Source organism: Rousettus aegyptiacus, unplaced genomic scaffold (genome assembly GCF_014176215.1).
Source record: "Rousettus aegyptiacus isolate mRouAeg1 unplaced genomic scaffold, mRouAeg1.p scaffold_m13_p_11, whole genome shotgun sequence".
Classification (NCBI taxonomy): domain Eukaryota; kingdom Metazoa; phylum Chordata; class Mammalia; order Chiroptera; family Pteropodidae; genus Rousettus; species Rousettus aegyptiacus.
Window position 1 is genome coordinate 43887422 of NW_023416286.1, and position 576716 is coordinate 44464137.

At 39.1% G+C, this 576716-nt stretch overlaps 1 protein-coding gene and 4 pseudogenes across 5 annotated transcripts; 4 read left to right on the top strand and 1 right to left on the bottom strand.

Annotated features, from left to right (window-relative positions):
- Positions 1-6305: 6305 nt before the first annotated feature.
- ZMAT4 (zinc finger matrin-type 4) lies at positions 6306-419705 on the bottom strand. Of its 5 annotated transcripts, XM_016127420.2 has the most exons (10): positions 419563-419705; positions 417733-417776; positions 414626-414725; positions 357798-357903; positions 306312-306401; positions 246131-246287; positions 221431-221658; positions 162307-162403; positions 10461-10613; positions 6307-6417 (listed from the first exon to the last, which is right to left on the bottom strand). In XM_016127420.2, the coding sequence occupies exons 4-9, from the start codon at positions 357897-357899 to the stop codon at positions 10526-10528; spliced, it is 762 nt and encodes a 253-aa protein (XP_015982906.1). In that variant the 5' UTR covers positions 357900-357903; positions 414626-414725; positions 417733-417776; positions 419563-419705; the 3' UTR covers positions 6307-6417; positions 10461-10525. The 5 variants fall into 5 exon arrangements, with proteins under 5 accessions (XP_015982908.1, XP_015982906.1, XP_015982904.1 ...); XM_016127418.2 differs by lacking the exon at positions 417733-417776; XM_016127417.2 differs by lacking the exons at positions 414626-414725; positions 417733-417776.
- LOC118609705 lies at positions 261358-261476 on the top strand (annotated as a pseudogene).
- An 18125-nt stretch (positions 419706-437830) lies between the features above and the next one.
- On the top strand, positions 437831-438309 carry LOC107501352 (annotated as a pseudogene).
- Positions 438310-563900: 125591 nt separating this feature from the next.
- Positions 563901-564019, top strand: LOC118609430 (annotated as a pseudogene).
- Positions 564020-565947: 1928 nt separating this feature from the next.
- On the top strand, positions 565948-566066 carry LOC118609665 (annotated as a pseudogene).
- The last annotated feature ends 10650 nt before the right edge of the window (positions 566067-576716 follow it).

Below are 576716 nucleotides of genomic sequence, written 5' to 3' on the forward strand. Positions count from 1 at the left end.
CTTATGTGTAATTTTGGCCCAGTAGGAAAGGAAAGTGATTGGAACAAAAAGGAAAATATGTGCAGCATTGATAGCCGAAAGCTTCCCAACTTTTACCATAGATCCAAGAAATTCAAGAAACATAAACAAAAAGTCCATAAGGGCACATCATATTTAAATTGCTAAAAATAGATAACAAAGAGTAAACCTTAAAAGCTTCTGAGAAAAAGGATTCAAGGGAAGCAAAGATAAGCATGTCTACTTACTTTTCATTAGAAACAACACAAACAGATGGACAATGAGATACTATCATTAAAGTAATGAAAGAATAAATTTTAAAAATCCTTCAGCTTGAGATTTTATACCTAGGAAAAATAGCCTTCAAAAATGAAAGTGAAATTAAAGCAATTTCAGACAAAAGTTGAGAAAATTTATCACTACGGATCTGTACTATAAGAACTATTAAAAGAGTTTTCAATTGACAGTTAAGTTGACAATTATGGAAAATTATACATATTATTTTCAAGTGCATGTAAAGACAATATGCCAAAATCAAAAGCTGAAGAAAGTTATTACCCTGAATGTGTACTACAAGAAATATTAAGAAAAATTCTTCAATTGACAGATAGGTCAGTTAAAGATTATAGAATACTATATACCTGAGAACTACAGAGCACACATTCTTTTCATATTTACATAGTATATTTACAATTTAGACCATACGCTGACGAAAGCAGGGTCAGAGTCCTGAATGCAGTTTTTCAGCATGAATCACATAGAAGTAAAGAGAACTATTACAATAGATAGAAGAGAACAACAACAAAAAAGAAAAACAAGAGATCTCTACCAGAAGATTCAAGAAATAAAAGAGAAAAACAAACCTAGACTAGAAATGCTGAATGACCAACAAGAAAGCACATTATCTAATCAGAAGAAAATAAAAGAAATGCAGAAGCAGTCCACTGAAAATCCCTACAGAAGAGACAAAAGGATGGCAGATACTAATGAGGAAGAACCTATAATTTTAGAAAGTGAAGTGAAAGCTTCCCTGAAAGTATTGGGGAAAAAATAAATCACCAGGAGTACATAGGACACTATTAGAATTATTTCAAGCCACAGAGACTGAACCTGCCAAAATCCAAAAAAGAATATGTCAGCAAGTATGGGAATTAAAACAATGGCCTACAGACTGAAAACATTCAATATACATCCCAGTTTTCAAGAGTAGAGATGCCAAGTTGTTCAGTAACTATAAGAGCATTACTCTATTATCCTGTGCAAGCAAAGTGATGTTCGAGGTGATGCAACCAGAGCTTCTTTCTTACATGGAGCAAGAAATGTCAGACGTTCAAACTGCATTCGGGAAGGGAAGAGATCTGACTGAGAACATTCGTTTTTTGAATACTAGAGTGTTACAAAGAATTTCAGAAGGTTAGTCTGTGTTTTTTTGACTACAAGTAAAGCCTTGGATTGTGTGGGTCATGAAAGGCTATGATTTGCTCTGAAAGAAATGGGCAATGGCTCAGCATCCGATCATCCCGATGCATAACCTGTATTATGGACGGAAAGCCACCATCAGGACAGAAGGTGGAGAGACAGAACGGTTTCCTAGAGGCAAACGTGTCAGACAAGAGTATATTTTGTTTCTCTATTTGCTTAATCTGTACACTGAACATATCACATGAAAAACAGGGCTAGACTTAGAGGAAGGAGAAGTGAAAATTGGTAGAATAAATATCAATAATGTAACTTAAATAACCTAAACCGCTGGTTTCCTTTTGTTTTTCCATAGCTTCTAAGCAGGATGCCAATTCTCTAACAAACCAATCCTCAGGCTAAATAACAACGTATATAATTTATGTTAGAGGCATGCCTCCCTTTGCCTCACAGATTGTGTTTCAAACAACTTCTCTTTGCATCAGTATTTCCCTAATTGAAGTATACTTTAAATGTAGTAGAGGTGAAAAACTCCATAAGCAATTAAGAGTATCTGAATACTGAGAAAATAATTCTGGAACAGGAGCTATGAAGCTTGTATTCTATTAGCCACTCTGACACTACCTAGCTGTGTAATTATAGCTAGGGATAAGTCAAAACCTATAAAGACTTTAATTAACTGCAAAATGAGAAGTTTTAATAACTAGACTCCATTCAGTTCTATAAATTATTTGACAAAGAATTCAATGTATACTTATTTAGTGATTTAGGGATTGGGAATCTTAGAGTGTGTTAAAACCAAGACTCAACTGTATTTTCTTTGCGCTATATTCTGGAATTGGGACTTTGCCTATTTTTTTTCCAATCAGTAGGAATATTAGCAAAGCTATCGTTTCTAACACTGGATTGCTGCTTTATGTAAACAGAGAAAATAATATCCTTCCCTCCAAATCTTGATGGAAACAAATCCTATGGCTGTAAGGAAACCAAAGGGCTGCAGCAACCCTTGATCGGTTGGGTCAGATCCCAGGGAGAAGAACCCCAGTAGCAGGCAGCTGGGGAGAAGCACCCTGACATCCACTATATTAAGGTCAACATGCACTTACAAAAAATAAAAAGCAGGATGTGGACAGTTTGGTTTGAAATTGATTTTTAATTCCAAATCAGATTTCTCATGGAGGAGTAGAGTTCCACCAGGCAGCATTTTTGTGCTAAGTGATCTGGGTGATGTGGCTGTCCAATCCTACTCAATAGGAAAGAACAAATCTCAGAGGGCACATGATTTCTTAGGATTGCACAATAGCTTAACATTAAATTTATGACAACAAAATTCTTCTTATGGTAAGTTAAAAATCAGATCAAGTCACTTCTCCTTTAAAGTGCCATTCTCTACCCGCTTCGGCCTGTCCTGGTTCTTGCATCACTCTCCTTTCATTTTTTTAGGCCTAGGAATGGTCTGTTACCAGTCCCAGGCTACTATACTACTCCTTGAGGATGCCCTACACCTAGCCACACCATTGCGTATAAGCTGTATGCAGGCTTAACGTTTTCATTTAAAGATGCCATCTATTGTTGGATGCTGGCTGATATACTTACAGAGATGGATTCTGTTTGGGATGACAATGTGATGATTTCAAAACTAAAACCAAAACTCAGCTAACCCAACTCCTTTGCAGCCAGGAGAGGTCATGTGACATAATTGAGGCCAATGAAAGCAACCAAAGTTGGGAGGGGGAGGGGGACTTCTAGAACTGTTCTATAAAAGGGGATGGCAGGTTCATCTGGTTTGCTTCTCTGTTTCTTTAGCCCTTTACCTTCTTCCTTCATGGACAGTAGATGCCATGCCTACATTTTGAGCATGAACATGAACATGAGAACCATGTGCTAGAAATGGAGGAGCAGAAAGCTAAGGAGTCTGAAGTGGTCGGTCATGGTATCAGCCCGAACTTCCAATTTCCGGATTACTTGTTACATAAGAAAATAAATCCATATTTTTAAGAGTCACTGTGCTTGGGCTTCTGTCACATGGAGCCCACGTAACCCTGATACTTAGTGGTGTTCTATTCGGCTTGCTCCATGTTGTTTATATACTCTCCCTGACTTTTTCTATTCGGATGTCTCAGGTTTGAAACAGTTTTTTGGCTTCTCTAGCCTTTGACAGCATTTTCTTCCTGCTTCTTATTTTTAGGTACCCTGATCTTGTGTCTTATCAGACTATCTATATTGAAACTAGCCCCTTTTCCTGAGGCAGGGATACTTTCTGATAAACATTCTTTGGGTTCATTCCTCTGAAACAGCTCCAAAAGTCTATACTCTAAGAAGAAAGTGGTACATGGCAAGTTAATCTAATAGAATATTCACTGAAGGTGGATCCAGACGATGTCGAGTTATTCCTCTGTTACTTTATATTTTGTGACCAGGGGCAAGTAATCTCTTAGTGTCACATTTTGTCATTAGAAAAATTGGATAAATTTGTTTTACCTATGCAATACAGTTGCTATGAGATTCAAAATTAAATAAAAATGCTTTCCAGTTTTGAACAAACAATTCCACATTCAGCATACTGATTTAGGGATTATTATTATTGGAATCCTGAAGAGAGTGCCAGAGCATTGGGTAAGGGGCTATTGTGAGCCTAGAGGAGTCAGTTAACCTTCTGGTACTTCAGGACTTCCTGTAACTACATATATATTGTTTGTATCATCTGACTCACAGGTTTTAGGACACTCACTAGCCCAAGTAAGGCTGTCACATGGGCGTAATTAGAAATGAGAGAAGGGTATAAATAAACTAGTTCAGAAGTTACCTCCTATTTATCGCAGGATAAAATAATCTAGATATTTGTTGCATTGTAGTTTATTTCTCCTATAGAGCTAGATGAAGGAAGCATCTGGCAGATATTTCCTTTTGTTTGAATCTGGCTTTCTCTCCATTTCGCTTGGCACTCTCTCTACCTGCCTGAACTCATGGGTAATTAACTCCCATCTCCTAAGTCACTAAAGTCTTCTGCAGTATTTTCTCAGGAATTAATTTAAAAAATGAATCTCCATCTAGCTTTTCCTGCAAGCTGCCCACCAAAAGGAGTTAGCAGAAGTATTACATATGCACCTATTGTTTATAGCACCGAAAGCAGTCCAGTTAATATAAGGGGCGAGGTGGTAAAGCAGTCTTATAGATATGGGCGGCCCGGACTGCCTGGGTTTGAATCCCATCTCTGCCTCTTCTAATTGCCATGACCTCGGGCAAGTTGCTTAATCTTCTCATGCCTCAGTTTTCTTTTCTAAATAATATGACTGATAAGAGTACCTCTCTCATAAATCTGTTGTAAGGATTAAATTACATTATAGGCAAAATGTTTAGTACAGTACCTGGCACATGGTAAAAAGCGCATGGGGTTTTGTATCTTTCTCACCCCATTGTGATTGAGGCGAGTATATGCGCTCAATGTTCCGGATGATTTAATTATTTTTTAAAATGCTAGAAATTAGATTTTCGTTGTGATTTTTAAATATTGGCATTTAAATTAAAAGCCTGTAACACTGTATACACGCAAAATATGGCTGAAGGCTGAATTCAGCCCATAGGCCTCTAATTTATAATCTCTGCATTAGATTAAAAATACTATAGATGTATAATTTCATGTAATGATTTCCAAATTCTGAGTCCCTAATCTTTGGCAAGTCGGCTCGAACCAAGGCTGCATCTATTTCTTGAATGGAATGAATTGATAAGGAAAAGAGGAGTGTAAGCATCTATCATGTGCCAGACCTATGCAGACACCTGACACTTATGATTTTATTACCTTCTCACAGTAATGTGAGAATAATATCACAAGGTGGTGTGATATGGTGATTTATAATAAGAAATATATATTTGGTCTTCTGTTTCCCTGCTGAGCTCATAAAATCCTTAGAATTTACTAAGTGCCAAGAGCAATAAAGGTGCCTTTTGTTATGTTAATGAGATGACTTTTGGAAAGCAGCTAAGGATGGGGCCTGGTTGCTAGGAAACCAACCATGTGATTAGAAGGTTGGAATTTTTAGTCCCACCACCACCTCCTTCACCCTGACTTCCAAGGAGAGAAGAGGGGCTAGAAGTAGTCACCAATGGTCAATGATTTAATCATCGTGCCTGTGTAATGAAGCCTCCTTAAAAAACCAAAAAGCATGAGTTCGGAGAGCTTCAAGAGTGGTGAACACATGGAGGTGCTGGCAGAGGGCATGCTTGGCGAAGTCAGGGAAACTCCCTGACCTTTCCCCAGCCCTTGCCCCATGCATCTCTTCTCCAGGCTCTAAATTTGTATCCTTTAATATCCTTTGTAATAAATTGGTAATCTAGTAAGTAAACGAGTTCCCTGAGTTTTGTAAGCCACTCTAGCAAATTAATGGAACTCAAGGGGGCATGTGAACATCAATTTATGGACAATTGGTCAGGAGCACAGGTAACAACCTGGACTTGAGATTGGAGCCTGAAATGTGGAGGGAAGCAGATTTGTAGGACTATGCCCTTAACCTGTGGGAGCTGATAACATCTCCAGGTAGTGTCAGAATTGAGTTGAATTGTAGGACACCAAAATTAGTGGTATGGGGGCAGGATGAGGAGGGCGGAACACTACACACATTGGAATTAGTACCAGAACCCTCAGGGGCATTGTTATCTTTCTTCACAGATGAGAGAACTGAGGCTCAGAAAGATTAAGCAACTTGCCCAAGTTTACACGGCCAAGATTGGCAGAGCAGGCATTCAAACTCAGGTCTATCTGACACCAAAGCCCATGTTCTTACCCACTTTTCAAAACTATTTGCCAATCAAGCCAAAGTAATAAAATTAATGTTCACCACTTATATAATAGATAAATTTCAAAATCTCAGTGGCTTACCCTAATAGGAGATTGTTTCTCACTCATGTAAAATCCAGAAGTATGTATCTGATCAGTAGACAGCTTCTATTTAATTGTTCAGAGACCCGGTTCCTTCCGTCTTCTACCTAGGTCATATTTACCTGTGATTTTCAAGGAGAGTATGAGGAAACAGCACGGACTCTATTGAATTAAAGATATAATGGACAGGACTTGGAAATAGTAGACATTACTTCCAATCACATGCCATGTCCTGACATCTAGTCACGTAACCATATAGGCAAGGCAGAGCCTGGGAAATGTAATCTGGCTGTGGTCCAGAAGGGAGAGGAAACTCGTTTGGTAAACACTAGTAGTCTCTGCCACAGATGTATGATTGTCAACATCCTCAGTTGAGATATGATCATTTTTTTTACCCACCCAGATCCAATGCATTTTTCCTTGGTGGTGGTGGTGGTAGTAGTGAGGGGAGGCTTTGATATTAAATGACAGGATTTCAGCCTTTCTTGTCCATGAGATGATGATTAAGTCTCATAAGCAGCTACTTTTTCAAAAACATGTTAGGCTTCTTCTGCATTAGGATGTTACAAAGGACATTTCTTTCTGATAGTTTATAACCTTAAAAAAGTTATGATGTAGACATTCCTTTAAATCCTATAATCCATCATCAACAATGGTATTATGTAGTAACTCCCACTTTTAAATTGAATTTTAGTTCTCTTCATTACTAGTTCACTGGGGAGAAACGATAATTTCATGGCAGACAGATGAGTTCAGCAAAAATGAGACCTGAGATCAGCAGGAGGTGAACAAAATGTGTAGCCTTCAAATTAAGGGTATTTGCTCTCCATCTTTCTGATTGCATAATTTTGCATCACTAAAGGTCATTAGCTCATTCTTTTTTAGATGAGCAATGAGATGTGTCTTCTCTTTGTTTCTGGTTGCTCCATGTTTGTTTTAGAGTAGTAGATACAAGGACCCTAGAAGTTTAATTTTTTTGCTTTAAAGTATGAACCAATTTCTTACTCTCATTTAAAAGAAAGATATTTTAGAGTTCCTAATTTTTCTCTGCCTTGAAAATTTTCTTTCTTTTTAAACTCTTCAAGGAAGAATAGCACTCTAGCCTCAGTTTATTGGGAAGATTTATAAATGCATCTGGGATTTGGCGTCCTCACATAACATCTCTTTTTTAATGCATTGATCATCCCTCCATAACATTGTATGCATTCAGCACGGCTGCCTCCCATAGTCACAGTAGGAAAGGAAAGTTTGGATTGCTGTTTTATGTAATCTCTGTACTCGAGTTTCTGTAAGAAAAAGAAAGTGGCAACATTATAGCAAATTGTCCTTTCTTTCTAGGAGCAAACCCTTATCTAAAAACAGGACATCTGCTCCATCTAGTCTAAGCTTGCTATTCCTTGAGTTCTAAATACTCTGGCCACTATGTAGGAAAAAGGAATTTAATTATGAATCAAGAAAAACAAACGGCATAATTTGTTTAGCAATAGGAAGTAAAGAAATTGCAAGTCCTTTGTCCCTGCAAATCTCATAAGAAGCTGTTCTCTGTATCACTTTCGGTCACTGGAGGGAAATTACAATTCCATTTGAGTCCACAGAAGTCTGTGGCACCATCATTTCATTATGCCATCTATCAGAAAATCAAGTCTCTCACCTGCTACCCCAGATATTAACCATCTTTCTCTACTGCTGTCCTCACCCAGAGAAGGTCCTGCACTCTGGCTCCTGGCAATGTGGTAACAGAGATCACAGAACTTAAGTAAAAAAGTTTTCATATCCTCATTCAGAGCAGTTATGTGTACTTCAAAATCACCTGCTCTTCCCAGACACTCTGGCCTCACTCACTCTGAACAACTGCTAGGCTGAGGAATCCAAGATCGAGGTGCTAGCACGGTCAGGTTCTGGTGAAAGACCTTTTCCTTGTTTACAGACAGCCACCTTCTTGCTGTGTCCTCTCATGGAAGAAAGGCTCTTGCCTCATAACCCAATTACCTCCCAAAGATCCCATCTCCAAATATCATCCATCACGTTAGGGATTACGATTTCAACATATTAATTTCAGAGGAATACAAACTTACAGTCCATAACAACAAAATAAAATCATAATGAGCTATCACTTCACACCCTCTAGGGTGGCTATAATTTTAAAAGTTTTTTACAAGCAGAAAATAAGTTTTGCAAGAAAGTGGAGAAATGAGAACGCTTATACCTCTTATACGTTCCTGGTGAGAATGTTAAATGGTGCAGCTGCTGTGGCAAACAATTTGGTAGCTCCTCAAAAAGTGAAGCACAGAACTACCATGTGACTCAGCAACTCCTCTCCCAGGTATATACCAAAAATAATTGTAAACAGGTACTCCAGGAAATATTCTTACATGGATATTCAAAGCAGCGTAATTCACAATAGCCAAAAGGTAAAAACAACTCAAATGCTCATCAGTGAATAAATGGATAAACAAAATATCGTATATACATACAATGGAATACTATTCAGCCATAAAAATAAATGAAGTTCTGATGTATGTTACAGTGTGGATAAACTTTGAGAATGTTATGTTCAGCAGAAGAAGTTAGACACATATTGTATAATTCCATTGATATAAAATATCTAGAATAGGTAAATCTGTGGGGAGGGGATAGTGGGTCCTGATGGTGGGTATCAGGTTTTGCTTTGTGTAGATGAAAATATTCTGTAACAAATAGAGGTAGTGGTTATACAACATTATAAATGTTAGAAATAACACTAAATTATACACTTTAGTTTAAAATGGTTAATTTTGTTATGCAAATTTTACTTAAATTTAAAAAAGGCGGGGTTGTGGTTCCATAGTGTAGCGATTAGCACATCTGCTTTACACACAAAAGGTCCTGGATTTGTGCCCCAGTGGAGCCAGGGTCCATCCATGGTCTACAGCCATGCCACCCTGAACAAGTCCGATGTCTGATCTTGGAAGCTAAGCAGGGTTAGCTAAGCAGCATCGGGCCTGGTTAGTACTTGGATGAGAGACCACCTAGGAAGACCAGGTGCTGTAGCCATAAATAATAAATAAACAATAAATAAATAAATAAATAAATAAATAAATAAATAAATAAAGGCATCGTGTATACTCATTAACCTGTGTGAATCTTCACTTTGCTGACATATGAGCAGAGCTCATAGCACTTAACTTTGTATTTCTTTCCTTTGCCCTGTGTTATGAACTGAAGGTTTATATCACCTCAAAATTCACAGGTTGAAACCCTAGCTTTCAATATGGTGGTTTTAGGAGGTGGGACACTTAGGAGACAATTAGGTCATGAAGATGGAGCTCTTATAAAAAATTACTCTTATGAGCTCTCCTCTGGGCCTCTTTATCACCTGAGGATCAAAGAGAAACAGTAACCCAGAAAGCTCTCAGCAGAACTCAACCACAGCTTCTAAAACTGTCAGAAATACATTTTTGTTGTTGATAAGCCACCCAGTATTCTGTTATAGGTGCTGAAGTGGACTGAGGCATCCTGTCCCCTTACCTCCATCCTACCAGCCCCATCCCCATGGTTGAATGCATCAGCTGCCAGAAGCTTTACTTACTCTCTCAATTTTACAATCTCGACCCATTGTTGGCCCAGTTTATAGACTGTGGGCAGGACAGTTCGGCAATGCCGTTGAATGCCAAAGAGGTATACACTGATAAGTAGCTAAAAATAACCAGGGTAGACAGAATGTTTCTAAATAGAAATGTGATATACTTGCAAGTGGGCATGAAGCAGAATGTGGCAGTGCCCCAGAAAGACAGCAGATGGGTGGTTTAGACACAGCTGCTATCACTGGAGGGAGAGACTTGCTGATTACCATAGAGAGAGGGGGCAATGAGGATTTATTTGGGAGAGAATGTATCAAGGGCATAAAGAATGTAAATAGTTATTTCCCACCCAAAACTCAATAAAGGGATTATAACATCATATTTGGGGTAATGGGATGGAAATTAAAATCTGATAAAGTGCATAGCCTTTAGGTTAAGGGATATTGGCGTATAGAATGCAGAGTATCCCACAGTGCTGAGCATATCCCTAGGGGAATGACCAATGCCACTGTAAAATCTGAAAGAACTTATGAAAGAAGTTTACAAGCTGGAGCAATTATCGCTTTTTTCCCAAACCTGTGGAACAGAGAATTTAATTTACTCACTTGGAGCAATTTTCATCTTGTCAGGCTCATCCTTTCTTCAGGCTTTCAGGGGGGCTTCTGTGGCATCAGCAGGGGAAGCAGCCAGGTCTGCACCCATCCTCTGTCCTCCGCGAGCACCTGAGATGCAGCTCTCCACATCTGATCTTTGGCCACCTATAAATTTTGTTTGAAAAATATAATTTTAACTAACACAAATCATATCACACTGTTTAGCACCTCCATGGATTCTGTAAGTTACTTAAAATTACATCGGCCTAAACAGTGTGATATAATTTGTGTATTGGTTAAAAGTCTATTTTAGGATAGTCGGTTGCTTTATTCTGGAACTCATACTCCTGGCATTGTAAGCTGGCACATTCTATTTTTTTCTTTTATTCAAACTGAACAAATACATAGTGTTTACTTTATACTAGGCACTGAGTTGAATGCTTTGAAAATATTGTCATATTAATATATGAATAATGTGACAGTTACTTCAGGTATCTTTATCTGCCACCATCAGAGATTTCAGGAATTAGCATGATGGGTTCTCAAAAATGAGATTAGTGGTATTCAAAGTGTGTGGTATGGTTAGAATATTGCAGAGACATCTGTCAATTTTGCTTAAATATCTTACTCCTTTGCAACTTTTTCTCTAAAGCATAACACTGGGGGCTTGATCGCTACATGATCCTGTGACCAGCTGTAGGATTAGAAGAGTCTGGTTATATAAACCTACTCGACTGACAACAAAATCCTGTCTTTAGGATATTGTTCTATCTGCTGTAAGTGAGGTTTTTATTCAGGATTGGTTCAATCAACTTTGAGGACTGAAGGCTGGAATTTATCACATTGCTTTATGCCTACTTGCTAATGAATGTTTAATTAGTAAATGTCCAAATGTAGGGAACAATTTAGTCTAAGACTTGTTTTCTTTTTCTTGCTTAATTTTTATTTTTTTTCTTTAAGACTTGTTTTCATGATAATTTCATAGCAAGATTGCAGAACTATAGCTAATCCTCACTCATCTCCAACGTTTTGATGACCACTGTCATCTCTCAGAAAGAACCCAAACTGGCTTCAAGAGCATCACAATACCAGGCCTGTATCTGGCCTCCAGCAAGAGTGGTCTTCACATCACCTGTAACTATATTCTCTCACAACAACAGAGAGATTGTCCTGGGCCCTCTGCTTCTCAGGGTCACAGACACCAGGGGAAATGATTCCACAGTTCCCCATGGGCATGTGGAACCTTATTTGTAGAACCTGTCTCATTCTTCCTTACTATGGTGGCAGGAGGAATGCTGCAATCGTGGCTGCTTCCTGGGATCCAGAGAGAAAGGTCATTTTTTCTTTAATAGTACTTGCCCCTTGATGTCCTGAACAACATCTGTGAAGCCACTAATACTCCATCCCCACTTTAAGTGGGATAGCCAGACTCTAAGAAAGCCCCATAGTTCCTGTCTCCTGGGTCAGATGACAGACCAATGTTAGTCTGCGCAACCAATAGAACAAAACAGAAATAATAGTATAATCCCTATCAAGATTTGGTGGTAAAGGTCACGGTGGCTTCCATTTTGGTTGCTCTTTCTCATATCTGTGGCTGGGCCATAGGACGAAGAGAAAAATAAATTGCCCGTAATGCAAGTGTAGGATAATGATGACCCCAGGGAAAAAATTGTAGAACCACATTTTAAAAAGTATCCCAGGGAACCTGTTGTTGAGGCACCTTAGAGATCAAATATTTATCCAGATGGAACTAGAAATTCAGGTGCGTGACTGCTAGCCTCACCATCTTTCCCCTTCAGCAAAAAGAGAGATGGCTGTTACCATTATTTGCGTGGCAGTGTTGCAGCAATTTATGAATTTACAAACCCACCACTTCTCATGCTGGCAACAAGTAGCCTAAATCTTTCAGGTGTGAGAAGATCAAGTGGTGGTATTAGGGTCTTGAATTAAGGACGAGTGCTCTTATGCAATGGGGAGCGTTGTCTCCCTTATGGATTCCTGGCCTGCATCTGGTCACTTTCTGTGTGACTTCGGGAAAGTCATTTAAACTCTGTAAGTCTTTGCTTTATCATCTGCAAAATAGATATAATAATCCATGCTCTATAAACTTCATAGAGTTTTCGAGAGAATAAAATGAGTTAAAATCATGGGAAACTGTTTGGTAAACTATGAAATGTTATATAACTGTGAACTATGAACTCACCCATACCAAATCAAAAACCTAAAAGTAAATTTATAAATTAGAAAGTCATTGTGTGCTGAAAATATTGTTCCAAATCTAATTAAATTAGAACAATGGTTCATTTATCAATTTATATGCTAAGTAACCCAATAGCAATGCTATGGAATGTAACTAATGAACAGGAAAAGACCAAACTAATAAGTTTGTTATATAGCTAAAACAACTACTTATATGTTAGCTAAGCCTCAATAACAATTTTATTCAGAATTCATTTTTTGTAAGGCTGGAAATCAGGACCTACACCTGGATTGCTTAAGCCCCTTATGAACTGTTAAAACCTTTGTTTTCATCTCACTTTACAGTTTTCACAATGTTTTTAATGCATTTTCCCATTTATCATAAAATACTTTGAAACTAACTAGAACACTTGTTATCCCTAATGTACATATCAGTAAAAAAAAACTGAGCTTCAGAAAGTGTAAATGTCATTTCAAAGTCATACAATTATTATGTACTAGTGGTACAGCTAGAATTTGCTTGCGCGTTTTCTCACTTAAAGTTCCATATAGTTTCTCCATCATATTGCAGATATTATGAACTATATGGATGGACAATCTTGATTGTTCAGCTTCTCTTCTGACCCCTGACTTCTCTGGCCTCTCAAGCAAACATACAATCATCCTCTTTCTCAATGAATCAGCATAAATCACTTCATTTTTGCCCCAGGGGAAATATCCACTAAGTTCTCTTTGTGAAGCGCTGAGCTGGATAACTTGGCAAATCACACCACCTTTTTGTTTTTGTTTTGTTTGTTTTTCTTTTAATATAAGAAACAAAATCTTCTAGCCCCAATTTTTGTATATTCTAGTATTCTATGGGGAATTGTGAGAAAATAAATTTAGGCCCAGGAGCTCTGAGGAGCAGGGGGTCTTGATTTATATGAAAGATATAGTTAGAGATGGCAAAAGTGATTCTGTGCACCCACAGTAAGACTAAAGGGGGTAGCAAGGAAGACGAACCCTGGCATCTATTTCCTTGTGGGATTCATAAGTAAAAGAGAAAAGTTGAGTTTCTTTTTCTTCCTTTCTTTTTTCTATCTTATTTTTAATGATTTGGTATACATTTAACACATGTTTTTCTAATAGCCTCCCCTTCTTCCCTTTGCCCCCAAGAAGTAGAGGTTCAAATTTGGAGAAGGGGTAGAAGTAAAACCTGCTAGTCGGACCTATATTTCAACTGGGATATTCTCCCCACTGAAGTGACCAGTCGACTGAGTTGGAAGGTTGCGATGTGTAGATGTTCACCGAAGTCCTTCATTGCCTTCCCTGGGGTGGTTTCCATCTCCCTAATTGTGAGTATAATCAGAAAATAGTCACATGAGTCCTCTTCTCCCTCATTTCCTTTTTTGTTGCTATTTAAAATAGAAAGGAAATATAGCTTCAATGATTCTATTTACTCCACACAATAGAAATAAAGCCCATGGGCAGCACTACAGATTTCTTCAGGGAATATAATAGGCTGAGAGTAGAAGGTGGTGCTGGAAGCATTTAGTCCTGGCAAACAATTTTTCATCTGGTGGGAGATGGGAAGCAATGGAAATAAGTGAGTATATTCACAGGAGGACTTTAAAAAAATAATTATCTGAGGATTAGGCTTCTGAAAGAGTGGGTTTTCATTCTGCAGGACAGCAAGGGGAGTCCAGAGGCATTTAATAAACACACACACACACACACACACACACACACACACACACACATACACACAGATCAGTGGTCCTAAACTTAAAAATGAACCTCTGAGATGGCAGCCATTTATAAATGAGTTGCTTAGAACAACTTTTCAGAGAAACAATGCTCCACAGCATTGTTGGCTGGCTTTTACAAGTCGTAAAGGACTATTTTAGACCACATATTCTGGAATACTATTGTTCTTTAAGAATCTTAATATATTATAATATCCCTAAGAGAAAATGTCTTCAGCTTCCTAATTAGAAGTCCTTGCTTTTTTCCTTACAAAAGCAAGCATTACGTATATGTGAACCATAGGGTTACATAAAGCAACAAATATTGAAAGAAATATAATCATCAGAGATTTTAAGTACAAGTAGTGCTTGACAAATTTTGCATTCAAATTCAATTTATTACAATAAATACTTACAGACCACATGTTATTACAGATTGTGCTTAGCCTGTTCTCCCTTCTCTATGATTTCAAACTTAGATTTCAACTAATGCTGGTTTCAGATGGATGCTAGAAAAAAGTATAAGACTACAGCTTAATATAGATATGCATGTCATGTTAGTAATGCAGAGCACTTTTTGGCTCTTTTCAGCCTTTCTAACCCCCAGGGTGGTCATCAACATCAGGCTCCATCTGAGAAGAAGGCACTTTTTTATGTGACCCTACGATTTCCCCTGGGGTCGAAACTAGCCTACACGTCATTATAAGCAATTTCTTTTCCTCTAGGTGATCTGTGTGGCCCAGTCATAGAAGCATGATCTCCATGTTGGTGTCCTTTTTAGCTATCTGAGGCATATTCATTAGCTACCTGATTTAGTTGTTCCAACCCACCATGAAGCTTCTTCACTCCTTCTAAGATGAAGTCAGTATTTGGCTGCATTCCTCAGCCTTCTTCTGAAGCCAGCTGCAGATGCTTACCTCTTCTGTTCCAAGAGCGGGGACTCCCATCATAAATTCAGTGGAAATCAAAGACATATCTAACTTTATGCTTTTAGCTTGAGGGGCATTTCTAATTTCAGGCCACTCACACATGATCAGCTTACCCAGGGGCCAAGAAATAATCAAACCTCCATTCTTTCCGATGATTGATTTACGTGTTCTCATTCCTGTCCCAGAGCAACTGAACGGCGGGCCCCAGTTTTTTGACACCAGAGACCAGTGCTCCTATCGGAATCTAATGCCTGATGATCTGATGTGGAGCTGAAGCGGTGATGCTAATGCTGGGGAGCATGCTGGGGAGCAGCTGCCAATACAAATGAAGCTTCGGCTTGGTTGCCCACTGCTCACCTCCTGCAGTGTGGCCAGTTCCGAACAGGCCACGGACTCATACTGTCATAGTCCGGGGGTTGGGAACCCGTGATAAAATATTCTTCATTTAAATTTAACAGTCATAATTTTAATCAAGGAATAAGAAGGTAATATCATCAAAGATTGATTTAATGACATTCTGGTAGGGAGTTGATAAGAAGGATGGCCATGACTAAAGTCCCACTCCATGGCCAAGTGCAGATCTCAGTCTGAGGGGAAAGTGCTTGATTGGGTTCACAAGACAGAGCCTCTAAGTGTGAATGACTCCAAGATCTGCAACCAGTCGGATTATGACTCTAGCTAAGTACCTGTTTCCTCTTAAATCTGTCAAAACTCCCTCATAATCTCATGGTGATAGCGAAAGTAAATGTGAATGTGCTTTAAAAAGGGATATAAATATAAAGTGTTGTTATTTATGCTTATATCTAGTCCTCCATTATAGCTTCAAAGAAATCCACTGATACATTTTTCTATCCACAGCTACAGCTCTTTTTCTATATCACTTTATATATGCAGCTGTGTGTCCAAAAACAGACATAAACATATTCATAAAGAAAGATGGCTGTGACTGTGGTTATAAATGGTTATAAATGTGCTTTTAGCTTTTTTTTTTCCTCTCTGGAGCAGATGACTATGTGTCTTAAAACCTTCTAGTGAGCTATGTTTTACCTTAAAAAGCTTGTGATCTAAAATAAGTCTTGGGCTGAGTCATCGAGCCCTGGGCTAGGAAAGGGACGTGGAGGAGGAGGCAAGGAGGTTTTTTCAGTGAAGGTGCATTGAACAAAGTGGGAGAACTTTCTCCTAGCGATTAGCAACCTATGGTCCACAGGCTAAATTCGACCCTCTGCATGTTTTGTATATAAAGTTATATTGGAACATAGCCACATTCATTCATTTGGGTATTATCCCTGGCTGCTTTTGTGCTAAAATAGCAGAGTTGAGTAGTTGCGATAGAGACTGTATTTGGTTTCAAAGCCTAAAATATTTACTGTCTGGCCCTTCAGAAAAAGTTTCCTGACTCTGGTTTTTTCCTAACATCTATAAACATCTATTTTTCACATTTTTCTATGCTTTGATTTATTTTAGCAGCATACCACCATACAAAACAGTTATGGTTCATGTATTTATGCCCAATTTGTTAATGAGGCAAATGAAGTTCAGAGAGATCATATGCCCCAATTTCATCATCTAGAAGTAAGTAGTCAAAAAGGACTGGCACTAAAATTTTTCAGTTTTTGTCTAATACTCTGTGTACTCCTCTAACACAACAAATTCTAAATGGGAGCCTTCTTGTGATATCTTTTGAGGATAAATATTCTATTCTATCTATCTATCTATCTATCATCTATCTATCTATCTATCTATCTATCTATCTATCTATCTATCTATCATCTATCTATCAGCTATTCCACCTTTATTGATGTATGTGGGGATGAAAAATTGAAATTCAAGTTATTAAACCTACCTTCCTTAGACTCACCACTATACTAAATTAGAGTGTAAAGAACATGAGTTTGGGACCCCAAGTTTTTGTTCCACCCCTAACTAGCTGAGGGACCCTAGATAAGTCACTCATGTCTTCTGAGTCTGCGTTCTCCATTTGTAATATGAATGAATGAGTGAAAAAAAAAAACAACCTCAAAATCATTGACAACTTGAACTTTCTACAAAGTATTCCTTCCCTTTCCAATACCACACATTGCAGCATTTCTTTAGACAGTCCCATGTAGTGCCATCAGTCCCGGGTACCCATGCACTGGCAGGTAAGTTGTGCAGGCGGGTGTGGAGATAAAAGCAACAGGAGGCGGACAGTGGTCCTAAGCTCTTCTGTCCCTGGCTTTTCTGTCCCCAACCCCAGGTCATCTTATAATTACTGCTTGTCCCTTACATTTCCTGGAAAACTGCAACTCTGCAAAGAGTCTCGTGAGGGGGCTGGTGTCTGTACAAAAAGAAACAAAGAGAACAGTCACTTATTTTGTTACCAAAGAGCCTTTCTTTTTTCTTTTAATGGAATGTGCTATTTTTAAGTCCCAGTCAGCCTGCAAGTGCATGTGCAGCAATTGCCCTGAACACATTTGAATAATGTTTCCGCATCCTTCTGTGATGTGGTGCAGAACGGCAACTTTGCGCTTTGCATTTTTATTGTGATGAAGATATTTTATGACAGTATTTGAAGCTCAACAAAACATTTCTTGAGAACAAGGCATTTCTAGACTTATACAGAGGGAAGGTGGCCCAGATCGACCTCCTCTTGGGAAATCTTGGTTAGGGTTGATCTGGTCTACATGGCAGAAAGAAACCTTGGGCATTTTCTAGAAGTTAGCGACCACTACGTTTGAAGCCTCAGAGTGTCCCATTCAGCCTCCTGCTCACGCAGCTGCATTAGGGTCAACCCCAGGGCAATCCTTTTTTCTTTTCACTCCCAATTTTTCCTTTCCTTATATTAACGTTCCCAATCCTGAGCTGCAGACCAGTACTGGTCTGTGGCCTGTTAGGAACGTAGCCACACAGCAAGAGGTGAGCAGCAAGCACGAATGAAGCTTCATCTGTATTTGCAGCCGCTCCCCAGCACTAACATTACCGCCTCAGTTCTACATCAGATTTTCAGGCATTAGATTCTCATAGGAGCACTGGTCCCTGGTGCCAAAAAAGGTTGGAGACCAACTGCCCTATGCCAGTTGAATTAGTCTTTCATTGTATATCAGTCAGGGTTCAGTCAATAGTGATATTTTCATATGAATAAATAGTTACAAAATATTGGAGCAGCTGAAAATTCAAAGAGGAGCTGTGAGGCAAACCAAAGATTTAGCAGGAAACTGCTATCATCTCTAGAGCTGACAAACACAAAAAGAAGATAGAATTATTAGAACCTAGGAGCTTGAGCTATCCTGTGAAAACTGGGCCGGTATCAGGGGCTGCCTACAAGAGCTGGGATTGTTTGAAGGGAGGGAGCTGGTACCATGGAAGAGACATAGCCATTTTCAGAGAAGCAGCTCAAAGCAGGCGGGGAAGGGAAATTCCAGAGCCTTCCCTTCCTTCTACACTCCAGTCTCCTGCCAATAACGCTCATTATCTGTACTCAACAAATTAGCAAGGGAGCCTGGGAAATGTAGTTTTCAGAGGTCAGCTTCTTGTAATACAAATCAAAGTAGAAAAGGGAGGGGTAATTAATTTGAGAGAAACAGGCAAAAACATGGTACCTTGCGCAGCAGTTCATCCTGTCAACCTTTATTACTCTTAAAGAACTCTCCATTGTCCTGGGACGATTTCCTTCTGCACAGAGGACATGCCTGTGACTGGGAGTGACAGAAATGGAGCCAGGGGAAATGGATGTGACTGCAGACCTGGACATAGGCAATGGGTGGGTATAGTGGGTAAGTCAGAGGTCGCACAAACAAGTGTTGGTGTCTGGGAGTAAAAACTGATGGTATTGGTTGAAAAAAGGCTGCAGCAGAAGTGAAAGTTATAGGAGATTCTTATGATGTGACATTATGACTGCATTGTGGTTCCTGACGGCCAGCTCATTTTAGGGCTGGATTCCAGCTAGCAGCTAGTGGTTTAAAGGGCAGGCTTCCTGAGAGAGAGATTGGCAAGCTGTGAGCCCAGGGTTTAGGCCCCCATCAATCAGAGCAGAGCCTAAGCCTTGATGGTCCCAACAGTCCCAGCTGAAGCCTGGTGCTTTACACAAAACCAACACATTTATACATATCAACTCCAAGGCTTACAAAAGCCAGTATCAAGCACTAAGCTGCATTCAAAACAACCACCCAGGTTGCCTACCCAGTTTACCCCTAACTTATTATTTTGGTCTTGATTTTCTGATTCCAAAGATTAGACTTTTATATCCATCTATAGTTGTTTTTTTATCCACCTACAGACTGTTTTTATCTGCCACTTCTGGCTTAGTCTTCTCCTGCTGCCCTGGTACTTCTTACTGTCTTGGGAAGAACTCCCTGTTCTGGCTCCTGGGCTTACAAATGCTTTCTCCCCTGATTAAGGCCCTTCCCTCTGCCTGCCATGGCCACCCCTCACTCTGCATAAGGGTGTATTCTGAAAAGCAAAGAGGCAATGCGTTAAACAGGGAGAAGATAAAGTTTCTGTTGGATAGACCAGATAAATGTGGTAGGAGCCACAGAAGACCGAGGTTCCTAATGTACTCATCCTGGGCAAGGCAGGGAGATGTGGCTGTCTAGTGCTTACCATGTTATCCCTTTTCACAAACATCGTGAGATTCCTCATTGGCCATCAACATGTGTGCCTTTCCATCTATCAGAGAAACTCCAAGAGAATCTGTCACCTGTCTTTTTCATTTTTAAATGGTGACGTTTCCTCTGTTTTCAAGTGTTTTGTTGTTGTTGTTGATTTATTTGTTTGTTAAGAGGCAATCATTTAAACTTTCTGTATTTGAATATCAGTCCCATAATTGACTACCTCTGTTACTTCAGAGAATAATTTAACCTTTCTAAGTCTCAAGTCTTGTATTTGTAAATGAGATATAATAGTAGTATCTCCCTGAAAGGGTTTCTTTGAAAAAAAAAATAATTAATATGATGTTCAAGAAATGATGATTGCTATCATGATCATGATGGTGATAATGACCATCATCATTGGTTAAGCAGTAGAAATAGTCTTCCTAACTCTCTACTCCTTTGATATCTCCCACAGTAACATTATTAGCTTGCTTTTTTAATGATTTTTTTCCTACCAATCAAAATATAGAAGGTGCCATATATGTCACATTAAAAGAAATTCTTACAAAATTCTCTTTCTCATCAGGACTGATCAATAATTTCTAAATCTTTTATTACTTCGGTTCTCAGTAGACTTCTTGGCCTCCTGTTTTTTATTTAGAAACATCAGAACTTCCTGGGCTTGCCTTCTAGTCTCTGTCAATTCTTTGCCTCAGAAAAATCCTACTCTCCTGTACTTATGTTTAGTTTCACATCTGTAGATGACCTCTTACCTCCTAGATCTTTATCTTCTTCCTGTGAGCTCAGCTTCCAAAAGTTTCCAAAAAGAATTAAACTTTCCTTTTCAGGAGTTCAAGGCTAAGAAAGAAGATATTGTTTATAAAAATCTCAAATATGGCTAGTCTTCTAAAACTGGGTGTTCCCTGGTTCTCTGCTGAGTAACACTATGGTCGATTTTGAGGTACATGTCTTTGGTTTTCTTAGTGTATTGTTTACCAGAACAGGCCTTGAAAATGTGGGTGATAGATTGGCAAAGAAAATATTTGTTTATATGTGGGTAATCTCACATCCCTTATTGGTAGTGGGATCAGAATCCACGATCCCGGACTCTTAGTCTAGTAGGTTTCTCATCTAATATGCTCACAAAAAATTTTAAATCCCAATATTTTAAAACAAGTTCAAAATGGGCCATAAAGAGTAGAGGAGAGAAAGGAAACGTGCCTGTGGCTATGGCCTAAATATGATCCTGTAGTTAAGAACTAAATGGACATACTACCTATTCTCAAATTGTAACTCCAATACTTATTAGTTGAATGACTTAGAGTAAGTTCTTAATGGCTCAATACCTCAGTTTCCTCATCTGAAAAAATATCTATTTCATAAGATTCATGTGAAATTTAGATGAATTAGTACATGTAAAACCCTTGGAAGGATTCCTGACTGGCTTGGAAAATAAGCAATCTAACATGAACAATCATAGAAATCTCAGAGGCATGCAATGATAAGAATTTGTTTCTCATATGTCTGTGGATCAGCTGGGGCAACTCTAAGCTGCTGATTGCTTTGGGGTGCTCTGTGTTTTTCTCGTCCTCCTTGGGCTGGAGAGCTAAGCAAGGATATTTTTCTATTCCTATGGCAAAAACATGAGAGGACAAACCCAAACAAGTAAGCACACTTAATCCTTGCTTCCTTCTCATCAGGTGACATCATCTTGGCCAAACAAATCATGTAGATGAGCCCAACATCAAGTAACTTTGAGGAACTGCAAAGTTACATGGTCAAAGACATGGATTTCAATGGGAAGGAATATAAAGAAATTGGGCCAATAATTTAGTCTTCTACATTGGCACATAATAAAAGTTTGATCGGTATTAGCTATTTGCAGTATTACTATCCCTAGACACTTTTGAAAGAAGAAGGTTCTGCTTTCCTACTGCCCTTTGTCTTCCCAAACACTTTATATGCTCTCACTACTCATAGTTATGAAGTGACTCCCAATGGCTCACCCTCACTCAAGGCCTATACAGCAGTGCCCCATGCATGCTCACATCGGTAATACAACTTCTGTATCGACTTCTCCCATAATGAAACTTAATTGACCTACAGCCAATTTCTCCTCATCTCCAAGATAGTTGGAGTTTGACAGAGAATCTAAAGAAAAGCTGATGGTGCTATACAGTAACACTACAATTAGGATATTTATTTTAATTGATGTCTCTTGATAAACTTTTAATGGCAAAAAATGTAGACAACGTGTTAGACTTGCAGAGGGAGATATCTAGGATTTAGGAAATATAAGCTAATAACAGTATTCAAGAGGATATTAAGTTGTCTTTGGTGTTTTTAGGCTAAATGATGACCTCCCAGAGATGTCCCTATCCTAATCTCTGCAACACGTGAATGACATGACTTTATATGGTAAAAGGGATTTTGCAGTTATGATTAAGGTAAGGATCTTGAGATGGAGAGAGTTTTATATTTTCCACGTGGGTGCAATGTAATCACAGGGATCTTCATAAAATGAAAGTTCTAAAGTTAGAGGTAAGCACAAGGGAATAGAGGGACACAGAGAGAGATTGAAAGATGCCACACTGTTTTTAAAGATCTAGAATGGGGCCACAAGCCAAGACATGTGGGAAGGAAGCCTCAATAAGCTGGAAAACAAAAACAAAAATAAAACAAAACAAACAAACAAAAAAAAACCAAACAAACAAAAAAGGAAATAGATTCTTCCTTAAAGCGAATAGATTCTTCCCTTAAGTGAGAAGAAACACAGCCGTGATGGCCTATTTTAGGACTTACAACCTTCAGAACTACAGGAGAATAAATTTGTGTTGTTTATAACCACTAAGTTTGTGGTAATTTGTTAAAGCATCAATAAGATCTCTAACACCCTTAGAAAAATAAAATCGGGGAAGAGACCATAGGTTCCGTTCTCATATGGTCATAACTAAAACTAGAAGAGCCCATAAATTTTCTCTCTGATAGGTCATGAGACCTATACCTCTTAGTTAATAAAACTGATACTGTGCTTTTCGTAAGATAAACAGTTAAGGGACCAACCATCTAGGCTCTGTAGACTGCTATTAAACTGGCTCAAATACAAATTTCCTAATGTCTATCTGTCTCATGAGTACTTGAACTTAGCTTATCAACAATTCTGTTGCTCAGCAAACCTAGAAGGCCCATACATAGCCTGCTTCATTTCTGTGATTTGTTCCCTAGTTTCTTCTAAACCTAGGCTTTTAGAGTTTCCACTTTCAAAGTCTAGGGACTGCCTAAGATTGCAAGTTCTGTGACTACTAAGTTTGCCTTATAGATAGGCCACATAAACAAGGAACAATTTCTTAAGTATGAAGCATGCATGGGCTTATCCCTGCTACAGGACAGGATTCAATTAATCTTTAGATACCAGAAAACACAGTGGCTAATAAATGCATTTATTGATCTCTCTCTTAAATAAACCAAACAGACAAAAAACTGATACCAGATAAGAAAGACTGATACATAGGTATGGTGAGAAGGGAGCCAGCCCTGTTTTACCTTTCTGCTCCACCATCTTAGAGCATGACTTCATATTCAAGGTTGATTTGTTGTCCAAGCTGATTGGCAGAAGTCCAACCATTATCTCCATATTTTTGGCAGGAAGAAGAAAAAATAGGGAATGCAAAAGAACCCACTTCCCAGAAGAATCATCCTCTTTTAATGAGCTTTCTTGGAAGATCCTCATGACTACTACTTATACTTCATTAGTCACCACTACCTGGCTTAAGGGAATTTGGTAAAAGCAATCTTTTTTTTTTTTTTTTAAACAGGGACATTTTCTCAAAAAAATAACATTCTAATTTATTTTAGTTCTGTGAGAAAAAAGTGGAGAATGGATATTGGTTAGGTAACTGTTTTTGGCACAATCTGCCCCTTCACTATCCATTATCCATGAGGACTATATATAGACTACAAATTCTTATCAAATTATTATATCCAGCTCAATGTTCAGGGTATCTGGATGACATGCGGTTCTATCATATATCTTGTCATAGCTCATTATTCTTATGACCACATCAGAAGTAGATACTGGAGAGTAATCCCTTGGGGTGCTGGGGTGTTGCATAGCCCTCATAGACCACCTGCCACTGTATAGTTTTAGGGTTCTGGGATTGCTTTAAAGGAAAAAAAAATCTCAGGCTGTCGATAGCCATGTTTCAGTTTATTACAATTATTATCTTGTTTTCTCTGAAGCTGACCAAGCTTCCGGTCTTCTCGCTTCTATTCTGTTTTATGCAAAGTAAAAGTAGACTAAAAAGAGCTTTAAAGCAGGACAAGCTTAGTCTTTTATTTCCTGGCCTCTGTGCTCTGCTAGGCCTTGTTTTCTCAAATTGATGGTCCTGGACTCATCTGTACTATGAGCTTGGTTTGGGATATAATACTTTTAAGCTTATTTTTGTCAGCAGGTTCCTAACTTCCTGTGAGAGAATATCAGTTTTATAAAGACAGTAATTTTACACCACTATTTATAATTGTTTCAGTTTGGGACACAAAGCATTTGGCTTTTTCAACCCTGCAAGACCTAAATTATGAGACTCCTGTTCAACCAAGATTACAGAGTGTAAGCAGAAATATCCCCCACAGGAAATTGATGTTTCTCTCCATCTGTGCATATAGTATGGCTAACTCTCATATAAGTTTTTCTTTCCTGTAAGACTCTGCAGGGAGCAACAGGAAGAAGCTCACCCATACCAAAAATCTCAAATTTTCTACCATTTTCCCAACACTTCCACTTTGGTCAGCATGTAGTCTAATTTCCAAGGTGTAAGAGGCAACAGATTGACAAAACGTTACACCACTGCAGTAACAAAGGCAGCAGGGTTTTCAGACTACAATATGTGAAGAATTTTTAATATCTGTCTCCCCACCTCCTCTGTCAGGCGGACTGGTATTTTGGTTCTGTCATTTCTAGCACCCTACTTCTAGGAACCAAATTCTGTATCAGTTAGGATTCATTTCTGTTGTATATGACAGAAAACCCAAATATGTGATCTAACCAAGGTCAAAGTTCATTTTTCTCTCTCATGAAGAAAGTAGGTGGTCTAGTAGTTCTAGAGTTTTCTAGGGACTCAGTTGCTAGGGACTTTGTCGCTAGGGACTCAGTTGCTAGGGACTTTGTCGCTAGGGACTCAGTTGCTAGGGACTTGATTGCTTCTACCTTTTTGCTCTATCATCCTCAAGGTTACCTCATTGTTCAAAATGCTTGCTGACTCTCCAGTCATCATGTTCATATACCAAACAAAAGAAAAGAGAAGGGAGGCGGAGTGCTGAATAAAATGTAAAGCTTACCAGCTGAGTCAGCTCAGTTTGAAATTTTGTCCTCTACTTCTCCCAGAGACTGTTATTTATGTGCCTCCCAGTTATTACCACATCTAACTCCATGGGAGCCTGGGAAATGTAGGGTTTTTGTTTGTTTGTTTGTTTTTGTTTTTGTTTGTTTGTTTGTTTGTTTTTTAGCTTAGCATATAACCACTCAAAATAAAAATGGGTTTCTGTTAGCAAAGGAAGAGAAAAAATAATATTGGACAGGAATATTGGTCTCTTCCACATTCTTCAAAAATTCTGTTCTCCCCTGCCTTGCACTGCCTGGAGTATGACCAATCCCATTTGCATTATAGCTGATTACCAAAAGACTTAAGCTAAACATTTTGTGGAGTGTCAGGGGGAGAAACAGTGATTATGAGTCATCTACACCTAATGCCAATAAATTTCATGTCATTTCCCGACAGCGGTTTGATGTAAGAGAGAGAAAGAGGTGAAGGAGAGGCTAGAATAAGGGCACCTGGCACCAGAGTAGAGAAGAGCATAGGAAATGGAAACCGAAGACAATTTCATTAGTTTTTCTGGAAAGAGCCATTCTAGCTCAGGACTCTTGAAATTTTGAATTCAAAATTGTATCCCAGCCCTACTTCTCCTCCCACCTCCACCTACTTCTCTTATTTATTTTATTCATTATTTTTTAAAGTATTTCTACAGTAAAATTTCTGCACACAAATTTAAGTCTCGGTCTGTTGTTTTTTTTTTTTTGGGGGGGGGGCGGCGGGGGGAACTGACCTGCAACAGCCTGTGAGGTGAGGAAGTAAAGTAAAGGTTGCCTTTCCAGGTCATAAGCCACCTGTTCCAGTGTCATCTCTGCAATGGCAGTACCTGGGGTTTATGTTGTGGGAACACCTCATTATTTTCACTGAAAACAGCTGCAGAGGCTGTGGCTGTCCCTTTAATAATCTATAAATGTCTGTCAAGAATTTATTGAGAACTTTGTGTGTCTACTACATTTTTAACTTGTTTTACCTATTTGGGAAATTCATTTTATAATTTTACCTCATTAGAAAGATAAAAAATTTCCTTAAATGAAACTCTTTTCACACTTTAAGGGGTATTCTCTGCTTCTAGTGAATAACAAATAATGCCCTGTACTCTACCTACATTATAGGTAACACATCGATCTTGTTTTATCTTTATTCACAATGAAGTTTATCTGCCCTCTAGCAGAACATTATGTTGTGGGTGTGGGTAGGAGGTGTTAAAAGTTCTCTAAAAACTTGGAGATAAGAGAAATAAGATTGGCTTCCAAAGGTTCAACTAGTAAAATCCACACATAATGTTTAGAAGTCTGGATGGGTAAATAAGAGACTCTGTCAATATGTGACCAAAAGATTTGCATCGTTCCCCAATTCTGCACAAGGTGACCTGGGTCTCAGAGAGGCACAACAGGAACGTGGTTAATATTTAGTAAGCAAAAGGCCAATCATATTGCAATACATGAATATGAAAGGACAGTCTGGATTACTGGATAACTCAACAGGACAAAAATTGGCAGTGTTTTTCCAGCATTGTCCAAGCTAAGAAGATACTGAATCTGCAAGACAACTTTAATTTAATTACCAGAGAGGTGTTCTGTAGCAAAGGGTGAAAATGATTCATCATACCACGCCATCGCCAGGATAAAAATTTCCCAAACTCTCCACCTCCTTTGCTCCGATGCTATGCTTACTATGCAACCTTAGAGTTATTATTTTGACCTCTCCAGAAAAGGACTGACCCCTTGCCGGAGGAATGAGAATTTCTTTTATTAGATCAAAATAACTTCTATTGAAAGCACTAACAAGTTTTTAATCTCCTGATGCACTTCCATTTTAATTTAGTTAGTGTGAGTGTATTTCTGCTTCCATCCGACTCTAGAACGAGAAAATTTGGATCTCATGAGCATACTGAACCCACGATTATAATACCTCCCCATGAGATGACTTGGAAAGAGCCATTTAGCCTTCATCTCAAGACCTCTTATCTCTCAACGTAGGCAAAGATCTTTGGAAAGTTTATCTGTGTCTGTCTACTTAGTATTTTACATTTATGAAATGATGAATTTCATAGGCAAATATGGGAATTTCTCTGTAAACCTGTCCATCCAGATTACTCATAAAAACAAGTTTTAGTTAAGTTCCACTTCAGTAGTTGAGTGGAGCTATCTGGTGCTACTGACTGGGCTTTTTGTAAACAAAAAAACCTTCAGAAGGGTGAGTGATTGACTACTTCAGCCTTTTTGAGAGGTTAATTTGCCTGGACATCATGACGAAGTTCTCTCCTGTGACAGGATGGAGCAAAGTGCTTGGTGACTCCCTGATGCATTTATGTCTCTATCAGACCATGGAACAGAAGTAGCAGCCTTGTTCAATAAACAACCCCAGCTTTGTACCCTTGCTGCTAACATTACTCTAGGGGGGTGAAGTAATCTGTAGTTGGAACCCTAGCAGACCAAATGGCAGTTGACAAGAACAAGCAAAGTATACAGGAGACACAGAGGCAAACTCACCTCTGCCCTCAAAAGGCTCAAAGTCCAGTGGAGAGATAGGCGGAGAGCCAGTTATAGCACAATGAGGCAAAGCCAAAATGAAATATCTGCTAAGGGCTTTTGGGGATGAAAGGAAGAAATACCTGCCTGCTTTATACTGAGTCTTGGAGAACACGTAGGTTTTATCTAGTAAGAAAATGGTAGGGAGGATGCTCCAGGCAGATGAGGAACATGACCATGACAAAGCACCTTAGAGTGAGGGAGTATGGAACATCCCCAAACGAGAAGTAACCTGACTGCATATACAAGGAAGATTGTGGTAGTCAAAATACTCCTGGAAACTCTTTAGGAGGCTGACATTATTTCTTATGAAATCCAGTAGTGATCATTTCCCAATAATGAAACAAGATTCTGTTTTTCCATTTAAGCAGCAGATGAAGGAGTTGGCTTGAGTTTTGAGGCCATGTTCACCAAAACATATGTGTCTTCAAACCCTCGGCTGAGTGGTGGAGCTCACACTAAAAGAGGCAAAAGAGTGAAGAGCAGCAAGGAGGGGGCCAAGCAGGTTTACAGTTCTTGTCTTTCAGCACATCTCGGGACAAACGTTTGTCTGGCACAACAGGAGGCAGAAACAACATCTATTTAAATTATTGCTTCCTCTAGTTATTCCTGTTTCTCTCATGCCAAGGCTGTATTACTAAATCTCCCTGTGCTGTGACCACAAATGGCTGGATTGCAGAATTCATATATGGCCTGAGGGGTGGCAGTTGGGAGCACAGAGAGGAGGCATTGAAGAGGAAGTGAGGAAGTTGTTCAAGTGCCATATTGTGATTGTCTCGTGTGCCATGCTAAGAATTTTGGACATTGTATTTTAGGCAATGGGGATCTGGGAAAGGCTCTGCAAACCATCCTGTTGGAAACATAAAAGATGAATTGAATAGGAATAAAAATGGAGGCAGAGAAATCATTTAGCAGGCAGCTGGGAAACCCAAACAAGCAATTATTAATGTCTCAACTGATAAGACAGTCACTGGGAATAGAAAGGAAATGCCCACTTCCGGTAATACTGTGTGACATACTTGACAGGGTGCAAGAAGGATAGATTAAAATGACTCTGGATTCTCAGTTTGAGTATCAGGACAGATATTGGCTCTGAATCACTTAGAATTAATAGAGGAAACAGATGACCTATCAAATTACAATAATTTGAGATGTTTTGTTTTGTTTCTTTTGTTTTACAAAGGGTCTAATTCCAAAGGTATTGGCAGGGTCCGAAGCCATCATGAAGGACTGTACAGTAAGACCTTCCACCAAGGGATGCCTGAGAGGTTTTTCTGCCTAGCAACTTGGTGGCTAGGTTCAAAAGGATAGAAAAGAAAACAGTTATCAGAATCTAGAGGGCAAGTCCTATAGAGCAGGAACATGGATCTTCTGAAAAAGGATACTGTCAGTCAAAGTTGACCTCCCAGGGACAGAGTCAGGGAATAAACACCCTGACCTCACCTTCCTACCTCCTTATGATCTTCTGTTCAGGCTCCCTATTTACATATCCAATGGGAGCCTGTAGTTGTCTCTAGGGTCAGAGAGCAGTGGGAAAGGTGGGTAAAGGGGTAAGCTCTCTAGCCCATGTGACTTCATGTGGATAAGGGGTTAGGGAGGAAGGGCAGGGTTGGGGAGAAAATGAGGTACGGTTTATACAGGGTGAAGATTCAGAGATTTAAAGTTCTAGTTCTAACAGAGTTCAAGGAGTCCAGGAAGTCAATATTAAGTGAGCACCTACATGTCAGACTCTACTCTTTGTTTTACATAACTTACCTCATTTAAATCTTATTACAACACCTCAAAGAAGCAATTATCTCTATTTTACATATAAGGAAATTGTGACTTTATGAAAATGTGACTACTCCAAAAATTAAAGTAGTAAGTATTAAAAAGCAGGATTTGAATCCAGTTCTGCCTGGCTCTGAAAAGTATGCCATTTCCTGTCTGAAAGTTAATAAAGTTGTGCAAAAACCAAGATGATGGAATCTCTAATGTCTCACTTCAGTGCCTGCAATTATCCAAACAATTTATAAACAATTTCATACACTTTACCTCCACGTTCGGATCGATGTCTATTTTCTATGGCTTCTCTTTCAGTGGTTCATTTACCCATCAGTTCCCTACAGACTTGGAAGTCACATGTGATTATGATATTTGGGGTTTTCTGCAGCTTTGGGCTCCACTTAGAACAGGGGAAGGGCACAGACAGAAGTGGGGTGAGAGTGAAGGAAACGGGCCTCGTGACAAGCACCCTGCAGGGAGAACAGAGCATAGCGTTAGGCTGGCAGGGACGGTTAGGATTGCTGCAGATGGCTTTGCAGTCTTGGCACCTGTGCAGTGTCTCCCCTCGATGCCAACGGCCATGGTGAATGGCAAGGTGACCTGCGTGTTTCTTGGAGCTGATCCTTCCTTCATAAGGCAGAAACCTAGCCTTGTTGGTAAATGAATGCCTTGCATATACATTGCTTGCTCTTCCTTGTCTGCGGAGGGACTGAAGGACCAGTTCCAATTATATCTGATCGCTAGTTATAATCCTTCTTACATTTTTCCTCTTCAGATTGAGAAGTTAATGCTTTAAAAAACAAACAAAACAAAAACAAAAAATAAACAAAAAAAAAATCCTCCCATCTTCCTCTTTCTCTTTCTTTTTTACATACTTCTTTCTCCTCCCCTCCCCCTTGGTCTTCTCCTTCCTCCTCTCCCTCCTCTTCCTGCTTCCTTTCTTTCTCTTCCTCCTTTTTCTGTTCCCTCTTTTTCATCCCACTTCATTCTACTAACTGGATCAGTGTGATATATTCTGAATCTGTAAAATCTAATCACTTTGCCAAAATCTACTGAATTTCTCAAACCTTGGACACATGAAAAAGGAGGATGTAGATTTCTGTCATCAACTGGCAGTCCCAGGTTGCAGAGACTAATTAATGATGAGAGCAGCTGAACTAAATAATCAGTAAGGCAAAAGGACAGAGACCCAGAAAAGCATGATAGGGAGGTTGTCAAAGATTAAAAGTAACTCTTAAGTAACCAAAGGACGAATGGTGGGGATAGAACAGAAACAGAAAGACAGTAAGGTGGCGGAGTACTAGAACATGAGCTTTCTCATCTCCTGGTGGTGGGGTGGGTAGAAGAAAGTTTAGTGACATGAGAAAGTGTTAGCTAGGCATCAGGAGATCACTTTGTTGTCCATAAATTCTTAAGAATGACAGCTATAGGATCTCCCCGAAGCATTCCAAGAGGATATTTCCGCATGGTAGTAACAGTTAAGGCATGTTAGGTACCCAGTAAGCCTGGAGATGGAAGGTGCTATTATTCCAGTGACAGGGTGGAGGTGAGAGAGTGCTAAATCCCACAGGGCTCCTAAGAGTTGAGAAGCTAAAAACCAAAGCATCTCTGGGCTTCAAATGCCCATCTGGAAAGAATTGCATTTTCCATGGAGATGGGTAAGGTTAATGGGTTTCATAGCCAAATTTAACTAGAAATTATCAGTTTCTATTTGCAGTCTATGCTCTTGGCATTTTGTATAGTATTTTCTGTTTATTACATTTCTTAGTATTCCATCATAATAAGAGCTATTGCCCACAGTTCACATATACTCAAGGGTGCATAGATAGGGGTGAGGGATGGTCCCTTGCAATAGCCAACGAAACCAGTCACCAAGAGAAATTTATGCCACATGGTTACTGATTCAGATGTTTTATGCTCCTGAAATATTTAAGGAAAGAGAGAAGAGAAAGTTGCCTTTTGTTTAAATTATAAACCTCTTGTCACTATATAAAATGCACCATTCCTTTTGTATAATTTTCATACCCATTCAACAGGTTTGAGTGTATGAGAAGAGAATTTCTAGAAAGATTAACATTGCTAGATTGGTTCATCATCACCTACCACCTCACATCAGATGTTCACTCTGTAGATAGTACTTAAGATCTAAGAACAAATGGAAGTAAAATTTCTCCCTGGAAGTTCCAAGTTGTAAGTTCTTTGTCACTGGAAATTATATGCCAGCACATTCTGTCCCTAGCAACCTCCAAAAGATATATATTTACATATATATTTTTACATATATATATTTACATATACATTTTTTTTTTTTTATTTATCAGTTTACAAAACATAAGATGCTCTATCTGGCTACCCTAGTTTGAAGAGATATTTGATAAGCCTCCCTTCACGTGTCACGGAATCTCATCACCTGAATGTCTGAGTCTTTTGCTCGGATTAAGAGAAAGTCCCTTCTGGCCTACATCTGACATCGTTATCAGATGATGAGTTCAGATTGGACACTGAGGCTGCTGAAACAGAAACATGAATGCCTTTAATGATCTAGAAAACAAGCTGTGGGCAGCCAGGGCACAATGTGCCAGGTTGCTCCCTCTCTCTGGGCTCGGCCAGGTGGCTACAAGCCTTCCCTTTTCACTTGTTTGTCCCTGAGCCCTGCCTCCTTTGGCACCCTCCAGGATCATGCCTCCCACAAATGCATCTCCTATATGAGTCTCCTACCAGGACCCTCAAACTAGAGCCGTCCTTTCTTGGCTCATACTTGCCTCATCTCTTATTTCTCCCTATAAATTCCTCAGTCCTAACTTCTGTCTTCCCAGGTCTCAATTCATCAATCTAGCCTCCCCTCCCAGATTCTTGCCCACACTGGACTCTTTCTTCACTTTCAGAACTTTCCTTTTGTATTACTTTCCTGTACCTACCATAACAAATCACCATCATTTAGCTTAAAACAACACAAATGTATTATTTTATGGTTCTGTAAGTTAGGAGTCCAACACAGTTTCTCAAAGCGCTAAAATCACAATGTCAGCTGGGCTGAGTGCTTTTCTGGAGGCTCCAAAGAAGAACCTGTTTCCTTGCCTTTTCCAGACACTACTCACATACCTTAGCTCACAGCTGCCTCTGTCCATCTGCAGATTTGGCAACGGCAAGTTGAGTCCTTGAATCACGTCATTCTTACCTTGCTTCAGTCCTCACATTACCTTCTCTGCCTCCCTCCTGTGCTTTTAAGACTTCTGTGATTTCACTGGGTTCACCTGAATTAATCCAAGATAATTTCGATAATTTCCTCATCTCAGGGTCCTTATCCTAATGAAATCTACAAAGTGCCTTTTCCCACATAAGGTAATATATGCACAGGTGCCAGGGATTCAGATACAAACATTTTTGGGGTGCCTTTATTGTGTATATCACACACTCCCTTGCTCGATTCCCTCAGAATTTTCTAGGCACCTAATACTAATTTGATATACTAATTCGCTATCAGGAGTGAACGAATTTATATCTCCTTCCAACACACACACACACACACACACACACACACACACACACACACACACACATTAACACTGATGTTTCCCTTTTAGCAGTCTACCTTCAATCCCTAGGTATTGTGGTGGGCCCTAGGGAGGTGTCATTTCTGTTTGGGGTAAATGAAATATTCTAGTCCTTCAAAAAGAAACATATTGACATTTGCTAGTTCTGCCTGAGGTCGGATACATCTCTCATAACACTCTTATCACAGCATGTAGCTTTGGGATCCAAAGTGAGCAATATAAACTAGGCTGAGCAGCATCACTGAACACTAGGTCATGTTATTTGCCTCCTCCAAGTGCCTGCTGCAGGAAGTCATTAGAGCAAAGGAGTTTTTCCTTATGATACTAATTTATAGGGAAGAATAAATGCTTCTGCACTTTGTGTCTCCTCTGATACTTTAAGTTCCCTGAGGGCAAATGAAAGTAGATGTTATTGATCTTTTTACATTTAAGAAATACATGCTCATGCATACACACGCACATATGCTCATTCATATACACCTATACGTCTGTGAACCTGCATTGCCATGGGGGCAACACAGCAGATGAACACGGGCCACTCAAACTTGACAAATTTAGGACTAGCTTCTCCTAGTCTGTCCCCAGTGTCTTGGAGAGAAGAGGTTCAGCCCAGGAAACAATACCAGAAAATGAAAAGTGTGGAACCTTTGAGAAAAGTTTACAGGCAAGGCAAAGCTATTGATCGCTGCATGATGAGAAAATGAAGAAGGATGTGCCACATTTGGTGATATTGATCTGACCTATTAGCAACAGTGGCAGGTCACTCCATCCTCCCCAAATCCTCTCACGTTCTAAGCAAGAGCGGTGTGTGTGTGTGTGTGTGTGTGTGCGTGCGTGCGCGCGCGCGCGCGCGCACGCGCGCGCACAAGAGAGACAGAGCAACAGGAAGAGAGAAAAAGAGTTGGAGAGAAAGGTGTACTTTAGAATGGAGTGGACAATGGCATTATCAGCTTTAAACCGAGAAAATAGGCAGCTCAGTGTGGACCTGACAAGATGTTGAGTCATAGAGTTTTGAGAACTCGAACTGAAGAATAAGTGGTAGTCTAAACAAAAAGCATGAAGAGGCAGAACAATCTCTCAGGAACATAGGTACTGGCCTTCACAGTTGGATTTCAGGAGCTTCTGGAAATCTCTGTTCTTTCCTCCAACAATTGTCATACATGAAAACCTGCACTAGAGAGTCATCGTGGGAAGTGGTGAGAACTTTGTCTTTGCAGGACTCTCCCATTTAGAAGAGAAATAGTACTTCTGGGTTGAGGAACTTAGTTGCTCTAAGGTATTAATGTTATCAGAACTGATTTTTAATGAGGGGAAAGTGGCTGGGAATAAGGAGTTAGAGATTTTGGAGAACAAGGAATAGATAGTGAAGCTCCCTGAGAGAATGAGGAAAGAAAAATAGAATATGTGTCTGGCCAGGGAAATAGAATAAAACTTTTGTAATAAAGATCAAGATTTGTGTCTTGGTTCTGCCTCCTGGAAGATATGGCTGAAAAGTTCTTTAAGCTCCCTGAGATGTTGCCATGCCACTTCTTTTGTCCTGGAAATTAGAGATAGGGCTCTGGGTTGTTGTGAAGATTAGAGTTAATGTTTATACAGTACAGTGCCTGGCCCCTAGCATGTGCCAGATAAAGGCTATTCCTGCCCCAGAGGAGAATTATGGATGATCTGAATGCCAGGAGGGGAGGTAGGAAGTGCTGACCTTAGAGTAGGCAGCATTGGTGGAGGGTGTTACCTAGTCGATTCTATCTCATTTACCCTCCAAAAATCCCTTCAAAGATGACAGGAAGATTCTGATCTCATTTTCACAGAAGAAACATGAGCAATGTGTTCTTCTCTCTTACTCCTGAATCATCCATTTCTTCCTCTCCACTAGATCCTTCCCATCATCAAAGAAATATGTTGTTATATTCATCCGTCTTAAAAATATTTCTCTTCACCCTTGTTTCTTCCCTGCTTTCCGTCCCATTGTTATGCTCCATTTTGCAGCAAAACTCCTAGAAAGAATTGTTTATCTTGCTGTGAGTAATCCCTTGTCTTATTAGCCCTGGGAGTCATTCCCATTAGATGTTTGTCCCCACAACTTCATTGAAATAGTTCTTGTCAATAACACCAATAACTACCATGTAGCTAAAGCTAAGGGGAAGTTCTCAGCTCCCATCTCACTTGACACATGGGTTACATTTGACACACTTGGTCACAGTCTGTCCCCTTGATAAAAGTTTTTCTCTTGGCTTCCGGGATTCCATACTTTCTGCAGTCTTTTCTATCTCGAGGCTATTTCTTTGTAATGTCCTTTGCTAGTTCTTTCTCTTCTCCCAAACCTCTTAATGACGGACAGCCCCATAATTAGTTCTTTGTCCTTTTCTACTCACTATTTAGTCTCACTCCCTTAAAGATCTTATCTAGCCTCAGGCTTTATACATAATCTGTGCTGGTGATTCTCCATTTCCTCTCACACCCAGATCCTTTCCTCACTTTCCTTTGCCCTGTCCTGTGTCTCAGGAGGCTGACCAGTGCACATGACATTCCCCAGACTCCCTTGCTGACTGGCTTCAGACTCTGGCTGATAGGAGGTAACTGCAAGAGATGGAGTTTTCCATGGCTCTACCTCTCACCAGGTTTCAGGAACACTCTTCCTTCCCTGTTTCTTCTTCAGGCCTAAAAATAGTAATGGCTTTCCATCTTTGCTACCTTGATGCCCACTGTCCCTCGTAAATCCCTTTAGTCTTGCCACTATCTCTGTAAATATCTCCTTTATTAAATTATTTTTAGTGAAAGCCTTTGAATGTGTCACCGTTTCCTGCAGGAGCTTGCCTAATACCACTGTCATCTAGAAGCTGATGACTCCTGAAACTTTATCTCAAGCTCAACTCCACGCCCATATTATCAAATGGTATGCTTCCAAACTTCATCTGGAAATCTCGTAGTTATTTCAAACTTAACATGCTCCAATGTGAGCACCTAATATTGAGCCCAGAGCTGCTAATTTCATTGTATTCCCCATCTCAATTGAGATGACACCATCCTTACAGATGCTCATTTCCAAATCCCTGAAGTCATCTTTGATTCCTCTTCTTCTCTTGCATCCTGCATCGAATACATCAAAAAAATGTCTTGGTTTCCCTTACAATAAATCCAGAATCCAATTTTTTCTCTACCCTCATTACTCCTACCTCAGGTCAAGCCACCATCCTCTTTCGCCTGGATGCTGTGATAGCCTCATCAGAATGGCTCTCCTTGCTTCCACTCTTACCTCTTTACAGTCTATTCTCAGCATAGCAGCAGAATAATCTTTTTTAAAACTAAGTTCAAGTTGCGTCACTCCTCTGCTCAAGACCCTGCAGTGGCTACCCATTTCCCACCAAATAAGAGCTGAATCCCTTACAATAGTCTAAGAGGCACTTCACGACTTACATTTCCTGTGTTCTCTGACGTCACTCCCTTACACAATCTCGCCACTCTGACCACCTGTTATTCTGCAAATACTCCAGGTGAACTCTAGTTTTAAAGCTTTTACACTGTCCAGGTCCTCTGCCTGGTATTTTCTCCTCTGATACCTGCTTGACTAACTTCTCCACTTCCTTCAAGTTTTTTAAAAATCAAATATCACTTTTTCAACAAATCAGACACTTTCTTGATCCTCATATTTAAAATAGCCATGTAGCTTGCCTCCCCCATTTACTATGTCCCTTCATTGCACCTTGTTTCTTCATAGGACTTACCAGTCGTTAATAGCATAATGTTTGTTTTTATTAGGTTTACTTTTGTATTTATTTTGTAATTTGTAATAATAGTTTGTATTATATTTTGTAATGTATTTATTAGCTTTATTGTTTATCGTCTGTACCCTGCGATGTCGCTTAAGCTTTATAAGGATAGGGCTCTCCCTGTTTTATTCACTAAACAGTGTTTGGGACATAGAAGATACTCTACAAATATTCTTTTAAATGAATGGAAGATAAGCGAATTAGGAAAGTTTACTAAAGGCAGACCTGCCACTTAGAGCCCCGTCTTTACTTGCATTTCTGTAGCTCCACAGCATGTTCTACACATGATATAGCTCCCACTATATACTCTATACACAGTACAGCCTTTATTATACTCTGTACATGAAATAACGTTCACCACATACACTATGCCTGCTTGGTTGGTTGTCAACAGCAGAGCAACGTGGTTAAGGGGCAGGATGCAGAGGCGGACTGAGAGTTCAGATCCCAGTGCCACCACTCACTTGCTTATGATTGGGTCAGTTACTTAACCTTTCTAAGATTTATTTTGTTCATTCATAAAACAAAGTCACGATGCTGTCTTAGGGCTATCATGAAGAATAAGAAATAGGTGTGTTCTCACACACGTCACACTTAGCACGATGCCTAAGTCAGAGTAAATGACATGGCGTGCACAGAGGAGAAATGTTGCAAGTGTGGAAGTTGGAATTCAATCCTGTAAACATTTTCAGGCTTTTAAAGAGGAAATAATGTATTTAAACTTGAAGATCACACCATTCCCTAACACTTGACCCTTGGAAGTTATTGTTTCTGGGACTAGCACATATCTTCCAAACAAGGTAAAGACTTCATAAAGCCCTATTGTGGGAGGTTACCTATTTATTCTCTTCCCAGTCATGGGAAATAGAAGCAGTTCTAAGACAATTCTTCCCATATTCTGAGTCATTCTCAACTAACTGATGGAAAAGAGTTTTCTATTTGTTCCTAGAAGGGTTGAGAGTGGACTTTGGACACCTTCTCTAAAACATGGGCTATGGCCTTAGCTCAGGTCCTGAATACCTAGGTATACATTGTTTCTGCGGTCCTGATACACACCGTCCATATGGGAGTTCATGCCAGCTGCTCCAGGACTGGGCTCTGCCTGAACGATGGAGCCCTAACACCTGCCTAACTCTCGCAAGTGTCTCTACCGGGAAGCTTGCTCCCTTAGAGTGCTAAATGCAAGCTAGGATCTTATCCAAATGAGTAGTTCACATTGAACCACTGCCACCATCTATTCCTGAGAGTTCTGTGGAGTGTCCTGACATCCAGTGAATTGGACACACTGAACAACAGTACCATTCTGGATCATCGGTTGTGACCTTTAACACTGCGACTAATAACTAGAGCCTGGCCCAAGCCCCAGGCTTTCTTCTTTTATTCTCTTAGTAAAAGATACCAGTCATATCCAGTAGTCCTACATAGACTGGATTATGGGAAGATGATATGAGCAACCACTCAATATGCCAATCTTAAAAGGACATTAAAATATCAGTATAATAAATAGGAATTGTGATGCCAATTAACTCGGGTTTCCACAGGGACTTATTACATAACTGGTAAAATGTTAATTGGGCCTGCTTTGCAGGGCATGTTCAAAGGTAAATTAAAATTAAAAATTATAAATTAAATGCTTGCGTGTTGCAAGTGCGAATCTAAGATAAATCAGATGATAGTCCTCTGAAATTGTCATTCAAAATCTAGGTTCCAAATCAGAATAATGTGTGTTATAATCCTATTTGCTAAGCTTTCTTTACAGCATGAAGTTGGCTTCTGACGGTAGAAGTCAATTACTAGGTAAATCTTTCCTGAATATTTCTTAATAGAAATATTACTTGAATAACTTTCTAAATAAATATTTCATAGAATAAATGTCATAGTATAAAATGCTGAATATTAAGTGTTTAAAGAAAATCAGTTTGGAGAGGCATGAAATTATTTTTCTGTTTACACTGCCCACAAGTCTGTCCAGTGTTCGTTTCACCGTGTCTCATGGTTATGTAGTATTTTCCAAGTTGAAGCCCAAACCTTCTGTTGTACTCGTTAATAGTGCACACTGTTGGCCCCAATCTAGTTCTACTAGATCAGAAAAGATTAGGAACCTACATTTTAACAAGCAACCACAAATTATTCTTATGCAGTCTCCTAATCTCAATGGCTATTAAATTAATAATTAAAAGATTATTGCAGGAGGGGGAAAGAAGTATGAATGAATGAGAATGAATGAATGAATGAATGATACAACCTAAAATGCCATTTTTCTTTCAGGTAGAAAGTTTAATTAGCATTCCTTCTCTCTGAGGGGAATCATTTCTCTCCTTTCTCATTCCCTCAGCAATTAGAGTGGACCTCACTCTGGGGTGTGGAAGTTACTTAGCCAGGGGCAGTGACAGTTCTCATCAAGCAACCAATGGACTCTCATTTATCTCTTCTGGTAATTAATTCTAATATAGCTCCATTTAATACAAAGGAGAGAAACCCTTTAGGGCACAGTTTTACAAGATATTGCAAAGCCTAATTGAAATTCTTTATCTTACTTTGAAAACAACTTTCCCCAAAAGGATTTAAAAATATTCAAAAGTGATAAAAAAGGCAGTTTAGTAACACTGGCTTCTGCCTGTGGAATATTCCAAGATGTGTCCATGTCTATAGAAGGATTTTTAATTTCCTAAGAACCTTGACATGGGCTAAAAGAATCATGCTCAGTCCTGGGCCTACAATTACAAGTTTACTTAAAATTAGAAGTGGACTAAAAGTAGCCAACATTTACATGATGCTCACTATAGACCAGGTGCTATTCTGGGAGCTGTGAAGGCCAAAATTCTTTATATAAGGATGGAACCTAAAGCACAGGGAGGTTAACTAATTCCCCCCAAAGACTCAGAGACAGTAAAGCCAGGATGTGAGTGTGGGTAATTTGCCCTTAACCACTACACTGACTCTCCCTCAAAGAGTCACCCCCTCTACTTAGTTTCCAAATGGAGAAAGTGAATCCAAGGAAATATGATGGAGCACAAGGTAACATGGCCAGGGAGCAGCTGAACTGCAGTAACATCGAGCTTCCCAGTCCATCTCTCCCACTCTACAGCTTAGTGCCTGTCAACAGCAGAAGCACAGAATTCCTGAGGTGGAAAGTAAAGTCTGGAGTTCATGGCATCTTGCTCCCCTCTCCTCATGTCCATTACTCTCCTTTCTTAAGAAGTTCAGTTATTCTATTTTTGAGGTGAGCAAAGAGGGAGAAAGTCCTCACCTTTAAACTTTTCCTGAATTTCCCAAGACGTATGTCAGGACCAGTCCTTTAGTTCCTTCTATCTAGCATTGAAGCAACGTTTACACCCCTTGGCTTAGGAAAACTATCCATGAGATCCTATTCATGTATTTGGGAAATGTCTTCCTGAATAAGGAGCTAAAAGTTCTGAAGTTGGGACTGACTGAGTTTTTACTCAATCCGGTTTTGCTGGCTCTGCCCTCATCCCAGGCTGGTCAGCTCTTGCCAGTAGGAAGGGCTTTGCTTCCTGCGGCTGAGCACGCACACTTAGGAGGGAGGTTTCCTGCAAGCCTACCATGTAGGGACCTGCAAACCAGGAGAGCGGCTTGCAGTCCTTATAGCTCCCAGAAATCTGGAAATCTCAGATGATTTCTATTCCTGTAACATGTCTTTTCTTTCACTTTTACTTTAGTGGAATGAGATCCTCCTCATACTTTCGTTCGCTTTGACCTTAATATTCTTTGCGCTTTTGCTGAGGCCCTCCTATAAGATTGTCAAGCTTAATTCCTTACAGCTAACAGCAAAGTCACCAGCTACAAATTTATCAAATATTTCTTCTTTCTAAGAGAAGCCATCTAGTCTATTAATCATAGCTGATTTTTGTGTGTGTGTCATAAAAGGATTCCAAACACTTTTGAAATCCACAAAGTATTTATTTATTGCTTCAGGTCAAATCCCATTGCTAGGAACTCAAAAGTCCTTCCCATACTCTTAAGTGTGACTTTTCTTGGGGAAGAATGTTGCTTTAAAAATAATGAGCTGTCAAGTGGAGTTTAGAAATCATTCAGTTATGTAGAAATTTTCACTGCAATAGCTATCCAAATTCAAGAAACACCTCTTTGATATGCAAATACATTAATTCCAGCTTTATACTTTGCCCTTTTCTAGAGACAGATTCTTCTTTGTTTTTTTTTTTTTCCCAAATTAATTAATTATTATTATTTTTTTTATGGTGACATTGGTTAATGAAATCTGGTGAGTTTCAGCTGTACATTTTAACAGTAAGGCATATGTATATTTACATTGTTTGTCCACCTCCTATAGTTAGATTTCTTTCTGTCACGTATTTGACCCCTTTTACCCCATCTACCTCTCCGATCTCTTTCACCACCCCCCCCCCCAAAAAATTCTTTACTTTGTCTCTCTTGACTCTGAACACTTCCTCAGATAATCTTGTCCAACAATGGCCTCAGTGTGTACCTGTGTGCTATGTAACTTCCATATGCTGATAACATCCTAATATGTATCTTTAATCCAAACCTTTTTCTTAGCTTCAAACTCATACGTTTAGCTGCCTATTCGACATCTTTACATGGATGTGCCTCATTTTCTTCTGTCCAAATTTGTTTATCCTCCTTTATTTCTTATCCTCATGAATCTACCTAATCACCGAGAACAGCAAACCTGAAAATTGTGATATTCTTTCCCTCCACTTCCCCACACCAAAACAACTACTTACTGTGTTGAATAATATCAACTGCCTACTACACAACCACTTTGGTCTTTCCAATTTATAGAAAACTCACAATTTTGTTCAGTTTTTCTCCTGCACACACATCGCCCACTTGTTTCTGGGGAAGTGAATCCCACCATATTATGGAAACTTATTTGTGATGTTTGTTTTCTATTATTTGTTTTGAAAATTTTTCCTAAATGATCCACCAAGTCTTATCAATACCTAACGTCTATGTTGCCATCACTATCTCCACCACCACTGTCTTAATTCCGGCTTTCATAATTTTTCATTTGGATTAATAGAACAATCTTTCTAACTGGTATTTCTGCCTCCAACCTCAATGTACAATAATGCATCATCCTTAGCTGCCAGAGCCATCATTCTAACATGAGGAAGACAAGAAAGAGGAGAAGAAGAAAGAGAAGAAGGAGGAGAAATCTGCTCGTCTTAGATTCCTGCTCAAAATCTCTTCAGAATTGTCTTTATTTATTTATTTATTTATTTATTTATTTATTTATTTATTTACTTACTTACTTACTTACTTACTTACTTACTAATTTATTTTGACCAACACTTAATGCAAAATAACCTTATGGTTTACATTTATTTGGACAGCTTTAAAAAGGGGTGGGATTAGAGAAAGATGAAAGGACCAGCATTACTTCAGGTCAAGATAGAGGCTGAGACAGAAGCCCAAGAGACTAGAAGTTACAACAACCCCTTTAAATAACTCTGGTCCAGCTTGAGTAAGTCTCTCAATCAAACTGTGTGGACAGGGACTAAGGGTGTTTTTTAAAGTTAAGAGCAAGGCATGTTTCAATTACATCCTGCCCTGCAGATACTGAAGACCTAGGAGGTAGCTCTCTACTTTTACTCCACCAACTCCCCAAAAGTGGACCATGCAAACCAAATCATCCAAAACAAACAGAAGACTAGATAAATATAAGAGTAGGAGATATACATGTTGGCCAAATGATAAAATTCTATTGCCTATAGAAAATTAACAATCCTTGGCATGTTATTCAATGTCATTTATGATAATATCCTAGACTTTCTCTTTAATAATAATGGACACCTATTGTTTTATTTTCCTAGCACCTCAACACCCACCTACCCCTTTTTCGAAATAGTCACTTCCATCTGGAACTATCACATTTTCAAGAGGAGTTTCCTTGTTTGTATAAAACCCTGATGCTTTGCCTTCACATAGACAATCTCAGTAAATTGTTTCAGAGGCGAGTCTCTATCTCAAGTCAGGGCAATCAGAGGACTTTCTCTGCAAACTTTTTAACTAGAAGCAAGAGAGTCAGCTAGTCTCTGTTTAGACATCTAAACTGTAGTTGTAAAGCTGAGAGAGGGAGAGAGAAGAGAGAGAGAGAGAGAGAGAGATCCAGAGAGAAACAGAGATGAAAGAGAAGAATCCCTGCCAGGGTTTAAGATGTCTTATCTTTTTTTTTTTTTTTTTTTTAATATGCTCCTATGGTTAAAGAGTTACTGAAAATTTTGGATAAAGAATCAAACCTAATCCTCCCATGGCTCTCTATGTATTTTTCTTTTCTTTCTTTTTATTTTTTTATTTTCTTTTTTTCTCACCCCCCCCCTTTTTTTTTTTTTCTGATTATGGTTGCTTCTAAGACCTGGACATATTACTCTCTTTAGGTTCACTGTGATACTACAGTTCATTATAACAAGTAATTCTTCTCCTCCTTCTTCTCTATTGCTTCCCTCCTTCTTAGGTTATTTCTAGTTGACATTTATGACGTTGGAAACCAAAATAGTGGCGACTAATATGCCAGTCTCTTCTCTCACAATTTAACTCCATGCAGTCCATGCCCCAGGCATATGACACTGTGTCTGTAGATCTTTCCATCTAGATCTTTGAGTCTTCCAAGCTGATTTTCCCCTCTCATGCTTCCATCCTTGCCTTGGCCCAGGCTTTCTCTCTAATTCTTTCCCTGGAATATCCATGCTCCCATTTGTCACTTCATTTATAGAATCTCTTTTTATATCTCTGACTCAATTTATATGCCCCATTCCCTATGCTCTCACAGTGCCCTGTGTATAACTCTACCATAATTCCTACAACATTCCACAATAAATGCAGTGCTATGCCACTAATTTAGATTCTCAGGTCTTTTTCGGGCACAGGACTTCATCAATCTCTCTCCAGCTCTTAACAAAGCATCCCCTTGATAGTTAGTTCTTTTTTGTTCTTTTCTTTTCTTTTCTTTTTTTACGTCTACAGCACCTGGTCTTCCTAGGTGGTCTCAGATAGATAGTTCTTGACTGACTAGTTAATGAATGAATCAGTCAATCAAATAAATGCTATATAGCAACCTGCATGCCTTTTACAACCTAGGGAATTAGTAAAACTTTTTAAAATAAATGAATAAAACCAAGATGGTGAGATCCCTGGCAAGCTGGCACACATGTATACTGTTGGTAGCATTGCAAATTAGTATATCCCTTTTGAAAATCAATATAATAATATACAGAAACTGCCATAAAAATTTTTCAAACATAAAAATTTTTTCTAAGGAAACAATTCTATAAAAATAAAGCAATAATATATTTCTAGCAGAAATTTATAATAATAACAACAGAGAAATCATCACAAAAATTATAGTTTATCAAAGTGATAAAATATTAGTTATTTAAAATAAAAAAATGAAAACTAGAAGTAAGGAAGGGTTTATTATTTACTAAATTTTAAAAAGCAAAATTGAAAGGGAGCAAATTCATGATGGTTTTAAATTTTTCAAGTATAATTTTCAAGCCTAGAAAGAAAATAGAGAAAAATAAAAATAATTGCATTGAGTGGCAAGATTACCAGTATTATAGTCTCTTTATCGAAATTTTGATTTAAAAATATATTACAATAATATTCATTAAGCAGGGGAAAATTTGGCCCTATCCTTGTGAGTTCTTCCTAGTAACTTCTGCAAAACATTATTCTGGATAAAGTATGGGCACACCTGCCTAAAAAGTTCCTGGCACATGGAATTCAGTACATTCAATTGAGAACCATTGTATCAACATAGTCACAGTCGGCAAATTTGCATAATGATTTATGGACATTTGCCCTAACAATTGTGAGGGGATCTGAAGCAGCTGTTCACTAGCTCAGCTTGGGCTTTGCTAACAAGAGGCAGACAGCTGTGGTTAATGAAAAACAATTGCTAATAGATAATTCCAATTTAGCCTTGAAGTGCGTTTTAGTATTGCTAGTACACAGTGACTTAAATATGCATCTAGAACCTTATGCCAGCTTCACCTCCTTCCTTTCCTCAGATTTCTCCAGAACATTGTAGGGAGATAGTTCCAGAAGGCAATTTGGGAGCATGTTGTATGGGAGAGGGCTGGGTCCTGTTCTAGCTGGTGGCAATAAAATGTAAGCCCAATGACATAGTTTGTAAGGACTCAGGCAGGAGAGAACCAGAATCAGAATAGAGCTGTGATAGCTCCATCCCTACTTACCTCTCCTTCATTGCTCCACCAGCCTAAAAAGTGAATGTCACCCAAGAACACAAGTAGGAAGCTAATCACCACTGGGACAGTGTTAAGACAGCCAATGCTCTTAGCCCCTTTGTTGAATAGATCACTCTCTTTGCATGTCGGTTTGCTCATCTATAAGAGTGAGAACTTGAGGGAGATCTCTGAAGCCCCTTCCAGCTTTGCGATTCTCTAAGTACTAGCTGGGATTGGTATTATTCTAGACAGACTGTCTTGAAGTTAGTCCAGGTACATTTAAGATATTTGTGATTGCTGAAACCCTCAGTCATTTTTCCTGAGTTTGAGCGCAAATTTGGAATGACAATGGGTAATTGTCATTAGAAATTGGGTAATTGATTAACTGTGCAATAAAATATTTTTAATGTATTGCAAGTTTCAGTTCATATACCACAACTTAATTGAGTTTGCCCTAAAGCTTTTCAATTAAAAATAGTGCAGAAACTAGCATTTTCAAGATAAATGTGGGACCTTGACCAAACTAAAAAAAAAAAAAAAGTAAAGTTTTTGAAAGGTTAATAACATTTTTCTAATCAAAGCAATAATAAGAATGGAGAGGCTTTTTTCTTTTTTATGGTGTACAAGAGAGTTTTGATAATTTAATCCCAAGGGCAACATGAAACTCAGAAATTCAGCAGTGGAATGAGCAGGCTTTGAAACCACTGGTATAGAACCACCTTTAACAGAGCTACTACCCTGTGAAGTGCATTAGCATAGGTCACAAGGCTCTACACAACCTGGCCTCCTCCTCCTTGCTGGTTTTGACTCTTATTTCTCAGGGTTTCTAGTCTCCCCACCTTCCCCCACCCCACCCCCTTCCTGCCTATAAAACTTCTTCTTCCTAATAACTTTGAGAGCCAGGTTACCTGACTTGGGAGTCAGTTAAATCCAGGTAAACCTCCAGGCTCTACTGCTTATTATTTATATAACTTGGACCCAGTTTTCTATGCAAGAAATTCACATTCTAGTGAAAGAAAAAGAAATGGTTCAGCTCTGAGTTGGTTCTTCAAAGATGCATAGGATTTTGGCACCTGCGAAACAAGGTAAATGGCATTCTAAGAAAAGGCAACAGTATGTATAAGACATAGAAGTATGGAAAGAATGGAAAAATTGACATAACTCACTGAGCAGAACACAGCATCAAGGAAAGAATAGGAACTTAGAGATGAAATTGAAAAGCGGCAGAAATCAAATAGTAGGGGATCTTTCATGACACATTAAAAAATTCGAAATTTTATCTTTAAAGAAATGAAAAGACTTAAAAAGATTTCATTTTAAAGAGCCCTCAATTTCTTCTCCTAGCTCTATTATTCTGAGAAAGGCTTTCTGCTTTAACCTTCTTAATCCAACATGGCACTGATTCTGCTGTTTTTCTTTGGAGGTAAATAAGTTCAGGTAACTATTCATCTTGGTTTACCTGGAACAGTACTGACTTTGCCTGCTGTTCTAGTTATTAATAGTGCTTCTTTTTCATTCTCTAAAGTGCCCTAAATTGGGCACTACGTAGTATTCCCACCTGCTCAATAGGCCGTATATGGAGAAATTTAAAGTTATTTCTAAAAGGTTAATAGCATAATATTGAAAAGAAAGTCAGAAATAATTTTTACAAGAAGCTAGAAGATATCCATCCACTGAAGGTTATGCCCAGGAGGTTGAGCAGGTCTCAAAGAAGAAGGTTGGTAGCATGGGGAGCACGTGGGGACTATGCCGTCAAACTCGCCGCGCTCAGATGCTGACCATATGCACGCTTCCTGTGTGCCCTTGGACTAAGTATTTAATATTTCTGTGCTCCAGTTTCTCACCTACAAAATGAGGAACACATTAATACATTAATAGTGCTACCTTATACAACCTTTATGAGACTCAAAACAGTTACAATAGGTAAAATTCTTTGAAAAGCCTGACATGGAGCAAGGACATGATAGATATCCTCATTTATCAAATGGGCTGTTGAATGTGACCTTACCTGTGGATGAGATAGAATATATTGTTATTCTGCTGATCTTCTCTGAGTAGCGCATGCTTTTCCTGCCCTATACAGATATGGGATGTCATTCCTTTTAAAAATGTTAGGACTATTATTACTTATTTGCCTGAAGTTTTTCAATGAGCACAAAAACAAAAACAAAGATCTCTTTAAAAATAAAACCCTGTTAGAGAAAATACAAGTACAGCACTTGATCACACCGCTGAACTTGTTTCTTGACGTGTTTGTCTTCCCCACTAGACAGAGGTTTCTATGAGCATAAGGGCTGTTTTACCCACCTTCATATATTCGTACCTGACCTCAAAATAAGAACACAGTAAGTATGTTTTTTTTTTTTTTTAGAGGAAGATTGGAATTATTCACTAACTGAAACTAAGCTGCACTCTGAAACACATCTGTGTAGCCATCATTTAATGGCTTTTACGTTTCACATTTCTTGAGATTTCTCACACTGACGTTAAGTATATCTTACCCTGTAATAGCTGATTTTCTTTAGTTGGGAGATGTAGAATAAACCCAGTTAGTAGTTTATACAGGAACCTTTCAGCACGCAGCCTGGAGCAAGTTAAGGTTAGGTTTAAGCTGGGAGAAAGGTAGGAAACTGCAGCAATGTACTTGGCAGACAGCGACAGGTTATTTTTAAAGATGGCATTAACTTTGTAACTTTATTTTTTTCTGTAAAGGTAATAGATCGAGTAGTTAAAAAAAAAAAAAAAAAACACAAACTCTGGGAACAGACTCCTGGGCTCCAATCTGGGCACAGGTGCTTACGCTGTAACCTTGGATGAGTGACTTTTCTTAGCCCAGGCCCCTAAACTCAGCATGAAGCCCAAACTTAGGTGTTCACACTTTATTGGGGAATGCAACTCCATTAAAACTCAAATAAAAGAAAAGATAAGAGACAAGGAAAGAAGGAGAATGAACACAGGGAAGTCTCTGTAACTGGGCTGATCATAGCCTCCTGACAGGCTGATTTCGCAGTCCTGCTAGATATCTTTGAAGAAATGGTATGAAACTACTCCCTGAGGGTGCACAAGAATTTGCCTGCAGATTCTTAACTTTCATCAATCAAAGTTCATCACTATGAGAAGTTAATTCCCCTGAGCTTCTAGCTTACCCATGCGTGGATGACTAGTAGGTCTCACTTTATATCTTAGAGGCTGCAGGGAACCCCAGACAGGAGTTAAGAAACATGTAGCCCAGATTAAGGCAAGAACTGTGGGGTTGTACTCATAGCAGCAGGGAGGGCTAAAGAAGCTGCCCCCTGGCCTCTAGGTGCAGAAACAACAGGATCCATGACCTGGTTCCACGATGCTGAGAGCAATACTGGCCATCACTAGAGCAATTCTGCTCAAATGGGACCATAATCTCCAGTGATGCACTGGCTGAAACCAGTGCATTGCCTGATCTCTCTGCACCTCAGTGTCCTCATCTTTAATATGGGAATAACAACTATTCACCTACCTCAGAGGCTATTATGAAGACTGAATAAGTTAATGCATGTACAGTCCTTAGGAGAATGCCTGGCACCCAGAAAACACCATTCATTGTTACCTATCGGTATTATGAAAAAAGTTGTGATGGTTCTTGTGTATATTCAATTCTATCTTTTCCTGCAGCCCATTCTCATCTTTTTGCTTTGTCCTAGGACTATATTTGAAGGTGAAGCTATAAATACTGACTTTAGTACTGAACGATGCCTCAAGCACTCATGCTCTGTGCCTTGTCTTCTGCCTCACCGGGGATATGATGTTCAGGAAGAGGCAGAGACAAAACAAGTCCCACTAAATAGTGACCAAACTCATCTCTGCCTTGGTCCCAAGGGGTGATCTGGGAAAAGTTACCAAACCCCACACGTTCTTTCATGGCAGCTACACCCACTGGTCTGCCTGGGTCTCCTCTAGTGAAGCCAATGTTGTCCAGAAAAGCATTTACTGGAACTTCAAAGACAGAAGTGCAGGTGTAGCCAGGGCTTAAGGCAGAGCTTTCATATTTGGTGGTTCTCTGGGCAGGTCTAGATTGCAGAGCTGTTCTGCTTAAACTTCATAATGTTAGTAAAAATATTGCCATTTGAGCTTCCAGAAATGACTCTCCGAACAACAGGCTATCAAGGAGCTGCTGTGTCTGTCACAACAGTAGAAGCCAAGATTCAAATGCATTGAAACCAACATTTTAAATCACAGTATCATCTATAAAAGTCCTTATTTCCTACTTTTCTTTAAAAAGAAACCAGAAGTTAGATAACACTGGGTCTGAATTTCCACATGACATTAATTGGCTGGAGCAGGATAGTCACTTTCAACTTCAGGCCGGACGTATTTGCCATAGTCATCACCGCTTTATATTGCCTCACTTGGCCAGTGTTAACCTAAAAATAAGAAGTCCTTTCAAAATGAGACACGAACAAGCATTTATTTAAGATCAATAAGAATAGCTACTGGGAAATCATTAATTCAGGCAGAAGCCCAAGCATTGTTTCAATTATAAGACAAAGGCAATGGACATTTATGAGAAAAGGAAGGGGAACAAGTATATTGATAGAAAGAACGCATTTCTATTGGTGCAGGTAAAATAACATGTTCATTTTAAACTGTTTTAAATTTTCAGTCCAGTGGTTATTAGTCCAGTAGTCATAACAACTGCTTTCTTGTTATCTTTGTAAAGAGTTTTTTGGGGACACATGTTGCCTTAAGCCCCATCCAAAGGTTCCTTTGCGCTGTTTTACCATTCCGGGTTTTGAGGTATAAGACACGCAAAGGCAGTTAAAATGGCAGCTCCAGCACCATTTTAAAACGGCTCTATTTAGTATTATTACTTTTTGGTATCGTTCACTTACATAATTCTTTTTATTGCAGACATTTCAGTTTTCAACCCTGGACCTAAAGCTTTCTGGACTGGGCTGGCCATTTATCATGGAAACATGGGCTCTTGGACTTAAAAGGTACTGTAAAGGGGATCTGGTCCAGTCCCTGTGGCTCCACCTCCACCCCTGAAACTTGCTTATTGAATACTTGTTCCATTTGGCTTTCCAAAAGTGGAATGGCTTTTCAATTTTATTAATATCATTTTCTTTGTGTTTTTCTAAACCATACATAGAAAACTGAATAGGAAAATAAAGGAAAAAAAAAGGCATATGCTCATGTAATATAGAGATGCACTGGAAATTTCAGTATATATGGGTAGCAGGCAGTACGGAAATGGCTCACTAAATTACGTTCCAATTCCCATAGCAAGTTTTACTTCAGTTTAGAAGCTGGAAATGCAGATTACATGTTTCTCGGACTTTCTTAAACCTCAGGTTTCCATGTGTCCCACCTACCCCCAAGCCAAAACACAGTGTGCAGTCCGGAAGGTGGGAACGAGATGGCATTGGTGCTTCTGCGGCATCTGCAGTTTCTCCTGACAGCAGCACAGTCACTGAATCAGTAAAGGCGGCAGCACAGGGTCCATGTTGTGCTTGGTCCATGCCGGGCACAAAGCGCAGTGTTGCTGGTGTGACAGCAGCTGAAGCAGTGGGTCTGGAGCCAGCAGTGGTTGCAGCAGCTTCCCTGACTAACGGCGGATTCTTCCAACTGTCAGTATGAACGTGTCATAAAGGCAGGCTGCCTTTTCAGAGAACAAATACTAAAGGCATCATTTTTTAATTTGAGATCATTTTTGTTTCACATACAGTTGTAATAAGCAACATGGAGAGATTCCACATACCTTTTGCTTAGTTTTTCCCAAGGAAACATTTGGACTATATTCAGATGTTCTCTGTTTTACATGTGTGTGCATGTGTGTGTGTGCGCACACACAGGTCTATGCAATTTGATCACAAGTGCAGCTTTGTATATCCATCACTATGGTAGAGGTGCAAAATAGTTCCAGGCACACAAGGATTTCTTGTTGCCTTTTTATAACCACAATTATCTTCCTCTCAATCCCTTCTGCAGTCTCTGACCCCTTCAGTCACTAATGTGTTCTCTCGTTCTATGACACTGTTATTTCAAGAATGCCTGCTATAAATAGAATTATATAATTTGTAACCTTTTGAAATTGGCATTTTTTTCACATAACAGAATACCCTGCCAACTCATCTAAGTAGTTGTGTGTATCAGTAGTGCATTTCTTTTTATTGCTGCATATTATCCCATGGTACAAATGTCCACAGTTTGTTTAACCATTTACTCACTGAAGATGTGTAGGTTGTTTCCAGTGTGTGGTTATTATAAATAAAGCTGCTGGGAACATTCATGTGCAGATTTTTGTGCCAATGTAAGCTTTAATTTCTCTGGGACAAATGCCTCAGAGTATAATGACTGATTTACATGGCAATTGCATATTTAGTTTTATAAGAAATGGCCAATCTGTTTCCAGAGTGGCTGTACCATTCTGCCTTCCTGCCAACAATGTATGAGTGATCTAGTTTCCTTGCACATTTGTTAGCATTTGGAATTATTACTTTTTAAAAAAAATTTTAGCCATCCTGATATCTTATTGTGGAGTAGGCTTAATTTTATGTGAATTTATGTGGCACTACACTATAATTTCAGTGGTTGTATAGAATGTTTTATATCATTATATTCAAGTTTATATCCCATAGTATTGCCTTTAATTTCCATAGCATTTTTACATATTTTATTATATTTAATTTTTACTACTTTATGGTGTGATATCATCATTCCCTTTTCTTTATGAAGAAATGGAGACAATGAAAATACATAAATTATGGCAGGCCACTCAGAGGAATGAAAATATGTTTATTCAGCTACTACTATACAATAAATACATTGTATCATTTCCTTTGAATATACCAATATGTCTTCAAATATATACTATTATTCCTATTTGAAAGGGGCAAGAGAACTGATGTTTATATTTTCTTGTCAAAAAATATATAGACATAGAGGCAGATATAGAGAAAAAAAGAAAAACTCCATATAATATCTATGAAATACATCTCTTTATCACGTCTTTAGCAATATAAACACTATGTAGAGACACCCACTAGAATTTTTTTGTGTGTGCATATATAGATGTAGATATATAGATATAGATATAGATTTTTGGCAGGTACTGCAGAAAGGCTCATTAAGCTCCATTTGAATGCCATACTGGAGGCTTTTCCTATTATGTCGTATTGCTGAGCTGGCAAATGGAAAAGCTGAGCTGTGCCTGCTTGCTTTCTACCCAACATTGTTACCTCTCCTTCTAAGTTCAGAAAATAAAACAGACAAAGACTATTCTAATTTTATATTTCTACTGGTTACACCATATTGTTTCATTTCTTATATTCCACCCCCCACCCCCAACCTCTACTCCTGAGATACTTTCTTGGGCAAACTGTCTCTTGATTTAGTGCTTTGTAATAGGATAAGTGTACAACCTGGGTAGCTTTTGTTTGATTGCAGAGTTCTGTATCTCATCACTTTGCACAGTGATGGACTCTGGGAGGTGAAATGGTGGAACAAGAAGATTGAACTAAAAACAAGGGAGCGTAGGTTCGAGAATTAACTGACACTGGGAAAATCACATCAGCACATTCTTAAAATGCAGCCGTTGGACCAGAGCATCTTCTAGGGCCCTTCCAACTTGTCATTGGTTTTGGTGTGTGTTTTGATTATATCACTTGCTCTGCTCCCCAGCCTCCAATAAACAACGATGGGTGGAAGTTATCAGCACCCAGATCTTTTCAAGGCCTCTTCTCAGAGATTAGATGTCCAGAGAAAGAAAATATGGCCTTGCATAAGTGAAACAATCTGATTGTTTCCTGTGGAATATGATTTCAAACAAAGGCATGTCCATACAAGTATATTCTCATGTCAAGATTTAACATAAAGAGAAAGCAATACAGTTTTAATCTGTATTTAAATTCTAATTATCAGAAGTAATGTCTCCTGAGATCCCTATGATAGTACTGGCTTGGCAGGTGGATTTGCTGCCATGAGAGATGAGGTGGGTAGAAAAGCAGGAAGGAAGACTGGACATGGATCTCTGTAATAGAGTTCTATTTGTCCACCATAACCTTTACTGGTTTTCCCATGCTCTCTGTTCTTCATTAGGAGACAGGGGGTCAGGAAAGCATTTAGTCACCAGCCTCCTCTGCCTCATGCCACTGCAATAATTAATAAATAATTGTGAAAGCCATTGTTCTGCTGACATGGGACCTTCCAGAGTATGTTCGTCTTAGAGACAAGCAAATGGAGGTTCAAAAACTAACAGGCAGTAAGCAAGAAAGCCAGACTAGAGCTCAGGTTCTCAGCTGCACGATTTCTCAGAACTTCTCTGCATTTCATCCTGTGGCAGCCGCTAATGCCAAGACTGCTATAAAGAAACAGTCTGTTTCAGTTTTGTCCTGTTTTTGGCAGTGTGGTGGTGCTGCTTTGGGACAGTACAGGTGGGGGAGGAGAGGCTCCTAAAGCATGAGATCCTAAACAGTGACAAATTACAGTGCAGTAAAACTGCAGAGATGTGTCTCCATGTCACAGACCCAGCTGTGATTTCCTAAGTTCTAGAGAAAATATTTTTAAAATACGGATCAAGATAATAATTCTACCACCTCGGACCCCTTCTGTTTGGTGTGGAAAGTCAAGATAAGTATCAGAAAAAGTACACTGGAAAGGTATCACAGGTTGCCTACTAGGAAGGAAATTCGGCCAGACACAGCACCTGAAGTGGTTTTTAATCTTGTTAAGACTATTGCTTCTAACACATGGGACAAAATAAAAGCTATTTACAACAGGCTAGGGTTGCCGGCATAATGATACAAAGTAAACCACTGGACACACCACAGGAGTGGGGAATATAACTGTGTTGCTCACAGTTTTATTTCTAGTGCCCAGCACAGTTCCTGACATGTGGTGAGCCCTTAATAAATACAATATTGCATCTAATCTAAGGTAGCATTATTGTAAGAAACACCATTATATTTCATACCCTTAAGAAAAAACAGTGCCAATTAAACACATCATACCAACTTTAGAGATGTTAAAATTTAAACAAATAAATCCATCTTAAAATAAATGAAATGCAGTATTTGTGAATGAATAAATGAATGAGTCACTCAAGTTAACTTCCTGGGGCAGTAGTTCAATGCATGTGTGACCATGAGCAAATCACTTCAAGTTTCATTATCTTGAAATTAGAAAATAATAATAATAAAGAATCTGCCTCAAAGTTTTTTTCATAATGATTAAAATGCTATATAATTTATCATATGCACTTTGTAAACTCAGTTTTAATAAAAAATGCTAAATAGCTATGTTCCAAAATTAACTCGTGGTATAGTTGCAATAGCTTGATAGGAAAAGATTGGTGTGAACAAAGCATCATGAAAATCTTATTGGAAATGGCAGAACGGGCATTTTGTCTTGAATTATAGAAACAATTTGAACAAGGAAGGCATTTTCACAGACTTTTGATTGTCAATAGGTACAATTCTTAGGTGAAAGCCAAAGGTCAACAAACTGTTTCTAACTCAGCGGAAGTAGACAAGACTGGAGCATACATTTAAAAACGTTTTTTTGTTAACCTTGTTGGTTGAGGTGTGTGTGTGTGTGTGTGTGCGCGCGCGCACGCATGTATGTGTGGTTGTGTGACGATTATAGTTAACTGAAGTTTGAACAGAACAACGCAGGATGTTGAGTGGGCTTACCTAAATTAAATGAGTCTTTTAATGACCTATGTTCTAAATCATTAATGTGTGTCTCAATAAATTGTCTGTTCCTGAAAATAATGAAAGTAAACTGTAAAATAAAGAATTATGGAAAAATAATAAAACATTTTACAAAATTCGTTTCTTTGTTTTTCCATGCATAGTGACAAGCAGAAAAGAGTGTCCTTAATAAGTAAGTATCAAATTCTGTCAAGATATTTATTAATAGAAATACCTTTGTTCATTTCTCTTCCAAATAAACAGTGAAAATATGTAAGAAATATTAGTTTGAAGGCAATGTCCTATATAGAGTACCACTTGTGTTTATCTGGCCCTGATGGGAACTGAGCCTTAATCTTTCCAATGTGGCTGGAGAAACATTCCCTCTTTTCAAGCTGCAGAGGAGGAAGGTTGAATAAATATCCAAAATGTAAATTTCTACCAAGCCACTTTTCCCTTTCTCAAAATTATTCCTTCAGAAAGCATTTCAATTTTGTTTGACACACTGACATAGTCCAAGGATAATTCAGGAAAAAACTGGCACCTAATATTTAGCAAATAAGCATTGAGTTCATAATTAATGTTGTCCCTCTTCTAGCCACTTGATACTTGAGACAAGGGGTGCAAAGTAGTAATCTCTACCTTGGAGCTCCCACCAGAAGAATCATGGAGAGGTTTAAATACATGAATCCTCCATTCTCCAGGAATAGTCCAGAACAGATTTGGTCATTCAGTTGGCCACGGAGATTCTCTAAAGCTGCCAATTCCTGTTTCCTCTGCCATGGCTTTTGTCCTGTTTTCCCTGTTTTCTTGGCTGTAAAACTAGCATGTCCACATCACTGACAGTAGTCCATCTCCTAGTGTGGTCCTTGGAATGCATCCCTCTACCATCATTCTGACCATCTGCCATTCCCAATAAGTTGAGACTTTTGCTTACCTCCTTACAGGCCTCATCAATTCTTTCCTTTTCTATCTCACGCATGTTGCATAAAACAGTGGTGAATGAAAACCGTATCTCCACCTTGTTATGATAAAGCATGTATAGTTCATTAGCGCTGCTCTAAATAATTAACACAGAATGGCTTAAAACAATGGAAATTTATTCTCTCATAGTTTTAGAAGCAGAAGTCCAAAATCAAAGTGTTGGTAAGAGCTGTGCTCCTTTTGCAGACTCTAGAGGAGAATACTTTCTAGCCTCTTCTAGTGTCTGGTGTGGTTCCAGGTGTTCCTTGGCTTGTGGAGCATAACTAATTTCTGTCTTTGTCTTCACGTGGACTTCTCTTTGGTGCCTCTCTCTGTTTCTCTTATAAAGACACCTACCTTTGGAATAGGTCCTATCCAGAATAACCCAGGATAATCTCATCTCAAAATCCTTAGTTTAATTAAATCTGCAAAGACCTTTTTCCCAAATAAGGTCACATTCACAGTTTCTAGAGATTGAACATGGCTATATCTTTGAGGGAGTGGGGCACAACTATGAGGCATTATAAGAAGGTCTTGTTTTCTTAGTTAATGTCTCATTTCCACTTCGTTAACTCTTATTAGACTCGCTTTTGAGTTTCTCACATTTTTTTTATTGAGAAAATTCAATTAAGATACATCAAGTGTTGAATTACAAGTTGATAAGAGCTTATAAAAATAAAAACAAATTCTGTCTTATCTAAATTTTTTTTCCCCTAAACTTGATCTTTTTTCAGAAAAGTACTGTATGTAGATAGGACAGAATGATTTATTAGATATCATTTAACATGTGACCATGCTCTGATGGTCTGGGAGTGTGCACTGCGTTGAGCATACATGCAGTATACTTGTTGGCTTTCACTCTGGCATCTGTGTCTTGTCCTAAGAGGCCTGAGGGAGCTATGTGAACTTTTGATCTTGGCTATCTTGAGGCTAACTAAAAGATCTCTCTGCTATCTTCATTATTGCCTAAAATATAAGCTCCTCGGATAATTTAAATTTTTTTCTTTACACTTATCCCAAAAATTTAGCGCACATCCTCTTTCTTGATCCAAATTCCTGCTGCTCCCCTGCCTCTAAAACACCTCTGAAATACACATTCCAAAGTAAGCAAACTAACCTATACCCTTAATTCTGTTCCTAGCATTCCTAGTTAATAGCCCCTAAGTCTGTTGCTCACCAGAAATTCTAAGTAATATTTAAAAATACATGCTGATTTCCTATTCTAGACCTCTTGAAATAAAATATCCTTAGACCACAGGATCCTTTTAAAAATTCTTCACAATTCATTAATGAATTTGTCCATTAATTACGGCCCATAATCCACATCCTTTGGGGAGTATAGATACAACTAATGGGAAATAAAACAAAGTAGCTAGAAAGCTTGAACTTGGACTTAGCAGGAGAACTACAATGATATGAAATCTAAACTTAAACTTTAAATCTTTTAATGAAAAGAACTGTCAAGTCGTATTTGTTTCAAACTCTTCGAAAAAGACTACTCTGGGGAGAGATTTTTACCCTGCTTGCTGTTATCTTTTATTTAAACAGCATTCTACAGAGAAGCTTTACAGCAGGTGGTTCCATAGGGGACTTATCTGCAAACAATATTTCCTTTCTTCCGTAAGGTTGAGAGCAACAAAAGAAAGGCTCAGGAATCAACAACTCATTTAGAAAGAAGCACCCATTCTCACTCATTCACCTTAAACAACTCATGTTTACCTTGATCTGATCCATTAGGAATTGATGTTAACAACTTCTCCCAAGTTTCCCATGTGCCTTAAGTCGGAAGTCATTCTAGCGACATCTTGGACTTCAGGATCTAAGTTTTTTTATTTTTAAATTTTATTATTTTATTGTTTGTGTGTGTTTTTTTTCTTTTTAATTTTGAATCTCACTTTGCTCAGCATTAAGCTATTTATTTAGAAGATGTTTTTTTTCCTTTTTTTTTCATTCTGCAGAAAGAAGTTTCAACTCCCCACCCCCCTCCCCACCTCTCTGTCTGTCTGTCTCTCTCCCTCTCTTCATCGATCCCTCTTCTCTCTATCTCCCTTCTTTTTTTTTTCTCGTTAAGTCTCAAATAATGTTTTTTTTCTAGTATTGCCCTAAAGCTGATGTACCAACTTACTTCACTTTTGAGAGAAAGGGAATATGAAATAATTTACCACTTGATCATGTCTGGAGCTTTCCTAATAAAAATGAGAAGTAGTAGATAATCTGAATCTGCAAGAATTATTTTATAATTCAACTGTTCTGAGAAAGTCAAAGCCTGCTACCAGTGAAAACACAAAAGGCCAACTTTTGGCTTGTCAGTTGAGAATTCACTTTCTCCTTGTTTTAAATCTCTCTCAAACTACTGCAAATGAAATCCAGTAGTGTCTATTTCCATTGAATGTCTATTATTGAAGACTTTTAACTTTTAGAACCCATTTGATTCCTGCTTGCTCCATGAATTGTTATGGCTACTGAGTTTTTATCTTGAGTTCTTTATTTCTTCAGTTTGTTCATGTTCCCAAAGTTTTACAGGCTCCTAGAAGACAATGATTGTGTCTCAACAAAGATAGTTACAGTGCAGTAGAAGGAACTCTGGATTTTGAGTCAAAAAGAGTTGATAAGGAAGTAAGAAATTTATTGCAAAAGTTGTTTTCCGTGAGAGCCAGTATTTTCTTCATCTTTTTCCATGCCATTTACATGTGCAGAAAAAGAAAAAGGTTTACTAAAGGTTTTGAGCAAGGAAATGAGCCAATAAATATTTAAATGGAGATTAGAAAACCAGCCTTATCACCTAGCTGCTTCTATCATTAATGAGTCACATAAATCTTTTAACACATACTTACTTTATTTTTGCATTAGAGACATGGTTTTTAACTTGTTGAAAATTGTATTTGGCATTTGTGTAGGTCCTACTGAGATGTCCAATTGGCTTAGCTTCTATAGCTAATTAAACTCAGTTGCCCAAGAGGTGCCCCTCATGGGTTGTTTAGGCCTAAACATGCCTTGACTTCTAGGATGAATTCTCAGCGGCAATAAAAGTTTGCTTTTGTTGACTCTGAGTCTCTCTCTCTCCTTTTTCTTTCTTTCTCGTTTTCCTCTTTAATGCTGTGTGTTATTGTTTTTGCTTTTTGTTCTTGGGTGAGTTTAGCTCGAATTCTGATTTGCATATTGTCGCACTGGTGGCAACAAATGACCGATGGGCTGATTTTATAGTCTGACCATTACGTAATCTCTTTCAGATAGATATAGGGTTCTAGTCACACTGGGTAAGAGATATTAGAGATCTTGGCTTCTTCAATTGTTTTTTTTGGTTGTATAATGTTTAAATCTTAGCTTTTAATTTTATGTATTATGGAGTGACTATATCCTTGGGTAATATTTTTAAAAGTATGCATTTTTAGTGTTTTAAAAAGGTAAAAAGGTGTAAAAAAGGTATTTGTGCTGCACAAGTCATAAATGAGCTTTGCTGGTCTGTTACAATGTTTATATATGACAGTTGTCATCTACTTCTTAGTTCTTCCTATAATAGATGTTTCATACTTTGGCGAAAAGTTATAATAAGCATACATGAATGATAGTCTACTAGGAGCAATAATTGCAGAGAAGTACAACTTAGTATTCAAGGTCATTAGATGTGTTTTTGTTTGCTAAGTTTGGATTATAGTGTGCAAATAATAACCCTGAAAAAGAAGCAATAAAATGTGCTAACATTTTGCCAAAGGTGACTCACTTTTAATAAGTTTCTTTAAAAGATTTTTTAAAAGAGCTATGATTCCTTTAGTATCAAATATTATACTGGTGCAAAACCAGAATTAAGACTTGTCTGTTAAAATGAAAAATCTGTCTTAGAATATTAGTCTGTTCTTCTTTACCTTCTATGATATCCAATAAAAAAATTGGGCTAGTACCTGTTCTGTGGCTTACAGCAGAGGTTGGCAAACTATGTCCTGTAAGTCAAATTAAGCCCATCAACAATTTTTGTAAATAAAGTTTAATTAGAACACAAACACACATTTGTTTACATATCATCTATGGTGTTTTTGAGCTACAAGAGTAGAGTTGAATAGTTACAACAGAGACCTTACGGCTCCCAAACTCTAAAACATTTATAATCTGGGCCTTTACAGAGAGTTTGCTGACCTCTGGTCTAAAGCTTCCAATCCCCATAAGTATAAAGAAAGGTTACTTCCTGACCAGATATCTTAAAGGGGAAGTGATTTCACCCATCTTTATGGACATCGCAGGCAAAACTGGTAGAGATGAATTTCTTGGATTTGATTCTCTAGCTTTAAGTTAAAAGAGAAAATAAGAGCAATGAAAAACAGCTCTAAAACAGTAGAAATGACTCATGTTAATTTTCTGGCCTTATAATTGCTTAATGCCATACGGTTCTTGCTTCATTGACAGTATTAAACAGTGGCTTATAAATGTAAATTAACACTTTTTACTGCAACAATGTAAATGATTTAGGCCCAAACACCATGAAATCAGTTTCTTTGTGATCAAGAATAATTTTTAGAGATTATGATCAAAGGGGAAACTGTTAAGAAAAACAGCCAGTGTAAAAATAGACAAAAAGGAATACAGGATGTTCTTTTAATGTATTTCTGAGTGTTTCCCGGCTGACTCACCTGTGAATTATTCAGTTCTTCAGGTCAGAGTTTATAAACTTTGCGTACAAATCAAAATTGTAGCCACCTTTTTTCTGTAAACAATTAAAATTTAATGGGTACAGAAATGCTCATTTATTTACATATCATTTATGCTTCCTTTCATAGATACTGATGGGTAGTTGCACTAGTGACTTGTGGTCCACAAAGCCCGAAATATTTACTATCTGGTTCACTACAGAAAAATTGTGCCAACTTTTCCTCTTGGAATCTTTTTCTTTGTTTAATTTGTTATTTACTATTAATGAAGGTAGTTTTTAATTCCCATAAGTATTATAGATGAATAACAAAAAAATTATAGCAAGAAAACAATTCTTGTCTCATAGGAATGCAAAAAAAAAAAAAGTTTGGTAAAGCTGTAAAAGATTTCTGTAAAACAGAAGAACTAATTCCCTAAACTGGAGTTTTATTGCACTATACGATATTACCTAGTTTTATATGGAAATCAGCCAACTTGTCCAAGCATCAGCCACTATAAAGTTTTCTTTCTCTTCAGTTTTCTAGTGAACATAATCACCATTTTTTTTTTTTGGTTTTCTCATTTACTGATTAAATAAATATGTCAGGTGCTCCCTTAAAATAAAAGATTAATATGTAGCATATATATTTTTATTTTCAAAGGAAACATTGATCAGATCTTTATGACATTGTTATGATCTCAACATTATTATTGATCAGAATAAAACTGTGAGTCAAAACTATGCAAGAGATACAATTTCATAGCCAGCATTATTGGCAAATGGTGAAGTCTGATAATATCAAGTTTTGGAGAAATTATGGAAAAACTATACTTATTCATAGTTTATGGAAGCGTACATTAGTAAAACCACTCTAAAGAACAATTTGTACATACATAGTAAGTTGCAGGTGAGTTACAAAACGTGTGCAAAAGGACACATGTGCAAGGATGTTCATATTAGAATTGTTTGTAATAATCTAGAAATAGAAATGTCTACAACAGAAGAAAAGGTTTTATTATATGCATATAACATCAAAAATAAATGCATTATAGCTACATGCAACACTATTGGAGAATCTAAGAATATCATGTTGGGTTTAAATTGCAAAGCAAGTAAGAATATGTACATTATGATTGCATTTATATAAAGTTAAAAACTATGCAAAACTGCAATAAATTATTTAGCCAAGAGTCACAATTCCCATCACTTCAGTGATACAAATGGGCTCCCTCACAACAGGATTTCTTCTCTCCTGTCTCATAAGCTTCAGACTTCCTTCGGTCCAGTTATTGCCTCTCAAAAGCTGTCTGGTGCACCACCAAAGATTGGGTGGGAGTCTGCTCTCTCATCTGCATCACTCGCTTGCCAGATGACTTGCTAAAGTGACTGCCCAACTCCTGGAGTAAGTTTCAGCAAATACTCAACATCAAGCCAGGGTTCCTGTGAGGCCCCTCTCACTTTGCCAAAACCCCAACGACTGTGAGCAAAAGTGAAGAACTGGAGGAGGAAGGGAGAATTGGGACAGTGTAGTGAGAATGATAACAGAGATAAAAAGGATCGAAGGCTTTGGGGAGTAATTTAACTGAAGGAAGCAGAGAGGGCTTCTGGAGTATGTGGCTTGCAGATGTCAGGAGAATGGTACTCACGGTAAAGGGACTGTTTTCTTGTTGTGTAAACTGTTATAGCTCCTTGAAGGTTAACTTTTCATGTAGCACTTCGCACCGCTCTGATGTGTAAGTGGTTTCTGGGAGGTCAGCAGTGCTTCATGAAAAAGCCCATTTGAAAAAATCAATCAGAAACATTAAAGTGGAAATAATTCCATGCTTAGCCATAGAAACTACAGAAACACATTTCGTTGATGAAAAGCTTTTAAAAAATAATATAGATCTTCATTTCTTAATCCATAAAATGAGGGGGCTGGATTAGGTGAACTTGAAGCTCATTTCTTTTTCTTGCTTGTTAGGAAGCTTAAAGCTCTGATTGCTATAAATTTTAAAGAGGAATTTGAGGTTTGGGTTTGTTTATGTCTCTGTCTCTTTCTTTTGTTCTATCTCTTTCACCTTTTCAGCCTGTGTTAACAGCTTGAGTATATATGGGTCTCTCTGTTTATGGTGAGCCTTTGCAAATCCCTTTGGTAAGCATAAATAACCTCTAATATCTCTTTTATTTCCAATACTCTATGATTCTAATAATGCCTATTCTTGCTTTTCCCTTCTGAAAAATAAAAGAAAAATTACTGCAGCTCTCTTTGCCCAGATGCTGACTCTTGGATACACAAGCGTCAGATGTAAATAACAGCCATGAAAGTCTCCAAGAAGCCTGTGTCTTCCAAGCTCTGACCTTGACTCTAGAGTCAGAGTTTTGACCTTGGCTGAGACCATCCTGGAATGCCTAAGACGATTCCCGTGTCTGCTTTTCATCATTACCCACATTCCAGTTCTGCCACCCTGCTTTGAGGTTTAGTCACAGAATTTATCATGTGTCTCTCTTACACTCAACCTCCTACATCAGTGGCATAAGGACATCTGGGGCATCTGAGGCTTTCTTTGACCAAGTCTATTCAGGCCCCTCAGGGAAGCCAGCAGACTTATCAGCAGCACACTGAATGAAGAACTCAAAGACCAGGGCCTCTGCTTGGGTGGTCCCTCTCCATTTCTTAGCCTAGCAACTCACCTCAGTAAAAGGCTAGAAGAGTACAAAGAGATGTCGTTTGGCTCAATTCCTTTTCTTTGTCTTTCATGTCATTCTCCGTTTGCCACTGTGCTAGTTCATCTGCCTCTATGGAGCTGAACTCTTTTTGGAACATTCTGTTTTAGTTGCCCTTGTTGAGTTTCCCTTTGTTTTCTTTTCCTTTTATTCTGTCTTTTTCTTCTCTTGTCAAATGTCTCTTCCCTTCAGGAATAGCTTATTTGCTATTCTATACTTTATAGCCTAGGTTCCATATCTGTAAACAGAGGGAAGCGATTTTCATACATTTTCTCTTGAGCTCATTGTGATGGTCTGCGACTTATCACACATATAATTCTGGGCTGTGCCTTTTAGGGATAGTTATCGGTCTTTGTGACTATATAGTTCGAAGGCTCCACATTACTGCACCTTTTCTTTTTGCCACCTCAGGCAGAAAATCCATTCTTGGCTGCAATTGTGAACCAGAGGCATGAAATCCTCAGCAGGGTCCTGAACAGGCAAGTCCTTGTTGGCCTTGATAGATTGGTGATGGCAGTGGGGGCATCACTTCCTACACAGGCACCAGATGAGTGAGAGCAAGCTGTGCAGACAAAGAATCGGGAAACTAGCACATTTATGACTCTAAAGTGTGCTCAATGCTTTTCTATGGTCATAAATTGTCATTTAATTTGAATAACAACTATTGTACAGATGAATAAACTGAGGCTCTAAGAGGTTAGATCTTTAGCAAGGTTATACTGCCCGTAGGTGGCAGAACCAGGATTATTACTCAGGTTTGTCTGGCCTCAAAGTCCATGCTCTTTTTAGCAGGCATCCTGCAAAGTGTTTTACATGTATTTTCTCAAGTAATATAACAATGCTCTAAGTGCTGATAACAACACTCTGGATGGGTATTAGCATCCACAATTTATAAACAAGAAAACTGAGGCTCAGAAAAGTTCATTAACTTTCCCTAGTTCATGCTGTTAGGAAGTGACAGGGAGCATTCCAACCCCGTCTTGTTTCAGAGTTCACATCTGTACCTACCCCACTAAACAGACAAAGCACTTAATCCCCAAGGAGGGTGGCATGGAATATTTGACACTTTAGGTTCTGAGCAGGCATGTTTGGGCTTGCAGCAGGTAGGATTTCTCAGACATCCTGCTTGGCTTCTATCAATATGTATTTAAGCCCCAGGAAACTTACCATACAAACCATGTGCTGCTCTTCCCAAGACAGGGACCATTTGTTCAGCACACTCATTTTCCTCAGCCCTGGGTGTGCTGCTCTGCTGGGGTAGCTGCACCATTAGCAGCCCATATGGCAGAGTTGCAGCCCACTTACGTGTAAGGGATGCCCCGAGAGAGCCTGACAAAAGGCAGCAGCTTTGCTGCCTGCGGGATGATCTCATTTGGAAAATGAAGCAGGGGGCCAGGAGTCCTATAGTCACTACACCACAGGCCCAGCCAACGCCGGCAACAGGCACCAATTGCCATGGGACAAAACTGTTAACTTTGGGGCATAAGAGTTGCTAACCAGATTTGCAGTCATCTCTTCCTTCCTTCAAGCAAAATAGCTCAACCAGTACCCCTGCTCTGAAGTAGAACAATATCTATGAAGACAGAAGCCAATAGGGGAAAAAAAAAAAACAAAATAGAATCAAAACGAACCCAAACTTCCCATGACAAAATGGCTTATACATCCTGGGGCCTATGATGCCCATCTTCCTGGTGCATTAGAACTTCTATTTTGGGACCGAACCATTTCTTCTTCCCTTGTTCTTTCGTGTCCCTATAATTGTTGACCGCTTCCTTGCATTTATTTAATTGTTTTTTTTTTTTTTTTCAATGAAGCAAGTGGGAAAACCATTAAGCGCATCAGTGAGAAAAGAAGAATATTGGGAACTAAGGAATCAGTCTAGGAGTGGGCTTTTTCATGGTGGCCTTTTCAGAGGCCCAGCCCTGAGGCTGAATGGCAAGTAATAGGTGTGACTTTGAGAGCAAAGGAGCCATCAAGAAGAGGAGCTCAGAAACCTCTGTGCAGCTCAGAGAGATGTCTATGTATCCAAGAGGCCAATCCTATGAAGTCTCACATGTTGAAATTATTAGATAAGGATTTTTAAACCACTATTACATACATGTCCAATGAGGTAAAGGAAAGTACACTTGTAATGAACGTAAAACTGGGACTCTCGGTAAAGAGATAGAAGACATACAAGAGAATCAAAAGGAAATTTTAAAATTGAAAAATAAAACACCATTCCACTACATATACATTGGATTCCTATAACAAACAAACAAAACAAACTTGACAGCACCAATTATTGGCAAAGATATAGTGTAATTGCATCTTTAATACACTGCTAATGGTATTGTAAAATGTGCAACCACTTTGGCAGTTTCTTAAGAAAAACGTAAACCAGTCATATGACTCAGCCATTCCACTCTGAGGTATTTACCCAAGATAAATAAAAACATCTGTCCACACAAAGGGTTACGCACGAATGGTTCAGCAGCTTTATTTACAGTAGTCTCAAACTAGAAAGAACCCAAATGTTCATTGGCAGGTGAATGGGAGGCAAAGTGTACGGCATCCATACAATGGGATACTATTGGTAAAAAATTCATTAATTAAAAGGAATGCATGTGGATGAATCTCAAAATCATTTTACTGAGTGAAAGAAGTCAGGCACAAAAGAGGAACACAAAATAGTAAATACAATTCTATTTCTATAAAATTTAATAAAATTCTAGAAAATGCAAACCTATTTATAATGATCAGAAGTCACTTGCATGTAGAAATTGCATGTAACTGGGGACAGAGATAGATTAGAATGTAAAAAAGCATGAGGAAACTTTTGTGGGTAATGTAAATATTCTTCACCTTGATTATGGCAAGGGTTTTACTGTGTATTCAATTGTCAAAACTCATCAAATTGTACATTTTAAATGAATAGAGTTCGGTGTATGTGAAATAAACTAATAAAGTTAATTCAAAAAAACTAGTGGTAAATTAAGAGTCAGGAAGACAGAGAATAGAGGAAGGTCGAGTAACACGGAAATCACTCTAGTGGAGTCCGGAAAGGCACTGAAGGCTCTCACTTCTCAAGATCAGGGATGTTTAATATCAGAACCTATTTGGTTTCCTGCAGCATAACCCCATTCCACCTTCTACAAAACTGAGAAATAAGTGACAATCTGTGAATGGCTCTCCATGAAAATTAAGGATAGAAAATTAACTGTACACAGAGCTTGATGTAGGATTAAACAAGGTAAGTATGCAAACAGCAAAGAAATGAGCCATAAAAGGTGTGATTTCAGCAGAAACTGGAGTGTAGGACCAAAAGTTACCAAGCAAATATAATATCCCCAAATAAGAAGGAATCGCAGTAGACGCTGGTCTTTCTGTAGGATTTGGAATGGGGACTTGAAACCTCTGTATCCAGGTCTTCAGGGGCAGCATATTCTGAATGATATCTATAAAACCTCTGCATGCTAAACTTCCCCTGTGGCCACCTGCATTTATAGAACTGAATGTGGAAACTCTGTATTTTCAAAGTAATAATCTTCAGTCCAGGGGACATATCAGAATCCCATGGTGCTCTTTAAAATTGTAACCCATTTCAACTTAGTCACTATCTCCAGGGTATGGCCGAGGCATGTGTATTTTTTAAATTGCTCTAAGAAACTCTGCACTGGCCTGTGCGACACAGAGAAAAGACTGAATTGTTTATATTTTTACCCAGATGTGACTTAACTTTAACCATGGAGGTTCTTGACCCCACTTGATCCGTAAGTCTCAGTGGTGGGTGGGCCTGAATCTTCTGGTCACACAGCCTCAATCACTCCCTAATCAGAAACTAGTCTTTGACACAGAAATCCAAGGGCAGAGAAAAGGCTCTTCCGGGATATACTGAAAAGCTATTCCCAAAGTTACTCTGTTTCTATAAAGTGCTTGGTACTTCTTTGAAACTTTTTGTCTTCTGAATTCAGAGGAAGGAACGAAAAGGTCACGCTTCTAAATGTGCCAGCTAAATTGCTACTGTCCTAATAGAAATTCCTTTCCACACTTTTAACCATCTAACTTCTTTTTGTTCACAAAATGAACCATATAAATACTCAGAACTAATGAATTTACAGAAAGAAAACTAAAAGAACAAATCTTAAAATAATGTACAATAGCTGTCTACATATTTGTTATTAAGAATTTAACTATTTTTTTAATGTGCAAAAATTAAAGGGAACTATTATTCATCTTGCAAGTAAGGTAACATTTTTTTAAACTTGTTTCTAATTTTTTGCATTCTGGATATAATTCCAAAGTAAACATAATGGAATATATCATTCTTTAGTTAACACCACTTTGATTTTTCCTATATACCTCATATTGTTCTAACATTTGCATATATTAACTAGTTTAATCATCACAACCCCATGAGTTAGCTATTATTTTTATTTGATTAAAAAAGGAAACTGAGGCATAAAGAGGTTAAGCAACTTTCCAGAAATCACATGTGTATTAGGTGGAGAAGCTAAGATTTCAGCCCCATCCATCTGGATTCAGAGATATTGCTCTATCTCTAAATCACTATGCTTTGTTGACTCTTGGAGTTTAAAACACTTTTTCTTTATATACCATTTCTCCAGAAACACATTTGCTATATAGCGGCATTTGAAAATGGTCATGGAAATTGCTGGAATTGTTTATTCAATTTAACCTGCTGCAGTATATACCATAGAAATAATAGTGCTGCAACTATGTAATTTAGCTACATTGTCCAGTGTCTCCAACATTCAAAAATAAGTAATCTAAAAATCTATGTAAGATAGTTAATCAAAACTCAAGAGTAAAGAAAATCTTCAACATTAAAAAAAAATACTTATATATTGTGTGGTTTCCTATGCTCTTATCCTTTTGCTTGGGCACCGAGAAACTCAGAGCTTAATTTGTAAAACAACATTTTTAAATCATGGGTCCTTTTGCCATATTTTCATATTGAGCTTGCTTTCTCATTTTTTCTCTATTTTCACTAATGCCTCTTTTTATCCTAACTATCTTACTGAATTTTACATAGCTTTTATGCTACTTTGAATCCTTATAATACAAGGTGAGTATGGAGTATAAAAATAAAAATTTTTTCTAAAAGCAGAAATTCTAAAAGACCCAAAGCCTTTCAGGTAGCACATTTCAGTTTAAAGAGAAAGAAATGTTATATTTTTCTAGAAAAATTTTAATTATCCAGGGCTTATTCCTAAATGATAGGTCTTCCCTTAAAGACTTTTTTTCTGTTTCTCTCTGTCTCTCTTTGTCTCTCTCCTTCTCTCCTCATTCCCATTCTCCCTACTATTCCTTCCTTCCCTCCTTCCCTCCTTCCTTGTTCCCTTCTTTTGTTAAAAACAACACTGTAACTATTTTACTGTTAAACACAGCTTTGCATACTTGTGTGACTATATCTTCAGAATAAATTATTAGCAATATAATTATTAGATTCCCATTTCATAATAGGTTATCTGTTCTTTGTCTTCCCAATCTAAAATAATCATTCATAAATATAAATAATCCTTTATTCATATATGTTAACTATTTTTACAGATTGTCACTGTTTTATATTTTGGTTTATATACTTTAAAATTTTATCTTTAAGAAATTAAAGGTATTTTATTTTATGTTTCCAGGGGTTTTTTTTATTTAAAAATGTCCCTCGTATTGCAATTATATAAAAATATACACCTATATTTCTTTCTGCCTTTTTTGCTTCTTTAATGAATCTGCTACTAATTTTTTTAATAAAGGACAAGTTGTCTTAACATAATTTGAATAATATATTCTTCCCCTACTGCTATGTTTATCATCCACAAAATCCTCATTTATATTAGTGTGTATTCCTTACTATTGTATGAGATTGATTAGTCTATTTATCCATTATATCTATTACTGTACCAAAATAAACATTTAAAACGTTCAGTATGCTTAAATTCTGGTTAAGATTATTTTACCTTGTTATTTATCCTTTAAAAAAAGATACAGCTATTCTTAAAAAAATTTTTTTTTTCAATTATAGTTGACATTCGTTATTTTATTAGTTTCAGGTATATAGCATAGTGGTTAGAGATTTATATAACTTATGAAGTGAGCTCCTCAATAAGTATAGTACCCACCTGACACCATACATAGTTATTACAATATTATTGACTATACTCCCTATGCTGTACTTCACATCCCTGTGACTATTTTGTAACCCTTCCCCCCAACCTCTCTCTTATCTGGAAATTATCAGTTTGTTCTCTGTATCTATGAGTTTGTTTCTGTTTCGTTTGTTCATTTATTTTGTATTTTAGAGCCCACATTTAAACAACATCACATGGTATGTGTCTTTCTCTGCCTGACTTATTTCACTTAGCATAATACCCTCTAGGTATATTCGTGTTGCTATCTTGGCTATTGTAAATAATGATGCAATGGACATAGGGGATGCATATATATTTTTGAATTAGTGTTTAGGATTTATACCTAGAAGTGGAATTGCTGGATCATATGGTTGTTCTGTTGTAAATATTTTGAGGAATTTCCATACTGTTTTGCATAGGAGCAGCACCAATTTACAATCCCACTAAGAGTGCAGAAGAATTCCCTTTTCTCCACATCCTCACCAGTATGTATTATTTATTTATTGATGATTGCCATCCTGACAGATGTGAGGTAATATGCCATTGTGGTTTTAATTTGCATTTCTGTGATGGTTAGTGACATCGAGCATCATTTTGTATGTTTACTCACCATCTTTGGAGAAATGCCTATTCAGGTCCTGTGCCCATTTTTTAATCAGATTGTTTGTCTTTTTGGTGTTAAATTATATTCATTCCTTATATATTTTGGATATTAACCTCTTATTAGATATATCATTTCCAAATATCCTCTCTCATTTGATAAGCTGTCTTTTCATTTTGTTGATGGTTTTCTTTGCACTGTAAAATCTTTTTAGTCTGATGTAGTCCCATTTGTTTATTTTTTTTCTTTTGTTTTCCTTGCCTAAGGAGACATATCAAAAAAAATATTACTAAAAACAATATCAGAGAGCTTATGTCTATGTTTTCTTCTAGGAGTTTTATGGTTTCGGGTCTTACATTTAAGTCTATAATCTATTTTGAGTTTATTCTTGTATAAAGTGTAAGAAGGTCATCTAGTTTCTTTTTTTTTTTTTTTTTTTTTTTTTGCATATATCTGACCAGTTTTCCCAACACTTTTTATTGCAGAGACTTTCTTTATCCCATTGTATATTCTTAAAGATTGGGATATTACTTTTAAAACATCATTTTATTAACCCCTAAAAACCTCATCTTGTTTTTAGACTGAAATCAAATGTATAGATTAATTTAGAGAACATGTATCATTAATTTTTACTTTAGCGAACTTTCTTATTTTGACATACTAGTAGAATTTATAATTTCTGCATATCAGCTCTATATATTTGTGTTAATTTAATTCTTAGCTATTTCACTTACTTTTGATATTGCTATTTTAAATGGCATCTTGTTTTTTCTATTATACCTTATAAATTACTGGCAATGGATACATGCTTTTTTATATTAATTTTATAACCAGCCCCCTTAGTAAACTTGGTTATACTTTCTAATATTTTTAATTAAATTTATTGGAGTGATATTTGTTAATAAAATTATATAGGTTTTAAGTATACAATTCTGTAATACGTCATCTGTATATTTCATTATGTGTTCACCACCCAAAGTCAGATCTCCTTCCATCACTATATGACACTCTTTACCCTTTTCTACCTGATTTCCCCCTTTCCTCTGGTAACCACTAAACTGTTGTCTGTATCTATGAGTTTTTGTTGTTTGCTTATCTTCTTTGTTTGTTGATTTCAGTTTTATATTCCAAGTATGAGTGAAATGATATGGTTCTCAACTTTTTCTGTCTGACTTATTTTGCTCAGCATGATACTCTCACGATCCATCCATGTTGTTGCAACATTTTAACAGCTATTCTGGATTTTCCAGGTGTACTGTCACATTATCTGCAAATAGTAACTTCCTCTGTAAAATTTGCACTTATTTCTTTTTCTTTTCACTATGTATTGGATAATACTTCAAAATATTATTAAAATGTATTGGTAATAGACATCTTTATCTTGTTTCTAACTATAATGAAGAACTCTGTTAGTATTTTCATCAAGACCAGTGCTGGCTTTTGTACATAAAATCATGTCAAGAAAATATTTAAATTTTATTAATAGTTTGTTTTCTTAACCCTTTTATCCCTTTTTTTATTAAGTTTGTTACTTTAATTTGTAAAGCTATTCTCTCTATTGATTATCTTCTTAATGTCTGTTGAAATAATACATTATTATTTCCTTTACTTTTGTAATATCATTGTTTAAATGCTGTCTCGACCCAGTTTTAAGGCCCTGGCTAAGGCCTGTCAGTTCTCCTTCTTGTGCAGATAAGCCACACCCCTACCACCTCTCTTAAGGGGCTTTTACTCTCTGGGCCACCATATACCCACCCTCATCACCTCAGGGCCAGGTATCAGACACTCTGGCACAGTCCCTATGCCCAGAGCCAGTTGACATGATTTGAAAAAGCCAGTCCTAAACCTGCTTCCTCTGCTTTGCTTCTTCCTTGCCCAGACACCACAATAAAGGCACTAGCCATGACCCCTTCATCTTTTGCTTCCGGAGCTATTCTGTGCTCCCCCTGAGTAGTACAGTGAGTATGCTGTGTTCTTCCCAGGGGAACTGTGAATAACAAAACCATAAAACTTCTGGTTTTTCTCTCTTCATCTTCATCTGGCCTCACCATACCTCATCCAGAGTAATGTGGTGAAAATAATGTATTGACACGGCAAATAACATTGATAGATACTATAATATTCAAACCTCAACATTCCTTGATGTAATCTATTCATCTTCTAATATACTTCGCAATTATGTATACTAGTGTTTCATTTTAGATTTTTAGATTTTTGTAAAAAAAAAATGCACAGCAATAAGTTAGATTAATTTGCCTGTATTTTTTAAACCACGCTTTGTCAGATTTTATTAGCAATATTATAGTGGTTCTATTAAATCGGTCTGGAGAATTTTCTTTTTCTCCAAAGACTAGGACAGTTCAAATAGTATAGGAATTATCTATTCTTTAAAGGTATGAAAAAATTGGCCTGTAAAACAGTCTGAGCCTGAGAGGGGCTGAGAGTGCGGGGAGTATGTAGATCTGCACACTTTCCTTCTCCCAAGTAATTGTTTTGTATAGGTACTCTATTTTCTGAAATAGATTTTTGTTTTTTGTAATTTCAGGTGCCAAATGGTTATAGGGAAGAGAAAGCAGCTTGGAGCACAAGCACCATGATTTTACCCAGCTCCTGGTCCATGTTCCCTGCCAGCCACAAACTGCCCACTGTACATGAGGCCTTTCATGGGACTGACAGGTTTATGTTATCCTAGCCAATGCTTGTTGAGATGCTGGAGTAACGTTCTCTGATGTGACTCAAAGCATTGGGAAGATCTGTTTACTGAGAATTTGATAGCACTCAGCTGAACAGCAAATGAAATTTATTTTCTATTTTTCTCGAGTCTGTATTGGCAAGGCATGAGCAGAATTTTTCTGAATGTACTCTCACAGCTCAGTACCACAGGCAGCGCAAGAAATATTTCTAAAGTGAGCTACTATTCTTTCTAGAGTCCAAGACTCTGTGTCTATGGTTGTTATCATCCTGTAGAAGGAAAGTCCTGGAAGGCAGGCACCCTGGAGGCACTCATTCTAAGAAACATTCATCCAGAGAGCACAGTAAGTAAACATTTGATGCTCAATATACTTAGCAAGGTCTGGAGCTTGGCTGCACCAAAACAAGAAGAAAGATAGAGAACAGGAAGAAGGGGCAGATTGCACATCAAATGCTTTGGGAAAAGTAGAGAATAACACTATTTTCAGAGTGCATAAAAACTCAGTTCTGAAAAAAACTCAGAACAGAATATACTTGTCTTGAGTAATACAAACTTTCAGAAAAATCTTTGTGGGCTCACTTGCAATTTCATTATAATTAGCCAAGCCCTTATGTGAAATGAGGGTAGAATGTATCATACAGTTCATTATTCAGATATAAAGTTAGACCTAAGACTTGGGTCATCAGTCTTTTCTATAAATTGACCTGTACCCCTCCAGGAGCCTCAATTTTATTCCACATCCTGATTCCAATAACAACATCATGTTCCCCAACACTGGCTTTCCCAAACACCATGATTTTCCAAAAGAATTTTGGTGAATGACTGAGTAAAAATGACAGGTAAGGAGTCTGGCAAGACCACTCCTCTGGTCAACCTAGTCTGGCATCCCACAAAAGACAATCTGTTCCAGATGGTAGAATGTGGACAGACACAGGGGAAAGGGTTTCTTAATAAAGGTTTCTACCCAGAGATAAATGGGGGTTATTGGTGTCTCCACAAGACAGTGGGAAAAAAAGTTGTTATATATACTCTCTTTGTAATAAGGAAAACAAATCACAAATTATAATCAGCCCCAATAAACTTCCTTCTGTTACAGGCTGCAATTGTCACAATGGCATGTTAAAAGTGCATTAGCATCATAAAATAAATGTCATTCTGCTCTCAGAAAACCATTTGGAAAAGACACAGGACTGTGTGAAGAGTCCTTCTCATCCCTCATCCACTACCCTTTCACTTAGGAGAACCCATTGACAGTTCACAGGTTCTGGGGAAGTTAATAAAAACTATCAAACAAGCAGATTGACTCAGAGAGTGAGGAGGCTGGCCAGGAAGTGCTACTTGGGTCTTCCAGGAGAGTGCAGTCACGCTCAGCTAGAACCATGGGGCAGAGCTCTTCATAAGAGAAGAAAAGCATTTTTCTCAACTCCCCAGATAAATCCCATCTGCAGCTTTGGCTTCCTAGGAGATTTATATGTTCCAAGGTCATGTTTTCAGTCTTCCCTGAGCTCCACATGCTTCCTAGGAGATTTATATGTTCCAAGGTCATGTTTTCAGTCTTCCCTGAGCTCCACATGCCATCTTAGGTGAGACAGTTGGCCTCCGATGTCTCTGCTTTCATAGCTTTTCCTGAGCAACTGATTTTTAGAGTGTACCCAAAAGATCCTTATATGCCTCCCTTAGACAAGCTGCATGTGAAAATGGGAAAATTAAAGTCAAGCCACAAGTTAGAAGAACCAAGTTGCTGTTCTGGCTCTGGGAAGAGCTAGCTGACCTTGGGCTTGTTCTCTTCTGGGGGGGCTAAGTTTGCTCACCTATTCAATAGAAGTTCATTCCATTAATGATAAAGGAAAGACTTTCTGAGTGTCTTTTATTTGCTAAACACAATAAAAAACACTCAGGAAATGAAGGTGAAGATCCAGTCCTGATCTCCATGCAGCTCATTGTATCATGCTTTAGCATGATACGTACTATGTACAATTACAGTATGTATACATACTATAATTGAATGATTTTTTTTTAGTAAGGACATGCAAGAATTTAGAATAGATAATCCCCAAAGTCCTTTCATTTAAGTGTGATTTTCAAAGTCTTTTACAAAGGGTAAAGGATTTCACTGCTGAGTTCCAAAAGATACACCAGCATCATGTGCCAGCTGATGATCAGCTCTGCCATTATGGTCACAGCAAACACTGTTATTTGCCTCCATTTCCTCTTTGCCAACAGTGCTCAGTTTTGTTCAGGTTCAATGTGCCAGGTCTCAAGAGGTGAACTGTGGTTGTCCTTAGACAAGTATCAGCATCCCATCTCTTCTGTTAGTGATTGGTCATGGTGGTGGCAGGGGGTGGAGTCGGGGTAAGTACTGGCTCAGTTCAGACCAGTGAGATGTAAGGTGACATCTACTGGGGAGTTTCTGGTAAAGATTTTCCTCTCTGATGGATGAGAGGGTCACAAGAAGAATTCTGTTCCACTTGCCCTTTTACTCCTTTCTCTCTCACTGCCCTGGCCACCATCCTAAACCTCTGAGGCTGAACTAGCCACTTGGCAACATTAAAGAAATGCCAAGAAAATCTCACACACATCCACCAACTCTAGGTTGAAGCTGCTGTACTAATGCATAAGTCACCTGTCTACAGATTTATTAAACACAAAATATATATGGCATACAGTTTGAGCCACCCTTAATCAGATTTTGTTTTATGTTGCTTAATGCATTCCTAATTCATACAATAATTTAATATTTTCTGCCTCTAAATTTTTTGTTTATGAACAAGAGGACCTTATATAAAGTGACAATTGTAACTTTGTCTTTCAACTATACCTACCTCAGAAATTCCCCTAAGCTGGAATACTTGGACATTTTAACTTCTTTAAATAAATCAATACAAGAGAACCCCCTTTTTCATCCTAGCAAGAAGTCACTCTAGCCTATTCTCCAATCCAGGACTAGTCTACAGGTGTGGTTCTTTTGCATCCTATGAAAATGCAATATTGAAGCATTTCCCTTATTGATCAAAAGTGAGATTTTCAGACTCAGCCAGAGACAAAGGTGGGATAGGAGGACATAGTTCTTTCTTGCCTTCATACTCTACATTTCTTTTCCATTCAGATTTTGTGGCAAAGAGATCTTTTAAAATAATAGCATTTTTAAAGTTATGCTGAGAGATGGTAAGTATCCTACAAGATTTTTCTTAAAGTTTATATTACTTATACTGTTGAGAATCCATAACTGACATGATAAGTCTTGCAGAAGGACCCCAATCCACTTCAGATCTAGACTGGTCTTCTTCAGGATATTGAGTTGACAGAAATAGGATAAGCCATGTGAACTGTGCTTGAATTACCTTAAATACAAAGCTTGATTTATAATGGGCAAGGGGTGAATTGGGGAGGAGATACAGTACCAGGGGATAAGGAATTTGAACTGTAATTTAAACATAACTGGGAATTGTTATAGGAATAGATGTCTCTGAGGTTAGGAAATGCAGGGGATCATGACAAGTTTAGAGGTGGTACATGGTGTAAAAGTCACGAAACTTAAGTAACTGCTTACTCTAGAGCAATTTTTTGGCAGATTAAAAACTGCTGAGGAAGCATGTACTGAATTATTGACCACCTGGCAGAAAAAGAATGAAAGGACTCCCAGTTTTTGATGAGGTTAGAAATATTTTTAGATATGACATTGAAGAGAGAAGGGGTGTCATGAGGTGAGATAAATTCTGTAAGCATTAAGCAAGAGCTGGTGGAAATTCCATAAATCCCAGCTCTACTAACCAACCTCGTATATGTTGAGAGGTCTGAAGGATTCACCGTGTTATTTCAATTGATTCAGATGGAAGACATGAAGCTGCCCACAGTCAGGGCAATGAACAGCTTGGGGGGGCTGGACTGAGGAGAGAGGCAGCAAATGTAAAGCAGAAAACTTACAAAGTTCTCCTTTCATGAATAAAGATTGACCTCTAAGCATATATACAGGATCTCCTTTGTCAAGGCAGGCCCCATTTTCCACTTCTAGTGAGTGAGAAAGCACTGCTGGCAGATGACATTGTGGAAATATTCAGAAGCTCAAGTGCAGTCAGACAAAGAGCCTGGGGTCACATGTGGGAACCAGCCAAACTCAAGAAGCTCTCCATTCTGTTCCATGTGTATGACCCAAGCCCATTTTCCCAGTGAGGATTTTAGTCCCTTCTCCATGAGGTTAACAGTACCACATGTGAACGGGGGAGAAGTATGCCAAGCAGTGCTGGACAGCATTATCAAGTATTTATACCTGCCAATCACCTATGAATGACATTTGGTACACATTCAGCTACCATATCCAGTGGGGCCTCTTTGTCTGAGCCTGGGAAACTATTTTATCTGGCTCCCTCTCTGCATTCACTTTCATACAAATAGTTTTCCTAATAAAATTCTTGCACGTTTAACTTGATTTGGCATCTACTGCTCGGAGGATCTGGACTAATATAGTCCCTAACTAATGCAGGAATTTCCTAGACCATGCATTCTCAATGCAGATTGTATCGATCCCAAGGAAATAAAAATAGATTCTTGAGTACACAAGAAATTTTTGATATAATTGCTTGTGGGCCACTATCTAAGTAACTACTGACATAAAAAGAAGAATTTCATGGTTGTCAAGTTCAAGAAATGATGGAAGGCAGACAGAGTGGAAAGTGGAAAGCTTACTCTTCATACCCTTCTTACATAATGGAAACAGTTGCTTTTAATTTAATAACATATTAAAGTTATTCTAAGAGACAATCAATAAACAAAAGAGTTCTGTCCACCTTATAGGAGTTCTGTGCTAAAGAATATATGTATATACTAGGACTCTAGATCTGAGGGTTATGGCAGAATAAAACTGAGATGATGGAAGGAAGAGTATGAAGAAAAATAAAGGGATGGAAGAGATTGATGAAAAAAGGAACCAATGGGACACTTTGGGTAACTAATCTATGTTTATCCCAGAGGACTTACTAGAAATCCATTAAGAAATGATAAAGAAACTTATGTGGGACTTTGAGAGTGTTCATGATAAACTATTATATTATTGTTTCATTACATACATATATATGTTTCATTACATACATATATATAGTATATATATATATATAGTATTATTACTATAATTATAACTAACATTTATTGGGGACCTATTATATTCCAGGCAACATTCTAAGGGCCTTAAATATATATTAACTCAGTTAATCTTCTCAATAAGACTTTAAAGTAAGAGCATTGTTCTTCTCATTTTATAAATGAGACAGTGGAGTCATAAAGCCAGTAAGTAACAAGCCAAAGGTTGCAGAGTTAATAAACTCAAACTCAGACAGCCTCATTCTAGAGGCTGCACACTTGATCACTATTCTATAAAACTTTGCTAATATTCCATTTCTCCCTCCCAGATACTCTAGATCTCCTGTTTCCCTCGAACCCCAAATAGTACTACTAGAAAAAGAAAATTCTGGTGACTTTTACTCTTTCTTTTTTTTGCCTAGGTGCATTATAACTTATTTAAGCACATAATGATGGTGCAGCTAGAGTTTCCTTAAAATTATTTTCACATGTACCAAGGATTAAAATTTCGCTGTATACATTTTAGTGTAAAGAAATATTGTGAAATATTTAGAAATGGAATTGCTAAGTCAATGTATTTGAATATTTTAAATTTACTAGATACTTCTTAATTGTTCACTAAAAGAACCGTTCTAATTTATAATATCATTAACAATACATTAGCATAAATGTATCCTAAAATTGATATTTTAATATCTGAGTGGAAAAAAATGACATTTTGATGTTACTTTATTTAAATTTCATTGAATAATTGTCTTATGTCATACTTTTATAAATGTATTGTCCTATTTTATTCTGGGAGTAGGCTATTTCTCATTTTTAAATTATTTAATGATTTTTAGAAGACTTTCCAACACTGAATATAAGAGCCCTTATGATAGAGAATCATTTGTGTAGCCACATCTATTATCTTTTCTATAATTTCTGAGCTTAATGTTTACTTAGAAAGCATTCTCCACCCCAATATTATTTTTTCTAAGTTATATTCCTTCATGCAAATATGTTTGCTTATACACTCTTAATATTTATATGCATTTATGTATATTAAACCATACAATAATTCTAAATGAATTGAAATATAGTTTTCAATCTATCCACAATTCTCTCTATGGGTTGACTAACTAGAATATTTATTAAATAACATGGTTTTCTTTCTAGTTTGCAATCTTACCTTTACCATTAAGTAAAATATTCAGTTATAGACTAGTCAATCTAAAGAATTTTATTTAGTTTTCCCTTGTTTGTTTATTGCAACTTATTGCTCTTTTAATTCCTATTTTTTTACAGTAATCTTTGATACTTGGGAAAAAATATCTCCTTTACCGCTTACTTTTTATTATCATGGTGACATTGGTTAACAAAATCCAGTAAGTTTCAAGTATACAATTCAGCAGTAAGGCATATATATATTGCACTGTGTGTTCACTGCCCATAGTTCAATTTCTTTCTGTCACAACATTTTTGACCCCTTTTACCCAACCAACCCTCCCCCTGCTACTTTCTGGTAAATACTAGTCTATTGTCCATGTCCATGAATTTCTGTTTGTTTTTGCTTTTAGGTTTATATTCCACATATAAGTGATATCATGTGATTTTCAACTTTTTCTATCTGGCTCATTTCGCTTAGCATGGCTATCTCAGGGACTATCCATGTTGTCACAAATGGCAGTATTTCATCACTTCTTATAGGTGAGTAATATTCCATTGCATATATGTACCACAGCTTCTTTATCCCATCATCTATTATAGGACACTTCAGTTGCTTCCATGTCCTGGCCACTATGAATAATGTTGCTATGAACAGTGGTGTGCAAATATATTTTCAAATACATGTTTTCAAGTCTTTGGGGTAAATACCCAGTAGAGGGATTGCTCAATCATATGGTAGATCAATTCTTAGTTTTTTGAGGAACTTCTATACTGTTTTCCATAGTGGCTGTACCAATTTGCAGTCCCACTGGCAGTATATGAGGGTTCCTTTTTCTCTGTATTCTCTCCAACACATGTTACTACTGGTCATGTTGATAACAACTAGTCTAACAGGCATGAGATGGTGTTTCATTGTGGTTTTTATTTGCATTTTCCTAATAACTAGCGATGTTAAGCATCCTTTCGAATGTTGTTGGCCATTTGTATGTCTTCTTGGGAGAGGTGTCTGTTCAGGTCCTTTGCCAATTTTTTAATTGGATTGTTTGGGTTTTTTTGTTGTTGTTGTCACTGAGTTGTTTGAGTTCTTTGTATATTTTGGATAGTAGGTCCTTATTGGAGGCGTTACTTGCAAATATATTTTGCATTCGGATTGTTGTCTCTTTACCTTGTTGATGGTTTCTTTTGCTGTGCAGAAGCTTCTTAGTGAGAAAACTGAATCTCACTAAGCTTTTCTTGATATGCCATAATCATCGTGGTGAATCCCAAATAACCTGATGTCATTCAATGAAACTTCACAGATAATTCAATTGAATGGGATATTTTCCAGCAAACCAAGACAACTGTTCTTGCTATTCACGTTCTTGCTATTCACTATCATTATTACTCTTCTGTAATTCCATAAAAGTAAAAAATTAAAGGAAAAAGGGCAGAGGAAACTGTGACTATGACTGTGAATCTTGAGTCACACCTGTGTCCTACCACTAATTGATCTATGACCTTGCTATTTCTTATAGAGACTCATTTTACTCACTTCAGCAGGCTTATAGGATGACAATAGTTATATATGGTTATCTTGTTAGGATTCAATGAAATAATGGATATTCTATCTTTAGCAGGCTGCCTGGCAAGTGTTTAAAATTTGTAGCTCCAACCACTCTTATTATTACCATAAAGAGAGATCCCTAATCTGAGTTCATCGAAGACTTCAGAGAATCTGTAAAACCCCTAAAGCTATACTTAAAATTGCCCACATAGGCTCATGTTCATTATTCTTGGGAAAATGTCAATAGAACCCTTATTAAATGATGTTAACACTTGGTCTAAAATAAGAGCTTTGAAGATTCTGAATGAGAGAATGAAATAGCTTCAAAGTACCTTTTACATTTTTGTATGTGTATGTTTATATTTCTCAGAGACTGAGCTGCTCAAAGTTTTTCCACATATAGATTTTTTCCCCCTAGAACAGGTTTTGCCTGAAGAAGTAAAAAAGAGCACTGGATTCTGGAAAGTCAAGGGGCAGGCATTCAAAGATCACCTTGCAACCTCCATCGCTCACCACTCTCAATTCTTCTGCTTTACTCTTCTTCATAGTATTTATCACTGTTTGATATCATATCTACTTACATGCTTATTTATAGTCTGTCTCCCCAACAGACTGCAAGTTTCAGGAGGGCAGGGATACCTTTATTTACCACTGCATTCTCAGATCCTAGAACACTGCCTGAGATGTGATAGACACACAATAAACATTAATTGAGTGAATAAAGCTTATAATTTGTATGTAGCCTGGCAGGAATAAAGGCTTTTAGAAAAGTTAGGCTGGGAGCACCAGAACTGTACTTGATCACTGGAATCTTCTGCATAAAGCTGAGCCTGCTAATCTCACTGCTCGGGTACCACCCTGGGTCACATCTGCTGCTGTCTTATTCATCCTTCTTAACTTTCCACAAGGCTCTCCAGAATTTGCAGAGACCACTAGAGGGCTTTATGAATGAGAACTTTTCTCAGCAGTATTGGTAAGAAAGGCTTAGTTTTAGTGGAGCAAAGACCACAGGGACATGCTGTTCTAGGCTGCATGATGCGCCTTCTATTGCCCAAATTCATATTTTGAAGTTCTAACCCCTAAAAACCCAGAATGTGACTGCATTTGGAGGTAGGGTCTTTAAAGAGGTAGTTAAATTAAAATGAGATTATTCGAGTGGGCCCTAATCCAATGAGTGGTGTCCTTATAAAAGGAGAATAGGACACAGATGTTCACAGAGGAAAGACCAAGCAAAGACATGGGGAGAAGGTGGCCATTTACAAGGCACCGAGGGAGGCCAGAAAATGCTAACAGTGCTGACACCTTGATTGCAGACCTCTAGTCTCCAGACAGTGAAAAAAGTAAATTTCTGTTGTTTAAGCCACCCAATTTGTAGTACTTTGTTATGGTAGCCTAAGTAAATGAATACAAGTGCATACCAGTATTTAGGGTTTAACCTCAGGGTTCTGTTGAGAGTTGAGCACATCGGACAAAAAGGTGAAAGTGCTGTTCTTCCCTTTGTGGTACAGGCAGTGATTCTCAAAGTGTGGTCTCCAGACCAGCAGAATTGACATTAACTGTTAGCTTGTTAGAATACAAATTCGCAAGTCCTACTCCAAATTCACTATGTCAGACTCTCTGGGAATGGAGCCCAGGAAATTGTTTTAAAAAGCCCTTCATGTGACTCTCGGTGGTCTTGAGGATCATTGAAGAAGAAGCTGTAGGGTAGTGGGGTTCATCTCTATAAACTGGGTTCAGCTGTTTCCTCTCAAGTTACCACAGTTTCCTTCAATCACTACAAAGGGAACAGTGAGAAGAGTGTTGTGATTGGTGATTTCATTTGAAAATTAAAAAGTCAAGGCTCTCTTGTGTTGAGGCAGACTATGATCTCACCAGGAAGAGCAATGATTTTTTATGTATATGGAAGCAATAATCCTGAGAAACCACACTGCTGGCAATTCAGTCAAGAGAATCAAAAATAATTAGCCTTTTCCTAAAGGAGATCAATAAAAAATTGAGTTCCGTTGCAATAGAATATTCTAAAAATCTCTGGTGCTTCAAGCCTCATCTAATTGCAGGACTCTGATTGGGTCTTGTCGCCCAAGGAGAGCTTTACTTTCCTTTGCCAGGGAATACAAACTCAACTTTGTGACTTCTTAGCCATTTTCTTCTTTCTAGATGGACAATTTTAAAGAGTGATTATGCTGATAAAATTTGTAATTCCTGGAAAGGTGAAAAGCCAGTACAACTTTCTGGCAAAACTTTGCAAATTTTGAAGCCCAAGATGGGCTCTTGTCTCAATCTGTGACCTCACTGTGCACATATTCAAATAGGCTGAATCTCCAAATGAGCTTTACAGTTTTGCTTTTATTTTTTCCTGACCTTAGAAAAACTTGCTTCCCTTTCTAGACCGCCAGGCAGGAGAAGTCAGTAAGATTCTTCTCCCTCTCAGTGGATAGTTCTGATGACTCCACTCCCATGGTTTCAACCAACACTCGCACCAAATACTACCACCATATCTTCAACCCTGATTTCCTGATCTATTCTGCAAATCATTTCTGGTGATCTCAATCTGAATATCTTGTAAGCAACTCAAATTCAATATGTCTCAGACTTTGGCATTATCGGTAGCTACAACAGCTCCATAATTTCAGTGTCAAGCAGCACACACTCTCTGTTTATCACTTCCTATCCACCTATTTCCTATAGCCATCAGTGCTATATGGTATTTTTCGTTTCTCTTCACACTCTTGTTCTTATTCCTCTCCTAACCCAGCTTAAAATAATCACTCCCTTCATTGTCCCACAGTTACCTCAATCCTTTGTCTCATTATCGAAATCACTTAGCAAAAAACTTACTTTTATTTAAATTCAACTTTCCTCCATTCAGCACTGACACCAAGTGAATGAACCTGGCTAGAAAAGACCTCCAAATCATGCTACCTGTTCTCATTTTAAATCTCTGAGCACAAATCTCAGCGTGACTTTTAGGGCTGTTCAGTAACCACACTTTTTATTCTCTTGCTCTCTGAGGTGACTATTTAATTCATTCTCTCTCTTCAAATCTCCAAAACCTTCTCCACTTTCTTCCTGCTCAATTGATGACTGCTTCCCATTTCACTGAAGAAACAGAAGCAATCAGAAAGATTGTCCATAATCTCTCACTACATTACTACTCACCTATCTCTCTCTGTGCCCATATACAATGTCCTCTTTCATATTAATGAGAATAAACTGCTTGTTCCTAACCAAGCCTAACTTTCCATGAGTGTACATAATGTCCTTCCCTCTTATCTAGTCAAAGACATGTGTCTAGAAGTCATCCCCTCTCTACTGCAAAATCCAATGTTCCAATCCTCTTGGGGGTCAAATTTTCTTCTTCCCCAAATTTGCTCCATCTTCAGAAAAGAAAAGAAAAAATTGATCTTTACTTAATGCCCTCCTCCAGTTATTACCCCTATTTTCCCAATTCTTTTTGAGAAATCTCTCAAAGAGTTATGCATACTCACCATTGTTCAATCATTTCCTCTTCTTTTTTTTTTTTAATCTCATGCCGATAAAGTGTTCATTTCACCCCCATCACTAAAACTAAACTCTTCTTATCGGGATCATCAATGACCAACTTAGACAGCCAAGTCTAATAGTAAATCTTTAATCCTTACTTTACTTGACCCAGTAGCATCCTTCGGCACAGTTTTATAACCCTTTTTATTCTTGCTATATTTTCCTCACTTGTCTTCTGAAACATTAGATTCTTCTGTTTGTTTGTTTGTTTGTTTGTTTGTTTTACTTCACAAGCTACTCTATTTCACATTCTTCTTCCAGCACTTCCTCATCTTCCTGACCTTTTCATGTTGCAGGGATCTGGGATCCATTCTTAAAGCTCTTTTTTTTTTTTTTTTTAATTGTCTCTTGCTTCTTTAATAACCCTGTCTACTCTCATGGTTTTCAATGTTTTCGATTGGTGAGGACTCAAAACTTATATCTCTGACTTAGGACTTTCCCCTGAAAGTAGTAAAATCCTGCTTTTAATCAGCCACTCATCTTCTATATCCAAGAAGCATCTCAACTTGTCCAAAATCAAAATACTCCTTTAAGATTCCTCCACCTCCTGACTTCGATAAATGGTAATTTTATATTTATGGACACTTTAATAAAAAATATTGAGGTCATTCTCTACTCCTTTCCTCCCCTGTCTCATATCTTATAATCATTCCATCAGCTAATGGGTTCTGCTTCACCTGAAAAGTATTTCAAGTCTTGACCACTATTTACCTTCTTAACTGTTCCTTTGCAATCCTATCCAACCCACCATCATTCGTCCCATGGATATTTACAATAACTTCCTAACAGGTCTCTTGCTCTACTCTGCCTCTCTACAATCTGTTATCGATATAACATCTATAGCGATCCTTCTAAAATATAACAATTTCATCAATTCTAAGGTACATGTTTGTTTTTTTCTTTACAATTTAACATCTCTGAAATCAGTAGAATCTTACAATCATTGGCAACTTACAACCTTTATCAGTTTATTACAGTACTCTTCACAAAATCCTTCAAAGGTATGTCACCTCCTTCATAGTTAAAACCCAAATCCATAGAGAAGCACACAAGACTCTTTCAGGTTTGGCCCATCATTACCTGGCCTCATCTACTGCACTGCCATTCATTCCACTCCATCTACCATGTCCTCTTTCCTCTTCTTCAACAGGCCAAGTCACCTACTGGTGAGTGCCTTTGAACTCCCTCTTCTTCCTCTTAGGACTTTCTTCCTGCCCAGGCCATTTCTCATCTTTTGTGGGTTTGGATTCAAATGTCACTTCTCCCTGAGGCTCCTCTTCCACTCACCTCTGCCCCACACAATATTTCCTACCCATACATGCCCTCCGACAGATTTTTATTCATAGCCTTTACCATAAAGTGTAAGACAAATATTTTACTTATTTGTCTTGTTTATTGTATGCCTCCTTTAATTAAGATATAAACTACATGGTGGCAAAAGTTTTGTCAGTTTTGGATCTTCAGTATGTAGATTAGTGCCTGGCATGTAGTGGAAACTTTATAAATGTTAATAAATGTAAAGCAATAGATAAGTTAAATACTAAATATTATTTAACATGTTGATAATACAAAAATTGATGATATTTGTTAAAAGAATATATGGATGCTAAGATAAATTTTCTTCTTCCCCAAATTTGCTCCTTCTTCTGTCATCCATGCTGAGTTCCTAGTCAACCTAGAAAATTAGCTTCCTTACCCATAGTGCCCACATAATCTTAATTGGTCACCAAGCCCCCGATCAATTCTACCTCTTAAATATTATTGGATTACATACCTTCTGCCCTTTTCTATTGTTCTAGTCTTAGTTCAGCTTTACAGAATGGCAAGTCTTGCAGCTGGAAGCCGGGAGGCAGTGATGAGAGTAGGGGAGGTAGGAGGGATGATAGAGAACCTGGCCTGGCCAGCTCCCTCTTGGCTGGCTGGGCAGTAGTGAGACAATGTCCAGGCCACTTATTGACTGGGCACCACCATCCTTGGCAGCAAACCCTCTCCTTGGTGATAAGTCAGTGTAGTACTTTGAAACCTGGGAATCATCCAGGAAAGGTGCTGTTAGACTCTTGAAAAAGCAGAGCTTGCCCTAGGAACCTGGTAGACCATTTTTTTCTTGCTAATTCAGAAGCACAACCTTGAGGCTTTTCTCTTGTCAGTCTCACATTTGGGGCTGGCCAGGCCATTATCTGGTGAGAGTAGAGGCAGTACTCATAGAGTTTGGACTTAGCCCCTCTTTCCAGATCTCCCTAATAGGAATAAAGATTTTAAAAGAGAAAGAGCAATAGTTGTCCTGAGGTCAGATGCAGTGATTTTACTTGTTAAGTGAAGGGTGTCCTTCAGTGGAGTGGTGAAAACTCTGCATGTGTTATTTCCCCAAATGATGTTTTATGGGATGGGAGTGGGATAACATTGGGCTTAAGGTAAAATATCCCCAGAACCCTGCTGGTAGGATCATAGAGATGCAGTGAATAGTTTTCTATCCAATACCACCAAGCAATGCTTAACCAATGGAGAGAATAAAAAGAAGCCAAAATTTGGTTCCTCAAAAAAAATTCCAATAGTTGTTTAATGGAAACAGCCAGAATCAGAGAGCAAAGCAAGGGAATGTGACTAATAGTCACCATGTCGTGAAGCTAAAGAACAAGTATATCAAGTTGCAAACAGGAATCTCTGACAAAACTGAAGCAAGACCCCTGACACACAGTATGCACAAAAAGTACTACTTCCTGCCTTCCCCACATCATCTCTCCTTTTTCATTCCTCTTGGCATTGAACATGAGACCTCTAATGTCACCAAAACAAAAAGTTTGGGGCAAGTAAAGCTAAAAACTATATGGAAGCCTCATTGGGCCATACTGAGAAGGTACCTGCCTTCACTGTTGGTGCCGGGACCTGGCTCTCCCCAGCAGCTGTTCACCGTTCCTCAAAACCACTGGGACTGAGTGAACCACAGGACTTTTCATCACATTAACTGAGACAGCAATAACTCATCTTGATTCCAATAGATCTCATTCAGTGATGTTGTGTCTAACAGGGAAATAACTTGACCTGAACGAATGAAGATTTGACTCCAGATGTCACCAGGAACTGTGGAGGGAACGTAGTCTCTCAAATCTTTCAGTTACTTAATGAAAGGAGTCTCATTTAACAATTGATCGATCCTTCAATTGCCTGCTATTATAGCTGCAGTAAAAATGAAGACAAAATAGCTGTCAGTATGAAACGAGTCTATGACATTTGACATTAATGACCAATGACCACTTGTAATGGTGACCAGGCTGTCATCGTCTTCAACAGCTACTGCTTTCTACCCAAGAGCCTGAAATTGAAAGACAGCAACTCATGCTCTTCCACAAAAGGCCCATTCATGTGCCAGTCCATTTACTTAATACCACATCTGAAGATAAACTAATTGCCTCATGCTGAGAGCTGGTGCATGTCTCATTGGGCCTAGTTTATCATTGCCCTGTGTTAGGTTACCTTAAGAAAGGTAGGTAAAATTTGTGACAGCTGCGATGCCCTTTCTTTTCCCTCTAATTCATGGTCTCTGTTTAGTAATAAGGCTTCCCACAAAATACAAAATTATCAAATTAGCATTAGGCATTATCTGAAATGGAATAAATCCCTTCTTCTGATTCTACTGTGCCCCTCATATATAACAGTGATTATCTCTGGAAATAGGAAATACGGGTGACTTTTTAAAAATTTCTTTATATTTTTCTATATATCCCAAGTTTCCCACTAATAAGTGTATAGTATTTTTATAATTTTTTTTTTAAAAAAAAACCTGTTGATATTTAGAAGAAGGTTAGAGAGGTAAAAAAGGAAATGAGGAATTTCTTCTCAATAAAGAGAGTAAAGTTGACAAGACATGACCACAGTTGTTGGAAGAAAGCCTAATAATTCAAAAGTGACAGACCAAGTTTCATATCAACTCCTCACCCACATCTATATATTGTTATTCATTCTTACATTTTTTTGTAACTTTTTGAGCCCCAATAGCTTTGGCTTTCTTTTATTCATTCTATCAAGAAAAGACAGAAAGCAGAGGGTGATTGACAGCAAGCAGATAGTGAATTCTGGAGGCCAACATTTATCCTGTGGCTGCAGACATGCATCCTCATGAATTCCTGCCATGAGCAGGGACAGGTGCTCACTGATGGGTGTGCCAGCTCCTAAAAAGAACACTGAACTGATGTCTCCATTATCAGTCCTTGACTGTCTGCCAGTTGCATAGAGAACAATATCATCTAGACATGTAGATTCAACATCTATTTAAAAAAGATGATTTTTAGTTATGTTTTAACCCCTCACCCATTTAACTTCTCCCCAGTCTCCAAAGTTTTCTCTAGGTGCAAACCTTCCACCACCATCCATAGCACCTTAGGAGAGAGAGCTCTCCTTCTTAGATAGTGGCTGTAGACAAAAGCCAAAGGCCTAGGCACGACTTACATGGGCCTTCACTATTCATCCTCAATTTACAATTTCAGCTTTGCCCCACCTAACTCATCTGACAGTTCAGTTTTGCTGGACTAACAACAGCTGCCTGACTTTCCACTGGGTTTTTAGGTCTTGATCTTTGCACCTATTTTTATCCCCTGCCAAGAATATAGTTCTTTTATTGTTATTCATTTAGAAAATTTCTACTCATCCATCTATACCCAATATTCTCAGATCTTTCTCAGATCCTAATAGCAGACTTCTCCTTTTTTTAGGCTCTCACAGCACTTTGCACCTGTATATGAATTATTCCACTCCCTTCCAACTTGTGGTTTACTTGCCTTCTTAGATGTCTAGACTGTGATTCACAAAGGAAAATTACACAATTATGCCTATGTTCCCAATAGTCAATTACATGGTAGCTGTTCTTTAAATGGTTAATGAATGAATAAGTGATTTCTTCTGCCAGATTTTCAAATACTGTGACATCATGCATCTCAATCAGATTGTGAGTGGAATTTTTCTCTTGGGAGAGGTATTAAAATGTCTCCCATTGTGAATTGATTGTTTGGTTTTGTGTTTTCTTTAAGGAAGAAAATTATTGAAAATGTAGAAAAATAAATAAATTCAGGTAAGCATATGTCATTTCATCAACAAACAAGTATGCACTGAAACCTTATTTGAAACCTAACTCTGTATTGGATGCCAGAGAGACACATGTCTTGTTAGGCAAGAAAGAGAAGAAGCATATGATCTAAGTGAGGACATAAAGCTGAGAAGACTTAGACCTGTACTTATTTTGGTTAATTAAGATTAATAACGTGGGTATGATTTACATTATATTACAGTAGTACCTGTCTATAAGTACTTTAGTTCAGGGGCTGAAGATATCCGTATGCACAGGAACACCAGGAGAAAGCCAATTAAGAAAGCAGAGCTGGAGCTGCTCCTTGAAGAATCTGCACAGGTGCATGTGTGCAGACCCTTCAGTGTGTTCACACTTCAGAAGGAGAGGAAGCCCTTGTTTTCTCTCTGAGATGCTGCCTTTAATATGTCTGGGACAACTTATGCTCAGCAAATTTATTCCCTACAGCAAGTTTCTCAACTTTAGCACTATTGACATTTGGGACAGGGTAATTCTTTGTTGTAGGAATGGTCCTGTGCATTTAGGATGCTTATCAGCATCTCTGGTTTCTACCCACTAAATAAATGCCATAGTAACCCACTCTGTTCCCCCTTCACGACAACCAAAAGTATCTCCAAACATCGCTAATTATACTCCGGGGCACAAAGTCTCTAAAAGCCCAGCCACAGCAGTGTGCTTTTTACACTTGTTGGAGCATCCTTCTGTTTTCTCTTTGTTTGGGTTCCACTCCCCCTAGGATTCTTTAAGTGGAGGGGGAGAAATCATGTGGGTTCCCATTAAGACAATTTCTAAAGATTCAGTGGCTTGGTTTTGTTTTCTAAATAGCTAGTATTAGGAAAATGAGAAAAATACACACTATTCACTGTCTATTTCCTAGTGTTTATTACTTATCCAAGATGAACTGATAATGCTCCAGTGATATGAAAATGGTGCCCAAGGCCATTGAATATGACATTGAATTAAGCCAAAAATATTCCTAGCAACACATTTAATTAACTAGGATACTTAGTTTATATTAAATCCACATAAACTAATATTAAAAACATATATATTGAGGCTTAACAGCTTCAGGAGGGCTAAGAATCTGATTGTGGTGTTATTCATTTTATGTACAGGTTCATTGAATCTTTCCAAATTGAGCATTGGGGACTGGAACATTACCACTAATTTGGAAAGCAAAGTGGGGAAAATTCAATTCTTATGTAATAATGTTTATATTTCTAGCAAGGTATATAATGAGCTATAAAAAACAAGTAGGGGGACCTGGCTTTATTGATTGCAGTATCTTTTCTTCTGCTTCAAATATTTGGGCCTCACTTTCTTAAGCAAATGCCAGACAACTACACTGATAAAATGATTGTGTGGTGTGCCCTTCCTTAATTATAGGAGGAAATCTTGCCCCTCTGGCAAAGTTTAGCTGAATATTCACAATATTCACCAAAGCTACCTTTTGTCTAACCTGAGCTTGGAGCAATCAAAATAGACCAGGATCTAGAAGCAGTTTATTCCTGCCTAACTGAGATGAGGTAAGCATTTGAGAGTGGGATTTGGGAGATGACCAGGACAGAGATGATGGTATACACAGAGAAATGACAAAAGAAGATTTATTTAAAGTTTTGTCTAACAAATATGATAGATCTTAGTATATGTAATCTAATTTATAAGATTCAAGTTTTATGGTATAAAACACCTTACAATAGAATTCTTTAATATTTTGCTTAACTATATAACTTTAGCTGTCATACTTATCACGTCCAAATGTTGTCATCAACTGCTCATTAATAGTTTCTTGTGTTTTAGTTTTGTTTTCTCAAAATATTATAAAATCTAAAAGACCAATCACAGAAGCAAACCAGTGAAAAAGGAAACTTTAGCCCCCAAATTCCTTCCTGGGCCTCATACTACCTGGTCAGGAATCTGTTAACTCTGTGCCGTGAGAATAGCCATGAGCTTCCCACTCTCACCAATACGGAGCCCCATAGTCAGGAATGCGATCTCATTCTTAAGCCCATGCTGGTTGCTAAGGCCGCATTTCTTGGCCTGTACCCACGTTCTTGGACCTGGAAATGTCAAAAATACTGTGATTTAGCAAAGATCTGACACCTTTCTCCACACTCACTCTCACCAGCACCCCCTTCCTTCTCTCCTGCTAGGCCTGCCAGGACATTTTCCCAGCCTGGACCATTCTTAAGACTGACAAGATACAATTGTTTTTAAAAAGGACAACAGTGCTTGTGAGATTTTCCTCCTGATTATAAGAAACGAAGCATTTTTGCATCAATAAATTCCTATGAGCCACAAAATGTACTCGCATTTTTTTTTTTTTCTGCGTGATATTGCTACTTCACTACTCATAAATCAGTTTTGAGTCAGCAGACTCTGGATGGGATCGATACAGCTATGTGCAGGCTTGGCTGCTTCGCCAAAATATGTAAGCATCTTTTTGCTTGCCTGCCAATCAGAATGTAAGACCTGGATGGACCTATGTTTCATCATTTCTACTTTTTAAAAAATAGAATTATCTGATACTTTGGATTCAGTATGACTTGTTTGAGTGTGATGGCAGAAAGATAGAGAACTATAAAGCAATAAAAAAAAAAATGGAGGGAACACAAAGAAGACAAATGTCCCCAAAGTGGGATTGTGAGAGAGTCCTTTCTACTTTAAGATCTGATTTGGTTGAGACTCATATCTCCTGATTATTTCTTTAACTTGATGCCTTTTTAAAAACCTGTGGATAAAAATTAAAATAGCTGCCTTATCAAGTGTCATATTTTTACCTTTTGGCATTTACTTCATTATGCAAATTTCAGTAAATAGTGATCCCCTCACTCTTTGTATCTGAAACTTGTGCTTTCCATGGTTGTAGGGCTGAGCAGTGGACTCTAGGCATACCTGACAGAAAACCCAAAAGATGAGGGTTTATGGAGGGTGGGACAGGGTCATAGACGGAGACGGCCTGCAGCATAGATCTAGGAGCACCTGGATAGTGGCTCTTTCTTTCTCTGCCCACCTTTCTTCATGCTCCAAAAAATATTACACTGGCACATGACCATCAGAAGCCCCAAATTCTGACACAATGGTAAGCTCTGGGCAGCATGTCCTGTTTGATTCCTGACGGATTTCGCACTGGATGGGTAGTCATTTTAATATCGACTGCCAGCGATAACCCTGTCTCATGGGTTTCTGTAGAAGCAGAGCTCCCAGCTCAGTTCTCTCGCACTGGAAAGAAACTTAAGACTTCACAAAGAAAGTGGATGTGTATGTGACAGGCACAAATATCTCTTTTTCTTCTCCTCTTCTGCTTCTTAATTAATGTTATCTCTCAGGTATACACATTGTGATTTATATACACAAACACATATGCATACAAAGACAGAGATAAAAAACTACCACTGAAAGGCATATATATAGTTATGTGTGTACTCATTTTAACACCCATTCGCCAAAACTGGGAAAAGTCAATTAAAAGGTAAATTCTTCCTATAAAATAAAAGAATTTAAGTTTGAATTTGGCTGAAATGGCATACCACAGTACCCTATATATGCCATGGCATTTTGGGCTTCTGGGTGTTTGTCCATGTTATTTTCAGGAATGCTCTTCCACCTTCAGCCGTTCAGGGAAAGGATAAATCTGGAAAATGTCTCCCAGTCCATGGAGCCCGAGGACACAAAGGGACACACATGCTGGTAACTGGCAGAAGTTCATGTCTGGCCAGGAGCAGATTTGTGTGAAAGTCAGTACCAAATACCTCCCTCGTGTTCTATAGGACTCACAAGGTTTCTCCTAGGTGTTTGCATCCTTCCTGTCCCATGCACTATAGCTGTCCCCTTCCTCCCCATTCTCTGTTGCTCCAGGTAAATTCTGGCTGAATCCTCAGTTTCTCCAGTAACATTCTCATCCACTCCTGATGGGAAAACTTTTCTCCCTCCGTGCTGACAAGTCTGCAGAGCAGAACTGCCCTGAGCTCGGCCTGTAAAAGAGATCTTACTGGTACCATCTGTGTCGTTGCGACTCCCTTTCTCTGATGTTGCTCCACTTCTCACTCTGTTTTCTGGTAACTTCTTTACCACGGACCTTCTCCATGACTGCTGAAGAATTCCTTCTGGGTAACTACCAAAACCCTTTAAGACCAGCTCCCAAACTCTCTTCCCAGCCCCTCCCTATAGCTCTTATCAAGGTAGATAATTATCATCCGTCTATATGTGTGTCTCCCCAAACCATGACCATTAGCTCTGGAAAACCGGGTATTATTCATTTTTGTATATTGATTTGTGCATCCAACTGACTACCTCATATTTCCATTTGGGCATCCAACAGACTTCTCAAACATAACATGTACCAAACTGAATTCCTGATTTTCACCTCAGACCTGTTCCTTTCCAAATGCTGTACAGCTCAAGTGAAAACCCTCCTTTGCAGCTGCTCAAGCCAAAACTCTAGAGCCTTCCCTGACTCCTCTTATTTTTTCATAACCCATGTCTGGTACAACAGCAATTACCATCAGCTCAACCTTTAAAGTACAGACAGATCTAACCACATCTCATGGCCCCCACCACAGCCACCTAGTCCAAGCTACCACCATCTCTTGCCTGCAGTATTTTACTAGCCTCTTAAGTGGGACCCTAGCTCACTTGTCCTCTGAAGCCTATAATTCATGCAGCAGGCTCCAGAGGGGTGAATGACAGCCATCAAAAAGATATGTCCATGTTGTAACCTCCAAAACTTGTGAATGTGATCTTATTTGGAGAAAGGATGTTTACAGATAAAATTAAGCTAAGGATCTAGAGATGAGCCATCCTGGGTTATCAGAAGGTCCCTAAACCCAACGAAAAGTATTTTCATAAGAGATTCCCAGAAGAGAGATCTGAGGAGAAGAGGTAGTGATGTGAAGACTGGGACAGAGATTGGAGTGATGCAGCCACAATAACAAAAAAGTCAGTAGTCACCAGCATCCAGAAGAAGGAATGTCCTTAGAGTTTTCAGAGGAAGTTCAGCACTTTCAACACTTTGATTTCAGACTTCTGGCCTCAAGAACTTTGAGAGAATGCCCTTCTGTTGTTTTTAGCCACCAAATCTGTGGAATTTATTCTGGAAGCCCTAGAAAACTAAACACAACCCAAGGAACACTTTGAAGTGTCAGGCCCTGTAGGTTCTGCCAATATTCTCCATCCCAACCTTGAAAGTATTATTCATCAAGCCCCTTTTTTAGGAAGTTGAGACAAAGTCACTCTTTAAGAGAGCTCAACAAGCATTATAATACCAGTGCCAGGCGCTTTCCATCCCCAGATAAAAGCAGTGTCAGCAGTGGCATGGGTACCAGCTCCATGTAAGCCACTCAAAGAAGTTACCAGGCCAACAATGGCAGGTCAAAGAGTGGCAAGACTAGCATCAGATGTTTCAGAGGCAATGCTGGTGGGCAAGGATGGTAAGTGACAGGGTAAAAAGCACTAGCTGTGGCAGCAGGACAGCCCTGCCAGTGGAAGGAGGCGATGATGGCTTCGCCCCGGTGAGTATGCTGGGTGGACATTCATGTTGTCGCATATACTCCTTGAAGATTTTCCCTCAGGCTTGTGCAGGCCATGAAATTAAGAGATTTGAGGGTTTTGCTCTACATTCACAATGCTCTTTATTTTATGTTATTTTATTTGAACTTAACAACTACTCAGAAATGATGATAGAAAGATATCTGTTTTCATTTTTTACTTTGTTTCAAACATGGCTCAAATTTATTTCTTCAAGCCTATTCAAGGCATTATTTTTCAATAGGGAAAAAAATGACCAAATACCTTGACATACTCAGAGGCAACCTACTATGTGGTTGGCTGCTATTGTTCTGGGTCAATTAAAAATTTAATACTAAAATTGAAATATCCTAATTAAGTACATCTTTTACATTCTGTAAGAAATCCTAAATACTCTGCTTGGAAAAGGCAATATTCACTTTCATTGTCGATGAGCTAGGGTATATATGTTGTGGCCCAATCAGGAGACTTCTCATTGTGAATCTGACTGAACAATTTTGCTCATCAATCTAGAGGTAAAAACGCATTTGAAAGGAAAGGTTAAAAAAGAAATATTAACTGCAAATCATATGCAATGTTTAGAAGAGTGTTCACAATCATACTTGCCCTGAAATCTTTTGCTTATTTTTAAACCTCTGAGCAGAGAATAAAGGGAGGAAAGGGAGGAAGCTATCATGCTGAAATTGTTCCATATTCTCGTTTTAGTGATAGTAGCCTTGGTCTCCCTTAATCATTCCATTTAATCCTCACCACAACCTACATGGTTGGGCTATTTATTACTTGTTTTACAGATGAAAAACAGAAAGAGGTTAAATATCTTACCCTAAGTCACCCAATTTATGAATGACCAGAAACATTTTGAAATAAGCTGTAATCACATAGAGCTTTCCTTTACCTCAGGTCCAGCATGAATCTTTATGAAATACCAGGGGAAAATGTGAGTTCATTTTAGGATCTCTATAAAGAAAACATTTTTCACAGATAAGGTGGTATGTCATTACTAGTGAGCAAACACCAGCAATATCTCCATCTGGAGTAATGTCTGTGAGAAGTGAGAACATGTCAGCTTCCTTAATGTCATTTCTAACAGGGTTCTTCATTAACCTGCCAATAAAATCAGTCATGGAGATCCTTGTTGTTTTTGAAATGAAACCTATTTGATTACTTCTTTGTCTAGGACATTTTGGTCGTTTGCATTCCTGGAAGAATGATTCTGAATCCTGAATCATTTGTGCTGTAAAAATGACTTTTCCTGATGCTTGCATAGTTTACCAATCTTTTCTCAGATATTGACTCATTCGATCTTTGTGACAATCCTAAGGCACATATGAATATTTTCACTTTTCAGGTTAGTAAACTGAGATTCAGAGAATTTTAGTAATTTTCACAGAATTACACAAATAGTAGAGTAGAGATATGACTTGACCTACATATGGTCTCTTTAGGGAAATCTTATGCATCAAATTCATGAGCCCCCAAATATTATAGAGATATTAGAATGCAGGCACAGTATCTGTAGAGTACCCTACGTGCTTTTAAAGGTGAAAATGAGAAGAAGCACATATCTTTTGATGCCAAGTTTAATGCTATACCTTGCAACCTGTTCATTCCCTCACCTTAACTAAGACTTTCTTTCCTTACAACCAAATTAAATAACTCCAAAATTACCCGATCCAAATTATTTCTATAATTTTCAACAGAAACACATACTGGCTGTGAAATAGGAGTTTAGATGTTTTCTTTTGACTTTTCTATTTTTTTTTTCATGTTGGATTTTTTTTTTAAGTTCATTGGGATAACATTGGTTAATACAATTATATAATTTTCAGGTGTACATCATAATTTGACATTATTTTTTTGTGTGTTTACCACCCAAAGTCCAGTTTCCTTCAGCTGCCATATATTTGATTCCCTTTACCCACTTCACCCTCCCCCAATTCCCCTATATTTGACCTTTTTTACCTTACCTCCCTCCCCACTCCTCTCTCATTCCCTACCCTCTGGTAACCACTAGTCCATTGTCCAAGTCCACGAGTCTCTGTTTGTTTGTCCTATTCATTTGTTACTTTTAGATTTATATCCCAAATACACGTGATATCATGTGATTTTTCAACTTTTTCCGTCTGGCTTTTTTCACTTAGCATGATTATCTCGAGGTCCATCCATGTTGTCGCAAATGGCAACATTTCATCTCTTTTTACGGCTGAATAATATTCCATTGTATATATGTATCACAGCTTCTTTGGACAATTATCTATCATCAGACACTTGGGTTGCTGCCATGTCCTGGCCAATGCAAATAATGCTGCTATGAACATAAGCGTACAAATGTCTTTTCAGATATGGGTTTTCAAGTCTTTGGGATATATACCTAGTAGAAGGATTGCTAGATCATATGGTAGATCAATTCTTAGTCTTTTGGGGAACTTCCATACTGTTTTCCATAGTGGCTGTACCAATTTGCATTCCCACCAGCAGTGTATGAGGATTACTATTTCTCCACATTCTGTCCAACATTTGTTATTAGTTGTTCTGTTGATTATAGCTATTCTAACAGGTGTGAGATGGTATCTCATTGTGGTTTTGATTTGCATTTCCCTAATAGCTAGTGACGTTGAGCATCTTTTTATGTATTTGTTGGCTATTTGTATGTCCTCTAGGGAGAAGTGTCTGTTCAGGTCCTCTGCCCACTTTTTGATTGGATTGTTTGTTTTTTGTTGTTATTGAGTCATATGAGTTTTTTGTGTATTTTGGATATTAGGCCCTTATTGCAGGCATTGCTTGCAAATATATTTTCCCATTCAGATGGTTGTCTCTTTACCTTGTTGATGGTTTCTTTTGCTGAGCAGAAGCTTTTTAGTCTGATGTAGTCCTATTCATTTATTTTTGCTTTTACTTTTCTCTCCTTTGAGGTCAAATTCATAAAATCCTCTTTAAGCTCAAAATATAGTTCCTATGTTTTCTTCTACGCATTTTATTGTTTCAGGTTTTATATTCAGTCCTTAATCCATTTCGAGTTCATTTTGGTGTGTAGTAATAGACAACAGTCTAGTTACATTCTTTTGCAGGTGGCTTTCTAGTTTTCCCAGTACCATTTATTGAAGAAGCTTTCTTTTCTCCACTGTATGTTTTTGGCATTTTGTCAAAAATTATTTGCTCATATAAATATGAGTTTACTTCTGGATTCTTGATTCTGTTCCACTGGTCCGTGTGTCTGTTTTACTGCCAATACCATGCCGTTTTGATTACTGTCACTTTGTAGTATAACTTGAAGTCGGGCAGAGTGATGCCTCCAGCCTTGTTCTTTTTTCTCAGGATGGCTTTGGCAATTTTGGGTCTTTTGTGCTTCCATACAAATCTGATGACTTTTTGTTCTATTTCTTTTTAAAAAGCTAATGGGATTTTGATGGGGATTGCATTAAATCTGTATAATGCTTTAGGTAATACGGTCATTTTAACTATGTTGATTCTTCCAATTCGAGAACGCGGAATACCTTTCCATTTCTTTGTATCTTCTTCAATTTCTTTAATAGGGTCTTGTAGTTTTCATTATATAGGTCTTTCTCATGTTTCATTAAATTTATTCCTAGGTATTTTATTCTTTTTGCATCAGAAGATGCCCAGTACCATGGGATACAGAATACCATCTCATACTTCTCAAATCTTCATATCTATATATCTTCGTATTTCCTACTTATAACATATTTACTCTTTACATGTCTTTACATGTAATCCTATTTTATCAAGATGGATTGAGAAACTCTAGAGAATAAGCTAAAGACTCATCGTTCCATCTCTACAGTGAAAAGTAGCTTCCCCATTAAATGGCAAATCCTTCATCTCAGAGGCTGAATAGTACAGCACTTAAAAAAAGACTTCCAGCTGGTTACATTTAAGGGACTGGAAAAAAGGCCATTCCCAGAATATCTACTGGCTCGAGGCTGTGATATATTTTTGTTTGATATTGAATTGGAAACATTTTACTTGTTCTCTATTCCTGCCCCATGAGATTTGGTCTTACAGATGCAGGCACATAAGCATGAAAGTCTCCATGGCCACAGTGCCTGCCATAACAACTCCACCACACTATTATTTGCTCATGATCACTGCCAAGCAGAAAAGGACTCCTGCTCGGACCCTCTGTCTGAGGATCAACATAAAAGACTAAAGGCTATTTTCCTATTTTGTCATCACAAATGTTTTCCTGAGAAAGAGTTGCAAGAATGAGGGGGAAAAAAAAAAACTCTCTAGGGCAGAGAGAAACAGAATTCACTGTCTCTTCACTACCTCTTTCAGAATTGTTGCCTTAGAGCTACACCCTCTCTCACCTCCCTCACCGGCCCGTGTCGTCTTCCATCAGTGTCTCCTTCTCTTCTTCTCTTTCCTTCTTTCTGTGCCCTTAATGTGAAACTTCTTGATGTTCAAGATTTTAATCTCTGCTTATTTTTAAATCTCCTTTTCTCAAAATATTATTGAGATAGAAATAGTGCTCTGTCCTCTCCCAAATATAGCTACTTTCACTAGTGTCTTATTTTTTTAAAAAAATGATAATAAGAATTGAAATGTTTCATGATGCAAAGTTTTGCTGTTAGCTCTTCTTGCTTTCTCATTTGTCCATGTGTATCTGACCCTTACTTTAGCAGTAACCATAATGATGTGTTTCTTCATGGAGATGACTCCAAAATCTGGATGTCTAACTCTGACCTCCTGTGTCACCCTTAAAATCTTATGCTGAACTACTTCCCTAACATTTTGAATTATATACCATGATTTTATTATTAAACATCATGAAAGGAACAGCAATAGTCCCTCATCTCACAAGAGTTCCAAGAAACCAAACAATGGATTGGTTCTGATACCCAAGTAAGACAGATAACAACCAGTCAAGAAAGAAAGACTAATCATCCTTGCAGAAATAAAAGACCAAGACTGTAAATCACCTACCCTGAAGGTTCATGTAAACTCAAATTCATCCCAAACTAGCATTCATAGTAAAGGGGTCCCATTTAGTTGGGAATAGAGGATTTAGCAGCAGAAATTCTTAATATCAATAAGATATTAAACTGACAAGTTAATGTGATAAGTCCAGGTGAAGCAAAGTAAGCCAGAGCAATATGTAGCACTGGGATAAAGACCAGCAGGAACTTGGCAAAGGATTTTTGAAGTGACCTTGGTCTTAAAAATGAGCTCTGGACCCAATGCAGATCTGGAATAGGAACATCTGATTCTAATTCTAGGTGACTCGGCCTCTCAGAGTGGCCATGAATGGTGGAAGTTGTAGCTAGAAGACATGAGAATAGCAGACAATGATAAAGCCTGCCTACTGGAGGAAAAGGGCTCCTGCAGAGCTTAACATCTGGTTTCCCAGTGGTGCAGGAACTGGGAAGGGCTAGGTGCGCAAGAGGCATGTCTTTGTGCTTTTGGCCAAGCAGAGCAAGGCAGTGACTGATAGAAGTTCTACCTGCTTGAACTAAAACTCTTTCCCAAAGGAACTTCCCATGGTGATAAATCTCTACACCATTTTCTCATACATCTCAACTAAAAGCTGTGTTAGGTTTGGCTTTCCACCCTTTCCTTCCTAATAGCTAAGCCATCATTAAGTCTGAATAATTATGCCTTCATTTTATTGATCAATACCTTTTCTATCTTCCTTAAGTCTTTTTACTACCATGCTAGTTAAACACTTCTTTTTTTAACTCTATCATCTCTCGACAGTTTCTCTCCCTCCAGTTTCTTCTACATAAATCTATCCTGTATGATACGAGAATAATTTTCTTAAAACTTAAAAATCTATATTTTTAATCACTCTCCTCTTTTTGACAATCCTCAAGGAGATGGCATTATCTACAGAATAAAGTCCAAACTTTTTAACTCAGTTTTCAAGCCATTCCATGATCTGGTCCCCACACATTTTTCTCACCTAATCTCTCACTTGATCTTAGTAAAACTATTTTCACTTGAGGTTAGTCTTTCCACTGTAAATCGTTCCTGCTAATTTTCATCCTACAACTCCTGCCCACGCTGTGCCGATTGCCCCGCCAGTGTTTCCTACCCGGACTCTCCCTCATCACTGCTCCCATCAGCCTGACCTCACTTATTAAAATCCTTCTCCCTTCTTCTTTCCTAGCATTCACCCATTATTTCTTTATTTCGATACATTTTTATATCTACTTCTCAAGTTAGTTAATTCGCCGTGTTTCTTATACTACATCTTGGTAGCTGAGTATCACTGGTGATCCTACCTTGTGTTCAATTTCTGCCAGACACCTACCTCCACCAAAGATGAGTAATACATTTTTTAAAATAAATACATGTTCTTTTTAATACTGTTGTCTACAAATGGTTATGACTGCTATTACATTGAATACATGCAATAAGCGATCAGTTTTACTTTTTTTATACATAGGACATACTTTAAGCTGTATTCTTTCTGGTGGGAATGGATTCGTGTGGACTATTTACACAATTTCATGAGGTTTTCCACTGTGACTGATAAAGCAGCTTTATGAGATAGGGTCCTAAGGCCAAAACTTTATCAAAAGAGGTTTTTATTTCTACAGAGTAAACTGAACATAATCAACTTTGAACTCACAACTTTGGCCTATTTAACAAAACATATTAACCATCAGCGGCATCTGGGTCTTATCTTGGTTTGGTACAGTTACTTTCAATAGAAATGAGTCCATGGTTAGGGCAGTCATACCCAGAGATACATTCAACATAGACCGGTGCCCATCTCCCCTTGTACTCTAGTCCTGTATTATTCTATTCCATTTCCCAGTTTGGCCCCAATACTTCCATAGACACTTGAAGTAAACTCTTTAGGATACAGGGCTAAGGCTAAGATCTGAACAACCACAAGTACTAACAGCCTTGAGGGAGGGCAACAAATAACATTTCTTTTTCTCTGCCTTACTTCTGAACAAACTAAGCAGTTAGATAAAGGGAGATAGCTGCTAAATATCATCTTTTTTTTTTTTTACTGAAGGCGAGGTGGAAAGATATGACTTATATATGTGGGCATTTAGTCTTCTTAATATTTTAACTTGAATCAGGCAGACTTACACACCTGGTGATGGGTGTGCTGGTCCAGGGTAGCCACACCTACTGCGCCATGAGACAGGGCAGATACTATCCCTGGAAGTCAATGGCGGACTACAGGAAGTGATGAAGCAAGCAAAATAACTGATCCTTCCCAATGTTTCTAATCAAGTTAGTTACTCTAACTCCCCAGAAGCAGAGTATGTGAAGGAGCAGGAGGAGCCAGGAACATTATACTCCCTAAGCTTTCCCACATGGAAGAACATAACAGGTGTGGGACTAAAATAACCACGCTCCACAACAAAGGATATCTTTGTGCCAAACCTGAACTGAAAGTTTCCATTCATCTTCTCTCCACTGAGGTTCAGAACATTTTTACGTCACTTTTTCCTCATCTTCGCACCAAGTTGTCGCTCACCTACTCAAGGTCAATACAATATCCAAGCTAAGATTGGAGGTTTCGAGAGAAAATATATGCTAGATTCCAAAATAGGGACTAGACAAAAACATGAAAGATCCAACCTTTTCATTCCAGTTTCTGAAAAGCAGCTTAGACAAACATTGGAAAAAGCTCAGTAAGATCACTTAGAACTGGAACCCTCGGGCAGAACTGCATGCACGTACGCAAAGCAGCCTGGTGCCTGCAGAGCACTAGTGTTGAAGGACTGGAGCTGTAGTAACTTGTTATGTCAGTTCCAGGCTGTGACTTGGTGCTACTCAAGTTTTTAAACGGATCATCAAAAGGCTAAAGCTTTCTCAATTGGTTTGAAGAAGTAAGAAATAGAGCATGGTTAGCTAACTGTACATTCATTTCTTATCAAGTTTGTTTGTTTCTATATTTTTAATTGTCTATATAACCTGCCACAAAATAGGCTATGTATCCTGTCACAAGTGTGGTCCTTGTTGTTCTTAGCGATTGAGACCCTTTTAAGTGCCAAGCGTTGTATTGGGAATTTATCTATATTAATTCATTTAATCTTTATAAGAAAACTCTTGAAAAACGGGGACAATTCCCAATAGAACATCGTTAAAAATTTTCCTCAAAATCACAGAGCTAATATATGCTGGAGTTAGGATTTAAGTAAAAGTCTTACTGGTTCCAAAACCTGTTCTTCCTGCCATGTTAGGCTCCAATCCCTAGTGTATATAAGATAGAGGCTTGCCATTTTAGTCCTACTTTGCTTTCAATCTCTGAATAACTCAGGGCAGGTCACTTCCTGCTAAAGTCCTGCCTCCCTGGGCTGTTGTGAGGGAAAAAAAGAGATTATTTATGTGAAGGCGTGATGTAAATTATAAAGAAGGAGAGGAATACAAGGAATTCTAATTATTTTCTTCACTTCCTGATCCGCAACTCAGGGGAGTGGGTCTGGAAGGCAAATTCATCAGAGCCTGACCCTTGTTCCCCTTTCGACCCTATCACTCCATTCTTAGCTGTCCCTTCCTTCCAGCGCTGTGTATCCTGCTCTTCTCTTTTTCTCTATTCCTTCTCTCGATGTTGGCAAAGTAGGTGGGGAAAGACCCGACATTTAACAAATGCTTGACATATGGAGGGAGGGAGCGAAGGCAAAGATTTGGTACAAACAAATAATTTTTAACTTTTCTGTGGAAGGTAGGTGACGGTGACGTGGGCAGAGGAAGGTCAGAATGAGAAATAACTCTGGGAGCTATGACACCTAGAGTAATGAATCCATTATCCTCATACGGATAAATCAAATATAAAATCTCTCTCAACCTGGATGTTGGTTAAGCTACTCCCACGTTTGCTCTTTATTGGTTTGTGGATGCATTTCCTTGGATTAATTCCTTTTCCACTTGGGTCTTAAATAACATGTTTCTGATCCTAAATGCCTAAGAGAGAAATAATTTACTTCAAAAAAGAAAAAAAAAATCACATGTGATAATAAATATATAATGTCAGGATTCCAACCACAAACACTTACTGAATAGCACTAGGAGAGGAATATTATGCAAGAAAACTGGAAATTCCTCTGAGAGGAGGCCAAGGAATTGATTGTGAAGCAAGAGAGCCTGTGAGGCAGAAGGCCTGGGACTTCCCAGCAGGATGCTTTCAACTACAAAGAAATGTCTATGGGCTGAAAAACTTGAAATTGGAGAACCTCTAAATAGCCGAGCTTGAATTCCCTGTCTGCTTGGTGGGATGAAAGCTGTGAGTCTAAATTAAACTGATTTTTTTAAATTAAAAAAAAATAATATTTTTTGCACACCTGAGGTTGAGAATCAAGATTCCTGCCCACAACACAAATAGAAAATCAGAAGAGTCTCATCATGATTTTAAACTAGAAATGATCCTATACAAAAATACTTATATTTTCCAATATGGAAAGAAAAACAATTTTCATGTAAATGAGGGATACGATTAAAAAAAAAAAAGCTTGAAGACTGAAAATTCTCAAATATGGTTGTAAACAAGGCAGGTGCTGAGGGCAGCTGCTGAGCTTTTCTGCAGGAGTTTTAGATTTCTTCATCTGTTTAGCTTGATCCAATTTTGCCCAGATACTGGGTTCACCCGGCACTTTCTCGCTCTGGGATCAAGCACGGTAATGGAAAGGTCTCTGGAGGGCAGCAAAGAGAGCCAAGTTCTGCGAGCTGTTCCAGCCCAAGGGCCTTTGGCAAGACACCTGGGCTTCCTTTCCCTTATCAGTAAATGAGAGGCTTAGGTTAATTCACTCTCAAGCAAGTGCACCTCAAGGGGACCGTGGGACTAGGATGCTCCAGTGGGAGGAATATTTCATCGCTGGCATTGTTTAGAATTACTGGTGCGTGGATAACAAAAAAGCTGACTGGCTGTTATTCTTTTTTTATTGTTTGGAAGTTATTTAGTTATTTCCAGATAATGCACCTCCTTATTGTCCACCTCCAGAGTGGGTGGATCAGACCACCTCCTGTGTCCCCGCTCGATCTACCACCTGCTCAGAAGTCTTTTCCAGTTGCTCAAATCTGCAATTTTTTTCTTTTCCTCGTCATCGTTTAAAGGTTTCTCTGTTTCTCCCCCATTATTTTCCTGCTGGACTGGGAGAGATAACAAACCAGGACTGTGTTGGGTTACCAGCAAAGGCCAGATCTTGCAAATTGGCAGGGAAAGAGGCATGCTTTAGCCTGCCAAATGGTGAGTGTTATTGAAAGATGTAAAATACTCCATGACTTCTGTAATGTGGAGAAATGGCTTGACAAGAACTCTAACTGCCAGCCAAACAGAGAAAATGACAGCTGATCCATTAGGCCTTCTTAGTTTCCAGGCATGAAAGTTCTTGTTGGTCCCCCGTGGCTTATTCAGAATCTGTCCCAAAGTATTAATTTGCAACCTGCTAAGAGCACTGTGAACTTGGATAAATACAGATAAATACAAGTCAACTTGTTTTAAAATGTTCTTTTCCTTGTTTTGTTTATTTCCTTTCAATGGGTATTGTATTTCCCCAGTGGCATCTTTCGTTCCTCATGCATGATTTTTACTAGCCCCTCTAGTCATGACAACCCTAGTGCTTAGGGGCAGCACACTTGAGCCTAAGCTGCTGAGGCTACAGAGAATGGGAGTAAAGTGGTCCATGGACAGAAAATTTCAGACGTGAGCAATCTCATGTCAGATTCTACCCTAGACCTTGGAAATTATTTGTTCAAGGTTCATTGTTTAGAGAGGGAAAGGAAGAAAGATAGAAGAATGTATAGAAAAATTAAAAGCCCACTGTCAATACTCTAACTTCCAATCTAGCTGTTCATTTCTTCTTTTTCATCTCTTGGATAGTTCAATATTTTTGGTTTGGGGGCCTCATTTGCTTTCCAGGTAAGTCTTAATTCATCCATCCATTGTCTATTTCAAAGCCATTCCATTTTTGCTCAGCACTGAAAGTATTTCCCTTTCAGTCACTTACTGTCTCAGAATTATAACAGGTTTTCAAATCCCTGAGACATCTATGGGCAAATACTTACACATTTGGAGAAGTTAGACATCATTGCTAAATCTGTGATGCCAGGAGTCACAGGGGACCTGGGGGAGGGAGGCTGAGAGGATAATGAAGGATACAGGAGGAGGAAAGATGAAATTAGAAGTCAACATTCCTTCTTACCCTAGGAGAGAAGCCTGACTTAGCATGGGAGCTTGAAATGTCTGTGGGCATAGGCTGAATAAGAACTTATGGAGCAAGGAGATTATTAAGATTTCCAGGCCGGTGTGCTTTAGAGAATAAACAGTTCTTTGGGGGACAGTCTTTTCAGGCAAAGAATCTGTAAGCAAGGTAGCATCTGTATTCAACGAGTCTTTATTGAGCTTCCATGATGTGCCAGGCACCATGCTAGGCAGAGTGTCAAACATGACAGACAAGGTCCCTACTCATATGGAGTTTACATTCTAGTGCAGAAGACAATTCAACAAGCCATTAATGACAAGTGTGACGCATATGACAAATCAAAAGATACAAGAGTCTATTGGATCATATAATGTTGAAAGAGCATCTTGACCTTATTAGAAAATCAGAAGGAAAAAAAAAAACCTAGAATGTCCCGCAAGTGAGAGTACAGGGTAGAGTAGCAAAAGGATTTGAACACCACCAAGGAGCACAATCTACTGCTGTTAGAAGCCAGGTCTGCCCTGACGAACAGTTGGCCCACCTATGTTGGCCTTGTCCAGATTCAAGGTGCTACTTTCATGGTGTGTAACTTCAGCCTGGATGCCTCTGCTGACACTCACATGTTCCCATTTACAAGAGACACCTGCATCTAATTTAACCCAGAGCAGTCCAACTCTCACAATATCTCAAGGGTGTAGGCTGCAGGGAACCAACTGCCTACAAACTAATTTTTAAAAAAAATCAATATAAACCATGTTTGCAGTGTTACATTGTTTCAAACTGAGTGCTCCATTAATTCACAGCAGATGATTAAGGAAGGACAGAATGAAAGTACCAAAAACTCTATTCCTTTCACAGAATCATAGTATGTCAGAGCCCAGGGGTCTTTAGGGAGGATTTAGCTCAGTGTTTCTCACCTGGGGTGGGGTCTTATTCGGATGTCTGGTAAAGCTCTTTCAAGTTCACATGCTGCCTATACCCCACACCAGTTCTGATACATTTGGGTTGGTGTGGGAAGGACATGATCCTCAGTAGATTCTAGCATGTTTCTGACAGTTCCCTCAACCCCAGTTCCCTGCCCCACACGGAAAACTACTGACCCGGTTCCTCATTTTATAGACCATCTAGGACCAGAGAGGTTAAGTGACTATGTTGCACTTCATTTATTAGTAAACTTGGAACTAGAACACAAGCTCATAATATTTTATTGTTTTTCCATGCTTTTGGGCTCTAAGGCATGACTGGCTTTGCTGGCTGCCACCTTCTACCCCTGCCAGGTTTAATTGTCAGCTATTCTTTCTAGTCACAGCAGTCAACACGGACTGTGTCTCATTTCTCTGGAGTAGCCCGGACCCAGGTACAGGAAGGAAATGTCCCTCAAATCCTGGCCTGCCTTAATGACACCATTGTAAGTAGAGTAAGAAAGGAGTCCCTGCCTCTTTCTTAGGAGTCCCTCAGGGCTGGAAACCTACACAAGACAAGCCCTCCCCGCCCCCCCCCCCCCCCCCCACCGAGTCCTGCCAGTCTGGCTGTGCAAACAGGGCAGAGAGACACATATCTAGACCTTCAGAATAGGTATGGGAGCAGGAACTGGAGATGCCAGCGATTAGGTTGGTCACTTTTCTGAAACAGGATGTCAGCGATGGACCCCTTTTCTTTTGAGCTGCTTCGTGAGGAAATGTCAGAGACTGCAGAAGCAATGGGAATTTGGCACTACTCTTATTCTTTCCAACTCAGTATACCCATTCAAAAACAATTTGCATTTGAAAGAAGATATTTCCCCAGGGAAGAAGAGGTCTTAAATCTGAATTATTCAAAACAGATGGATTCCTGCTAATTTCTAGTTACTATCACCCCATCTGCCCACCCTCGGCACTGGGGAATGGGGACCTACTGAGAGCAGGGAAGGCAGACACATGGGTTGCATCTCTGTGGAGGTTCCCAGGACCTTCGCAGATACCAAAAGCTGTGGATGCTCAAGTTTTTACAAAAAATGGCATAGAATTTGCATATAACCTACACATATGCTCTCATATACTTTAAATCATCTCTAAATTACTTATAATAAATAACACAATGTAAATGCTGTATAAATAGTTGTTATACTGTATTATTTATGGCATAATGACAAGAAAAAAGTCTGTACATGTTCGGTACAGATGCAACCATCCATCATAGGCCTAACTACACAGTACACATCAGCAACAATTCAACTTTTTTCCAAATATTTTCAATCCATGAAGTATTTCAAAATATTTCAATTGATCTAATTGTTGAATATTGATCCTTTGCATAGTTTACCTGAGGCTCCTATAGACTTTGAATTACCTTAGAAGTCCTACTCTGGCCTGCAATTTAAGGTAGGAGATCAGCAAATTATGGCCCACAACCTAAATCTAGCCCAACAATTATTTTTGTACAGCCTGTAAGCTAGAAAAGATTTTTACATTTTTAAAAGGTTAAAAAATAACAGAAGAAAAATGTTTCATGATATGTGAAAATTATATGAAATTTAAATTTCAGTCTTCATAAATAAAGATTTATTGAGCATGGCCACAGTCAATTATTTATTAAATATGGTTGTTTTTGTGCTACAAAGGCAGAACTAAGTAGTTGCCAGAGAAACTGTATGACCCACAAAGCCTAATATATCTACTATCTGGCCCTTTACAAATGAATTTTTCTATCTTCTGATATAGGGGTTGAAATAAAGAGAAAAGTCATAATGGGAGGAGGATTTGTCTTCAATCCCTCCGAGACAGGTTTAGGAAGGACTGTCCTTGGTAGAACCCTCATGTCCAAGTTTGTGTGTATTCTGTCACATCACCAATATGAACCTTTGTTCTGCACACTTCTTCCACCTAATAAGAGGTGGTGACATCACTTTTCACTACTGAAACAAAAGAGGAGGGAACGTTTGTCAGAATGCTTATATCTATAGGAAGATTAGGCATGTGACATCAGGAAATAGCCCAACTTTTGCATGAGAAATTCTTAGTAGGACAATGAATTTGGGAATTTTGAATATATTCTGATGTTCTGTACAAAACAGAAGGATAAACGTGAGGAAGACAAACTGGCTAACTTCACTTCATCTCCAGCTCTGATCCCCTCACCAAACTTCAAGTCAACAACAAACTCCTAGATAAAGACTCCTATAACAAGTGATTTAGATTACATCAAGTACGACAGAGTGAGCACAGGACCGAGAAAAAGAAGATCCACATTGACAATAACTCTCTATGTGTCCTCAAAAAATAATAACTGCAATTATATTATTATTTTTTGTTGAATGACCACTAGGCTCATTATCTTGAAAGAATCCTATAAAACAAGTATTATTAGTCTCATTTTACAGATAAGAAAACTGAGGCTGAGTCACTAAGTCCACTGCCCAAGGCCACCTTCCTAATGAGTGATGAAATACAGATTAATTCAGTTCCAAAGACTGTACTCTTGTTATGATCAAAAACTTGTTTCCTCTCTGCTCCTTAGTTTCCATATATATAAAATGAGAAGATTATATTAAATTCACTTCAAGACTCTGTCAGAAAAATAAATTCTGTTGATCCTGAAATCCTTAAAAAATTCTATTTGGTGACCTAGTAAAGCATTAGATATGTATTTTCTACAGGCTAACAAAAAAAAAATCCACATATGTCCTTGGCAAACAGCAATAACCCAGATAGACATCGTTGCTGCCTCTATAGAACTTTCGGTCTGGTCCAACCTGTGTTTCTCCCTATGTACTGGATGAGAATTTCAGGTAATTCTTCTGGAGTAAATGGAATAGAAAGAAGATGTTTATCTGAAGACAAATAAAAACACTCCTGTAAAGAGAGATCATGCCAAAATTCTCATTCTCACTAAAAGGGTGCACTCAGTGCTGTGTGTTTCTTGATTTCCAATTGGGTATTATGCCAGATAGAACCTGTATCCTGCTGGAAACACATAGAACTGGAGACAAGGAAGGGAAGAGCCAGAGAAGAAATGAAAAGAAAAGCAAAGGTACTGAGGCCCAGGGAGGGAGCTGGCCATGGGAAGCCAAGCCTACAGGGGCATACTCAAGTGAAGAAAAATCTCTTATTGTTTTAAAAGATGTATTATTCGTTTATTTATCTATTCAATAAACATTTAGTTCAACATTAGTGAGTGTCAGATATATGCCTAGGAACAGAATATGCTGTTTTATAAAGCATGCTTCAGGCATTATTACATTTTATTTGGAGGAGAGGGTTGTATGATTATTTTAACTTCCAATACATATTTGTTGGATTGCTGCTGTGTCTAATAAACTATGAACTCTGAATCTGGAAAGACAATCTTGTTTTACCTTTCCCTACCTTTTCACTGAACAAGCTTTAAAATAAAAAAGGCAAGTTATAATCTCTCTGGAGATAGTAAAATTGGTGCATGCTCTTGCACTGATGATTTGAGGTATAGCAACTTAGGCATGCAGACACAGAGGAAACTTTAATTACTCCCAATGTGTATTCTTTCCTGAGACATGGAGCCTTTATCAACCAGAGGCCAGAAGACATGACTCTAATGTGAAGCTACTGCTTCTGCAGTGGCTAGGGCCTTTTCAGTCTTTCATACTCTCCTAGCCATACCTGCATTCCTCAACTAGTCACTCTTCCTGGAAATTAGTCACTCTTTCTGAGCACATTCTTTCTGGAAATCAAATTCCCAGTAATGGTCAACATGGGAAGTAAACAAATGGGATGTCTTGCATCTTGGAATACTAAGACATAATAAAAATTGATAGAGATAGGAACAATAATGGAAGAGATACATATTGAAGATTGTAGTTTTTCATTTTCTGTATCTTACAAGAAAAAAATTAGATGATGTTTTAATTTTGCAGAGATAAATTCAACTTTCTCTAGGCAGGTAACTGTAGAGTATGCACACATGAATCTCACTGTAAACAACATTGTTGAATAGACCTTTCTGCAATGATGGAAATGTTCTATGTCTCTACTCAGTGGCTATTAAATACTAGAAATGTGGCTAGCACAGGTGAGGAACCACGTTTTTAAGTTTACTTTATTTTAATTAATGTATAGCTGCTTGTGGCTAGTGGCTACTATATTAACCAGTGCAAGTACAGAGGGTACACATTAGACAAACACATCCCAGGCACCAAAACTTTGGCTAAGGCTTCTACACATCAATATATCCTTCCACTTGAGATATAACACACAACTCAAATAGATGAAAGCAAGGGACCTAAGAAATTTCTTTCTTTTTGAGGGCAGACAATAGTTTCTGAAAGCTCTTGTCCCATTTACGAATGAGTAGCAAAAAAAGAAAATAAACATTTGACCCAAGAATATATTTTGAGGCATAAAAGCATAAACATACATTTTTCATTACTTAGTGCAGGGAATAAAAATATATTTTGATATCTATTGCTTCAAGTTGTTTAAATTCTTGATCATATTCAAGAATAAGAACACTGTCTTAAAAAAAGTCGAAAGATTAGCTGTTGAGACAACAAATTGATATGGAAAAATAGGTAGCTGAAAATCAGGAAGAGACAAAAAAAGTTGTTATATGAAATAAATAAATATAGACAATTGAAATGCAATCATAGAACTGTAATCTGCATTAGAAGTTGCAAAAGATAGCATAATATTGTAAAAACAAAAATCAAAAGAGCAAAATCTGGAGGATGAGTTTTCAAAGTCCCTTTTGACTGCAGATAAAAAAAATGCAGTGAGACAAATGAATCAATGGAACAGAAGCCATAATCAAACATAATCAGAGAAAAACATTCATGAATATAAAAACACCCGAAATGAGAAGATAGTCACCAATGATACATCTGATAAGAGATTAGTATCCAAAATTTATAAAGAACTCACACGACTCAACAACATCAAAACAGCTAACAATTCTACTAAAAAATGGCCAGCAGACCTGAATAGATATTTCTCAAAAGAGGACAGACACACAGAAGACCAATAGACATATGAAAAGGTGTTAAACATAATTATTCATCAGAGAAATGCAAATTAAAACCACAATGAGATATCACCTCATACGTATTAGAATGGTCATCATCAATAAATCAACAAAAAACAAGTGTTGGCGAGAATGTGGAGGGAACCCTTGCACACTGTTGGTGGGATTGGAAATTGGTGCAACCGTTATGTAAAACAGTATGAAAATTCCTCAAAAAATTAAATAGAATGACTTTATGATCTAGCAATTCCACTTCTGAGTATTTATCTGAAGAAATTCAAAATTCTAATTTGAAAGGATATATGCACCACTATATTCATTGCAATGTTATTTATAGATAACATTGCCATGATATGAAAGCAACCTAAGTGCCCATCAGTAGATGATTGGATAAAGAAGTGATACATATACACAATAGAATATTATTCAGCCATAAAAAAGGATGAAATCTTACCATTTGTGATTACATGAATGTACCTGGAAGGTATTATGCTAAGTTCAATAAGTCAAACAAAAAAAAGACAAACACTATATGATCTCACTTATATGTGGAATCTAAAGAACAAAACAAACAAACAAAACAGAAACTGACTTATAGATACAGAGAACAAATTGATGGTTGTTGGATGGAAGGAGGGTTGGAGAGATAGATGAAGAGATTAAACGTAAAAATTGGTAGTTATGTAACAGTCATGGGGATGTAAAGTACACCATAGGGAATATAGTCAATAATATTGTCATAACTATGTATAGTGCCAGGTGGCCACTAGACTAATTGGGGGGATCACTTCACAAATTATATAAATATCTAAGCACTGTGCTAGGTTCTTATATTTCAATAAAAGTTTTGCATTTTGAGAGTTATTTAAAACCTTGAAGAGTTTTCAGACAAACCTATCTCTCTTCACCCAACCTCCCCCCAAAAAGTGGATAAAATATGAAGAAATAACAAAGGTTAATATTTCTGGAAAGCACCCTGGTATCACACTTGATAGTCAGCTATGTGCATGCACGTTCCAGCTACAGAGCTTTCAGTCACCTTCAGTCTTTTACTGGGTATATGCAACAGAACCATTCTTAAAATAATAAAAATGTTTTATATTAATAATTTAATATGGTAATCGAAATATTAATATGTTTAAAAAGAAGTCAATGTTTTTTTCTCAGTATTCAGAATTCCATCCACAATATCAGTTTTTTCCATGTTAAAATGTGAATGATACTGCCTCTGTAGCATTTTCCCCCAGATTATGCAAGGTAATTACATTTTGAAACTTTCATAAAACTACATTAAAAAAAATATTCATAAATGGGCTTAAAGTAAGTAGGCTATAATTTTTCATCGTTAGATCTCTGATGCTGTTAAAACAGTTACACTTTTTTGTATCATGATGAAACTAGATCAAAAGATTCTTAAGGTTGAACCCTTAGCTTTAAGCTGGCTTTGAGTTCACACTGTGCTTTGTACTTAGTAGGAACTTAATAATAATTTTTATATTCCTTAATAAGCTGCATTTCCAAGGTCACAATGCATTGCAATACAATGAATTTTATTTTCCAATAAATATCTCTTCTCTGGAAATTCCAAAAGTTCTGGTACAGCATCTCCTTGACCATAGCAACAATCTCTAAGCACTGTTTTAAACTGTCTTTATGATTTGCCCAGTCTCCTCCATCTCACAGACTTTACCTCCTAACCACAGACATGAGTGAGCAGAGCCAGGCCGGGCCCATCCTCCCTGAGACTGTTTATTAAAGTATAAAATGGGCGAGAAGTTTTGGTGGGGCTCCCAAGGGCCAGCTTCTCTTCCAGTTTCCATGAAGAGACCCCGTCTGAGGTGTGAAACAAGCAGAGAGGGATACTGATGAAGAAAGCGCAGAGTGCGAGTGCAGGCCCTCTGGGCCCAGACCCTGCAGCTTCTCCTGGGCCTCGTTGTGCCCTCAGATCTCCTTCTCAGTCCTGAAGCCCAAGTTCTCTTTTTGGTTAAGCTGATTTGAATTAGCTTTCTGCTACCTGCCACTGAAAAAACACCTGACTAATAATTACATAAGTGGAATTGGAAAAAAGTGTACATAAATTTAGATTTTTAAGCTTTTTGTTAGTTGATTAGAAAGAGGTGCCAATTATTACAGTTATTTAATTTATTATCTACCCGGTACCACATTTTTATGTTATTTTATAATTGTTTATTTATCTAGATATCTATCTTATTAATTCATTTCTGTATAGTAAATTATTTTAATACAAAGGGGCTTAATATAATCATTTTATTTTATCTCACATCGTAATGGTTCAGAAATTCAGACAGGGCTTGCCAAGCAAATCCTTTGCTCCATGTGGTATCCACAGGGTCACCTGATAGTATTCTGCTGACAACTGGATTGTCCTGGCAAGTCTAGACAGCTTCATTCACATGTCTGAGCTTGGTGGGGCCAACTGGAAGGCTGAGCTTAGCTGTGTGCCTCTGTATGAAAGCTAGAGAAGAATGTTTCTTGAACACATCTGTGAATAGCTATACTAGCCTTGGATTGCTCACCTTTCAATTTCTTGTTATATGAAAAAAACAAATGACCAAGCAAACAAACAAACAGAAAACTATGTGTTTAAATTACTGTCAGCAAAAGTCAGACCAGACGTATCTTCCTCCACCTTAGATCTCAGAATACAAATGAACAATGCTCACAGTAGGGTTTTCTTGTATGGGGGCTAAGAGGATGGAACAGTTTTGATCTAAAGAATGCTGATTTCTTAAACTCACATTAGGAGGGATTTATCAGTGCTTAACTTTTTAACATTGAAAATTAAGAAAATCTAGTTTTATATATATTTTTAGAAAAACTTAAAGGTAACCATTATACAAGTTGAGTTGTATTTAAATTACAAATTACTAGAGGAAAAGAAAGCAAACATAGTACGTATGAGTCAGAGAATACAAAAGAAACAGGAAAGAAACATTTCATATTAGCCTCTATTTGGTCAGCTCATGAGATGGGTAAGAGTCCTTGGAGAACTCAGTATAAATGCAGGAAAGTGCTACAGAAACCATGCTGTGCTAGCCGCCGGTAGCCCACTGCTCTTGGACCGGTATGAGCTGAGTAGTTCACGTTCCACACTTTAGGATCGTCAACACATTCAGCGTGTACAAAGCTGCTGTATCCTCAGATAAGCTGACAGATATAATGTGCACGTAAGCAAGGGGGAGATTTCTCTGTTGATGTTTAACCTCTGAAGGGTGGTTTCTCTCTCGTTTTTGTGGAAAATACACCAAGGGCTGCAAGTTAAACCCTTTCATCATTAGTTAGGAATTACAAACATTTTGGAGCCTCTATATTCTTCTGGGTTTCTCTTTGGGGCTTGGTACGCAAGTTCTCAAACCTCAGCGGCACATAAAACATTCTGAGGGCCTGACTTGGCGAAGTCTTGTTTCTTTGCCTCATTTTACTCAGCTGTAAGAACTCTAAGAACTCTACAGCTGTATGGGAGTAGGGTTGTCACAAGGACCTGGTCTTGGAGAAGGATGCTGCAGCCTGAAGGCGAGGACGTGTCTGCCAGCAAGCCTCCCTATCTCTCTAATTCATTTTTAATAGACTCTGACCAAATTCCGTGGGCACGTGTCACTTATGGTTTTGTTAATTACTTCTCACCATCTACCATCTGTATTCCATGTCTGATGGCCTTCCTGTTTCCAAGACGACAATGACTCCAACAACAAATAGATGGAAATAACCAGTTTTCTGCCATCAGCCCCCTCATAGAAGTCATGTTAGTTACTTTTAGAGGAGGATTAATGAGGTCTATCTAATTTTCTTTGCTAAACTTACTATATTTAACAGACTTTCCTCATTCAAAGAGCACATGGATTATCTGTAGCTTTCTGCAAATGTGTGAAGAACTAACTCATTGTTCCATGGATTCCAAAAAATTATTAAAGCCTTAAGATACTTAGGGTATTGCTGATTTATATTAATGGCTTGGCATGTTTCAAAAACTACCAGAAAAAATTATTCTTTGTGAACAGCAGAACACACTGGTCTTCCATCAAATAGAAAGCATTTCATTTATGTATTCAAGAGCTTCATATTACTCTAGCATAGTTCTGTTGGCCTTTCAGTACAACAAGCAGTTACATTTTTCTATGAATATGAATTCAAATACCAATTGTGTGATTAGCAAATGCATTTTTAATTAGAACTTGTAGTTTATAATAGTCAAACCCATCTTTCTTCTTAACCTGTGATGATGTTGGTATACTGTATTCTATTTAGCCCCTGAAATACATTGAAATAAGACATATAACACAGAATGTTATCCACAAAAAGGGCCTATGTTTTGTGTGTTAATTTGAGGTTGAACAAAAGAGCCTTCGCTGTATTTAGCACCTGCAGGCAGCCATTACCCACCTGTCCCTCTCAGCTACACTAATTCCTCAGGGCAGCCCCTTGCTGTTTATCGCCAGCTTTGTAGCCACTGAGGCAGACCCTGCAGTACCTGTGTCATCTGAACGTCCTGGCTTCTGAGCACCTTGGCTAAGCTGACCACCCTGCCAGTGTGGCCTGGAGCAGACATCTGCCATTTACCCTGTCACAAGCAGTTGCCAGCAGAGGTCCTCTTAATCCCAGAAGCAAAACTGCTGAGAAACACGCAGAGAAATCTGAAGTAAAGTTAGAGTGGCATTCGACTCTCTGGTAGAATTTTGAGAGTGTTTTCAGAAGCTGGCCCCACTCCTGGAACCCCTGCCCCGGGGCGGCTCGCTTCTCCTCCTTGACGCTGCCTCTTGGTGCCTCCCACGAGGTGGTCCTGTGCTCCATTTGGTTTTCTGACTTCCTGCTCTGCATTGTCTCCTCCTCTGTGTCCAGTCGTGGTGCAGCCTTGCTCAGCTCCTGCTCTTTCTGGGGCTGGCGGGTCATAATCACCTAGTCCCTGTTGCCTGCTCCAGGTTCACCCAAACAGGGTTCCCTTTTGGGTGCTCTCTCTCAAGCACCAGCTGAGGAGCCAGGCCAACCCCAGACAGCTCACCCGTTAACTGGACCAGCTCTTGATGCACTTTTTACCTGTGTGACTGGATCCACACCCCTCTCTTTCCAGCCTGGCAACTTTCCTGCTACATTGGGTTTTTCACATATCCATGATGAGACTGTGACCCACTAATGAATAGAAATACCTTTCTCTGCCACCTGACTTTGCAAGATTGTCTGAAAATTGTGCAATAGCTCTTCAAGCAATTCTTGTTGTGGCAAGCCCTTGTCATTGAGTCAGTCTTAGGTGATCTCTGCCCAGACTCACCTACTTCCTTGTTGCTGCTAAAATGTGATGCTGAGATCTCTGGGTGCCTCTCTTGAGAGGGTACCTGAGATGCGATGATTCTCATCATGCCAAGGCAAGGCCAACTGCAGTAGGTATCCATCACAGACCAGCAATGGTTAGTGACCAAAATGTTCCTTCGGCATCTTCTTTTCTAAAAAGGCTTATGTGGATAAAGTGTGTATACTTGGGATGGAAAGTTAGACTTAGGCAGAGTGAGCCAACACTCTTCATTTTGCAGAGAAGGTGGGGCTACATTTGATACTGTTTTGACACATCCAGTGAATAGTAAGTAGCAGGGGCTGGAATGAACTGACCAGAATGGGAATCTTATGAATCATTTCATACCAATCCTACCTTGAATAGGCAAAGACAGAGAGGCTCAGAGAAGGCCTTTCCCAGAATGTCAGAGCCGGTGGCAGAACTGGGATGAGAATATTGGTGCTTAACTCTTTCAAAGACCTTGGGGACAGAGAATACCTGGGAGGATGACCCACAGACACTGTGCAATCTGTTAGCCGGTCCCTGCTGTAGGTGATACTGAGAAAATTCAGTGTTCAATTTGTCATCTTTAGTATAAAATGCTAAAGAAATTTCTGAAAATTTATACTTTGATCTTTCCCGAAGCTCTGATTTTGCCTGAATTCTACTTTCTCATCCCCCTTCTTTTCCTACCCTGATCCCCAGTAGTAGAACCTTTGCATAGCAATAGCGGTTTTGCAAAAGTTAGTCCTCCCCTCCTCCCTCCTGCTCAGGAAGTAGAAGCTAATATAGTGTCTTAATATTCCTAAGCAACATTATTATCATTTGATATGCCAATGTGATAACAGGCAGTTTGCCAATCTTGTCATTTTAGAAGCAAATTGGCTTAAGTAATCACCTAAGATATCCTCTTCCAAGGGACTTTTTTCCTCCACAAAAGAAATGGCACCTATTATTTCCAACTGTGAGGAACAGAGAAAATATTTCCCCTACTAAGCGATACAGGGATTTGTTTGAAGCCTTTGCAGGCCTTCCATTTAAATAGAGCTCTTTTTTAAAAATATAAATATTCAGTGCACGCTCACAGGATTTCAGTGTTGTCAAATATTCAATTTAAACTCTCCCTGTTATTTACATTCTCTGTCCTAACAACCATTATTACACAAGAGATTTTTTTTTTCCCCCTTGCAGAGAGTATTCACGTGATGCGGTGCTGGTGTTATTACCAGAGCAATTCTTGTCTCCTGTATGCTATGTTCCAAAGCCTCGTCTCCATTGTTCCCTTTGTCCCATCCAGAGCCGAGTGGGCGTTCTCCACGACAGCAGACAGCGATTTTGTGTCTTGCAATAGTCAGTCTGATTCCAGCAGGATTTAATGGAAGGAGCCAGAGTCTGAAAGCCTACTGCGGCTTCTGCTGTGACAAGTGACCATTCTTGCCTCTTCTGTTTCTCATATGGACATTTCCTAGCACACCTAAAACCAGGCTAAAGAATGCTGCTTCATTTCTTCTCAAAGGGCTCTCTGGCGGGTGCTGTTTCTCTCTGACTCCAGCCAGGGAGTAGTAACAGAACATTCTGTTGGGGCCGCGGCAGGCAGTAATGGGATGACTCCTGAAAATGATGGATGGCAGCTACACATCTGCATTTTTGACAGCACCGAGGCAGCAGAATTGTCTGTCACTGTGCCTGGAATGAGACTTTGCCTTCTGCTGCCCTTGAGCTGCACATTGATTGGATCCTGGATTCAATGCTCTTTCTTCAGTTGTTTTGATTGTTTAAATCATTCGACATATTTAGTAATAAAATCGAAGTGGCTTTTTTAGTGTAAGCTGAGACCAGGCATTTATTGAACGATTGCACAATCACAAAAATGAAGAAACATGAGTCAGAGCCATATCATATGAGAGGTAAATGGAGAGGGCACCAGGGTATCATCCTGTTACTGCTAAGGACACCGAGCAAAATGCTAGAAACCCTCCGAACATCTTTGTGAGTTTATGATAGTATAATATTCTGGACAAAGAAGTTGCAAATTCCATTTAGTGATGCAGGTGACATCAGTGTCACCCTTATATGATCTGGTTACATTAATTTTTCTGAGTTGCTTTAATTCACATTCCTGAAAACTAAATTAATCTTAAAGAAGGAGGTATCACTTCATGATAATGTGCAAGAGTAAAAATGCAATATTTCATTGACTTCCTATTTTATACAGTAACTGGAACCATCTAGTCCATACACACCCCTCTGTTTTACTGAAGAGAGCTGGGCCCAGAGAATGGAAAGTAGCTTGCTTTATAAAAGACCAAATTTCTCTCCTGGTAGAGCACGGCTAAACCTCAATCCTCCTAAATTTCTACTCCCTTCTTGCTACTGCAACTTGATAACTCCTAATTTACAAATTACATCCATGATTATTTCTGTAAGTGATTTCTTTAACCTCTTCAGATAATTCAACCAGCAAAACTATACACACACACACACACACACACACACACACACACTATACATACATATATATGTGTGTGTGTATACACACACACACACACTTTAAATGTGTGCAGACAATATAAACACGTCTCCTTTTATTCCCATTTGTCAGGACTATCGAGGTCTCATCCACTGATGAAGAATAGCAGGAAGAGGGTTTTTAGCTAAGCAGGAGTATACAGGACCCATCTCTTCAAGGGAAGAGTCAGTGGTCTACATCATCAAGACTGAAGGTACTGGTCAAATAAACACAACTTCTATGTAGAGGCTGGGCTCCAGGGATGGGGACCAAGGGTTGTACAGAGAGATTGTAGCCTCATATTGTTCGACTAACTGGTGTGAATAACTCAGGTCCGCCAGGCTCACTCGTTACCAGACAGGGTTCTTGTTAGCTTGGGGACTGGATCAGATGGGACTCCGAAACTTGTCATGTCCCTACCAGGACCAGGCAGAAATAAGCCAGTTTCAACTCCACAGGAGTTTGCTCATCCACCCCCAGTGATGAGGCTTCTGGTTATGCACCAACACATCGCCTGCTTCTCTACCATCTATGACTTGGAGAACATGAATCATAGGGCAGACTTCTGAGCAAACACATAGGGAATTCTAATCAGCTAACAATGAAGAAAACTTTGGGTGCCAAGGGGCAGACATATTTAGAGAGTTGAGTTCTTTGGTCTTCATGTCCATTTGTAGTCAGCCAACTTTCTGGAGTCGGGGGCTCATTTGTGGTAAGCTGATTTATGTAGTGAGTTTGGCTCAAAGTCACAATATTTATGACTCAGCAATGTCTCTCTGACATTTATTACCACTCAAACAGACTGGCAGTCATAAATCTAGCTTCATTTTTACAGTTAAATGGCTCCTATCATGAAACAAAGGAACAAAAGAGAATAATCCACAGCTGTGCTATTCATCCTGCATCTTACCAAAAAATAGAAAAAGTGTAGGAATAAATAGGTCATATTGTAATAGATTCATAGTTATATGCATGCATACATGGATGCTATGTACATATACCATATAAAAACATATGCTAAACTCTCTCTGCCTCTGGAAATATTTTGAGGAGTCCCACGTCATATCCTTCCATGTTAGAGCAAAACTGATCCTGTGCTCTCCTTGCTATCTACAAGTTTGGGTCCTTGTACTGAGTAAAAGCCCAATAGGTTGATTGAGCTACTGGAGCAGAGAAGCCTGGGGCAGGGGAAGTTGGCAGAGATGCTTGAGAATGGGGTAGAAATAGGTGCAGCTGAAGTGACATGGAGACAGATAAAGGTCTTGCTGGGGAATTCACACTGATAGCTGCTGGATCTGGACTCTGATATTCTGGGAAGCTATTGGAGTTATACTAGCAACGACCTTCTCCCAGGTAAGTTCCTGCCTCATCATGAAGTTTTAAAAATGAGAAAGATAGAAATAAGAAAGATGGGCAAGATAGTCTTAAAGGTCTCTTCTAGTTCTCACATCAAATGGTTCTATTTTACCTTGAACAATTGTTAGCTAGTTGGTGGTTGAAAAGAGGGGAGAAGAAATGCATAAGTTAATTTATTTAATTTTTACAACACTTTAAGAAATGTATCATTAACTCCACTTTAAATATTGAGAAACTGAAGTTCGAAAAACTTATATAACTTGCCCAAAATCATAGAGCAAATAAATGACAGAACCATACTCTAAAACTAGGTTTTATTTTAACTCCTGAATCACTGCTCCTACAGTATACCCTTTGTCTGCAACTTCGTGTTCAATAAATAATCATCAAATTAATACATGGATATATTATAAACATAACACATACAACCTCTTTAGAACTTGATATAACCAGTATTTACAAAAAAGATAGATAGGTATTGGTTTTGGTTTTTCCTTCTCAGGGGTACCCACCTGTATTTTCAGATGAACTTTGGCTAAAAAAGTAATTGCAAAGGGAAATGATTTGTTCTCTTCAAATCTCACCAATAAGTCAGATAAAATCAGACATTTCCTAAGAGTAGGAGCTGTATTCTGTCTTGCACTCAACACCTATAGAGTTAAGGTCCTATAGTAACCACGACATGTGTTACTATATAAAAATGGGTAAGGATTGAGTTCAAGTTCACTTAGAGAGGGGGTCACCATTCATCTGAGAAGATGGGCAACTTCTGAACCAGTAACTGGAAAAAAAATCTCAAGTATTTAGTTCATTTATACCTCAAAACTATCAAGAAAGTAAGTGGCTGATGCAGTCACCCAGGTGGAACACTCGCTTTTACTACACTCACGGATGGGTACCTTGCAAAGGGTACTTGATTAATTTTCATCACAATTAAACTCTCTCTACCTAAAGAACACAGAGAGATAGTAGCTAATGTAAAGAGGTAGGAGATGGGCTTGTAATTGGTCTTGAATTAAGTGGTGAAGAAGAGGATAATAAAGACAGAGGCTTTAAAAAATATATCTGGTCAAAAGTAGAAACCTGTTGGATTTTTAAAAATTGTCTCCAAAATAGCTAATATCTCCATAAATTAACTGTATTTTCCTGCTACTAATTACTTCTTTAATAGCAGCATGCTCTAGTTAAGCAAATGAGTAGTGGGGAAAAGGACAAGCCACTCCAAAGTTCTAAATATGTGGTCCTAATATGTGGCAATCGGCATGAAAGCCACAAAGTAGATCTAATAAGTGACAAGAAGAATTAATTCAGAAGAAGACAGAAGGGAAAACTTAAGCCATTTATTAATGCTGTTAACACCCACTGTGGACATTTGAGATGGCAGGAGTTGTCTGTTCTCTACTGGGCGCGCTCCCTCGATGCTCCGACAGTTCTGTCGAGAATAAGAATTGCTGTAGATTGCCCTCCTTGCATGATGACCACCTTTATTCCGTTATTCTCAAGTTCAATCACAGAAATTATATTTTTGGAAAAACTAGAAAAACATTTCTATTACCTTGCTTACTTATATGCAGCATTAATACTTTCCTTGGAACCAATGCTGGGAAGGCTAATCACATCCTCTCACTCGGAGCTTCTTGGAGACCATTTACAGCCCAAGTAGTGAACCAATGGGAACACGGGATTGACTGTACCTGGCAACTCTTTGGACTCTCAGTAATAAAGTCATTAGTAGTAATGTTGTTATGCAAACCCCATCAGCTACAAAGACAATTTCAAGAAATATGAGAATATACAATAAGAAATCGATTTTAAAATGGAACGTTTAGTCACTGAGTTGGCCAACACATGGAAACCTATCTTGCTCATCATTGCTGGTCTTAGAATCAGAATTTTTAATCATTTGAAGAGCAACAATTCAAGCAGAAAATGTGCCTAGAGTTCTCAAAATAGGATGAAAAAGGGGAATTCATCATCGCATATAGCAATTTTACTTTTTTCCATTAAAAATGTATAAATTTAGCAGCCAAATGTACTACATTGTACATTACTTCAGCTTTCTGAAGCTGAATCAGTCCTTGATGATCCTAACGACCGTCTGTGGAATGAGGGACCTTGAACCTGGACTTCAAACAACCACAGCTGATGTGAAAGTTTGGCACATGACGGAGCTTGACTATTCTTCAGAAACAATGTAACCTGTTAATGATAGTTGGAGCTAAGGGGATAGGTAAAATTAGATTTTTTTTCCCTTTACTCATATGATTTGAAGATTATAAAATGTGGTTTTTAAAGGTCGGAATAAATTGCTAATTAAATCTAGGCGTTTGAAATTAGCAAATAAAACTGCGACTCAGAATCATGACTAAGGAGTAATTAATTAATCACATGGAAAAAATGGCAGCGAAGTAGAGCAGCAGTAAAATTATTTCTTAACTAGTTGCTGTAGAGCCTTCACATGCAGTTGCTAGTAAACTATTAGATGTTAATTTCGTTCCCTTCTCTAAGCTGTATCTTTAAAAAACAATAATAATAACAACATTCAGCATTTTTTTGGAAGACATACATCAAAGAAGACACAACCTCTCTTGCAAGTATTTGGAAAGATATGGAGTAGCTATGACTCTTCCCTCTACCTTTTACTCAACATGTGAAGGTATGGAGGTTTACAGTATCACAGGCATAACCTTAAACACATTCTAATTAATTTTCAAATATAAATCACTACCAAATTTTGGCATTTTAACTATTATATTGCAAAATTACTTAATACACTCTTTTAAATCAGTGATGACACCATCCGCCCCCCCCCCCACTCCCACCACCACCTTTGAGAGGCTTTACAATCTTCTTAAGAAAACATTCTGTTTTTGCTTCTAGGTGTTTTCTGTTTCCTTAGGTGCTACGTTTGATGCTCTCAATCCATGCTGGGACACTCAAAATTTCATTTCACATAAAAATATTTGTATATTAAATTTAAAGCCAAATGTACCAACACAGATATTACAATGAAATATCCAGATAGTTAATTTGACATGCATATCTTAAACTAGAAAAAAAAAGCAGCATTTATATAGAGATTTATATTTTTAAGCACTTGTCATTTATTAGTTAGCCAATCCACACCACAAATCTATGAGGTAGTTTAGCATGACTTTAGCATAAATAAATTAAGAGAAGCAAAAAAAGAAAAGACCTGTCCACACAATAACATGTTGATCAGACTTTCTCATTCTGGTCACCAAAGAACAACAATCAATTCTTTGTATAAGCTGTTCAAACGAGAAATGAATATTTAACTTGGATAGAATGAGGAGAGAGTATTTTATTACCTGACAGTTTAGAAAGGTTATTTTCTCACTGGAGTTCTAATATGTTGTGCTCACAGTGCCCTGTCAGAAATACCTCACTCAAAGATCAGCTCTGGAAGAGGTACACCCCTTTCCCCACCTCTGCCAGGGCTCAAATTTTCTTATGGAAGTATTAACACTTTTCATCTATCTCATATTTTTCTTCTCTTGGTCTGACTGGTCTAATAAACTCACTTCAATAGAAAGGTATAAAGACTCTTGCAGCTCCAATTTATATTTATATGTCATCTAAGAGGCAGAGGAAAAACAAATCCTATTGGTCTTTGTAGTCAAATAATTGCAGATGAGAGTTTTATTACCACTTTTATCAGCAAGAGGGATCACTGTAGTCCTCTCCACTTAGCAGATTGTTTTATGATCATATTTATTAGTGCACTTGGCTGTGAAGACTATATATAATGAAAGCTCATTAATTTGGGTTTCACTACACAGCATTTGTGGCCACTGGCACAGTGCTAGCCGAAAGCTTACCTCTGTACTTAAGGGAAAAAACTTTGCAAAGTAAGTGAATGGCATGACTAGGACTGTAGGAGTATTTTATCTCTATAAGAAGACAAGGACTATTTCAACCACTTAGCAAGTATCTTTTTAAATATAAAAATTTTACTCTAATATAAGGATGCCATTAGGCTTGTGTGTGATGCTAATTTTAAATAATTTTTCCCTCTTTAGAACAAAACTTTGAATGGGCAGTAGTTGGTTAGTTAAGTTGACATTACTACAAGTACTCTGGAACTGTGAAAGCACTTTAAATGTTAATAACTTGGATAGTCTTACTCTTTCAAATATATAGGGTTCTCCCCTAGCTCCTCTGAATTGAGATTTTATAGGAAATCCCTAGATTTATTCTCATTTCTCCCAGAATCTCTGCTATAATCAGGTGGCCTTATCAGAGAAGCTCAACAATGGGCAAGTCTACATGGGTCTCTTCCTCTCTGCCAGAATTAATTTTGTTATTTGAAAATATTTACTTTACTTCTCATTCCCATTTGTTCAAAATGAAACTGAGATGTAAGACATGACCTAATTAAACAAATATAACCATACTAAAAAAAAAAAAGAAGAAGAAGAAAAATGAAAACCACAACAACAAACAGCAAGCTTCCCAATCAGGGATGTTTCCATTTAAGACTTCTCCAAATATTAATAACTTCATAGGCGCTTCTAGTTTAAAGCTGAATATGACACCCCGTGGTACACCAGGATGATAATTTCCCTTATCCATATGAGCAAAAACAAGTAAAGAAATTTGAAAAGAAACAAAACCTATGGCAGGATATTCACTTTCACTTGACCGGTTGCCAAGGAACAATGGTACTTAGATGAGGAATTCTGAAATAATCAGATTATTATATCTGGAAGCTTATTTATAGAGATTGGCACAGCCTCTCTGTAAAGCAAAAGATCTATGTTCATAGGCTCGTCTATACTATATTAGGTTATTTAAATAAGACAAAAACCTGAGGGAGGGTATGAGATTACTTACTAAACACAAACAGAAACAAAGACATTTTTTTCTTGTTTTTTTTTTTTTTAACTTGGACAGTGCTTATTTTACAGCAGAATTGACAAATAAAGCCTTATTTTACACATTTGAACTAAAGTCATCACTGAGGTTTGTAGCCTTGTTGTGTGCTTTCCAAAACAGCAAAATAGATTGCTTTCCATCAAATCCTCCTTCCTTCCCACAGGACAGCATGTGGTTGGTGTGGTTGCTTCTCTCTACAGGCTCAGAAACTGGCAACCCAGTCCCTCCTAGGTGGCCCCTCTTCAAGGGAATATGACAAAAAGCTTCAAACACCTTAATAACAACACTGTGCATTCCTAAGTCATTTTATTTATTGCTCACTGAATTGTAACCACCTCACCTCACCTTCATCTGTGGAAAAACAACAGATGACCAGAAAATCCTGACACCAGAAGATCAATTGCCTGTGGTCACGATGTACAAAGGGCAACCCCAGCCAGAGCACTGAGAAGCATCATGAATACAGACTGAATGCCTGGCTTTGCAGCCAGCCTGCAGGACACCAAATCCAGTCATGATGGAGAAGAATTAGACCTAGAGAAACTGCTTTACGATTTACACTCAGAGACATCCACCATCGGAGAGTAACAGTGCTCTAGGCTGGCATACTGGCTACTGGTATTCTTTCCAAAGTGACTGAATCTTGGTTCAGCAAAGGACTGCAGTGAGAAACAAAGGAGTAGGGGACCTCCCCACACCCAAGGCTGTCATTCTTCAGAATTTACTCACTGGTTTCCAAATCATCAGCAGCCCACATTAAAGCCTACAGGTCAGGTCAACTGCCTAAGAAATATTCATTTATTTCTCTCTCATTCTGGGGTTTATAATTCTTCTTTCAATACCTTTGGGAAAACATTTCATCAAGGTCAACTGCTGTGAAGACATTTTTGCCTAAGAGGATCATCATGCAGGCAAACTAATTCTTTTCCTAAGCTATTATTTTGGCAGCTTGCAAAGAGGACTTGGCTTAACCTTGAGAAACTGTTCTTTGAATAATCAGAAAAAAAAGATGAGGATTCTTCTTTTATTTATCCTCTTCATTCTTGTTGTTCAGATGGCAAACCTGGCTCACATTTTTGAAGGTGAAATGAGAAGGTGAAAGGAGTGTGTTTGTCCATTATATGTCTTCTATTAATAGTGATTCTTTCTAGTTCTGTGCATGTTGCCACATTCAAGTTCAACATGATGAAAAAATAATGTTTATTTCTTGACAGAGGTGGTTTAAATCTCAATCATCAAGGATTTAATAGAATAATTTTATATGCTAAAAAAATCTAGAATAAACTGGAGATTTAGATTTTTTTCGGTATTTAAGTTGTGAATGATACTCCCACTGTTTGCTATAGGATTATAATTTAGAATATGTGCTAAATATACTATCAGGAAAGAATTTAAAAATCCATCCAAACATCACAACTTACCACACAATAAAAAAAAAAGAAAAGAAAAAGAAAGCTCATTTACTCTCCAAAACTGAGATTAGTCATATGTTAATCTGTGAATCCTCGTAAGAAATGTTTATTGTTCAAGAAAGAATCCTCCTCTGGTGGTTGATAAGCAATTCTCCATGGCAGAGAAATCCTGACATTTTTTTCTCATCTCTTGATTGATGTTTTCACTACTTATTCTTCAGGCTATAAAACAGAAGGGAACACAGTCTTACCTTCTTTCATAATGACATAGCCCAATCTCTCTTCCCCTTTCTCTCTCCTTTCTCTCTCCCAATCTCTTCCTCCCCAACATCACTTTATCTAGCAAATTAAAATAAAGCTAAATTTATACAATAAATACTTTAAATTCTAAATAATCTGTGTATATAATAACTCAATTACCAATATCATCACCACATATGTAAAAGAAAAGATGTATCTTTACACTGTCAATCCAGACACTAAATTCATTTGGAAAGTTCTTAAAGTAAAAATAATGAATTGATTTTTATTTATAGCATACTACATATACTCATCTTTAAGTTTCAGTTATAACTGCTTGTAGAAACCTCTCATTGGGAGGGGAGAGAAGATTATAGCATTTTAAATTCAAATTTTATAAACTTCATTCTCTATTCATTCAGAATTTTCTCTGTTAGAAAAATAGGAAAAATTGTTCTCTGATTTTACTCTCAAAAAGTATTGATTTAAATCATATAGATTACTAATTTTTAAAGGGTTTCTAGTTTTGTTTTTCTTTATGGTAAGCAGATACTAACATTTATTGCATGCCTACTATGTGTCAAGAATTTCACATTTGTTTTACATGATAATTTAATTCCAACAATCACCTTCATGTGGATGTCATTTTTTTTCCTTTTTAAAGGTGAGAACACTGAGGCTTAAACTGGCATGTTAACGGCATAAGGTTATATTGCTATTGAGAGGAATTCTCAGAATCAGAAGGCAAAAAGGGCTGGTGGACATTATGTGCAGGGGATTTCTTTCATGCTATCGAAGACACCTTCTGGCTGCATTGAGGCTGCCAAAACAGGATTTTTTTAATACTTGACTATTAACCTAAAGCTATATTTTAGAAAGGAGGGCAGCAAAAGAGCTGGAGTAGGTTAGAATCCTTGCATAGATTTTTCCTACTCCTCATTAATAATATCTAAATATCTTAATGGAAAACTGACAAATGAAAATTCATAAGCTACAAAGGAAAATTCTATCACCCACCTAGAAACACCCAGCACACCTTGACATTTTATTCCCCACCCCACCCCCCCCAAAATGCTGTATAGTCTAAATTTTAAGAATAAAATATCCAAATATTTAAGAATATTTTATTCTTAATATCCAAATAAAAATTTATTGGTAAATGAAGACCTAAAGAAAATGGAGACTACATGCTTTTTTTTTTTTTTTTTTTTTAGTAAAAATAGCTTTGAAATCTGCCTTGGAATGACCCTGGAAGGGTCACAGCCTAAGGAAATTCTACAGTTGTTGTCATCTGCATGAATTCATGTGATATAAAGGTAGGAAGTTCTTAGTAAGCAAATAAGTATGATCTCATTTTTATAAACTACAAAGATGAATATTTTTTAATTAAAATGAGTTCAAAGTGCAGCATCCCCACGTAACGGTGAGAAGACCAAACATATCTGCAGCTGAGCAGCCTTCAGTCATGATTACATCATTAGAGGAAACCAGAGGGAGTTGTGTTTTTTTAACGTATAGTAAAAATGGTATATTAAGAACTTAATCCCATAATGAAAAAGAATATCACACTCTTCCTTTTTATAGTCAAAATAATTATTCAGATCCTTTCTGAACACACAGAAGTAATGACAAATTAAAATGCCTTTCAATTCCATATAGCTTCTATAATTATTCATCTTTTACTGTTATTATTGCCGGAAAAGCTCCTTCATATTATAGTCTGCATCCAATTTGAAACAAAAGAATATGGAAAATTTTATTGCTATTAATAAATATGCAGCTATCCAATCCAAGAAGAAAATTCTTTTTCATCTGAGAGATAAGCTGCATAATTCATGTATTTTCAGAAATTTCTTTAAATAGAAAATTGAAGAAAGACATAGGGAAAAAAGAATTCATTATATAGTTTCCATTTGTGGTGAAGAACAATCTTTGTTCTGAGAGAGTCTTAAATATGATTTGAGTTGAAGAGAAAATTTCCATTGCATTGTACACATACCAAGTGTACTCATAGAGCTCACTTTATTTTCAACATGCATCATAATAAAAATGAGAACAACATGGCCTCCATTTCGCTTTCTAAAAAAATGAAAAGTAACTGAAGGTTACTAGTGACTTCAGTTGGGGTCTTGGAATGCAGTTAGTGGAACTTAGGCCACCTGGGAATGCGTGCCTCCACCTTCCAACGGGAGACATTTCCACACCAGCGAACTGCAGGGCTCTGTCTAATTTCTGTGAGCTCTGGGCTATGGGAGGACCTGCCACGCAGAAGAGAATGATGGCTTTGCTGCGCAAGCCTTGCCTTCCAAGACCCCAAGCCAGATAAGCATCACATTTGCAGGACCCGTTAAATAAAAATGCTTCTCTTTCTTCTAGTCAGTCTTTTCCCATCTGACCTGGAAGGTTCAGAGAGGAAGGATGCTCTAAAACCCAAAAAAGAGTCTTAAATACTGAAATGAAACTGTTCTCGCCATTAAAAATGACCAGAAATGTATGCAGTTTTTCTGAAATATTATCAAGGTTGGGGAGAGAGGTGGGGAAAGGATTCTGACCAGGTGTGTTTGAAGGTGGTGAGTAGAGAAAAATTTACTGCTTCATTGGTCCCATGTTAAATTTAAACCATTTGATTCACCAATTAAAAAACAAAACAGAACATCTTCAGCCATTATCAAGCATAGTTTCTCATAGCCATGAACTAAGTTTACAGTGACATGAAAGATGAAATGGTTTATATAAAATGATACTGCCAGAATTTGTTAGATGAGGAGTAATGCCCCAGACATTTTCCACAAATATGGTACTGAAGACTCATGACTTTGAATTTGTTTAACCTACTGCCTGAGACGTGCCATGACTGCCATTCAAGGACTTGCCATCTTTGCTCAATTTATTAAGATAGTACAATATAAAACCGAATTAAATTTCTAAAATTGAACATCTCCCAATTTTTGTTCTTTTTTTTTTTTCCTTGCATTTCCTAACTTGGGAAATAAGGATTTAAGGCAGAAACAGTTTCCCTAGGCTTCCTTTTTTTCTCCTTCACATTGTAACCAATCAACCACGAATCTTATTGGCTTCCTATTTCACTCTTGAATATGTTGTTTCCTCTGCTTCCTTTGTCCTTGCCCTATTCCAGGCCCTTGACACTGCATTAGTCTTCTGTCTGGCATCTTTGCAACCAGCTCTGCTGCCCCATCACATTGATGTTGTAGTGCTTCTCTAAGTCCTCATCACCTACTACAGAAAAGTAAAGCACACCAAGATTATCTGTGGTGTGACTGCTGTCTTCTCCTCCAGTGCCATCTGTCAGTCATCACCCCACCCCCAGTCATTCTAAACTCCAATCGCAGAGGTTTTGTCACACTCTCACATGCTTCTGTGGTTTGCACGGGCTCTTCCTTCTGCCTCAGAATCCATCCCCCAACCCTTTACTTGCCTAGATTTTACATCCCCCTCAATGGAAGCATGCTTCCTTATGATATCCTTTCCCAAACTTACCCCCAAAAGTATATTTGGAATATTTGAGTAGCCACATAAAAGTAGAGAACAAAACCAAAAGAATATGCTTAAGCTATAGGAAGTGATCAGTAAAGTGCCATGCTTCAGACAAGGGGAGAACGTGTTTTGTTTTTGAGAGGGTGAATGGCAGGGGAAGGATTGGGGTTGGAGGAAGAAAAGGTAGAAGAGAAAGAGAATGTGAGAGCAGAGCATGAGGCATGGAGATAGCATAACCAGAAAGATAGCTTTGCTCTGTGCATGGTGCTATTTCTATATGATGCCTAAATCTTTGTTAGTTGTTTAAACAAATAAAATACTTGCAAAATGCTATTAGTGGTGGTCTATGTAGTCTGATTAATAAGAAAAGAAGCGGGGAAGCACATAAAGTTACAGGGGGAGAAAGATAAAGAAAGATCACAGGACACTGGGAATTAAAAGCATAGGCAGGGCTTTGGATCCCAACAGACTGTTACAAGTAGGATGGGGTTTAGCCAGTACCTCTGACATATTCTTAACACAAGATGAATTTATCTAAATCCTTCTTGAGAAAACAAATCCTATTTGTCTATTCATAATGGGATTTGAATAAAGAAATAATTTAAGAAAATTCAGGATAATTCAAAGAAACGTCAGATATTATAAACATTTAAGAAACTGTGAATATTCAAAAGTATAGAATATTTAAAATGAATGCAGCTCTATCACGTCTTAATATACAAAGAGTAGCAAAATTTACAAGAATGATTTGTAATTAACTTATCAAAACACCTAAGAAAACAAGTCTCCTCTGCTTATATAGAATTTGCATTGTTTATATGCAAATTGATGCTCCTGATGTGCTTGAGAACAATTCAGTCCGTTAAGAAGACAAACATTCTCTTTATAATCTTGTTTACACTATTCATTTGCTTTGCAAAACATTTTTCATAAAATTACAAGATAATGAAATGTTAGAGGCATAAAGGACCCCAGGGATCACAGAGAGTCCAAAGTCCTCATTTTACAAAAGAGAAATTTGATGGAGCCCCTGACTCATTCATATACTTTTGGCATTCTTGAGGTCTGCACACTTACTGCCCTCTTATCTGGGGGGCTCCATTCCTCCTACCTTGGGGGTTCTAGGCACAGCGGAGGCAAATGCAAACACAGCAAGGAAACTGCAAAGTGCTGGGCTTTGGAAGATCACCAGGATTTACTAGCCTCCTAAACTTATGCGACAGTCTAGTACCCCTGTTCTATTCACTTATAAAACTGGAGGCCTGTCTAATCTCTATTTATGTCTAAGCTTCAGTTCCTACTTTATCTCTTGCAGGAAATCTTTCTTGACTCTCTCTCCCCCCTACCCTGTCTTAGGTGCCAATCTTAAGTATGTTCCTCTATTGTTTATTTAACCACATTATATTGCCATCTTTTGTTTACTGTCTGTCTCCCCTTCAAAGAAGTCTGAGACTGTGTCTTTGTCTGTGTTTTCAATACTTAGATAAGGCCTGACACAGAATCAATGTATAATCTTCCCTAAATAGATACACGAGGAAAACTAGAGAGGGAATCTATTGCCACATTAGAAAAAAACCTAAATCCCAGATATTCACTGTCCTCACTTCCTATCTTATCCTGGGCAAGTCCATTCCCATTCTGCACTTTCAGAGAAGAAAAACATTTAAGTTTTCAAAACATCTTTATCTCTATTATTATCTTCTACTATTCTTTGAATAGATTCAAAGGGTTTATGATATCAACTTAGAGAACTTGGTTTTAAACTCTGACACCAATTGCTACTAGTTGGTTATTCATACAAAATATTTTTACCTTTATTTAGTCTCAGCTTAACCATGTAAAAAACAGACATTAATAATACCTTCTACAAAGGAGTGTCATGAAGATTAGATGAGATACTGCACATGAATGTGTCCAGTAACCACTAAAACCTTAGAGATTCCTATGTCCTTGTTCCTAATCACCTGAAAGAAAAAAAAAATGATGTAGCTGCTATATAATAAAGAATTTATCTGGTTTTTGTCCCTGGTTCTTGGGGTGGAGGTCCTGAATCCTTGGAATTTTTCGATTGATGAGAGTATTTTTGTTATTCATGGTGGGCTCTGATAATTTATGTTAAGGAGGTGACTCATAGTGAGTCCCTAGATAATTTCAGTATGGGACTGGCCACGCTGGAAAGACCAACCATGTAATTAGAGGGTTGAGGCTTTAGCCACATGATATTACCCAATCTCAGGGGAGGGGAAGAAGGCTGGAGATTGAGCTCAGTCACATGGCCAATGATTTGACTGATCAAGACTAAGTAACAAAACCCCAATAAAAACTCGACACTGAAGCTCAGTTGAGCTTCCTGCTTGCTGAACACATCAATGTGCTGGGAGGGTGAATGGTGCTTCCTGATTCTCCACGGAGAGAGCACCAGAAACTGCATTTGGGACTCTCCCAGGCCTCACCCTGGGTGTCTCTTCTGGTCCTGATTTTTATCCTTTATAATAAAACTAATCCTAAGTCTAGCATTATTCTAAGTGTTACAATTCCTTCTAGTGAATTGTTAAATATGAGTTAGTGGAATACCTGGATTTGTAGCTACTTGGCCAGAAGTGTAGACAGCCTGGGATCCCCAAAGCTTGCAGCTGGTATCTGAAGTGACAGTGATCTTGTTGAGGACTATGCCCTTATCTTTTAAAGTCTTTGATAACTGCAGGCAGTTAGTGCCAAAATTGCACTGTATTATTGCAGTAGTGAACCTATCTGATTACCCTTCTTGTATTTTGGTAGACAGAGCCCAACCCCACTTTCATACGGGGCCGTCACTGAGCAGGTTCAAGGTGCTAGACCAGTGGAGCATATGGCAGGAGCAGTTCAGTAGTTATCAGAGAGCAAGCTTTACCATCAAATCCTAGACCTCATATCCCAGATCCAGCACTTACTAGTTCTGTGTCCTTTACCTCAGTTTCCTGAGTCATAAGATGAGGATGATATAATAAAAGCACAGCCCTCAAAAGGCTGCTATGAAATTAAATGAGTTAATAGATGAAAGTATTATATGCCTCATACATATGGAACAACAAATAAATGTTGTCTTTGATCATTATTAGTATTAGGATTATTTATTCTGCTACATGGCCCCTTACCTTAGGCAAAGTCGATTATTATATTTGGTATTCCAACTGGCCTGCTGGTGGTAAAAATAGTACTAACATAATAGTGCAATTTTTTTTATAACAAATTATTTGATAATTATTATGTTTTTATCAAACTCCCAAACATTATGTGATGTGATGGAACAAGTGAACTCAGAAAGACCGTTAAATTAAGACCTAGTCCTGGCTTTACCACTAAATGGCTACAAGTATCATTTAATTTCTCCAAGCCTTAATTTTATCCATTCTATGAAGAAATAGACCAAGTCATTTTCTATATCCCTTCACCTTGAACATGCAAAAACTAAAACTATGTGGCCGGGCCAAAGTCACTACAGCAGAGATAGACTCAACCTTTTAAATTATTAGATTTCAAATCAGAAATTCTCTGTCACCCTTATCTAAATGATCGCAAACTCCAAAATGACAAATCCAAAGGTAGAGAGGATTCTATTTCTTTTTTTCTTTTTTCTTTCAAGCTCAGAGTTTATTTGCTAACTAACTACAAACACAGCCAAACCTTTCAGCAGATGTTCAAATCCACTACTGAAAACACCAGTATATTTTTCAAACAGAGCCAAATTCTATCTTATTAATGTGTTGAAAGGCCAATGAAAGGACCGAGAAAACCAGCATATGCTCATGGGGTCTTTCTGGAAGGTGGTGGTCTGGTGCAGTGTCCTTCAGGGAATCTGGGTATAGACCAAAGTAAAACAAAAAACAAGTGTTGATAAGGATGTAAAGAAAAGGGAACTCTCAAACATTGTTAGTGAGATTGCAAATTGGTACAACTGCTATGGAAAACATTATGGGTGTTTCTCAAAACATTAAAAATGGATATATTTTTTGATCTAGCAATTGCACTTTTGGGTATTTAATGAAAGAAAACCAAAACAATAATTTGTAAAGATCTATGCATTCCAAAATTCTTGGCAGCACAATTTAGAATAGCCAAGCTATGGAAGCAACCTAAATGCCCATCGGTAGATGATTGGATAAAAAAATTATGGTTCGTATATACAATGGAACATTACTCAGTCATTAAAAAGTGAAATCCTACTATTTGCAATGACATCGATGGACCTAGAGGTTATTATACTGAGTGAAATAAGTCACACAGAGAAAGATGAATACCATATGCTTTCACTTATATGTAGAATCTAAGGAACAAAAAGAATAAACTAATTGAAAACTAACTCACAAATATAGAGGACAATCTGGTGATGGCCAGAGGAGAGGGGGTTTAGGGGGTAGGGAGAAAGGGGTGAAGGGTTAAAGAAGTGCATATTAGTAGTTGATAGATGATCACGGGGATGGGGAGCACGGCAGAGAGAATGCAGTTAGCATTAATATGATGGCTAGGTAGAGGGTCGGGGAGGGAGGGAGTAATTGGGGGCGTCATTTTATGAACTATATAGATGTCTAACCAATGTACTGCATACCTGAAACTAATTTAATTAAATTTTTTTTTAAAAAAGATATACTACAAAGGGCAGCTGTGTCCATAGTGTCTGTGATAGGCAGATTCAATAATATGTAGACAAATCAGTCACATTTAGCAATCATTCTAGTAAAAATCCACTGTGATCTCCCACTCTAAAAAACTATACACTCCATGTTGCCCCAATAGGACATCTATGAAACTGGTATGGAGCCTGGAATCCTGATGCCAGGTGACACAATCTAAGTCATATAAGTAACAGCAAATGATTTTACCTCTCTGAGCTCCAGTTCCCTAATCTCTAATTTGGGGGCAAGACATCTGCTGCATAGGACTTTTGTAAGGAATAAATGGGTTGATGAAACACTTTGTAAATGGTAAAACTAGTGATAAAGCTATTCAAACATAAAGTATTAGGATGATAACTTTATATAAAAATGTGACTTTATTAATCCTTAAAGACTATTTTATATATTTTAATTGAGATAATGCAGTAGAAGTAACATATTAGCTAATGATAGCATTATCAGTGGTTTGCTTATATGATGAATCTCTATCACCATGGACTTCCAAGTGCCCAAGGACTTGACTCTAATATACTTAAGCTATTAGATATAAGACATTTGTCAGGTTGAGGGTGCTGAAACTTTGGCCTAAGCAGTCAGGAACTGTAAAGGGCAATGAAATCAATGATGAAGAAGGATTTGCATTTATGTATAGGAAGGGCTGTTAAAATATATTTCCATCTCATAACTTGGTCTTGACCAGCACCAATGAACTTGGCAATTCAGTTTAGGAGATTTTCAAGCTGAGTTGAAGATACTGTCTTGGTTTTTCTTGCTGTTTATAGTAAACTGCGAGAGTGTTAAATTGAAGGAAGACTATTAACAAAGAATGAAGACTTGATGCTTTTGAAAATTCTCAGCCTAAAATTAAAAAATGATTTCCAAGCAGTCAGGAAAATGTGCTATCGAGATAAAGCTGAATGAGACTGCATCACCCTTGGTTAAGACTTCAAAGAGGTGAAAGGATCAGATGTTACTTGGTCTCACACAGTTACCTTTAAAGAGATTAAGAGTGTGCCTTACAGGTTGCCTCAATGGAACAATAGGGCCACTAAGAAATATAAGGGCTTTGTTTCTGAGCCTTCTTAACAAGACCCAGAATAAGAACAAGGCTTTTCTCAAAGAAATTTGTGGGTATGACTTTTTTCCTAGTACAGTGAACCCCAATAAGATTCACAGAAATCCCACAGAACTTTTAAGAAAATGATATCAGCAGAAACACTATCATTTCAGACTGAAAGGAATAGAGACAGTACAAAACAAAAAGACACCAGCAGGCCCAGAAATTCTGTCAGGAAGCAAGACGAGAAACATATATATACTGGGAAAATGCCATGTGAAGATTGGAATTATGCCATGACACGACAAGGAACTATCAGAAGTTAATAGCGAGGCCAGGAACAGAGGCTTCCCTAACATCTTCAGAGGGAGCATGGTCCTGCTGACACTTTGATCTCGGTCTCCAGAACTATTAGGCAACAAATTTCTGTTGTTTAAGCCACTCGGTTTGTGATACTTTATTATAGCAGCCTAAGAAAACCAACAGTTACTAAATGGAAGGAAAAGTGCAATTATGATGTCTCAAGCAGGACTAAAACAATCAAAGAATGATTTGCTCTGATCAGTAGTCCTCTGAAATGCTGACACCTCCCTCACCAAATCCAAGGGAAAAAAAATAAATAAATCTGCGTGTTCCTATTCAAATGCCATCAACACGGGGTCTTCTGATCACAGAAGTTACAGGGCCAATGCAATGAGTCACCCATGCCCTTTGTATCACGACCTCCTTCACACATCTCAAGGAAGTAAGTTGGGTAGAGTAGCTGGAGGAAAACAAAGCAGAGCAAACCTTGAAGTAAAAAGAAAGGCCAATGGAAGGAGAATCTGTGTGTGTATCTCACTTCCTCTATAGTTCCTAAAAAAAAAGTTGACTCCTTTTGTGTGAATTAATTTATAGCACTAGCTGACCCATTTAAAGAACCACAGAGTGAATCATTTTAACAAAAAAAAAATCATCTTCAAATATACCTCTTGCATAAGGTTAGGCTCAATGGAGAAACACACCCCAACTCAGCTCTGAATGTGACCTAGTGGTCTCCCAGGCATCAAGATCCATCAATTTTCAAACTCTATATACATATTCACTTTTAATTAATAGACAAAACGTAATTGATTATGGGAAATTCAGGGCTGAAAAACAGACACTCTGATTAAAATTCATGCTGACTGCTCTCATCCAGTGCTGGTGAGTCCTGGTGGAGAAGAAAATCCTTTTTTGTTGACTTTTTTAATACTTGAGAAGAAAGACTGAAGAAATGAATTACATTCCAATGGTCCTCAGAGGGAAGCACCGATTCCTGAAGCAGCATAATTATCTGCTTCCAGCCCATGACCTTTACTTCTTGATAACTGACAGAGAGGGAAGGAAGAAGAGAGCCAGGCTCTCCGAGATTCCCGGTGAGCTGCAAGTGCTAGGAAGTGCTCTGCTCCTGATTGCTACAGAAATGTAGGTTGTGTGCGGCGCATAAAGCTGCACTGAAATATGGCTCAATACAGCTTCTGCCAGATATTCAGAACAGACTCAGACACATCCCACCACCTAGGGCTGGTTTGAGTACAGTATGATTTTTGAAAGCATTTCTCACACACACACACACACACACACACACACACACACACACACACACCAAATGAACATGGAAAAATATGGAAATGCAATCATGATAAAAAGTGACATTTCTCAAGGTGCATCATTTGCAATATTTTGATTAACTCCCATTTCTGAATGGCAAAGTAGCTTATGTTAATAAACAGCACACTCTAGTTAGACATCTGTGCATGCCATCTAAATGGAAGTCTTGGCTGGCTCATATGTGTCACCAGTTTTCCCACAGTTTGTGGGTGTGATCTAGCCTGGGTGTCCGGAAGACAGTTTCCAATGAAGCACCTGACATTTAACTCCTGTGAGTATATAAATCCCCACAGTTTTGTTGTTGATTTCATTTCTTTCCTTTCTTTGCCTCTCACACAGATCCCTCACAGTTGGACTCTCTGACCAAAATTTAGAGTTTAGAAAGCAGAAACTCCCTGTATGAAAGACGCCCCCTGATTACATGAAAGTATATAGCTGGTTATTTGAAAAGAGAAGAAAGCACAGTGCAATGAAAAGGATGTGGATCTTGAGGCCAGATTTAGATTTGAACTTATGCCTTGCCATTTACTAATTATGTGACTTGAAGAAATTGTTTCAGCTTCCTCAAGGCAGTCACCCCGTCTATGACTGGGAATGTTAATATTCACCCCCTTAGAGCCAGGCACTGCTGTAATGTGCTGAGGATACAGCAGAAAATCAAAGTGGCAAAATCCATGGCTTCTATTTCAGTACAGAGAAACCAGATGAATGAAAAAAGTAAATTATTTGAAGGTGAAATTGGAAGGTGATAAGGGCTATGAAGTGAAAAAAGCAGGGCAGAGGATATGGAGAATGTGGGAACAGGAGCTGCAGTTTTTAAGAGCGGTCAGAGGAATTGCCATTTGTATGTGCTGGGAAATTGCCAGTCGACACATGGTTGTTGGGAGGAAAGCTGGCGGAGGGATCAATAAGTGCAAAAGCTCTGAGGCAAGAACCTTTTGAGGTCTCCAAGGAGCAGTAAAGAGTCAGTGCGGCTGGAGCCAAGGGAAAGAGGCTGAGGAATGGGAGGAGGACAAAAAGATAACTGGAATGGGAAGGTTTAGGTGTGGGTAGGGCCAGGCAGGGGAATGTACAGGATTAGGCCTTTATGGTGAACGAGAGGGAAAACCATTAGTGTGTTTTGAACCAAGGAGTGGCCTGAACATTAAGGATTTGGTGAATTAAAAGAAAATGAAAACAAAGATGAAGAAGAAGGGAAGAGCAAGGAGGATGAGGAGAGAAAGGAGGAAGGGAAAAGACAGGAGAAATGATATAAAGTACTTAACACATCTCCTGAGAATAGGTAGGTGCTTTAAAAATGCTATTTTGAAGCCCTCTTTGCACTCCTCAGAGAATCAAAACAATCTTTCTTTCTCTTCTCGTTTGTCCCAAGACTGTGTGATTTATACATACAATTTTGGTTGGAAATTTTCTGTTGTCTGAATTAACATCATGAACCCTAAATAATAGAGTTGAAGTATAGAACCAAAGCATGTTATTTTCTTAGAGATTCCAAGTATTTCTGCAGGCGATTTCTTTATTGCTGGGTTAGAGAAAGTCAGATAATATTTCTCCATCCATACATCTTCACTTGTCCAGAGATAAGGGTGCTCTCGACCAGTGTCTTCAGAGTCACCCACAACATCTGTCTAGAGAATGCAAGGATGTATTCTCCCAAAACAAATGGAGAAAGACAAAGACAGGAATGGGCTGATAGAGTACCTTGCCCATTTGGTGAGAAATTCATTTTGCAATTTCATGATCTGATAGTTATTATATTAATCTATGGTTGTTTTTTTTCTTTGCTGATTTCTGCTATGTAGACAAAAGGTCAAAAGAGATACAGAGATGCAAGAGAAGCGAGTTCACTGGCATTCTCCCTTTAGGTGGTTGGCTGACTGCAAGGATGGTTAAAATGTCCCCTGAGAAAGAAAGGCTTACCAATCCCACCAAAGTTACAGTGAGGCCAGCACCCTAGGCTGAAAGGGGAGATTAAAAACAGGATTTGCTTAAGGTAGTTTGGTGCATTTTAGAACTACAAGTTCAATATGGATGGAGTATAAGGTTCTTTGTGGTTGGGGTAATGGAGAAAGAAAAAGGGCTGGCATTGAGAAATGATACTAGAGATGTTCAGTAACCAAATCAAAGTCTAATGTATAAATCTAAGGATATGGGCAATGAGGAGACGCTGCAGAATTTAATTAAAGGAGGGACCTAATCAGGTGATTTTCCTTCAAATAAATCAATGGATAGATTTAAAGATGTGATAAGAAACAGAGAGAGGAGTTGGAACAGCTTATCTTCTGAACTATTCCAATAACACTGGAAATGCAGAAGCTCAGAAAGGTGTTTGAAAAGTAGCATTAATATCAATTAATGATCAGTCATGAGGAGTCTTTGATTCTCAGGTTTCTGGCTTGCACACTAGACAGCAGAAAAATCGCTTAAGCTAAGGAGTGCACAAAGAGACATTGATTTGGGGAAAAACTAAGTTTTTGCACTTTTACACAGTTTCCTTCTTGCTCTCCTTCACTCGGAGTTAGATGTGTGCTCTGACGGCTTTCTCAGTTTCTCTTGAATCACTACATTCGCTCTCACAATTTGGCCTAATAATGTTCTTACACACTTACTCCTCTCTTTGTACCTTCTTCCCAGTGGACCCGATCCCAGACTAATGCAACGACCATCTGGTGAAAGCTTACATTTTATCTAACATATCACTCCATCACAAGGTATCTTATGACCCCCTCGGTAAAATGATATGTCATGTATAATAACAGTATATTATGCATTACAATTAACAATAGCACTGTTAATATTCGTATGTCTCCATTGCATCCTATATGAAATGCCATCATACTTTCTATTATATTGCATTTGCTCACTATCATGATAGTGTTGTCCATAACGTCTCTGCACCCATAGATCTGAGCACACTGGTTGGCGCACAATCGAAAATACTTCATCAGTGACTAGAAAAGTGCTTAACACATAGTGGATGCTCAATAAATATGTGTTGAAAGAGTGAATGAATGATGTTTATTGACTAAATGAATGAACACATGAATGAATGGCACGCATACCTGGAGAGCAGGGGTAGAAATCAAAGGTCATAGAGAAACACAAGGGAGAAAGAGAAAATATGTTCTTTCCTTGAATAAATAATGGAGAATAAGCAAATTCTAACAGAAAAGGATTGTAAGATACTGAATCGTCTTATAGACATTATAATTGTATGTTGTAATGTTTTAGTGGGTATGCAGTAGAAGACATATTGGGTATAGCCTGAATGTTCAAAAGAGGTGGGAAATTTGTGGTGGAGAATATACTACCTCATCTCTATGGGAAAAGTGTGAATTTGCAGAACAGACTCTAAAAGAAAACCATCGCTCTCATTTTAAATGTTATTGCAGTAAAACTGTGTTGTCAAGAGCAAAGTACTTTTCATGGAATCAGCTAGGCCTATAGTTTACCCTATACCAGTCTTTTATTTAAGGAGATGCTATATTTTAAGAAATGTTAGTTAAACCGTGATATAACTGCATGTGAAATTTCTGATTTTAAGAAATGAAAGCTGTGATATAATAAAATTTAAAAACCTGAATTCCAATCCTAGTTTTTCCCTTTGCAAACTAACTGTGCCACCATGAACAAGGAACATACCCTCCCAGAGCAGAGAAGTCCTAAAGAAAGGAGACTAATAATACAACTGCCCATACAGTGTTTGTGAGGACCGAATGAGATAATAAATGTGCATGCCATGAGAACAGCGGCTGACACACAATTGCTGTTCGATAAATGCTGGCTGAATCGACAGCCGGGGCTGTAGTAGCATCTAATGCATTTTAAATGCCTGAGATGAATTTACAACTTGGTATTTTTCCAAAATTAAAATCTACTCGGAAAGGTTTCTCATGGTAACCCCTCTTATTCTTGCTAAACATACTCGTTCTTTCGGGCTATACTCTCTGCTCCACTTTGGAGGAGTGCTCTTTAGCAGTGCCCGGAAATTTCTCCACTGTAGTGCCCACTCTTCAACTTATCTTGCCACCAATCAAGCTGCTGCCCTCATGCCACTTTGCAGAGACTTAGTTCACTTTCAGATCTCACCGTCCAGCGTTCTGTAACCACGTGCAGTTGTAAAGCTGTACAGAGAGCTTAATCCTCTGTCATTACCCACTTTGCCTTCTTCCCCATCTGCGCTCCTACTCTCCTGATCCTCACATCTTCTCCCTCTTCAGCTTACCAAAATCTGTCCCATACAAAGGATCTGATAAACTATTTGCATTCAGAATCTTTCAATAAACAAAAGTAATATTTATGGACCCTCTACTTGTTTCTAGGCACTGTGTTTGGTCTTGCCAGAGATGTTATATATATATTTAAAAGACAGTGGATTAGGCCATATAAATAAAAATAAATGAAACTCTATTGGAAGAACTCAAGCAAACAGATTAGCTTGGTCCTGCGGAGGGACAATGAGTCACCTCAGGCCAAGTGTATCACCAGCACAGGCAGCCACATACTCTGCAGATGTTCAAGAAGACTCCGAGAGACCACACCTTGACTTTGATTATAGAGAAATGTGGAGACTTTAAAATATGTCTACATGTTCTTTCACACACCTCCCTTTAAAAGGAGGAGCCTAGTCTCTACCCCAACCCATCTTTCGTGTGGCTGGACTTGACTCGCTTCTAACGAATAGAAAAACAGTAGAATTAACAGTATGTGACTATGGAGGCTTAGTCACACAAGACACTATATCTTCATCCTTGCTCTTGCTTTTGGATTTATCACTCTAGAAGAAGTTAGCTGCCATCTTATGAGGAAAGAACCATGTAGTGAGAAACAAAGGCCTCCTGCCAATAGCCATTTACATGCACCATTATGAAAGTATATCTTTCAGCCCCAGTCAAGCCTTTGAAAAACTGCACCCCCAAATCATGTCTTGGATCATTCCTGATTCGCAGACTGTGAAATAGCAATTATTTGTGTTTCAAGCTACTTAATTTTGAGATAATCTGTTATCTAGCAAGAGATAGTTCATATAGGGGGAATCTGGACATTATGATATTTTAGAGTTACTTAGAAGTAGGAGAGGACAGATTGTATTTAAAGGTAGCTGCTGGGTTTGTTGTGTCATTGGCTTTGGAGTAGGAAAATGCTAAAAATATTGCAAAGCCATGGTTGACTCTCATCCCAGGGTAGGAAGATGGAATATTTGTCTTGGCCACAGGTAGCTTTGAGGACAAAAATAATGGCACTCTACATTCATATAACATTTCATGCCTAACATGCCTTGATCCTCACAACAATCCCATTGGGGAAGTAAGAAAATTATTATTCTATATTTTATAGATGATATGAAATGAATTGTCTAAGACTTCATAGAAAATTATATGGTTGGTAAAAGAAGTCAGGACCCCTGAATTTCAATTTAACCTAATTTATTTTATATTGTACGTTCTACATGAATCTATTCCCAAACCAATGACTGTTAGTTAACACAGGAGATAAAAGAAAGAAACATTTACTGATTATTCATTTTGTGCCAAGAAGTATACCAGTTATCTTATATACTTTATTTCACTTAATCATTATATCCAACAGTGTAGCTCTTGTTGATATGTTTCAGATGAGGACTCTTGAGAGTGAGGGAAAATAAGAAGAAAATTGCCAATGACCACTAGTCCCGCTTAAGAGTAGAGGTATTATACATGTATATAGAAGTCACTATCATTCAATGTCAGTATTTCTGTTCCTAAATTCCTGCCGCTATAACTCGGCATGCTGTAGGGTGGGATCATTCCTAATTCCTGCCTCTACTATCTTAATAATTTCTCGTTTGTTATCCCTGTTTCTAGACTTGTCCAATCTAATGCCAGAGTGATAGTTCTAAAATCACTTCAGTATGAATCTACTACCTGAAAAATAAGTACTCTCTGTCTTTAATAACATTTAGAACTTCTAACTATAGCTTTTAACTCCTGCTAATGTCTCAGGCTTAGACTCTTTTCTAATGATAGAGATCAGCCTTTATTAATGGTGGTGTCACCTCCTAGACCAACCTCCTTAGTTTTTCTGTACATCTTCTCATCAACTCCTCAAGTCAAGTACCATCTATTCCAGGAAGTCTTCTCACAGGCCAAGTTGGCTGCCCCTCTTTCATTTTCCCATAACACTCTGCTTTCCCCTGTCATGGCATTTCCTGTCTTATATTAAAATTATCTGTCTCTGACCGTGTTTGATATTAGAAAGCAGTGTATGTCTTCTGTGGGCTGGCTCCTTCTAGGCACTGCAGATACAGCAGTGAACAAGACCCAGAAAATCCTTGCCTCACTGGAACTTTTATTCTATTCGTGAATGCACAGATGCATAGATAGATAGATGGATGGATGGATAGATAGATAGATAGATAGATAATAGATAGATAGATAGATAGATAGATAGATAGAAAGATAGATGATAGACAGACATTTAAAAATGTGAAAGAGAAATAAGTGCTAGGTAGAGAATGAAAACAGGACAATAACAATACCTAGGAGACATTCGAATGTTGGTTGACAAAAAGAGGTTAGTCATGTGATGACTGGTGGAAAAATAGAATTAGGAAGAGATCCAGGAAGCACAGGGAACAAGGGTTAAGGCAGAAAAATGGTGGGCTGTTTGAAAACCAGAGCAAATGTCAGTCAGTTTTCTTGGAACACAGGGCAGGGAGAGATTGGTATGAGCTGACACAGAAAGGTTGGTAGACATCAGATCTCACGGGGCTTTGTGAACCAGCACAAGGAGTTTGAATTCTCTTCTGAGCACAATGGGAAGCTTTCAGAGGATTTTCAGTGGAGGAGAATAAAATCTGGGGTACAGTTTCAGAAGCTCATTCTGGCCTCTGTGTGAGGGATTGTGTAGACAGGGAAATGTGCTCGCAGGGAGTCCATAAAAGATAAGAGACTGGGAACATGGACTAGGGTGTTAATAGTGGAGATGGAAAGATGAGGACAGATTTGAGATATGTAGAGACAGACTCATGGGACCTGCTCATAGATTAGATGTGGAAATGAACGGAATGTAAGGAATCAAAATTAACTTCTGGACTTTGCTTTGAGCATTTGGATAAATGATAGTGCTATTTAAAGATATGGGAGATTCAGGGAGGACAGGGCAGAAGGTCTTGGAGAGAAATCAAATGTTCTCTTTTAATCATGTTAAATTGGAGATGTCCGTTGGACATCTGAATAGGGAGTCTGAAGTCCCAGGGGAATGATCAGGGTTGAATTTAATGTTATACATATGTAAGTAAGCATAAATGTATAGATAGATATATGGTTGATAGATCATGTGTGTGTATCTATATGTGTACACACACACACACATATTTGCACTAGATATCTTCTGGAAAGTGTGCTGATAGAAAAGAATAGAGCGCCCAGGAATGATCCTTATAAGCCCCTTGCGACCAATCTTTTGTGATAGTCTTCCCCAGGCAGATATTGTACAGGTGGTATTGGGACTGGGCAAGGACTTCATGTTTATTTTAAGTTTTATATAGTTTTGTTCTCTGAGGTCTGTCTCACTCTCCAACTAACTTGTCCTAGTGCCAGCTTCAGTAGATGGCTTTCAGCCACTGCCAACATTTGTGCCACGTAATAAGTTTCCAGTTCCACCCATTCAAAAAGTGGCTAAGCTATTTTCTTTGGAATGCTCTCATAATCCTGTCACACTTTAAAAATATATATATATATATATATATATATATATATATATATATTAAATTGACAATTTCACCATGGGAAATTGGACATTTTATTATAGCTTGTTATCCTGAACAAATTATATAAATAATAATACTTCTGATCACAGATGGTCCATTTCCCATGACAGCTCTGCAATAAATCCCTAAGCCATAGCACCAGCAGAATATCTTTTCTTTTTTAGCTCAATGAGAAAATAAATTTTATCTTTCTCCTCAAATTAATCTCAGTATCTAGATAAAATCATGTATTTTCCAGATCATATTTTAATTCTTTATTATTCTGGACATAATTCATTCCTAGGTGGATATTAATTATTTTACACATGTGAGCCTTGAACATTTTCATTAAAGGCATATGGCTCAGTTTAAAAAAGAAATGGTCTTAATAATTTTATACATGTACCTAAAGCAAAGAGATTCAGAATGCCATTCATTAATAAAACAAGTTCAGATTCCATCTGAGAAAATTAGAAATCTCTGAAGTCACTCTGTCTTTGATTTGTTAAATTTTTTTCAAAGAGAGACAAAAAATGACTCAGCACTTAATGCTCTAATTTTTCATTAGGCAGTGAACTATTCAGCCTTATACTGCTATTTAGCAGCTTCATTGTGTCCTGTCGCGGTTCTGCAGTATACTAATGTGGCTAGCCTGAACATTTCCTAGAATTCTCCGCCCTCTCTGGTTTTGTCTTTTTACACTAGGAAGGTCAGCACTTTTGTCCCTTACACAGAAGCACCATATTCCCCCACAGAAAACTCACTTCCACTGAGGCTGAAGGTAGTGAGCACTAACAGGGGTTTTCGTCATCCTCACAGGTTCCAGCTTGCACACACGAATTTGAGTTTGTCCTTGCTCTTCCAGGCTTTATATCTATTTACCTCTTTAACAGCCTGTCCTGTGTATTTTAAACTCCAGCATCAGATGCAAAGCCAATAGCCTTTAGAGAGCACTTAATCAGAACCTACAAATGCCTAAGGTCAAATCTGCTACAAAATCATGGGGGGGTGGTAGGGAGTGTGGAGAGAGGAGAGAGAGAGCGCGAGAGAGGAGAGAGAGAGCGCGAGAGAGGTGCAGAGTGAGATCTTGATAGACTTGGTAATAGTTTTCTGGCAGAGTCAAAGCCCAAGGTGATTCTCTTTCTCTCTGCCCCTGTCCCTACTTTAGAGGATACATCTAGTCTTAAGGCTTCAACTTCTACCTATCTAGCTGGCTTAAAAAAAAAATCTTCATTTTAAGCCATGGCTTGTATCTGCATTCCAGGCTTGTTTCCAACTACCTAAAGTACATCCAATGGCACTTGGCTAAAGTGCCATTACTTCAAAAGCAATGGTCTAAAACTCGATTTACTAAAGATCCTGTTAGTCTCACCTCCACCAAGGTTCCTTTCATCTCCTAGGCTAGAAAAAGGAGGAACATTTGACTCTTTCCTCTTTTGTCCTATCACCAATGATTATCAAATGGTTCCTCAGAGTTCTAGAAAAGAGCAGGGGCAGGGAGGAAGTTCACTGGGCTGCATTCAACTGTGTTTTTATGAAATTTCACCTACTATTTATTTTAAAAGAAGGTACTGTGGTTTAATTTTGATTTTTCTTGCAAAACTCTTTCCTCTTTGCACATCATACATCACCCTCTGGCCTTCTCGTTGCTATCGTCTGTGGGCTCTACGGTACTCTCCCTCATCCCGGGAGAACACCAGTAAGAAACGTCCTCACTTCATTCTTACCCCAGACATTGTAGTTGTACCATTCTTGAAACTACAGCAAAAATGCTCCTGGCCAAAATCAACCAGGACTCCTAATTGACAAGCCCTCTGTTTTTTTCAAGCCCTCCTCCTATTGACTCTGGTATTTTGTTACTCTGTTCTGCGCCTTCCTTCTTGAAAAGGTTTTCTTCCTTAGCTTCTAATCTGTCTTGTTCTCCTTCTACTTAGAAAAAAATATATAAAATGTGCCATTATGGGGAAAAGGTCTGACTTCTCTTTCTTTGTCACTGTGTGTATATGCATGAATGTGTGTTTATCCCTTTCTTCTCTCTATGCCTTCCTTGAATTATGTCTGCTACCTATGGCTTTAGACAGCAGATGGAGTTATAATTTCCTGGCATGTTTCTACCTCATCAACTTTAATCATTTCCTGTGAGCTTATGACTCCTGAAACTCATCTCCATCCATCATCTTTTTTCTGAAACTCCAGATCCGTAGACTTAAATGCCCACTGGCACCTCCACCTGAATGTTCCTAGACCCCAGAAACTCAGCTCGCTTCAAACTGAATCCATCCTCGTTCCCCAGCCCAGGCTCATTTCATCTAAGCACATTTCTTTCATTATGCATGTCTGTACTAATCTTTCCCTTTTTTAATTTTCTGCATGATGTTATATAAAATCACTTGCGTATATTAGCATTTAAATGTTCTATTATGTTAGTCTCTTAATTTAGTCTCCTCAGTTAAACTTTAGGCTTCTTGAAGGTAGGGATCACACTCTTGGCTGGTCCTATATCCTTGCAATATATGAACTTTAGCTAGACGCAGAATGGAATTGAATAATTCTCAAGTATTGGGGCTCTACAAAAAGAGGAACATGCCAGAAAATCAGAACTCCATCTGCTGTCTAAATCCAAAGGTAACAGACATAATTCATCTTTTTCTTTAAGCTCTACTAGGAGAAATAATTTTAAAGTGAAAAATCTATAATAAAAAGCAATGTTCTAAACTAGATTCTAAAGTTTACTTAGAACTATGTCTTAGAAACATTTTCACTTGCATGGCTCTGCATGACTTGGTAATGTATCTCTTTCCACTTCCAACTTTCTGAGTGGATCAGTGTATATGAAGCCAGATGATAAAGACATGACATATTATACTACAGTGGCTCTGTCTTTAAAGATAGGCCCTTGACTCTGAAAATCAGTCAGAAACTAGGGTAATGGGGGAGGCTGGGAAGCAGAAGTGGGGTTTTCAGTTCCTACTTTTGCTCACCATGGTCAGCCTCCTCACAGAGGCAGCTGTTGGCCTTCTACTCAGCAGCCAAGAGAGGAGAAGTCCTCTCAACTTTCTCATCCCAGGCTCTCCAACTTTCAGAGGTCACACAATGCTATCTACCAAATTTTCTCTGACTAAAAATCATAATGAAACTAATTATTCCCTGTCTGTCCTCCAAAAGGGTAAAAATGGATGAGTCATGAGGTCAGTACATGTACAGTTCTTAGAGAATATTTAAAATCATTGTTTTATGAGCACTAAGCTAAAGAAGCCAAAGGAAACTATAGTGGACAAAACTACAACGGTAAGGGAGACTAGAAATATTTTGGAGTAGGAAAAATATTTAACTTATTGAGTTTCATATTTCTCGATTGTTTTCTGTAAGTCCCAAGTATATGGAAATGGGTGTTATTTCTTCAAACTTGTCTTGCCCTGGGCCCAAAGAGGCCAAGCCCGACCTTGCCAGTTCCAGCCTCTCCTTTCTGCCTTCTCTAGCCCGTTTAATGATGTCCTTTATAATTCTATCTCAGGGCTCATCGAAACCTCTCACAGGTAAGAGTCTGATATTTCTCATTTACATATACCATTGTGTAATTATCCCTGGAACTTCCATGGGAAAGTAGACAAAAGTGACTTTTTTCTCTGTGAAAGAAAATAATTTATTTATTTATTTTTAAAGTTTATTAAATTTATTGGGGTGACATTGGTTAATAAGATTATGTAGGTTTCAAGAGTACAATTCTGTAATATATCATCTATATATTGCATTGTGTGTTCACTACCCAAAGTTAAGTCTTCTTTCATTACCATATATTTGACTCCCTTTCCCCTTTCTCTCTCCCCAAAATCCCCTTTCTCTCCGGGAACTACTAAACTGTTGTCTGTGTCTATGAGGTGTTTGTTTGTTTGTTTGTCTCATTTGAGACAGAGCTACCATATGACCCAGTGATTCCTCTTCTGAGTACCCCAAAAATTTGAAAACATTTATTTGTAAAGAAATATGTACCCCCTATATTCACTGCAATATTATTCACAGTTCCCAAGACATGGAAACAATCTAAGTGTCCTTCAATGGATGATTAGATAAAGAAGATGTGGTACATATATAATGCAATACTGCTCAGCCATAAGAAAAAATGAAATATTGTCACTGCTACAACATGCATGGATCTTGAGATTATCATGCTAAGTGAAATAAGTCAGACTGAACAAAGTCAAAAACCTTATGATTTCACTCATATGTGAGATATAAAACAGAAAGCAAAAACTAAAAGAACATTTTGACAATTAGCCAGCAGGTGTGTATGGGGGGAAGGATATCACTTTGAGAGAAGAAAGCAATTCCCTGAAATCACATCATAAGGCCAGTGTTACAGCTTGCCACATCTTCTCAAAGGAATGGAGAAATTACTCACAATTAGCAGAGAACATTTTGGAATGATATTCACGATTTTCATTAACTTTAGTCATTCAAATCCTGTATTGGCCTCAACCCTAATTAAATATTGGATAAAAGAAAGAATGTTAATTGTTGAGCATCCCATGGGCACAGGATGAGATATTTTAATCAAAAGATCCAGGAATAATTCTGCTTTAAGGTTAAAAAAAAAATTACCTGTGTGGATAGTAAAAGAAAATCTGCTTTAGAACAATAAAACCATTCTTACTATGAATACCTGACTCAGTTTTACTCTTTTATCTCTGTACTGTCTTAGGGAACAAATATTTTGCTATTAATTCCTAGAACCATACACTAAAGAAAGTATTATAAGCATGACGAGAGAGAAAGTGATTTTCAACCAAAGTTGGACAGAAAAAACAGCTCTAATCATCATCCTTTGAGCACAAATGTCACTTATTTTCATTCCTAGTTTCTTCTCTCACTTAATAGCAATGAAATATCTTATCCGATGTTACAAGATTTAAATTATCATCAATAAGTAATCGGGGCTCTTCAAATAAAACCCAGAACATATAAAGTTTTGTTTGAATAAAGTAGTTTCCTTTGGTTAAGGCCTTAGAAGGCAGAGCTTCTATGACTGCCCGTACAACAAAACAGCCAGCACTTCCTAGGTGCCTCATCCTGTTTATGCCTGACTTCCTCCTGAATCCTGAGTTATCTTCCTTCCTCAATTCCCAAATCAGGTTTCAGGTTACTGTGGGCACTAAAAGCTGTACGTACAGCCCATATTCCTAGTGACCACATCATGACTGAAGGCGCAGAAGGTCCATTTGTGCCTTCACTGAGTCCCACATCACTGAGAGATGTTCAGAATGCTTTCGACCTTCATGATCTAGTGAAACCACTAGCACTCTCTCCTGCAATTTGAATGTACCCAAGAATTTAAGGATCTTTCTCTGGAATCATAAAGATTTAGTGTTTAGGCATTTAAAAAATTACATGAGCACTTGAAGGACAGGAAATATTACATTAATTTGTCATTCTCTACTAAGTGATTTAGAATCTAGAACATACTGAGTCGCTTAGTAATTATTTGCTAAACGACTGACCCAGTCAGTGAGTATTCTGGTGTTCCTTCACCGTGACATGTTTGTTGCCTCACTGAAAACCTCCAGGCAAATTCCATCCACAGAAATGAACTGTCTAGATTCACTGCAGAAATGTCACTCACATGTTTTAGAAGGTTGGCTAATTAGTTACTTGCTACTGGGTTTCTTAAGAGTTAAATTTGAAATGAAAGATGCCTCTTCAGTGTATACGTGTATTGAAAAGCATTGATAAAAAGCATTGATAAATCTTTCATTTGTACTGATGTTTTCCTGATATACCGGTATGAGAGAGCTTGACTCCTTCCCCATCACCCTTAGAAGGGGAACAACAGATGTTGGCCACTAGATTTCCCGGCTGCAGTGAATCTCTTGGGTTACATTTTGACCTGGTCTCTCTTTTCCATGAGAGACACACTTTTACCTTCAATACTCTTATATAATATGGAATAACAATATTATGATATCTGGTTCTAAGACTAAGAAATAGAAATTATATAGTTAGCTTATAGTTGGCTTTCAAACTTTCTAAGTATGAAGACTGCTGAAAAATCTAAAGATCCCCCTACTCAATTGCCCTGAGTAGCAACTCTGCTAACCTAAAGCTGGATTTAAAATGAGAAAGTTTAGAACACTCAGTGAAACTCATCTACAACAGAGACTTATCACGTCCTTTCTCATATAAATACTCAAGGACAATAGGTTCTAATTTAGTAAGTTGCCCATGAAAATCTTGACTATTAGTAAGTTTATCTTATTTAACACTGGAAAGATGTTATAAAACCGAATCTATTATTTGAACTTTATACATTATCAAGGAAATAAAATCAGGGGTCTGAAACTCATCTATTTAAGGCTTTTATAAGATCTTTTTGTTATAACAGAAATAAGTTTGGTAGTGACTGTTTTAGAAATCAAAAAAAGTAAAGTGCACATGTTATCCTGTTAGGTGTCTTTAGAAGAAAGGGCACTTAAATAAGGAAGAGAAAGGACAGATATATCTCTGGAGAGTATAATAGCACTAGAGGCTGTGCGTAGAACTTTGAACTAATTGTGTCTTGAGCTTGATATATCACTCACATTTCTGAAAGCTAGCTTTATAGATTTCGATTTGTATTTGACTACTCAGGATGAAATAGACTGAGATTTTTCTGTGACCCTAAACGTTATAGAAAAAATACACAATTCTTATTTGCTATAAAAGACTCTTAAGAGTGACAAATATATATAATTATAATAATGTTTTTACGAATTTATATTCTGACTGAGGTCCAGATCCTGGTTGCATCTGGCTAGTCTTAACACAATATAGAATGATTTACATAATCCTAACTCAAAGAAGAAAAAAACCCCAAAATCTTCAAAATGTTTGTCATTAAGTTATATCTGAAATAACAGTGGTTAAAGAGATGTCACCCTTATAAGTGGAGAACATTTGTTTTTTGAGAAAATCCTTCCAATTAAAGACAGAGCATTTATCAAACGTTGTGGCTCAAAGTTGGAGTTAATCAGTTTATACTAAGATTGGTAAGAATCTAGTATAAGCAGAAGTATACAGATACCTGAGTAGAGGGGATATGTATATTTTTTAAAACAGTATAGTGAAAAATGCAAATGGGTAAGAAAAATGAGCTCCATATAATAAGAATGGTAAATAAGCTCTATTCAGAGAGTTTCAAAGACTAGCAGGAGAATAATTCTAGAAAATTCAGCCAGGAGCATAGTTCAATTCATTTTTTAATGTCCAGGTTTATACACCATGGTCTTTGGAGAATAATGTGCTAAATACAGATGACTGACAAAATGCAACAAAAAATCAGATAGATAAAGTGACAAGCCTGGGTGGGAATCAGGATGTAAAGACCACATATATTTGGGAGCATTTGGAAAGTGTTTATTCTGGTATCATGAGATTAAATATCAAGCTTAAAACTATTATATAATAAAATGAAGGCTTGGAGCAGATAGAAAGCATAAGACCACAAGAAACTCAGAGTGAGGATAGTCTTGGAGGTCTGTCATAGAGTACTCTTAATATCTCACTGTCTGGTTAAGGTCACTTTGGGTTCTAAATACTGAGCAGAACTGAAATTATGAGAGTCCAGAAGGCCCAATTTTGGGCAAAAAAAAACTAGAGTTTGCCATGAAGAGTTCTGGAACAATTTTATAGAAGAAGTACATGGGACAGAAGAAGTACTGAGTGTTACCTCAACATTCCTCTACCCACTCCTCAAGGCCCATTTCAAATGTAATTTCATTAATATCGGGTGATAATTAACACTGCATGTCAAGTACTATCTAAGCAGTTTAGTATTTTGTTGTTCTTAAAACTCAATCCTCACCACAATCATTTAGGTAAGCATTTGTATAATCTGTTATACTTTATTAATGTGAAAGCTAAGCCACAGAGAGGTTTTTAAGTAACATGCTCAAGAATATAGAGTTAGTAAAAGACAGAGCCAGGATTGAACCCTGATGGTCTCATTCTCAAACCACTTTAGTGAAACTACTTCCCAATAACCTTTCCTGATGGCCCCCAACCAGACGCAATTTCTTCTTCCTTTGAATTCCAGCAGAATTTTGTACTTCTTGTACTTACCATATCCTATGTTGATTTTAACTGCAATTACTTGACTACCTGTTGGTATTCCCTCAACTAGATTATAAACTTGTTGAGAGTTATAAATATCTCTGTATCTCCTACTATTATCTCTAAGGCCTATTTTAATGCCCCATACACAGCAGGTGCCCAATAGATTTTAGTTGTGAGATTGAATTAAATGGAGTGAGGGGATGATCTGTCCAAGCACTCACACCACTACTCCATCCACACTATGAGAACCCCAGCCAAAACGGACCCACTCAATCTCCTGTACCCCAAAAAGAGGTGATAGAGAGCTAGACTCAGTAACACAACCAAGGGCATGTTTTCATTCCCTTCTTATCTCCTCTCCCTACTTCCCCAACAAAATTGACCTATATGAAATGAAGCACTTAATTTATTTAATTCGATTCCCTGGCATTCCATGTTCCATGATAATTTTTGAGAGATTAGGCAAATGCTGGCCAAATTCAATATTATACTAAAGTCTGGTTCTACTAAAAGTCAATGGCAGCTAAATATAGTTTACAAATAAACATACTCTCATTTCTAATGAACTTTGGTGACATGTGTGGGAAAGGATTAGCTTAGACTGTTCAGGGAAAGGACCAACGTCTTGTTTAGAACTTTCCTGACTTCATCTTACCTTATCCTTGATTGCCTGTGAAGTCACCATAATTTGGAATAAGGTTAAAATAAGCTTTTTTTTTTTTTGTACTTTCTCCTCATATAACCAATTTCATCCTATTTTCCCTGAAAGGTAAGCAATTGGAAAGCCCCTGGCCTTTAGTTTAAGGACAATATAATCAGGCCTCCAGGATCCCTTTCCTCTCACAAAACCTAACTCCTAAGGGGTTTGGTCAACTCTGGGTCACCCGCAGTAGAGAAGTAAAGACTAACGAATTATTTTACAGCCCATCTTTTGCCAGCTGAAAAATTATATAAGTTAAAGAAGCTAAATCTCAAAGTCATAAAATAAGAGAATATTAGAATTGATAGAGACCTTGACTACTCCATATTCCATTCCTCTCCGATTTCAAATGAAAACACTGAAGCACAGTGAGGAAATATGATTTGTTCTACGCCACACATGGAAAGAACGAACTACTGATATGTGCAACAATGTGAATGAATCAAAAACATGTTGGGCAAAAGAAGTCAGAAAGAGAGGAAAACATATTATTGCATTAAGTTCTAGTATAGGCAAAACTAAGCTATGGTGACAGAAATGAAAAAGTTTTTGGCTGGAGTGGACTATTGGCTGAAAAGGGGTTATGAAAATGTTCTATATCTTGACTGGGCTGGTAGTTACACAGTATATAAAGTGTCAAAACCCACTATCACTCTCTATAACTAAAATCTATGCATTTTATTGTATGTAAATTGCATCTCAATAGCTCTATCTAAAAATAAGTTATTAAAAGACACACAGGTTGAGAGAAGCATTACTGACAATGGAACTCTGGCTGTCTGCCTCCCACCCTCCATCCAGTTTTTTTCTTTCTTTCTCGATGCACCTTGCAGAACCCAGTCAATCTGGTGATTGGTACTGGATGACTATCTGAAACAGCATGACAAAAAACATGAGAAGTTTCAATGAAGTCCACAACTAAATGTGAGACATTAAATCATCAGCTCAGAACCACTCTGGAGATAGCCATGACGTATGCAAATTTCAAGCAAGACAAAATAAAGAAGTAATGATTATAAGTCCCTCAAGAAGGAGGTGGGTAGGAAATGAGTGAGCTAAGGAATATTAAGTGTCATAGGTAATTCTGGAAGTACTACAAAAGAATGAAAGTGCTCCCCACTTAGTTCTTTCCAAGCCTGCAAAAAGCCTAATCTATTCACATACTATAATTATAATGTATCCCTAGGTATGGCATATATAGCAAAAGCATGCAAGTGAGACTGGAAAAACAGAGCTGATAGAATTTCCTGTGCATTAATGCTACAGAGAGAGAGAAAGATAGTTTTTCGGCTTAAAAAATTTTTTTTTCTAGCTAATCTGGAATTTTTCTCTCTACAGATTACTGTCTTCCACTTGAGAAGCTGAATTGTGTTTCATCAGAGGCCTTCCTCAGAGAAGGGAGTGCTCTTGGCAATAGCGGACTAGAATGTTTTGTCTATTAAAAACGGGGCCAAAAGAATGACCTCTGACACTCGGGCCCTGCTGCATCCTCCTCCCTGTGCTGCAGCAGGCGTCCTATTTACAGTGTCCAGTGGGCTAGAAAGATTTCTGTTTCCTAGAAGAGCTGTTTTGCACAGCCAGAACCATAAAATAAAACAACGATAGAAGTTGCCTTGGGTTATAGATCTTGCTTTTTATTCCAAGCCTTTCCAAGCAGCTTACAAATGACTATCAGCTGAAGAGAAATACCTGGACACTCTTTGGGAAAGGACAACTCTACTGTCAATAGAGTGTCTACATCCTGTTCATCTCAGAACTTTATTGATAACATGTATTTTATACTTTTTAGAAAAGAAAACTACATTTTTTTGGAAAATGTAGCACAATATCAAATCCCAGGCCCCTTAGTTAATGGAATTCTTCATTAATGCCAGTAAACCACATTGAAAATCCCATAAAGAATATCTATATCTTTAGCCTTTGAAGAAGTCCATGCATTGATTTGATGTTGATTTATTTGCTTGTTTTCAAAGAGAACATCTTCTTGGAGTTTTATGCAACTTTTATTTATCATTTGTATAGAAGGTCCTTCATGATTGGCATATCTTGCAAAACTAGCTTATTTATTTTTGTGCACCCTCAGCTAATGAAGTACTATCCTGAATGCCAGAACTGAATTCCAAGATATTTAAAGGAAACATATTACAACTCTGAAAATTAGTCTAAATATCCACTCAATCACTTCACAGATAAATGAATACAATGGGAAACTAATACAAAGGCTTTGTCTGGAGTATTCACCTCATTGGGAAAAACTGCAGAAAATGAAATGGACATCACTATTTAAGGCTCCTTCTCAAATAAAAAAAAAATTTGAAATTGCTACTAAGTTTTTGTGTCTCATTTTCAACAGACTGAAGTATGAAAGCAGGTAATGACAACTTTTATACCCTTTACTTCTAGGTAATATACTGTCCTAAGGCTTGTAGTGTTCCCTAAAGTCAAATTTAAGTACACTACAGGGAAATTGTTCATTAGTTTATACTATGTACTCATCTGCCTTTAAATATCATTTTAATTATTTGTACTAATGGACAGACTAGATCCCCTGGAAACCATGAAAAATCTACTAGTGTGATCATTAGGATTTCTAAACCTTTAATCTCATTAGATACTTAACATTTCTCTTGTTATTTAACAAGGGAGCAAAATTTGATTGCCATTTTGCTGTTTATAACATTTGTCCTCCCAAAAATCCTCATTACTTTTAGTAAAGAGCAATGTGATAATAATATTATTACTTAAGTATTATTATAACAGTAATAGTAATGATGGCTAATAACCTGACTTCTACTCTTGGCTCTGTCAATCAATTATTTTGGGGGCCTTAGACAAGTCACTTAACTTCTCTGAGACTCAATTTTCTAACTTATAAACTGGAGATGTGAACATCTGGTCAATTACAGGGAGGCTGTGCATATTAGATAAGATAACACTTTCAAAGCATTTTAATGTGTTGCTGTATTCTCATTGCACAGAAGTTTTACTCCACTTATCAGTGGTGGTCACATTACCACCATCACCATCTTCATCATCATCACCATCAGCAGCAGCAGCAGCAGTAGCAGCAGCAGCAGCAGCAGCATTTTTATTGGGACAGGCATAGTAAAAAGCTGCCCAGGAAAATGTGACAGAAGGCATACGTGTGGAATAAGGCAAATAGGCTTCACATTGTATTAATTTCCTACGGCTGCCTTAAAAATAATATCACGAACTGTGTAGCTTATAAAAACAAGCAAATAAAAAACAAAAAACAGAAATTCCTTCTCTCACGATTCTAGAGACCAGAAGTCCGAAATCAAGGTGTCAACAAGGACATACTGCCCCCAAAAGCTCTAGAGGAAAATCTTCCCTTGCCTCTCCCAGACCCTCTCAGCTCCTGGTATTTCTTATCTGGTGGAAACATAACCCCAACCTCTGTCTTCACATGGCCTTCTTCGCCGGGCGTCCAAATTCCACTTTCCTTTCTCTTTTAAAGATAGCAGGCATTGGATTTAGGGCCCAACCTAAATCCAGAGTGATTTTATCTTGAGATTCTTAACTATTTACATCTTCAAATATCCTATTTACAAATAAAGTCACATTCTGAGGTTCTGTGTGTTCACCATTTGGGGAGCACATTGCTAACTCCAATAAAATGGTAAAAACTAACTGGGGACCTGTTTTAAGAATTTTAAGGCTGCAATCAGGATCATTAGCAAAGAGTACCAGGATCATGAGAGTAGCATGGAAAGTGGATGCATGTTTGTTGTGTTCTCGTCATCATTAATCACTTATCTATGAGGGAACTGAGACTTAAAGATTTTTTCAGTGCCCAAGATCATTCAGTGAGTGGTAAAGTTGTAGGAGAAATAAAATCTCTTGACTCAAAATTCAGTGTTCTTTCACTATACAATTTAATAAATCTTTACTCACCTCAGCACTCTCCTAGAAATTATTAGTAAAAATATAAATATAAGACTTTGAAAATTGCTGATACCTTAATACTTATGTTGTTTTAATTGGTTGGACTAGAATAGTTAAGACCCACTTGGCTGACTTCCATTAGCAGCTCTGACAGAGAAATTGGCATAACATTAACCTTTCACCTGAGAACAACAACAACAAAAAGCTAGCTACAATTTAAAGGAAAAACTTTTGAAATCTTTGAAGAGTTGTCGTAGCTGATGTTGGTATATTTTAAGGAAGGTATTACTAGGAACAAAGAAGGACATTTCATGATGACAAAAGGTGATAAAAAGTACAAATCAATAAGAATATATAAAAGCTCCCTAAATTTATAAGTATCTAAAAATATACTTTTAAAATAAATTTTTAAAAAAGAGAATTAACAGGTTACATAGGCAAATCAATATTTATAGTTGGAGGTTGTTAACTACCTCTGTTTCTCATGAAAATCATAAGCAAACAAAAAAAATTCACTAAAGGCATACAAAATCTGAATGATTAAGAAATCTAACATAACTAATGTACCCAATTACTGAAAAAGACATGTTCTTTTCAAGTGAACATGGCATATTACCAAAATTGACCATTTGCCTATGGCACAGAGCTGGTCTACTCAAATTCCAAGGGATTGAAATCATTTAGAGTATGTCCTCTGATCAAAGTAGAATCACACACAAATTAATCACAAAATGAATATAAATATTGAATTTCAAGCAAAACACTTCTAAATTAACCACGAGTAAATGAGTAAAGAAGAAATTACAGTAAAAATTAGAAAATATTTTAAAAGAGATACTAATGAGGATACCACATACTAAAACTTCTGGAATGCAAAAAATAATAATAATAACTCACAGAATATAGCTAAAACAATCTGTTGTGGCACATTCTGAGCCTTAAATGCATATATTAGAAAGAAAGGAACGCTGAAAAATTAATAATCTATACTTTGATATTAAGAAGCTAGGTGGAAAATGCAAATTAATTCCAAAGGGGGTAGAAAGAAGGAAATGCTTTTTTAAATAGTAAAAAAACAACTGAACATAGAGAAAATCAATAAACTCCAAACATTTGTCCATCAGAAAAGCTAATGAAGATTGATAACCTTCTAACAAAATTGATTTAAAAAACAACAACAACAAAAAGAAGAGACAGAAATAAACAATATCAGGAATGAAAAACATCCTACAACATTAACAATAAACTTAGAAGATATCATGCAGAGCTTTATACCAATGCATTTAAAACTAGAAATAAAATGGGCAAATTCACTAAAAAAGCAACTTATTAAAACTAATATGAGAAGAAATAAAAAATATGAACAGTGCTCTATTAAAGACATTAAATTTCTAATAAAAGTATTCTCACAGTATAATCTTCAGGCCTGATGGCAACATCAATAAGTTCTTCCTAATATTTAAGTAATAAGTAATAGCAGTTTACTACAAACTCATTCAGTGATTAGAAAAAGAGGGAAGACTTTTCAGCTTGTTTGATGAGGCTGGCATAAATCTGATGCCAAAACTGACAAGGATATTACAAAAAAATAAATTTATGGAACAATCTCAAACAGACACACACACACACACACACACACACACACACACACACACACACACACACACTTTTCAAACCAGGCATAAAGGTAGATGATGCAGGCATGTGGGACCAGGCTATTATCATTATTTTCTCCACATGTCCTTCCTTTCACTCTTCAGAAGAACAACCTTGTGCTTCTGAGATAGAAAAGGAATTTGTCTTTTTTTATTGGAAAGAAGGCAACACGATAGGAGACACACCCTTCTGAAGTCATGTATATTTATTAAATCCCACCAGAGAAGTGATGCTCTCATTTTCAAAATTAATTATAGTACTCCCTACTAGCAGTCTTCCCTTCCATGCCTGTGTGTGGTAATTGAGTAAAATGGGAAAAGTAGAAGAAACATGAGTCAAACACTGTAGGTTCGGTCCCACCTCTGCCACTTATTGGCAAGGTGATGTTGGGTAAGTTACTTCTCTCTGACCCTTAGTTTTCTCATGTAAATAAAATAATTGGTCAATAGTATTTATCTTGAAGTAGGGAAGGGGATTAAATAAGATAATAGATATGAAAATGCCTAGGACAAATTCTGGCACATAAAGATTTATACGTGCACATAGAAAGACAGAGATTTTCCTGAAGTTGGAAATACTGTCTGCATTAGTTATTTACATGGTTATGCCACTTAAAGTCTCTACTGACTACCTTTTTCTATGTACTAAGAGCAATAAATGCACACCCCTAAAAGATTATTATTTATTGTTGCAGCTTCATGTAATGTGTCTGTGTGCACATCAGATGCATTTTAATTAGAATGTATACGCTGCCTCTTACAACATACTAGTTAGAGAGATGATGAACAGGCTACTTTTGGGGGCAGGGGGCAGCAATGTCCACTAATCAATACAAGCACTCTAGGTGCTTCATAACAAATCAGAAAAAAATCTTTTTGAAGAATTGCCTTGATAAAAAAAGTGCTCTGGGGTATATCAGAGTAAAAGCAAGTCATGAAAGTTTCTTTGACTCATGAGATGGCACAATATGGATGAAAAGGAAGAGTCAGTAACTAACTCTGCATTTGCATTTTCTCCCCTAAGCCAGACTCCCTGTGACCTTTGTCTTTAAAATATCCTTGCAAAGACGTTTCCTTACCTGGAATGTACCTTCCCCATATCTCTGCCTCGAAAATTGTTACTCATGTTTCAAAATCACACATTCATTCAATTGAAAATGTCTATAAAGCCCTTAATATACACCAAGGATTGTGTCAGTCACCGGAGTTTTAACAGTGAGCAGAATGAGACTGTGACCACCTCCTTGGGTGCTCAGCCTCTGCACCAACGTCCCTGTAAAACTTCCCCTGGTTGCTCCTTCCCTGGTTGCAGAGCTCTGGCTGTCCACATGGTATCAGAGAACACTCTGTGTGTTTACATGGATGCCTCCCCAGCCTGGCAGGCAGCTCTACAGGAGGCAGGCCTAAGTCAGTTCATCTCTTCTCCCCCAGTGCACACCTCAGAGTCTGACACATAGTGGGCACTCAATAAATGTTTGTTGAATAAATCGTTTGTAATTCATGAAGCCTTGGTACAGTCAAATCTGTTAAATGACTTTGCTAATAAATATGAGAGAAAGGAAAGCAATTATACTCAGGAAAATTATACCTTTTTGAGATATCTCGTATTTTTTCCTGTTTTATTAGGTTTTATTAGCAGTGCTAGCAGCTACTTAAAAATGTCTATGAAGTTAATGTCATCGATTTTTAAAGAGATGCACAGTATAAATATAGGTAAAATTATGCCTGATTAGCCTTTTCAAGTTTAAAATTATGAGAATTTTTGAAAAAATAATAAAATGAGCTTCCATTTAATTGGAAATAATTATATATGTAAATGATTTAATATATGAGAAAATTTGTTAGGTTTTTATACTAATCAACAACATTCACCTAGAAATGGAAAGTGGTATAAGACACATAAAATCTGACTTAATGACACTGAGGTCTAGAATATCCTCTAAATTGAGATAACATTGTTTATTTAAAAATACTTCGTATAGATCTAAAAATTTCCTGACATTTATAAAAATGTGCTAAACTGTCCTTGAAAAATGAAGGAAAAAAAAAACCCTGTCATTATTTGTGTCAAAAAAAAAGTAGAAGAAGCCATTCTTCTAGTAGTGCTAAGTGGACTCCAGAGGCTTTAGCAGCATAAATATCAAGGGAACTTTGGAGATAAAGAGATATAGTTTCCATCTATGTATTTAAATAATTAAAATGTTTAGCCTTTAATCATCATGCTAAAAATCACATGCAAAAGGACTGAAGATTGAAAGTATGAAAGTACCTACTTGGTCTGATGTTTAGATCCTTTCAGGTGGGCATGATACTGTTCTATTGAGTTTAGAGAGACACTGCAAATGGTACATCTGTAATTGCGCCTCAGACCTGTAGATGACAGACAGACCTGATTAGCTGCATCCTTGTCATCAACTACCTGAATGAATCCTCAAATCTCCAAAATTTCAGGGATAAATTATCTTGGAGGTTATTTGGTACGCCCCGCCACCACCAACACTTCAATCCTTCCTGCCAAAGCCTAGCCGACAGATCCCTTAGTGGAAGTATGACTGTGACGATGTTAGAAGCAGCCTTCTCCATTTATGTATGGATGATGGACATCATTTGAACATACTTTTTTGAGGTAAAATGTTTCTGGACATTTTATGACCCAAATGAAGAAGCATTCTATTTTTTCCTCAAGGCATATACACATGCTAAGCTGTCATATCTGCAATGAAATTTGAGACTCCAGGGAAAAACTGTCTCAATTCCTCTTTCACCTTTATTCTGACTGCAGAATCAGAAATTCAGCTTTAGAAATCATTCATTTGGGTAATTGTTCCAGGATCATCTTATAAAATGTAAATACCCGGGAGGACAATATATTAATCTAATTCACATAAAAGCCTACTTTCTACTGGAGAGCTTAAAAGAAAGTTATTCATTCATTTGTTTATTCATTTAATTAATTCATTAATCATTAATAGAGTATCAACTTTGAATCAGGCATTACAGATTCCAAGATGAGTAAGATGCCCTTTGCTTTCAAGGAGTTTAGTAAAAATCTGATTCCTTTGACATACTGACTCATCTAGAGACAAATATGTTAGAAAGCAGCTTTAACCAAACTTTAAACATTTGTCATGGCTCAGAGACCCACATGGAACATATTCCTTTTGCCAGTGTGTTCCTTCAGAGTAAGGAGAAAAGTAAACTCAGAGTCATGATCTGAAACTTTGGCTTAAAATTCTGGCTTGTGTGATTTAGGCTAAATCATGTAATCTCTTCCTGACCTCAGTTTCCTCATCTACAAGATTAAGACAAGGCTATTCACATTACGAAAATTAATATAAAAATTAAGTGAACAAGATTTAGTAAAATGCTTAGCAAGTGAGAGTTGTTAATAATTTTGCTCCAAAATTCTATGTCTTACCATTGCAAAAGTCAGGGTATATCATGTTTTTCCCTGATGAACACCTGGTATTTCATTTCTAAGAGACAAAATCATTCTTATTTTCCTAAAAAGATAATGCACCGTGTTGGAAGAATGTTGCAGCCTGCTGCCTGTTTCTTCATACAAATTATCTGACTTATCTGTAGTTCTGTTTTCTTATAGGGCTGTGGGAATGATAGAGTGTGATAAAGCCTGTATGAAAAAGTGTCTGGCACATAAGAAGTGATCAGAATAATTACTATTATGATTTTAAAGAGATGTTAAAATGGAACACTTTCAGTCCCAAAGTCCCAGATGAAGCCCTGAAATGTAGCCTTAAGACATAGATGCTAACTACACCCACATTACTAAAGTGAGGTAGGAAAGCCCCAGTTCAGGACATCTAAAGGAAGTGGTCAAGCACCAGTTTCCAATGAGTGGGAGTTTTACTTACCCTCCTCCACGCAAGATGGGGAAGCCCTCTCTTACCTCAAACCCGTGGAAAAAGGATTAAATGAATTACCTAGAGAGCTTGAGGAGTGCCTGCTTATACTTGGGAAAGCAATGTACTGGACTTTTTATACCACCTGCAAGATCCAAAGGGCTAGAGACTAAGGGTAAAGGAAGAGAGGTGTCAGGATTAGGCAAGTCTGTATTCCCAGAGCTTGTCAGAGCAAAAGATATATTTCCCACAGACGACGTGAATAACATGTATGAGAAGAGCTGCTTTGGCAATGTCTTAAATAGTGGAGTCGGGGGCAATGAGACCGCATCAGAATGATGCTAGAAGTGTGCATATGAATATCTAGGTCTTAAAATGATCCCAGAGGGAATATTTAGCTCATATCAAGTAATGGCTACTAAACAGTCTTGAGATCCTTTCTGAGAAGAGTCAGTTTGCAACCCCTGCCAAGTCAGAGAGCACCTGTGCTAGTTTTGTGTATGTATCTATTATGTAAACTTTTAGCCTCCTTGCCCTTCTAACCTGATACCATGCATCTTTCAGCCCTGGAGGAACCTGGAACAACCTGCTAAGGTAAAGGAAAAAAGCAAAACCCCAGAAGAAAGGCAAAGCCCCAGGTAGAGGAAAAGAGAGGAGCCTACCACCCTTTCTTTCCCTATAGTAAACAGTCAGCCCAAGCAGAACTGAGCTGAGGGAGGGAAAAACTAACTTTTAATAAAGTTTAAAGATATTTTTAAAATATTTTTCTATCCTAGAAATATCAATAAATGATACAGAACTTTTATGTATCTGGGAATGAGAGTAAAGAACTAACTCTTTACTGCTTAAAAGTGAGTGAAAATTCATGAGACACCAGTTTTAATCCAAGAAACCCCACTAATGGTTTGAAAGGGCAGTGGAGGGTAGGAATAAGGTTACTTTCTGATTAACCAATAAGTCTCTCACTGAATGTTGCAATGTCAACAGAATATTCTTGTGTCCACAACCCACAATGTAATCATGGGCAGAACTTTGTGTAGACTGTCAAAGTCTTATGATTCAATGTATGTTTCAGAGAAACCTATTCAACATGTCATATGATAAACTGGGTTGGCCAGTGTAAGACTAACATTTTAGTTTTAATCACATAATTGGAGGCTGACTTTCCTAATTGTTTGATTAAGAGTCAATTCAGTTATAGAAAACAATGAACCACAGATCTTTGGGATCTTGGGAAACAATCTAAAGGACTCAAAATTTTCCAGGCACAGACCAGCAGTTCAGAGACAAGGCAGACGATTTTTGACTTTCTATTATCTCAAGCAAAGATTCCAAAAGTTCCAAATATGAAGGTATCCCCCAGAGAAGTTGCTAAAATACAGATTCTCCGGCACGGCTTCTGGAGATTCTGATTCTATAAGCTTTGGATAAGGTCTGGAAATCTACAACACTTGTAACACCAACCTCTAACATACACACACACTTTAAAAAGTAGTGCCCCATAGACTCATATGCCTCTTGATAACTTGAATTTGGCAGAACAATATTAGGTCTTTAAAAAAATGTTATTCCATAAAGAAGAGCTGTGCTTACATCGCGTTTCCATTTCGCAGGTGTGCATGATTCAGAAAGATTACTGTAGTCCCCAAACCCAGAGGCTATAAGTTATCACAGCCAGAATATGAGTTGTTTGAATCTATATTCGAGGCTGAGCCATTCTCCTCTTTTATGCATGGAATCAGAATATAAAAACCAGCTTTGGGCCTTCCTACCTCCAGAGTGCTCTATCAATCTTGTCATAATAAATGGTAACTACTTTTTATATGGGTCCTCTTTAGACTACAGACTAATCAAAGGTCTCTTCATAACAAATGGGGGGTTCGGCTTGGCAACTGGCATAAATATTTATATTTAAAAATGGGCATTTTTAAGACTATCAACAAATCTACAAAATATTCTGATCTGTTGCTTTCCATTATAGTTTTCATGCTCTGCAGCCAAACAGAGGTGTGGGCAGGAAATATTTGGCAATTTATTGCAATGCAAACTACAGGGAGTATAAACTAGAAAGGCAGTACATATAAACAAGAACAAAGGCAGAGAAGGGGCAGAAGAGTCCTCCTCCACACATGACACAGTGTCCTCGGTGGGAATGTAAGAATGCACAGCTGAAATCCTAATTACTTTGGAATTATACAGTAACTTTTTTCCTTAGAGAACTAGAGAATCTTCTTAAACAAAAATGCTAAGTTTCTTATTCAATTCATTTTCTGTGCAATACCATATTAACTGTAGCAGACCTTACCGTTATTTCTGCAGTATTTCCAATCTGTGTTAGGAAATACAGTCCCTGCCTGCAAGGAGCTGACAGTCCAGCTGGAGAGAGAAGATATGTATACCAATGGCAACAGTATAAGGCACATTAGATAATAAAAAGTAGCACAGTCAGGATGAAGTAAGACTGTTACTGGAACTAGAAGAGGAGATTGTTTCTAACTCAGTCTGGAAAAGCTTCTGGAAGATGCATCACTTTTGTATTTATGTTTCCTAGCACGATGTGTAAAACAGATGGTCCTGGAGAATTTAGTAGTATGTGACTACTCAGTGTGCCTTTTTAAGTCTAGCAAAGATTGACTTCAAATGTCCCTGCAACTTCAGTTGTATCCATTCTACATTGGGGGAACATCATTGTACCTTTGTTATGATGCCAGGTAATTTGCTGAATGCTATGAATGTAGGAAAGAATAAAACAGACAGAATAACTTTTTTTAAAAAATGGAACTCATCAGGTATAAAGAAAAGAAACACATAAAAATATAATTAAAGATCATAAAAGTGTCACAAAGGACATAAAGGACAGGATAATGAGAGAGAAACAGAAAAAAACGGTGATTTTAGTCAAATAGTAAGGTCAACAGAGTTCTCTAAGAAGTGTGATATTAAAACAGAGAGATGAGATTTGAGCCATGATTTGAAGAACTAGTTAAAGAGTTGTCCAGGGAAAGTAAACAGCAAGCATAGAGAGCTGGAAGTGGAAACAGGCTTATGGTGTTCAAGGAACAGAAAGTGTCAAAGAAAGAAACAAATTAAACAAAACTGTCAACTCAGAATCCTATATGCAGCAAAAACTACCCTTCAAAATTGAAAGCGGAACTAGAACAAAAATTTTCAATAAAAACTAAGAAAATAGTTTTCCAGGGAACCTACATTACAGAAATGTTTATAAAGTCCTTCAGGTGGAAGGCAAATGACACCAGATGTAAACTCAGATCTACAAGAAAAAATGAAGATCATAAATAATTAAAATGCCTTAATAAATATATTAATAATTAATATATTTTTATTCCTCTAAATTTATTTGAAGACAGTAAACAATCTAAAGCAAAACTATAACATTTCATTGTGTATTATGGTATTTATAATGTATATACATATAAAATATATGACAACAATAGTACATGAATGGATGGGAGTGGAATACTGTTGAAATATTATATTTTACATGAAATGGTAAATATTAACTCTAAATAGACAGTGGTCAATCAAGAATGCATACTATAATACTGTAGAAAAATACAAAGATATACAAGCTAAAGAACCTATAGAGAAAAATGGGATAATAAAAAGTATTTGATTAACTCAGAAGGCAGGAAAAGAGAAAGAGAAAAATAGAAAATGGACAGAACAAATAGAAAATGAATAGTAATATGACAGAGCTAAATTCAACCATACCAATAATTAAGTTACATGCGAATGGACTAAACATTTAAATGGCAGAAATTGTCAGTTTGGATAAAAAGCAAGATCTAAATATATAGTATTTTCAAGATGTGTACTTTGTGCACTTATAGGTTGAAAGTAAAAGAATGAAAAAAGACATGCCACACAAACAATAAGCATAAGAAAGGGTACATGCCCATATTAATATCAGACAAAATAAATTTCAAGACAAGAAATATTAGCAGAGATAAAGAGGATATTTTACAATGGTACAAGGGGAAATTTTTCAGGAGAATCTGACAATATTAAATCAGGATAGCCATTCATCTATTGATGAAATGGATTACACTGTCAAAAATTTTCCCACAAAGAAAGCTCTAGAACCACAAGGGTTTATTGGAGAATTCAATCAAGTATTAAAAGATTGTATAATATCTACCTATACAAATTCTTTCAGCACATGGAGGAGGAAGAAACACTTCCACACTTAGTTTTGAAAGAGCATAATGCTAACAACAATAAAAAAACCTGACAGACTCTAAAAGAAAATAAAATTGCAAACCAATATTTGTCTGCGGAAAATAATGACAGAAAAGTCCTCTAAAAATTAGCTAATCAGAAACACAATGTAGATATAGACATGCATGTATATATGTACACAGACATACATATATCCATTGTATCATAACCAAATTTGCTTATTCCAAGAAACTAGATTGGTTTAACATTTAAAAATCAAAAAATATTCATTATATTAACAGACAAAATGAGAAAATAATATAATCTAATAGATGCAGAAAATAGCATTTGAGAAATTTCAACATCCATCCATAATCAAAATTCTCAGCATACCAGAAAAGAATTTCCTTAATTTAATAAAGAGCTTTATCAAAAAACTACAGGTAATATTATATTAAGTGGTGAAATATTAAACAGTTTCCTAAGATAAGGAAAAAGCCAAGAATGTCACTTTTATTATGTCTGTTCAGCATTACACTGGAGATTCTAGGCAGTGCAATAAGAAAAGAAAAAAAAATCCTTGCAGATTATAAATAAAGAAAATTATCTTTATTTGTAGAAGATATGATTGTTTATATAGACAATTTAAGAGACCTACAAAATAACTGCTATAATAAATCAATTTAGTAAGGTTACATATACAAAGCCAGTAGAAGAAAAATCAAATGTATTCTTAAAATAGTTACAAACAACTGAAAGATAAAAAATTTAAAAATACCATTATAATAGTATCAAAAATATTTTTAAATGCTTAGGAATAAACTTAATAAAAGATGTACAAGACTGAAAACTACAAAACATTGTTGACAGAAATGAAGATAACCAAATAGATACAGAGATATACACATCATATTTATGAGCTAAAAGAACCAATATTATTGAGATAACAGTTCTCTTATAGATTCAATGCAAACTCAATCAAATTTGAACAGGCTCTTTGTAGAAATAGAGAAATGAATCATTTAATCTATGTGAAAATCAAAGTAACTAGAATTGCCAAAACAATTATGAAAAAAAAAATTTGAAAACTCACACTTGAGCATTTTAAGATATACTACAAAAGTTATGTAATCATAAAAGTTTTGTAATCATTAAGCACAAGGATAGGCAAATTGCATCAATGGAACAGAATTGAGAGTCTAGAACTAGAGCTACACACAAAAGACCAATTAATTTTTTAAATTTTATAGAGATGTAATTGACAATACAGCTCTGTATAAGTTTAAGTGTACTCCATAATGATGACATATATAGTTAAATAATTACCATAATAAGTTTAGTTAACATCCATCATCTCATGTAGACACAAAAAGAAAACGGGGGAAAAAAAATTTTCCTTGTTATGAGAACTTTTAGGATCTACTCTCTCAGCAACTTTCAAATATACCATAGAGTAGTATTAACTACACTCTTCATGTTCTATATTACATTCCCAGTTCTTATTATCTTGTAACTCAAAATTTGTACATTTTGACCACCTTCATCGATTTTCAACAAAGCTGTTAAGGCAATTCAATGTAGGAAGAAGGCTTTTCAACAAATGGTGCTGTAACAATTGGATAAATGTATGAAACAGAAAGATGATCCACCCCTACCTCATGACACATTAAAATTCAGATTTATAATAGATTTAAATGTGATAGATAAAACTATAACCTTTTCGAAAAATACAGGTGAGTATCTTATGAACTTGGGGTAGACACAGATCTCTTAGGAAACAACATAGACTGAACATAAAAAATAATAACATATTGAATTTTATAAAAATCAAAAGCTTATACTTATTAAAAGAATCAGGAAAACAAAAATTTGAGCTATATCCTAAAAAGAAAAATATTTGCAATGCATATATGTGATACAGAACTGTGTCCGGAATATATAATTAAATGTTATAAATCAATAAGAAAAAGAGAAACAGCCCAAACATTTCGAAGGACAAAATATTTGATCAGATATATCATAAAAGAAGATTTAAAAATGATCAATAAGCACATGAAAAGGTGCTCAACATCATCTGTCCCAGGGAAATAAAAATTAAATAAAAATTAAAAGAGCAATTAAATATTGTCTTATACCCTCAAATAAAACGATATCAAATATAAATGACTATGTTGAAAAACTGGAATACTCGCACATTCCTGAGAAGATTGCAAAATGATACACTTACTTGGGAAAACAGTTAATTTCTTATAAAGTTAAACACATATTTACCCAATGACTCAGAAATTCTACTGCCCAATATTTACCCAAGGAACAAAAACTCAAAACAATCTAAATGTTCATCAACACAAGAACTGATAAGCAAGTTATGATTTATTCATACAATGGGATAATATATAGAAACTAAAAAAGAAAACTACTGACTTGTGCAACAACATAAATGAGTCTCAAACAATGTAATATGTAGGCAAAAATGTCAGACACAAAAGAGCACATATTGCATATGATTTCATAAAGTTCAAGAACAGCAAAGTTATTCTGTAATAATGGAATTCAAAAGTTACCTTTTGGGGGTAGGGACTGACTGGATGGGAATGGAAGACAATTTTCCAGAGTAAGGTAACTGCTTTATACCTTGATTGGGAAGATAGTTACAGGGTATACTTATTAGTTAGACAATGCAATTATACACAGAAACCTCAGCAAACTGGAAACTTGAGTTTAGCCAGTTTCTGATGAATCCTCATTTACTCCCTACACATTCTATTGTTTTCCATTATAGAAAGTAAACTTTATATTCATATTTATGCTTTGATAACCTTGCAACACAAAAAAAATTACATATGGTCCATATTATAACGCTTACTAAAGCTGGAACCATTTTGAAAGATGATTAATAATATAAAAGAAAAAACAATAAAGTATTTGGTTTTGAATGATTTCTTTCTCTTCTACTTTAACATTCATTAAACAACATGTCCTGTGAATAGACTGGTTATCTTCCAGTACAAGAAGTAATAGTTAATACTTATATATGCCACATATAAGCACTTTTGTGCCTACTTTACCCATTTACTCTTTTACTCTTCACAATGCCCTATGAGCAGACACTATCATTGTTATCCTTACTAAACAGATGAGGAAACTGAGGTACACAGACTTACTCAAAATCACAGAGCTTTTTGGAGACACAGATGGGTTTTAAACCCATACATTCTGCTCTGGAGTCCATGCTCCTAACCACTATGCATACTGCTTCCTGTGACAGGTGACTGGGAATAGAGTCACAGATCGAAGACTCTTTATAGCTCATCTAGTCCAGTAGTTCTCACACTGGCTACTAGAAAATCAAGCAAGCATTGTAAACAATATAAATTTCAAGCCTTGCCCCCAGATAATTGTGATTCAGTAAATCTAGAGTGGAATCAAGAAATCTGCTTTTTTTTTTTAAAGCTCTCCAAGGTGTAAGTTGTAGAGAACCATTGGTCTAGTCCAAAAACCCACACGAAGTTATTTTTAAGCAGAATTGTTTATATCTGCTTGCATTTGGAGGCTGTTCTTTTATAAACACAATTGAACTCTACCCACGGGCCTGAGCTCTGCTTTGTGCACAAGTTTATTCTTATCTCTTTAAATACATCAAAGAAATACTTGAAGAAAGTTATCCATCCCCTAAGGTTCCAGTTACCAGGCTTAAAGTCCATTGGTATTTCAACAGTATTCTGAATTATAATTACCAGGCTTAAAGTCCATTGGTATTTCAACAGTATTCAAGTTATCTGCATCATGTCTATCATTATCTTCTGGATGGTATTTCCTGTTTGTTGATCACATTCTTAAAATAGAACCCCGAAAATGAAGGTCAAGTCCCTAGTGTAGTTTCATGAGCACAAAGCAGAACAGATCTGTCATAGACCTTGTGCACCATTAATTCTATCGGTACCTTTAAAGCTTTGAGTATGTGTATGTGTGTGTGTACCTGGCAACCCTGACTCACCATAATCCATATTTATATTGAACCTGCTGTCAATCAATTCTAAGTCTTTTCCACACAGGTTTCTGCTAAGTTGAATCTTTGTTTATTAATTTTGATTGGATGGCAGTGACTGCCAGAGTGCTATGGAAATGTTATGAGCCCTCACTCCAAATGATGGAGAAAGATTGCCATCAGCTATTAGCCAAGTCTGTCATTGGTGAGGGGTACAGTGCCAGTGGCATGCTTTTCATGTCTGTCATTCCAGCTCTAGCACGTCAACATAAATTATAGAAAAGTCAGGGCAAAGAATATTCCAGTAAACCAGGGAGTCATCTACATATACGTGGTAGTTAAAGCCATAGGTGTGTTTAGATCATCTATGGAGATGGTTGTAAGTAAAGAGAAGAGAGTGGCAGAGAGTGCTCGAACAGTTAGTACTCCTTGATATCAAAGCATTACTGACCTGATTTGATATATAGGGTAGGAGCCAGGCCCACAGGCATCTCTAGTCCCCACTGGATCTCCATTTTCAATGTGGTGAATCCTGGGGCCGATGTGACTATGGGAACCTGGTGCAAGGCCCCAGCCTATCCTGCAGGTCACTCATATCATTGAGGCTGGAGCACTAAGACTGCGATACAGTCTCTCGTTTGTCCTCATGAAATTCAGTTTTCCCTCAAAAGCACAATTAATCTTTATTCTTTCCCTCCTTATGGCCATTTTTCCTTCCTGACTACTGAAACTGCTGACTTCAGGCCCAATGCTAGTTGCAGAAAAAACAGCACTACATCTACCGCCTCACCAGTTCCCATAATTGCATAAAGTCTAGTCCTTATTCTATATCGATTATGTTGGTTAGACTTCTCATATCAAACACTTACTAATGGAGGTGCTACTGAGGGATTCGAGAGAAGAAAGCTTTTTTTAGAAGGATGACGAAGTCATTATCATATTTAATCCTTAAAACCACCTCATGAACATTATTATCCCGTGTTACGGATAAGAAAAACATGGTTCAAAGACATCAAAGTCAGAACTAGTGAGTGGAAAAGGCACATATGAATTTGTTTATTTCTGATTTTGAAGCTAGGGTCTTTAATAACTACACTAGGGCATTTAAAAGAAAAATGGAAGTAAAGGAATGAAAGTAGAAGAATCATGTTTTAAAAAAACTTAATTTGAAACTAATATATAAAATAGAGAAAGCATAACTGCTCTAGTTGAAACTGGAGTTAGAAGTCCCAAACACCCATCAGTTTCCCATCAAACTCCAAGCATACTACTTAGGGACCCCCAAGTAAAGGACATTGGGCTTTGTGGAGCAGAATTTCAAAGCCAGTGAATTTGCCATGTTACTGCTGGTGTCCAATCTTAGACATCCACTATGTTTAGGCTAAAGAAACCTTGCTAAGGTCAGGGTTTGCTGTAGTCTCGGTTAAAGAGCCTATATTACTCCATACTACAGCCATTAGGATGTGCAGGATGTTTAAATGTTTAACCTTCTGAATTCATCCCACTGCCTGCAGACATAGACTGCATGGTACCAAACAGTCAATTAAACAAAGAACACACATTTTCTAAGACAATCCTTTCTCTATTTAAATAGTATATATGCAAAGCCTTGCAAATGGAATCAAGAAGCAAATGACTTTGCATCTTCAAAAGCTATTTCCAAACAAACAAAACCTAGAGCTATGAAATAAATTTATTCTCAGTAATTAAAAGACAATTTTAACCATGTTGGATGCCTGACCTAAGAAAGGACTAGAAAATTGTCACCCTACTGTGAAGATTCAGAAGGGATGGAGTAGTTCATTCTAAATATTTAAAGAGCTGGTTTATTGGAAGAAGGTTTAGATGTGTTCTATATTATGGCAGAGAAAAGATATACATTTTTATATTTTAAGCTTCCATACAGCCTTGATTTTAGCTTCGGAGGTTATCACTATTATGATTGCTATTAGAAAACCACGAGGAACACAAATAATTGAACTAGTTTTTGTTTCTTGCTTCTGTGATTTGAATTAAATGTTCAGAAAACAGAAATAAATAAACCTACTTTGAAGCAATTTACTATTTGAATTGTACTCAAGGGATTTTTAACCATATATTAAATAATAACATATGGGAAAATAGCTTCTTCCTGGTCTAGATATTGATGTGATACAAACGAAAATTCAAAGAACATGAAATTTGTGTTTTTCTTTGGGTCCCATGGCAGTGCCAAGATCTCAGTGGATTTCGGCAACTAACAACTTGGCAGAGCATTTTTTAAAGGTAAAGCGTTTTCATAAAATTTGTTTTTTCAACACAATTTTTGATTACAGAGTGTTTTCTGCATCAAGTAGACTGTACTCCTAATATGAAGTTATGGATTATGGCATCAAGTTAAACAACACGTTAAATCAAAGCTCAAACAGTTACTTGCTACTGCCTCAGTGCAATAGAAAGTGAAGTGCAGGATCAAAGCATGTTTCTACCCTTCTCTCTCTGTCCTGCAGTGGTGTCTCTTCCAGGCCATCTCTCGTTTATTCTTAAAGGTTAGGGAATCACAGACTGCTGTGATTATCAATAATTATGATAGATCCACAGCCACCAAAAAAAAAAAAATGATGGTATTGGCTTTTTAGCTGCATTAGCTGAGGGATGCAGTGATTGTCAACTCTTTTAGTCATCTGCTAGAAGCCCAAATGCATCTTCTGCAACCCTTGCTTTGGAGCTGCACCAGCTGCCTGGTCAATCAAAAGGCCCCAGGAAGAAGAAGCATTGGTGGTAATTTTCAAGAGATCTCATCCAAGAGTCAAAGGTGAAATATGAACAGCAATGAAGTCCTAATTGTTAACATCTCCCTTGAATCACTTTATAAATGGCAGAGTACCCTTTCCCTCTTTCTCTGTCATTCACACACAAGCAGTCCATTAGGTATGTTACTATAACCTCTGGTGTCCTAGTTATTTCGTGAATCCCTCTTGCTGGCTTGTAGACATTTATCTCATATAGCCAGGTCTTTATCTTGCTTTTAGCAAACGGCCTGCCAAATTCTACACTAAGTCATGGCTGTCTGCTGCTTTCCTGCTGCACTGGCCTTTTAACAGGGATGTTTGGAATCAAAAAGCCTTCAACATTAGAAAAAAGAAACTTTCAAGGTGGAATTTCAGGCTTGACCAGATGGGTGAGAGAGAGATTTATGAAGACAGTGGCCTTCAAATCACTAGGGCCACACAGCTGCCTGCTCTGCTCTCCCCTGGGTCAGCCTGACACAGGCACCCTGACACATGGGTCCCCATTTGTGACTTGCATAAGTGATTTCTCTCTGGGACACATGGCAGGAGACCTCCCTATTTATCATTATCATAGTGGTTTTACCGATTTATAGAAATATACCCAATCTTGTCTGATTTACAATGTGACAGAGAATATCAGAATTCATAATTTACAGGTAATAAAAACTATTGATTTTAGAAAAAGAATTATATAAAATCTGGAATATGACTGTGACTCCATAATTCTCAAATATACTGGAGCATGACGATATGAGAAACAAAGGACATGAAAGAATGAAATACAGATAATTATCAGGAGGAGATATTTACATTTATTCCTCAATCTGCCCTTGTTATTAACATTTAAGTGTCTCTGTTTCCTAATCTATAGATTGAAGATAATAATTGAACCTACCTCAAAGTCTATATAAAATTTAAAAAGTTAATATAGGTGAACAACTTAGAAAAGAACCAAATAGTTCAACAAATGTAAACCTTGACTGTTATTTTTAATCATGATGATTCTTCGCTTTGGAAAAAAATAAAGACCTAACTCATGAGTGGGAGATTTTATAATAATTTAATACTCCAGAAAAAGCTCTCTTTTTTAGCATCATGAGGCATATTCTAATATTTCTGGCAAGCTGCCTTCTCCACAGATGCTATTTATACACCTCTTTTTTTGACAGGTCAAATGCTTCCTTATATACTAATCATCCTATATATTTGCTTGGCATAGAGTTGAATTGAAAATTATCTCTATTCTTCATTTAAAACTTTTTTTGAAGAGATATGACATTTTATGAACTGCTTCTTAGAAAGCTGTTGACATAGTGGATCTCAATATATTTTCTTTGTTTTTAAATTGGGTGATTGAGGCTATTGAATAGGTAATTAGCTAAGTTCATAGATTAGATAAAAAGGAAAATGCAGAAGAGTATATTGGAAGTCCTGTAATTGCATCTTTTTTATTCTTAAGAAGCACACTTAAGGATCCATCTGAAGACTTGTTTTTTTCTTCCATTAACAGCCTCTGCTAATAGTACCATTTGTTCTCTAGGGTCCTTATAAACACTGAGCGGGCAGTGGCTCTGATAAGAGCAGCAATTTCTTTCCAACTGCTCAAAATGACTCGCCAGGTGACTGTGTGTGTGTGTGTGTGTGTGTGTGTGTGTGTGTATGTGAGAGAGAGAGAGAGAGAGAGAGAGAGAGAGAGAGAGAGAGAGAGAGATTTGTATTTGCTAAATCATCTACTTGGTAATACTTGCTAATTTTTCTTTGTAATTTCCAGATCAATACTGGTGATGCTTCACAGTAATTCTCAGACAAGTACAGAACAGTCATGTGCACATTCCCAGCTGAAATTGGACAGGTGGACACTCTGCCTACCTGTTTCAGCTTTCAAACAGAAATGACCAAAGGATGGAGATGGCATGGAGCAGCCAGTGTAGTGCAAGAAGTTCTAACTTTGGGGCCAGTTGTTGGAATGTGAATCCCAACTTGACACTTGTTAGTGGGTCAACCTCAAGCAAGTTATTTAACCCTTCAGGACCTCATTTTTCTCTTTTGTAATATAAAGAAAATAGACTCTACTGGTATGAATCATCTGTTAGGACTATAACTTATGTGAAATATGTGGACAGACAGGTAGATGGATACATATATTTCCCCTTGGAGCAATGGTTCAGTATTGGCCAATTCAGTTTTGGGGTGGGAAAGATTTACAAAGTAACTACCTTGAATAAAGTGAATTGACTGTATACACACACACTGGGAGAGGTCCAGACAATGGAAAGACTCACAGGCCACTGTAATAACTTCAGCTTTTGATCAGAGTGAGATTGGAAGCCATTGGGCTGAAATGTTAACAGGATCACCCTGACTGCTGTGTTGAGAATAGTCTGAAGCATGGGATTAAGAGCAGAAGCAGGGAGATGGATGGGTATAGAGACCGACTGCAATCATTCAAATGGGAAAGTCTTGTGACCTGGACTAGGGCGATAATCCAAAAATCATAAAAATGCTAAAAATGAGGTTAGACTATCTCCTTCTTCTTCAAAAGAAGAAAAGCAAGAGAAATTGAATTATGAAATGTCTTTCTGTCTAAAACCAAGCTTTTCATCTTCCATTTAAAACTGTTCCCCACATAGCACTCTGCGTTCCAGTTTGCACAGGCTAAAACTCGTCACCTTCCAGTCCCCGTTCAACACCATCCAGTTCAGTGGACATTCATTTGGCTCTGTCCTCAAAATAGATCCAGAATCTATTCTTACATTTTAAAAATTGTTTTAGTTGTGGTTAAATAGACATAACATAAAATCTGCCGTTCTAACGTGGCACTAAGCACGTCCACGTAAGTGCCGCCATCACCACTATCCACCCACAGAACTCTTCATCTCTCAGTACTGAGACTCTGTATCTGGTCAACAACAACCTTCTCCATGCTCTCTCTTCCTGGCCCTTGACAACCACTATTCTACTCTTTAACTCTGAATCTGGCTACTCTAGGTATCTCGTATGAGTGGAATCATACAGTTTTTTGTCTTTTTATCTGCCTTATTTCACTAAGCACTATGTCTTCAAGGTTCACCCATGTTACAGCAAGTGCCATAATGTCCTTTTCTAAGGCAGAATAGTATTCCATTTGTACGTGTACACCACATTTTGTTTTTTCATTCATCTGTTGACAGACATGTGTTGCTTCTACCTATTGCCTATTGTGAATAAAGCTGTTATGATGTAGGTATGCACATATCTGCTTGAGTCCTTGCTTTCAGTTCTTTTGGGTATATACCAAGAAGTGGTATTTCTGGATAAAATAGATTCGGAATCTATTCTTGACATCTCTGCTGCTATGACCCTAGTCTAAGCCCCCAAAATTTCCTATCTGAATGATTTCAGTTGGTCTCTACACCCATCCCTCTGCTTCTGTTCTTACTCTCCTACTTTAGACAGTTTTCAACATAGCAATCAGCGATCCTGTTAGCACTACGGTCCAGTGGCTTCCCATCACACTCCGATCAAAAGCCAAAGTCATCATAGTGGCCTCACAATGCCATATTGGCTGGTCATCCCACATTGCCTCTTCGCCTCGCCTCCCTTCATTCTCCCCCTTGCACATTCCTCCTAAGGGCCTTGCCCTGCTGTTCCCCCTGTCTGCTCATCCTCAGGTCTGTGCATGGCTTGCCCTCAGCTCCTTCAGATCTACATTCAAATGTCACTTTCTCTGTGAGGCCTTTCCTGACTGCACTAGTTAAACTGTAAACCTACTCACCTCACTCCTTATTTGTTTTTATCTCATCTTTCTCCATACCACTTAGCAGCATTTAACGTAGTACAGATTTTACTTTTTAAAACAATTTTGTAAAATGCTGTATTAAAATCTAACATTCAAAAAGGCATATATTTTTGTCATTCTGTTAACCAACCTCAGAGGCATGCCTGACACATAGAGGTACTCGGTAAATATTTGAATGGATGAATGAATGAACAAATAAAATGAATAATTATTAAAATGTAATACAGGTAAGCTGAACTCTGAAGAAATGTTTAATCTTTAGAGAAATATCTAAATTGCCCTTTCTTTTTGGTTACCTGAATGGGAAATTCATTGAAATTTTATTTGAATTTCATGGTTATAGTTATTTAAAAACAATATTTGTAGATGAGGAAGGTGAGTTTTCACAAGTAACTAAGATTCTAATGTGTCTCTCCAAAAGGACATATTTGAAGAGGCAAAGAGTATGTTTATTATTAAAATTTCTGTTCTCTGATATAGGATTATACTACAGATAAAAAAAAATGCACACACACAAGTCAGTTTGTGTTAATATGTAGTATATTATTTTGAACAAAAAAGTAATGCACAATGTATACTTTTAAAAGGTATAATGAATTTATTTTGAAATTCTATGCGAACATGTATAGAAAAATAAATAAAATATTAGGCCTACAATCCAGTAAGATAAAATCTCAACAGCTACAAAATACTTCTCCAATATTCCATTTGACAGTTTCCAGGTGTAACTATCATTAGGTATATGCATTGTTACAGGATTTTTTGGGATCAGCTAATATAAATGACTGATCTTTCAACAATTATAGTTTGGTGGGAAAATTTGACTGGAAAATAGTTAAGTCAATAAGATAAGAAGACAGTCAAATAATTCAAAAGTTTTAAATTTGAGATTTTCTGAACTCTTACAAATGTCTGACATTGACCTCTATTCCAAAATACTTTTAAAATGAATTCTTAGGGTCCTAGATTTACTCATTGTAATTTCTTTCCTCTTTCTCCTCTTTTTCCCCATTGCATTTTAATTTTCTAATATTCTGGCTTCCTGTACTACTTGATTATAGCCCTAGAGAACAAGGAATGTCTGATTCATGTATGTATTTCCAATACAGAAACTGGAACATAGAAGGTATTCAATTACATCTATAATTAAGGTTAATCAGTAGGACTCTGTCAAATATACAAATATACACACACACACATACAAATATGTGCACACATATAAATACACATATGCCACATACACATATACATACATACACATAGACACATATACATATAGATTTAACTGTTTTTTACACTGACTTTTAGGATGTTGTAGAACTAAAGGTAACATTGAAAAACTTCACTAAACAAGGACTTTCTTAGTATAAGGAAGTTTCTCCATTAAAAGACCTAAGATTCTCTTCCCTTCGGTAAAAATAAAGGAATACCTCATATGATGACATACCTAATCTTAGGAAAATGTCAGCTTGCTTTGAACCTGAGTTGTAGAATGCAGAGAGCTGTATAAGTATGTGACTATGTAGTGCTCTAGGTGTGCCTTTCTCCCCCAAGGCTATGCCTAGAGGCTGGGAAGCTGGGAGTAGGTTGAAGACATCTGAAAGGAGGATATAAAAGGACGGTAATTTCTTGAGCATGTGCTCTATATTAAGAAAAAGGGTATAGAAAGAGATGGGGTCCCTATCACTCAGTTCAAGTGAGCCTTCAGTTCCCGGTACCAGTCCCTTGTGTCTGTCTTTCCTCACGATGTACAGCACCAGAGCCATCCTCTGGATTCCTTGAACGGTGATCATCTCTGCTACTCATACAGAATTCTTCTCTTGGTCCTGAATTTCTCTTAATCCTAAACGATTCAAACCAGTACAACCCAATTTTTCCTATGTTTATATCTCCCCATCTAAACTAAAAGCTACTTTGAAGCATGTTAAGACAGTCATCCTTTTATCTACCCCAGCACCTGCAAAGATTCTGCTCACAGAGCTTCTCACTTAATATCTGTGTAATTAAACGTGTGTGTGGCGGGGGTGTGGGGGCATGTAGGTATGAATAAAGCTCCTTTTTTTTTTTTTGGCCTTATTTCCATAAATTGGAACATCTGTCATTCTTCCTAGGACAGAAGTCAGAAGGAAGGTCAAGTTTCCCTGGCATTCAGATATTCTGTTATTCTGACCTCCTTTCAGGCCTGAGCCTTGCTAACTTCTTTTTCTAAATTCTGTCAAGATAAAAATGGACCAACTAAAGCATTCTGCCACAACTCGGTATAGGATATTATCAGGGCCCTGCTTGGTCCCCTCCTTCACAGGCAGCCCCAACCACTCTTAACAAGCAAAAGCACATGCGTGTGCACACACACACACACACACACACACACACACACACAAAACTCAGCCTTGCCTTTGGCAGTCCCTAGAACTGCCCTCAACATCATGTAGGAGGAAGTGAGGAGGTTCTAATCCTGATCATTGGGCTTTTGAAAGGATCCCAAAGTAGAGACTCTTTAATCTCAATCTATCTCAAGTCTAGAGACTATTCTTGGCTTGGTCATGATGCTTGAGTCATTGTCCTGGAGAAGCACTTATTTTCTAATGTCAACCCCTACTTCTGTCCCAGTCCCATTCCAGCTGTCCACAAAAGGAGAACAGTAAGCTGCTCTATCTTTCTCTTCAGTTACAGAACTCCAACAGGGTAGAATGTAAGTATTTTTTGTCCCTCCGGCCAGGTATGTTTGGAAAAAAATCTGCTATTCAGCCTATATCTGGGCACATACATGTCAAGAATATAACACAGCCTGGCAGCAGTAAAGACACCCTTTCATCCCCTCAACTTGAAAATGGCTCTCACTTTCAGCACCCCTATGGCTTCAATATTTTCAGTTTGCAAGGGAAACAATTTATGGGCCTCAAGTAGAACTGAAAGGACTGAAAGGCTTTATTTAGCTGATGTGTCATTGGGGAGCACTGAAGACCTGGTGACTCCCCATTGAAACAGGGTCAGGATTTTATAGGGAAGGGAAAGTTGAGTATGTGTCCTTGTGGCCTTAACTTAAGCAGCCATTTTTTCACTTTAACTAAAACCTGCAACCTGGGTAGTGGCAAACAACAGCATAGTATTTTCCACAAAGGGTTTTAATAAGCCTTGTGACTTATCAGGTCTTTAAAGTTCCTAAGAAGGAGAGGAAAATAGTAGAAAAGCAAAAACAAAGGCAAAGAAAGAAATTGGGAATTCTTTGGGGTCTATTTTTTTCTTTCTAAATAGTCAGTGCTTCTAAAAATATTTGTGGTAAAAGACCGGACTTTTGCTTTTTTGGTCTTAATTTTCAATATGTATATGTTGCAGACCATACTTTTATAAAATCCAATGAAAATTAAATTAGTAAGAAAATAAAATAAAAACAAAGTCATGACAAACATGAACCCAAGGTTTTCTTGTCAGATCCAATACACTTAAAATGACCTTACAAAGTTATGGTAAAAAGTTTCTAAATGTTTACTCTTAATTTCTATGCTTGCTTCATTGCAGACCAGTAAAAATCAGATCTCAGATGGGTACTAGTCCATGAACTACATTTTGACCAGTATTTTTTAATTAACTGGAGTTTTTTCCATTTCCTCTAGATCTCAGAGCTATTTTCCACCTGAGGGAATATGTCCTCTTTTCCCTTTGGGCATCCCGGTGGCTGACCGTATACTTCATTGGCAGTAACATGCTGACCACTGCCCAATGGTTGGTTACAATGTTCTCACTTTCAGTAAGAATTTAATCCCCAAACCCACAGGTAGGCTCCTAATATTGGCCATTCTGACCTGATATCAGCACTTTGAACTCAACCAAACCACACATATTGACAAAATCAGATTTTTTTTCTGGATTCTTCACAATTTTCTTCTTACCTACCCTTCCTTTCCAAACTCTTGATGGATAATTGATTCAAGACCCTTTGGTCTGTCACCTCTCCAAAATTTTCTTATAGTTTTGGACCTTAGATTCCCTCAAGTTTCAATACTTTCAGTTCACTCATTTATCATTGAAGAGACACTCCATGTTCCAGCTGAAGCCAGAGGCCTGATTAGAGGGGATGCAGGTCACAAAATCTGCTGTCCTAGCGGCCAAATCTAAGTCCTGGTCCCTTTATTCTATCCGGACACAGTTAGTCAGTTACAAAGTAAGGCAGCATCTCTAACCTATATAGTTGTTAGAACATTAACTAGTGTACAGCAATTTTAACAAATTCCAATTGGTGAACTCTATGGAGTTTATTTAAAGAATGAAAACAAAAAAGTGTCTTCCAAAAAATGCCAATCCTTGAAAACAAACAAACAAAATAAATCTCCACTGATTATTGAATCCAGAGCTTGGAAAGCATCTAATAAATCTCAAAAACTGAGATATTATCTACAAAAGCACACATGAATAAATTTAAAGAAAACCAAAAATGTTTTTCACATGCTCAAAGAATATCTGGGTATATACTTGTATTTTATCTTAGATCAAACAGACACACCTTTGTAAGCATATCACGCTTTAGGTAGATACACTATTACAAAGCAAAAATGGGTCAGATGAGGCAGCTATGTAGGGCCAGAATTCATCCTATAAGGGGATATCCAAAGAAAATCACACAAAAACATACTAATCAAGTGGATGATGTACCAAATCATATACATTTTTTTCATTGCATCTGTCTGGAAAGCTTGATTGCCAGTTGAAACACTTAAGGCAAAATGAATCGTCTGCCTCATTTGGATGAAAGCAGGAACAATTTCTTTCATAAATGGCATGAATATAATTTAATTCTGTTATCTTCTCTGCTTAGCAAAAGTGCCTGGATTTCACCCAGAAATAAGAATTTGATGTTTGTATATTTGCCATGTTTTCCTTGAGACTGTAAATAAGAAAGAGATGGTGCCTCATGCACTTCTAAATCTTTGGGGATGTTTTTGTTTGAAATTTGCAGGCTCTGTAAACAGCAAAGAAGAGAGACAAGAAGTGTGTAACAGAGAAAGCAAGCTATGTGTAAAACCAGGGTGTTTCTAGACTAAACTTTCTCCTCTTCTCAAACTGAATAACCAGGGTTACCTTTTTGTATTATTCAGCTGGTCTTAGCTCATGGGTGTAATGATAGATAGAGATTTCTTTTTATCACTATTTAGCAAATATAAAATTACAATTTTTAAATAGACCCAAGGTGCCATTTGCAATCTCCTTTGAGTTCTGAGAATAGTGGTCTGTACTTAATTGAAAAGTTCCTTTTGCAAATGCAAAAGTTGTGCAAGCTTTTGCTATAGAGAGACACTTAAAAGTAGTTTTAATGGACCATGTAATAGCTTATTTGACTGTGCTCTTTTATTTTAGCATAAAAGCATAAACATTCCATTCAAATATTGAAAACTATTCAAGGTAAACATACAGGCCCAGCATATCAGTGACAGAATTACTTGGGTTGTGGTCCATTTAAAATACATCAATGTGTCATTATTAATTGTGTCTGCTTAGAACTTTTACATATTATCTGTGGATTTGTTTGATTTCTGAAATTCACACTTTAACTTATTGTCTGTGGCATGTAATCACATTTAGAAAAATATTATTCTGTCCTACACCATATAAATGTAGGCTTCCTTCTGGAAAATACATTTGTATGAGCTTCATTATTCTGAGCACTAGTAATGGAGATCACTAAAGAAGAAAAGTAAAAGTTTGAAGGGTTCAAATCATTTCTCAAGAGAGGATAAAAATAAAATTTTACTATCATATATTTTAGTTTTGCAGACAAGCAGTTTAAACGCAGCACTAAACTAGAAGTAGGGTCTGGAACTCTCCCTGCTCAATAGAGAACTGATTTTTCAGCAAGAATTATTATGGTTAGACCCCCACTGTCATGGTTGAAAAGCAGAGGTAGTTTAGTAAAGAGGAAGTACCTGGGCTTTAGGTTTAAACATTCCAAGCACCATTACTTATGTCATAAGGCACTGAGGTCCAATTTCCTGCGTTGCAGGAATAAAGATAACACCATTCACTTTACACGGTTATTGTGAAGGAATAAAGTTGGTAATATATGCAAAGTACTCAGCCAAATTCATAATATTCTCTCTTTTTCTCTCTCTTATGAGTATGTGCATGCTAAATGATAGCCACTACTGTTCTGGGCAATATTACAGACCCAAAGACTCATCTGCGTAGCAACACAAATAGGAGCAGGAAATGCAGGCTATATGCCAAATAAGTTACTAGTAACACCCATAAAAATTGTCTAATTTCATATCTCTGGCTATTCTGTTTCCCTTATTGCCACCTCTCCACCACCACCCCCCGCCCCCAACACACACACACACACACACACACACACACACACACACACACAAATATCTGTTCCTCATACATTGATATTCCTTCAGTTCCTGTGCTTGGCTCACTTTTTTTCTTGCTTCTTTTAAATCATCAATCTTATCCACTTATGGACTTCAGCTACCACCTCCATGCTGATGGTTCACATGCTCAATCCTGGCTTCACTTCTAAGCTCCAGACTTACATATTCAATAGCTGACTGGCATATTCACCTGAGTGACCTGCAGGTACCACGAACTTAACATGTCCCAAAAATAGCTTCACCACCTCTATCCACTCAATCCTCTTACCTCCCCCCAAATGTGTTTCTTTATTTTTTATGTTCTGGTTAATTGTATTTCTACCCACACATTCTCAATGTTAGCAATTCGCTTGCTAATTTAAATTGGTTAAAAAGCTATGCCCTTTTCCCAACATTCTTATATTCATTACTCGATTAAGCTATGGATTTTCATTCCCTCTTGCCTTCTTCTTACCCCAAACTTTAACCTGCTCTTCACTTTTTCATCTACTTGCATATCAATTTCAAATCTTATCTGTCATCTCGGATTTCCTCAGCTGGCCAGTTTCCTGGACTGGAGTAAGTCACCTGGCCTTACTGAATGAAGTTCTAGGCCAGGCACATGAACTGAAGTACTGCTCTTTCAACCACTTCCAGACTTGACTAAAACACCACTCTGCAGAGCATGGGATCTAACAACCCAAGCAACCTCCAAAGGTGTGGATGGCACAACCTGAAAGAATGGAAGAGTTAGCTTTCCATGGAGCTAATGTTGCCTCAAAGAAAATTAGAGATGGGATAGATCTGGACAAAGGAATTCCCCCTTGTTCCACCTTCTTAAGGGCTCATTTAAGGTAGGTCTCCTCAATACAGACCTGCCAGAGGCACTCTACATACTGAGTGACAGCCCTGCGGCTTCACGGCGAAGCCGCAGCCTGCACAGTAACGTGTCAGTTTTTGATGCTTCATATCCCTCTCTGCATCCCCTTCATTTTTCCTCACTTCTGCTATCCTGGGTTTGCACCTAGCAAACAAAGCAGCAACATTTAATCCTTGCTTCAAGTTCTATTTCCTAGGAAATTTAAGATGAAGAAAACTTTAAAACATTTATGCAACTTTAAATAAAAGTCTTTTTACAATAAGAAGAACCCTTGGCTCATTTTCCTTTTCTTGCATCAAGTATTAAAGGAAAAGAAAAATAAATATTCATAGCTAAAAACCCGTTGGGAGTAAGCTACAGTGGTTGTTTTAAAGTTGCTTTAGGTTTTTTAGGAGTCAGAGTAAAGAAGAAAACATAACAGTTCTCACAAATGAGTAATAATTAGAAGTAAATTTCTCAAGAAAAAAATATCTTAACTATTACTAGACCCTGACCTTCGGGAGAAATTTGTCATGATGTCATGATGAACATTACACAAGGGTTATAAAATAATGTAATGGATCATGCCCTTTATACTACATATATTTTCAGAAAAATTTTAAAAATACACAGAGTACTCCCCACATGGATTTTTCTTACACTAGTATTTAAGAAAAAGCAATAGTAAGATTTTTGGACAGCAGTTGTAAAACCTTGATGTATACAAAACTTTCTTGGAAATACACATTTCAGAGTCCCATTCCAGACTCATGGATCAGGATTTCCAGGGCTAATGTCTAAGCATGTGTATTTTGGACATGGTGAAACGAGTGTACACCAACGATTGAATATTGGCAATTTCTAACATTTCGACTTAAATATTATCTAGAAAATAGTTAGTTTTTTGTAGCAGAGGCAACTCTAAGTAAGAATACATTCTAAGTGTTATCATAGAATGCTGATTGCTCAGAAATAAACACCATTATTTGTATTTTAGGAATTATAAAATGTGTATAAAGCTAAAATAAAATTGAAAATTATGGAACGGTTGAATATTATTTGAGCAAATATTTGGGAAACACCCTCTTTGGGTAGAAAGTCTTAGTTAAATAAACAGCATAAGATGTGACATGTGGAATACTTAAAAGCTGAAGCAGGTTCCTAAACATCATCAATAAGTTTACAGTATAATTCAGAAGAAAAGCCACATAACAAAAGATTCTATCACTAGGGCAAAATGCTATGCTATGAACTATGCACACAGATACAATCTGCTACCTGAATATTTAATTCACCGAGGAAGCCCAAGATCGGCCAACTGTTTGTTTGTCTTTTTGAAAAAGAAGTTGTCCTCCCATAGATAGTTTTGCTGTAGACAATTGTGAGACAGACTGAAAATAAGACAGATGAGGCATGTGGCACAGGTCAGACCAACAGAATGTTTTCTCAAACTCTGCCCATCCCCCACCTTCAGAGGGGTGTGCTTGAGACTGGCTGGATTTTTAGAGATGAATCCCTCACTGCCTTCCACATGTTAAACTGTGGGCACCAGGTTTCCATGATCTGTGTGAGTTGTAACAAGCCTAACAACCATTAGGAGCAGCACTATCTTAATATGACTTTACAGATTCAATATTTTGATATATTTTTAAATATTGCTTTAATTATAACGAGAAAAAAAATCTTTGACCTGGCGTTTCCAGGACAAAGGCATACAGGGCCATGCTTTCCTTTGTAACAAAGTCCCACAGGAGCCACGGGTATTTATCTTCTGTATCACCGCTCTAAGAGGCTAAATGCTCACAAACAATGCTGTCAGAGGGCCTGGGAAAAAAGCAGGTATAAATAATACTTCCTGACACCAAATATATTTCATAGTGTCTAACCAATGTTCCAGATTTAAAAAATGAAACCATGGTTTAAATATCTTTTAAGAGAACACAGTTTGTGTTGACAGAAAATCGGATACTACTTAGTACAAGGTTTTTAAATGTCCTTTGATATTTTAAAATCGAAGTTATGAACTCATTTGTTTAATGTAAAAATTAAAATTGTGTAATCATTTTTATTGAGCATATTACATTTGTCTTGCAACTAGAAAAAGAAAAAAAAATACAGTTTCTAGAGGTCAGTTCACACTAAAGATGGAAGAAGAGAATCAAGGGTCTGGCTCACTCAGGCTGATCATGCACTAGCCTGAAAGCACAGCTTCCTACCTCATGTCCGTGCTTGCTATTGTTTGGGTGGTGTCTTTGTTTGGCTCTCTCCAGTTATGACTGATTCAAGGAATTGAATGCAAGAGGTTTATTCTGGAGGCAGTTTCAGGAAACGCTAACAAGAGGATGGCAAAATTAGACAGGTAAGGGAAACAGCTAATGAAAGTTTTGTTTTCCAGCAGGTGAGCTTTATGAATAAGGCTGAATCCCACTGGGGACTCTGGAAGTGAATGTAGAGTGTGCAGAGTGCCACAGAGTAATCCCAACTGAGGGGCGAGGGAGTAAGACTAATACACCAACTCACAGCCAGTCATTGAGAGTGGGCTGCTGGGGGAAAGCGCAGGGTATGAAGGCTCTGATGCTTCCAGCCTGCCACAGGGAAAGCAAAGTGGGCTCTGGTCACCAGAGCAAACCCTCAGACAAAGAGCTGCTGGTGATGACAGTGTTAAGTCAAGTTGACATGCACTGAGGAATTGTAAGTGGGGGTAATATGGGCAGACCACCAACAGGGCTGGCCCCAAGTGAACTTGGTCTTGTATTCCCACTCAAACTCTTTGTAGTCTTCCTAGTTCGGGAAGATGCCTGGGGGTAAAGAAGAAAAAGTAAAAAAATGAAATAAAATAAAAGCACAAATAATTTGGACTTCTCTCCTTGAGTGGAGCACACTTGGCACCTTCAACACTTATGCTGTGCTAGGTGGGACTCAGGCTGAAAGGGTGGGATTCAGGTAAGATTCAAGCAGAGCTAGGGCTCACAGTGGTGCCTGTAAGTCCAGATGGGAACAGAAAGAAGAGGCAAGCAGGAAAGGAAGCAGCAACTGAAACTTTTTCTCAGTTACTGGGGTAACAGAAGGGAGTGATCATGCGGCCAGCAGGAACAAGGTCCAAATAGGCGGTACCAGAGGGAAGCAGAGACCAGGAGATAGTCAGGAACATCTAGTGAATAGCGCTTGCCAGACAACGATTTTACCTCACCCATTTCTTAGCATCACCCAAGCACTCCTGTCATTTAAACCAGAGGCATGGAAGGCGAATCGGGCATTTCTACACTCCCTGAGTAAAGAAGCACATCCCACTAAGAATTTCGCGGGATCAACATAGACCACGTCCACCCCAAAAGATCCAAGTGCATGTCGTTTAATCATGGTCAGTAGTGGTTTTCTTTGTTTGTTTGTTTATTTTTTTTATTTTTTATTTTTTTCAGATTTGAAGCACAATCTATTACCGGTGGCTCAAGATGCTTCAATCTTTTCTGAGCAAATCATTTATTCATAAGGAAAATGTACAACAGAAACTTCCAACTCTGTAAACATTAGGTTATCAGCCAAACAAAATCCCAGTGTGTGGAGGGGGTTTGACAAGAAACATAAATCTAGATTTTTCTCACTAGCCATACAGAGTTCTGAGGGACCCTAAAATATGATAGAATCCGGGCTCTTTTGGGAATGTAGCCAGCTACAAATTACTACAGGGCCAAAGCACTGACCCATCTCGTGATAATTTCACCTCTGTCACTCTTGATCCTAAAGGGTCACGGCAGAGGCAAATTTTAAAATGAAAAATAAAATTCTAGGCATTTGGAACAACAAGAGAGTCAATGCTGGAGCAAAGGTTAATGTGGGAAACATGTCTGAGCGCTCCTTCTTCTCTATCCTTCCCCAGAGCAAGGCAGGGCTAATGGCCTCAGGGCACAGAACCAGGAAAAGTGAGGTCTTTTCTGGCCAGGGCTAGGTGATCTGCTACCGGATCAACATCGCTGTTATTCCTCTGTTAAAGAACAATTTTGTAGTTCTGGAGCCTTCCTAGAGGGCGTAGGAATTTCGTTTAACAGCAAAGCAAGGATTTTGTTCAAAGGGAGACAGACTAATTTCAGATTTGATATGCTCTCAATATGAAATCTAACGTACATTATTATAACATAAATTATCCAAGCAACGATTCCTCACTCCCAATTGCTTGTTTACAGATTTTATTAAGTTCTCGATCTAGCCACTTGGTTTTCTATTGCTTCTATTTAAGTCATCCTATTACAAATGGCCTTGATAGATTATAATTCTGCAGTATAGTGTCTAATACAATCTGTATGCGAGCAGGCACAAAAATGTTGAGACGAATCTGTTTATATTTTAGTGGAATTCTCAGACAAGTCTTTTTATTGCTCAAGTTTCTTTTAAGCCTGTGCTGTACATATTTCAGCAGAGACATTTGATTATATATACCTTGCTGCTTATTCATTTCCAACGCCTCGCAGACCACTTGGAATATCAGCAAAGTCTTGACGGAATTATTTATATTTTAATACGTATTAGCAATGTTCCACAAAATCGAGGCCTGAGACATTTTACTCAAGAAGTGATATCCACCATTTCTGGTCTCAGCAATTCTAGGCTAATAAGGGTGGGTTACATACTACAAAGGATAATGGGCCAGATGGGAGGCGAGACATAATGATTCTGGTCTCAGCCCTACCAGAGAAGTACCAGGGCCAAGTTACTCAGGGCCAGACACATTGCTTGTGTTTGTGAGACAGGTCAGCATACACCAGGACCACCTATCCAGGAAAACCCACAAGGCGGAGACGGGAAGATGTCAGAACACTTAGGCAAGGGCAAATTTTGCTTTACTAAAGGGAGAATACAGATAGAGACTAAAGATAGTTCCAAACCAATACATAAATCTAGAGGGAGATATCTAGAAGTGAGATATAATTTCACTAGCTGGTGCTTTGAAGTGAGTCAAGGCCTGAGCAGCTGTAATTTAAAAAGATTCAGGGATTCAGAGTTGAAGAAGATAATGAGGACAGAGGAAAGCAAAGACACTCACCCTGGTGGTATTAGGCTGGCCTGTGAATTTAGAGTCCCAAAGTTAGAGTCGAAAGAATCAGCAACAACAGTGATGTAACATAACATAAGCTAATGACATCAACTCTTCGGGCCCTTTGGTACCACATCTGTAAGTGGTCCAGTGGCCTCAGCTTCAAGGTCACTGAGAAATGGGGTGGAAATTAGGAAACTATTACATGTCTCCTCTTTGGATTTTCCCCTGTGTAAAATGAACAACTTGGACCAGATCTCCAAGCATCACTCAAGGTCTAAGATCTAATTATTATAATGATTCTTTGATACCACCTATGAATTATTCAAGGCAGGTCAAATCATATTTTGAAAAAGCTTACCCGTGGCTGTTACATCAGAGCTAACACACCAGTTACAGTGGTCACAGAATTTATTAAAAAGGCACTCTAAATATTGACTCTTTCAATTAATATAGGCAAAAATAGAAACTCTACTTCCATTTATCAGAATAACAGTTCTCATAATCTTAGTAGTAAGAGTCAGTTCAAAGTATTTAATATGTTTAAATGGTATGTCAGCAAGACATGAAAACACAACATAAAGCTCAATTGATAAATGACCTTATAATTATTTCTACTAACCAATTACTATGGCTTATAATTTAAACATATGAAACATAAAGGGAAAGATAATTTATTTTAGACATCCAGAGTTTATACTCATATCTACCCAAAGAAAAGAGTGAAGAAAATGAAAATGCATGTGGCACATCATTGAAACATATTGGGAAGGACCCTTGGCCCAAATACCTGTCTTCTCAAGCACTAAGAGAAGGACTTTCTGAGGCTGAAGCTAACGTAAGGTTATGAAGAAGAAAGAATGTTCTATTTTAAACAATGGCACTAACTGGCCAACCGTGCACACATCCCTTGCCTTCTCTGAGTTTTGCACCTCATTCACTAGAGAGAGTATATAAGGCCAGCTCAGTGTTACAATTCCAAAAGGTTATACAGCATTAACAATTCATTTAACAAACATTTATTGCTTCCTTCTTATGATTCAAATTCTGTGTTAAGGCCTGGGACACCAAGACAAATAAAACAGCATCTGAGGCCTCAGGGAGCCTTCCATCTAGATGAGGGAATAACGAGTGCTGCTTACCACTGAGCAGGATGAAGACTGGAGAAGGCAGCACAGGATGCTGCAAAGACAGAGGAAGGGTCATTCAACATCAAAGAAGAGGGTAGCCAGAGATTAGTGCTGGTCATCTGAGTACATGGCCTCAGAGTGGGCACTGGCAGAGCATGTGACATGGTGTGGTGGCAAGAATGCAGACTCAGAGCCTGCTCTAGCAAACGACATGCTACTCCAAGCATTCTTCTGTTGTTATTACGTGTATACGTACACAGAGGTGCATAATAATCTAGTTCACACTTTAGAAGTATGACTCTGACTGTCGTGAGGAAGAGGAAGAATGTTAAGGAGCCCAAGGCAGCGGTCTGAGAGAGATCTGAAGCGACTGAGATTAGAGGAGTCATGGTAGAAGTGGTTAAAAGGGCCAAATTATTGGTATATTTTTTGGAACAGAAAAAAATTAACTTATGGATAGATTACATGTGGCACTGGAAGGGAAAAAAGGAAGGAATCGGTAACAACTCTATCAAGGTTTTTGGCATGAATAACTGCATGGATGTGGCACCACTTTATAGCAACAAAGTGAGAAGCAAGGCTGGCAGTGGTGGCAGGGAAACGATTGATTCATCTGAGACATTTAAGGTTGAAATACTTATTAGACACTAGGTGCAGATGTAGAATAGGCAGCTAGATAAATCGCTCTAAACCTTAGGAAAGAAATCAGAGCTAGATAAACAATCTGCTAGTCATCAGCATAAAGACAGTATTTGAAGCCATGGGCCTGGCTAAGTGCACTGAGGGACAACATATAAATAGAAAAACAGTAGATGGCAAGGATAAGGTGCTTGGGCGCTTCACTATCTGGAATTGGATGTAAAGAAGCTGGTCAGGAAGCCTTAAAAGGTGCAGCGGGTGAGGACCAAAACCAGGTAAGTGTGATGTCTCTGAAACCAATAGGGAATAACAAGGTTTTCCCGTTGAGTAAAATGAAGATTCTGACAAAATAGAAATTCATATAGCTGCTTTCTAAGAATAGTGGCATTAGAAGAAATTTTAGACTTTAAATGAGGAAACTGAGGAAAAACAGTTCCCCAAAGATATACAACTCATCTGTGTAAAGGGCCAAGACCGATACCAAACCAGCCTGTTGTCAGCTCTGCGTTCTTAATCTATCCCATCATGTCACCCTCCACGCCACCATGTCATGAGCAGTAAACATGCAGGACATTTGGGGACTGGCAAAGCTGGTTGTTTAAGGGTCTGTTTGTGAGTGACCTCTGTACAGCACATTGTCTTAGAGAACAGACAGATTTTTATCCTGCTGGTATGACATTAAGCCTCTGTGACTAAAGTAAAATGCCCCCGTGTTTTTAAAGTTAAGACAGCTAAGCTGCAGACTGCTAATGGAAGATGCGTGGACAGGAACCAATTAGGATTCAACTGGGGAGATAAAAGAAAGTCTAGAGAAGATGCAGGGTAGGCTGGACAGAGCCATTTATAATTGCAGCCCCTTCACAGAGAGGCCACATGGACTGGGTTTGGAATTTGGGACAGAATGAGGAGGACAGAATGAGGAGTTACGGAATTGTCCATTTGATGAACTAAAATTTTAAACCAAAGTTTAGGACATATGACCCTCTGAAGCTTTTATTGACAACTCCACTCTGCATTATCTGTTCCTTCTAAAGTTTTCCAAATAATTCTATTTGTAAAATTGCATTGTTCTTATCTACCTTCACACCTATCTTCCCCACTAAACCTTGCCTTGTCTAGAAGATATATAATAAGTGATTATTTAACCAATCAACAATCAAAAAATAATGGGTGAGGAGGTATGAAATTTGGTTTGTCCTTGAAAATCTGAGACATGTATTCCTCTTAAGAATACTGCTATGGAATATTCTGTCAGAGAAGCTGAGATTTTCAAGGTCATTAAGCACACTAAGAATGTATCATGCATTATATAACTAGAGCATTTTAGAAGTAGATATATCTGTAACATTGTCAAACATTAAAATATAGTATTTAGATAAAAGACAAATAAGTATATACACATACACATATGCACACATATATATACACAAAGTGCATATATACATACATATATGAATGTGTTTATAGATGTACCTGTGTGTGTTTATATCCATTTATGTTTGTGTGTATATACATACAAACATATATATAAACTATACATATATATTATATATATATATACAGTATATATATACAGAGAGGGAGAGGGAGAGGGAGGGAGGGAGGGAAAGAATGAATTCATTGTTTTATTGTCTTCATGGACCAGAAAGTCAATACGTGCTCCTAAAATTAATACTCAATAACACTTAATAACTATATTTAAATTTACCATTTGAATTATAATTTTTCTATCATTTCAAACATTTCAACTATGTATAAACAGGGCATATAACTAAAATATTTTATATCTGTAAGATTTAAACACTTTCAAATCTGATTTTTTGTATTTAAATTATTCCAACTTGCTCAGATTTTAAATCCATGAGAGAAGAATCTTTTTTTTTTTTTTTTATAAAGCAATGAGCACTCTGTGTGTTCAATGAATAGGTCTGTTGATAAGGCTTTGTCATTGCAATAGCCCTATTTCTTAGGGAATACTTTGAGAGGATGGGGATGGAAATAAAGGTAAACCCTTAGGTACTGAGTCAGGAGGCCTGGGAATTAAGTGTTTGAAGGGCTCAATTTTGTCTCTGCAATGGAGGGGAAGTCACTCATGGAGAGAGAGAATGTGATGGAGGTGAGGAGAAGTTTTCAAACAAATGTCAGCTTTGAATTGTCTGTTCTTAGAGAATCGAAAAGGATTGCCACTACACAGAATCTAAATATATACTTATAAAGATACACTAGACAATGAATATAAAGATTGAATTTCTATGGAAGATCACGTGTAGATATCCTATGTTTACATGACAAAGTCCTACTCTCAGTCTTCCTTTTCAAACTTATTTCTCTCTACTTACCCTCAGAAATCTTAAGATTCACTGCTCCATCTGAAAAGTTTCATATCAATCATGTTGGTTCCTCTACTTGGAATGACCAACCCTCAACTACATTTATGCAAATTCTTTCTTGTCTGAACCAAATTCTACATTTGACACAAAGTTTTTCTTCTTTCTTAAACAGAAGTACATGTTACTTTTATTTGTACTTGAAATGCCTATCCTGCCTCTAACAGTTACATCTATAATTATAAAACAATAACTCACATTCATTGAGAACACACTCCCCGTCAGGCTTAGAACTGATCCATTTAAGTGGATTATCTTCTCTAAAACTCACACATAGCTTGTTAGAAGATAATTGTATCTGTTCCATTTTATAGATGAAGAAACTGAGGTTGTAAGAGGTTAAGTTACTTGTCCAAGCTCCACAACCAAATAGTAGGAGATTCTGTATTCTCAACCCCTGCACTATACTACATTTTCAAATTATAGTCTATAAATCTTATGTATTTCCTAAACAGTAAATACATACATTGTGCATATGCAAGTATTTATATGCATATACATGCTAATTAAAAGCACACATGGTGCATGATCACTATATATAACTCTGGACATTTGGACCTTAGTCTCAAAAATATTTCTCAGAGATATTCTAGAACAGCAGCAGAAAACAGAAATATAATGTGAACCACACATGTATTTTAAATTTTCTAGAAGTCACGGTAAAAAAAAAAAAAAAAGCAAAATAGGTGAAATAATTTTAATAGATTTTATTTACCTAATATATTCAAAATACTATCATTTCAACATATAATTAATCTAAAAATATTAATGAGAAATGTACAATCTTTATGTTAAATGTTTAAAATCTGTTATGTATTTTACACTGCTAGCTCTTCTTCATTAAGACTAGTCACATTTCAAGTGCCCAAAAGCCACATGTGGTTAATAGTTATCATATAAGACAGTAACATAATGGAATGTTAGACCTGGAAATTCTCATAGGATTATGTACTTCAATGCCATTCTTTTACAGATTAGACCCGACACCTCAGAAAGTTTGAGTGATTTGTTTAATTCCACTCAGTTCTCACACAAGATATTTTCGGTTCCCCTTCCTGGCCTGTTTCCTTATTGTTTCATATCTGATAGAATTACAAGGAGATAGGTTGCAACAGAGTCAAATCACAGTCTTAAACCTCTTGACATAGAAGGAACATAATGATACCATGTAGTCCAAGCCTCTCATTTCACAATGATGAAATTGAGAAAGAGGAATGGAGTTAGGTATTTTGAGAAGGTTTCATGCTCCAAGCTTTGGGATGAGAAATCTGAGGCTTGTGTCTGGAACTGGTTCCAGAACCAAAGAATAAGCTGGCATCCTAATCCTGAGGTTATGGCAATTAATTTCTCGGTCCAACATGAATCTTCCATTTTCAAATACACAGAATAAACCTCCTAAATCAATATTGCCCTGCAGATATTTTGTGTCTACACATAAGAACTAAACTATTACTTCTGGAACTAGATTTCTGTTCACATCTAGTTCTTTCCAAGTTAAACAACCACAGGGAAACCTTTCTTGACTCATGCAACTAGTTGAATGGAATCAAGAGTTTCTGTGATTGTCTAGTCGTTGTCTAGGTTGGGCTACAAATTCCTAGGTTGGAAGATTTGGTCCCTGATGTCTTGAATATCAACTTTACGCATCTCAGTTTTAGATGCAAGAATTGCTTTAAGAAAAAAAAAATTTATTCTCTTGCAGTTTGGAGGCAAGAAGTCAGAAATTAAAGCATCAACAGAGTCCCACTCCCTCTCGAAGCTCTAAGGGAGAATCCTTCCTTACCTTTTTCAGCTTCTTGAGGCTCCCGATATTCCTTGGCTGTGGCTTTCATAATTCCATCCTCTGTCTTGTCCTCACATGAAATTCTTCTCTGTTTCTGTTTTTGGGATTTTTTTTTTTTTGGTCTCTTATACGGACATTCATCATTAAATTTAGGGCCCATCCTAATCTAGGATGATTTCACCTCAAAGTCTTACCTTAACTACATCTGCAAAGACCCTTATTCAAATAAGATCACAGGTCTGAGGTTCTCATTAGTCGTATCTTTCAGAGCCACTATTCAATCCACTACAGTGATGTGTTATTCTCTTTTACTGTTTCTTATTTCCATGATAGTATTGTTTTTACATTATCAGTTGGTAATAAGCAGGAGAGAAAATAGCATGCTTTTAAAAAATCTATAAAACTCTTGACTAGGATGATTTAAGTACTCTATAGATGGAGTGTTATTTAAAAGGTTGTTTAAATATAAGATTTAAATGCCATTGGATTGAATAAAGTTAATTTCTTATTTGGCTCACAGTAGTTAGAGATGCATGAAAAAAAGACCTTATAGATTTAGACAAACAAACGAGCTTCTTTCCCCTATGCACCTAAGCACAGTGCAAATGAATCTGTGTTTACTCCAGGTTTGTCCCCTTAAGTACCTGGGGAGAAATGTTTTCTATTTGCTGCAACCTCCAAAGAATTATATTTCACAGCCCAGAGACACTCCTAATAACATCGATACTACTGGAAGAAAATTTTCCAAACCTTTAACTTCACCTAGAAATTTAAAAGTAAGCCGAGGCAATAATGTTATGCATCAAGCAGTCATTCTACATGTAATTAAGAGGTTCTAGAAGTTCTAATTCTGTATGCAGGGAGTTGGGCAGGAAATGTGCAGTTTGCAGGTAAAGGTTCCCTGTCTAGGGGAATCATTCAGCATGGTGATCTTTAGCTCAATTACCTTCTTTACATTCATATTACCTCTGATCACTTCACAAAAAACAACTCAAACATCAATCATCTCACAGAATTCACTTGTGCGTTAAAGGTTTCTAAGGTATAGAGCCATCCACACAGTTACAGAAAAGATATCATGATTTATTTTGCAATCTAGTTTTTTTTGCCGATTCTAATGAGTCCATTACCCACATCCCTTCAGCACCTTGCACATCGTCTGTAGTATTTTAATTTGTACACACTTATAGGGACTTCCTAGTGATATTTCTGGAGTCCAGTAATATGTCTTTACTGTCTCCTCAATTAGATGGTGGATGACCTCAAAGGCATGGGCAGGAATTTCCCAGTGGTCCATGTATAAATTGCTCAGCTGCTGATACAGATAACTTAATTCTAAAAAACTCTGATGAAAAACAGATAATCTACCTAGGGGTTCCCTCCCAAATCTGCATGAAGCATTTCTATTCATACGATTTCTGAGAGGTCTGCTTAGCCAAGGCACCAACAAACAAAAGGTGACTTGAGAAATCAATCATTCTTGGTCACTGCTTTTACCACAATACAACACAACTGTGAACACAAGTGGTGAGGATGACTAGAGAAAACTTCATCACTATTCCTTCTCTCTTATTCTCTGCATCAATTCCTTTCCCCTAACAATCCCCTGCTGTCTCCTGTGCTCTCTGTGACTCCTTTCTCTTTAAAGAACACCCCATCCCACCACACACACACACTCACACACACTTCAGCCCTGCATCCAGGCAGACTTAGTCAGTGGCTTGGTTCCAAGATATCTCATTCTCTGGCTTAAGCAATCAAAACTCCCATTCCATGGCAGTAAAAGTACACTAAATATTTATTTTAAGTAATATCCACTGAGAGAGTGGCTGCAGTGTTCCAGAGAGAGCACCAGACTTCAGTTTGGAAGTCCTGGGTTTGCATCCTTGCATTATCATTTACTAATTCTGTAGCCTTGAAAATTCACTCTGTATCTTTTAGTGACCTCCTCATAAATGATGGCACCATGGCAATGAAAAGGCTCTTGAAAATATTTACTACTGTAGAGTAGATGACTAAGAAATATAGCCCTTGTGCATGTATTCGGAAAAGCAATATTTTAAAAGGAAAGTTTATTATGTTAAATAAACGGTAATCTAGTAAAAGTTTGAGAAAAGATTAAGTTCTGAAACATTTTGGGGGCCCCCATCACTGCACACCAGAAAAAGTACCAGTGATTCAGGACCTTTTCTAAAGGTTACAGACTTTTAAGCTTTTTTTTTTCCTTGAGTAAGCCTCTTAGCTAGCTACTTTAAGATGCATTGTGTAGAATAGTGTAGAATAGTTCAGCAATCAAAATTGAGGAAATTTCCACAAAAGCCTATGTTATCCAAATGCCCTTCTCAATGTGTCATTGCTTTTTCATTTAATGGGCCTGAGAACATTCTTTGGTAGAAAATTGAGTGTGCAAATACACAAACATATTTATACACACTCACAAACGCTATGTGCCTTTTCATTTTGAGAAACGGGCTTGCAATCACAGAACTGATTGCAATGGAAAAACTGACTCTGCCAAGCAGTAGGGGTTGCACAAAAGCTTTTGGTTTGAGAAAAAACAGCATCTCTGACATAAAGTCAAAAACAGCATCTCTGACATAAAGTCAAAAAGTTGCCTTAAGTCCTACACACAGCCATCATTTTTTTAAAGCCAGTGTTCAATTAATTTTGACAGACACAATCAAAACTGCCTATGATTTGTTGTTGTTGTTTTTCTGGTGTTCAGGTCAGCTTTAAATGCCTTCACATTTCTTTGTCTATTATTCTTTCAGGAAAATAAATAACTTAGAAAAAGAGGATAATTTGCTATGCCTTCTACAGCTTCTGGGGCTATAAGAAGAAAAAAACAGGGATGGGGCAATCACAAATAACATAGCCTAGAGGAGCTCATAATTAAATTGTGGAGCTTTGAGTACCAACAAGCATCCAGAAACAATGGATCAATGGGTAAGGAAGAGTTTGTGTCTCAGACAATCAAGTAACAGTCTAATGGGCACATTTGGGGCATTGAAGAATCTTTTATGAGGGATTGGGGCCCTAGGATCAATTTTAATTTCACTGAATTCAGAAGATGCATTTGCCAAGCTTTTTAATGAAAACCTTTCATCTTTTTAACAAACACCTCCCTCCAGAGGGAGTCACAGTACTTTTTTTCTGATCTAAGAGCTGCCAAATGCAGAACTAGGTATCCTTAAAAAGTAATTGCTTCTTTAGCTGAGGCTCAAATGTGTAGTTCTCAAAAAAATAACCACTTTCAAAAGTTCCAAGAAAAGGAAAGGAAAACAGTCTGAATCTCAAATGTGTGTGTGTGTATACACACACACACACACACACACACACACACACACACACACATAAATATATGTATATAAAATGGCTTTAAAAAAATAATTCTACAATTCCCATGAGGATACACAGAACTCATAAAACATCTCTGTCTTGAAGCTACGTTTTTCAGCCAAATTGCAAGTGCTGGAGAAGGGGTCAGAGAGAACACAAAGTAATATGACCAAAAAACATAACATAAAATTATTTTCAGATTATTTTCACAATGGAACCAATTTCAGAGAGACAATAAAAGTCAACAGTTATCATGGGAATTGCCGAGCACCAAATCAGAATTAACGACTATGAGGCTGACTCAGACTTGAAGAGGCTGACAGACCAGTAAGTGTGTGATTTCTATACTCAAGCCTCTGAATCAGCCAAGGTCTGGAAAAGGTGACTTAAAACAGGTGTTAACATTCAATTCCTTAAAGTTATGAATCCACCGTTTCCTGTCTCCTCACAAAGAGGGAGAGATTAATGAGACTCTGTCACAGAGCTCTTAAAATTAAGTTTTATAAACATACATCTTCCCAATGTTATGTTAAAATAAGTATAATGTGGATTATTTGCTGAAATAAAAGCTATGTATAGAAATAGCCACTGATACAATTCAGGCCATGATGACATCCTGGGCAAATGACTGCTTTTAAGAACACCTGAACCACTCATATGACTGTTGGATGGAGGGATCCTTTCTTTCCAGACGCCCCATGATGCTATGTACAAACCCCTGTGTGGCCAGTGAGCAGAGTTGTACATACACTATGATGCTGTAATTTAGCATCTGTTGAGAACACATTTATACCAATGACAACGACGAGTCTTCAAATTGTTTTTACACTTATTTAATGGAAGATAGACACTTTCATTGCACAGCTTAAGTAGGGTTAAAGAGCACTTCTGTTAGGAGAGAAAACGCATCGAGTCCCATCTACAGTAAAAGTAACTGCTTATCAGACATAAGAACATGAATGTTATAAGGAATAAAGGATAAAGAGAGGCCAGGAGAGAGGTACTATAGGAAAGGCTCCATGAGGAAGGAAAAAGCATCAGAAGAAACAAGTGGGAGCTTTAAAATCGAACTTTAGCCACATCTCAATTTTGCATTTTCAGGCTGTGCCTGGATGTAAAGGCCTCAGAAAACACTTCTGGTGCTTTGGATAAAATAGAGCATAAACAAGAAAGTCAAGCAATGAATATATACATTGCTTGAATGTCTATTAAATAGGGAAACACTGAGTAAATGTACAAGGTTATATTTTGAGTAAAAAATGACAATGAATAGAAAGCACATTACAAATATTAAGTGCAATAGAAAAGTTTTCATGAGTGCAGTCTATTATATGACTGTGATAACTCCAACACATAACTATTAAATCATTGTATAATAATGAAATACCTACTCTGAGTCACAGTAAGCTCACCATGCTCCTGTAGCTCACTCTGTGCTGGAAGACTGCAGGACGCCCCCTCCTGCCGCCCAACTCTCAGGCCTAAGACAGATGCCTAGCCCTGCCACTTCTTAAGCTGAGTGAAGCCTACAGGTGGTACCATGGGCTGGACACCTTTAACAGGAATTCATGAATTCACTTTACTATTGTGTTTCACTGCATTTCCTGTCTATGATGGCTTAGATCTAGATGTGAAAATTGGGGAGATGCAAATTGTACTCTGGTAAAGTTTCCTATGGGTTTTTGAATGAGAATGGAGAATAGTCTGTGAGGTGGCAAGGCCCACCTGGGGCCAATGCACCCAGGCAGGTTCTGCATCCTGAGGCCTACACAAGGATCCCATGTCTACCCATGAATCCAGCTTGGGCAGTGATTGTAGAGCTTTGGAATTTCCACCATTCTAGGTCATGAGAGTTGTTCTAACAGCCCGTGATAGAGGTGGAATGAAAAGACAAAACTTTGTTTCTCTGAGGCTCAGACAAGGTAAGGTTGGATTTTCCCAAATAAATTTTCCCACAGAAAATAAAGAGGGGGAGGGGAAGAGTGAGAGAAGGCAAGAATACACAAACACACTCACACATATATATGCACAACACAGACACACATTGATAAATTCACAAAAAATCCTGTATCTGAGTTCCTGTTTGCCCGGATCTAACCCTCATAGCTTTGAAGGTGGATTCTTGCCTCAAACTGACAAAAAGACTTTTTAATATAATATATTAAATACCTTTATATTATATTATACTTTAATATGATATAATGCAAATACATTATTATACAATAGAAAGATCCAGGAGAGGACTCAAGTGAGAAGAGAGTTTTAAAAAAAGGAAAACATGACAGGCTAACATTAGTCACTCCCTTTCCATCTTCCGTCTTTCCCTTGTGCCCATTTCAATGTTTACAGAGGATGTGAAGTCTAGGAGGGTGGCGCAGCAGAACCCCGTATGCACATACATTACACTCATACTTGAAGCAACACAGTTATGAAGTGCTCCAACAATGACGGCACCTCGATTGCACAGAGGCAGCATCATTGTACAAGTTGCTTCTCTTTGTATGGTTCTTATTTAAAAAATGAAACAATCAGTGCCTGCTAATGAGTAACTAACAAAAGGCTATATATATATATAAAGGCCATAAGTTTGGTTTATTGCCCAGTAATTTCAAAAATATATCAGAAGTATGACTTGGTAGTTTGGGAAAGTTCTTGTTCAGAAAAAAAGATTTAGTCTTTGTCAACTTAGTACACTTTAAAAAAAAAAAAGGATAGCACATACTGTAGCAGCAATAGCAGAGTGTAAATGACTTGCTTGAAAACTCATAAACTTTTCAAATCAAACTTTTAAAATATTTTTTAAATGACTAACAGCTCACTTCCCATAAGAATCATTCTATAAATGTGTTAAATATTGCCGGTATATCTAGAGATGTGTGTCCAGATGGCAGATAAAATAACCTATCTGAGGAAAAAGTATAGAGCAAATGTTAGTATTGAACAAAATTGATATTAAAAAAACCCTTCAAAAGAAAAGAAGAAATAGTTGAGACTTTGATGTCACAATATAATGGAAAAAAAATGTTAAAAACAACACAATAGGCCCAAAATCGATTTGCTTATGCTGAGTCCCATGTCACCAAACCAAAACTTAATTTAAATACAGTTTCGGCTCCCCCGTAAATGGAATCTTTGTCCATCAGGAATAGCCTGATCATCACTAGTTAGGTAATCTTCCTGAGAAACCTCTGCCATCCCTTAAAGGAAAGTGACATTGCAATAATTAATCGCCCCTCCTTTTTCTGCCAAGTATAACTTTCTGTTCCTGCTCCCTTCTGCTAATAAAATCTCTTGCCTTGTATAGCTTTCTGGAGCTCCTTTCTATCTGCTAGATTAAATGCTGCCTGATTCATGAATTATTAAATAAAGTCGATAAGATCTTCAAAATTTACTCAGTTGAATTTTGTTTTTAATCGAAGCCAAACTTTATAGGAAAAACATTTATATTTAGTTTGTTTAGGTGACTTTTAAAATCTTGTTAAGGAATAGGAATGAGGTAAAACCTTAGAAATTTTTGCATACTTTAAATGTCTCAATAATTTGTACAAAAATAAATATTTTCTAAGGCAGTGTTTGTGACTTCATTTTTTTAACGACTTTGCAAATTTTAGGATCCCAGGTAGCCAATGCTAATGTTATAACAGTGAAGTGAACCCACTTTCTCCTCCTAAGATAGTCTTCTGCTCTTTCTTTGATTGGAATTTAACCTCTTAAGATATTTAGGCCCGAAAAATTAGGCATGATATTGACCTGGCTAAATTTAGCAAATAAAAATTCAAGATGCCTAGTTAAATTTCAATTTTCAATTAAAAAACTTTTCAGTGTAACTATGTCCCAAATATGGCATATTTCCATATTTATATTAATAAATATGTGTTGTTATCTAAACTTCAGACTTAACTGATAATGCTAAATTTTATCTGACATTCCTAGTGGCCATAAAAAACGTACCTGCATCATATGATCCATTGTTTTAGTGGATGAGCATTGAATAACAGTATTAAAAAGGATTACCCTGGGCTGCCATAGACAAAGAGTAGGAAAATAATTAAACATTTAATCGTCCAAATTGGTGTGGATGAGAGAGACAATTATATATACAATCAACATGGCTTCCAGGAGACCAAAGAAACTGAGTACTTTAGTGTATTCAGCTGTCTTAATTTCCTTAGAACAAACATATCCAGTTAACTCCATTTACTACTAAGGTGAAAGAATTTCCTTTTAAACCTAATACAAAAGCGTGTACTTTCTTCATGAGAAAGACCTGGTAAAATTATGGCAATTTTAGCCTCTCTCCAGGAAAAACTGTTAGAGGAGGGCTATTAATATCTTCTCCATTTCTCAATCTAAAGAAGAGCTGAGCTAAAATGAGAGGATTGGAGGCAATGTCTATAAAACACTATGTGCATATGTTTGAAAGGAGTAGAAATGATTTCCATTCTAGTGGTTCTGGAATCCTCACATTCAAGTGATATCGCTGTGACTGTCAATAGCAAAATGACTATCTGAGTTTCCCAAGGAAAGAGATTTAATAGACATCAAAGTTTTCTCTCGGTATAAAAGGGTGTGGATGAGCAATGTTGAAACTTACCTATTTGTTCTTGTGTTAGAGTCTTTGTGAATGTGTAATTGTTGGGGTAGAAGTGTAGAAGTTTTGGAACTTGCTTGGAAATTCCTTTGAGACCATTCTCTATTATGAACCATAAAGTGCTATAAATTTCTTGGCAGCTTTAGAATTCCTGTCCATTTCTTCATGGCCGGTTTCCCAGTCTGTTTAACCAAGCACATGCCCACACTCTAGATTAGAACTGAGCTCCAGTAGTCCAGAAGCTGCATTTTGCCCTCTGTTTTCATTGGGAAATGAAAAACAAGGGAGGCCAGGAACTCTGCCTTATGAGTAACAATAGATGGATTGCATTAAATGTTTACATATTGATGGATACACTGCCAGCAAAAATTAATATATATTTAACACTTGGCAAACCATATTCTTATGTAAATAAGTCAGTGACTACTACATCTCTGAGGCTAACAGGATGGGTAATACCCCATAGGTCTTATTGATTCACCAAATACTTCTTTAGTACATATCAAGTGCAAGACATTGGGTTAAGTGTTAATAATACAGTAATAAAACAAATGTACAAAGTCCCTGCCATCACAGAGCTGTCGGTCTAGAAGGAAGAGACATCTGAAAAGGTGATTGCCAACCACTGCGATGAGCACTGTGATATGAAACCACAGTACGGACTCTGTGGGAGAACTCAGGAAGGAGCCCAGCCCAGATGAATTCCAGAGAAAGTTCCCTAGAAGATGCTCACCTAAGGAGAGATCTGCAAATTAAGTAGGAATCTATCTACGTGTGTGTGTGTGTGTGTGTATTGTTGTTGTTGTTGTTGTTGTTGTTGTTGTTGTTGTCGTCGTCAGAAAGAGGAATAAGGGCAGATTACAGGAATAAAACTATGCAAAGGTATATAAGGAATGAAAATGATTTTAGTATGGAAAGAGTATAAACCAAAGTTGAGAGTTTTTAGAGGTGAAGTTGGAGAGGAAATAAAAACCAGATCCCCAATCCTTTCCAACAATATTAAGTTTAAACTTTCTCTTAAGGACAATATTGAGCTTATGAATATTTTTAACCAGGGTAACAGAATAATAATATTTGTATTTTATAAAAATTTCTCTGGTTGTCAAATGGGAAATAGATTGAAGAGAATGACTATTTAGAAGACTCTGCTCAGCAAAGGAATGATGAGCTACAAGACATAGATAAAATTTTTAAAAAATATTTAAAGAAAGAATTTAACTAGATGGAATAAAAGGGGGAAAAATTATTCAAAGTAAGGAAGAAACTTAGCACTCAGATCTTGGTTTTAGGACTGAGGCAGAAAATTGAAAAGATGAGCCTTATGTGCCTTATTATTCCAGTAAGAAAGTGCAAACAAAACAAAACAAATCTACACAATAATGGAGGTATATTGAAGACATATAGGAGCTAACTAAAGGTGTTCTAAATGGTAAAATCTAAAATAATTAAAATAAATTCAGTAGACTTGGATTATAATCAAAGGTATAAAATATATCCATGAGCTCATACTGATATAAATGATTGAATAAGTAAACAAGGAGAAGAGACGAATCTCCCATACAGAGAATTCCTAATAGTTTATGTAACTACTCCATTCTCAAAGAGGTAGAAAATAACTCTCTACTCCTTAAGTGTGGGCAACACATAGTTACTTTCTCCCAAAGAGTACAGTATGACCAGTCTGATTATGAGCCAGGTGTCGAGATTAACATCAATAGCTATAAGTCATGTTGATAGTATGTATATTTAATATGACATGATGAATGCATAGCGACAAATAAAACCCATAGAAGATTTAGGTTCATTGAAGTGAGGGTCTTTATTTGGGTAAATATATGTACAAATGGAGGGGAAAAGGTAATAGAATAAAAACTTTATTTCCAGCCACATTCTTGCTTCAGGAATTGAGTTATCTTTAGCCCAATGGATAGGGTAAAGAGAGCCTTAAGGTAAAGGTATCAGGGGAAATACCTGATTGAGATATGATTAAAATGCTTTAAGTATAGCAGGAAGGTTTACAGTTCATATAAGGGAGGTGATCTAAGTTAAACTGAGTGACAACTCATGAAAGATACAGTTTCCACATGAAATAAAATAAAAGTAAAATACATTTGAACAGCCTTCAATCACTCATAAACTATAGTATGTAGAGTTGTGTGGATATAGCATATGGTATAATATGTATATAGTAATGTAACTGGGTAATTTTATTGGGATAATACACATCATTTACTAATAGACTCATTATCTGTTTACTGTGAATTATTCATACCCAATAGATAAGCATCTCCTCTGTAATAAGTTCACACAAAAAGGTGTCTCCACTGTAAACTAACGATGTTCAGGTCTTCACTGGTTTAGTTGTGTCTTAAAACTTTTTCTATTCTGCAAATGTCTACCTTTAAATTAAAGTGTTTAATCAACTTATATTTAATATAACTATTAAGATGGTCAGATTTGGGGTTTCCATTTTTTTATTTGTTTTCTATTCTTCCCATCTATTTATTATTTCTCTGTTCTTCCTTTCATGTTTCTTTTGATTTAATTGATTTTTAGAATATCGTTTTAATTTATTTTCTTTTTAACTATATCTATTTGTATCTTTTCATTATTTCTAAGTATTATCCTATATATGCTTTAAACTTATAGTCTATTTAGAATTAATATGGTATTACTTCACATAAAGTGTAAGAACTTTACATTTCCATTTTTTTGTGCTGGAATTGCCTATTTTATTTAATTTACATATGATATAGAGACAAAGAACATTTTATAATGATGAAATAGTCAATCTATCAATAAGATATAACAATTATATATGCACCTAACAACAGAGCCTCAAAAGTACATGAAGCAAAACTGACAGAATTGAAGGGAAAACCAAACAATTCAACTCTAATAATTGTAGACTTCAATATCCTGCTTTCAGTACAGCCAAAAAATTCAACAAAGAAATCAAAGACTTGAGCTACACTGTAAACCAAGTAGACCTGAGACATTCACAGAACACTTCACTCCTCAACAGTAAGATATACACTCTTCACAAGGGCATATGGACTATTTTCTAGAACAGACCACGGGGGAATAAGTTGAGGTGCCTCCAGAGTTTCTCCAGTGTTGATTTGCTCAGGGCTACAAGTCAAGACATGGCTTGTCCAGATTCAAGTCAAACAGTAATCAAATGCTTTTTCCTACAACCACATTCCTGAATTATATTGCCCTTGGACTGCAGAAACCCTTGGGTGATCAAAAAGAATAGTGAGGGGATAAAATAAAACTCTTTCTTATGAGTTTAAGGTAAGGTCAATTTCTCATTAAAACTGGGCGTGGTCTATCTGATATAGCAAATTCTACTCTGAAGGTGAAACTATCCACACCCCAAGCACACAGACTCACAATAAAGCATTACTCTGTGGCTCAGACTGACCTAGATAGAAACTAGATGGGGAAAAAAATATAAAAGAGATATCGTGGATAACCCAGCCCAACACCTTCATTTTATGGAAAGGAGACTGAAACCCAGAGAGATGAAGTGAGTCATGAAAGTCCCATAGCTATTTAGTAGCAGAGGCAAAACCCAACTCCAGGGTTGGACTCTGAGTCCACTGTAGTGAACTTTAATGATTCGCCAGGATTTTGTGAGACCATAGTTTCCCCCCAAAAAGTGTTTACATTGAGCAATAAATGCCTAGCTTTTACATATAATGGCAAAAGAAATCAAGACTTATTTACAAAACAGCAGTGCTTGATAACTCATTTCAAATCATTTAACAGTTTGCCAGCTGGTATCTGTGAAAAGCTGTGCTACCACTTCACTGGTCCATTAGCTATTTCAGTAAATGTATCATTATTCGTCATACATTGTAAAAATAGACTCCAAATTCAAGTTATTGCATATTTTTGTTCATTATTCAGGTCTAAGAACCCATTTAGCTACTGTAGGCATCATATACACCTTCCAAATAAAAGATCTGTTTTGGTAAATAACGTTTCAGTTGGCAGCACACCACCAGCTTCTGTATTTCCAAAGAAACCTTTAGTTTTAATACTGTGTATTTTTAAGTTAAAGTGGTTTTCCCAAGATTTTAAGAGAGACTTTCCCATTTCTTACAGTAAAGACATGTAAATCACTTGAGAATTTTAAATACATCCTCTAAATAATGTTAAAATGCTTGCAGTTCCTGCTAGCACAGAAGTTTCCTGAAGGCAAGGACCATGCCTTTCTCATTACTGCATTAAGCATGATGTCCATAACATAATAATCACGTAATAAGTATTTGCTGAATGACTAATGGTGGATAAATGAAGAGATCTTGCTTTCAGGTGACTCCGTTATAGAAAGTATCTATAGGATTGAATTTCTCCATTTTCAAGTAGCAGTTTTGAAACTGGATATATAGCCATACAAAGGTTCTTGACAGAATTTATCAGGATGCTTGCTCCTTCTCCCTTACCTCAACCTCAGCCTCAACTAAAAATCCCCATTTTCTTAGGGAAACATTCACATAATTGCCAGTAGCAGAATTTATTTGAAAAATAGATAAAAAGTGTAGAATGGACTACACTTTTATATGTTTCTTTCTTTCGCAAATCTCTATACACTAGTCACACCAGAGATCTTCAAGTAAAAAGCTTTTCACAACATCTCACTTGCCACAGCAACCACGATGCCTGTGGACTTCTTGAAGATAAAAGAATAACTTCTTTTACATTACAGGACGATGTCAATTTTATAGTCCAGGGTTTATTACAAAGCCTATTACATGATAAGTGCTCATTAAATATTAGTCAAAATAAGAGAGTGTACAAATACATCAGTAGGTATGTCCTACTTTGGATAAATCTGACATTTGATTTTTATACCTTAATCTCAGTTCACAGTCAACTTTATAGAGTCCTATCCACTGCAGTAAATTATGTCTATTTGCAGCAGATTTAAAATAAAAGACTGCTTTTTTTGTATGGAGTTAAAGTTATAGTTTCATAAACAAATAAAATACATTCCTATTTGTTAAAGGATAGGTTCCTTCTGATTTTGCATCTTTTCACAAGCATCCCTTATTTTGTCAAATGAAAACATGTCATTAACAAAACCCGCAGCTACTGAAGAGCCAACATGACAGATACAGTTTCTTAGAACCTTAGGAAAACACTATTCTGAGCTCTTGCAAAATACTATCCTAGTTCTTGAGCTTAAACTAAACAATAGAGACTTTTAATCAATACCAGTGTAGGGATTTAGAGCACAGGGGATAAAAGATTAATTGTTTAGCAGCTTCGTATAATATTGTCAGCTTCCTCAATATAGCCAAAATTACCAACTAAAGAATACTTAAGTGACTTGGGTTTGGGTGGATATGTTTTGATGTTGCTTTTGCCCTTTTCTTAGTCAACATCTCACAACCAAGAAAATTGGTTCCATGTATCAAATTTAGGGCAGTTTTCAATGTATTAGCCAACTCTGAAATTAGAAACCCAAGTTGTTTTTCACTTCTCTATTTAATAGTGTCCACAAGGCATAAATAAAGGCACAATGATTTCATTTTAAAGGCCAGACTCATCTTTTGTGGACGCTAGTCAGTGATAATGAAGAGTTAACCAAGCTTCTTTAGACAATGTTCCATTTATTAACTTTATTAATAACAATAATAGGCAGAAACCTGTCTCAGGTGAAGAAAGAATTGCCCTAGACTACTGTGCCTGTTCATCATTTTTTGGTGGATTTGAGAATGAATAAAATTTAAGTTATTACTCATATTACTCATTAAATTTGTACTTTGCTGTTAGCGTTCCCAAAGCCTTACCAAGGTATCTTTGAGAATTCTAATACTCTGGCTCTTTTTCATTTTGCTGAGAGGAAAACTATGCTGAACAGTACAGAGAGAAATACATCTTTCACTTGTTCTACTTGTCTCCTCCTCCTACTCTACCTTTGTCTCTTCCAAGCCTTCACACAGGCCTCTGTATCAATTCTATTTGGTTTCCTGACCTCTTGAATCTCCCCATTCCAATCCATCACACAATAATACCCCTAAAGCACAGAACAGACCAGTCATCTCCCTCCTCTAAAAAACAAATGTCTGTAGGTATCAAATAAAGTTCAGCTTTGCTTGACATGCAAGGATATTTATAATTTGGTTTAATCTGTCTCCCTCACTTTATCTCACTTACACATCTAACCTCACTGAACATGATTGCCAATTATTTCCCCCATCTCTCCATGCCGACCTCTTTGCTCTGAAGAACCTGGTCACCAATTTCCACATGCCCTAAAGCTAGCTCCAAGTTGGAAGTAATTTTTTCCTCTGTTTTCAATTTCTAAAGCATTGGGAGCATAAGTTCCTATTTTTTCATATTTTGTGTTATATTTATTTCAATAAAGGCATTATCTTGCTCTCCTTTTCTTCTCCAGATTTTAAACCTTGTGAGTTTAGAGGATGAGTCACAGACATTTCAACATTCCATATAACTTCAGAGAACATAAAAGGTATTTAGTTAAGTAAGAACGAATGAATGAATGAATTAAAATGATCTCTTCTATATCACACTATTTTCTCACTCCAATAATATGACAGGAACATAAGCCATTTAAGTAGTTTAATTATCTAATCCAAAATGTGGGCTCTGAAGATCAGAGTGAGTCTATATGTAACAGCTGAGGTGTCAAAACACATTAAAAATAATAATGCAAAAATAACCAGGTGTAATCTAAGCTGAGTATTTTCTTCTGGCACCTCTTCCCCTACCATTCAATTTAGAATTGTGTTCTATAATTATCATAACTGCTTAAAGGTCTTATTTTCTGCTGATTTTTAACTAGATAAAATACATACGGCTTTCAGAGATTGAAAACATCAGTATAAGGAATGAACTAATGCTTTCGTTTTGAGTAATTAAATGTAATAAAAAAACAGCTTACTTACAAGCTTTTGGTTGCCAAAGGGGAGGGAGGTTAGGGGCTGGAGAAAAATATACCTTACTTGACATAGTAATTCCTTATCAAGTATCCATCACTGGCAAATATTCATCTGTTTGAGACCTCTAATTCTTACTACACCATAAAAATTAGAGAATGTGGAATGTGGTCTTAAAGTTGGTTAAAAGGAATGAGGCCATTCAAATTACTGGGCATCCATTCAAGACCTTCTATCAACAATATACTTTTGGGGATACTGTGGGTGATAGAAAAAAGAATAAGACATGCACACTTCCCACAAGGAACTTTGACAAGACCAAGACCAAATGCCCAGCACTGGGTTTCATACTTCAGAGGAAAGTTCTGCCAGTATCTGGGTATTTAGCATGGAAAGTTAAGAAGAAATCATAGGCCCTTTTGCTACATAGTAGAAGCAGCTAACAAACGGCCCTGGAGGACCAACTATCCACCTAATTCTTTGAATTCACATTCAATTTTTTTCTCACCTTCTTCCCTGTACTTACATCCCCACTGCTACTACTTTTTTTAGTTCAAGTAGGCAAAATTTCTCACTGGATTAAATAATAGCTTTTCAATAAATTACCCTGCCTCACATCTATTTCCCTTCTAATCTAGTGTCCAAAATTCTGTCTTTAGAGACCTCTTTCAAAAACAGAAATATCAATATGTAATTATCCTGCCAAAAATCTATAAATCACTCCCTATAAGTGGATGTATTCAACTCCCACCATGATCTGACTCTTTATTCCTCCAGCTACTTCTCCCATTTATCTCGACCATAGCTGTCATTAAGCTCCAGCTACACCCCACAGCTCTTCGAAGGGCCCTGCTGTCCCTTGCGCCCATGCCTTTTCATAGGCTCTGTCTTCAGCCTGCAACTTTATCCTACTCAGCTGTCTGACCTGGATTGTCTTCTAGTTGTCCTTTAAGGCTCACCTGACTCTTTTGATTTCAGATATGGAGCTCCACATCTCCATTTCCACTGTCACCTGAGCTGTCAGGCTGTTTTATTTGCCCAGTTAGACAAGGCTCAGTCAGTGGCCAGAATCCTCTATTCTCAAATGCAGACTTCAGTGGATATTTGTAAGGTCTGTTTTCCCATGAACGAACTGCCCCTAACTGCCTGAATGTACCTAATGCATTTTCTTTAAACACCCCTAATATTCTGCAGCAGCAAACATGCTTCATTTCCTCCTCAACTCAACAACTGTCAAGAAATTCTGTTCTCCAACCCACCCACCCACCCTTATTGCCAACACTATTAAAGAGACCTAGGTCAGTTGTTCTTGCCCTACCATACTAAAGTAACTCCAGAGTTTTGTTTTGTTTTGTTTTGGACCTGAAAACCATGATGAATGATGGACCTCTTACCAGAAAATTTTGCTACCCTAAAAATCTGCTAGTAGTTTGAGAAATGTGGCCTTGAACAAAGGAAGTAGGTAATAGATGCCTTCATAGAAATGGCAGGAGTAGGTCTCTTTCTTGGACAGAGGGAAGAGCAGGTGACCCAGGATAGAAATAAACCAAGCTCTTAAATAGAAAAAATGTGGAATATTTGGATTCACAAGTAATATGAGATGCAAACACCTATGTGCACTTAGAATAAATCAAAATTCCTTATAATAACCTATTAGGATGTACACAATGTGACCTTATGTGATCCCAGCATAACTTTTCACCTTCTCATTAGCTTCAAGCACTCTGCCTGCCATTAGGCCTCAAATGTGCCAAGTTCCTCATAAAGGGCCTTTTGCACTTGCTAGTAGCTCTGCTTGGAATGAGCAGGTGCTTCTTGCATGGATCCTTCCTACCCTTCAGGTCACAGTTCAAAACATCAGCTTCTCAGAAAGGCTGTAATGGACCGTCCCATTTAAAGGAACCTACCTCCCATCTCATTATTATCATATCACTCCATTTCTTTTCTGTTAGCATTTGCCATAGGTTTAAAACATTTTGCTTGTTTATCTTCTATCTCCTTCTCAAGACAGGAACCTTCACCTCTTATTCACTGTAGTATGCCCAGCTCTTTGTGTCTGGTACCCAGTAGAAGTATTAGCAGAAAGAGAAGAAAAATGAATGAACAGATGAGTGATAGAGAAAATAAAAAATAACATATAATAAGCTTTTTGTTTCTAAAAATTTGACCTTAAGTCAGATGATCAGAACTTCTGCTTCTATCATCTCACAAGGAGATTCAGAAATCATAATCAAGCCGTTAACTCCAATTAATTTGGTTCTAAAATCTTTAAAATCCCTCAAGCATATTGAGGTAGCCAAGTACAAAATGTGACTATGGTTGTTGGATGAAGAAAGGATTGTTTAAAACTCATGTGGTGATTCTCAAGCAACCTTCAGATGGGACAGTAAGTCCCATCTCTGCCAACCCGAGGCATGACATCAGGCCAAACCTGGTCTTGGGCACAGGTCCTCAAAGAAACTATAGTTTTGTTGGCTTGGTTCTTTTAAGAATAAGCATAAATTTGTTAAGATTTTTTTAAAATGCAATCTTTAACTTGTGTTATCGCATATGTGAATTCCTTCTGTGGATGAGATGCTTTTCACTCCGAAGTCTACAAAGGGTATAACAGCATAGTGTTTGCCACACAGGTTAGTTGTCCAACTCCATTCTGACTGGTTGTAGTAGTTTTTAAATGTCTTCATATTCTCTATAATCTTGTCTTCAAAGGCAGAGTTTAATTCCTTACCACTCCCTTAATACAGACTGATATTGACTTCTAGCTAATAGAATATGATGGAAGTGATGCTGGTGACCTTCAAGTATCATAAAAAGGATAGCTTCTACCTGATGCTTTCTTGGATGGCTTGCTCTGTGGGAAGCCAGCCACCACAACTCAAGCACATTTGAAACCCCTGGGAGAGGCCTATAAGGAAAAAAACAGGCCTCCTACCAACAGACGGTCTTGTGAGTGAGCCACATTTTCTTCTTTTTTCTCTTGGCTTTTTAATTGCACGTATCACTCTCTTCTTTGTGTATAATTATACACAAAGAAAGGGTTTTAACAAACACACACCTACAGGCACACAGCCACCACCATATCAAGATACACACAAGTTTCATTATTACCCTTCAAATTCACTTTTATTGCCCCCTTGTAGTCAGCCTCTTTCTCCCAACCCCAACGCTGGCAACCACTAATCTGTTTTCTAGAATGGAATGAACCACCTTTAAATAGAACTGTGACCCATGCTGATACTTGTCTGCAAGACGTTATGAGAAACCTCAAGCCAGATTCACTCTGTCAAGCCACTCCCAAATGCCCCCTATAGAACCCGAGAGAAATAAAAAAAAAAAAAAAAAAAAAAAAATGTCTATTATTGTTTTAAGTCTCTAAGTTTTGAGGTAATTGTTATACAGCAACAGTTGCACTGGTTATCTTTGAAAATTGTTCACTTTTACCTACAGTGCTTTTTCTTTCATTGGTCTTAGAGTAGATCCAAGGCCCAAGTCCTCCTGCACAGGTAATTTAGGTAACTGAAGTAACAGGAGTGTCATTGGATGATATGACTAAGCTATTTATTCCTGAGATAAGAGCAAAAGCCAAAGTAAGATTAAGTGGAACAAAATGTAAGGCAGTCAATCCACAATCACCTGAAAGTCCACAGCAGAGATAATTCAAAAAGTAAAAATCATTCACTCCAGTGTTCTGCTTCTTTTGAGGTAAAGCTGCTCATTCCGACTCACATATTGTTTTTCATGATTTGAAGTCCTAGATAAGTATCCCCTAGAAACTAATCCCCATTCCTGATAATAAAGGCAGACATTGTATTATAGAGGAGTAATAAGTTCTAGTGGCCTCTCTAGAAGTATGTCATTTCTGTGCAGAACTTCACTTCTCAATCTCAGGCCATATGAATAGAGAATATGATTTCTTTGCATTTCTATTTTCACCCCAAATGAGATGGAATCATGAGTGTGAAAAAATTCTTTTATTAAAGGCATATAATGTACTTTGGAAAGAATTTATTCCCAAAAAATGGAGAGTAACTGTGCCCATTCTATACTATTCAGTATGAAAGCGAGTTTTATACTGAAATATATAAGCTCCCAAACACAACTGTTTTAAAACAAAAGTGTTAATTATCAGAGTTCCAGTTAGCCAATAATGAGTCACTGAAAACTGGTATATCTGTAATTGGGAATACTGGATCTAACCATGCCTTAGGAGGAGACAGTTGCATCATTTTTCTGGGCTTCAGAATCCTGCTCTGTAAAAAGATGAGGCATAAATCCAATGATGTTTGATGTTCTTTCCCGCACTATCAATTTATGATGCTCAGAATCATCATGACATTTTCAAATGACTTCTTTTGCCTGTATCTTTAGATGAGAATTACAGCAGAATAGTCTAGTTTCCTCTGAAATAATAAAATGACTGTGCATTTTTCAATCCTAAAACTTTTAAAAGAATAAATGATAAAGGTCTGCAAAATGAATATTCTATTTCTACCTAGCTATAATTTCATAATTTACACTGTCACTGTTTCTGAATAAGAAACTGTTTTATATTTATGTTTTATGCTCACAAGAGGAATTTAAACTATAAAGCAAAGCTCTAAAGTACTTTCTGACCATTGAATTTATAATTCCATAATTCAATAACTTCCTTTGTTTTCTACATTGGCTTCTATATTCAGAAAGAGGTGACTGTTTTTCTCATTAAATTTCAACTTGGTTGTAGAGACAAATATCATCTGTTTTCTGGGATGAATAACACTAATGTTATGCATACTAAGAACTATTTAAGCCAATCTCATTTAAAATTCTTTGTTATTCTGTAAGAATAATTTCCTTTTAAAAAATTTGATCTGCCACTTGAAGCAAAAGAAGGCAAGAATGTTAACACAGTTCTATAGTTTCCAATGGCTAAATAGTATACTACCAAAAAAATAGAAAAGGTGCAAAATTTTGTGCTATTAAATTACATACAAATAATTGAATATTATGTGTAGGTTACATGACTCAAGGTCAACATACAAAACTCAATTGTATTTTCTATATATCAATAAAAAATATATATAAATGAAATTTTGAAGAAATATAATATACTAGTGTTAAAGGAAATAAAATACTTGAGGGTAAATTTTACAAATAGGTTTACAATTTTACAATGAAAACTGCAGAATATTACTGATAGAATTTAAAGGAACATAAATAGAGAGATACAGAACATTCATGGATTGGAAGACTCATTATTATGAATAATTTAAGTAAATTCTCCCCAAACTGACCTATAGATTGAATTCAATCCTATTCAATATTTCCATAAGTTTTCTATATAGAGGTTGGCAAGTCTATTATAAAATTTATATAGAAATGCAAAGGGCTTAGAATAATCTTTAGAAAGAAGAACAAATCTGGAAAAATTGCACTACTTGATATCAAGACTTCTGTAATGTTAAAAAAAATCAATACAATATAGTACTGGCATAAAGATAGACAAAGAAATCAATGGAATACAATAGACTGTATAGAAATAGACTCACACATAATCAATAGATTTTAAATAAAGTTGCCAAGGCAATTTAATGAGGAAAAAAATATTTTCAACGAATATGCTGTAACTGGGTAAACATAAAAACAAAATGAGTTTCAACACCTACCTTACATGATATACAAAAATTAATTTGTGATCATCATAATCATAGATGTAAAAGCTAAAATAATAAAATTTATAGAAGAGAACATACAAAAATGTTTTTGATCATGGGTGTAGACAGATTTTTCAGATGGAACACAAAAAACAATAATAAAAGAAAAAAGAAAATAAATTAGACTTCTATAATTTATATGTCTGCTTATCAGACATTTTTTAAGAAAATAAAGAGCAAAGTAACAGAATAAGGGAAAAATATTCAGAATCATACAATGGACAAAGGATTTGTATTGATAATATATGAAAACCTCCTACCTACTATTCAATAGAAAAAGAGGTAAATAACCCGATTTTGCAAAATATAGACAAAAGACATGATCAAATACTTTTCAAAGGAAGATATACAAATGACCAATAAACACATTTTAAAAAACACTTGACATGTTAATAAACATGGAAATTCAAACTAAAGCCTACTCTCTTACACTCATGAAATACTCTACTACACTCACTAGAGTGGCTAAAATTTAAAGACTGACAAAAAACAAATGTTGGTAAAAATATGAAATTCATATACAGTAATTTTCTTTGATGCTCAGGGGATATGTTCCAAGACCCTCAGTGGATGCCTGAAACCACGGGTAGTACCAAACTCTATATATGCTATGATTTTTCCTATATATTAATTTATAAATTAGGCACAGTAACAGATTAACAATAATAGCTAATAATAAAATAGCACAATTATAATGATATACTGTAATAAAAGTTATGTGGATGACTTTGGAGCAATTATTAAGTAAAATAAGGACTGTGATATCCCAGCAGTCAATCTCCTAACCGAGATGGCTATTAAGTGACTGAGAAGGCTGGGGAACATATACAGAGTAGAGATTCTGGACAAGGGGTGATTCACGTCCCAGGCTGGATGGAGGGGTCCAGCCCGAAATTTCATTACATTACTCTAGATAGTGCACAATTTAAAATGTATGAATTGTTTATTTCTGGAATTATCCATTTAATATTTTCAGGCCAGGGTTAACCACACATAACTGAAACCAGGGAAAGAAAAACTACAGAAAAACATTTTGGCAGTTTCTTATATAGTTAAAAATACACCTAACTTATGATCTTCTAATTATACTCCTAGGAATTTACCAAGAGAGGTAAAATATGTCGACGAAAGAAATAAATAAAAAGTCTTCATGAAAGTTTTATTCTAAATAGCACCCAAAAAATTAAGAGGAGAATAAATAGACAAATTGTGGGATTTTGATAGAATATTACTCTGTAATAAAAAGCAAAAAGCTATTCTGCATTACATGCAACAAAGGATATATTTTTTAAACAATATGCTATGTAAGAGACTCTAGATGCACACACAAAAAATCACACTTTCTATTTCCATTTATATAAGGTTTTAGAACACACGAAACTAATCTACAGTGAAAAAAATAAGAAAAAATGCTTCCCTGGAATGGGAGATTAGGTTTGCCTGGGAAGGGGCAGATGGGAATTTTTTCAGGATGGAGAAATTATGTATCCGAATAGGGGTATGGATTATACAGGTGTTTGCATTGTTGAAATTCATTGAACTATAACACTTAATATCTACATATTTTATGGTATGTAAAATATACAATATTTTTAAACATTTGAAGAAAAATCCATAAATACTTTCCTGTAAAAATTATTCAATCGAAATCTTTTCAGAAATAAAAATGATTGACAGTAAGAATGTACAATTTTAGGTGATTTTTAAATTGTGCTTTCTCTGTTTATTCATTTATTCAGCAATTATTAAGTACCTACTACGTGATTGTCACTGTTCTAAGTGTTTTGAGCAAAACAGACAGAGATGCTGCTTTCAAGTTGCTAACAATCTGTAGGGGGAGTAAGGAGAAAGACATAATCAGGAAAACATTATAAATAAGTAAACGATGTAGTGTTTAAAAAACCAAGAAATGCTACGAAAGAAAGCCTGCAACACTCCATATTATGTCAAGCTGCTTGACATAATTTTTAAAAAAGTTATGGATATGTCTTTATTAACTGATTAGCATTTTGCCCTTATTAATTGCTCAATCGTGCATTCAAAGCATTCCAGAAATAGGGGAGCGCATGCGTGTGTGTGTGTGTGTGTGTGTGTGTGTGTGTGTGTAAATGTGCTGGGTTATCATCATTGCTTTATTCCTTAAGCTTTCGTGATAATTAATGCCTGAATAAATATATATCAAGATGTCACCTGGAGTAGGTGAAAAGGTTGGTTTCAAGGACATTGTGTTCAATGCTAATTGCATTTCATGTGTTACCAAGTCAGAGTGACACTGAGTTATCAAGTCAAAGAGCAGCCCTTTTTGTCTTCTGTGTGAAAGAAAAGCTGCTCAAATGTTACAGAATTCAGATGCCCAAGTCATTAAGATGTGGTTGTACATAAAAGATGGAGCACTGATAATTCAAAATAGACAAGAAGAATGTGCCTTAGGAATAATTCTTCTATAAGTCGTAATATCTGGCACAAAACATAAATAAAGCCCTATTTTTCTCCTTCAGTGCCCTGCCATAAAGGAGTCACTGAGCCCACTTGTCATCTGCTACTAACAGTGAGTCATACCTAGGCCTTTAGCTATGGAGAGACTACCTGTGCTTTTTCTACAAGACATAGACTGAGAACATAAGAAATACCCCGACAAAAAACAAATAATAATAACAACTCAAAAGTTTCTGCAATGAGATTATTCAAAACACAAAAATATTAAGATACAAGTTATCTTTCTGTAGCTAGCAAACATAGACAAAAATAAAGTGTTTTTAATGTTTGCTCTTATTTGTAGTTTTTAATCGTATATCTTGGAAAAATCAGCCTCTAATCAAGTTCTATATATGTACTAATAGACTTCGAATCTTACATATACATTACATCAGAGGATTCCTCCATCGTGTTTATTTGCCAGCAACAGCTTCTATGTTCCTGTCTCTTTGTGTATATATATATATATAACTCCGCTTACATGGGACGCCTTCTCACCTGCTGAAATGCTGCCTGCATTTCTAGTTTCAACTCAAGTTCCTTTCCTGGGTGAAGTCCTCCCCAGCCAACATAATCAGAAGTGACTTGTCCCCCCTCTCAGCTCTCACAGCATGAACCTCCGTCCCACTTAGTTGGTCTAGAATTGTACCAGGTTATTTCCTGACTACAATTATCCCCCTTAGAGGTTCACAGCCCGGTTAGGGTAATATGAACTGTAGGCTCTATATGTAGAACTCACTTTAAATCCAGGTTGCATTTGCAAAATTGATTTGTAAATTTTGTTATTACTGATACTGATGATTCCCTGGTCAGCCCATAAAAGCCGATCTAACTCATACACTATCTGACATATAGTATCAATAGTACCCTTCATCAAATTACTTTCCTGAGAAAATGCATTTTTATGTGATTTTCTACACTGCCAACATCAAGTTAATCAACTTTTAGCTGACCAAAAGATGCTTAAATGATTACTAATGGTAAAATATTCTCTAAATTCCCACAAATTGGTATATGGCTTCCTGAGAAATCCACAGGACTGATCATCACCCTGTGATTTCCAAGTTTCTGCTCAGCAGTGTCTGTTAAATCTTACATGAACTTCGAAGGCTGCATGTTTTCCCTCACTCAAGAAAATACGTCAAAATGGGGTATGGGGAGTTGGATATTAACCACATGGTGGTGCACAGCACCACCTTGCCTCAGTTTCCAGGATATTTCTCTTAAAGGGGCTTAATCCCTTAAACAGAATCAATGTGTTGCTTATTTGGGCTGAATTTATAAAAGCACAAAAATTTGAAATAAGATAATGCTATTTGGTCTTTTCAGCATCATCTTTTGTACTGCTTGTGTAGAAAAACATTTATTAGATAAGGTGTTTCAATATAAAGCAGAAGAAAAAATTCTGGTTCATGGATGGGTGGTTTTGATCTGAAAAAATAGTCAATAAAAATATGGAAATAACAAACACTTTGAAACAAAAGAGATTACAAAAATTAAGCTAGTTTTGCCCTCATTTCCTTTTTCTTCTGTTCTTTTTGGATGATTAATAAGAATAATCATGCAACTTATGACAATACAAGCCTTTCCCTGAAAGCCTTGTTCTGGGGCAGAAGATAGAAGAGTTTCTCTTACCTCTTAGTTCCCCCATATCCAGAGTTGTCCCAAGCTGTTCTAATAAAGCAACTCTTGCCGCATTCTTTTTGTGTTTCTTGCCATCGTAATGTTGTTGGGCCATCAGAGGATTATTAAACCAGGCTGCACAGAGCCCACAGTATCTATCTGAATCTCTTCTTTGATAGGGGGATGTGACCACTGGAGCAGCGTCCACCCTTGGAGGTTTAAGTGAGCTCAGTGGAGTGGCTGTAGAGGCGAACAACCAGAGAGAACCACAAACCAGGTTAGTACTCTTGTCCTCAATCTCTGAAGGTGGAAGAATCTTATGTACAGTTTAGAGCTTAGAAATCCAAGAGTTTATTGACAGCAGCAATATAATCACTTCTAGCCTTTGTTTTTGAAGTTGGGATGTGACTAAAACTTCCTAATTTATTGAGAGCAGTTTTCACTTTGTTATGCTTAAATCTTATAGTTCAGGAAACCATCCCTTATAAAGAAAGATTTTTTTAAAAAATAAACTTTTGGAGAAAAAGAGTAGTCTATTAATCAAATTGAAGTCACAATGTAAACTAAACATTGAGCAATAGTGACTTGAAAGATTCTGAATGGATAAATAAGACATTTGTGTGCCATAAATAGAAATCCCCAATAAATAAAGGATTCACCCAAGTGATAGAAGCAGATCATTCAGTGACGTGGATTGTACCAATTGACAAAATCATGCTAATTTTATTGTCTGTTACTTCTGCTTATTGTGACAGGTTATTTTCAAGCTATATCTGCTAAAATTGATGTTGAAAGTACAATTTTATAAAAAGACCAAAAGACAAACACTATAGAGCAGATGTTGCTTCTCTAAACAGAAAATGGCATATATCACTATTTTGAGTTTGCACAGTCCTAGCTATTAATTTAACACATTCCATTGTGAGCTCACATTTATTTTTGGTCCAGAAAAAAAGAACCTAGCCTGAAGTTTACTAACAGAAAGTAAAAAATAACTTTTTATGCATTACAACATACAATATCTTATAACAAGTGTGACTTGGATTACAGTCCTGTTTCCCACATGATGGACTTCAGAGATGTCAAATGATTTACTGATTTGGTTTGGTAGGACTCCAAACCAAAACCTTACTTTCCAAGGCCAATGTGCCTTTTGATGCCCCTAAGGATTCTTTTCATATTTTTTAATAAAATTTTTTTCCTAGACTTGCCATCATTGTATTTTATATAGGATTTAATGTAATTTGGGGAGAAAAAAATTTGAATCAAATATTTTGGAGAAGAAAAGGAAATTTAAATTTTCACATAGCCTGTTAGTCATAATGCCATATAGCAGTATCTTCTGTTTATTTTTTGCCTCCGTGAATTGGAAAACCATGAAAATTAGGATCGTTCCAAGGAAAAGCTGAGATCTGGAACCCCAACAACAAATTAGAGAACCACTTAATCAATTCCCCAAGCTTTCAAATAACTTGTGTGTGGACTTTTATTTTTCAGAATAAGTAACTGATATAGAAATAAGTACTTGCTAAATGTAATTTTAATTCAAGAAATGCCCATAACGTAGCAAGATCTTGAGAAAGTCTTTTCCTCTTGATCCAGAGATTTCATCAGATAGCAAAGTTTTAGTTAGCGTAGATGAAAATTAATGGCATTATTTCCATAGGGACTTAGAGAAATAATACATCTCTTAAAAGCTTCATTGCCAGATTTAGTCATAAATCACTATGTGAAAATAAAGCTCAAATGTGGGCTGTATCATCCTTGCAGCCACCCAAGATCATTCTGCTGTGACTTAGACATGCTAATAAAAAGTTACAAATATGCAGTTGACCTGCATGTGAAAGGAGTTCTCTCCACTTTTCTGAAGGAAATTGGATCTTGCTTCCAAAGTTTCTTCATCGTTATCAATTTCTGAGGATTTATAGCCACCTATTGTTTCTGATGGCAATGGAAAACATATCAAATCTTTGCAATCTGAATGAATGTTGATTATTGAAGAAAAATTTACTTTTCTCTAAACCGAGTCCTAAAAAAAATACATCACAGTCAGGTTTATCAATTGATACTTTATACACCATATCCTGGCAGGAGTGATGCACGATAGAATATGTATCAATTAAGACAGTAATCTATTTTGCACACAAGAAAGTAGTTTGATGCGTCTGTATTATAGCTTCTCGTTTTTAATAATGCTGCTATCCTCTGTACAGCCCAAAAGTTTAATTTTTCTTATGCTTCTGTTTCCAACCGTCTTCACCAATCTTAACTCAGTTTATAGTCCGAATAAAGGCAAACTAAGGCAGTAGTAGCATGAGGGGAGTGGAAAAAGTTTAGAATCAAAGTCAGAAATCAAGTTTCGATTGGACTCCACACCACGGAGCTGTGTAACCTTTGGCAAATCTCTGATGTCTCTGGTTTCCACGTGGTTAAAATTCAAGCTTATCATCTATTTAAAACAGGTAGTGTAGGGATGGAACATATTGTAGAAGCTCTATCTTTTATGGCTTTTACTAGATGCCAAATAGGGAAGTTGTATAGGAGGGGAGCAGTTTCTAGGTTATATTACTAAATACGTATATGTATTTGGATCATACTTCTTTGGCAAAAGTGTGCTCTAATACAATGAATACAAAGTAGGATAAAGATCACCCTTTTGTTTAAAACATCTTTTTAACAAAACACTTTCATTGATATGTAGTTAATTTTTAATTTCATGCTTTATGTTTTTACTCTAATTGCAAATGTATTTAGCAAAATAAGGTTAGCAAAATATTGACTTCACTTTCCTTATGCAGAACTAAAACCAGAAGTGAATTTATCAAAACCAGTAGTTTCCAAGCTTTAATGAACATTAGACTTACTAGAGCTTCAAAGTCTCCAAGTCTAGTTTGTTCCCAGACTAATTACACTAGAACCAGGATGCTTTTAACACCTTCTTGCTACCACCACCCTCATCCATGTTTCTAAGGCACAGGTAAAACACTGACCTAAATCTTGCCAGATTTCATTTGAAAATAACTGCAAAATAAAGTCTTCTTGGATCATCACACAAATTACATATCACATCCAACAGAAATAGAGTAAAGATTTTTTGTAGGTAATAACTAAAATGTCACATCTTTATCCATGAGACAGAAAGGAATAATAATTACTTGGTATTTTCTTAAAACTCCAATCAGTTTTCTCATTTCTCCAAGATATAAAAAGGTTGTCCAAAACAGTGGCTGATATAATACATTAATATGATAAAAGTCAGATAGCAGATCTGATCCCTTTGCACAGGCAGAAACCCAAATACACATTGAGCTGTCGAGCTGTTGTACCAACTACTTCTGACTGGTGCCATCATGAGCCTGGTCTGCTGCTCTGTGCTGTCCTTCTCCACACGGCTAAACGCCTGTCCTGCGGGATGCTCCTTGATCCCATCTGTCCTGTGAGGCCTTGACAATTGCCTTATAATCTTGTGTGTGTGTGTGTGCGCGCGCGCGCGCGCGCGAGTGTGAGAGGGAGACAATGGAAATTAGATTGTAATACCGATACTTTGATAACTTGCTATTTTAATGTTTGCTGGCTTCTCTAGTACAAATCCCTAACCCCTTATTTTCATTGAGAAAAATGCAAAAATCTCTGAAGTTAAAATTTCTTTATGATTTATTTCACATTAAAACTTGACCTGAATTTACATAAGGCTATTTGTAATATATATAGCATAACATATAATGTATTATATATAGTTGACACACATACATATTGCAGCAGAATCAGTATCTCTTATCATGGAGTGCTGTCTCAGATCTATAGAAACAATATATGGTACATGTACCTCATTATATACCAAAATTCTTAAAATTTCTGATCTTCAAATTTCAGCCATAGATATTTAGAACAAAAGATCACAGATCTTCAGTCAGTTCAGAGTAACTAATTTAAACACATTATTCTAATGCTTGAGATAGTTGAACAAGTCATTCTCCAAAATTTGATTTCTAAGAATCACCTGACACTGGAATAATCTGTACTATTATTTTAATGCCTTGCATAATGTTCATAAAGGATCCAGTTATCAACAGCTATTTGTAGTTGTTTTTAGCAATCTAAAACAATTTGTGTCTCTGTTCTTTATTTGTTTCTTTCTGGAAGAATAGCCAGTTGATCTAAGGACAAAAATATTTCCAGAGCATCCTCAGAAAACTTCCTCATTCTGTAATGTAACACTGTACAATCAAACTCTCCATGATGCCAGCACCTTGAGTGATGGCAGACACGCAGTGTATACGTCCCATGCCTTTTGCTGAATGAATGAATGAATGAATGTTCTTCACATGAGAAGTGAATAAAACATACTAGTAACCAGAATTTTCTTGTTTCTTCTAAATTGTGTCCATTAGGATTGAGTACTTAGGTACTACACTGCTAGTCAATGCAAATACTAGCAAATGAATGACAAGATTATGGGGGTGAGTGAAGGCTACATTGTGGAAGGGCAACATGTCAAAATGTAGACACACATTCCAGTCTCCCTCCTCCTTTTAGATTCAACTGGATACTTTGAATGTCAGTATCATTTCAAACTTTTGTCGATTTGTTGGAGTGACCTATTTCTATACATTTCAGAGAGTGCAAGTATGCACATTATTCTGGAAATTCTACTTTCAAACAGAAAGCCTTCTACTGTAATTTGTTTATCTTGTATTTAAACCCTTTTCCCAAGCTTCTGGCCTGGTACCAGTTTCCCAAGACATGGATCTTTCAAGAGTTAAAGCAGACGAAGTCCTGGACAAACTGGAATGAGCTGGTCATGCTTGTTTCGGGGGTCAGACCTGACTTAACATCACATTGGAGAAACAGAATTCATAAAGAGTTTGGAAATAATTGATCGGGAGCCTAGAGCAGGTGCACTTTCAACTGAGGAGACAGGATCTACCAATAGGTCTTAAAGCTTTACTTGTCAGATCACCAAGTGGGTTTCCTTAGTCCGAGAATGGGGTAACACAATCAGCAAGCAGTGAGATTCTCACCTCCCTGTCTGCCTTCTGGACCACAGCCACAGGGTCACAGGGTTCCCTTCAACCTCGACAACTGGAACTTGGGATTTTCATTCTCATTCATTCTCTCCCTCTCTCTCTCTCTCTCTCTCTCTCTCTCTCTCTCTCTCTCTCTCTCTCTCTCTCACACACACACACACACACACACACACACACACTTTCTAGTTAATTCTCACAAAAGATTTGGGGGGCTTTTGAGATAGTTCAGGGAGATAAATCAATTAGTGTTGGGCCCCTAATTAATAAGCAGCAAAGGAAATAGCCAAAACCAGATCTTCTGACTCAAAGACAAGCACCACATTTCAGTGGAAACTAATTTTTAATGATGTCAGAGAGCAATAGGCCTAATAAACATATAGATTAAATATAGGTCAGAACACATCTCCTAGGCTTCAACACTCATTCTCAGTAGAGGTTATTTGTAAATATGCATTGCCTCTAAAACAATTTTTCTGATTTCCGGTCCCTATGATAGACTATCTTTCTTTTTTCTTTTTTTTTACCTACCCTAAATCATGTTAATGACAGTAGAAATTCTTCAGCAAGTATCACTTTTTTTGGCAAATGCTGTTGACAGTTGAATTCAGTGCTGGTCTGAGGAGACAGCTGTCAGTATAGATTGACAGCTCAGTCTCTAAGCACTCCAGGCTCTTCTGCAGGTAAATTCCTCAACTCAGTGCAAACTGTGCAGTTGGGGCTCAAAACATAGATTTCCTTTGTATCTCTGGCAGAGAAAAGTGCTACCTGTGTAGATGGTAGATACTCAACAAACATGTGATGAATAAGTGAAGAAAAATACTAGTAAATTTCAGTTACTGTCGGTTCAGGAGATTTTCATGTTTTAATAAATAACATATGAAAGTTAAATTTTAAACCTTTAATGGTCTCATTAAACTTACTTTAAAGGATTAAAAACTAAATTAGATGTTGATAAATGAGGCTAGATCAAATAAATTGTGGATATCTATACTCTGAAATACCAGGGGGTAATCAAAAATATGTTTTAGAAAAATGTTCAGGACAGAATGTAAACTAAAAGATAATGGTTTATATGTAGGGTGTAAACCAAATTAATTATTATTAAATTGTACACACATATGAAACTACATATAAAGACTATAGATAAAGCTACAAATAAAAATATTAGCAATGGTTATTTCTAAGTTGTGGATTCTGGGTAATTTGCTTTATACTCATGGATATACTCTTTGATGCAGAAGAAAAACATTTTTATTTTACCACTTATATATAGGCCACATTTCATGCTAATTTGTTTCAGTGCGAAGTCTAGAAAACACTGCCTATGAGACTTGTGATGCCACAACCAGATCGTAAATAAAATCTCAGAAGATTTTATTTGCAGTGAGTTGTTTATTAATGTATAATTGATTTGGGGTGGAAAATGGGTTGGGAGAAAGCTGGCTCAGTCAGAATATGATATAAAAGATCCTATTATATCTCTTATTTCTCCAAAAGACACAGGGAAAAGCTGTTTTTCCACCACATGGTAGATCTTAAAATGGCTCTAATTATTAAGATAAAATGAAATATCTCTTTTTCCTTTTTATATAATATGTTTGGAAGTGACTTCTGCTATCCAAGGCTACAAGATAGAAAAAAAAATGTGCTATTTCTTCTATGCCATGAAAGAAATTAAATAACTATAAAATATCCCATGTTCAAAAAATGTGCCATTAAACACTTCTTGAGAATAAACAAAGATGAGGATGACCTAACAAAAGCATCATTCCAACTCAATTTTGTTATCAACTCTCTAAGTATAATCAGCCCATTAATGGAAATTGTTTCCTCACTCACGCTAAATTCATATATCAGTCTTCATTAATATAATATTCATAAATCATTGATTTTCATTAATATAGAAAAATTTCTCTAGTTTCAGTCACTGATTAGATTCTAAATATCTTAAATATGTCTGTTTTCTGCATAATCCTAATCTTTGGAAACAAGCCATTAAATAGGCGTTTAGAGGGGCAAAAAGTCCTTTTCTAACCTTCTCACATTGTTTGACAGAAGAACCCAAAAGCTATGCTGCTCTACATTCTTCTATTCACTGAAAACAGGAGGACAGAATGTAAGTTTCACAAGGACAAGGACCTTTATCTGTTTTGTATCCCAGGTGCCCAGGACCAGATCTGGCCCACAGCATGTGTTAAACATTTTTAAAATGAGGGGAACAGTTGATTCTCCAGAACTGTATCTGTGGAACAGAGGGAATCACGTTTACTTTAGGACATTCTGCTAATATGATGTGCTAGTATCCTCGCTGTCTCTTAAAAACAGCTATTGTTTTGTGGGTACACAGGCATACCTTGTTTTATTGCACTTTGTTTTATGGCACCTCACAAATATTGTGTTTTTTACAGATGGAAAGCAAAGATCCTTCATCAGCAAAAGATGGCTTTATTGTTGCTGTCCGGAACTAAACCCACAATATCTCTCAGCTTTGTCTGTAATGCATTCATGGCATTTGGTCTTCAAACAGTATTCAGTTCGGGCACTTTACTCCTTCTGAGTTCAGTGTTAAAATCTTTGGTTCTGGCCATAGTTCCCAAACTCTGTGCAGAAGCACCGTGGGATGATACAATGATCATACAGGAAAACCATAGATGTTTTAAAATTCTAAGGAAAGCATTGCTACATCTGTCGTACACTATGAGAATCACTAGCTCAAGGTAGTCACAGTTTCAACAGTGGAGGTTACAATCATTTCGATCAGTTCATATTCTTGTGAAGCTGGATTTTAGATGCTACCGTATACCTACAAATCCACTCAGCCAATCAATGAGAAACAAGAAATGAAAGTGACAGTATCCCATCTAATTCTAAGATTTGAGAAGTTATGCTGTACCCAATAGGCAAATGCATCCATTAGTAAGTGTGGTTACTTAAGGAAGAAATACAAATATTAAGTTTTCTTTCAATATTGTATTGTTTTTCAGATGGCTGCTAAATTATTAGTACATAAACACTTATTGAGTTGTCTGGACAGTAAGAGTTATGACATCATCCTACTGTAAGATGCTTGAGTAACACTCGATGACCTGCTAATTGGGTATGACTAAAAATGCCTTTTCTCATAAGCCTCAGATAAGAGGCAGAGCCTCGGAAGTGCAGAGCAGGTTTCCCTGACAGGGACTCACTGACTCACTGCCACCCCTACACCCACCCCAGCAGGTGCCATCCTTAGACTAGTGAGCTGGAGGGCATCACCCGGATCACAAGCAGTATTGTGCAGGGGGTGGTGAGCTGAAACCTGGGATCTAATAGTAGCTTTTGTTCTTTTCATTCTGCCACCATTCCCTGGCTTCATCTAATCCATACTCCATGCTCAGGGGTTGGAATGATTTACTTATCTAGTAACAACAGCTATTCAACTAGAGAGCCAGCTTCCCGGACCATTTCTTACAGCCTATGAATATTTATAGCGGATTCAAAGACAAGAAGAGTGATCAGTGCCAGAAGCCCAGGGGAAGATGAAATGCAGGCTGAGTTTAGAGGAAGACAGAAAGAAAGGGTGACCTCTTAGCCAGGGCTGGAAGGAAGCTGAAAATTTAGAAGCAATTTTAGAGAAGTTAGTACTGATATCATTCCCTGAGTAGAATGTGTGCATATACACTTTTCTTCACTCTCGGCCAGCATGTCTCCCCCAAAAAGGGATTTCCTGATGTATCTGTTCAACTTTAGTTGTGAGTTACCATAACCACACATCCCTAAAGCTACCATCGGCCTTAATAACCCACAGTTTGCAAGTTATGAAAATTACCTCTACTTTGTACTTACTTAAATCTATGAATATTAACTATGCATATAGTTTGCATGTAGCTGTTTGGATTTAATCTAGAAATAAAGTACTTGATAGTAACTGTCACTTAGAAATTGCTAAATCTGAAGACTTGATGCTATCCTCGGTTAGCTCTATAAAACCTCAAAGCCACTCTAGAACTTCTTGAGGCCAGATTTGAGCTGCTTTGCTCCATCCTGTGAGGTGCCTCCCAACACCTGGATCAACAATCCAGAGTATCAAATGCTCAGGCAAGAAGGTTTTCAGTCCTTAGTAGTTTAAAGACCATTTCCTTATACCTCATATTGCTGCTGTGAGGATTAAAATTGCCTGCTTGATATAAGTTAATTCCTAAACAGCCAGAGAAAACCAAGACTAAAACCCAGTTCTCCTAAATCCTCTCCTATGCTTTTTCACTGTCCTACACTGACATTAGTCTGTCCGGCCAGTACAGCGCCTCTCCTAGCAAAGATGAGGAATGAGGTGAGCAGTGCTTGCAAAGAGTAAGTCAGAAAACTGCATCTACTGGGAGTGAAATGTTCAAGTAACTAGCCATAAGTTTGCAATTACTACAGCAAACAGAATATGTTGTAGTATAATAAAAAGTTTATATAAAAGCCAGAGAGAGATGCTTAAGGACGAAAGATGTATGAGTGAGTAATGGGTAAAGGAGTTGGAATAACTTAGCCAGAAGAAAGAAAACAGACTTAATAACACTTGAGACACATAGAGGATTATGGAATTTGGATTATGACCAGATGTTTTCCAATGCTGCTGAAAAGGGGGAATGGATTAAACTTAGAACAGTAGGCCTTTAGAAGAGCGGTAGCTTAAGGGAGCAGGTGCATGATGTTAAGACTTGTTTACAGCCCCTCAGGGAGGTTTGTAGAATGTAAGCATTATAAATACCCGATGGTGGAGGGGGGAGCATTTAAACCACACCAGAAGCTGGGGCTTAGAGTTATATGGAATCTTATTGGGAACAGATAAAATGGTAAGTCAAGATTCTGTGAATTTCTAGGTATAACTCATTCTACATCCTAGTCCCTGGATGAAACATAAATTTTTTTAAAAAATGTAAAATTCTTAAAGATAAAATCATCAGGATTAAGCAAATGTATGGACATCTTTCTTTTTGACCTATTTTGACTAAAAATAACCTCCCCTTTGTGTTAAGAAAAATCACCTAAAATGTTCACATATATGCCATAGTTAGTTCTTACTTTCCCTGACCATCAGCATTCTTGATATATTAGATTTACTAACTGAAAATGAAAGGTCCAGGTAGTAAGATTTCATCTGCTCTGTTGACTAGAAAGCAAAATAAAGATGCCAATGATTAGCACTTTGCACTAATCAAAATATAATTAGAGAGAGAATTCATGGGTAGGCCATTAACCCCAGTCTCCTGCTTCTCAGTTAAGTGATCTCAACAGGTAGCATAGAGTGGCAATCACGCCTCCAAATGACTGAGGACCCTTGGCTTCTGAACACCTCCACATCATGCAGTTTTCAGGACTGTGCTTGGAACTCTCAGTTCATGTCAGTATCACTAACAATAAGAATGGCTGCCTCCAAAAAGAATTGTCAAGGCTTGGTTGGTGCCCTTTAATCTAGCCTTCACAACTCGTAATACCTCAAAGTAGCCAAAATCCTCTTGAAAGCCTTGGATGGATTTACAATCAAAACCATAAAACTAGTGTGTGCTCAACAGACAATTGAGAAAGTCACTTAGCAGGAAATCCTACACAAGAGAAGCAGCTTTTCTGAAGGCTGAGAGTAAAGTGAAAAAACATGAAATTTCATCTTTTTGTTTTCAAGTAGATAAACTTCCTTGGTGTCTCCATCATATGACAATTTATGTAGCAGCAGAGACTATTGAGAAATTAATTAATTGTCTTACTTTCCAATAGACTCAGCTTCATAAAATGGGAGGTATTTCCCATTACATTCCAAACTGAGATTTAAGCCTTGAACTCTGGTTTTCCCTACCCTCAGGATAGAATGAACAATGCATTTATTTGGGGCTGTCTGAGAGGCAAGGGACTCTTGATATTCAAAGAGGCATGTGCCTGATGTCAGGATAGTAATTGCTTCTTAGGGCCTAGAAAAAAAAGTGGGAGGGGCTTGCGAGTATGGATAGAGACCCAGGCATATTTAAAAATATGTGTCCAAGGTGGTAGAACCTCCTTCACAAATGTCCATAATGAAGCCTTGGCCTTCTCTTCCATAGCCTAGCTTGACACAGAGGGGATAGAACCATCACTGGAAGTCACTGACCTGGAGGAATATGTTAGCTTGCAAAGGGAGAAGGTGAGGACCCATTCTAAGGAAGCCCAGGCTCCACCTCCAGTCTGTGGAGCCCCAGTGCACAACAGTAGCTGGGTGGTCATAAATTAGCTGGAGCCCAAAGGCTGAGAGGCTTCTCTGAAGACACCTAATGCCTTTAGACCCTTGTGTGACCCAAAAGAGGGAGAGGGTACCCAAAGAATGACTGATACTGGTCTTTTAACCAATCTTCAGGGCTAGAGGACAGAAGTCATTTAAATCGATTTCAAAAATATAAAGAAATATGATATTTATTATGCTCAAATTCTATCCGGTAATTTGTACTTATTGCATCTGATTATTAAAGGAACCAACCTGAGTGTTAAACAAGACTGTGGGGGCTGAAGTTTAAAAAATATAGATATTACGAAAGATAAGAATAGAGTTTGGGACATTTACTACCAATTATTTTATGTGGGATAATTGCGCCTTCTCAATTTCATAGACTTGACAGTTTCAGGAATCTTATTTTTAATAAATGACAAGAATTATTGCCAGAAAATCTCTCACTCCTTTTTTTTCTGAATAGGAATGCATTCTATGTATGGATTCCAAGTCCTAAGCACATTGCCTATTGACAGTTTCAGAGTAAATCCAAGAAATTGACTATTTTATTGTTCTACTATATTCCTCATAAAAATGTGTTAAAGAACACTTTCTGGAATAAAGATGTAACCACATTCAAAAAACCTGCTGAAATCATCAACTGTTTTATACTGCTATTTGATCACCCAAAAGAGAAAAGTGAGTTTATGGTATTTAAAAGGATTTGTGAAAATTACCTAGAAGTAGCTTCATTGTTAAAATCTTTAATTCTATCCAATCATCGATCCTTTGTTTTATTGGCCATCGAATATAAAATAAAAGGCTTTGATCTGGCATTGTTCCAAGCCTCATGATTCAGTGTGCAAAAGTAGTGGCCAAAGAATTTAGCACACCTTGCATGGCTAATTTATTTATATATTACTCACTGTAGAGTAGTCAGAGGCCTGACTGATGTGGTTTCTTCTGACAGCATGACACCACGGAAAGATGACTGTAAGCGAATTCTGTTTGCCACCAGCTAGTTTTATCACCTTGGACAAATGATCGCACCTTTCTAGGTCTCAGTTTCTTCATTGGGGAAATAATATGATTGAAATAATGATTGGTAAGCACCTTCTAAGCTCTAAATTCTCTGAATCTATTATTTGTTGTATTTGTAAACATTCGAAAAGCCAAAGAACTCATCAGAACAGATGCACTGATCTAGAGATGATGCCTTAGAACATGCCAACTCTCCTAATTCAAAAGGAAATGTGTTGCTATGAAGATCTGCCTGTTTGACAAACTATTACTTGAATCTATTAAAGCAAGTATCTAGACAGGTTATGCCAGGCAAATCGCATAACCTGATTTAGATGATAGAAATGCCATGCATTATAAAATCTTATATGCAAATACAAGGTGCTGATTAAACCTGAAATGTATGTATTATTCAAAATCTGAATTTATATAACTTTTGAACAGATCTAGAATACCCTGATCTTTATTCATTCAACAGAGAACTCAAATAAGCCACCCTGTCTGGCATAGAAATTTATAGAAAAGTTCTAACGCTCTGTCTCACTCATTTTTAACAGAAAATAAGGGAAAAAATCAACAAGATTTCAGGAGAGAAATATACAATAAACACACTTAGACACAAGACAAGCAGAGTTGACAAGATCATTACTTATCTGTCCCTTTTCCTACTTTTTTATTATTCTTACGAATGAGAAATGTTGGCTTTAAGGTTTATAAAAATCTTTGTTGTTTTATTACTTCTAGTCATCTTAGTGAGAACCTTGGAGTTTGAACCATACTGTTCATTAGGTGAGCAAAAATCTATAGATCATTTTATGAATCATTATTTTTCACCACTTAGAGATAAAGGAAAGTCCTGGAATATACAATCATAAGTCCTGGGTTCAAGTTCCAATTATGTATTTTACTATGTAACACCAGGTAAGTTACTTTACCATGTAGAGTCTGTTTCTTCATCAGTAAAATGGAGATAATAATATTTGACACTTTGTGTTTTTAATGAAGAGTAAATGAAACAATAAATGTGATGGTTCTGATATCATACCTTAATAATTATCAGTTATGATCATTGATTTTATTATTAGATTAGAATCAGCTGACTCAACTATAGTTTTATCACACCCCAGGATCTTTAAAATATTATGTATTATTTCATTGTTGAGAGACGAAGAGCCTTTTTGAACCTTATTTGTTTTTAAATGTAATAAATATAAAGTAACTTCTGATATGTAGAGAGTTGATTTTTGTTATTCATGGTAGTTATATTCTGTAAAGTCTCCAAGAACACAATTAGCAAATACCAAATCATTGCTCCTTGGGGGAAATTCAGAGTATAGGTTTCTGTGAGCCTACGGTCACAACAGTTTAATCAATTGATCAATATAGAACTTTGTTTTATGTGTGTTTCTGTTTAAAGACACCTTATTTAATAATATATATATATTTGATTCAAAGCCAACAGCACTATAACTCATGCTTGGATGAAGCTTATCTGAACACACTTGTTTTACCCAGAGGCATGTCATCATCTTCGTGCACTTATGAACACTAGACAGTACTTCAGCACTATCCATGGGAGAGTCATTGTAAATGGCAAAATCACCAACGAAAAGAACAAAAATGCAAAAAATCTGGCACAAAGTAGAAGGCAAAAAGGACACTTGTTTGCAGTATGAAAGTTGAAACTAGAAAGCAGAGGTCTGCCTTGTCAGCCTTGGCTGAGAACATGCAAATGGGACAACTCAAAATTTTTACTACTCTGCTCAGGTCTGCAAAAGACCACTAAACTGCCGTGAGTATTGATGTTGTACTTACAAAAAAATTTTAGTCAGTAGGCAAATTTACAAATACAGAATCTGCAAATAATGAGAATCAATTGTGTGTGTATACTTGCATATATATATTTAATATTATATTTACATTTGATATTTAATCACACGGCATGTATTATGTTATTTTACACATATCCTTATTTTTTATTATAATAATTATGTGTCACCATAATTTTACCAGTATAAAACTGAGGTAGAGAAGTTAAAACAACTTGTTAAAGTTCACAGATATAACCAAAACTTAAAACTGAATCTGATTTCAGAGCCTATGTTCATACTTTACATTATTCTATATTTTACTTATTTTACCAGGAGAAAAAAAAATGTTTAATTAAACGAGTGAACAGCCACTACAATTCCTGGCAAATTGGAAAACCATTGCCTTCGATCATCATATTTAACTGAAATTTAAATAACATGGATGGATCTTGAGATAATCATGCTAAGCAAAATAAGTCAGAGGTAAAAGGTTGAGAACCATATGATTTCACTTATGCGAGGGATTTAAAACTGAAAGCAACAAATGAACAAGGCAAACAAAAACTCATCAACACAGTTCAGTGGTTACTAGAGGGAAAGGGGGAGGGGAAAGGTAGATGAGGGTAAAGGGGGTCAAATATACGGTGATGGATAGAGATTTGACTTTGGGTGGTGAACACACGATGCAATATACGGACGATGCATTATTGATTTGTACACTTGAAACCTATATAATGTCACCCCAATACACCTAATTAAAAATTAATTAACTAACTGAGAGAACTTAATTTGAAAGCAAAGCTATTGATATGTAAATGACTACTATTTTAAAGCATGCTTCCAATTTTTACCCATCCATCAAATATTTATGAAATGGCTACTATGTGCTAAGAAATGTTGTATATGCAGACATCAACAGAAAGGTGATGCTGTGAGGCCTCAGGAGCACACTTCAAAACTGCTCTCTCTCTATCTTCTAGGCTGCTATTACATACACATCTCTATAGCAACTTTAAACTCTTAAGGGTCAAAAATGAAAGAAAGGATATTACTAAATTTGATGTCATTACCATTGATGCCTGAGAATTATATAAAACAGCATGCTCAATATCCACTTTTGCTAAGAATCATAGATATATTCATAAAATCTTACATGTGAAACAGTCACTTTAAATGGCAATGTATCAGCCAGGATAGATTAGCCTCTCTTGCAATAACAAACAACCTAAAAGTGTCATAATAAAGTTGTCTTTCTTGTTCTTACAAAGTCTAATGTAGATTGAATGACCCTCCTCCATCTTGCAGCCTGGTCTTAAAGTAATACTAGTTACATCTTCTCACAATCAATTGAAAGTCTGAGGGATGTAGAAAGTAAATTGGTTTTGGATGAGCACTGACTCTGCCACAAATAGATTTTCTTGTTAATCATGAATATAATACCTAACCATTTAGATGATGAGTAATCTTAAATTTCCCTTTGATTAATGAGAAATAATTGTAAATACCTGTAGTGTAAAGCTTTTTTCCCTTATGCTTTGAATTCCTTCTAAATAAAATTTATGCTCTTCAAAAAAAAATTTGTTTAAAGAACAGTTAAATGATTTCTTCTTTGGGGATTTTATTTTTAGGATTTTGAGTAAGAACTTGGGCTCATTCTTGTCTTCAATCATCTTGTTTGTACGGGTTTATCATGAAAAGAAATAGGAAAAATCAACAGCCAGCAAGCATAATATCTGGGCCTATGATATCTATCAGTTGCAAACAGTTAAATGAAAGTGGCTTATGTATTGAGTAGAATAATGTCCCCCCAAAATTCATGTCCACTTGAAACTGCAGAACTTATTTGTTGACTAGGTCTTTCCAAATGTAATTAGTTAAACTAAGATAAGTCATACTAGGTTAGGTTGGGCTCTAAATCCAGTAACTGGTATGTTTATAAGAGGAGAAGACACATAGTTATATAGGATCATGTGAAAATGGAAGCAGAGATTAAAGTGATAAAGCTAGAATACCAAGAAAGAAGCCACTAGAAGGTAGGAAGAGGCAATAAAGGATTCTTCCTTAGAGCCTTCATAAGGAGGCTGGCCCTGCCCACACCTTGATCTTAGACTTCTAACCTCCAGAACTATAAGAGAATAAATTTCTGTTGTTTTAAGCAACCCAGTTTCTGAGAATTTATTGCAGCAGGCTGGGAAACTAATACAGATTGGATTTTAGATTTCAAATAAAAATTAAAAATCAAGAGATATAAGCATATTAATATTATGGCAAATTTTGGTTAAAATTTTCTCTAGTTTTTATAAATACCTTCAAATTTTAGGCTTCGCGGATACATCTGCTATCATTCAAGTCTTGTAGCTTCTCTGGAGGGCTTCCGCATTCTTAAAAACGGGGAGCCACTGGGTTCCGCTCATTCTCTATTTTTGAGGTACCTCCCCAAGGTACTTCTCTAGCTTTCCTGGGTTCTCGTCTCATCAATCCACCAAGCCCTATCCTAGTGCTTACACACCTTCGCAAAGGCACATGGCCCAAGAAAACGTTTTCATTTTATACTCACACCTATACCGCCACCATTCTCTCTTTGCTGCCTCTTTCTCAGGATCATTCATTATCTAGTCAGGGATCAGCAAATCTTTTACGTAAAGGACTACGTAGCAAATATTTTAGGCTTTATGGACTCTATTGTCCCTGTTACACTATTCAACTCTGCCATTATCGCACAAAAGCAGCCTAAACAGAACAGAAACAAATGAGTGTGGCAGTGTTCCAATAAAATTTTATTTATGGACACTGAAATATGAATTTTATGTTTTTCCCATGCCACAAAATATTACTTTTCATTTTTTAATCATATAAAACCATAAAAACAATTTTTGGTTTGCAGGGTGTACAAAACAGGTGACAACAGGTCAGATTTGCTCTTCAGCCTCTATTTTGCTAGATCCATGATCTAGATCACTGGTTTTCAAATGGGGTCACTTTTGTACGCCCATGAAGCATTTGAAATGTCTGGAGACATTTTTTATCATCACAACTAGTGGGGTTCTCCTGGCATCTAATAAGTAAAGACCAGGGATACTGCTAAACATCTTACAATGCACAAGACAGCCTCCCCAACCCCAACTAAGAATTATCCAGTCAAAAACATCAATACTATTGAGATTAGAAATGCTAATCAAGATAAAGGAGTCCTATGAGAAATTGAGAACCCTCTATAACAAATCCCCATAGGTTATACAGTTATTAAGGCCTTCCTTAAATGACTCATTTCATAAATTCTTCTCAGATACAATTATCTGAAATGTTCTTCAATATCCTGTTGTATTTGTAGATCTTCATGGTGTGTTGTTTATTGTGCTCAGGTGCATATGTTCCCTTCTACCACCTGGTAAACCTGAGAAAGGCAAAGGTGTCTCATCAACTTTTATACTCCTAGGACACAAGATATTTGTTAAGAGAAAACTGAGCTAAGAAAATAATAAAAGAAAACTTCCAGGTTATGAACTCTCTTAAGGCAGGTAACAGATGGGGGAACTTCAACTTTCATTGAGAAGCTACTTCTATCACTTAGAGTGGACATTTTATGTCCTAGAATGTCCTCTTTGCTGCATGTTGATGGTCATTTACCAAAAATGTCCCATGCTGGATGTTTTAGACTGAAAGGCTGATGGGACTCAAACTGGTTGAGGTTCTACTCAATGAGAAGTTCCACTTAGAGCCAGATAGGACTTCCTACACCACTTCTGGAGGCATTAATGACAGGTAGGCAAGCATCTATTATGCTCAGAGGCAGAAGCTAGGAGCTGTACAGCATTACATGAAGATGGGGTAGTTGAGGCCACAGAGTCAATAATGAGTTTGGCAGAATCACCCAGTTCTGAGTTTGCTCTGCCCTGCTCCCATCTAACATAGTTGATGGCCCTTGGATTCCTGACTAAGCTTCCTTCCCCAACTCCTGATTTTCTCTCACCCTTACTCTACTCTTCTCTTCCCATGTCATGGCTACTTTCTGCCCCCACCCTAAACCTCTGCAGTGACAACATTTTTAATGGCTCCCTCCCAGTATGCATCTAAAGCCCCCAACACACAAAGCCTCAGGGGCCAGCCTCTCAGGGGCGCAGGCCATTTCTCCCACCCTCCAGCTTATCTTCTGCTCAAAACTGGTCGCCTGCTCATTCCTATTAGCTCCCACCTGTCTCCCCTCTCTGCCCAGTCACACTGCATTAATGTCCCATTTGGCAGATTTCTGTGGCTGTTTTGATTCTTCTCCCCAAGGTTTCTGTGACCTTGTACCCTGTCCTATATTTCTATACTCATACTTGTCCTCAAGCAGGGACTGAACACCAGGTTACATTTTTCTGTCACTCTGTCAAGAAGAAGAACACGGCAGTCAAGCTTGTGTACAGAAATGTGGCAAAACACAGAAGTAGAGAGATGCGGTTCTTCTGTGAGGAGCACTTACAGACCAAGTGGTAAAGTAAACTCACCCAATGGAAGCAGCCTTGTACAACAGACAATAAGATATTTTAAGTGTAAAAATACATAGCACAGAATTCAGAGCAAAGTAAATAAAAATACCTTCATTTTCCTGAGTGGACAGAGCTAACATTTATTGAACTCTATGTAGTACTGTGATAAGCAATTTGCATTTATTAACCAGCTGTTACAATCACCATGGAAAGCCTTGGATATAAATAATAGCATTACACCTATTGTAAAGATTAGGAAAAGGTGGTTCAAGCAGGTGAAGTCCTCGACTAGTAAAGAGTAGGGCCTAGATATGTCTGACTTCACAGCTGCCTCTATATAACTATGATTTTTAGTAGCTATGAGAGACTCCAGAGACCAGGTGAGACTTGAACTAGACCTTGAAGGTGAAAGGTGTTTAGATCCATGACTGAAAGAGGGAAGGGTATCTTAGATATAGGGTAGCAGTGGGAAAGGCAGTGGACTGGTGGTACAGGCGACTTGCCTGGCAGAGTATTTGAGAATGTGTGTTGAGAAGACAGAGAAAATAGGGTTGGAGATATAGAAGAGCTAACTTCTGCAGCTCCTGCAAGCTAGGAAGACTAATGTGTCTTGATAGTAAAGGAAATAGCCACCAGAACTTTTGCACAGTATAGTAATAAGTTATGTTTGAGGTATAAGACCTTCTGACCTTCAAGTAAGTCCCTGACTACAGTTATGTAATCATCCCCTAAATTGAATTTGAGGTTCCCCAAGGTGAAATTTGTGAAATACACATAAAGGAGTACCTTGTTGGGCCAAATGTTTACTTACATCAGTGTATTAATTTCCTAAAACTACTATAAGAAATTACCACAAATTTAGTGGTTTGAAATTACCACAAACTTAGTGGCTTAAAGTAACACAATTTTATTATATTACCATTTTAGAGGTCAGAAATCTTAATTCAAGACGCAACCTTAATTCCTCCTTGCCATGTAGCACATATTCACGGGTTCTGGGGATTAAGATATGAACATCTTTGGATACCGCTATTTGGTCCCTTACAGTGATCTCACCTTTGGGGCTCCATCAAAGTCAGGCCTATAGCAATGTCACACATATTTTTACAGGCCACCCAGGTAAGTCACTTGGGAACAAAGCCACAGTGTAGTACACAGGAACCCAGATGAAGCTGTCATAAAGTGCACAGCCTCAGGGTTCCATCTGATTACTCAGCTTCTCCACTCTGTGGGAAATACTCGTCTTCTCCCACACAGTCAGCTCCCTGTGAGAGGCCTCTAGAACCAATCCCAGCCTTAAGTGTGCAAGATTGCATCAGCCTGACCTCGAGGTTTGGCATCAAGCTCCCAGCCCTTTTATTACTTTGTGTTTCTACTCGGATAACAGCTTCTTCCATGTTCCTGAGATCTACACCCTCTCTGGGCCCTCATTGTAATGTCCTGTTCCTTATTTTATCCTCTAGAGATCTTGAGTTTGTCTTGAGAATAACTTACTATTGCCTCTACTTTCCTCCTCTCCAGTCCCAGATCCATGGTTCTGCCGCCAGCTTGATGGCTGAGTCTCTCCCTCCTGACAGGTTTACTTAATGCCAGAGACAGTTTATCTCTTCAGTTCCATGGCCACCCCCTGCCCCTGAGTTTATAGCCCCTGCTCCCCACACCCAGCTCCAGTGCCAGGCCCTGTCTCAGTTCATAGAACTCATCCCAGAAAAGTTTGTCTACAAGGAGTCACAACACAATGTCCATGTACTATTCCCAAGGTAGTGTTTGAACAGCCCCATGTTAATCAGGAAATCAGAGGCTCTAATAGGAGAAAGGAGTCAAGCTGCCCTCCCATATCAACTTATTTACCAAATGTTCACATGGGAATAACACAACACCTTCTACTTTTCAGAGTACTTTAAAATCTATTATTTCCGCTGTATAAGGTCAATGAGATAAATTCATCCACTCTTAGAATTAAATGACAGATGAGAAATCTGAGGTTGAAAAGGATAATGGAGCTATCAAAGATTGTATAACTAGGCAGAGTTAGGGCCTGAGTTCCTATCTCCAGACTCCAAGGCCAGTATTCATTCTTTCTGCTATATTATATCAGCAGATTAGGTCTGTAGGTATTATGTCAGTGGGTCAAGCCTGTAGATTCTGGCTGGAAATCTGAGGGTTGGAAAGACTTTTATATCATCCTGGCCAATCATATAATCTAGGGAATTTAAATGTCATCTAGGCTAATGCCATTATGCTGGAACCCCCTCAAAAAATGCCTTGCCAAGTGGTTAGCCAGCCTCTGCTTCAACAGCTCCCACAGCCACACATTTCACCTTTAAGTATCTCTGAATATTAATAAACTCTACCTTATCTTGAGCTCAGATGTAATTCCCTAATTTTCTTATCACTCACTGGTTGTACCTAAGCACACATACACATGTGTGTGCACACACACATACACACACACAAACGCAGCATGAATCTTTCTTTCCTATGAGAGTCTTTCAAAAGATTTACCCCCAAGTAATCATTATGCCATACTTAACAACCCCTGTTTCTTTTACTCATCCTTCAGTGAGAGGATTTTCATTGTTCTGGCCTAAGTCTTCCTCTGAGTCTCCTCTAAATGTTCTCATATTGTGGCAAATGACATGACTATGGCAACCTCAGTCTAGTCTCTAATCTGGAAAAGACCTTCATGCCGTGGTCCGCTGACCCTACAAGAACACGGCTCTACAGACCTCCCTACCCTCTCATCTTATAGCAGGATCTAGAAAACCACAAACTAGAACAGAGATTCTGAAACACACTAACCAAGAACTGGAACTGGTTTTTGTTCCAGTGATTCTGCCAAACATTTCAGAAATTCTAGTAAACATGCACCCATCTGGAGAAGCCAACTTAAACGACAACTAATTCTGCAGTTGATGCTTGATCACAGTGCATCTTGAGTAGGAGGAAAGGTAATGATTCACAGATACCAACTGCTCACCCTCATCAGATGAAATAGCTAGGAGAAGCAATGAATTGTGCTTCAATTATTCCTACCCAGAAATCACTACAGTTCAAGAGCCTTTTATTCATGGAGGGGCAGCTTAAGCAGCACACCTGAGCAGAGGAATTGCTTCTCTCTGGCATCTTGATTCAGTTGGTTGGGTTTTATATGTTCTTTTTTTCCTTTTGTTTTCATTATAGAAGTAATTTGAAGCCAACCTGGTTGATTAGGCAGAGCAGTTCCTAAATGTGCACAGGGCAGCCAGAGCTTGAAGGGTGAAGTCCATTAGGAATTTCTGCTGGGCTTGGCTGCGGGCAGCAAGAAAAGATAGCAGGCAATCCGGACACTATTCAAGGTACTGAAGGGGCTGCACCTGGTAGCTCAGGAATCTCATGGCCTGGGTATTCTTTTCTGATGTCTCTTGGTCCTTATCCTGTACGTGTAAGTAACTGAATTTGTGCTTGAGACCAAGCCTCCACCTATATCCTAGGTCTAGAAATCAGGTTCCTGATTTGTTGCTTATGCTTGGTTTCTAGCCCAGTACTCTTGTCCTAAATAATGGTGTCCTGCCACACCCTTAACAGCCTTTCCTTTCCCTAGAATTCCAGGACTGCAGCCAGGGCCTTGCTACCACCTGCCAGACTTTCTTGATGCCAGTACCCTGCTCGAGGCTCTGCAGGATCTCTACACCCAGATCCTCCATTGCTAGGTTCCACCCTCAAGCCCTCACACTCTTACCTTGTGCCACATCTCCCTATGCCTGCCTGTCCTCTTCTCGTACTTGTAACTAATTACTCTCCTCTCTCTAGCAAGATATACTGCTTCCTTTGCTCCCTGCCAGGAGCCAAGATGACACCAATCTAAGCTCAGGGACCAATTTAGCTTTCCAGGCCCTCCAATTCTGCATGGTATTGCCACTTTTCAATATTATTCTGCTCAAAAAAGCTTTCGAGGAGAATGAAGGAGTATATATGCTGCAGAAGAGTGATATGCAGCCTCGAACCCTGAGCTAGATGAGAAAGGGGGATGCTGGCACCAGAATATGTTTCTCCCAGCCCAAAATATAAGTTATTAGTGCTACTTTCACCCATCCCACCCCCATTTTCTTCTTGGCTACCCCACAACCTGATTTCTGTCACAGTGATGACTGAGCCAGCTCTGTGGTCACTGAGACAAAGTCACTAAGTAAAGATTTCAGTTTAAGTGCTTTTGATTTTGCCTTTGGAATATTGATGGTAACTAACAAATTACACCCAAGTTATGTTTATAGCTCTGAGGATATTTGAATTCAGGAAAACAAACTGGTAATTGGTTATCTTGAAGACGTAGTTAAAGTCACAAAAAACTATTTTTGCCATGTGGTGATTTTTTCACAGAAATAACATTCCATTTGCTAAGTAACATGATAAACAATGGTACAGTTTCCTTCCATCACTACTTCCATAATTAAATTTAACAGCTATCCTCTGCTTAGGCAGAGAGAACAAATGGGCTAGTTGCTCATTCATGGAAAACAGGCAAAAATTTTCCAGTGATTGTTTCTTTGAGATGCCTTTTTAAAAGATTTGAAGGGAAATAGGTTGCAAGGTGAGTATCCAACCTTTTAAAAAGCAAGAATCATGAATTTCAACCAAGTGAGCTGCTAATACAGAATATGCCCCCCAAGAAACTGAACTTGACACCATATTTCATGTGTTTCACAAACCCATCCTATATCTGAATGTCACAGCCACCTTTGCAAAATAATATTCTTCAAACTAAGTAGAAAAATATAGTGAAAAGATTGCTTGCTATTTTCTAGGTAAAAGATCTTTTTCTTAAGAAAAACAGGATAAAAGCCAAGTATTGTTTTAGACATTCTCCAATTTCCAAAATACCATTTAAAAAGAATTACACCCACGATTTATGCACGATTCATTAGACAGCAAGATAAAATGAACTGCTAAATTTTAATTGCATTGAAAGAGCAGACATCTTGAAATACACCCCCAAATTCTTGGGATTATAACCTAGTCTAGTAACATCTTCACTACAATGTAAACTTTGTCCAAATAGCTTATCTTAATTAAATTAGAACTGTATTTTAAGTTTCATGATTTGATAAACTTCTGAAGAATTTTTTCAGTAAGGAATTAGAAAGTCAAATGTTATCAATTTCTAAGTTTTTTTGTTGTGAAAATTAATAGGCTGAAAATTAATATGAAAATGACGGGAATGTCATCTGATAAAAAATGAAATATTGTCATTTGTAACAGTATAGATGGACCTTGGCTGCTAACTGAAATAAGTCATATAAAAAAGAACAAAACCGTATGAGTTTACTCATATGTGGAATATAAACCAAAAAAAAAAAAAAGAAACAAAAGAACAAACAAAGCAAAACAACTCATAGATGCAGGCAACAGATTGGTGTTTACAAGAGGTGAGAGAGAGTGGGGGCGGGTGGGTGAAATGGGTAAAGGAGGTCAAATGTATGGTGATGGATGGAAACTAGACTTTTGGTGGTCTATACCGGAGACTTATATAATGTTATTACCCAATGTTACATAAGTAAACAAACAAATAAATAAATCCATCCTAATGGATTATTAACTTTATCATAATATTTAACATCTAAAAATAAGGGCTCAAGATTAATATTTTAAATACCATATCTATATTTTCTTATTCTAAATAGAAAATTTGCTTAAAAACAACTCAGTTGTCTGCAAACAAAAGTATTTTTTAAAAATTATAGTTTCTCTCCTCCCCACCCTCACCAAGATAAGAATAGAATGATATCCTGTATTACACAGGCCTAGGTAGAGAATGCACCCAATATATACAATATACTTTCCATTACCCATACTGATTACAGATTCAAGCTAGGGAAGAACGGTGTTCTTTGTATAATAGATATCTTACATAATCTATAATAATTATGGCAGACAACATCTTGCAGGATGTAAGCAGACTTTCAGAAGATGTAAGCTGCCCAATTACTGATTGGAAGGAGCCAGGTTGAGAATGAGCACTTGTATTGGATTTAATGGTCTATGACAGTAAGGTCTGCTGGGCTACCTGCCCCTCCCTTTAGGTTTGGAAGGACGTCTACCATTAGTCTTCTATCTGGCAGCCGCCTCTGAAGCGGGAGCAGGATTAACAGGACAGGCACACTTGCTTGAACTTCTGTGTCTCCCTGAGATTGCTGTTCACACACATACCTGTGGCCTTTAGTGGAGTTTTCTCTCCTAGCAACAGTTTTAACCTTTTGGCATGGATTTTGCCTTGGTAATGTGAGTCAGCCACCACCGCTGAGGTAAAAGACATATTACAGAGTGTGCAGCATTTGTTCTTATCCACCATATCGGCATCACTTCCCTGCCAGGCAGAAAGAAAAAAATAACATTAGAGACAACCCCAAGTCCTAAGATTTCCTGTTTCCCATTCCGTTCTATTGAAAATGAAATTGACCACAAACTTTTTATTGAAATGTCCAGTTTTCGTTCTGCAATCTCTTTTTTTCCTCATGATAATTATCATCGAAACTTAGTTACTGACTTCAACCCATATTTATTTAGCACCGCTACTGCCAGGCACTGGGAATACAGGATAAATATGCAGATATGAGTTACCTGAAGAAAAATGGGGCTCATAATTAGGCGAGAACACATTGTGTCTGGAAAACAGTCTCTAATTGCACCCGTTATACTCATTAAAGTAGGTAAAATATCAGAGTTCAAATGGCCTGAATTATTTAGCAGAAATTATATTTTGACATTTAGTTCTGCCTTTGACCAATTTTAGTCTCACCAGGTTACATGGCAATGTGCTCAAAATTTTTTTTTTAAGATTTATTTAAGGAATTGAACATTTTTCATAATTAACTTGAGTATGTACCATAGAGCTATGATGACCATGCTGGCTGAATTTTCTAGGAGAGTTTTGTTAATTTTTCTTTTCCTCTGGAAGGTGGTTAGTTCAATGCTGCACAAAATACTTAAATTCAACTGGATTTTTAATTCCTTTTGTAAGACTTGATGAAAATGAATCATGATTCAGGAAAAAAATAAATTACTTGTCAGACCATGTGACCAGGCTATTGTGCACGCAGATCATCAATTACCTATATTATGCAAGGGAAAGATTAATCCATTGGCTCCCCTCCTGCTTAGTTAGAAATTGAGGGTAAAGTGGACTCTCAGATAAGGAGTTAATCTGCTCCTTAATGGAACAGCAATAGCAAAGCATCTCTTTGTTAAAGAGAAAGCCCTGGATGAGGCTCCGTCCCCACAATAGAACCTTCTCTTATTCCCAGCAAGCCGAGTGAAATTTAAAATGGCATGGGGAGAAGAATGAGGGTGGGGATTGGATGGAGAAAAGGAATTACACTGTGTATTTTTCCACATAATAATATGTCCAGACTGCTGGAGAGAGTATTGCCTTGCAAATTATGTGGCAATAGAAAACTAACTCTTTCCCCCTTAAGGCATTAGTCTGTAATTTCTCTGATAATTGGTGTTAGTCCTGGGGAAGAGTGGGGTGTGTGTGTGGGGGGGGGGGCGCACATGTGTATTTCCTGGAGGTTGGCCTGTAGTTCAGAGGAGGAGGAGAAAAGAGAGACCTCAAAAGGGATTCTGTGTGACTTGGAGTTACAAAGCCCCACCTACTGCAATATATTATCTTAACTTTAGAATATTGAATCTTAGAATGCCCCCCCCCATACACACACACACACACTGGTTTATTACAGTTAATGAGTAAGATGTGAGGAAATATACTTCTTGGGGTTGAGGGAATAGCATTAGTGAGAGAAAATAGATCCTATGAAGAAAAGAGGGGCTCTCCTAAAGGTCTTCTCCTGGTGAGGGATTAACCTTAGGGCAGGACATCTGGGTAGCACTGAGGCTGCATCCACTGAGGATGCCCTTGTTGAGAGTTTGAAGTTAAAATGTTTTGAGTTTTCCCTTCAATAAAAAAAAAAAAAAAATTCATAAACACCTTTACACCCTTGTGTGGTATACTGTGGAGATCGACTGGACCAGGCAGTAAAGGGGGCAGTTGGCTTCCCCTCACTCATCTCTCCAAACAAGCCTAGGAGATGACACAAAACCCATGGAAAAGGCAGAGCCCAAGAATATCAGGAAATGACAACCAGGAGGTATTGAAGCGTTTGGTGCCAGTAAATCAGGAGTGAATAGCTCAGGAGGGACGAAAGACCTAACTCGTACCTTGCCACTATGTGTTAGAAGATATTGGTGCTACATTAAAATAAAAAAAGGAGGGAAGATTACCAGAGAGAAAGTGGAAGCTTGAATGACCCATTTTCTACCTACTTATGATTATATATAGCAAGGTATGTAATTTTTCTTAAAATTAGGCACAAGATCATAAGCCAAAGCTTAACCCACAATCTACACATATCTACAATCTGTGCAGCCTTTCTACACTTCTAGTGAAACTGCCAGCCAAGCCTGGCCTCAGGAACCAGTCCTTCTCTCACTGAAGATCTAACATGTAGACATTTCTAAAGAAAAGCTGGAAACCCAGAAAGTGGGGATGGTATCATTAAACTAGTTTCCGGGGCACAGAATTGCCCTTAAAGTGGATAATAATCAATGGATTTGCTGCATTCATTCGTTCAACACATTTTTAAGAACCTATTTAATGTGTTAGGTAAATATGACTCTGTTCTCTGTTATCGAGGAGATTGGGGCCAGTGGAATTAGAGAAGGCGGATAAAAAATAAAAAGATAATATTATAATCAAGGAAATTGAGTCTTCTCTTGGGTTCACACCTTCCTAATTCTTAGGTCAAAAATACATTAATATAATTTAAGTCTATTTGTATGGATTTTCATCTTCAAGTCTTCCGCATGGCTGAAATGCCCTCCCTCATTACTTCTTGTCTAATCCAGTCTTTTCAGAATCTGTTTGCATGGCTCAGTTTAGTCATTATTTCTTGAGGTAGAGATACTTCTGACCCCTCTATGGGCCTGCAGAAGTAAGGACTGGCCTTAGGGTCTTCTTTCTGTCTTGCACATACTTATTTTATAATAGAATATTAATTACATTTTTTGTTTTCATATTTTTTTCCCTTGAGAGCCTACAAAATTTCTTTAAGATCATGGAAATTGTCTCACTGACATTGAAGCCCCACTACCTAGCCCAATGCTTGCCACACAGGGAACCTTTAGTTGTTTACTGAATGAATGGAGCTATAGGTTGGTTTGTGAGGTTAATAAATTTGTATGACATAAAAGTCAAAATCGGAGACAGGTAATGCAAGTAGGTCTAGTTGTCACAGAAAATCTTTAAACTGACAGGAAGATGGCCAGAAAAAGAACCAGAGGTATCAACAATTTATAAACTAACTTGAGGGTTCAAGTAGGGGAACATTTTTCCACAATTTATGTTAGTTTCATCATAGTTTATATATATATATTAATGGAATTCTGCTTTCCTGGGAAATCTCATTCACATCATCATATAGGAGAATCAAAAAAATAATAGAAAAGGAGAACCAATTGTAATGCCAGTAAATATTGTGGAATGTAGTTACCCTATAGTTGTAGACGAGGGACCAAGAGAATTTAGGTACATGACAATAGAAGGGCTATGACGCCCCAAGGCAGCCTCGAGGTCAGCAGGACACGCTTATGGGATATTTTACTAAAGGAGCCAATGTAACTTACATGGTGCAATTGTAAATAACCACCAACTCTGACTACTCTAAAGACCCTAATGCAAAAACAACTAACTACAAAAAAAAATCTTGGTATTAACCAAGTGATTTGTACTAGAATTTAATTATGTGTTCTTGGCTATGTAAATCTCAAATCGATGGCTCCTTGCAACTACAGATAATATAATCTGTATTGGAGTTTCCTACTGCACCCAGAGCACTGTTGACAGATGACCCAGGGTTGAACTCCATAGAGTTTGATGAACTGACCTCAATGAATACATTTAAAGTTTCTGGCTTAAATGATTGAGAATGACCCCCAAGCTATAAAGTAAATGAAGAAGGAAACTAAGATTGTCTGAAAATATGGATTTCAACCTGGAGGCAATAATTAAGTCAGATTTTTTCAGTGCAATGTCCACATCACTGGGAAAAAAAATATTTGTGGAGTATCCTAAGGCTGCTTAGTCAAAGCATTCTGCAAAGTTATTAAGTTTTTAAAAGAATTCAATCAGAGTGGAAAACCCTTGATAATTCTGACCATAAATCTAATCCCCGAAGGCCTTTCTTTTAAAATTTTTTACTTAATTCAGATAATTGTCTTCATTCTTTTATACTTTAAATGAGTGAAAACAAAACCTAAGAGATATTTATTCAAAAAAATATACTAAATCTCAGTAAGAACCCTTCATCTGCAACTTTCTCCCTCCTTATTAACCTCCCAATTCGCATGATGGAAGCTCCACCCTGGTTGGATGGAATCAAGAAAACAAAGCTCCCTCACATATCAGCTCCCAGTTAAGGGATATCAGGAGGGAAAGGCCACCAGAATTAATCACATTCTCTTCAATTCCAAGATGTAGAAGTTAAATTAAATAATATAGCCAAGAGATCAGGTACTCTATCTTCCACCTACCTTCATTCATAAGATAAAAGCTCTATGCCAAGAACAGCAAGTCAAAAATATTGAAACTCTGGCTGCTTTTGCCCCAGCTCATTTGTAGGACAGAGGTTGCACGCCAGGATTGACAATCTAAAAAGATCAGAGGCTACCACCTTTCCCAGCTAATAAAACAGGAATTTCACTCTGAGAAAAGCAGGCCACTATCCCTGTCCCCAACTCTGGAATAGCAACTCGGAGTTTTTTCCATGAAAATAGATGGAAAGAGGAAGTCTATAAGAATAGAAAGCTCATAAAATCTCCCCAAAGGAACTGATTCTATTTGAAAAAGTTTGTCTAAGGGTGCTCACAAAAATGATGGAGATTTTGGTGCTAACCAATTAAGACAAAGCATTAGAGCAATAGGCTAAACCACAGGCTAACTATTTTCCCAGAGAGAACCAGGGAAAGAGACAGCTAAGGAGAGCCTTTCTGTAGTCAGAACAAAGTTCATATATTTGCCTAAAAAACTAACCCTACAAAAAGGACTACATTTAATTGGATCAGACTTTGGAGAATTTATATCCTAGGGCATTGACATCATCCAGCAATTAGTAGAACCTAAATTCTAGGTATGAGTCCAGCAGCGGCAGGCAATTTAACAAGGAAGATCAGAGAAACAGACAGTCAATGAGAGTCCTAAAAATGTGACTGTCATCCCACAGTGACTATGCACACTCCTAAGGCTGCACCTTGGAGCAATAACATTGGTGCCTGCACATCATGAAGGAAATAGACATTATTAAAATAGTCTAGCCAAGACATTGGACAAATAAATGAGCAAACAATAGCAAAAACAAGCCTTGGGCGATAGAGGAATCATTATATGGCATTTTTACAATATAGTACCTAAAATATCCAATTTTCAACAACAGCGACAAACTTACAAAGTGTGAGAAAAATAAAATAAAAAGCAGGAAAGTGTAACCCATACACAGGGGAAAAAAAGAGGACCCAGATTTAAGTCTAATTGGCAAAGACTTCAAAGTAATGTCAAAGACTTCAAACAATCAAAAATGTGTTCAAAAATTAAAGGAAATCATGTTTAAAGAAGTCATAGAATGTATGATGCCACCATGTTATCAAATAGAGAGTATCGAAAAGAAAATAATTGTACCTTGATGGGAGACCACTGAGGAAGACCAGGTGCTGTGTAGGCATAAAAAATAAAAAATTTAAAAGTTTAAAAAATAAGGGATTATAAGCTGACAAGGTCATTGCAATCTCTGAGGTCAACCAAGGGTTGCCTCACCCCCAAAAAATAAATAAATAAAAATTTTAGATAAAAGAAAGGAATTGAATGGTTATTCTGGAGATAAAATGTATAATCAAAATGAAAAATTCATTAGATAGTGCTTGCAGAAAAAAGAATCAGTAACTTGAAGATAGATCAATAGAAGTTATATATTTCAAAAAAGAGAGGAAAGAATGAAAAAAAATTGAACAAAGTCTCAAAGAATTGTAGAATACTATTAATAACACCAACACATGCATAAAATGAGAGTGTCAGAAAGTGAAGAGAAAGAGAAAGGAGCAGGAAAATATTCAAAGAAATGACTGAAAACTTTCCAAATTTAAATTCATCTACACACCCAAGAATTTCAACAAAATTCAAGTAGAATAGGTGCTAAATGATTTACACTTAGCTACATCCTAGTTAAAATACTGAAAGCCAAAAACAAAGGAAAATATTTAAAATAGCAGAGAAAACCATAAGATTAACAACTGACTTCTCATTAGAAACAATGGAGGTCATAAGTCAGTGGGGTGATATATTCAAAGTGCCAAAAGAAAAAAAATCTATAAACCAAGAATTGTACTTCCAGAAAAACTGTCTTTCAAAAATGAATTGAAATAAAGACATTCAGAGATTTTTTTAAGTGAGAGAATTTGTTACCAGCAAATCACCTTATTGGAAATAGTAAGGAAGTTTTTCAACAGAAAGCAAGTGCCATCAGACGAAAATTTGAATCTCATGAAAAACAGAACAAAACAAAACAAAACAAAGAACAAAAAGCACAAGTAAAAATAATTATATAATTACCAAAAAAACCCAGAATATATGCATATGTCTTCTTTCTTCCCTTAACTAATTTGAAAAGTATATATATAAAACCACATGTATATATTTGTATTGTTGAACCAATAACATATAGAAACATATACAGAAATATAATTTATTTGACAATAATAACATAAGGGTGGTAGGTGGGAGCAAAGGTGTACTTGAGTGAAGAAATGACACTGATTCTAACTAAAATCCACAGGAAAAAATTATGATAACCATAAAGGGTAAATAAGAAGGTTACTACACTAAAATATGTACTGCTCTAATTTTCTTCTCACCTTCTTACAAGATACGAAGTTACATAAAATCATAATTACAATAATATATTGTTGGGTAACATAGAGGTCACATATGTAACAATATTAGCACAAAAGAGAGAAGAGAGAATGTATCTTTATCTGGCTAAAATTAAGTTAGTTTAAATTAAAATTAAGTTAGTTTAAATTATATTAAATTGAATAGATTATGATAAGTTGAGATGTAGATGGCAAGCTTAATAACAACCATTAAAGAAATAATTCAAAGTATTATAGTGAAAAATCACTAAAAGAATTAAAATGTCCCAGTATAAAATATTCTCTTAATGCCGAGAAAAGTAGTAAATGAGAAAAAAAGGGAAAAAGAGATATAATTTTATTTTAAAAAGTAAAAGTAAAGTGATAGATATAAATTCAACTATAGGAATAATAACCCTGAATGTGAAAATATTAAACAATCTAATCAAAATAGAGATGCTAATACTCGATTAATAAAATGACCAATCTATATGTTGTGTAGAGGAGACACGCTTTAGAGCCAGTGATACAATGGATGAAAGTAAAAGGATGAAAAGTTATATCAGGCAAACAGCATTCATAAGAAAGCTGTAGAAGCTATACTAGTATCAGAGAAAACAAAACTTTGAAACAAACATTATTGCTAGAGGTAAAAAGTGGGGCATTTTATAATGATTAAAGTGCTAAGTCCTTGGGAAGATACAACAATTATGTACATACATGCACATGAGTACAGAGTTGGAAAATATATGAAGCAAAAGCTAATGGAATTGAAGGTAGAACTAGATATTCTTTAGATATCTGTTGGATCTAGTTGTTTTGAGTCTTCTCTTTTCTTCAATATATTTATCAGTCTTCTGCCTAGTTGTTCTATCCATTATTGAAAGTGCAGTATCAAAATCTCCAAGTATTATTATTGAAAATTTCCCAAATTAAAAAATGGGCAAAGGATCTGAATAGATATTTCTGCAAAAAAGATATACAAATTGCCCATATAACATGAAAAGATGCTAGACATCACAAATCACCAGGAAAATGCAAGTCAAACAACAAGCTACCATTTCATAACCACTAGAATGGCTAGAATAAAAAATGTGGGTAATAAAAAGTATTGGCAAGAATGTGGAGAATTAGGAACCCTCATATACTGTGAGTGAGAATGTACCATGGCACAGCCAATTGGAAAACCATCTGGCAGTTCCTCAAAACTTTAAATATAGGGTTGCCATATGACCTAGGAATTCCACTTCTAGGTAGAGTCAATCTTTATTATTCACATATAGGCATTTGCAAACTTAACTACTTGCAAATATCTATTTGTAAACCCAAACAAATATCTGTAAACCCAATGCTTGTGCAATTTTTGTGGTCATTTAGTGATACATGAGAAGTGGCAAAAAAATTAGAGTCATCTGACACTTCTGTCTCAGCTGGGGTTGTTTTACCCCTCAGAATGTAAGTGTTCTTTTCATGGTCTACATAGTGTCATGTTTTTTGCATTTTTGTGCTGTGTTGGTGATTTTGCTGCTTAAATGCCCCCTAAGGGTAATGTTAAGCTGCTGTCAAGCATTCTGAAGCACAAGAAGATTGTGATGTACTTTAAGAGAAAATACATGTGTTAAATAAGCTTCATTCAGGCATGAGAAACAGTGATACTGGCTGCGAGTTCAATGTTAATCAATAGACAGTACTTTACATCCAGAATAAGGAACAGGGAATTTGCTAATATGTCTGTGAGAACACTCCAGAAAGTGCTAAAGTGACATCTACAGTGCATGACGAAACTATGGAAACGTGGCTAAATTTGTGGATTCATGAGATAATGACTGATAGAAAAAGCATAATGGACAGCATTGTTATGGAGCTAAAAGCCAATGTAATTTACCATATTACCCAGAGTCGGGAAAATGCTAAGCCCTTCTCAGCTAGAGTTTTACTATAAAGAAATACTACTTGTAATTAATTAGTTGTAAGAAATATACATTACCTAAGGCATCTTTAAACAGAAACACGTATAAAACAAGATTATATATTGATCAGATGACAAAAGTCTTATGATCATGTCTTACAGAAATTTAAGCTTGTATTTCCCCCAGGAACAATGGCTTAGTATTTGCTAATCCAGAGTTGGTGACTTTATAAAACATAGTTACCATGAAAATAACAATAAAATGTATATTTCATTCAAGAGAAATAAAAATATATGTTTGTATAAAAACTTACACATAAATATTCATAGCCATATACTTCATAATAGTCCACAAGTGAAAACAACCTATATGTCCATCATCTGAAGAATAGGTAAATAAAATATGTTTTATACATACAACGACCTATTATCAGCAATAAAAAAAAATATAGTACTGATACATGCCACGACACAGATGAATCTTGAAAATGTTGTGCTAAGTGAAAGAAGTCAATCATGAAAGATGATATATTGTACAATTTCATTTATACGAAATTTTCAGAATGGGAAAAATCTATAAAGACAGAGAGTGGATTAACGATTGTCTAGGAGTAGGGGGATGGGGTGGAAGAGGTCAGGGGAAATGGGGAGCAACTGATGATGGGTAGAGGGTTCCTTTCTGATGAAGATAATGCTCTAACATTTATGATGGTGATGGTTACACTACTCTGTAAAATAAACTAAAAACCTTTTAATTGTATATTTTAAATATGTAAATTATATGATACATAAATTATATCTCAATAAAGCTATTACAGAAAAAGCCCAAGAGATGCATTTAAATGATTTTAAAAGCCCAAAGAAATACTGAAATTCAAAGAATAGTTTTCTTTTCTGGGTATCTTCTACTTAGAACCAAACCCATTTGGAAAAGAAAAAATGTTGAGAATTATTTTGTCTATGTGGGCTCCCTTGCAGTATGCGGAATTCCTCTGAGCACTGGCTGGATGGACATCCTTAGAATTCTGATCACTGGTGTTTATTTTGGCGAAAGACATTTCATGGCTATGCTGGAACTGCAACTACAGCCACGACTAAGCTATACTTAAAGGCAAGAGCAATCTGACACCCCCTGTTAGAAGCAGAAATAACTGCATCTCTGAGAACATTCCCTGTAGTAAGTAAGATTAAATGTCTAATCAATGCAACTATTTCCAATGTTATGCATGCTGTTGCTTATAACATGATTTTAATATCAAAAAGATATAGTAAAACAGGAAAGAATTCTCTTCTCTTCCACCTCACTAGGCCCAAAAGACCTAGAACACATACTTCACAATTCGCTGCAGGGTTCTAAGCGATCTTGTCTCCCGCTGTCCTGTCTCATGCATCCTGTTCCACTCTATTTAGGTCATGTTGTTCTCTCTTCTCTCAAACTATTCAAATCACATCCAGATATCATGGTCTATTTTATCCAGAAGTCCCGTCAGAACTTGCAAACTTCATCCGCACTTTCGTGGCTGACCTCTCCCACCTTAACTTTTGTGCCATAATTCAAATTAGGTCTTGTCCTTTGTTTTATTAACATTTTTTAGGATTGTCTCTCCAGAAACATCTTCAAGAACTTTCAGAACTGTCCTCCCCATGCCTCATCATCTCTAGTGCCTGCCATAGGTATGGATACACATAAGAGACTCGATAAACATGAAATAAATAGCTGCGAATAAATGACTTAAAATGGCCATCTATTAACCAGTTCTAACTCAGTTACATAAGTCTGTTGTCCACAAAAAAATAATCTCTCTTTGTTTTCTTAACAACATTATTTCTTGGTTTCAGGGAAAGGTCAATTGGCATAAAGTTCATCCTCAATACTGAAATGAAGATAGTGTCATGTGGTGTTTGTTTGTATAAGAAGAATGTGTCCTGCTGGCTAGGAAGATGAGTGATATCCAGCAAGCTCACAGAGAAGCTACAGTGTTTACATCTGCAGAACCCACATTAAAGCTGGCATGAGTCTTGTGTTCCACTGTTAACTGGAGAAATACGTGCCCTACCACTTGGATAGAGACTAACCACTCAGATGAAAACTCTCCATTTCCCTAGTATTGGAGAAAATGGTTATTTTGACACTAAAGGAAAGAGAGAAGGAAGATCTGTATTCAGGAGGGATGTAGAATTCCATGTGTGCCTTTGGTATTTGGAAGGCATTGGTTTGTATTTCGGTCACTGAAGAAATATTTAAACAGATGGTAACAGTACTTATAAGACCCCCAAAAAGAGAAATTAGCCAGAGCTCTGAGAGAGGACAAATACATACTTTGGGTAAGCCCCACGACAACGAGAAGTAGCTAACAAAAACGTCTCCGGTAAATAGATATGCTAGAGAGAATAAAGGTAGTACAAGAGGCGAGTGGGAAGAGAAGAAGAAAAATGTCAAAAAGTTCTGACAATCTCAAACTCCACAAAATGAAAAGCTGTATTTCCTATTTGAGAGATCATTTTAAGATGGGATAGAGATGAGGGAGTTTTAAAATTGGAATGACACCTATGCCAGAGAGACTTTCCTTCAGAGCAGCACTGCTTGCTATCATCATCCGCGCCCTCAGACGCCAGTGTCAGCACAATTGCCATTTTCTGAGAGTCATATGGGCCAAACGTCGCATTAGGTGTCTTATATACTTCATCACACTTAGTTTTCATAATAACCCGAAAGTAGGCTTAGGATTTATTCCTCTTACCTTTTCCCCCATCCACTGCAATCAATCCACCAGCAAATTTTGTCTCCTTGTCCTCCAATTATATTCCCAAATCATCTACTTCTCTCTACTTCTCAATCCCTTTTACATTCTTTTCCCTGTCAGTCGTGTTCAAGCCTGAGTCCCTCTCCTTTTCATGCCACTCTTTTACATTCTTTATAGTACTTCTTTCACATTCTAAAATGTCATGGTTTTAGATATTTAAGTTTACTTACATACTATCTTTCCCCTACCACTAAATTTTTCAGTATCGTAATCCCAGTATCTAGAACAGTACTGTCCTATAGCCTATAGTAGAAGCCACAAACATGGCCACATTTAACTTTCTAATAGCCATACTTGAAAATGAAAATAACTTGTAAATTTAATTTAAAAAACATTGTATTTAGCCTAATATATCCTTTTAATATGTATTTGACCTAATTTTTTTTTTTAATTTTAGGTGTATATTCTTTTTCTCTTTATAAGACTTTGAAATCCGGTATATAATTTACACTGATAGCACATCTCGATACAGATTATCCATGTTTCAAGTGCTCAGTGGCTCCATGTGGCACGTGACCATGGGTTGCACAGTGTAGCTCTAGAACATATTGAATAATTATTAAATATTTGTTGAATTTAAAATGAAATAATGAAGGAATCGATAAACAAACAAATAAACAAATCCACATTTTTATAAATCAGGAAAATGAAGCCCAGAGTGTTTAAATAAATTTTCCAATGTGTCATGCTTGCAGAGTGTGGCAGAGCTGATTTTTGAATACTTGCCTAGCTAAATTCAAGGTGGTGCTATTTCCATTATACAGCACTGGCATCTTAGGTCAGTCCTAGCATCAAAAACTTTCAAGGGTTCTTTATCACCTAAAAATAAATTTCTTATCATGACAGTTAAAGTCTGCTAAAATCTCTCAACACGCTTTTCTAGTTTTTCCTCCAACCACTGCTTTTCATACATAGTATGCTCCAAGCAAATGGATTTTTTTCAAGGTCATTAACACCAAGGAGCCTGCCAAGAATGGCCTGAAATCCCAGCTCTAAATTTCTTTGCTCCCTGTCTCATGGCTGCTTTCCCTTGTCAGATGCTGCAGGTGAGTGATGATTCAGTCCTTAGATCTCATTTCTATATCAGGGTGGAGAGCAGTAGTATCCCCCATTAACGCAGGCTCCTTTATTATCTATCTTCCATCTGCCCTAGCACAGTGCCTAGCATGTAGTATCTGAAAAGTTTCTTGAAGAAGTATATGAAGGAAAAACTGATCCGATGAATAAATTCCCCTTATTCTCCAACTATGTTGAGTATATTCCTACCTGTCTTTGTTCATATGGCTCCTCCCAACTATAATTTCTTTAATCTCTCTACATGCAAGGGCTACTCAAATCCCATGTCTCTCATCAAGGCTTCCCTAAGAGTCCCCACCACAAAGAGATCTCATTCTTTCCTCACACCCACAAAGCTTCACTTAGGCCTCTCCCTCACACACTTAACACCCTTTAGATTAAATCTGATTATTTTTAATAAAATATTAATTCCTTGGGCTAAAAAAATATATCATGCTCAACCCCCAATATAATGTTTTATGTGATGTGGTATGAAAAAACACAGAATGTTAAATTAAAGAGAAGCAGATTTTGAATCACAAGATGCTGGCTTGAGCCCAGGCTTTAAATGTACTGGATATCACGTATCCTTATTAAGTACAAAATTCCTTCTCTGTTAGGTGAGAAATAAAATTTGCTCTGTTCATCTATTTATGAGATATAAGTCAGGATAAACAGAATGCAATATATAAACACATGCTTTGTAATCTGGAAAGTACTATGCAAGTTTAATTTATGTATATTAAAATAGATGAGTATTACCTTATTTTGTCTTCTTCATGGAGCTAACTTATACCTGGCATTTCCTCACTCATTTACCAATGTACATGTTTAATGTCTATCTTCAACAATTATAAGGTAAGCTTCTGGAAGGCAGGAACTCTGTTTTGTTCACAGCTATATTTTCAGTGTCTATAAGAGGACCTGTGATAGGTCATTTAATAAATATCTGTGCTGACTGATTTACAAAAACACAAAATGAGGATTCTGAGATGTTGGTATCAGTGATATATCTTGTCAATTTCTCTAAATATCCAAATATAAAATATAAAAAACTATATAGCCAAACAAAAAAACCCACAGACAATAATTGTAACAAAACTAGGTGATAAGGTATTTTCATAAACCTCAAAATAAAATCAAATGAAAATAAACCAATGAGAGTCCTAACACCAGTATAGTATCAGCATCTGTACAGGGAAATAGAGTGAAGCAATTAGACCTATAGCAGCAGAACCCCACAGTTGCCAGTAAGTACTTGTTAGAAAGTGTGGCAGATCTTTGTAAGAACAGCAATTGAAATTAGGATGGCTTGTCGATCCAAATATTAGATGGACACAAGAGGTCTACGTAAGGTCTGAAAGGCAAGTACGATTTATCTCCTATGAACTTTCAGTATGACTCACTAGAACTTCCATCCAAGAAAGGGCTTCATATTAAAAAGAAAATGCTGAGAGTAGAGTCAAAATTGATCAAAATAAGGATAATAGAGACAAAGAAAGGGGAAGGTTCAGACAAATATTGGGGAGTGAGAAAGAGCCAATAAATTTTAGTAAACAAACTATTATATTTTTAAAAATACACTTACATGCACACACACATTTTTTTAAAGAAGTTTTGTTAAGTTAGGAAAAAAAACCTTGAATCACACCTCCTTTTTAAAGTTCAAGAGTCAAATGCATAATAATGAGCAAGAGAAAATTATGAAAATCAAATCTTATAGAAAGTTATTAATTTTTAAAGGAACAAAAGAACATGTTTATAGACAATGAACACATATCAGAAATAAATGCTTTCAAAACAGTTCAAAGTAACCTTCTATTTCAAAGCAAACTAAGAAACTTTAAGAAAATAATACAAGACATGAAAAAACATAAAAATGAGAAAATTCAAAAATTAGAAATAATTAGAAATAAAAGAATAAATCCCTTCAAAAATGAAGATTAAAATAGATTAATAGAAGATGAGTAAACACACTAACTAAGAAATAAGAGGTAAAGGAAAACATTTAAAATTCTTTAAAAAGTAAAGAGACTTAAAGAGAATCAACAGTAAGTAATAAATGGAAGAAAGAGAAAGATGATGCAATATATGAATAATAAGAGACTTTGAAAAAGTAAGCCAAAGAGAAGAAAAAAAAGCAAATACATGGGTATTTCCTAAAATTAAAAATAAAGTATACATCGAAAGAGAATACTCTGAAAGTTGATTATGAACAACCTATACAAAAAAATATTTTAGTAAAATTACTGAACTTTAGAGTAACATTTAAAAAAATTATTCATGCCTCTAAGAAAATGACTTATTTATAAGGGAAACAAAATTAGATCATTATCAGACTTTCCAACTCCAATGTTTTATTCTAAAAACAAATGGAGTAATACATTTTACATTCTCAAGAATATAAATGTGAACCCCGTTTTTTGTATTCAACAAAAGTGACATTTAAATAGAAAGGGCTCAAAGTGATAATAGCCAAGAACTCAAATAACTTTGTTCTCATGAGCTTTGCCTGTTGTACCTATTGGAATATAAGATTCAAATAAACAGAATGACTAGAGAAACATCAATATAACAATTAGTAGTAGCATGATGTAGATAACTATTTACATAATTAAGATAAATGGAAGTTAGTAGGAGGAAAGTATAGTATGTAATGACTATATGTTCAGATAATGTGGATATAGTATAATTATTTAAAAATGGGAAGAACAGTCTATGGCCATGCTACCCTGAACAAGCCTGATCCTGTCTGATTTCGGAAGCTAAGCAGGGTCGGGCCTGGTTAGTACTTGGATGTGAGACTAACTAGGAATACCAGGTGCTGTAGGCGTGAAAAATTAAAAAATAAGGAATTATAAGCTGACAAGGTCCTTGCACTCTGTGAGGTCAACCAAGGGTTGCCTCGTCTAAAAAAATATAATTAAAAAAAGTGGGAAGAACATGTGATGCAAAAATATTTTATTTATTAGTTAAAATATTAGTGATGTACTAGTAATACTGTTATTTGCAGGATGCTATGTTTATAATATTGACTAGAGTAAATAAGTAATATGAAATATTACTTAGTTGAGAATCAAGATACTAAATGTGGATAAAGAGTAAATATAGAACGGTACGTTAAAAAAAATTTTGTAATTATAATTGAATTGGAAGAATCAGTATTTACTTGTGAGGTATTCTATAAACATAAATATTTCTTAGTTCTATCCACTAAAGAGACCTAAAATGAATTACAAAAAAAACTCAATACAACATCTCTAGCACTCAGAAATCATAACAATCTTGAAATACCATTCCCACTAAAAGTAACTCAGTCTTTTCGGAGAAAACTCTGATGCCACAAAGTACACAAGATGCGTCTAAAATATCTTGCCACACTGGATAATAAGAAATATTAAAGACTATTATAGTCATGACACAAGGACTCACAGGCAAACTTGAAGGTTTCCACTAACAAAGACGAGATAATCTGAACTTTAAGATGGATAGTAACTGCAATTATCAAAACATATTAAATTCATTAATTCACAATAGTATTTCTTAAAAGCCTATTTGGTTACCTTTGCAGAGTGATAGTGAATCAATTCCTTAATTGAAAAATTGATAAAAAGGAGAGAATGAAGCAATTTCTCTACCTTTTCTAAAAGAACTACAGCACAAAGAACCAAATAGTAAAAGAGGAACAATGTTTGTTCAAAATTATTCCTATTAATCAATGAAACAGAAATGAAATCAATCTTTTTTTTTAATTTCCAATAAATTGCTGGATCTAGGCATTGAGCATCGATGGCTACTAATATCACAAAAAGAGAGACACTCGGATATCATGTGCCTTTGGATAAAGAACTCAACACTATTTACAGTCTGGCCAAATGTATCAACCCACATCATATCAAGTCTCTGGAGATTCATCTGCCAATTTGCAGGAAACAGAAAGGACATAGGAAAGTATTCAATGAAACCAGATACAGACAACCAACCAAACCTATACTTTAGAAAACTCTATAGGTTAAATGGCCCCAAGTTCCTATACAAGTAAATTATATGGAAAAGAAAAAAATGGAAAAGGACTCTGAAGACTCAAATAGATGAAAAAAAGTAAGTTGAGCTTTTTAAACTTGGGCAAGACTAAACTATGATAATTAGGAAGGCACACGTTGTCATAAAACTATACAAAACCCCAAGAAAATGGTTCTGGAAAATCAAAGATAGCAGTTACTTTTGGTGAACAAAGAGAGTCAAGATAAAGATGAAGAAAATGGAAGAGCTCCTGAGCTGACTGACAAAGATATATCTCTTGCCTGGATAGTGGTTACAAGGGTTTTTGCCCTAGAATTAATCAACTGACATGTCTATTTTTCTTTTAGAATTTTGTATCTGTGTTTTATTTTCTAATAAGAGGTTTAAGAAAGGTGAATTCCTGTTTAAAATGCACCTGGCTAGCACCCCTAAGTGTCTTCCTAAGTATAACTCTAACATGTCAACGTAGACCAAAATGGATGAAAAGCACACTAAAAATTAATTTGATAGACCACCTGATATCAGAATTTAAAGTGAATTTCTACCTGCTATAGGTGTAAGTTCAATTGAAATGATCTGTAAAATTAGAATGATAATAAAATTTCTCTCATAGGGTAGTAGTGAGGATTAAATAAATTTATATGTGGAAAGTACTTAGAATGATACTTGACCTAGAGTAAGCCATTGTTTTTATCATAAACCTATCCAGAGCTGCATCTTATAAAAGAGATACCTTTGAAACAAAAAATAAAGATACTGTCTACTTCTACCATCCTTCCCCCAGACAAGATTTGTATATTAAAACAAACAAATAAACAAAAAAAACCAGCTATCCTTTATCATATGAGTCTCGAACTAATAAAATACTGATTACTTATCATCTTTCTGCATCCATTCTAACTATCATTGATAGTTATCAGCTAGGTAGGGGAATGTAACTGCTAAATTATACACTGGCAGATGTAGCTTCCCATCTCACCAGCAAAAAAAAGATGGGCAACAGGGGCAGAGACAAGGAACGCTACAATGGCTCAGCATCCTTTATAGTTTAATGTGAGACATTGACTCTTAACATTGCAAAACCAGGTGGCAAGCATTGGAAAAGATGCAACACAGAAAAACAGAGCTTTGCTCAAAAGTTAAAGAACGTGCAGAAACTGAGGACTGGCCAGGAGTTGTGCAGTTCGAGCCACATTTAATAATGGCTCTAAAAAAGAGATCAGACACCAAAAGGTGTCATTTCTTCTCAAATTTATTTACAGAATTGATGCAAGTGTAACCTCTGGAAATTGGGTGAAAATATTCTGAATTTCTTCTACAAAAAAAAAAAAAGATGGATAGAAAATAATTTTGAAAATTAAAAATGAGAAGTGATTTAGCCTGATATGAAAAATATATTCTAAAACTCAAATAATTTTAAGTGGGTTTCTGTTATAGAAAGCTGCAAGTTAATAAAACAAAATAAAAGCAGATAAAGCCAAATAATACATTCAAATTAGTATGTAATAAAGGGAAATTTCAAATCAGCAAGGGAAATGACATCACTCAATAAATAGAACTGGAAGGTCAAATAATAATTTGAGGGACATAATAAAGCCATAAAATAACAAGAATATGTAGATATATTCTTGAATTTAAAGAAATTGTTCAAAATAGAAAACATATGCATATCTAATTCCATAAACATTAACATGTTCAATATATCAAGAAATACTACAAAGACATTTAAAATCAAATGGCAAAAAATACTAACCATATGTATTTTTGAAATGCTTACCTATAGAGAGTGCCCTTAGAAAATACTAAAAGAAAGCTTATCACTCCAAAAACTATGAAAAGAATATAAACTACAAATGTATAAAAGATATATACATGTCTAATAAAAATATGAAAAAATGCTAATCTTAACAGTAATCTAAGAAACAAAAATTTTTAATGAGTTACTACTTTTTACTCAGGAAATTCAGAACTTTTTAAAAGCATTTTATCTTATTTTATTATTAGTTTCAAGTATATAGTACATTGGTTAGACATTTATATAGTTTATGAAATGATGGAAAAAATTGGGAACTTTTAAAAATTCTAGTATCATCAAAGATGAAAAGAAATGAGCATTCTAAATCACTGCTGTGAAAAAGATACAGCCTTTCTGGAGAGTGATTTGAGAACGTGTATTAAAAACTTTAAATACATTTATCCTGAGTAGCTAGAGCAGAGCAAAAGGGGAGGTAAGGAGGTTAGGGGTATGATAGGAGGCATGGTGCAAATCATGCAGGACCTGGTAGTTCATAGTAAAGATGTTAGCTTTTATACTGGACAAGGTGCAAAGCCATCTACAGGTAACAACCAACATGATCCACATAAAAACATATATATTCACATACATATGCATGGATTTTATTCATCTGTATAAAGGAGGAAAGGAAAGAGAAGAATGAAAACAAAAACTAGAAAGATATACCTCTAAATATTAAAAAGATTATATATGTATTACACAAAATTAACTTTTCTTGTCCTTTATAAATTGTCTAAATATTCCATGTTGACTATGTGTTCTTTTTTGTTTTAAAAAAGAAACTGAAATTTGAGGAATATATTAAAATATTCTTAAGAGTAGGCAAATCTCAATTCCCACCATCTTGGAGGTTGACAGTTAAAAGCGGAGACATTATACATTTTTAGAAGAGATTCCATTTCGGCTCTTTGGGAAGAAACCCAGCAAAAGATGGGGCAGATCTACAGAGATGTGTCTTATAAGCAGAGCCACCAGAGTGACTCACCTTAATGACCTGTCTTTCGTCCAGCAGGTTCCTGTGTAGGTCAATCTCCATAGTTATGCAAACTCTCAAACAAGCTACAAGTCGAGCAACACTCAGACATGACAAGTCATGAAGAGAAATTACCAAGGCAGCAAGATGTGAGATGCTTTATGCCTGAATCTACAGACACCTGTGGTTTTATGTCTTTACCACCCCAAATGCCACTTCCGATCCTCAATTGTCTATAGAGAAAATAATCAGAAACACACACTTTTTACTCCAATTTCCACTCCTGTTTTTATCACTGCAGGAAAAGAAATAAAAGATCACAACTAAATAAAGGATTAAAAAAATAATAGAAGATCTTAAAGGGAAAAAATAAATCTCAAACTGGGTTCTCCATGAATAGTAAGAAAAGAAAGTGCAGATTTTCAAAATGTGGTACCTAGATCTGCAGGATCAGCATCACTCGAGGCAAGAACTCGCTGCAAATTCCCAAGGTGCCACCCAAGACCTGCTGCATCAGAAATCCTTCCTTTAAAACAAAGAACTCCAGGTGATTCTGCTCTACCTAAAGAATTTCCTAAATCTACTGCAGAGGTAGGATGCAGTTGTTTCTTCAGGCTCTTCTTCTATTTACTTAAGAGAAAGTCAGTTTGATTGGGGTCAAAATGTCCAGCCTTCTATCAGGAGATCTTCATAACTGCTTTGTGCTCTATCAAGGTTTCTAAAAGCAGGGTCCCCTCAAGACACCAACACCCACCGAAGCTCATTTACTTTGCCAGAGGGTTAGAATAAATAGGCTGGAGTTGGGACACATACAATTTCTCTAGGGCAGCATCAGGAGACCGCATACAGATCTTTTCCCTCATATTCCCTCAGCTAATAGCATACCTGTCATTGTGAAATTGTTTTGCTGGTAAGTTGATTTCTCCAGATATAAAACACTGTCCTATGTCAAGTTCTGAGCACTTTCTTTTAATGTGGAGACCAGTTGAAACATTCTGTATCTCTTTTATAATCCTATAGTTTTATCTTTGATTCCTCAGTAATACCATCTTTTCCCAGTAGGGTGGAATCATCTTGCAATTAAACCTTACACATACTGACGCCCCTTAAGTCCCAATTTAAAGAGGCCAAATGGAGATATTCTGAGATTCTCATTTACCATTTAATATGCACTTGTTCTTCAATGTAGTCTACATAAAAAAGTCAGAACGAATCACCTATTCAACACCCTTTCTTTGTCAGTTCAACTAAGCAAGCCACACAAAAGAAATACCTTCTAATAGGAAATATGCAAAATAAAACATTTAGTTAAAATGTGTATTCCTTTTTTAAAAAAACCCACATAGGAAGGGAAAAAATGGCGTAGATGATAGAGGCTCTGTTCATCCCTTTGGCGACCAAATTAAAGTTGTGATGAAAACAAAGAGCAAGCATCGAGGAAAAATCACCTGAGATCTAGATGAATAAGCCATACAAATAGGGAGAAATACAAAAAAATCACTCTGCAATGGCAGAAGGTAGGATGGGGCGAGGTCATGGGGCTTCCTGGTCTTGAGGGGCTGAGCAAGATGAAGGCTGCAGCAGTGGCAGCGGCAAATGCCTTTCAAAGGGGCCGTATTTACGAGGGGATTTTCGCACCACTTTGGCTATGCACAGGGGGCACCAGGGACTTACAGGGAGACATCGTGGGAGTGAGGGCCGAGGGGAGACTCATTCTGTACAGAAATGCCAGTGGTACCCATTGTTCCCTGTTGAGCCCTCCCCGCTCCCAGTGTGCAGACACAGGGTCGCCACAGCCAAGATGTCATCAAACTGGATAACAGAGGTCACTCCACCCACAGGATTCCCTGAAACCTCATCTACCCCAACTCAAGCCCCACTCAAGCCACATCCAGGAATATCCTCAGCAAGTCAGGTGCTCCTGGCTGAGCAGTGCCTAGACTTACACTGGAGGCAGCTGGCCTCAGTTTCTGGCATGGCCTCTTGAGGCAACTATAAGCACAGCATCTGGGGGTTGCTTGCTGAATCTTAACAAGTGGTCCCAAAGGGGCACAGGCTGGGGCTAAACTTGGCCTGCAGCCGAACCCCTCGCAGGACTGTGCCACTGGACACCTACCACACACAAAGCTGTGCTAATAAGACCAGGAGACTTAGGAGCTTTGCTTAGTACATAGAAACAGATATAGAAAGGAGGCCAAAATGGGAAGACAAAGAAGCGGAAACCATATAGGAGAACAGAACAGAGCTCCAGATATAATGGAGTCAAGTAATCTAATAGATGCAGAGTTCAAAACAGTGGTCATAAAGATGCTCAATGAACTTTTGGAAAGTGTAGATAAATTCAGTGAGAACTTCAACAAAGAGATAAAAAACATAAAAATGGAAATGGACATTATAAAAGGGAACTAGTCTGAAACGAAGAACACATTATCTGAGATGAGAACTATATTAAATGGAATAAACAAAGTGAATAAAGAAAAGGATTAAACTATCTATCTAGAGGACAGGAAAGCCATAGATACTCAATCAGAATGGCAAAAAAAAAAAAAAAAAAGATGTTAAGACTATAAAAATAATTTAAGAAGCATATGGGACATAAGGATAAAAATATCCTGATCAGTGTACCTGAAGGAAAACAAGATGTCAAGCAGCTGTTTGAAGAAATAATGATGGAAAACTTCCCTAACCTGGTGAAGGAAATGGACATAAAACCCCAGGAAGCTCAGAGAATCCCAAAAACCAGGTATGCAAAAAGGCCCACACCAAGACACATCATAATTAAAATGCCAAAGGTTAAATACAAAGAAAGAATATTAAAAGCAGCAAGAGAAAAGCTGATAGTTACCTACAAGGGAACACCCATAGACTGGCAGCTGATTAAGAAACTATGCAGCATGGAAGGATTTGGCACAAAATATTCAATGTTATAAAGACCCAGGATCTACAACCAAAAATACTTTATCCAGCAAAACTATCATTTAGAGTTGAAGGACAAATAAAGAGCTTCCCAGACAAAAATAAGCTACAGGAATTTAGCACCAACAAGATAGTATTACAGGAAATGTTGGAGGGACTTCTTTAAGAAGAAAAGAACATATATCAAAAACAGGAATAAAGAATGGTAAGGACTACATTCCTATCAATAAGTACCTCAAATAGAAAAGAATTAAGTGCCTCAACTAAAAAGATAAAGTGGATGAATGGATAAGAAAACAAGACCTCTACATGTTGCCTACAAGAGACTCACATCAGATTAAAAAACACACACAGACTAAAAAGAAAGGAATGGAAAAATATATTCCTTTGATGGACCTTGAAGGTATTTAAGTCAGACAGAGAAAGATAAACACTATATGATTTCACTTATATGAGAAATCTAAGGAATAAAAAGAACAAACTAATCAAAAACAGACTTACAAATATAGTGGACAATTTGGCAATGGGCGTGGGGGTGCTGGGAGAATGGGGCGAAGGGCTAAAGAAGTACAAATTAGTAGCTGATGGATGGTCATGGGGATGGGGAATATGGCATGGGGAATGCAGTTAGCATTGATGTGAGGGCTGGGTGGACGGTCAAGAGAGGGAGGAAGCAATTGGGAGGATTGTTTTATGAACTATATAGATGTCTAACCAATGTACTGTATACTTGAACCTAATTAAAATAAATGAATTAAAAATAAAAAGACTCCACATAATTATAACTTAAGAGAATCAACATCAAACAGGGACTGAGTTTAGCAAAGTAAAGTTACTGTTAGCACAGATATGTTCCTTTCTAGTTTATTTTTAAATAAACTTTTTTATTTTGGAATATTTTTAAATATACAGAAAAGTTGTGAAGATAGGACAGAGAGTCCCCATATATCCCTCATTCAGCTTCCCCTAATGTTACCATCTTATATAACCACGATCCATTCTTCAAAACAAGATTTTAACATTGGTACATTACTATTACCTAAACTCCAGACTTTATTCAGATTTTACCAGTTTTCCACTGATATTCTTTCTCTGTTCCAGGATCCAATCCAGGATACCACGTTGCATTTAGCATTTTGTTTCAGTTCTCTCTATTCCTTCCTGCCAGTTTCTGGATTAGAATTTTGTATAGAATAGCCACTTATAAATAGCTGTTAATTAACTAACACAGCATTCTGTTTCATAACTGGTAGCAATTCTGCTCTAAACATAAAGAAATCCATTGTGCAGTGTCACCAGGCTGCGTCGGAGGTTAGGCTGGCCTCGATGTTGGTACCCTCTTAGGCAGGCCTGGGGTTGGAGAAAGAAATCAATTTGGGGCCCAAATAAACCAGACCACCTAAACAAGCCTTACTGATTCCTTTTCCTGAAGGTAAAGTAAGCCAGTTTGTTGTAGGTCAATTTTTTGTAACAATACTCTCCAGATGGCTAGAATAACAAATAGTTTAGGAAAATACAGTTGTTTTTTTTTTTTTTTTAATTACCAGTTTATTCAAAGGCTACAGTATGAAGAAGCTCTGGCAAAGGTGAGAAAAACAAAAATCATCCACAACTTCTTGGATAAGGATCCTCTTGACCACAGTTACTTGTAATTACCTGCTCACCAGCTTCCCACACCCTTCACTTGGTTCCCCTCCACAATAGTGAGTGAAATAGAGACTCATACAGAGAAAAACAAACAAAAACCTTCAGCCAAAAGTGAAGTTTGCAAACAGCCTGTCTATACCATAGTTCTCAAGCCTGCTCTATAGATAAGGTTTTCTTGGGGTACAAGAAAATGGCTTCCTGAGTGGAAGCAATTGTTTCTGACATTCCCCTGAATTCAGGTTCCGATTTCCAATGATATTCTCTATCTAAATCTCTGACACACATACACTTCCTAAGGTTCAACTGTGGCATTGATCTGGAATCCTGGGGACCTTTAAAAATGGAAGAAACAAATACTCAAGTCTGATTCTTAGAGGCACTTCAAAATATTGACCACCTACGTTAGAAATGGGTCAAGCCCAGGAAAAAACCTGGGGTGGAGGATTCTCCTTAAACACATTATACCAAAGTGATTTTTTTTTAACTTAATAAGTTGGCATGACAGTTGTTAGGACTTTAATAAAAATACATTAGAGAAAGTAGTGAAAAATATGCAGCTGACCAGGCAGCAAGTTGCATGGAGCAGGTACAAAAGACTGTATGTGCAAAGGGCACAACCACACCCACCCTGCCCCCCAACACACATTTTTCAGCAGCCCCTGCCCTTCCACAGGCTAGTTCTGGCCTGGCACTAAGACCTGGAGACAGCTCTGGTGTGTCCTCCACAATAGCACCAAGCAATCATCTACGTAATCCTGTCTCCTGATCGTAGGTCAACAATGGACTCCCTTTCCATAATCCCAAAGTAATAATGAATGTCTGTATCTGAATGTTCTCACCAACTTCTTGGCCATATTATTTAGCCTCAGGATTTGTTTGAGAACGCCAGCACTGTTAATGATTCAAGTGAAAGCAATCTCATTCGGGTGATTATTGTCACCATGATTGTGTCAGTCAGCACCGGTACTGAGTAAAATTGGCGCTAAGATTAGTCTACCATTCAGGGCAAGTGTCTTTTCTTAATAAATTTATTTTTAACTTCTAGAAAGTGTTATGATTGCTTCGGGTGAATACAAGTGTTGGTGTGAGATCAGAAGCGCTTGCATTATCCCCCTTCCCTGCTGTCATCATTCTTCTGAGTTATAGGAAAATGATGAGGAGGAGTGAGACGTCAATGGCCCAGCTATGTTACCTGCCAGATAAAATTTCAGAATCATCAGCAAACTCTTTTAGAAGTCCTTGTCTCCTGATAACACAATCTAAATGAGGGGAAGGAGGTAGGGGTGGAGAGAGAGGCTCAGAGGCTGAATAACAAATGATATTAGAGATCTATTTTTATTCCTAAAGGTGACACTGAGGGTAGAGGTTTCCTGAACCATAGAATCTTATCTTAAAGCTAAATCACATGTTTGCCTTTTAGAGCTATTAGCTAGAAGTATTTCAGTGGCCATAGACCTCGTATTTATAGATAGGTAAGTACACAGTAGAATCACAAATATCTTAAAGCCACTTCTCCCTCTCTCTTCTTATGCATGGAATAATTGTTTGTAGATCTGCTTTTCTTCATAAAGGGCCCTAGAATATGTCCTTAAGCAAAATATCATCAAATATGATAAATCTATATTCAAATTATTCTCACAAAGTTTAATAATCATTCTTTTTTCTCCTGCATACAATATACAAGAATAAAATGATGTGATGAAACCTCTAGGGGAAAACCAGACTTAGAATATCAACAAACAACCCTCTCTTCCCATGAGCAGGATATAACTAAAGAGAAATGTAGTAAGCTGAATGAAGCACCATGAAATGATGGCAATCCACATGCAGAAAAAAACTGACAAGTAGAAACAGATACCATTTATATCCATCCCTACCTATGAGTGCATGCTTGAGCACATGCACACACGTAAAAGCATACACACACAAGAACAAGCACAAACACATGCACATTCATACATACACTCATAAGCTAGTCCTTGTAGTCCCCAGCATACACGCTCTCAATACAAGAAGTCTAAACTGTTTAAAATTTGAGAAACCAACTGTTCCTCAGGACTGTAGCCCTCAGAGCATTACTAAGGACCTGGTAGCCTTCTTACTTAGGATAGACAGGGAAGTGGAAATGAGTATCCTTTCTCAAGGCCATGAATATACCTTCCCATAGAAATTATATCGCAAAGATTATTTACATGTAGTTGAAAAGGTTCTATTGGTTCTCTACCTTAGATACACCATGGGCTAATGAAGATTAGACAACTAGGTGGAGATCTAACCACCTAGTTTACAATATTATTTACAATATTATTTATAATATTATTTCTATGGGGGGAAAAAGAGTTCTAAACTCCAGGCAATAGATTCACAAATAAATCATTGGAACACAATACAACTGTACTTAGGTAACTACTGAGGAAGGGAAGGGGGTAGGTTTTTTCCCTTTTGCTTAAAGACGGACGCTGCTGGTAGAGAGCGGGGCTGCGTTCCATGGTGGCAAATATCCTGAAAATGTCACATCTGAAAATGCACTGATGAATGACTTCTATCACTCTCTCATATCCAGACTGCATCCTCATTCTCATGGTAGGCATCCTCTTCACCTTGCTCCCAGCTAAGGCTGTTCCTCAAAAGCCAGGTTAGTTATTCTGCTTAGTTTGCATTTCAATGTTATCCTGTCCTCTGGGTGGTTGTTATCTCTGCACTTTGATTTCTCTATGTAAAAGCTACTCCCCAAAGCTCTCCTTCTCCACTCTATGCTCCGCCCAGTTGTCCTGGGATAAAAACCATGGGAAAATGAGTGGGCTGACCGCACTCTGGGACTGTTGGTAATATAATCCAAATAGGATGGGGAGGGGAAAGGATGATAAAACTATTTAAGAAGCAAGATGTGGTATCTATGGTAGGTCCAAGTTTCACAGGAAGTCATGATATAAAATTGCTTTCTTGACTTTTAATAGGATTTGAAGCTTATTAGCTTGCACATAGGTATTGTGTTCTGTCAGCCTTCCAAAAAAAAAGTTTGACTTTGTTCTAACCTGTTTTTGTAGATCAGTACATCATTGGGCAATGTTTTAAGATGACATCTAGCTTTTCAGTTGTCTGACTCATATTCAAATATTTATTAATCATCTACTATATGCCAGTCATCGAAGATGAATAAGATAGAGACTCTGACCTTCAGGAGCTCACAGTGAAAGGAGTAAGAATGATACATAACTGGGTCAGTTGATTTCAAAATGGATGATATGTTCTAAATAGACAAAGGGAGGCACCACGGAGGAAAAACTTTCTAAGAGAGCTGAGACCTTCACAGAAGAAGATATATTTAAACAGGGTTTTGAGAGACGAGTAAGATTTTTTCAAGCATATGTGAAATGTGGAGATGAGAAAGGAGATGGTACAGTCTGGAAAAGGGAAGAAATTCACAGTAGGGTCCTCAGGGGAGGAGATGGAGCTGAGAGGTAGCAGGAACCAGGACAAAAAGTAGCTCAAGACCTGATGAGGATACCTTACACAGCTTATTATGCCGATATACAAAATAGTTTTGCTAACCAAAGGATCAGAAATGAAAATTGTACTTCCTGTTTAACTGTCTCTATTTTCCACGAATAAAGCTGGAATGATGACTCCTTTTCCAACTCTACATGACTCGCAAGTGGACCACTTTGCAATAGAAAAGCTGCCTAGTTAGGAGCCAAGCCGCAGGGAGCACACTCAGGAGTGAAGTCATTTCCAGGCATTAGAATTGCACTTCCCGAGGCACCTGTAAGTGTGTTTATTCCTGTTTAGTCACCTGGCAGCAATGTAAAAGCATAGGTTTTTCAATTAATTGTAAAGTGGCAATCAGGCTGTGGGGAGAGTGGTATGGAAGAGTTAGAGAGGAATTCGTGTCTCGTTGTGGCTGTGTTCACTCATTCCCCAAAGAGGCAGAGAGGACCTAATTAGAAACAAAGCTAATGTAATGTTTCCTGAGGTGCTTCTTAAGGGGTAGAGGAGGTTCTTTTGTTCTGTCTTTTTTGTGTGTGTGTTCGTATTAATCAGGATTCACTAAGGCACTAGATATAAATGTTTCACGGTAACATGTATAAGTGTGAAGCAACATACACTTCTATTCTAAATGAGGTGCAGGAAGTTGGTTAAAAGCACAATATTTAGTTTTTGCTGATCCTGAGTGGCAGTTCAGGGGAGGACCCATCCATTAGGATGCTCTCACTCTGGGGCTATGTGCACTAAAGAACTACTTTAAAATAATGATTTTATTTCCAGCTATTGTCAGAGACATCGTTGCACTTAAAGAAACAGAGACAATGAGAGATAAGAGAAAGACTGTAAAAATTAGAGAACATACTTCTGAATGTATTAGACGCAATTATATATTTTTTATAATATTTTTATAATATTTATCATTATAAGCCAAGATACTCCAATTTCCATTCTGCTTTGCTTCTCTTTTTTCTCAACAGATACTGATCACTGGTACTTTCCTAGGTCAATTTTTTATCTGATTTCCATTACCCCACATTGTTTGACAGAGTTCATTATTATCTCAAACAGTACGCCGACTAAATGCGACAAACTAGCACTTTCAGAAATAAAGTCTTTCCTATTTCCCTAATTAGAACAACATTCTTGCACAGACTATCCAGATGCACCTGCCTTTGTACAAACTCTGAAGGCTAATCATGTTGCCTTTATTTGGTCAAAGATGTTTTATACTAAAGCAGATGGACTGGAGCAAACCTGCTCCAGATGTATTTTTTCATTCATTCAGTAGCATCAAGTTCATGGTACAAACAGTTTCAAAAAAATGTAGCCAACCATCAACTATTCAGTAACTGATTAAGCAGACAGTCAATTATATAAACTTCTTGTTCCTTAATTTTCTCTCTCTTGACTTTTGGCCTTTTTTCCACTATGTTACTATAGATGGCTCTTTCACCAGAGGACACATAATACCCGTGAAAGGAGAGACAATGGAAGTCAGGTAAGTGGTCTCATAGTTACTCCGTGCCCCATCAACCCTGATTATACATGGTTGGCTGAGAATGTATTTTAGGCCAGAGGTCAAATAAGTATGGCCCACAGCCCAAACCTGGCTCACTGCCTGCTTTTTGTAAACAAAGTTTTTTTGGAGCACAGTCACACTCATTTGCTGTGGCTGCTTTTTGCACTATAACAGCAGAGTCGAGTAGTTGCAACAAAAATTATACGGCTCACAAAGCCCCAAATACTTACCTTCTGGCTCTTTATAGAAGCAATTTTCCAAATCCTATCTTAGATTCTTGGACTAGTGAGTTCAGCTTCTTAGAGCATGCTTTGATTAAGGTAAAGAAGGTCTTACACTCTCCAGCTCATGAACCCAGATTTCATGCTGGCCCCCAATAAGAGCACTGTAATTTCAAGGCTACCTGAGGTGATCGGAAATGTGAAAAAAAGATATTTTGGAAGGAGAGTTTTAACTCAAGTAAAAGAAAGTACCAGATCAACTGGCCTAAGGATTTTGATTTTTCATATAATAAGTTGAGAGGTAATTTAACTCCAGGATTAGTTTTGTTAGTAGTTTTGCAGCTCAACAAATACCCAGGTTCTTTTGATCTTTCTGGTCTTCTGGGCTTTGTCTGTCTGATTTGTGCTTAATGCTAACTCTTCTTAATGCCACAAGATGGCTGCTAGAATTCTAGTCATCTCATGCAGACATGACAATGTTCACCAGCAGTAGAACAAACTTTCCTTATGTTTATCTTTAAGATTGAGTTAAACTATTCCCACAACTCCCACACTCACCCTCAGCTGCCTTGCCCTGTAGCTTAAGAGTCAACTGTGACTGACAAGGACACAAGGACCACTGCTTATTTTGATCATCTTTTGATCCTAGGATGAATGTCTTTCTCCCCTGAAGCTTGTGGCTTGGCTGAGAAGGGTGAATACATGAAAAAAAATGGGGCTCTGCCAGGAGGAACAAAGAGAGGACGGATGTTGAGTAGGCAAGTGCCAATGTCTACTATAGATTGGCATGAATCCCCTTCCCATCACTAGGGGAATAATTCACAAGGCACGTCCAATTACTGACAAGCAAGTTGTATTCTATGGGCAAAGTACAGAACTTTATACGTACAGTAGAAAGTACTTTCTATTTTAAAAATAAAAATAGTTCCATAAACTAGCACTATGAACTTGGGTACATCATTTTGTCTCTCTGGACCATACAGGGTTAAGACAAAATGAAAATCCCTTCAAGATCTGGGGTACAAAATATTATTAATTCAAAACCTTGAATAAAGGAACATAAGGTATTTGAATAAATATTTTAGTTATGTTTTTATATTTATAAGCTGCCTTTTCACAGAGAGCATATGAGTTAACCTTTAAAAAACCCTAAATACCAAACAGGAAAATAAGTACTCATGAGAATTGGTGCTAACAGAAATTAAGGAAAGGAAAACATTAAAGACAGAGGTAAGGGGAACATTTAGAAATACAAGCCATATGTTCCCAGAGAACTGCTTGTAAAAAACATCTAAAAATCAAGTTCTGAGCTATCATTTTGAAACAAGAAGAGAAAACACAGTAAGTTATAAAATTGACAACGTCCATGAGATAAATTCACAATACTGGTTGAGAAGAAGCATAGCTTTGCTTGATATTAAGACAAGATAACTTTCACTCATGTTTCCTAATAAAGAAGATACTACAATAAAAATCCTTCTTAGTACTGACATTTTAAAGTCTGATATATTTGTTAAAGTAATGCTACCACTAAAACAAACAAACCCTGATATTTCAATGCCTTAACACAGTAAAAAATTATTTCTTGCTCATGTAACATCCAGTGCTGGTGTTTCAGGCCAGCAGGTAGCAATGATCTTTACATCCTTCTCCAGGGACTCAGAGCCAACTGCGTTCAGCTAAAGTAGAGTTTCTCTACTTTGGCGCTACTGACATTTTAGAACAACGTTTTGTTGTGGAGGGCTGTCTTGTGTGTTGTAGGATGTTTAGAAGCACCACTACTCACTAGATGCCAGAAGTTTGACAATCAAAACTGCCTTCGAAAACTGCCAAAGGTTCCCTGTGGATACAATTGCTTCTGGTTGAGAACAGCTGAGTTAGAGAATGGGGAAAGAAAGAGGGGGGAAAAAAAGCACATCTCTTTTTTTTATTGATGGGTAATTTATATACACAAATGGTCAGACCTTAGGTCAGTTTAATGAGTTTTGACAATTGCTACATCTGAGTAATAATCACCATCTAAAACAAGAAGTCAACCATTTCCCTCACACAGAAAACTCCCTGGTGCTCTCATCTTGTCAGTCCATCATCCTCTTTCAGGCTTTCTAATTCCTATCACCATAGATTACTTTTGTCTCTTCTTGAACTTCATACAAATGAAATTATACAATACGTATCCTTTTGTCTTTGGCTTGTTTTACTCAACGCAATATTTTGAAACTCACACATATTGCATAAATCAGTAGTTCTTTCCTTCTTGTTGCTGAACAGTATCCTATTATATGAATGTACCACAAATTTCATTATCTTTTAACACTCTCTCTTTTTAAACAATTTATCCCAAAAGTGATGTGCATCACTTTTGTTCACATTCCATTGGTGAAAACTAGTATTAAGACCACTATAAATGTAAGAAGGGCTAGGAAGTGACTTCTTTAGTTAGGCAGACACTTGTCAGCAACAATTCTGTACTCTGGAAGATAGAGTATAAGCCTTTTGGGGGACAATTCATTATCTCTGTCATATCTAACATTTGAATGGGAGATCTATGTATTACTTCTGGCCTTTAGGCTAAAAGAGGTAAAAGCTGTTGGAAGTACTTGCTGTACATATATAATGTTTTGAAATATAGTCTAAAAAAAACTATCAGCTCTATAAACGTTTTACTAGTTAAAAAAAATAAACCTATTATAGCAATTATCTACATGTTCTCACTAAATACTAAATAACCAATAAATATTCAAAGCAATAAAAAACTTTCAGTTAATGCTTATTAGTGCTCTTTGTACATTTCTTTTTCTCAAAGCCTCCATATTTTAAATGTAAGTTATTTGGCATTGATTAGAACATGATTGATCAGGTATAAACAGTTATATGTTTGAATTACCATATTATGTTTAAAATCTGCAGACTTGTGATTCACAAAAGGCTCAACTTGAATTTCATATGATGTGAGTATATTTGTTTTAACTTAAAGTAAAAAGAAAAATATAATCCATAATAATAGAAATGTAAAATGAATATTTATCACATACCTCCATGAATGAAAGCCCATATTCATGAATTCATAAATATTTTTAGAATAAAATCTTTCCCAGACCAAAAGAGCTGGTACTCTAAAAACAAACTGAGAAGACATAATAGTCTTTTCTGTTAGAGTAATGCTGAAAAGTAAAACACATCAGCATTCTTTGCTTTATTTTCACTAATGACTTAATATGCATAAAAACTCAACAAAAATACATAAAAGAAAAACTGTGATTCAAGATGAGTTGATATAAATATACCCCTCATTTCTAAAGATGGGCATATCTATTAGGTTTGCATCATATGAAAACAGGAATTTATATATATATACGTGCATGAATATGCCTTTATATGATGATCTTTTTGATTTGCCTAATCTAACACATTCACAACACTTAATTCTTTGCTTAATTCTTTGTCTTAAAAATAATCAGTTTGTACTCAATGTATATTTCTGTGTATGTGAATTTTTAAGTGTTTCCAATGTGTGTTCCCTCAAAGGGTTCAAACCTAAGTGTGTATCTGGAAGGTCTGATTGGTTTAGGCCTGGCATGGGTCTTACAAGGATCTAGGAAAACCCTGAGAGAAATAGCCTCTCCTCAACCCCAGCCCAAAGGAAGGGCAAACATATTGGACTCGAAGACCAAGGGTCCTGATAAAGTGCCTGCAACAGGAAGGTCAGATCTTGTGCAGATACTGGGAGGCAAGCAGGTCCAGGAAGCAGAGAGAGCAGGCTCAGGCAGACAGCTGGCATCAGCACACAATAAGGGGCCTGGGACCGCAAACTTCAGAAGTCCAAGCAGAAAACACTAGGACAATCTGCCATGGAGAGCAGGGCCCAAGCCATGGGCCTGGATTTATGTCAACGACTCTTATGCCCAGGAGGCATGGGGACTAGCAGGAATGGGCTTCTGCCCTAGAATGGCAGTTAAGTCACCAAGAGGGAACTGGAGCAGAGGAAGAAGGACAGTTTAATAGCTAAACAAAGTAGCCAAAGGTCCATGAGGTCAGGCTAAGTCTTGAAGCAAGTGTGGCTGAGGCTGGTATCATGAGATATGGAACAGACTTTTATTCTCCCTTCCCCAAAAGGGCCTGAGGCTGTGGGAAGAAGAGGGATGCTGAAGTTGACACTTGGAAGGCACAGGCTGAGCATGACCTCTTGATTTTAACTTAAAAAAAAAAAATTCTTAACACAGTTGAAGTAAATGGGCATTCTTTTATAAGAACCTGAATCCATCTTTGCAGGAAGCAAGTTATTACAGGAGGTTCAGTGGGCAGAATATAGACCCCATTTTTGGACTTTCATTAGGTTTGCTCTTGTCTTTGTTTGAAATCAAAACTCTGATATATTTCACTTCCAGCTTAAAATGCTTTGAATCTCTATTACATTCTACATTTTCAAAGTTGTTGTGAACTGAGAGTAACTGCATCTAATTTGCAATGCATGCCTAGTCATAATGTTAATTCACAGGACTTGTGTTAATATTATACACTTCAAAGTGAATCTTGTATATGCCACAGAATTAACTAGAGTTGTTCAAGGGACTGTTAGCACGTTGTTAAAATACAGAAGCTTTTGGATTTGTTGGGCGGTCACAGCCTATTACAAGTTGTGTCAAGGCAATTTCAGGGGCGAGCAAAAGAGAATTGCTACTCTCTGTGGAGCCTTAGGCACTACTTTCAGATTTCATTGAGAATGACATATACGTACATTCCAGATAGCTATTATAGGTGGGCTCCATTTAAAGAAATATTAGCTGTGAAAGGCAACCTTAAAACGTATTTAAATTAGCAGGGAGTCCTTTGCCTCAATAAAGGATTTTCTATTTATTCAACAACTATTATTCATTCATTCAACAAATGTTTCCTCAGCCTTCCCATGAGTAAGGAACTATACTATGAGTAAGACATGATGTTTGCTCTGAAGGAGCTGATGCCCTTGAAGGCACATATTAACTGCTACATCCAGGGGGGTGACAGGTAAAAAAAAAAGACTCTGTGAACATTAAAATAGTGGAGGTGCTACATCTAGCAAGAAATTCAAGGAAAGCTTAAATAGAAGATGATAGGCTCACTGAGACCCAGAGATGGCAGTATATTAAGTTAGTGATTATGAGCAGAAAAGATGAACAATCTAGACATGTATTAGTGGGTAGGCAAAAAATGAGGACAGGAAATAGTGACGCACGTGTAGGGAACAGCAAAGAGATTCATGTGTCTGAGTGCAGATTCTGAACACAAGAGTAGGAACTGGAAATAGAATTGTGAGGTAAGTTGGAGCTGAATCAAGAAGAGCCATAAATGCCACAGTAAGGAATGTGTGATAGATTTGTTAGGCAATCGGGAGCCAGGAAGCTTTCCTCAAAGAAAAAAATAGGATTAATGCTTATTTGATGACAGCAACATTTGCTTCTGAAATGCTGAACATCGTCTACAGGGAAAGAAGATTGAGAGCAGCAATATCAGATAAAAATATGTCACCATAGTTCAGTGGAGAAGTGATGGAGGCCTCAACTCACATAGAGTTATACATGGAGAATAATGAGCAGTAATGTCACATGTGTGGTTGCCTGGAGGAGGCTCAGCTGTGCTACACAAGACATAACATGGTGCTGCCTAAATAGAGCATACATTTCCAGTTGGGGCTTCAACTGTGGCTCTTCCTCCCAAAAAAAGTTTTTTAGTGTTTTCATTATCGCTGACCTTAGCGAAGACGTAGACACATACAACAAGTCAGAGGGACAGAACTGTAACACTGTGGTGCCACTGCAAGAGCTCAAAAAGCATAGTCATCAAAGACACCTTGTGCCTAAAACCAAACTAGGACCAAGTTATCAATGAGGGTCCAGAGCAAGAAAGTATTGGGCATTCCAGAGCAGACTAGGCTCTTTGGGACAAGAGTAGCAGGAGCCTCAGAGAAGAAGCTCTAGACAAGATCAGATCAGAAATGATTTCTTGGTGTTGCTAGTGAAGGCTGCTCATCAGTTCTTTAGTAAGGAGGAACTGGAGACTGCTGGGAAAACCCACTGTCTGGTCTTATGTTTTGTTGCACATAAGGCTGTATGGGAAACCAAATATTGCTCCTAGCTGAGTGTAGGTGTCCTTATTCACAGTACATCCTCTCTTCAGTGCCATAAAGTACCAAGAGGAATAACCTCTCCAGGTATTGGTATATATTAATTAACTGGACTGAGAGGGCCCTTCTGAAATTTAAAGTCAGGATTCCTGTGTCCAGAGAGCATTTGTTTAGAAGTAGGGCAAGTAAAATGGTACGGTGTTGTAGAGTTCTATGTTGCAAAGCTTATATTTGCCAGGACAAGCTATACTTTGCAGTGGCTTCATTAACAACAAGCTATACTTTGGATATGTGAAGGAAAAAAGCTGAGAATTGCTGAGCATTCGAGTTTGGGGGACTGAGAGAACAGTGATACTCCCTGTCAGACAATAGTAGCTGGAGAGGGGAAATTATTTTGGTAAGATGATGATTTCAGTTGAGAACATGTTGAGTTGGGGTGGGAAACCCAGAGCAGGACACAGGCATTGGAAAGACAGAACAGTGTCTGGCATATATATAGTAGATGTTCAGTTAGTTTTCGCTGAATCGATCAATAAACATCAAAGTAAAATTTTTGTGTATCAACAAGCACAATTTTAGCATTTAGATGGGACTGTTCTTACCTGTGAAATATTAACCTGAACTTTTAAGATATTTAGAATCCCTGGTCCTTTCCCACTTGATGCCAGTAGATCCCACTATAACAACCAAAAACATCCTCACACATTGTCAAACAACCTCTAAAAAAGGGTATGATCCCATGTGAAATGTATAGTTTATTATTGACACCTTCTTGTGAATCACAACCAATTTCATGAGACTCTGCAAAATAACACAAAATCTGGAATATCTGAGTGTAGACTTTGATTATTTCTACATAAACTAAAAATGCCCACTGCTAAGAAAATGCCCAGTGTCCCAGTGAAAAGATTGTGAGTTCAAAAGGTGCTACAAAGTGGAGACAAAAATCATGCTCTAACATTCAGAAAGTCCAGGGCAATCTGCCCTCTTTTTCAAGAAAAACCCATCAGTCTACTCTTCCCACCCTCCATAGAAAAGCATGTCCAAGTTTATAGTGAAAGTCAAAGGGGAAGTAAGACTCACTCTATATTATACAGCAACTTCTCCAGAATATACCTGTTTCATAAGGCTATAGATAGCTATTTCAGAGGCCGACTTTGAAAGTCTATTAAAAGAAATCTGAATTGTCCAGAATTTAAGAAATCTTTAAAATATGAATGTAGCCATTACATTTTTTGCAATAATGCTTTCTTGTTTGAATTTTGCAACAAATAATTTTGGGGTTGGAATTAAATTAATGTGCGAGGATTTTTAAAAAATACCTTTAACTTATTATATGGGCACTATATCAATTTTATTGTATAAAATACAATAAAATCTTCATCTATTGTGATATAAAAATCAGAGCCTGTTGAATCTGATTTTTAAAGAACAAAAACTGTTTCTAACTCTTTCTTGGGAGAACACCCATGACTCGATGACTGAAAAGGCTGGTCTGGGGCTTGGCTGACTAAGCTTTTAACTGATGGAGCATGTGACAATCTGAATCGCTCACTAAATCTGATGTTCTAGGCAGAAACTCTAGCTTATCATTGCTCAAAACTCCTGATTTAATATACAACAGCAAAAAATAGCATTGTATAAGTGGAGACACAATAAGGAATTTTTGATGGTGATAAATCTGCAAATGAAGATACTAAACACCCAAGGCTTAGCATAGCACTTGGTAGATATTTGGAGTTTAATTAATGTTTGTCAAATAAAGGAATAAAAGAGATAACCTTAGTCACACAGAAAACTTAAGGTATATTCAATATTTTCTGCTTACAGAAGACAAGATAATGTTCCATACATTTTATAAGGATTTCCACCAAAATGGTTAAATATTCAATTTCGGTGGTCACAAAAGTAATAGCCAATATCTGGGGGGGAAAATCATCTAGAATAGTCCACATTAGACAGTGCCAGATTTTTTTTTGATTACTATTTCTAGTAGACTAGACACTCAAGAAAATGTTTTAGAGCTGATTTCAGGAATTAAGCCTACTGTAAAGCTTGAGGAAATAAATTTTGTGTCAAAGCCACTTTCTCAATTCTCCTCACAGAGAATGGACATGTAGCCAGCCATCATAATTTGCAAAGCATGATGCTCAGTGAATGCAATAATCCTCTTAAAGCAAAGAAACTACAAAGTCATGTGGGTATTTAACTATAGGCGCCACCACAATACTCAGAGTCCCAGAACGGCATGCCTGGATGGGAGTTTGGAAAACACCTTCCTTTTACAGAAAATGAAACAGACACAGAGAGCCTGAGTGACTTCTCCTAAGTCACACAGTAAGTTTGTAGCTGAGATGAAACTGGAAAGTCAAGAACTTCAGATGAATTATGGAACACAAATTTAAAAAAAAAATGAGAAAAACATCAGTGTATATGGTGATATTACAATGCAGAGCAGCAGATGCACAATAAAACATCCACCTTCTGGTTGTTGAGACTAATGGTCTATTAGGGAGAATGAGGAAGAATCTGACTCACTTCACCTGGACTCCCAGTGGCTGTGGGAACATGGAGAAAGAAAGCTACCAAAGAGTACATTTGCTGGCTGAGGGCTTGAGTCCAAGAAAATGTATAAGGCCTAGTGGTAAAAAGATAACGGCTCCTTTGCTGGCTTGCTGCAATGAACTCTCCATGAAAATATATGAGATATAATGGTAGAGAACATGTTGACCATCGTATACCTTAATAACAAAAAGCAAACGAGTCAGAAAATGGTGGGTGCTTTCCCTCAAATTTGGATAGTATTCAGAAGCTTTTGCTTTCCTGGCATTGATATTTTTATTATTCAGTGATAAGTCTGAGTTAAGAATCTCAAAGTGGAATCCTGTCACCCTCATCCACTCAGTAAATTTTAATTATATACCGCCTGTGAGAAAAGTACAGTACAACCACTGGGGGCTACAAAATAAAAAGCGTAATACCTGCTTAGAAGGACTGTACAATCAAGTCAGAGTTAAAAAACTCAAACATCATAAAAATTACCGGAAGTATTTTACGAGTACATAAGTTATGGAGGAACTGAAGGAGGCAACCCACAATAAGGAAAACAGGGCAAATTAGAAGGTAATAGCATAAACAAGGGAAAGATGGAATGGGTTTTACAATTTAGAGGGATCGATCCTCTGCCAGCTGTGTGAAAGACGGGTAGGAGTAAAGGAAAACAGAATATGGAGAGCATGTAGGAAACAGGCCAGAGAGGCTAGGCAAGTACAGCAGATGGGACATACTCATGGATTGAAAATAAGAATGACTCTAGGCTCTTTGGCTTGGGACCTCATTTACCAAAACTGGAAATACAAAGAATGGGTTTAGCTCTGATTGGATATTAATAGTACCTATGGGACTTACAGATGGATATACAGTTCTAGAAGAAGGACGTTGGTCTGAGTGTGGGCAGAGAGGGTGGTGACTGAAGCCATGACAGCAAATGAAAACATACACAGAGAAGATTTAGAGAGAAAAAAGATGGGAGCCAAGGATGGGATCCCCAAGCATATCTGAATTTAATTATTTAATGGAATGCAAGCCATGAAAAGAGAATGAAAATAAATTTTCAAAAAATAGAAGGAAAAGGAAGAAAAGTCATAGAATCCAAGAGAACAAAAGTTTTTCTTTTAATAATATAGGAGTAGTCATTGATGCCATATGCTAAGATCAGGTGAGAAAAGGACTAAAATGTCCCACTGACACTGGTCAGTAGCAGGTCATTAGTAACCCTGGCCACATTTCAGCAGTGCCCTTTGGACACGTGGGTGAGAGATAAATGAGATGAGAAGCCTGCATCAACATGCTCGAGGAAACAAAGTGAGCTTGAAAGAAGGTGTGCTTATATATCTATGTCATATCTGTAGCTATAAATATAGACATAGATTATAAGCTGATCTAGATATACCTTTCTACATATAAATATAGCTTGTGAAGAATGACAAAAAGTTTCAGCTCTGTAACTTTCAAACTGCATGGTATTAACCAAGTTATTTAATCTGTCTTGTTCTCAGCTTAATTTTTTTTAATGGAGAAAATAGAGAATAATAGTATCCACCTCAAAGAGTTACATAAAACAATGAATGTAAAACATTCGGCTTAGAGTCTAGTGTAATAAATGCACTTGGTCATTAATATTAGTAATGCTAGTTATTAATTTTACGACCATAGTTGCTCCTATAGCTAGGCACTGGCAGAAGACCGGTCTGGGAGAGGACTGAAAGAGGGTTAGATGGATTGAGAAAGACAAAGTTGAAGGGTTGGAGATATGAATAGGTAAAAAGAAGGTACCCCAGGAATTAGGAGTTGGAGAGCTAGAGGAATATGAAGTTATGACTAGAAGTATATATATTGCATTGTAATACTTCAGAAGAGGTTTAGTGCCAGGTAATAAGAACTGTGACAAAAGCAATGAAGAGCTGAATCGAAAGGAAGACAAAGATCATTTATTTGCTCTCAAGTAATAAATATTTCTTGAGAAATGATTATGTGTTTGAGGGGGGAGCAGGAGATACATCTTGAACAAAATTGAAAGCTTGCTACAAATCTTTGAGATTAGGAGGCAGGATAGCTTGTCCCCAGGGACTGGAAAATTATTCAAGGTGGTAGCTGGACAGCAACAGGGAGACTGTAGACTCAGCAACCAAGGAGCACACAGGGTAAGACCATAGAGTACAGCTAAAGGAGAGCTAGAGGCTGATGTATGTGGATGAAGTGGGCCTGGAAGTAGGAGGGTATTTTGTAGGAGAGTGAAAGAAACAAGCAGGAGCTGGGCAAGTGCTAACACCTCCTAGGCCCCAGGGCAAGGGGGAGCTCCATTGTCTGCTCTTTTAGGTGGTAGCAAGAAAGTGCCCTCTACTCTGAACGTTTTCAGTGAAGTGAAAGGTGGAGGTTGTGTTCTGAGTACAAAAGCTGTTAATTTGCCTGTAGGTCATACAGCACTCCACCAAGTAGTACAGACACAGGCCTCAGGGCCTAAATGCTTTCCAGAACCTACAAACAGACTTAAAAAAAAAAAAAAATGACTTTAAAATAAAAAAAGAAAACAGCAAAATCACTATAACTAAATGTTTAATTAAATGTACACAAAATGTATCGTTATGTCGACTTCATTAATTGTTAAATTTAGTGTTCATAAAAATTTCATTACATTTAGAAAACAATTTGCGTTCAGTTTTCCACTTTGCAAGAACCCCTGAGTAAGCAAAATGGTTGTCAAGTAATCGCAGTCAGCTATAAATTAAATTAGCTTCTTAAAACCAAATAATTTTAAAAATAAAATTATAATTATTTTAAAATTTTATAATTCAATGTAATGTGGAATGTGGATAGATGTTAATATATTTGATATAACATTAAAAGCTTTCAGGGGCCTAAGACAGGTATCCCAGAAAGCAAGGAAGGATGCAGGGAAAGGAACAAGGGCAGAGGAAGGAACCCTAACTTCTCATCAAGGAAAAATTAGAATCTTCTAGTAACTTTAACACACTCTTCAGCTCAGGGATTCTTAAGTTGCTTGTGCCTTGAACTCCTTTGGTAGTATGGAGACCCTCCTCAAAATAATGTTTCTAAATGCATAAAGCAAAATGTACCGAATTCCAAAAGAAATAAATTGTAGTGAGATGCAACTATTAAAATATTTAATGTTTTGTGATATAAAGAATAACACATATGCTTCTTTATAAAATAATATCATCTAGTTTCATTTCATACTAGTGATGAATATAAATAATATTGCAAGGTATCTTCAAAAACAGTAATGTGATTTTGAAATATGGGTGGTTTTTAAGTGTCAAAAATCAGGAAATGCTAATATTAATATGGTTTGTTGCTCACATTTATAACTGAAAGAAATACTAAATTTCAAGATGTTAGTACAGGTAAAGATGTAATTTTCCCCCATATAAGTTTACAAATCTCTAGAATTCTACCCGCAAGCTCCTTGAAAGTTCATGGACCCTTGGTTTAAAAATCATGCTGTCATTACTGTGCAAATAAAACGAACAGACTGGTACAAATGTTAAAGGAATGAGGAGCTGGAGCAGAAATGTGTCATCTGACTTTTGGGGAAGTCCAATTCAAAGGTGTTCCCCCAAATATTCCTCTCTAATCTATTTCATACATTCTGGCAGAATCTATTTTAGTTGGTTTTGGGTTTTATCTCCTTTACCTAAATCTCATTTGAACAGCACTGGCCTTTGACAAATAACCACGCCCATGCATGTACACACACACACACACACACACACACACACACACGCCCCTCAAAATTAGAAGACAACTTCATGAACTGGGGGGAGAAACAAACAATGAAATATAATAAATATAATAGTCAGTAATTAAAGGATACATGACGATATAAATTTGGATAAGGTTATGAAAATTTTAAAAAGATAAACATAACTACAAGACATTGTAATCAACTTCACTAGTAATGGAGCTAGATCAACTAAATAAAATCTCATTTTACCTACAAAATTAGGAAAGATGAAAAGATTAATAATATCTAGTATTTGTGAGGATGAGGTAAAATGGACACTTTCATATATTGATAGTGGAAATATAAATCAGTGTAATCTTTCTGGAGGCAGTATGGCTATTTTATCAAAAGGTTATAAATTGTGCCTACATTTTATAACAGCAATGCCACTAATAAAATTTTATTCTAAATAAGTACTTGTATAAGTGTCCAAAAATATAGTTAAAAATGTGATATAAATATCCATTAATAAGAGATTGATTAAATAAATTACAGAATATTCATTCAATATAATATTAAAAAGATAAAGCATTAAAAATCATAAAATATATGTTAAGTTTTGAAATAGGAAATTGACTAAACTATTTTATTACATAAAAAAGCAGAACACAGAACATTATCTACAGTGTGATCCCATTTCTGCCAAAAATATATGTATATATAGTTTATATATAGTTCATATATAAATATTATAGATTTTTTTATAGTTTATGTACCAATATTATGTATTTGTATATACAAATAATTAATCATTAAATATCATTTTATAATCAGAAAGAAAAATAATAAAGATATTTCTGTTTAACAAAAAAGTAACCTGGTTTTGGTTTCTGCCAAAGGTAAACTCTTTGAAAGGAGCCTTTGAATAATTGAGCTTTTTCTCCACGAAACAAGAATTCAGGGCTTTTTAAAAACACTTGCTTAATTGGGTCATTTCAGTTAACATCTGAAAACAGTAACCCGAGATGACAGCTGAGCAAGGAGCTTCCTTCCTCATTACTTCCTGCAGGTCCCAAGACGTCGTGCGGGAGCCTGGGACGGCTGATTCCAGGGCGCGCTGGCTGAGGCTGCGCACCAAGCAGTCCCCGAAGGCCGAGAGGTCTGCTTTGAACCTCACAGTGCTCCACTGGCAGCGGTCTGGCTAAAACCCCAGCATTATTCTCTCATTCATTTATTCATTCAACCCACATGTGCTAAGTGGCTATTATGAAAAAGAACTAACAGAAGCCCTGGCTTCTTGTCCTTATCATGAGGAGAAGGAAGGCCTCGGAATACAGGAAACACACAGATATACCACAAACCAAAACGCTGAGGGCTCATAGGTCAGAGTGGTCTTCGTGGTGCTGCTGCTGCTGTTCCAGCTGGACCATGAAAGAGGAATGGGCTTCCAATGGCAAAGAAGCGGGAGAATGGGCTGTCGTTTGGGGGAGGGTGAAGAGAAAGAAAAGGAAAGAAAGAGAGAGAGATAAAAAGAATGAAAGAGAGAGGAAGGGAGGAAGGGGAAGAAGGGAGGGAAGGAAGGAAGGAAGGAAGGAAGGAAGGAAGGAAGGAAGGAAGGAAGGAAGGAAGGAAGGGAGGGAGGGAGGGAGGGAGGGAGGGAGGAAGGAAGGAAGGAAGGAAAGAAGGAAGGAAAGAAGGAAGGAAGGAAGGAAGGAAGGAAGGAAGGAAGGAAGGAAGGAAGGAAGGAAGGAAGAAGGAATATCTGATTTGACATGACTTAGGGTTCTCCTGGGCAAATGCCAAGAGCTGAGTGGAGAAGGTTGATGAGGAGAGAAAGCAAAGCCCCGTTAGGGGGCCCTTGGAGAAAATCCCTTACCTGGGACCTGAGGCTCCCTGGCATGTCATGTTAAATGTTTCCTTCTTGAGCGAAGCAGGAGGGATTGACTCACAGGTTGTACCGGTTGCCTTGGGTTTAATTCAGATGCTCCAAGGAATGTGGGTTCCTAGCCAGCGGAATCTAAAGATAAGCCTGCTCAAAGTTGAGAGCTGAGAGGTGAAGGGAGGGGGTCAAGGAGATACCAAGGATAATGACCCCTCCATAGGTCCCCAGCTGTTTAGTCATCATGCTTAATGCCTTTTATTTTTCTACAAAATATCAAAGGTACTCTTCTCATCGGTGTCCCAAACGAGGCAAAATAAATGTGCTAATATGTACTCAAGGATCCACCATTTTTATCCTAAGTAAAAGAAGACATGGGGTCAGATCCCTCACCCCACTTCCAGCACCCCTCCTTGATATGTCGCCTGCTCCTGCTCAGCTATAACTCACAAGTGTCCCCTGATTAAATGACTGAGAAACACTCACCCAGGATATAGGACCTCTTGTACAGTTCAAGGATTGCATTTTCACACAGGTGCATAAAACTAGGCACACCATATTTGGCTGAGAATGTAGGCAGAATGAAATCCTTTGGCCAGTCTCTGCCCTTAGTATCTTGCATTTTGTGTAATGTTGCCCTCAAAGGTATATAAAGAGGATGGGGACAATATCATATCTAGATATAAGAAAGGCAGTTCTGGTGACAAAATTTCTAGACTGGATAGAAGAAAAGACAAACTCAGAACATAGGTCAGGAGATGGAGGCATCAAGCCAAGCGGTAGTCGATGAAGGTTGGATCTCAACCTGAGACAGCAGAAATGGACAGAGCAGAGGTAACCAGGGTCAGAGAGGGCAGAATAGCAGGACCTGGATGTGACAGGTGAGTAGGGCCTAATGCAATTCAAAAGTTTTCAGTCTGAAAAAATGGGGGAAAGTTTGGTATTACTAAATCATTAAAGGACACACAGGAGGGGAAGCAGATTTTTCTGGGGAGAAAAGATAAGTCCATGAGGTGTAGCTATTCTAGACTGAAAACACCCAAAAGTCTATGACTCTGTGACCGAAGATTTCTACTTTCAGTATATAAATGCAAACTGCAGAGGAGTAATCCAAATAAGTGGTACATTAAAACATCTTCCCCATACTCAAATGATGGCATTTTTCAGAACAGAGATCTATTTTTTCATGTTTAAGATGAGTGTTCTGAACAAAACAAAAAATTTGGGATTGTCAGTCATTTGGATCTTAATACAAATGAGCTTATAAAGTCTTTTCCCAAGAGAGTGTCTTAGAGTCTAGTACAATGGCCCTGGGAGGGAATGCAGGCACATGTTCCCTGCTATACGCTGTGCCCAGAGCCAGAGTTACCAGGTGACACTGCCCCATTTTCCAGACGGAGAATGAGTTTATCCTATGCCTTTCTCTAAGGTCCTCAAAATCACAGTCCCCCAGTCCCATGGGCCAGAAGGTAAGAAAGCAAAGGGAGATTCGATATCAAATATTGCTCACCACTCAACTCCCCTATTGGGAAACGAAAACAGATTATTCAGTATTGTTTGATTTATATGGTAGTAAAATGCACAAAATTTTTGTGTTATAGCTGATTTCACCCTCAATTACTACTTTGGTAGTAATTAGCTAAGCTGTCCTTACATTACACACTCCTAGTTTTCCTCCCACTCTCTGCCTGTTTCTTTCATACCTTGCTTGTAGCCTCATTGTCTTCCCAGCAATAGGTTTCTAGCCTTCCCTTCCTTCCCCTCCCCTCCCTTTCACTGCCTGGTTTTCCTCTCCTCTCCTCTCCTCACACTCTTTCCCTAGGAGTTAGTTCTCAACTACACATATCACAGCAAATTTATATCTCCCACCAAAATCTCTCTTCTGAGACCCAGACACACATCTCCACTCCTATTTGATATAACCTCCTAAATGTTCTAATTATTCCTTAAAGTCAACATGTTTAAACTAAGCTGTTTTATCCAAACCTGGTCTTCTTCCAGAGTTTTCACTCAAAAACAATTTCTGCATCTACTGTTATATAACAAACCAAACCAAAAGTTAATGGTTTAAAGCAACAACTATTTATCTAGTGCATGATCCAGCAGGTTGGCAATTCAAGCAGGGCTCAGCGGAGTGATCCTCCTGGTCTGAGCCAGCAGCACCTGCTCTGAGTTTGGTTGGCTGGCATTTACCAGTTTTTGAATTTTAGAGGTGGCCTCCACCTCTATCTATGTGTTCTCTCATCCTCCAGTCAGCTGACCCAGACCAGTTACCAGAATCCAAGAGAATCAAGAGCCTAAGTGCAATGCTTTTTCATGGCTCTGCTTGCGACGCATTCACTACTATCCCACTGGCAAAAGCAAATTGCCTAGTCAAGGCTTGAATTGGGAGGATAATACAAAAGAGTGTAGATAGAAGGAGGTGGGAACAAACCAGGGCCTTTACTGCAGTTGTCCATCACTTGAAGATGTTAACCTGAAATTCTCTCATATCTCCACCTTTTCTACCCTGGTCCGCACTCCCCTAAGACCTCTACCATAAGATCCTAGCAGGTCCACTCACTGTCCCTCTAGGGCCTCCTTCAATGTTTTCTCCACATTGCAAGAAAGTGACTTTTAGATGCCAGATCCGATCATTTCAGTCTCCTGGCTTAAATTCTTCAATGAGTTTTCATTTCACTTAAAATAAAGACAAAAACTCTCAACAGTTTTTAAATAAAGTCCTAGATCATACATATCGGGTTATAGTTTTTGTTCCAGTTTCATGAGTAGTGCTCTTTCACTCTAGGAAATGTCCCAGTGTAGATGATAAATTATATCCTCACCCTTCCCATAAAAACCTCAGTGGTCTGGCTCCTACTTCAAACCCCTTCTAGCCTCTTCTATCACCACCCCCCTGCTGTGTTCTGACCTAGCCATGCTCACCCACTTTCTGTACCTCTCCAAACTTTCATAAACACTGTTCCTTCCCCCTGGAATGATCTTCCTTACTTCTTTAGCTAGTTAAAACCTATGCCGCCTAGGAATCACTCATGTAGATGCCACCTAGGAATCACTGCTCAGAGAAGCCTTCCTTCAACTCCCAGCTAGGTCACCTCTCCTAAATGATCTCTCTTAACACCGTGAGCGCTCATCCACAGCACTTCTCAGAAATGCCATTTTCAACTGAAAGCAGGGACCCTGCTTTCATCTAGCTTAGTCCACCACCTACTCCAAATCTAGAATAGGCACAAAACTCTTATTAGTGGATTAGATAGATGAGTAATTATTGCATAGAAAATAAAAGAAACATTTGAAATTATAAACAATCCACCAATCCAGTTTACTTACGAAGCATAATGTTGGTGTCCAGAGAACATTTAAATCACATGCGATAAAATTGGAAAGCAGCAAGTGATTATTTCGTCCAGAGGAGGGAACAATCCAGGGAGGTGACTTGTCCAAGATCACTTGGCCTTTCTTAATGTCCAAGTGAAGTACAGACAAGTTTTCTGTTTTCTGTTTTATTTCTAGGTAACAAGACTTGCAATGTAGGTGTCAATACTCACACTGAGACTCCTTAAAATCTTCTTCCGGGCTCAGATATCCTTTGGTTACAATTTAATTTTATTCTGGCCTTGGTAGCATTCTATTTTTTCCTTTCTCCCTCCCTTCCTCCTCTTTACCTCCTTTTTGCCTCATTAACTATGAAAGTAGAGAACTACTGCCAAGGACAGTATGTCTCACACACGCAAAAATAAAATAAAATAAATAAAAATATAAAGTCTGTAGAAAGAGAGGAATGTGTAGAAAAGATATACTAACAATCCTTATTTCTTGGTTTTCAGGAGATTTCAGGTTATTGTACCATCATGAATTCTTCCATTCCTCATTACAACCTAGGATATAACAGATAATGAGAGATCAAACAAACTAATTTGCCAATTCTGGGATGTGACATCATGACCAGTCATTTCTGGGGTTGCTAATGCCTAGTAGTGACCTTCCAGGATTATTAACAACTGAAATATGAAGAGGTAATTTAATAAGAAACTGTCAACTATCACGCAATACACCAATAAAACAAGATTTTTTCCTTTTATAATAAAATATCAGAAATTAAAAGAAACACTGTGTCTTATGATACATAGTCAGTGCTTCTAGCCCAAACTACAAAGACTATTTAAATTATATGGAGGATAATATTTGCTGAGTCCTTGAGTATCTGAAATCACAGACATTCCTTTAAAGGTCAGCTATAAAACCATCTTAATAACTTTGAAGAAAAATGTCTTTTTCCATTAGGAATTCACAATAAAATAATCTCATTTTCTACACAATTTTTCTTTTAACTATGCTTGGCAAAAGGACAAAATTAATAGATGAATTATGCACAATAACAAAATGATTTGGCTACACAGTGTCACAAATGAAGAGAAACGGTTCTTGTAGCAAACAATAGCCCTGTCCTACGTTCACTCACATGTGCTTCTATAGAGAGTTTCAGTAGGGATTCAAGAATGTCATGCTCAAACAGCCACATTTATAGTATCTTTTAAAGTCACTGTGCATGACTGAATAACACTACTCATGAGTGGAAGGGAGGGGCACAACGAGCCGCACTGTGCACGTGGCTGAGGGACGTGCGTGCTGTCACCCAGAGCTGTTCCAAATACTAACTCTCTTCTGGCTAGACTTAAATACTGGGACTGGATAACGGCCAAGTAATGACAAGACATACGTGTTCCTCCAAGCAAAGCTCTGATGTGCAAATGCCAACACGATATTTCTCACTCTTTGTATTAGTTTAGTTTCTTTAAAACAAGAATGTTATCGAACACTGTAATATTTTCTCTCAGTTGTTCTAGTTCCTTGTCAATTACTTAGGTCTTCTGCAGAAAATGTATCTGCCAGTAGCATTTAGTCCTGGAATACAGAGCATTGAATTCCCCCACTAGCTCATTCTCATCAGTCTGGCGTGCGTTTCCCCGTATCACAGGTAGGCTCACTACCCACCTATCCATTAGAAAAGAGGAAAAAAGTAACGTCATGAGCGCCTATCCCTCACCAGGTCCTGTGCTCCCTATTTGACATTGACATTATAACATTTACTCTTCACCGTCATCCTGGGACATATGGGTGGCTGCCACCATTTTTCAAATAAGGAAACTAAATCTTAGAAAAATTAAGGAACTTGACCAAGGTCACCCAGTCGGCAGGAGCTGGCTGCCAGATTCAATCACGGGCAGTTTTCAAAGCCTATACCTTTTCCTTATGTCACACTGAATTGAGTGGCACCACCGCATTCGACCCCTCAGATTTTCAAAAGGTCTGTAAAGCCATCAGGGGAAGAAAAGGCATGATTAGGATGACCTGATGAATACTATCTCAGCCCACTGCAAGCTCTGAGTGAAAGAACTCATTGAGTCACTCACTCCCATAAAGAATGTTCTATAGGAACTTAGCATTACTAATGTCACCAATATGTTGAAATGGCTGAGCCAGGAGTGAAAGTATGTTCTTTAAAATAAAGAAATGCAGGGTATCAAAGGCTGCCACAAGGAGGTGGCAGAATGAGAAGGTATTAGAATTAGATGACCTCAATTATGATCCATTTTGTGTTTCTACTGCCCACGCCTTCTTTACGTCATTTGTAAATGGGCACAGTAATACTCATATGAGAAATTTTTTTGAAAATTATATAATATCACATATGCAGAGCTCTCAGTACTGCCCATGACACAGGGCAGGTGCACGAGAAAGGTTTGCTGGATCCAAGCTCAAAAAGATATTTTACTGCAAATTAGTAGAATTCAGTGCATCATCCTTATTTTTTAAATGTATTTTTGCAAGGCTTTATGACATTTATCAGAAAACATTCATCACTGTCTCAGCATTACCTACACCAAATCCAGGTCACATAAAGTTATAAATGTGTCTTGTACTCTAATGTCACAACCTCTGGCTGGTTCTAAGGCAAGAAGGAAAAAAAAAAAATTTTTTCCCGAAAGGAACACATCAACCTAAACAAAGCGAAACGGTCACAAGCTAGAATGTAGTAATGGAAACAGACTTCTTTGTTCTGCAAGAATAACATGCTGAACATGAGAAATGCCCAGAGGTTACCAAGGAGAAACAGAATGGGCACACGGGGTCACTTAATGGAAAGACAGCAGGCATGATTTATGGTGTAGCAATAAGACAGTAAAGACTCACTGCACTATGTAGGACAGAGGAAGGAGAGGGAGGCGAGATCCTCTCACGGCCCTTCCTGCAGTCGAGAAGGAGATGAAGATAAATGGACCCAGACACATAAGGAAAGAAATCTGATTACAAGAGAGTGACAAAATTTTTCAGTAAAGAGTTGAGACTTAAGAGAAAAACAAACTTATGTTTTGAGAGATTCTAGCATGTTAACCAAGGAAATCCATCAGGAAAAAAAAAAAAAATTAAGACAGGAAAGATGTGCTTGAGATACACACCTGAAAAGAGAAAACACAGCAGAAAGAAAAGTTAAAGCTGAAGAACTCAGCCGCCCGCCACATGCCAGTGAGTCGTTAAACTGTGCCTAGAGGCTCCTGTGCCAGCACCCACCCCCCCCCCCAAAAAAAAGAAAAGACAAAATGTAAACTAACATTTCAGAACTGGAGTTACAGGTAATTATCACAGAACAAATAGCTCTTTTGCAGTTTGTGGTCATCAGAAATCTTTTATTTGAACTTCCCTAAATAAAGTATGTTCTTAAAAACAAAGAAATGAAGGACATCAAAGGCTGCCACAAAGTGCCTCGACTCATTTTCAAGGGCCCATTTCAAGTGCAAAGCGAAAGACGCATGCTAAGGAATTTGACTTATACCCGTCCACGTCTCGAGATCATCCAACATATATGCTCAATCTCTTCACCCCTGTGTCAGTGCCAAAATTTCCTCCAGAGAACTTCCTGAGGGCCGTGCTCTTTTTTCTTATGGCTGAAAGAGGGTTGAGATCTGGGAAGGACATCTGTTGCTGTTAGCTCCACATCAATGCCTATGCTAACAGTCCTGGTTTGTGGCCAAATAGGGTCAAGCCAGGAGAAAGCAGGCAGTGACTAGTGGCAGAGACAGCAAAAAAGTAAGCAGGGTTTGCCAGGGAGAAGATGGAGTTGGAATGTGTAGGTCTTGAACAGAAGCAATTGCTGGAAAAACCAGCTTATTCTATTGACAGCACACCCTCCAAGAACCTGTCTCCCTTCCTTCGGGTTTTTCTGTTTGAAGATGGTGGATGTGGAGCCAAGAACCTGGTGAAAATTCTTACGGAAACACCGTCCCTAACTCTCAGACTTTCTTGAACAAACCCAATTTCACAAATTTCACAAAAATCTGTTAACAAAGACACTTTGATAGTTATATAACTGAAGTATATACAATTGCATTCAAATAATTTTTATTAAAACCATTCTTATGATCACAATTGTTTTAAAAAAACAATAGGACATCTTATTATAAAAATATAAACAATTATATATAAAATCTCTCTGTTTGAAGTGCTAAGGGTATAAAGATGAAAAAGGCAAAGACCCTGCCCTCATAAAGTCTAAAACTGTGCTCTCTAGATCTTACTAACTCAGCATTTTAAACTAAGGAAGGACAGGATGGACCCTGGGGGTCATTGGATCTAGGCCCCAGGATTACATTTGAGCTATTCCAGCCCTATAAATAACCCATTCTCCTGCTTGAAGTACATATCTAACACCTGCCAACTTCAGCATCCTTCTGTGGAAGCCCTCTAGATCACTTCCTACTGGCTTAGTTCAGGAAGTCAGGGTTCTGGTACTGTATTCGTCCCAGTCGCCCCACTTGGTGACTGCTTTTAGCTCACTTAACATGCTGTCTTAGCTTTGGACATCAGAACACCTGCAGAGTATCTCTAGCCTGTGCCTCTGTGGGATCCACTTCCTGGGCTAGGCTTGGCCTCACCCTGCATCAGAGAAGTAGAAAGGCTTAACTGAGAAGAAGCTCTGCAGACAAAAGTTCCTTCTTCCTCATTGCTCCCTATCCCCTGGCTGGAGGAAAATTCACCTTTATGTAACCTTAGCCCTGTTCGGCCTGGATTAACGTGGAACAATCTTGAGAAAGAGTTTCCCTCACATCCTTCCCTGCTTCTCAGATCTTTCTGCTCTCTGGGTCACGGCCTTAAGAATGAAGGTTATCGTGGCTGTAGGAGGGGGCAGCAACCATCTAGCTGTCAAGTTCTAAACCCGGAAGTCATTCAAAAACCATCGTCTCTTTCACACTCATTATTCAGTTCATCTTCTTACCTACTTAATTATCCCTCAAATCCTTTTGTTTCTCATTTTTCACTGCTGCCATCATCCCCATCTAAGGTCATACTCTTTCAGTGAACTACTAAAAGTCTGATACTTGACACTTCATCTCAACTCTTCTTTTCATCAGTCCATTCTCTGCATCTCACATCGCTGCCTGCTTCTACCTCTGAACACTGGCCATGATGGCTCGCCTTTTATTCCTTAAGTGTGCTGTGATTGCTCTGACTGCAGGAGCTTTGCACATGCTATTCCCTCTGTCTGAAATCCCCCGTCTTCTCTCACCTATTTAACTAGTTAATCCTTAATCCTACTCATCTTTTAGACACAGTTCAAGCATCATTTGTTCAGGGAAGCCTTCTCTGATCTCAAAGGTCTTATGATTTCCCCATTATATGCTTTTCCATTACTTTCCTTCATTTACATATGTGTATGATCCTTTAAAATTTAATGTCCTTATCTCCCGCTATCCTACAAACACTTGTAAACAGAAACTACTTGTTTCATTCACCATTAAATTCACAGCAATCACCACAGAACCTGATGCCCAGTAGGCAGTGAATTACTATTTCTTAAATAAAAGAATAAATGAATGAGGAATACATAGCAACCAAGAGCTCAGGTTCTAGAGCCAAACAGTATGATGTTTGAATCTTGGCTGTATCATTTCCAGGGTATGCAATTATAGGTAAGATACTTGACCAAAGCTACAGTCTTTACATCTTTTTAAAGGGAAGCAATAAAGATTCCTACTTGCATTTGTAAAGTTCAAATGAAATATATACCTAGTATTTAGTATACAGCTTGACACATAAAGAGGGCTTAATAAGTGACTGCTAACAAGAGACTATAACCAATGATGATGTGTCAACAATAGAACGGTGGAGTTGTAGAGGACAGGAGGGAGGCCAGGAGGATTTCATTAATCAAAGATCCATAATACCAAGTCCGCTTAAAAAAATTTTTACTTTCATAGCTATCTTTTTGAGAAATCTTGCTTTCTTCTCCTCTTGAAAAGATTCTACATAGAAGTTATAACTATGAACATTATTTCAGCATGAATGAGCTTCAGAACCAGAGTCCCAAGCTAGAGACCCAGTCTCAGGCCTAGAATGTCATGTACAGCTGAAGTGTCGGACTGCACACTCACATCACAGAGGAGATCTGTTTTCTTCACTTAAATTGCTCTTAGTGTGTCTCCATAACAAAAATTTTTATTCCACTTTCTGCTACAGTTTGGAGAGGAAATGATGGACTTCCAGGACATATCATTGATGTGTCGTGACAAGAAAGAATATTCTAAATCATTGCTATCCCAGAAAATTCAGGAGTTTTGGTTACTATAAGTAGAGTTTGATGGATAGAAGAAACAAACCACCCTCATTGTTTCCACAGTGTTGCAGGTTTCAAGCAAATTCCTACAACGTAACCTGTTCATAAATTTCAAACTATCTGCATTGAAAGAAACAACGCAAAAAGCAACAATATGGATTCCAGCTCAGGGGTTTGAAACGATACTTCCTACTGGGAAAAATCTTCAACCTGTTGGCTGTTGGTAAACTAAAACTGGGAAGGAACAGAGGACAGGGCAGCTTCGGATTCTGGAATGATCTGAAGGGACTGTTGCCGTGAAGAGGAAGACGCACACCTAGGAGAGTGACAACGCCTCCTCTTCCTTCACCAAAACTCACACAGAAGTTGGCAAACGTTTGCTGTGAGTAAATATTCTACTCAGTTAATATTTTAGGCTTTGTAAGACGTAGCTCTGCTGCTGCTGCGGAGTGAAAGGAGCCATATGCAGAGAACTGAGTGTGGCTATGTTCCAATAAGATTTTATTTATGGACATTAAAATTTGAATTTCATGTAATTTGCACGTAACGATATATTATTATTCTTTTGATTTTTCTCCCAACCCTTTAAAAACATAAAAACCACTTCTAGCTTACAAAAACAGGCAGTGGCGGCATTTCGCCAGGGGCTATTTTCTGACTCCTGACTTAAGACACATAAATAAATACTCACACCTATCGATTTTCTAGTTGTTTTTCAGGTCTTCCAGGTGAAAACAGCAGGCCTGAGCCTAACTGGACTATGGAAGTTATAAATTGCACTGTAGAGACCAAAGAATGGAACCCACATACAAATTCCATGAAAAAAACACTTAACATTCACTTTACAGTTTATCATGCACCTTTGCAAACTGGAAGCTTTTATTGAGCCTCTTCACATCTCCGAGAGACAGGCAAGGCAGTGATTATAGGCCCCGATTAAAACCATGGCATTTAAGGTTTAGAAAGTCCAAAAGAAAGCTGTAAAACAACTCTGCCGCAGAGCTGGGCCAAAATCCCCATTTCCAGCTCTAAATGCACAGGTGGAAGCTCAGACACACAGCATCTGTTGGTAAATGCACCTATCTATGAGAAGTCCCTCATGAATGCCTGAGCAGACCATGTGAAAAAAAACAATTTTGACAAAGCAAATGTTAATATTATGTACGAGATAGGTTTGTACCCTTGTCTACCATACCAACCTCAATTTTTGTCTGCAGTGATATACTGGATGAATACTGTCTGCCTAAAATTCATGTGACATCATTTGGGAATAGGGTCTTTGCAGATTAATTAGTTATGATGAGGTCACACTGGATTTTAGTGGGCCCTAAATCCCATGACTGGCGTCCGTACATGAAGAGGGGAGAACACAATGAAATACATACAGAGAAAAAGGCCATGCGAAGGCAGGCTCATGTGTTGCGGCTGTAAGCCAAGGTTCACCAAGGAGTGCCAGGAACTGCCAGCAGCCAAGAGAGAAACATAGCCCAAATTTCCACCCAGAGTCTCCAAAGCAAGGTCCTGCCTACACTTTGATTTCAGACTTGTAGCCAGAAAGAGGATACATTTCTATTGTTTTAAGCCACCCAGTTTGTGGTTATTTGGTACAGCAGCCATAGGAAATTCAACACAGCAACCCAACGAGCACTGCACACTCTAGAAATACCTTTGAATTTTGCTTCCCAAAAGACATTACTCTTGCTGACTCCAGACTCAAAAGAGTCCTTTCCCACTGCTCTTCATTTGGCTCCTCCACATCTGTCCCTCAAGAATCAGCTCACTGTCGCTTTCTCTAAGAAACCGTGTCCTGTCCCAACCTACCAGGAGAGTTTGGGGACCCCTCTCCTTGCCCACGTGGTAGCCCAGGCATACATCTATGGTACCACCTATCACACTATATTAAAAGACATGGTTTGCACATCAGACTAGATCCTGAATTCTTTTGAGAAATGTTCAAAGTCTTTTCATCTTTGTACCCCAGCACTTAGTCGATGCTTACTGTCTCATGAAGTGACATGGTGAGTTAGTTTGCAGTCCCAGAGGAAATTTCGTTTTGTTTTGTTTTACATTTTCTCAGCCTTGTCTCTGCAATTTACCAGCCGTATAACCAGAGTCAAGTTACTTAATCGCTATTTCAGTTTGCTTCTCTGCGTAGATAAGGACAATCCCTACCTTATACAGGAGTTGTGAAGATTACATGTGATAATGTATGTAAAGCATTTAGAACTTAAGTGGGAAGTGCCCAATAAGTGCCAGCTATTGTTGTTACTTTGCCCCAGGAGCGTTCGATGACTCTGGACCCAGCAATGGCTTCAATGCCTAACATTAAGACACGATTTCGAGGTATGTGGAAGAAGCCTAGGAATAGAATTTAGGGAAGCAGGGAGAGTCTTAATCTCAGGTCTGACCAATTTGGACAAGTCATGGTGCTTCTTTGAGCCTTATCTTCACCTTTGTAACAAGAGCAAGGAGATGGGGGCTGTGCGTGGAACAGGTGAGACCTACCAACCTGAAATCTAAGATGTTTAGGAATCTGTGAAAGGGATACTGGAGGTTCTCAAGCTACATGGAATATTTTAGACCTAAGGGAAATCAGATAAATGTTTAGGCCTAACAAATCTGATCACACTAACCAAATGTCAAGTTTCTCCACTTAGAAGGAATTATATTTACTCCATGTAAAAACACTATTTACTTAATATTTACTGGAGATTTGAGTTGGCAGCTACTTATCTTTACAGAATAAAAATAATAGTAAAACTAAATCACCGTTTTACTTAAAAGTCCTATTTCCCAAATACATGATTTTTTTCCCCAAAGTATGTGATCCATGGGTAAGAAGATAATAAAAAGAGCCATTGGTGAAAACCTAAGATTCTCAATGCACTAGAGGATTTCTAAAGTCCTTTTTGACTCTAATGCTCAGGGGATTACTGAAAGTTTCTCTAAGGCAATCAAGTATAACAATTTATTTCACATGTAATTTTACTCTGTGACACCAAGGGGAAAATATCTTGCTCTAAAATTTCAGGGTAAAAAAACATAAAAGATCCATTTGAGGATTCTAAAGAGTAAAAGCATATGAAGGGGAGATTTAAAGGCTAAAAATGTCAGGATAGGAGAAAGAAAAGAATTTAACTTTTTAAACAACAACAACGATGGTGATCCAGAGTAGAAATGGCAATAGGCCTTGAGAATAATAATAAGCACTTCTGTTCATCTGTATGCAAATTTGGAGCTACTATATATATCCAGAGGCCTCAGATGGGGGAAGGGAAGGGTGGCTGTTATTACCCATGAGCCCCATCAATTTCTGGAATCACTATGAGCTCAAAGTTTCTGTGTGGTCAGGGTCCAAAAAGTCAGCAACAAGTTTTCTCTCTTTGTAGAAGCCACTCACTTTGTTGCGTATTCAGAGTAGCCATGACACTGTTCTCAGTCAGGTCACACTGGGATGCAAACCTGTCACAGCCCCTGGAAGCAGCACAGGTGGGAGCACGGACAGGAATAGAGAAGAAGGCGTTACGTACTTCCAAAAACACAGGGTGCTGGTAAAAATGCGTACAGGAAGTGCTTTGAAAACAAAGTGTTAAATAAATGAGTTACCTCACTTGGGCATTATGACATTAGATGTTATTGTTATCCCATTTTGCAACCATGGAGAAATAAAGAACAATCAATGAGAACCAGAAACGTTATTTATTCAAAGCTTGATATAGCAAGGAAGTCAGCCACCATCACTTGTGTTTGGAGGAGATGCAAAGGCAAGCAGAAAAGTGAGAATGCTTTATAATGGGAAAAAGGGGATGCTTTAGGTGTGCTGTGAGAGGAGACTGTTGGCTTAGGGAAGCTGCGGGTGTGTTAACCAGAAGCACAAAGCCTATGTGATTGGTTAGGGCAGCATATGCAGTTTTTTCTTGGTTGGTTCTAAGCTGGAAGTGGGGACAAAAATTAGGGAAGCTATCAAATCAGTAATCAAGCCCTGGCCATTTGGGCCTATTGTTACAAGGGTTATTGTTTGTCTTCCCAGATTAATACTAAACACAGTGGTCTGACTTTCTGTAAGTCTAACTTAGGCAGGCTTCCTGGGCTGATTACTGTACATCGATGGCTTGAGTTTCTGAACAAAGTTCTATATTTATATATGGCCTGGCCATTGTCCATTTGTATATTCAGTCTCTCAGCTCTTAGGTATCAATCTGTACAAAAGAAAGTTGGCCCAAATAATTACCAATATTGACTCTCGGAGCCCTGGAGAAGGACTGGGGGTGGCTTCCACACTTCACACAATATATCAAAACACCCAGTGGAAATGACAAGTCACCTATAACATGGACACACAGCCTAATAAAAGCATCAACCACACCTTTCAAAAAGTAAGATCATTATGTTGCTTTTCCTGCTTACTGATTTGCTTATATACAATGATTAATAAGTTATAGAAAATGATTTAATAAATACATCGATGGTGGATCGAAGGTTTTAAAATGCAGAATACATCAAAGGAAAAAACTCTCAAATGCTCACAAATATGTCTTGTTCTAAAATCCAAATATCTTCCTTCCATAAAGTGACCTCACGGTTACTGGCGACTCACGGGTCTGATCAGGTGGCAAAGATCGAGTTGTCGAGGAACACCAGCTTGAGTCCCCGTGCCCCCTTCTGTCTGCCTGATAGAGCCCTCTCTAGGAGCTCAGATATAAGTAAGTGCAGCATTCATCATTAGAACTCGAGTGGATAGAAAGTAATCCATGCTCAAAGAGCTAATTGTCAAGTGTCTGTGAACTAGTGTTTCTCTTAGGATAAGACACTAAATGCCTGTTGAATGAAGGAACACAGGCACCATCCGTGGATAATTTCAAAGGGAAAAAAATATCTAATTTTGTTCTTTCTTCTAATAGATACCTGATGGAAAGCATGACTTTGGCATAGCTACAGGACTCTAAGATAACAGAAAAACTGGCTTAGGCCAACTGTCCCATGGTTTCATAAATTCTGTTAATAGGAATGCGCCTGTCTTCTTTCCCCACTCCCACCACCTCCATCTGGCACAAGCCATTCTAACCCAAAGACCCCAGTTCAAATGCCAGCTCTTCGGCGATGCCCTTCCTGATGGGATTGCTCTGGCACAACTTTGTCTACATGGGACTTTGTACAGAATGTTAATAAATCCCTATTCTGTGGCATTATAGCTATTTTTTCTACAATGTTAATCCCCCACACTGTATAATGAGTATCTTTTAGAAAAGTCGGTGTCTTATTTACCTCCCTTTCCTCAGTGCCCGATGTATAACAACGTACCTCATTACTTATCCTTTCATTTCATATTCACAAAAGCCCAGTGAGAAAAGCATGATTATTAAAGCCTTACTGAGCAAACTGAGGCTCTAAGAAATCAATTATTTGTCCAAGGTCATAAAGCTAAGAGCTGACGGAAATAGGCTCAGCCCTACTTCTAAGCAGCTTGTAAAGTTTTCATGACATTCTTTGCCTCCAGTAAGCTCTAAATGTTGCTTCGCCCAGGCAGTAAAGAAAACTCCACAGAGTTCCAGATTAGTATGTGTATGAGCACCTCATTTCGCGATGTTTAGAGGCATGCTCAGAATTTGTTAACAACGCCAGCCCTGATATTCACTACCTTTGGTCATAGCTATTCTCTTGCTCTCTCTTTTTTTTTTCCTGTGAAGAATATACAAATACAGTTTTTGTCAAGTTTCTTCAATAGTCATGTATTAATTTTTAATAAAGAGATTGGCATCCATATGACAGCAAAGGAAAACAGGATCACAAGCATAAGTGATAGTATGGGGTACAAATCCCATGCCCGCAGCCTCCTCAGAATTCAAAGGTGAAGGAACTTCTTTGTTTAATCTTCAGTGTATATGGTGGAGGACCTCTGCAATCGATGGCTATAAATATTACACTCAATGTTGGTGTAGCTATTGTAGAAAACAATATAGAAGTTCCTCAAAAAACTAAAAATAGAAATACCAGATAATTCAGCCATTCCACTTGTAGATATTTATCCAAAGAAAATGATAATACTAATTTGAAAATATATTTGCACCCCTATGTTCATTTCAGCATTACCAGTAACAGCCAAGCTATGGAAGCAACCTATACATCCATTGATAAAATAGATGAAGATGTGGTACCAATATACAATGGAATATTACTCAGTAATAAAAAATAAAATCCTTCTATTTGTGACAAAATGGATGGACCTAGAAGGTGTTGTGCCAAGTGAAATAAGTCAGACAAAGACAAATACCACATGATTTCACTTATATGTAGAATTTTAAAAAATCCAAACAAATGAACAAAATGAAACAAAACTAAAACAGACTCAGAAACAAAGAACAAACTGATGGTTGCCAGAGGGTAGAGGGTAGAGGGAGAAATGAAAAAAAGTAAAGAGGAATATCATCAATAATAGTGTGATAAATTTGCACAGTGACAGATGGTTACTAGGCTTAGTGTGGTGTTCACTCATCGTAAGATATATAAATGTTGAATCAGTATGTTGTACTTCTGAAACTAATATAATGTTATGCCAACTATAATTTAACAAGAAAAACAGCTCAAATTAAAAACAATATTCTACTCATTAGGAAAAGTAAGCCCTGCTGGGAAGAAGGAATATTTATCGCATCAGTCTTAGCTTTGGCCTGGCTAAAACAAACCCTTTGCTTTGACTTTATACCCTCAAAGCAATTTTCTAATTATCATTTGTCTTCCCAAGTAAATGTTCCCTCAGGGACAGGGGGTGTGCTGATCAAAAACCCTGAGTATTTTTATTTTCAAGATGTGCACAGTCCTCATTATAAATGAACAAATTGGTGTTCTTTTTTACACACCAAAGGAAAAATAAAATATGTAAAAAGCAAAGTATCTGGTATTTCTGACAGGTTTGCCCCTTAGGTCATGTCTTCCTTGCTCTTTGCCTTCTGGCGTTTCCTGTCTCCCCTCACTCAACCTCTTTCCGTCCCAGCACCTCTGTGTAGCCTTTCTCTGCACAATCCCAGAATGGTATATTCAAAAAGTCCTCCAACATCATACTGGCAAGTTCTGGCAGGAAAAAGAAAAAAGGCTTGCTTACATGGAATATTTTCTGTAATATTTAATGAGAACTGTTTCTACTCACTTAGCTTTCCCGCTAAGCTGGACATGACCACGACTCTTACATCTGCAAAAGTCTTAGCAAGCAGAACAAATAGTCTAAGGATATCACACGGTGCCAGATACTCACATTTTCTGACCGGAGCCTCTTGGCAGGACACCCACCATCCCTGGGATGAAGCATGTAATACAGTCGGACTTTGCTTGCATGTTTTCGACTCTGGGAAGGGAAAGCAGAAGCAGATACTGTGAAAGAGAAGGCATTTTAAATCCTCGGAAACACAGCCAATGACTGCAAATGCCAAGAAGTACTTTTACTAAAAAACACTTTTGCATGCTCCTGTGAGTTATATGAGATGAAGGTTTAGATAAGTTAAGTGACTTGTCCAAGGTCATGAAGCCAATAAAATTTCAGGATTAGAAAACATAGTTCATGAAAAAAAGTAAAAGCATTGGGACCTTCTAGCCTAGAGTGAATGATAAAAAGTAAGAATAGGTCGGCAGAAGGAATAATAATACAAGGGTCAACTGTGATGAAAAGCTAGGTTATCCACCTCTCTTGTTGCTGTTGCCCTACCCAAAGGAGCCAGGAGCGATGCTCCCTGGGAGTCAGGCATACACAATATCTCCAACAGAAGTCTTTCCCTCCGATCTTCTCATACCTAAACCTCATTAATAAGCTGTCAAAAGGGATTTTCCAAAGTCAGATACCATGAGTAAACAAAAGATATTGTCTGCACATTTCAGGACTAGGAGCACCACATAAGTAGGCACACCCAGTGAACAAATAAAGCCTCACCTTCTGCAGGATTAGCAAAACTATCAATTCCTGTTTGCACTGCTTGGAGAAACTAATTGCTACTCAATTCCATTGTTCCTCTATGCCTTTGATCAACCTGAGAGCCCACCCAAACTCCCCTCAACTTTAAAGAAGACTGCAGTTCTGACTTTCAAGTTACTTCTTGAGGCAAGAGGGTAGAGTGAAAAGGGCACTAATAAAATACAGTAATGTACTGCATAGTGACCATTCAGTTAACACAAACGGCATATACAATGATAGTGCCAAAAGATGTAAGGGAGCTGAGAAATCCCTTTCACCTAGTGATGCTGTAGCCATAGTAATGTCATAGCAATTGCAATGTCCTAGCACAAAGCATTACTCACGTGTTTGTGGTGCTGCTGGTGTAAACAAACCTACCGTATTGTCAGTGGTGTAAAAGTATAGCAATATGATTATGTGCAAGACATACTTGATAATGATAATAAGTGACTATGTTACTAGCTTATGTATTTACTATACTATACTTTTTATTGTTATGTTAGAGTGTCCTCTTACAACATATAAAAAAAAATTTGCTATGAAAGAGTATGCCATAATATGCCAGCAGCAGCTTCATACATCTCGTGTTTACCGAGTCTTTGAACTGCATAATTTTCTCTTGTGCTTCGTTTAATTTCCTGTTGTTTCTACAATAACATTTTATACAAGTCTGTAGCCTAGGAGCAAAAGGCTATGTCATAGCCTAGGTGCGTAGTAGGCTATCCTATCTAGGTTTGTGTCAGTGAACTCTATGATGTTTGCATAACAAAGAAATTGCCTAAAGATGCATTTCTCAGGATGTATCCCTATCATTAAGCAGCGCATAACTGTAGTCAGAAGTTCTAAACCCTAATTCCAGCTCTACTATTTTCTGTGATATCGAACAAGTCATTTACTCTAATTTGTTTATGGCCAAAATTAGTTTCATTTTCTCCATGTGTAAAATAAACATAATAATATTTATTAGGTTTGCCATGAGAATCAAATGAGACAATGCATATGAAAAATTGCAATCTACATAATGCTAAATAAACATTTCTCACTAATGACTATCCCAAGCCCTAACTTTGGTTCTACTACAGTCTCTACAATGTGAATTCATCTCAAATGCATTGCTACTTAATTCCAATCCCTTATCTTTTCTTTCACTCAGAGATTATTTCCTTCTTTTCCAGGGCTTGGTTCTACTTCGCTCTTATTAAAAGTTGGGTTCTGGCCAGTCTCCTGAATGATAATTTGCCTTCATAGATTAGTCACAAAGGCAAAGTAATTTTCAGAGAACACACAGCAAATTGCATCTTGTTTATGGGATATATTATAAATACTTTCTGTCTGGTTTTCCTCATTTATCACTTTTTTAATTCCTTCATTGTGCCTATAGCAAGAAGACTATGCTTCTAAACAGTCCTTGAATACTTTTAAGCCTTTAAATGGGTTTAAAAGTCTATTGGAACATGAAAAATATTTATAGAACTGTGAAAGTACTGAAGTGTGATTTTGAAATATATTTGTAGCCATTTCTAGGGAGCAGAGTAATGTTTCATCAAGGTTTATCTGGAGTCTTGTTTGTCTGGAAGATTGGTAGCAAAGAAAAATAGAGATCTATGTGGACCTGTGTCAGATAATTTTTTTTAATAAATTTTTTTATTTAAATTAGTTTCAAGTATACAGTACATTGGTTAGTCATCTATGTTGTTCCTATAACGATCCCCCAATTGCTCCCTCCCTCCCTTGGCCCTCCACTTAGCCATCATATTAATGCTAATTGCATTTCCTGGGCCATGCTCCCCATCTTCCTGCCCAACTATCAACTACTAATTTGTATTTCTTTAATTCTTCACACCATCTTCCAGCTCCTCAACTCCCCTCCCCTCTGTCTGTCACCAAATTGTCCACTATATTTGTGAGTCTGTTTTTGATTTGTTCTTTTTGTTCCTTAGGTTCCACATATAAGTAAAATCACATGACATTTATTTTTCTCTGTCTGACTTATTTCACTCAGCGTAACCTCTAAGTCCATACATGTTGTTGCGAATGATAGAATTTCATTTTTTTAATGGCTGAGTAATATTCCATTCATTGTATATATGGATCATAATATTTTTATCCAATCATCTGTTGATGGGCATTCAGGTTGCTTCCACATCTTGGCTATTGTAAATTGTGCTGCCATGAATATTGGAGAGCACGGAATTTTACAAATTTTGTTTTGGCTTTCTTTGGATAAATACCCAGAAGTGTAATTGCTGGGTCACAAGGTATATCCATTTTTAATTTTTTGAGAAACCTCCAGACTGTTTTCCGTAGCAGCTGTACCAATTTGCAACCCCACCAACAACATATGAGGGTTCCCTCTTCTCCACATCCTCACCAACACTTGCTGTGATTTGATTTATTGATGATAGCCATTCTGACAGGTATAAGGTGATATCTCATTGTGGTTTTAATTTGCATTTCTCTGATGATAAGCAACCTTGAGCATCTTTTCACACGTCTGTTAGCACTCTGTATTTCCTCTTTAGAGAAGTATAGAGGAAATACAGATGGTTAACTCTGTCAGATGATTTTAACGCCACCATTTAGCTTCTGTAGATTTTTGAGAACCGTTCGGTGCAAACTAGCATTTTTCTTTTTGCAGATAAATATGTTGATTATTAAAATCTGTATAGATTTTCTATAGTTTTGTTTGTTTTTTGATGGTAAGGGGTAGTAGTAATATTAGGAATATATTGCTATAGTCAAAAAAAAAAAATTTTAGAAACCTACAAGATGCTGAATGCAGCTATAGAGCCTGGGTTAGTGAAAAGCACAACAGACAAGTAACTGGTGAAAAAACAAAGAGATAACAGTGTGAACTCAAATATGGCTAAAATGGGTTTTCATTTTTTCATTTGTTACCATAGAAGGACTTCTTGTTACAGTTCCTGCATCATCAATCTACTCAAAGCCCTGGACTCTCAGAGAACAAAATTATGGCAAAATTGGAAATCTCATAATGCAGCCTGTTTTGTGTGTGTGTGTTTTTCCTTTCCTAAAATGTTACATTTCTTTCAAAAAGGTCCTTTCCAGCAAAGAGAGAGTTCATTGGCTATTTAACTGCAGTTTGACAAAACTGGTAAAACCCTTTAGCTGAAAAGAAAGAAAAATAAATGATAAATTCTGCTGTGAAGCCATCAGTGATGGGAGATGTTGAGATTTAAGGCTTATTAGCAATTTTGTTCATTAAAGGTCATATTTCTCTCTCAGTTCCTCCAGCCTCCAGGGATGATAGAAGGAGGACTGACTACCCTATAGGTATTTTACCTTTGTGTGTGTGGGTGAAGAGAAAGAGAGCCTTGGCAAACACCAACTAATTCTGGAATGATAGTCAAGGTGTTCTCTTTCATTATTTACCTGTGTCCCTTTTGCCTGGTCATCTCTTTTCCCTCCCGCTGCTTTTCAAGGTTGCCTGAGATAAATCCAGTGCCTTCCCACCCACAAGTCAGCCCTGACTTTGGGCAGGAAGTAAAAACCTCAAAGACAGAGGCGCATGGAGTCAACCTCCCAGACAGTCTGATTCAAACACAAAGCCATTTCCATATGATCCTGGTTAACAAGGGGAAAGAGGTTCTCAGCAGATTGTTCTGGCATGCATAACATCTTGCTCTGCCTCAGCTCTGGACTCTTCGATACCATTGAACACCAGGGACAGTTCTGCTAGTAAACCCTCACCTTTCTTTATAGAACATGCACCTCTTTCTCAAGATAAGACATTTTTGAATCACCTACAGTGTCCTCCTTCAACTGGCTCCTCTCAAACCCTTAACTACCCAAATTACTTGACAACTGGCCCAGTAATCTCACTCTTTTCAATTTATTATAAAAATAAAACCTTCCCCACAAAAAGTTAAAATCAAATTTGAGCAAAGGTGTTTATTGCAGTATTATCTAAAAAGGAACAAAAAAACAGGGAGACAGCTACATACATATTCAATAATTAGACTGGTTAAAGCAGCCATGGGATGCTACGATGTTCAGTTAGAAATTGAAAAAAAAAATGCTTTCTGCATAATAAATGTTGAATGAAAAGTGCTAAACTCAAATTTGTTGTATACTGTGATTACAATTATATAAAAATTCATAAGTATATCAATAAGAGCTGTAACATGATTTATTAGGGTAGAGGGAGTATGAGTAGTTTTCATTTTTTATTTCTATAACAAATTTGCCTTTAATGTAAAAATAATAACTTCACAATGCTCAAGCCATTCTAATTTCTCATTAAGTATACTTCTTACTCACAGTGATTATAATCATTGAAATGTTTTTAACATATACTGGTATAATTGACCACATTTCCATCTACCCTTGTCAATGCCTTATCAACATTCAAAATGCATTTTTTTTTTCATTGCAACACTTGGTAATTAGATGAGCGTACTTAACCCAACAGCAGTACATGCTATTTCAAATCTTAAAAATTTATTTTGGTAGAAACAAATGCCATGGTAAATATTTGCACCTTTCATAATGTGGTCACTTTAGCTTTCTGTGTATAAATCAAGACTACAGGGCCAGGTGGCAAATGCTGTCCAGACAATCAAACTGAGAAGGCTTGGAAGAAAGCTACTTTGAAAATTGGTTTATGTCATCCAAATAAACATAAAAAACAACAACAAATCTTTATGATTTTTTAAATGTTTATCAATATCTAAAATTTGCACTGCTTCTAGGAATTTAAAAAGACACATAGCCAACTGAAAGGAACTTGAAAAAAAATTCCCTGTATGTTAAATATATATATTATAGAATTTCAGGAGGGAAAAGAACCATTACTTTAAAAGAAGACATGAAAAAGAAATTATAATCTCTTTCAATTGCACAGAGAGTCATTCCCAGCTCTTTCCTGCATTAATATTTGCATTTTAAGCAAAAGTCATTACTTTCATTCAAACCACATCAGCTTTAAGCTTTCCAGATAGGCCAGAAATTACCAACTCTTCCATTTTAATTAAAGCCTGTGCCCCCAATGCCAGGCATTTCGTAGGGGCAGACCTAGCTGCAGATTAGTTTCTTTTGCTGAAACAATCTCTCGACACTCAAAGAAATAGTTTAAGTGGAAATTCAGGCCAGCTTTCTCTTTGGGGGGATAAAGAACAAGATAAACCTCTATTTCAGATGTATTGCTGTGAAAGAAGGGGGCGAAACACATAGAAATAAAATGTCTTTGTGCTTCACCTAAATAGCCACCTTCCATTATTACATATTACTGTAAAAAGTTCACAACTCAAATTTGCTTCCAACAAGGCTCCTGATTTTTGGTCTCGTGAAATGTGGAGATAAAGCAACTTTGTATTTGCATAATGCTCCAAACAGCCTTCAAAGTTTTTTCACATTTACCATCTCATTTTATCCTCAAATCACAGTTGTGAGGCTGGCAGGAGAGGTGTTATTTCAAATAAGCTTTAAGATCCATTCCTGATTTGCTAGTTAAGTCTCCTCCATCTTATTTCATCATAGGTATCTAATTATACCTCTTCTAGAAACCAGCTAAAATAAGCCAAGGACTATAAGAAAAAGGGAAAACCTGGAACAGACTGATAATTACAGAAGAGCGATTCTCACATGCCACCAATTTTGAGGTATTTCCATTTGAATATTTAAGGTGTTTCCACTCATTCTAGGGTAAAAACCGAGCCATTAGGTCCAGGACCACAAATGCCAAGGGTCTGACTCTGCAGCTGCCCAAGAATGACTGGCCGATGAGAGATAGGGGTTCCGTCTATCAGGAAGAAGAAGAATGTGCCCTGGAAGAACCCACTTAACACTCCGAAGTTGAGGGCACCAGGGCTCAGCCCTGGGAAGGCTGCAGCACAACTTCACTAGGAAGTCAAGGTCAAATGCAGATAAACTAAGAAGAAAACCACAAGTGTTAGAGAATTCCTCTGTTGAGTGTGGCTACCAAAGTGATGTACCCTTCCTTATTACCACGAAAAGGAGATTTGATGCAGAAACCTAGAGTGGAAGATGAACCAACTAAACACCTAGGATGAGAAAACTGGCCCCTAGAGGAAGGCTTTACCAACATGAAGAAGGAAGAAATAAAACTCTGCTGGAACTGCCCAAGGCCCTGAGTTCCAGATCTACCAAGGCTGCTGGGCCACAAAAATGGTCTATAATCCAGTTCCACAGATCAAATTGGATCAAAAGATCCTCAGAGGATTCTATAAAAAGATCCAAGGCCAAGCCACACACACTGGGGATATGTGGCAGACTTTAATAGCCTTCTGTTCTGCCAAGGATGAGTGGCACCTAAGAAAAACTATAGTACAAAAGACGACTTAAAAAACTCTCAAGGAAGAGACATCAAGGATTTTTTTCTTCACAAAATATTATAATAAATAGAAGTAATTTTTAAGTGGCACATGTTTCATGCGGTTTAAAAAAAATACAAACTGAGGATAAAAGCTAAAAGATAAGATAAGTCAGCTTATGAAGATGAAGATGTACTGTCTCAGTTAATAAAGCAAGGACACTAAAAATATCATAGATTAATTCTGAAGGTCTTTCATAGCAGTTCAAGAGCAGAATTAACACTGCAGATCAGTGTGAAAGTCAAGATAAATTTCCTACTATGAAGAGGAAGAGGATAAGGGGGGGGGGGGAGAATGATACTGAAGATTTTGCATACACAATATTAGAACAAAAATAGTGTTTGCTTCAGTGGAAGAATAAATAGACAAAGAAATAAAATAGAATAGAAATTTTAAAATAGACCCAATAATTTGGAACCGAAAAGAAACTAGAAGAGTATTTCTAACTTTTTGATTAAAAAGTTTTCTAAACAACAACGCAAAGAAGCAGGACTCATGGATATAATTATAAAAACAAAAACATGTTTTTAATCTGAAATACATATACTGAAGAGAAAATCACAACGAAAAAATAGTTGCAATATGTAAAAAAAATGGTTTAATACCTTTAAGAGAAAGAGTATTCTAACGAATTCATAAGAAAGAATATATTAAAATAGACAAAGGATATAAATAGGAATTGTAGAAGTGCAAATAGCCAAAAGATATATAAAAAGCTCATCCAAGTTCTACCTTAAAAAATATAAGTATTTTTTAAACTAAAAAAAATGTATATTTTTACCTATTAAATTGGGAAAGGTTTTCAAAACATACATGTCCATATTTGTGAAGATACAGAAAAGCTAAGACTCTTGTATGTAACTAAAAGGCCTATACATTGATAAAAGCTCATGGATGGAAATTTTTCAATATATATTCAAAAGGCAAAAATTTGGGGAGGAAAAAATAATCCTGCTTCTACGAATCCAACGATCGTGCTTCTGTGAATATATATTAAGGGAGCAATCAGAGACATGTATTGACTTTTATTTATAATAGTGAAAATGAGAAAATAAGTTAATTATACTAAATGAGAGGGATAAATATTATGATATAGCTATATAATAGATTACCAAACTGCCACTTAACAAGCACAGTAATACTCAATGACATGAAAAATATCTACAAAATAATACTAAAAAAAAAAATCTAAGTTTCAAACCAGAATATAAATAAGGCCAAATTTATTAAATAAAAATATATATGTGTATATGTGTTCATAGATATAGCAACAGTCTAGGAAGAAACACACCAAAGGATTAACATTATTTATCATGGATCACGGATTATTTTAATTTTTCTCATTATTGCTTTTTTCTTTTGATTTTCCAATTCCTTAAGCGACCTAATCATTCCAGTAATTAGAGGAAAAAATCAAATTTTTAAAGATTCATTCCAACATTGGTATTTACCATTCTAATTATCCTTCCTTAAGATGAAGATAATAAGTCTCAGAAAGACCAAGAGACTTGCTCAAAATCCCACAATTAATAAATTCTCAGAGAAAAGGGATTATATCTGTTTTATTCACTGTTGGGTCCCCACTATCTATTATCATGCCTGTCACATAGTATGCGCTCAATAAAGGTTTGTTGATTGAGTAATTGAAAGTATGAATGAAAGAATGAGGCAATCCCAGAGAGAGTAAAAGACCCTTGATTAATTAAAATGATTACATGACAACATTGTGTACATAATTGTTAAAGATTCTCTTCCACTCTGAAAATGAAATCGAACCAAATACCCGTCTGTTTCCATCTCTATACCCCACTGCTGCAGTGTAGCTCGGAGAGAAACAGGGAGCTGGCAGACCAGAAGAGTTTTAAGCAAAAACTCCTGCAGGCATTTTGCAGAGTGTGCACATTGGAGGACAAATTCTCAGCCGGTGAACTGATGAAGACTGAGCTTGAAGCATAAACTCTGAAGATACTGAGGAATTGCTGCAGCTGGTACAAAAGTCAAGATAGAGTGATTTGTATTACCGTGGACACTGCGGCACATGCGGATCTAGCTTGTTGAGGAAGAGGAGGTTTGGAACAAGCAGAGTCACTTCCTCCACTGCTTCCAAGAATCCCAACTCATCAGATGCTAGCTCGTTAAAGTCTCATTTAACCTGTGGTCAGACATGTAGGCTGTAGTGACCTTAGGGTATTATGTCTCTTAGTTTTTAATTATACGATCTTTGGCATTTATGCTGTTGTGAACTGAATTGTGCCTTCCTGAAAATTCATGTGTTAAAGCCCTAATCCCAATTTTCCTATATTTTGGAATAAGATCTTTACAGAGGTAATTAAGATCGAATAGCGTCAGAAGGGTGGGGCCCTGATCCAATAGGACTAGTGTCTTTTTAAGACAAAGAAGACACACCAGACACCTCTTCCTCTTTCCACACGCACAGAGTAAAGGCTTTGTGAGCACACAGAAAGAAGGTGGCAGCTCTGCAAGCCAGGAAGACAGGTTTCACCAGAAACCAACCCTGCTGGCACCTTCATCTTAGATGTCTAGTCTCTAAAACTGTGAGAAATAAATAGCTCCTGTTTAAATCACCATTCTGTGGTATTTTGTTATGGCAGCACAAGCTAAGACATATGCCATCATCTAAACTAGATGCTCTCTTGGGCTCGTTCTTTTTGCACATAGTAATCAGTCCATTATTCAAAAGCAAAAAAAGATAGCCTTAAAGTTTCTAGAACTGGGTCACTCATTTTTTTTTCTGGAACATTTTTAATAGAGCATTTGAAATGAGAAATCCTTATCTTAAACAAGTACTAGGAAAAAATAAATTTTCGTTGGAGGAAAACGTATATGGTGGGATGTGCAGTATTCATGATTGTGTAAACATGTTTGCACTAAATCTGTACTTCTATCTGCCTACACAAGTGACATCAATGCATTACAATTTTAAATTAAAGTCTTGCAACTCAAAAGGTTATGTTACCACCAAAGCATAGAGGAACCATTTTCCTCTGGTATGAGGAAATAGCTAAAAATGTCTCCATGATGTCTGAGCATTTTAAGCAGAATCACATGAGAAATAAGAGAACACTGGAAGAAAAATAATGTGATATATCTCATCTAGGTCTCTCTTTGGCTGTTTGAGGGAGAAAATGAAAATATTTGCCCCAAAGCCGTTTGTAAAGAACTTAAAATTAGAGATGAGGGAAAAAATAAAGCCAGTGTCAGAGAAGACTGGATGATTTGAAGCAACAAAGCTATCAAATCCTTCTGAAATGTGTAAGTGGAAACACCGCAATCCAGTCCTGGGCTATTGTTACTTCCCAAGGTCTCTTGGTTTCTCTCATATAATTTATATCTAGAATAAGAAAAATTTTAGCACTTTATAAAACATCACTGTGTGAAGTCTTCCAAGGTTAACCCCACTACTGCCATGGGCAATCATTAGTGCAGTATCCACCTATTTGTTTGGAGGGAGACTTAGTCTATGCAGAAAACAAGGTAGAGTCCCTGCCTTTGTGGAATGAATAACTAGCTGAGCAAGATAGGACAGTCACCCAGACAACCATAATAAGGACAACAGCAGCAGCAATGCTTACACGTGGCCTCTTTAATGTGTTTACTTTTTCACATTAGAGTCTCTTTTTATATGATTTATACTCCTTGATATGTATCATATAATTATTCTCAAATTGAACTCTGTATGAGCAAATCCTCAATTTCTAACTATTTGTATAGTTTTGACCCATCCCTACCATGAACCTTTAAAAGTTCTGCACATAACGGTTCCTTTATAAATGCTTATTAGCTATTTAAATAGCCAGGGGAACAGCTTTTTTGTCCTGTAGTCTGGTTTTGTTTTATAGTCCCACTTGCTTATGTTTGCTCTTATTGCCTTTGCTTTTGGTATCAAATCCAAAAAATCATTGCTGAGACTAATATGAAGAAGCTTACCCGAAGTTTTTTTCTAGGAGTTATATAGTTTCAGGTCTTACATTCAAGCCTTCTATCCATTTTGAATTATTTTTGTATATAGTGTAAGACAGGAATCTAGTTCAATTCTTTCACATGTGGCTGTCCAGTTTTCCCAATACCATTTATTGAAGAGACTGTCATTGTATCCTGCAACTTTACCGAATTTGTTTATTAGTCCTAACAGTTTTTGGTAAAGTCTTTAGGGTTTTCTATATGTAATGTGTCATTTGCAAGTACAGACAGTTTCAGTTCTTCCTTCACAGTTTGGATGTCTCACTTAATTGTTCCTTTGCCTCACTTAATTGTTTTGCCAGGACTCCCAACACTATGTTGAATAAGAGTGGTGAGAGTGGGCATCCCTGTCTTTTTCCTGATCTTAGGGGAAAAGCTTTCAGTATTTACCATTGAGTATGATGTTAGCTGTGGGCTTATCAGATATGGCCTTAATTATGTTGAAGTGCGTTCCCTTTATATCCAGTTTGTCGATCATATGGTTTTTATCTTTCATTTTATTAGTGTGGTACATCACATTGATTGATTTCCAGATGCTGAACCATACATCCCTGAAATAAAGCCCACTAGACCATGGGGTATGATCCTTTAAATGTATTGTTTAATTTGACTTGCTAATATTTTGTTGAGGTTTTTGCATCTATGTTCATGAGGGACATTAGGCTATACTTTTCTGTAGTGTTCTTGCCTGTTTTTGATATTAGGATAATGCTGGCCTTATGTAGTGAGCTTGGAAATGTTTCCCTCTCTTCTATTTTTGGAAGAGTTTGAGAAGGATTGATATTAATTCTTATTTATATGTTTGGTAGAAATGAACTTTAAAGTTCCCTGATCCTGGACTTTTCTTTATTGGGAGATTTTTGATGCAATCTCCTTACTCATTAGTTCAGATTTTCTATTTCTTTATAGTTCAGTGTTGGTAGGTTTTGTGTTTCTGGGAATTTATCCATTTCTTCTAGGTTTTTTCCAATTTTTGACATCTAATTGTTCATAGTAGTCTCTTATGATCCTTTGTATATATGTGGAATCAGCTGTAATGTCTCTTCTTTTATTTATACTTTTATTATTGAGTCCTCTTTTTTCTTGGTAAGTCTACCTAAGGATTTTTCTATTTAGTTTATCCTTTCAAAATACCAGCTTTTAGTTTCATTGATCTTTGTATCATTGTTTTAGTCTCTATTTCATTTATATTCACTCTGATCTAAGATATTCCTTTCTTTTTACTAAAATCTTCTGCACAGCAAAAGGAAAGCATTAAAAACTTAAAGGGCAACCAATGTAATGGGAGAAAATATTTGCAAATCATCTATCTTATAAGGGATTGCTATCTAAAATATATAAAGAACTCATGCAACAATAACAAACAAACAAAAAATATATGTAATCTGGTTTAAAATAAATAGAGTAACCATATAGACATTTATTTTTCCAGGAAAAAAAAAAACATACTAATGACTAGTGGGTACATGAAAAAGTGCTCAACATCACTAATTATCAGGCAAATACAAATGAAAACCACAATGAGATATGACCTCACACCTGTTAGAATGACTTTCATCAAAAAGACAAGAAATAACAAGGATGGGTGAGAATATGGAGAAAGGAACCCTTATACACTGTCGGTAGGAAGGTAAATTGGCACATCTACTAGGAAAACAGTATTGTGATTCTTCAAAAATTATTAAAGATAGAATTACGATATGATCCAGCAATCCCAATTCTGGGCATATAGCCAAAGGAAATGAAAATGAGAAATCAAAGAGGTATTTACTTCCCGTGTTTATTATAGCATTATTTACAATAACCAATATATGAAACAACCTAAGTATCCATCAGTGGATGAATGGATAAAGAAGATATGGTATATATTATTCAGCCATGAGAATGAAGGAAATATTGGAATGGAAAACATATTAATGGACATTAAGGGTATTACACTAAGTGAGGTAAGCAAGATATAGAAAGAGGAATACTGCATGGTATCAACTATATGTGAAATCTAAAATTAAATAAATAAGTAAGTAAATAAACAAACAAAGAACTAAATACTAGGACTCATAGAAACAGAATATGAAAGTGTTTTCCAAGGACTGGGAGTTAGGAAAAATAGAGAGAGGTTAGTAAAAAGGAACAAGCTTTCAACTATAAGATCAATATGTTCTGAGGATCTAATGTAAAACGTAGTGACAATACTGCATTATATAATTGAAATTTGATGAGTAGAACTTAAATGTTTTCACAAAAAAAGAGGTAAATATAATAAACATGTGAAGTGATGGATGTGTTAACTAGATAGGGGAAATTCTTTCACAATATATATCAAATCACCAAATTCATAAATATCTTATGAATTTACCAGTTATACCTCGGTAAAGCTGAAATGAATGAATGAATGAATGAATGACCAGATGACTGAGACTATAGAATATGACTCAAATAGACCTGATTTTAAACACAGCAATAATAATTTTAAAAAAGGACTACTAAAATAAACCAAAATACTAGAATATCTGCCTAACAAATATATTCCAACTTACAAAAAAAAATTTATTTTTAAAATCAGTTTCCTCTGGTACACTTGAAATGTGACTTTATTTTCAAAGATTTTATATCCATCCTATTTTCCATCCTAGGTACATATAACTTCTGTAATCTGAAAAAAGTAATCAGCAAATTATATTTTTCAGGAATATTTCTCAGTGTAAAATAATATACATAGAAAAACATGTCTATGTTTCCATACCCTAGTGTTTCCTCCATGTTTGAACTACATTTGTGAACATGAAATTCCCCAGGTGAAGTAGGGTGGAGCTGGGAATCCTCACTGCTGCTGAAATCGGAGGGTTCAACCTCAATGCTAGTAGAAAAATAGGCTAGTAACTTTGCTTCATTTAAGGACAGGGAGACGGAATTTTTTTTCTCTTGAATTCGATATAGTCAAGTACCCAGAAACATATTTTATTTTTCCAGCAACATTTGTTTTGTTTAATACTATTCTACAGACCTTAAGGGGAAACATACACGGGCTGCCAGCTGCAACTCGGCTGTCACCTGCAGCTCCACCACCACCTGGTTTTCAGTTTATCTGTTTACCTACTCAAAGTCCCACATTTTAGTCTGTTTGCAAGTTGCTTTGAACTGATAGCATGATTAAAGAAAAATTGGGGATTTCTGAAATAATCTATCCTTTATAGCCAGATGGTACAGAAAGATACACATGTTCAGTAGAAGATGATTTTTTCAATAAATACTCCACAGATGTTCCCAGAGTCCCTATGTCACTCCTTTATTTTGGCTAGAAGAACCAGAGAGAGACACAGCTGAATGGAGCCAGAGGTTTACACCTCCAGATGCTATGGAATACAGAAGGCCCCTGTAGGGGATAGTTCCTAGGTCCTACCTCATTGCCTGTCCTTCTGCATGCAGACCAGATCTGGAGTAGTTCTTCTCCTTCCAATTTTTTTCAAAATTTGGTTCCTGAACCACCTGATTCAGAATTATAGGAGGTTTTTTTTGTTTGTTTGTTTGTTTTTAAAAGAACATTTCAGACCCAATAATAAGAATTGTTGGGATCGGGTGAGCAAAAAAATTAGGTTTTCACTGTTCCCCAAGTGCTTAGAAGGCAAGTGGATTTTTGAAAAGTATGGCTTTACTTTCTCACCTTTCTAATCCACTCCTCACCTCTCCCTTTCTATGGCTGCCACACTCAGATTGAAAGAAAAAGAAAACGGACTGAGAGAGCTATCTCCACCTTCAGCTGGATTGCACTTCAGTGTGAGACAAAATCAAAAAGAACTAGTCTCAACACCAATTTCCCTGGGATCTGCAAAGAGCAGGCTAAGAAGAGCAGAGCTTTAAAGAAGCCTGGTTTTGGCAGAGGCAATGTTCTGATACCTCTCAGCTCTCAAACTCTATGACTGTCATCTTTCACTGCTCACAATCTTTTCTTTCCTTCCTCCTCCAAGTTTCCATTCTCCTCTTCCTAAAAGCCTTCAGAACATTCCCCTTAGGACTCCTACCATCCTACTTGGACTCAATACTTCCAAAGATAAGTTATTCTCTTTTCTCCTTGGCCTATCTCCCTTTTCAATGTTCCTGTCTTTGTCTAGAATACCAGAAATCTTGCAGACAACCACTCATAAAACCAAGTGAAGAAAAGATATTGGAATATACCAACCAAAAATTTTAAATAAGGATGATAAATATATTTAAGGAGTTGAGAAAACATTACCAACATGAAAAAGAAACATGGAATCATAAAAAGTAAAGCAGAAATATTAGATAGTAAGATTATACACTATGACCATGTGAGATTTATTGGTTTAACAGATGAAATCCATCAGTGTAATGTAATATACCACATATATGACATTTGAGCCATATGAAATTGCTATTATGATAGATGAAAAATGATCAAATACTGGAAATTTCATATGGTTCAACTTCACTTTTCTTTGATAATAAGAAAATATACATCTTGATTTAAAAAAAAATAAAATAAAACCTTATGTGCACACAAAAACCTGCACAGATTTTTATAACAGCTTTGTTCATAATTTATCAAAACTTGGGAACAACTGAGATGTCCTTCAGTAGAGAAATGGTTAAATAAACTGCGGTACACCCAGACAATGGAACACTATTCAATGCTCAAAAGAAATGGGCTTCCAGGGCATGAAACGACATGGAGACACATAAAATGCGTATCACTAAGTGAAAGAAGCCAATCCGAAAAATCTACAGACTGTAGGATTCCAACTATATGACACTGTGAAAAAGTTAAAACTATGCAGACAGTAAAAAGATCAGTGGTTGCCAGGGGTTAGGAAGGAGGAGGGATGAATAAACAGAACACAGAGGATTTTTAGGACAGTGAAAATTCTCTATATGATATTATAATGATGGATATATGTCATTATACATTTTCCAAACCTATTGCCCTAAGGTAAATTACAGACTTTGGGTGATTATGATGTCTCAGTGTAGGTTCATCAAAGGGAACAAATGTGACTCTGTGATTGGTGATATTGATAATGGAGAAGGTATGCATGAGTGAGGGCAGGGTATATATGGGAAATTTCTATACAACATTCTCAATTTTGTTCTGAACTTAAAACTTCTCTAAAAAAGTAAAGACTATTAATTTTTTTTAAAATTGATGTGGATGCCAAAATTCTTAAATAAAATTAACAAACTGAATCCAACATTGTGTTTTATTAAAAAAGTGTATCATGATCAATAATGGATTATCTAAGAATTGTAACCAAGGCATAACTTCAAAAAAATCAATGTTAGTTGTCACATCAATAGACTAAAGGAAGAAAAAAATTATATCTCAATCAATGCAGAAAAGTCATATGATAAAATCCAGCATCTAGATATACTTTTTTCTTATTACAAATGGCTTTAATTTTTTAAAAATACTTTTTTCAATTACAGTTGACATACAATATTATATTGCTTTAAGGTATATAACACAGTGATTAAACATTTATATAATTCATGAAGTGATCACGCAGATCAATTCAGTACCCATCTGACACCATACATAATTATTACACTACTGACTGACTATATTCCCCGTGTTATTCAGGGTTCCCAACTCCTGGGCTGCAGACTGGTACCAGTCCATGACCCGTTATAGGAATCAGGCCACACAACAGAAGGTGACTGGTGAAGTTTCATCTGTATTTGCAGTCACTCCCCATCTTGAGCATTACCACCTTAGCTCCACCTCAGATCATCAGGCATTAGTTTCTCATAGGAACATTGGTCCTGGGTGCCAAAAAGGTTGGAAACCACTGTTCTACATCCCCATAACTATTTTATAATGATCAATTTGTACCTCTTAATCCTCTCATTCCCTTCACACATTCCCCTCAACTCCCTAAATAGCAACCATCAAAATGTTCTCTGTATCTAAGAGCTCGTTTCTGGTTTGTTTCTTCATTTATCCTGTTCCCTAGATTCCGAATATAGGTAAAATCATGGCATATGTCTTTTTCTGTCTGACTTACTCCACTCGGCACAGTACCCTCTAGGTCCGTCCATGTTATTGCAGATGGCAAGATTTCATTCTTTTTTTTATGGCTGAGTAATATCCCATTGTATATATGTATAACCTATTCTTTATCCATTCATCCATTGGTGGACTCCAGGTTACTTTCATATCTCACCTTTTGTAAATAATGCTGCATTGAATATATGGATGCACATATCCCTTCAAAGTAGTGTTTTAGGTTTCTTTGGATAAATATCCAAAAGTGGGATTACTGGGTCCTTCTCTGTCTCTTCTTATAGCCTTTGTTTTAAAGCCTATTTTTGTCTGGTAGTAGTATTGCTACCCCAGATTTTTTTTTCCATTTTCATATTCATGAAATATTTTTTTCCATCCCTTTATTTTCAGTCTGTATGCGTCTATGGATCTGAACAGCATATATAAGGGTTTTGTTTTCCTTTCTATTCAGCTGTCTTATATCTTTTGATGGGAGCATTTAATCCATTTACATTTAAAGTAATTGTTGATAGATATGTAGTTACTGTCATTTTATTATTCATATTCTTTATCCCCTCTCCCTCTCCCTCTCCCTTGCCCTTTCCCTCTCCCTCTCCCTCTCCATCAGGCTGATGGAGACTTAAATATGGTGCCCACCTGTGTCTGCATACTAGGTCGGGGGAGGGCTCAACAAAGAATAATAGCTTCTGCCAGTACTCCTGTCTGGGAGAGAGCTGCCTCTCCAGCCCTTGCCCTGCACCACCTATTTATATATTTTTTAAAACTTGGTAAACTAGGGAAAAATAAGAATGTTCTTATTTCCATATAGGTTATATGAAAAATCTACAAGAACCATTACACTTAATAGAGAAATTTTGATTGTATTCCTTTAAAGACTAGTAACAAGAAAAATATGACCATTGTCATTTTTGCTACTGAACACAGCACTGGAATTCTCATCAATACCAAAAAGAACGAAAAAGAAAAAAAGGTCTAAGAAGGGAAAAGCTAAATTCATTGTTTGCAAATAATAAAAACATTTATCTAGAAAAGTTGACGGAATCAATAGACAGACAATTAGAACTCATAAGAGAGTTTTGTCACTTTAATGGACATGAAGATGTATTGCCCAGTTCTTTTTCAATGGAGAACTTGTTGCCCTTGCTACTGTGAGTACTGTGAGCAGACGGCCTTAAGCTAGCAATTCTTTGGGGGAGGACCTCAACTACAAAGAGCTACCTTGTGCAAGGTCAAGTCTGCCCCAGGGTATGGGGAAAAAAGGACACAAATAAATAATAGGAGAGACACCTTGCATAGACCAATTTTGGGAATGCATTATAAATTTTAGGTGTGATTAACTTATTTTTCTGCACTAGAAGTTAAATAAAATTTAACTGGCACAAGGTTATACAACTAGTATCTTGTACAGAGTTTGAACTCAGGTTTTCTGACTCCAGAAGCTAAAGTCTTAACTGCAATGCCACAGGATAATTTCCCTTTACCATCATTAGATCAAAACATGTTGCCTGCTTCTGTATGGTTGTTAATTCTTTTCGCAATTCCTGGGATACAAGTATGCCTTCGATTACATACTTGAGCATAATAACCCTTCTATATCTAGCCCAGTGCGTTGGGAGGCACAAGGACTGAATAAGAAGGATAAATGAATGGACATTCATCGAAGGTGATGTTGAGATTTCGTAAGGGAATAACTGAAGAGTACAGTCTGGCTGCTCTTTATTTTGGTAGCATCGTTTTTTGTATCAATAACACAATCAAAATAATTCATATGCCACATGACTTAAGCTGGTGGTTTTTTTACCCTTGTCTGCATGTAATATGCATCAAAAGTTTGGAAAATAAATGAATGAATGATTGTCATGTAGTTGTATGTACTACTTTCCTGCCATCGTCTATGCCATTTAACTCCTCTTGTAGAGAAAGTAAGACAAGATTATTTTTGTAGAGTTGGTTTAATCTAGTAAAAGAAAACTAGAAAATTAATAAGGTGCCAGTGTTAGTTAATTCCTTCCTCATCTTGGCCCAGTTTCATAAATTTACTCTCAGCTGAGAGGAATAGGATTTGAAGTACTCTTCCCCAGTTGCTCCAGACACTAATATCATCCTATTCTAACCTCTCACAGCTCTCATTGTCTTTACCATATATTTTAGCCTCTTTATTATTATCATTTACATAATTCATAAATATTCCTCAGCATATCTCACACACATCTTATAACTCCTCAGCCTCTCTCATGTAGCCCCAAATTACAACCACTTTGGCAAAGGGCAACATATAAATCTTCTGTATTCTTATGAGGCAGGTTGTACTGTAGGTGTCCAAAAACTGTAGGTCGATTTGAATTGATTACATATAGTATATTAATTAGTCTTGCTGTCTTGAGACAGAAGTTAAAGTATAGGAAACAGAACTGTCTGTCAAACTCAGTTCTGCTTGCCTTTCTCAAACACATGGTCAGTATTCTATAATTTCTTCTTTACCCTCATCATCCTTGACAATCTAATTTTGATTCAGAATCTCTTTCGAAAGTCAGCCCACAGATAAATATGGATATATAAAGTTAGCCCAAGACTACTGAGAAGTGTTTAACCAGTGTAATCATGCATTCAGGCTGGACATTTTCTCATCCAAAGAAATAATAAAGTCTTCATCCCAACATCCTTGGGCACCACATGATTATGCAGCTCCATGCACAGCCCTCTCCCTCCCGCCACCTGCTCTTAACTAAATTTCAAGTCAGCCTGCCCCACTTCTTTTCACCTGCTGACTGATTTGCTGTTTCATATAAATGTACTAAAATTTTGAAAACTGATGAATAAGGGTAGAAAAATTATGACTATTATTTTTTTTAAAGATAGAGGGTTTAGCTGTCTTCAGCTCCTCGACAGCCCACTGCCGTTTTTTCTGGCTTACATGACAAAACACAGCAACCAAGGGGAGGCTGCGGCTGCTGGTTCCTTTCTTCTTTGCTGAATTAGGAATCCAGCAAAAATTAGTGCCTTAAACACAACCATCTGTTCTCCTCCATGCAGTCCTTTCTTCTGGACTTCAACAAGGGGTGATATGTTGATTCTAAGTCATATTTAAATCCAATTCCTAGTACTTCAAATCCTATTCCTCTCAGCTGAGAGTAAATTTATGAAACTGGGCCAAGATGAGGAAGGCATTAACTAACACTGGCACCCTATTAATTTTCTAGTTTTCTTTTACTAGATTAAACCAACTCTACAAAAATAATCCTGTCTTACTTTTTCTACGAGAGGAGTTAAATGGCATAGACGATGGCAGGTAAGCAGTACGTACAACTACATGACAATCATTCATTCATTTATTTTCCAAACTTTTGATGCATATTACATACAGACGAGGGTAAAAAACCACCAGCTTAAGTCATGTGGCAGACGAATTATTTTGATTGTGTTACTGATACAAAAAATGATACTACCAAAATAAAGAGCAGCCAGACTGTACTCTTCAGTTATTCCCTTACGAAATCTCGATATCTCCTTCAATGAACATCCATTCATTTATCCTTCTCATTCAGTCCTTGTGCCTCCCAATGTACTGGCCAGAATTCACTCCACTACCTTTCTTCAGCCTGATATTTCTTGATCTTCTTTTGGCTTTACTATGTCTAATAGCACTCCCCTTCCGCAACAATTTGGGCTCTAGTATAGATGTACACAAACACAGGTTGTGCTAACAGAATAAAATTGGAGCTGCATTTCACCAAAGGCTATTTTAAGTCCAAGGACGAGTAGGTAGAATGTAATTTTGCAATCTGTTGCAAAGATTAAAACAGAACAGAAAGTTAGAGTTTGTTTTAAGTATAAAGATAGGTTAACGTTCCAAAACTAGTTTCACAAGAGAAGTGGTTTAAACAATAATGGGGGAACATACTGTTAAAGGAGGTAAGGAAGAGGACGTGACTGCCAGTTGACCCAGAGCTGGGCAATTGGAGACTACTCACCCCCTCTCCTGTCCTTGGAATGTAAACTCTGCCTACTGTTCCACAGCGGAAGCTGTTCCAAGGACATAGCCTTGAGAGAGTAAGATGTTATGGAGACCATCTGGATTGAATACGTGACCGAATGCAATTAAGGCCTCTATATAAACTTTTTAAATTCTGGTTGGGATGGGTACAGAGATCTAATCCTCTCGCAGCTGCCTAAGACAAGCCTTGTAAGTACGTTCTCTTATTTATTATACCTTTCACCTACCAATCTGCTGTGGTCTGCCTCTTTCTTTGGTCCCTCCTTGCCCTGCATGTGCACAGGCCAGTTTGCTATTGAATGTGTGCATTAACCTTGAGATGCTGATTAATTTATGGTTACTTAACTATAAAGTGTAAAGATGCAACACAACAATTTTTAATGTCTTATTAATATTAGTACTCAGTGATTCATGATATAGACTTTTCGAAATGCCATGACAAATTTAGAGCACTAAATGAATAAAGAAAAAATGTCTCAAACCAATGACTTCAAATTCTACCTTTAAATAAACTAGAAAAAGAATAATCCTAATGAGAGGAGAAGAAAAAAATAAATATCAAAGTAAAAATCAAAAAAGTTGAAAAGATAAAAAAATAGAGAAAAATCAATGAAAGTGGAATCTGGTGCTTTAAGAATATCGGTAAAATCAGTAAGCCTCTAGTCAGACTGATTAGCTGAGAGAGAGAGAAAAGATACAGATCACCAATACCAAGAATGAGCATGGTAACAGTATTACAGATTCTACAGATATTAAAATAATAATAGAACATTATGATCAACTTTATGCAAATTAATGTTATAATTTTAATGAAATGAAAAAAATTTCTTAAAAAATACAAATTGCCAAAGCTCACTGAAGAAGAGATAACCCAATAGCATATTTGTTAAATAAATTAAATTCGTAGTTAAAAACCTTCCTGCAACGGAAACATCACACTCAGATGGTTTCACTGAGAAATTCAAACATTTAAGAAAGAAATAATACCAACTGTACACAAACACTTCTAAAAAACTAAAGAGGAGGGAATTTTACCAACTAATTCTATAAGGCCAACATTATTCTGACACCAAAAACAAGGACTTTATAATGAAAGAAAACTACAGACTAGTATTCTTCATGAACATAGATATAAGAATTAACATATTTTTGTCAAACCAAATCCAACAATGTATAAAAAAAGATAATACATCATGATCAAGAAGAATTTACAACAGGAATGCAAGGTAGGTTTAATATTTGAAAATCAGTCAATGAAATTTACCATATCTGCAGACAAAATATAATAAATAAAATAAGAAAATTTATTTTACATTAGTTACTGATTTAAAAATTTCAGCAAACTAGGAATAAAAGGCAACTTCCTCGATGTGATAAAAGCCATCTATAAAAAAAAAACTAAAACTAATATTGTACTTAATGGTGAAAAACTGAATGTTTTCCCCAAGATGTGTTAGGCAAGGATGTTTACTCTCACATGTTCTGTTCGACATTGTACTATTACCAATTTGATAAAACAAGAAAAAGAAACAAAATGCGTCCAGATTGTAAAGTGAAAGGTTAAGTATACAAATGGACAATGGCCAGATCATCTACAAATATAGAACTTTGGCCCACAGCTGTCGCAACAAGCTCTGGAAGTCAGCTAGCTTATCATCCACAGTAACCAGTCCAGAAAGCTAACTACTGTTTGTAGCAACCAGTCCAAGAATACAATTAGGTTATATCTGAATTTCCACCTTTTTTCCAATGACAAAGCCTTCCCACTTCTCTGTCTGCCTTTAAGTCTCTGCCAAATGCAAATGACAGTGGCTGACTCCCTTACTAAGGGGGTCAAGCTCTGAAAAAATAGCCTTGGCTTATTCTCATTTGAGTGGTCTTCATTTAATTCCACAAGGCAAAGAAATAAAATTGTTTTTATTTACAAACAACATGATATGTATAGAAAATACTATACAATCTTTTTAAACAGCTTTTAGAACTAATTGCTAAATAGTAATATTTCGGGTTATAAGATTGATATTAAAAATCAGTTGTATTTGTACTCGCAACAATCAGAAATTGATTTTTTTAATTCTCTATTTATAATAAATCAGAAATATGAAATACTTAGGGATAGATTTGACATAACATATATAAGACCTATAAAATAAAAACTTTAATTCATTGCTGAAAGAAATTAAAGACTTAAATAAATGAAGAGATATACTATATTAATGTATTACAAACTCAACATTGTTAAGATACAAATTTTCCTGTAAATTACATATAGATTTGATACAATTCCAACAAAATCTGCGTAGATTTTTCACTTGTAAAAATTAACTGATTTAAAATACATATTAATATTCATCTACGATCAAGTATATCTGTTATCAATTATCTATTTAGTTGGCATCTGCCTTTTAAAAAACATTATTTATGTATAGGTATATAAAACACTAATACCCTGCAATACTAAGTTATCATCCAAACATCATTTTTCCACAAAGAGATTATAAAGTCTTTGATGAATGCATTGCTGAAATCCTAATATTTAATTACAGCCATATCACTGGCCAGTTCAACCAGGCTAGTGAACCTATTAGAAATAAAAAAAAATAAAAAGGGCATGTTTATTAGGATCCAGCAGGAATTCACTGTTTGTCAAACTGACATTTCCTAAAAAAAAAAAAAATTATTTCAATAAATGTTAAAGTGTTTCAAAGCCACCCTGGACAGTCCAATCTTTATCATAATACCATCTCTCTGGTTTTGACTCTTCCCTTTATAAGATCCTTGTGATTACAACACAGATAAACCTTGAAAACTTTATGCTAAGTGATTGGCCTATTTAGATAATCCAGGATAATCTCCCTATCTAAAGGTCAGGTGATTAGCACCTTAATTTCATCTGGACCCTTAATTCCCCCTTGTCATCTAACATAATATATTCATGGACCCAAGGATTAGCATGTGGATTTTTTTTGGGGGGGGGGGGGAGGGAGTCCATTATTTCTGCTTATCACAGCCACTAAATCAGAATTTCTGAGTGGTACTCGGGAATCTATATTTTTAATAAGTTCCCTAGGTAATTCCTATAAACTTTCAGATTTGTGAAGAACTGATCTCACACCTATTTCTAATTATGACCCAAAAAATCAAGGAAAAGAAGAAATAACAAGAATTACAATCAGAAAGAAAAAGAGAGAGATGGAGAGAGAGGGAGGGAGGGAGAGAGGAGGGAGGGAGGGAGGGAGGAAAAAGGAAAAAAAAACACATTCCTACACTGTATAACAACAAAAATAAGTCGATACTACATATTGAAAAGGCATAGTGCAATCCTGGAAAAACTCAACTCAGAATGACCAATTATTGAAAAAAAAAATGCAGCATACTTAGAATAGTCAAGACAACTTTGAAAACAAAAAACAGAATTAGGGGACTTATACTACATTATCATAAAGCCACGGCAATCAAGAAAGTATAGTATTGGCATTAATATAAAAAATAGATCAATGAGATAGATTAAAATGGGCAGAAATAGACTCACACATACCTGGTCAATTAATTTTTGGCAAAGGTACAAAGGTAATTCAGTGGAGAAAGGATAATCTTTTCAAAAAAAGGTTTTGGAAAAATTAGATACCATACACATAAAAAAAGAAAGAAAGAAAGAAAGAAAAGAAAAGAACATCAAAATGGATCTTGGACCTAACTGTCAACCTAAAACAAAAAAAGTTCGGGGTGGGGGGGGAGGGTTGTGGGGAATAGGATTTTTGAAACCAAAAATTAGCCAAAGATTTTAGATATGACACAAAAAGTATAATCTATAGAGTGTGAACAAATAGACCATTTGTACTTAATTAAAATTAAAAAGTTTGCTTTCTAAAAGACATAGTTAAGAGAAATAAAAGACAAACAACCACCCGAGAGAAAATATTTGCAAATCACATATGTGATACAAGACTTGCATGCAAATATATAATTTTCAAAAGTCAATAATAAAAAAAATCTGATTTTTAAAAAATAAGCAAACGATTTAAACAGATATTTCTCCAATGTCAAACAAGCACATGAAAATATGCACAAATCATTTGTCATTAGGAAAATGTCCGTTAAAACCACAGTGAGATACCACAGCACATCTATCAGAATACTAAAATAACAATGATCGACTATACCAAGTGTTGACAAGGATTTGGGGGGCTGTAAAATAGTACGACTGGAAAACAATTTGGGAATTTCTTAAAAAGTTAAATGCACACCTACTGTATTCTTTTTTTAAAGACTGCCATAACCAATGTCATGAACATAAATTTATTTTCTTACAGTTCTATAAACTAGAAGTCCAAGACCAACGTGCTGGAAGGTTTGATGTTTTCTAAAACGTCTCTCCTTAGCTTGTAAATGGCTGCTTTCTCCCTGTGTCCTTACATGGTCATCCCTCTGCTTATATTGTCTATATCCTAATCTCCTCTTCTTATAAGGACATCAGTCATATTGGATTAGGGCCAACTCTACCCTATTTTAACTTAATTACCTCTTTAAAGGCTTTATCTCCAAGTACAGTCACATTTTGAGGTACTAGGGATTAGGAATTCAACACATAAAGTTTAGGAAGGCACAGTTCAGCCCATAACACCTACCATATGATTCAACCATTCCAACCCTATGTGTTCACCCAATAGAAATAAAGCTTTGGTCCATACAAAAACGTGTACATGAAGTTCATGGCAGCTTTATTTGTAAGAGCTAGAAACTAAAAACAACCCACATGTCCAACAAAAGATGAATGGATAAACAAATTGCAATATATCCATGCAACAGAATACTATTTAGTAATAAAAAAGACTGAACTATTGATACTCATAACAATATGTATGGATCTGAAGTGAAAGAAGCCAGACAAAAAAGATTATGTATTATTCGATTCCATTTGATATTTATATAAAATTTCAAACAGTGTAAACTGATGGATAGTGACAGAGCAGATCAGTTATTTCCTGACACTGTCGAGGGTGGGGAGAGTCAGCAAGGGGGAATCACTAAGGGATACAGAAAACTTATAGGCAAAATAGATGCGTTCCCTAGCTTGATTGTGCTGATGGTTTCGCAGGCATACACATATGTAAAACCTTTTCAAAGTGCACATTTTGAAAATAGGCACTTTAATGTCTGTCAATTATACAAAGCTGTTGAAAAAACGACTCCCAAGTCAGGCAAGAAATAACACACTTTTCCCAGAACTGTCCTCAAATGAAACAGTAAACATAGCGTAAGAAAGGTTAAGGTTTTCATTCATTTACTATACAAGTATCAACCCATGCCATCTTAGTAAGAAAGATGAGACATGTGCTGGATATCCTTTACCCCAGCAAATCCACATTCCCACCTCACCCCCACTATTTGGTAAGCCCTAAGGTGCTGAGCTTTATGAACTATTCAACCAGGCTTCTTGTCTTCTGACCTTTGGTTAAGTTCAGGCTATTAGAGGCATGCCAGCAGGGCCTGCTACATGGGTATGTATTCTGAAATATAGTGTATCCATAGAAAATTGGAGGTATAGGCCAACAGATCAAGAAACAACTGCTTTTGAAAAGATATTTTATTACTCACAGTTCCCAAGAGGAGAGGACACACTATACCATGGTGGCCACACAGAGAACCCCCTGGGTTGGTCATGAGGTAGAGGGAAGGAGAATTGTGGGCAAGAACCTTTATCATTGTGGTTTCCACAGGAAGAAATGGGTGAGGCAGGATAAGAAGGCTTAGGATTGGCTGGGGCACAGGGGTTGTCTCTAGTTGTTTGGAATGATTAGGACAGGTACATACCTGCCCAGGATGTGAAAGCCTGATTGGGGGAGGGTGGGGCGGGGGGGGGGGGAGCGATTGGGTCTGTAGACTCTGGATTAGTTGGTTTGTATTTGAAAAGTGCCCCTGAGAGGAGGACTCCTCCCAAGGGTGGGGGCAGAGGGGGCAGGAAGCCAAGGCAAGGTGACGAAGGCATATTCTCAGGTTGTCTAGAACAAGGCCCGTCCAGCATATATATGTAGGGTGCATGTTAAATCATCAAATTTACAGAAGCTGGAAATACGATTAATACAGTGTACAAACCCATGCAATCAATCATACAGCAGGCCACAACACTCAGAAAGATCTTGCATTTGGTTTAATACTCTGCTGTCACCACCTCGAAATTCTTAATAATTTTTTTTAACAAGGTCCCATTCATTATGTAGTTGGTCTGCGTGAGAGAGAAGGCCAAGAAAGAATTTAGGGTATCTATTGCCAACTGCCCACTCCATCCCTGCTGGGCCATGCTTTTCCAGTGCCTGCCGTTTTCCCACCATCGAAGGCCATAGCTCCTGTCACGTGGCCCTCTCCAGCTGATCCAGTTCCCCCAGGTTCCAAGGACCACACAGCCCCTTTGACTCCTGGGATGGTAAATTGCTGTTGTAAACCCAAGCAGGTTCACTACTCCTTGCTGGTTTTACTCATCTCACCTTTGCAAACATCTTTTCGTCAGCTCTCTTCAGCCACTCCTCCTGTTTCTAGCCTGGACCCTGACAGAACCCTGTGAGTGGACGGATGTGCAGGAGGAGAGGGAGGAGGCCAGGATGATCTGCAGAGAGCACGGGAGGAAGTACAGATTTGACAGGTTCCAAACCCACATTACAGAGTTAAAGGCAGCATGGAAGCTAAAAGGCACTAGGAGTTTCTAAGAACTTCAGCCTAGGAAAGCCCAGCACTTCCAAAGCAGAAGGTATAGTTTGAAAACAAATAACCACAGAAATCACACTGAGAGAATAATGGACAATTTAACAAATGATTTCAAATATATTATCCTATCTCCTCTAATCTTCTAAGAACTCTGAGGCTCAGAAAGGTTGAGCAACCTGCTGAGGTTACACAGGTCCCTCATCTTGGCTCATGGCTGAGCAAGGGCATCTTCTGCTCCCATCTCCCCTTTTCTACCTCCAGCCCTCCGAGATGTAAGCTCTTTAAGGGCAGGGACTAGTCTCAATTGTTCACTGAACCTCCAGAGCTCAGAACAACACCTGACACACAGAAACTTTTAATAATATTTATTGAATAACTACTGACTCTGAGGCCAGTGCGTCTTTCATTACACTGCACGGTATGTCTCAAACCTTTTGTATTAGCCTGAGAAATCTACATTCTTCTTTGTACCATATAGACAGGGAAGCTAAAGAAGGCCAGGCCTGTACCTTGGTGCCCACTGGCCAGTTCACCTATGAACTGTAAGCATTTCCTGGCTTAACTGGGAGGGTCACTACACAGCAGCAGAGAGATGCTCCAGGTCAAGGTGGGCTTGCTTCAAAATATACTAATGTTGCTGCCCAGACAACACATGCAGTGAGATCATCTCTTCTGAGATTATGGAGAAAGTCCATGCTGGGACTATATACGGGGGTAAAACAAGGTATAACACATTCTTAAGTTAATTTTATATTATTTTATCTACAATAAAAATGTTATTTCACTCAATTTTCTACGCTTCTATATTTGAGCTATACTATGAGCATATGTTGGCCATGTGAAATTGCTACTGTTCTAAGTGAAAAATGATCAAATATTGTCAATTTCATATGGTTCAATTTTTATATTTCTTTGGTAATCAGAAAAAATACATCTTGATTTTCAAAAAATTGAAAACTTACATCCATACAAAATCTGCACATGGATGTTTATAGCAACTTTATTCATAATTGTCAAAATTTGGAAGTAACCAAGATGTCCTTCAGTAGGTGAGTGAATAGATAAACTATGGTATATCAGACAATAAAATAGAATCAGAGCTAAAGAAAAATGAGCTGTCAAGCCATGAAAAGACATAGAGGAAACTTAAATACATATTATTAAGTGAAACAAGTCAATGTGAAAAGACTACATACCATATGATTCTAACTCTATGACATTTTTTAAAAGGCAAAACTACAAAGACAATAAAAAAAAAAAAATCAGTGGTTGCCAGGGGTAGAAGTGGAGGTGGGAGGGGTGGATGAATAAGCAGAGTACGGAGCATTTTTAGGGCAGCAAAAATACTCTGTATGAGATTATAATGATGGACATATATCATTATACATTTGTGCACGCCCATAGGGAGAAGCCTAAAGTAAACTATGGACTTGAGGGGATTATGATGTGAAAATGTAGGTTCATCCTCTATTAGAAAAAGAAACATTCTGGTAAGTGATGTTGATAATGGAGGGTATGCATATGTATGTGTGGGATCAAGGGATATGTGGGAAATATCTGTACCTTCAGCTTAATTTTGTTGTAAACCTAAAATTGTTCTAAGAATAAAATCTTTAAAAAAGTAGCGGACTGTAAACATTTGTTTTTCCTGAATTAGCTTTCTTGTATCAATTTTTACAATTCTAAAATAATCTAAGCATTAAAAAAACCTTGCCACTTGCAACCAAGATATCCTTCAACAGGTGAGTGAATAAAAAACTGTGGTACATCCATACAATGGAATATTTTTTGGAGAAAAAAAGAAATGAGCTATCAAGCCATAGAAATATGGAGAAAACTTAAATGTGTATTACTAAGTGAAATAAGCCAATCTGAAATGACTGCATGATTTATGATTCGAATTATATGACAGTCTGGAGAAGATAAAACTACGAAGATAGTAAAAAGATCAGTGGATGTCCAGGGCTTAGGGGAAAAGGGATAAATAGATGGAACACAAGAGACGCTTAGGGTAGTATAACTATTCTATACAGTACTGTAATGGTGGATACATGTCATCATACCTTTGTGAAAACCCATACAATATGCTTTCTGCTCAATTTTTTTATAAACCCAACACTTCTCTAAAAATAAAAACCATTAATTAAACACACACACACACACACACACACACACACACACACACACACACAGGCACTTTGCCTTTCATCACCAAGTACGAAGACTAAAGGGCAGGTGAGATCCAGCGGAGAGAATACGCAGGAGAGGCTGAGTGCAGCTGGAGGGGGCTGTAGGCTCTCAGTGTCCACAGAAAGGGCCCTCAGGGAGCAAGACAACTCCCTAAGACATGCTTCATCAATTTTCCAGTCTGCCTATGGCTGACCTTTCTTTCCTAATAGCATGACTTCACAACACCCTTGAAATCCTTTTGCAAATTTGCTACCTCCTTTCAAGCATTACAAATTTTCCATTTGGGGGTGTTTCTAAAGCTCTGGTGACATCTAATCTTTTCTCCAAGTCATGCCTAAAAGTCCAACATTTGCAAGCATTTCCAAATAAAATGAATAGTTCGTGACAAGCGATGTCCCCAATGTTTTCAAATCGGCAGGACTAAGAGGACTAAAGCAATTGATTTTTATCTAGGTCATTTTTCTGGCCCTGGCATTTCTCAGGCTTGAGGGGTCCCCTGAGATGTGACATCTGTAATTATAATGTCTGGATTCCTCGTGTCACCTTCTTTAGGAAAAGCGTGACAGACTTGCCCCTCTTTTTGTTGTCTTGATAGAAGCACATATTTGTGCATTTTCTGTCCCAGTTCTGTATCCTCCTCAAGCTTCCGTCAGTGGAAAACAAAACAGGTTTATTTCTCCCCATTTTCCTGTATTCTCATTCAGTTAAACAGAATGTCCATTTTCACAGAAGAGAATTTCCCCTGGAATTAGTTATCTGTGGGTTGATTTAGGATAGGTCAAAAGGCCATTTTTATTTTTACTTTGCCCAGAACTTTTTTGACTAAAACATAAATACCATTAGGTAAAATTCATTGATCCATTCATGTTGGTCCATAACCCGGCATAGTACTAGGATAATGAAACATGCCAGCTTTATCAAGAGGTCAGGATACATTAAGGAGGGAACTGCCCTCAATAGCATGGATGAGAAATAGCTTGTCTGCACCATAAGCTGAGGAAACTCCATTGGCATTTAAAGGCATTGGGATCTGACCTGACTTAAACATTAAGTGCTTCGGAAATGTTTTTACTCAATACACTTCAGAGCACTACATGTCTCCACTATGGATATTAACGCAAACCTAGGGCACCTAGACAGGAAATATACACACATTATGTTGCATTTCATAAAGAATTCTGCCAGCCAAATAATCGCAGGCACTATCTGCAGGGGGAACCAATGGTCAGGCTGCTACATCGAGCTTCTTCTGGAGGAGTTTGCTGGGGTTTTTTTATTGCCTTATTGTCAATAAGCTAAGAGTTGGGAGAAAGACAACTAAGGAAGAAGCAACAGGCCCTTCAATAGCATATAATGTTTGGGCTAGAAAGGCACATGGTGGCATGGTACAAATACACGCTGTCCTCTGGCCCTTCCAACTTCCCTTTCCTTATGGACACAGATGTTCCCACTGCAGGCCCGTGCCTGCCCTATAGCCTTAGTTCTCTCTTCCTTGTCTCTGTGTCTCAGCTGGGTACCAGATGACCAGATGTGTGATAACTGTGTAACAATAGTTGTGTGACGATAGTTGTGTTAGTGGTTACAGATTGAATAGGGGGTAGATTGGAGGATAGCAACAAATGGAACCTCTTCCTCTTGACAGCAGGGGAGGAGTGGAAGGCCTTGGATACTCAAAAGGAGAGTAACAGATGCAGAAATACTTTGTCTCCACTTAGAAATCCAAAACAAAGCCTTTGGAGTCCTCTCTCGCCTCCATTTCCTAATCTGTTCATTAAGATCTTATCAGTTCTTTTTTAGATCCTGTCATAATGGTCACCACTTCCCAGACCCTTGTCCAATCACACATCGACTCTGGATTTGGCCTTGAAAACCCTAACCTTGGGCTCGTATTTATAGCCATGCATCCCATCATATCACCTGACCTGAGGACAGAGCTCTATGACCGGTCATGCCCAATGTTTTGAACATCCCTACAGTGCACTCCTGTGAGAGGGCCCTCACACACCTAACTCCTTAAAACACAAATAGAAACTCTACCAGATCTGCCCCATCAGGCATTCCCAGGAAAGAACTGAAAGGTGTAAGGTGCCTTATGAAATACCATGATCACCAGACCATAAGACTGCTTTTTATTATCTATCTAGCCAAGATATTTAACTGACAAATTTACAATTACAGAAATTTAATACAGAGCCTCAGCTGTCCCTAGGCCAAGGGGGGGTATTAGTGTCATACCTGCTTCCTCCTGGGGGCTTCCTTTTTACTTCGACTGGCTGCACTGATACATCAATTGAGAAGCTGTTCTCATCAGTGGAATAGAGTACTGATTTGAAGGTCTGAAGCTCTGGAACTCAGGGTATAAACTTTCTCCCAAGATTTATTTTATATAATCCATTGCATAATGTTGCATATAAAAAATTCCCTATACTTTATAATAAATATTATCCATTCTGAAAATTGCAAATCAATGGCGTTCTTGAGAATCCAAAGTGATGTTTTATATTCCATTCACTATCACCACATACATCTTCCAGTTTATACAAGCTGCTGCCTACACAGATTTTTGTCCTTTCCTACTACAAAATGGACCTGAAATGCAAAAAAGGTGCTTAAAAACATAACCATCACTTTAGAGTTTCTCTTTTCTTGTTCTTTGTTTTTCTCCCCTTCCTTTTCACTCAGAATCTTAAATAGCTACTTGGAAGTGTGAGAAAATAGAGGTTTATGATGTGATCCCTCTGCACCAGAACTACCTCTCTCTGCTCTGGCTGGCTGTCAGGGGCAGGAGAATGCAGAGGTTTCTAGGCCATATTTAACCTGCCTTGATCGCCACATCTGAGCAGACAGGCCACATCCACAGTGAATCGTGCATCTACAGTGAAATGTGCACCTACACAGGTTCCAAGATGCACCGCGGAGAGCGATGTTGGACCCCGCTGCTGGCTGTCCTGCCCTTTACATTACATGGGCCTCAAGTCCTCCCTCACTTTTCCCCTTCAGAGACATAGTGCCTACAAGATCTACTCAGATCAGCGCTGCAAATAAAAACAAGAACATTGATGTTCCATCTCAGGATGTTTCTTTTAGTAATGTTTAGCACAGGAGGAGAAAAGGAAGGTGACGAGCAAGTGCTTAAGTCAGCAATTCACAGAGTTGTCTGCTAACCACAACCCTTGAATTTCACCGAGCCCTCTATCATGGTCTCAGTGGTCTTAAAAAAAAAAAAATTCAAAACTGCAGAACCACGCACGGTTCTGCCTTCAATGCACTAATTAGAATAGTGTCTCCTTTCCTCTCTGGCCCCACCACACACAGCTGGTGCAGAGACAAGGAGGTAAAGGTTCCTGGATTTGCAAGCCTGAAGCATTTTTCACAGTGTTTCTTTTTGCTTCTTCATCAAATCCAATCTGAGATTTTTTTCCATTTCAGCCAGAAGTCATATCGTTTTATCTCTTCCTTTTGGGTGTCGAGAAGTTGCATGAAGTTCTTGGCCAAATAGCCACCTGCTGTGCTAGGAGAACTGACCAAAGCCTGGGAGGAACCACTTCGGCATAAAGCCTTCCAGCCCCATGCAGTACTCCTTCCTCCTGAGTTGGTCAGTTCTCCTGGTCTCCACCTTCAGGAACCCCAGGCTGGTAGCTGTGGCTGGCCTGCCTCTAGGCTCACTCCCCTCAGAAGAGATGGGCTCCAGCAAAGCCAGGCTGCACGCCATTCCCACGCACTCTGACTTCCGTGCTTCTGTGCCATTGGCCTGGAGTCTCCTTTTCCCATCTAACTGCTGAAACCTTCCTCACACTTCACAACCCACTCATCCCTCCTCTGTGTATTCGGCCTTATGATCCACCACACCCCACATCCTGCCCCACCAAAACACAGCACCAGCACCTCTCTAGGCATTATGGTGGCTCCAACCTAACATTTGGGGCAACCTGATGTGTATAACACTCGTGCACAAGTTCATCCCAGCCCTCCAGGAGCCTCCATGCTGTTACAGGGACAGCGCCATTCACTTCGCATTCTTGGGTTCCAGGATCAGTACCTGGGACAGTCTAAGGCAATAGGACATGATCATCGAATTGAAGAAGACACAACTGAATTCAACTGCCTTGTCACTTATCCCTTCTCAGACGGAGAAAGGGAAGAATGTGACAGGACCAAGGAATTTCTGGAATTTGTGGAATTTCCTAAATAACAGGGCATGTTAGCTGGTGGGCATATTATGTAACTCCTCAATTTCCTCAAAGGACAAGTGCAAAGTTGTGATACAGTAGACCCTCTCTCTTACCCATGGTTTCACTTTATGTGGTTTCATTACCTACAGCCAACTGCAGTGCAAAAATATTAAAATTCCAGAAATAAACAATTTATAAGTTTTAAATTGCATGCTGTTCTGAATAGCATGATGAAATCCCACGCATCCTGCTCTGTCCCACCTCGGACATGAATCAACCCTTTGTCCAGCGTCTGCACTCTATATGTGCTCTTGCCTGTTAGTCACGTAATAGCCAACTCGATTATCAGATGACTGTCACAGTATCACACTGCTTGTGTTCAAATAACCCTAATTTTACTTAATAATGGCCCCAAAGTACAAAAGTAGTGATGCCGGCAATTCAATATGCCAAAGGGAAACCATAAAAACCTTCCTTTAAGTAAAAAGGTGAAAGTTCTTGACCTGATAAGAAAAGAAAATCACACAAAGAGGTTGCTGAGCTCTACAGTAAGAACAAATCTTCTATCCACGAAATTGTGAGGAAGGAAAAAGAAATGTGTTTTAGTTTTGCTGTTGTGCCTCATGCTGCAAAAGCTACGGCCATAGTGTGTGTGGTAAGTGCTTAGTTAAGATGGGAAAGGCTTATGGGTGGGAGACATAAACAGAGAATGTGTTCCAATAGACAGCAACGTGCTGTGGGAGAAAGCACTGAGCCTATAAAAGACTTCAGCAAGGGGTTCCTTGAAACAAGTGACACCAAGCCATTTACTGCATGTAAAGGATGGGTACACAGATTCCAGAATAGGTTTGTACTGAAAACTAGAAAAAATACTGGAGAAGCTGCATCTGCCAATGAAAAAGCTGTTGCTATATTTCCAGCGAAGTTGACACAGTCGATTAGTATTATCCGCCGTTTCAGGCATCCACTGAGGGTCTTAAAACATATCCCCATGAATGAGGGGAGACAGTTGTATCTACACTTAAGAGTCATTATAAAAATGATGTGAGATGATGCATATCAAGATTGGCACAGTGCCTGGTCCTCAGTAAATGGAAGCCATGGCTACGAATAAGATCATGGATAGAGAAGCATATCAGGCAGGGAGTCAGTTGGCCAGTCCCACACTCCTTACTTGTAACATCCTCCACATTAAGATTGGTTTGTTGGTAAATACACTAGGATGGGATACGGAGTAAGACCCCAGAATCCAGGCCAAACCTCCATCAAGGGGTGAGCTAGGTAGGAAGCAGATGAGGGTGCCGACGGTGCTAGCAGGTTATACTAAGCTGAGGTTCTAGGGAGGCAATGTCAATGGTCCAAGCCTGTCACCCTCTCCAGGATTTTGACTACCTCTCAGCCTCACAGCAGGAGAGCAAGAGAGTATAGCATACACCAAACGACCTGGGGGGACCACTACTCCAGGCTGAGGCGCGGGCTCTTTGCTCATTCCCCCTGCCTCCTCTGTGTCTGTGCAAGTCTTCAAATAGCTTTAAATCCAAGTTTGAACCAGGGCAGCCATATTCAGAGACCTGACCTGCAAGTTAATGCCTCACACACTTCTCAGGAAGAACTTTCTAGGGGGTCTTGTCTTACTCCCTTGGGAAATATTACCAAGCCTCACAGTGGAATGCACTCTTGCCAGCCTGCATGGCTCTGTTTCAAGGTCCTAATACCAGGCTGTTAATGTATGACAACCCACAGTGGGCAGGACACCTTATTTTTCAAGCCCTGCTTGCAAGCTATATGAAAAAAGCAGAAAAGAACACTTAGAAACTAATAAACATTTCTACTCCATGACTGATTTTACCTTGAAGAGCTGCCTTGAGTTTCCATATACTGCATAAATCCACCCTATTTTAGAGCCACTGAGGTCCCCGCTGCATAGTCCTAATCACTTTCAACTTCTGTAGGCTCTGACAGAGGAAAACTTCACTGACAAAGTAGATAATTTTACTTGCTTTCCCAAAGCATCCCTCGGCTGAGATTAATTTTCTCTTACCTTTACTGCTGTTGCTGCTATTTCTCAACTTTACTTCCTAGGACTTCATCCTGAGCCAACACAGTGTTTTATCAGTGAATAAAATAACAGTGAAAATTAGAGGCAGTTTTAGTGTACAGACCAATCTCCACCCAACCCCCTTCTCCATTTTAGGTTTCTGAATTGTTCCTCCCATTTAGAGGGTTTTTTTTCATACCAACATTTCCTTAATGGACTATAAATAGGACATGTTCCGAGTTCACACCTAGTTTAGCTAATCTCTTCTTGTGTCTGTTTGTCTATTTCTATCAATAGATAGGTGATAGATGATAGATAGATAGATAGATAGATAGATGTAGATAATCAAATCTGTTTCTATTTCTCTCTTCTCTCTGTCTCGCTCATATATGAGCAAAGACAGATATATGTTGTCTCTCTAATACATATAAGTAGAGAAAAACAGAGTCAGACAAGGAGAAAAACAATTTTTTTTTTTATTCCAGATTTACAGATATGTCCTCTTCATCACTACAGCTTTCTCCCGAGTACTCTGAGAACTCTCTCAAATAGTTTTCTATAAATACACAAAATAAAGGAAGCTATTTAGTAATATAAAAGCATAAAATTGTGTCAAAAACACTACTAATATACCCAGAAAATAAATCAATCATTATATGAATCAGTCTAGTGATCATCTTAACAATCTAACTTATTGGCTGACCTATTGGCTAAGCTTTGGAGCTCATTGGCACAAAAGCTATTTAAAAACAGTAAGCCCCAAAAGGAGTGATTGATAGTGAGCTCCGATACACAATATACTTTAAACCAAGGTTTGTCAACTGTAAATAAAAAAAGAAATTCTCAAGTGTACACAAGAACAAAATCCTCAAGGATCTGATGATGACCCTTGCCTGAGAAACAATAGCTTACTAATATAAAGTCTTATTCTATAAAAATGTGTTTTGTCATTATAAAAAGGGGGAACATTTCATCTCTATACCTGCCAAAAATATGTGCATTAAAAATTATCATTAAAAAATACTTGAAGTCTACAAGAATTGATAGAATCTCAAAATGACATCGATGTTCCCTGTTTGAGAAACACCATTTTAAACAACTTGTATATGGACAGTTCAACAGGCAGTGCGTGAATACTCACTTGGGCTCTTGAAGCTATAAAATTCTGAACCTCTAGGGGACCAAACACAGAGCACCATTGTCAGGATTTTGCTTTGTTTCTTTTCTTTTCTTTTCATATTCAGGGCATTGAGAAATGACTTTATTTCCTGAAGACATGGATAAGTATTTCCTCATGATCACGCACATGACAAATGTACAAGTACAGAAAAGCAAGATTTCCTGAAGTGAGACCTTGAGCAGCCTTAATCTTCAAACATGTGTCGCCAAAATCAGGGCTTTGTTCTATATGTTAAGCAACTTCCTTTCTCCTTTATAATTATTAAATATATTAAATACATATCTAGTCTACAGAAAAGACAAAGACAGTTCTTTTGATTATTTTCACATTTCATTAAATAGAGAACAATAAACTGATTTTTCTTTCTAGCCAAGTCACCCTAAATCTCTGTGATGAATAGCACATACTTACACTTCTCTAATGCTACTTACACCCTTCTCATTTGTATGGCTGTCATTTCTGCTCCTGTCATAACTCCCTCCCCTAAATGAGTACAAGATCTTTGTCTTTTTCAGCTATGGATCCCTGCAGAGGAGGAAAATGGAATCTATTATGGTACATTTTCACAGTGTAGATGTTCCAGAAATATGTTGGGAGAATAAATGCAGGCAAACATCAGGGGGGTTCATCACTATGCTCCTAAATTGTAAAATTCTCAGAAACAAGTGCAAGTCGCCCACCTCTGAGCATCCTGTACTACCTGGCTGACACGAACATAGAACACTAGCTGGTGTGTCCTTCTGCACTCCACTGTCACACAAACAAGCTGAAGAGACTTGCAGTTTCCCAGATGAACATTCTCAGAGGACAAGATAAGACCGTCTTGAATTCTGAAGTTAACTGTAAAAGTCTGAGCATTCTAGATGGTGGTGAAGCAAGTTATACTCTAGGTGTTCCACGTCTTTCAAAGATTTCAGAAATGGCCCTTGACTTTATGATCCAGTGTGGCTCTTTATTTTTATTAAACAGAGAATGCGTATCCTTGCCACATTAATACTTTACCTATAAGATTGCTTTCCTGAGCAAAAACATTTTTGTCTTTAAGGTGCTAATGTAGTAAACATTACTTTGTATTCCTTTACTCAGAAAACATTTCAAGAAAAATTCTAAATGTAATAGAAATCCAGTGACATCAGAGTAACTTCAAAACTCTGTCTCCTCTTCAGTGGAATCGGCATATTGATGAGGCACACCAAGCCATTCCAAAGACGTTTGGGTTCTTAAAGTACCTACGCTTCTCTAATGCTACTGACACCCTTCTCATTTGTATGGCTGTTATTTATGCCAAGGGGTACCATGCTCTTTTAGTGCTCTCAGCTTATTCAGCATCAGACTTTTATTTATTTCTTCCAAATGTGGTCTTGCCTACGCACAGTCCCAGAGCAAAATAACTTGATTAATTCTTTGCACGGTGACACAATCAGATTTGTTTTAGCTTTTAAACTAGGAAAACCTCATTATCATATAGCTTATTGTTGGATTGGATAGAGTACAGGTCAAAGCATGTCTCTATATCATCGTAATTACATAGATTGAAAAGCAGACACAAGGCAGTAACAGCCAATAGGGCAGGGGTCAAACATGTCATTAGCAAAATAAAGAGGATCCACTATGACACTTTCCTTTCTTTTAAGAAAATAAAACTTTTTCTTTAGATCAAAGGAAACTACTGTGGGAGCACCTGAAACAATAAAGGTTTCAATAAAGAATGTTATAGCACTTTGCAAAGAAAATGTAGTAATGAAAATGCAGCTTAAGGATGAAATTGAAAAAAAAACCAGCATATTTTGGATTTTTATTATAGGATATTTAAGAAACAGCTTGGCAATAAATGTTAACATCTTTCTAACGGTTGGGAATGCATTTGTACAAAGCTGAAGACTCACCTTGACTTATTGACACAGCTGAGTTTTCAGTTCCATTGCTCATCCCCAGAGGAAATGCAACACACTGCAAAAAAAGTGCTTAACCTCACTCAATAAGTGGAGCTAGGCGTGAGCTACCGTTACATGGCCACATGAGGCATTTTTATTCAGGGGAGGCAATAAGAAAAACAGATGGAAAAGGCAAGCAAATCAGTAAAGAGAGAGGGAAAAAGACCAAAATGTAAAAAAGGAAGTCAGGGAAAAAATAACCTTCAATAGGGTGTTTATCCTGGATATCAATTAAGCAAAAGAGCCGGTATTCATTATGTCCCTCTAGGTTAAAATACAGTGAGGAAAAAGAAACTAAAAGCATGGCCCTGTTCTCAACATGATTACAATTAAGTTGAAGAACGATGATTAAAACTTGGTTAAAGAATAGAAGGAAAGTAATATATCATTGAGAACTAAATTATACAAAAATAATGTGTGCTCATGTGTTACATGTTTGTTAAGTTACATTTCTCTGAAATTTTAACGTAGAAATTGGTTTAACATTGAATAAATGGATAGATATTCCTGCTTTAGTATAAGATGGTTTAAGACTATAAAGATATCAATTTTCTTCAAGTTACTTCTTAAATTTGATGGAATTCCAATCAAAATTTCAACTGAATTTATAAATTTATTCAAGTATTTATATGAACAACAAAAGACAACACTGCACGAATACCTAAATCAACTCTGCAACAGAAGAGGAAAGAGCTGTGAGGTGTAGGTTTAAGATATTAAGAAATAACACAAAGACATAGTGATTAAACACAGTATGGGCTGGCTTAGATAAAGACAAAAAAATCACAGAATAGAAATTTCTGATATGAAGTCAAGTACTTGTGAAAAATTAACATATGGTAAACATGACACCACAAACTATGAGCAAAGAATGGACTGTAGCTGGTGGTAGAAAACTGGTTCACTGTACAGAGGAAAATCAAAGTGGCTTCCTGCCTTACACAACATACAGAAGTAGGTTCCAAATAGGCTTAAAGACAAGAATGTGAAAAATAGAAGTATCAAATTAATAGAAGCTAGTATACTTTAAACATGACAAAATATGGTATTGGGGGGAGAGCTAGACCACCAAAAAGATGAACAAGTGGGTCCTAGAGCAAATTAAGCCTGAAACATCCTTAGAGGCAAATATGACAAAACTGAAATGGTCCTACTTCAAGCACATCATGAGAAGGCAGGGTTCTTTGGAAAAAAACAGTAACGCTGAGCAAAATAGAAGGCAGCAGTAAAGGAAGAAGACCAAATATGAGGTAATTGGCTCCATAAAAGAAGCAGCCATGAGTCTGCAGGAGCTGAGCAGGGCTGTTCAGGACAGGGCAGTGTGGACGACACTCGTTCATAGGGGCACCAGGTGCAAGAGCCAACTCAAAAGCATGTAACACACACAGTATATTTAATTTTTTGTGATCTATCGACAAGAAAGACTTCTTAAACTGTAAAGCAAAAAGTTTATCAATTTATCATATGAAAATTAACAAGCTTAACAAATAATTAACAAAGTCCATTATGAACAGATATAATAACAAGATAGCCAAAGAGGAGAAGATATTTCCAATGTCTAAAACCAACAAGGAATATATGAGGAAATCAAAAAGAAAAGCAGGAGAATAGAAAAACTGACAAAGGATATGAACAGGAATCATCAAAAGAAAAAAGAAAAAAAAAAAAGAGAGAGAACTCTGAACAAAGTCATTTATTGGCAGAGATGTGGATATGGGAACATTCACATATCAATCTTCTCCTGAGCAAAGCTTAGTTAAATTAAGCAAATGTGGCTTATGATGCACAAGTTCCACTCTTGCCCATATACTCATCTCAGATAAGTCCCCACACAGGTTCTTTAGGAAACATGTTTAAGGACATTTGTCACAGCACTTCTTTGGTTAGTGGGGCACTGGAAGCAATCTCAATATACATCCCTGGAGGGATGGGAAAATCAAAACATGATATGCTCACTATGGAAGTTTGTGCAGTAGTTAAGAGCAAGCAATTAAAAACAAATAGGTGTAGGCACATGGATGGTTCTTAGAAACATACTGCCAAATGAAACAGCAAGGTAAGAATGAGATTCTTATCACAATGCCAAACACATGAAAAATACATGCCTACTCTGTGCATAAAGACTTCCTTCCAAAGAGTACAAATGGAAAGGCAGGAAAAATACATTTACAGTGGAGAAACCTGACAAACACTGCCTAGAGATGAAGATCAACATCAAGAGTGATAAATAATATCAGTAATAGTACCCTTGATATGATGTGAGGAGAATGGCACTTTACCTCTGTGATGCACTAAGAACACATAACTCCAGTCTGATCATAAGAAAAACATCAAGCAAATCTCCATTGGGAGTCATTCTAAATACCTGACCAGTAATCCTCAAAATTATCAAGGTCATCAAAAACAAGAAAAAGCTGAGAAACTGTCACAGCCTAGAGGAGACCTGATGGCTACATATAATGTGGAATCCTGGACAGAATCCTAGAACAGAAAAAGAACATCAGGTAAAAAGTAAGGAAATCTGAATAAAGGCCAGACTTCACACTTTATAATCTATGTTATGTAATACTAATGTATGGATATTGGTTCATTAGCTGTGACAAACATACCATAGTAATGCAAGATGTTAACGGCAGGGGAAACTGGGTATTTAGAAACACTGTACTATGTTTTCAACTTTTCTGTAAATCAAAAACTATACTAGAATAAAAATTATTTTATGATACATGGGTCCACAAAGCAGTACACATTTTTAAGAACTACGTACAAATAAAAAAATCTCAACCCTAATAAATGGTTACCCGTGGGGGGATGCAGGGAGGATAGATATGAGGGGTGAGGATAAAAAGAAAGAAGACCCCAACTTCTCATGTTACAAAAGAAAGAACTAAAATCTAGAAGGGTTAACTGACGTAGCTAAGATTGTACTAACAACACAGGTTTTCTGACCTTGAGTACGCCAAAAGCTCTTTTCATAACTCAGTGCTGTTCTGCCTGCTCTGGGGATAAACTGAGAGTGAATTCACTTCATGGAAAGGAAACCGGGGAATTTAGCAGGTGAGCCAAAAGAAAGCAGGAACTATTCCATGAAGTGGAAAAAGATGTTGCTTAGAGGCTTTAAAGCAAGTGACAGCACCCTGTGGGGCGCCCCACGTTAAGACCACGGAAAACTGGGGAGAAAAAATAAAGGACATTACTAAGAGCCAAACCTGGAGAAGCTTAGTTTCCAAAAGACACATTTACTAAAGAGCTGCTAAAGAAACTAATGAAAACAGACATGGGTGGGATTCATTTCTTGGACCAGAAGGCAGGGACACTTCCCTAATTAGGGGCAGTTCGTGACTGCAAGGCAAGAACAAGAAGAATATTTGTGGCAGTGATAGAAAAGAGTTTTGTTCTATTTTTCCTATTTTCTTAGTAACATCAAAAACTTCCCAACTGTCTCTAGGCTTTTCAAGGTAAGAAAGTGGTCTTTCTCTACATCTGAATCAGTAGAGAGTGGACATAGAGCCTTTACAGCAGCAGGCAGAGTGGTGCCAAAGACTGTCCCAGAAGCCAAAGAGAGCCGAAGGGCCGGGCAAGGAGGAAGGAGCAGTAGGCACAGGAGGGGTAATAGGAAGGTGGCACAGGTACTTCCTGACATCTCTGTCTCTATGTGATCCTTGGGGAATTCAAAGCTACAAAAATACTATTCAAAATTACATCGTCTCAGTAAAAGCCTAAAGAAACGAATTACATTCTCAAATCAGAGAAGGAGGAGAGCATGCTGGCCTCAACACCTCCTCCAGGCATCAGAAGAAATGTAGGCAAAGACACATGGGTTAGAATAACACTCAAGCCCACTACTTAGGTCATTAGGCTTTAAGAATCCCTTAAATATATTTTTAAAAAATCAACAAGCCCAGATGGCTCAGTGACTGCAAGGCCAGAAATGCATATGTTTTCAAGTGAATGCTGGGAATGGAAAGCTGAAAGAAAAATTGTCACTGTCAATAACCACTCAGCACAGGCTGGGATCTGAAAAGCAGTTGATATGTGCTTCGCCACAGACGTATTCACAGGGAGAAAGTCTTTTCTACCAGAGTTTTATTAAGGCTACCAAGGAGTTATGAGTCAATTTAACAACTATTTCTTTATAAATTATGATACATTCATATAATGAGAATCTATGCCACAATTAGATTTTTAAAATGGAGAGCATAGCATGTTGCCATTTGCAAAAAACATATTAAGAGAAAAATTAAGTTGCATCTATACACATAGAATGTTTCAAAGAAAATGGGTCACACGAGTTTCATCTGAGAAGAAATGAGTAGCCGAGAAACAGGAATAGGTGGGAGACTTTCCGCATTATACACTGTTTTATACTTTTTGAATTTTGAATCATGTAAATTTACTGCCTCTTCAAAAAATGTTAAAATAAAAAGATTAAATATTTATACATGTATACCCTGCTATTTTCTTCAAAGACTTTAAGAAGACATATCAAAACGTATCTACGGCTAATACAAAAGGATAAAATAAATTATTGAGAGATAACAGATTTAAAATAAAAGCAGTGCGGCGGGGGAAGGAATAATAATATCCAGAGATAAAATGAGCACAATAAATGTGCACAAAGACTACTGTCTAGGAGCTAGACATCGCCATGAATTTGGTGGCTGAAGCAAAGCAGCATATCTGATCGGGGAGCCAAATGCCTACAGTGAGCTGGCCTCTCAGGAAAGGATCTTTTTCTAGTAAGGGAGAGCAAAGAGAAATTTCTCGTATACATCCATCTTTAGAAGATACTGAGATACCAGGGACATGTCCTAACCACAGCTCACAGTTGGGGAGCCCCTCCAGAGACTGCCCTTGGACCACCTGGGTGAGGAGTGGGCAGGCCATTCACCATCCAAGGGCCTCAGAGCTCGGGGCCTGAGAGGTGAGGAAGCTGGGCCCAAAAAGACAGCACAGAGAGGAACCCTATGAGTCAGACTCGTCACTTGGTACACAGGCTCCAAATTCCAACTGGAAGATCTTTATGCTTCACAAATTAAATCTGGGAAAAAGAGAGAAAATTCTAATTTGACAGCATATTATCCCTTTGTTTTTTAGACAAACAACACATGGTCACTTCAACACTGTGAAGAAATAGACATCAACTTCACAGCAGCCCGACACCTGAATTCCAGAGTTGCGTTATTTTTTTGCTTACCAAGACCACTTTCTTTGGGAAATACAGCCTTTCCTCTCTTTCTCTTTCTTCTCCACCCCTGCTCCCCATCCCTAACATCCCTAAAGCAGGTCCTAATCACCATGTCCCCTCTACTGTCACACTCAAGGCAATCTCAAGAGCAAAGATGATAAAGCCTCTGTCAGCTTGAGTTTTAAAGAATTATGTGGCACAAAACCCCCTCTGTTAACCCATAATGGGCTATACATGTGAGCAAGAAATAAAATTTTATCTCTTTTATTTCTACTTCTAAAATGCTGAGACTGTTACCAGTCAGCCTACTTTGTCTAATATACAACTTAGAATTCTCCTGTAACAACAACAACAACAAACCTCAATATCTAACACTGGCTTAGCAAATGGATGGTAAATGGAGAAGGTACTGATATAGCAGATCTAAGTTATACAGTGGCAAATTTGGCAAAATTATTGTGCACAATACCATGGAAGGCAGACCACCTGCACAATGAGCTTATTTTCCTAGAGAAGTTGATGGTTCTGTGCAAGGTGATGGCTATAGTTCTAAAAGAATTAGAACGGGATGGAAAAACAGAACACATGAATGTATGTATTTCATTACTAACTGTTATTGATGTTTGGTCCATTTTTTTTTTAATGAAAGAATCAAAGAACTATAAGAACCATAATGTGTAACTGGCACATTAGCAGAGAGAAATAAAACAAAATTGAGTTATGTTATTTTGGACTTAAAAGGCATTGGAAATTCAGGACTTAAAGAGAGTTGGAAAAGTAATTTGCCAATTGCTTCCTCTCACAAAAGTAAGAGATGTCATTTTAAAAGACATTGTATGTTGAAGACCCAGTGAGACTTCTCAGGAACACATAGTGGCTCAGGAGTTTGGCAAAAATCAGGTTAAAAATATGTTCCTTACATCTACTTTTAGATAAACTTGAAGTGGGCAACATTAAACTGAAAAATAGAATGAGGTACGGAGGTGAGCAAGCACTAAAATAAACGGTCCTGAAAGTATGTCTAGGAAAGAACTGCATGATATGAGAAATAGAGCTTTCTGAAAAAATAAGTAAATCGGAAGCTTTCTATAATATTGAGAGAATTATATTACTAAAGCAATTATGATCTTGAATTAGAAAAGCTTTGAATATGCATTAAGCCTTAAATCAGTCTCAAGCAGGAAGTGGGCTGTAAATGCTGGCAGTCCCCAAGGAAGGTCTAGGACCTGAGATCCATTTCAGGGGTCACTGAGAAAGATGAACAAGAAAGTCCCTCCTACAGAGGAAGATCAAAATCTATTTGGGGAACTTCCCCTACTTCCTGGAAAGAGAATCATCACAATGTCTGCCCTGCAGGATGCCAACTTTGGTATGGACCAGTGACTACTCTTTGTCTTCTTTTCTTCCTTCTTTTGAATGGGAAATGTCACCTCTACTATAAAGTGTAGGAGGAGGAAAGGTACCATTTCTCTTTTATTCATAGGTTACTGAACCAAAAGGGATCATATCCATATCAATGACCGAGTAGAATTTGAAGTTATCTCTTACAGAGGGGATGTGTGTGCTCTATGTGTTAAAGGAAGAATGAAGTGAATATCTGATGACTAAACTGTGTGGCAGAGATGATCCTAAGTGTTTGCTAAACCCATTTCATTTTACCCACACACTTAAACTGCATTTTCCAACTTCCTCTGCAGTTAGGTGGGACCATGTGATTGAATTCTAGCCAATGGAAAAATGTAGCCTGGCTCCTAACATCCACTGAATGATATCATATGCTCTCAGGAAACAAGAACTCATGCTGCAGGGCATAGTCTACACACTCTTAACCAATGAGTATTGAGCACACACACCATCTGACAACTGTTATTAGCCATTATGTGTATTGTCTGAAGTTGAATGTGTTCTTCACACTGAATTCTCTCTATGAACCATTTATTTTGTGTTCCAATTAACTATTTTGAGTAATAATAATTAATAAAAGGTAAGATGACTAGACTTGCTAAGATAATATATATACATATATATATATATATTTACAAATTTTATAGATGCTCAAGAGTCTTTAATGAAATGATCAAGAAACAGAGGTCTAAGACCAGCAGGCAATCAAAAATAGGTTGAAGTCCTCTAACATTATGGAGGGTAACAAGAATTGCTTTACCCTGGGAAAATGCACAAATAATTATATTAACAGCATCTGGGAGAAATTAAGCATGTCATGACTGCAAGAGATTCAAAGAGACTGAAACAGTAATTCCTAATGTACAGTGCAAAGAAGGCATTTTCACAGAAATCCTGCTATAAAGATCTTTTATTATCCTCCCTCAGTATTTGCATTTTTAGAAGCACATTGCCTGTAATACCCAGGATAGGTGTGAACCCAGGGAGCCCTGACAGTACGCAAGTCCAGTTAGTGTAGTACCTAGCAGGACTGATGGAAGCAGAAGCACAACACACTATTAACTCAGAACTTTGAGACATGGGCAAGTAATTGTCCAGCCTGCATGCTTACTCAGGCAGTCAGAAAAAAGAAAAAGAAAAGTTGGGAAGAAGGTGTGAGAGACTAAGGAATAGAAGGCATTAAAGTACCAGAAAGTCATGAGACTTTAATCAGCATATTTTAAGGACCTGAATTTCCACCTTGTCTCTACCCATAAAGTACTTATACTCCATCTATTAGACTTAAAGAGACCAGAAGAGTGCCCTTTGGCTAGTCCCCTGGATTAAAAAGAAAACTAGGGAAGGCCAAAGTTCTTTTGGAAAGTAACCAAAACAAGTAAAAGAAGGAAAATCTATTTCAGCATGCCTCTGTGGGCCCAGTGTGGCTGGTGCCACACTGAACAGAGAATAATACTGGATGCCCTGGTGGGCTAATGAAGTTCATTTACCAGGATTGACATTACTTCAAGATTCAGAGATATTTAAAGGATTTTTCATCTGTTTAGAGAATTTTCTTTCCTATAACTATAAAACCATCACTTACACCTTGAAGGCCAGCTCCCAGGTATAGATTGACTCCCAATGTATACCAGTGCCTCTTCTGGTGCACCCATCAGTGCTTCCATCAAGCCTGACCCACTGCTTTCCTCCTCCAGTCCCCATCCTCAGCCTCTTCATCAGCCTCTAAGTACCAATGAGCAACGATCATGGGCAAAGCTCTATGGTGGGTGCTGTGGGAATAAATTTAAAAACTCAGTGGATGACAGCTGCCTGCCCTCAGGAAGCTTATAATCTTGTTTGGAGGTGCCAGCACAACTAAGCCATTAATTTCACAAGGAACACTTAATTACACAAATGCACAGCAGCACAAGGGATATTAGGGTTCACAAGAAGGGGCAAGCAGTAGGGGTTGGCACATTCATGGCTGGCTTCATTGGGCCCGCCTAACAAGAGTTGTCTCCCTTTCCTTCTAGGTCTGCTCATTCACCGTCTTCCTTTAGCTTCACTCAAAAATAATAATAATCTCTTTATCCTTTCCATTTCATTTTTCATGGTCTTCCCTATATAAATCTAATTCTCCCTACATGCCCAAAAAAATCACTCCTTCACTCATGCAAGCAACTCTTTCCTTCTGCAGAAAATTAGTCTTTAGCCACTACAGCACACTGCTCAAGCGGTATTCAGGCACTCTCATTTGAAAGCTTGCTCTTCCCTTCTGTGTCTGTGTCTACGTGTTCTATTAATTCAGACTATCCAGTGAGCAGAGATAATATCTAATTATAGTTTCCACAAAAATATTAACATGTTATTAACACTTAGCAAGTAAGGAAAATAATAATGCCCTTATGTTTCCCTTTTTGTTTTCACTTCAGGACTTCATATGCAAAAAGAGATTTTAAAAGTATAGTGTGAAAGGGTTTGGTCCATTAGACATATATTAGGTTTTTCTGTCCTGCTATATAAAGGTCCAGCCTTCTAAATGGGGCGTGCAACTATTAAGCATTAAACTGTCTGCTGTTTTTCTCTCCTGCTTCAGAAATCTGGCATATTAGTCTCATGATACAAGTCACATCAAAAGCTGTTCTTGTCCCAGCAATGCACTTTGACTGCCACCAATGAACTGTCATTCAGAAATGCTCGATTATACTATTATGCTCCCAAATGCTTAAGAAACTCACAAGAATCCAAACTCTCCTTTTCTTTATGCCCTGACCCCACCCTACCTGTATGTGTTCCTGCTCGCCTCCCTTCCTTACACAAATCTTCCAGTCCAGCCAGCCAAGCCTCCTCAATGATCCTTGGAGATACCAAGACTTCTCATTCCAGCAACCCCTAAACTTAGCCCATCCACTGAAGCCTAGATAATTTATACAGTCCCTACAGATCTTTCTTGACCATAATAACTCTTGGTGATGACTCACTCTTTTGAATTTGGATTATGCAAATATCTAAAAAGTCAACAGCACAATGTAGCATATATCAGAATGTCGAATGGGCAGAAGAACTAACACTCTGTTTATATCAAATTAGATCAGCAGAGCAGGCAGCAGAATTCTACAGATTATGTTCTCAGTATCACACACATTTATACCACACTGAACTATCTGTGGCATTTCCTTTCAACAAATTTTATAAGCTTGGGGAAAGAGACTATTTCTCATGTAGCTTCAGATTTTCCTGCAATAATTATCACAAATAGTGCTGGCCACACAGAAAGTAGATAGTGGATGGTCACTGATTTGCTCTATAAGGAAGCTGGGAATATCATCTGGTTAAACCGAAGAGTAAAATTATACTAAAGCAATAAATCAGAGGTAGAGCTTTGAGAATAAGTGTGACAACATTTTCAATGAATTGAGCAGTATTTTGAACTCATAGAGACCCACTCTACGTGCAATTGCAGCATAAAAGGTGCAGGTGGAAGAAGGCGGGGAGATAAATAGAATCACAGTATCAGTTCTCAAATGGCCTTCAAGATTGTCTGATGGAAGCCATCCTCTTAGAGATGCAGAATTTCCCGGGGGAAGTCTCCTAACTGAAGCTGGAAGACCAGAGATTGTGTAAGGTAGCCTCAGTCCTGGCTGTCCCTTTGCACACACATGGCAGCTTTGCAGCAAGAACTCATGCCGTTTCTCACTGAAGGAAGTGCCCCACCTCTGCCTAGAGGAAGGGAGTGAAACATCTTTCAGAGTTTCCATCCATGCTTAATGGGAATGCATTTAATGCTGTTTTAATGATGTGTAACACTGTTAATTGCAGATCTATTGTAATTGCTTTTCTTTTCTCCATCTCATCTATGCTACATGCAACAAATACTAACACATCCTCTAAACAATTAAATTGTACCACAGCAAGAGTACAGTATGGTGATAAAAAGAAAGAAAGAAAGAAAGAAAGAAAGAAAGAAAGAAAGAAAGAAAGAAAGAAAGAAAGAAAGAAAGAAAGAAAGAAAGAAAACCTTGAGTTTAAATAACTAAACCTTTCATTGAGCAGCTAAAATTCTTTTCCTTGAAAAAACATTTTTGTTGTTTTCAATTTTCTGACATTACTTTTCTAGCTCAGGTAACAACAAAGCAGTGCTAGACATTGTCATCTGGACATTATTTTTGAAAACAAACACAAACTGAGTATCCATGATGTGCAGACACTGTTCCAGGAATTATAAAGGATTAAATAATTAAAACTGTGTTTCTGCCCTCAAGAATCTAGTGCAATGATTAAAAACGAACACAAACAGTCTAGTAAAGGGAGAACATGAAGGACTAATAGGAAGCTATAGAATTTCAAAGCAATTTCAGATTTTCTTTAACTGGGGAAATTGAATGAATAAAACCATATGTGTTTATAAAGCAATATCCATAGAAATCAGAAAGTTCTTAATTTCAAAAGATGGATATCTTTCATTTTAGATCATTCTTTTGAGTTCCCATTTACTTTTAACATTCAACTGTCTATTGACAAACGAATATGCTAACTTTTTGCATAGATTCTGATTTTTAAGTTTTCTCTGAAGAGCAAGTTTTATTTGCCTTCAATAAAATATTGCTACTACAGCATTAATAATGAAAAACAACATTATTTTGCATGTGTGGCAACTTCACAGTTCTAAAGTATTTTTACAAATGCTATTTCAATAGGTCTCATTTGGTTACCACAAAATCCTGAGGAGTATGCAGGGTCAGTTTATTGTGATTTGGGGTGTGTACATGTGCATGTTATCATTATTTTCATGTGCACAGAGGAATCTGAGCCTCAGAAGAGTTTGGTGAGTGACAATGACAACTGGCATTTGTCAAGCTCGTCAGACAAAAAGAAAATTGCTGGCTAAGCTCTCCAATCTAAAATTACTTACAAGTTATTACACTTGAAAACTCATGTTCCCACTGGTACGTGTTCTCTTGAAAAGCAAACATGCCCTGGACAGCCCTCGGCATCTGCAGCCCCCCAGCTTCCCTTTTCCTCCATTCATGGCACCTCGTTCCCTCCTCAGACACTAGCCAACCTCTCTTCTCTCATCCTTTCTTCCAGATACAGGATCAAAAAGCAGCCATCTGTTCTTCCATCCTAAAGACCCAACACTACTGAATTATGTCCTTTAAGAGTATTTGGGCTTTAAAACTTTGTTATAGCTCTGCAGGGGAAGTCTTTAAGCCCTACACATTTAGGGCAGTGGCCATCAGGTGGAAGGAATTTTGTACTGAATCGCGGATGCTGCCATGTTTCCCCACAGTGAGGAACAAAGGACCTCTGAGTTTAGCTTCAGGGTCACAGAAGAAAAGAGAAGTTGGCACTAATGCATCCTGCCCTGTGGCCCTGAAAGGAACTTCAGGGATGAGCAGTGAAAGATTTAACAAGCAGAGAAAGCACACTGAGTCTCAAGGAGCCGAGGTACAAGGAAAAAAACAGAATCTGGGAAGCAGCCCAAGGCCTGGGAACTAAGTCCCCAACCCTCACTCCCAATCCCACACAGCCACATTTCTCCAGGCCTGAGCTCAGACTATAACCTGCCCCAAGTCCAGAAGGGAGTACCCTCCAGTCCTACAAACATGACCCATGGTACTCCTTCTTCCATTTGAAACCACTGAGCGGGGAAAGCTGTCCTTACCTCGTAATGGGCCACGCGCTGGGATTCGGATATCAGTTGTGCACTGCACACCTTGCAGTAACTGTCTGTAAATAAATCCTGATCGATATCGGAGGACTTCATCAGGCTAAAGGAGAATCAACAGAAAAGAAAAATGAGGCCACTGCTTTGATGTTTATGCAAGTCATTAACTGTGTGAAAAAGCCAAGAGCACGGTAACAGATCCAGTGAAGGGAGCAGTGGGGGAGCTCTCCCTAAACCTTCGGTGTTACCACACTATTAGCCATAGTAGGTGTAGAGTTTATAATTTGCTTATGAATGCCCAGTAGAGTTTCTGGTACTGTAAAATAGAAACCCAGCTTTAGTTTTCTCTGTTTGACAAATTAGACTTATATCTAATGCACTATAAAGGATTTATAGAAGAAAATATTTTCACATATGATTTTATATTAACAAAATATTGTAAGCATTCAACATATCCAAAATAGGAAATGGGTTAAATTAATTTCGATACATCCACTCACTAGAATACTATGTGACCCTTAAATCTAAATTTAAATCAAATCCTTCTTTAAAAGAATATTTAGTGAAATAAGAAAAAGTTTACCATTATCAACAAAAGATTATAAATCGACACATGCAATATTATGCTGATTTATTTTAAAATATGTATGGATACATAGAAAATATTCCAGAAAGTTTTAACAAAATTTTAATAGCAGTTATCTTTGGGACATCGATGGGAATTACCTATGTAAAACCTATACAACAGCTATACTTAGAAAATTAAAAAATAAAATCTGACTAAACTATAACTTTCTTTGCTTGCTTACACCTTGTAAATTATTCCTGCTGACTCTTCTACATTTAGGGTTGTTGAAATTCATAAAAGCCACCTCTACCACTCCATACCACAATTGAATCCACAAAAGTAATTAAACATATTCTCAAATTCCAAACCCCAAATCAAAAAGCGGCCAAGGGTCTCAAGCTTGTGAAAGCGATCTGTCTCAAAGGTGTCTTATAGCAACCGAAGGGTAATGTTACCACCCTGGAAACACACACCAGCGCATCAGAACGTTTTCCTCCAGTCCACAAACTCTGCTTCACTTTACCTCCTGCCTGCCAGGCAAAAAGTAAGAACTGTGCTAGACAACGTGTGTAATGGAGAGGCGAGAGAGTTTCAGACAATAGGGGTGTGGTAGGCACCTTGGAGTTCCTCTTACTCCAAAGCCCTCATTTTACATGTGGGACCATCCAAAGCCACATTATTGATGATAGGCCTGGCCATAAACACTGCCTAACTTTCATGATGCCAATTTCCACACTGCAGACTCATCCCAGGTCCAGTGCTATCTGCCATGTTGTTGCTGGGTAAGTCATTAAGCCCTGTAGGTCTCAGTTTCTGACCTAGAAAAATTGAGAAACTAATACTTTCAATGACTCCTTAGGGAATTGTGGTGAATAGCAAAAGGAAAAATATAGAAGAAGGTACTAAATAAACTGAAGAACTCTCTTCACTTGAAAGGGATCATTATCACACTTTTAATGATATACTAATGTTGTGAGATGTTGGCTAAGTCTTAATTAATGCAACAAAATGACAGATTGTGGTCCATTTTGTGTGTTTTGAAACCATTTAAATAGTTGGACCAGATAAGTAAATTATCTGCTTGAAATAAAAGGATGTCTGCCTTAACAACTCCAAACTCACTTCCTACCTTGGCCTTGGCAGTGATGGCCCATTAGAACATTTGTATTAAGTAATTTAAAAGGATTCATAGTTCTGCTCCTAAGAGACAACAATACCTCTGTTTTTTTTTTTCAATGCCCCAAGTACCAGTAGTAATGCCCGATAGTAAGGACCACTTACTCTCACAGCTGAAGTGCACATGCTTTTCTGGAAGGACCATTCCTGGCAGATAGCCAAGTCGGCTTAGAGTCCCACACCTGAAGTACCTAGAGACTCATTACTTCACATGACAACCTGTTCCAGAGAGCCTGGCAAATCTAGTTGTTAGGTACTTCTTAAGTTGAATCAAAACCTGTCCCACTGTAGATTTCACTCATTGATTCTGTCTTCGGATATAACACGGGACAATTTTACTTGCCTTTTTCATGAGATATCCTCCCGTGAGTGTTTGAAGATAGCTCTCTTCTATCCCGCTCCTTGTCCTGCCTTATCATTTTGATCTGTCTATCTCTTTAAGGGCCATTTTCAAAGGGAGTGCCAAGGACAGAATGAAACACTACAGATATAGTCTAAATGTGGCATGGAATCACAAATCCATACGACCATCCAAAATATCCATTGTCCTTTATAATTTCTTTCTTTACAGCCTGGAATGTAAATGAAGAAGAAGTGTTTTTATGATGAAAAAATATAGTACATTTTGAAATGCCAAATGTGAAAAGAAAACTTATTAGGTATATTTTTGAAGCTAAGCTCCTATAAGTAGTTGTGTTTAAATATTATCGTGTTCCCTGCTATTTCTAATAAAGGAGTGCATGAAAATAGATTCATGGGTGACCTGGTTAATAGGAATCTACAAACTCACTGCATACTCCTTCCTCATTATACAACCAACTGCAGAAATCAAACACTGTGAAAGGATATTCAAGGTATGTGTCGGACCGAGTGGGGCCCGTAGGAGTCTCAATCTTGGTAAAGCAGCTGTGCAACAGAAATAGCTTTAAAGGCAGACTATAAAATTTGTATACTAAAAAAAAATTCAAAGGAAGAAGAGAATGTCATGGCTTTTTTTTCCCACTGATATATATGTGTGTGGATATATATATATATATATATATATATATATACACACCCATATTTGCATATAAGAATATTGATTTGAACAAGGCCATATGCAGTAAAATGACAATAAAGATCTCTGAAATTTACAAGGCCCAAATGGAATACTCGAATAAGTTAAATTCCAGTGGGAAGCAATTAGTGGACAAGTGTCAGCCTGGTTTGTGCATAAGGGCTTTTCTCCAAGAAAAGATAACTTTGTGTATAGGCCACTTTAAACAACTAGAAGGACCGATTTATGATTCAAAGAGTGGAATTCCCAAGTGGAGGATGGAGCTGCCATTTGACCCCTCCTCTGGCTTGTTTAGAATAGGATTGTCAGCCTCACTGAACTGAAAAAGTACAGGTGAGCTGGTAGGAAAAAGAAAGGCAAACCCAACTGCCTTTGTTTAGCCTTGTCCAAGGTTCTCACAGCAGCTGGACCAGTCAGGGCAGGGCCACTGACCACCTACTGACTAGTCAGTCCTACTGTCCCACCAGACGGAGTCAATGTTTGGTGACCTCCACCCTAGAAACATGCTGATTGTGCTGCACTCTGAGGCTTTGGGACATTGTGAGGAGAGAGATAAGAGTATGAGAAGGGAGGAGTTTGATTTCCTAGATCTGAAACTGATCTGAATGGAAGCTTCCTCAGAATGAAAGCTTCCCCGCTCTGGCACGTTCTAAAGCAAACACTGAAGATTTGAATAACTTCTCTATCACTCTTCCGTATTCATAGAGGATTAATTACTTATACTTTAGTTGTGAGTAAAGTTGGAGGCAGTATAGAACAGGAGCCTGATCAGATTCTCATTTGCTATGCCAGGTCTCTATATAGGACTCTACTTACAGGTGTAGCATAAGACTCCAAGGTATAGCTGGATATAATGAATAAAGGAACTATACAGGAGAAGAGCTTTTGTTTATTCAATTGTGTTTTTTTTTTTAGCATCTACAATGTGTGAGGCACAGGAATAACAGAAGGCACAACTCCTACTTTCCAAACCTCCATGAGCTATTGAGAAAAGATATACACACACAAACACCTAAGGTACAGGCAGCAAGTGTAATTTGGCTGGTAAAAAGTGCTACAGGATTTGAGAAGACAAGCAGGATTATAAGAAACTCTTCAAAGAGGTTCTATGAGAATTGGACATTTAAGGAAGGATAGGATTAGAATGGAAGGAAATAGGTTCCAGTTCAAAAACTAGTATTTTTTCCTGGCACAGAGAAAAATCATACCACCAATAGGCATGAGAAGATAAATACAAGGGGCATCAAGGAGCTAATTTAAGATTATGCAACATTAAGGGAGGAAAGAGAAAAATGCAAGGAAGATAAGGGTACACGAAGCTCAAGACCCAGATGGAAGGAGGAGTGACTGGGGGAAAAGAGACAAGTCCCAAAACTTTTCTCAAGATGTAAGGAATGGCCTTTTTAGGATCTTCAGATGCAGATACGAAGCCTTCCTTTCTGCTTCTTTCTGAGTCTCAAGAGCGGATTTCATGAACACAGGCTGAAAACCCAGAGAAACCTGAGGCTTCATGGCAAAGGATAATATTCATTCCATTTCATTTATGATAGTGTTAAAATAGCTTCTGATTCAAAGATCCCAGAACCCATGCAGGGCTCTTCAGAGAAAGAAGACATTTAGTTGAAATTCAAGTTGGTCCCTGGCCAACTAGGTTCTTGAGCAAGTTACAGATCCTCCCTGAGCCCTTGTTTCCTCATTTATGAAACAGAGGAAACATTCTCACAGGGCTTTTGTGAGGATTAGAGGCAATGTAGGAAAAAAAAAAAAAAAAAAAAAAAAAAAAAACACCTAAAAAAGACTGTGGCATGTGGCAGACACTCAAAAGCAGATATTACCATCATTATTATGAATATTATTAATTTTGTATTATTATTATTCTCGTTGTCAGGAGGGATGCCGTAAATATTTAAGCAAAGAAATAAATAGACCCACATTCGCACTAAGGGGGAAGATAACACAGTCGGCGTGCTAAAATCATGGCTTTTATTGCCATCATAGGCTTTCTTTTTTATATGAACAATATCCTCCACAAAAATGGCTGATTTCCACCGAAGGCTCCTACCAGCTGATACTCAAGCCTTACGCTTGTGAAGACCCCATGCTTCATGAATATTTAAAATCTATTTTTGTTGTCAGTAGGTGCTGATACTGGCAGATGGAACAGTTTGATGAGAACTCCAACCTACCTTCTCTCTCGCCCACTAGTGCTCTTCTCTCTGTGACCTGCTCCCGGGGGGCGGGGGGGAGCGGGACGGGGCACAAAGGAAAGCACACGTCATACACAGCCTGGAGGTATCTCAGCTCTCTGAACCCACAGCCACTCACCGTGGTCGCCTTGAGCTGGCCACAGCAGTCATGCTGTCCAGGGTGTCGTCTCCTTGGCCCCAGTCCCTTTTAGACAGAAGCCCTTGCATTGGTGAACCTGACCAGTGGGTGTCCTGTCATAGTGAAATAGGGCATCTCCACTATAAAGCTCATCTATATGATCTAAAAACCTACTTTCCACCCATTTTCTCCCCTCACTAGCCCTTTAAAAATAGGATTTAAGATCCATGGCAATTTCGACCAAAGAGCTGCTCTCACCATTAGGGGCAGATTTCTGAGTCTCCAAACTGCCACTCTGTATGACCTTATGAACTGGCCAGTATCAGGGATTGTGGCTCCTCTAAAGATGCTCTCAACAGCACTTGGCCTTCATGAAAGCTCAAGATGTAGAATTAATACAGATTTTACTTTAGTACTATAAATGTATTAAGCACCGCTCCAAAGCCTGGCTTAATAAGGGCCTAACCACCTGATTCCCTCGCGGAGACAGGAGACAGGAGACGTCACCAGCCTCATTTTTTAGATGAGAAACTAAGGCTCAGGAGTTGAGTACCAGCTCAAGAGTCACACAGCTTCTATGTGGCAGTCAAGAGTCCAAGCCTGCACCCCGGTCTGCCTCCCTGTGGTGGTATTCAGCACAACCAGCCCTTCAGTCTGTTCCCCTGTCTGGTGAATGCTATAAAAAATACTTAAAATGAAAGTAGAGGGCAGACATCCTGCCCAGAATTAAATGCCGTAGCCCAGAGAGCCCCTGCTGTCCCGGCGGAGCCTCGACGGCTGTTACTGGCCTCAGGGCCCAGACTCTCTTCTCCGCATTTACCTGAACCAAGCCGGGTGCACCGTCGCCTTCCCACGCATTCCAGACCCGCTTCCGCCTGCACAGCCACAACATCTGTGCCTCGGCGACCAGACTCGTCCTCAGATTAGGCACCTACTTCTGCCCTCCCCCATGGCCTGACACCCTCAAACACCACCGTGCCCTTCTGTCCAGTCTTGCTGGCGCCCCTTCATCCAGTTCGAGACCCTTCGCTCTAGGCCCACCCTCGCTCCCCCAAGGCCACTACCCTCAGCAGCTCTGGTCCTCTGCGTCCCAGTGCCCCATGTAGAGAGGCTGCACTTCTATCACCTTCCATTTTGACAAGCTGAATGGTAGACTAAAAATGCCACCAGTTAAAAAGAATCACCCCCTGGTTATGAACATGAAACAGACATGAGGCATGTGACTGTTGTTTAAATTCAGCCACATTTTGAAAGTATTAATATCCCAAAGGCTACTGAAATTGCTTCTGCTTTGGTTTGTCAATACTAGAGGGGATGAAACTCTGCTCAGAAAGGGAAAGATTAGAACCACGGCTGTCCCATTATCACACAAAACAAATAAGCTTTGGTCTGCTCCTCTGATCCTTTTGGGTTTTTATTCCACTTGCAAAAGGGCCCCTGAACGAGAATTCACCTTCTGACCTTTGCTCCATTCCCCTTTCAGGCTCTGCCACTGTCCTACTGGGACACGTTAAAGCGTCTTGTCCTCTGGCCTCCCCAGGAACAAAAAAGAAAGCTTTGAGAGACAAGCCTGTGCTTCAGCACACATCTCCACAGTGACTACCTCCCGCTCTCACTCAGGCCCAGGAGCCCCAGAGGATGGGCTAGAAGCAGGGACTGTCCTATCCCCACCACATCTCCCTCTACTTGGAGGTGGATGATGCAGGGCTGGTTGCCGTGGCAGCAGACCAAGCAGCCTTAGAGAAAAAAAAAAAAAAAAAAAAAAAAAAAAAAAAACATGAAAAGTACTCCAGAAATGAAAGTGTATTCGTCTTCCATGAAATCGTGCCAGGGAGAGAAAGGGGGCAGGGAACAGCCCAGAGCAGCACAGATGAAGCAGATGCCTGAACCCAGCTTTCAGGGCCTGCAGACCTCAGCGCACACTGTCCTTTGAATCACCATACACCCCATAGATGGCCAGAAAGGGAAACCTGCAACGCCCTGTGAAGTGCCTGAATCAGGGTGAAGGTCAAATATATGACCAGCCTGAAGAATCTTTTTGATTCTGTTTCTCAGGATGGAGCCTGTTCTGATCCGATGTTGCCTTCCCCACATTGCTCAGTTAGGAGAATTTGGCAGTCCAGGCCCCTCGCCACACATCATCCCCATGCAGGTGTGAGATCTGCTTTCCAGCCTGATCTTTGTTGAGAGAGAGAGAGAGAGAGAGAGAGAGAGAAGGAGAGAGAGGCGGCTCCTCACGCAGCTCCCTTCTCTTGCTTGGCATTGCCAGGAGCTGCATAGCTGACTCACACCACTTGAATAATTGCCTTTTAATGGCACCGTTTTCTTCACGTGTAAAACCAAGCTCTGTGATTCCTGATTTAGAGGCATCTGCCACTGCTGGGCATACATGCCTCACCCGCAACCCCGGGCCATGAAACCATATCTGTCAGTCTCATTCACATATGGCACAAGCTTGCCTGATGACATCCAGGAAGGAGGACAGCAAACACACTCCCAGCTCGGGCCAACCATTGTGGGCACACACATGTACCTAGGCCACCTCTGAAGAGGTATTTGTGCCTGGTTCCTTGACACTTCTCTCCTCTCTGGCCCTTTGTCCTTTGTCTGAATGTATAAGTCGGAATTTTAGACTCTAGGGGGCATGAATGGATCCCAAGGCTTCAGAACATTCCAACCTCTCATATTTTTTATGGAATTCACCAAATGGCCTCTGCCCAAGTCTAGGACACTGTACAACCACACTAGGATCCCCCGTTCTTCATTAAATGGATTTTTACTGAGCATTTACTATGTGCATGGTGCTGATCTCATGGAGAAAGTTCACATATTAGGATCCAGCATATACCATTCTACAAAAACATGGACAGGATTCCTGTCTCTGTCTACACATACATAAAATATTCACACCAGCTGATAGATAATGGCTCTGGCTCTCCCACATGTCATTCTAGAATCTCTACTTCCCCCATGGACCAATGATCCTTGCTAAGATTTTAATGTAGAGAGTGGGATATGCACAGAGACAGATGGAGCCAGCAGGTATTCCAAAAGATGAAAGCCATTCTGTCTGGTTTCCAAAAACCCCTTTCGGAGGACACTATGAGGAGAGCCCTGACAATAAAGCAGCAAGCTCAAATGCACCCGGCTGACTGACAGTTCTGGGCAGCATGATGGAGTGCTCTTATTAGGGAAAATACTGTCTGCATTTGCAGGATATTAATAGGTAAACTCCGGCCCCTTCACCAGTCGCAGTGGGTCAGAAGCATTTTCTCTCTCTTTCTGCACTTCGAAGGGGAGACATGGGTGGTGGTTGGAGAGCTTGGATTTTCCATTGCTTTATCACTTCAAGTCAGAGCAAAAGCAGAGCACCCATCACAGGAGGAAAGCCAGGGGCAGAGAAAAACAAAAGAGATCACTAGCTCATGAAGAGAAGGGGGGGGAGGGATGGAGGAAATAGGGGGAGTAGAACATACTTCTTATGTTTTATGTCGCTCATTCCATCAAACTAAAGGGCTGTGCACTGAGGTGGAAAAGCCACTCACATTTTAAAGAATAGTCTCCTGCCCTCCCCCACCACTCAAAGGAGGAACGCCAGAGTGGATTCCCCATTTTCCAGTGTGTTAGCTACCTGAGCCTACTCGAGATAGGTGGATTTTCTTAAAACACTGAAAGACAAGACCTTTCCTATTAACAGTGGATACAAGCCTTTGAATACACAGCTTGTAAATAAGTATTCCATTACTGTACCTTGTTTACATGATTTATCTTCACAAGACTGCCCCTACAGAACCAGACAGATTGAGGGCAGATTTAAATGCGGCTATCACATCCAGAGCTTGGAGGCACAGTTCTGCACCTGCACCCAGCTGCAGAGGAGGACACAGGAGATAGGCCGAGCTGCTGCAGGGGAAACTATTCCTTTTATTTTAATCCATACTCCAAGGCTGCTGCATGGGCTGTCAGTCAGTCAGCAGACATGTTCGGCTCCATTCCCCACTACAGCACACTAACTGGACTTGGCTTCTCTGAGGAATCCTGTTGGGTCTTGATTTGTCCAATGCTTTTCCAAAAAAAAAAACTCAGCAAAATTGTAGAGTATATGTATAAGTATCCGGAGTAGCCAAGATGAGAAGACACAGGAATTAAAATGCTGCAAAGTTGGGGGCTGCCCGTCCACAAACTGATAAAAGCCTGTGTACAGGTCTGCTCCTTCCATGAAATCTTTCAGTCACAACCTCTCCTGATCTGAGAGTAGGTCTGAGATCTGGGGCTGCCTCCTGCTTTGGGATGCAGCAAAAATTAGTAAAAATAATGATCGCTTACGGAATTCAGCTACCAGGGGAGGCTAAGCATGTAAAGGTATTGTAGTCTGCTCATCAATAATAAAAGGATTACTAAAAATTAAAATATCTGACTATATCGAGTGTTGATGAAGGTGTGTGGATATACAGGGTCTTTTATACAGTTTTGACAGGAGGATAAGTTGAAAGCATTATCTCATTAAGCTAAACAATTCAATAACTGCCCTCGTGGTTTACAGGAAAAAAAACACCTTTGTTCATATACAATACCGGACATGTAAAGGATAATGAGAGCAGCATTGTTCAAATAGCCAAACCTGCAATTAGCCCAAATGTGCATCTACACGAGGGTGGATGAATAAACTGAGGTATAGTCACAGCATGAATGAAGCATGGCAACACAGTAAAATATGGATAAATCATAGCAATCTATATTTACATGAAAAAGTAAGTCAAAGAACATATATACGAGCTCTTTTTTGTAAAGTCAAAAACAACTAAAATAAAAATAGATACATCATGGGGTTAAATGAAGATAATATACAACTCTAAAATTGTCTGGCAAAAAAAATATATATATATGAGGACAGGATTTAGAATGATGATTTTTTCAGAAGAGCAGTATGAGAGAATCACATGACGAGGTACAAATTTTGCCAGATCTTAACTTTGATTTGGAAGGTATTATAGGGGTGCTCATTCTGTTATTACAGATGGTAAATGCGAGAAAGAGATGGAGAGAGAGAGAGAGAGAGAGAGAGAGAGAGAGAGAGAGAGAGAGAGATAACAATGAGAGATGATTTTCTAAAAACAAATCCTCCACACTCTGTAATGGAGACATAGTTAATTTCCCCTCCTTTCCTCAGCCATAAAAGATTAAGCTGAATTTCTCACACTCTCTTGCAGTTAATGTGTCCTATAACTTAATTCTGGCCAATGGAATATGGGCAAAAGTAACATGCACACTCCTAGGCCTGACCATTAAAAGCCTACTGCCTGATCTTCTATTTGTTTTCCCTTCTGCAGGTTGGATATTGATGCCCTGGTCAACCTTGGAAGCCATATGTCAAAGAAGGCAGGGTTTCTGAAAGCCTACACGGAATAGAGCTTCATGTCTCCAACCCCTGGTGCCCACTGGACTTCATGTGATTGAGAAATGAACATCTAATGCACTAAGCCATGATTCTAGGGTTTATCTAACGTTACCTTAACCAACTCAACCCAAATATTAGCAGCTTGACATGGCTCGGAAACAGAAGTGTACTTTTCACCTACAGCTCTTACATGCTTTACGAAGGAGTTGGAAAAAGCCAGCGATACCCAAGGGTTTTACACTTGGGAGACAAGACTTTAACCTCATCTTCTTGCTCGGAGCTCTGGGTAATGGCATTAAACACCCCAGACCTCACTAAGAATATTCATTCGGGGAAGTACTGATCTACTTCTCATTCGAACAGAATGTGGGGTTTTTATGAGTCTAAAATCAAAGAATGTAGGGAAAAGAATATCGTCACTTTAGGATAAGGCCTGCATACTGGTGCATTCATTGACTATGAGACTCTTTTTTAGGTATTTTAATTGAAAGTCCTCTTCCAAACACCACTGGCACCTTCTAGGAAGGCTACTCTATTTCTCTCCAGGTTTGAGCATATCCATCCTACTCACCTGCCATTGTGGTGGTGCTAGCGTCTTGTGAAATCTGCTTTGCCATTTGTGAGGGGGCAGACAGTCATGACCACTGGGTGATGTCTTTCTAGGCCACTCGTCATTCTCCCCTCAGTTGTGCTCTAGCTGTACCCTTGTCTCAAGCCCGGCAGTGAATTGTCAGCTCCTCAGTCCATCCCGCCCATCTACTAAAACCAGACTGACCTTAAATCAATGCCACCACCCCTGCCTCCCTCAAAGCTTCCTTCCACATTTGCTGGAACAAAGGAGCTGCTTGGTGAAAAAGCAGATCAGGGCCGTGGAAGGGCTGGCAAGGAAATGGGACACGAACACTTCAGCTGGCAGTGGGAAAGAGGATGAAAGCTGAGACAGAACAAAAGTAAAGGGGTATGAATTTGAGCAACCCGGAACCGAGTGGATTTGAGAGAGAAGGAGACCCCACCCCACGATGGAGTCAGGAATAAGGAAATCACAACATTAGAAATGACCTTAGGTATCATCTAACTGAATCTTTCACATTCACGGAGAACACAGAAAAGGCACCCAGCAAGATCACAGGACTTACCCGTACTCACCCTGTAAATAAAGGGCAAAATGAGAATACCAAACTCCTGCAATAACATTCCTTCCCAATGCCTCACTGTAGTCCAGAATATTTACTTCCTGCCTTTTGAAAATCACTTTAGGCAGGGAGGAACCAAAGGCACCCTTTTAAACTTTGAGAAAACCCGACACTCGTGACTTTGACTGGTGGGAGCCAATGATGCAACAAAGACCATTTTCCCAGGTCAGGTCCCTGGAGGGCCATAAGAGGGGCCGAGAGCAGAAGAAGGAGCTGGCATCTGGATTAGGGTATGCCTTGTCTCTTCTGCCACATCCTCATACTTTATAGGTGATGATAAAGCCTAGAGACCTGTGCCATGTAAAGATTTTAGGGTCAGAGCGGGAAATAATTTAAGTACTAATTCCATCTAAAACTGGCACTAGAAAAGCAATTCCTATCGCAAGCAGCAATTCCTGTTTCTCACCACCCCAAAATAATAGGCTGTCTTCCAAAGTTGATGGGCTGTGACTTTCTTAGTGACTGAATGGTCTGGACTCACATTAAGATAAATATTCTTGTGGTGAACAGGAAAATGTTCAGGCCAGGTGCCCTGCCAAGGAAGAAAGATGCCCTTTCTTGCCCCAACTGCTAGGAGTGGAGTTGGCTTTCAGGCATCAGCTGTCTGCCTCTTCAAAAATGCCCTTAGCTGAGAGAGCCACCTCACTCAAGGTCACACTCCTACCCAAAGGGGCCTACTCCCAGTGACCAATGAGTGCAAAGGTGAAAAAGCCCCGCCTCTGCAACCCAACATGGGACAAATCCTGACAGGCCGTTTCAGCCCCAGAACTCCCCGTGGGGCTGGTCGAGGTTGTTGCACCTGCACCACAGCCCGACTTCGCAATCCTACTTCTGTTCCTCCCTGTCAAGGGTGCCCATCACAGGAGCCATTCTAGTCAACATCCTGAGTACCAAACTCTGCAGAGTCTGTCCCCTGGCAAACCCTGTCTGTGACATCTCTTCTCACCTGCCTCTGCATGAAGCAGACCTCACACGGTAGCCCCAACTATGGACCTCACCTCCTCAGAAATTCCAAGACTGGATCAGTTCCCAGAGCTCTAAAACCCCTCCAGGAATCCCTAAACTTAATTTCAGAGTAACATTTGTGTAGTACTAGGCAGAGAACTGTTTCTGATAATGCTGTATCCTGAGATGCGCTCAGTACTATCTAATAATATGCAAGAAAGAGAGATATGCTAGTGTTGAATCCCATTTCCCATTCTTTCAATCTGTGGTCCCAATGTGGTTACAGTTATGATCATATCATCTGACTTGAACTGATGATTCTAAGTTTCATAATGTCAAATAAGTCATATTTCTGTAGCACTTCCTACCCATTGCTAAAAATATTGTTTCTTCCCACACAGTTATTCCTAATGAGATATTTCAAGCCACCTGGCACCCGGGGGAGTTCCTTGACTAATCTGCTATGGAGTCCCACGAAATATAAACTGTACACAACAGAACCCCAGTGGATGCTGGTGTCAGCGGGCAAGAAGAGCAGCAACATCACAGGTTATTTTGTTCTACAATAAGATGTTTATGGGAGATGTCATTAGACCCACAGCCAATGTGATGAAGGTAAAATGTAGTACATATAATATGTTTTTGCAGTGAACACATCAAAACAGGAGCTGGCCCCAGTTACTGACTGGCTTTCCTCCAGGACCTTAGCTGCTCTTACAGTTTATGATGAGAACTGATTTGAAACCTGGACAACTGCTTACTCCCACTGAAATGTAAATGCATCTGGGGACCAGGCAAGGCCTCCTATCTGGCTGCATTGCCAACAAATTCCAGCCATTCTAAAGGCTTGCTCACCATTGCTGACAATGTGCCCTTCTTACTCTTCCCTTGCTGTCTTGCTAAATGCTAGTCTGTTTTTACTCCTCTTCATTACTCCACTAATCCATGTCTTAGGCATCAACTCCTGAACATTCCCCCTCCTCCTCTCACCCAAGCTGGGTTAGGGGACCCTTTCTAGGTTCTCCTAGCTTCCTGTGCACACCAAAATATAACAGATGAAATACACTCTTGCAATGCTGTTTCCCCCGTGGGCTGGGATCCTAAAGAGGGGGAACTCTCTCTTCTCTGTATTCAGTACTGGGCACCATTCTAAGCATGTCAGCTAGTGTTGCAATAGCAAAAATAAAATGCACTTTCTGCTTCTATCCTTTAAGTCTTATCCTTAAGATTATTTAGGAGAGCCCGGAGGGTAGTTTCAAAGGAAAAAACTCCAAGAGCACCTCCAGGACACCTCTGGACTGTCCTAGCAAGGCCTTCTTCAGGGAGAGGCAGGCGGCACGCACCCACTTGTGCAGACATTTCAGTGTCTTGGAGCCCATGGAGGGACTTCACTCTCTAATTAGAAAATGAAACCTTTGTCATTCAGGAAAGGTCTGGAAGGAGAGGTCAGTATAAAGTCTTCTCTCTGCCACCAGCAGCCCCAACTTCACATTGGGCCTTAGCTAGATCAGGGGGTAACACTAAGAGAAATAAACAAATGTGCTTTCGGGTGGCAGCAGCATCCCAGGGGGACCAAGTGAGTTCTTCACCTCTTCCTCTTCCCACCAAGTGCACCTTCATCCTGAGCTGTCCCATCCCACAGCCCTGCCTCATCCACTAGTCAGACCACATCTGTGGGACGTCTGGGAAAATGCTACTAGATAACCATCTTTATAGTCAACATTTATCAACTGTTATGGGTTGAACCGAGTCTCTCAAAAAAGGGGTGTTGAAGTCCTAACTCCCAGGACTTGCGAATGCAACCTCATTTGAAAATAGGATCTTTGCAGATATAATGAAGTTAAGATGAGGTCATTCTGGATTAGGGTGGGTCCTAATCCAATAATTAGTGTCCTTATAAGAAGAGGGAAACTTAAACACAACTTGGGGAGGCCATACGAAAACAGAAGCAGAAACTGGAGTGATGCATCAAGCCGAGGAACGCCAAGAACTGCCATTAGCTACCAGAAGCTAGAAGAAACAGGGAAGGGTCCTCGCCTACAGCTTTCAGAGAGAGTATGGTCCTACTGAACCTCGATTTCTCAGCAACTAATATACTGCCACGCTCAGTAGTTCCACATAATGATTTTATACAAACCTCACAACGACCCTGGGAGGTATTTATTGGGGCGCAGAAAGCCCATGTGACATGGCCAAGGGAAGGTCAGTATTAGGTGCACATAACTAGTGTAAACAGAGCAGAGACTTAAATCCATGTCTCAGGGACTCCAAATGCATGTCTCCTGACTCCAAATCCAGCCATCTCTCCATAGATTTTTAATCAAATTTTTATTTCAGCAACGGATTTAAGGGCCTTCTAGTCATTATTAAGCATTCCAGTTATCTTCCTTTCTTCCCACTTGCCAAAAGGAGAAATGATTTGCGGCTCTGACAGAATTCCAGATCTCATGGACAGGAAGGCAAAGCTACTTGCAGCCGCCACCTGCCCAGTTTTGTCACAGATCCTGCCTGGGTTGCTGCACTCGATTTGAGGGGTCAGGAGAAAGCAGTAATTTAAAAGCTGCCTTCACCTGCCAGTGTCATAAAGGGAGTCCGTACGCAATTAGGCACTTCTAATCACTTAATCCACTTTAAATCTCTGCAAGGGAAAGGTAATAATTATGGAGCTTCAATCTGGCTGGTCCTTGGCTGATTTTCAATCAACCAGAATCCAGCAGAATATTATAAAGTACATTTTTAAAGAGTCCTCCCAAGCTTCTGCAGTCCTGAAATTTAGGCCCTGTGAGAGCCTTTGAGTTTCTTTCTACCCTTTCCATCTGTAGGAAGCCGAAATGTCTCAAAATCCCCCACTGCTAGGACCTTGATTATAAATTGGAACCAGACCCTTCATTTTGTGATATTCATGTGGGTGATCTCTCCAGTCACCTCTCAGCTCCACAGTCCCCTGACAAAGACCCCAACTATATAATTCACCAGGTGCTGCTGGATCAAAGACCCAGTGTGATCCCAGGGGCTCCTATGTCCAGCTCACTGAAAGGTGGCATGTACATGTTGAAAAAGATAGTAGAACTAGGAGGGAGCTGAGAAACAGAAGAATGCCGTCCCTGTTTTTCCAGGGAGCAGAAGGCTTCCCGAGGGCATGACACTCCCTCAACCTGCTGGACTAAAATCTCTCCTCTGATCTTCCCAAAGCAGCAGCAAGTTCTAAATATTTCAGGCTTTTATCTCCAGATCCTTAGCACTTTTCCAGTCTTCAACACCCACAATGGTAATTTCACAGACACGCATTATTTATTCAACAGCCGCCAGCTCTATATACTCAAGTGTCATACCCGAGACTGATCTTTGTCTTCTTTCTGGGGAATTTGTGCCTGCAACTCACCAACACATCCTGGTGATACGAGAGGCTCAAACAGAGCACCCAAAGAACTATCAGTGAAATAAAAATAGGTTGAATGGATTTGCTGCCAACTTTGATTTTTGGCTGGTTAGGCAATTTGGGACATGACTGGAAAATTAATCCAGCAGGACAATGCTGGATCCCACATAGCATGATCACGTTTTAAACTCGCTTGTGGTGGTAAAAGTATCTTTATCTCACATGTGACAGAGCAGAAACTGAGGCCTAGAGAAAGTAAGTGACTTGCCTTGTGTCACATGGTCCGCGGCATGGTCAGGGTAAGAACTCAGGCACCCACGACATTGCTGTAGGTAGAAATAATGAGTCCTTCCAGGAGGAAGATCCGCGGGGTGACCTCAGCACTGTAGACTGCGTGTCAATGGGACAAACACAAAGGTACTGAATGCCTGTGCACTGAGAAAAGAGCTATTTTACATTCAATCCCATTTAACATGATTGTAGGTGCTACATGAGGCTCTGAGTTGTCTATCAATCACCAATAAATATCGTATCTGCAGGCTTTAGAGCCTCTCCTTTCAATTAGTTCCATTTCCCCCATTTCCCTATCATTTGAATCTTCTGCTAAAAGAAACGTGTGGATGCTCTGGACCTGTTCTCAGATCAATATGGCCAAATTGAATCAAATAGAACATTTTAAGTACCTTCCTTATTTTCAAAAGCTTTGCTTTTCCAAAGGAAATACTCTCGTTTTGAGATTTGATACCCTACTGATTACCTATGGAAGAGGATAAAAAGTTAAAAGTTATTAATGGGTATCTCCAGGCAATTATAAACATACTGCCCTCGGGTTTCTGGTCTCTCCCAGAGGCTGTGTTCCCGCTGGTGATTTTGCTGCTTCTGAAAGATAATGCAGCCTTTGCCGCAGTTGGTGGAATGTCCTATCAGACCTGCAGGCTGTGGTGGTAGTTTCTGTAATAGCTGCATCCTATAATTTGACTGCAGGCAAGACAATTGCTCATGCTCAGGCAAGATAGTCCTAACATGGTGAGAACCCCAAGAGATCACTGGCAGAACATGGTGGAAACCTGTGTTCACTGTCCTGAGGAATCTCAAAAAGCCTGTTATAAAATGTTTCAACGGGCTTTAAGTGCACTAGCTAATTTAAAAAATAAATAAATAAAAATAAAAAGTGAAAAAACAGGTTGGAGAGGACGGTGAAGGTAAAAATGTATTTAACAAGGATAGAGCCAAGCGTCCATTAGGACCAGTTCCAAAAGAAGGCAAGAAGTCAAAAGAAGGGACCAGCCAACTGACATATGAGTTCCATGCAGGGAGGAAGCAAAACCTATGCTTGTCTGTGAATCCTGAAATCCCAAGGTTGGACTTCAGACTCCTTCAAACCCCAGAGAGAGCAGCTCCACAGTAGCCTTCCTGAGGCATTAGAAAAAGGGCAGGAGGATCGGCCGAAATTTCACTGAATAGTCTGCACACCAGCCAGCTCTAGCTGAGACTCGAGAGCTAGCAACCTTTTGTGAACTTTCTTCCAAATGGGTTCCTCCAAATAACACATGTTGTTTTCTTTCCTGACGGCCTTTTAAATATTTCTGTCTCCTCCATCCATTCCACCATTGCCACAACCCTCCCGCTTGGCTCAATCGACAACTTCCAAGGAAAGCAGGTTCTCCCCGTTTCCAAATACTCTTCTTGGACATGAAGGGACAACAAAGGTCGTGAAGCTCATGTCTGGGGACCGTGGAGGGAGAGGGTTCCCTGGGCAAAGCTGTGGCAGCCACTGAACTCCTTTAGGCTGCCTCGGAGCTCCCTGCCTCCGGATTCCGTAATTAAAGTTAGTTTTTGATCTCCTCGATGCAGAGGAATTAAAAGCAGTGCACTGTTTGTTTTTCATTTCCTTTAATAAATGGTGACAACTGTTAAAAAGCAAAGGCAGTGATGTTCCAGCTCACTCACCCTTGGCTCTCCCATTTCCATGAGTGCCCTGACGTCTCTGGGTGGAGACTGAGTTGGGACCTGCAGTGTCAGGGGCGGGCATAGCCCACGAGCAGGCTCTTGGCAGGATAGACCCAAGAGGCTGCTGGGAGAACATTTGAGGATGACTTTTCCAAGAGAGCTGTCCCTTTCGATCTTTTAAGTGTAGAAAGGTAAGACTATGTTTTGAAGAGAGAACTTAAAGTGTAAGTTCAGACTATTCTGTGTGGCTTTTATATGCATTTCCTTTTCCTAAGCCTTCATGAAAAAGAAATGGGAGAAATACAGTTACCTTGAAAAAACAGCCTCTCAGTATCAGTTTCTCCATCTATAAAATGGGTACTGTCCTATATGTCCTTCTTGTTGCACTCAGGTACTCTGAGAATTAAATGACATGTTATAAATGACGATGTTCCAAAAGCCACAATGCTCTATATGATGGAAGTAAGTTCTTCGCATTATTTGTGCCTCCCAGAGACTTTCAGTAAACAAAGAGGAGTTTGGCTGGTTCCCAAAGCAGCTAAGTCTCTCTAGTTAAAGCAAGAGGCACTGAGGAAGGACAGGGAAGGGAAGAAATAGAAAGGCAAAGAGTGTTCCGGGGAAATTTCCAGACTTACCACTGTATAAGAAAAGGAGTTCACCCATCTTTCCTCCACACCCGAGGTGCTCCTTTACGCCTAAGGCAGCCAGCTGGCCTCACAGGTCACACACGCTGCTTTCCTACTTCACTGGCAACTGCAAGAAAAATGTTCTTCCCCTAATATCTTACATGTGCTTTGTAATTGAGTGGTGAGGCAAATGAAGTCACCTGCAGGGGTAACTTCTGTCCTGGGAGTTTCCCTGGCATCACCTCTACATGGAAGCTTAAGTCCATCCACCAGGTGTAGGTTGAACCTACTTAAATCAAGTCCAGTGCCTGAAGGGTTCTAGCCAAAAAAAAAAAAAAAAAAAAAAAAAAAAAAAAAAAAAAAAAAAACCTGAGGTCAACCCTCCTTGGCCTCCAGAGTGTGCTAATCTACCCATGGATTAGGTGAAATCTATTTCAGAAGCATACATGATATGGCCCCTGATTTAAGCCTCAGACTTTTCCTCAGAACCACAGAGACCGGGCAGCCTTCCGGCGGGGTAATTTTAAAACTGGAAAGTAGCTTGCCTGCTGGAACTCTGGTTTTTGGTGCCCCTTCCGTCTACCTCCTCGTGCCATTAGCTGTCCTAGGGAAAAGATGTTAACTCTAAGAGAAGAAAATGAAACCTGTTGGTCTAGACAAACACAAGAAAGGGCTTCAAATGGTGAACAGTGACTCTTAGAGGGAAGTGACTCTGCCCCAAAGCCATAACTGGCCTTAAGATAGAAGGCCACCCCATGGTGCAACATCTCCTCTGCATGGAAGTCCTACTCCACCCCATGACCCTGACTCCACTCGTGGCCAGTGTGGATTGTGTCAGGTTTTCTATCTGAGTATTCCCAGAAACACAATGAAGTGTTTGAATGCAGGGCCCTCTAACGCTAACACCCAAAAACATAGTGATTATTTTGCAGTTCTTTAGAGGAACCTAAGGCAACGGAACATTTTAGAGAAAAGAGGAAGGTGAGGAAGGCATGAGTCGGGCAGTGGCATATAACAGAATAGAAAAGCACAGGCTTGGGGGGCACCAGGGCATGACTGCTGCACTTTGCTATTTGCTAGCTCTAGAACTTTGGGGAGTTACTTAATGTTTGAGTCTCAATTTACTCATTAATAAAATAGAGATAATGATAACCATATCGTATCATTGTAGAGAGGAAAACAAAGAACATGAAGTATCTAAAAGCTTGGTGCATAGTTGGAATTAAATAAACGGTAGCTACTATCATCTTTATAACTGTCAATAATATTGCTGATTTGGGGGATTGTATAATTCTTCAACCATTCCCTTCCTCAATTCAAAAATCCCTTCACTATGATTCCTAATCATAAAAACAAAGTCAGCATCTGCTTCATTCCATTCAGCCCCACAGATTCTGTTTGGAGAGGACTCCAGACTCAGCACCAAGGAGAGCTCAGAGGTCCCTTGCAGGTCACTTCTCTCCCTTCCTGGCAGATGGCAAGTCACGCAGGGAGGACAAGCTGCTGTCAGGCTGGTGAGTACCACCTCATGCTGGCATTGCAAGTTGAGGTGGTCAGGCCTGCACAGCTGCCTAGAGAGACCCAGAGAACCCAGCCTGCAGATCTAGAAATGAGGGAGAGATGGGAGGAAGTGTGGGAGGAAGAAGCTAACTAAACCCATCGGCTTCTTCCCCAATCCATGCTGGCCATGGCTGAGCGCCAGCCACTCTCAACATACAACTGCCCTGTTTTCATCATCTCTAAACCAAATAAACATGGCCAGACACTCCAGAAGGAACAGCCTTCTGAGAGCTTTTCTGAGTACTTTCATTATTTACTCATAATGTATTTATAAGTAATGACATTCCTCCACCCACCACTCTCTCACAGATACAGGAAGGAAGAGTAAGATAAATGCTCTAAGCTTCCCAGGAGAAAGAGATAAAAAATGATATATTTATATCTGTTGGGTTCCAAAAAATTGCAAAATGGTTACCCAATCATGCCACCTTTCCCCTAAAGAACACACACCTGCCCTGATTACTAGATGTTCTCTTGTACCTCAGTCATCCTCACATAGCCCCACAAATACGATGGGAAGAGTGGATAATTCATCAGACAGCATTACTCACTCCATCTTCGCTTCCAAAACACCATGATGAGAGAGAGTACGTGCATGTGTGTGTATGTGATTCATGAGGATATCCTCCTACACCTAAATCAGCATCTTTCACAGAGTAGGTACTTGACCAATATCTGCTAAATTAAATTGTAGTTTATATACTTGGAAGTCCAAGAGGATTCAAACCTAACTTGAATCCAAAGAAAGGTACTGAATAGCACCTGTGAATTCACTGGCCTCAAGATTTCCCACCTCAGTAAATGGTACAACTATTCACCCAGCTGCTCAGGACAGACACCTAAGATTCCTCCTTAATTGCTTTTTCCTTCCCACCCACATCCAACCTACTATCAAGACACACTGCTTCTAACTCAAAAATGAATCTGACAATGTCTTACTATCTTTGGCAGTACACCTGGAGCCTAAGCCACCATTATCTCTCACCTGGACTATTACAAAGCACCTAATGAACAGTCTTACCACCTTATAGTCCATCCTTAAGGAGGAGGCCAGATGATTTCACCAGTCAGTCAGATACTGTCACTCCCTTGCTTACAGCCAAGCTTCTCAGTGAGAATAGAATCCAAATTCCCTACAATGCCCATGAGCCCTACCTGATCTGGACCCTGTCTGCCTCTTTAGCCGTATCTTTCCTTAATCTCCTTCTCACTCACCACCCTCTGGCCTTGCTGGTCTTCCTTCCAAACTCTTGAAAGCACTAAGCTCATACTTGGGATATTAATCCACCAGATTGTCACCTGGCTGCCATCTTGTAAATATGACCAAGCACCCACTTATGAACCCACCCACCTACCCCTTCCCTGTTGACATTGCTCTCTACCTTGTCACCCTATTTTCTCTGCTTCAGGCCACATATCAGCACATAAGATAACGTAACTTCTTTGTAAAGTGTTTATTGTCTAACTTCTCCCCCCTTCCTAAATTTAAGCTCTTTACATAGAGCCTCACTCTATCTTAAGAATAGCTGTATCCCCAGGGCCAGGAATGCCAGCAGGTACATAGTCAGTATCCAATTAACATTTATGAGCTGACTAAACTAAGTGGCTTGATCTAGTGCTGTCTCCAGTACCCAGGTTCTTCCTCACTGAATTTGGTTTTGCACGCTCATGTATATTTATAGATGACACTGGGGGAGGGGGATGGGGAGGGAATAAACTCTCCCGAGACATTATGTAAACTCTCAACCTTACAACTATCCTTACGGGCTAACAGTTTGCAAATATAAACATTTTCTCTTACAGAATATTATATATCAGCACAAAAACTTTTTGTCTCAGGATCCTTTTACATACTTAAAAATTGTTGGGAATCCAAATGAGTTCTTGCTTATGGAGGTCATATCTATCAGTATTTACTGTGAAAATTAAAACTGAAAAATATAAAAAACATTTATTTATTAACATTTAAAAATAACCATGATAAATTATTATATGTCACATATATAACATATTTATATAAAATTAATTATATTCTAAATGCAATGTAGTATCCTAGATTGGATTCTAGAACAAAAAAGGGACATTAATAGAAAAACTTGTGAAATCCAAATAAAGTCTATAGTTAATAGTTCTATAACAATGTTAATTTCTTAGTTTTGATAAAGGTATCATGGTAATGTAAGATGTTTAAATTAGGAAAAACTGGGTGAAGTGTATATTCAAAAACTCTTTGTGCTATGTTTGGAACTTTTCTATAAATATAAAAGTATTTTAAAAGAAAAAATTTATTTTTAAAAACTATATTTAAAAAGATTTGTGTGAAGGTTGGCACTGTTTTATATTTTTATAAATCCCATTTAAGTCTGGTTTAGTAGAAAAGAACTAGATTCTAGTATTTGTTTCTACATTCAATCTGTTGTGACGGGCTGCTTTAGCTCAACTATATGAAGAAAATACTGTTCATATAGATATGTAGACAGAAAGGGAAGATTTACTAACTTTATCAGATAATTATATTTATTTTTTCTTTGATACTACACCAAAATTTGACAAGAGGTAGCCTTTTAAGGGTTAGCTGCAATGTGAAATATAAAACTGTATCAGTGAAATGTTTTCACTCTGTTATATTAAACTCTGTTGGTTTGCCTTGCATTATGGATAGATCGACCAATTGATGATTTTATAACAACACATACTGATCATTTGGAAACCAGTTCACTGAGTTATGTATTCCATTACACAGTATCAAAAAAATTGTTAATATCAACCAACTCTTCAGAAAAGTCTTTAAGGTTTGGGAAGTAGTCAAGTTCATGATGCTAGATACAAGTTTTCCAAAATTCTATTTTTGCTTCAATGCTTGAATGTTATCACTGGCAAAAAAAAAAAAAAAAAATATATATATATATATCTATATATATATATATAGATATATATATATATATAGAATAGATATATATATATATATAGATATATAGATAGATAGATAGATAGTCAGTTGTATTCCTTAAAATATCAGGCTTATATTATTCAATAAAAAAAAAGTCTCCTAAATATTTAAATTTGAATTGCCACAATTTTTCTACCAGCCATCTTTTCAAGCAAAAATGGTGTTTCATGGAGAAAGCTCTAGATCAGTTGACAACTCAAACAAGTGAACAAGCACTTTGCCTCAAGACAACCTTTGTACATTAGTATGAAACAGAAGTCCTTATGTATCATTTCCACTTTATCACACAAGATATAAAATAAATGCACTCAAAGTCTGGCATTTAATTAACAATTGCTAAACCTTCAACTAAGACGTAGGTAAAAATGAAAGCTTTTGTTTTTGTTTTTTACTACTATAAGTGTGTAGCAGTTGCACTGACTTCCAATACGGTTTGGTGCCATTGCCTTGATTTGGGCTAAGGTGCCAGCGGTTTTGCCCATCTTTGCTTTTGACTCATTGGCCCAAGTTTCAACACAGTGGAAAAGGCAAATAACACCTTAACATTATTATGAAAACAGTCTTGACCTCACAGGCTTCCTGCAATGGTCTTAGGAAACACCAATGGTCTTCAGACCACATTTTGCGAACTACTCTTCTAAATGATTTATTGGCGAAATATCCCAAAGTGCAAACATTTATTGAGTACCAACTGTACGTAGACCTAGTTCTAAATTCTTGTGGCTATTGAGGCTAGGACAGCACAAAAGGAAGAAAGTCTCTTCCCTGGGAGTTTAAAATATAATTATGTAAACAACAGATAAATAAAGAATCCATAACAATAGAAGGGAAAGTCAGTGAAAACAGACTAGAGATTACAATGAGAATTCAAGGTGTTAAGGTGATACCAACTTGGGACCTTCGAGAGTCAGATAGGTTAAGTAGGCAGAGATACCAGAAGGTCAGTCTTTGGCAGAGTTAGCTCAGACTTCTGGATTTCTCCTCCAGCCTCACTTCCAGCAATCAACCTAATATGGATTCGGAAGACCACGGCCTGAGCCCAAAGACCGCAGGTGGAGCTGAATCCAACACAGGCAGGGAAGAGGGATGTCAGCAAGATATATGGAAACAGTTTCTGTAAGTTAAAACAGTGCAGAAGTTAAAGGCAAAAGTGCCTAGGCAGATAAAGATGGTGGTCAGTTTCTACATTCAGGTGTAAGAAAGGAGAAAGAAAAAGAAATACTGAGATGCTCCAACAGGACTAATTATTGGGCGGGGGTGCAGAGGGGGAGATAAAGTTGATTTAATGGAAGATCAACATTCAAGGACAGATAGGGCATTTTTGAGACAGAGTTTATACCAGATGAATACTGTACACCAATAACATCTGAAACTCCCACAGCTAATTTGAACACAGTGGCATTCACGGTTTTCCTCTATCCCCCGCTGTTTGTGTTCATTTCATATGACACTAGACTTCAAAAATTGGCCACCTGCCCACTTAACTTAGGCTCTTTGTAAATGATTTGTCCAGACCAGAAGCTGTTTGAGCCTGCGTTATTTTTCTGACAAGCTGTGGTACTCTACCCTGCAGACCCAGGATGTCCTGAATCCTAACACTGCCCCGTAGAGTCTGTCCCTATAGTTACGAATTTATCTGTTCATTGCTTTGATGACCTTGATGCCAAATGACTCAAAACCCCTCAGACTTTCAGTTGCTAGACTTAGATGGTTTCAAGCAGAGGGCCACAGACACCTTCAGCAGAGATAAAAACTATTTCTCTTCCATAAGTCCAGCCGTCCACCACAGAACCAACAGTACTTCATGGAATCAGAACCAATTCTCATGGATGCTGGAGTATTTTCCCAAAAAGAATTGACCAGTGACAAATATCGATGACATTAAAACTTATCTTTCAGATGTACCCATTTATATAAAGTTTAAGAACAGGCAAGACTACTCTACATGAGAGAAATCAGAACAATGGTTACCTCTGGGGAGGGGGAGTTATTGACTAGCAGGCAGGATCAAACGTTCAGGGGTGATAGGTTGTATATTTTTATTTGGGTGAGAGTTACACAATGCAAACATTTGTCAAAACTCATTGAACTCTACACTTACAGGAATAGCTCTATCCCTCAGCATTTGGTGCTGTCATGATGCTCACCACCATGTTTCCACCAAGTCCCCCCCACCACCACCACCAAGAGCCACATGCTCTGAATAGTCCATGAGCCGCTGTAAGTCTTAGCTCACAAAGGTTATGTGTGACAGGGATGGGGATACAATGAAGTCTAAATCATGCTGTTTCTATCTCTTTATTTTTATTTGTTTCAAGTCTCTAAGTAGATGGTGGGCCTTTAGAAAAGATATGATGAGAGACACAAAAGAACTTAAAAATACTAAGAATAATTTGAAGGAGAAAGAGTTCACTGCTAGAGTAGATGTTCTGAAATGACTTGTGGAGGAAGCAGAATTGAGGGGCCAATACAAGATAAGAAGGATTGGGTAATGAAGACTAAGGAAAGAGGGTATTCCAGGTGAGGGAGGACATTATGGGCAAAGGAGTGGAGAGAAATGCTTGTACAGTATAGTATGCACTGTACTCATACCACTCTGGCATGAATGCAAAGTTAAAAGCACAGAAATTAGTAAAGATAATGTAAGAAAAGTAGGTTGAGATCACAATGTAATAGAAATTGAACATCAGACTCTTGGGCACTGGGGAAACAAAGTTGATTAAGATTACTGCAGCCCAGCAGGGTACATAAGGAGGAAGGAGGTAGCACAAAGGAGGGAGCCACCAACCCTGAAAACCTCAAGAAGGATGGACGCTTGAGCATCTTGGCCAGAAGGATGTCATATTTTCCCAGGCAGACATTGGGAGATGGGCAGAGAAGCATTTTTCAAGGACAGTAAACAGTGTAAACAGAGGCCGTAAAGCTTGTGCTAGCATTTTGCATTCAGAAGACTACAAGCACTAATAATGGCTAGAAAGGAATGTAAGTGAGATGCGGGAGCTGGTGCTCTAAATGTAGGCAGGTGCCAGCTCTGGAGGGTCTGGTCATTTGGTGGTTTCCAATTTACACTCCAAAGAGCACAAAGAATTCACAAGGGAACCTCAGGAGCTACAGCTGTACAGGGAGGACAAATGGGAATGACGAATAAGCAGGTTCCCATCTCCCTTCAACCAGACAAACTCTATTCTGAAGAAAGAGTTCTCTACTACCATAATAATTAATTAAAAGTTCGAAAACTCCCAGTCATTAAAAGTTTTCAGCAACAAAGAACAGAAGTGATTAGGAAGCCACCAAGGCAAATCTAGTAGCCTGGCTGGAGGAAGGAGGCAAGTGAAAAGATCACCACTTGGTTCAGATAAGAGTTGATCAAGACTGGGCTATGACTATTTTAAAAATAAAAATTTAAAAAATGAAATAAAAAAATGCATCTAAGACACAGTGTCAAGAAAGGATTCACTGGGGCTTAATGGTTAATTTTATCCAAAGAACCACAGTGAGACTCCACTACATATCTACTAAAATTAATACAATTTAAAAGGCTGACAATACCAAATTTTGAGAGGAGACAGAGTCATCTGAACTCTCATGCATTGCTGCTGAGAGTGAAAATGGTACATTCACTTTGGAAAACTATTTAGCAATAACTGTTAACATGAAATAGATGCCTACTCTGTGACCTATTTCATTCCCCAATATTTACCCAGGAGGATGAAAACATATATCCTCAAAAAGACCCATATAAGAATATACATAATAACTTCACTCATAAAAGTAAAAAACTGAAAATATCCCACATCCCATCAACAGGAAAATGGACAAGCCACTTTTGGAATGCAACTCAACAACAAAAAAAGAATGCACTACCAAAATAAGGAACAATCTCAAAAAAATTATCTGTATTAAAAGAAGCTAAACATAAAAAAGTACATAATGTATGATTTCATTTATATAAAGTTTAAGAACAAGCAAGACTACTCTACCTGAGAGAAATCAGAACAATGGTTACCTCTGGGGAGGGGGAGTTATTGACTAGAGGGCAGGATCAAACGTTCAGGGGTGATAGGTTGTATATTTTTATTTGGGTGAGAGTTACACAATGCAAACATTTGTCAAAACTCATTGAACTCTACCCTTAAGATCTGTGCATTTTACTGTATGCTTCAAAGTATTCTTCAATGATTTTTTCAAATGAGGAATCTGGAGAAAGGGAAAGTCAAAGGTGACCCAAGAGTTCAACCAGACAGGAAGAAAGAAGAAATTGTCCAGTAATGAAACTAGGAAATCGATGAGGGGGTGAGGTGGAGCTTATTCTCATCTTTTTTGAAACTTACTCTTTATGCTTTAAATTTTTTTTTTCTTTCTGCCTTCTATTAGATCACGAGCTCCTTGAAATCTCTTTAGAAAAAGGCCTTGGGCAGAACAGACCCTCACTCATTGGGCCTGTAGTGTCTTTTTTCTCTTCTCTCTGAATCCTAAGATTGACAGGTTTAATAAGCAAGTGTATGGAAGCATTTAAGAATTATGAAAGGTCAAAGTGTTACCGCTGCTTGAGAAGATGGCTTCATTTCTGTGGGTCTTAGATTTAATGGCTTGACCCAGAAGGATGACAAATTAGAAAATTTTAGGCTCCACGAAAGGGCAGCAGGAGAGATGGTATGAGAAGGGTTTTTCATACCCCTTAGTTCACATTGTCTACCCCACCCATGAAGAGTTCACCTCAGTTCTCAAGGTACCAGCAAACTCCCTTCATCAGAAATTCCTTCTGCACACAGCTCCTCTTCTGTTCTTGCCCACTGTGTTATCTGTCTGCCCCTTGTCCTCTTTGTCAACATAATCAAATACGTGAAATCTGTCCACGCTCACTGTGTACGTGTCTTTGCCAGTTACCTGCCTTGTGAGACAAAAGGTAGCCCTGTAGGACAGCCTGTTTATGATCAATGGTGAAGCCTGTCCTGTTCTGGCATCTTCTTATCATTAAGATGCATTTTACTTGCACCTAATTAAGCAGGGGGAGGGGGAGACTCCTGAGGTCCAAAAAAAGCCTTTGTAATTGCCCTTGACCACAGAACAAACACTATGTAAATGCTTTTTCCTCCCCAGCTGGGCCAGGGCTGCTGGCGCCTGCCTCGCCATTCCTGACCTCAGCAACTTCAGAAGGATTGTGTTTTCCAGGGAAATTGGATTTATGCAAAATACCCAGTGAAGTCACATGCCTGCCTTCAAGGCCTTCTGCTTTAGAAACTGAGAAGAAAGCCAACCCAGGTAGCTCTCTCTGACAGGGAGGGTTGCCCTCCACCCTCATCAGAGGATGAAGAGACTTAACCAGTTATATAAATCCACGGAAAGAAAAGTGATGCCCCTTCCTTCTCCTATCCACTCTCTCCTCTCCCCACAAGCAGTACATTCGTGGAAACCCAAATCTTCAACCTCCTAAAAACCCTGAGAGTGGCAGTTGGAGAGTCTAACAACATACACACACATAAATCTTAGGGATTCTGAGTCAGACAAGAAGTATAGTCTCAGCTATTGCCTTCAGTGGGCTTTTAACGTAAGCAAAACAACTCTGATTAAGAACAGAAACTCATGATAAACTGGAGTAACTCAGCTACCAGTCTATACACATCCTATCAGATATCAAAGCAAATGCTGTGTGTTCATGTGAGAGATGTAGCAACTGCAGTGGCAAGCGGTGAGGAACAGAAGTTACCCTGCAGTGTAACTGAGCTTCTAGATAACGGTGAACAGCCCAGTTAAGTCACAAGGGTTCAGTAGAATAAGAAGGGATCACAGTATTTCACTTGTTAATGTAGTGATTTCATGGGAGCTCTCTCCCATATCTCTTAGATCTGCTTTTAAACCTCACCACTCAATCAACTTTAAAATACAGAAAAAAAAGATGTTGAGGCTAGTCTAAGGAGAAAGTTGTTAATTTTATTAACTAAAAGTGAAAAAATTGTATGCGATAAAGCAAAAAAGAATAAAGACTCTGTGGCCAGTTGATAGAGGACTAATCCCAGCTCTGGGATCTGTGCCTGGGGCAAGACACAGATCATTCAGCCTCAGTTTCCACACAAGGTACGGAAAATAATGTTTCCTTGTACACAGTGCTTGGCAATGACCCCTGCAACAAGAGCCTTTTTCCTAGAGATCTGCCAATCCAAAAGAAGATGCTGGTTGGCATGGTTTTAGTACCAGCCTGAGGGGAGGCAGGGGATCCTTTAGATGAGTGGTAGCCAATATTCACTAGAGTTAATGTCACACTTTGCCCCCCCACACCCCTAAATTTATAGACATAATTAATTTACTGATTAGAACACACATATTTTCACTTACTACAACATCTAGCACCATCTTAGATCCTTTCAGAGGATTTTTTTTTTTTTTCATTATGACATCTCTTCCTGCTTGTTTCTAGGACCACGCATGAAGTTCTGTGAAGAGCCACGGTTGACAGTGACACACGGTCCTAGAGATGTGGGTTGGCCACCTTGGACATTAAGATAATGACTCCCAAATCTTCTTATCCCATGGATAATTTTGGCAGAGAACACAAACCACATACCAGAGTGCAATAACTCATAGCAAGGACTAAAATGGAGATACAGATATGAGAAAAATCTGTATAGTGATAGTCATTGAAACAGGAGAATAGATGAAATTTCCTTCTAAAATTAATCAGAATATCATACTTTTATGAGATACCAATGATGAAATGCCTTGTGAAAATTCTTATGTCAGAATCCAAAGTAAAGCTATCTATCACTAATACTCATGACCTAGTATTCATGTAAAAATTACACACACATACACATACACAAACACACTTTTATTGTAGCATTTACCTATATAAAATAATTATCAAACATTAGTACTTGCTCAGCAATTAGATCGTAAAGTCTTAGAAAATGTGAATATATTTTTACCCATATTTTATTCATCCTGTATCTCTTGTACCTTGCACAATGTCCAACACATAGAAGATACTCAAGCGATGTTTGTGCACAGCATGGAATTGAATGCCTTGATTAAATGACTTTTTGGATTCCATTTCTACCTGCTTTTGTTTGGATGAATGAAATACACCAGAGTTGTGTTGTTCCAGGCCCAGGAAATCTGGCCCACTTCACCCTGGAAAGACATGTGCCATTTGCCGATGTCCTGAAAATCATTAGAAAATGGCTTATGTTGAGATTCATTTTCCCTTTGAGAGTTTTCCCCTCTCCCCTGACTATACTGGATATATACCCACAGATCAAATATATCACTAAAACATTACGTACCTGAAAATGTATTTCAAAAGAAGTTGGGGAGAAACTGAGTAAAATGAGCCTTTGATGGTGGGGTGTCAGGGAAGATGGCCCTAGGATGGGTGGCCACGCTGACATACCTCAAGCCCTCCCCATGGTTGTGGGAAAGGGTGATCTGGTGGCTGAGATGATGATTCAGGCACCTGAGCAGCAAGAGCAAGAGAAGGCAAGTGTCATATTTGCCCAGTGTGGACTCAGGAACCTGCCACATTAAGCAGCAGCCATGAGCTGGTGGCAACGTCATGACCCTAGGTCATACAGGTGGTATACTGCTTCAAATATAAATTCCTTGTCTCTATGACTACAGTGGGGTCATGACTTGTTGAAGTGACTGGACTTTTTACGCACTGTGATGATATAAGTTGAATTTAAGAAAATATAGACAGCCTCCAACATGTTAGGAGATGGCTGTAAAAAGTCTCCCAAACTACATTTCTCAAAAACTGAACTATATGTCACAACATCAAAAATTGAAAATGCACTGAAGCTCATTTGGATGACATGAAATTCTAATATTTATGAAGTATCGAGTTCCTAAAAATATAAAATCCTGAGCACCTTTATTAAAACACTTACTGAAACTCTTCCTCTATTTAGGAAGTAGGTTCTTTAAATAAAGTGACATTGTGCACAGCACAGGATTTTACCGAATGAATTCTGAACAGGGGCAGACAAAAATTTGAAATTAAATCTTATTGGCAAATTTTGATACAATATTCCCTTAAAATGTTTTTTTGGTGTGTGTGTGGATATCTCTGGACAAAGGCAAGAGCTGAAAGAATCAACCTTTTGCTGAATTCACAAGTTCTCGAGGACTGGAAGCAAGATCGACAAATGCCACTTTCTCCCACTTCTGAGCTTCACACAATGTTTTGTGCTACAAAGCCCAAGATGAAAGGGAAGTTGTGAATGCAGAACGAAATGTGCCACTACGTTCCAAGACTGATATCGCTCAGAAAATGCCCCCTTCAAACAAGCTCTTCCACACAATTTTATCTTCACTCTATAGGAGCCTGAGATCTATGCATGCCTAGAGCATAGAGGAACTGAATTGCCTAGTAGCAGAGTGGCCTTCCATGCAGGATGTGAACTTGGCCCCCAGGGAAATCCTGTCAATGAACCCAGGCCTCTCCCCTCTCAGGTCCACAAAAATGAGCAATGAATGTTGACCCACCTTTTCTATGCCGAACCTCCACCTAGGTGATTTAAATATATGGTTCACCTCTCCCCAACAACAGTCTTAGAAGGAATTACATCATTCTTATTTACTGAGACTCAAAAAAAAAAACCAGAACGTAGAATGTTAGTCAGCTAAAGTCCTACCCCATCAGTTAATAAAGCTGAAACTCAAACCCAGACTCCATCTTATGCTGTTTTCACTGCACCAGGCAGAACGTGGAAGTCTGAAGACTGAAAAATATCCTTCCTTCTCCTGCCATTTGTCGAACATCGATCTGACTTTCCCAGCACAGTTTTGGGTTTTAGAATGCCAAACTAACTCATTTTCCAGCTTCTCAAGAGGAAATGAAGCCATGAAGCAAGTGAATGGGAATAATAAAGCCTCAGCTCCAGGAGCTACCTTGGATATGCCAAGCTGCAAGCCAGCTCGGTGTTCCTGAACGTCTCCAGGCTGAAAACGGGGATCAACAATTCTGTTCCACAGAACCCCCGGAACATGGCCTTCTCAGATTTTATTACTGCCAACCCTGACCTTCCAGGGCCCCTAGAAGGATGGCCGCCTACAGTTCTCTGGAATGCCATCAGTGCGGGGACGTGGCATCTGCTGCCATGCTTCCTTGCTTTTGTGCTATGTCTCCCCTTCCTCCTTTTAAGGATTGGTGGGCTTGGGAGGATCCAAGGCTGTAAACATGAGGGTTCTGCACAAAATGCTGGTGTCCCAGGGCTGGGAAACCTCAAATGTCCCATTGTAAGCAGATCCATTTCCACTAATAGCCGGTGGATGTGCATTCTGAGCCCACTGGCACCCCAGGCACATTTCCAACAAACGATGTGGCACTCACAGGAATTCATCCGAATCCAGCAAAAATCACTTAGCTTAATAACACTGCCCTGATTTAATTTTAACTTTTCATAAAGCATGAGAGATGAGTGGGGTGTGCTTGGTGTTTTATGGATTACTGATGAGACTGGGCTCACATCTGGCTGTTTTATCTTTTTTTTTTTTTTTTACAACTTCCAAAAAGAAGGGGGCTGGGAGAGGAAGTTCATGGATAATTAAGAGGAGGGCAACACCTGCAAAATGTGCAACCAAAATGTTCTACCCGTGGCAAGGAGGAGTTTTTGCTTCTCTCTAATGTGCAACTAGCTGGCAAGAGCATAGGGCATCCAGAGATAATGGCCTTGGTTAATGGATTCAGTGCTGTGGGTATGGGTATCCAACAGGAAAGTCACCACACACACACACACACACACACACACACACACACACAGGCATGGTTATACACACACAGTTATACACACACAGGGCATACAAATGAAGGAACGATATTACATTTTTTCTCCCTTGTCTGCATTTAGCCACTCTGAAACGGCTACCCACAGAGTGACTACGGCTTGCAAGCGCTAGATTGGAACAGATGTTCTAACAAAGTCATCCTTAACTCTTCTCTTTCTCCTGCTCAAACTTCTCTAGCTTTCCACCATTCCAACAGCTGTGCTGTCAAGGGCACCATCACCTATGAGGCACGGACATTATTACAATAGTCTCCTCCCTCTTGTCCTCTCTTGCCCCTTATTCTCCGTACAAAGGAGTAAGGAGTGAAGTAAGTCACGTCCTACAATTCCCTCGCTCAGGCCTCCCCAAGGGCTTATCATTTCTCTGAGCTAAAGTCAAAGTCCCTGTGGTGTCTGCGGAGCCTCGTGTGATCTGCATGATCTGTACCCTACCCCCTATGCCTCTTTGCCCAAAGCATCTACTGTTCTACTCTACCCCCTTGCCTCTGGCCACACTGGCCTCCTCACTGCTTCTCCAACACACCAGGCACACCTCACCTCCGGGCCTCTGCACTTGCTGTTCCCTCTGCCTGGAAGGCTCTTCTCAAAGATCCACATGGCTCACTCACTTCCTTTGAGTTTTTGTTCAAATACCAACTAACCATCTTAGGTAGAATTCCAATCCTCTCTGCTACCCTTTGCCCATCATTACCAATCCATCTTATCCTGTTTTATTTTTCTACCCCACACTTACCATCTTATAAAATACTACAGGATTTGCCTATTTATTTTTCTTGTTTGTCTCTACCTAGCAAACTGTAAGTTGCTACGACAACAGTGATCATTGTCCCCAGCTATTCCCCAGAGGCTAACGCAATGTCTAGCACAAATCGGTTATTAATATATTCATATAATATATAAAATACTAAATTTTAATATATTTGTTAAATGAAGAATGAACAAGTGATTATTCTGATTTGCAAGTATATTCATGTAAAAATTTTAGTCTCATTAAGTTTACATTTATAAATCTCCAGTATTCAAAGTAATAAAATCAGACAAAATCAAGAGGGCCACAGGATTTCAGGACACCAGTGGGACAGATGGCTGTGGCTCATGGCAGCTGGGCAACCTCTGCGACGAGGACAAGTCATCTCCCTCTGTGCCTGCAGCTCCCGATAGCCCTGGGACTCTGCCTGCAGGAGCAGCTAAGCTCTGCCCCAGGGAACAAAGGGAGGCCGGTGCACCTCCCACATTTGTCCCCTGGTCTTCTCAGGACACAACACATCCCTGCCCTGGGGCCAGGGTCAAGAAAGTTCACGAATCACAGACTGCACTTGGGCAACATGAGGGCTCATTGGGGGCCAGAACAAAACACCAGAAGGAAAGATTTTTAAGCGTTAGAATTATTAAGTCAGAGGAGAGTCCAAGGTCACCTGTCCAGTACCCCACCCTACCCCATCTTCCAGCAAAGGTCGTCACAAACCCCTCCCGCCACCAAAGCAGGCTGGGTAAGCTCTAAGGCTTACTGCTTACTTCAGTAAGCTTCTGAAAGATGTCTGTCCATCCCTCTCCGTTGCCACCAAAAGCATGCGTACCGGTCAGCCTCCCTGACTTCAGGCTTTGCTTGTCCAATCTACTCTGCACACCACTGCCAGGCTCATGACTTTAACCACTGTCACTCTTACAGAACTACCCTACCAAAAAGTCTGCAGTATTAACTATTACACCAAACTGACGCTCCCTTTCCTGTTCCCTAAGTCCTCCAAGACAAGCTTCGCTCTACCTGTCTATCCCCATTCGCCACTGTGCCCTCACCTGAACCCTCTGCTTTAGACACCAGTCTTCATTGTGCCCCACCTCACATGTCCCATGCTTGTTCCCACCTCTGCTCAATTATGTTTGTGGTTTGCCTTTTACTGAAAGACCCTCCCTTTAGCCATATAAATACTAGTCAAGTTTCTAGAAGACCTGGTTCAAACTTTATCTTCACCAAGAAATTCTATTTCTCTTCTGAAACTTTACAAAACATTTGGTCTGCATAACACCATTGACATATTTATATAATATGTTATTAGTTGAAGATATATAAGCCTCCCAATAAAGATTTACCAGTTGGCTGGTGTCTATTGCCTTTGTATATCTAGGGCATTATTTTTTGCCCATAGGGAAGGAACATAATACCGGGTTTCAGAGTCAGGCCAACTTGGACATAAACATCCAACCTGCTACTTACTACGCCTGAATTTGGCGAAATGACAACTGTTTATAGCCATTCTCTTGAAAAGAAGACTATAAATATATATATATATGTATATATATATATGTATATGTATATACGTGTGTGTGTGTGTGTGTGTGTGTGTGTGTGTGTGTGTGTGTGTGTATTCCCAGGGCTATTATAAGGACAAAATAAGATGATGCCCAGATTCTTTTAGGACAGGGACTTTGCCTTAGTCACCTCGGTGTCCAGGATAGTAACTGACACACAGTTCTCCTCAGTAATAAAAAATGTGAGTGAAAGATGTGCATAAAACCCCTGGCATAATCTGCTGTGTGGTAGATAATAAAAAACCAGAGCTACTGCCGACAGCCTCATCCTTAAGCAAGCTGAAGAGTAATGCACGACCTCTTACTGAAGGACTCCTCGGCCACCCGACAGCCATTAGCAGGACACCACTCCACCTCTCTTCTGGCTGCGACAGCACAAGCCCATTAGCGCTCTCTGATCTCATGCTCTAATCTTTTCATCACCATCCTTAAGGACCTTTCCATGTCACACAAGATAAAAATTAAGATGTCAGGTTAATTCTGGAAGGAAAGAGGGTCTTTCCCTAGAAGTTAATTATTTATTTCATTCATATCTTTCTTGTGCTACTAAAGATCTCTGTTTTCTGACTTTTTTACATGTTGCATGACCTTCTCCAGGGCAGGATGGATTTTTACAGCTACAGAACATATCTGGCATATATTTGTCTCTCAAACACTAGGCATATAACAGATGCTGAGAAAATAATTGTTGAGTAACTGAATGAAAGTGCCGATTGATTAACTAAAGTCAATTTTATAACTGCGGGTCTTAAAAATTAATGGCAGAAACAAGTCTAAACTGCGGTCTTGAAAATAAAGCAGAGACTTTCTTTCCAGTCTAAGTCGGAGGATGCAGGAGCAAAGCACAGTCTTAAAACTCTCTCCAAGAAGGGGCTTCTGTTTGCTAGGCTACCTGTCCATTTTGTACAGTTATTCAGATGCATATGTCACCCTTCCACCTGTTCACCGGCTCCCCTATTTGTAAAGCAAGCCCTGTGACCTCTCCATGACCTTCCGAGGAGGTTGCATGATGAGTGAAACAGTTCACTTGAAACATTCTCCATCCCCAGGAGAATAAAAATGCTTCAAAGGAAGTGTATTATTATTACTCTACTGTCAGGTGAAGATGGAGTTTATGTCTTATTGCCCGACAGAGACACCAGGAAAGAATTTTACAAGAGTTGCTACACCATTTGCTTAAAGGTGATACAGGGCAGGTAAAAAGAATGAGAAAGAGGTTCCTCCCTCTTCTGTGTGAGAGTACAAACTAATTTGGGTTAACTGGAAGCAGTAGAGAAAAGACCACCATGTTTCTCCAACTTTGTATCTTGAAGTATCAAAAATATTAAGTTGCAATGGATAAGAAATTTTCAAAACCTCCATAGACCTGAAGAGGAGGGTCCAGAGGAGTGGAAGCAAGGGGGTAATCAGCACGGAGGGAGAAAAACGACAATATCACCAACAATGAACTTGGTCTTTCCAAGGATGAATGAAACCCACCAACCAGCCTGGGACAATGCTGGGACGTGGACCAACCCAGCCTCTATGTCCATACTGCTTTCTGTTTAGCCCTTCTCCTCCTCTGCAGCAGAAGCCTGCCCTTCCTTTGAGTGGCCCAGTTCCCTCGCCCTCTTTCCTCCTCCATTAAAGAAGCATTCTCAGAAAAAGATCTGATAAACTGCCTCCTGATGAGTCCAAAATGACAATAAGCACGTGTTTTTCAGCTCAGATTAAAGCCTAATGTGAAAGAAATCCATCTCCATTTTGGGCTTTTAGGGGAAAAAAATGTGATATGATTTATAAGCAGAATAGAATATTTGAAATCAGGGCCAGCTGGGGCCAATTTGGGAAGTCCGGTCACTGCTGCAGTCAGCCAAGGGGGAGAAGTTTCTACCTGAAAGTAGGGGGTGACTTCTGAAACCTCTGGAATCACACTAATTGAGCTGCTGCTTTCATGGTCTCTCTGCTTCTCATCTCGCCACCATGCCGACGCATGTACATGTTCACATGCATGCGCACACATTCAGTAGAGGCCTCTGTTCAGGGCAAGAAAGGAACCCCACACTGAGGAACTCTGAAGGAGATTACCCCACAGAACACCCCAAAAACTTCACAGCTTGGGAAGGCTCTCCAGGTGCCAGTGAAAACATCCTTCCTTCAGACATAAGTCCTATCACAGCATGTGGCTGTTGCTAGGTAACAGTGATCCTCCCCCCTCCCTCTTCCAGAGTGTAGCCCCCTAAGCCTTCCCACCCTGAACAGGAAGGGTAAATAGCCTGTTAAATTCCTTCAGTGTGCTCCCAAAGCCCCCTCCTGGGAAGAGAAGCCTCTGGCCCCCTGTCTTATAAGGCTGGTGGGAGTGCAAAGAGTGACGGAGTGGCTCAGAGGCTGTGGTGACAGCTCCCTCCAGCAACCCTCACCTTGTGCCCTCTTGGGTAATGCCAGAGTGAACTCCATGCAGCATTTCTTCTGTTTAAAATTATAAGACTGTTGTTAGAGAACTAGATCTGAATTTGAGGAGAGGGGTACTGCTGGCTTGCCGTGGGGGCAGAAGAAAAGGGGATTTTGCTTGTTTTTAGTTTCTGTTAGCTGGTTTAGAATTTAAAGGGGGTGTTGCTATTACAGGCAGTCCTTAACAGAGCACAAACTGCCAGAGCGATCAGCAGGGGTGGCCAGCTGAACTCTCTGTGGGCCGGGCAGCAGAAATCATGGCCTCCAGGATTTTACATAATCAGGGGCTGTCAGTACCAATAAACCTCAGTGTCTGAAGCCCTGAGAGGTTATAAAAAAAATCCTACATGCAAGGTGACAAAGAGATTTAGATGAAGAATCCTTCTGGAGAAAAAAGGGGCAGCTGCAGCTCAGAGGGATGTGTTGCCTTTGGCCCATCTGAGAAACCTCCCGTGTTACCTGACTGGCAACCCAAACCCCAAATCGGCCTTCCCTAGATGCACCCGGCACATGTGTGCACAAAAGATAATGTTAATGTCGCTCCTTATTTGTCTTCCTGTCTACAAAAATGCCCACTTATCAGCATTTAATGGCTCTCAGAAATAAAGCTATTTCAGAACATTATCCAAGATGCAAATGAGTCACTGAAAGCTGTGGCTACGACCTTTTCCCTGTCGCTGGGTAGATGTTTCCAAATCGATGGCAGCCTACCCGATGGCCTGACCCGTGCAGGGATTCCTTGAGGGATACTGACCACTGGACCCACAGCCTCTGCTTTTAGGAATGACAGACCCCCAAATGGTCCACAGATCCCTAAAGAGCCAACTTCCTCAGATTACAGGGAAGTCCCTGTGTCCTTACTAGGTACAACGCTTTCTCCTCAAGACGTCGTTTCCTCAGTCTCCTGGGCTCTGATGAAACAGCCAGGTCATCTAGCATCTAGTGACAAAGGAAGCCCACACAGGGAGCCCTCTGCTATTTGGAATATCTAGATACACAGAAACCGATCAAATAAGGTCCCCACAACGAAGTAGTCGTTAAGGTCTTAAACTACTTCGACTTCACCAGGAGTTAGGAAACGTGGCCTTTTAGAGGCCACCAGTCCTCCCTACTGTTTTCAACTTCAGTTGTTTGTGATAATATCAGTTCTACTCACAACTTGAGAGTTTCGCTCTCAGATGCCTGTGAGAAAGGGTAAGGTGGTTAACGCTGAGTGAGCTGGGCTTCCACCAGGGCGTTTAGCTCTCTCCACAGCCCTACGGCTCCCGCTTTCGGATTCTGAAAAGGTGAAAACAGCTGGTGACAGCATGGAAATGGAACTGCACGTTCCCGTATCCAGGTTCTTTCCCCGCAATAACACATGCCTACATGTCTTTTCTTCTCTTTAACTACTGCTCAAGACACTATTCCTTGTGGAACAATCAGGAATTTTTCATATTTCTCTAGATCTAAGAACCCCAGAACTAAGAGCCATCCTACACTCTTCCATCTTCCTCACTCCCCAAAATATACATACTTGCCGATGCCCCATGCATTGTTTTGGAACTGGCCAATATAATCCCCACAGTATCTACCCCAAAGGCCCCTCTCACTTCTTCAGTCGCTTCATCCATGAAGTGGGACAGTCTTACCTATTGTGGAGGCAGTAACAGTGGCGTGGTTAAGGGCATGGATTGTGAAGTCCCTAGTTATGTGAGACCTTGGGCAGCTTATTCAAGTGCCTCAGCTTCCCTCACATAAAGGATGCGTTCTTAATAGTATCTACCGCATAGGGTGTTTGGAAAGATCAGGTGAGGAAAGTGCCAGCTCGTAGTAAATGTCATCATTACGTTATCATTAAGAGTAGTTTTAAGAATCAAAAAAAGAAACCTAGGTGCAGAAAAATATTAAGGTCTCTCCAACTGATCTCCACCATTAATGCCCTAAATCCAGGTCACCATCACTTCCTGCCCACATTAATTTAAAAGCCTTTAGTCTCCCAAACTGCAGAATCCCACCTCTCTAATACTTCTTTCATGACACTCTAAGGACCCAGTCATTAATTTATATCATTCTTCTGCTTAAAAAAATCTTTAATATCTACTTATCTATTTTATTGAGTAAAATCTAAACTGCTCATTATGGCCTACAGGACTCTTTCTGACTGGGTCTGACTCTTCAGGTTCCTCTCCCATTACACTGCTCCCATCTGCCTGGAATGGTCTTCCCATTTTAACTGCACATCCTTCTCCACACAACTCAACCACCATCTCCTCTACAAAGTCCCTTCAGGTCCAGCTGGGTAACTGACCTCTACATCTTCTCAACTCTACCTATCACTGCTTACACATCTGCCTCTTCTAATAGGCAGTGGTAAAAACCAGGTCAGTGTCAGGCAACCTCATCTTCCCTCCCCCCTCACCCCCCGCCCCATGCCTGGCCTGGCGGCTGGTACTTAGTAGGTATTCCATAAGTACCTGGGGTGTGAAGAGTCCCCTCTCACAATAACAGAGAAGTAGCAGGTTCAATGTCAACACATTCTTATCCCCACTAAGCATCCTCTGTGTTAGCTTGGATATGCTTTCAACCAAATCTCTGCACCAACAAAGTGGGATTCTGGCCAGAAATCTCTGAAGCCCAGGGTCATATGTAAAGCCAAATACCCTTTCCCACTCCTCCGCAGCCCCCAACTCCAGTCTCTCCAGAATCCAAAAGGAATGTTTAATTTTAACAGTACTCGCACTCTGTTGACATACCAATTAACACCAATTAATCATCTTCATTAGGTGTGATAATGATTGAAAGAGAAAAGATTATTTCTAACAAAATATTCTGTGCCTATATCAAGTGTCCTGGTGGCTCATGAGATTAATCTGCCTAAAATCAAATACTCGTCAAACTATCCCTGCTCTACTGGAGACATGTCACGAAACCTCTGGATGGTGTCAAAGAAGCAAAAATGCCCAGCCGGCGAAGCAGCCAGACATAGAGATCTGACCTAAATTAATTGATGTCCTCTCCAAGCAGGAATTTTTTGCAATCATACCAGCCCCTGGAACATGACACATCCATCGGTTATAGTTCCTGAGTCTCTAAGGAGACAGCAAAGATGAATCATATGGTGCACCTATTCCTAAACAGTTTCCAGGCCAATAAGAACCAGTTCGAAACCTCCTCACTTGCCAGAGGCCCCTTCTCACAGCCTTTCCCATCTCTGGTGTTGGCAACTGCAGTCTTACAGTTGTTCAAGCCAAAACCCTGCAGTCATTCTCAATTCCTTGTCTTCTCCTATATATCACGATCTATTCATTAAAAATAAAATGCAAAATACATACAGAGTCTGACCACTGTCTCATCACCTCTACTCTGACCTAGGCCACCTGGACTACTGTGGTAGCCTCTCAACTAGTCTCCTACTTCCAGCCTTCCCCACCTTCAGTCTATTCTAATCATAGCATCCAGAGTAATGGCTTTAAAAAGTCAATCTTATAATATTATTCTTCGGTTCAAAATCCTTCTCATCTCCCTCAGTTCTTAAAACGGCCTACAAAGCCCCATGCGATGTCCCCCATTACTCCTCCAGCTTTATTCCCTATTTCTCTCTTCCTGTCTCACTCTACTACAACAATACTGGCCTCCTGTTCCTTGAACATATCAGGTATGCTCCCATCTCAGGGCCTTGCACAAGTCTTTGCACAGCTGTAAACCTCCTCAGAAGGCCTACTGAAAGACTGCCTTATTAAAATTGCAACTCAATTCTACTCCCCCTGCCTTAGCATTTGCAACCTGTCCTTATCCTGTTCTCCTTTTTCTTTTTTCTAAGCAGTTGTCACTTTCTAACATTTTATATAATTAATTAATATATTCTTTCTAGTATTCATTATTTGTTTTCTCCAGCTAGAATGTCAGCTCGATGAGAACAGTAGTCTTTGATTTGTTCATCAATTTATCTAACATACAAAGAATAGTGCCTGGTACACAGCAGGTACTCAACTAATATTTTACCAGTAAGTAGTAAGAGAAGTACATAGAAGTGACCATGAGCATCCTGTAGAACCAGGAACAGGAGAGAAGATCAGAGAAGGTTCCATCCAGGAAATGACATCTGAACTGAACATTGAAGAATGGATAAGATTTGAACCTGCAGAGGCAAGGACATTTAGGTAGAGTGTGTTGTAGGCCAACAGAGGGCCTGTTGAAAAGAGTGAGATGGTTCAGTTAGGCACAGAGCAGGCAACAGGCAGACAAGTGGTAGATAATTGGGTTGAAAGAGTCAATTGGAGCCACAGCCTTCATGGCCAGGGAGAGGAGGCTGTTGACGAAAGCGGCTAAGGATTCTGTGATGAGTTGGAGGTATCCTTTCCCTTCAGCAACTTCCTCTTTATAGAAACACAAACTGTGACTGTTTTGCAAAACATCATCAACCTTCACATACTGATGGCCAAGAGACCTTCTTGGTCATTTTTCTTTCTGTCTCCACACCTATTGCACTCGTGCCTGTTTAGGAGCCGTTGCTCATGTCGCCTTCCCAGCCCAGGCCTCTGCTCCTTCCCTTTCTTGTATTTCCTAAATACTAACTAGCCTGATTTCAACCCTTCCTTGCATTTGCACATGCAGATTTCTGTGACCACCACCCAATGATTACTCCTCCTTGTCAATTACCCCTCACTGCACCCTCCTCTGCCCCACCGAACCCTTCCTTCTTCTCTGGTCATTTGATGTATATCTGTCTCCTCATCTACATTATACACAATTTGTGGGCAGAGGTGACTCATTGGTCCTTTTTTGTGGTCTCAGCACGGTTCCGAGCACACAGGAGTTGTTGCATTAAATGTCTGCGTTCGGGTGCTCTTCCAGAGACAGATCCAGTCTGAGCCAGTGCAGCATCTGTAATGAGTGTGCCCATCACGTCCAGCTGCTAAGATCACTACTTGGCATTCTCTTGAAGAAAAGAATCTTCTGAGAAAGTGAAAGTTATATTCTGGTCTCACCTGAAGATGATGGGGATAAAATGTACTGGTTAAAGAGTTGGTCGGTCAGTTGGTTAGTTTTTAAATGAATGGGTATAATGTATACTGGAAAGACCATACCCCCCCAAGCCCAGAGTGGAAGTGAACGTCAGCATTCACCTTGGCAATTTCCTATTTTGAGGTTGAAATGATCTACCTACTAAATCTTACAATTCGGGGCCCACAACCATGGCTGACCTCCCAAAGAAGAATGTCCCTTCAAGCTAACACATTGTATCTTACCTATACTTTCCCTTAACTCTCATTCCCAGGTGATAATTATAAAAGTCCACTTTACAATTGGCATTTGTTTTTCTACACCTTCCCCAGGGCAGCTAAGCATACCTAATTTAAACACAATTTATTAATGGTTACACTTTTGCACATGAATGGTTTCTGGCTATGAGAACATTTGGTTAGTGCTGCTATCTGCAAAGTGGCCCAAGACCTTCTCTAATTATAAGTCTTGGCCTGAGATGACCAGACAGCAGTCAGTGTGGCCTTAGACATGGCTTATGTTGGTAGACAAAACCAGAGAAGGTGGTGGTATCTGTATACATAACTCAGTAGAGGAAAAATGCTTCCCTCTCTTCTTGTTTTCCTACTGAATTTCCCATCTGTGCTACTCAGAACATCAGGAGAAGGGCAAAAGAAAGCATCTAGAAAAAGAACACATACCTGATGGTACCTGTCTCTCAAACTGGGCAATATAATCCTCACAGCATCTAAGGAAAGTATCAGGATGAGCAGAGATAAAGCTAAACTCTTACCTTTCTGTCACACCAGGCTCCAGGCTCTATTCTTGTCCTTCAGGTTTCTAGCTCTCCCTAGAGTAACTCTATGTATCCCCTGAGTAAACATCACTGATCCCTTGGCTCCCTGTCCAAGTGTTACCCTCACATAAAACCTCTTGCCCAGATGTATATACTTAATACGAATGTATCCCTGGATCTAAGTCTTGTCTCTGCCCAACCCCATCCCCTCAGATGTGATGACTATGGGTATAAGAATGTGAAACACTGAGGGGGGAGACTAAGGAGCATGTAAAATTGTGGTTTCAGACAAGAAAGTAGGTTAAAAAGAAAGAACTAATGAGCATGTGGCTGAAAAGTATTAAACACAATACGGCACATTGGGGCTTGCAGTCCCCCACTGGCAATGCAAATACTAGTTATTACCTATGGGATTTCCAAGTTAGGAGGAACAAAGGGAAATCAGGCTCATGTGTGTGGCATGTGGTGTCTTTATGATGAGGAGGAGGGTCTGAGAAGCAGCAGAGTCAGGGCCTCAGCCCCAGGACACACGGCTAAGAGCTAAATCTGGACAAATTCTTCCTACTCTGCCTGCTCCCCCTGGCAGCCCAGTTCTGCCCACAATGCCTCGGGGCTAGTCAGGCCTCAGGGCAATATGAAGACAGCCTTGACCTTCCCCCTGTGCACCCTTGTGGAAGAAAGCAGGACCTCCCCTAGGACTTTCCTTGTAGGAGCCCACTGGTCAAGCTTCATTAGAAGAGCTCTGCACCATGAGGAAGCCAAGGCAAGGAACACGTGTCGTCCTTGAAGATAGCTACTGAACCGCTAGGTCAAGGGTGGCAACTAACTGTTCTCTATTCACTCCATTGAAGAGGAAATGGGTTTGGCTACAGTAAGGGTGATTGGCTTAGAATTAAATGTGAAAGAAATTTAAATTGCAGAACTTATTCTTTAGAAGGAGAGAGACCTGGGACAGATCCTTCCCTCACAGTCTCAGGAGGGACCGACTCCGCCAACACCTTGATCCAGGGCTTCCAACCTGTGAGATGATAAATTTCTGTTGTTTAAGCCACTCGGTCTGTGGTATTTTGTTACCACAGTCCTAGCAAACTAATACAACTGTTAGAGATTCTCTCTACAACTGTTTAAAATCCCCAGGATTTTATAAAAGGTATCTTTTCGCATTTTATGCCCAGGAAGCTTGGTACTAATAAAGCTGCCCTCTTGCCAGGCTGTGTGTGAGCTTTGATGGCAGGGGCTAATTTAATTCAGCGCTCTGCCTGGATCTCGGAGATACTCTGAGAAGTCATTTGTTCTGTTATTGTTGAAAGCTCTCTTAACTCCTTTTTACCAAATTCCTAAAAACCAAAAGAAACAAAAATGCACACGTGTTTTAACACATTCAGGATTTTTACTAAATTCTAAATATAAAAGTACGTGTGCGGAGAGAGGGGTGGGGGGTGGGGGAGAGAGGGAGGGAGGGAGAAAGGGAGAGAGAGACAAAAAGAGAGAGAGAGAGAGAATTTTCTCCCAAGACTTTCAGTGGGTGGCAAGGGAAAAAATCAGCATCATGCCAGCATTATAGCTGATGTTTGGTACTATTTATAGAGCCAGCCATGGCCATGTCAGATCTTTAAAAGAAACAAAACATCTGGGTACATTCCAAGGGAGAGGAAGAGCCCAAGTCACAACACAGCAGAAGGCTGCATCTTTACAAAAATTAAAATTTACATTTACTAAACGTAATTCTATGCCTCAAAGGATCTTAGGGGACCTGATTCTAGCAAGTGTTATGAAAGAATAATACCATAGCCACTGAATTTTCAAATTTTAAAAAGTTCCGAAGCTAGTGAAGGGTTTTCGGAGAGCAGAAAACACACAGCATCTCTTCAGCAAAGGGCCTCCAAGTGACCAGTGGCCACCAACAGACAATCCTGAAAGGCAGCCTCACTGACCTGAAGTCAGCAGCTGCCTTGGGACATTTTCAGCAGGGCTAAAGTCAAAGACAAAACTGTCCCGCAACTCCTTACTTGAAGGCAGCCAGCACCCTGCCCTATCTCACAGAGATAGCCTAATAAACCGAAGAAAAATATTTAATTCTGGATAACACTAGGGACATCCACACTAAAAGAAAAAAAATTACTATTTCTACAATATTTTACATACATAAAGCAAGTGTGTCCTACTTTAAGCAAACCAATATATTTTTTAAAATCTAGATTTTGAAAACATATACATCAGAACTGAGTTGTCCAACATACAAAAATAAATAAATAAATAAGTAAACGCTACAAAGGCCAAGGCCTCTGCTTTATTCACCAGGGAATGAATACTCAGCATCTAGCCTAAAACCTGGCACAATACGTGTCTTCAAAAGGTATTTGTTGAAAAAGCGAACTATGTCTGTTAAATAGCCAGGTCCACCAGCACATTTCACATATTATAGGATGTGCACATTCCTCAGCACACATGGTATGATAAGTGAGATTCCCCGTGACACGACCAGGCCTCTGGGACGACTGTGCCCTGTGAGACACCCCTGCCCCTGGATGCGCTTCCTCAGCAAGCATTTTCCTACATCATCCTTGGCATCTCTGGCCCTGGCGTTCTAAGAGCCTTGCATATGAAAGGCTGTTTCTTTCTTTTAAGAAACCTCTTCCTGGTCCCCAATGACAGCCGCGAGGAGAGAAGAAGGCAGCAGGTTCCAGTCTGGCTGTGGCTTTGGTGCTGAATAACTAAGGTGGTTTGTGACCATTTCTGTGGATTTCAGGACAGAGAGAAAATCCTAGTAAGAACCCATCTTCACAACACACTCGCTTCTGCCTCTTTGTTCAAAAATCTTTCTTTCTATCCCAAAACACTTATTTCTTCCACATTGTTCAGGGAGAGGCAAGAGAAGGACCCATACAAAGCCATGTGACAAGCTTCCAGGAGATCCACACCAGAAACTAGTATTTCTCTGTGAACCCACAGAGAAATACTCCCTGAACAGGGCAAGAACCTGATTCACATAGGCTACTAGAGCTCATGTTCTTCCTATAATTTTCGTTAGAATGGTTAATACTCACTGTAGGATATCTGGAAACAGTAGAAAAAATATAAAGAGGAAATAGAATTCATCTATAGTTTAACCATCCAGAGAGATTCTCTATTGGTATTTTGGCACATTTTATGCATATATATATATATATATATATATATATATATATATATATATATATGCTTTATTAACCAGTTAAGAAGATAATTCACATACAGCTTCATGAGCATTGTATCATGTCATGAAAATTCTTCCAAAATCTTTATATGGCTTCCTACTACTCCACTGTATGGATATACCATATTTTTCTTAACTAGTTCCCTGCTATTGGAGAAAGTTGACTCCAATTTTTAGAAAGATAAATAGCACCACAATGGACAATTTCATATACACATATTTCCCCACACTTATGATTGTTTCCTTAGTAAAGAATCCTATAAGTAAATCAAAAGTATGGAAACCCCCCAAATCAGCTTTCCAGAAGGGTAACAACAATTACAGTTCTACTAATAGGATGTTGTACTATTCTACTATATCTTCATGACAATGTACAATGTCATTTTTAACCCTCAATAATTTTATAGCTGTAAAAATAGCATTTCATTTTCATTTTATCATTTTTATTATTGCTATTATTGGATCGTTATTGATAATAGGTGAATTCCGCAACTCACCACCACACCACAAGGCATTCCTATGAGGTAGGCGCTCTCATCCTCACCCTACACAGGAAGAAACTGAAGTCCAACTAAGTGACTTGTACATAGTCTAACAATGAACTTTCAGAGCCGGGATTAAAGCGTGATTCCAAAGCCCCATCCACCTAACAGTTTCACTGTGCTGATTATTCATAGTGTCAAACATCTTTCCATGTGTTGTAGCCATTATATTTCTCTTTCTTTGAATTGTAGTAAATTTCTTTTTGTGTGTTTAGAAAAACAGCCCTGCGCATGTTAGGTGTTTTGACATTCCACACTTGTATCAAGATTTGCACATCACCCCTCTAACTCCTCCTTGCCTCAGCCCAACCCAAACAACCACCTATCTTCCCACACGTTAAGAATGACACAGTGTCTCCCCTCTACATGGAAAAGAGTTTAAACTGGTTCCACCTAAGCCCTTTCAAGATTAATTAGAATGTCCTGGAATTTAACTAAATCTTCATTGGAAACTCTTGATTGGTCAAAGAAGCAGTGCTTCAGATCAACTGCATGGAGCCTGATGACATAGACCAGCAGCTCGAAAACACAGCTCGCACAAGGAAAGGGCATTCATTCCCTCCCTTGAAGGAGGCACAGCAAGAAGTCCATTGTGCTCTCGCTATACAGAGGTAGGAGTATCTCCTGACCAGATAGCTCCCCTGACAATGTCACATTTAAGTGCACAGCCAGGCCAGCACCCGTCCATCACAGTTGTCCCTCAGAAGCCAAGGAAATGTGTGACCGCCCCCCACCCCCACCTCCACAGAAGAAATCTTCTCAAGAGATGAGTGCCCAGGTCAGAGAACACTTCCACCCAACAAAGAGCCCGGCACAGAGAGCTGAAAGAAAGGCCAGGAAAGGGATAGTTTCCTTTTAAGTCACCTGCTTGCTGAGGAATTCATGCCGCAGAAAAGTTCTGCAGGATCATAAACCAGCTCTGCCTCAGAGCTCACTCTGCAACTCGCAGTGATCATTTGCTTGATTCAGTTCAGGTTAGAGAGATGGATAGGATTTTCCCACAAATCACTTGATTAGTATGAGAAATCTATGTTCCTGCTGTTCTAAGCATTGCAGAGATTTTCGGTTCCCTTTAAATCTCTCTCAGTATTATGATTCTTGCAGCTTTCAGAGTGTCCTCTCCAGGATTTATTTTTCGAAGGCACTGAACTATTTGGCAATGCTACATTGTCCCTCTCTGGTACCTTCACCAGCAATATTTTGGGAGGAAGCTCTTGAGCTCCAAAACCAGAAAATAGGAATTTTGATCTTTTTACTAACCACTCTAGAAACACTACAGCAAAATCACACAGAATCCATGGTTTGGCTCCATCTCACCCCAGCCCACTTACCTGGCCCATCCTGGCCCATCCTTAGAGAGAAATCACCCCCAACACACACCACCATCATTGTCTTGTATCACACTCCACAGAGGCTTGAGCACTTGCTATATTGCAGGCTCTACACTGAATATCTAACAGCTAAGCCTTCCCTTCATCCCTACGACAAACCTATGAGATGCGTGTCATCAGGTATTTTAGAGCTGAGGAAAGTGAGGTTTGGAGCAGCCTCACAGATTATCTGAGCCAGGTCTGTGGCGATGCCTTGGGTTAGATAAGCTCTGGGTCCCTATACCTCTGTGCTTTCACATTCTCTATTTTACCTCAAAAAGACTACCAGGAATAAGATTTGGAGAAAGGATGGATGAGTCCTCTTCCCTGATCAGCCCTGAGCCACAAACTCTTTATTGCCTTTATCACTCCCACAAATGACTTTGTTCCCAAGTGAGCACAGCTTTCTGGACCCTTTCCATCCAAGAAGAGTTCCCGCTCAGAAAAACTGATGGCCCTAGAGCCCAATCACATGTCCTATATACCCTCAGTTCTGTACGCAGGCACGCCCCTTCCTGCTGTATTGACCGTGCACTGAATGAACCATGACATGCCTTCCTCAGTCCCCAGAGCAAACCCCCACTTCCCTCCAGCTGCAGTTACCACCCTCAGCCTCCCTCAGGCCCCACACAGCACATTCTTAGTGACGTCGAGTCGTCCGCCCTGCTTTTTTTTGCTGCTGGGTTTGTGATCTTAGATTTTTCCCTTTTCCAAAGCCCCAAGTCATAATCTTACTTGTTCCCCATTCTGTTATCCTTTTTCTTTCCCTGCAGATATCTAACTAGAACTGAGGAGGTGCCCTCTTTCTTCATAGTTTATATCTGCATTTCTCTCTTCCCAAACTTCAGGAAGTGGAGACCCCTCTCCAGGAGGCGTCATCTTTGCTTCTCCTCTTTTCCTCCGAGGATGTCTGAGAAGAAGACACCAAAGGGTTTGGCCCTACTTTACGAATTCTACCTCATGTCCAGACCTTGTAACCTTGAGTAAGTCCCTTCTTTTCTCAGGACAATGTCTTAAAGTAAAAATTAAAGAGAGGAATCTTCCTCTCATTCTCTCCTCCTTCCTTTCTCATAGAAAGAGGTAAAACAAAACAAAAACCAGCAAAAAAAAAAAAAAAAAAAAAAAAAAAGCTTTAGGAGAAGAGAAAAAAAACTCCCTGAGTTTCCCTAACCCTAGACCAATAGGTTCTTGCCAATCACGCAACGGTCTGATTTCTGAGTAGGATTGTTAATAACTTTAAGTAAGCAATTTCATTTCTTCAAGTGAGCAATGGTAGCAAAAAAAAAAAAAAAACTATACAAAAAAATAAAAAAATAATAACTATGTGCAGTGATAGATGTTAACTAGACTTATTGTGGTGATCATTCCACAATATACACACCTATCAAATCATTACGTTGTACACCCGAAACTAATATAATGTTATTTGTCACTTATATTTCAATTAAAAAAAAGGTACACTCCTATAAGAGCCACCTGAGTAGGCAGCTCCAGGCCTGTAGGAATCTGAAACTATTTTTTTGAGGACTCTCAATCCATACCCTCATCTTGGCCTTATAAACTCAGTCATAACTCTTCAGAATTTACAGGGCCACTTTTGCAGCAAAAAGCTCAAGTGATAGCAACAGCAGCAACCTTTTAATTTTGATTTAGAGACGCATTGTCATTGCCTCTCATCCCTCTCCCTGTGTGCTCAGGGGGCATCTATCCCTATAGCCCACGGGCCAAGGTCCTCCCCCTCCTCTCTCACACTCTTGATCTTACTTCCTAGTCATTGAGAAAATGAAGCAACGGGAGAGAGTCCTCACCTCGATCCTCACCCATCCCACCACAGTCACCCACCAATGGCCCTCCCCTCCTTGAACTGTCCACATCGCCTTCTTCTACGACACTTTTGTGCTCTTTTGACTGGATAATTTCCATCAGCAAACAAATATCCTGTTATTTTACCCATTTCAAGGGAGAAGTACTTGCTTTGAGCCAACATGCCTCTACACTTAACATGTCATTTCTTTGCACCCTTTTACCGCCACACTCCTCCATAAAGCTGTTTACAACGCCTCTCTTCCAATGCACTCCAAGAAGGCTCTCACCTCCCACTCCACCCAAAGTGCTCTTGTCAGTACACCGATGGCCTCCGTGTTGCTAACATTCAACTCTCAGTCCTTGTCTTAACTTCATGTGTCAAAAGTATCGGACCCAGCCGATCACTACCCATCCTTCCTAAAAAACATTTCACTTAGTTTCTAAGGCAACATTCTCTCTTGATTTGCCTCTCGTCTCATGGGCTGCCCCTTCTTAGTTTCCTTTGCTGGTTCTTCTCCATGTCTAGACCCAGAGTCAGCAAGCATGGCCCTCTGGCCAGGTGCCTGCTTTTATAAATAAAGTTTTTTTGACTATAGCCGCATTCACTTATTTATATGTTGTTTAGGGCTGCTTTGTTCTACAATAGCAAAGTTGAGTAGTTGTAGTAAAGACTGTATTGCCCACAAAGTCTAAAATATTTACCATCTGGCTCTTTAAGAAAAAGTTTGCCAGTTCCTATCCTCAATCTATAAATATTGGAAATTCCAGAAATCAGTCTTTATACCTCCTCTCTATCCACACTCATTTTCTAGGTGAGGTGATCTTATCTGGTCCGATACTTTAACTGACAACTCCCTTCTACAATGTGCTCTCAACACACACGGCACCCAGGGATCTGCCGAAATCATAGCCTGTGTTACTCGTTTGCTCAAAACTCTACAGTGGTTTGAGGAAACTCACCCTGACCTCACTGCTACACCTGACACCTCAAGGAGCCCCGACTCCAGGACCTCTGCTGGCTTGGACTGCTCTTCCTCGAAACACGCGAGCGGCCCACCCTCCGCTGCCCTCGGTCTCTGCTCCAGGTCCTTGATGCCTGAGGCCCTCTCCACCCAAACGCTGTCTACCCCGGCTCCGTTTCAGTTTTCTCTATGTCATGTACCGGCTCTCCTACATCTGTCTTCCCCCATGAGAACATAAGCTCTGAGAGGATGGAGACAGTCAGTTTTACTGACTCCTGTATGCCAAAACCCGAGAACTGTGATTGTCAATTCTCAATATTTTGAGCAATGAATAAATGAACACATACAATTTCAGAAGCTCGTGTACCTATTAAGGAAACTGAAGGGTGGGAAAGATAAGTGTGTCATTTCCATCATGGAGAAATCAAAGAGAAGGCCACAGCTCAAAGCTGTCACAGCCCTGAAGCCAGCAGTATCCCTCACTGACCTGTCCCAGGGAATGGAAAAGTGACAAGGGGACTGCTTGCCAGCTGCTCCTCAAATCTCTCTGCAGAGACGCCTGGAAATCAGGAGCAGGCAGAATGGAGAAATGGAGAAGGGGCTGCTCCAGAGGCAGACGGAGCCTCATTCTTTCTCCCCTCCATGCCCCCCACAGTCACCAGCGTGGACCTAGAAGGGTAAGTGGATAGGGTGGCAAAGCAGCCTGGCTTGGCATCGGACCCCCACAAGCAGTGTCGCGCGGTGAGTCTTAACTACTTCGTGTCTCAGTTTCCTCTCTGTAAAATGAAGGCAATGAGCAAATGTTTAAAAATATGAAAACAAAGAGCAGTCTCAGACTCTTTTTCCTTTCCTATTTGTGTCTTATCACACTTAAGAGTTTATAATTTAAAAAGAGGTTCTGACTAGGTTTTTTCGATGTGCTGTTAAGTTGCTCCTTCATTTCTAAACATCCCTCTTGAGTTCCTCACTTACTTTTCATTCTGCTCTCATTTTTTTTCTTTTTCCTTTTGTCTCATAATTTCCTTTCCTCTTCCCACATTCTGAAAACCCTAAGTTCCAGACAGGCAGGGGAGGCTTGGCAAAATAAGAACCATCCCAATTCTCTTTCTTTCTTCCTGGAGCCCGGCAGGGCAATTTCACTGTCAGCAGGAACAGCACCACCATGAACAACAAGAGGGAAAGAATCTGTATGAGAACCTCCAACCTCCCCTTGCTCTTCGCTCAGCCACATTGTACGATTGTATTATCCCTAGGTTATTAAACAGAAGGGATTTCTGAGAATAGAGCAAAGCCTGGACTGATGGGACACTCAAGACACCTCTTACCATCACCCCCCTGACCACGCCAAAAAGCTCTTCAGCTGCCCCTGACATCCCATGCTGGTTCTTGGCTCCAGACTGTCATTCGCAATAAGAATATCCCTCTTTCCTTCCAAATCATGCTCATCCTTCAGTGTTCCAGGCTCCGGACCCACTGCCTTCATGAGCCTTCTGAGACCACTCGCTCTCTCATTGACATCCAAAGTTCTCAGCACCTACACTGGGCCTCATGTCAGGACTCAGCGGCGCACATCCTTGTACTGAAAGTTATCTGCCAGGAAGTACTTGCCTGGGCCACACAGGGGGCTGTGCCCCACCCCTCCGTTGCCCAGGACACATAAGCCAGCAAGAACCCCTCATTTATTATGAGGTTAGGCAATATTGGGAGGCAGAAAATCTGGTTTATTCCATCCTGGCTCTTCTGCTGACTGCCTGCACAAACTGAGGAGAGTGGCTTTGCCTTCCTAGGTATCAAGTTCCAACTCTGCAAAAGGGGGATAACAACACCTTCCCCACCTACCTTGGAGTCTTGTGAATTTAAAACACCATATAATATACATTATTGTTAAAATAAATAGAGCAGCAAGTCAGCCACGTGCCCCACACCACTCCCCAATCTGCCCTACCTTCTGGCAGGCCTATCCACTTTTCCCAGTTAAGCCTGTGAAAGCCCCAAGGATATATGCCCATCAGAGCTGCCACCTGCCCTGCTGAGGCGAGGCACCCCAGAGCGCCCACGTGACCCAGGCACACATCATGGAGTCAGCCGGCTGTGACTTCCACGGAGAGCAGCACTCTCAAACTGCCTGGAGTTTATGCAACCAAGGAAACCACAGCGGGAAGCAAATGCATTCCGGAAAAGCAGCAATAAATGTTACCTGGCTCCACCACTCACCGGCTTTGTGACCTTAGCCAAGTCAGAGCCTCTCTGAGCCTTGACTTCCTTACTTATGAAATCAGCAGATGTATGTGATGCATATAAACATCCACCAAAGTGCTAAGATAGGTCTGACCACCATAGGTAGGTAGGTGACAGGGCCTGGGGATGTGTGTGAAAGGTTGGATCAGGCGGGATGGAAGGAAAAAGGATGCCACAGCCAGCCCATGGTCCTGCTACCGCCACACGTGAAGCAGACATAGCCCTTACTGATGTCAGGTGCCTTACGCTGTGTTTCCAGTGAGCATAGATCTGCTCGCCCCAAATGGATTGGACTCTGCCGCATTATGCTTTTGGATGAGCAGCGTAGAGCCTGACACATTGCTAAAGGTATAGTTACTGCCTGAACATTTGTGGTTTGAGTAACTGATTTAAAAAGCATGGTTTTTTTCTGATTCATAAAGTAATATATTCACTGTAGGAAATTTGGGAAGTGGAAGTTTAACAAAATAAAAAATCACGTGTTTTAAAACCCAGAGATGACCAGTTATTACTTTGATATATTGTGTTCTGCCCTATTTTTCATAACTGTATACATTTTCTTTACAAAATTGCACTTATACTCTACTTACTTTTAAAACTTAATCTACTTTATATATCTTATTAGCATTTCCCCATATTCTTATATATTAGTCGATGTAATTTTAATAGCTTCCTTGATTTCCATTTTATAGATGAGCCATATTAGATTTAATTAATCCCCCCTCGCAATGTTTTGTTATGATGAATAATGCTGAAAGGAGTATCCTTGATTAGAGCTATTTTGCACATCTGTGATTATTTCCTTAGGATAAATTCCTAGAAGAGCAATTGCTTACTGGTTCAAAGGATATATTTTTGAGACATGTCTCCCACATTTGAAAATTATCTTCCCACCAGCTAAGTATGAAAATGTCTACTTTCCAGCACTCTTAACAATACTGGATATTATTATTTTTGTTAATCTGGTAGGTGGACAATGATGATTTGTTTTTAAAGTTCATATTTTAATAACTAGTGAGGTTGGAAAATTATGCATATTTTCCTGGACATTTCTGTTTCTTTTGTGTCCTCTGTTAGAACCATCTATTCACATCCTTTGCCCACATTTCTATAAAGGGACAGACTGATTTTTTAAATATTTTATGGAAAAGAGAATTAGTCCACAACCTCCCTCAATGTCTCCCAATGTCTAACTCGTACCCTTTTCCTGTCTCTCAATCCCACTTGCTCCCATCCAGTCCTGGGTGGACCTTTCCTTACCTGCCAGTTTCTCGTTCTCTTTATTTTTGCCTGATCCAGTATAACTTATGAAGTCAAAGTATCACCCTTCGATGTTGTTCCTTCCTCTTCTTCTACTGTCCCCGTCTTCCTTCAGGCCCTCATCACTTCTCTGGACAGCAACAAATAACTTCAGAACCAGCTTCCCTATCCCAGTCTTACCCCAAAACCCACCTCCACTCTCCTTTTCACAACTCACCTTCCTAAATGCAAATGTGACTGTGCCTTTTCCTGCCTAAAACCCTTCTGCTCTTCTGTTTGGACAGCTGGTCCCTCCCTGCCTGGGAGCATCCACATGTCTTCCTTCCCTCATCTCCAAAACACACCTTGTGTGCTCAGACACAGCAACGCCCAAGTGTTACTCGTGGTGCTCTGACTCGCTGTGCTGTTTCATGCTTCTGAGTCTTGCGAATGTGGCTGCCCTCCTTCCCATCCCTCCCCCATGCACCTGGTGGGATCCTATTTATTTCTCAAGTTACTCACAGGTGTTCCTCTCTCCAGGAGGCCTCCTCTGACCATGCCAAGGGTAACCACGTGTGCCCTGCATCCAAGACATACTACTCTCATGCTTACTACATCTTACTGTTTTCTAGTGCAGTCCATCCACCAAAATTGAGGGCAGAAATGTAAAGTCAATTGAGGGTCATTCTGAATGAAAAGAACACAATAGGAGCGCCCTGCCCAGCTGATGAATTTCTGGAGATTCTCTCTGTGGGTCCTGGGCTCCTTTATCTTCCATAGAAAGGCTCCACAGTCTCTTGGTTTCCTGTCTTTTCTCGTGTTATCCGCTTTTCCTCTCTCTTCTTCATCTTCCCAAGCTCTCTCGAGCCTACAAGTTTCACATCCTGGACAGCCCAGCCCCTGATACCCATGTCTTCTCCTCTTTTGGTTCAGCCATTATCTGGACAGATATCACAGTTGGCTGTTTCTGGGACTAGTGGTCTTTCCACGCAAGTTCCGACAGAAGGACCACCCCCATCTTGTGTGGTAGACCCCTTACTGCCTGCCTTACTGTTGGATATAAAGGCTCAGGATGCCTTTATTAGCACAGAGACATACCAGCAGGTTATGGGCATGGAAGGATCATGCCCTCTTTCTGGACACTCACTGCTGACCCCTAGCTAGCCCAGCACAAACCTTCACGCATCCTTCTATTTTCTCAGTACTACACCCATACACTTACTAGTTATGCATTTATTTTGTGGGGCTCATTTCACCCATTCGTCTTGGCTCAAACCACTGCCAGTGTCCCATTCTCCAGAGTGGAAGGCCTGCTTTCATCCCAAGGCCACTGGGTAGATGGCAACACACTCCACGCCTCCCCTGACTCCACCATGAGCAAGTCCTGGCCCTGAGCTGGCCCACGCCCGTGTTGCACTGTGCATCTTCCATGGGCCCCCGAACACTCCATCCATTTGTGAGATGCCAAGCACACCCAGGAGACATGTCTGCCCAGAAATAAGCCAAGTCTGGCTGGAAGAAATGTAGAATTTCAGCCTCACATTGTGGAAACTTCTCTCAAAAATGAGAATCTAGATGAAATTGAAAATTCTGTTTTGTTTTTTATAGGTGACTGGTGAAGTGGCTTACCCAGAGCTGTGCATGCTGTGGACCTCTCTAACTTCATTTATCCCATGAGGAGTTTAGCTATCTAAAGTCCCTTCCCTTTATAAGATTCAGATTAAATAATCTTTTGTCTTATTCTTATTAATATCTCCCTTCCTGGTTCTCCCAGCTGTGCCCCATACCCCTCTTTCGGCTCCAGTGTCTGGCATGTATTCCACTACCCCCAGCCTCATAGCAGCCCCCTCACAACCACTAACTGGAGACTTACGAGTTTACTGTATAAATCAAGGAAACTGGAGTAGAGGGCATGTATGTGCACTCAATAAATACCGCTTAACTGCAGGTGTCCCTGTCTCTGCCATTTGGTTAGAGAGAAATTAGGAGCACAGAAAAAGCAAACAATCTATTTGATTTGGAAATTAAAAAAAAAAATAGCTACAAAGCAAATAACACTGACTTGGGAGATGGAGGACCTTGATTCTGGTCCCAGCTCTGCCATCGGGTCACTGTGTGATGACGCCAAGGACTGTTACCTCTCTGGGCCTCATTTGCCACGTCTGGAAATGAAAGATTAGACTTGATGAGAGATCCTCAAGTGATGGGCAGATCTGCCAGTCAAAGTGGCACCCTGGAGGACAGCACAGGTTGGCTGCACTCTTTTCCCACTCATCCCAGAGATTTGGATTCTCAGGCTCTTTGATAGCCCCAGAGCGAAGGAGAGGTTTCAGAGAAATAAAAAAAAGACCCTCATCAGGAGGGAGTGGGATCCCTACACTAGACAGCCCCTGCCTCTCGCCCCCTCACAGCCCTGTGCCTCGTCCTCCAGCTGACTCTCTTGCTTATCTATTTCCTAAACATCATCACAGAGGCTCCACAACCTTCCCTTTTTAACAACTCTTGCTGATGGAAAATTCTTCCTCATACCTAATCTAAGTCCATCTGCTGCAATTTCTGTCTATTTTCTCTCGTTCAATCCTTACTGGAGATGGAGAACAGCTGGTCGCCATCCTCCATATAACATCCCCCCCTAAACCAAAATCAGTTATTACATCACCCCTCAGCCTGTTTTTCTCCTGGTATAGCATCCGCCACTCCTTCCGACCTGCCATCATGTATTCTAGCTCTGAAAGCATCACTGAGCACCATGGCCTGCCTTGGAAGATGCTCGGCAAGCTCCAAGTCCTTCTGGAGCTGTAACATCCCCAGCAGAATCTAGGACTCAAGTGACAAAATCCAGGGAGAAAATCAGGGAGAGTAGAAAGGGATCAACCCAGTCCAAGCTCCTAGCTTTGCATATGAGGAAATCGAAAGAAAAAGCAAGGAATACAGTGCCCAAGGTCAAATCTGAGGGATCAAGCTCCAGGGGCTGGACCCCAAACATTGTCACCACAATGCCCTGAGTGGCTGCAGTGTGTTCTTGATATAGGAAAGAGCAGGACCAGCCTTAACAGAAAAGCAAAAGGCCACAATTGTCCAGACACTCCCTATCCAAACTCTTGTCTTTCCAATTCCCCAGCAGATGTCCACTATGAACAGCTTTGATATCCATTAAGAACTCAAATACCTCTGGTAACCATAAGTGACAATGGTTAACTGTTCACACCTTAGTATGAATAAGTAGATTTGATTCTTTCCAACACTCCATCGAGTGTTGGAAAGAATCAAATTGAGAGATTTAGGGGTAAGAAGAGAACAAAAGACAGATAAACTAGGAGATGACAGACTAATGTCACTGCTTGCTAACACTTTCAAGGTCACTCCTGTGTGTGGGAGCTGAGGGTGGGTGGGCCTTGGGACAATGGAGCAGTGATGGCTGTGCCTGGTGCGGATCCCTTGCATCTGACAGGCTCGTGCTCAGAACATCTGCCCTGCCTGCCTCACGCAGGGACACTGCACCACCCCAGGTGCTCTTGTGAGGTCTGTGTGGAACTGAATATGGTGAAACGATTACCTCATTGCTTCTACAGGACCAGCTGCATGTGCCTCCCAGAATTCCTGACTCCTCCTCGATAACTGTTTCAGATGTGAGGTGAGCAGGGTATCTAAAATTAAGTCTCAACCTCTAGCTTGCCCTTAAGTGACAAGGAGGAAGAACCAGAAAGGAAGGAAGAAAGGGAGATATATATGAGATTAAGTACGGCTGTTCAGGTATATGCTTCAATATGAATAGTTCCCAAGTGGGGAAGAAATACGGGGGCATGTGAATGTAAAGAAAAGTGGGTTGGTTGAACTATTTACTAATAATTTTGGCTACTAAGTTTTCCCTAAATGAGGAATGAAGGGGGGAAATAACAGAGTGTAGCGAATACATTTCAGAGCCTAGATTTCAAAACAGCCTTTACTCTATCTTGAATAAACAGAGCATCATGCTCCAACCTCTTCACCTTTTAGGGGAGTGCTCCAGACTAATTTAAACCTGCAGACACACACACACACACACACACACACACACACACACACACACACAATCCCCCAGGATAACTGGAGAATTCACACATCCACCAAAGAAAAAGAGAACATTTCAACAGCATTTACAAAAACACCTAACACAATAAACGTGCTTATTTGATTTCTCCAAAAACACAAAATTAAATTTTAAAATAGAAGACTAAAAGGCTCTTTTCTGATAAAAATTCTAATATGTTTTCAATCCTATTTCAGGGGACAGTTTTCTTTTAACAGCAAAATCAGCACAAAATGACAAGATCAAAGCAGGTTGGCAAAGAGATTATTCACTGATGTGTTTGTGATGAAAGGGGATGACAGTAAGGAGATGAGATGCGGGAACAGCAAAATGAGGGACTTGTACTTGCCAGGTAAGTCACCTGGGGTTTGTGGAAGAAGGAAGAGGGAACCCCTTCACAGCACAGTGGCTAAATGAGAGAAACCCTAGTTGGCCAATTAAGGAGAGGAGAAAATGCTAGATTTACGGATGGAGCATCTCTGGGGTCCTGGCTAAAGCTACCACCTTCGATGAAATAACGACTAATAAATTTAACTTCCTGTGCACCCAGTAGGCCCTCCATACAGAAGCAGGCTCCTGGCTTCACAAGAAACTGATCAGCCTAATGCCAGCAACGAAATTCTCCAAACTGGATCAAGGCAGGAGGGCTGGATCTGAGTGTCATGCCCCATTCAAGGTGAAGTTGCAATCATGGTATTTTGCGTTTCATCAATTATTCTTCAGCTCCTATTATGATTTTTTTTTAGTCTAAAATTGTTATTTTAGTGATCTCTGTTCCAAATAGAGAACTAAAAAGAAGAGAAATGAGGGGGAGGGAGAGGGCGGCAAAGCAAGTGCTCCAGTGTGTCCCACTTGCACTTCCAAAGCTCCCTCTGCTCCCTGCCCCCAACGCGCCTTTTTCCTCTCTGCATGAGTCACCATTCAGGAGCTGCTTTAAAAGCCTTACTTTTAATGTCCTCTATCACAGATCAGCATCAATTAAAGAGACCCCAATTTTGTGACCTATTCCTGGTTCTAGGGACCCCCTCGATTCAAAAGTGTTTTCTAGTTTTATTACTGTCTTCATGAAAACCAAGGTACCTGCTTTCAAAATCCCCTACCTGCTGGGTGCTGCCTCTCCTGGGCTCTCTGGAGGCCAGGTGCCCTAGACAGAACACAGAGAAGGAGGTTTGGGGCCAATAATAACCAGCGGCGAGTAAAGGTCCAGGGTCTACTCTAGGCTTCCAAACACAAAGACATAATAATTTGCGGGGCTGCAAGTTTGTTTTGTTTACTGTCAGACAACATGTGCAGAAGAGAAAGCTGACTGTATCCTGACCAAAAAAAAAAAAAAAAAAAGAATAAAAAGTCAGGCAGCTGCGGTTTTTTTAACCATTGTGAGTAGAGCTTCGTCAATAACAGCTCCCACCCAAAATAGCTGCCTAAAGGAGGTGGAGGAGAACCTGTTGTGGAGCTTAAAGAAAATACAAATTAAAAACCGAAAGTGATTTGTGGAGCCAGAGAGTGGAGGCTGTCACCTGCACCTCAGGGGGAAGGGTACCACGGGGAAAAGGTGTTGCTGAAGGATCCCAGCCAGAAAGTTTACTTTCTGCCAGGACTGGAAATCGGAACTCCTCAGTTTCAAGTCTGGGATAGAAATCAGTCAGAAAATTCACCTGAATTCCCCAAAGCCTTAGGGACTTATAAGATCAATCCCAGAGAGGCAGCTTCAGAGTATCCAGCAGGTCGGAGAGGGGTACCAGGGGAAGTGCTGTGGGGCATTCAAACAGGAGCTGCCTATTCAAGTCCATTCAAGACCAAGTACATTACTACATTACCTTCTCCCCCAAAGGGACCCTGCCTCCTAGGAGGCCCACCTACCACCTCTCATTGGCAGAAGCTCAGGGAAAGGAATTTTCCCCAGGTCCAAAAATGGGTCTCAGAGCAAGTGAAGCCCTTGAGGTCCCATCATTTAGAAGACACTAGGGAGCTACGAAGCTGAACCAGCCTCCCGCCATGGCGAGCTTTTTTACTCGAAGAGTAGTCATCAGAAGCAGTGTGGTTGGTGACTCCAGCAACTTCTGGGCTACAAGTGTACTATTCCTGTGCACCTAAACAGAGCCAGCCCCCAGGAGCCTGCCCCCTCCCCAGCCCGTGCCTTCCAGAGCAGCTGGCATGCTTGGCACAGAACTGATACGGGGGTAACCTTCGCACGGGACAAAATTTAGCTCTGTCCCCTTTACTTCAGTACACACCAAGCCTGGAATGTCTTGCAGAGTTTTTGAGAGTTAATCAATTAAGCGATTTTTTTTTTTTTTTTTTTTTTTTTGCCCCTCTGAGAACTGTTTTGTTTATTTCTCACCAAGTTGTGTGACACTCAGATGCCCATTAGGTCAAACAGGAAGCCCACAGCCCAGGAAATTTCTCTTTCCACCAAATAAAATGAGCTGAGACAGAGTGGGCAAGGGGTAGGAGGGAAGAAGGAGTCAGAAGTTTGAGAAGGACTCAAGTTGAAGGTCACAATAGTTGGAGTAAGGCAAGTCAAGGTAATGTAAAGGGGTCCAACCTTATCCCAGAAAACCCAACCAACCAATCACATTTCCCAGATTCCACTGATGGGTCCTCCAGGAAGCAGCACATCCAGGGGTCCAACTCCCTGCACCCGACAAACCTGAATCTACACCCCAGCCCTAGCCCAAGACCAGCCTTATTCCCACAGACCTGAGCGCGGCGAATTGAGAGTAGTAAACAAACCCAGTTCCAGACAGCACAGAAGTTTTCCAATTGTCAGCTTGTTTTCCTCCCAACAAAAGACGGTGATTTCCCACCTTTGTCACATTTCCTCCCCTAAACTTTTCTATTCTTTCTGCAATCCCTCTACACACGCTGAACTGCGAGCCACTGAGCATGGAAGCTCAGAAGCAGCACCCCCGGGATGCTGGCAGAAGTACCTTTTCCGCGGAGCAGAGAGGCTGATGCCCAGAGGCTTGCTGCCCTGCGGAGCCGTGGAAGGATGCTGTCGGGATGGAGCACGCTGAGGATTACGCGTTCCTGTCTCTGCGACCAGACCTTTCAGCAGCTCCGACCAACTGTGCTAGCGATGCACTTAGCAATTATCTGCTGGCGCCGACGCCCCGCCCTCTGCTCTCGCAATTGGCTCTCCGGTCGCGGGCAGGACTGCATTGGTTTCAACCCACCTCACTCATTGCTTTGGCTCCTACTATTATCTAAGCCATCAAAGGGAATAATTCCATGTTTCATTGACAACCTGTAAGGCTCTCCTCTGGTTCGGTGTGGGGGGCAGAACAGGGAGTCCAGTGGAGGGAGGAGGGCAGAGTAGAAAAAGTGGGGGGCGGGGCGGGGGGGTAGGGAAGCCCGAGAAAGGATGGGGAGTGGAGAGGGAGGGAGGGGGAGAGAGAGAGAGAGAGAGAGAGAGAGAGAGAGAGAGAGAGAGAGAGAGAGAGAGATGCAGCTATCAGATTCTTGCTCCCGCATTTTAACTTCCACAAAACAGAGCTCATAGCAACAATTTTCTGGCCTTATTTTTTCCCCAATAGGTGCATGTTCCTGAGGGCAGAGAGAAATATAACAGAAGGGGTTTCCGCCTGTGTCAGACAGGCTCTGTAAAGCAGAGTAAGGTAAGGGCTGAAAAAATTTAGTGGTGGTGTTCCCGGGGCCACCCTGGAGGGCATGTGAAGGTCATTTTAGATTATTGGGGGGGGGGGGTGCATATTACACACCTTCCCTGGAGTTCATTCATCAGTTCTTTCCCTCATGCTCCACCTAAGCCCCCACCCTGAGGAGACAGTTTCCCTTGGCAGACTATTTAGAGTTTCAGAAGAGCTATTCTTAAAGCCAGCAAAAGTCTGGAATTCTTCACTATTCTCACTGGGAGGCCCACAGAGAGCGACATTCCAGAGCTAATAATTCTGCTTGGACCCTCCCTTTAACTTCTTCTCTGGCTTCAATTAATTGCTTAGACTTACAGCCGGCAGCCAAAGCCAAGCAACAGAGGAGAGGGAACCCATCAAGGAGTGAAAACAGCCTAAATGCTTCTCCTTGTTCAACAAGGTATCATAAAACACAAGTTTTGACCTTTCCCTCCACTTAATGTATTTTTTTTTTCATGATACAGAAGGGGTGTTATTTAGTAGCTGAAATTTTTTAAAGGAAAAAATAGAATTTAAAGAGACTCTTAAAGAAAGCTCTTAGAATTTCAAGTTTTAGTTATGTTAGAAACTAATCTTTCACCCTTCTCCTACTGGGATCTACACATCTTCAAGTCCAGGCTATAGTTCCAGGTCCTCCTGCTGTGGCTTTTAACAACTGCATCCTTATCATTGTTTGCATCCTTGGAAGCAAATGGCATGTTCCCCCTGCCTTGTGCAGTGAGCCTCTGCTTCATGCATACATGCCTGGCTTCCCTGAGTACATCGCAAGCTCTGTAAGGACAAAGCCAGTACCATGTATATCTTTATAACTCCACTGACAGCACCTAGCACTCTGTAAGTGGGCTGACGAATGAAACCCAATTCAAAACATAAAGTGTGCACAACTCAGAGTCTCATGGAAATTTTTCTCCGCCATGATATCTCATCCAGCTGGGCAGTGTGGAGAGGGGGCCCACCCTTCAGTTCAGGTGGTAAAAATTCAGGACTAAGCACTGTGACCACTGGACCTAGGAAATCCCTCCAACCTCTTGGCACCCTGTTCTTTCTGGAGAATGAGGTGCTCTTTACTCACCCAGTGCTGTTCTTCTCCCTTAAGCATCTGAATAAAATGAGAAATGTAGGATGCACATTTTATTTGTGAAGCATATACCTCAAAAATTAAATCACTTCCATATTGGCTTTCCAAATATCAGCATGGCTAAATGGAGAGTGACCATATATTAGGAACAAAAAACTAGGACAAGGGATGTAGCAAAATATTTGTTTTCTATTTCCTTCTTTTATCTAGGTGAAATTCTTACAAAGGTACAATGATGAAATTAAACTTAGCTATTCATTTAAAATTGACACTGTCCCAGAAAATCTGGCATGTTCAGTCATGGTATAAAAACCATAAATAATACTTTTGTAATTTAAGCAGGAAAATTTCCACTTCCAAGAGGAAACAAGATTAAGTTTTGGGTCTTCACACTATTCCTCTGCTACACCCCCCCCAAAAAAAATAGTAAGGGAAATAAATTAAATTGTAAGAACGCTCTTGAGCACCTATCAAAGGTTCAATTGTCCTCAAAGGAAAAGGAAAACATTTCAAGTAATTTTGTAAAATGCTGTTTTGTCTAAAACAGCATGTCCTTGCATGTGCTGTTGCCTTCTGAAGAGAGCGAGAGAGCGAGAGAGAGGAGAGAGAGAGAGAGAGAGAGAGCGCTCTCCACAAACAGTTGTTTATGTCAGTGCCTTTTAAACTGCCTGGTCATAAAATATTCTCTTTGAGAGAAGGATGATCCCTTTGTGTCCCATAGATCACCTGCTTAATTCTGAGAGTTAGAGAATGCATATTAAGTATGCAGATTCTGCTGGCACTTGCACTTGTATTAAATATCAGCTCCATACAATTTAAATTCATTGGGGTATGAAATGTACCAAATTCCATTTTGTGGGCAATACCCCGGTAAAGTAGTCCATTTTGGTTTAACAGTTTCAGTGCATTAGCAGTTTGAAAGGCTTTTTGGGTTTCATGTTCCATTTTGAGTAATTAAGGCAAGAATGTGGGATTTTTTTATTAAAAACAAAATTAAATGGCAGCCGCTGGAACTGCCGTCTTTCTTGTGGGTAACCACTTGCTACAACAAATTACTCTGACCTGCAGTGGGAGGCTGGAGAAACCCTGTGTTTACCCTTCTGTTTATATCATTTTCTCAGTTATCATTTATTTATGCCAAATTCTGTTCCTAAAAGGGAGAAGAGGAGAATAAATCTAGGCAATGCCAAGAAAGAAGGAAATGTGTGAAAACAGGAGGAAAAAAAAAAAGATTGACTTTCAACACTACATCTTTGCTTAACTGAGTTGAGCCACACAATACTATTTTAGTGGAAATATGGTATTAGCAGGATTTCTTAAAACTAGCACTAGATGAATGAAAAATTTTTCAGAAAACTTCTCCCAGCACAGCTTCCTAATGAGAGAGACTTGGAGGAACATACAGCTTTCTGTTCTGGCTGATGGCTGTTGTGAAACTTTATGTAATCCAATTCCCTCCCCTGCCGCCCGCCCACTCCACCCCCCAAATCAAACCTGTGGAGCCAGTGACATTTCAACTAAGTACAAAAGGGGATTGTGGTTGCCAAGAAGGTGTCAGTCACCATGAACCATTCTTCATGATTTCATTAATTACTAATGAGTCTTCAGAAAGTTGGCATTAACATAGACAGGGCTTCGTGAGGTTTGAACACAGTACGGAATATTTTATTATTTAAAACACCCTGCTAAATAAAAGCAGGTGAGTCTGTTGGTTCAAATCATTATTATATTTATTAGTGAGCCTGAGTTGTAAATAACCTGAAAAGCAAAAGAGAGACCAATAGACAGAGATTTGCAAGACTAAATTGTCCACCTAAATTCTGTTGTGCTTCAGTTAAATTCTTTATAAGGAATATGGTGCTGAAAGAGGTCATTAAATTTGTCCAGCAATATACCGATTGACAGAAGTTGGAAGACTGAATTAAGAAGGTCAGCATGCCTTCTATGAGGCTGGCAGATCACATGTGGCATGAAGGGCCCTTCCAGAATAAAAGTCTGCACACGTGAATATGACTGCTAGACCCACTGCCTGCCAGGACTCATATCTTAACATAGAAGTCTACTCAAAAAGATGCAATGAACATGTTTACAATACCTGCCATCATTTTCACATTTATAAGTCAGAGTAATAATAATTATTTCTAGGGCTATTGAGAAAATGATGGCAAATCAACCTACAAATAACTACACAATTGTCCTACCACTTGATATTAAGCAATGTCTTCCTTGGCACGGACCAGTATTAATGTGACATATAAACACTTTGCTCTAGTCAGGATGTCACCTCTTGGAATGGGACCAGAAGATATTCAGAGGGGCAAAAAAAAAAAATGCTCCAGACATAGGGCCCAGCTTAAAGCAATGAGGTTTCATTTCCTATTGCCTAAGGAAATTCTCACACTGTCCCATTCAGAATTTTTTGAAGACAGTACCTGGGGGTGTGAAGGTGTCATCCAAATGATCTGCTACAAGTCAAAACTTCTTAAAATATGCATATTTTATTGTTAAAGTCATGCCAATTTGGTATTCTACTCCAAAACAGATCCATGTTTGCTTTAGCACGGGACTTAAAGAATGATTTGCTCCAAATGTCTGTTTGGCATTGAGTCTCCAGGAAGATGCTCCATGTTTATGAGTAGCCTGGGGATTGAGAAACACAGGCCTAAAGCCTCTAGTCTGCCCTCTACCTGGCTTCCAGAGTTAGATGAGATCTGGCTTCATCTCAACTGTCTAACCTCTTCCACCTTCATCCTCACGTCCCATCACTGCCCTCTCGTGAGCATGCTCATTCCAGCGTCCTGGCCTTGCCTTAGCGGCTCCAGTCCCCCCATTGCTGCCCCCGCACACTCTGCCTTCTCCTAGTAAGACTGCAACATCCTTCAGGGCCCAGCCACATTTCTCCTTCCCTTACTACTCTTGTTCCACTACTCCTGTTCTCCCTGCTGTTTCAATTTTACCCTGCACTACACAAGTTAAAGTAGTTACATTTTTGTTCTTATTTTCATTATTGTTTCCATATGGCCATTTTTCATATCTGCTACATGTTAAGTTTCTTTGGTAGATTTACCATCACCCTCAAAGACAACACACCCATTCACAATGATACCCACAGCAGTCAGTGCTGGACAAACACTATGAAATATCAACAATGAAATTTAATAACAAAGTAGACAGATGTACTTCTTACAGGGCTAGAAGAAATGGACTATTAACAAAAGGATAGATACTTCAGGTAACATCTAATCCAAGATTAATCCTGACCTGTTCAAAATACTCAGGAAAGAACAAAATGGCCTATCTTGACCTCTTTGGCCATCCACACACATATCACACTTAGCATCAGTGGTAAGCAAAGAGCTGAAAGCATTGCAATGGTAGCAGGACCTGATTTTTCCCTCCCTATTCCTTTATTCTTCCTCCAAAAGTAGAAGCCTTGATGGGGCCAGAAAGGTGGTTTTTGGCATAAGAATGCCTCTAAGTTACCTAGGAAAGTGAAAAATGATAGCGAGAAAACATCGATCTGTCATGAAGATGGATTCCAAGGAAGTACTTTCTATCAAGCATATTTCCTTCTTTTGCAATGAAGAGGGAGTCCTGGGGGAGGGCAGGAGTAGACAAACTGAAGGAAGTTGAAATTAAAAAGAAAAATAATGGAGGGAAGGAACTCCTGAACTCTCATTTAAGGTTGTCGCTGTTATGACTAAAAGGTGATTGATAGAAAAAGCAAATTAATGTTTTTGCACAATCCTCTGTGCTCTGAGCTGGCTAATACTGAGTACTTTCTAGCTGGGAATGGACTGCACACCTTTCCGATCCTGGGGGCATAACCAACAGTTTACATCATAATACAACAGGGGTAAGTAGCTGACATAGCAATACTCTAAAATTGTTATGGAAAGATGATATTATGTTTAGTGCATTCTCTCTAGGGCAGCATCGGGTATCTGGAAAAGACAGCTCTTAAGTATAACTCATTCTCCAAGGGTTTACTGAACATTAGTTGCATTTCCCTTTCGTCCTAGAAGTCATCTTAACAAGGTATTACATCAAAATTTGAAATACAAAAACATGTTAAGTTGTAATTAATTACACATAACAATCATGGACTTTGGGTATCTAAATGTCTAATCTGCTTTAGACTTAGAGAAAGACTTTGGGCTCCCACCTCCCTTGCTCAGGACTGCTGCAGGATCTCTCCCCCGCACCTGGACATCTCTTCTGGGCTACTGCTCAAATGACAGATGTTAGTTTTCTCTATAACAACTCCCCAAATACCAGCTTCCCTTGGTTTCTCCCCACCAAGACCCTCTTCTCTTTGCTAGTAGAGCTCTGAGCCTTTTATCTTATGTCTTTGGCAATGGCTCTGGACTGCTCTTCCCAAACGGGAGTTGGTAAGATTCCATCAGGTTCCCCTTACCACCAACTGCCAACAACAGCAAAAGAATCGCTTTCCTCCTCAATGAGCGATGCTTCCATTTTAACACCTGGTTTATTGAGGGAACCAGATACTTTTTCTTTCAACTTTATTTTCTGACCATCAGACAATGAGGGCCTATTCCCAACAAGATCTCTTTACATGTGTGCTGAGTAGGGGATAACCAATTATTCCTGATTCCCATAGAGACCAGGGACCTGGTTATGTCCTATAACTATGAAGGGACAGTCTTGGGATCTGGACTGGAGGACAGTGCTTGCTTTTCGGGGCATTTTAGGAAACAAGAAAGCCCTCTCTGCCTGTTATAATAGTTTCATTTAAAGTCTTCCTGAAGAAGCAGCTTCCATGTTTTCTCAAGTTGCTCTCTGGTTTCTAAGCTCCAGTGGTTTATTGCTTCTGATCCTCTCCTTCCCCTCCCTCATGCTTCTTTCTCGCCTCTCTTCCCTTCCTTAGAACTGCTTTTTCTTTTCAATTGTTCTGTTTTTCTTTTCAATTTTCAATGTTAGACCCTCATGATAAATACTTCTAAAAGTATCTTCTTCCCCTTATAACTCAACTAATACTAATTATTGAACCACTTAGAACAAATGAGACATTAAAATCTAACCAAATAGAATAAATAAAACTCTACTTCTTTGCCTCAATTACCTACATGGAAAATAAGAGCAAATATTTAGTTTTGAAAAGAATCTAAACATATTGTGAGGACAGAGTGCATAAAACCATTATATAATGATTCTGTTGAGCATTTTATTGATTTTTATCAAGAGTTGGGCTGGGGGTTATTCTCGGGTAACCTCAGCAAATGACTCCTAGTGCTGAAATTCATTGAAATCATCAGTCTCATTTCTAAGCATGCAGCATGAATGTCTGAAGAGCTTAGAGAATCAAGCAGGGTAGGAGATGGGAAAGAAAAGAATGATGGTGCCAACATTTCAGCTTAAATCTTCTTAATATTAGTTTTACAAAATGTCTGAGCAATGGAGTTTCAGAATCCAACTCTGCTTTTTAGCTATTAAAGAACCGTTAAGAAGAGCTTAAGCTTCCAGAGGAAAGCTTTGAAATTGACACAAGCTCCTTAAGACAGTCTCCATAGCCCAAGACACTGAAGGGCTGGAAAAGGACGGATATGCCAATATTTTTATAATGATCTCACTGCCATGATTAAGAGTGGTCTTTAATCTTTTTTTTCAACTTTCAAGGCACTGCTGGGCTCCTATGATCTATAGCTTCTGTGAAATAGTGTTTCTTTCATGGTTCTCTCCTCTTGGCTCCACTGAGGGCAGCCTTTATGTTAGAAAATATGGTCCTTCTGCCCTGGTAATGGGCACAGTGCAATGACCCGGTCTGTAAGAAGAAGAGCACAAATGTTGCAGATTCATAAGTGGAAGTTCTAATAAAGCTAATAATAAGTTACAGAGAGAGGCCCAGCTGGGCTTCTCCACCTAAACTGGTTAGGAAACTTACCTGAGCTTGTGAAGTAAATGTAGAGCATTTCTAAGACGAGGCCAGAAAAATATTACTGGATTCCTCACCCTGATACTAAAAGTTTTAAGAGGTGGGAGGTCATAAACAAAGATTTATCAAAGACCCCTGACAACAGAACATTTTAAAAACCAAGAAGATCAACAAAAAAGAATGTTCCTTGTTCAAGACAAAACAATGATGGAAACTAGAGAATCTAAAAGATCAGCTTCCTTACCTGACCAGAGAATAGAGCCTGATTCACATTAGGGCTCCATAATCTTGGCTGGAGAATGAATGAGTGAGGAATGAATTTAAATCTCTGGCCCATTTAACACGATCTTCCATTTCCTGGAGTAGCCAATTATATGTTTGTAGAAGAGACTAATCTCCTTTCTCGTGTTCACATTTAATGATTAGAAATGTCTCCTAAACATTACATCTTTGTAAGTTCCTATACACACAAGAAACTCTACACAAAGCTACCCTCAACTTTTCCAGTTTACCTCTTCCAACATCTTAACCAAATTGTGAAGGGTCCTTAACACTCTCTAAAACTACCCCTGGATAGTAGAATATATGTAATTAATAAGAGACTTTCTAAGTTGCTTTGGAACACCCCTTCACTTCATTGCTAACCCTTTAATTACATCTGAGCACTTCTGAGGCCATTGTGCTAATGAGGGATTACTAAGGAGTTTTAGTTTTAGGGAACAATTCTAAAATATAATGTGTTTGTATTAGTCAGCTTGGGCTGCCATACCAAAATATTATAAACTAGATGGCTTTAAAAAACAAAAGCAAAAACAAACAAACAAAAAAATCCCAAGACTTTATTTTCTCACAGTTCTGAAGGCTAGAAATTCCAGGTCAAGGTCTGGCAGGGTCAAGTACTGGCGAGAGCTCTCTTCCTGACCTGCAAGACAGCTGCCTTCTCACTGTGTTCTCACATGGCGTAGAGGGGGCTCTCTGGTGTCATTTCCTTAAGAGGACTGTAATCCTATGAATCACAGCCCCACCTTTATGATCTCATTTAACCTGAATTACTTTCAGAAAGGCCCTATTTCCTGCAGTCACACTGGAGATCAGGACTTCAACTGCAAATTCTGGGGAGACACAATTTAATCAATAGCTGTGTTCTTTCATCTTATTGGAATAGTTTGAGTATAATTCTGTCTGAAGATAAAGAAACAAAATGGATGACGTCCCAATATCTTATACCTCTCAAACTGTAATAATTCATGGCTTCTGGAAAGTATTTTTTTTCCTTTCCTCTTATTTTGTCTCTCCTTTATCTTCCTGCTATTGTCACCATTAAGTTAAATAATTTTCAATATTAGGACACTTTTTTAAAAAATAATAGAACAAAAGCCCCACTATTTTTCATTACAATGCATAATGTTCTACACTATTTGTAACTTCCCCTCCTGCCTGCTATAATCCTCCCTTCCATGGCCTCCAACGGCATCGTCAACTTTTGAAGCAGTCCTCCAGAATCCTGGGTCTACGCATTTATTCTTGAGTGGTCTCTTGCTCTGATTCCTGGTGTGCTCAGCCCTTCCAAGCTCTGAAACCTGCTGCCCTGCCACATGAGCAGGCATGCTGGGTGGCAGAGACCTCATCCACTGGGAGATCCCTGTGCGAGGATAGTCTTGTGGAAAGTGGGTGTTCAATAAATGTTTACAGAAGGAATGACAAGTCCGTTGGTGTGACAGTGTTGCCATTTTCAGAGCAGGTTGGAAAAAAAGATATGACTAGTTGACCAATATTTAGTGGATTCTTTCCAATCTGGCAAGAAGTGAAGTAAGAATCAGAGATTCTGATGTTGATTTCTCAGAGAAAGCAATCTTCTCTAAGGTTTAGTTTCCACAACTTTAAAGGGTACATAAATGCTTGTCTTAAAACATCAGAAGAATTGTTACATAAGCTAATATATCCAAATTTATCAGCAGACTGCTGAATATAAAGTAGTTCTCATGAAATGTATTTTGAGCTTGAATAATGTCACATAAAAACAATACCTTACTTCTCTTTAATGTATACATAGAAATTTACTGGACTATTTACTACCTTTGAGGTAAATTCTCCTTGATTGAAATAAACTTCTACAAAGTAAATTATGTTTTCTTCCCTATGAAGTATAAAATAGCAAGCTCATTTCTATTAAAATGGTTATCTGAAAGAACTTTTGGAGACCAAGGATAATATCTATTTCCTTTTTTTGTAGGTAGAGGGGAGCAGGGAGTGGTCAATAGAGTAAGGAAATCAAACAATAAATACAATTTGATACTTTTAACAATGATCACATTTATTTAATCTGACCTGATTTATTCTGCCAAATATTTGAGTAGAAAACTATTTTAGATAAGTTTGTAAGTCTTAATATTTACTCCCCTAATCAAAAGTCTTCAAGATCATGATACTTACTCCAGCATTTTAGGGACATATGTCAGTTTGTCAGCAATAGTCCTTAGCTATGAAAACGTTATATAATACAAATGATTGAAAACAACTAAAACAGTGTTTTGAAGAAAATTCTAAAGAATGTCTTAAATACTTATTGGTAGTGAAAATAGACTGAAAAAATTAAACATACTACAAATAAGTTAGAAATAAAAAACAAAATATACCTAAAATAAACAGAAACAGTAATTAACTAAAATAAAACCAGAAATTAATAAATTACAAAACTACAATGGAAGTAATAAAAGATAATTAAATGGTTCTTTTACAGAAGCAAACAATAAAATTAGTAAACTGCTAATTCACCCAATCAAGCAAAAGAAACAAAATTATTCAAAATAAGAAATGTTACAGAAGAAATAACCTCAAATATAGGAAAAGTTAATGATCTAAGGAAAACAATGTCAGGAGGATTATTACATAAGCTAACAAATAATTTCATTCAGATTTATACAAATAAATTTGAAAACCCAGACACATCAGAAATTGAGAATAAAATGTAACACAGATGAGATAGTAAATCTAAACTGACCAGTTACCATAAAAGACATAAAGAAAATTGTCAAAGAACTATGCCCCCAAAAGACGTCAGATCCAGCTGGTTTTGCAGAGGAATACTAACACAGACTTTAGGAAAAGACAAATCTAATGTGCTTAAAACTGACCCAAAGTATATTAAACAGAAGGAAATCTTTCCATAAAGATTTAAGGAAAAAATAATCCTGATAACAAAATCTGAAAAAGATAGCACATACATAAAATATAGGCTAATTTTACTTATGAATGTCAAAGCAAAATTTTTAAATAGAATACAAGACAGAAAGTATCAAGTAGTACTTTGAAAGTATAATGCATCATGACTATGTGAATTTTACTGTAGAAATGAAAATGATTTGATGTTAGAAAATTAATAAACATGATTTACCATATTATCATATCAAAATAGATCAGATTACCACTAGACTACAAGCAAATAGAAACCTGTCTTTTCTGTTCATCACTATATTCCCCATTATTATGATATTCTCTGGGACATAGAGGTGCCTGTATGTCGAATGAATCAAAGAAGCAAATGAGAAAGTATCATATAATAATTGCCATAAATTTCAAAAAAGTACTCATAAAATTCACCATCAATTCTTGAAAAAAAATTTTATGAAATAGAAATTCAGATACTTCATGAAAAGTATAAAACTCCTATGTAATATTTGCATTTAAACATATATAGACATTACCACAAAGGCAAGTCAAAATGAAATAAGTATACCTATTATAATTATTTTTATTAAACATTGTTCTGGAGACACTAGACTGGATACTTATATGCAATTATATGAAAGAAGAGGCATGAAAGTACAACTATTATTATGTGCATATGATATTATTGTATACTTAGAAAATATAAGAGAATGAAGTCTTAAATAATACAAAGTTAAAAATTGATGATGATGGTTGAGGATATAATTATTATACCAAATTAAATAATTTTGTATAAATAAAAATTAGTTGAAAGATATAATGAAATAATAGTAACACTAAAGTTAAAATACTTAGAAAGATACATTAAAATATGTAGTATCTATGTGATTAAAGCTTTAAAATGCATTGAAGAACACAAATGAACAATTAATGAATTAAAAGCATGCCATGTTTTCTAATAGAAATATATAGCATCATTAAGATGTCAATTTACCCCCAAATTAACCTATAAAATAATATAGTCTGCAGTATTTTGGGAAGGAGAAGAGCAAACATAGTAGGGTCCTATTCTTTATAATAAAGAAATAAGATTACTCATATGCGGGGTAAAGCACTGAAAGCAACAAACAAACATGATGAACAAAGAGACTCATGGACACGGACAGTGGATCAGTGGTTATCAAAGGAAAGGGGGGCGGGGGAGGTAGGTAGAGTAAAAGGGGTCAAATATTTGATGACAGAAGGGTGGTGAACACAACAATACAATATATTGTATTGTTGTGTGGTGAACACAATACAATATATAAACAACACGCTGTTGAATTATATGCTTGAAACTTACTTGACTTTATTAATCAATGTCACCTCAATAATTTTTAATAAAAAAAGAAAAAAACAAATAAGCAAGGAGATAGAGCCCTACCAACTATTAAAATATATTGTAAGCTATAAGAATTAAACAGAATGTTGTATCGTTTCTTGACTAGACAGATCAATTGTACTACCTCTTAAGTAGAGAGACTCCATCCAAATAGAAAGGCCAGAGTAGTTTCAAGTTCACATAATAAAGGTAACATTTTAAATCAATGGAGTGAATATGGATTATTTTAGAAATGGTACAGGAACAACTAAATTGCCATCCGAAAAAATAAAGGCATATCCTTTAGTGCACACTTTACATTAAAATAAAGTCAGGATGGATCAAAAATTCAATTACAAAAATGAAAATACTAAAAGTACTCAAACTATTCTATGGAGAGATTTTGTATTGTAGTTTTTAATGGGAAAAAGTCTTACTAAGTATGACACAATAATCCAAACACAAATAAAGAGAAAGATCCACACATTTGCTCACAATAAAAAAGCTTCTGCAGAGCCCAAAAGGGGGTGGAAAGCATACCATAAATAAGATTGGAAGGCAAGTGACATAATGGAGGTGATATTTGCAAATGCTATTATTATATATTAATTAAATTAATATATAAATTAATATACGATTAAATTAATATAATTATATATATTAATTTCCTTAATATATAAAGATTTCTTACAAATCAATAAGAGAAAAGGCTAGAAACAAGTAGGGGAAAAAAGCAAAAGAAAGAATATTTATTTCTACGAAGACTCTTAAACATAAGGATGTTTAACCTAACTCTGAATGCAAATGAAAAATACAATCTGATATTTTTCACCTACCATGATTTCACCTAGTCTAAATGTTTTTTAAAACCTGATAATGCTTTGCGTAGGCCACGCTTTCCCAGTGGTATAGGAAGTTAGCAATATTAACAATATATACGACACATCTTTGTGCCATAATTTCGCTTCTGGGAATTCATACCACAGACACATTCCCACATGTTTGAAATGATGTATGTACAAAGATATTTATCACAGCATTGTTTGAAATAGCAAGAGAGGACATGACCCAAATGTGTTAAATAAGTTCTAGTTCTTCCAGACGATAAAATTCTATGCAGCCATTTAAAACAAAGAAGCAATTTAACAGGAACTAATATGTTAGCAATCCCTAAGGTAAAGTATGTTGCTAAATAATAAAAGAAGGATGAAGGATACGATGAATAGTTTGCTGACCTTTCTGTAAAACCGAGAGAAAAGAGAATAGCTTATTTATATTTGTGCTTGTCCGTGTGTAGGATACTCTGAGAGGGTCGTAAGCCCCCGAAGTTACCAGGGTTCAACTCCCTCAGAGGCCATTTTCTAAGTCTGTACCTTTTATAACTTTTTTGATTTAATATTGTATGCACATATGGTTTTTAAAAATAAATACATTTTAAAAAAATAATGTTTAAAGTCCCTAACTTTGTTCTTTTCTTTACGGAAACTTTATTGCTTACAACTAATCAAAAAAAAAAAAAGTTCAATATAGAGAGAAACAGCTTTTAAAAGGAAAATAGTATTATGGAGATATAGCCATAGACTGGAAAAGCAAATGTTTTTCACCTTTACCTCTTCTCATCCATATAACTACTCAAAAAATATTTAAGTGAGTTTTGTGCATAACAACTGTATCTCTGAGAGCACAGGAGGTTGCCCCTACTCTCCCCACCTCCGTTCCTGCATTTTTATAATGAGTTCATTGGACTAGATGCTCTCCAAGGTCTCTCTAAATCCAGAATTCTATAAAACATCACTCCGATCTTTCCCTGAGGTCATTTTATTAACTTGCTTCAACATTAGCCCACAAATTAGGGATTACCAGCTGCTAACTACTGCTTGAAACTTCCTCTTCATTTAAATAAAATGGTTCCCTTCTCCATCTTTCTCTTACAGCCAAGTTTATGATTTAAATAGATTTTGTCTCTCTCTTTTTAATTAACAAAGTTTGTATTTATATAATCCCAATTTATACCATTGTCTGTTTTTCTAAAAGCCAATGTTCTTTCTCATTCCAATTATGCCTAACTGAAATTTAAAACATGGCAAAATTTGTCTAAACAGGAGGTATAAAGTAGTTTCCCCTTGTAGTTTTTCTAAAAGACAAGACAATACTCAGGAAGGAATTTTTCACTTCCTGTAAACAATTTGCAGAAGAGTCCTCTGCTCTCTCTTCTGAAAAGCCCCTGGAACCCAGGATGTGTTTTCTTTTGTACCCAGGCTCACCCTTAAAAGTGGGTCTGTTTTCCAGGGCCTTACTTAGTGGGGACATTACCCATCTCCTTTTTCATTTTTCCTGCTTAAATTTTGCCTTTTGGTAATTTCTAGTAAAGCCCTAGTGTCTCATTTTCTGCCCAGTGACAAGCGTGAGGGAAAGTTATTTAAGTCGTTTGACCAAAAAACATTTTGGAGCATGGAAAGGACATAGATTTTTTTTGTAAAAAAAAAGGATTACTTGGATTCAAATCCCTGTTCAATGACTTGTAAGTTGTGACATGATGATATAAATTTCTCTCAGGCTGTTAGAGTCTCTAATTTCTTATTCATAAAATGAAAATAGTAACACCTACTTTGCAAGGTGTTTGCAAAGATTATAAAAAATAGATGATACATAAAACAGATCATTATGATATATACAGTATATGTTACATATATAACATATATGTATATGTTATATAATGTATATTAGTGAAAGGGGTAAAAACATGGACTTTTACTTGTTACTTAACCATTCAACCTCAATTTCCTTTTTAGGCAAACAGATGTTAGTGGGTCCTAATTCCGTGTTGTCGGAAGGGTTAAATGATTGAACACACAGAAAGCACACCCACACTGCCTGGCAAAGAGTAAGCATTCAACAAACATATTCTAATGTTACTATATGGCAAGGTCCCCTGATAATATCAGTATTCATTATGCAGTTGGTATTGTTGCCATTGTTCGTTATTTCAGTGACCGACCAGAAGCACAAATGCAGGGATTCGATGGAATTTTAGGGTGCTACAGGAATGGACCTCACACAACACAACCAGGAAGAAACGACGCAGCCCATGAGGCCAGGCTTCAAGGAGAACGTGAGCAGCATTTGCTCTCCCTGTTCCCTAAGCAAGATGGTCTCAGTGGCAGGCTTTGTATTTTTGAAAGATGGCAAAGGCCTTTTTCAGGGAAGAAGTGGCAGCACAGTGGCTGAGGAAGCCGCAGGACTGGCAGTGGAGAGACACCAGCTCCGCCAGCAGCGTCAACGCCACACCAATTCCTGGCTCGCTCTTTTCATTCACTTAATGAGATTTTATCTAGTTTCAGGACAAGTGTAAAATATAACAATTCTCCCAAAATCTTACCTTTGGACCTGATTCTCAGGTTTTCTGAGAATGGGAGGGAGGGTGTTGATGGGGGTTGAAGCAAGAGAGAATAAAGGCGACAGAGAATGGGGGTGCATGTGGAAGTGAGAGCTTCACAGACGACCTTTCTCCTGGGCCCCAAGAAAAGAATTACATTAATCTTGGGGAAATTCCCTGAAGTTTCCTCCAGGAAAATGTCAAACTACAGGATTATCAAATCAGCACATCTGAAAAAACACAGTGGGTGGACCACAGGACACACATTCAAGCCCTACGAGCTTCATGGCTGCGGCACCAGCAGTTTTGAGGACGAACAACTCAGTCCAGAGTATGAATTCCGTAGCCACAGCAATAGGCATTCTGCTTAAAAAGTCTGTTTGTGATTAGCACCCCCACCCTGTCAAGACAGAGAACACAAGCAGGGTGGACAGAGGCAGCTGACTGCATTGTCCCTAGGACACAACTCCAGACCTGGGACAGAAGCCCTTTATTGCCTGAAAGTTTTAGAGCATGAGCAGGAAGCTTTTCAGCTCAATTAGCACTTAATAGTCTTGATGCTCAGTCTCAGAGACGAGCTGTGAAAATACTAAAGCCATTACCAGGGGCCAGAGTAGACAGTTGTGTTTGAAATGTCAGTGCATTTCGCCTGACACCACCCTCCCCCTTCCCACCGTCCTTTCCAATCAGACGTCCTCATATTTAGGAACATTTCACAAGGGCAAGGAGTTGTCCTTCAGTATTGGAATCAGAGACTTTGTAACACCCATGAAGTCAACTACAGCTTTGCTCTGTACCTGGAGAAATAAGCCAGCATCAGAGATAGGAAAGGATTTGGGACCCGAATAACATGCACATGAGTTCTGAAGCAGTTGCAAGCTCCTTCTCTCAAAGGTAGCTCATCAAATCTTCTGAGGAGATAAGGGGACCCACAGGGGTAGAGAAAAGAGCCTGGGAAGAGCATGTGGGAAGATGTGGGAAGACCCAAGTTCAATGTCTTTATAAGTGAAAGAGAACATCAAATGGCAATTATCTAGTATTGGCAAAAGATTCCAGGACTGTAACTCTGTGTATTCTAAAATCTGAGAGTAAGTTGACAGCACTTGGACTTGTTGTTAACCGATACCACTGTCCCTTCCACAGCCCCCTTGCATCTAGGTGGAGACATGTGACATGTTCTCAACAGTGGACTATAGGCAGAAGTGGCACGTGTCATTTCTAAGCTGAGAAGGTCAAGAGTGGACATGCTTTCTTCATATTCCCTTCTTCCCTGTCTTCCAGATCAGAAGACCCAGTGGGAGGCTCTGAGGACCTGAGGAGGATGGAGCCACAATATGCAGGAAACTTGAGTCACTGATAACTGCAAAGAACAGAACAGATCTCTACCACTCCCAAACCTATGCAATGAACCAAATAAAAAATCAGGCTTTAACCTGTTAGCCAATTATTCTGACAAAATGACAATCAGAGTTGCAGACAAAATATTAATCATAGATATATTTATAAACAACAAAATAATTAAAATTAACTACCCAAAAGTAGGGAATTGGTTACATAAATTATGGTATATCATACAGCCATTAAAATACATGTCCTTAAGATAATGTTTAATGATATGGAGATATGAAATAAAGTTAAATGGACTTAACGCTTTCTTTTTTTGACTGCAGAGTCTAGCAACCACAAAGTAATTGTAAAATAACTCAAATGCATTCCTTAGAGTCTTTGGTGGGGAGTGGGAGGGCAGGGGAGGGGAGGATCTATACATCATAGAATTATTTTTTTTAATTCCCCCTTTCCTGTCCACTCCTCTCAATTATCTCTTCAAAAATTCTTGCATGAAATTTCTTTCACCAACTCACTTACCTCTAATTCTCCCCTTCCTTCTTCCCCCCCAATACCTCACCCAAACCTAAAGGACAGATCTACCTACAAAGGATGAATGAGCAGGGGGAGGAAGGCAAAGATTGGTAACAGTCATATATCAACAACATTCACCCATAGCCCGTACTTGTGGCAAAAGAAGCTTTGTTTTTCTACATCTTTCCAACATCAGAATCTTGTTTACCTCTCCTCCAAGATCAAAGAGAATTCTTGTCATTGGAGAAAAACTAAGGAGGTTTTCATTGCCAATTAAAGTAATTAAGGATGCTTTCAAGCAGGGAGGAAAAGCATGTCTAGCCTAGCAAAGGCCTCAGTCACGACATAGAAAGAAAAGGGGTCAAAGTTATATTAAGTGAATAAAAGTTCTCTTATTAAAGAAAATAATTTTCTTAATGATGAGATGATTTTTATTCTTGATATTATGGAAGAAAGTCAGCTGCACCCCAGATTGGAATTCCCTCCTCAATGCCACCTCCATATACATATCCTATTTTCCACCCTACAACCCTATCCATGGAACAATAATTTCCCCACTTTCTGTGGGAGGGTGCCCTCTGTTTGGATTATCCCAACTTCCAGAGCAGGAGTAAGTGGCAAAATTACATATTATTTAGCAGATGAAATAAACTTGAAAATGTGAAGATATAAGAAAGGATCTGGTAGAATGACATTGGATGGTTTTACAGGGAAGGGAGATATGTCCTAGAGAAAAGGAAACTGAAGGGATCAAGGAAGATGAGTGTGTAGGCCTTACAGATGCTGCCACCCCAGAGCCACCCACACCCTGCTATGGTCAATTCCACTGTTTTCATCAACATCACCATCAATGGCAAGTCTTTGGGCAGCACTTCCTTTAAACTATTTGCAGACAAAGTTCCAAAGACAGCAGAAAACTTTCAAGCTCTGAGCACTGGGGAGAAAAGATTTGGTTACAAAGGTTCTTGCTTTCATAGAATTATTCCAGGATTTAGGTGCCAGGGTGGTAACTTAAAATGCCACAATGGCATGAGTGGCAGGAAATTTGATAATGAAAATTTCATTCTGAAGCATACGAGTCCTGGCATCTTGCCCCTGGCAAATGCTGGACCCAACACAAACAGTTCCCAGTTTTCGACTGCACTGCCAAGACTGAGTGGTGGGATGGCAGGCATGTGGTCTTTGGCAAGGTGAAAGAGGGCATGTATATTGTGGAAGCCATGGCACACTTTGGGTCCAGGAATGGTGAGACCAGCAAGAAGATCACCATTGCTGACTGTGGACAACTCTAGTAAATTTGACTTGTTTTATCTTAACAGTAGACCATTCCTTTTGTAGCTCAAGAGAGCACTTGTCACCCCCATTTGCTCGGAACACCCTATAAACTTTGTGCTCTTGCTGCAGTTCACTGGTTTCTAGATTTTCCTTGTCCTCCTCCAAGTCTAGCTAGCTAGGTTGCAGAGTTAAGTTTATGATTATGAAATAATAGCTAAACAACAACGACCACAAAAAAGGGGTCTATGAAGTGAGGTAATAAGAAAAAAAGTTAAGAAAAGTAGTATCATGTGGGACACACACATACACGCCATCCCCTCCCCCCAAAAATGGCTAGACAACATTATTTGGGTCCAAAAGAATGAAACGTTTTTATCAGGGGTACAATACTAGACCAACTACCTAAAGCTTTTAATTAAAAAATTGCTTAAATTTTCATTGCATTCAGGTTTAGGAAAATGGTAACTGATTTGTTGATACTGTGTGATGAGAACTTTTTGGATACTGGGTGGTAAGAACTATTTTCTAGAAGACAACCAACCCAACTAAAGAAATCTGCCTTTCCCACTTCCCCAGAAAGTACCTAGAGGCACACCCTATGGGACATTCCATTTCCCTGTGAAGAAAGTTGCCCACTGCGAAGGGGTGTGTGTGTGTGTGTGTGTGTGTGTGTGTGTTTGATTTTCCTAGTCACCTATCCAGCTAAAAGGGCAAATGCACAAAAATACTAAAAGTGGTTGCCTCTATGTCATAGGATTAAGGGCGAAATTTGTTTTCTTTCATATATTTTTATTATTTTCTGAATTCCCTACAATAAGAATAAATTATTTCATAAAGAGAACAAAATAAATGTTGTTTATATATTAAAATCTCTGTAATCCTATGAGCAGGTGGCATCAAAAAGAAGCAGGCTTTTTTTCTCTCTCAAATGAATTAAGAAGAGTGGAAGCCTATCCCAGATGTGATGATACCTGTGGACACCACTCGCTTTTAGGGCTCTCCCTTAGCCCCCTGAGACTTCACAGCATCCCTGGGAGGTAAGAAATCTATGAGATGAATAATAAGGCCAGAAAGGCACTTTATCTCTTAGTGAAAGGGTACTGACTGGATCTCAGAGAATAACTTGGAGGTTAAGGTGCCCTGGCCAGAGCTGCCTAAAATAGGAAGCTTTCCCATCTGCAATTCACACACATACTGACAAACCTCTGTGTCCATGAGTCCACAGCTTATACACCCCCAACCACCTGAATCTGTGACTTAGGCAGGAGGAAAGAAAGAATTGCGCAACCCCAGCCATGATCCTCACGCTCCTCTTGGTTCCTTTCGAAGATGGAGAAGTGTGACAGTCTCATGTTTAGTTGGTCATGCCAGAGATCCTGGCTGGGCCACCCTAGCCCCGTTAGCTATTTCATTACATTAGTTGCATGACATTTTTACAAAACTGCACACCTTATCGAATCAGGCACTCTTCGGACATTAATAAAAAATAAAATGCCTCCCCACCACAGCTCTCTTCCTCTGAAGTTTCTACCTTTTTTCTAATCACTTTAGCTGGGGATGGTGTGTTTTTTTACAACATGAGTCAGATGGGTTGGGAATGTGCCACTTTGAAAAGAAGATGCCCTAATACGTGAACATAAAAAAAGCAGATTTCCAGTTACCTCAGCTTTTCCACCTGTTCTGGACACCTATTAAGAGGTCCAAATTGATCCCATTAGCTGGACCATCCTAGTTGATATGTGTGAATTCAATAACAAAACTCTAGGCTGCATCAGCCAGTAAGGGTCATTAACAGTGTCTCATAGGAAGTTTAATATTAAGAACTTCAGTAAAAGTGACTTAAATTTTTCAATTAATCCTTTTGCTGTCTTCATAAAAACAACTTTAGTAATTGCTATGGATCAATATCTGAACTAGGCTGTCATTGGCAACTGCAGATAGTGATATTGAAACCCTTCATTGCATATTACAATGGGCCGGTCACTGTACAGGGTACTGTCAAGTATGGTCGCTCATCTTCCCAACCACACTGCAGTGTAAGCATAATGAGTCCCATTTTACAGAGCAATAAACTGAGGCCTGGAGAAAATATGTGATACTCTATTGAAAACACCAAATACAGAAAAATATAAAGGAAAAAAATGGCCCTGTAATCAAATCCCCACTGTTATTTTAATCACTTTTTCTCTACTTGTATTATTAAATTTTTAACAAAATTCAAATGCTCCATCTGGTATTTTGTGACTTGCTTGTTCATTATTTGTTCCCATCATTAAATATTCTTTGAGAAAATCATTTTTAATGAATGAACTGTTTACCATTTTTTAGTTGTGCCATCAATTATTTAACCAACCCCCTATTGTGGTAGTTTCTAATATTTTTCTATTATACTAATGGGTGAGATAAATATTCTTGAACACGAATCCTGTACATAAATTTGATTATGGCCTTAGGATAAAATCCTAAAAGTAAAATTACGGGCTCAAAGTGTATGGACATTTTAAGGCTGTTGACACACAAATTGCAGTATTATCCTCCAGAAGGTCTGCACCAATTTATATCCCAGCAACAAGAGATGAAAACATCCTTTCCCCTACATCCTCATCAGCAAATTTTGTGGGGTTTTTAAAAAGTATTACTGATTTATTACTTACATTTCTTTGATGAGTAGTACAATTGAACATCGTTCTGTGTTTATTGGGTACAGCTTCTGTTCTATTGTGAATGTCCAATCATATTCTCTGCCTATTTATCTATCACTGTGTTGGAAAATGCTGATATTCAGGAACTTTTCAATGCTTAGTGTGGTTCTGCTCCTGATGAGGCAAAGTCTCCTCTCTGCGAAAGATGGTTGGTCCTTAATACTGAGCAAATGTCCGGTCCCTAGAGCCTCGCTGCGGGGCTGGAAGGAGGACCTCTTCGGTCTAACCACAATGGCTTTGTAGGCATTTTTCAGGTCCCTGAATTTAGAAAATCACCAGGAAACAATACTGGTACTTCAAGACTAAATGACTTCAATGCATAATTTCTCATGAATTTGGCCTTCCTTCTGCCTTCACCCAGTGACTGAATTAGGCCAACTTGCTGTAGAGGTGCAGCTGTGGCCCTCTCCTCCCTGGAGCAGGGCTGAAAAGCCAGCACATGAGCAAACTGTCCCTGCAGATGGCAGAGATACCCTCTGGGTGCCCCTGAGACACAGCAGAAAGAAAGAAGGGTGGTAGTGGTCACACTTCTGGAGAGGGTGCAATGCTCCTGAAAAGGCCACAGCAGCACCAGTAGGAATAAACATGAACCTCACAACAGCCCGTGACCAATTTGATTTCAGTGGCTGAAATTAATAATCCATCCCCTATGTGGGTCTGTCCCTTGCCCCGTGCTTCTCTCCACTGATAAGCAGTGCACTCTGGCTTGTAATAATTATAGTTGGTGGTTTACATCCTTGTCCCCACCAACTAGAATGTCAAGTTTGGAGCATCTGGTTCCTATTAACAGTTAAAACGCTATAGTTGCTATGGGTGGATAAATGAGTGAATGAATGAATGAATGAATGAACAAAACGATTATTTTATAGTACTTTCATGCTGCTTCTAAATGATAAATTTCCCTAGCCACCTCCCCCATGCAATAGCAGACTCTTGGAAGACATTTATATCTCTCCTTAGATGCCTGGCACATAACAAGATAAATGCTTAATGAAGGAATGAATGAACCAAACCATATTTTGACCACAATAATGCCAACTTGAGCTCATCTTTTTAGAAGTTCTACCCTTAGGAGACATGTAAAAGGCAGCAGGATTCTCAACCATTCCCTGTTATCGCTTGTGCTAGATGGAGCTTTCTCGATTGCATTGTTAAGAGCAGGCCGTGGGCAGCTGGATAATGCTGTGTGACAACTGGCCCCAAAGGACTTTCAAAATAATGAAATGTCTGTCTTTTCAGCCAGACACTGATGAAAACCACGCTTCCCAGAGAAAGAGAGAGATCTGACCCATATCACCTGTGTATACATTTGCTTACATATGCAGATAATGACAAGCTCTGTCAGGACAAAAACCAGCTTAAAATCACAGAACTCAGGTGCCAGCCCCTTATGGCAGCTGGAAAGGATGTTTACAACAGGCACTGCCTTGAACCAAACCCTAGAGTGAATCAGACAACAGATTCTGTCGGAAGAAGTAGGCTATTGCTGCTCTTTAATCATGAGTTTTGTCACAGGAAAGCACCCCAGAGCTCAAGCACTATGGGGAGAGGATCCATGTCACCCACAGGGAAGAATTAATGACAGACCTGGCCAGCCCCTGAAACTGCTGGGCAGGATTCCTGGACTCAGCACCCCAGTCAGCCCAACAGGGCGTACCTGCCTTTTCAGACGCAGAGGAGCTCTCTCGCCTTCCTGAATAATTAAATTTCCAATCCGAAAGAGGTTTTGTTTCCTCCCCTAACAAACAAATCTTCCAACTATTTCAGGATTTCTGGGCTGCATAGGGTCACTGGGTCAACCCTTTGGACAATGTAAAGCTGCCATCAACTCTGAATGAAACTGTAAAGACAAGAAGTCTATGTTCATGCCCTTCCTCCCCTCCACCCCTAATCAGAGCCTTTTTCTGCTGCATTTCATAATCTATTTTGTGAGCAGTTATTTAGCACCTGCTGTGGGTGAAGTTCTGTGGTTCTTACAAAGAAGAGAATGACCCAGAAGGATGTGCAAAGATCAGATACTCAGGGGATCTCTCCAGCTGGCAACATACTTACTACACCCTACTTTGATGATGAGCCCCAGTCAACTACATGCTTCATTCTCCCCATCCACATCCCCTGAGGCCTTGCTAACAGCTTTCACACAGCCCCAATCAGCCTCAGGAGCCCTGTGAGACTGCTTGGTCCCTAGTGGGCTATTACTTGAGCCTTCTAAGAATGCTCACATTACTACAAAGCAAGCTCTGTAAACACTCAGCTTCACCAAGTTTGAAACTTTCCCTTCTCTCTGACTCCATCTGCATCCCCCTCTACACATACTATTATTTTTCCCCAGAATGAGCTTCCAAGGAATTGTTGAAATGGGCAGGGAGGGATAGGAAGGTTTCATCCTTCTCCTACTCTGTTATAACGCTACCATAAAGGTAGCCCTGCCCAACAGCCAATCACAGCAGGCGGCCCTGAGTAGCTGCCATTTCCAGTGTTCCCTGCCCTCTCCCAGGTTCCATACAAATACAGAGAGGGTTCTTCACTTTACCAGAGCCACTGTCCATGGTCGGTTGCCCAAGCAGTCACCACCCTCTCTGCTTCTCACACTGCAGATGCTCCCTCCATGTATCCTCCTGCTGTGTGTACATATGCCTCCCCATGCAGAAAGAGCACAGCCACTGAAGTTTGAGCCTCACAATAGACATATGTGCTTTGAGAAACTGATCATGGCTGCTTCCAAGTCTGTTACCCACTCAGAGAGATGATGGATCCCCATAAAAGGACTTCCAAAAGCTCTCATTGCCTGGAGAAGGAAAGAGATGAGAAGATGACCTGCCCCCATCGTTACTCTCCCTATTGCTAGGTCCATGGGAGAGAATCATGCAGCCTCCCACTCTCACTGTCTTTAGGCACCTGCCTAGAAATCCAACTCTCATGTTCACTTTGAAGATACTGCTTACGCCTCCTCCAGGGGCATGGTCTGGAGAAGGGAGTTCAGCACAGGGTCACAGCACATCTATCCATCTCTTCCCAGATGGCCCATGGGGTAGGGCTCAGGCCATGACACAACAGCTAAACTCATGGTGTCTCATGTCTCAAACCAACAAAATAATAAGAGGGTTGGTGTGTAGTCAGCACAGAAAGATCCTTACTCTACCCTCCAACAGGTAACGTGGTCCCGGAGGTTTTCCTTAAACTGCCACCCTAATTTTCTTAGCCTCAAAATCATCTTTTCCCGTTCCCATTACCCTCAGTTCTTCTCAAGTTACAATGCTAGCAGATAGCAGGGTACAACCTGTTTCATGGTTTTCTCACTTTCAAGGGCTCTTGAATGCTGAAAGAGCTCTAAGAATCAAAGAAATTTAGCTCTAATGGTGAAGTTACAAGTCATTCAGCAAATATTTAGGGCCAGAGGACTTAGTAAGCCTTCTCTTAAATCTCACTACATAGACATCTGCCCATCTGAAAGCCCCTCAGGCTGAGCCAGGCTGGCCAGTGTGGTTCTTTTAAGGATGCCTGTGATACTAATTGTCTTGCTGTTCTTCCTGGATAAATATGTAGCCTTAGGAATAAGGCTGGACCCAGATCATCAGCAATTATATTTACCCATTGATCTACCATCTTCCTCCCTCTTTCTCCCACCACTTTGGAAGCTTTAGCAAAACATATTTCAATTCCCACTTTAAAATGAAATCATTAGCCTCTAAATAATTAACCTGCATCAATAGGAGGTCATGCAATCTGCACACACACCTATACTAGTCAATCTGCCCAGCGAAGAGGAAGAGGAGAGCTTTCCCATAGGGCTTTCATGGAGCTTCGGAGACTGGAATTTGAGGATTGGTGGAGTGTGTGCATTTGGAAATGAAAGCAAGAGACTCCAACTGTAGGGGAAGGGAGAGGAATACTCTCAGTGCTATTCCTAGGTAGCAAGTTCTTGTAGCAACTGGCATCTCTGCCTATCACTACCATGAAACAATACAACGAATGTCTTTTCCTAACACCAAATTAATTTTTTTAATATTTTAACTTCATGTATTGTTTTACAGAAGGGTCACTGAGTGATATATTTAAAACTGGGTTCCCTGCTCCCATAAAAAAACCAGAACTTAATGTCTGATACAGCCAGGGTGCTGCAGAGCCTCCTGGGACTCCAAGTAGCCAAGATCACTGTGTACTGATGATACAGCCCATTATCCACCTGCAGGCTCCCCTATCAATTGCTTATGTAGCTCTCCTCTGCATCTTCCCATGGCCCAGTTCTGACTGGAGTATGAAATACCCAGAACCTCTTCTGCTGGGCACATGGAACACTAATCCCCAAAAATGCACCAAAATAGGATTCTGTGGTCAATAAAATGGGAAATCTGGTATAGTTTTTCTTCTTTCTAGGTACCCACAATATTTTTTATTAGTAAGCTTCTTAGACAACCTTTAGGAAAGACATCTGTTTTTTCCAAACTCACTAACCTTTTCCCATGATGAAATTTTTATTAATATCCTGCAGACTTGTGCTCCACAAAAGCATATGGAAAGGTTTTTTCAGAATGGTACAGGGTGGTGTCTGCCACAATAGTTCTTCTGCAAATGCAGCAGTGAACTTTGCATGACTTTTTCAAGGATGTTTAATTAAAGCCAAGGGCATGATTCCTAAAATGCAATTCAATGAAGATAATTATGGAAGGAAATAAACGAATATGGTTCAAGTAATTGGCCTTCTGGCAGTCCGATGAGATCCATAGGTCTCAGAGTGCCTTCAGGGATGGATGAGATGGGGAATCTTGGATAATCTCCCCTAAATGGCATTCTTTTCCCAGACTTTTTGAGTACTGAATGGCCACCAATTCAAGGTTAGACTCTCAGAGGGAAAACACAGGAACCATTATCGTACTTTAATAATTGAAGATAGGATCCATAGGCTTTGGAAACAAGAAAAACAAGTGACAGTGAGAAAAAAAATGGCATGGATGATAGAGGCTTTGTTCATTCCCCTTGTGACTACATCAGAGTTGTAACAGAAACACAGAGCAAACAGCAAGCAAAGTCGTCTGGGAGCAGATGACAGAAGGACTACAACTAGGGAGAGAAATAAGAAATCGCTCTGCAATAGTAGAAGGTAGGAGGTGGTGAAGACGTGAGGTTTCCTGGTCCCAAGTGGCTGAGTGGGACAGAGGCTGTGGCAGTTACAGCTGGCAGCTGCAGATGCCTCTTATGGAGACTGTATCAGTGAGCAGACTTTTGCAGTGATAGGTTAAGGGGGGAGTGGGGGAATGGCACCAGGGACTTATAAGGGGACACTGAGGCTCTCTCCCGAGCAGAAGTACTGGCGGTATCCATTGTTCCTCTGTTGAGCCCTCCCCACTCCCAGTGTGTGGATGCAGTGCAGCCATAGCTGAGATGTCATTGAACTAGGTAACAGAGGTAGCTCCACCCAGAGGATTCCCTGAAACTCCGCCTCCTCCAACTCCCATCCCCACCCAAGCCACGTCCAGGTGTGTCCATGGTGAGTTCGGTGCTCCTCACTGAGCCAGCCCCAAGACTTACACTGGTGGCAGCTGACCTCAGTTTCTGGCATGGCCTCTTGAGGCAACTATAAGCACAGCATCTGTGGATTGCTTGCTGAATCTTAACAGGTAGCCCTGGAGGGGCATAGGCTGTTGCTAAATGTGGCCTGCAGCTGAACCCCTTGCAAGACTGTACCAATGGACACCTACTACACAAAACCATGCTAATTAGACTGGGATACTTAGAAATTTTAGTTTCTATGCATAAACAGACACAGACAAGCAGCCAAAATGGGAAGACAAAGAAGCAGAAACCATATGAGGGAGCAGAACAGAGATCCAGGAATAATGGAGTCAAGCAATCTAACAGATGCAGAATTCAAAACATTGGTTATAAAGATGCTCAATGAACTTAGGGGAAGAATAGATTAACTCAGTGAGAACTTTAACAAAGAGATTTATATATAAAAAAAATAAACCATAAAAATGGAAATGGAAATTATGAAAGAGAACCAGTCAGAAATGAAGAACACATTATCTGAGATAAGTATATTAGAGGAAATAAACAGAGTGGATAAAGAGGAGAATTGAACCACTGACATAGAGGATAAGGAAGCCAAGGACACTCAATCAGGACAGCAAGAAAAAAGAAACCAAGACTATATAATAATTTAAGGAGCCTATGGGACACAATTACATGTAAAAATATCCATGTCATAAGGGTACCTGATGGAAAACAAGAAGCTGAAGAGTTATTTGAAGAAATAATGATGGAAAACTTCCTTAATCTAGTAAGGGAAATAAAACCCCAGGAAGCTCAGAGAGTCCCAAAAGAGAGGAACGCAAAAAGGCCCACATTAAGACACATTATAATTAAAATGCCCAAGGAGAAATACTAAGAAAGAAGCTTAAAAGCAACAAGAAAAAAGTAGCTAGATACCTATAAGGGAGTACCCATAAGACTGTCAGTTGATTTCTCAAAAAAAACTATACAGGACAGAAGAAGGGCTTGGCACAAAATATTCAACGTGATGAAAACCCAGGATCTACAACCGAAAATATTTTATCTAGCAAAGCTATCATTTAGAGGCAAAGACAGAAAAAGAGCTTCCTAGACAAAATTAAGCTAAAGGAGTTTATCAACACCAAGCCAGTATTACAGGAAATGTTGGAGAGACTTCTTCAAGAAGAAAAAAACATATCAAAAATAGGAATAAAGAATGGTAATACCTACGTTCCTGTCAACAAGCATCTCAAATGGAAAAGAATTAAGTGCTCCAACCAAAAGATAGAGTGGCTGAATGGATAAGAAAGCAAGACCCCTACATATGCTGCATACAAGAAACTCACTTCAAATTCAAAGACACACAGAGACTAAAAGGAGGAGGATAGGAAAAGATATTGCTTTGATAGATATAGAGAGTATTGCGCTGAATGAAATAAGTCAGATAAAGACAAATATCACATGATTTCACCTGTATGAGGAATCTAAAGAACAAAATAAACAACAAGAAGAAAAAGGAAATAAACTCAAAGATACAGAGAATATTTTGGGAGCTACTAGATGGGAGGGTGGTTGGGGGGATGGGGAAAAAGGGCAAAGAGATTAAGAAGTACAAATGGATAGTTATAAAACAGACATGGAGATATAAAGTGTAGTATAAGGAAAATAGTTAATGATGTAATAAAACCAAAGGGAGAAGAGGGGTACTAGATTTAGTGGGGTGATCACTTTGTGAGTTACAGATTTCTAATCACTATGCTATAAAATTGAAACTTATATATGATTGCATGCCAACTATAATTGAAAAAAACTCATTGAATTGTACAATGTAAATGTGAGCAACTAATTGTCTATTATATTTCAATAAAGCTGGAAAAAATAAATAAGTGAATAATAAAATAAAATAAAAAAGAAAAGCAAATGACAGAGATGCCAACTGAATCAGAAAACTGATGATCTGATCAGTATTCCCACCTGGACAGAAGTCTCCATCCTCCTCAAGAACAGGAGGCATGAAGTGACTTGCCTCAGGTCACACCTGAGTTAGTAAAATGACAAAGTCGGGTCCAATTTCCTGACTCTCCCTATTGTGACCCTGTTCAGTGATTACTCATCCTACCAACTACCTGAAGACCTCAGCTTTTCTTGAATATTTTGAACCAAGTTATGGGCTTATTATTTTAGTGTACCCAAAGGTTTTATTGTTATGTCTTTAGTACAGTGATGGAAATCTGAGACCATGGGCAATGGGGAACCAGAGAGGAAAGAGAAGGAAAAGAAGAAGCCTGTAGGTGATGTGTACTCTCCTGAACCCTTGCTATTTGTACTTGAAACTTAATTTTTCCAGTACCCTAAGTATAAAAATAGTGATGATTATGATGAGATGGTGGTGGCTGTGCTTTTATTGAGCATCTATTCTATACTACGTACCACGTCCTGTCTCAGGCATACTTTCTCAGACTCTCTTTCTGGTTCTTTCATTTTTTTGACTTTTAAACATTGGAGTGCCTCACACATTCCTTTTCTTCTCTATCCTCATTCACTCCCTTGATGACCTCACGTAGTCCCTAGACTTTTAAAAACTGTCTACACACTGATGATTCTCAACATTATATCCAAGCCCCAGCATCTTCCCTGGGCCTTGGCCTCTCACGTGCAACTGTCTACTCATTTCCTGCACTTAGATGTTTAAGTCACCTGCAACTTAACGTGATTAAAGCCAATTTCATGATTCCAGTACTGCCACCCCCACTGAAATGTTCTCTACCAGCATGTTCTTTATTTCAATATATGACAACCGCATTTTATAAGTTGTCAGGACAAAATCTTGAGGTCATTCTTCATCTCACTATTCACACATCTTACCCCACATATCAGCAAATCTTATAGGTTCTACCTATTGAATATATCGAGATTCTGACTATCACCACTAGCACTACTGCCATAATCCAAGCTATCATTATCTGTCACCTGAAGGTACAGAAGCCTCCCAACAGGTCTTCTTATTTTTCCACTTACAGTATTAAAATCTACTTTCCACTAAGTGGCCAGAGTCATTCTTCTAAAATGTCATTCTTCTAAAAGCCATGTCTCTTCTCTGATCAAGGCCTCTGAAGGCTTTCCATGCCACTTAGGGTAAGTAACCCTGAAAGGCCTGCATGATCTGACCACCTGCTGCGTGCGTGCATGCGCACACACACACACACACACACACAAACACACACACGCCTTTGAACTTGCTCTTTCTCACGCCTGGATATCTATATGCATATCTTCAAGTTTCTGTTGAAGTATCACCTTATCAAAGATGCACTCCTTGACCACCCTGTAAGAAAGAATCACCCCCACATGCACACCCTGTCACTCTATCCCCTTATCCTGCTTTATTTTTCTTCTTAGTGTTACTACCACCTGACACATTATAGAATTTGTTGAGTGCTTCATCCCTCCACATTAGACTGTAAACATCCTAAGAGGAGACACTTGTGTTTCATTCACAGCTTTACCTCCAGTACCTATAAGACACCTTGGTGGGTGTATGTGTATATTATATATATGTATATATAATATATGTAAATTGTATATATATACACACATACACATTACTTGTCACATAAATGAGTGCAAGTATCATGATACAATTTTACAAATAAAAAATCGAGACCCTTAGTAAATGATAACCTCTCAAAGACCAGTGATTGTTAAGGCGGTGTCCAAACCCACGTTCACGGGGCTCCCATCCTAGCAGCGTGCACTACAGCCTCTCCTCGCCATCCCCATGGAGTCACCATGTCCATCATGTTCACAACAATAAGACATCCTCTTCTCACTGACTTCTTTTCTTCCACCTTCCCAGGGCCCTAGAAGCCAGTGTACAAGCAGGTGTAACAGTCAGAGGAGCGGAGCACAGGGAGTATGAGGTTTTTATTTGTGCCACACACCAAGAACTCAACCAGCCTTTTTTGTCTCTTATAGTCAAGCTGTTGAAATGCCTGTGTTTGGGCCTGCTCACCATGCATGCTGTTTAGGCGTCTGTATTAATTATAAGATATGGAAAGGAAAAGAAAATCTATCTCCATAATTGCAACTCAGCTGGGTTCCTTAGGACCTTTCCACCTCAGCAATGTGATCCCTGCTTTGTAGCACTGCAGTCCTGTCATTAAGCCAAAGGTACCCCGTCCCTTCCATTAGATCAGAACGCTGAGATGTGCCATCCAACCAAGGCTGCAGGAGGTAGCCGGTGGGGTTTTGCTGGTTGAAGTATACACCCAGGCCATCCCAACAGCAGGTCACGGTCTTCACCAGGCTGCCACCAGGATGGGGGCTGGGAGGAATGAGGGCAGCAGGGGCGGGGCACATTAGGAGCACACACAAAGACAGCCTCAGGCTCTCTTCCTGTGGAACACCGACTCTAGCTCCAACTATCCCCCCAGAGCGGAGCCCACAGCTCTGCATGCTCAGACACTGCAGCCTCAAAGAACTCGAGCTGTTTCCCCTGTGCTCCACCGCCTACCTGGCTCTTCCCTGAGGCCGCAGGGAGACACTTCACCAGGAGAATATCAATCTATTGATATAGGTACCAACCGACAGCCTTTCTGAACAGAATACCAAAGCGGCAAGCCTGCTGTCTGTCCCCCGCAGGGCAGCGCCTTAACTGCCGCCTCTGGCCCTGATTCCCGGTGAAGTCGACCTGAGCCATGAGCTGAGATTTAAGGTGTCAGGGTCTTTACTCAGTCTGAGCTGGAAGGTGTGGAGACGGGGTGTGCAGGAGGCAGGCAAAAAGAAAAACAGAGAGAACGAGAGGAAAGGCAGAGATGCCTCCAGCAGTTACAACTTACAAAACTTTATTTCTCCTCTTGCCTCTGACCATTCTGTATTCCAAAGGCACATGGCCTAGGAGTCTTGTTCCTTTCCATTCCACAAACTGATCTTAATGCTCACAGACAGAAAGACAGGCTGGGTCCCTCACTGCTGTGGCTGCTGCTGTCGCAGCATCTCTTTGATGTCCCTCCTTTCCTTAATCCACTTTCTACTTGTCACCCCACTTGTAACCCCATGAGTCCCACACGAGTCCCAGCAATGCTAAAAGTTGTCACGTACGGAGGGAGCTTTGAAGGGTAGTGGGGAATATAACCACAAAGCAGGGAAAGCTGGGCCGAAGAAAGATAATCAGGTTTCTATACTGTGGGACTTCTGAGCCTTTAATATGAGAGTTTAGACTGTGAATTCCCAAGGGAAGAAAATCAAGTAGTAGTTCTCCAACTAATTTTATAAGACACTATGTTTTCAAGGCAGTCAGCTATAGATGAGGAATTCAGAGACCTAGTTTGTGAAATGCTACTTTTGGCATAAATATTGGCTTGAAGCCTGAGGAAGAACTGGCAAAAGTGGGCAATGCTACCTGTCTGGTCGTCCAGAGAAACCCCCTTTCAGAGGAGCAAGAGACCTGGGCTTCACAGGACCCTGTCGCCACAGCTCTGACCTGGAAGGAGCTGCCACGCTTTTGAAAAGGAAGGACAGGGAAGAAAGAAAAGAGGTAGACAGTCACGAAGATGCATATGAGGTGAGCACCCAGAGAGGACAGGGGGTGATGAGGGATTAGGGGGAGCTGGAGCCATGGCACATCAGTTAGCTGCCTACTGACATGTGCCCCCAGAGCTCCCCACTCCCCCTCCGCGCCTCAGCCTTGGAGACAGAGAAGAGGGAGGAAATCGGAGGAGAGGTAGAGAAAATGCTAGACTGAAGGTTTCCTCCCAAAGTTCAGATTTAGTTTTTAATTCTGTAAAGTGAGTATATAGCCCTGAAGCATTTTCGTGCATTTCAATTCATTTCAATCAGTATTTACTGAATGCCCGCTCTGAATCAGGGGCCGTGAGGACTAAAAGTATGAAAAACAGTTGCCTCTTTCCTAGTAGCATTAGTGGAGTGACAGGACCACACAGGCCAGCAATTAGAGAACAAGAGGAGACTTTATTAGGAACAACGAGGGAGAAGTGCCAACGTCAGTGCCAGCACAGTCAGGAGGGTGAGCGCTGTGTGCAGGGAGACCGGATGCAGAGAGTCTTGGGGGCCTGACATTTAGGCAGACATCTGGAGGAGGTGGGCATTCCAGCAGTAGGACGGTCAGAGAGGCACCGTCAGCAAGTCCATCTGTCCAAAGCAAGATGGCAGGAGCTTGAGACACCTGTGGACATGCTGGGTAGACTTGGGCCTTGTGAGGAAGCTAGAGGGATGGCGGTGGCTAAGGTCACACTCCTTGCTTAGGCCTTGTAAGAAGGCAGAGTAGAGACAGCGAAGCTACACCCCCTACTGGCAGTATGTGGCGATGGTCAGAAAGCCACCTATGTGACCTTCGTCACCTTCCCATCTGCCAAATGGGATTGTTACAGGCTGAATTGTGCCACCACACCCTCCCCCACCCCCCCCCCAAAAGATTCATATGTTGAAGTCCTAATCCCCAATACCTCAGAATGTGACTGCATTTAGAGACAGGGCCTTTAGGGGTGATTAAGTTACAATGTGGTCATTAAGTTTGGCCCTAATCCAATATGTATGATGTTCTTATAAGAAGAGAAAATTTGGACACAGACAGGCAGAAAGTGAAGAGCATGTGGGACACAAGGAGAAAATGGCCATATCTAGGCCAAGGAGAGTTGCCTCAGGAAAAAAAAACCAACCCTGTCAGCACTGATCTAGGACATCTAGTCTCCAGAACTATGAGAAAATTAATTTCTGTTGTTTAAGCCACTCATCTTATAGTAATGTTACGGCAGCCTTAGCAAACTAATACAGGGAATAATGCCATCTTCCTGGCTTTCCCTGGTGGCGCACTGCCATCTTCCTATTTCCTGGGTTCATATTCCTTCTCCCCATCAGTTAAGCTTCTCTCTCCTCCAGTCTTATCGTCGAGAACAAATAAAACACTGAACGTGAACAAATTTTGACTGAACTTTATATAAACATCTTTTGAACAGTGATGTGGCACTTTGCTGGACACTGGAGTTTGAAAAATGAGTAATGCCGAGTTCCCGCTCTCAAGGTGCTCATAAGGGGGTGTGGACAAAATTTGCACACACTTAACAGGTGAGAACCCTGTGGAACTGGGGGCGTGGAGGGGCTACAGAGAAGACTGTCTAAAGAGGAAGCACTTATGATGAGCTTTGAAGGATTCATAGGAGTTGATCTGGAAGGGAGACAGAGTACCTTCTGTAGAATAAAAAAAGAGCAGGTGCAAAATCTAGAGGCACGGAGTGTATTATGGGTTCATGGAACAGTAAGACATCGGAGTGTCTGCGTGGACTACATGGGGAGGGTTGCGAGGGGGGCCGAGAAATCTGGTGAGTGTTGTAGTCCAAGGCCCCCTGGGAAGAATTGTGGCCTTCATCAGAGTTAGTGAGGAGCCAAGGAAAGGTGCTAAGAGGAAGTCTAGTGACAGTGTAGAGAGAGCCCAAGGGAATGAACAGATCAGAAATCTATTTCTGGACCCTTTGGGGGTCTGTGGCATGTTCATGTGCCACGCAATGAAGATGTGGGTGTACAGCTTAAAAGAGGGACTGGCGTTGAGGCTAAGGGATAGGAGTAAGGTGGTACAGACAGCAGAAAAGCGAAGGCCAGTAGGGCAGGAAGCGCAGCGGGGCCAAATATTTAACTCTTCTAAGGCCTCGGTTTACTCATTTGTAAATATGGAGAAACGAGTTATTAACCCACATGACCATCATAAGAACGAAATAAACAAAATAATCTATGTCATGTGGCCTGGCAGGTACACTTGATAACATTGACTCTAACTGCTGTCACTAATCCCAGAGGAACAGGGTGGAGGCCTGGTAACACAAATAAAGTAGAGTCTTATCTAAAACAAGGAAAGACATCAAAACTCATTAACCACATGTTTGCCTTGATGCCACATTTGTGGAACTATGGATTTAGCATTAATTCAATCATCCCTGAATGGGGACAGAATTGGTTCAGAAGCCAGGAGGAGAATGTTAAGCAGCCTCAGCCATGAGTATAGGGAAGCAGGAAAGGGAGCCAAGTAGGTTATTGGGATGGCAGGGCTGCCAAGGACAAGCTCAGAGAAAGGGAATAGAGCAGAGGCTTTGGGAATGTTGACACTTGGGCTCAGAGAAGAAAAGAGAAGACAAAGAAGTCAATAGAGCTATCGGGAAAAGAAGAAAAAAAAAAAACTGAAAAAAATCACTTTCATGAAAACCAAGAGAGGAGAGAGTTTTAAGAAGTAGTAAAAGCTTCCAAGCCTGCAGTGATAATAGAGAGAATGAGAACCAAACCAAGAAAGGTATGGAGACAGCAACTGGGGGTCCTTTGGTGCACGAGGAGTCCTTTTCTGTGGGGTGAGGAGACAGAAGGGAACTGCACAGGCTTGGAAATGCCATGGCCACTACAGAAGGCTGGGAGCACACAGTGTGTTTTGAGGAAAGGTGGCTCAGGTTGGAAGCATTAAGGAATGGCTGAACTAAAGAAAGAGCTGCTCTGGGGAGACCTGAGCCTTTGTTTATGTTGGTGGAAAGGAGAAAAGCCTGTGGCTTGGGAGAAGAGAATCAAAATGGAAGCCTAGGCAAGGTCCCAAGATAGAAAGAAAGGGATGAAATCTAATATTGCCTAGGGGAAGAACCCTTCTTTCTCTGCCTACTAGGAGAAAGAAGGAAAATGGAAGCAGCCTTCATCTTCTGGATTCATTCAGATAGGTTGGGTCATTTCCCCAGGGGAATGGAAGGTGGCCAGGACCTAAGGAGAATGAAAAAGGGTTAGCAAGGCTGCTACGGAAAAGGCAAAATGGACACAAGAAATGAAGTTCAAGTCTAAATATAATTTCTCCAGTAGCAGATCCTAAGATAACAATTTGCATGCAAGTAGCGTATATAGGAGATATCCCCAGGAAGTATGTCAGGGGAGTGGAGAATTGAGACAGGCAAGGGAAGAAAGCTAATAAAAGGCGCAGTAATGGGTGGATTACTGCTCTAGAAAAGTGAGTTTTAATCTCTCTGGGCACCCTTTGTGAGACTGTGTAAAGCCTCCTCAGAATGGCCTCACCAACGGACCAAGGAGTTAGGGTATTTTTCCTCCAGCTCCCTTCCCTCACTGGTTGAAATTGTCCCCTGGGGGTGTTAAGTTCCTTGCATTTAGGGTCCCTTCAATGCTCCTATGGACAGAGACATTCCTCAGGCAGAAAAATGTAGAGGTTGAGGTGAGAAATTGCAGTAGTCAAAATTCTAAGACAGCCCCCAAGAAATCCACCTCCTGATGCACACGTCCTTGTTTAATCTGCGCTCCCTGCATGTAATCTAGAATGTGAATGTAATCGATATTACTTCTGTGATTGTTATATTATGTGGCAAAAGAGATTTTGCATATACACTTAAGGTCCCTAATCAGTTGAATCTGCATTCATCAAAAGGAAGATTATCCCAGCGGTGCTGACCTAATCGAGTGAGCCCTTGAAAAAGAAGCAATAGTAGATGCTCTCCTGTTGGCATGAAAAAGCAAACTGTCATGTTGTGGAGAGGGCCACGTGGCCAAGTCCTGAGGGCAGTCTCCAGAAACTGAGAGTGATCCCCAGCCAACACCAGTAAGAAAATAGGAACTTCAGTCCTACAACCACAAGAAACTAGATTCTGCCAACAACTTGTATGTTTGGAAGAGGGCCCTGAGGCTCAGATGAGATTACAATTTCAGCTGACACCTTAACTGTAGTCTGTGAGACCCAGGTTAGCTGTGCCCAGATCCTTGACCCAGAGAAACTGTGAGATAATAAATGCATGTTGTTTTAAGCTGCTTCATTTGTGATAATTTGCTATGCAGCAATGGAAAACTAATGGAGAGGCCATCAATGCATATAAGACATGTGAACCAAAGCTGCAGGTGACCTTCAGGGTAAGAAAAGGGGACACAGATGGAGCACCTCCAGCTTCCTTCCTCTTCCTGAGGTCATCTTTAGATCTAAAGCCTCAAATCAAAATTCAAGCAAGAGAAGAGGCAGCACGAGTCCCTCTTCTCCAGGCACTGCAGGGATCGGCTGATCTGTATGCAAGATATGAATTCACTGTGCTTGGCTCTGAGGTTATGTGGGTCTGGAGACTGGAACAGGCACTCAGAGCTGGAGGCCCTGCCAGGTGTGTAGATGGAGATGCTCTGGGACTGAACGGTTGCCAGACCTAGGCAGGTAATTTGCCTCTTTTCCCCCTTGAGTTCTCCCATTAGTCTTCGGGCCTTTGGCATCCTGATGAGAAGCACTGACTTGATTCTCCTCTTTGCAGCTAGACATGCTGCATTTACCCCTATTAGATGGCAGATGCTCTCAATCCCCTTTGCAACTTTGGCTGCTCAGCCCTCACTTTGCCTGCTACTCAGCAGAATGGAAATTAAAGCCGACAGAGGCAATTTTTACAAGGCAGACTAAGAAAAGGTATTTGAAATTCGACACAACTCCACATTTAGATGTCTAGGATCCCCCGCATGGCTAGACTCTATGCTTAATCATTTTGAAATGTAGTATTGAACACATTAAAACAGGCTTTCCTCATCTAGTAGAGACTCTTACAACTAATCCGAAAGTTCTATGGAAGACTGACTTTCAGAATGTTAGCGAGAAACAGTTTTCTGTTTTAGGCTGTGTCTTTTGTGCATTTTTATGTAGTAAGCTTACCAAAGGTCAGGGTCCATCTGGGTCTCAATTTTACAGATTAACAAATTAAATTGTATTGGTTCATGTGAGAATGAACACATTTTTGGGAATAAATGCATACTGATCAAATTTATAAGGTCCTGACAGGGAACCCTTGCGATGGGGGAGGCGTGCCCAGCTGGATAACCCATTTCAGTCACTGTTCGGGTTCAAGTTTTTGTGGGTAGGTTCACCCCAAAAGTAAATTTAAAATCCTGTTTGGCAACTATCTTCTGAGTCCTTCTCACGTGCAAGGCACCAAGCTGGATGCTGTGATGATACAGCAATAAGTTCTACATGAGTTATGCCCTCTAGAAGCTTCCTTGTACAGAAATATGATATCGATAGGAACACGCTATAGAAAAGTGCAGAAAATCTGCTAAGAGAGCGCAGGGGAGGGAGGAATCCTTCCAGCAGGAAGTGGGGGAAGTGGGGAGAGGACTAGAAAGAACCAAGGGAGGCAGCATTGAAGCTGGGTCTTGAAGAAAATGTGAAAGTTGTACCCAAGAAGGTGGAGATGGCCATTCCAAGGACAGCAATAGGTGAGCAAAGATACAGAGGATCAGATATGAGTAACATGTTTGATGTACTGGAGGAAACAATGCTGGAAAGACAAAGAGGTACCAGAGTATGCCTTGTGGCTGCAGAACACATGGAGAGGGAGCTCTTAAGGGATGTGTCATTCAAGCAAGGAAAATGATGAAGGCACCCTTACCACGGTATAGAGCCTTCTGTCTACATAATCAGTACTGGCTGCTTCATATTGTGTCTTCCACCCAACTGGGGGACATGCCTCAGTCTGCTCAGCTTAGGTCTCTAATTCTTTCTCAGTCATTAAAATCTTTTGTCATTGCAACAGGACTGTGACAATGACCTACAGCTCATGAGACTGTAGCTTATCTTGCGTTAGTTGCTCTCTGCACTGGCATCTTTCTGACAACATTCTAGAGAGCAACTAGGTTCTTGGTGAGAGCCAAAGGACCCTCCGTTCTGATGAGAGATGCAGGGACCAATTGCTCTTTAGGATGAGACCCTTTCTCAGAGGTAGCCCTCCATAACTTTTGTCAGGATTTGACAAAAATTAGCAGAGGTGACACTTCCTGACTTTACCTCCATCCTCAGAGGCCATCCTACCTACGCGCCCACACTCCTTGCTGACTGCAATGGGGTTGTGGCTGGAGACAACCTGGGGTAGACGGAACTTGGCAATCTGCTCTCTAGGGCTAGTTCAGTGAGTTCTTGCTACAGAGAACCAGAAATGAGAAATGCCAGAGGACACGTCCACACCGTCTGATTGTCTGAGCTCCAGACAAGGCCTCCGCTTTGTGTTTGGTGACATGCATTGTGGGTAGGAAGGTGTATTCTAGAGTCAAAGAGAATCAGCCTCAAATCCCAGCTCTACTGCTTACCAGTTATGTCACCTTGGGCACATTATTTAATCCAAGCCTGTCTCCTTGTGTGTAAAGTGAGAATAAAGATCATCCTTATCTCCTAAGATTGTTGTGAAAATTGAGATAATGTCTGCAGCTAGCACAGCACCTAACCTGTAAATGAAGCGCAACACGTGTTAGCCGTCATTACCACAGACCTCTGAAGGCTTACGTGGACAATATCAGAAACCTTCCAGCCCCAGCCAGTGAGAGGAGCTGCAAGCTACACTCCTGGCAGGTGGGAGAGCTGAATCAATCCCTGGCAATTCTGTCCCTCTGTTTCAGAGGTGACTGTAGTGGCTTCTACCTGACCCGCCTTCCTTCCTGCATCTGACCATGCGATGCCATCAGGCAATGCCACACAGCAGCCATGGAGCTCAAAGGAACTCTTTGACTTTCCAGGTTCTAACTTCTATATCGGTGACCTACCCCGGGGCCAGAGAAATCCAGACTTCTGGCTGCCAGAGGCACAGGAAGGCAAGATACCCAGTTCCACTATGGCCAGTGATGAAAGGCATGATGGCAACTTGGGTTTCTGAGCTTCCAGAGACAGCAGGACCCGTGATGAGTTGGAGAAGACACCTACCATTTGCGTGAGTCTATTGCTAAATCTTCGAGAACCACGGTAGCTGCTTGACATCCTGTTGGTAGGATGACGTGTCATGTTCAACATACTGACACCACAGAAATCAGCAGATATTACCAATCAAATTTCCTCTCCCAGCACCCCCAAGAACTGGCCGTCAAACATTTACCAGCACACCACGGGGCAAGACCTTTCTCACTCCCACTCCTCCTCAGTTGCTTTTAACTATTTCCTCACACTGCATGTCACTTCCAGACAGCCCAGCTAAATCTCAAGTCATCCTGAGATAAACTGCCACAGACAGGCCGATGAGAAATTGCTTGAGATACAGAGAGAGTGCTCTTTGTGAATTAGCGTTTGAAGACTTTCCTTTCACTCGTCTGTATTTAGATACAGTGGTCCCCCTTTTCCACGGTTTCACTTTCCTCGGGTTCAGTAACCCACCATCGTCCAGGCTCCAAAAATGCTAAATGGAAAATTCCAGAAATAAGCAATTCATAAGTTTTATATTGTGTAGTGTTCTGAGTAGCATGACGAAAACTCGCACTGTCCCTCTCTGTTCCATGGAGGACATGAATCGTCCCTTTGTCCAGCGTCTCCAAGCTGTAGACACTCCCCACCTGTTAGTCACCTAGTAGCCATCTTTATATCAGATTAGCTGTCACAGTATCACAGTACTTGTGTTCAGGTGACTTTTATCTTACCTAATGGCCCCACAGCAGAAGAGCAATGATGTTGGCAATTCACATATACCAAAAAAGAGCCATAAAGTACTGCCTTTAAGTGAAAAGTTTGAAAGTTCTCGACTAAAAATAATCTGCTGAGATTGCTAAGATCTACAAAACTTCTATCTGTGAAATTGCCTAATTTATAAGTTAAACTTTATCATAGATATGTATATACAGGAAAAAAATAGTATATCTAGGGTTTGGGACTATCTGTGGTTTCAGTCATCCACTGGGGGTGTTGGGCTGTGTCTCTGCAGATAAGGGGGTACTACTGTGGAAGGACTGACTCATCGCTGCCCATTAGTGGTGAAAAGAGGAAATAGAACAGGGACTCAGAGTGCTGGAAAATTGACCTCTAGGGGATCATGCAGGGTCTCAGGGACTCTGGGATACTCCTCAAAGCACAGAACAAAGGTCCCTATGGAGAGGCTCCATAAAGAAGGGCTGTGGGGCTTGTGGAAAAGGAAAGCTGACCGTTATCAGCAAGGATCAGTGAGCTCAGGCAAGGCCTCAGCCTTTCTAAGGCCTAAATGCATTTCCCTTTGCGGGAGCTGAAAGAACTCCGGAGCATCAGCCTCGAGGCTGAGAGAGAAGCAGCACATCCTCCACCCTCAGCATGAGGACATCTGCAATCCTGTTACATCAGGAGCATCACTAAGTAGCAGCATTTTTTAAGGATCCAGGACCCCCAACCCTGAGAGTGGCGCGGAGCCACCAACGGGTGTCCCACCCTGGCATCCTTCCTCTCTTCTCCCAGCAGGACCCATTTCCCCCTGGAGCAGTAGATTTCTCCCTGAACTTTATCCATAAGTGTATCTGGTGCATTCATTGCTACAATATTTATGACCCACATCAATTTTTCATCCATGCCATCACTCAGCTTCTCAGGCAAGTTTGGAAACTTCCCTCTTTGAGTTCTCATTGTCCTTCTGGGGAGATGGAAGCTGGAAGAAAGCACCAGGGACCTGCGACACCAAATTTGCTCTGCTGTCCTCCTGCTCAGGAATCCAGTACCTGCCACATTAACCGCCACCTGTCCGCCTCACTTTCTAAGCCATTCACAATCTGATTGCACCTCAAATATCCAACATTACCCCTGCCACCTCTCCTCCCTTGCCTTCTTCTCACAGTGAAGACACAAAGTTTCTCTTCCCTCCCTGAGTGAACTGCTCGGTGAATCTTTAGCTTTTCCAGAAACTGGGAGAATGCTTCTGCCACCTGGAGGACCCTCTCCTTCCTGTGGTGCGTCTGGAACTGCCTCTACCTCCAAGCCCAGATCCATTCCACATCTTCCACGAAGCCACGTTTTCCTGAATCTAACCCCCACATCTACTTCCTGTTCATCTTCAGCTTGTGACTCATGACCTAGTATTTAACTGTTCCTTAATTGTTCTCCCCAGCTGAACTCTATGCTCCCTAAAGATAGAGTCAGTACCTTTATGCTTCTGTGTTTCCCCTGGGACTTAGGTATGCAGTGCCGGCTATATAGTAGGTGCCAAATAAAGAACTAAATAAATAAATAAAGAAGAAGAAAATAATATAATAAAATAATTCTAAATAAATGATTTAATAAATAACTTGCTTGATTGCTATCATGAGGGACTTTTTTCTGTAATAATTGGGTCTTTTTTTATTGGCTCTAATCTCACCTGTAATGATAATACTTGCCAAGATGTTTGTATCTCTGAGAAATACATTAATACATTAATTGTATTAATAATAACAATTATTCCAATTTCTTGAGTACTTACTCTGTGCTCAAAACAGCAAAGTATTTTACAGGCATTATCATCTTTACTTCTGAATTAAGTACGATTACAATCACCATTTTACACATGAGGAAACTGAGACACAGAGGGGAAGTGACTTGTCCAAGGACACACAGCTAATACATAGTAGAGCAAACATCCAAATGCAGTAGTCTAGCCCAGGGCTCATGCTCTTAAACGTCCCCTCCTTCCTGCCAGCACTAGCATCCCTGCAGGCATTCTGCAGGAGGGCAGTCTGAAGTGTGGATTATAGCAACAGCCACCAACTGCTGGTGCAAAGCAGCTCAGAAAAAGAGGGGAATCTTCAGGGAAATATGTGGAAGGAGCAGACACATGTATGTCTGCTCCCTCCGGGAAGAACAGCAGTATAATAGGAAAAGAATAACAAAGGAGTAAATCCACAAAGACAATGAGAGGAGAAGATGCTACTGCAGAAGAGAGATATCAGCAAAATTCTAGAAGCCAGAGCGTGTGTGGAAGAGTGATACATCACCACTCAGGACAGACAAAGCTGAGCAGCTTATCAGATAACTGAAGGATTGCGGGATTCCCAGAATGAAGGTGTTGAGTCTGGGGAAGGTGAGGCAAGGAGAGAGGCTGAAAATGGGACTGTCTGAAAGCTTTTATACAGAATAATCAGGCTGACGAATCTCCTCCCCTACCGTGCCTAAGCAAGGAATGGCTCCTTTTCTTCATCGGTTCAAGCTGCCCTAACAAATACCATAGACTAAGTGCCTTCAACAACAAATACGTATTTCTCACAGTTCTGGAGGTGGGAAGTCTAACATCAAGGTCCTGGCCAATTTGACTTCTGGCGAGAGCCCCCCTGCAGATAGCTGCCTTGCAGCTCTAACCTCTTATGGCGGGAGGGTGGAAGGAAGGGAAGAAAGCTTTCTGGTCTCTCTTCCTACCAAGGCACTAATCCCATCATAGAAGCTCTGCCTTATGACCTTATCTAACCTCATTACCTCCCAAAGGCCTCTGCCTCCAACACTATCACATTTGGGATCAAGGCCTGAGCATATGAATTGGAGGCAGGGAGTAGGGACACAAACAGTCAAATTCACAGCACCCCTCTGTGCCCCTGTAGGATGGACTTCAGAAGGGGGCACTTGAGGCACACTGGCATGCACAGGTGAGCTACAAGGCTAAAGAAAGGAACTAAATGATGTCTGTCCACAGAACAAAGGAATCTTCACCCCTGCCCCCTCCCAACCATCCATGCCCTTCTGGTTCCAGTCTCCTAATGGCAGTAGCCAGATACATATCCCAAGGCAGAAGATGGGACAATATTCTCTCAAGAAACAGAATTCTGTATTAACAAGCAGACAGCCTGGAGTAAATGTCCAGATGCATTCGAGGGTTTCCCCATGAAAAAGCCCACTTGAAGCCCATCACTCAATAGTGAAGTGTGGTAGTCAGTCCCCTGCCACAATCAGAGAGTGTTCCATCAATTCCTGAGTTCTTTATTCTGTAATATGAACAGACAGCAAAATAATAATAGATTTTTAAGAAAAACATTCAACATGAAGATCAAAACAAATTTTTTTAATCAGGAAATAAGACAACATAGAGAACAAAAGAAAAGTTCCAAAGATCATCAGTATCTTTAGAGATAGATAAAAAGATATTATATTCATGAAATGAGAACAGAATGCCCTAATAACAAAATGGGAATGATTAGAGAAAAAGAAATCTCTTTAAAAATAAAATTAAAATTAAATCATGAACATTAAAATTTTTTAAAATCAATAGGAGATACAGTGAAATCAAGGAACTGGCCCAGAAACCTTTAAAAAGAAGGAAAAGAAAAAAAAAGACAAAAAATTTTTTTAATGTGCTATAGATAAGCAGATATGAAAATTCAATGAGCAATTCAAAAGGTACAATACTTAATAGAAATTCTATAGAAAGAGAATAGAAAAAAAATGGATAGAGTGACAAAGACATTAGAGAAATAATATAGAAAAATTCCGATCTGAGCAGATTAACAGGGTCCATTTAATGAATAATGAAAGACCCATAGCAAGAAACTCTTACCATGCAACTTCACAATCAGAATTAAAATGATAAGGAAAGAAAGAAAGAAAAGAAAGAAAGAAAGAAAGAAAGAAAGAAAGAAAGAAAGAGAGAGAAAGAAAGAAAGGAGGGAGAGAGGGAGGAAGGGTGGGAGGGAGGGAGAAAGGAAGAAAGGAAGGAAAGAAAAAAAGAAAGAAGGGAGGAGGAGGAGGAAGAAGAAAGGGAGAAGGAAGAGATGGAGGGAGAGAAAGGAACTTTACATATAATGTAAACTGAACGGCATTGCATTTCTCAAGAAGAATACTAGATGTTTGAAGGCCTTCACAGTTCTAAGCAAAAAAAATAATTTTCAATGTTCGATCTAGAATTAAATATTTAACCTAACCACCAACTAGATGTAAGGGTAATACAAGATATTTTCAGAATGGGAGCACGTAAATGTTCTGTCTCCTGTGCATTCTTTCCTATAAGCTACTAGAAGATGAGTTTCAGTAATACATATATAAATATATATACACATACATGTGCACATATAACTAAGGGGAAACAGGAGGGAAGAGTAAACCAAGAAAGAGGAAGACCGGATCCAGGAGGCCAGCAATACAGCAGAGAACCAGTGAAAAGCAGCCCAAGATGACAGCCACGTGCAATGCCTACGGCACAAAAGAAGCAGTAAGCTTCAGGGGGAAAACATCCAGGAATAAAAGCAGAACCAATAAAAAAATAATTAAAAAGAAACTTGTGGTTCTGCTCTTCTAATCAAAGAAAGAAATAATTTCAAGGGGAAAAAAATAGGTGGTATGAGAGCAAATATATAACTATAGTACAGTGCATGGCCTAGCAGCAAACGATATTCGCATGAGCCTAATAATATAACAACCCATTTCTAGTATATCCAAAATGTGTGCTATAACTATATAGAGAAGATTGAAGGGATGTATATGCGTGCAGGTAGAAGGAGTAAGAAAGCTAAATTCTCAACCAAGTTTATTCCCACCTCCGGGCTCTTGCATTGGCAGTTCTCAATGCCTAGAACACTCGAATCCCAGATAGCACATGGCCCACTCCCTTATTTTATTCAAGTGTCTGCTTAAATGTCACTTTTTTTGTCCAAGGCATCTAAAATAATGCTCCCTCAACTGGTCACATTCTTGCCATCTTACTCTGTTTTATTTTCCTTTATAACAGTTCCTAACCACATATAAAATCATATAGGATAGTGCTCATCACTTAATAGATACTTAATTGTTTAAATAAAATAATGAGTAAGTTACCGTGACATGAAATCAATAGTTAATGTCCATCTTAGCTTGAGCTCCCTCAGAAGCAGGCCCTGAGACAAGGGTTAGTGCAAAAGTTCATCTGAAGTAGTTACCAAGTGGTTCAGAGGAGGATGTAATAACGAGTTACTATTTAATGCAGGGATCTTCAACCCCCCGGGCTGTGGACTGGTATCAGTCTGTGGCCTGTTAGGAACTCACTGCACAGCGGGAGGTGAGCAGCAAGTATGAGCGAAGCTTCATATGTATTTGTAGCCACTCCTCAGCTAGCCTCAGCTCCACCTCAAATCATCGGGCATTAGATTCTCATAGGAGCACCGGTCCTTGGTACCAAAAAGGTTGAGGACCACTGGTTTAATGAGTACAGAGTTTCCATTTGAGATGATGAAAAATCCTGGAGATGAGTAGTGGTGATGTTCACACGACGATATGAATGTGCCTCTGTTGAATCATACACTTAAAATTAGTTAAAATGATATTTTATGTTATATATATTTTACCACGATAAAAAAAAAAGACGTGTGTATGTATTATATATATTTTTTTAAGGTATTACTTGGGAGATCTAGAAAATACCGTAGAGGAATGGGGGTAAAGGATAGGATCACCAATAAGGGTGCATGATCAACCAGAACCCAGTTGGGGTGACTAGATAAATTGGCATCGTAAGTCTCACCAGGGTGGAGGCTACTTCCAGGGGAATACCTCAGCACGTCCAGCCTGCCCTGCGCACAGGCGGAGCAGCCTCTGCAGAGTCCTCAGGCAAAGAGATGCAGGTATCGGCAACTAGAAGGAGACCAGCTGCACTGGGGTAAGGCCCAAGGGACATGGGGGAGACACTATCAGGTCGACGATAATGCCTAAAATTGATAATACACACAGGTTACTTAGAAACATGGAGTCAAATGCCACCAGACATGGCCGGAAGAGTAAAGAGGAAGGACAGACTGGCAACACTGAGGAATGAGAAGGAGACTGCTTTATTTTGTCATAAAGTCTTCTAATTGTTTAAAGTATTATTTCGCTTTTAAATTATGTCTATGTCTTATTTGGAGAAAAAAAAAAAGATGAATTTTAAATGAGTATGAATATCACCAGGAAGTCATCCCACACTGATTTGGTTCTAATTTTCATGAGAAAATGTCACAAAATGATTAACCAGCCCTGTGGAAAAGAAACTCAATGAATGCTAATTGAAGAGAACTGTCGCCAAACACCCTGGAAGTAATCAGTCATATTCAATTCTGGAACTTTTCGTTAAGCTCCTACTATGTGCCAGATACTGTGTCTCATGTTAGCAAGATGAGGAGGTAAGACCTTTGTATTGGAGTTGCTCCAAAAGTCACGTCTACCCAGAACTTCAGAAGGTGACCTTATTTGGACATAAGGTCTTTGCAGAGGTAATTAGTTGGCGCGAGGTCTTACTGGATTAAGGCGGGCCCTTATTCCTATGACCGGTATCCTCAGAAGAAGACCATGTGATAACACAGAGAGGAAATTGCCATGTGAAGATGGAAGTTGGAAGATGAGGTTGGATGGAGTGATGTTTCTATAAGCCAAGGAATACCAAGGATTGTCAGCCTAGGAGAAAGGCCGAACGACAGATCCTCCCCTAGCGCCTACGCAGAGAACACCTCCCTGCCAACACCTTAATTTCACACTCCCAACCTCCAGAACTGTAAGAAAATAGATTTCTGTTGTTTTAAGCCACAAGTTTGTGGTAATTTGTTACAACAGTCCCAGGAAGCTAATACGACCCTCTTCTCAGGAGTTTGTGGTCTGGGGAGGTACTAAGACTGAGGAGGTATGTCTTTCACCCTCCTTTTCCTCCTTCTGCTGGTGTGAATGTGAATCTAATGACTGAGCTGAAATAGCTGCCTTGACCATGAAAGGAAGCTGTATGTTAAGGGAGATGGGTCAACTAGGTAGAAGCTCCCGGCAGCCATGCTAGCCAAGGACTGCCGATTTATATGTAACCTGGAAACACACGGTTTATACCGCTGTCATTTTGGATTTCTTGTCACTTGCTGCTGAACCTAATTCTAATACACATTGTGAGGCAGATTTACAAATGAAAATATACAACTCAGTGTGGTAAATAATATGATGGAGACAAGCTATGGTTGGGACACAAAGGAACGAGTGATTAACTTGCTCTGAGGAGATCAGGAAAGGCTGCATGGTAAAAACAATGGCAGCTGGATTTTAGAACATGAGAAGGAGTTTGCCAGGCAGCCAGCATATGGGATGGCAGGTTAGCCTTTCAGGAAAACATAGATGATGGAGTGGACGGACATGGAACCCCCTGTGGTCCTGCATGGGTGAAGTACATGGTGCAAGCCTGAAGAGGGAGATAGAGGCGGGGGGACGAAAAATTTAGGGTGCCATTCTTGGGTGTTTGCACCTTCTCACATTACAAAGAAGAGTCATTGATAAGTGTTCACCAGAGGAGCAATATTATCAGGTTAACATTTTAGAAAGATCATTTCAGCTAAGTTAGGGATGGCTTGGAAGGAACAAGAAGAGAGCGAAAGAGACCAGGCCGAAGGCCATTGAAGTGGGTGTTTAATTTGATGCTGACAAGGTCAACGTGAGTGCAGAGACACTGGGGACAGGAAGAAACAATTTTAAAATACAATTTAGGTGGCTAAACTGGCTGTGGGATATGAGAGAAGATGGGGTCCAGGAGGACCTCCTCCCCCTTGCTGGCTTAGAGCATGAGCAGGTAATCATTACCTGGGACAAAGAGCACATGGGGAGGAGCAGGTGTGTGGAGGTGAGTGACGAAATGCTAATGATTGATTCAGCTCCAGTTCATCCTTCTGAATTCTCAGAACCACATTCTCCATCTCCGGAGGGCTCCCTGGTCGGACACTGGTCAAATGGTGATGGGATGCGAGAGGAGGATGCATCCTTCCCATGTGGCTCGCTTCCCACCAGGACCACGCAGCAAGGGTTCTGTACCCTGGCCATAGCGATAGATGCAAATGTTCTCCCACCTCCTAGAACCAGCCTGATGCAGTCCCTTCAGAAACAGCAGCACCAGCAGTCAGCGCCCCTCCTCAGAGCCCTGAGTCCCAGCTCTGCGGATTCAGCACCAAACTCCTGTGTCCTCTAAGCATGGTCCAAATCTCAGCATCACGAGCCCTCCTCAGAGCTTCTGGGTTCTCTAAACCCCACCCTCTTCCTCTGCTCACCTGTCCTTAGTGGTGGCAACTGTTTCCTGTAGTCACCTTAGCTTCCTCTGCTTCTTCAGTTTTCTAATGCCTTTTCGCCAAGTTCTTACATTAAATTCACTCAATAAATACTGGGTCCTGACTGATATTGTTGTTGGCACCCAGAGTGGTCTCAGGACACAGACCCTCCACCTTCCCACCGCCACCAAAGATGAGATTCTTGAGCTGTTTCAGCCAGCTGTATTGGTGTCCGGTGAAGCCGCCTGGCGGAGCTGTCTGGGAAGTGGTGATTGCTCTGGAGTTAGGAAGGGAATGTTTGTGCACCATCAGCATGTGGTTCACAGTTAATCCCTCAGGGAGTGTGTTAAGTCAGAAGAGAAAGGCCTGAGGATGGAATCCTACAGAGAGCCCAACGTTTAGAATGCAGACAGAAGAAGACCTTGGGGACGGGAATAGAATAAAACAATGATCTGAATGAGGAGAAACATTGGTGAAGTGCAATGTTTCCTTCCCAAGAGAGGAAACTTTTGAGAGAAAGTGGCCCTTGTACAAAAGCCAAGATAGTGACTAAAAAGCAAACAGTAGTTTGCAGTAGCCGTGCATGACCTTGCTGAGGGTCCTTTCAACAGAGTGGGGGACACAAGGGCGATGGGAGAAGTTTGAGGAGCGAATGGAAAATGAGACAAGACAGACAGAATATTAGCTAGAGGGCCAGAGGAGAGTGTTTCTATTTTTACCCGAGGGTGACTTAAGCTCCTTCATAAGCTGTGGGAAAGAGCCAACAGAAAGTGAAGCTGACCTGCAGGAGGCAGATGGAAAAGAATGAAGTGAACTGAAAGATAAGCCTGCAGCAGCCAGCAGATAACTTCCTCTCAGGCTACTCACACACCCAACAGAGATTTCGGAGTTTCTCAGATGTGCCAAGCACTGTTGTAGGTGCTGGGAATAGCAGTAAATAAAAGAGATAAAAATCATAGCCTGGAAGCCAGGAGGCGAAAGGGGCTTTGGGTGTGAAATCTAAAGCAAAACCTCATCAAGTTTCTGGGGAACCAGGGCAGTAGGTTTAGGAAGCTGACTCTTGCTTTATCTATTTTTTTCCCTGTCAGGTTATTTTCTGAGTGAGATAGGGAGACAACTCCTACCTCGTGGCAGGACGGTTGCACCCCAAGTCAAGGATGTTTAATTCACCATGGGGTCAAACACTTTAGAAAGATAAGCACAGACAGTAACTTGCTTCAAATCTCCTTGATTTGGCCTTGGGCTGCACACCCCATAGGGATGGTTTCAACCGGTTTTTTTGTTGTTTTTTTTTTTACTTTATAATGCATGGCAGTTTTCTTTCACACTGGATGCTGTCGCTGCAATCATAACTGATTACTATAATTACAAAGATGACACACCAAACACGTAGTAAAGGAAAGCAACAACTAAAGCATGGATCCAAAACTGCAAGGGACATTGGAAGAGTGTCGCTCAGCGCTGCACTGCCAGGTACGTGAGGTCATTTTATTAGAACGGTCCCTCACTCGTCTCCACTGTTCCAATCCCTCTCCCTTCCAACCCATTCGCTAAACATGCCATTTCCCATTTAATACCCGTGGCACACAAACATCTGATCCTTAAACACTTGATCCTTGCCCACTTCTCCAGCAGCCTCCCTTAGGGAGCTCCTCTAAAACTCTGCATCCAGGCCACATGTAATGACCTGCCATTCCCTGAATGTGTCATGGTCTCTTGTGAGTGTGGCAACCTTTCTCTGGCTGAAACACTTTTTCACCACTCTTTAGCCAACTTCTACTAAACCTTTAAAACTAAACCCAAGCATCACCTCTCCTAACAATCATCATAATAAAATCTATCACTAATTGCCCTCTGCTTTACGCTGTGCGCTCTGCAAGCCGTATCTTTAACACTGGCAACAACCTTGCATGACAGATACTTAAGCAGGGCCAAACAAAGCTTTATCCCTCACACTCAGGAACAAACTAGCAAATAAAGCACTGACTCCTGTATCAAAATCACTTGGGGACTTATTAAAATACAGATTCCTGGACCCCACACATATCTACAAATTCACTGATTAATTTGGGCATGGGCCTCTAATTATTTGCCAATGCATGAAGTTAGGAAACTTAACTCAGAGCCAGAAGGGTAGTGAGAGTTGTCAGCATTATGAAGCCAGCATTATTCATTCATACAAAATAAAATCAGAGCTACAATTTTACCAATTATAAATATCAGTCCCAAACTTTGTATATAAGAAATATCCACTTCTTTATTCTCTTTAAATTCGATTTTAAGTCCTCATCCTTCCAGGATGGCAAGAAAGTGCCTCTGTATTTTACCGCCACCCCCACCCCATCCCTAGCATCAGTTTAGAGAGCTCAGCTTTAGGATATGCCTGGAAACAGTGCAAGAGTCACCGGAGCCCACTCATTCAAGGTCAGTGCTGGCAACCACATTGCCGACCATTGCAGTGGACTGCTGCATATCTGAGGTTTGGCTTTCGCACACTGACCTTGGGGCACAGAATTCTTTGCCGAGGCTGAGAATCCCCAGTCCTCCAAGACAATGGTATATCTCCAGTAAGCTGCCACAGTTGGAAGTGCTTTCTCTTCCCAGCAGGTTCTCTAATCATCTCCCCTTCCCCAGTCTCTGGAAATCTATTCCTTCTCTCTCCCCTTTATCGAAAGCTCTCCTTTAGCTCCCTGTCTCTTACCATGTCTCTCTCTCATCCATGACAACTAATATAATCTGTGCAGTGATCTCAGGCCTTAGAGAAAACAAAAGCCTGAAACAAAAATCATGTAGGGAGTATACTGGGTGCAGAGCTCACCCCTCTCTCCCTTCTCTGGAGAGCTGTCAGTCACTGAGACCAGAGTCTATCGTAGTGCAATAGTTGATGAGCAGAAAAGAAAAAATGTGGACTGCATAACATCACCAGCAGCCACAGACCTTGTGAGACTGGAGGGGGAAAAAAAACCTGAAAATTTATAATTTCTTTAGATAAGGATGACAGAGTCCAAAATAAAAGAAGAGGAGAAATTAAAGGGAAAAAGTTCTAGAAAAAGAAAAAGATGGAGGAATCCATATTATACAAAGAATGCCTACAGACTAAAAAAAAAAAAAAAATGAAGAAAAAAAAATGGACAAAATACTTAAATACTTGATTAAAGAAACATAAATGACCAATAAAGATAAGAAAATATGCTGGAGAGATGCAAATTAAAACCACAGAGACATACTCCTGTATATCCACCATATTGGCTAAAACAGAAAATTTTTGTCAGATCAAGTGAGATAAGAATGAAGAGAATTAAGAATCCTTGGTAAAAGTGGAAATTATTACAATCACTTTGGGAAACAATTTGACATTATCTAGAAAATCTGAAGATGTGAATACCTAATAACCCAGCAATTGCACTCCCAAGTACATATTGTAGAGTAGTGATGCTCAACCAACAGTGATCCGCAGACTCCTGAGGGCCCCTGAAACCATTTCATGGATTATGCAAGGTCAAAACTATTTTCATTGTAGCACTTATTAGACATAATTTGTTTTTTCACTCTGTATTCTTAGCTATCAGGTAATCACAGTAAAAAGAAAATAAAAATAAAAAGAGACTTGCCATTATTATTTAAGGATGTCCTTAAAGCAGAAAAAGGTATTAAAGGTATTAGTTTTATTAAATCTCAGCTCTTGATAAACATCTTGTTAATATTCTATGTGATGAAATGAGAAATATACCTGAAAAACTTCGGCTGCATGTTGAAGTATGAAGTTTGTCTTCAGAAAAAGCCATTGCATAGCTGTTGGAGTTGAGAGCTAAACTAGCCCCTAATTTCATGGGCTAATATTTTTTTATTAGTTTGTCCTTTTAGTTCCTTAGATTCCTTATATCAGTGAGATCATGTGGTATTTTTCTTTCTCTGTCTGACTTATTTCATTCAGCATAATAACTTCTAGTCCCATCCATGTCATTGCAAATGGTAGGTTTCATCTTTTTTAATGGCTGAGTAATATTCCATTGTGTAATTTCTTTATCTAATCATCTATTGATGGGCATTAGGTTGCTTCCACATCTTGGCTATTGTAAATTGTGCTGCCATGAATATAGGGGTGCATAGATCTTTACGAATTATTGTTTTGGTTTTCTTTGTATAAATTCCCAGAAGTGCAATTGCTGCGTCAAAAGATATAACCATTTTTAATTTTTTTAGAAAACACCAATGGGACAGCAGTTTTATTTGAAATAATTACTGACAGACAAACCTGGTTATTCAGACTTGAATGTTTGGAAGACATTTTCTCAAAAATGAATGAAGTGAGTCTTTCACTTTAGAGATGATTAATATTATTTGTTGCCAATGATGAAATTCAACGTTTCACATAAAAATGGTAATATCGAAGAACCTGTATCCACTATTATAAGCTTGACAACTTCCCGGTAAAGGCTTTTTAATGAAATCAATGTGATATTAATGAAAGTGATCTCCTTATATCATATAACGAAATGTATGACTATAGTATCTGCATAACTCAGTGAACTGATATCCAACTGATTAATGAATGATGTTGCAAAATTAGATGCGTTAAAGATCCACCTTTGTAAAATGTAAGACAGACCAGTAAATTTTAATATGAAACAGTAAAAAGAGATCATTGATATGATCCATACTGCAACTAGCATGTAAAAAATCACCACCACTTGTTGAGTTATGGTATAATATCAGAGAAGAACATCCACAATTATTTGAAAAGCCTATTAGAATATCACCACTTTTTCCAACTATGTATTTGAGTGAGGCCCAATTTTCTTCGCGTACTTCAACCAAAACAATTAATAATATATCATAGATATATTAAGATATGAGGATCCAGATATCTTCTATTAAAGAGATTTTTTTAATGTAAAACAGTGCCACTTTTCATTAATTTTTTTTAAATTTTCGAAAATATAATTATTTTCAAAAGATATATTATTCATATCAACATTTAATGGGTTTATTATTTTTTATTAAGACTTTACTTTTTAGAACAGTTTTTGGTTCACAGCAAAATTGAGGAAAAGGTATAGTGATTATATAGACAAACAAAACTCATGAAAAGCTAAGTCAACTTTGAAAATGAAGAGTAAAGTAGAAAGAACTTGCCCTACCAAATATATTATAAAACCATAGTAATGAAAACAGCATGGCACACAGAACAAACACAGTTCAAAGGAAGAGAAAGAAGAGCTAAGATAGAGCCCTGTGGATATATGGGAATTTTATATCTCCACTAATTGAACCAGAGCAGACAGTTAACGTAAAGTGTTGGGGAAATTGGCAGGCTAGATTAAGAAAAGTAGAAATGGGTCTTTACCTAATCCACCATTTCAAGATAGACTTCAGATGAATTAAATACCTAAATGTGGAGGATAAAACTAGAATGGAAATAGATAATAACAGGAGAAAATATGTTTATGACTAAGGGCTAGAAAAAAAACTTAAGCAAAATCTAAAAAGCATTAGGTAAAAAATTAACGGCTTTAATAACATAGAAACTAAAGAGTTTTTCAGGATGAAAGTTAACTGACAAATAGCAAAATGGAAAGAGAAATTTACAGTGTCTAAAACTGATTAGAGTCTAATACTGAAAATCTTTAAGGAACTCCCATATATCTAAAAAATCAACAAAAGAAAGTCAGAAGCCTCAAAAGAAAGTGATCAACCACCACAAATGGTCAGTTCACAAAAGGGCAATCCTGAAAGTGAAACAAGCTTATGTAGAGATGCTCACGTCGATCAATGATTAGAAAAATGCAAATTAAATAACGAGACTCTAGCACTTAACATTGATCAACTTGGCAAAAATTAGGACGCTGAATAATGCCAGGGGTTTTCAAGGATATGGGAGCCTTGTGTGGTGCTGGCGAATGTGTAGACAGGTGAAATCATTCTAGGGACCATTCTGGAAGTGCTTAGATTAATACTCAAATACTCTATGGCCTGGAAACTCTGCTTCTGGTTATAGGTCACATAGAAATCCTCAAAGGGCCCCACAAGAGGCTGTTTATTGAAGCATTGATTGTGGATGGATGGTTGGAGCTGATCTAAGTGTCCATTTCTGGGGGAAGAATGGAATAAACATGGTGGCAACACATGATGTAATATTCTGCAGCAGATGGAAGGAACACATCAGAAGTACAGAGACCAACAGGAAGAGATGTTACAAACTGCATTAAAAAAAGAAAGGAAGGAACAACCCAATTTGATTTATGTACATTAAAATATTGCACACGATATGGTACATAATCTACAACACAGACAAAAATTAATGAATACATATCAAGTACATTTGAACGATCTCCTGAGAGAGGGAAGGAGAAGGCAATGAGAATGAAAGGAATAAATAATAAGGCATAGCGACGAGATAGGGACAGTGCAGAAACGAATAATAAGATGCCCTGAAATGAGAAGCATGAGTGGAAATCATGGCGTGGCTGCCTGCAGCACTTCCTGGGTGCCTGACCAAGAGGTCTCACCCACTGGGATGTGGTAAGAAGGCAGGGGAGGGAGCTCCTGCACTGACTCTCCACCATCGTCCTACTCTTCAATGAAGAGCTGCTTAAACTTTCACAGGAACAGCGTGTATTTGGATGAGAGAAAGGGTGAAGATGCCGCGTCTTAATCACGGTTCCCTAGAGAAAAAGAAGCAGCAGGTGGGGTGCAGGGAGAGGAGAGAGAGTGAGAGACAGAGAGAGAGATGTATTTCATCTACTTATATGGAGAGAAAGAGACACATTCAAGAAATGTCTTGGCTCATACTGTTGTTAGAGCTGGCAAGTTTGAAATCCACAGGGCAGGCCAGCAGCCTGCAAACTCTCAGAAAGGAGTTGATGCTGCAGTTTCAAGGTAGAATCTCTTCTTTCTCAGGGAAACTTCACTTTTGCTTTTAAGGCTTTCCGACTGATTGCACTAGGCCACCTACATTATCAAGAATAATCCCCTTTACCTAAAGTCAACTGATTGTAGATGCTAACTATGTCCATAAAATCCCCTCACGACAACATTTAGATTAGCATTTGATTGAATAGCCAGGTACTACAGACTGCTGCTCTGAGGCGTTAAGGCAAACCAGCACGGATGGCATCCAGATCACATGGGAACAGACCTTGGCAAAAGATTCACTATGGACAATTGGGAGCCCAGTGATATCTACCCAGGGAGATACCACCCAGGGAGAACACTGATATCACCCCCTCTCCCTTCTTTTCTACCATTGCCCCTCTTCGTTCCTAGCATAGCTAAAGCTATGCCCTATCAAACATGTTGTAGTATTATCATCTTCATTTTACAAATGAGGACATGGTCAGAGTGTAATTTATATAACTTGCTCGAGGCTACTCACGAGTGATGGTGTGTCATCTCAAGTTAGTCCAATTCCTTCCATACCAATAATCCTGCTTTCAACACAATACAACTTCCTAAGCCCCTTCCTCCGATCATGTTTTCTGCCTCTCACTCGAGCTCTCATAATTAGTTCTGGGATAGCTCTTGCCTCTCCATATGGTGTCTATTTAATTACCTGTCTTCCCCAACCCCATCCAAACTCCCGGCCCACCCTGTGCATTTGCCGCCCCACAGTCTAGCACACATGTGGCAGAAGAAACGACAGTGCCCAGCAGTCCCCTTTTCCAGGAAAGACTGAGATGTAAAGAAGTGGGAACCTCAGTGTTCACATTTCTATGAGGACCCTAATTCTCTGGCCACAGCTGAGAGTAGAGCCCTGAGTCTGTTAGATCATCTTATGAAAATTTAAAACCTGAGCAAATAGAAGGACTCAGCAGTGACAGCGAAGAGTCTGCTTAATGGAAGGGCCTGAAGAGCAGATCTACAAATCCTGCTGCTTGTGATGCCCAAAGCTGACCCACGCTGCCTTCTCTAGGCTTAGTCATAAGCACTATCCCGAATTCATTAGGGTAAAGGTTAAACTGATAAAGTGCCCCAGTATGCAGTGGTTCTAACAGAAAAGACATTTATTCCTTGTAAAGGAACGGTCCACTGGGACAGCTCAGCTCCGCACAGCTATTTACTGGCCCCGACTGCCAGCGACTCTGCCATCTTCAGCACCACATGCCCCCAAAGCCCCTGCAGGCGAAGCTATTCCAGCCAGAGGGAGGAGGGGAAGAGGTGCAGGAGTGGAGCTTCGAGGTCTTAGTGGTCAGGCCTAGAAGTGGCACATGAATCTCCCACGTATGCTCATCGGCAGGAACTTGCACGTATGGTGACACCTCACTGGCCAGGTGGGGCTGGGGACATCTGTGGCTGAGCAGCCACCTCCTGCTTCGACTCTGTTACTGTAGAAGAAGGCAAGAACAGCTTTGGCGGATACCAGTAGCCTACAACTATTAGAAATTTCTAGTAACTCTCCACCCCTGCCACCAAACTGTCAGGGTCTGTGTCCACTGCATACATTCACAAGAAATTTGGTTGACACAATAGGTGCCCTATGTTTCTGGTGAGTGAAAGGTTCATTAATTGATCCTTTAAAATGTACGTGCAGGGGTGGGGGTGCTGTGGGAGACCAACAGAGACCAATCTTGATCCATCTAAGGTCAGAAAAGGACAGAGATCTCTAGGTCTCATCCAATAGAGGTTTGGAACTCAGGGGTTGGTGAGAGTCTGACCTACAAAATAGGGCCACTAGTGGAGATCTAGATGTAGGCAGAAAACCAGATGTCCACTAGGCAGAAGGAAATCCAGTGTCAAAGCTTCATCAAACTGGCTCAGTCCCATGTATAAAGTAGACAGCGTGGAACTGGGGTGCATTCAGAGGTCGTACTGCCTACACACAGACCCTACAGAAGTGACCAGGTATAGCTAAGGTCTTGGCTTAGGGGCCACCTCCTCCAAAACAGGTCCAAATGGGTTCTAGAGAATGTTAAAGGGCCTGAGCACAAATGGACATCACTGTCCCCCAGGCCAGCCCAAAGTCCTACAGAGAGAGAGACCTCTAAATGCTTTCACGATCACCGTATTAGCTATCAATGCTTCCATTTCTGAACTATGACTGAGCTCTCCCAAGTCTAGAAGGACCCAGAATGAGTTCAGGGACACATGCAAACTGGCCACACACCCAGAGCAAGGGGTGCTGCTGGCCACCCTTTTGCTTGGGAGTGCCATCTCCTCCTGCCCCTCACCAGCTCCCTCTTGAAAGAAGCTCCAGTTAGCTCCTGTCTGTAACAACGGAGGTAGTCAAGGTCATATAAGATGAGCAGGAGAATTTCCTCAGGTCACATACAAGAAAATGAGAAGGAAAAAGAAAAGGTCCACATAGCTAAAGGACAGTGTGTCCCTGTGTATCAGTGAGGAGACATTGAAAGATGCTTGATACTAATCATATAGGAATGCATTGCGTTTAATCATTTATCTGTGCTTGCACATACATTATCTCATTTGTTCCTCAAAGTAACCCTGCGAAACAAGCCAGGCCAGTGGTTTTATTCTATTGTCAAAATAGGAAAAGTGAGGGTTTCTTATATTATTTTCCAATATTTCTTATTTTGGTTTCTTAGTCCTGGTGACCTTGCCTTTAGAAATAAGAATAATAATAGTTCACACTGTGAGTACTTCTAACAGACCAGGCCTTCTTCCTTTACGTGCTCTATCACATGTGAGTTCCCGAGCACCTAAGAGAGAGGTACTAGTATTACTCCCATTGGACAGATGAGAAAAGGGGTTCTGAGGCCCTGGGAGGAAGGTTTTCCACAACACATGATGTAAAATCCATACTTCACAGCACCAAAAATCTAAAGGCTGGTCGTTTCAGGGGCCACCCAATTCTTTCGCCTGCCTCCAGCCAGAAACTAGTTGTAGGGATTCAAGGAGATGATTTCACCACCTACATTGGCCACTCTCACAACGGTCTCTATAGATTCTAAATCTTAATTGCAAGAAATTTTCTTTTTCATAAAGATGCAACTATTAAAGAATGGAAAATCCCCCCAAATTAATCTATAACAGGAGTCTCCAGATTGGCCTGAACCCTATTCTCCCCAGTTATACTGAGCATCTCAGGGACCCTTTGCACACTTTGCATTAGTAAGAATTCTGCAATTCTAAATTTAAATTTAAAGTCAGACGAATCTGGATTAATAGCTCGCCTTATGGGGTGCTCTCTCCTGGCTGCCAGCAATCTCACTAGTGGGCCCTATTTGTGCTTCAGCTATGGTAGGATTGCCAAATTCCAGGTGTATTTCCTGGGTTTCAGGTCACATGTCCCAAATTCTCAAAGCTGTGAGTGGATTGAGAGCAAACATCAGTGTAACAAAATCAATTTCACTTAAAAGAAATCCAAGTCTCAAGAGAAGACAATCCCTCACGAGTACCTCTTTAAAATAAATCCCCAGTCTAAATGGATATGAGACCAGGTTCGATCACTGTGTCTAGTACCTAAATAAGAAAAGCACTTTCTGCCTTGGACAGGGAATAAGAAATCTCCCAAAGATAGTAAGTTTTCATAAGAAGCTGTGTATTTACTTGGTCTTGACAGTCACTAGTTTCATATGGCAGTTTTCAATTAGACCCTGTCACACACACTCCCCTCTGCTCTAACCCCCACCCCAAACGACCAGGGCTTGTGTGACACTGATGACTAGGATCAGTGACTGATCTCTGGGCTTTCTCACCCTGCCTGCCTCCCACCCTGCCTTCTGCCTGCTTGCTGGGATCGTCCTCCCTCACACGAGCTGTAAAATCTAATTGTTCTTTCTCAAATGTCTGTATTGCTTTTCCATATGACTTGTTAATAGTACTCGGAAGAATTTTGGTGGCAAAAAACCCTAATTTTTAAAATGCTGTTATCAGGGCTGTAACACTGTCAACAGCTGCTATTAAAGACACCCCAACTATCTATTGTATTTCAAGTTTTGCTATTTATGGCTGATACAGAAAAGAGGCAGTTTTGGTCGGAAGTCAAGGACAATTCTTTGTGCCAAACCCATTCTCTGTCCCCTGAAAGGCCCACAGTGAGGACAGTAAATGCGTTGTGTGGAGAAGATTGCAGCAGCTGGGTAATGTGCTTGAGAAATTTTGCTGAAAATTTTAGTACAATGGAGAAGAAACATTTTGTTTTTGCCAGTGTTCGAAATTTGGCAGAACGTACAGGCTGAAGCTTAAAGTTTATGCAGATGTCATGTAAGATAAATTTGCAAACATGATACCCATTTTTTAACAATCAGCTGAACATTTCACTTTTGATGATGCCAAACACACAAGCCCAATATAGCACTATCATTAAGTTTTTCCTTAAAACCTGCAATTGGAAAATAAAAAAATTTAGTCTTAGAGACGGCAGTGGCCTTCAATTTAATTTAATACAGGGCCTGGGTTTTCTTCTCATTCCATCTACTGATCACCTATGGGAAATGCTGGAACAGAACAAAGAAGAGATGGTGGAGCAGAGAGGGAAGAAACCTGAATTACAGCATGTATGCAGTTTCTTGTAAAATATCTGACCTTACAGAGACTCAGAGACCTTGCAATTTAATGGAAAGCCGTAAATGCTTTTTAAAGAGAAGAAATCTTTTTGCATCATTATTAATTACTTTGAAAATAATGGTTGATACATTTAGAACCAATATATTGAGTTTTATCCACGCAGGTTTCCGGACATTTTTTATTTACACCATATTGATAACAGAAGGCTAGATGTCAGTCAGGAGGCCCAAACTAAGGTTGAAAGGCCTGCATTTATGGCCCAGCTCTGCCATACACAATCCATGCATCCTCGAAGAAATTCATTTCCTTCTCTTAAACTCGTTCTCTCTGTACAGGATTGCAAGGCTAGGCTACCTATAGTTTATAAGGTCTGCGTGTGTTAGTGATGTTAGGTTTGGGGTGCACGCTGTAGTGGACATTGTCGGTGGTCCACCCAATCCCACTGGACCCCCATACTGCCTTTGTGCACCCACCTCCCCACATCTGTGGGCTTTGTGTCTAACAGCCTGCACCTGGACTGCTTCTCAGGTCTGCCCTTGAGCTACTGAGTCAGTTTGTCCACAGGCCCAGAGAACTGAAGTGTCTAAGAGTTTACATCTACTGCCTCCTTAGCCAATAACTGGCTTGAGAACATGGTAGCCCAGGAACTTTGCCTGAGTCAGAACAGACTCCGAGGAGTAATTCCTGCCAGAACTCCCTGCAGGGCAGCTGAGACGATCCCTCACCTGGCTTCTTCCCGGTGCCATCTCGCTCACTCTCCCACTACCTAGAAACTCCAGGTGCTCCTAGGAGCATTTTTTTGATCTGCTTCTGGGAAACCTGACTTAAAATGCACATCCAATAGGCATAGCAAAATTAATAATACTAACGGTAGTCATAAAAAAGCTTTCTGTGTCTGAGTTGCTACATCACTGAAAATCAAAGAGGTTTGCCCCTGAAATAAATAGACACACAGAATTGCAGCATATGAGAGTCTCTGAATCTCCATGACGGGTAGATGAGGGAACGTTCTTGTGATTGATCTCCTTCAGTTTAAAACTCTTTCGCTTTCCAAGTGAAGAAGCATCTGTGTGCCCCAGGTTTGGTAATCCAACAAGTGGAGGCAGGCAGTGTGAAATGATTCGTTAGGGATCAAGTCAAATGTTGACAGAGGGCAAAAACCACAGAGGAAGAAAGCGCTCAAAGCCAGAGTCAAGTGAAGGAGGGGAGGTCTCCAGGAAGCAGAATGTTATCCCATTTCTTCGCCAAATGCCCAGGTCCAGAGGAGTGTGAGATGTCAAATGCACCTTCCCTCCTTTACAGCCCGCCCTGCTCTCCTTTCTCCTTCCACTCATCCTGGCTCCTTCCTTCCCTCCTAAGCAGGTATGAAACACCGTGCGTGAAAAACCCAATCGAGGCACGGAGATATGAAGAAGAACCAATTCACGGGTTTTATGGTCCAGGCAGGACCAGAAGGATGTGCCGTGACGTATTGTCAGTGTTCAAAGTCTGACAATTAATTATGAGCAAAGAGTCTCATGGTTATATCCAGAGAGGTTAGACATCTCCTCTTACAGAGGAGGATCTTGAGGTACCTCGTGAAAAATGCCAGGAGAAGAGAGAGGAGCATTCCAGAAACATGAAACAGCAGGGGCTCCCGAGACAGGTTGCCCTACGGCCACATGTGTAAGGATGGGAGAGAAGAAATTAGGTAAGCCAGGAGAGGGAAGCCGCAGAGGAATCAGCATGGAGGGCCTTTGATTCACAGGGAGGGGTTTGAACTTTATCCTGTGGGCAGTGAGCAGGGATGGATGGAACTGCCCTTCAAATACCTCCAAGGTCACTCATCTGCCTCTGCGTCCCTTGGCATCCAAATCCAGAGGAATTTTTTCTCCTTCCCAAGACTCCCTTTTCTTGCCCCACAGACAGTGCCAAAGGCAGAGGTTGCTAATTTAAACTGCCATTAAGTTCTGCTGCAGAGCCCTGAAGTAGCTTAATGAATAGGAGTGAGATAACCTGTTCTTCACAAAAGGAGGAATTAAGAACTCATTTATATCAGTGACAGGGTAGAAAGAAAACAGCAATCTTACTCCAGCCAGATCACAGAGATACCATCCCCTGCTTTATGGAGTCTTAATTAGATCTCCTCGGTCCTCTTGTTTTTATTTCATGTTTGCCTTTGTAAAAAATAAAAGAAGAATAGCCATCATCTCATGCTACTGGAGTGCATATTTTATGGAAAGAATACAGATGATGAGGCTCTGTGCCCTAACGACTCACAGGGGTTGAGGAGTGAAGGAAAGGCGGAATTTGTTATGCCCACGGCATGCGAATAATTACTTTTCCTAATGAACTCTCATTCTAAAATCACCACAAACTATCTGCACAGGATGCTTCACCTGCTACGCAAATCTGAGCCAAGGTGGTTTCCTGGGTGAGGGGCAGATGGGTTAGAGCAAACAGCAGACAGAAGTCGGAACCACAGTAAGCTGTTGTGGTAAGAGATTTCCCGTGAGTCTTTTTTTTAATATGTGTTGGTGTTTTTCTTCTTGAAGTGAAAATGTGGACAACTCGGTAAATCAGGAGAGAGGCACAAAGAAGGGAGTGTTCTGGAGAAGGTAGGGGCTATGCCAAGGGCAGATGCCAAGGTCAAGAGGCCTGGGTCCTGGTCTCAGATCTGCTGTTAATTAGCTGCGTGATGTTGGGCGAGTACTTTTATCTCACTGAGTTTCTGTTTACTCGTCAGTAAAATGCAGTAAAATTGGATCCAGGGACCTCCAGGGTCTCATCCAATCTCGATAAACTTCAAGCCTGTGAAGAAAGAATGCTATCCCAGAGGTCCAGCTATAGGCAGGGAGAGAGGTTTAACAGAGGGAGGACAGAACGACATGCATTTCCTCTGGGGTCTCCACTGGCTTCAAGTCAAAAGATATTTCACTCTAGACTCTCAAAGTCATATAAGCCAGTCTAGTCCAGCGTTCTCTGGATGACTCCCAGGAGCCCCACCCAACACTCTCGCTTTGGTTTTATGCCAGGGAGTCTATGAATAGTCGCCTTAACTGACTTAGAACAAGTTTGGCTGAATTCTTTTCCTCATCAAACCTCCCCAGAAAAGGACAGTTGCATTTTTTCCTCTTGAACAGTTCTGCTCTCCCCTCTGGCATTCTTCTCAACTGGATCCCTATCCCTCTTCTCTGTCTCCATGTATGTGGTTATGGCAAGGTCAGTCGGAGCTTGAGTCCAGCCCAAGCAGAAGACAGAGCCAGCAGTTGGGATGAGTGACCAGGCAGGAGTCAGAAACACAGAAGCCATGATCTGGGGCATCCAGCAAATAGAAAAGAATGTCAAGATCACAGAGATAAAAATCAAGTTGTCAAGTCAGAGTCACTAGCTTCGAGAAGGGGATGGCAAACTACAGCCCATGGGCCAAATCTAGTCTGTCGCTTATTTCGTAAATAAAATTTCACTGGGACACAGCCATGTCCATGCATTTATGTACTATCCATGGCCACTTTTGCACTAAGACAACAGAACCGAGTCATTGCAGCAGAGACCATACACAAAGTCTAAATTATTTACTTTCTGGCACTTTATACAAAAAGCTTGACAATGTCTGGCTCTGAGCATGTGCTCAGATTGCTCCCCTGCTTCTGCATGAATAGCCGGCACTCCAGGTCTCCCTCCTTGCCCTCCACGCAGAGCTTCCCTGAGGAGACTGGCAATCTACTCAGCGCAAGTCCCATGCAAATCGGCTGCACCGGGCTCATCTCCACCACCTGTGGTAACAGGAAGATCTCCACTCTCTTCTGGGTCCACGCGGAGACCTGGAAGATGGTGACAAAGGAGGAAACAACCAGAACCCTTGAGGGGAAGGACTGCCAGTGAAGCTCTTCCTCCCCCTGGGGACAGACGCATCCCACTTACGTGGAAGAGCTGACCCCTCCTCCTGCTCCCCATCACCCCATCGAGCCCGCTGTTTCCCAGGCCCTGCCAGAAAGACTCTTACACGTTCACATTCTGACACACAACACACACGTCCCGCTCCCAAGCACCCCGTAAGACAAGGCTTTTGTCAGCTCCTCGTCTTGTTTGATCAACATAGGGATCTAAATCACTGGGGCGATCACACCGATCTACCTGCCACCAAATCATCACTGAGCACCCCCTCCACCAGGCATGGCCCTCTGCCCGTGGGAACAAGCACAAAGCACAGCTGTCCACGGCCCCCCAGCCTGCTGCTCACAGTCCCCGGTCTGCAGCCTCCTCAGCAAGGTGGCCTGTTCCCAGGCCACACATTATTTACGATTTTTAATTCTTACCTAGCCTGTTCACAAAAGATGTAAAAGTGGAGATAGATACAGAATTGGCTGCAATGATGATGATATTCAATGTCAAGTTGTACCAAATGCGAGCAAGGAGCAGCCTCAGATTCTGGCCACTATTCCTACTGACTGAGAAGACCATCGGCTTACCATGAGGTTCCCCCTGATGGAGCAGAGCAATCGAGCAGAAGCACCAATGGAATAAGCACGTGGGCAGGAACAAAGGGGTGGACAGGTACTATTTGTCAGGTAGTGGGAATATAATTACCATGAGGGATACTGGTGTGAAGCCTGAGCGATGTGTATTGCAGAAATAAGAGCCTGATGAGAGCCCCCTAGCCCTCCCCAGGAAGGTGTGAGTTGTGAGGCGATTGCTGGGTCCTCACAGATTCATTCAGGTAGGTGCGGGTTTGCACCGTAAAGGTGTGAGGGAAGTTCCCTCTGTTAGGGAGCTCCCTACCTTCTCACCAGGCCCTGATTGGCTCTTATGGGATTTGTCTTTGATGAAAATAGAGGAAGTCACTAAACTAAAGTAGCTGCTTTTGCTCTCAAACCTCTGTCACAATCTTCCAAGGCCCCTTCCCCTTCCGTCGCCTTCGGGGAACGTGACAAAAGCAGGAGCTAGAAGAGTCTCTCTGAAGCTCTGTTTTGATGAGAGACCAGTCATATCATTACAGATACCGATACAGCACCAAACAGAAATAATGTGGGTCTAATGCGATCATTTATTCTAGACACAGGTAATTGTGAAGATATTCTAGTAATTTGAATAATAGATTGACATCATCTCTCACTAAATAAAGGTTGTCCAACCAATCGTCAACGCTAGACCTGTGGCTCACGAGAGAGGGCCCTTTTCCTCCCACAGCTTGGGCCCCACGGGAGAAATGAGGACCCTGGATTCAGAGGTATGCATTTCAAGATGGAGATAGACTTGGTCTCAGAGAAGCCTTCCCATGCATCTGCACATACTGGTCCTTCTGCCCGACGGTCCTCTCCAGGCGCCCACCCTCCCGCTCACTCCGTGCCTGGTACGTGGTGCCCACTCAGCCTTCACTCACAGCTCGGACGGCAGCTCTGTGCCGTCTTCCTGGCCACCCACAGCCAGAGGGCATGGCGCCCTGCTCTGGGCTGCAGCTCCCTTTCCCAGTCTCCCTTGGACAGGCAGCTCTGACCCCCAGCAGACACCGAGTGCCTCAAGGACAGGGCTGTGTCATAGTCACGTCTCCAACTGGAGTAGTAGGCAATAAGAAATAAAAGGTTTTAAAACCAGCTGGCAAATGCCTCATGCATCTGCTGTAACAGGGCGGGGGGTCCTGTCAGGGGAGGCCTCCTAAAGAGCAGATGGCTGAAAGAGATCCTAGAGGTTGAAGTCCCAGGCAGGGAGCCCACAGCACAGAACCAGAGAATGGTGTGGTCTCGGAAATTGCTTACCCCCGGGAATACTGGTCTGCTCCTTTGTCCTCTCCTGCCTTCCACGCCCTTGCTCCTTACCTTTCTCTACACCACTACCAGCTCATTCATTCCTAAACGCTTCGTCAAGAATCCTAACAGCAGTTCTAACTCATAAAATCACCACCTGTCAGAGCTAGAAGGGGTCTTGGCATCGCATGGGCTGGGGCTTCACGCCACGTTACACGGGGCCTTAGGGATAGGGCAGAGATGCCCCAGGAGCCACCTACTTGCACGGTGTCGGGGACCGTCTGGATAGGCAGGGCTCTGGGCCATCCCGACCCTCCCTCTTGTTATTTAAAAAAGTTTTGCTTTTTATTTGATCTTTATAACTATAAATGTGGCTTCCATGAATTATATTTTTGAAAAAAATGATCGTGCAAATAAAACAAGAGTGAAGACTTTGAAGGCTAGAAAAGGAAGGTGATCCGTCGAAGGTTATATGATTAGTAAACGGCAGATTGTGAACTAAAATTAGGCCTTCCGACTCTCCGCTGCCACCACCCCTCCTGCCTTCGCTCGGCCTCCGGGGGCAGCTATAGCTGTTTCCAAACCCAGCTGTGCTTCAGGGCTCAGGTCCAACCTCATCTTTGTGAATTTACTTAGCTAATACCCAGAGGCTTCAAAAGATGGTGACGGTTGCTGTTTGCAAGTTTAGGAGGAGCCTGCTCCGTGCGAACGATTCCTCCCAGTCTACCACGTGACCATTTAACCTCGCTGCTGCTCAGGTCCCTCCAGAAGTTCTCAACTGTGCAGCCAGGCCACAGTCTGGGAGAGAATGAGCTCGTGAACTGGCCAGGGCCAGTGTGGAACTGAGGACCGGTGTGAATCAGAGGCCCGCAGGTCACCATCTCTAAAAACACGTTCTCCCACCTACTCCTTGCCATCACCTTTAACGACACAAAGCCCTTGGCACCACAGTCCGCCAGGGCGTCCATCACCACTGCCCAGGCCCAATCTGGGCTGTAACCAGCTCTTTCCAAGAGTGTCCGTGAGGTGGGACAGGGCGAGCTCCTGGTTGGTTTAAACATCTAAAGGGTATGAGAGAAGGAAACTGGAGGGTCGTGACAAACAAAATGGAGGCGTAGTCCGAAACCTGGCATCGAGTGTCTACAGTATTGTGGTTCTATAGGAATTTAGTTTAATAGATGCAGGACCCGGCCGATTACTAGGAATACAGTGAGCAAGGTTTCAGACTTCTATCTAGAAATAATAACTACTGTGAATAGATGAGCCAAGCCCAATAACATTATGAAATAGACAATATTATTACCCTATTTTACATATAAAGAAATTGAGCCCTTAGACAAGATTAAGCAATATGTACAGGGTCACACAAATGGATTTAAACCCAGGTAATTTGCCTCAAGAGCTCACAGAAGGGACCACCAAACTGCCACAGTATAATCACTTGTTGAATCAAGGGATCTTTCTAAAGTCAGGTATGGGGAGGGTGGCAAGCTATTAGATCAGAGTTTAGATCCAGGGACCTGTAGTGGGTACCAGACTGGGAATTGTCCCATTCTATAAAACCTCTTCAAAAAACACTCAATCATCTCATAAATAATTATTTACCATCTACTATCCATTGCCAGGCACTATTCTAGAAACTGGATATGCAGTGAGGATCACACCTGCTACGGCCTTGTATTTATGGAGAAAAGTCTGAAAGCCCGTCTACGCCTCGCGCCAGCAATGTCTTCACAGAACAGACTTCCAGCGATGACGGGTGTCACCCGCACACTTAATCCTGACCCTCGCCTCACGATTTCATTTTGCTCCCTACATCCACACTTCCCTGAATCCTCCTGAACTCTGAACCACCCTCTGGACTCAGTTTTCTGTTCATAGTCTCTCGTCACCTGCTAGACCCAGGGTTCTGCACCAATCTCTGACCTAACCAGCTACCAGGAGCAAACGTACAGCCTGGAACAGCCCGTCCTGGATTCTCAGTCAACTGGAAGTGATCCCGAATGTTTGCCGCCAATAGGGTGCTCTCACACACTGGAAACCAGTGAAGAAAAGCTGGAAGTGGGAGATCCCCAGAGAGCCAGGAGACAGCATGGGGACTGAGCTGTTAATACACGGACCAACTTGTATCCATCCATTCATTCAACAACAAATATCTACTGAATGGTGACTATAAGCCAGGTACTGTTCTAGGCGCTTGGAATACATCGCTAAATAAAATAGACAAAGGTCACTGCCTTACAGACCTTCAATCTAGTGGGAAGAAAAAAGTAAACAATAAGTAAAATGAGTACATACAGATGTGAATAAATAATGATAGGTGTTATGGAAAAATGAAAAATAGCGCGGGATAATGGGAGTAGGGGGTCCTCATAGGGTAGGGAGCCAGAGCCCAGTACTAATGGAGTGGTCAGGGTAGACTTAATGAAAAGATGAAAATGGAGTGAAAATATGAAAAAGGTGAAGAGGAAGCTAACTAAGAAAACATTTGGAAGAAGATTATTCCAAGAGAGAACAAAATGAGCAACGGCCATCGGCCAGGAGGGTGCCTGGCATGTTTGAGGTGGAACAAGAAGGGATATTGTACAGAGGGTCTTTGGGCACCTCCTTCTAGTTGCTTCAGTTTTCTCAGTGAAATAGGATGGGAGAGAAGTTTAAGGATCAGAGGAGAGAGGGGAAAAGTTTCTTAGATGTGCAATTAAGTAGGAGAGTAGCTCAACTAGGCAAATACAGCATGCACACGCCTGAAGATGTGAAGACCCATTGAGGTTCCATGGTCGTGAATGGCAAGTGGGACCCGTCTCGGTGGTGTCTGTTTTTCTCCAGCCACATTCAACAGTCTGGGTGGGAGCAAGCTGAGGCTGGACTTTCCTAGGCTCACTGGGCCTACAGGGAACAGACTTTCAGTCCCTACTGTCAGGAGCTGTGGGGGCCGGACAAGACTGATGCCAAAAACTTGAACATGCCTCACCTCCACAATCCCCATTACTCATTCTCCTAGGTTGAGCCTGTAAAAGCAACAGATTTGGAATCCAAGAAACTGCAGATCCTCAAATAATGTCTTTCCATTCAATGTCATTTCTTTATAATGTTGATGAGATGCTCTAGGAACTTAACTCTTGTTTATTCCAATTAGCCTAGAGTAAAACTGGTTTCATTCTATGTCCTTTTGCTTAAAATTGCAGAACCTATCAATGATGTTAAATGAGAACATACTGTACTTTTAAATCCTTAGAGTATCTTGAAGAGGTGACATCGTATTTATATTATGATGAATAATGTGAAACAATATGGCAGATGTATGGAAGCAATATTTGGCCAGGCTCCATGGTTTATACATCAGCTGTAGGCAGCTGGCACCTGTCCGACCAGGAGTTCAGTCCCCAACCTGGTTGATGATCTTCTCTGTCTGTGTAGAGCTGCTGGTGCTCCTGGCCCTGCCAGGTGCTTCTGGGCAAGCGTCACCTCCAAGGTGCCTCTTCCTCTACTCGCGTAATTGACCGTAAGTCATTTAGGTGAGCTCTGCCTCCTGTCTGAGAGGGTCTCTGTGGCCTTCCGCATACACAGCTCAGAGTCCCAAGAGTAGAATCGCCCCTTCAGCCAGGGAATAATAAATTGTGATCAGGTGATCAGGTGCTGGGGGCCAAGAAAATGAAAGGGAGAGGGGACAGGCAGCAGGACAGAGGGAACTCTGTCATCTTCATTGTTAAGTTTCCGGCTATCTGTGAACTCATCATCTTTATGTAAGATTTCAAACCAGTATTATGAAAAACTAAGTAAACTGACTTAGGTCTCAAAAAATAAAACACTAATGAAAGAAAAGCATCTAGCATAGAGTATATGCCCACCAAACTACTCCTCATCATAAAAGTTTCTGATTTGTTTCTTGTTTCTTTGCATTTTCTATTTTCTTTTAGGCTGAAAGTAAAGGATCAGAAGGAGAGACTTCAGTATCTCCTTAGTTCTTTATTTCTTCTCAAATATGGTACTTCTATATTTTTGTTGGAAATTCATTTCTAAGAACATTCATCCACAAATTAAAAAAAAAAAAAAAAAAAAAAGCCAGCCCAGAGAACAACAGTGTCAGGATTGTGACCATGTGAGTTGGGGAAGGCCGTAGGGACACCGAATCCATGCAGACCTCTGTAACAGCATCATTTTACCCACACGAAAGAAGGATAGAAAAGCCATTCTCGACTTTCTGAATGACTTAAAACTAAGCAATATTGAAACATTAACTATGTCACAGTGAAAGAAACAATTGCATGAAAAACTTTTCCATTATGTCTATCTATCCAGTCATTTCTTTCACTGCTCCGTTCCACATCTTCCCCAGAATTCTAACATTATTTTTGCCTGATCTGTAATAATGATCCATTGAAAGGGTTAAAGACTTATTTGTTTTAGTTTCTTTTTTCTAAATAGAGAAGGCAATAAATATCACCAAGAATGTATCCTGAGCATACAGTCTCTCTGATGCATTAACAAAAATAATCAATATAAAGTATATTTGTCAAGGAATATAATTCCGTCAAACCACGCCTCTGAGTAGGTCATGGGCGATGACCAGTAAAGAGCCCCTTTTCCAGGCAAAACCTGCCACCCTGTGGAATAGGGTGGAACTGCAGCTGCCTATTATTTAAAATAAAAAAAATAAAAAAATAAAAAAAAAAGCCCACATCGATTTGCAGACTTTCACCACAAAAGGATGTTATGAGCCAAAACGCAAAGGTCAAAATATAGCTAAAAGCTCCTCTAGACAGTGATCAGCAAAAAGCCAATCCCACCCCATTTTCATTTGGTTTAGACCACGAAGGGAATATCTAGACCAAGAAGTGGTTTGGGTTTCAAAATCAAACCCCTGGCTCCAATGACCTTTGCCCTAGACAGGGCCAGGCCTGTTGAGGAAAGAACCAGAGGCCTTAAGAAGAAGGGAAGTTACAGCTCACCTGGTTAATTCTTTCTCTCTTTTTAAATCAAAAGGTAGAGGCGAAGTGACAGGATGAGGGAGATTTCTCACTTTAGAGCTATGTCCTTATAACTACATTTATGTGACACAAGAACATCAAGCGGATTGTGACAAGGGCGTTGATGAGGTGACTATTTTTCATAAACTTTGCCCTCAAACACACGCAAATATTCCACGCATCCCAGCTTTCCTCACTGATCCATGAGGCGAAACCTGGGGCCCTCCCTTTCCCAGGACATACACTCCCATTGAGCCAGGAGGCATTGTTATGGGGGTTTTTTAATTTTCAATCTTATTTTTTTTATTTCGACCCTACAAAATTTTTTTTTAAATAGAACAATGAAACCAGTATGTCTTTCCCTTAAATTCACTGTTTTATTAGGATTGGTTTATCTTTCCTGTATTTTTCTTCTTTGGAAAAATAAACAAAAACATATACATATACATATTTTAATTTCTCCACATTCCTTACACGGAAGTCAACAGAGTAAATCTATTTTGTATTTTGCTTTTTTCCTTTAAGATATTCTGAAAATGTCTCAATGTCAGTTCCCGGAAATCTTCTTCAGCTGTATCTGGTGGTAAGAATGCTCTGTTATGTGAATGTACCACAGTTCATTCAACCAGTCTCTTGTGGATAGGCTTTAGCTTATTCCCAATATTTTGCCATTACGATTACATATAATAAATAACTTTCTACATATATTGTTTTCAATTTGCAAAGATATATTTTCAGGGAAATTCCTAGAAGTGGGATTGATGATTAAATGGTAAATGCGTACATCATTTTTTGTTTGCTTTTTCCCAATTCTCCGTACATAGGGATCATCCCATTTTGCATGCTCCTGGCACGTTATGAGGCACCAGTTCCCCCACAGCCTTGCCAACAATGTGCCGTTAAGCCTTTGAATTTTTGCCAGATTAATAGGGGAGAAATGATACTTTAATGTGATTTTAATTTACATTCCTCTTTTCACAGTGAAGTCGAACATCTTTTATAAGATTAGGAGTCATATATGTTTTTCTGTGAACTGTTCATTTGTTATTTGCTCATTTTTCTATCAAGTTTCTGGTCTTTTACCCTCTCTCAATTTCTAAGCGTTTATAAGGGAATTGGTTCAGTATCTGTAAAATATATTGTAAATATTTTCTTCTAATTTGTTATGGCATTTTTTGACATTAAAAGGGTTTGAGGTTTTTGTTTTGTTTTGTTTTGTTTTGTAATTACATGTAATCCCACTTGTCAATCTTTTTTGCTGCATATGAATTGGCTTTTTTCCATACAATATTATAATAATAGTAGAGGTGTTGGACATCTTTCTTGCCTTGTTCCTGACCTTATGGAAACGCCTCTAGTGTTTTACCAGTAATATGCTATTTTAGACCCAAGGTATAGTGGTATACCTTGTAATGTAATGCTAGACAGAGAAAGAAAGGTGATAGATAGATAGATGAGAGAGAGAGAGAGACAGACAGACAGACAGAGAGACAGATATGATGGGTATAAATAGATATCATGTTAAAGCAGTGTCCATTATTATTTTATTCTGTATTTTTATAAGGAACAGCTATGGGACTGTGTTGCAGTCTGTAACTCTCCATGGACATAAACAGGAATTTCCTATGTTAATTCGTATACTGATTTATATTAATAAATTCCACAATATTAAACCATTGTTTCATTCTTAAAATACATCTCACTTGGTCATAATGTTTTCCTTTAACATAATATTAAATCCTATTTGAGGGGGTGGCTCCATAGAGTAGTAAGAAAGTATGTAAAGCATGTCTGCTTTACACACAGAAGGTCCTGGGTTCGTGCCCCAGGTGGAGCCACGGCCCATACCCCGGATGCACCAGGCCCAGGTGTGTTGGGCCCTGGGTGTGTGCTGTGGGAACGTGTGGGAGGAGATGCCCCGCCTTCAGAGATCCAGTTCTTAAAAGGGAGACGGCAACACCCGTAGGTCAGGGGTAGAAGTTGAGGGAGGTGAAGGGGAATTAAAAAGGTGAAAAATTTAAAAATTAAAATAAATCCAGTTTGCTACTATTAGGCTTTTGTCTAGAAATTCATAAGTGAGAATAGTTGGCATTTTTCTTTTTGTGATATCTTTAGCACATTTAGTATTATAATATGGTGATACAATATACTATGATAACATTGTAGTATTATAATATATTATATTGCTTCATAAAAATAATTTGAAATAATCTTTTTTAAATATTGAAAAAATTTGTTTACTATTTGTCTTTACAGGTTTGATAGACATTACCTTTGAAATCATCTGGACTTTGTGAGTTTTTAATGGAGTAGTTCTTTGATGACTTTCTGTACCTCTTTAATGGAAATTAGTCTGTTTAATAGTTTATCTCTCTATAAGTCAATTTTGGTAAACTATATTTTCCTAGGGAATTATCCTTTTCATCTAGGTTTTCAAATTTATTTGCATAAAGTGATGTATTAATCCTTTTTTGATATTGTAATATAATATTTAAAATACATATTTGCTTTCATCTCACATTCTAGGAAGAGAGCTTCTAAAATTCTTGTAATTTCCTGCATAACAGGAGTGATAGGAGCATCTCTTGTTATAATATTTGCTCTTGCTCCCCAGTTCTTGACACAAGAGCCTTGAAGACTCCTGGAATCTCCTGAATAAGATAAGTGTCTTGCATGCTCATTAGGTGACTAGTGGCAAGGGATGCCTCAACAGCTCTAGGATGGGGGATGGTTGCCAGAAAGACCTAGTCATAATTAGAGAGCTGGCACTTTCAGCTCCACCCCTCAACTTCTAAGGATGGGAGAAGGATTGGAGATTGAGTTCAATCACCAATAGCCGATAATCTAATCAATCAGGTCTATGTAATGAGGTCCCACAAAAACCCCTAAATGACAGGATTTGGAGAGCTTTTGGATTGGTAAAAGTATTGAAATACCAACAGGATGGCACACCTGGAGAAAATGTGGAAGCTCCGTGCCATGCTCACCCACACCTTGCCTTATGCATCTCTTCCAGCTGGCTGTCCCTGAGTTACATTCTTTACAATGAGCCAGTAAGCACAGGTCATGTGTTTTCCTGAATTTCATAAGTCATTTCAGCAAATTATCAAACCTGAGGAAGTGGGTCATAAAACCCGCTGAATTTATAGCCAGTCACTCAGGAGGCCCAGGACTGATGATTGGCACCTGAAATGAGGGGCAGTCTTGTGAAACTCAGCTCTTAACCCTGTGGGGTCTGCACTAACTGCTGGTACTTAGAGACAGAATTAAATTGAACTGGACACCCAGTTGGTCAGAAATGCCAGGAGTAAAAAATAGCTCTTAACTCTTATAATTTATAATTTCCTCTGTTTCAAAAGTTATTACCCACTCTCATTTCTTATTTTGTATATTTATGCATCCTCCTTTTTTTATTCTTTGATTAGGTTAACTGGTGGGTTATATATGCAAAGATATAGTATTTTAATTTATTCATTTTTTCTATTTTTCCACTTTCTACCATATTAATTTCTGCTTTAATCTTTATTATTTCTTTTTTCTGCTAATTTTTGGTTTACTTTGCTTTTTTTTTTTTTAGCTTTTTGAGCTAAAGACTTAATTCATTTAATTTTAACATTTCATTTACATTGATACAAACATGTAAGGTGCTGTATATGCCTCTGATTGCTACTTTAATTGTTTAATCGCATTTTGTTAATTCTGATAGTGTTTTCACTATAAATTTTTTATTTAAATAAAATTGAAATATAACATACTAGTTTCAGCTATATAATATAATGATTCAATAGTTGTATATATTGTAAAATGATCATCGTAAGTCTAGCTGGCCTCCATCATCACACATAGTTACAAATTCTTTTCTTGTGATAAGAACTTTTAAGATACATTCTCTCAGCCACTTTCAAATATATGACACAGTATTATTAACTATCGTCATGGTGCTGTCCATTACATTCCGGGACTTACTTTATAACTGGAAGTTTATGCCTTTTGACTCCCTTCACCCATTTCACCCACCTCTCACCCTCAGCCTCTGGTAACCACCAATCTGTTCTTTGTATATAACCTTTTAAGTAACAGCTTTACTGAGATATAATCCATACTTTGAAGTGTACAATCTAGTGGATTTTAGTCTATTCACAAAGTTGTACAACCATCATCACTACCTAATTTCAGAACAAATGGATTTACCTATTCTGGACATTTTGTATAAACACAATTATATAATATACACAGTCTTTTGTGTCTTGTTTCTTTCATGTAGCATAATGTTTTAAATATTTGTCCAGGTTGCAGCATATATCAGTACTTCATTCCTTTTTATTATCAAATAATATTCCCTTGTATAAATATACAACACATTTTGTTTATCTACTGATAAACTTAACTTGTATATCAAGACCCACAAAACTGAAGCCAGCCCAGTGGTCCAGCCCATATCACAAATATAAACCTAAGTCAGCCTGCACTTACAGGAAACACCTGTCAAGAAAACCTACCACACACCCATCATAATCCTCCAACTCAGCTTTAGCCAGCTTACTATACCGTAGAAAATAGGACCCACTGGCCTCTTAAGGAAATCCCCAGCCTCGAAGCCAAGCATGCCCTGTTTCAGCCTTGCCTCTCCTAATGCTTTATAAAAATCTCTCAAGAAGAGGGCTCCACTGCTTTGAGGCACTTTACTCCCCCAGTCCATGGACTGTTTTCCCTTGAATAAAGGACATCATACTCCTTGCAAAACTGTTTTAGTTTTGTCATTTGACAACATTCATCGGTTGATGGACATTTGGGTTGTTTCCACTTTTTGGCTATTATGAATTATGCTCCTATGAATATTCATGTGCAAGTTTTTGTGTGGACATATGTTTTCAGTTCTGGTGAGTGGAATCCCTATTTCAGATTCAAGTAGGGTTGCTGGGTCACATGGTAATACTTTGTTTAAATTTTTGAGGAACTGCCAAACTGTTTTCCAAAGTGGCTACATAATTTTATATCCTCACTATCAATACCTGAGGGTCCCTTTTTCCTCCACATCTTCATCCATCACTTGTTATTGTCTGTCTTTTCGATAATAGTCATCTTAGTAAGTGTAAAATGGTATCTCATTGTGGTTTTGATTTACATTTTTCTAATGACTAACGATGTTGAGCATCTTTTTTTATGTTCATTGGCCACTTGTATCCTCTTTGGAGAAACTTCTATTCAGATCCTTTGTTCATTTTTTTAATTGGGATGTTTGTCTTTTTATTGTTGAGATATAACACGTCTTTATATATTCTGGATACTAGTCACTTATCAGATATATAATTTGGAAATATTTTTCCCCATTTTGCGAGTTGTCTTTTTACTTTCTTAAAGATGTCCTTTGAAGCACAAAAGTTTTTAATTTTGATAAAGTCCAATTTATCTATTTTTCTTGTTGTCGTCTGTGCTTTTGTAAGTCAATTTTTGTGTATGATATAAGAGGGCCAACCTTATTCTTTTGCACATAGATATGCAGTTGTCCTAGTTCCATTTATTTAAAATATCATTCTTTCTCCCCTTTGAACTGTCTTGGCATCCTTGTCAAAAAAACAATTGGCCATAAATATACGGGTTTACTCTTGACTCTCTGGTATAGTCTCCTAATCCATATGTCTACACTTATGCATGTACCACAGTGTTGTGAGTAGTTTCACAGTACATTTAGAAATATGGAAATGTGAGTCCTCTAACTTTTTCTTTTTTCAAAGTTGTTTTGACTATTTTGGATTTCTTATATATCCTTATGAATTTGAGAATCATCAAATTCTGAAGAAGAAAAATAAAAAAGCCAGCTAGGGTTTTGATAGGGATTGTGTTGAATCTGTAGATCAATTTCAAAAATATTGCCATCTTAACAGTATTAAGTCTTCTAATCCATGTACATGGGATGTCTTTATTTAGGTCTTTTTAAACTTCTTTCAGGTATGTTTTATAGTTTTTAATGTGCATGTCTTATACTTTTCACATAGATTTATTTCTAAGTATTTTATCTTTTTAGATGTCAATGTAAATGAAATAATTGTCTTAATTTCATTTTCGGATTGTTCATTGCTAGTATATATAAATACAATTGAATGTGTATATTAATTTTATTAGTTTTCTATGGGTGCTACAACAAATTACAACAAATTACTACAAACTTAGGGTTTAAAACAACATAAATTTATTATCTTACAGTTCTATAGGTCAGAATCCCAAAACAGATCTCACTGTACTAAAATCAAAGTGCCGGAAGGGCTGCATTTCTTTCTGGAAGCTCCAGGAGAAAATCTGTTCCCTTACCTTTTTCAGCCTCTAAATCCCTTAGTTTATGGCTTCTTTCTTCCAGCCTCAAAGCCAATAACAACGGATCACACCCTCCTCAGATACCGTCACTCTAAGCTCTTCCCCAACTCCATCTTCCACTTTAGGAGCCTTTGTGATTTCACTGGGTCCACACTGACAATCCAGGATGATCTTCATATGTCAAAATCAGATGACTAGCAACCGTAGTTTCATCCAAACATTAAACCCCTGATGCCATGAACCAAGCATTCACAGGTTCTGAAGATTAGGATGTGGACATCTTTGGTAGGGGCACAGGGGTGGCAGGGGGACATTATTCTGTCTACTACATTGATTTTGTATCCTGCAACCTTGCTGAATTTATTTGTTTTAATATTTTTGGTATATTTATTAAAATATTCTATTAAAATAATCATGTCATCTGTGAGTAGATAGAGGTGTTTTGTTTTGTTTTTTTCAGTCTGGATGAATTTTATTTCTTTTTCATCCCAAGTGCTCTGGCTAGAACTCCCATTACAATGTGAAAGAGGTAGTGAAAGCAGACCTTCTTGTCTATTTCTAAGCATTTTCTCTTTTATATTTAAGTGTAATGTTACCTGTGTTTTTTCACAGATGGCTACTATGAGGTTGAGAAAGTTCTCTATTCCTAGTTTGTTGAGTGTTTTCATCATGAAAGGCTATTGGATTTTGTAAAATGATTTTTTCGTGTCCACTGAGATTATCATGTGGGTTTTTTAATTCTATATTTATTCGTAACTACAAACAAATGTTTTTGTCTGGTTTTAGTATCAGGATATTACTGGCCTCAGAAATGAGTTGTGTTCATAAAGTGACCTGTGAAGAATTTCTGCTAGTGTGGAATAAGGTTTGACATAAGTTCATTAGATCTACCTCAGTAAGTTATTTTATTTCCTTATTAATATTTTGTCTACTGACCTGTCTTGGACTGAATGGGAAAGTCTCATATCAACATGTGCTTCTGTCTATTTCTCCTTGCACTTGCTGTTTCTGATTTATGAAGTTAGTTACTATGTTATTTGTTGCATAGATATTATAAGTATCATATCTGCACTGTAAGTTAAACTCTTCAGCATTTTAAAGCATTCTATTCTTTATTCTGTGGTTCTTGTCATTGTTATTTTTTAAGGTTTTTGATTAATTCTTCTTTGTCTAATATCAGAATCTTAATCCTGTTTGCTTATTGTTTGCTCTCTTGAAATAACATTTACCTATCTCTTTATTTTTAACATTTCTGAATTATTTTGTGTTATGCATTTTTTTATACAGCACAGAGTTCTATATACTTTGTGAGCTAGTGTAATACTCTTTTTCTTTCAATAAGTAAGATAAGCTCATATATGTTGCTACATCTATAATTTTTTAGCGTAGTTTTGCCATCCATTTAATAACATATTTTCTGGTGCATTTTGTTATATTTACTGTTTTTCTTTTTCTTTCTCTATGTGGTCTAATTCTTTTGTCATTTTAACTCACTGGGGGAGGGTAGATTTTTGAATGTTTGTATTTCTGTTTTATAATTTTCTTATATAGTAACACTTTTTCTAACAAATTTATCTTCCTTTTTTCTTTTTTAGTTTTCTATTGTTTGGTTTATCAGCTTTAAAAGATGTCTTTTGACACCAAGCTATTACCATCCAAAATCAGCTGGCTTATTCTCTTCCTCCTTTTCTCTCTCTTTGCTTCACATGATTAGTTAAAGCATTACCTTGTAAGAACATATAAGATGTATGTAACATTCCTCTGGTCTCACCCATTTTTTTTAAGCTTAGATTGACAACTAAATTTATTCACTGACCATTGTCAATATTTTTATTGATGAAAAACACTGTTTAAATGAAACTTGTTCTTAGGAAGAGTTTATATGAAAACAATTTAGAGTTCTTCCATACTTAAAAGTTTTTCTATAGCCTTGATAATTGATGAGCACTGTGGCTGACTATAAAATTCTTGATTCACACTCTCTGTCTCTGAGCTTTATTAAAATATTGCTCCTCCATTGTCTTACTGAAATAAAAAGCTTCTCTGATTTTCCTTATTACTACTATTACTACTACTACACAACTTCAAAGAATACTTCTGACACCAGATGTACAGAGTTTTCCGTACCAAGTAATTCTTCACTTCTCTGAGACATCAATTCTGGCACTAGCTGGAGCTAACGCAGACCCTACAGGTTAAGGGCTCAGTCTCACAAGACTGCTCCTCCCATTCTGGATGCCAACCACAAGTGGTGTGTCCTTGGGTTACCCGCAACTTACATCCAGCTTGGCTACAAATCACGAGTTCCCATGACCCGCTCCTCAGGTTTTATAATTTACCAGAATGGTACATAGCACTCAGGAAAATGGTTTACTTATTACATTCCCAATTTGTTACAAAAGGATACAACTCAGGAAGAGCCAGGTGGAAGAGATGCATAGGACAAGGTGTGTGGGAAGGGGCACTGAGCTTGAGTGCCCTCTCCGGGTATGCCACCCTCTGCATATCTCCACGCGTTCACCAACATAGAAGCTCTCTGAACCCCATCCATCAGGGTTTCTTATGCAGGCCTCATTAAAAAGGCATGTCTAATAAAATCATTGGTCATTGGTGGTTAACTAAACCTCCAGCCCCTTTCCTTCCCCAGAGTCTGGGAGTGAGGTTGGAAGTTCTAACCTTCTAATCACTTGGTTGGTTCCCCTGGAACGCAGGCTCCACTCTGAGACTATCTGGGGTCCCCTCTCCCACCCCAAGTAGTCATTCATTAGCATACAAAAAGGCACTTATCACTTAGAGATTCTAAAATTTTAGGATTTTTGTGCCAGAAATGGGGACAAAGACCAAATATAGATTTATTATAAATCACAATATCACGCTTGCTTTGTATTTGAAGTTGAGAACTCTGATGTCAGTAAGATTTTCTTTCTTTAGTAAGCGATTTAAAGAGTATCGTATTGGAGACCCAGAGGATATTTTTCTTCCTCTATCTTTAAAGTCAAATTGTTCTAGTAGGATAGTTGAAGTTGATCATTTCAACTCAGTTCTCTCAGGTACATCACAGATCTTTTAAATATGAAGATTTGAGACTTCTTTTATTTTCAGAAACATTTCTTGAGCTATAGCTTTAAATATTAGTACCATTTCTTCTTATTCCTTCCCCTCCTCCTTCTCCTCCTCCTTCTTCTTCAACCCCAATAAATATAACGTGGATTTTCTTGTCCTCTTTATCTATCACATTCACCTCTTATTTTAATTTTGTTCTGTACTCTTGGTTAGTTTTCATTCTTTCCTTCAAGGCCCTTTTTAAAAATTTTTGTTGATTTAGTCATTTTATCTTAAATTTTCTGATCCAAGGTATTTGTTTCAATTCTGAAAATTCTTATTTAATAATACATACATTGGATAGGGTGTTGAGTTATGCTTTTTCTCTGCTTTATAGTTGGTTTTGATGGAGAAGAGGGTAATATTTATTACCATTTTTTATTTTCATCTCATAGTAGTTTATACGGATGTTGTCATTTGTGTTATATTCTTCTACAATGTCTTACATTTTCCTTGGTCAGCAATAAAAGTGTAAATAGGACAGGAGTGAAGGATTTAAGTCCTTACTAGGTTTCTTAAGATCTCACTTTTTTCTTACTGTAGTAAGATGCAGGTTTGTTTCTTTTTAATTAATGATATCTGTTTTATGGAGATGTCCTTGGATTCCATGACTCTCTGTTTCTATGGGAGCCTTACTTTTTACAGCTTACTTTCTTCTTTCACTTTCCCATCAGGCCTTCAAGTGACACCTCCCACTTCTAAGTCACCTACCAGAACTGGTGCTTTCCCAAGACTGGCGCCTCTGGTTCGCTATGCTGTCAGAGCCTTCTCTTTTGATTCCCCAGAAGCCAGGTGTCTGATCCCAGGTCTCAAACTTTCTTTTCATATTTCCCCTTCGGGTGGATCTCTCACTTTCTAAGAGTAATTTTATCCAAGTTCTTTTGACACTAGGACCCAGATGCACATTCTCTGTTCTGCACAGTCTCCACTCTCCACTGTGGCGAGGGCTCCAGACTGACTCTCTTGGTTTCATATGCCTGCTCCCTATTTACAATACACTGAATTTTATCGTGTTCCCTGTCTTTCAGTTATGTTGCAGACATGGGTCGCAGGTGCTATCATTTGCTCTCCTTGTGCCTTGTAATTCTGCAGAACATGTGGAGAGATTCCAATTCTGGCAGCCACCACTATCCTGAGAGCATTTGGAAGTTCCTCAGACTGATTTTCAAAGACTACTTTTTACTTCAGAACTTTTTCTGATTTTTTTTTTTTTAACTTGGCTTCACTTATAAAAATGTGTTGAGTGATAAAAAGGAAAGCTACATACAGTGGTTGAACTCAGCCATTCTCTAACCTAGAGGAAGAGTTGCTTTCTGTGTTCAGAATGTTTGCAGGGTCCCAAGATCCCACAGAAACCCTATGCCTCCATATCCTCCTTCTCTTCTGCCTTCTCTTATCCCCAGGTCCTCCAAAAATAATCCTTTCATAACGATAGATGTACCCCTATGTTCTTTGCAGCATTATACACAGTAGTCAAGACGTGGAAACTAAGTATCCTTTGACAGATGATTGGCTAAAGAACATGTGATACATATCTATAATGGAATACGACTCAGCCATAAAAAAAGATGAAATATTGCCATGTGTGACAACATGGATGGATCTTGAGGGTATCACGCTAAGTGAAATAAGTCAGAAAAGGAAAAAAATCCTAAGATTTCACTCATATGTGAGATATAAAAGAAAAGGCACAAAATGAATAAACAAATTCATAGGCACAGACAACAGTGTGGTGTTTACTAGAGGGGGAAGGGGGTTGAGGGAGATGAAGAGGGGAAAAGAGGGTCAAATATATGATGCCGGAAGACTAGACTTTGGGTGGTGAGCGCACTATGGACTATACAGATGACATATTATAAAGTTGCACACCTGAAACTTAAATAGTTATTAACCAATATGGCCCCAATAAATTTAATTAAAAACAAAAATAATAACAATCGTTTACTTCTTCATTATAGTGAGAGAACAGGCTGTACTTAAGTGGGAATCAAGTGAGCAAATGGCTCATATACAGTCTCGTTCATCAAGACTGGGGCCAGAAGATTTAGACTCCAGCTCCGCTTTTTGCTACCCTCTCCTTTCCATCTAGTTATATGTCTCAAGGAAAGTCATTCATCTCTCTAAACTCAATATTGTCATACATAAAGTTGAACAGTTATCTTACCTCAGGAGATCTCATAAAGTTCTTAAGAAACATGAAGGTGATTTAAAAAGAAAATGCCATAAAAATGTGAATAATGTGTATAAAAGCCAGAAACAAACAAGCCAGAGCTATATAGGTATCACCGTAGTATACATTTCAGTAAGATTACCAAGTTGGATGTAGAGTCATTCTAGATATTGGCCATGGAACACAGAGGGCAAAGGAATGAGGAAGTAATTATCCTCACTATTGACTTGAATATCATCTGGAAATACTCTGTAAGTACCATGAAGATGTATATATTGGATTTGAGCTGCAAACCCTAAATTAGGTTTGTAATAGTTTCCTTGGGCAACAGACGGTTTTGTACTAGGCCATTTGGGGGCCAAACTGAGAACAAAAGTAGCTGCACTTGGCCATCTTTAAAAAGATTTTTATTATTTCTTTTCCTTCCCATCTTTATTTACTCTAAGAATAGAAAACTGGAACTGGAAAAGGCTACAGACTCTTCTCTGGTTCTTGGCTTGCTAACCCTTTTTTTGATTCCTTAACAAATAAACAGAGAGAAGAGCTTTTTATAGAATTCTGAGAAAGAAGAAGCTCTAAAACCTGCTCAGTCTCAGGTGGTTGCATGAGAATTTTATCTACTCAGTTGTTTATAATCTGATTTGCAAAGTAACAGTGCAAAGCCTCTAGCCCTGCCCTCTCTATATGTCTTTAGGGCCACCAGGGAAGTCACCATTTTCTCTGTACCCTGGACCCCCGGCCCCAACCTAACAAACAGTTAAGTTTATTATTTAGTTATTATTTAGTGTCTTTGAGACATTTCCTCTGGAAAAGATCTAAACATTTAATTCATGCTTTTAACTAATCTTCTTCTATGCTATCATTTTAGGAAGATTATAAATGAGAATTTATACTCTATGATATAGTATACCTGTAGTATGCTATAGTAAATATACATATTTTCTCAATGCTGTTAGTGTTTCTTCTTCCTTCCTAATAGAATCCTATTTTGTTTGAGCATCTACCCTGTGTAATTCATTTGAAGGAGATCCCATTCCCATCAGGGGTATATCCTACTTAGTCTGAGCCAGTTCTGGTAATTCCATTCCCCAGGGAAATAACTGGCTTAATAGTAGACACATGGTTAAATTTAGCCAATAATACATGATGGGACACATGCTGAAAACTTCTGAGAAGGGATTTCTCACTTCCAAAAAATGAGATAAAGGGAAAAACGCCCTTTTTGTCACATCTTGATACAGGGCCTGGAATTACCCCAGTCATCATGCTCCAGCCTGAGAATGAAACCAGATCTCTTGTTACATGGAATGATAAATTTTCTTTTATTTAAGCCAGTTATGTCAGGATTTTCTGTTCCTGAAACTAGAAATTCCTTACAATAACATGAGTAACATAAACTATTTCTGTTTTAAAATTTCCATACGTAATCATCCGTATCCATGAAGTATGTCTCCACATCATTACAAACCCTTGAGAATGAATACGCTTATGTGGTAGAAGGGAGTAATTTTGAGATACTGAAGATTTTCCCCTCAAACCTCTTATACCACAAAGTATGCAAATTTTGTACAAAAATAACTGTGTTATTTTTAGAAACAAAAATAACCGTGTTGTTTTTAGGAATTTTTCAAGAGAAGCCTTCTTTCAAAAGGCTTGAGTATATAATATTTTAATTCCAAGAAAGTAGAAGCTAGAAGCTATGCCTTTAACTTACTATATATACTGGCTTCTTAACAAAGGCTAGACCCTAACAGCAGCAAATAGCCCTTGCCTAGCTCATGAAGAAGAACCCAAACTGAGTCCTCATCACCAGCCATTCTGTATGCCTTTTCTCAGATAGTTCCTTAGGGTTTGTTACCAGAGCCTATTATTCTAACCAGTCAACCTGAGGTTGTTATCTCATTGAAGATTTTTTTAAAAAGCCAAAACATGAGGATTGTTTAACTCCCCTAAATTTCACCAGGGAACCCGATAATAAAGTAATACTGAGTTTATTTTAAGTCACTGCCACTAGGAAAAACATCACCTTGGCTGAGACTTAGCTACGCTTCATAAGGGGATAGGTAGAAATGGGCTATTTATAGGGCTTTCGTGTCAAGTGGTTAAATTCCATCTTTCAAGAGAGAAAACTGTTTGAGAAGACTTTTGTGATAAAATAGAAGTGATGGATCCAGCAAACAAGAATCCTAAAGCAAGGCTTAATAGGTAAACTCTTAATTAATAAGTGGGTGGTCTATCCAGGTGAGCAGACAACTGTCTCTAATAAAAGAGAAAAGCAAAGTTGTTTATCAGTTTGTAGTATTAAATTTCCCAGGAAAGTTTTCCTGTAACAAACAACTTAGTCATGTTGACATAGCTGGTCCCAGTGTTGTCACAAAAGATCACATGTCTCAGGGAGCAAGAGAAAGATCTGAATTCAGAGGCAAAAGGATACTTACGTCTCCTAGCATGCTGCCCAGCATTACCCGCTACATTCTGTCTGAGAAGTGGCTTTGTGTTTTGTTTTCTTTGTGAGGACAGTGCTTCAGTGACTTTTTAATAAACTCTAACTATATACAAGAGTCCATGCTCAGTGTTTCGTACCAAACCATGGCCTGTGCCTAAGTCACCTTAGGCAAGTCACAGTTTCCCTGAACCTTCATTTCCACAGCTAGAAAAATGTGAATAATCCATTCCAGAGTTGGAACCATCTGACAAATGCACTTACCATGGTACCTGGTATTGTCCAATAACTATATTGATTTTTTTTTCCTTTCTTCAGAGAACTTATGAAACTTTTGAAGAGGCAAGAATAACATAATTGATAGGTTAAGAGCAAAATATTCGACTCCACAAGACAACAAATGCCAAGTGGGTCAAAGAAATACTAGAGACAATAAGTTGTGCAGGCTGTGGTATGCTGGAGCCATTGGGAAAGGCTCCGCTGTGGAGGCAGAATGCCAACCCAGCCAGAAAGACGTCTGAGTATTCTTTTCTGATTCTTCCTGAGAAGAGTCCAATTTGCTTCAGTCCCAGAACTCTCAGGGGTTGCAATTACTACTCATGTGTTATTGGGATGCTCCACTATGCCCAGGAGTTCACTGTAACAAAGGCCACCGTCTCTGAGCACATCCCTTACATCAGGTAGGAGAATTCAATTGTAAGTAAATGAATGAAAAAGTAAAATCTCTACTCTTTACAGCTCTACACAAGTTCTATCCTGAATCCTCACTGTTAAACGGCAGCCAGTCTCCCTCATTTCTGGGTCCTACTCTAATTCCCCAGAACTAAAGGTGCCTTCAGATATTAGGTATTTCTAGCCTAAAAGAGGCAGAGAGAGGGAAGCTGAGACCCAGGGACAAAAAGTTTCTAACCTCTGATAGTCACAGAACATTTCCATTACCAAAATGTCCATCTCCCACAGAGGGATCCCAGCTTACTGTGTTTGCATCAGGAAGCTAAGGATGGAGGAGAGACAAAGGCATTTGCTCTCTGCCCCAGGAGACATAGTTGTTTCACTCCTCTTTGTCTTTCTTTAAGTGTAAGGGCACCTCCTTACAATACTCCCTAAACTACGGAGAGTCTGGGCTCCAACTCAGGACCATTCCGACAGGCCTAGGTGAAATAACGCCCCAAACTGCAGCTTCCACCAGTGCCATTCTAATGTGTTGGCCAGTGTGGCATCCACATCAGTCTAAAATTCTGGGAGAAATGGATATTGCTGACCTCGTATTTTTAAACAGGACTAAAGTTAAGAGAGACCTGCAATGGGGATGAGAAGACCCAGACCCAGACCCATCAGGCACGACGTCTCTGCCTCTTATACTTTTCCTCAGTTTAGTACAGATGCCTTTTCACTAAACCTGTTAGAGACATCTGTCAATTCAAAGTGAAGTAGAGATAAGCCTTTTCCAGATTCTTCTCATGGGGTACAGGGGGAGCAGCAGAGCACAGAGCTGCCCAGAGAGCAGAGCAGTAGAGGGAAATGGTACACATAGCATGATTAGAGGGAAAGAGGAAAGGAAAGAAGAAAAGTATCCTAAGTGATAGGACAGTTCATTTAAACTTCAGAGTAACTTTGAAGGATAAATATTATTAGTCTTCATTGGAAAAGTCCATTGAATAATTTTCCTAAGGTCGCGCAGTTAATAAAGGACAGAGCCAAGAAACAATAATTCACATAATTTCCAAAGTACTTTCTATCATACATTATTTCTCAAACTGTGGTTATTTAAGTACCACTTCACTGATATTTGTGTATTTAATTATATTTATATTTAATATATGAAATATATTTCAGAGAGCATATTTCTTCAATAATGGAAAACCATTTATGGATCAATTATCATAAATAGAAGATAACTCTAAAGATAAATACAGAGAAAATGAAATAATGTTATTACTTTCTAGCTAGATACTGTTATCTGCCTAATGAGCCAAGCCTTAGGCCTCCTCTTCCATTTTTCTGAAGGAAAATTAGCCACTATCAGACAGATGTCGGAGGTGTCGAAATAAGGCTTTCCCCTTGAGGTAATTGGAAGGACAAGCAAGGAACTAGATAATGAACAGCCTTCTCATTATGTTATCCAATTTAATGCCATGTCTATCCACCTCCTAAAACTGACTCCAGTAACACCAGGGGTAACACCCTGCATTAGAGGGAAGCTTGGTATTTATCATGCTGCTTCTGGGTGTGGGAGAGGGCTGCTTCTGACTACCGCCAAACACATACCACGAGCACAGCAGAGTGGGAAGTTTGGGGGGTCAAGGGGCGTGGGCCAGGACTAGAGCCAGGCCCAAAGCAAGCTTACAGGGAATGCTTGCCTAAAGACTAAATAAAAATGTTACCTGGCAAAGATGTTACCTGGAGGTCTCCACTAACCTCTTCATTAATGTGTTATTCCTGATCCCTTATCAGACTATCTAAAAGGAAGAAAAAAGGAATTCAGTGAATAAAATGTGAGCAAATTTCATATTGGCAAGTGGGACAGTTCATGGAAAGGTAAATCCTAGGTAAAAAGTGGTCAGGTAGTTGGTGGAAGAAGATGGGAAGAGAGAGGCTTCTATAAGATGCTTTTTCAGTGACCCTTGGCTTTGGAGAAAAAACATCCAAATGTGAGACAAGTAATGTTTTGAGAGAGAGAAAGTTTACATGGTATGTACCATATGCCAACCTAGTAATTAAATGAAATTAAATTATTTGACCCTCACAAAAAGAAAACTATGGAGAAGATACTATACCTGCCCTTTTGCAGATGGGGAAACTGAGACACGGAAAGATCACAAAGCCAGCCAACGTCAGAGACAAGATTCCACCCCAGGCCATCGAACACCAGAATCCATGCTTTTTACCATGACCCGCACCTGCACTATATTAGTACACTACATGTTTTTCAGAAAAGAGTTTGTATGGGTCAACCCATATATAGGCAGTTGCACTTGTCTTACGAACTTGTGTGCCCTCCCCATTCCCCAAAAAGGTCCCACTGTTATGGGAATGTTTAATGTTTTGGAGCAAATGTGGATGTCAAGATGGCTTCTAGATATTTCTGAAATACCATTCTCATAGATGACTGTCACAAAAAGGCACTGTCTCCAACATGTCCAGTACTGCGAGGAAAATAGAAGAGGAATAAATTAGACAGTACCCCTTCCTGATGAAGCTGGCAGTCTAGTGAAGAGATCAGACTCGTGCACCAGACCAGGACTTAACTATTTGTTAAGTTACATAGCACAGATGGCCAGGAGCCTAGGAATTCAAGAGACAGCCATTGGCCCTGGAGTGGCCAGGAAAGCTGTAAGCAAGAACAGAAATGTGTAAGGTGGTCAGAATTTGGGAAACACAGGAAAAAAAAGGAATATACTGGTGTGGGGACCGAGTGGCAGTTTATCAACAGTAAGAAAACATCTGATCTAAGGAAGAGCGCAGTGTGGGATGCCAGTGCGGACATGGTGTCAGACCCATGAGAAACCCACCATAAAGCACCTGGAGTCAGCAGCCTGTGAGACAACCTCTTAAAGTGTCCTCTCAAAATGCCCACAAAGACACAGGGAAATACGAAACCTAAAACATCACTGAAAACGAGAACTGAAAGCTAATTTATTTCCAGAATCTAGGAAGAATTCCTAGTGCTTATAAAACAGATATTAAATAAGATCCTGCCAGCACTGTGCTGACAGTAACAGAGTAAACCTATCATCCTGAGAGGTGGTCGGCTTCCTCATCTCTCCCTCATTATCTGGTCTCTGTCTAAGACACTCAAGAACACCAGGTAGCTGTCTATGTATTGCAGCAGCCTTTTTTGATGCATCCATTACCTCTCTCTATATATCCAATCAAAGATTATAACATCCAGAAAACATGTCAGAATCTGGAAACGAGGGAAAGTTAACACTCACTGGGTGTTACAGTTTCTTGTCTTTGAACAATGAAAGACAAGAAACTTTAAAGAGGGACAGATAAATTCTTCCCTCTTTCTGTCCCTTAATAATGGTTCCCAAGTGCCATGCACCTGTCTGGATGAAGCACTCATGACCAAGGAAACAGATATGTTATTTTATGACGCTCTGACCAGCTCAGTAACTCACCAGTTTCTATTTGCTTTGTCTACCCGCTTGCCTCACGCTCAATCTTGCCCACTTGGTGGTACACTTTCCCAGTCAGCTTTAGCTCATAAGCTTTGTCTCAGGGTCTGTCTCAGGCTCTGGGTTTTCTGGAAAACCCAGACTAGGACAAAGACCATGCAGATAAGAGGCCCCAACTACAAAAATTAATGAAAATAGAGACCTTAAATGCAAACAGATATTTGCAATTTTTATGTAAAAAAAAATTTTTAAGTTCTTAAAAGCCTTTAATCTAGAAAAAAAGAAAGCATATTTTTTTAAGTTATATAAATTGAACAAAAACCAGTTGGCTTCATGTTTTTCTACAAAAAATTAATGCCAGAACAGAAGACAGTGCAGCAATATATAGAGAGACATCTGAGGGAGAAGCTTGTGTACCAAGAATTTTTTAGCTTATTTTTTGTGTGTGAAAGACCTTTTAGATATGCAAAAATCTAAATTTTATATATATATTTCCAATATGAAAATATATAATACCTTATATGATTTTCAAAAATTAACTTAAAGATGTATTCTAGCTAACTAATAAATGGATAAAAATAATAACTGCAAAATGAAACTTCAGATGTGAAGGAATTGGCATTCTTTCATTATCATCATAAAGGCCAACTAAAATAACATCAAGAAGCAATGTGGAGAAAAGGCAGTATTTCTGAAGCAGAGACTGTAAAGGAACGAGGGAGGGGACAGCCCTACGTGTAATTTGAACACATATATTTACGAATCTATGAAATCTTGATAGCACACAGGCTCATAGAAAGTAATCTATAGTGAACATTAAAGAAGAGAAGGAAATGTTTAAGTTTTGCAAAATAGGAGATGAGATCCTTTTTTTAAAAGGTAAAGAAACACTATTAGAAAGAAAATAAACCCCCAGAGTCAGATGTGCCAAGACTGTTGTGCATCTTTGAGCAAATCATTCAGCCTTCCGAACATTCCTTTCTTCATTTTCATAAAAGCAGGATCATAATTAAACCTACCTAACAGTTTTATTGCAAGGATTAATTAAGTAATGTACACTAAAAGTTTTCATAGAATACTATAAAAATGAGAAGGACTCTTATTAACAGAGGTGTTCATATTTGTGCTTACAAGTTCTCTAGCAGGAAATCACTATGGATGTGTCTGTCCTTTCTAGACTGCCCCTGCTCTTCTATGGTTTTCTTGCCTCTGTCAATGAATAAGGGATTTGAAGGTGAACGAATATGTCACATAGGAAAAAATTAACATCACATTTGATCTCCAAATATCTAAGGACTCTAACTAAAGAAAACTAGGTAGCTCAAACACCAACTACCCTAAGATACAGAAAACATAACTCTTTGTCTGGTTGTCAGGTTCCCTGAATTTAGTCACATCCTATTTTTACAACCTTATTTTCCACTCTTTTCCCATATACACAGTAAAGTCGGCCCCTTGCCATCCTCTCTATCTGAACGTATTCCCACTGGCACTGTAGGAAACCACAGTCACCTCTGCTTTCCCTGTCACAATCATCGCAGCAACTCACAGCTAGTGCCATTGCTGTTGCCAGAGTCAGGAGCCCGTGAGCCCCACACTCCTGAGGCCGTGGGGCTGCCACTGCTATCACTGTGACCCTCAAAAGCAGAATCTGACAAAAGCTTCTCTCATCCTTTCTCATTCTCACCCCCTGCTAGTGCCTCCTACTGGTAGAATATGCCTGGAAAGCAGCCAGGAAGGATGTCTTAGATGTGGAGTTCTCGGATTTCTAGAATCTGTAATACAGAAGAGAGTATTCAAGGCCAGAGACAAAGCCAAAAGCATTTTGGTCAAATAACAAATGACCAAGTGTTGGAATCAACATTTGCCTAGAGTTGAGTCAAAATAGTATCCTTATAGAACAAATTTCTAAGATATAGAATCAGCCTTGAATAGTATTTAAAAGATAAACTGCTATATTCTTACATCAAAATTCTTAGAAGTAAATCTTAAAAGTTTAATATCATACTGCAGGAACAACCATAATTTGCTAAATAGACCTTCACTTTCAGCCAAGGTTGGTGGAGGAAGAAAGATATCTGGGAGCATCTCATTTTTCTCTCCTACTTTATTTTTTTCCTACATACTTTTTACACTTTTTACTATGTTTGAATTGAAGATGCTCTATCTTTGGAGTCATAGTAAATGATATTGGAGTTTTTTCTCCTCATGAAATTTTGTGTCTACAAAGATGACAATCTGCTTTAAATTTTTCTTCACAAAATATGAAAGAAGTCCAGATAGTACTTTGTTATAAAAGAATTTATGTCCTAAGTGCAATTAGCATGACGAAAATTAAATGTGGTTTTCAAGGTTTCCTAAGATTTTGAATGTTAGAATATCAATCAATTATATAAAGATTAGAATATCATAAAATATAATCTCTATTATTTTGTCTTGTATGATTACCTAAATGTTTACAAACATTTACTGCCTCAAAAACCAAATGAGCATTCATCCTAAAGTTATACAACTCACATCCTGCCTCTCAAACTTGTATAAGGGTCAATCTATTCCTTTGTTTAAGAGTTTGAAAGTACATGATAATTTTTATATCAAACTAAAGGCTTTCACAGATATTAGAGCATTTTACTGATGAAACAGAACTTCAACATATAAAGCACATAAATAGAGCTATCACTCCAAGTTACATCCAGAATGCTTACTTTTTTATGAAAGTGAATATTCACTTATTAATAATAAATTCAAATCTTATGCCATGTGAATATGATTAACATTAAATATGCTATGAATTGATGTGATCACACGATCATTGATTTTACAAATCTATAGGTGGCAGAAATGACACTGAAGGCAGCATGGGGCTGTTTGACTATCCAAAGCCCCGGTAAAAGCCAAATAACAGGTTTTAGCAGAATATCAAGGCTGAAGCTAACTTCTGACATATCACAAGCTATGAGTGCATTATATTTTATTGTTGGGATTTTTTGTTTGTTTGTTTTTGGTTTTGTTTTTAAAGCAGAAGATCTTTACCTGAGCCCATACCTGCCTGGAATTGGCTGGACTGACAAGAGCAGCTTGCTGATAAAGCCAGGGCAATTTCCTCCCCTAAAGAAACGCCAGGTCCCTTAAGAAGAACCTGGCTTCATTTCCGATCCAGCAGGTGATTCCTGGCTGCCCTCACATCTGTCCCATGCACCTTTGGCAGCCCCAGCATCTATCAGATCTCAGCTTCCAATGCACTTGCTCAAATTTTCAAGCCAGGAAAACTTTCTCAGTGGAATATGAAAGAGGCAGGTATAAAAGATTATAAACGATGTGTCTCTAGGAAACTCCTGGTTGAAATTGCCTAACTGGAGGCAAAGATTTGCTCAATATTCCTTCTCCTATCTTCCCAACATCCCCTTAAAAGCCTCTCCTTTTAATAAGAAGACATAATATTGGGAAAGCATTCCCTAAGAGATATCCTTAGAAAAATGCAAAAGAGGATATTTTAGATCTGCTGTGGACAAGCTGTTAAATTTAAGATCTCTTATTTGCACTTGAGACTTCTCATTCCTTCAGTGTGAGCCTGAGAGGACTCTCTACCCTCCTGACTTGCTGCTTGGTCGGGCCATGGCTCACCTTGACCTTAAAGCTGAGCTAAGGGTCTTTCCTGAAGGAGTAAGGAGCCCAGAGGTAACCCCACTGATTATCTTTCCCTTTCCTAGCTAGTCCCTCCAGGAGAACATCAGTGGTACCTTGAACAAGAAAAGGTACCCGAGTACCAAACTGAGGTTTGGGTAGAAGAGAGCAGTTGTGCTAAACTGTCTTAGCTGGCAAATTGGCCTGTGGGCCAAGTACAGTGAGCTGCCTGTTTTTATATATCCCATGAGCTAAGAATGATTTTGACAATTTTCATGATTAAAATTTTTAATGTTTTTTTAAAAGAATATTTCATAACATGTAAAAATCAAATAAAATTCAAACTTAAATCCATAAATAAAGTGTCCATAAATAAAGGACACAGCCATGCCCAACAACTAACAAATTCTCTATGGCTGCTTTCAGCTCTACAACAGAGCTGTGCAGTTGTACAGACACTGTATGACCGGCAAAATAGAAAGTGTTTCCCATCTATCCTTTTGTAGAAAGTTTACTGACCTCTGGCCTCAGCAATGGTGGGGTAGTACTTTTCAATTGCGATATAATCTTTTGACCCTCAAGCCTCTTTTATTAGCTGTTATATAAACCGTTCACTTCTCCAGTCACTGCTACTCCAAGGGTAGCCCTCTTCCCAAATCATGGGGTTCTGGTTGCCCCAATTTATCCTATACCAGTGGATAGCCATGGATAGGGCCCAAGTGTTGCTCTTTGAGTATGAATAATGATGATAAATGCTGATGATGATGATGAAGGAGAAGATGGAGAAAAAGAAGGAAACAGAAAAGAAAATCGAGAGAGCACTTAGGATTTGTGGACACTGCACTAGGTCTATTCATCAATCCAGTCGACCCCCACATCACCCCATGAGATAGATGCCACTACTGTTCCCACTTAACGGATGAGAAAAACAAAACTTGGAGAGATACAACATCATAAATTGCCCAAGGTCACAAAGGGAATGGTGGCACTCAGTTATATCCCAGTTTTCCAACTCCTGAGCCTGTGTTGTTACCACTATGTCAGATTATTTCCCATGGCTCCCCTGAGCCTGAGGAAGCTTTAAACTCTGTTGGAACCATGATCATTTTATTCAACCTGACAACTAACTCAGGGTGCATGGGGAGGTGGGCTAAACAGAGAATGGTCAACATCAGAGAAAAGTAATTCTTAGAAACATCATTAAAGGTGATATAAAGAAAATGTAATAGAAAATAATCATCTATCACAAAGAAATACTCCCAGTGTCATGACCCAATTTCCAAACCAAAAATTTAAACATGGTAATTAATATCCAATATGTAGAACTCAGATGCCTGGGCAGACCTCCGAGTCTTCACAAGAGTTCTAGGAGTCCATCTACACATCAAGAATTAACTTTCAGTGAATGAAAACTTTTCTTACAAATGAATTTTTATAAATAAATTTTTTACTGAATGTAAATGCTGCCGTTCTTTAGAAATTTAAAGGGAGTATTGTCTTTATATTATCTTTCTGTCATTAAGCTTCCTCTTTCCAATCAATAGTTATTAAAATTGGAACAGCTATCATCATCGATACCTTCATGCTGAGAAGTGACTGGGGAACACGACTGCAATGTTTGGCCTGACAGTAAAACAAAATGTTTGTGATCGATGCTTTCCAAACCAACTAGAGTATGTGGGCCCCAGATTCAGAGCCCCTCCTTGGCCCCAAGTCTTTCAAATTGAATTATCTACTCTGGCTATGTATATCCACAAGAAATGATTATGGAGAAAATTTACTTTGGGTTTCATCCAGAAGCTTATTCTAGAAACAGATTATATTTTTAGCCAACTATGAAGTGGATACTTGCTAACATAAGCTTTCTATTTTCTAATAATGAATGGCTGCCTCAAGCCTCGGTGAGCTCCCTGTCACTGAGAATGTATTATAAATAAATAAATAAATAAATAAATAAATAACCAACCAACCAACCAACCAACCAACCAACCCTGGATATAACCATTTATCAGGGTCACTACAGATGGGATTTCTATCCTGGGAAGGAAATTTTAACAACCTCTCAATTCCATTCTGATTCAAAATCTATTATTCTAAGATAAGGCCAAGGAACATTTTTCTGAGAGTGCCCCAAAGAAAATTTAATAACTCCAGGGACACATTGGCTCTTGTTCATCATTTACATGTTGCTGCTACCTGTCTCCCTAGCTAGCTTTCCACTATAAGAGCAGAAGATTTGGCTTCTGGGCTGCAATTTAATATGTGTGTAAAAGTGATATGAGGATACTGCCATCAAGAGGCCTGTAGTCCAAGGAACAGGGCGTGCTTTATTAGTTCCTCATCAATTAAGCAGGGAAACCTTCAGGCTCCAAAACGAACTCTGTCTCAGGGGCGACAGAGAGAGATCTTTTTGTCTAAGGGAGGAGAAATCCACTGGGGACAATGGAGCCTCTGTTTCACATGGGAAAAGGAAAAATGGTGGGAGTGTCTCATCTGCCTTAAATAGCTATTTTCAGTGAGGGAGAAAATCCCCTTGTGTAAGAGGGAGTGACAAAGAAGATGACTAGGGGGGCTTTCTCAAACCTGCATCCTTCCCCGCCGAGATTCTGTCACATCCCAATCTGTAGAAATACCCCTTTTCTGATGAGACTTTTTTTGTAAAAAACAAAATCATGTGAATAATTGTGCATTCTACAGCTCAACATGTTGGTGCAGAAAGATCTGAGAACTACAAGCTGTGACGTGCATGTGCAGGGTGGTGGAGGGGGACGATGGATATTTGGTAATATTGTAATATATAGTGAAAGGCAAGGACTATAAAGAGAAATGTTAGAAAATGAGGCTGAGGCCCAGTCACGGAGGGCCTTGTGCACCAGGTTAGATGTTAAAGAGCTTATAAAGGATTATGAAAAAGCATATCTATCTTAGATAGATACAGACCTGTCAGCCACCCACTGAGGAGGTATACTTGGATGCCCAAAGGCTGTGGAAGCCAAGGGAAGAAGATTTGACTGCAGATATTAATTTGGGTATCAGTCATCAGGGTATAAGAGGGCATGGGAAGTATAAGACCAGAACACATGAGAGGTATAGAGAAAATCAAGAACCTATGAGTAAGACCAGAAAGCAATGACCAAATAGGTACGAGTGATGCAGGACAGGGCGAAGTGCCCTGAGTCGGGGGGAGCTCAAGCTCTACGCCGAGAGAGAAAGGGTTCTCGACTGAGCGCAGGAAAGAGTTCAAGTGCATACCAAATTAGAGTCAAAAAGAAAGTTTATTAGAGGAGTAACACTCCCTAGACAGAGCATGGTCTCCTCTCAGAAACCAAGAGTGAGAGAGCCTGAGGGAGATTCAGAGAGACAGAGACAATGAGAGGGACAGAGAAAAGACGGTGAGAGGGACCCCAAGTATTTGGAGAACTCAGTTTATATATCATTCTTAGTTTCGAAGTACAAAGACTTTGTTTACCCATTTCCCTTTGATGGTATGGGTATACAGTGAGAAAGAATGAGTATGTAGCAAGAAAGGCCTACTGGCAGTTCCCAGCCTTTGACTTATAGGTTCCCCATGGTGTCAGCTATAGGGAATGAATGATTATATTTATTCTGTGTAGGGCTTAAAGACTCTGTTTTCCTGTTTTCCTTTCACAGTATGGGTAAATGGTTTGTTAGTAATCCCAGCAGAAATTTTCCTTAGCTCTGTAGATTTCCTCATGGTCTGGCCATAAGGCTGATCAGCACATTGCAGTCCCTGAATATAGCTTGATCTAACATCAGAGACTGCAATGTGCGAGTTGCTCTTGCCTCCTCCCTATATTACAAGAGCAACCAGGAGATTCAGGAGAACAGGGAGACCCAGAAACCAAAGCGGACATCATTAAAGTAGCACAGAGCACCATCTGCCTCCCATCTGAGTGTCACTTTCCTCTTTAGGGAACAGGGATGTGAGGGTGCTGCAATCCAGGCAAACCTGAATGCAGGGTAATCATCCTTGGGTATCGTTCTTGGAACTAAGGAGAAGAGAGCTGATCTGGAGACATGGTATAGTGCAATGGACATGGCTCTGGCCTCAGTACCAAAAAGATGAGTTTTGACACTGGCCCTTACCAAATGACCTTGGGAAAGTTACTTTCCTCCTCCCAGTCTGCATTGTCTCAACTGGGAATTCAGGGTGTTGACTGATCTGCTCTTTGCTCTCAATTCAAACGAGCTCCATTTCTATAAGGAGTTAATGATCAGTTGTCTGACTGGCTGACACCCATCCTTCTCCCTGGTGCCTCAAATATAGAAATTTAATATAGGTGGCAAACTATTTCAAAAAATAGAGCATTTCCTTTTCTGCCACAGCATATATGCCCCAAGTCACATCTGGCTCCAGTATTACAGTTATGATGCTCTTTTCTTCCTGTTCAGTAGTGAGAGAGCACCTCATTGACTACTCTGAAAGTCACCCCAGAACATTATTAAAAATCTTGAATGAATCATTAGAACTTCTCCAAAGTCACTTTTGAGAATTGGGGTTGTTTAGGACACTGGAAGAGGACTTGTTGACATCCCAGGGAGCAGAGCGAGTCACATTTGTCCCTCCTTTACCAGGAGCGTCAACTACACTACACCAAGATACCCCTCTGCACATGACATCACCGTGCAAAGCCCCACCCCATGCCACAAGATAATTTCAGCCCAAAGTCCCTGACGCATTCATCTTAAGTTACTTCAATTTAAAATTTTCCTTTGCGGGGATTGGGGACATCTTTCCCAACTTTCTGGTAGACTTTGGTGAGGAAGAAACAAGCAAAAGCCTGAGACTATCGTGTGTGTGTGTGTGTGTGTGTGTGTGTGTGTGTGTGTGTGCTGGGGTGGGAGGAAGTGGCGTTAACACAGGAAAATGTGTTATCCCCTAAGTGTTATTTCCCCAAAGCCATGAATAATAAATCGATGCTTGGAGTTTGGCAAGCCACAGAATAGAGACTAGGTTCCCAGAAGGCTTTGCTCTAATTCTCAAGCTTCCAATAGAGGGGCTGGAGGATTAAAACTGATTTGAGGGGTGATGGGAGAGAGTGAGTAAAAATACTGGCCTTGGGTATAATCCAAAGTGATTTTTGGCTGCTGAAATTTTAGAAAAACATCATTGTCCCAAAGTCTGAGTAAACATCTTCTTCCCCCTAGCATTTCCCCTGAAACAATGATTTAGTAGAGTCTTACTAACAAAAATAATACATGTCTTATAATCCACTCAAAGCCCCTAGGGCATCCCTAAGGTTATCTGTCTGTCTCTGCAGATGGTGTTGACTCCCTTTTTCCTCTTAAAGGGAGGTGCTTCGGTTCAAGGACTTTGGATATTGTCATAAACTGGATGACCCAGGTTCAAAATACCTAGAGTCAAAATCCATTAATGTAAACTTGGTTAATCCCAAACTAACAATTGTTTCTTTATCCTGGATAATGTTAACTTCGGCTATTGTTATTAGAGAACAAAAGGGAAATTGAATGCTGAGCCTCTGAACAATGGATGTGAATGCTTTCTGGTCATTAAAGCATTTTTAAGGTTCTCTAGGTTAGAGGTCCCCAACCTTTTTGTCACCAGGGACCAGTTTCATGGAAGACAGTTTTTCCACGGACTAGAGGGAAGAGGAGGAATGCTTTCGGGATGATTCGAGCACATTACATTTATTGTGCATTTTATTTCCATTATCATTATATTATAATAGATAATGAAATAATTATACAACTCACCATAATACATAATCAGTGGGAGCCCTGAGCTTCTTTTCTTGAAAGTAGATGACCCCATCTGAGGGTGATGGGAGACAGTGACACCCAAAGTATGTTGCTTATGTCCAGTCTACTCCGTAAGCTCATTTTGGTTGCTGTCACTAAAGAAAACCCTGCTTCACAAAGATACGATGTTGGAAATAGAAGCAGGCTTTTCAGTGCTTTTGTGGCAATCCGAGGATATTCTACCTTAACTTTAATTCAGAACATATGGAGATCTGAAGTTGTCTCAAACAGACTTTTAAGGACACTGTCACTTGGAATCTCAAGCAGTTGATCTTCTAGCACATGCAAAGTCAATTCACCTGCCTTACTCGCAAATGGGTTGGACCTACCATATCCTCATGCTCATCTTCCTGAAAAATATATTGCACAAAAACAAGCATTGCTGCCTGTTGTCAACACCGGTAGACTCCTGTCAGCATCGTCCACCTGTATTGCACACCACGGTGACTCATTAATCCTCCGTAGCAATTGTGCCTCAATTTCCTCTGCTATTTCGTCAATGCATCTAGTTATAGTGCTCCCTGAAAGAGGAACCCGTGCCACCTGTTGAACTACAGTCTCTCCTAAAAATTCATGACAAATGTCCTTAGCAGGAGGCAGAATCAGCTCTTCACTAATAGTAGTAAAAGGCTTTTAGCTTTAGCACTGTGGCGAGCCACTAAGAATGATGCTCTCAGTGCAGACACATTTGACAACTGGTGGCCTTCAATAATTGCTTCTATTCTTCAAGTTCACTTTTTTTTTCTTTTGAAAAACCCCCAAAGACTTGTCTTTCAATGCAAGATGCTTACTTTCCATGTGGTGAAGCATTTTTGAAGGTTTCATGGTTGCATGACCTGTCACCACATCTTCTACAAAGTAGGCTTGGCGAATGTGAATCACCTGTTGCAATGAACCTATAATTTAAGTAGGACTCTTGGTATTTTCTTTTCAATGCAGCTTTCTTTGTGATGGTAGTCTTGGAGTCTTCTGCTGTCTCATTATTGGGTCTCTCCCCCTTTTCAAAAAAGCTCTCCAGTGACATTTGTTTTTTTACTCATTTTGGATAGGGTTAGTTTGTGGACTTATCAAAACTGTGACTGAGACAAGTGTACAGCACAGGAAAGAGGTATGGATGGAAGTGGTAAATAAAATAATAATAATGTCAATAATGGGCAGTCCACATGCAGACTAAAATAAGTGTCAAATTCTGACTTAAAGTCTGCTGCGAGATGCAGCTGTACAATTGAAGTACATCAACTCACTTGCCACTATAAAGCCTGCCACCAGATGCAGCTTAATAGTCACTTGCCACTCACCGATAGGGTTTTTATCTGAGACTGCAAGCAATTGATTTACTATGGCCTCTGTGCAAATCTCTGTTATTGTTAACATGTATTTGCAGCCGTTCCCCAGTGCTAGCATCACCATCTCAGGTTCACCTCAGATCACCAAGCATTACATTCTCATAAGGAGTGTGCACCTAGGTCCCTCACATGTGCAGTTCACAATAGGGTTTGCACTTCTATAAGAATCTTATCCTTGATGATCTGAGGTAGAGCTGAGGCAGATGGTGCTAGCACTGGGGACTGGCTACAAATGTAGGTGAAGTTTTGCTCTCTAGCCCACTGCTCACCTCCTACTGTACAGCCACTAGTTCCTAAGAAGCCATGTATAGATACTGGTCCACGGCCCAGGGATTGGGGACCCCTGCGCTAGGGCAGAGCAGCCTCATTATTTCCATATCTTCTCTGACAACTGAGTTTGACTCATGATATCTGAAAATCAAAATATGGAATTTTCCTTTAAATGTTTTTTGTTATAGATATTTAATCAACACAAACTGATCCAGCCCCTCTAGCCCCATGAGGATGTCTTATACAGTGTGTCGATTTGCTCCACTGTTCTTTTCTTGCCCAGGAAAAGCAGTCTTGTCAGAGCACTGGAATCTACTCTCAGTGAAGCCGCTCATGTCGTGAGTGACCATGCAGACAGCAGTCGCCTCTCTGTGCCTGTCCCCGGCATGCAGTGAGGGCTGCAGGCTCCCAGGGCTGCAGCTTCATGCAGGTGTGGGTGAGGATCCTGCACAAAACATTAGGGTTTTTTGTAGCCAGCAACTTCTGCCCGACTGTCAGTTCCTTGTGGGCAGAAACCCAACGGCCCCATTCCCATACTCACCACATAACTTGGCACAGTTAATGCCTGGCACATGGTGGAGATTCAGCAAGCATTTCTTTGACGAGTTTGCTACTACCTTCAGCAGGGCCAGTGGTGCCATAGCAATGACTGTGTATTATTTAAATAGATTTGCATATTATTTTGCCTTCTGAGTTTAGTAAACCCTCACTCTCAAGAATGGCAAATTAGATTAAATAGCACAGCGTTTTCAAACACAATCCTTGAGACAGGACGCACACAAAATGCAGAACAGATTTTCAAACCAATTCCTCTCATCACATTTTAGATTGAGAATGGCAGGCTGATAAGGACACACTTGTATAAACAGAGGGAGGAAAAGAAGGAAGGGTGTCGGACGGAAGGTAAACAAGGGAAGGATGAGAACAGATTGGGAGAAAAGTAAACAACAGACATCTTTTACATAGTTCCCCAAATTTTTCTTTGAAAGAGCCTAATTAGTTCCTCACCTTTTCCAAATGCTATCATCGATTTCATGTTGGCTCTTCATATAAGAATAGACTGAAAGGAGGCAGAAGATGGAATTTTTCTTGTCTTTGTACCCTCAGCACCTGGCCCAGTGCCTGCCCCACAGGGCTAGAGTTGAAAATCTTTTCGTTAAAAACACAATTTTTAGTGAGTTTTCACATACATTAGCTAAGATTATGATAAATGTGATTGCTGCCCATGCTGCCCTTGAACTCTTGCTGATTGTAATGATGCTCCCCAGAAAGTGGTGTGGTGCTGCCAGCTTTACCCTAGCAAGAAAACACAGCTCAGAGGCAAGCTGGCAAGCAGCAGCTGGAATCAAACCCAAGGCAGTCTGGGTAATTAACAGCCATACTGTGCTGTTCCCACTGCCAACACTTCAAGACCACAGATCCCAGCCACTTGGGAGTGAGGAAAGCTGAAATTAAAGGTACAATTGACAAAGACTCAAGAGCTGAACTGTGAGCAGTTGCAGCCAAAGAGACGTGGAATTCTCTATAATCGATATAGCTAGCTGCAAGGGAATGGATTTGTCATTGCTTTAGAATTAATATGGCGAACCTGAATTAAATCAGGGAGAGCATAGTGGTTGGTGCTTTTGAAGAAATAGGTTTCCAGACTATTGGAAACTGGGGGTGAGCTGGTCTTCAGAGACACCCGGGCACTGACCCTGCTTTATTCACCCACACTCATGAGAGTTCAGCCCTGCCGATGCTGAGTTTGGTGCAAGAACCATGAAGCCCAATATTTGCAAACATTTCTCTAAAGCAGTGGTTCTATTCAGAATACATGGAGGGGCTTTAGAAACCACAAATGCCTGGACCTCATCTGTCAAAGAGACTGATTTCACAAATCTGAGGTACAGCCTGGGTATCTGGGTTGTTTTCTTTTTCTTTTTTAAGTATCATTTCTAATAGGTTTTACATGTATAAGACATAGCATTTAAAATGTACACAAGAACAATACAATAAGTCTCCATCCAAACCTTGTACTCAGGCACTCACTTCTTCAGAGGCAACTTCCAGATACCACTTTAAAACAGATAAGAAATCAAATATATTTATATATGAAGTGAAAGTATAGTATGGACTATTCTACACTTTGCTTTGCTATGTTATCTATATGCTTTGAGTCTCCATGCTTTTTAAAAAGTTTTTCTTTTGAGTAACATTTGGCATTAGTGTGGTACATGTGTTACGATTGATGTGCCAGTATTGACACATTAGTATTAACTAAGTCGATAGTTTACATTAGGGCTCACTCTTAGTGTTGTACACTCTATGTTTTAACAAATGTATTAACGACAAGTATCCACCATTGAGATATCATACAGAACAGTTTCATTGCTCTAAATATCCCGTGTTCTACCTATTCATCTCTCCTTCCCCTCTCACCCCTGACAACTTCTGATCTTTTTATTGTCTCTATAGTTTTGCCTTTTCCAGAATGTCATATAGTTGAAATCATGCAATATTGGCTTCTTTCACTTAGTAATATGTATTTAAGTTTCCTCCATGTCTTTTCATGGCTTGAGAGCTAATTTCTTTGTATAGGTAAATGATATTTCATTGTGTGAATATATATTGTTTATCCATTCAACAGTTTAAAAAACATCTTACTAGCTTCCAAGTTTTTGGCAGCTATGAATAAAGCTTCTAATAAACCATTGTGCAAGTTTTTGTGTGAACATATGTTTTCAATTCATTTTGGTAAATACCAAGAAGTATGATTGCTAGATCGTATCATAAGAGTATGCTTCATTTTGTAAGAAACGGCCACACTGTCTTCCAAAGTGGCTGTACCATTTTGCATTCCCACCAGCAAGGAATGAGAGTTCCTGTTGCTCCACATCCTCACCAGCATTTGGTATTGTCAGTGTTTTGAATTTTGACCATTCTTATAGATACATTGTACATTTCATTATTTTAATTTGCAACTCCCAATGACATATGATGTTGAGCATCTTATCATGTCCTTATGTTCAATAAGCACATGTATACCTTCTCTGGTGAGGTATGCCTTCAGACCTTTTGTCCATTTTTTAATTGGGTTGTTTTCTTATTGTTGAGTTTAAAAAGTTTTTTGTATATTTTGATTACCAGCCCATTATCAGATATGTTTTGCAAATATTTTCTCCCAGTCTGTGGCTGGTTGTTTCAATCTCTGAACAGTATCTTGTGGGACAGATGTTTTGAATTTTAATGAAGTCCAATTTACTAAATTTTTTTCTTTCATGGATTGTGTATTTGGTGTTATATCTAAAAGTCATCACCAAACCTAAGATAACCTAGATGTTCTTCTGTGTTATCTTCTAGAAGTTTTACATTTAGGACTGTAATTCACTTTGAGTAAATTTTTGTCAAACGTATAAAGCCTGTATCTCGACTCATTTTTTTTTTTTTTTTTTGCGTGTGTATATCCAGTCATTCCAGAACCATTTATTGAGACTATCCTTCTCCAGCTGAATTACATTTGCTCCTTTGTCAAAGATTTGTCAGCTACATACGTGCAGAAACCTGCATTTAGGGGTTTTTTATCCCTAGATGATTCTAATCTGCAGCCAGGGCTAAGGACCACTGCTTAGATGAAAGTGTGTGAATTGTTAATACAAGTTCCTCTGAGAAGGTAATGTAAACCCTGATTATAAACAGTCAGCAACTTAACAAGAAGCCACCTGCTTTCTTGATTCTGGAGGATCCTACTTGCAGGGTAAGAAGCTGCATGTCCTGTTAAAACCCAAGCTCCAAGGAAAAGCCACCTCAAAATTTGTTGCCTCTGCTCCCTCTACATGAGTCACCTTACCTCCTTTAGAAGAAATATTTCTAACTAAATAAACTGAAAACTTGGAGCAGGTATGTATGTATCTGTACCCTCCTCCCTCTAGTACCTGAATCACCTGAGATGCTACACCAGGATTGAGTATGGCCGGGCGCTATACATGGGATGTGGAGAGTTTAGGCTAGGGGCTGGAAGAGCAGCTGATGAAGCCAAAACGAGGATGGCAAAAGAAGAAGATTCAAAGTCTCCCAGTTTAGAGAAAGGCCCCATGGCTGTTTCTTGCTAAAGACTTCATCAGCTCCTGTCTACATCACCCTCTTAGTAGAGATAACATACAGGAACAAGGCCGTGGTGGATAGAATGAAATCAGAGCCTCAATCCTTGGAGGTTAGGGAGGCAGAAGCAGGAAGAATGGGGCTGAGAAGACAAGGCAGCATCAGTGCTGGTGGCAGAGCCGATAGTCTGTAGCCAGAGTCCTGGTACGGTCCCGGGGCCACTGAAAAACAAGGGAGCCACTGCCAGGAACTGGAATGAACAAAGAGTGGGGTGAAGTGAAGATAGAGCCAGGGTGGAGTGGGGCTGGACTGGGACCCTGCAAGGGCAAGGCAGGAGGGAAGGCGGGTGTGTCCTCAGGGTTCCGCCGATGGCTCTGCTGACGTCTGTGGCTGGCTTTAAGAGCTCTGCATGAGTTAGGTGGCTGCCCTAGAGGGTGATCCAGGCAGCCACTTCCTTGGGCAAGGGCTGTAAACACCTCCTCACAATCTGTCCCTGCTTGCCCTTGACTTCTCTGCAGAGGGGAAAGGCACACAGCAGACATGCACACAGCAGGCGTTCACTGAATGAACGATTTTGTGGAATTTGCAAACTAGAATGTAAGAACCATAAGAGCACCCAAATGGCATGTCCATCAGTGGATTCTTTCCAGGCTATGTTCCTTTTCACTTACTTTAAGTTGTGAGCCAACCACCACTCTATCCAAAAAAGAAACTAATGAAAAGTGAGCATACACGTAGAGTTAACAGATCAACTAAAACATAACCAAGAAAGTGACATGTTGACTACTCTACACAAATGTTACTATTTTGCATGAAAATGAGTTTCAGTAGTCACTCATGCTCATAAATGACTCTTATTATGGTATCCTTACTTAGAACACCAAATTTTAGACTTGTGTTTTCTTGCTATTCTGCATTATTTATAACTGACATCAATGCTGACTCTTTCCCTGTATTTCTAAGCTCTCATTTAATCGAATATCGTTGAAGCTGAACAGAAAACTTAGTGGTATTCTATTTGAGCCTCTACTTAATGCAGAAAATCTTTTCACATAAACCCCCACAATACCCCCAACACACACACACACACACACACACATACTCACACACACACACTCACACTCACACCCACACTCACACTCGGCAAGCAGCTGCCTCAAGTTCACTTTCCCCAAGCTAGGTGCCCTAGGAGACTGAGAGCCCAGACATCAGAAACTCTGGGTCTCAGGCCATGGATAGACTGTGCAGAGGTTATAGTCACACAGAGAGAGAGGAAATGGAGGAAAGGGGTGTTGACACAGGGAGAATGCTGTGCCTGTGGGAGTCTTAGGTTCGAGAAATAAAATGAGATGGGTTAGAACAGGGGGTTGGGGAAGAAAGAAGAAGAGACACGGCCTGATACCCGACTGTTTCTTCTAACCCAGATCTGCCCCTAAATGCACTAAAGCAGATTTAGGTTTGCAAGCAGTCTTGGCAACAGTGGGTTCAGTGGCCAGGAACAGACTATCTCCACCTCTCTAAAAATATTATCTTGCTGTCACCAGATGTTGCTATAACCAGAGACAGAGCATTCCCAGACCCCAGTTACAGATAAAGTCTATTATGAGCAAATACCTGGAAGGCAGAACTTGCTGGTGTAGATGAGTTTCTGTCAAAGTGTAAAAAATATCAGATATCTTTCTGTTTTGATAGGGCCAGCCAGATGGCAAAGAATTCAAGCAAGAACAAAACAAAAAGGAAGAAAAGGTCAGGGAGGGAGAACTACAGCCTGGGCTTTCCGATTCAGGATTTGGCTGACAATTGACCCCATTTCCAAATGCAACTTGAATTTCTTGTCCTGTGAATTTTCATTTATTTTTAGCTCTTCCATCCTTGTGTCTAAATACCCCAACTAGATATATTCCCTTTCTTTTCTAAGCCACGTAACTCTGTGGTTCTGTCTTACAGGGTTTCTTGCTGTGTAACTTGTATTATACTTTGGGGGTATTAACCACCTCTTCCTTTGAGAGAAGGCAGCATCTATACCTAACTTCTCTATTTAAGATAATTTGGGGTATGGCAGAGTAGGTAGAATGGATCTGTTGTCAGAGGCCCCTAAGACCACTCTCAAGTTCAAGAATTCTCTAGAAGGAATTACAGAACTCAGAGAAGCTATTAGACTCATGGTTATGATTTATGATAGCAGAAGGACACAGATGACAATCAGAAGGGTAGAAGGCTCATATGGCAGAGTCTAGAATAGACCATTCATGAGCTTCTCATTGTCCTTTCCCCATGGAGTTATACAGACAGCGTGTAACTCTTCCAGCAAACAATGTGTGACAATATCATGAAGGACTGCCAACCTGGGAAGCTCACGTGAGCCTGGGTGTACAAGATATTGATCAGGGTAGAGAAGTGTCACTCACAAAAAGATACCAGCAGTCAGTCAAAAACAGTAGCTGCTGAACTATCCTAAGTACACCAAGCAAACAAACACGCATTACTATATATACCCTTCTCTTGCTTGCGCTATGAAATTGAGTAAAGTAGTAAAATTATATATTCTAGTTAAGAAGATGCAACTTAAATACTCTGTGGGTGAAAAAAAGGGAAAATTTTGATACATTTTGTGTTGATCCCTAGACTGTAGCACTCTTCTATGAGACCTTACCAGTGACCGTGGGTGCTACTGTATATCAAATTAAGCACTGAATTGCAGCAACTAAAAAATTCTTCCCTTACCTCTTAGGTGCTTTGATTTTTAAAATGGAATTTCAAATCATCTCTATCAACAATCCTGTCCAAATAAAACTAGACTTTTCTCATCTGTCTGCATATTTGGCAAACCGCACAAACATAACTTTTGGCAAATTCCATTCAGCCTATAAATTTTCTACCAAAGGTAATGAAAGATCTTACCTGTTAAATGTCCTCCACACCTTGTACGGAACACTGCTGAATAAGAGATGTGGTCTGCTTACCTGTGATACTGAGGCTTTCATAATGAAAGATTTTTTTGGTCACTATTCATGTTCTTCAAAACACTTAATGAGAGTTATGACATTACAAAAGTAGAAAGAGGTATCGTCCTATCCACAACGTGGCTATCATTGTTGCCAGCCAGAGAAAATAAGTTAAAAAGATAAAATCACGTTTTCCAAGCGTGGGACAAGAAAACATCCTTTCCTGTTTGGAAATACATTGAAGATGAGCACAGGGAAAAGGATTATAGTAAAACAGAGATTTATATGCTGTTTCTCCAAAACGGTTTAATGATCTGTGAAGAGGCCATAAAGATCCTAGAAAAGGATGAACTGACTGTGTCTGGGTTCTTTGATGTTATATGGAGGTTGTGATAAAAATCAAAAAACAAACAAAAAAAACCTCGTTTTTTTGGAAATAAGACTACCTCAGAACTCAAAAAATCGTTACCACAAATGAGCAGCCAAGTTAAATAGGACTGTATCTATTTGTTTACTAAAACTGTAACTTAGTTGGCATCCAGCTTTGATTTCACAAATTGAAATTACTTCTGTGTTTTAGAATCATTTTCCTCGAGAAAGAGAGATTTAATTTATGATGCCACCCAATGCACTTCAAAGTGTTTCGAAACGGACATTTTAGATATAGATAACCATGTGCAGAATGTATAAGTGCAAAAGACCTGATTAACAAGGAGCTAGTCTACCAGAGCAAGCCTGTAGAATACAAAACGAATGAACATTTCTGGAGAACTGAAACTAATTCCTACAAGTCTAAATATCTGCTACTGCTAGTAAGTAAAATCCTAACCATGCTGTGGTCACAGGCCTCTAAGAGCATGTATAGTTTGATGCCATTACATTGGTCTGACACCAGAAATCGGTATGATGCAGACTTGATAAGAATAGAACTACAAGCCAGTGAATTTTGACTATTAAGTTTTATTAGTACTTTAAAGAAAAGAAGGCTGTCCTAAAAGCTGTAAGCAGTTAAAGAATTATTGGAAAAGAGAAAGAGTAAAAATACCCACTATGTCATGGGAGAGAAAAATATTATTTTTCATTATTTTTTATTAAATGTAGGTAATAAATGTTTTGTATTATATTGTCTAAAAATGTTATTTTGTGTTCTGAGAGCTTGGCTTTGAAAGCCAGAAAAAGTGTTCTCTCTGGCTTTTCCTGTTGAGCGTTTGTCTAAAGGCAGCTAATTGTCAGACCGGGGCCCTACGTATTCTTATTGTCACCAGGTCGCCTATGATTGTCTAAATTCATATCTTTTCCTATCTTATTGCCCTTGTCATGGTGAGAGTTATCATCTCAGCATCACTCATCCGGTGTCATATATTAGTGAGTCCATGACTGAAGGTGACTGACAGGTCAACCAACTCTTAGTCACGCCCCAGAACCTACCATTAAATTAAAATAGGGATCAGAAACTGGATTTTCTTCAATTGATTGGTGAGACTTTCTCTACCAACTGCTCAAATGAAGCTTACAATTATAATCCCTTTCTTGTCTCCTATGAAATGTTATCCACCACCCAGAACTATCTTTTCAAGTTTCCCTCTGAATAAGTGCCAATTAATGCCCTGCCCTGTTCTCAAACTCCTGCTGAATATATGTTCCATGGCTCTGGCACTATCTCTGTTTCCTTTCTTATTCACATGACTTACTAAGGTTATAATTTAGAATTTCAATGGTTTCCTTGAGAAACCTGAAGATCTCATCAAACTGGCTCTATAACACCTTTCTTTTCCCACGTGGTTCTTAAACACCCTTTAGTCACTTTAGCTTTAGGCCCTCTGCTGCATTAGAAACCCTTAAAGGACTCCGGGACCCCCAAAAGCAGCCACCCAAACTAAAGAGACTAATTGGAAACAGACTGAATATTTTGTCTACTCAGATGAACTTTGAAGATACCTAGAATGCTGTGTGATGCCTCCTTAGCCCTTTGCCCAAAATTTAGTCCACAGCCTCCATAAGATTACATATCAAGACCAATGAAAATCTTAAAAAATCTCCTCAACAAATAATTGTTAAAAAAAAAAAAAAGCTTTAGCTCTCATATTGAGCTGATAACCCTAACTTGTTCTATCTGCCAGAAATACAATTTGCATGAAAATATAAAGAACAAAGATGAGAATTCTTTATAAACTAGTGAGTTTTGCTTATTGTATTTATACCTAACTTATGGCTAAAATTTTAGAACGAAAGCCATAAGATCTCTATTTGCATGTCTGTATGTTTACATAATTATATATAGGTGGCATTTTCCTACCTCCAGATGGTATGCCGAATTAATTTATACAATTCCTTAAAAAAAGTTGATACTAATTGATTTAGAGAAAAGTGAGCACTTATATAAATAAAATATTCCTAAAATTCTCATAAATATAAAAATTAATCAAAATGCTTTTCTAGTTTACATGAGTTTGGATAGATTAGTTTGATATCATTAATTTAATAAAAATAAGTATGTCTTCAGAGTCATTAGCATTAAATATAAATCAGGCATACATCTTTATTCTACCTAGTTTACACATCAAATAAGCTAATAGTATATCTGATAAATGTTTACTATTATAAAATTTATAGATTTAAATTTAATCAAATTGAGTCATTGTTTTAACAAACTTTATGTGAAAAATAATTATGTATTATTGTATCTACCTAAAAATAGTTTCCAAAATCTTTTTGGTGACTTGCAAACTGAGACTTGAGCTAAGTTAAGTAAATATTCACTAAAAATCTAAATCATTTCTAAGTAAGAAACTACTAAAATATTCATTATAAGCATAAGTTTAAGTTTACATACTTTTCACTTCTTTTAAAAAAGAAAGTAGAGATATTTAGATCTATTAATAAACATGTTCTTTTCCCACACTGAAAATAAAAAAATTTACTTTAAGGAAGCATATACCTATAGTGATTGTGAGATGATATACATATTTATAAAATTTGCTAATCTGCTATAAAATGCTGATATATAACAGATGATTCAGAATTGTCTCTTTCCTGGTTTGTTCTATATAATAAAGCTTACTAGTGGTTAAAAATTATAATTATAATCAAATGAAACTTCTAGAAATAATAAGAGTGGAGGAAAATAACTCAGTGTCCAAGGAATGTTAAGATGTGTTTTGTTAAGAGAAAAAAAATAATTTTATCCTAAAGTACTTGTTTAGAGATTGTTTAAATATTGTTCCAGAATGGGACAGGGGAATGTGTAGAACGAAAACCTGAATGCATATAGAAAGCTGTAAAAGGTCTGCAGGAAAAAAAAAGAATGATCAAGCTGGCTAAGATTAAATGGATTTGTTTATAAGGTTTTAAAATGAGCTTTAATATTAAGAGTATACTGATGTAAAACTAGAGTTTTTTCTTTCTCTTAAAATGACTAAATTTCTTGGGTTTTTAGTATGCTCTTCATAAGAGAATGCGAAAGCTTTTTCTTTAACCTTTTAAGCAACCTATCTAGAAAACAGACTCTGTCTCAGCAGAATAATTTCCTGTGTTGTCTTTATCGTGTCCTCAATTATTTAAGAGAAATAAATTTTCTCATCATTTGGAGGGAAAGGGTATTTTTTAATCAAGCATGTAACCTCCTATATTTACCTTTAAAATCTTTTATTATCACTTTGCTTGGAATGTTGCAAAAACAACCCTAGCAGAGGATGTTCCAATCCAGATTGTCACTTTGGTTATACAGATAACTCGGTATTCTTTCACAGTGACCTATAATCCTATTTAATGAAGTGTTCAAACTTTTTGACATTTTTGGCAACTTCTGATATTTCACCTTCCCAAAATCAAATCCTAAATGCAATTTTTATCTCAAGCTGACTTTGAGATTTCTCAGAGGGCTCTTGGAAAAATCTCAAAGGATTTCTTCTAAAAAGGCATATATTAAAAAATAATTATGTTCATTTGATATGTTTAATTGTATGAAAAGTGTTGTCAAATAAGAAGAGAGGCTTAACTTTCCCTGGATTATATTTATATGGGTAAATGCTATTAATATAACTATTTCAAGAATTATATAAAATTTCTAGAAATCTGTCAATGACCTTGCTGTCCATGATAAGTCCTTATGCTGCTTTGCCCAACAGTAGACAACAATAGCATAATGCTATCAGTCATAATTCCAGTTATTATTGAAAATGTTGTATGTTACCGAAACAACAAAATTTCTCAGTCGATTGCATTTTTTTTATATGGAACTTACAGAATTTATGTCAGACCTTTAACCACAGCCATTTTAAGTCTTTCGTCATTCACAGATGTTCTGGTCCTTCTCTGAAACCATTTGCAATCAGTTACAGACCAAGGTGCTTCTTCTTCAACACAAAGGAACTGTCTTGGAAACCCATGAAAAGGACCATGCCAGGTACTCTGGGGTACAGATTGCTGATGGCATTGTTAAAATAACTTTGAGATTATACCACCGAACTGGTCAGAATGTTGGGAGCTGCGCCCTTGGTCTCTCAAGCCCTCAGGCTGTGAGAACCAAACCCATGATAAACAAGTCTTTCTGAGAAGCTGGCTGACCACCAAAGGTGCTGATAGTCTCCTGCTCTCCCTCCCACCTCGTACTTCCCCCTGTCCTTACCGCTCCTCACACCACCAGCTGAAGACCAATCATATTGCAACAGGTACCCTTTGCCTGCCCCCCTTTGTTCTTGCCGTATAAATATGTTTGTTATCCAAAAATAAAATTTGAGGCTTGATCAGAATACTGTCTTGCCTCCACTCTTTTCTCTCGTCCGTGTCACCCCTCTTTAGGTTGGGTTCTCCTCGGTTCTCCCACCAAATAACCGGTCCCGCTGGCGGGACAGGTGGCGCCCAACGTGGGGCCCGAGTGCAGAACCCTTACCCAGGCGGACTACGAAATAACAGAGGCTGCAGCTCGTTAAGGAGAAGTTTTTCAGAGAAGAAGTTTTTCAGGGAAGACTGCCTTTCACCGCTCATGGAAGGTCCTCGTCTTCGGCTCACCGGAGATCGCCGTCTTCGGTGAGTGTTCATCCGCCTTAGTTTAGTTTCGGCACGGACTGCTAGGATCATAAGTAACAAATTTTAAACGGAGAAAAGAGTTGAGCATAAACTCCCTCTGTCTTCTCTTGGTCCTCTTGTCTTTTCCTTTTTTTTCAAAGGATTTGGGACTTTTCTCTCTAGCCCGCTTCTCGGCACAAGCCGTCCACCCCTGAGGTTAGAGGCTGCTTTTTCTGAGTTGGGAGAATACAGTGTGTCAGTCGACTTTAAGGCAGAAGTCGTCCACTCAGAGGGCATCCCGGTCGTAGACCTCTCCCTCCGCCCTGGAGAGAGCGGTAGGTCTGCGATTCGCCTCTTGAGAGCCGTGTTGGCGGATTATACCAACCGACTGCCCACGTCGAGACCTCTGGTATAATCCCTCCTCTGCCGCCTCTGTAAAAGAGCCTTGTCTATGCCCAAAGGCACAGCCGGCGGGACGTCCGTAGGCAACGCACCCCAGGGGGTCCGTGTTAGCGGATTGTACTAACCGGCTGCCCACGCGGGAGAGAAGTTAAGTTCCCTTCTCCTCCTTTTTGCCTTGATACCTATGTTCACTTCCTCAGTTCCTATCCCTCTTTCTTTTTAGATAAATAAAACAAAGAAAAATGGGACAAACCTTGTCCAGAGAAGCACAATTCATAAAAGACTTAAAATGCTCATTCAAGGAGCGAGGAATCCGAGTAAAAAAGAAGGATTTAGTCAAATTTTTTCTCTTCATTGATGAAGTCTGTCCCTGGTTCATAGTTAATGGACCTGAAATCCATCCAAAAAAATGGCAAAAGGTAGGCAGAGACTTAAACGATAAGTTACAAAAGGAAGGCCCTGATGCCGTCCCCATCTCTGCTTTCTCTTATTGGGGACTAATTCGAGATATTGTAGAAACCGCCTCCGATGACCCCGAAAAACGACAACTCTTGTCAGTAACGGAGTACTGCCTTAAACCGCTGTCTCGCTCAGCATCCGTTGCTCCTCTTCCCACTGAGAAGCCCCCCTCTAGATGTCCCTCAGTCGTTATAGACATGAGCGATCCCTCTCCAACTAAAGGCATATACCCTTCTTTGCCCACAGAACATCCCCCTTCTCCTAAAAGTCCTCTTACCAATCCCTTACTGACTAAAAGACCACTCAATGACCCCTTAGATCCTGGTGATGCCGCCACCTTAGAAGATGAGGCCGTACGATATCGTAACCCAGATTGGCCTTCTACTTGCCCACCCTACAATCCACAGTTCTGTGCGCCTGTTCTGCCATTCCCCGCCTCCAACGGCAACAATCTTTCACAAACCAAAGATAAGCTTGCTGCACAGATGGCCGAGATAGAGAGCAAACTAGCCTCCTTTCAGGCTGCTTTACAAGAGACTGTCCTTACCGCCCAACGCTTGCCCATAAAACCCTCCAAAAACCCCAAACCAAAAACCCTCACCTTCCCTGTCATCACCCGATCCCAACGACCTGAATCTCCTACCTCTAACACCGCTGATCCCCCTGATGCCCCTGAAGGTGGAGAGGACACTGCTGACAATAATGATGAGGAAGAAAGCAGTGACGACGAACTCCCTCCCCCCGCCCCGGAGCGTAAAGAGTTCCATAAATTACAGTTCAAAAACTTAAAAGAACTAAATACAGCTGTCAGGACTTATGGACCTAATGCTCCTTACACCTTATCTGTCCTCGAAACACTGTCTCGAGGGGGACACCTTCTCCCTTGTGAATGGCTCCGCATAGTCCAGGCTGTCCTCACCCGTGGCCAATATCTAACTTGGCGGGCTGATTTCTGTGACCGCTGCCAGACTATAGCCGCTAATAATCTTAAAAATCCCCGCTCTCATTCTTGGACCTTTGAAAAACTTACTGGTCAGGGGACATATGCCACTGAAGAGCGACAACGAAATCTCCCTATTGGACTCCTTTCTCAGACACATAATGCCGCTCTTGGGGCCTGGAGAACTCTTCCTAGTTCTGGCACCCCCACCACACCACTCACCAAGGTTATCCAAGGTCCCCAGGAAGATTACAGTGAATTTGTCAGTCGCCTTCTAGAGGCTGCTGAGCGCGCTCTAGGAAGCGACGCCGCTAATGACAGGTTAGTCAAACAATTGGCTTTTGAAAATGCTAACGCCTCCTGCCGAGCCGTCCTCAGGGGTAAGACCCGGGACAAGACGCTCGATGAAATGCTTCGCTTGTGCCGAGACGTTGATCCATTTACTTCCAAGGTATCTCAGGCCATTCATCTAGCGGTTGGTGCTGTAATCCAGGCCAACCCTGGCCAACAAAAAAATTGTTTCAAATGCGGTCAGCCAGGGCACTTTGCCCGTCAATGCCACGGTTCCCATGACAAACCCAGGGTTCAGGGCCCTTATAATAAAGGACCTTCTCCTCCCTCGACACCTTGCCCTGTTTGCAAAAAGGGCCGACACTGGGCTAGAGACTGCCGCTCCACCACCGACATACTCGGTAACCCCATCACTCGCCAGCAGGGAAACGGGCAGAGGGGCCAGCCCCGGGCCCCTCAGCCAATCCCTTTTCTCAGGGCCTCGGGGAACAGCCAGATAGAACATACTCAGCCCCTACCCACCCTTCCCCAAAATCAGTCCATTCCCTTTACAGGGCCACCCCAGGAAGCGCAGGACTGGACCTCTGTGCCTCCTCCGACATCATATTAGAGCCCGATAGCGGGACTCAGGTGATCCCCACAGGCGTTTTTGGGCCCCCTCCCCCTAAAACATTTTTTCTTATCCTTGGAAGGGCCTCCTCTACCTTGCAGGGCATCACCATTTTTCCCTCTATTGTTGACAGTGATTATTCCGGGGAGATAAAGATATTAGCCAGTAGCTCCAGAGGCCCACTTTATATACACCAAGGTCAACGCCTTGCTCAGGCTCTGCCCCTACCCCTCGACACATCTAATCCTTCCCTAGGGCCTTCCCGAGGGACGTCTACGCCTGGTTCCTCTGATATTTTCTGGATCCAGCAACTTTCTCGGGAACGCCCATACCACACACTCAAAATCAATGGCAAAGAATTCAAGGGCATCCTTGACACGGGCGCTGATTCTACAGTGCTTGCAAAGGCCTCCTGGCCTTCTTCCTGGCCTTGCCAGCCCTCTCTTACTCATCTCCAAGGCATAGGACACTCTCAAAACACCTTACAAAGCTCTCAACTCCTCACCTGGGAAGACCCTGATGGAAACACTGGTCAGGTCCGCCCCTTTATTGTCCCCGGGCTTCCCGTGAATCTGTGGGGTCGCGACATATTGAGCCAGATGGGAGTTTTAATGTTCAGTCCCTCAGCTACCGTTACTCATCAAATGCTAAACCAAGGGTTCATCCCGGGCAAGGGCCTTGGAAAAAATAATCAGGGTATTACCGTTCCCATAGAGGCCGAACACAGGGCCCCACGGACAGGCTTAGGGTACGACATCAAAAATTTTTCGTGAGGGCCGTTGCTCCCCCTGCACTCCAGGCAGATAAAATCACGTGGAAGAGCAACCACCCTGTCTGGATCGATCAATGGCCCTTGCCCCGTCATAAACTTTCAGCGGCCACACAGTTAGTGCAGGAACAGTTAGATGTTGGCCACATTGAACCATCTACCTCCCCTTGGAACACTCCCATCTTTGTTATACAAAAGAAAGGGGGTAAATGGAGACTTCTTCAAGATCTCAGAGAAATCAATAAGACCATGGTTCCCATGGGGGCGCTCCAACCAGGGCTGCCGTCCCCCGTTGCAATACCTGCAGGATATCATAAGATAGTCATAGATCTAAAAGACTGTTTTTTCTGTATCCCTTTACATCCAGAGGACAGAAAACGTTTCGCCTTTAGCCTCCCAGTTGTTAACTGCATAGGACCCTCCCCAAGATTTCAATGGAAGGTTTTGCCTCAGGGTATGGCAAACAGTCCTACCCTTTGTCAAAAATTTGTTGCCCAGGCCATTGATCCGTTTCGCCTTACACATCCCGACCTATACATTGTCCATTATATGGATGATATTCTCCTGGCAGGCTCTGATATTGCCATCTTGCTTGAAACCAGCCATAAATTAGTTGATGCTCTTCAAGATCTAGGACTACAGATTTCCCCAGAAAAGGTCCAATTACAGCCCCCTTTCCTCTTCTTAGGTTTCGAGTTACACCCTTCTAAGGTCCTTTCACAAAAGGTTGAATTAAGGAAAGACTCTTTACAGACCCTCAATGATTTCCAACGCCTGTTAGGTGATATCAACTGGCTTCGCCCATATCTAAAGTTGACCACCGGAGATCTAAAGCCCCTCTTTGACATTCTCCGAGGAGATCCTGATCCCTCTTCTCCACGCACCCTGACGCCTGAGGCAGCCTCGGCCTTAAACTTAGTTGAAAAGGCCATTTTAAATCAAAATATCTCATACTATTCCCCTGCCTGTGCCCTGTGGCTACTAATTCTTCCCACAACCTTCACGCCTACGGGTGTCCTGTGGCAAAACAAACCCCTATATTGGCTTCATCTGCCAGCTACTCCTTCTAAGATACTTCCTGTCTACCCTTCCCTTATCGCACAAATACTTAAAATGGGGCGCGAAAGCTCCCTAAAGCTTTTTAACAAAGACCCTGATATCATTGTTGTGCCCTATGAAGCAGCTCAGGTCAAATGGCTACTACAAACATCAGATGAATGGGCTGTCAATTGTATTTCATTTCAAGGAAAGATAGATAATCATTACCCTGCTGACAAACTCATACAATTCCTTAAAAACCAGGCTGTAGTTTTCCCTTCCCTGACCAAGAGCCGTCCTATTCCACAAGCCCCTTCTGTTTTCACAGATGGCTCCTCTTCAGGAATTGCTGCCTTTAGTATTAATGGACAGCTTACTAAGATCAGGACCGACTACTTGTCCGCACAGCTTGTAGAACTTTTTGCAGTTGTTCAAGTCTTTAAGACTCTCCCTAATAGTCCTTTTAATTTGTTCACCGATAGTGCTTATATAAGTCAATCAGTTCCCCTTCTGGAGACCGTCCCTTTTATTCGACCCTCCACTAATGCCTCCCCCTTATTCTCAGAACTCCAAAACCTCATCCTCGCCAGATCTCATCCCTTTTTTATAGGGCACATCCGTGCTCACTCAGGTCTCCCTGGCCCCCTAAGTACTGGTAATGATCTTGTTGATAGAGCCTCTCGAGAAGTTTCCAACCTTGTTATGGCTATATCTTCTACTGACCCCATTCAACAAGCTCAACAGGCTCATCAGATACACCACCTAAATGCCCGGACTCTTCGCCTTTTATTCTCCATTACTAGGGAACAGGCACGCCAAATAGTGCGCCAATGTCAGGGGTGTCTTACTCTACTACCTGAACCCCATCTTGGCGTCAATCCTCGCGGCCTTACTCCTGGAGAACTGTGGCAAATGGATGTTACTCATTTCAGCCCTTTTGGTAAACTGAAATATATACATGTTTCTATAGATACCTTCAGTGGCTTTCTCTGTGCAACCCTACAGTCTGGAGAAGCCACCAAACATGTTATCAGTCATATGATTTCATGCCTTGCCTTTCTACCATTACCTAAAACTCTCAAGACTGATAACGGCCCAGGCTACACCAGTACTTCCTTTAAACAATTTTGTGCTCAACTAAATATCAAACATATTACAGGCATTCCGTACAACCCCCAGGGCCAGGGCATTGTTGAAAGAGCACACCAGACTTTGAAGAATATGCTTACAAAACTTCAACACTCCAAAGGTATCCTATACCCCCCACACAACAATAATAAGACCTTGCTAAATCATGCCCTTTTTGTCCTTAATTTCCTGACACTCGATAATGATGGAAAGTCTGCAGCCGACCGATTTTGGCACCCTACTACTGCAAACTCTTATGCACAAGCCCTGTGGAAAGATCCTCTGACATCAAAATGGAATGGTCCCGACCCCGTCCTTATCTGGGGCAAGGGACATGCATGTATCTATGATTCTAAAACACAAAATGCCCGATGGCTGCCTGGGAGGCTAATAAAACTCATCAACCCACCAGGGGAACTGTCCCCTGAGAAAAATGTATAAATGTGTTCTTTTCCAGGTACTTTACAAAAATGTCTCCATTCTCTGCGATATGGCTCGCCATCTTTGGGGCACTCCAAACCGTAAGCGCCTCCTCAAGCTACACACTCTACAACTTCACCTGGATCATCAGAAATCAGGCAGGAGATATTGTCAACACCTCTTCTTCCCTAGCCCCCCAACCGCAGAAAGCCTCCCTTCAAGTAGATCTTTGCCAACTGGCAGCTGGAGGGGACCCTTTATGGGGACTTGCCACAGATTTCCTTCCGCTAGTCAAGGCACCCAATAATTCGGACCATTATCACACCGTTCCAGCCTGCGATTCCCCTTGGGGTCGCACTTCTCTTTGGCTGCAACAAGGGGGATACTATGTCTGTCCCGGCGCTCATAGGCCACGAGGGTTAGATTATAAATGTGGTCTCCAGGCTGATTATTATTGTGCCTCTTGGGGCTGTGAAACCACTGGAGATGTAAGCTGGAAGCCTGCCTCTGACAAGTTCATACAAGTAGAGAGGCTTAATCCTCCCTCTCCTGAAAATGATCTAAACAACATCCCGACATCAGTCTATAAAGCCTGTAGCGACCCAGGGTGGTGCAACCCCCTCCAAATATCTATCATTAAGGCCGACCTGAATGATTGGCAAACCACCCGGAAAAGACATTGGGGCATTCGTGGCTATTTTTCAGGGAAAGATAAAGGAATGCTTTTCTCTATTGAACTTTCTAAAGAAAGTCCCAACAGAAATGCGGCTTACCTGGGACCTAACCCAGTCCTGCGCCAATCCAAAATAGAAGGCACTGCTCCAAAACCTAAACGCTCTGCTCCTAAGCTTACTGCCACACCCCAGCCCAGCCATAAAAAAACCACCCTTTTTCAGCCTACCATCCTGCCTGGGCCTCCTGATTCTTCACAACTTATAGTTGACTTGATCAATGCCTCATTAGAGGCTCTCAGAGACAAAAACAGCACAGCCCATCAAGAATGTTGGATTTGCTTCTCGCCTATCCCTCCTTTTTATGAAGGCATAGCGACCCTTGAACCTCCCCTTTTTACAAATGATAGCGGTGCTTTATTACATACTCAAGACCCCTTTACAGCCCTCACCCTAACATCTATCTCCGGCTTAGGCCTCTGCCTCATAGGACCAGCAATGCGTCCCCCGACCAGCCTAATTCCCATATGTAACCAAACCATGACAATCAATCACACATTCTCATATGTGCTTGCTGCTAGTGGCACTTATTTTGCTTGCTCCTCTGGCTTAACCCCATACGTTTTTACATCCCACTTTTTGACCTCTCGCGATTACTGTGTAGTTGTTGTTTTATTCCCCCGATTTTTTCTCCACGACCCTAATACTTTCCTTCAATTCATAGATCCAGTTGCCACGTCTCGTAACAAGCGTGAGCCTCTCACTGCTATCACCCTTTCTGTCTTGTTAGGCGTCAGTGCCATAGGAGCAGGCACTGGCATTGCTTCCTTAGTCACTTCCAACAACCAATACTTACAACTTCAATCTCTTATTGACAAAGACCTTAATAACCTCAGAGAAGGAATACAAGACCTAAAAGACTCTGTAGCGTCCCTCTCAGAGGTAGTTTTGCAAAACAGAAGAGGGCTTGATCTCCTCTTCCTCAAAGAAGGGGGCCTTTGCGTGGCCCTCAGAGAAGAATGCTGTTTTTATTCTGATAAGACAGGCCTTGTGCAAAATAGCCTTGACAAGGTAAAAAAGAGTCTAGAAAATAGAAAAAGAGCTAGGGAACAACAAGAGTCTTGGTACCAAAACTGGTTCTCTGCCTCCCCTTGGCTTACCACAGTGCTCCCTAGTCTGTTAGGACCTTTCATAGGCTTGCTCTTATTGCTCACTTTTGGCCCCTGGGTGTTCAGGAGAATAACAGATTTAATCAAAAGACAGGTTGACTCGGCACTGTCAAAAGGGCCCACGGTATACTACCAACAAATCTCAATGACAGAGCCCTCGGAAGAAGTCGGCGCAGCCCTAAATTTCTCCACCTTGGCCCAAGAGGGACCTCGACCTTGGTACAGCAGGTTTGGTTGGTGGTAAATACCCCTCTCCCTACGGGGACGACATAAGGGACAGAGAAATGTCTACCTTCACCTTTGATAGACCAAGGGAAGGTATGGGCATCGAGATGGGTGCAGATGCAAAGCTACTGCAAGGGAAGACCCACTAGAGGGTCCCCTCTGTCCTTCCCTGAGAACATACCTGGTTTGCATAGAGGTTGGTATCCAAATCACAATCTAAAACCGGCTCTGCCTCTCCTCCCCAAAAGATACCAAGAGCCAACAATAGATGGGTGTATATAGCCCACGGGAGGAACCAGGTCAATGTTCCCCCACTCGGTTAAGGCCCACCTTTCTAAAATAGAAAGGGAGGAGATGTTGGGAGCTGCGCCCTTGGTCTCTCAAGCCCTCAGGCTGTGAGAACCAAACCCATGATAAACAAGTCTTTCTGAGAAGCTGGCTGACCACCAAAGGTGCTGATAGTCTCCTGCTCTCCCTCCCACCTCGTACTTCCCCCTGTCCTTACCGCTCCTCACACCACCAGCTGAAGACCAATCATATTGCAACAGGTACCCTTTGCCTGCCCCCCTTTGTTCTTGCCGTATAAATATGTTTGTTATCCAAAAATAAAATTTGAGGCTTGATCAGAATACTGTCTTGCCTCCACTCTTTTCTCTCGTCCGTGTCACCCCTCTTTAGGTTGGGTTCTCCTCGGTTCTCCCACCAAATAACCGGTCCCGCTGGCGGGACAGTCAGAATTTACAAAACTTCCAGTGGAGAAGCCAATGAGTACATGAAATTACTAACTCAAGATCAATCGGAACAGAATTAATTATATGGGAGTAAATGAACTGATGAAAAATGATTATGATTGTTTATGGCTTTTGTTTGGAACATTGCTGGTTCTTTGATGTTCTATTTTCTGGATATAAATGGTAAAGATGAACTGGAACTTTAAATGAACATAATCAGTCAAGAAGGTCTATGGGAGGAGCTAGGGCTTATGGAAGTTCTCATGCTCTGTGTAATCACAAGAACCCTATATGAGAGAACTCTACAGGAAGAACTCTATGTTTATAATAAAGCTCTATCGTCCTGACTTTCCCTTCCATTAACTTCCTTTTCTCTTATGTAAATATTTCTCCATCTTGTCGCACACGTGGCTTGCCATGTCTGCATGCTCTGGCTTGTGACCCTTTCTTTTTCCCAAATAAATCCCTTTGGTGATAAAATACCTAGTCGATATTATTTTTTAGTAAACATAAAGAACCCCTTTTTCTTTTCTATTAAGTTATCTATAAATCACAAAAATTTAGATTATGTATTTATAAACAGAAATGAAACATTTATCTTTTCTCTCTGCCTGATTCCTCCAGAATTCAGAAACTGTTATTGAGTATTCTAATTTTTATGTCGCTATAATTATTTACATAGGTTCAATAAGAATCTGTGTTCTTGGTTTCAGGACATGACTAGAAACATTAGTTATATAATAAAGGTTTTGACTGGAATGTCGTTTTTGAGAATGATGTACATAGAATCAGATATGACCAGACAGTTTTATGGAACTAAGGTTGACTTTATAGAGCCAATGCTTACAAAGTCCTCTTGGTAATACCAGCCTAGTACCTGACTTACAAGTGATTAAGGAAGGTCATGTCCTAGCAAGCCTAAGAGCTTTAAAACATTTGAGAGACCTCAAGAAGAGAAGAATTCCCCTAATTCTGTAGGTACTGCAGATGAAGTCTGGTGGCAAGTTCTTGGTTTGCCTTCTAGCTTCAAGAGGCTTTTACAAGTGCAGTCTGATTCCTTATAAAAGTTCCCGAAAGCACACTTAAAAAGGCCTGTGTGGTCAATTACTATTTTTGCTGCACTTGTATAAATAATCATGCCATACTTAATGAGACCAGACTTATTCTGTAAACAAGAACAATCTTACTTTGATTATCTTTGTGAAAGAAAGAGGTAGCTGTAAAGTGAGTTCATGTTTCAGTAGAATACTGTATATAACACAGTATAGTTTTATACCTTATGGGTTATCAGATTCTAGTCCTGTTTATTTTCCTTGAGGTTTTATTGTCTACCTGTAAACTGAACTAGATCATGCCAGCTTACATATTTTGGTCATCCTTCCCGAATTCTTTATTCTTCTATTCTTCAATATCTGGTTTCAGCCCTCAAAATTAACATTTTCAAGTTTTCTCCCACCCTACTTACTTGGTGTCACTAACACTAAGACCTGACTGCCCAGATCCTTACTGGGATTCTATATAGTCGTATAACTGCCCTTTTACCCATGGATCTGAAAAAGTCCTGTAAGTTAAAGCTAGTTGACTTAATAAAAACTTCAAAAAACTGATTAGCACAACAGATTATGCATGAGATGTCATCACCAAAGACATTTAAACTGAAAACCAGAAAGTCTCACATTGCCACTGTCATCCTCATTCCACCATCTTAAAATTCTTTGAACCAAATTTTTAACTCCCTGAATCCAGAAATTGGGTTTACATTCTGCTCTAATTATTAATCTCTTTTTTTCCCCCATTCTAATATATGTTCTTCTTTACTCTGAAGATTGCTCATTTCCCAATTTCTAACCCAAGTCTTCTCTCCATAGCAATCGACCCAGCTCCTTGTTTGTGAAACCTTGGGCAAAGTTTCAGATGAGGGAAATCGAGGGATTAAGAGCCCGCCAAAGTGGTAAGTAAATTACTTCAAATATGTCTGACCTATTAGCAGCCACAGAAACATCATCTAAACTTAAAGAATCTCCCAAAAGTACAGCTGCCAATAACTCCCCTGGAAAGAGTTTCCTGCTCAGGAGACTAGCTCTTAGCATGGGAAGTGAGAATTCAGCTACCCATCAGTAAGCACCAAAAGAACAAATAGAACCTTTCATACTTTCCCATTAAAGTCTTAACCTTCCTCCCACTTTTTTTGTTAAGTTGGCATATAAACATTTACCTCTGGCATTTCAGCAACTTACTGACTACTAAGTATTTCCTGCATACATAATAAACTTTCCTTCTATTGATTTGTGTATTGTCAGTTAATTCGCAGACCCCAACTGTAACCACACACAAACTTCATTTCTTTAATACAGACTTTCCTTTTCTCTGATTCGAGCTGGTTTTGCCCAGATAATGGCACTGTGACTCACTTGCTTCCCACCCATCTTCCAGCCGTTAGCCCTCATTTTCTGTATGCCTAACTCCTTTAATCATTAAGCCTCAGGACATAAGATTAACCAAGCCTCAGGTGGATAATCAGGAGGACAATAGGTTTCCATTGGACTTTAGATTAAGGATAACACCTTGGCTTTAGATGTGTTTCTGCCCCAGGCCCATCAAGGCAGAACAACAACCCTACCAACCAAGGGACCAGGCCATAGGGCCAGAGAGGACGGCGCCATAGCTGATTCTAGAAATGGACACCATGATCAATTACTTCATCCCCCTCCAATCGTCCTGTCAGTAGCACCCACAACCCCAACTCCCTTAGTTTCCATGCCTGGGGATTTTTTCCTATATAATTTGTACTCCCAAGACACCCGGGGAACCAGGCTTTTGAGTGATAGCTCGCCTGTGTCTCAGGACTTGCAACTCTCTAATAAACCTAACTTTCTTTGCTGTTGTCAACGTAAGAAATGTCCAAACCTATAGAGAATTTTAATGAGTTTATTTGAGCCAAACTGATGACAATTACCGGGAAACAAAATCTCAGCAGATCAGGAAAATGCTCCAGAGAATGGCATCTTTGCAGCTGATTTTAAACATTAGTACATGAAATCCCTTGGTGGTAGATTAGGGAGGCAGGAAAAAACAAAGCGGGGAGACCTCTGGGACTAGATAAAAAGTGAAACGTTAGGACATGTACTTCTTTTACATTGGTGGGTACAGGAGAGTTAATAATTAACATTTAGAGCACCTAGAGATGGTATGCGGGGAACAAGATAACCATGAGGGGTTCTGTGGTCTGTGCTCTGGTGTGGTGGGTTGTGCCCTGAAGGGTCTGGAAAAAAGGGATCACTGACATTCCAAGGGTCTGTTATCTTAGAAGCAAAAAGACAATAGATAGCCTCACTTCAGGTAAAGATTGGCTTTTGTCAAGAAAGCTACAGGCCCAGGATGTGACACCCACCAGGACCTGCTTTTAGTTAGAATTTTTATATTCAGACCATCCCGTGTGGTTACTTTCGGTCTCTGAGTTTGCAGGGCCCACCATGCTGACCTTCTCTGACCTTTCGTCCACTGCAAAACCTGCAGGTATCTCTTCTTTGGCTTCGACCTGTGCAGGCAGACAGATCCCTTTTATGTCCCGATCACACAACCATACTACCTAAATGGGTAGAGAATATTTACCTCCTAACGTAGATATCAATCAGTGTTGTCTTAAATTGATAAGTCAAGAAATAGGGAAATACATTATACGCATATTGTCTATGGTTGTGCAGGCAATCGGTAGACGCCCTCGAAAAATAGTTACAAGAGATTTTCTTCAGGGAGTTGCAATGGGACTTTAGAAGGGAGAGAAGGAGCATGTCCCTTGTTTTTCATCATAAACCGTGGTATCTGACTTTTTGAAGTGCACGTTTTACTTCGGTAAAATGGAAATGAAAGAAATGAACGTAGAGGAGAGCCACCGTAGAGCCTGATGACAAGTCGGTCATACCTTTATGTGCTTCACTGGCAGTTCACCCATCCCTATCTGCATCCCTTCAAAGAATGTAGCACAAAGCTGTGAGTACAAAACATTTACATCCCAAGGGAATCACATCTGGGCAAGTGACCCAGCGGAGTATGCAAGGGATGTGGAAATTGATTGAGACTTCAAACTCTAGACCAAATGTTAAGTGGATATTCAGTTGCAAACGTATCTGCTTTGCATTCCCTCAGGACCATAGTGAAGTATTCATGTGCTAATCAGAACTCACCAAAACAATGCTGCTCATCAGTAGCTAAAATCAGTACTAATTGTTAATGCAGGAAAACTTCCAGAAACCAAGAGTGAACATACTTCAAAGTAAAGAAACCGCTTCTAGTTTATTATGGAAGATGTGATTTCCCCACCTACTTCAAACTGTCATGCCTTTCCTGGGACTATCAAAGAATGTGTACACAAGATCAATCTGACCTTGCAAGCTTCACCTCCACACACAAATTCCTCAGGCCTTCCTTAGCCTCCAGAGCTTTGCTGAACTGTGGGCACTGCCCTATTTCATGCACAGGTGCCTTTTTTCAAAGAAAATCCTAAAACTAAGGGATTTACTCCAGAGGTTCCCAAATTTTCTAGGTTCATGGCGCCCTTAATATCTCAGTAATTTTCTTCCAGCATTCCAGTCCAGAAGTAACTGACAATTAAGTTTATTAAGTAGTTAGGTTCCACGCAACTTAACGCATATTCATTTTTTACTAACTTAACAGCCAATCGAAAAAAACAATGCACATAAATTGAAAGGAAAATGGTATTTCATCCTTACCCACAACTACTCACTGCTGGCACCTGTGCTCGGTCGAGTGCATGCCGTCAGGCGTTGCCACTCCTTTCCTGTTCCACATTGGTTTTGCACACAGTACTTCATTTTTATCACAATGCAGAGTGGAAGAATAACATTGCCTCTACCCTTCTGAGTTCGTAGCTGAAACTCCTGTAATAAAAGGCAGATCAACAAGAGAAAAATAAACAGAAGTTTATTAACGTGTATAGCTCACATAGATACCCAGGGGAAATGAGTAACTTTAGAGGAGGCTTAGACTTCAGGCTTAAATACCATCTTAATAGGGAAAAGGGAGGGAGGATGGAAGCCTATTCAGGGAGCGTAAGTGATTGTTAAGAAAGGCGAACGGGCCTTAGAAGAATAGATGAGGGATGCGATAGTTTACGGCGAAGTCCGTGCGGGTGCAGCATTGACTTCTATTCTCCTCTGTGATGAGTCCATCTTCCCTGATTGATGAAACATCCAGGATGAGGATTTACAACAACCGAGTTCCTTTCAGAGACTCCGTCTGCAGGTGAATAAGGGGAGTTCGGAGAAAGGCTTCTCCCTGCATTTTCTATTCCTCAAGTTTCTACACTACAGCTCAGTGAAACTGAAGGTCTTTATGATTTTGATTAATTTAGCTTTGCATCCCCAGCTCTAGAAATCATCTCTCTATACATACCCCTCAGAGACCTAGTCTCTCTCCTAGATAATCAGCAAGCTCTAAGGCAGCAGAAGACAAAGCCTGGACCTGACTGATGGCCACACAGTCTGGACCTCTGGCAGGCAGAAGATGACATCTTGACCTAAGTTATGTTTCAGTTCCTGAGCCCTAAGGCAGAATGACCCCCTGGCTACCTTTCCATGAAACCAGACAAAGGGATACCGAGCAGGCTTCAGAGCTGTCCTCAAGACTTGAAGAATAATTTATTACCTCGCCTCCAGCCAATCAGTTCCCAGCATGACCCCATGCCCCTAACCCACAGTTTCTTGAGATTTTGCCCTGTGTAATCTGTAACCCACATATCGTTGGAGAGGCGGGTCTTTCAGAACATTAGCTTGCCCGCACTCCAGATTGGCCAAGTCTCTAATAAACCTTTCTATACTGAAAACTCCTGCTCTTACATTTCTTTTGGGCCAACGTGCACAGGCAGATGAACTCAAATATCGGAGTCCGGTTCCTCAATAATCAATATGCCAAAGTGGCATATCTGGAGGTGGCACGTCCTAAATTCCTACAGTCATATTTTTGGGTTGCACATCCTGCTACCCTTCAGTAGCTACCTTAAAAAACAGTCTCACACAGACGTGATACCATCAGAAAATTACTGCAGTCATGTTGAAACTGTGGACTATCTCAAGCTAGTAATTCATGAGATGAATAAACTGTGAGGTGTCTGACAGGTGTCAAGTTCCCTCAAATTTCACAATACCCCCACAGAGCTCCTTTGAGTTCACTGCGATGCCCAAGTGCATTGGCACACAGTTTGGAAATCACAAAACTACCCCAAGGCAAAGTTGAGTCCAGACGTGGGTTCCTGGAAAGCTGGGTAGGTGATATTAAGTGGCAGATGATGGGAATTAGGGGACTTTACCTTAATATCAAGTAATCAAGAATTTTCAAAAAATCTATACATCTGAACTTTAAAGCAGAAGACTGTTGCTGCAAATTAAACTAGGAGGCCACTCTTCTATTTTAAAAAAGAGACTATAATAACTAACATTATTTAGCTCTTACAAACATCAATCACTGTCCTAAGTGCTTTACTGCATTAACTCAATTATCTACAACATAACCCCGTGAGACGCTATGATTATCCTCATTTTACAGATGAGTAAACTGAGGCACAAAGATTCACAGACTCCAAAGTCCAAGCTCTTTCTCACATGGAAAATAAACCCTGAGAAGATTCTTCACTAGATATTTGGTTCACTACTTAAAAATTTGCAAAGTACTTTCAAATCAAATATATCCTCTTATGGCCATAACACTACAAAGTAGAAGAGATAAATATTATGCCCAAATTTCAAGTGGAGAAAATGAGGCTACTAGGGAGTGGTGGTACAGGACAAGCTGAGCTTTCTCACTCCGAGTCTAGTGATCTGGCCCCTACACCACATTTAGGTGACTTTTTTTCCCATACATTCTCTAAGGTAGCACAAGTGACTTCTCGGAGAAAAATTAAAAGACTACAACTGTTCACTAATCTCAGATAAAATACTAATGGCTTCAAGTCATTGCACTACGTGTCAAGCATTTTGCCGGGCACATCACCTCCTGAAGTCCTCTTGGCAACCTTTCATGGTGGATGCTTTCCCCTTTCTACAGATGAGAAAATTGTGGCTCAGAAGAGGCAAGTCACCTAGCCATGGTCCTTCCGCTAATGCAGACTTGGTTAGCAGACTGTCTGGACCTTAAAAATGAATGTACGCTTAACCAGTGTGCAGGTTTTGCAAAACCAGTTTCGTAACGTAAGATGCTTCAATTCCAGGAACTAAAGAGAGTTTTCACTGGCAATCCTGTTTCCTGTTTTTTGGGAGGGAAAAAAAAAGACTTATCTTACTTGCTATGAAATACAATCATGATTTCGTAATCACTATTTTCTTTATTTGGAAATTAGTGGAAACAACTCGAATGATAACGTGAAGGGGTCAAGAGACAGGGTCTTTACTTAATTTGGCTTCTTGTGTAAGTCGAGCAATGGAATGTAAGGAGATAAAAAGTCACCAAGAACTACATTTATAGAGAGAATAACTTAGGAAAACAAAAGGAAATGAGCATGTATTAAACCCTTATGGTGCACTCCAAGCTTGACCCCTTTTCCTCTTCACATCTGCCAGCCAGGTGAGCATTTTACTGATTTATGGGTGAAAAAACTGAGACTGGGATGGTTAAGAACTAGTAACCCACCCAAAGTGACCTGGGCTGAGGATAGGAGTTTAAATCCCAAACCTGAGCTCTTTCTCCTGACAAACTGCCTGCCAAAGAAACTCACAATGCAAACGTTGGAAAGTGATTATTTGTGCAAATGTGCAAATCGACAAACAAAAGCAATATCCTGTGATAATTTCAAAATAGTAAGTGAAGGTTCAGTAACAAACAATTAATTTGAAGATCTTGTTTCACGGAAAAACACAAGTGAAAAAACCCACCCAGGACATTCAGAGGCAAGTCAGCCAAGTTAGAGAGAACTATGTTCCCTGCATCTCTCAAAAAAACCACAACTGTTTTTTATATCATTTTCATCAAAAATCAGAATCAGGCTTTTTCTTGGCCCAAACACAGTGAATGAATGGTCTCCAAACAAAGTGTTTAGATCAAAAGACAAAAAACAAAACATTCTATTATTACAGATGAACATCTAAGTCATAAAGAGTTTAATGTACTTGTAAATAATTATTGTGAAGCAGTGCTTTGTAAAAAGGTAAGTTCTAGAAAAGAATTACCAAAAAAAAAAAAAAAAAGAGAGAGAGAAGAGGAGGAGGGAGAAGCATGAAGGAAGGAAAGAAAGAAGAGAGAGAAGTGGGGAGGGAGGAAGATTGTATTCCTACAACTTGTCAAGGACGTATGTAGTACTTTTCTTGGTATTTTTCAATATAGTCTATCAACCATTTTTTTTTTCTCCAATAGAAGTCGGCGTATGTGTATTCAAAAAAAATTTAAGGCCCATAATGCTACTCAGGCACACACAGGAAGAACATACAAGTCCCCATATGTGTGGACTGGCTCAGGACCTACAGAAGAGAAATATGAAGTGTGCTGTGGTGGCCTTTACATTGGCTTGAAAAAAAAAAAAAAAGAAAACTTTTGTTTTCCTTTCTGTTTTTCAAATTAGTGTCCACTTCATATGCTTGTTGTTAGGATAAATGAGTTAATTTGTGTCAAATGCTTAAAACAGTGTAAGCACATGGTAAGTACTCCAAAATAATGTTGCCTATTATTGTTACTATCATCATTATCACTCTTACATCCATTGACCTGTTTTAGCATCCTGTGTAAAGCGAGAAACCCAGAGGATACAATGACGAAAAGGTCACAAGACATGGGCTTAGTTCAGCATTTAGTCTGCCTGTCACTTCAACCAAAGGAGCCTGTCCAGTAGGGACCTCTATTAGAACAGACTTGGTTTTAGTTTTTAGAATGCCATTGCAACTGTCAGAAGACACATATTCTAGTGTATGAGTATTAAATCTGAATTCGGCGTCTGGCCTGTTAAAAATAAGTTACTGACATGTTGAACTTTAAATTTGTTGGTTCTTTTCTAATCTTTAATTTCAGAAGTTTTACAACAAGGAGTAACATTCAAAAAAGATTAAATTGATGGTGCTGTGTCTGTTTCTTCAGGTGCTAAAAAAGTAAATTCAAATAATATATGATGGAGGCACAGGAAGAAGGGAGAGATGAGAAAGGCAGATATTACCATTTTAACAAGTGGTACCATGTATTTTTAAGCAGTCCTTTCCCCAGAAGTAACATGTCTATTATGTAAAATAAAATACTGAATATACTTCTGACAGTGACCAGAAGCTTGAACATATATACATGTCACTTTATGCAATTAATTAACCCATATAATCCTTTCTCAGTACTATTTTTTGGTTCTTAGCACTTTCTTCTTTGTAGACTGGAAGTTTATTAGAAATAGAGATTATTTTATCTTTGCAACTTGAGAGTATTCCCTTTTGTGCTTTAAGACATAATAACCTCACAATTACTATTTAAATGAATAAGTTAATTAAACATTCGCTGAGTATTTAATGAACATCCACTTATTTATACAGTCCTATCTTGACACTGTGAAAGATACAGAGAAATATGAGAAATAGTTTTCATCTTAAAGGAGTTTAGAGTTTAATAGAATAGATAAGACGCAATAGAATGACAGATAGATAATAGATGAATAGTAATAGTGAATGCTTCATGTTTAAGGATGATGAATGATGAAAATGAAAATGGTGATTCCAAGAGGGTGGCCACCCTGCCATGTTCCCTTTCCGGAAACCCCCACAGTGTGTCTAGCATTATTGACTGCGCCTGGCAGGTGTCCAAACATTGCTTGCAGATTGAATCAATAAACGTAACGTAGGCTGTCATACTTGAACGAGAACTTAGAGCTTATAAAGTCTAACCTCCTCGTTTTACAGATAAGAGTTGCTCTTTAATACGGTTCCTTCCATTCAGATCATCCTCCCTCTTCTCCATTTGTCAAGACCCGGGTCATACTTCATCTTCTTGGCAGCTGTTCCTGACTCTCTCAATTCATAGTGACCCTGTGGTCCTATGAGTTCTCAGAAATCTTAGATTCTTTTTCTTCTTTCTTTCTTCTATTTTTTCCCTTTTTCTTCTCTTTTTTCTTTTTTCCTTCTTTTTTCTTTCTCTCTTCCTTCCTTTCCCTTTTTCTTTCTTTTCTTTCTTCCTTCCTTCTTTCATTACTTTATTCCTTCCATTCTTATTTACTTTATTTCTCTTTTCTTCTTTCTCTCTCTGTGCCTCCATTTTATTAGTAACACATGGTACATACTATTTACTTATAATCTTTCAAATTATGAAACATTTCAAAGATACAGAAAAATGTACGAAAAATGATAAAACAGAATCAAATATCCACTATCCCGATTTATCAAATGTGCACATTTTGCCATATTTGTTTTGGCTCTTTATTTAAACATGTGTCATAAAAATTCACCTGGAAGGATGTATTCCTATTACAGTATGGGTGTTACCTCTGAGAAGGGAGGAAGTAGGAAAGCAATGGGATTGGGGGGGGGGGTGCATAGGTTGGAAATTTAGCTGTTAACTGCCTTGTAAATTTAATAACAACAACAAAAACACCCTGGAAACTGGATCCTTTTCCCCCTGCACACTGCACCCCCTTCCCATTTAAGAATCAGACCGCTTCATTTTTCTCTGGCTGAGGCTCTTGGGCACTTTGGTGCAGTTTTTTCATAGTTAAGTCTTGTCTCAACAATCACTTTGACTGCAAGCTCCCAGAGGGCAGGGGCCATGCCTTACCCACATTTATCTTCTACTCAACAGCCATATGGAACACATCGACTCATTTCATTTTATTAAACCGCACAGTTCCTGTGAGTATGGCATATGCAGCTCATATTTTTATTTTAATAAGCATTTCTCTCTCAAATTATTAACTTTGCAATGTCTTCATTTATCATCTCATTCCTAGTCTTTCCCAAGAATGTGGTAAGTATAGCAAGTCAAATTTGCATGTGATCCCTAACTTGTTTCCAAGGGACTCCCATTACAATGAAGATGAAAAATTGCTGAAGGCAGTTTTCAACTCCATCTGTGCATACCATGCTTTAAGGATTCATTAGACACATTTTCTTTGCTTATTCTGAAGATAAACTATTGCAACGTCTCCATGGTGGGGCAGATGTAATCTTCCCCTCCTGGATCCACTGCAGATGCTTTGCTGCATGGTGGAATTGAAGTCTCAAAGGTCAATAACGCTTTCTATCATTTTTCATTAAAGTGCTTGGAGTGGGCAGTTCTTAAAGGAATAATTACTTGGAATCTAGCATACGATTCTTGTTCACCCCAGTGAGTTAGCCTTGAGCATTCCACTCCAAAGCCAGCCCTTGACAGGTTTTTGTGGGAGTTTCACCTCACACCTTGAAACAACTGAAATGTCTTAGGAAAACCACATTTCCAAAGTGAGAGTTTGCAGGCTGGGTGCAGAGACACAAAACGCCCAATCACCATGCATGAGGGTGAGCGGACGGGCCAGATGGAGAATGGAAGGGGAAATGGGGGAAGGGAGGAACCATTGTACGTGCCTTGTGAAATTGCTCTTGTTTCAAACCTTGATTTCCTATAGGTTCAGGGAGAGTCCAACGAAGCTGTTATTATTCTGAACTCCAGGCTCTGGTGACATGATCCAGATCCTAAACACAACTTCAGTTTGAACCAGACACCTTGGGGACCTCCGCTGTGCATCCTGACCGCAGAGTTTCCTAGTCCAAATTCCGTTCTTGTGGCCAAAGCAAAAGGCCCCAAAAGACAGTGAGTGGCAGGGGCAGGGTCTGGGGAAGCAGGACCGAAGCAGTCTAGGTGATCGCATCACTTCAGACTGTGCTCCAACTTGACCACTGGGAGCACTGGAAGTTTCTCTGGCAGAGCCACAGAATTATCCAAATAGCTCCCCGAGGAGATTTTGGTTCATTTAGTCTATTAAAGTCTCTTTGGTTACAAATAATTCAAATGATTCAAGCTAATGTAAATCAAAAAGAGAATAGGATAGAAGAAAGCTGGCCTGGGTCAAGAAGGAAAAGAGAGCTGAATAACCCAGGCCGGCAGAGGCTAGGAGCCATCCGGCCCCACGGCCTCGCAGACCATTTCTCTAGAGCGGTTTTGTCCAAGGGAAATAAAATTCCAACCACATGTATAATTTCAAATTTTCTAGCAGCCACATTTTAACAGACAGAAAGAGATAGGAGGAATTAACTTTGATAACATTTTTTTTTAACTCGGTATATCTAAAATAGTATCATTTTTAAAATATAATGAAATAATTATTAATGAGATATTCGAAGTCCTTTTTTTTTTTTTTTCGTATTAAGTCTTTGCAATCCAGCGTGCACCTTACACTCATAACCCACCTCGATTTGCACTAGCCACATTTCAGGTGCTCCATAGCCACATGTGGCTACTGTGTTGGACAACACAGCTCTAGAGTGCTGCCACTCACCTGCCTTATTACCAACGAAGCCTGATGTCAGCAGATCTCAGCTTAAAATTCCAAATTTCCACAAGGCAGAGATGTGGCAGGACTAACTAGCATCCTAGCTGCAGCCCGATCAATCAGTCATGGCAGGGCAGGACCAGTTAGCACAGACGTGGCTGCTGAAGGTCTGGACTCAGAGGAGGAAGGCCACAAACCAGGTGGCTCCCCAAGAAGTGGCAGCCAGAGCAGATTTAGGGTACATATAGGGATGTTTTTACAGCTCCAGGGGTAATTTATGATGGCGCGAGCTGGGGAATCGCTGATCTGCTGTCCCTCTTTCTCATAGATAACAAACTGAGACCCAGAGTAGCCTCCTTTTCCCTGTCATGTAACATAGTTTAGGAGTGAGAGGCAGCAACATTGGTGACTTTATTTTTCCATTCAAAGAGGAAGTCCTCAGTGAATGCCCCCAACCTCCTGGGAGGGACTGGCCCTTCCTAAACCCACAGAATTGGGTAGCTTTTTTATGAATAACTTCACCCTCTGTTTCCCCAATACTTCAGAATAGTGTCTAGATCACATCAGCCCTTTTCCGCCAAACACAAGCTGAAGGCCTCAGGGGTAGCATTTCTTAGCTTTCTTTTTCTTCCTCTAGTCATGCTCCAATAAACCAGATGGTGGGGGAGGTGAGACTTCTAATTAGCAGTACTTGCCATGTTCTGTGGTGTAAATGTTCTCACTCTGGCCAATTCCAAGCTACCAATGACATCAACCTACTTGCAAAAATCCTGAAAAATTTAACCATCATGTCTTGCAACCCAATAAAAGCTGGACCCAGCCCACCACTGCGACAGTACCAAAACATTAGCTCTTCCGTGCCATGCCCTTTCTCTCCTTCTTCACTGTTCCCCACAGCATCGGCACAGCGAGGATGCTGGCTTCATGGCCAGTGAGATCATGGCCTGATCACTGGACAGGTCTCCCTCTCCTCAGCAGATATCTTTGATGTTCGAGTTCACGTTAACTAAGTTATAGAATGGTGGTAAGGATGAGAGGAAAACCTGCACATAAGAAGCTCTCTATAAAGGCCACTGCTTATATTTTCTCAAAGCAAACTCACACAGGTAGCCAGAATTAGGGCCAGCATTTAAACAGAGAAGTCTCTTCAAGGACTCCACTAAATTACTAAATCTATCCAGTGGAGGATGGTGAGAACAGGTGAGGCGCTTCTAACCTTCCCATGCACACCTTGGAGTAAATAAGGGGAGGACGACAGGGAATGAGAGGTGAAATTATCACTAAGAATTCTGATGATGGTGAAATAAAAAATAATATTAGGTCCTGTATTAGTTTCCTAGGACTACTGTAATAAAGTGTTACAAACTGAAGTTCTTTCTCTCACAGTTTTGGAAGCCAGAAGTCTGACATCAAAGTATCAGCAGGGACACATTTTCTCCAAAGTCTCGAGGTGTGGGTCCCTCCTTGCCTCTCCCAGCTTTCCAAGGGACCCTGGGCATTCCTTGCCTTGTGGCGACATAATCCCACATTCGACTTCCATCTTCACATGGCAGTCTTCCCTCTCTATGTATTTCTCCCATCCTCATCTCACAAGGACACCGTCATGCAGGATTAGGACTCACCCTAATATCTCATCTTAATTTGACTACATTTGCAAAGACTCTATTTCCAAATGAGGTCACATTCACAGGTACGAGGGTTAGGACTTCAACATTTGTTGGGGACACAATTCAACCCATAACAGATCCTCTGTACCATCCAGGTAGTACAACATAAAACCCCTAGAGAATATTCTCATTCCTCCAGCCTCCTTTCTCCAATAAAGAGAAAAGCATTTTGTACACTTCTAAATTTAACTAATATAATGTCTATCTCTGCTGACAACACTGGAGAATCTGGGCATCTTCTCTAGGTCTTATCGGCCAAACAATCTGACAAAATAGTCAGCAAGTCTGTTTCTCAGCAGGAGGACTCATATCACAGATGCTAGATTCCCCTGGCCACAGTGCATGAGAGCTAAGCCCTCAGATGTGTGGAGAATCTTTGTAAACTCCTTACTAATTCCCTCCCACCCTCCTCTACCTGTCTCTCCCACAAAATGTTCACTGTTTATTCATTCATTTTATTCACTCAACAAGTAAGGATTCATCTATAAAAAAGGAATAATAACAATAGCCACTTCACTGAGTTAGTATGAGGACTATAGGATGCTGTACGCATAAACACTTACCACAGTGCCTGGCACCTGGTTAAGCTCTGAATACGTGCTGGTCATCATTGTTACCGTGAGCCTGGCCCTGAATCAGATCCTAGAGATACAGTAACAAAAGACCTAAGAGGCCTGACTTGAGGAGTTACAATGTAATACAGACAATTGTGAACAAATGAACATAGTAATTTTAGATTTAAAGCGCTCATTTTATAAAATCTTGTTTTTTATAATTATTCCCTTGGGCCCACTTGAGTTTCTGATTTTGTGGCCAGATATGTTGGGAGGAACTCATCTTAGCCAGTCAAGACTTTCTAGTTTTTCTAATTCAATCCAAACCAATGGTTTGATGCCATTACCCATAAAAGGCAGGTGGCAGGGGGAGCGGCAGTGGCGGGGGGGGGGGGGTTAGGTGGGGAGGCGAGAGCATAGGTAAGGGTAGGAGTGGGGAAAAGTGAAAGGGCGGGGGCACTCATTCATTCTCCTCATAAAGCTTTCAAATTTGGATGTGCTTAAAATTAAGAAGAAAGAGTAAAGGGTAAAGAAGTTGAGATCATTGTCCATGTTGGAGCTTTACCAATACAAGCCTGAAAGCAATTTTGATATATTCTACACATTCGCTAACATAAAGCAAAAAGTGCACAAACCTATCAGGGCTCAGGTCCAGTGAGAAATTTCCCAGCTTTAGTTTTATCAGCAGCAGTTCTAGGAAATGAGAGGGAGGAGGCAGCAAGACATGGGTCAGTGTGACCCCCTCCAGCATAGCTTTGGTTCCTTGTAGGGGGCCTGGTAGTAGGGGTGGGGTTGGGTGGGGCAGGGGGGTAAGTTACAAAAGTCAAGACACATCACTGGATCTTATAAGAAATTTTTTGTCCCATGTGTATTGAACTATTTATACTGTTGCCTTCTACTTGCAGTGAATCTATGGACCAGTTCTGATTTCAAATATTTAAATGCTAAATTAAGAACTATTTATTGTTTTTATTTTTACTTATCTTTTTTCAAAAAGACCTATTATAGTTATCTTTTAGTTTATACCTTGGTAGAAATTTTCATTTCACAAATCTGAAAAAAAAAAAAAAAAAAAAGTGTGGGGGCCAAACAGATTAGGAAGCCTTGTGAAGAGGACGTTTACAAGGGGACCACTTTGGGGAGAATTAAGAGCACACCAGCGCTTTTGCAGTGCACATCAGGGAGGCTGAAGGGTGAAGGCAGGTAGTGAGACTCAATTTATCCACCTCTCGTTTGGGTAGGTAAAAGTCGTGATGCCTTTAGATCACATACTTATAATACTCAACGAAGGCAAGGGTGTCTAGGATGGAGTGGACAGAAATAGGGCCGTGGCTCTGAATGGTCCACCAAGGAAGGGGGCAAAGGCTGTGCCTCTTCCTCTGGTTTGCCCACTGTCAGAGCGTGGCAAGCTGTGCCACCCTCTGGGCCTCAATGTCCTCTTTTTCTCCTACCCCATAACTCCACAGATTGCTCTAAGATCTTTTCCAGCATCAAAGTGTCTGGGGCACCCGAACTGCTGTCCTGGTTGTCTTGGAGGAGCCGATAAGACTTCCTAATACAAGGTGGCCTCCATAAATGGAGGTCAGGGAGCACAGCAGAAAGCAGTGTCTCTCGTAATATATTTGTATTTGAAACCTAGATGCATATTCCCTAAAAGAGATCCAGCAACATGATGGTCACCCAGGCCTGGTCTCTTCCTCCACCCACCCTTCCCACAACATCCTGCTGGGCCTTTTCCAAAAGCCTTCAGATTATTCAAAAGCTAAAGAAAGATAAAGGTGGGAGAGGCTGCTCTCTCTGCCCCTGCTCTCAGCCTGCATTCCTGTCAGCCCCTGGAGCACAGCCAAGCAGTGACTAATTACCCCCTTTTTTCCACTTTTCCTTCTCTTCTCCCTGAGGCAGACGAAATACTTCAGGCTTTCAAAGTTCATAGTACTTAGGGCTTTTTCTGCACAGGGATCAGAATAAGAAAAGGAAAAACACCAAGGCCCAAACAATGAAGGCTTTTGTTGCTGGTCCAGCTGGAGGCAGTGGCTCCCTTGCTGGCCCAGGGCTGGGTGAGGTCTGCAGGCATTTTGAACCAATGGTGACTCTTCTACAGCCTCACAAACCTGGGAAGAAGTCTGGGGAGGTTATGTTATATAGATTCTAACAAGCAAGAATGGATTGTCACTGTGCTGAGACAAAAAGAGAGTGGTTGGATAGGGAATTTCTAGTACTGTACTTCTTAAAAATCATCTTTTTCTTCCCTTGCTCTTCCTTCAACCCAATGTTTATTGAACACCTACTATTGGCAGCTAGGACCTTAGGAAGTGGAAACTATAGTGCCTACTGGTGAGGGACTCAGCGGAGATTAAGCCTGAATTATCGAGGGAATTTTAACATTCTCCCCTGAGGCAGTTTCCTTGCAAGACCCGGATGATTCTCCTCAGGACCCACACCACCAAACCCTCTTCGCTTCTAGACATATAACCAGATTCAATTCCAAAGGCCTGGAAACCCAGAGAAAAGCCAGTGTTGCAGTTCAAGTCCAAAGGCCATCTGCAAGCTGAATTCCTTCTTGCTCAGAGGAAATCAATCTTTTGTACTATTCAGGCCTTCAACTGATTGAATGAGGCCCACCCACATTAAGAGGAGCAATCTGCTTTACTTGAAGTTTACTTATTTAAATGTTAATCTCATCCAAAAAACACCCTCACACAAACATCCAAAAGAATGGTTTACCAAATGTCTGAGCACCATGGCCTAGCCCAGGTGACATATAAAATTAGCCAACACAAGTCCACCCCTGTCAGCTTGGTACTCATACACATCTCCTTAAACCACACTTAATCTCCAAAAGAAGACAATAAAGAGGTTATAGTTCCACCAAACATGCTACAACTATCCTGCTAACAACCAAAACACACTAACCCCATCCCAGAAGAAGATAAGTCCATGAGTGATATTTATACTTCTACCTGCTATCCTATAATTTAAATACTATGATGTAAAATTAGCAATAATTAAATACTATGATATACAGTTAATATATCTCATGTTGTATGATAAAGGTATAAGAGAGGAAGAAAACAAAGATATCTGCAAACATACACACATACATATGCACGCACAAACATATCGATAACAAAATAAGGAGCAAATACTCATGACAATTACAGAAATTCCCATTTCTGTAACTGGTCATGTGTTCACAGCTGGTATTTATAATTACCTTATTCCACTACCGATTCCGTATTCCCTTTGCTCTCAGCAAGCACATCAACTGGTCATGTAGAATGACCCAAACCTCCATTTCTGAAAACTCCGGGCCTTAAGTAGTCCTGCCAAGATTGTGTTGTGTGTATTTTTCATTAACCTTAATCACAGGGTATGATAATACTCAAAGACACCCTACGGGATCTCCTGTATTCAAGACAGACTCTTCCTTACCTTCTTTGCGGAGTAGCAGTCTAATTTCTCCTTGGTAGTCATTTTAAAAAGTACTCATGCTTGGTCCTATCACAGACAACTGAGACCTTGTCTGTGGTGGTGGATTCTGGGTAACCGAAGCTTAAAAGGTCTCTCTAGTTGGCTTTAATATGCGTTCGGGGCTGAGATCCATTCCCTTTGCGGGAGAGGCAGAAAGGGAAGCAGGTGGAGAGAACACAATGTGGTTAAGGCTGGAGCAGGTGGGCAGGAAGGACACACCACCCCTGCTGTCGATGCCAGTATATGTAGCTCTCTGTGCCAGGCAGCGTTTGAGGAAGTCCTCGGTGTGAACAAAGGTGGCATCACAAAATCTAACAAATATTCCCCTCAAAAATCTACCCTGGGCCATAAAGTCCTGAGAAATTAAAAATACGGAATAATTTGTGAAAGAAAAAAACTAGCCCTGAACTTGAGGAACATGAAGGAAGAAGGGACAGGTACTAGGATCATGGTTCAGAGGATAGTTCCACATTAGCCAAAAGATTTTTAAGCAAGGTCCTTGGAAGCTGCATTTTCTTCAAATATAAGAAGAAGCAGATACGGGACTGAGTATTGAATTTTCTACTCACAGCTCATAAGCTTCAACTCTGTTGTCTAAAAAGTACATGAGATGTTCAATTTCCCTAGTAATCAAAGAAAGGCAAATTAAAACAAGACACCACCTTACATTGATCAGAGTAGGAGCCAGTGGAAAATCAGATAATGCTCTGGCACACGTGTGAACTAGGACAGCTACCCTGAGATGCGTTCTGGCAGTCCTTCATGGTGTCAGGAATGCATGTGGCTGCAAGTTGGAAAACCCTCCCTTGGGGATATGCTCCTGAGAAAGCTCGCTTAGGTCCAGCAAGCTTTCTCAGGAGCATATCCCCAAGGGAGGGTTTTCCAACTTGCAGCCACACGCATCCAGGCATGTGTATTAAACACACTAGACTAGGTGCCTATGGGGAGAGGGAACAAGATAGGAATGAGGAATAACAGGAAAAAATTAATAAAACTAAAATAAAGAGAAGAGCCCTGTAAGACCAGCTATATAGCATGCCATGAACTGAGCAGTATAATTAACTGGACACTCTCCATCTGAAGTCCAATTTAATTAATTACTTACTTAATTAATTACCTTGACTCAGTCTCTCAGGGCCAGCTCATCCCTTGGCACTGGCAAAAGACAAGTCTGAGCCTTCCAGTCAGGGGCCAGTTTCACCCAGGCTTGCCTTGGATGATATCATTATATGCCATGAATGCAAGTCATTTCTACAGGTAATAATGTTCTTTAAAATCTTTGTTATTCTGATGAATGAAAAAGGAACAACTAAATTTTAAAAGATATACAAGGATTTTAAAATTGCATCTTTCTTTAAAATTTGAGCCTACAGTAAATCCTCACTTAATATTGTCGATAGGTTCTGCAACTTTAAGTGAAACGACATATAAAATTGGTAAAACCAATTTTACCACAGGCTAATTCATACAAACAAAATTTCCTATCACATCTCATCAACGTCATAACAAAATGACACTATTAGTGACCCCTGTTGATGCCCAAGAAGTCCAAACTGTCACAAGCTGGGGCTTACTAAATGTGGTAAGCAGAATCATGGTCCCCCAAATATCCATGTCCTAATCCCTGAAACCTGTGATTATATTACTTTACATGTGAAAAGGAACTCCGAGGATGTGAATAAGGTCAAAGACCTTGGGATGCAGAAAACTACCCAGGATTATCCTGGTGGGCCCCACGTGGACCTTGACATAGAGAACTTTTCTTGTACTTCATCAGAGAGGCAAGTGTGACTGTAGAAGTAACTTCTGAGAGGTGGTGTTGCTGACTTTGAAGACAAAAGAGAGGGCCATAAGCTAAGTACTGCTGGAAGCCTCCAGAAGCTGGAAAGGCAAGAAAGTGGATTCTCCCCTTGAGCCTTCAGAAAGGAATGCAGCCCTGCTGACACCTTGATTTTAGCACAGCAAGAGTCATCAGACTGCTGATCTACAGGGCTATTAAAAAAAAAAAATTGTCTTGTTTTGGGCCACTACATTTGTTATAATTTGTCACAGCAGCAATAGAAACCTAATACAGTCAATACAACCTGATTTAATTCAATCTACACAATCCAAAGTTTGCTTTTTTGTTGATTTTTTTCTTACCATTTCCTGCTAAAACCCTACAGTCTTCAGGAGTATGATTCGGATGAGGGAGGGCTGTGAGAAGCTCACAGAACATTAGCATTTTTAGCCACAGAAGAAAACCAGTCCAACTGCCCACTCAAAGCCAGAATCTCCCCTACAACATACCTGACTGTAGGATACTGCAGGTGCTGAACCCGAGGAAGAAAGCTGCCCCTTAGGTCTATGTCCATCTACATGTCAAATTTTCTCTTCATAGATGACTTTCTTCTACCTCAGAGAACATTGCTTGAGGCTCTGTTAAAATGTCCTTGCTATGCACCAACATTTACTGCTCTAAAGTGTTTATGTTTTGGCATAAGTTCTGCCAAGGCGACACAGAATAGAAGATAAAGAGTATACAGACCTGAGATAAGAAGACTGGGTTCAGAAGCCAGGCGAGCAGATTATTGAGCTGACCTTCAATTCCAACCTATTCGATTCTCGTATGTTTGTGGGGCACCTATTACCGTTGAGCCCTGCAAAACACAGATCTGAACTGTGCAGGTCTACTCATATACAGATTTTTTTTCAGTAAAAACAGTTGGCCCTTTACGCGGTTTCACATCCGCAGATTCAACCAACAGTGGGTGGAAAACAGTAGTTTTCGCATTCCCAACAGTAGTTTCCCGGCGACAGATTTCTAGCCGCCAGTCGAAAGTGCTCTTTCCTATCTGTAGGTTGCTAAAAAACTATACAAGATTTTGCCCTAATCCCATACATTTTTCAAGGGGCAACTTTATATGTCAGGCATTTTGTTTGCCATGGTGAATGTATTTGTGAGAACATAAACACCACATCTGCCCTATTGTAGCTTATAATTTAAGTGAAAGAGATAGTGGGTAGATACAAAATAAAAATATAATTACAAATTGTAATACACACTATGAAAGAAAGGTACAGGTATTATAAGCATGTATAACAGGTACTTTACCACTTGATCATCCTGAGGCCTAGATGTCAGTTAGAAATTAAACTTACTTTCAATACCAGACAACACTTTGAGTTCTCAAACATTTAGATGGATATAATGCTGCTCAATGTAACTTGACAGTAACATGGCAGTTTGAATTTAAGTGCCTGTATTCTGTTCAATATAAGGGCATGGCTGCCTTAGTTCTGTATTTTTGATGGATTTTTCAGAATTATTTTGCCTACGGAGTCAGTCCCTGAGGGTCTGACTATCTTTTCCGTACTTGGGCACCCCATCACCTAACCACATGGTCAATGGTCATCCTGGCCTGGTTTACCTCTATGCCAGACAAGAGTCAGAATTCTATCCACTAGGTCCTTTAAAGAGATCCTGACAACACCCTGGGTCATCCTGAGACTGCAGGACATCCAATCATTTCTGATGACTGGCTGAGTCATATGATAGGGGTCTGTCCTTCCTCTGGACAACTTGAAAACCCATTGCTGTCAGGATCAGAAGGCTGGTATATCTGTATTAATCATTATTAATCTAGGTGTCTATATAATTAATATTATTTCTAATAATATAACAAACATTGTTGGTGAGAGAAAAGATCACTATATAATGGTAACAGGGTCCATTTGCTAAAATATTTCTATAGACTGAAAGTTTGTGTCCCCCCAAAATTCATATGTTGAAACCTAATCTCCAATATGATGCTACTTGGAGGTGAGGCCATTGGGAAGTAATTAGGTCATGAGGCTGGAGCCCTCATGAATGAGATTTTAAAAGAGGTCCCAGAGACCTCCTCGCCTCTTCTAACACGGAAGGACACAGCAAGAAGACGACTGTCTTTGAACCAGGAAATGGGACCTCATCAGACACAGAATCTTCCAGCACCTTGATCTTGGACTTCTGGCCTCTAGATCTGTGAGAAATAAATGCTTATTGTTTATAAACTATCCAAAATGGTTTATTTTTTTACAACAGCCCAAACAGACTACTAAGAAAGAAGTTCTTCTTAAAATACATGAACCTAAAAAAAATAGTCTCTAGATATACAAAACAAAAAAAGATTAATCCACAGGGAGAAATAATAAGTCCATCATCTTAGAGAAATATTGCAATATATCTTTTTTGTTTTTGAATGATCTGGAAGACAAAAAAATATTATCAAGGATATAGAAGATCTGTAAAACTCAATGGACATATACTTTTACACCCAACATTAGAAAATACATATTTTTAAAAATATATGTGTGGTAGGTATTCAAAAATCAATTATGAGTGATCTCATGAAGAAAATCTTAGTAAATTTCAAAAAGCGAGTGTCATATAGATCATGATCTCTGAATGCAACACAATTAGGTTAGAAATTAATGATAAATATTCTCAACTAAGATAACTAAAAGCTCATCAATGAAGAAGAACGGGAAGAATATACAATGGAATATTATATGGCATTTAATAATACAGATTATATATATATCTGTATTATTATTATTAATCTGTATTATTATTATATATTAATATATAGAGAGAGATTAGAGGTCTACTGGTTCTTTATATAAAGAGCCAATAGTAAATATTTTAGGCTTTGGGGGCCATAGAGTCTGTGCCCCCACTATCAAATATGCCTTTGTAGTGCTAAAACAGCCAAAGACAATACGTAAATGAAAGGGCATGACTGTTTCCCAATAAGAGTTTATTTAAGAACATATGTCACAAAAACTTCTTGACTTTTTTTAGCTATTTGAAAATTTCAAAACCTTATAGGCCATATGAAAACACGGAGTAAGCTGGATTTGGCCCACAAGCCGCCATTTGCTCACCAGTGATACAGATGAATCTCAGCAACAAAATGTTAGGTTAAGAGAAGCCCCAAAAGATAACACGTAGATGAGACTCTTTGGTAAATTAAAGTTTAAAAATTAAATTAAAAACTATATACATACATATTCATATGTCTACATATATTGGTCTGATGCCTCTCCTTGCCCACACTGAATTCACTTATCAGAGGAGAAGACTATTTTTTTATTAGCCACAGGACTTCAGGTCACAAATTACGCAAAAGTAATAAAATGACTATATATAGTCATATATATAGTCTTATTTGTAAATATAAATACAAATTTATATATATGCTCTTTAGAAATATGTACCACATGAAAAAGATACAATGAATGCAGAATTTGGCATAGCATTTATCTCTGATGAAAGGAAACAGGAAGACTGAAGGGAGGGCCATGATACGGGGTTATTGCCAGAGCTCTGGATCTCATTTGGGATAGTGGGCTATACGAAATGGTTATATAGTCTACGGCCATGCCAACCTGAAAGAGCCGGATCCCGTCTGATCTCAGAAGCTAAGCAGGGTCAGGCCTGGTTAGTACTTGGATGGGAGACCACCTAGAAATACCAGGTGCTGTAGGCATTAAAAAAAAAAAAAATTATACAAAAATGGGCCACACATGGACAAATGGTGACAGTGCATGACAAAACAAAGATTATTATTAATCCAATTCTGTGTACCTGAGACCCACCAAAAGAAAAAAAACAGTAAGAATTAGGTAGATTTAGGCAAAGGGGTGTGTAAAAAGAGGTAGGAGAAACTATTCAGGTAGAGAGAATCTGGTGTGCAAGAGCCCAGGGAAAGGATTCAGGGAACCCAAATTAGGCTGTATGGTTGTCTCTGAGAGAGTGGAGGGGAGAGAGGTGTGTAAAGGGGATGGAGAGACAGGAAGGGGCCAGATCACGCAGGGCCCGAAGGTGCTTGGATTTATATCCTAAGAGCAATGGGAAACCACTGGTGGGTTTTAAGAGGATGAGGAAGGACTAACAAAGATGCCGAGCTGTCTTGGATACACAGAACACTGATTTTTGTAAAAAGATAGTATCTCAAATGAGGAAAACAAAGTTTACTACATCTCAGCTGTAGTCATCATGAAAACCAATGGCATACTTTGTCATTTTGGTGCAGTTTTCATCCTATAACAGGTAAAACTGTTTCTAACAAACAAGTCGATTATGGTGGGAGCTAATTGATCTGCAGTAAGTGTTGGTAGTCTAATCTCATTAGTACCGATGTCTGGGGACTTGGCGAAGATTTCAGCGGGCACTCCCCTAAGGGAGCCTGTGCATTGTGGGACAGAAACAGTGGTGATGGCTGGCAGGTGGGTGAGGAGCGAATATCATAACCCAATGCCTAAATCGCATTTATATATATGCCCTGGAAGGTTTAAAAAAAGTGATAACAACTGATATACAGGTTTAGGGAAAAGGGAGTTTTCTCCTACATTCCCTCCTCCAGTCCCAAATAGAATAATATTTTACTATCAGCCACAAGAAATTCAGGTTACAAGTCACACACAGGTAGTAAAATGTCCAACTGATGCATTTTTTTTGCTTTTACTAGCTTATTACCCCTATCAAATTGGTTCAGTTCATAATAGCTCTCCTTTGGCCCCCATGAAGCCCCAATATTACAGCCCTGGCTCTCAGGTCACCCCAGAGTGTGCACTCACTCACCTCTCTCATTAGAGATATCTCAGTCCAGAGAAAGTTTAAAAAGCTCTGGGGACTACTCAGCCTTTGACAAACAGGCCGGCATCTTAACGCCATCACTTCCAAGCAGTGAGACTGTAGACAAAAACCGGTTCTGAGCCTCATCAATTACAAAGTGATAATAATACCTGGGACGTTGTGATGATCAAAGGAAATAGAAGAATGCATGTCCAATAAACATCCCCCACCCTTTTTCTCAGAAATTTCTTTCTACCTTTGTGTTTATGCCCCAAGTCTATCCTGGAGTGAGTAGAGGGAATCGAGTGAAGAGGCAGAGACGAGAGTGGTTTGATATAAACTGTTTTGCAAAAGATCTGAATTCTGAGATGTAATGTGAGGAAACACTGATTTCATGTGCCAGAGAAAAGAAATCAAAACATGGGGACCGGTTTCCCTAGGAATTATTGCTTGGAGAATTACTTAAGTGATGTCATTTCTTTCTGACACCTTCAGGGCACCCTCCAAATCCAGATTGCTTATTTTAATGTTAAACTTGTTCTGACTTCTCTGGGGGCAGATGGAAAAGTCTGAGGATTCTCCATTCCCGTAGACAGAGATGCTACTATTCTCCCATCTTAGCCATTAATACTCATCAAGGAGAAAAGGGATATTGTTTCCTTGGTCTAGGGAACCAAATCCTTTGATCTTCTTACTGAGTTGCTTGCAGACTTGCTGTCCCATAATAACAACAGGACAGATTTGCCCAAACTGCTGGGGAAATATTTTCTCTCTTTGGGGAACAGTAACATTGGCAGATTTAGAGTTGCTCTGGGCGGGGTGTTAAAATCCTAAATTTTCATCTACAGCCATGCCACACTGAACAAGCCCGATCCCATCCAATCTTGGAAGCTACGCAGGGCTGGGCCTGGTTAGTACTTGGATGAAAGACCACCTAGGAAGACCAGGTGCTGTAGACATAAAAAATAAAAAATAAGGGATTGTAAACTGACAAGGTCTTTGCAATCTGTGAGGTCAACCAAGGATTGCATCACCTAAAAAAAAAAAGTAATTAAATAAAATCCTGAATTTTCTTTGTTGGCCATCTTTTAAATCATTTGGCCTGTTGAGTCTTGGTGTCTATAAAACAACAAGCTATATCAGAAGACTATAACCTCAAAATAACCCTCTGAGGCTGGGGGCAGGTATCTGTCCCATTGTTTAGATGAAACAAATGTGTTAGAGTATGCAAAGTCACATGACCTGGAGGTGGCAAAACCAAGTCTATTGACTCCAAGTGTGAATTTTATTCTAATTTACAGGCCCTTCTAAATAAATAATTATGTATCAAAGTAAAAGCCAAAGTGAAGAGTTGTTGGGTTTTTCACATTTAGTTTCTATCTGTAAGAAAGCCAGCACAAAGAGGAGGAGGAGAAGGAGAAAAGAAGCACAGTAGAGAAAAACTATTGTGCCTTCTCTATAACTTACATTCCAAGCTTGAAAAATTCATGGAAAAAGAACTAAAAATATATAGATTTCCTTTATCAAATTGAAAGTAAAAGAAAAATAACTCCTGTTCCAAAATAATAAAACTGGGAGAAGACAGCGACGAGGACAAAAATGTGAGGCTCACTGCTAATAATACTCAAGGCCTCTCTCCAGGGTCACACTGGCCCGTCAGTGTGCTTCAATTTATTGCCTCTTTTTGATCAGCCTACGTTTCTCCATCTTGTCTACACAGAGATAAAGAGAAAGCACTAGGGAAAGGTTCTGCTGAAATCCAGCGACACCATTCTGGGATACTGCATGACCCACAGGTTATTCCACAACACCAGCTGTGGCCGATCTGCCAACCTGCAGCAGTGACGCACGCTAGCAGAGCTGGGCACGTGCTGCCTAGCGTGGCCACTCTTTTACTAGGTCAGAGCCTGCGACGCCACCACAGGACTCTAACAAAGGAGCAGGAACTCAAAAGTGAAAAGTTTTCATTTGAAAGAAAACAAATTCTTCTCAAAACATGTTTTGTTTTGTTTTTTTCAACTCAAAGTGCCAGATGTTTTTAGACTGAAGGTCAAACGGGGTTCATGAAGCATACTCCACTGACCAATGGGAACTTTAAGCTAGTGTTTTGCATGCCAAGTGCTACAGACCCCAACTCAGAAGCTCCCTCCCTTTAAGGTCATACAAGGTTCTAGAGAACGGTCCATGAATACCGCATAGAGATCCCTGGGCCAAAGTCGACTCCAAGCCATTCATTCATAACAAGTCCACAGGGAACCAGATTGTCCAAGACTCTCCACATGGGCTTACTGCTCCCGCCCCAGGGCCCTTACCTGGGGGTGGGGCTTATAGGGGGGACTGAGAGCCCGGTTCTGTTACCGGCTGACTGATTAAATCCAGGCGCTCTGTTTATTTCAGAGTGCAAAAAAACACACCGAGAACTTGCAACTTACATTACAGACAGGAAACGGCACTCCAGAGACACCCATGTCTGAAACTCGAAGACCCTTCGGGGCCTCATCTCAAACAGGGGCTGATTCTTCCCTGGCTGGGGCCCATTTCTGTGCCTCTGGATAGAAAGGGTATTTCTGTCTTCTTGCCCTGTGCAGTTCAAGGCTCTGCTGGCTATAAATCACGTATTTTAAATGTACTTAGTCTTCCTTTCTTCGTATATTTAAAAGCAGACGGTTTAAACTTAAACCCAGCCACACCCTCTCAAAAGAAACAGTCCTTATAAACCGCCACTAAAATCTCCTTTAAAAATGTCTTCTTAATGCACAGCAAGAACAAGGTGGTATCTGGGCAGCCAGAGGGGCTGGGGAGGGAAGGGGGACCGTGAGGTGGTCACAACCTCAAGAAGTCTAGTTACTTTCCAGGGCTTTTTGAGACACAGAGTTTGGAAGGGGGCTGTGTGAATGGGATTTCTGAGTCCTTGGTATCAAAGAGACTCACTCTCAAGTACCCACTCCCTCCCTCGCACACACGCGCACATCACGGCTGGCCTCTAAGGAAATTTTTTTTAAAAAGAACAACTCTTTTCTTTCTTCCCTGATGGATTAGGAGCCCCAGCCTCTTCTGTATTTTCACTGGTGAAATGAGCCAGCAAGAAAACACAAAATCTCGTCATCTCCTTTGAAAGTGTAACTGCCCAATATGCACATCTCACTTGCAGGCTGAGATCCCTTCAACTTGTGTGCACCAGCGAGCACCAGGATTAGCAACAAGAATCCCACTGTGAAGCAAGCTGGCTGCGCGGGGCCAGGTGCAGCGCTTCTGTGTGGGTCTCACCCCCTCAGCTGTCAAAGGCAGGAGAGGACAGGACGACCTCTCAGGTTTATTCCAGCTCCAGAGCTGCACTCGTCATGTGCTCCTCTGTTCAAGAAGGCTGCTGCCTCTGGAGCCTTTGCTTTAAGCTCTCTTCCATAACCCAGCAATGAATGCAAATGGTGGGCAAAAGGAGAGAAGGACGCTGGCTAACATGTAATAGTGATATACCCGCTTCAGAGCCTTTGGTTGTAAGCCTTAAAGACCCACTTTAACAATTTAAGCAGGGTGAGTTTGTCAGACTGAAAGGAAAAGCATGCTGACCAGCAGAGCAATTTAGAAGATGCAAGGGGCAGATTTGCAGAATTCCCAGAGACGAAGTTGTGAACGGTCCCATTATGATACTGACATCAGGATGAGTCATCTACAACTGACTTTTATTCCTGGTATATTCACTAAAGATTCCAATCCTGGCAGAAAAAGAATCTTTAGGGCCCATTGAATCATGTACTCACTCCCGTGGCTATGGGCAGGGTCTAGTGACTGATAGCCAACCAGAAACACAGGGAGAGTGAGAGACAGAGGCTCTGGAAGGAAGGGACGTTCTGTAGGCAGGATCAACAGCTGCCCACTCTAAGTGGTCACCCCCGGGTTGTCATGATGTTTTCTTGCTTTTGATGCTTTTCTGTGATATCTAATTGTTTTACGATTAAACTCGTACTGTTCTACAATGATGTGTGTATGTGTATGCACATATATATTTATAATACATACATATTCATAAAATATATGTTATACATATACGTTATATATTCTTGAGAAAATCAACACTGGACTTCCTGATCCCTTAGTATGAGTGTATGTTAATCAGAGCCTGTTTTCTAGCTAAGAGGGGTTCTGTCCGGCACTAAAACACTGGGAGCCCTGGCAGCAAAAAGAGCCTTACAGGTGATAGGTGCTCAGTAAGTTTTGTGCAATGAAAATGGAATGAGGAAAGCTACAGAAAGGACAAATAAAAGCTAGCTACATCATGTGTTGACCAGTACTCTCTCCACCCACAGTCACCTGAGGGGTTGACAACCCCCTTCCCCCACACGACAAAGTCACTCTACCCTTCTCTTCAGTGGAATAGCTAATAGATCCGCTCTGAGAACTATGTTCTGGTCTTTAACTTGTGGTTGCAGATAAAGCAGATGCTAAATGTCCTCCTCACTCCACATCACTGCCTGCCCCTTAGCATAAAACACAGCCTGGTATCTGTAGGACGGGTAAGCTGAACAAGCTCGACAAGTGGAATATGAGAAAGCACATCTATTGTTGACTCCTACTAACCCATTAAAGTTGATTTATCAGGAAGGCTTTCCCTCTGCCTTAGATGACAACTCAACAAGTCGATGACATGTCTTTGTTCCATTTTACCTTAGAGATAGTCCCATGTTCACTCTAAGTCATACAGCATGCTCTCAGTTCAGAAATTAAGTTTTCTACCCAAGATATTAACCTGCACTACTTTCCCCATTTTCTCTCCTTGATAAAGCCTATAGTGAGTGGGCAGCCAGTTTTTGGAGAGAGGTAAAGTCACTTCTGTTCTCTTTCTCTGCTCGTCTCCTCCCTCATTCACTAGCTGACGTTTTGAATCCTGCCAGGCCGTGAAGGGAATGAGGTGGACACTAGGGAGGAGGGTAAGGGGCAGGATTATTTTTACCTGTGAATGCATTCACATTCTCCAGCCCAGAGGTTAGTGAAAACTGGCTCTCTAATGGTCATCTCCATGCGTCCTTTGGGGGTTCTCGAGCTGGGTCCCTCCAAATGTAACTACTCAGATGTGGACTAGGCTCTCCTTCAGTGATCTGCTCTGGCCACCAAGGTCATCCTTCTGCGGCTGTCCATGCCACACCTAGGAAGTCCTCATGACTCACACATCATCCATAGGAAAAGTTACATGCCCCTTGCTTCATTTTTGGCGTAGATCATTCTTTTTCAACTCAGCCTCTTCTCTTCCATCCTGCCCCAGACCACTCAATGTTTCTAGCTGCAAGTCAAGTCCCCAGGTATGAACCTCCCCAACTGCAGGGAATACTTTCAAGCTCTGCAAGTTGTCTTGTTAAAGAAGTTCTCTCTCTCTCTCATGCTCCTCTGTCTCTCTCATCTTAAGTGAAGGAGGAATCTCCTCTGACTTTTCAAGGGGCAGGGTGAAACTCCTGAAGCCTCTTGGGGTGGAGTGGGGCTCACAGGAATGGCGGCAGCATGACCCCTCCCAAAGGCCTTTCTCCACTCTCATACTCTTGACCTTTCACATTCCTGTCATGAGGGAGGGGAACAAATTCTGGAGTTGCTACTTCAATGATTTCTTCCAGTTGATATGTTCTCACACTCATTTTTGGCATCTAAGATTCACATCTGAGTCAAAACTTCAGCATTAACTTTACAACATTTCTAATGAGGTCCTCACTCCATGTTATAAATGAGGTAAGAGAGGCTTGGGAGCTGATAAGCTTGCCTGAGCTTACTCAGCAGGCACCAGGGGAAGGCCAGAATTGAACTCACATGCTGGTTCTCTCTTCTTTACATCGCATCAGGCTGACCTCCTAAGGAGAGAAAAAGTCTGTGCCGTAATAAGGGGTTCAGTCAATTCCTGGCAGATAACTCTGGGCTTAGAATATCGTTTGGTCCTTGTAGATCAAAAACACCTGCCCTCAAGCATATATTAGGTCCTCACTTAGCGAGGGAGTGCCAGGTGCCCAGTACCTTGCACACTCATTCTAGAATTTAGACTATACAGACATGTCCAACTTTAGGGATGCTCAGAATCCACATTTACACAACAGCCTAATGAGGGGATAATACTTTTTTGTGTTGTAAAAAACAAAAAAAATCACCTACAGTTTTCTTTAAACAGTACTGTGTCCCAAGCAAATCAGGTATGACTGGACCTACCGAGATCTAATAGCCCAAATAGCCTCTTTATAAAGCGAGAACTGCCCCTCTTCCCATCCTTGCCATGGACTCCAGGACCTGACATTCAGTGGACTTTAAGACAAGAGTCCCTATGGAGAGAAATGACTTGTCTTAATCCAAGAGAGCAAGTTCAGGGCACCCTCATGATAACCTGCCATGTGGAAAACCTGCACAAGACAGCCTGAAATTTCCTCCCAAATGCTGGGTGCTGGTATTTTTTCCTAAAGGAAGCACCATTGACAAAATAATGATGAAAGCTTGGCTAACTTTTACAATCTGAACTTTATTTTTCCCTGAGTCAAAGACTTGGCCAAGACAGAGATTTTAAAGAGAAAGCAGAAAGAAGTAAAGAAAGCAGACAGAAGGAGATCTAAATGAGAGAAGAAGAGGAAAGGGAGGATGGGAGGGAGAAAGGAGAAGAGGCTTCAGGTAAGAGAAAAAACTGCAGCTGCCTGTGGAGGCTGCTCTCTGTTTCCACACCACCGTCTGCCTGTGCCCCACCTCTGGCGATGGAGGCCTCATTATCAGTGACTCATGAAGACCAAATCTCTGCAAATTTTATTCAATTAAAAACAAGCAAACAAACCAACCTCAGGTGCTCTGGCCTAGAATACCTTCCACCTTATCCCCTTCCCAAATCACTCCCATCTAGGCAAATCTCATCTGTGCTCCAAGGTTGCTCAGTAACCCGTCACCAAAAGGGGCCACAGAGGGCAGTTGCTCCCCCTGAACACATCCTTCAAAGTCCTCACTTTTAAGGTGACGTGACAGTCTTTAAAGACTCTTTAAAGACCTCCTGAAAGCCAGGAAGAAAACATATTTGAAAAAGATCAGGTGACAGGGTGGAGTTCGTCAAACATTATTGTTTGTTTTTTTTTAGGGTGCCGCTTCACACACACACACACACGCACACGCACACGCACACACACACACACACCTGCCAACGGTGCAGGTCCCAGCTGCTCTCCTCCATGCAGCCCTGCCTCTGGGCTCACCTCCCCTCTCTGTACACCTGCATTGGTTTCTCCTCTTTCGTCTCCCTCTTCGGGAACAACTGGGCTTCCAGCCTTTAGTTACATGTTCTTGATGTCATTTTCTGTGAGTTAATCCTGTCTCCCCCAGTGGAGTAAAGACTAGCTGAGATTAAGGGCTGTATCCTGCTCCTTGATTACCTCCCCATTCCCCCAACATACACACTACCTGCTCCTCCAACCCTCCCCAGCTAAGCACATAATGTATCTCTCCAAACATTTTCCCCACCCTGCAGCCCATGGACCCCAGACCTGCAGCGGGCACATTTAGAGCTGCGCAGCTCAGAGCTGTGATGTGGAGCAGCTAAACCTGTCAAATCACAAACCCCAACCAGAGCTGGGGCCACACAGATTGTCCAGATCTGTCCCTCCAAGCATCCGCAGTTCATTCCCTGTCTTGGCCATCAGATGGCACCACGGTTCCACAGGTCACCCAGGACTGGCCATCTGGGAGGGAACTCGATCACCCCGCGCGGCCCCTTCTCCCAGTGTGCCACGCTGCCCGTGGACCGGGTGTCCAGCCCCCAGCAGCTCTCTAGAGGGGGTGGCAGGAGTCCGAAGGTGTCTTCGGCAGCACTTCTGTTCCAGGCTGCGTTTCCTGCCCCAGCCCACCTTCACAGGGCATGTTAATTGCCTGGCACGTGAGGCCACCACACCTCTGTGAGCCGAGGGCGATGGAGTAGATAAGCAGGGCGCAGCAGAGCCATCCAGTGGCCCTCAGCTGCAAAGGTCAGGGCAAGCAGTCCCAGGTTCCCCCAAATCCCCAGGCTTTCTGCATCTCCATCTGCTCCCATCTCCGCCCCTTCCTGATTTGAGCAACAGAGTCAAACACCTGCCTAGTGTTCCCTGATGAAAGTCACGGTGAATGAAGGGAAGAAGGTGTCCACAGGACCCTCTGCCCCAGAAGCCACATTTTCCCAAATCTTATAGCTTCTCTTTCTAAAGCCACTTTGATTAACAAGTCTTTGTATCAAAGACTTGTGTCATAAGGGAGGGGAATGAATTCTGGAGTAGCTACTCTCAGGAAATAGATTGGGTGGGGAAGAGGGGTCAGAATTCACCCAGTATGTTTATTTTTACCGACTGGCCTTTATTCCCTGAAGGCATACAAATTGGATGGTGTTGAATAACCTTGATTTCAAATCAGTGCAACCAGTGCTGTGGCCACAACACCAACCCGTGGAGCCTCTAATGATGCGGAAGAGAAAGAAGGTAACATAGCTTTAAATAATTTACTAATAGAAAAGATATGAATACTTCAACTTAAAAACCACATGATCAATCTAGCACAAGTGAACTGCATGCCAGCAATCACATGAAAGTACACAAGCATACCAAGGTCCATGTATAAGTTGAGCTTAATTTTGAGTTTGTATAATTTCTAAGACAGATATTAAATTTTAGGGTTCACCTTCTCTCTCTCTCTCTCTCTCTCTCTCTCTCTCTCTCTCTCTCTCTCTCTCTCTCTCTCTCTCTCTCTCCCTTTCTCTCACACACAAAACATACACAGTGTCCTTTGAGTCAAATGTTAATTGATTGGTTACTTAACACCAGAAACCTTTCCCTGATCCACCAAAACTGAGAGCAGCGCGCTCCAGAGCGTCTGAGACCGTCTGTGGCCCCCACTGCACTGACTCCTGAGAAAGGCAGCTACGTTCCATTCTTCTTCGGCGCTGGCACTGTGCTCTACAGATTTTAAGCTGACGAACACATGCGGGGGGCGGTGGGGGGGCGGTGCGCATGCACATGCATGCACGCCGCGCAGACTCTCAAGACCACAGTTGAAGACGAACTAGACTCTAAGGAAATCTGCCCGAGAGCTGCTGGGACAAGACGCGCTCTCTCTCTCCCAAGCCTCATGGATGCTTTTCCAAACGCCAGAGAGAAAGGAACTAGTGCTGACATAGGTGGTCCAAACTGCCTACCCTTCAAGTTGACATCTGCAGATTGCAGGATGGGGGTTGGGGTGGGGACACAGACACCACCACATAACTTAGAGTCAGTTGAAAACTGCCTCAAAAAGGGCAATATGAAACCTCTCTTCTTTCTGGTGCCAGGAATTTCCACTTCTGACAGCCCCTGAGGGCAACACCCTTCGCTAGCTGCCTCCGGCCCTAGGAACCACAGTAGGGAAATCTCCGAGCTTGTCAGGCGCCTCAGCCACAGCCTCTTCATCTCCCGCTTTATTGTCTGTTCAGCCCCAGCTAAGGAAAGCCCCTGAGGTCCACCCCACTTCAAGCCAAGCCAGGGCCATGGTGCAGAAATGCTTCACGATTCTCTTTTTTTCTATTTTTTTTTTAAACCTACATCCATAACCTGCTTCATTGGGGTTTTCTCTTTAACTAGGGTCCTACATTTTCTAAGACTGAAAATAAATACATAAAAATTTTTTAAATCAGAAGATTTATAATCTTGCTCTTCTCTGATGTTTTCTGTTGGCCAGAAGTAGTAAGGGATTCTTGCTTTCTGCTCCTCTTGGCTTACCAAGAATATAGGGAGGCCAGCACAGCGTCTGGGACATATCCAAATTCCTCATAGGATCAAAAAGGCCTCACAGAAGTGAGGTCTTCACTGTGGTCTCCCAACCCCACCTCACCCGGGACCCCCTCTAACCCTCCCTCGGCTTTCTTCACAGAACTTACCTCTGCCTAAATTATAAATTTATTCATTTGTCTGCTCACTATCTGTTTTCTTCACTAGGATTTAAGTTTCTTAAGGACAAGAACATTGTCTCACTTACCACTGCAGTTACAGAGCATGAAAGACTGCCCAGATACGGTAGGAATTCAATAAATATTGAGTGACTGACTGACCAACTGATAGCTCCCGCACCTCCACGGCTCCAGCTGCGTCTCCTACATTCTTCCCCTCGGCCCCTGTGCCTGGGGCACTCTGTTCTTTAGTTCCTCTCCTCACCCTCCTCTCCTCAGGTCTGGGCACACCTAACTCTTCCTCCTTTACCTGTCCCCTTCCAGATCTCAACCCCAACCACTTCTTCACAGCTAAGTCCTTCCACACCCCCACCTGTCCCAAGAGATGTCAGACCCCAACACATGTTTTGTACCTACCTGTACTCTTTCTTCACAGCATGTGCCATGGTTCGTGATGCTATAGTTGTTTGAGAGACTATGTGCTCAATGACCTCTGCACAATAACTGCCTTTTTCTCACTGTTGTGTTTTCTGTTCTCAGCACAGTGTCTGGCACATAGCAGGTGCTTAATAAATATTCACATTTGATATTTATTATGACTACATGAACAAAAGTTTCCTTCAAACCCTTGGTTTTGAGGTAAAAGATATGATTTACAAAGATAGAAGTTATGCCCCAGGTTACCAAGAAGTTTTAAAAAAATGTTTCTGGGCAGACTTCCCTACATTTTCCTACTTTCAGAAGCCAAACCACATAGGATTTGGACCCATTCTTTTTCAGCCTTATGCTGAGCATGATTTTCTAAAGTAGGTACTCACTCGGAAGGATGGAGAGGTGAGATTAGAGTGTGTGTGTGTGGGGTGGGGGATGGGTGATAATGAGGGAACAAGAATGAGGTGAAGGTTACTGGGTGATTTTGAGGCTTGGTTTTTCCACACTACTGACTACCATTCCACGCCCCGCCCCCCCCCTCCCCACCATCATCTTAGGGAAAGATAAGAAACAATCTGTTATCCCCAAACACCTCGGCAGTCAATATTGTAAATATGTCTGTTTTTACTTAGTACCATAAGATTAACAATAAACCTTGGGTCCAATTTCACAGCATTTTGGAACAGTAAGGTATCTAGGGGAATCATGCAATCGGATCCTCTAATTTTAATGATAAAGGAAGCAAGGTCCACGAGTTAACTACTTTTACACAATTCAGCCCCACCTCCCAGAACCACATGCCACTATCTTGGTGGCAAGTTTTGTTTTTTTTAAATTAGCTAAATTTTCCAACAACATCATTTATTGCTGCAGAATATAGTAACAAGAGGCAGATGATTGCCGACAAGAATAGTGTGTGTGTACTAACTATATATCATGTCTTCTTTGGGGTCACCCCTAAAGTAGCCTCTGAGACGAAGACTTGAGTACAAGCAGTTGACTCAGGAGCTCTACAAATGTCCTGGGCTGCTAGAAAGACAAACAAGTGGGTCCTAGAGCAAATTAAATCTGAAACATCGCCGGAGACAAAAATGACGAAACTTAACCTGTCCTACTTCCGGCACATCGTGAGAGGTTCTTTGGAAAAGACAATACCGCTGGGAAAAATAGAAGGCAGCAGCAAAAAAAGAAGACCAACTATAATTTGGATTGACTCCATAAAAGAAGCCATAGGCATGAGTGTATAGGAGCTGAGCAAAGCTGTTCAGAACAGGTCTCTGTGGAGATCACTCAA

Bases quoted from the DNA above. Each gene is read 5' to 3' on its own strand.
- ZMAT4 (XM_016127417.2), bottom strand. From the start codon at position 357,899: ATGAAGTCCTCCGATATCGATCAGGATTTATTTACAGACAGTTACTGC. The intron at 221,659-246,130 runs GTATGTGTGTGA...TCGCCTCTACAG, and splicing joins AACTCCACTAAAGGCCACAG to CCACTCCACTGAGCTCACTT. The intron at 10,614-162,306 runs GTAGGTACTTTC...CAAAATTTATAG, and splicing joins GGATCTAAACATCAGACCAA to GTGGCCAAAGATCAGATGTG.